The following is a 576,716-nucleotide window of genomic DNA, read 5'->3' as shown; positions in this document are numbered from 1 at the left end:
ACTGGCAGATATAGATTCTTTATATGCAATATTGTCAAAATCTACACTTAGAGGATGAGACAGAAAGTTGATACAACAATAAGAATTAATCAGGGTTGTGGCATCAGTAATATGAACAGGGTTATAAGAAATTTGAAAATGATAAAACTATATAATAAATGGTGACCACATGACTAGTACGACATTGGACCAAATGATAGTAAGATGCTGTTGTGAAGTAACCAGAGGTTGGATTTTGACATGACACTCAGGGTCAGCAGGCAGCGTTATAGTAGCAGTCTTTAGCTGCAATAAAGGAGAGCAGTGACAAGCCTGGACAGCAGGTCACCAGCTAGCCTGGGCACACATCAGAAGTAGTTGGGGGATTCCTCTTGTGCACAGTTACAATGAAATGACATAAAATGAAGAGAATACACAGAATGTTAGTAGCAAGGTAAGTAATTGGGGGAGGGGACAATTGTCAGCACCCTCTCCTTCTCACTACTAGTCAATGTGACCTTTCTTCCGGGATGTACGGCCCCATCAGCTGCTCTCGTGAGCTCACGTCCCACTACTTAAAGGGGCAGTAAACACAAAACAGAGCTATGGAGACAGATACAGTGAGGGAGATTTAGCAGAAGTGTCAGTGCAGAACTGTTATAGTTGCTGACCTATACATAGTACTGTACCTACACGGCTCCACTACACACAGGAGTGTATAATATGATAGCTAATCTTTACATAATACAGTACTTACACGGCTGCACTACACATAGGGCTGTATAAGAGGCTGTACAGCTAGCTGACCTCTACTTAGTACTTTACACGGCTGCATTACATGAGTGGAGGTCAGCTACCTGTACAGTATCATACACTCATCTACGTGTAGTGGAGCCATAGATATACTCCAGCTCCGTGCAGCACATACACGGCACTACGGGCCAGCACTGCGGCGGATGACCTCGGGCACATGCGGCACTGCAGAGGACAGGCTGGCTGCAGGCTACTGCTCCCCCGGCACAGGCTCAGCAGGCCCATAGCGCAGCCGGGTCATCACAAGGGCACAGCCGGCTGCGGCACTGCCATAGTATACAGCACTAGTCCACAGCAGCACTGCACCATACAGCACAGCCCGCCATGTACTGCGGCACAGGGAGCCGGCTACTGAAGCCTGAAACATGGCGCTCCCCACATCTCACACGTCAAGGACACAATGGCGATCCCACAGTAAGCTCACCTTGGGAGCAGGCTGGCTGGGGCTGCGGGCGGCAGCGAGGAAGGCTGCGGAGGCCAGAGGACACGCAGCGCCGGAGAGCAGCACCCAACATGGCGGCGGCTGAGCGGTGTGTGAGGAGACGGGAGAAGTGGCGGCGGATGCGGACCGGAAGAAAGAGGCACGCGCGCGCTCTACACGCTCAACCAGGGGCCGGCACTGGGCGTACGGACACACAAGGGTAAAAGGGGGCGTGTTCACATACGTCGGCGTACCATAGAGCCACGGCTTCAAGGTGAAAGCGAGCGCCACCTGCTGACAAGACTGCCACGTGTGCACTGGATGTTCAATGTATGTACACATCATGGAGGAGATGGATAATGGCCTTCCCGTAGTCACTGCCGCTTCCTGCACACAGCTGTAATCTTATTATCATGGGGCATGATGCCTAATTCTGGATATACTGCACCAGGACCGAGCACACACATGCAATGTGCTGTATTGTAACTATATATTACAGGGGTTTAACTAGGAGAGGCAGGGCCGCATAGCATTGATACACTCATGTGCACACATATACAGTGTCAGGGATTTTATGTAGGGCTCCAACAACCCTCTTGATTTTTGTAAGGGTGATGGCCCACGTGGCGTTGTGAACGTATTTTTGGCCCGTTTTTAAGCAGTCCGTCAAAAAATGCAGCATCGCACAACCTTTCATGTGCTCGCCAGAGGTATCCAGACTGTTGTTAGGTACCGGCATAACATCCACAGAACCATGAGAGACCATATGCTGGTACGGTTGGCCCTGGGTTCCTTCTGATACATGACTGCAATGCCTCATGTGGCTGTAGCGTGCCAGCAGTTCATGCATGATAAAGGCATTGATGCTTTGGACTGGCACACTCATTCCCCAGACCTGAATCCGATTGACCACATCTGGGACATCCACCAATGCCACGTTTCACAACAGTGTCCAGTATTTGACTGATGCTTTTAAGGGAACCTATCATCAAAAATTTACTGAATAAACCACTACCATTATGCTGGCAAGCAGCTGAACACCTTCCAGATCATGTGTCTTTCATGACCCAGTGTGGTGACATCATCCAGAAAATCTACTTTGAAGTGAAATGTAAATAGGTTGTATAAAGCCAAGGAGGTGGATATTTTAACACTGAAGTCAAGCTTTCCCTGCCTCAGAACCCCCCCTCCCCCCTTCCATGTAATTGATCTCCTGCATTCAGAGACCTAATAAACCATATCTTATGAAGTCCAATGCACAATTTCAATAACAGAGGAGGAGGCGTTCAGAGATTCCCACCTTGACTTCAATGTTAAACTCTCCTCCTCCTTGACTTTATACAACCAATTTATATCTCACTTCAAAGTAGATTTTGTGGATGATGCCATCACACTGGCCATGAAAGAAACAAAAACTAGAAGAAGTTATATTGCTTGACACTATTGTGGTTTATTAGGCCAATTGCTGGTGATAGGTTCCCTTTAATCCAGGTCTGGAAAAAGATCCCTCAAGAGAACAGTGGCCCAGGCATTGGAGCAGCCCAGGAGCTTGCCCAGGCATTCTAGGGAGGTCACACTGGTCCACACCTCCATTGGTTATTAATTTTGGTTTTCATTTATTATTTTAATGTTTTATTGTTCTCAACACATTCCACTATGTAGTTATTAAAGATTCGCTAATAGAATATTTCCATCATTGAGATCTAGGGTGTGGTATTTTAGCATTCCTTTTTTAGAGCAGTGCACATAATGGGGTATACCTCTGGGACCCCTATCTGCCTTGAGGTTCCACATTAGCAGTGTGTTATTCATGAGTGATCAATTTAAAATGAACTTCAGAGTGAATTAACGCATTTGGTACACATTTCTTTTGATATGCCATTAATGTTCAACATGAAAATATGCCGATTTTTAAACATCAGACCAAACCATATAATTCAGAATCTACATAAGAATAATTGCATAGATTGCATTTTGATATATGTGTGAAATAGGTGCTGCCTCCCATTGTTTCCACCTGTCATTAATATCACCGTCCCAACTTCTAGCGGTGCCCTAAAGGGGACCCACCGGCCCCTGTTCTCGACAATACCAAAAGACAATGATGATGTCACATTCCCCGTAAAAAAGGTGTCTTAAAGGTCTTAAATTTCCATAAAATTAAGATATATTCAAAGCATAACTGTCCACTAGATGCAGGTACCACTTTGAAGCCTAGCTGCTACACACATTCACAGATGGTTGGTCATTTATGCCCTACCCCAGTGATCACAAGAATGGAGGGACCATGATTCCATTAAATTGTTTGTATCTAGCAAACACCAGATTCCAAGCTTCAGGCTTCTCTGCAGTCCCAGGGACCTTGGACTTTGTATATAAGATGATGACTTGGTTCAAGCAGCAGCATTTTTATTTATTACATTATTTACATTATTTTAGTGTGTTCCCTTATAAAGAATGACTTGACCATTCTACAAGCTCTTATAACTCTTGTGTCACCCCCTCATCCTCATAGACTGTAAGCTCTTGCGAGCAGGGCGTTCACTACTTTAGTTCCATATGACTGTTATTGCAATGTAATATTTAATTTTGTATATGTCCCCCCCATAATCTGTAAAGGTGCTACAGAATATGATGACACTACATAAATATTATACTTATTAGGACTTGCAACACAAAATAAACACTCTAGGAGCAGTTACTAAAGCAAGCAGCACCATAGCCTTACCCCAATAATAGTAGTCTTAAATTGCTAGCTTTATACCGAAAAGATAGCAAACACTGCACTACATAGCCACTCGAATGTATTCATGAGGGGTCGGTCTGAAGAAGCGGTGACTGCCGTGTGGAGCCTGAAGTCACTGCCGGCATATGGTGTGGGAGTGGCAGTCCGGAGGAGAAGCTGAGGAGAAGGCACCACCCCCTCATCAATACGCTGGACCATTGTAAGCTTAGTATGGCGTTCTGCGTGGCCATGTACTTCAGTATTTGCTAGCTTATCGGTATGTTCCGATAAGTCTAGCAATATAACACCATTACTGGTGGTAGGGCTAGGGAACTGCTTACTTTAGTAAGTGCTACTTGAGCGTTTATTTCAAATGACAGGCCCTCTTTAAATAATGTGAATGGAGTGCAGATTTGCATGTTTATTTGGGTCTGCAGGAGATCGATGTTCTGGAAATCCTATTTTATATATAAAAACAAGGCAAAAAAGCAGCACACCAGATTGTAGTGAAAAAATACCTTAGTGGATTTATTCCACGTGAAAGAGCAACGTTTCGGCATTGCATTTGATGATATCATACCCTTGTAAAGTTTTGCAGGACTCTCTACAGCACCTTTTTTAAAGGACTAAATTAAAATTTGAGAGACATCCAAGCCATTTTTGGATGTAAATACCAAGATAAGTGCCTTGTTGTTCAACCATCATTCACTGATATTAGACTTTATGTTTTTCAAGTTTGCTGCTGTTTGTGTGCCTCTCCTCCACACCACCCCCCTCCCTGAGACAGGGAAGGGTGGGGGAGCTGGATGAGTGCAGAGGAGAGGAAACTGACACAGTACATACAGACTGCAGCTGCTCCTTCGTAGGGACTTGGCTGCTGGTAATGTGAATAAAACTACTGAAATGAATCAGAATGCTGCCAAACGCATTTTTAAAATCAGCATAACATAGGCTAACTGAACCTGACACCAGCTAAAAATTACATTACTGGTGACAGGTTGGTTTTTTTAAGGTATATTACAAACTTTTATCATCTGCACTATTGGTTTATAATATTTAGCTGAAAGTTTAGTTTCATATAGACTTTCTGCTTACATAAATGCATAAGGACTTGTTTCTTGCAAGGTTTTCTCACCCAGAAGACCAATAGAGCTGTTGTCAGCAGATGATAATGTGAGAATGGAACAGTTAGCAGCAGGCCCAATTCTAGCCTTTTTGCTGCCTGAGGCGAAAATTGAAAATGCTGCCCCCCCCCCATTTTAAAAATGTTGAGTTGTCATAAGAACCAGGAGTAACAATAAAGATTAGTTGCAGACACATGTGATAACTGTTATAACTGTTTATTACCAGATTAGTTCAGTCGCTACAAATGGAAAATACTATTCATATCTCATAAAGGATTAATTTAGTCTATGCAGGTGGAATACACAGTATTTGGTAAAGAATTAGTTCACTTTATGCATATGGAGCATAACATAGTTGCTATACAGCTTGCCTGTAAAGTGTGCAAAGGGCACCAGATTCAGGATTTTGCATGAATCTGGCACTCCCTGCACTGCCCCGACAAAGTGCACCACTTTTTTGGTGCACCTTAAACATAAGACTTGCAACACACTTTTGTCGGATTTTGCATGATAAACACCCATTTCAGTGCAGAAATTTGTGTTGAGTTGGGTATAGTGCAGCGATTTTAATCTCTTTACATCATACAGTTAACCACATGACCTCCAGTCTTTGGCTGAACGCACAACATTTGGGACACATGGAGCTTTTGGAAAGATAATGGGGGTCATTTACTAAGGTCCCGATTCGCATTTTCCCGACGTGTTACCCGAATATTTCCGATTTGCGCCGATTTCCCCTGAATTGCCCCGCGATTTTGTTGCACGCGATCGGATTGTGGAGCATCAGCGCCGGCATGCACGCGACGGAAATCGGGGGGCGTGGCCGAACGAAAACCCGACGAATTTGGAAAAAAACGCTGCATTTAAAAAAAAAAAAAAGTGTCGCGAAAATTGCACTTACCTTCACTCAGCCCGGCTCGGTGTACTTGATTGCGTTCCAATGCTCTTCAGTGCAGCAGCGCAACCTGGTGGACGGCGGAGGAACTGCCTTAATAAATCCCGGCCAGACCCGAATCCAGCGCAGAGAACGCGCCGCTGGATCGCGAATGGGCCGGGTAAGTAAATCTGCCCCAATGTCTGTTATGGTCGTTGACATGTTGCAGCTGTTATATACAGTTGAAACCAAAAGTTTAAGGACACTTTGTAAAAAGACACATATGCATGTCTTTCTACAGTCATTCATTTCATTAGTATTTGGTGCCATACGATATGGTGTCCTATGTTTCCCCTTCTTACAGTCTGTACGCCGTGGATCTCTATGGAGAGGGAAGGGGTCACCCATCCTCCTCTCCATGCGGGCATACGTTCGTGTGCATGAGGCCTCACTGTAAAGGTTTTTTTTATTCCACAAATAAATATCTGTTGGGATGTAAAACAACTTTGCCTATTATCTCTGTTGCCTATATGCAGTAGTTTCTTTGATATCACCCTCAGATTACCTAATTGCTGCAGGAGATGCCTCCTCTCCCTGTGCTGATAAGCCCTGTGAGTCCGATGTTTGTTTCATGGGAAGGGAGGGGCTGCTGCTCCCTGCTCACATGGGAGGAGGTCATGTGACAGAGCTCTCTCTATGTGTATGTAGCAGTGGTGAATGTGTTCAAGACAGTGGATACAGATGTCTCTTGCACAGAATAGTGTAGTACAAGATCTCTCCTGTCTCTCTGCACCATATTCTGCTCCCCTCCCCCACAGTTTGTGTACTGTGCAGATAAGTTATTAACCCTTAGTGTTCACATCACAGGCTATAGACTTCAAGTGAATGGTCTTTCACTTATTACATGTTCCCTGCTCCTCCATGTGAAGCTGCCAGGCTAATCACCATATAAATCCTGTATGTGCAGTGTTCAGTGGATTAACTTGTGGGAAACTTAATGGATTTAATGCTAAATTACTTTGAGAGAGAACACAAGGTATCATGAGATCTGTGGGCAGGCTAACTGGTCTCAGGCTGAGGGCATAGACTGACATACATTAGTCTCCACCCACTTCACCTCTGGTAAGAAAGATTTTTGTCAAAGACTTTCAGAACAGAAAATGCCATAACTTTGGAAAGACAAGTCCAGAGGATCCTCTAACTGGGGTGGTAGAGTGCTGTCCAAGTAGGCCACCACCTGCTGGTGCAGGGTCTGCTCCATGTCCTGCTGCTGATGGTGGCGGCTAACCTCCTCACTAGGTGGGTGAAGGAAGCTGCTCATTAAGGACTCCAGACTTAAGCTGCTGCTGATGGAGCTGCTACTGCTCCTACCCTCCCCCTCTCCCCACAGCAGCCCTGGCAGTAGTACATGAATGATGACTGCCAGGAATCCCCTGGTCAGACCTGACAGAGGATGGATAATGGTGCACATAGGCAGCCACCAACTGTCTGCACAGTATTTCTGTATAGTACGCCAGTTGTTTCTCCCTTCCTAACTGACAAATTACTTGGCCTCTTCAAAGGGCCCAAGCAAACGGCAGGTTCGCACATGAGCTGCCACTGGCTGACATCAAAGTTACACTGGGGAGTACTCCTGTCCGCTTGCATCATCAAAAAATCATTAATGGCTTTTCTCTGTTCATACAGGCGGTCTAACGTATGGAGGCTTAAATTCCAACAAGTGGAAACAATGCATATCAGCCTATGTAGGGGAAGGCCGTTCTCCCGCTGCAACTCGAGGAGGGCGTACTTGGCTTTGTAAGAATGGATGAAGTGCATGCACAGTTTCCTGGCCTTTTTTGGAATGTTTTGCAGATGGGTGGAAGACTTCAGGAACCTTTTGACAACCAGAATGAACACGTGCGCCATGCAGGGCGCATGGACCATCCCTCCTCGGTGCAGCACGAACACCATGTTCCTCCCATTGTCTGTCACCATGGTTCCGATTTGCAGTTGTCATAGAGAAAGCCACACATGATTTCTTCTTGCATGATTCGAAGCAGTTCCTCCCCTGTGCGACTTCGTTCGCCCAGGCAAACCAGGTGTAGAACTGTGTGACACAGCTGTGATGATGGAGCAGCACTTAGAATTGTGGAGGCTGAGGTGGTGGTGGAGAAGGAGAAGGTGGACATTGGTGCAGGAGCAGCAGTTTGACAACGTGAAGGAGAAAGCGGCGTTTCCTGTTCAAGTTGTGTGGCTGGGTGGGAAGCACATTCACCCAGTGGGCCGTAAAGGACATGTACTGGCCCTGACCGTAGTTCGTAGACTTCTTCGCTGCTGTGCACCTTGGAAGAAACCGATAAGCTCAAGGACTGGCCCACCTTCTGTTCTACATATTTTTGAAGGGCTGGTACTGCCTTTTGAGAAAAGAAATTTTGGCTTGGAACTCTCCACCTCGGTTTGGCACAAGCCATTAGTTCTCTGAAGGGTGCAGAGTCGACGACTTGGAAAGGGAGGGACTGCAGTACCAACAACTTGGACAGGAGCATGGTCAGCTTCTGCACCTTAGAATGGCTGGACACATACAGTTGTCTCTTTGTAATTTCCTCCTTCATCGGCTGCTGGCACCATTTTTTAGCGAGGAGCAGGAGCATCTGGAGCGGGAGATAATGTCAAAGACAAACATCTTCCTTTGGCAGAGGTGCTGGAGCCTTGGCATGTGTGCCACTAGGTGCTGCTGCTGTTGCTGCGGCGGCAGGATGGACCACCACATCAGAGACACGTTTCTCCCAGGCCATTGGATGGTGACGCTGCATGTGTTGATGCAGGGCCGTGGTGCCAACGTTAGCTCCCTGGCCACACTTCACTTTCTGCCTGCAGATTCTACATATAAACACGCTCGGCTCCTCTGGTATCTTACCAAAAAACTGCCACACCGCCGAGGTGGTGATTTTACCGCCAACACTCTGCCGTGAGTGACTACCAACGCTGCTACCTCGCTGAGCCCCTGTGACCCCGGTTACTTGGACCTGCGATGCGGGTTTTGTACCCCGCAGCCGTTTGGCTCCCGTCCTCACACTGCTACTACTCTGCTGACTCATGGCCACAGTAGCGACTTGCTGCCTGCTTCGCTGCCTGACACCCAAGCTGCCACACACTTCTCCCGATGATGATGATGAAGCCCTTGCTTCACCCGGCTCCTAAGTGCAATCGGCTACATCATCATCGATTTGTGTTTCCCTGTCACTGCTATTCTCCTAAACAGTCTTAGTATGCACAGCCTGACTACTTGCAAGTGCAACATAACCTCCCGTGCCACTCTCCACATCTCTACTTTCTCGCCTACTGCACAAAACAGTGGATGTCTGCCCACCTCTTCACTGCCAAGCATCTGCTGACTGTCCTCAAAGAGTTTGTCCTCGCTGTATAGTGCCGCTGAGCCCAGACCACCTAGTAGATCTCTGGCTGAGGGAAATGAACAGGACAGAGGCTGGTTGAGGACAGGTGAGGGCCACTGACCAGCGCTTGGGCCATGCCAACTAGGGGTTGTATCTGACGAACCCACGGTCTCTTGGCTTGGGTTGTAAGATAGACTTTGAGAAAAAAATCACTCCACCAACTATGTGGATTTGACACATATTTCTTGATATCTACTTTAACAACAAAAAAAGAATTAAAATTTGGTTAATACAGAACCCCAAAAACTGACACCCTGGACTTTGAGCAAAAATCACTCCATCAATTATGTGGATTTGACACAGATTTTTTGATATCTACTATAGAAACAAAAAAGACTTGAAATTTGGGAAATACAGAACCCCAAAAACTGACACCCTAGACTTTGAGTAAAAATCACTCCATCAGCTACTGAGTACAAGCTTGCGCCCATTTTGCTAATAAAGGGGAAAAAATAATTTGTTCCCACGTATCACCGTAAACTGCGGATTCGTGCCAAACCGAAGTTTTCCTGAAATTCGAAATGAATTTCACTTCGTTAGAATTGATTCACCCATCTCTAGTCATTATCCATTTGGAACATTTGCACTTAAGCTTTAACTTCCTGGCTAATATCTTGAGATGTTGCAAAAGTATTTCCACATAATGTTCTTTTCTCATGATGCATCTATTTTGTAAAATGTACTAGCTCCTCCTGCAGCAAAACTTCAAAAATACTCAGAAGATCAGAAGCTTCCAAAGACATGACCTTATCATATGGGTGACTTTGTTGTAAGTGATAAAAATGATCTCTTTCATTATACTGGCATTTAACAGCTATAAATAATTTTGATAACCATAACTAGCCTAAAATGGGAAAGGTTTATTCTTACTTCCTGTCAGATTTTAGCTGTATGGGATGGGTTGAGATCAGCAATTATGAAACACAGCAGACCATCAGCAGAGATAATACAGCAGACACCTGCGCTTAATGTAGAGGGCTTAACCTGTCAGTCCTTTCCTTACACCTTTGTGCAAGGACTCCCTATTTGGTCGAATTGCAGTGCCAGAACTGTAAGTAATGTAACAGTCCCAAAGCTGCTGTTTGGCTGACAGACCAGAAGTCCTCATATTGTTTTTCTCTCGTGGTTATGGCATTTTCTTTTCTGAAGTTACTTGTCAGAAATCCTCCTCAGCAGCAATAACACTGGCAGAGACTAACTTCTTTCAGCCTTTTCCCTAAGTATTTTGCCCTAAATTGTCAATAAGCTACCCACACTTCCAATGATAGCTTGTGTTCTCTCATGAAGTAACTCCAGAGAGAAGTAAACCAGAAGTAACAAGTAACTCAGCAAATCCTTTTCTGGTACGATACCAGGCTTCCTTTAAAAATGTTTCCATAATAATTGATAGTTTGCAAGGTAATATTTGTTTTAGATGAACTGCATAATAAGAAATATTGGTTGCAATATAACTCCATATTTGAATAATAGCCAGTAAAACAAAACATTCTCTCTTTACAGATGGAAATTGATTGATTGCTTGCTTTGCTCAATGGTAAAACACTCCAATCCAAATCCACACTAATTTAGCAATAGTTAACAATTTTCCAATTCTGACGATCAATAAAAGGGTAATTTGATCTGTAAGCATCTTGGTTATAAACAATTTGTAGTTTCAAATTCCAATATAATCTGTGTTATGCAGCTCCTTCTATCTTCATTCTTTTAAGACATTGAGGTATTGTATGCCTGCAATGTCCTTCGGGGCTTGGCACACAATAAAACGCAGGGGCTGATCAGGAATCGGATTAAAATCTCTATCCTCCTATCTCTGTGTTGCAGCTGTGAACTGGGAAACATTCTCCAATAGGCAATTGTCTTCTGGTGTAATAATCCATTCCTTGTAATCTCTTATCTTTATTTCCTGAAAAATGAACTTCTCCCGGGTTTATGGAAAGAAGAAGCATAACCAGAATAGTTCTCCAGTAAAGCTACATAGAGGTGGTATTTACTGTGTATTTAATATAGATGCTTCTTATCTTTTCTACAATCACACTCATTCAAACACTGGCTGATGGAAATGTGAATATGTAGAGAAGAATTGCTAGAAGAAGGAGCTGTGATTGTGCCCTTGTTTTCATATGCATCGAAACAGCTAAAGCAAGAATAACCTTATGCAGAATACACACTTTCCTTATTGCCATTTTCTGTCATTATGTAGGAAAATCCTGATGCTTAGAATGCTTAATAGGATTTCTGTCTATAAAGGACAATAACATTTGGCCATTAGATAAATGGTATGTCTCTCGTCCATGACAATGTCCATTTTTATCCACTATTTTATCTTAACATCATCCATTTTTAAAATCCAAAAAAAAGAAATCCATTAATTAAATGGGTCGTGCCATAAAGAAAATTTGTATTGCAGTGGTGTAACATGGGTAACTTTCTGGGTAGTTTGAGCACCATGAAAATTTAACATAAGCTCCTCTGTACTGGTCAAGATTATTCCTCGTTCACCTCTCTCCACCTGCTCTCCGAAACCTTCTGAAATGCAGTAATCAGTTCTGTTACATTTCATATATATCATCCTCATCTTATGTAGGGACTTTTGTTCCAGAAAACAACTTCCTATTAGCTTCAGCTACAGTCAGTGATCAGAGAAAATAGAATGTAATACACTATAGGGGCATAGACAATCATGTATGTTTCGTGATAGTTGGGGATTGCATATGATCACTAGTACATACTGTAAGTATTACTTTTAGTCTAGTTTTCACCTTCAGGGTTCAGTGGATTGCTTTGTTTCCATGCTCTATCTTGTGAAGGGACAACCACTATGGATTAAAACTGCTGTAGTTGGACGTTTAGTAACTATTTAAATCTCGTGTATTTTGTGAACTTCACATGTACTCCGCCTGCTCAGACCCGGCCTTGCGTCTGAACTGGTGGTTTGCAACCCGTCTAGTAAGAGGCCACATTGTCTTAATAGATATGGGTGCTGTACCGCTGGTGGAGGGGAAGTTTAAGACTTGTTTTTAATGAATTCCCCCCCTTTGTATTCTGTCATACTATGAAATTATTCTTCACAAAAAGCCATGGTTCTAAGCAGGGGCGGATGATGGTTGGGGGAGGGGGTGGGGGGCCCTGGGCGCAAAATCTGGTGGAGGCCCTCACTGAATGTTGACAAGACAGGGAACAACAATATACCACCCCCAGCAATCGCTATATACACCCCCCCCAGCAATCACTATATACAGCGCCCACAGCAATCACTATATACAGTCCCCCAGCAGTAAATATATGCTACCCCCCAGTAATAACTATATATAGCACACTAACAATAAAAAAAACATAAAAAAGTTATGGCCCCTATACAACTAATTACACACACTAGCTAAAAATATCCACTATTTAGAACCTTTCCAGGCCTTGTCATGGAAACATAAATCCATTACATGTTAAACCTGTATGTACACACACATCACATCTATATATACACCTATTACATGTTATATCTGAATATGCATCACACATTACACCTATTACATGTTATACCTATATATACATCACATATTACACCTAAATATACACATATTAATGTTATACCTGTATATACATCACATATTACACACTCATATAAATATATATATATATATGCTATTTATATATATACACCTATTACATATTATACCTTCATACACATCACATACACTCACCGGCCACTTTATTAGGTACACCATGCTAGTAACGGGTTGGACCCCCTTTTGCCTTCAGAACTGCCTCAATTCTTCGTGGCATAGATTCAACAAGGTGCTGGAAGCTCCTCAGAGATTTTGGTCCATATTGACATGATGGCATCACACAGTTGCCGCAGATTTGTCGGCTGCACATCCATGATGCGAATCTCCCGTTCCACCACATCCCAAAGATGCTCTATTGGATTGAGATCTGGTGACTGTGGAGGCCATTTGAGTCCAGTGACCTCATTGTCATGTTCAAGAAACCAGTCTGAGATGCCTCCAGCTTTATGACATGGCGCATTATCCTGCTGAAAGTAGCCATCAGATGTTACAGGGTACATTGTGCTCATAAAGGGATGGACATGGTCAGCAACAATACTCAGGTAGGCTGTGGTGTTGTACCAAGGGGCCCAAAGAGTGTCAAGAAAATATTCCCCACACCATGACACCACCACCACCAGCCTGAACCGTTGATACAAGGCAGGATGGATCCATGCTTTCATGTTGTTGACGCCAAATTCTGACCCTACCATCCGAATGTCGCAGCAGAAATCGAGACTCATCAGACCAGGCAACGTTTTTCCAATCTTCTACTGTCCAATTTCGATGAGCTTGTGCAAATTGTAGCCTCAGTTTCCTGTTCTTAGCTGAAAGGAGTGGCACCCGGTGTGGTCTTCTGCTGCTGTAGCCCATCTGCCTCAAAGTTGGACGTACTGTGCGTTCAGAGATGCTCTTCTGCCTACCTTGGTTGTAGCGGGTGGCGATTTGAGTCACTGTTGCCTTTCTATCAGCTCGAACCAGTCTGCCCATTCTCCTCTGACCTCTGGCATCAACAAGGCATTTCCGCCCACAGAACTGCTGCTCACTGGATGTTTTTTCTTTTTCGGACCATTCTCTGTAAACCCTAGAGATGGTTGTGCGTGAAAATCCCAGTAGATCAGCAGTTTCTGAAATACTCAGACCAGCCCTTCTGGCACCAACAACCATGCCACGTTCAAAGGCCTCAAATCACCTTTCTTCCCCATACTGATGCTCGGGAGAACTGCAGGAGATTGTCTTGACCATGTCTACATGCCTAAATGCACTGAGTTGCCGCCATGTGATTGGCTGATTAGAAATTAAGTGTTAACGAGCAGTTGGACAGGTGTACCTAATAAAGTGGCCGGTGAGTGTATATCTACATGGGTGGTTAAGGACAGGCAGGGAAACCGTCACGGCAACATCTTCGGATCTTCAAGGGTGCTGCTGTCTACAGTCCCCACCAAGGCACAGGCCAGGGAGAGGGAGCAGAACACATGGGGGAAAGGTCATCCTCTCTGTGGGAGGCCCGAACAGGACTGGTGGGCGGGCTTCTCCTGTCAGCTCTGTGAGGAGTGAAGCAGGGACCTGCACCACCAGGAAGACCCCTTGCTTTCCGGGAGAGGTTTGAATGTGGCGCTCCCAATCGTTCTCCTTGTTCTTCCCGCCTTCTACTGCATTAGTGACACAGGAATCGCGATCAATTTATGTTTTTAGATATGTGAATGCTGTATGCTTCGCCTGATTAAGTGGACTATATTGATGACCTGGATTATTTTTTTAATAAAATGGTTCACAAGGTTGTGTCGAGGAGTTTTTATTTTAATAAAATATATCTCCTAAAAAAATGTGTTTGTTTTTTATTTTTAACTCAAAATTTGCCTGTGCAATAGATGGCAAATACCATTAGGACTGGGGCCTATTGTAAGCCAGTAAAAAGGCTAACACTGACCCCCTATCCTTACACTGGTACCCACCCCCTGAAAATTAGGGGGGCCCTCACCGCATTTTTGTTTCAATTATTTATGTATTGGAAAAAAAATTATCCAGGTCACTGATGTAGTCTACCATATCAGATGCAGTCCACAGCATTCACACACACATATATACAAACACATATATACTGTATATATATATATATATATTATATATACACACACACACACACACACACGCATATACACTCACCGGCCACTTTATTAGGTACACCATGCTAGTAACGGGTTGGACCCCCTTTTGCCTTCAGAACTGCCTCAATTCTTCGTGGCATAGATTCAACAAGGTGCTGGAAGCATTCCTCAGACATTTTGGTCCATATTGACATGATGGCATCACACAGTTGCCGCAGATTTGTCGGCTACACATCCATGATGCCAATCTCCCGTTCCACCACATCCCAAAGATGCTCTATTGGATTGAGATCTGGTGACTGTGGAGGCCATTTGAGTACAGTGAACTCATTGTCATGTTCAAGAAACCAGTCTGAGATGATTCCAGCTTTATGACATGGCGCATTATCCTGCTGAAAGTCGCCATCAGATGTTGGGTACATTGTGGTCATAAAGGGATGGACATGGTCAGCAACAATACTCAGGTAGGCTGTGGCATTGCAACGATGCTCAATTGGTACCAAGGGGCCCAAAGAGTGCCAAGAAAATATTCCCCACACCATGACACCACCACCACCAGCCTGAACCGTTGATACAAGGCAGGATGGATCCATGCTTTCATGTTGTTGACGCCAAATTCTGACCCTACCATCCGAATGTCGCAGCAGAAATCGAGACTCATCAGACCAGGCAACGTATTTCCAATCTTCTACTGTCCAATTTCGATGAGCTTGTGCAAATTGTAGCCTCAGTTTCCTGTTCTTAGCTGAAAGGAGTGGCACCCAGTGTGGTCTTCTGCTGCTGTAGCCCATCTGCCTCAAAGTTCGACGTACTGTGCATTCAGAGATGCTCTTCTGCCTACCTTGCTTGTAACGGGTGGCGATTTGAGTCACTGTTGCCTTTCTATTAGCTCAAACCAGTCTGCCCATTCTCCTCTGACCTCAACAAGGCATTTCCGCCCACAGAACTGCCGCTCACTGGATGTTTTTTATTTTTCGGACCATTCTCTGTAAACCCTAGAGATGGTTGTGCATGAAAATCCCAGTAGATCAGCAGTTTCTGAAATACTCAGACCAGCCCTTCTGGCACCAACAACCATGCCACGTTCAAAGGCACTCAAATCACCTTTCTTCCCCATACTGATGCTTGGTTTGAACTGCAGGAGATTGTCTTTACCATGTCTACATGCCTAAATGCACTGAGTTGCCGCCATGTGATTGGCTGATTAGAAATTAAGTGTATGACTATATTCATGATCATGAGTTATATGAATACCCTATACACATCTAAATGGAGGCCATTTACTGTGTTGCATAACTCCAGAGCTGTCCTATCAATCTGCATAAGATCTTCTAATAAGATTGAAAGCCCTATCTATAAACTTGCAACAATTATATTTTAATTAACTCCAAACAATCTGCTGCACTCCCAATTTACATTCTGCGCCGCTCTCTGGAGCCTGCACCAATTACATTGTCAAATTCATAGCAGTAAACATAGCAGTTTTTCATTGCAGCTCTTCAGAAACTATTGTAAATGAGTTTGCATCATTTATCAGAAATGATTTGTGTATCTATTTACACACAAAAAGGAGAGGAGCTATAAATGTAGTTGGTGGCCAGAGGGCTAGTTTAGCTAGGAAATCTGTGAGACAGAGCCGTGTGACACCATCATCAATAACAGTGACAGAAGCTCTGTCACTAAGCTGGAAGTCACGGCTCCAGTAATAAAGTACTGCAGGCCACAGGCTCTTAGTGAACTCAAGCGTCTAATTCCTTGCACAGTTGTAATGATTGTAGCCTGAATAGTACTTTTCCTCTCTGAAAAAACCTTTTCAGCAACTGAGAAAGGTCAAGCTCAAATAGGTTTCTGACAGTACTTGTATTCTCTCAATTTATTAATTTTCCTACCCACGCACTGCTCAGGATTCATTTAATACTTAGTGTTTCATTCAGAGAAAGTGTATTGTCACTACAAAAAAAAACTTTTATAAAGCAGCGTATTTGGCATAATGTAGATACAAATGTAATGGGTAACCTGTAATTTTGGGCCTTTTTTTCCCATCAGCATCTATTTTCTACATCTGCTCCCCATAACTGTACTGGTAAAGAACAGCAGAGCAGTACTGACCAATCAGTTGTCCAAACCGTACCGCTTCTCCAAATAAAGGGATCTTCAGTATAGCTTTATACAATTATTAAGTGGCAATATATAGGTTTCTAAAAGCATATGTGTATGCTCTATGGAATACTTAAAATATTTTCTGTAACCTTACACCCACTCTCCTTAGGGATGAGACACAGAGATATAAAGCAAACCTTCTTCTTAGTCACATAAGTGGTGCATATTTACCATTATCTTTCTCCAGTGTTTAAGGAGCTTTTTAGAAGTCTGTTCTGTAACAAAATGTTTTGTTCCCATAACATATATTTTTTTTAAAGAAAGACATTCAGGCCGATCTTAAAAGGAATCTGTCTAATGGCAATCTACCACAGAAGTCATCTCAATGTTTCCCATTCAGTGTAAAATATCCATAGCTCATATGTTAAGTAAATCAATTTTAAAAAGTAACTGCTACAAGGGACTTTTTTTTCTTCACCAATGTCTCCTTTAGCTCCCTTAATCCCCCCTCCCTCAGCAAAGAGGGTGGGGCAATAAGGTAGATGTTGAGAAATTTCTGACCTTGCCAGCGTCTCTCAGTAATGAATGGGGGAGCTGAGCGAGACATTGGAGTCAAATAGTGATTTGCTGAAGAGAAATCTCTCAAGAAGGGGAAAATGAGGAAGTTTAGGGAGACGTTGTAGAAGAGAAAACAAACCCCTTGTGATTCGGTGGGTCTCCTGGCAAGGTCACTGCTACTATTTTAAAAATGTATTTAATAAAGATATTAGCTATGGATTTTTATAATAAAAACAGAATGGGAATGAAGTAAGATGACTTCTGTTGAAACCTGTCATAAGGTTTAATGGTGAAAACCTGATAACATGTTCTTTTTAAACATTTACAAATATCATATATGTCATCACAAAATCTTGTGGCAGAGACTTCCATACTGTCACTGCTCCTAAACTAAAGAAACCCGGTCTATGGGTAGTTTGGTGATTCTGTCTCTCTTTTATTGAGTATGCCTCCTTGTCTTGGTCAAAGGAGGAAGTATAAATAGATTATCAGAAAGTTCTCTGTGCTGCCATTCAGGAACTTGTACATTGTAATGAGTTCTCCCCTTAGCAGTCTTTTTTTCTAATTTGAATAACCCCAAGCTTGGTGATCTGTTTGTATTCCCTTAATAAGATTGTTTGCCTTCCTCTGAACAATATACTTTTTATATACTGCGGAAAACTGAACACAGTTGATTATACATTAAAGGTGCAAATCTGCAAACTTTTCTTAAAAACTCCTGTGTTTGCACTGAGCTTGGAACTTATGGCTTCTTTACAAGGCCCGGTCTCTAAGTCACTCTTTTTTTCAATTACTTGCTTACTTTTGTATCTCCAGTTTGATAATGATTTTAGACAAATGATTATATCTAATACCTCCTTTCAAAACAAACAGAGTAACACATATACTTTGGTGCTCACCTTTTTTGTTTCAGCGATATGGAATTTTTTTCTTTTCTGTTCGTGTCAAAAATCTTCCTCAGTAACAGAAAAGTGGTTGGGGTCTTACTTCTTTCTATATTTGCCCTAGAACGGAGTCTACTACATGCTGCCCTCACTTTTGCACAGTGCAGCTACAAAACAAAACTGGCGCAAACACTTCTTAAATACATGTGCAAGCTCTGAAGACATTCTTTCTAGTGTGGACAGAAAACTGATGCAACCAGTTTAATAGATCAGGGCCATTGGGGCTCATTTACTTACAGTGTTCACCAAAAGTGCATTGTCCGAGGATAATGCACTGTGCTGCGATTCACAAAGATCGTGTGCCCGATATCCTGCATGTGTCGCTTCCCTGCACAGGTCCACAGAGTTTACCATCCTTTTAGTTGTGCATCTAAGTGCTTGTGCTTGCGAAAGAGATATCCCATGCTCTGTCCAACAGCACGCCCCTTAATTTGGGTTGTATGGAAGCCAGTGCAGCTGTGCCACAAAAGGATCACGTGCACCAAAATCCCAATGCAGACACTTCTTAAATACCTGTGCATGCAATCCCTGAAAAAAGGTGAACAGTCTGACGAAAGTGAGCAGTGCGACCCTTATTAAATAAGCCCCATTATCTTTGGATCCCTGTCAGTAACATGCTGACTGGCTCTTACCTTGAACTTAGGTACTTTTAACTTTGTGAGCCATACATTCCTCAGCTGTTAGTCAGTGTTTGGGCTTCTGCAGTATGACTGAGAATGTGGATTGATACAGGCTGGCTACACATTGCATCTAGATGTCATCCATTGCATCTACAGTATAAAAAATAAAGCTTGGAGTTTGTTTTATGATGTACACACATTTTAATACACAAAGACACAAAGATGCAAGCTATAATTGACCCTAGATTTTGAATACCAAAATACATTGGTATCCACCCGTCTTTTGGGTTTGTAATTTTTTCCACTTTCCCAGTACATTGCATGGAATATTTAATGGTTCCACTAGGTGGAACAATGTCAGATTCTACAGTAACATGGAAGACAATAACGGTGTTGGGATCATATGCAAATATAATCTAGATTAAGATTAGAATTATGTAAATATTACATAGAAAATTCTATATATAGTATTATATAAAAATTTATATATATATATATATATATATATATATATATATATATATATATATATATAATAATACTATATAAAGTTTTAACTCTAATGGGCATACAGTAAAACTTGTTTAAACTATACTGTGCAAAGAAATGATAACATGGAAGGTAGATACAGAAGGATTAACCAGGATTTGTAATTAATAGAACTACAACATTGCAAGCAACGCTGTGTCACATGTTTTAGATTGTAGCAGTCACTGATGCAGCCCAACGTTTTCTAATCCTTACTTAAATCTTTTGATAGTATGGAGTCTCTTGAGATATTGCTGCTCCACCAATGTTTGTGCAAGTTTCCTCAATCCGACCCTCGGTGCTTACATTTGTCTTTCTCTTTTTGGAATCTGATGAACCATGGGATTCAAGTGACCTCTTTCCAGTCTCTCCTGAAGGAGGATTCTGTGGAGGTTGGTAACCATCTTCTTGTGGATCCAAGGGAGACTTGGATAATAGAATATAAATAGAAGGGCAATTTTTGTAAACAGTTAAACATGGGGCTGGATTCTTGATGACTGGCCCCTTCTGCTCCCATACCTCCTGTAAACTTGTATACTGTATCTTGGTAATTTGGTGCAGACCATTTACTTGCCTCTTCAGTATCTCTGCACAAGTAATGGCTTTTGTAACAGCTCGACCATAGGCTCCAAAAATAATCTGCCCAGTTCCCTCCGACTTCATATAAGTTAATGCATATCCAACTAAATTACGGATTTTACTGCCCTCCTTCACTCTCATCTGTGCCACGTGTGGATGAAGGTCCTTGAATGGTAGAGCTCCTTCATCTTCAATCATAATTCTCGCTCGATGCAAGTTTTCCATTGTGCAGCAGGGGGAAATCTTCTCTGGACACAGAAAGAAATGAACTACAGCAGAAATAATATATTTTAAAACAAAGAGGTCACCTTTTGATGGAATAGCTGCTTCAGCTGTAAGATGAATGACAGCTGCTAAGAAAGCCTAGTGGGAATATGAACTTAAGATGTGAATGACAACACAATCTAAGCAAATAGATGCGTAATGTTCACACGGACAACATGACAATGTCTAGCTAAAGATGATAACTACTAATAGCATATAAAGCCAATGCAAATGTAATAATAATACTGATTAACATTAATGAAAAGCATTTGGATTTTGATAATCATTATGGCCTATTGTATTGTTAAATTTCATCAGTGCTGTGTTGTTCTTTAACTTCAAGAAGCCCTTTTTCTGTATGAGGTTTCTTAAGACATGTTCAATTTTGTATTTGAAAAATGTACAGGCAGCCCTCGGGTTACGTACTACAGGTTCTGTAGGTTTGTACTTAAGTTGAATTTGTATGTAAGTCGGAATTGTATATTTTATAATTGTAACTCCAAACACATTTTTTTTGGTCTCTGTGACAATTGGATTTTAAAAATGTTAGATTTACAATGAACAATGTAACTTAATTGCAGACACCTTTCATAACTGTTATAGTTGTTTATTATAGCGTAGGGTACAGTAAATTACCAATTACCAGAGGTCCGTTTGTAACTAGTGGTCACCTGTAAGTCAGGTGTAAGTAGGGGACCACCTGTATTGTATGGATTGGATTGCTTAAAAACAAAAATGACAGAAGGGTGTCCCTGGTAAGTTGTGATGGCTCAGTGTGCAATATTTTTACTATGCAGTAAAGGGGATTCAGGGTTTGAATCTGACCAGGGTAATGGAGTACATGGTGTCTAGTTTCTTATCCCACACCAAAAACATCTTGCAATGGCTTTCTAAGAACTTATCACACCTGTATATGTATGATTACTTGGGCTACAGATATTTTATCATGATAAGGACTGATGGGAGTGCATTCTCTGTATGGAGCTGCAGTAAATTATAAATAGATAAAGAATTATAAATGAAGTACTTACAGGGTTCTTTTGGCTCCTTTTGTTCCTTAGGAAAGATCTCTTTAGAGAATTTCTATCTGTGTGTAGACTAAGGAGGGACACACAACTTCACAGAAAGTTGCCTAGAGCAGTTTCAAGTATTCAGAGCATTTCTGCCCTTTAACGTCTTAACTTCTGCTGTTCCTTAATGACTGTTCTGTGCGTCCTCTCCTTACCAGTTTCCATTGACTAGCTCCTACCGAGCTGAGGGATTTGCGGTCTTTCTGCTATCCTCTAGCATTATCAGCAAATGGGAGGTGTTGAGCTCCTGTCACTTCTCCGTTTGTGCTCCTCGCTCTGTGAACCACACTGCTGTGTCTGATGCACTTAGTCAGAGACCCTCCTCCCTCTTCTTTCCTATACTGTTCTCTACAATAGTAGCTGCGAGGAGAAGAAGCATCAGCGCTGTTACTTCAATTCAGCCACTTTGCTAGTGGAATGGAAGAACCTAGAGATTATTATCTTTAATTATACCCCTAGTATATAGACGGGCTTAGCCGAGCTGTATAATCATCTTGTCTAAGTTGCATTTTCACTCTCTTACCTTCTTTTCAGCAATGCTGTCTGCCTGTTTTATATTCTCAAACCTGCCTGTCCTTAAATCCGCTCTTCCGTCTCACAGCTAAATGACTCCCTTGTAAAGCTGCCTTCTCCCTTCATACATAGGACTTTCAGCACCTTCAGCATGTCCATACTGTATCTCCCACTGCGCTATTCCTTCTGTATAAGCTCATTTCTTTTTTAGTTCTTTTCCATTCTCATTATAATAAACACAAATAGTGGATTTAGAACCATGTCCTTAACAAATGTATGTGGGAAGGATCCCCCAATGTGTTTCTCCTAAATATAGACCTTTTATAGATATTGGGGGTTATTTATTATATGCTGGGGCAGGCAGATACATCAAGTGGCTACAGTCTCTTGATGTATCCAGTAGGGTCCTGTGCAGGACCTGGCTTAGAAAGAAATGCAGCAGGCGAATTTTCATGTTTGAAAACTTGCTAGCTGCAGCGAGTGCACAGGCGTGTGGACAGGAACGCATCATGCTGGCCCACGCCTTGCCAGCTGAAGCCACCCTCTGGCCAGCCGTGCCCCCTTCATGCCTTCACTGCCGTGGTGTAGAAACGCTGATAAATACTCCCCATAGTCTATGTAAAGCAATATCTCTTTAGAATGTATAGTATTTTTTTTTAGAAGCCTTTAAATGGAATAGTGCAGAATATCTCAACCAAACCTTTCAATGACATATACTAGCCCAACAAACAATTTTCTGCCTTTTGTGGGTAAATGGGAATGTGAGGATAAATATGACTTATTCATTAAGCAGATGTTGAAAATGCACTGTGAAACAATACTTAGTTTTATTTTATACTGGCCCAGTTAATAATTCTAATGATGGATACATATTTACATTCAAAATATATAGTATGATAATATACCACTATCTACTTTCGGAAAAGTGTTTTTTTGTTATATCTGTTTTTAGAGCAATTTCTATCGCTATGATGTTTGTACTGGCTTTAATATATATATTTAGCACCACACCAGTGGTGTAGAAGCCCTGTTTATTGCTAGCACTTGCGATTATTTTCTTCCACGCCAGAGGGTTGGACGGGCATGAAGCGGGCGCGGCTGGCCAGAGGGTGGGCACAGCCATCAGGGATTAGGCCAGCGCAATGCGTTCATATGTGAAAATTCACCAGCTAAATTTATTTCTAAGCCAGGCCCTGCACTGGACCCCACCAGATACATCAAGAGGCTGCAGCCTCTTGATGTATCTGTTTACACCAGCATTTATAAATAACCCCCATTTAGATGTTATTTAAAAAGAATTACCTGTGTGATGATAGTTTCTCATAATGGTAGCCGTGTTGGTCCTTGGAAACAAGATAGCTGTCCTTGGATATGACCACCCCTGCACTCTGGCAGCAGTGGCCAGACATGCCCTATAGAGCCCTGCTCGGCCACCTGGATACAGTGGTCGTTACCACAGGACGACTGTGGGATATAAAGTAACTCCCATTCATTTCATATGCAAAAACTTTTTTTGATTCTTTATGCAATCAGTCCAGCAGAGGTGGTCGTATTCATCGACAGCAATCCTGTTTCTATGGGACAACATGGCTATATCTATGGTAAATTATAGGTATATCCAATTGAAGAAATGCATGTATATGGCAGATTCATTAAATTAAATGTTAATGCCCAGATGAGAATAACCCTTTAAAGGAAATCTACCACTTTAAAATTAGCCTTACAACCCACAAATACTTTGCAACAGCTCGGAATGAGCTGATGCCGGACCATAAGTGAGACAGTTTATTGGCGGCGGCTGGCAAGCAAGTACACTATAGCAAGCTGCAAAATACCATCTTGTGTTTAATTCTGTAAGCTAGTTATCTGCTCAGATTCCAACCCATTTCTAATGTCTCCTGCAGCCTAAACTGACATTTTAGAAACTGTTTATATATAGTTTGATTTTGAATGTTTGGCAACCATGGATCCTGTACTGGAACTCTCCATCCTTTAGGGCTCTGGTTGCAGCATCGGATGCCACTTGTGTTTAATTCTGTAAACTAGTTATCTGCTCAGATTCCAACCCATTTCTAATGTCTCCTGCAGTCTAAACTGACATTTTAGAAACTGTTTATATATAGTTTGATTTTGAATGTTTGGCAACCATGGATCCTGTACTGGAACTCTCCATCCTTTAGGGCTCTGGTTGCAGCATCGGATGCCACTTGAGGTCTGACTGTCATGGTGGATTGAGCCAGGTACTATACTGCATCTCCTTATCCCTCTTTCTCCTTTCTGTTCTTCCTTTCTTTCATGTCTATCCCCTTCCTTTCAACCTTTCGTTGTACTTCCCTTCTTCATGTTTCCCTCCCCCTTTTTTTGCCTGTTAGTTTTCAATTTTTATTATTCTGGTAATATGGCCAGTGCTTTCAGTTGAAGCCTTCCTAATTTCTCCCCTTTGCCCACCTTCCTAGACTCAAATAGTTACCCTGCTTAAGAACCATCAGTGTAAGCTGCCGTTTGTACTCCTCGGGTAACCTTTAGGATCCCTCCACTCGTTCAATCTACTTTATTACTTGAAAAAAGCTCTGATTAAAAGGGTTATGCTTGGTATATTTGGTGGTCCTGCGAGACTCTTGTTTGTGTCTTTGTCTATCTGTTACCATCCTATTTTGGAGAATTGTTATCCATTATTGTTATTGTTATTGTTTATATGTATTGTATATGTATCAATAAACTTTACTGAACCATAGATAGTTGGATATATATTCCCTTTCACTAGATTCATCTTCAGATTCAGCTTGATTAAAGGAAATCAAATTATACAAAATATATATCTGTTGGTGTCTTCTTCTACACATCGGTGCATGTCTTCATTGGTCTTGACACACTGGGACTCCTGCAAGAAAATTCTTTTAAAAGTATGTAAATTAGCCTTGGGGGCTCTGTGTGTCTGATACAGGGGCTTTCGGCTAATAATTTTGCACGCCTCTAGCAGTGATAGTTGCCTCTTCTTCCCTGCTGGAGATCCTGGTGAGATCATGCTAGAGGCGTGCATAATAGTATACAGAGCTCACAGGGCTAATTTATATACAGTATTTTGGAAAAGGTCAAAGAGTCCTGGCATGTCTCTTGATGTATCAGGCTGCGAAAATGCAGCGGTGAGGCTATCAGCAAGCGCCGGCATATTACAAATATCCCCCAAAATGTGTGTCATTAACCACATGAACTGAATAAGGCTCAGTTCACACCAGCATAAGGGTTTTCTATTACACTTTCCAGTTTAGGAAACTAAGAACGAAATGTGAACGAAATATCTCTGTTCACCTTGCGTTCCCCATAAACTTCCATGTGTGTAAGTTTGCCTTTCGTTGCAGTTACTATCTTTACTGCTATTTTATAACGGAAAAGACAGTGAAACCTGCTGAATGCAGGTGTGAACTGAGCCTAACTTGTGACTTTGTGGTGTATATGGAAAGAGTTTGTATTCTTGTTGGCAGTATTTTTGTATGCTGTATAGCTATTGTTAGATACATGCGGTGGATAGCATAGAGATTGGGAGTCTCTGCTAGTCTTACTATGTGGCAGTTAATATTGTGATGAAACTATCAATAAATTCATTTGTTGTTCTACGTTGCTCTGATTTTTGTGATACTAGTTGGATTACAGTTCTGCTGTATGCAGTATTTCTAGACAAAATACCATCTGTATAGAGTTTCTCATATATATTAGACTCAGGGGACCACATGATAAAGCAACAACACTATTTCAAGCAGGTCCAAAATACAGACATAATGTGAGCCTCCAACTCTGTCTGTTCCTTTTCTTCCTTTTGCTCAAGGACACCCACTTTCTATTAAGCCTGCTGTATCAGCACAGCTATCTGACACAGCCCAGTAATTCTGCCTGTCCTGGCCCAGCAGAAGGCAATTTATTTAACTGTCAGAACTCCTCCAGGCCTGTGTACACAGATTGTGACACATCCTAGTCTTGAGATGACACAGAAAGATGTATTTTGTTGTTTATACTTATAATATCCAATTTGAGAAATATTCCATCATTTTATACAAATTAACCAGTTAAATCATCAGTTGAGTAACAGGAAAGTTTCAGGATCGGAGCTCATATCATGTACTTTCCAGAATATGTACCAGAAATACAATTCATTATTTTGGATAAAATTGAAGGTTATATTAAAATAGATTGTTAATATTCTGCTAGACAAAAAGTAAGATGGCAACATGCAGTGCAAATAAGATATTATACCGATCATGCTGTGGATTAAATATTCTGTACAAGAACCAAATTCCAACGTAATATTTAACTTAGAATTCTGGAATAGATTAATAAAAGAGCCAAAACGGGTCCTTGATGTAAACCTCATGACTTTTGTAACCTACATGGTACAATAGAAATATACACATCGGTTTATATACCGGGATTTTTATCACAAGTAACTGCTTGATTGCAGCAATGTGATTGAGTAATTCCACACACCTGATACAGTCAGTGGCATGCCATTTGTACAGAGTTCACCACCTCAGCCTGTGATTGGTCAGGCGGTGACTCTGCCTCAGACAGTATGCAGGCCTGGGTTGAAATGGCTAGGTAGGTGGTAATTTTAACATTTGTTTAAATCTTGCTGCATTCAAAAGACAAAAAAAACTCTAAAGGGAACCTGTCACCAGGGACATAATTTTCACAAAAAAGACAGGTTGCAAGAGCCCATTACAGTTGCATTGCAAATACGTCTTTCTCTAAGCATTTGAATTACAATATAATTGTGTGTTAACTTACCTTGCACCCTGACAGAATCCTCTGTGTAGTCCCAGGGGTTGGGCTTTGCTTTGGCTGCATTTCAAAAAACAATACGTGACTTGCTGCAGTGCTGCAGACTGCTCAGCCCCCACCTTTGTGCTCCTGCAAACCTCCTGTACAGGAGCACAAAGGTGGGGGCCAAGAGCTGAGAGGTCTGCAGCACAGACAAGTCACTTGTTGTTTTTTGTAATGCAGCCTATCCAAATATTTACTGTATATGATGCAGCTGTATACATATAATTGATCACACACTGTATAACATTAAGACATCACTCCCGTGGGACTGGAGCGCTGCAGCGGTAATCACAGGTAAAAACAATGAATATTTAGAACAGCAGCTTAAAAACAAATTTTCTCAGTATATAGATATCCAGCGCACTACCCCCATTGTATATGTATCCAGCATACTGCCCCCCAGTACATATGTATCCAGTACACTAGCCCCCAGTATATATGCATCCAGCATACCCCCCCCAGTATATTTGTATCCAGCACACTGCCCCCAGTATATAGGTATCCACCACACTGCACCCCCTAGTATATATGTATCCAGCACACTGCCTCCCCAGTATATAGGTAGTCAGCACACTTCCCTCCCAGTATATAGGTATCCAGCACACTGCGCCCACCCAGTATAAAGGTATCCAGCACATTGCCACCCCAGTATATAGGTATCCTGAGCACTTCCCCCCATTAAATAGGTAACCAACACAGTGCAACCCCAGTATATAATTAGTCAGCACACTGAAGTCCTCCCAGTAAATAGGTATATAGACCACTGTTCCCCCCCCCAGTATATAGGTAGCCACCACATGCCCCCCAATATATAGGTAGCCACCACACTCCCCCTAGTATATAGATAGTGAGCACACTGTACCCCCCCCCCGCAGTATATAGGTAGCCAGCACACTGCACTCCCCACAGTATATAGGTGTCCAACAATCTACACACTAAACAGAATATGTGTAGCCAGAACACTGCCCCTAGCGCATAAAAAAATAAACTAAGTACTCACCTTCTGCTGCTCCTCTTCTCTCCCTTCTATGGAGCATCGCTGTAAAGAGGAGGACCTGCCAGGGGGGCATTGCAAGGTGAGTACACTGTTTGCTTTTTTTCTTTACTTGAATATAAGCCAAGGTGAGGTTTTTCAGCACATTTTTTGTGCTGAAAAAGGCGGCTTATACTTGAGTATATACTGTAAATAAACTGTGTTCTTAAAATATTCTGTTCTGTTAGCAGTGTCCTCATTAAGAGACTACTTTTTAATTTCCTGTTGTTAGCCCCTGTATCTACCAAGCCAGTTGCCTCAAGTAAGAGAATTTGTACCCATCAAGCCAATTGCCTCAAACATTGGTCATGTACATGTGTCTGCCTATGTGCTTGTTCTACACTTTTGTCGAAAAATGCATGAACATCCTAATGACATTGTTATGATGACTTTTAAAATCTCTTTGCATAGGAAGAACAGCGTCTTCCACCGTACTGATCCTCCCTTCCATTTCCTTAACTCTATCCTTAATCTTGTACGTATTGTGCCGCATAAGACTGAGTTTGTCTCTAAAACCCCCCCTATACAGGGTGCCACTGCAGCCAAGACATCCTGTAAAGTAGGCTCAGGTGCTGGTTGTTCCTCCCTGTGGCAATATAGGGTTAGGTGCCCCATCCTGCAGTGGCTGCTCCAACTCTACTGTAGGGGCACTAGCTGTAGTGCCAGTATGGAGGACAGTGCTGGAGACACTGCTGTATGGTGGGGGAGAATGGGGTATACCTCCCCAACTTCACAACAGCCTGCTTGCTCATCTCTCTGTGCCTGTACTTGTGTGGCAGTGCCATCTTGGCTGAACGATTCAGATGCTTCCTCTTCTCTATTACGGGCTACAGTGGACTGGGACGGCATCCAAGTATGGCAACTTGCCTCTAGGCACTGTGGGACCAGAAAATTAGCAGAATGGCTACCCAAATAGCCAGATATCAGGAGACTGACAGGGAAGTGCATCAAAGCTCCTGTCTCGGTGGTCCACATGCATGGCAGGTCATTATTCATTAAACCCTTGTGACACAATCTAACGTCCCAGTGTAAATAACCACACAATTTGTGCGCTAAAAACAGGGACCCTGCGTCGCGGATCTGATGCCCCCTGCACTGCCACGACAGAGTGCAACACTTTTTTTTGTTGCACCTTTAATATAGGGCATGCAAATGGGGCTGTTAGTAAATGTGAGACTGTAGGTCTCGTCTAAAAACACTGAGCACAGCTAGTAGTTTTATGACATAAACTCCCAAGAGAGAATTTGGAGGAAAACTTTTGTGTCCCCTGACACTCACTAGCTACATCGACCAGCAAATGAACAGCTATTGAAAACCACTGAGAGAGCAAATTTGTGCAGCACGTACCATTGATTTGATGTCCGATGTGTCAAGTATATGCAGTGTCAATGAGGAAAACCTAATAGGGTCATATGCGACAATGTCTTTTGTTGCTGCCATGACAAGCCCCATATAATACAGTGGTTACATTAAGCACTATTCTAGATCTAACCATTTTCTTCATTTATCTTCAGAATCACCAGCTTGCTGCACTTCGCCTTGTCAGTTCCTATTGATTTTTACAGATATGTGTATTATTGTACATTAATGGTCAGAATATAAAGCCGGGAGGAGGGGATTAGTTATACTCTGAGTGCTCCATACACAGATAAACATTTCCCGCATTTTGATGATGTTTTAAAATTAATTTCCATTTTAGTTTCTAGCAATATAACTCTGTCTTGTGTATTGGTTACATACTAAAGTTGTTTCTGGAAATGCCCAGGAGGTCAAGTCTGGTTCTCAAACGAGAAAACAGTGTTATTCCTTATGTACATACTGTACATTTGGCTATGGATTTCTGCAACGTTTGTAATAGGGGGAGGTATGTTTTAAAGGAGACACTATTACTGTTTGAGGGCTCTATTGCTGAATGGGTTATTATTTGGAGCACACAGGGGGTCACTTTTAATGTTTGAAACACCTTTACTGTTTTCAGCACCACCGCTGTCTTGATGTTTATCTGGGACACATGGAAGGATGAAAAACTACAATAAGAGCAGATATAAAGTACTTTACTGCAGCAGGTGTGGCCCACTGTTTCTCTTAAATGATTTGACTTATTTATTTCCAATGTTGCTGTCAAGTGATCAACTGGTATTCACCCTTTCACTTCCATAGGGACTGCAGGAAAACCACCTCTTTTATCAGTCGTTGTTCAGTAACTGCTGGTAGACATGTACGGCCCATGGAAGTGATATGGTCTGGTAACTGTTGAAAGATTTGTTATATAACCTAAAGTGTGAAGAGATTGGTGCCAACATCATTGCAGGGATGCCAAAGGGAATTCAGCCTGCAACCTTACAAGCAGTAGGCTCAAGCAGCCGCCAGGTAATTCTATACATGGGAAAGGAAAGGCAGCAATTGGGATTACACAAGTGCTAATGCCAGCACAACCTGGCATGACAACCACACCACCCAACTTTTGGACTAGAGAAAGAGGGACCTTTTTTTCTAAACAACGCCCATTGCCCCATCTGCAAGCATAGTATAATATCGCCCTTAATGGCCACTACATAGCATAATGCCCCTTAACTGTTGCCAACAATGCAACCCTAATGCAACTCAGCCCCTTACTGTGGCCTCCTACCCTTCATCCTCGTCATACTGTGGCTTCTGTCCCTCCTGTTTTCCATCCTCCTCCTGCAGCCCCCTGTCCTTCAGCCTCCTCCTGTAGCCCCTGTCCTCCAGCCTCCTTTACAGCCCCTTGTCCTCCAGCATCCTCCTGCAGCTCCCTGTCCTTCAGTCTCCTCCTTCAGCCGCCTGTCCTCCAGCCTAATCCTGTAGTCTCCTGTCCTCCTGCCTCCTCCTGTAGCCCACTGTCCTCCATCCTCCTCATGTAGCCTCCTGTCCTCCATCCTCCTCCTGTTGCCCACTGTCCTCCAGCTTCCTCCTGTAGCACCCTGTCCTCCAGCCTCCTCCTGTAGCACCCTGTCCTCCAGCCTCCTACTGTGACCCCCTTTCCTCCAGCCTCCTCCTGTGGCCCCCTGTCCTCCAGCGTCCTCCCACAGCCCCCTGTCCTCTATCCTCCTCATATTGTGGCCTCTTGTCCTGTCCTGACTTCTGATGGGCCCTCTACCCCCTCAGAAAATATACATATTTGTATATTCATACATTTATACACTGATTTTATTAAACACTATTAATACATTTATACACATACACAGATTTGTCCCAGTAGCTGCTGACCACATGGGGGATGTGCACGGCAGGAATTACAGATGAGAGATCCCTAGTCCTGTCATTCTGTTGTCCCCTCTGAACTGCCCATTCACGCTGTGTACTGTGGAAGTTGTGCTCTGTTATATACATATTATTCTGTAAGATGTGCAGCAAAATATGTATATACTGGTACACATTCTCCATTCTTTAGTGTGTCAGGTTGGATGCTGGAGCCACTGACACTGCGGGCCCCATAACAGCTGCTATGGCTGCTACCGCTGTAGCTACATCCCTGATCAGCTGAGAACCATTGCCTTTCAGAAAAGTCAGGGATTACTTTTGATTATATTATATTTAAGAATGAGCAATGGAAGACTGCAACCCTCTCCCCACAGTTTATTAGAATGGCACTGAGGAGGGGGAAAGGAAGAAGGAAAGGCACCTTATACTATCCTACTCCATGGGAGCAAAGTTGTTACTTTTGTTGATGTGATATAGGAATATCTAGGGAACACACAATATCATGGGTCCCTGGTGATTATGTTTGTCTTTTTTTGCCCCTGGGTAGAACAGATGTACATTGCAACAGCTGCAGTGAATTCATTCGGAACAAAAAGACAACAAACAGCAAAATAAAATCCCGCAGGCAATGAGAAACAGCAAGAGAATAATGAATTTATGCACATAGTATCCTTAAATACTAAGCACTTCATTTTGATGCATACAATCTGTTTTGTCTTTGTCAACAGGAATGAGAAGTCATTCTCCATCTAGCCAAGAGATTGCAAATCCAGCTACAAGAGGAGAATGTCTGATTTTTATCTTATTATTACACCATCCAAACAAATAAAATTTGCATACATATAAAATGTTTTCGCCAATGTGGCTCACAAACACAAAAATAAAATCTGCTGCATCAGAGGAACCTTTGTGTGATGCCAGGTGCATATATAATCAAGATGCATTTATCCATGCAGAAATGGAAGAAACAATTCCAACAAGATAGCAAGTCTGCACTACTTCTAAATAAAGCTATAAACATTAGAACAGACTGCATTCTATCCTTGCACCTTCGTTATAAGTTGTAAGCTAGATTTGTCTGAAAAACCAAATATAGTACATATTGCACCGAATGCCATCCCCAGTAATGTGGTAAGCCGGTGACACATGACTCTGAATGGAACAATATAAAGGGATGATCATGGATACTGTGAAACAGCCCAAAATTGGTAACAAACAGGGGTGGTAAATCACTTCCTTGACCATCATTTAACTTAGCCAGTCACAGTGTTTGAAGACAGAAAGCCTCATGGCTTTAGGGTACAGCACACACTCCACCAACCATGTTGCTAGTGACAGGCCTGATGGTATTAACACAGTTTAAAGGGGTTGGCCACTTTTCAATAAATCTCTTCCATAGACATCTCTGCATGTTTTCACCAAAGTTAATTCCATCCTACTCTTATCCATTTATTGGTAGTCCCCAACGCATATCACAGTTCACTACAATATAAGGAACTGAACCATTTAATCATAAAAATTCAAAATATTTATTTCATATTTTTTCAAATTAAGACATTATATGACATACTCAGTAAAAATGGTCCCAAAATTTTGGACCTGACTGTTGCAAGAGGACACAATGGGGCTCATTTGCTAAGGGTCTGCGGGTTTCATCGGTTTCCCGTCGATTTTCGTTTTGCAACGCATTTAACAGGGAATTTTGGCGCACTTGATCGGATTTTGGTGCATCGCGACGGCTCGCACACGACACAAATTGGGGGGGTGCGTGGGCCGTCGGACAACCCGACGGATTTGGACTACGTGCGGGATTTAACATTTCGAATTGTGTCGCAAGACACGCACTTACAAGCACCGGGAAGAAGAAGGTGAACTCCGGTGGACCATCTTGGCGGGAAGCGCCGGACTTCATCCTCTTCGGATCATCTGAATCGGGGATCGCGACAGGACCAGATAAGTAAATTTGCCCCAATATGGTAAGTTTCCCTGGTATTTCCTATTACATGATTCTAAGCTTTCTTGGAAAATTCCATCTCATTAATAAATAAGACATTCGGAAACATATATTGCCAAAAAATTCATATTATGTGTAAATTCATCACTGAATATGTACTACTGGGACATAATTCATTAACTCTGCAATCAGCTGTCACCGTCGCTAGATGCTTCCTCAGGATGTATATGTCTGCCTTTCCCTGTTCTCCCATGCTTCTCTATGCACATATTCACAACTTCCTGTTTCTTACTCCTTTAGTCCGTGTTAATGGCAGCCACCAGTGTGTTCTTTTTTTCTCTCAGTCTGTTTCACTGATAGAGGGAGAGGGGAGGGGGAGAGCAGGATGAATCATCATCTCCTGCTGCAGGTCCCTCCTATTTATCAGTGCAGAGACATGTACACCTAGATCCGAGTGCACAGAGAGCCTGCACACAGCAATAAAGGAAGCATCAGGGACGATGAATCAATTGGTGAGCATTCAGGGAATATTATTAAGGCATTAAAAGCACATGGGCAATTTATGTAAAAGAGTGGCCAACCCCTTTAACATTAAATTTGTTATATGGCTATTTATGGCTACTGCAGAGCTGTACATATATTGATATCTTGGATGAGATATAGTTCTTTGTACAGCCTTTGTGAGCAGTAGTGGTGAGGTCCCAGGGGTACTATCTCAGTGATCAATAAATAGTAGTGCAACCTAATGAAGTTCCATGATCTGCCCTCAATATGCCCTCAAATCATATCATTAAATGCTTACATGTGGACATATTGATGCATGAGAAGACTATTTCCCATTACACATTGCATTAATCATGTAATTTAGTGGCTCTTTCAGAAAATCATTAGCACACGTAAAATGTCTGTGTCCTGAATTTTTAACACAATTACATGGAGGAAAAGTAATTGTTCTCATAAACCCAAATGACAATGTCTGTAAAGATATTAGGTTCATTACAATAAGGCAAGTTGTTTTAACCGAGAAAGTATTGACCATCCAAATGAATGATAATGATGAACTTGTGGTGATCAGATTTGACCCTCAGCAAGACAAATTCATTACATGGCAGAAGACAATAATTATTTGCATCTAAGGATTCTTTACATAACTTGTATCTCATTACTGGTACTAATTCACTTTGTGCAGCAAAGACTAGGAGGGTTACTGAAATAAGCAAATGGATGGCCTAATCTTAGCCCTTCAATATGAGATTAGTGGGGTCTAAACTCTTGACACTCAAGTTGATCAACTGTTTAAAGGGGTCGTGTTTGAGCATGGAGCACATATAATAGCAGCAGTGTATTGTGTCCAGCACTGGATATTGTGGCGATGTCCCATCTAGGTGAATGTACATGAAGTAGGAAAAGGCGACAATACCTTGTACCAAGTATAATGAGCAGATAAGGAACCAGAAGCAGTATATAACGATAGGTGCTTGGATTTGAGGACATTGCGGATGGAAACTACAAGTCAGCGAAGGGATCTGTGTTTTTGCCACATAGATGAGGTCAAATGAATTAATCTGGCAGAAGCAATTAGTGTGACATGGAGGGGGATAGACAGCTAAATGTCATGCCAGCTTGAAAGGGGCATACATTAAAGCACTGATTTCCGAGTACTCTAGGCCTCCAATTACTGTTAATTTGTAGCTTAACCTACTCTCTATGAAGCAGAGCATGACTGAAAACATGACTGAAATCTCCACATTTTTCTAAAAATAACTCAATGGGGCACATTTATTAATGGTGAGGGGCAGTTCCCTCACTAATGTGTGGAGTGCACCAGATTATTGAAGACCGGCGCACGGTCTTTAATAATCTGGTGCACCCTGCATGCGCCAATCACACTTAAACTGCAAGCACCATTTCTTTTGGTGTGTGCCACAATTATGTTTCTTAAGACTTTAAACATAAATGTGGTGCCCATAGTGAATCTGCATTGGAAGCCCCTTCAGGTGAAGAGTTTTGTGTTGCGGGGGACACAGTGTAGGGGCGACACAAAACTGGCACAGACACATCATAAAGCAGTTTGCACATGTACAAGTATTTATGTGCACACTGCGCCTTAAAACTGGCGCATCCAGTTTCGTATGTGTGCCATTGCGTGAAAACTTAAGGTCTAGTGGCCCAGATATATCAATAGTGGTGCAAGCTGACACAGATTAGCAGACTGGTCCATTGACTTTCTATTACTTTTGGATTTGGTTTAGTGTATAAGAATTATATTTTCATACATAAAAATATCAACATTAAATTGTAGGGCATATAATGTTTTGTACTGACTGAGAAAGAGACTACAGAGTACATTAAAGTGAATATGTATGGATCCATTTTCTTTCCGTTTTTATCGCTTCTTTATCTGATTTTTCGATGTAATCTGTAGTTCCTTTTTTTTCATGTACACAAAAAAACCCTGACGGTTAAAGATTAGTTAAAAGGAATTTAAACAAGCTGACTGCACACCAGTTTTTTTTTTTTAATCCTTTAAAAGTTTTTCCATAAATCGCAAATCTATTAAAAAACCCACATAATATATAGCAGATGTCACGCCAGGTCTGGGAACAGACTGAAGATACATACAGACAGTGGGCCCTAAGACTAATCCCCTTTCCAGCTGTCCCTTCCTATTGCCTACACAACTAGAAGAATCCCTCCCATTGCCAAAGTACAAAACACGGAGGTAAAGTCAAGACAGTACAAGCAGATAAGAATAGTCACCAGAGCTCAGTCACAACATAGAGGGCAAACACAATACTTAATCACAAGCCAGTAGAATAGTCTCAACACAAGCCAAGTTAGGATACCAGGAAAACAAAGATCGGCACCACAGGAATGGCACAGAGCTAACTAAGAAGAACCTCTATAGCCAGGATCCTAAGAAGGGTGAGCAAGATTCTTGGGTGATCTCAGAGTCCATGCCCAGACAGTTATTGGGCCAGAACTCAGAATCCAGAAAACACACAGAGGGAGAAAGCAATCTGATGGATATGAGAAGATGTCACAGCAGTTCAACTAACAAAAAGTAAAAGCTGCAGGAAAGAGACATGTTTGGTTATAATTAGAGATGAGCGAACATACTCGTCCGAGCTTGATGCTCGTTCGAGCATTAGCGCACTCGAAACTGCTCGTTGCTCGGACGAATACTTCGCCCGCTCGAGAAAATGGCAGCTCCCGCCGTTTTGCTTTTTGGCGGCCAGAAACAGAGCCAATCACAAGCCAGGAGACTCTGCACTCCACCCAGCATGACGTGGTACACGTCGATAGCAGTGGTTGGCTGGCCAGATCAGGTGACCCTGGGATAGACTAGCCGCTGCCCGCGCTGCTCAGATCATTCTGTGTCTGGATGCCGCTAGGGAGAGAGCTGCTGCTGGTCAGGGAAAGCGTTAGGGTGTTCTATTAGAATAGTGTTAGGCAGGAGTGATTCAACAAGAACCCAACAGCCCTTCTTAGGGCTACAATAACGTTATACTTTATTTTTTTTTTTGCTTGTGGCTGGGCTTGCTGGCACTAGTAGTGCAGCTAGTACCATATTGTGAGGAATTTGCAGGGGGACTTGCTACCGTTGTGTTTAGCTCTTAGTGACACACATATCCACCTCAAACACCAAAGTGGGAAAATTTATTAGGGGTTTGATTTCAATTAGGCACAGTCTGGCAGTTTCTTTTTATTTTACGTTTATTTTTTCATAACTCAGCGTCATCTCATCAGTGTGCCTTCATACTTGGCTAGAAAATAGCCAAAGGAGAATCCAAGCGGCTTACTTACGCCTACAATAGCGTTATATATATTTTATTTCTGGTTGATCTGCTGGTGGCTGTCCTTGCTGCAGTGCATATACTAGCCAATTGTCAGGAATTTGTAGTGAGACTTGCGACCGCTGTGTTTAGCGCTTAGTGACGCACATATCCATCGCAAAGACCGAAGTGGGAAAGTTTATTAGGGGTTGGATTTCAATTAGGCACAGTCTGGCAGTTTCTTTTTATTTTACGTTTATTTTTTCATAACTCAGCGTCATCTCATCAGTGTGCTTTCATACTTGGCTAGAAAATAGCCAAAGGAGAATCCAAAAGGCTTACTTACGCCTACAATAGCGTTATATATATTTTATTTCTGGTTGATCTGCTGGTGGCTGTCCTTGCTGCAGTGCATATACTAGCCAATTGTCAGGAATTTGTAGTGAGACTTGCGACCGCTGTGTTTAGCGCTTAGTGACGCACATATCCATCGCAAAGACCGAAGTGGGAAAATTTATTAGGGGTTGGATTTCAATTAGGCACAGTCTGGCAGTTTCTTTTTATTTTACGTTTATTTTTTCATAACTCAGCGTCATCTCATCAGTGTGCTTTCATACTTGGCTAGAAAATAGCCAAAGGAGAATCCATACGGCTTACTTACGCCTACAATAGCGTTATATATATTTTATTTCTGGTTGATCTGCTGGTGGCTGTCCTTGCTGCAGTGCATATACTAGCCAATTGTCAGGAATTTGTAGTGAGACTTGCGACCGCTGTGTTTAGCGCTTAGTGACGCACATATCCATCGCAAAGACCGAAGTGGGAAAATTTATTAGGGGTTGGATTTCAATTAGGCACAGTCTGGCAGTTTCTTTTTATTTTACGTTTATTTTTTCATAACTCAGCGTCATCTCATCAGTGTGCTTTCATACTTGGCTAGAAAATAGCCAAAGGAGAATCCAAACGGCTTACTTACGCCTACAATAGCGTTATATATATTTTATTTCTGGTTGATCTGCTGGTGGCTGTCCTTGCTGCAGTGCATCTACTAGCCAATTGTCAGGAATTTGTAGTGAGACTTGCGACCGCTGTGTTTAGCGCTTAGTGACGCACATATCCATCGCAAAGACCGAAGTGGGAAAATTTATTAGGGGTTGGATTTCAATTAGGCACAGTCTGCCATTTCCTTTTTATTTTACGTTTATTTTTTCATAACTCAGCGTCATCTCATCTGGCATAGCAGTGTGCTTTCATACTTGGCTAGAAAATAGCCATAGCAATAGGATAGCATTGTTTGGTTTTAAAATCTAAAAAACACAAAAAAACACAAAAAAAAAGTAAAAAAAAAATTAAAGTTATAACTTTCATTTTCAAAATGTTTAACCCGAGGGCTAGGGGTAGAGGACGAGGGCGGGGACGTGGGCGTCCAACTACTGCAGGGGTCAGAGGCCGTGGTCCTGGGCGGGGTGAGACACCACCTGCTGATGAGGGAGCAGGGGAACGCCGCAGAGCTACACTCCCTAGGTTCATGTCTGAAGTTACTGGGACTCGTGGTAGAGCACTGTTGAGGCCAGAACAGTGCGAACAGGTGATGTCGTGGATTGCCAACAATGCTTCGAGCAATTTGTCCACCAGTCAGTCTTCCACGCAGTCCACCCATGTCACCGAAATCGGCACTCCTCCAGCTCCTGCACCTCAGCCTCCTCCCCCCCAATCTGCCCCCTCCCAGGAAAATTTGGCATTTGAACTGGCATACTCTGAGGAACTGTTTTCTGGACCCTTCCCACAGTCACAAACCACTTGTCCGGTTGCTGCTGAGCAATTTTCCGATGCCCCGGTTTTCCACCAGTCGCAGTCTGTGGGTGATGATGACCTTCTTGACGTAGTGGAAGAAGTGTGTAAAGAGGTGTCCGACGATGAGGAGACACGGTTGTCAGACAGTGGTGAAGTTGTTGTCAGGGCAGGAAGTCTGAGGGGGGAGCAGACTGAGGGATCGGAGGATGATGAGGTGACAGACCCAAGCTGGGTTGAGAGGCCGGGTGAACACAGTGCTTCTGAGACGGAGGAGAGTCCTCGACCAGAACAGGTTGGAAGAGGCAGTGGTGGGGCCAGACGGAGAGGCAGGGCCAGAGCAGGTGCATCAGCGCCAAATGTGTCACGTAGTGAAGCTCCCGTGGCGAGGGCTCCCGCGGCGAGGGCTAGATTTTCAGAAGTCTGGAGGTTCTTTAAGGAAACACCGGATGACCGACGGACTGTGGTGTGCAACCTTTGCCAAACCAGGATCAGCAGGGGTTCCACCACTACTAGCTTAACTACCACCAGTATGCGCAGGCATATGAATGCTAAACACCCCACTCAGTGGCAACAAGCCCGTTCACCTCCGGCCGTGCACACCACTGCTCCTTCCCCTGTTTCAGCTGATAGTCAGCCCCCTGCCCAGGACCCTGGCACAAAAACCCCATCGTCGCCTCCACGATCCTCCACAGCATCCACCAGCGTTCAGCTCTCCATACCCCAGACGCTGGAGCGGAAACGGAAATATAGTGCAACCCACCCGCACGCCCAAGCCCTTAATGTCCACATCTCCAGATTGCTTAGCCTGGAGATGCTGCCCTATAGGCTAGTAGAGACCGAGGCCTTTCGCAACCTCATGGCGGCGGCCGCCCCTCGGTATTCGGTCCCCAGCCGCCACTACTTTTCCCGATGTGCCGTCCCAGCCCTGCACCAGCACGTGTCAGAGAACATCATCCGTGCCCTGACCAACGCCGTTTCTGACAAGGTCCACCTGACCACGGACACGTGGACGAGTGCTGCCGGGCAGGGCCACTATATATCGCTGACGGCACATTGTGTTAACATGGTGGAGGCTGGGACCGAGTCTGACCCTGCGGCTGGTCATATACTGCCGACGCCGAGGATTGCGGGGCCTACCTCGGTCCAGGTCTTTCAGGCCTACTATGCCTCCTCCTCCTCCCACCCCTCCTCCACCTCCTCCTCCGAACTACCATCCGTGGGCATGCCGCCATCAGTCGGTAGCTCTAGGCACAGCAGCAGTGCCGTCGCTAAGTGACAGCAGGCGGTGCTCAAACTGCTGAGCCTAGGCGATAAAAGGCACACCGCCCAAGAGCTATTACAGGGCATCACGGCGCAGACTGATCTGTGGCTGGCACCGCTGAACCTGAAGCCAGGCATGGTTGTGTGTGACAACGGCCGTAACCTGGTGGCGGCTCTGCAACTCGGCAGACTGACACATGTGCCATGCCTGGCCCATGTGATAAATCTGATAGTTCAGCGTTTCCTCAAGACATACCCCAATCTGTCTGATTTGCTCACGAAGGTGCGCCGCATCTGTGCGCATTTCAGGAAGTCCAGCACAGATGCTGCCACTCTCAGGGCAGCGCAGCGCCGCCTCCAACTGCCCGCTCACCGACTGTTGTGCGACGTGCCCACGAGGTGGAATTCAACATTAACCATGTTATCCAGAGTTTACCAGCAGCGCAGAGCGATTGTAGACTGCCAGATGTCAACTTCCACCAGAACTGGTAGTCAGGTCAGTCAGCTTCCTCAAGTCTACAATGAGGAGTGGACGTGGATGTCTGATATCTGTCAGGTGCTGAGTAACTTCGAGGAGTCAACACAGATGGTCAGTGGCGATGCCGCCATCATCAGCCTCACCATCCCGCTGCTTGGCCTGTTGAAAAACTCTCTGATCAGCATGAAGTCGGAAGCTTTGCGCTCGTCACAAGAGACGGGGGAAGAAGATTCCCTTGTTGATAGCCAAAGCACCCTTAGGTCTGTTTCTCAGCGCATATCGGAAGAGGTGGAGGAGGATGAGGAGGAAGAGGAGGAGAATGTTGGCGAGACACAAGAGGGGACCATTGTTGAGTCCTTCACTGTTCAGCGTGTATGGGCAGAAGAAGAGGAGTTGGAGGAGTTGGAGGAGGAGGAAATGGACAGTCAGGCCAGTGAGGGGAGTGAATTCTTACGCGTTGGTACTCTGGCGCATATGGCAGATTTCATGCTAGGCTGCCTATCCCGTGACCCTCGCGTTCAAAGAATTTATTCCAGCACCGATTACTGGGTATTCACTCTCCTGGACCCACGGTACAAGCAAAATCTTTCCACTCTCATCCCTGGAGAGGAAAGGAGTGTGAGAATGCATGAATACCAGCAGGCCCTGGTGCACAAGCTGAAACACTATTTCCCTTCTGACAGCGCTAGCGGCAGAGTGCGTAGTTCTGCGGGACAAGTAGCGAGGGAGAGTAGGCGAGCAGGCAGCTTGTCCAGCACTGGCAAGGGTACGCTTTACAAGGCTTTTGCCAGCTTTATGTCACCCCAGCAAGACACTGTCACCTGTCCCCAGTCTCGGCAGAGTAGGGCTGATCTTTACAGAAAGATGGTGAGGGAGTACGTAGCTGACCATACCATCGTCCTAAATGATCACACAGCTCCCTACAACTACTGGGTTTCAAAGCTGGACATGTGGCACGAACTGGCGCTGTACGCCTTGGAGGTTCTTGCCTGCCCTGCCGCTAGCGTGTTGTCCGAGCGGGTTTTCAGTGCAGCTGGTGGCATCATCACCGATAAGCGCACACGCCTGTCGACTGACAGCGCTGACAGGCTGACGCTTATTAAGATGAATAAAGCCTGGATTTCTCATAATTTCCAATCTCCACCAGGTGAAGGAAGCTCAACCTGAATAATTTATGCACTCCTCCTCCTCCTCCTCATTTTCCTCCTTCTCCTCCTCTTTGTACACTAAAGCAGAGGAAACTGGCTATTTTTTGACAGGGCCCACTGGCTCTAGCTATAGTACTTTATGCATTTAATTTTTCTGGAGGGCCACCTACCCGGTCCTCTGTTTTAAACAATTTTTGGGAGTGCCACATACAGGCACTCAATCTATTCAATTTTTCTGGAGGGCCACCTACCTGCTCCTCTGGTTTGAAAACTTTTTTGGACTGCCACATACAGGCACTCAATCTATTTCATTTTTCTGGAGGGCCACCTACCTGCTCCTCTGGTTTGAAAGCTTTTTTGGACTGCCACATACAGGCACTCAATCTATTTCATTTTTCTGGAGGGCCACCTACCTGCTCCTCTGGTTTGAAAACTTTTTTGGACTGCCACATACAGGCACTATCCAAATTAAATTGTCTCCATAGCAGCCTCCACACGTTGTCTCCATTGCTACCTCCAAAAGTCGTCCATATAGCTGCCTCCATACATCGTCCCCTTATCAAACGAGGTGTGTCAGGCAGAAATTTGGGTTGTTTTCATGGATTCCACATTAAAGTTGTTATCCACAAAATATACTGGCAAACTTTTATCATTTACCAATATTATTTCAGCGCTTCTTGCGCATCTGTTTACATTCCCCTCACCCGCCATATCCTAAACTTATAAGAACGCTACTACACTTGATCTTATACAAAAGTTTCTTAGAAGTGCTGTTTGGGGAGTAGCCTAGAGACAGGGGCTTGGATTGGCGAAAGCTCGCCTGGCAGCGGAGCGCCAGCTCCATGCCAAAATCCAACTAACATAGTTTTAACTGCAGCACCTTTAATCTACTACTAGTTCACTGCCTCCATACATGGTCCCCTTATCAAACGAGCTGTGTCAGGCAGAATTTTGGGTTGTTTTCATGGCTTCCATGTTAACTTTGTCGCCACCCTGCTGTGTAATCCACAAAATATACTGGCAAACTTTTATCATGTACCGATATTATTTGAGCGCTTCTTGCTCACCTCCTTTGGTTCCTCTCTGCCACCCATTGGTTTGAAGCCTGAGTCCATTTAGGGTATGTCGCCATGCCACTCTCTAGCCTGCCGCTGCTGCCGCTGCCTCTGCATGCCGTCCCCTATAGTGTCAGGGTCAATTATTGGATGTTTTAGATGCTATCTAGCTTCATTCTGTCACTCTGTCATGGCCATGCTGTTGCCCATAATTTTGGCATAATAGTGCGATTAAGCAGCCTCAGAGACATCCATGCATGCTGCCCCTGCTGTTTCCTGTCCATTTCCGTGGTGTTTCCATCCTTTTCTGAGGTTCCCAGGTGTTTGGCCAAGCTTACCTGTGCAGAGCCTTGGTCCCCTTGAAAAATGCTCGAGTCTCCCATTGAATTCAATGGGGCTCGTTATTCGAGACGAGCACTCGAGCATCGGGAAAAGTTCGTCTCGAATAACGAGTACCCGAGCATTTTAGTGCTCGCTCATCTCTAGTTATAATCCATCCAAACAGCTTAGCAAGCTTAAAGACAATCTGACATGCAAATTAACATGCCCAAAATACAGACCTTATTAAAAACTGATGATTAAAAAGCATTGTCCTCATCCCTAAATGGTTCCATGGCTGCAATGTTAAAAATATCAGTTTGGAAACTTGTAAGCAACTCACCAATGACAAGTGAATTCAATGAGGTTATGCATATTCAGGTCTCATTAGGACATTATGCTGTGTGGTCATGTATGTATCTGATCACATGAAATCACAGCATGCTTCCATGGAGGATGGGGAGGAGTAGTCCATGGAGGCATGCTGTGATTTCATGTGATCAGATACATACATAGGGTAGACATTGCAAATGAAACAGGGCCTTAAATGACATCACCCTGGTCACATGACATGCTGAGAACGAGGAGGGGGAGGAGTACATGGTAGGGGCTGGCTAAGCAGGAAATGCCTCCTTTGATGCCAGGTAATATTAGATAAAGTTGATTTATGGGTATGTAAGGGAAACAATTTTTAGCTAAAAGACATGTGTCAGTTAGTTAATAGGGCTCTATGGAAACCTGTCATTAGCTGTGTTTGTGAAATGTGGAGATAAGTTCCCTTTAAACCAGTGTTCACACTGAAGTGTTCAAGAAAAACATCAGGGTACAGTCAAGGCCTCCTCAGCCACATACCATGGACAAGGAATGATGCTGATACTGATTTTACACTAGGTACATTTCAACTTTGATAGACAAGATCTAAAAGAAACACAAAAGATTACATTGTATGATTTTTAAATAATTAATTAGCATTTTATTGCTTTAAATAAGTATTGGATACAATAGAAAAACAGAAGTTAATGTTTGGTATAAAAACTTTTGTTTGCAATTACAGAGATCAGACATTTCCTGTAGTTGTTGACCAATTTTAAACGTACTGCAGCAGAGATTTTGGCTCCCTCCTCCATACAGATCCTCTTTAGATCTTTCTGGTTTCATGGCTGTTGCTAAGCACAGGGCTGGTGCCAGCACTGGGTATACCTGGACAAGAGCCTGGGCCCAGAACCGCCATAGGATTCCATAGGAGTGGGGCTGTATCTAATGAATCCATAGGGTGTGAGGGGTGGCTTATACAAAGTACCCATGAGGGGGCTGTTTGGTATGATAAACTAGGGAATATTTTTGGGAACAAAAGACTGTTTTAGTTTCTGAATTTTTAATGCCACCACGTAACTTCAATGCAAAGGGGCCAACTGAGACATTGTCACCCAGGGGTCTACTGAAACCTGGAACCGAACCTGCTGAGCACCATTTAATTTCAACTCCCTCCAAAGATCTTCAATTGGATTCAGGTCTGGAGACTTGCCAGGCCACTCCTTAGTTGCCCTGGCTATGTATTTTGGATCATTGTCATGCTGTAAGACCCAACCATGAGCCATCTTCAATGGGAGGGAGGCTGTTCACCAAAATCTTGTGATATACGACCTCATCCATTCTTCCTTCAATATGGTGCAGTCATCCTGTCTCCTTTGCAGAAATTCACCCACAACATATGATGTTTCCACCCCCATGCTTCAATGTTATTGTACTCATCCTTCTTATTCCTCCAAACCTATATATATTGATACCAAAAAGTTTTATTTATCGGTTGGTGTGGTCTTAGGGCCCTTTCACATTGGTGTTGATGTTCAGCTTCAGTTGCGGATCCGTTTGCCTCTATTGTGTCTCCCTTTTTTTTATTTCCGTGATGTATCAGTTTTGTCTCCTGAAGGTTTAACATTGCTTTGAAACATCACACCTGGTTTTTCAGCATCATCAGTGTAACCCATTGACTTATATTGCCTTCTATAACCCACATCAGTGAAAAAATAGGACACTTTTCATAATTTTTCTCCAGAGACAATGGATCAGTGTGAAAACACACATAGAAATCAATGGCAACCATAGATGTGAAAAACAAAGCCAATGTGAAAGAGCCCTTACTCATGGTACTTATTTAATTGTTTTAATTATTATCCCCTATACAAAGAAAAGGCAATAACAATTTGATGGCTTGGGTTGAGTTCAACTGCTCCAACCATTCTCACTGATTCCATGAAGCAGCCATGGGAGTGTCAGCTGTTTCAGATGACAATTTCAGATGGCTATTTCTGGCTCTCTCAATGAAAGTAAAAGGGAGTGCTGGAGTAAACCGAGCACTGTACTTAGCGATTTCCAACGCTCAGACATGTACTGAGTTTCATGCAGTTATCTTAGCAGGGCCGGATTATAGGCGGGTTGCACCCCCGTGGCTCCCCTCCTGTGCCGCCACCTCCCTGAAGCCCGGCTGCCCCCCGCCACAGGTGACTTCCGTCTGCCCGCCTCCACGGCATAGGTCACCTCCTCCCCACCCGCCTATCCGCCTCCATGTCTGAGCATACCGCCCCCCGTCCATCCCCCTGCAAGGCCCAGCCGCCCGCCCACAGCACAGTCGACCGCCAACACGCCCGCCCATCCACCTGCGCTACATTGCTAGTACTCCCGCCGCCCTCCGCAACTCTCTCCGCCCATCCCCCCCCCCCCCCCGCTGGAAAAAAGCACCCGCGCACACTGCGGCCCCCCCCTCCGCCGAACAAGCAACCCTGCCGCCCCTCCGCAGCTCCTCCCGCCGGAAAAATGCACCCGGCCGAACAAGCACCCGCAAGACCCCCCACCGGCTCCAACACCCGCCTGACACTGTGGCCGGTGACCCTTAAAGGTAAGTATGTAAATATGTATTTGTGTGTATATATGATGTATATTATGTGTATATATGTATCTACTGTATATACTGTGTAAATGTGTGTATATGTATGTATGCATCTACTGTATATACGTGTATATACTGTGTAAATGTGTGTATATGTGTATGTATGCATCTACTGTATATACATGTATATACTGTGTAAATGTGTGTATAAGTGTATGTATGCATCTACTTTATATACGTGTATATACTGTGTAAATGTGTGTATGTGTATGTATGCATCTACTTTATATACGTGTATATACTGTGTAAATGTGTGTATAAGTGTATGTATGCATCTACTGTATATACGTGTATATACTGTGTAAATGTGTGTATGTGTATGTATGCATCTACTGTATATACGTGTATATACTGTGTAAATGTGTGTATATGTGTATGTATGCATCTACTGTATATACGTGTATATACTGTGTAAATGTGTGTATATGTGTATGTATGTATCTACTGTATATATGTGTATATACTGTGTAAATGTGTGTATATGTGTATGTATGCATCTACTGTATATATGTGTATATACTGTGTAAATGTGTGTATATGTATGTATGCATCTACTGTATATACGTGTATATACTGTGTAAATGTGTGTATATGTATGTATGCATCTACTGTATATACGTGTATATACTGTGTAAATGTGTGTATATGTATGTATGCATCTACTGTATATACGTGTATATACTGTGTAAATGTGTGTATATGTATGTATGCATCTACTGTATATACGTGTATATACTGCGTAAATGTGTGTATATGTGTATATACTGTGTATCTACTGTGTATGGGTACATTCACACGAGGTATGCCTAAAATGCGGGCACCGCCGTGTGCTGGAAAGGAGGAGGAGGTGATCCCTCCTCTCTTCATAGAAAACAGCGTCGGGCGGCCGCACACACGCAAAAATATAGAGCATGCACTATCTTTTTGCAGTGTACGGCGCGGATTGCCATTGCCCTCTATGGGGACGTATATGAGGCCGCAAATTTGCTGCCGCATGTACGTCCCCCCAGACGGCCGTGTGAATGAGCCCTAAATATGTATATACTGTGTATATATGCATCTACTGTGCATATATGTTTATACTGTGTATATATGTATCTACTGTTTATATATGCATCTACTGTGTATATATGGATATGCTGTGGATATATGCATAGATGCATATACTGTATTTATACACGCATAAATTTATATGCACATATATAGGTGCACCTTTAAATATATGTATATATATATTATGTGTGTTTTTGTATATGCTCTATATAGTGAATGTGTGTGTGTGTTGCTGTGCGGGCTGAGGTGTATGTTACATGGGACTGCATATCTGGTAGGGGTGAAGGTAGATATAAAGATGTGTTACTGGGGGGCGAGACGGCTGTATGTAGCTGTGTTACTGGGGGGCGAGACGGCTGTATGTAGCTGTGTTACTGGGGGGCGAGACGGCTGTATGTAGCTGTGTTACTGGGGACGAAGCGGCTGTATGTAGCTGTGTTACTGGGGATGAGGTGGCTGTATGTAGCTGTGTTACTGGGGACGAGGCGGCTGTATGTAGCTGTGTTACTGGGGGTCAGGCGGCTGTATATATAGATCTATTACTGGGGGTGAGGAGTCTGTATGTAGCTGTGTTACTGGGGGCGAGGAGGCTGTATGTAGCTGTGTTACTGGGGACGAAGCGGCTGTATGTAGCTGTGTTACTGGGGATGAGGCGGCTGTATGTAGCTGTGTTACTGGGGATGAGGTGGCTGTATGTAGCTGTGTTACTGGGGATGAGGCGGCTGTATGTAGCTGTGTTACTGGGGGTCAGGCGGCTGTATATATAGATCTATTACTGGGGGCTAGGCGGCTGTATGTAGCTGTGTTACTGGGGATGAGGCGGCTGAATGTGGCTGTGTTACTGGGGATGAGGCGGCTGTATGTAACTTTGTTACTGGGGATGAGGCGGCTGAATGTGGCTGTGTTACTGGGGATGAGGCGGCTGGATGTAGCTGTGTTACTGGGGATGAGGCAGCTGTATGTAGCAGTGTTACTGGGGATGATGCGTCTGTATGTAGCTGTGTTACTGGGGGCTAGGCGGCTGTATGTTGCTGTGTTACTGGGGGCGAGGGGGCTGTATGTAGCTGTGTTACTGGGGATGAGGCGGCTGTATGTAGCTGTGTTACTGGGGGCTAGGCGGCTGTATGTAGCTGTGTTACTGGGGGGCGAGACGGCTGTATGTAGCTGTGTTACTGGGGATGAGGCGGCTGTATGTAGCTGTGTTACTGGGGATGAGGAGGCTGTATGTAGCTGTGTTACTGGGGGCTAGGCGGCTGTATGTAGCTTTGTTACAGGGGATGAGGCGTCTGTATGTAGCTTTGTTACTGGGGATGAGGCGGCTGTATGTAGCTTTGTTACTGGGGATGAGGCGGCTGTATGTAGCTTTGTTACTGGGGGCTAGGCGGCTGTATGTAGCTTTGTTACTGGGGAAGAGGCGGCTGAATGTGGCTGTGTTACTGGGGTGAGCCGGCTGTATGTAGCTGTGTTACTGGGGGCTAGGCGGCTGTATGTAGTTTTGTTACTGGGGAAGAGGCGGCTGAATGTGGCTGTGTTACTGGGGATGAGGCGGCTGGATGTAGCTGTGTTACTGGGGATGAGGCAGCTGTATGTAGCAGTGTTACTGGGGATGATGCGTCTGTATGTAGCTTTGTTACTGGGGGCTAGGCGGCTGTATGTTGCTGTGTTACTGGGGGCGAGGGGGCTGTATGTAGCTGTGTTACTGGGGATGAGGCGGCTGTATGTAGCTGTGTTACTGGGGGCTAGGCGGCTGTATGTAGCTGTGTTACTGGGGGGCGAGACGGCTGTATGTAGCTGTGTTACTGGGGATGAGGCGGCTGTATGTAGCTGTGTTACTGGGGATGAGGAGGCTGTATGTAGCTGTGTTACTGGGGGCTAGGCGGCTGTATGTAGCTTTGTTACAGGGGATGAGGCGTCTGTATGTAGCTTTGTTACTGGGGATGAGGCGGCTGTATGTAGCTTTGTTACTGGGGATGAGGCGGCTGTATGTAGCTTTGTTACTGGGGGCTAGGCGGCTGTATGTAGCTTTGTTACTGGGGAAGAGGCGGCTGAATGTGGCTGTGTTACTGGGGTGAGCCGGCTGTATGTAGCTGTGTTACTGGGGGCTAGGCGGCTGTATGTAGTTTTGTTACTGGGGAAGAGGCGGCTGAATGTGGCTGTGTTACTGGGGATGAGGCGGCTGGATGTAGCTGTGTTACTGGGGATGAGGCTGCTGTATGTAGCTGTGTTACTGGGGATGAGGCGGCTGTATGTAGCTGTGTTACTGGGGATGAGGCGGCTGTATGTAGCTGTGTTACTGGGGGCGAGGCGGCTGGGTGTAGCTGTGTTACTGGGAATGAGGCGGCTGTATGTAGCTGTGTTACTGGGGGCGAGGCGGCTGGATGTAGATGTGTTACTGGGGATGAGGCGGCTGTATGCAGCGGTGTTACTGCGGGGATAGTGGATAGTGAGCAGGAGCGGACGTGTGTGCACACTACTATCAGTGGGGTCCTCCACCAGATTTTGCGCCCAGGGGCCCCCCACCAACCTTAATCCGGCCCTGTATCTTAGCTTTGTGAAACAGCCCTAAGACTAGATACTCTAAAAGTAAGTCCTATGAATCATCCACATAAACCAGTGGTGGCGAACCTATTGCACAGGTGCCAGAAGTGGCAATCAGAAACCTCTCTATGGGCACCCAGGCTGTCATCCGAGCACAGAGTTCGCAGAGACAAGACTCATGGCCTCCTGCAGTTTGTGGAAGTCCAGGACATGCTGTGCTCAGTTCTATTTTCAAATACGCATCCTGGGCTACCTGTGACTATTGGAGGAGCGAGAAAGTGTGGACAGAACTGGATTACTGTAGGAGCTGTTGCCCCTTCTGTTTAGGGAACCATCAAGTGAAGCAGCAGTAATAATCCAAATTTCTCCACTGTACTCTAATCATATCACTCTACTTTTAATCATATCAATACAAATACTCTACTGTATTTGTATTGATATGATTAAAAGTTGTGACAGAGCAGAGAGCAATAAGTTAATGCTTAAATTGCCATGTTGGCACTTTGCAGAAAAAAAGTTGGCTTTCATTGTCATTTGGGTACTTGGTCTCTAAACGGTTCATCATCACTGACATAAATCATTGTGATAAATGTGGCTCATTTTGAGATTGGCTAGTGTAGGTTTTTCTAAATTTTTGTTAAATATTTGACAGTCATAGACCAGTTGCTTGCGATCAAGTTTGGTCTGAGAAATTCGTTCCGTGTGCTTGCAGGATACGGTGGTAAACAATGCAAAACGTGTTGCTCTTTCCTAAACGCAAGTGTTTATGTTTAAATGTATCTGCGCTTATATTTCTAAAAGCAATTAAAATGCAAGAGTGTGGACGTAGCCTCACAATCTTTGCATATTTAAAACTTGCAACAGAGGGCAATTGGACTATAAAATATCATGTCAGATGAGGTTGAAGATTGTATCCATTTTACAGGTGAATCTTTGCAGGTTAGCCACTAGCAAATGTGGCCGCTAACCTGCATGGATTATGTTATACACTCACCGGCCACTTTATTAGGTACACATGTCCAACTGCTCGTTAACACTTAATTTCTAATCAGCCAATCACATGGCAGCAACTCAGTGCATTTAGGCATGTAGACATGGTCAAGACAATCTCCTGCAGTTCAAACCGAGCATCACTATGGGGAAGAAAGGTGATTTGAGTGCCTTTGAACGTGGCATGGTTGTTGGTGCCAGAAGGGCTGGTCTGAGTATTTCAGAAACTGCTGATCTACTGGGATTTTCACGCACAACCATCTCTAGGGTTTACAGAGAATGGTCCGAAAAAGAAAAAACATCCATTGAGTGGCAGTTCTGTGGGCGGAAATGCCTTGTTGATGCCAGAGGTCAGAGGAGAATGGGCAGACTGGTTCGAGCTGATAGAAAGGCAACAGTGACTCAAATCGCCACCCGTTACAACCAAGGTAGGCAGAAGAGCATCTCTGAACGCACAGTACGTCGAACTTTGAGGCAGATGGGCTACAGCAGCAGAAGACCACACCGGGTGCCACTCCTTTTAGCTAAGAACAGGAAACTGAGGCTACAATTTGCACAAGCTCCTCGAAATTGGACAGTAGAAGATTGGTAAAACGTTGCCTGGTCTGATGAGTCTCGATTTCTGCTGCGACATTCAGATGGTAGGGTCAGAATTTGGTGTCAACAACATGAAAGCATGGATCCATCCTGCCTTGTATCAACGGTTCAGGCTGGTGGTGGTGGTGTCATGGTGTGGGGAATATTTTCTTGGCACTCTTTGGGCCCCTTGGTACCAATTGAGCATCGTTGCAACGCCACAGCCTACCTGAGTATTGTTGCTGACCAAGTCCATCCCTTTATGACCACAATGTACCCAACATCTGATGGCTACTTTCAGCAGGATAATGCGCCATGTCATAAAGCTGGAATCATCTCAGACTGGTTTCTTGAACATGACAATGAGTTCACTGTACTCAAATGGCCTCCACAGTCACCAGATCTCAATCCAATAGAGCATCTTTGGGATGTGGTGGAACGGGAGATTCGCATCATGGATGTGCAGCCGACAAATCTGCGGCAACTGTGTGATGCCATCATGTCAATATGGACCAAAGTCTCTGAGGAATGCTTCCAGCACCTTGTTGAATCTATGGCACGAAGAATTGAGGCAGTTCTGAAGGCAAAAGGGGGTCCAACCCGTTACTAGCATGGTGTACCTAATAAAGTGGCCGGTGAATGTGTGCCCTGCTCATGATATGAAAAACGGCAATAAAAAACAATGTACATAATGAAACATTTTATACAATAGCACAACACTGTGTAACATTTTATAAAACCCCCTCTGGCATTTTAGAACGTACTATTCATGTAATTTTAAATGGAAGGAAATAATAGTAATGAAGCAGTCCTTGTGTTTTTGTAGGGTTCTTCCAGTCCCCATCACTTCCCACCGCCCCTCCACTGGCTTGATCTTTGTCTCTGCAGTTGCGCTTGTAATAGATTTCATTATTAGCATCTCTATTGCTAATTACCATCCAGAGCTATTCGTTAAGCTGTCAGATTCTTTGCTCGAGGAAATCATATAACGCTGTCTGAATGTGCTTAACCACTTCATTGCACCATGATTGCTTTTTTATCCAACACCACGTAACTATTTAGCTGCTGAACACAAAGGTTTTGAAATTGAATATGGACATGTTTCACAGTCACTAGGAAGATACCAGAAATAAGGGTTATATGGAACCATGTTTTACCCTACAAACATGAAATTCTAGAAGAAAATGAGAACTATTACAATAGATTAACTAGCTACAATACAGTAATACTCTGTATAATGGGTAAGCAGAAACAGTACATCCACTTCAGAAGAATAAAGGACAACAGTTATATTTGAGTGTACTTGCTTGTTTTTTCAGTCCCACTGACACTTCTTGACTTCTCCATTCAATCTTGACTCTTAGTTCCCCTGCACACAAACTTAATTGGTCCTATGTGTTGGTCAGATTCCCTGGACCAAGCACAGTGCAGTGGACAGTCCTTGCATCATAATCCACTATGATGCAAGGACTCCTGCCCACTGCACTGGATGTGCCAGTCAACAATCCTCAGAGTTATTCTGAAACCACTGGTTTCCAATTTTAGCTGTGTGTTTAGGGTCATTGTCTTGTTGGAAGTTGAACCTTTAGCCCAGTCTGAGGACCAGAGATCTCTGGAAGAGGTTTTCATCCAGGATATTTCTGTACTCTGTACTTACTTTCAATTGCAACCAGCCTCTGTCCTGATAGGAGGCCCCTGACAATTCTAGTGATAGTACACGATGCAGAAGTGAACCAGAAGTGATCAATCTGTAAGATGCCCATGCCGTTGACAGTCACAGTGCAATGTAGCCAGTAGACTAGCCCAACACACGTTGCACTTTGACCCGGGATGCGCTGCCGCTTGATGATGACATCACTTAGCCCATTCTGGCCCGGGAATGCCCCAACTCCGCCTGCCGGAGACAGCCCCCAACGTCCTCTTCTAGATCATATCAGAGATAAGTAAAGAACTGAGGGGCCTTTAAGAGGACAGAAGGTACATGAGGGGGGATAGAGGCACCTGTAGGGAGGACAGAGTGGCTTTAAGGGTTGAGCTGGAGTATGAGGGAAAAGGGGTTTGGAGGAGGAGGACAGAAGAGTCTAGAGGAAGAGGATAGAAAGGCCTGGAGGAGGAGGAGGACAAAGGAGTCTGGAGAAGGACAGATGGGTCTAGAGGAGGTGGACAGACGAGTCTGGAGGAAGAGGTCAAAGGAGTCTGAAGGACGAGAACACAGGAGTCTGGAAATGGCGGACGGCGGGGTCTGACGAGAGAGGGCACAGGGCTCTAGAGGAATAGGACAGAGGAGTATGGAGGAGGGTATGGAGGAGGAGGACCAATAAGTATGGAGGAGGACAGATTCTAGAGAGTCTGGAGGAGGAGGACAAAAGAGTTTGGAGAAGGACAGTGTAGTCTGGAGGGAGAGGGACAGAAGAGTCTGGAGGAGGACGACAAATGATTCTGGAGGAGGAGGACAGAGGGTTCTAGAGGGAGGAGGACAGAGGAGTCTGGAGGAGGAGGACAGAGGAGTCTACATCTACAGGAGGACAGAGGGGTCTGAAGGAGGAGGACAGAGGGCTCTCCACCAGTACCAGCTGTGTGTGCTCTATGCAAATAGACAACTTTTTACAAAAGAGGCCTAACGGCCCCACTAGAACCCATTGGTCAAGAGAAGTTATTTTTTTAAATATAAAAATACAATTTTATTGAGATGCATTAAAAATAAGAAGTTTAGTAGACGTAGCTACGTCTACTAAACTTCTTATTTTTAATGCATCTCAATAAAATTGTATTTTTATATTTAAAAAAATAACTTCTCTTGACCAATGGGTTCTAGTGGGGCCGTTAGGCCTCTTTTGTAAAAAGTTGTCTGTATTTTTGAAGACCCAATCGAGATCTAGACCACGAAATTGTCGACTACTATGCAAATAGACTGCACCACTTGCACGTATGTTTAACATCTGCTCAATTTCTGCCTTTTTGCAATGTTTTTGAACAGGAAATTCTCAGATACCTCAAACATAAAATTGAGCAAAAACTTCATAATTGAGCAAAAACGTTAAAATTGTTCACGTTTGTGATAAATCTCCCCCCTGTAGTAGCAATGGACCCACATACACCACCTCCTATGTGGTTTATTTTTGAGATTAAATATGCGTTCTTTTGAAAATTCTCAGTTGATAAATGTGGTGTTACACACTGTGTGGTTTATTTTTTCCACCATTTTCTCACAAAAAACCCCAGCAAAAACGATGTTTGCGCAAAAAATTGCGACAATTATACGCCAAGAAGCTACATAGGACTAATGATAAATTTCCCCCAATAATTCTATGTAGCAGTTTCTCTGGTGGGTCTGTGATTCTCATAGACAGGTGTATGCCCTTCCTAATCAAGTTTTATTAACCCCTAGGTGCACCTGGACGTTATAGAACGTCCCTGCGGGTAGATACTTCCCGCACCAGGACGTGCTATAACGTCCTGCTTCTAGCACCAGAAGCAGCGGCTGTCAGCTGTCTATCACAGCTGACACCGCACGCTAACACCTGCGATTGGAGCCAATCCGATCGCAATTGTTAACCACTTACATGCCCCGGTCAAGCATGACCACGGCATGTAAGGGTGTTCCCGCTATAGATGGGATCCTCCGTGCCGCTTACCGGGGGATCCGATCCACTTCTGGGCAGCCCCGAGGTCTGCCGAGTGCCCCGGGGCTGCCCGATGTTCAGAGCAGTCAGACCCCTTCCGGGGTGAATTAGTATTGTAGAGCAGTGTATTGGACTTGAACCAGCGATCAGAGCATTGCTGGTTCAAGTTCAAGTATGGAAAAGTAGAAAAATGTAAAAACACTAAAGTTTACACATAATAAATAAAATTTTAAAAATACATAAAAATATAAGCCCCAAAAATGTCCCTTTCCCTTAAAACACTTAATAAAGTATAAACCCCCCACATATTTGGTATTGCCGGGTCCGTAATTCCTCCACCAACAAAGAGTTCATAAAATCTCACCAAGTCTGTACAATGTGACATAGCAAATCCGATCTGGGGGTTTTCATCAGTAGGTTCTGATTTGATAACTTACTCAAGGTTGTTAATAGATAGTTTTCCCCTCTTCTACCTTCCAATCTGCCCCTCAGGTTTCTAGCTCGTCTCCTGCTCCTCCACCACATGCTAACATCCACAAGGATTCATTTTTCCGTAGCCTTAGCCTCTGGTGCTCACTTGGATTCTGAGACAAAGGAAAAGTTCTGAGCTAATGATTATGCAGTAATCTGGTTTCTGTTTTTACAGCACACTGAGGACACAGTACACTTTGATTTGTTGTGTCTTCCTGTCTGCAGGATAGAAAACTAAAAGTGGCCAGGAGGATTAATAATTGGTTATAGGCATTTTTCATGTTGGGTTACGCGATAGTTAAATAGCAGCCAGAGCACCGTTTAGAGCTTTTTATGTATCAACAAGTTATATATTCCTCGAATGATGGAGATTTGATGAGGATTTACCACTGTATGGCTATGTTGATGGTCTCAGAGATCCCCCCTTTCAGTCAACAACCACCGGACCCCGGACCAGCCGACTGGTTCTTCAACAAGGGGCATTGCTGTTTTTTTCGGTATCTCTAAAACATCCTTGGCTTGCTCGGTGGCCTGGTAATGGGGTGTTGGCCAGTTGCATTTGGCTTTAGTTTTAGACTTTTTATCCCTTTCAAGTGTCAGTGAGAGGATTGTATTTCTGAGAACCTTATGTCAGCCAGGGATCACCACCATATTCTGCGCAAGATTGCTAATGAAGTTTTCCTTTGCTCTATTGAGAGTCCATTCTTTTCCCCTTGTCCTTCAACCTACTGTTTTGTCTTTTTCTAAGGGCTTGTCCTTGTATTTCACCTGAAGAGTCTTCCTTTGGCTGTGGCCTCAAGAGTGTCCAGGTTCTTCCAGAGGTTGCGGAGATTAGCAGGTGCACCTCTAGTCTGGTGGTTTCGGTTGGAGGAAAAGATCTTTGTTTCTTCTGTGTTGCAGAGTTATTGACCCTCTTGCATACAAACCTCGATATATAATCTTTATTTTTAGAGGTGGTAACTGTATGGCCTGAGATTGTTCTGTGGAAAGGGCCTGGAGCACTATCAACTCCCGTATGTATTGGTTTGTCTATTCAAAATGTGTGCGGGGGTGATTAAGCACTGAGTACTCGAGGGGAACAATTGTGCCTTGATACGACCCAATGTAAATGATCTATTTCTTTCCGTCCTACAGGATCGCATTGTGCAAGCCCTATTCTTCCTGGGTGGGGGTCATAAATCTCCCCCGCAAGTTAATAGTGGCAGAAAATGGAAGTTTCTAGAGATCTTCACCAGGGGTCACAGTGGAAAGAGAGTTCCGTCTGTAACTAGGCGTCATCCTTAAGTCGTAAATACAGGCGCTCCCCTAAAGTAAGCAGCTCCTAGTGCTTGATCAAACGCCACAGTGTTATAGTGAAAACCTCCGGAAACCTCCGGTAACGCTATCAAACACTGCGGTGGGGTATAGTGTAATCATCGGACAGCTTGCAAAGCTGTCCGATGTATTCATGAGGGGGCGGTCCGAGGCGCTGCCTCTACCCCGGACCGCCCCGCTCGCTCCATAGGCCGGCATTCACCGCCCCTAGTCACGCCCCAACCCCGCCCCCTCATGAATACGTCGGACAGCTTTCCGAGCTGTCCGACAATTTACACTGTACCCTGCCGCAGTGCTTGATAGCGTTACCGGAGGTTTCCGGTAACGCTATCACTCTAACACTGGGGTGTTTGTTCAAGCACTAGGAGCTGCTTACTTTAGTAAGCAGCTCCTAGTGCCGATAAATGGGGTGACAGGTCCTCTTTAAGGACACCCAAATTACAGACAACCCCTAGTTAAAGACGGACCCCTCTGCCCACTGTGACCTCTGATGAAGCTCTCTCGATGCTTTACTTTACTCCCAGACTGCAATGATCAGCTGTAAGGTGTCTTTTAATGAAGTTTTATTGATAATCCTTGGTTCCATTACAGCAAAAAAATTTTGAATCTCAAATTGTCACTGAGGCAAAACACTTTTTTTTCTGGAACTACAATATAAAATACACAGTTTCGACTTACATACAAATTCAACTTATGAACAAATCTATGGAACCTATCTTGTATGTAACCTGGGGACTGCCTGTATATGTTTAATTGTTGTTTATTAAAATGCCTTGTTAAAATGTGTTTTTATGGGTAATTTAGTATGCCTTCCAGTCTTTTTCTCACTTAATTTTTGTCAACCATCAGTTTTTTTGCAGACATGAAAAGTGCCTGAAAAGGTATTTGTCTTTTGGGGCGTGAAACACACACACTCGCACATCATAATAAGCACTTATTGTTAGCCAAAACCATGAGTGGAGACTACGCAGAAAAATGGTATAATGGAAAGATTTGCATCTGTTCTTGCTGTTCATTCCAGGTTTGAGATGTAAACTGACCCTTACGTAATCTTATAACTTTTTGACTTAGACCTACTTGCTTTCAAAACAAAACCAAAGATATTTTAAAGTTGCTATTTCAGAACCATCTAGTTCACAAGTAACTCTGATGTGGATAAAATAGCATTTGACTATCTACTTCCCAATGTAATCTTTGGATCTTTAACAGACAATAGTGCCCTCTATGGGTCAATTATATAAAATCCATCCTGCATTATCTCAACCTCAGTATATCGTAAAAGTTCAGTCCTAGACTAGTATGAAGGCCATCATTTCTGAGAGATTTTATTAAAGACAATGGGGCTCATTTACTAAGGGTCCACGACCACACTTTAGTTGGTTTTTCTTACGTTTTCAGGATTTACAACGCTGCGACAGGTATTTAACTTGGGATTGTGTTGCACGCGACTGGATCATGGTGCGGCTGCGCTGGCTTTCATGTGACAGAAATCGGGGTGAGGAGGGGAGAGGGTTGGACCGTCGGTCGATCCGACTGATTCGGACTTAGAGCGGGATTTAACTTTTCAAATTGTGACGCAAGATCAAGCCCCGGAAGAAGAAGGTGAGCCGAACGGGGAGGCAAAACATGCAGGATATCGGGCACACGATCTTAGTCACAGTGCATGATCGTCAGACAATGCACTTTCTTGAACTCCCCAGGATCGAGTAAATAAAAAAACATTTCCTATAACTGCTTTATTAAAAAAAAATGCAATCCTTTTAGAGATTAAAGATACATTGGGTGAAGTAACGGATTTCTGATGGACTCCCATATAAAAGAAGGACTATATTCTGAAACTGAGTCCCCTGTGTAACAATAATCCAGTGGGTCAGGCAGAAATTCAGGATCGGGGCCCCATATACTGCAGTGCTGCCATCCTCATCCTGCATATTACACTACTGTATACAAGTGTAGATAAATACATTGCAGCTTTAGTCTATAAATCATTTGCAGCTGCTCTCTTCTACCTCTGTGCTGGACTATCTAAAACCTGATAGATATTTCACAGGTGAAGAGACTTCTAGATCAGGTTCAGAACAAAAACTTCTCCTGGGCATGATTTATTGCTGATGAATTTGCCGTCCCCAAAAGATACACCTACAGTCTAATGCCCATAATGAGGGAAGGTGCCAGCACCCGGCTTACCAGGGCAAGTGCTGGGGCACCAGAGCTCCCAGAAGGGCCCACCACTGCACACGATGCCGGGATCAGAAAACGAAAGATAGCGTCCAACGAGGTCCTCCAAGTGCTGGCAATGGTTACAGAGGGGAAGCGCCGCAAGTGGATCAGCGAAGAAAATTATTGCATCGACGTCGCCGATGTCATTGAGATCAGAGCGTCAGTGCCGGATGCTGCGCTGAAGATTGTGGCAGGAGATTGAAGAGGAGAGCGAGGCTGTGGCCTCTGTGTATTAATTAATGGAGGCTGCAGCCTTTGTATATTCATTATTTGATGCTGCTTCCTCTGTATATTCATTATTGGAGGCTGCTGCCTCTGTATATTCATTATTGAAGGCTGCAGTCTCTGTACAAATGTTCCCCTACTTAAGAACACCCTACTTACAGACGACCCATAGTTACTAATGGACCTCTGGATGTTGGTAATTCACTGTACTTTAGCCCTAGGCTATAATAATCAGCTGTATGAGTTATAAAATGTGTCTGCAAATAAGCTTTATTGTTAATTCTGGTCTTATGACAACCCAACATTTTTAAAATCCAATTGTCACAGAGAACAAAAAAATTCTGTATTGGGTTACAATTATAAACTATACAGTTCCGACTTACACAGTCTGGCTAAAACTATGAAGGCCTGGAGCCAGCCCTGCCCATAATTAGTGTACAACATATACACTTTCTCATTATTACTGTGCTTTAAAGAACTGTAGCTCTGGGTGCCATATATCCAAAGTCATGGTCATTTGAAATACCTTTCTTATTTATATAGAATCCTATTCAAGATAAGAAGGGGAGGCTGCAGCAGTTGTACAATATCACACCATGGTACTATTCTGCATGTAACTATAACAGGACTCTGTTGATCCATAGATCGATTTTACACAGGACTGCCTGTAACCTGTCCACTTTCTTATTTGAAACAGGACTTCTGCTGCTTACTTTACCTTTGACAGCCTTACATGGAATATTAATAGATAAACATGCAGTAGTCCTATGTATGCATAGAAAATGTGGCTACAGGGTGCAGCACTCCTGTGTGCAGGGCCGGCGCTATGGGTAGGCAAAGTGGGCAATTGCCCAGGGCAGAATCTCTTCTTTCAAATGAATCTTGAATTGTGTTTCTATGTGCCATGGATCCAGAGATATTCAAGTTTAAAGTGAGAATATCAGGTGAGATTTTTATACATAAAAATCACTAACGACGACAGTTTAACAGTTAATATCTCCGTTTTCCTGACACTTAGAAACACATTTAGATTCATTTAAAAAAATGAGTCTCTCTTCTTTCATAGGAAATAAGAAGTGAGATTCTAGGTGTCACAGAGCCAGAGATACAGCCCCCTGAAGTGTCCCCCCCTCCAGATTCTTAGCCATCAGGCTACAGGGAGAATTTGCTGCACACAGGAGCTGCTGCACCTCACAGATAATGGAAATATTCACTTTATATGTTACTACATTTTAAGAAGGGATCATATCAACTAATAGTCATAATTTTAACCCTTTTCTATGCAGAACTATCTAAGAACACACTTTCTCTCTTATCGCCTTTTAGTTTGTGATAGTTTTTTTTTTTTTGCGAAAATTGACTGATAAGATGAACATTTGATCCTCTTCTCCTTATGTCGCTATTATATATTAACAACGCGACCCAGAACATGTCCATAAAGTTATATGTAACACCAAATACACACACATGTTCTGGAATAAAGTTTTTATTTCCCAACATCCTGCATTATTTACACCTATGTTATGATGTTCTCATGAACTGCGGAGGGTTCTGTTATTGTGCGGCTAATACATAGGCGACATCTAAACGTGACTTTTATTATTTATTATATATATTTAGTTTAATATACTGTTTTAGGAAAGTATATTTTCTTTATGTAATTCTATAGGTTTTATGGCGCCTTTACTTTTTATTCTGTTTTATTGATATATCTAGTTATAACAGTTTTAGTGATATTATGTCGATTTATTTATGTGAACATATCAATATGGGACATTTGTGAACTCTACAATTGTCCATCTATTACATTTAGGAGATGTGAAGGGAAATATTTTCAGTTTGGAGCGCATTTTTTGCCATCAAAGTCAAATGTTAGGTATTTTTTATAAAATGTTTTAGTTTGAATCAAAATTGCATGAAAGCGCCTATGTCAGTGATGGTGAACCTTTTAGAGACCGGGTGCCCAAACTTCAACTAAAAACTTCTTATTTACCATCGAGTGCCAACATGACAATTTAAACAGCAACTTATTGCTCTCTCTTGTTTCACCACATTCAATCGTATCAGCCCCCTGAGGACACCAATACAGTTGAAAGCAGGAAGGCAAATTCAGACATCATTGTAGCTTCTCTCCAAGGTCTTTCTGTACAGGAAGAATCGTGGGGCCAGTACTAGGACCTCCAAAAATATTCTGGCCCTGTTCACACCTTCTTTCTCTTTTTGCAGTTCGAATTAGTCAAGGATACATCACCTTAAAAGAGTGCTGATAGCTGCATCTCAATTGTCTAGGACTGCAGGAAGATTTAAGTCCTGTCTGGTGAACTTTGTCCTGGGGCGACAGCCTGGGTGCCCACAGAAAGGTCCCGAGTGCCACCTTTGGCACCCGTGCCATAGGTTCGCCATCACTGGCCTATGTCTATAAACTCTTTAATGCAATTTTGAAAATGGGGCAAGTTTCTGCTTTCAGAAATGATGTGATTTGTTGGGATTTTCCTTTTAATTCATAATAATTAATAATTCTTTATTTATATACAGCGCTGCATAGAGCTTGCCAAATTAGTCCCTGTCCCTTTGGGCTCACAATCTATTCAACCTACCAGTAATTTTTTGGAGTGTGGGAGGAATCCGGAGGACCCGGAGGAAATGCACGCAAATAACGAAAGAACATGCTAACTCTTTGCAGATGTTGGCCAGTGCTGCAAGGCTGTAGTGCTAACCACTGTAGTGCTAACCACTCCCTATCATCTATCTCCTAAAAAATTCTCCAATATTACAGTTTGTTTTACCATACTAAAAGAGCCTCTTACTTAGTTATATTCTTGTACTGCAGTCAGTGGCATAACTAGGAATGAGTGGGCCCAATAGCAAACTTTTGGCTCCCCCCCCCCTTGGCCAGCCGCCATATGGGGCCATATCCACATTCATGTTTAGGAGGCCGTTAATCTGCCCAAAGCAGATTATTGAAGAAAAGTAGCACCAGAGAAGCACATATATTTTATGTAGATTCTGAACATATATGCCAGAAAAGCTCAATGTACACTGGTTGAAGGAGGCAAAAAGCAGTTTGGAAAGACATAGCAAGGAAAAGTGAGATGTAAATCCAGCCTTAAATGGGTATTCCGAGAATAAGCATAATTCATATTCAAATGGGTCATTAAAAAATAAGCTAATATGTAATTAGTTATTTAAAACGTTGCTCCCTTTAGCATAAAAATGCTGTGGACATATACTATAATGGAGAATTAAAATGTTATTGACCCTTTAATCAGTCCTGTGACCTTGTCCCTGTGGAGGAGACACAGGACAGAAGATGGTTGCTGGTCACATGTCCACATCACATATCGTGCACCTTCTTGGGCAGGTGATGCGATCACCACTATGTATGTAAAGTCCTATACTCAATAACATTAACATCTACCTTATGTATGTATCTGATCACATGAAAGTTCAGCAGCCTCCATGAACTTCTATTCCTCCTTATTCTCCATGGAGGCATGCTATGATTTCATGTTATCAGTTACATGAACTGTCATGGCCAAAAGTTTTGGGAATGACACAAATATTATATTTTCACATGATCTGTTGCCCTCTGGTTTTAATGTGTGTTTGTCAGATGTTTTTATCACATACAGAAATACAAGTGCAATCATATTATGAGTAACAAAAGCTTTTATTGGCAGTTAGAATGAGTTACTGCAGCAAGTCAATATTTGCAGTGTTGCCCCTTCTTCCTCAGGACCTCTGCAATTCTCCCTGGCATCTCTCAATCAACTTCTGGACCAAATCCTGACTGATAGCCGTCTATTCTTGCACAATCAATGCTTGCATTTTGTCACAATTTGTTGGTTTCTGTTTGTCCACCCGTCTCTTGATGATTGACCACAAGTTCTCAATGGGATTAAGATCTGGGGGAGTTTCCAGGCCATGGACCCCAAATCTCTATGTTTTGTTCCCTGAGCCATTTAGTTATCACCTTTGCTTTATGGCAAGGTGCTCCATCATGCTGGAAAAGGCATTGTTGATCACCAAACTGCTCTTGGACGGTTGGGAGAAGTTGCTCTTGGAGGACATTCTGGTACCATTCTTTATTCATGGATGTGTTTTTAGGCAAGACTGTGAGAGAGCCGATTCCCTTGGCTGAGAAGCCACCCCACACATGAATGGTTGCAGGATGCTTTACAGTTGGCATGAGACAAGACTGGTGGTATAGCTCACATTGTCTTCTCCAAACAAGCTGTTTTCCAGATGTTCCAAACAATCGGACAGGGAATTCATCAGAGAAAATGACTTTACCCCAGTTCTCAGCAGTCCACTCCCTGTACCTTCTGCAGAATATCAGTCTGTCCCTGATGTTTTTTCTGGCGAGAAGTGGCTTCTTTGTTGCCCTCCTTGACACCAGGCCTTGCTCCAAGAGTCTCCGCCTCACAGTGCGTGCAGATGCACTCACACCTTCTTGCTGCCATTCTTGAGCAAGCTCTGCACTGCTGGTAGTCCGATCCCGAAGCTGAAACACTTTTAAGAGACCGTCCTGACGGTTGCTGATCCTTCTTGGGCGCCCTGGAGCCTTTTTGGGAACAATGGAACCTCTCTCCTTGAATTACTTAATGATGTGATAGATTGTTGACTGCAATCTTTCTAGCTGCGATACTCTTCCCTGTTAGGCCAGTTTTGTGCACCATGGTTACCAGAAGAGAAACAATGATGCCAAGCACCAGCCTCCTTTTAAAGTGTCCAGTGGTATGATTCTTACTTAATCATGAACACCTACACCTGTGTTAATGGAGCAATCACTGAAATGATGTTAGCTGCTCCTTTTAAGACACGCCTGCAATGAAGTTGAAATGTGTTTTGGGGAAAAAAGTTAATTTTCTAGGCAGATATTGACTATGCAATTAACTGCTGTTAAGCTGATCGCTCTTTATAACATTCTGTAGTGTATGCAAATTGCCATTATAAAACCTGATGCAGAAGACTTTGTAAAAATTAACATTTGTATCATTCTCAAAACTTTTGGCCATGATTGTGCATTGTGAGTTAGACATTTATGATACTGGATGAAGAACTGTAAGAGTGTGAACCTAGGGGGCGCTGGAGAGCGACCCACAACCAGGGTTGAAAAGGACCTTGACCACTCCCATCCCTGGCCAACTCCAGAGGGAGAGCTCACAGCAAGCCAGTGCTGTGTGTCCTGCAGTCAGCAGGAGGACTTGGGACCGGTTGGAGACAGACAGGTGGTCTGTCCCAAGAGGACTGGAATCCAGTAAGGACATTGTTTGGCTGAGCTCACTGACAGCCAGAGTGCTGAGGAGGAACCCCAGCAGTGTTCCTTGAACCTAGAAGGTAGCTAGGGTTCAAGAAGTGAGGTAGTGCCCTAAGTAGAGGTTAAGCTGTTTGTTATTTTTGTTCTTGTAATAGTTTTAAAGCTGAATAAAGCCATTTCTTTTGGATTGCTACAAACTCCTACATTATTGTTTTGGCACTCAGCACCACAAAAGTCGTCTGTAAGGTCCAGAAGCTTCTACCTTTGATGCTAAGTTACCCCCAAACCCCACAGAACTTTACATGACTTCACCCTGGTCACTTGGCATGAAGTATTCAATGATGTAATAGAACTCTTTTTCTCAACATTCCAGCAAGGCTCTGTGTAAAACATTTGACACAGCAGTTTCTACCCCTAGTAATAAATAAACAGAGAATATGTCTGTAGTTGAATATTGGCAGACAGTTCCTAAGTACCAGTTCCATACAGCAGCATGTCCTAGCAGTGAGAACTGTCAATGAGGACTAGGAGGCAGGGCAATTGTCACAGGTGCCCCTGCGATCCACGCCTCAGGTCTCAGGCGCACCCATGTACCGCTGAGTGCCCCTCTGTGCCCGCTGCCTCACTCACCTCGCCGGGTTACAGCGACCCTGGGAGGCGGGGACGCACGCGCTGGCTATGTAAAATTTAAAAGGGCCAGCACACCGATAATTTGCACTGGTCGGCCGCCTTACCTGATAAATTCCCAGCCCCTTCGTGTCTCCCCTGCTGGATCTTTGTTTCTCATAGCCTTAGAGAAAGCTTGTCTGATGCCCTGTGTGATTATCCTGATTTCACGTTGTGACCTCGATTCAGTTCCTGACCTCGCTCCGGTGCTGTCCGTCCTGACCTTCTGCTACATCTCAGCCTCTGATCCTGTGCTGCCTGTCTCGACCTCATGCCTGTCCCCAACCACAACCTTGCCTTACAATTCTGTACTTCGCCTTGTCCACCACCGCGGACAAAGTCATGCCTGTGGAACGACCTGGTGGTACCATGCCGCAACAAGTCCAACCTGATTTGCGGCGGGCTCTGGTGAAAACCAGGTACCACTTAGACTCTGGTCCCAGGTGTCGGCTTACGTCATCGTCCACGGTGGTACAGAGGATCAACTGATCCACTCAGCAATGCAAGTAATATTTAATATGTAGGACTCCATTAATGTTATTGGACTCACATCAGGCGAGTTGCATATAAGTTTACAAACTGATTTTTAACATTGCAGCCATAGATGAAACCATTTAGGGATGAGGACAATGATTTGTAATAATAGATTCTATTAAGTGTTTATTTTGGGTGGGTTGATGAAAGGTTCCCTTTAAAACACTTTGCCAACAAGTGAACATTTTGACACTATTTGGGCACATTTACTTACATTCCCGCTGTAGTTCACCGAAAGTGCATTGTCCGACAATAATGCACTGTGCCGCGATTCACTGAGATCGTGCGCCCGATATCATGAATGTGTCGCCATCTTCACCATCTTTATAGTGGTGCATCTAAATGCTTCGGCTTGTGACACAATTTGAAAGTTAAATCCAGTGCTCAGTCTGAATCAGTCGGACCGTCCGACGGCACGCCCCCTAAATTGTGACGCATGAAAGCCAGCGCAGCTGCTCCACAAATGGATCACGTGCACCAAAATCCCAGCGCACACTTCCAAAATACCTGTGCAAGCCGTGTTGTCCCCGAAAAAGATGCCCAGTTCAACAAAAATGAGAAGTGCGACCCTTAGTAAATAAGCCCCTATGTAAATAAATTTAGGCAACATAAAATTGATATTTTCTCTAACAGCACAAGAAGTTTGCATATGGCTAAGACATTTTAACTTCAGAAGGAGCAGAGTTAACCTCATGAAGACCAGCCCTTGGAAGCAACGAAAGGTAAATTATTCAAGGAGAGAGAATTACAAAGCAGATAAACTTGTACAGCCATCTGCCACTTGCTTGGAAGAAAGGCAGAGAACTAACTTGGAAAGCTCCTGCTAATATCTATCTTTCATGAACATTTGCTTGCTCTTTTTGCAGATTTTATGCTGATCAATTATTTACATTTAAAAGAATAGTGCATTAGACTAAAGCTAAATTCTGGTTGTAGAACCTAAATAAATGATATGACATATTAAAATTGTGATTTTGAATAACGTTTACTTGTTGGTTGTCATTCTATTATCACTCCTGTCACCTCTAAAAATGGATACAATATCATCAGTAGTTAAAGGGAACCTGTCAAAAGATTTTACCCCATTAAGCTATTACAATCTTTAGGTAGGATATGAAATGTCCATTCTTGAATTCCCTCTTCTATCTGTATTCTCAAAAGTTTAACAAAAAAAAATCTCCTCCAAAGTCATGTAAAAATGAGCATAGCAGAGTCATATTTGCTTCAAATGAGTAAAGTTTGGAGACTGCAGGGCAAGTGACACTTCAGATGCCTCTATCTTTGATTCAATAGTACATAGAAACATGCATTAGTGTCATATTAAATGTAAGAATCTCATCTTTCAGATTGCATCAGGCTCCGAACCAGAGATACAGGCAGGTAAAAGGCATAGTAGAATATGTGAGAAGCAGATGCATTTTTTTAAATGTCTGCATCTCCAATTTTTATTTTTAATATGACATCAAAACCATGTTTCTAGGTACTATGGAACTGGAGCGTCTGAAGTGACAATCCTCCTGCAGCCAATAAACTTGACTCATCTCAGGCAAATGATGCTTCTCATTTCTACATGACTTTGGATGAGATTTCACATAAAAAAAGGAGATTCTAGAAAGGACCTTTTATACCCTACCTTCAATGGACTAAAATCTGGAGCAAAATGGCTGCAGAATTTACACAGAGGTAATTCCACAGCCTTTCTGCAACCAGCAGAAAACAGAAATCAGTTATTTTGTTTTCAAATAACAATTGATTAGAGTGGGTGCTAAGTAATGCTTAAAACCTCCCATCAGGGAACTACCTAATAAGGTAGATCCCCTAGCTAAAACATACAACCCAAATTATTTTCAGGTAATCATAAAATGAAAGAGGACCTGTCACCCTCAAAAAAGTGCACTAGGAACTTACTAAAGTAAGCAGCTCCTAGCGCTAAAACAAATGTACTTGTGTTACACTGTTAGACTTATTGTAAACCTCTGATAACGCTAACTAACGACGCTGCACTGTACAGTACTAATGCCATAGGGCAGCGATGACTGCAGTGCATCATGTGACAATCACCGCCCCAGAAACCCGCCGCTTTATGAATACGCCAGACCGCTTTCAGAGCGGTCCGCCGTTAGTACTCTGCAGCGCGGAGGTGTTAGTTAGTGTTATCAGAGGTTTCGGATAACGCTAACAGTGCAACACTGCTGCGTTTGGTTTTGCACTAGGAGCTGCAGGGTGACAGGTCCTCTTTAAGTATAAGCCCTTACATTTCTTAATCTTTGTTTTTATGCAAATAAGAATTTGTATTCATTATATATATATATATATTTATGTTTGTAATCATTTGATTTGCCATCATTTTCTTCATTAATTACATTTATTTTCATTTAGTGATTATTTATGTAATGAATAACACCAACGTTTTCTGTACCTTTACACCTTTTTGTTTGAGGGCCTTGGCTGTTAACAGACCAAAGCCTATGTAACACTTAATCTGTAACTGTGTAACTGCTTGAAATGTATGTACCTGTTATAAAAAAAGAATATTTATTAACATACTGTAATATGTCTCATAGGAGACCATAGACATAAATTGTTAAATTAATTGCCACAATATGTAATAGGAACAATAAAATGTATGTTTTCCAGACGCAGTAACCACATATGTTGTCATGTATTTCCCACCACTGGGCAGAAGATGGCTCTGCAGCTATTTGTTATAATCTTTCCAAGGAAACCTATTCAAATCCCGAGGAACAGCTGCATGACTGGCTGGAGAGCAGCCTCGCCTGCTGGCCATTTTTCTTCAGGCCCTTTCTACCCGTGTACAGGGGTGCACCTAGCCTTTCTGCTGCCTGAGACGAGCTATAGAAAAACGCCCCCCCCCCCCGCCCCCCCCCCCACACACACACCTCTATACATGTAAAATATCAAGGAGTGTCAGGACCAGACCCAATCATATTGGTTAAATGTGAAAATAAAGCAATGCAAAATACATAGAGCTTCCCTCCATGTACTATATAAAACACACAGCGAGCTACTACAAAGAACAATATACATAAAACAATCCGCCATATAATATAAAATCAATACAGCGTACTGCCACATACCATATAATACATACAGCATGCCGACACATACCATATAATACATACAGCGTGCCGACACATACCATATAATACATACAGCGTGCCGCCATATACCATATAATACATACAGCATGCCGCCATATACCATATAATACATACAGCGTGCCGCCATATACCATATAATGCATACAGCATGCCGCCATATACCATATAATACATACAGCGTGCCGCCATATACCATATAATACATACAGCATGCCGCCATATACCATATAATACATACAGCGTGCCGCCATATACCATATAATACATACAGCGTGCCCCCATATACCATATAATACATACAGTGTGCCGCCATATACCATATAATACATACAGCGTGCCCCCATATACCATATAATACATACAGCGTGCCTCCATATACCATATAATACATACAGTGTGCCTCCATATACCATATAATACATACAGTGTGCCGCCATATAATACATACAGCGTGCCGCCATCTACCATATAATACATACACTGTGCCGCCATATACCATATAATACATACAGCATGCCGCCATATACCATATAATACATACAGTGTGCCCCCATATACCATATAATACATACAGCGTGCCCCCATATACCATATAATACATACAGCATGCCGCCATATACCATATAATACATACAGCGTGCCGCCATATACCATATAATACATACAGCGTGCCCCCATATACCATATAATACATATAGCGTACCTCCATATAGTATATTTTACATGGTGGCACGCTGAATGTACACACACACATACATACAGATATATATATATATATATATATATATATATATATATATAAACAGTATATAGAGCAAATATACAGACATACATCAACATATACACACATACAAATGCACACAGACACATCTTTACATACACACACATATACATACATACATACATAGAAGTTACCTTCACTCTTTTCTTCTTTTCTCTTTGGCCTCGTCCTCTGGTGTGTGTGGGGGGGGGGGGTGTGTTGCCGGGGATGTCGGAGTGGGGGGGGGGGGGCGGCAGTGACGGACCGAGGGGGATGCGAAAACGGAGCGTGTGGGCGGAATCGGAGCGTGAAGGGGAGGGGGGACCAGCACGGACATTGGGCTGGGACGGGGAGTGGTACTTGTGCCGGGCCGGTGGATGAAATAGGCGGGCTGCGGGGGGTGGAAGTGTCAGCGGGCGCGCAGGTTGAAGTGTAGGGCGGCGCGCAGGAGGAAGTTTCTGTGGGCGCGCAGGTACATGTGCGTGCCGCGCGCGTGTTGAGAGGATGGGCGGGCTGTGGGGGGAAGTGTCGGCCCGCGCGCAGGTACATGTGCCGGCCGCGGGCGGGTGGATGTGATGGGCGGCAGAATGTGCGGGGGTCCGGGGAGATGAACCGGCTGGAACACATGCCGGTGGGCGGGAGCCCGACGCCGCCCCCTAATGTAGCAGGAAGCGCGCCGCCTGAGGCGAGAATCTCAACTCGCCTCATGGCAGGTGCGCCCCTGCCCGTGTAGAGCATAAATCTTTTCTTCACCACGCTAACGTAGACACTACATCGCTCCACCTGTGACCACATCTTGACCAGGAAGCTTATGCCTCAGAGGAAAACAGGAGATTTTGCCAGTTTATAAACCACAAAAGAAAAGAGATTTCAGTCTATTTAATGCAATCTGGACCACATGACATCATCTAGATTTATGTATGTGTATAAACCATTTTAGTCGCTATACTGCAGTGTGTGCTTTTATTGGTATCTATGTAATAAATGAATAGTTGCTGGTGCTAGTGTTAGGCTGGTAAGTGACTTTATCATAAGGTGTACTCAGTATGACTCAGTTCTAAAACATCTTTATACTATACTTAGACTATGTTCAGTGCCAGTTTCCTCTCCAAAAGAGGAAATACATTGGATACTGTTGGGTTTGAGAGACATGCATGTACAATTATGTAACATGAATTTGACAAGCTTTTTATTCTAATGAAATACAGGGTAGACCTGGATGGGTGTAACCTCACTGGTATATTATTATTCATTTCAGTCTATTACACCTGTATACAAAGAAGTGTGTTAGGTCATTGTTAGCTATCCTGCTTATTTTAAAATTTCTCCCCAATGTTGAAGGAATAATGTGGAGCTACAGACCCTCAATGCAATATTTATATTAGAGCCCCCCACCACACGAGTGTTCGGGTCTAAAAAGGTACAAACTCAGAAATATGGGAGCAGGGCCAGCTCCAGGTTTTAGTAGGCCCCTGAGCGACAGAGCCTCAGTGGGCCCCTTTGCAGTGAACTCATGTGGCGGCATAAACTAAATTCAGAAACTGTTCCCTAAAATATTTCCTAGTTTATTATACCAAACAGCCCCCTCATGGTTATTTTAAATACACCGTCTTAAACCCTATGGATACAGCCCCTTCACCCTCATGGATTCCTTATGTACATCCTTATGTGGGCCCCCCTACCCAGCAGCTCTGGGCCCTGGCATTTGCCCAAGTACGCCCAGTGTTGGCGCCGACCCTGTATGGGAGAATGGTAAACAATCCAAAGTCAGGCAACAAGCACCTCAGTGCATAGAGCAGGCTGAAGCACCTCCCTTGGTAGCACTTACAGAGCTTACTCTTGACCTTAATACCATGATTCAGACCATAGCTTGTCCATCTCACCCATGGAGATTGGTCAAAGTTGAATGTAATTCATAATTTTCATAATCATTTATTGCCTTGTTGGTCTAGAAATCCAAGATATTATTATTATTATTCCAGTATGTCAATTATGGTAAACTTGTGTTTAGAAGATTGTACTTTCAACCACTATTAGTTGGACTTGATATGAAAGGGCAGATGGCTTGTCTCCGTGGCATTCGCTTCTTAAGGACCAAATAAGAACTTAAACAAAGAGAGACAGTTAAAAAATTAAACAGGTAACAGATGGCTCCTAATGATTGCCCTTCTTAGGAGAGAGGTAGCCAAGAGCTGAGTTTCAATCCCTTTCTGAATCATGTAGTCAAACAATAATTGGCAAAATGCTACCTTACTTTTCACAAGGCTTTGGTATTAGGAATAAGCTGTGTGAAATGTTTGGATGACAATTTTGTAAGACTTTTGTTTTGCCAATTCATGCAGAGATCTTCAACATTTAAAAGTTTTCAGGAACAGCTTTCACATGATCATAATGGATAATATACAAAATACCGGTAACAGTAATTATGCATCTGATGACTGATTTAATTTACTTTTATTTTCCTAAATTTATCTTGTATATTACAATATAATAAGCAACCAGATATGCACAAGACTACAATAGTCAAATTACGTAAGAAGATGAAAATCATGAAAATCTCAATGTACATATCTTGGATAGTTGAACATTTGGTACTTCATTTGTCACTTTATGCAGGGAGGTCAAAGGGTAACCTAAGTGCACCCTAATATCACAAACATGTCTAAATGATGATCTTTGCCCACACTACAATTATTTATATCAAAATATCTTACCTTAAAGAGGACCTGTCACCCATAAAAATGAAAGTAACTAAAGTAATAGGCTCCTAGCGCTATCTCTGATACAGCAGTGTTACACGGCTAGCTTCATCGGAACCCTCCGATAACGCTAGCAGACACTGCTGCAAAGTGCAATAGAAAGGGGGCAGCATAGGGGCGGTAACTGCCGCATGAAGCCGAGCAGTCACCGTCAGCCTATGAAATGGGAGAGGCGGCCCAGGGAAGAGGCAGCGCCTCGGACCACCCACTTATAAATACGCCGGACCGCCTTTGAGCGCAGTCCAGCGTTCCTATTGTACTTTGCATCAGAGATAGTGATAACTGTAGTAAGCAGCTCCTAGCCATTTTTTATGGGTGACAGGTCCTCTTTAAAGGGCACCTACCAACCGGATTCTACCTATAAAGGTAGAACGGGTGGTAGGTGGATGGATTGGACGTGAAGATAGCCCTTTTTTGGGCTAATCCTCACGTCCCGGGTGTCTTTTAGAAAACTTTATTGCATGTATATGCTAATTTTTTTATGTGGCTACTGGGGCGTGGAGCCGGACATTATAGCTGATAGCTGCGCGCCCTCGTCCGAGTCCCCCGGCTACTGCGCATGCGTAGTAGTTCCGGACCCGGAGCCGTGGCCGCGCAGCCGAAGGCCTGCGTTCTGCGCATGCGCAGAACGCAGGGGACCTGGGAGAGGGCGCGCAGCTACCAGGAGCTGCGCACCGAAGATTACCTGGTAAGTGGAGTAGCCGCGACTAGTAACCTCATGTCCGGCTACTCCACGCCCCAGTAGCCGCATAAAAAAATTAGCATATACATGTAATAAAGTTTTCTAAAAGACACCCGGGACGTGAGGATTAGCCCAAAAAAGGGCTATCCTCACGTCCCATCCATCCACCTACCACCCCTTCTACCTTTATAGGTAGAATCGGGGTGGTAGGTTCCCTTTAAGATGTTGCCGCTTATTAAAATTACTGAGGTATGATAACATTAATTTAATTGAATGGAACTACATTATCTTCAGTGACAAACATTTCTTGATTGAGGCAAAATTAGAGAGCTATCCAGTAAAAAAAATCAAAAGAACAGCATGATTTCACATGTGTACTATATGTCATATATAATGACAGCAGATAAGGTACTGTGTAAACTACATTTATAACAAGAGCCAACCTTTTTCGAGCCAACCAGCTGAAAATCCTTTAAGAATAATAGCTATTGGTAAAATAACTGAACATAAGACAAGAAATCTTTTTGCTGTGACTACTGGGTAAAGACTATGAAATGGCATGGCCTTGGACACCAAGATGTCTGTGCCTTTAGGCTCCTGAGATGTAAGATACTTTGAAAAACCTACAAATAAGGTGAAATGAATGGGACCAATACTTTGGCAAAATCTAAAAATTAAAATTTTTTAGAATATAAATATATTTTCCCAATATAAATTAGAAAACAATCTTCATTAAAAAAAAGTGCTACAAGTATCAAGTATGATAAATTCTAGATAACTTTGGTCCCCATGATCAAATTTAGCACTTCCATGCAGCCTCTCTCTTATTTCTTTTTCTGTTTCTTCATGTTGGAATTCATCTACCAGGGATAATGGGATTACTACTCCCTTCTCTTCCCTCCTCCCTCTCAATTCTCCTGTTTCCCCTGTGTTTATTCCTAATTTTTCTTCTCTTGCAGCTAAGTGACTGGCTACTATAAGCTGTGTTACCAGGCTTGTTAGCACCGTACATCCCTACTTCATGTCTTGACTTTTCACTGATGCCAGTTTTTTCGTTTTAACCTGTTCTTTACTTACCTACAGAACTTTCTTATTCTACCGTATATGTTTTGAAACTCCTATCCTGCTGCCAATGCCCCTTTTCTGCACTTTTTGCACTTAAATTTTTCACTCCCAACATAAAAAAATCCACTATTTTTTGTATACAGAGATATATATAGGGGTTTTCTGTGTAACAAATTGTACACCCCAGTAAAGGTATTAAATATTTCATGCTGTGTATTGAATATTTCGTAGTGGGCTCTTGTGAGCTTTTTCTTTAAGACTTTATTCTTTGGGTAAGTATGATAACAGAGATATACATTTTATTAGATTTTAATAGGTTTAAAAAATGAAAACCTTTTGTACAAAAGAAAATTCTTTGTTTTGACATATTCTGAATATATTAGGAATATTGTTTGTGGGATGAGGTGTTGTTTATATTGCTACCATTTTGGGGAGGTGCTCACCTTTTGATCACATTTATTCAGATATTTGAGTGCTATTTTCCGTTACGGGGGGTTAACTGCAGGAAACATGTGTTTTTTTATATTTTGCTAGATCTGGCATTTTGGTAAGCAGCGATATCTGACATATTTATGATTGTTTTTATTTATTCTTAAATCAGGTCTAGGGAAATGGGGGTTATTTAAAGTAAATATACCAGCAGGCTCTACATTAACACCTTAGCGCTCCGCGCCGTAGCTGTACTGCGCAGCTTCCGACGATTAGCGCTCAGCGCAGTACAGCTACGGCGCGAGCGCATAGGATTTTAGAATTGTCACCACGTCTTGCGACGTGGTGACATCGGGACGAGAATTGGGTGACAGAGGCAGGAGGAGTTCCTGTCTCCGTCACCCAACCAATCAAATTGGTCCCGCCCGCCAATCGCCGTGATTGGCCAGTCAAACCTGACTGGCCAATTACAGTGATTTTGGGCTAAAAAACGTGCTTTTAGCCCTTTCCTCTTCCTCCAACGGCACCATTTTGGTTTGGTATCGCTGGAGAGAGGAGAGAGCGTTACTGTGTGCACCAAAATACACTTTTACACTATAAATAGTGTTCTGATCCTTATCTGATCCCTATTGTTCCCTACAAATTCCCATCCCTATCTGTTTTTTCCTGTGTCCTGTGTGTTCCCTGTGTGATCGCCTTGTGTGATCCCACGTGTCTTCCGTTTTTCCCTGTCTGTCCCTTCTGAACCCAAACGCACTTTTCAGTGCGCTGTGTTAGCGTTGTTCTGCACTGGACGCACTTTTCAGTGCGCCGTGTGAATAGTGCTGCACAGTGCGCGGTGCACATAGGTTTTTTTACGGTGCCTGGTAATATTTTTTTCCAGAGCGCCGTAGGTGTACCCGTACGTAGCTACTTTTTGTGTGTGCCATCTGTGCGGCTGGTCCGTGTGGTTTGGTGTGCATTATCTTTTTTTTTGTGTGCTATCTGTGCGGCTTGTCCGTGTAGTTTAGTGCGCATTATTTTTTTTGTGTGCTATCTGTGCGGCTTGTCCGTGTAGTTTAGTGCGCATTATTTTTTGTGTGCCATCTGTGCGGCTTGTCCGTGTGGTTTGGTGTGCATTCTCTTTTTTTTTGTGTGCTATCTGTGCGGCTTGTCCGTGTAGTTTAGTGCGCATTATTTTTTTTGTGTGCTATCTGTGCGGCTTGTCCGTGTAGTTTAGTGCGCATTATTTTTTTTGTGTGCTATCTGTGCGGCTTGTCCGTGTAGTTTAGTGCGCATTATTTTTTGTGTGCCATCTGTGCGGCTGGTCCGTGTGGTTTGGTGTGCATTCTCTTTTTTTTTGTGTGCTATCTGTGCGGCTTGTCCGTGTAGTTTAGTGTGCATTATTTTTTTGTGTGCTATCTGTGCGGCTTGTCCGTGTAGTTTAGTGCGCATTATTTTTGGTGTGTGCCATCTGTGCGGCTTGTCCGTGTAGTTTGGTGCGCATTATCTTTTTTTTTTTGTGTGCTATCTGTGCGGCTTGTCCGTGTAGTTTAGTGCACATTATTTTTTGTGTGTGCCATCTGTGCGGCTTGTCTGTGTAGTTTGGTGTGCATTATATTTTTTTTTTTTGTGTGCCTGCTAGACGGTTTATCCGTGTAGTTTGGTGCACATTATCTAATTTTTCTAGTTCTCTATTTTTTTTGTGTGCAATGACTCAGAAGACATACACCGTGTTGGAGGCATATAACATGCTTGCCTCTGACACCGAGTCAGCTAGTGGGGATGATGGTCCCTTTTACTTATCATCATCCTCCTGCTCATCTTCCAGTGACCTGGAAGGACCCCCAAGAAGGCGCCGTAGGGTTCCAGGGACTTCTGCAGGAGAAGTGCCTGGGACTTCTGCAGGAGGAGTGCCTGGGACTTCTGCAGGAGGAGTGCCTGGGACTTCTGCAGGAGGAGTGCCTGGGACTTCTGCAGGAGGAGTGCCTGGGACTTCTGCAGGAGCAGTTTCTGGGACTTCTGCAGGAGAAGCGTCTGGGGCTTCCACTGACCCCACATGGGTAGCCCCAGATAATTATACCCCTCAGGTCCCTGACTTTACGGGCCATCCTGGAATTAACTTTGACACGACAGGGCTCAGAGCTGTGGACTTTTTTAAGTTTTTTTTTGATGAGGCGCTGCTGAATATTATTATATTTCAGACAAATCTCTACGCTGCACAACATATTGCCCAAAACCCCACGTCCTTTTATGCACAACCCTACAGGTGGACCCCTGTCACTGCAGCAGAGATGCACAAGTATTGGGGCATAATACTCCTTATGGGGATAGTAAAGAAGCCTTCAATCAGGGACTACTGGAGCACAGATATACTGTACCACACCCCCATGTTCCGCATGGCAATGAGCAGGATGCGCTTTGAAGCCATCCATAAGTTTTTGCACTACACTGACAACACACAGTGCCCACCCAGAGGTGACCCCAGTTATGATCGGTTATTTAAGGTCAGGCCCATATTAGATCATTTTAGTGCCAAGTTTGCCCAGGCATATACCCCCGCCAAACATGTGAGCATAGACGAGTCCCTGGTACAATTCAAAGGGAGACTTCAATTCCGCCAGTACCTGCCCAATAAGAGGGCAAGGTATGGTGTGAAGATGTATAAGCTGTGCGAAAGTTCATCAGGGTACACATACAAGTTTAGGATATATGAAGGGAAGGACTCCACTATAGTGCCCCCAGAATGCCCCCCCTTCCTGGGTGTTACAGGGAAGATAGTGTGGGATTTAGTGCACCCACTGCTGGACCAGGGCTACCACCTCTACCTGGACAATTTCTACACCAGCACCACCCTGTTCAAGTGCCTCACTTCCAGAAATACTGCGGCATGCGGCACTGTACGCAGAAATCAGAGAAGTCTCCCTAAGTCGCTGCTTGGGCAAAAACTTAAAAGGCACGAAAGCAGGGCACTATGCAGCGACTCTGTATTGTGTGTTAAGTACAAGGACAAGAGAGAGGTCCTTGTATTAACCACAATACATGAGCACACCACCACCCCTGTCCCAGTACGAGGTGCCAGTACAGAAGCCCCCAAGCCAGACTGTATTTTAGATTATAACAAATACATGGGAGGGGTGGACTTGTCTGACCAGGTGCTTCAGCCGTACAATGCCATGCGGAAGTCGAGGGTGTGGTACAAGAAGCTGGCCGTGCACATGATGCAGATGGCATTGTATAATGCTTATGTGCTGCATCGATATGCCGGCCAGAGGGGAACTTTCCTGGAATTTCAAGAGGTGGTAATAAAGTACTTTCTTTTTGGAGACCAGGAAGGGGGGAGTGCTAGCACATCTGGAAGTGAGGCCACATCACGTATTGTACCAGGGCAGCACTTTCCAGGAGTAGTTCCCCAAACAGCCAGCAAGGGAAGGTCACAAAAGAGGTGCAGGGTGTGCTCCAAAAATGGCATTCGGAGGGACACCATTCATCACTGTGAGACATGCCCAGAAAAACCAGGGTTATGTATGAAAGATTGCTTCCGAATTTATCATACATCCCTGGATTTTTAGAGTACCCTGTTGTTACCCTGACGCACAGCTTATACATAATGCCGCATGACGCACCTTCCCTTCTAAGCCCTGCCATGTGCCCAGCCTGTAGATTACTGTCCCGTATGCTTTACCCGGGAAAACATGCATCATGATTTTTAGGGTGTTTGTCACCCATGGCAGCAGCTGGGCACATAATGACATAATGGATATTTTTTACTATGCACTATCCATTATGCACTTTTTCAGGGGTCCACCTGTGGGGTTAAAAGGCTAACTATACCCCTAGATTAATTCATGGAGGGGTGTAGTTTCCAAAATAGGGTCAGTTCTTAGGGGTTTCTACTGTACTGGCCCCTATTGGCATCTACAAATCTTTCATGATGCCAAAAAGAAAAAAAAAATGTACAATGTCTGTGATCCAACAAGTTATTCCCTTTTGATCCCTGCCGTGTCTCCATCCTACAGATTATTGCCTCCTATGGGGTATTGCCCTAACCGGGGTAACCCGCAGAATGATTTTTGGGGTGTTTGTCTAAAGTGGCATGAGTTGGGCAAAATACTTTTGTCACTTCAATGGCATATTTGATAAATTGCAATACAATTGTTTCTCTGCACTACTCACTTTGTATTACATTTGAGCCAGCACCTTAGGGGTTAAAATGCTCATACAAACCTACATACATTCTTTGAGGGGTGCCCTTTCCAAAATGGGTTCACTACTTGGGGGTTTCTATTGTACTGGTACCTCGGGGGTACCCCCCATTACCAATCTAGTGAAAACGAAGCTTGAAAACCTAAATTGTGCTTCTTTCTTCCTGACCCCTGCCGTGTGCCCAGCCTGTAAAGTATTGGCACATGTGTGGTATTGCTGTACTCGGGACAACCCGCAGAATGATTTTTGGGGTGTTTGTCTAAAGTGGCACGGGTTGGGCACAGTATATGAGGCACTAAAATGACATTTTTGAGATAAAAACGCAATTTTTATTCTGCACCATTTACTTTGCATTTAATTTTGACAAGCGTGTCGGGGGTTAAAATGCTCACCACAACCACCAATAAATTCTTTGAGGGGTCTAGTTTCCGTAATGGTATCATTTATTGGGGGTTTCTATTGCACTGGCACCTCACGGGCCCTGCCAACATGACATGGCACTCCAAATCCAAACGTGTGAAAACGGAGCTGGAAAATCAAAATTTCCCTCCTTCCGTTCTCATCCCTTCTGTGTGCCCAGTCTGTAAATTATTGGCACATGTGTGGTATTGCCGTACTCGGGACAACCCGCAGAATGATTTTTACGGTGTTTTTCTAAAGTGGCACGGGTTGGGCACAGTATATGAGGCACTAAAATGACATTTTTGAGATAAAAACGCAATTTTTACTCTGCACCATTTACTTTGCATTTAATTTTGACCAGCGTGTCGGGGGTTAAAATGCTCACCACAACCACCAATAAATTCTTTGAGGGGTCTAGTTTCCGTAATGGTATCATTTATTGGGGGTTTCTATTGCACTGGCACCTCACGGGCCCTGCCAACATGGCATGGCACTCCAAATCCAAACGTGTGAAAACGGAGCTGGAAAATCAAAATTTCACTCCTTCCGTTCTCATCCCTTCTGTGTGCCCAGTCTGTAAATTATTGGCACATGTGTGGTATTGCCGTACTCGGGACAACCCGCAGAATGATTTTTGTGGTGTTTGTCTAAAGTGGCACGGGTTGGGCACAGTATATGAGGCACTAAAATGACATTTTTGAGATAAAAACGCAATTTTTACTCTGCACCATTTACTTTGCATTCAATTTTGACCAGCGTGTCGGGGGTTAAAATGCTCACCACAACCATCGATAAATTCTTTGAGGGGTCTAGTTTCCGTAATGGTATCATTTATTGGGGGTTTCTATTGCACTGGCACCTCACGGGCCCTGCCAACATGACATGGCACTCCAAATCCAAACGTGTGAAAACGGAGCTGGAAAATCAAAATTTCACTCCTTCCGTTCTCATCCCTTCTGTGTGCCCAGTCTGTAAATTTTTGGCACATGTGTGGTATTGCTGTACTCAGGACAACCCGCAGAATGATTTTTGGGGTGTTTGTCTAAAGTGGCACGGGTTGGGCACAGTATATGAGGCACTAAAATGACTTTTTTGAGATAAAAACGCAATTTTTACTCTGCGCCATTTACTTTGCATTCAATTTTGACCAGCGTGTTGGGGGTTAAAATGCTCACCACAACCACCGATAAATTCTTTGAGGGGTCTAGTTTCCGAAATGGTGACATTTTGGGGGGTTTCTATTGTACTTTTACTTCAGGGGCTCTTAAATTACACTGTGGCACCACAAAATATTTGCAGCCAAATTGGCCTTCCAAATTCCCAGTATCGCTAACTCTGTTCTGGACATCGCTGTGCGGGGAAAAAGCAGCTGACATCCACATGTCTGGTATTGCCGTACTCGGAAGAAGCAGGGCAAGAAATTAGGAATATTTATTTACCTCAAATTCTTTCTGAATGTATCCATTTTACCGCTAAATTGGAAAGATTGAAATCAAAAATTGAAATTTCAAAATTTCCACTCCATTTTCATATGCTTCCGGAAAAATAATTAAAGGGTTAACAGACTTCTTAAATGCTGATGTGAATAGGTTGAGATGTTAGGTTCATAAAATGGTGTTACTTGTGGGGGTATATAGTACATAAGTCTTTATAGGGCACTTCCAAACTGAATTGATCACCAAAAAGTTCGCATTTTTCAAATTGCAAGAAAATCTGAGAAGTTGCTACTAAAACTTCAAACCTTCTCACATCCATAAAAATAATGGAAACGTAAAACAAATTATGGATATAAAAAAAAAGACCAATGGCAAAAGGTTTCTATCAAAAAAAATTTGTGGTATCACTTTTTGTCTAAAAATTATAACATTTGAAACTTTGAAAAAAGTCATTTTTTTCAAATTTTTCCTACATTTTTGAATTTTTACCCCCCAAAAAAGGAACGGATCACCGAAATGACACTACTAACATAAACTACAATGTCTCACGAGAAAACAATCTCAAAATCACAGAGATATCTTAAAGCGTTGAAAAGTTATTACCACAGGAAGAGACACTGGTCAAATTTCAAAAAAAGTTGCGAGCCTTAACCTGCAAACAGGCTGCGTCCTTAAGGGGTTAAACCAAATATACTAACATGCTGTTGTGTGCCCCCTTGGTTTAGAACTTCTCATGTCTTTCTTATGCCCTTGTGTTGCTAAAAAAATGTCTTTTATATCTATTTCAAATGAGAGGTTCTAGGGGGCATCAGCAGAGCCAATCCATTGACTCCGCCAGTGCACAGCAATTTTTTACTGTATTTTTAGACCCCGAGGGTACTTTACTACCATTTACTACAATAATATAGCATTGATGTATATGGTAAACTTGCTACAGATCCCTGCATGCATCCAAGCAAGATGGTTGATAAAAAAGTCTACTCCCGGCTCAAGCAATTGCAAAACAAGGAGGACCCAAAAGAATTAAAAATATAATGAACTTTATAGGAAAAACTTTATAAGATGAACTTTATAGGAAAAAATGGAACCACCAGGAAATGTTGGTAAAATTTAAATGTACTAAGATGGGTTCTGCTGCTGTACTGAGCTTAGTTCTGGTGCTGCATTATTGTACTGGGCTGGTTTCTGGTGCTGAATTTTTCTACTGCTTGATTTTGGTACAGAGATAGGTTCTGTTGTAAATAAGTAAAAACTTGGTTTTCGTCTGCTATTTCCTGAATGCACTGGGCTTGGTTCTGGTGCTGTTTTTCTGTGTAGAGCTTATTTCTGGGGCTGTATTTAACTTTAACCTATAGATCTATAACTAAATAGGTAGTTAAACAGTTTTATCCATAGTTAACCCCTTAGCGCTCTGCGCCGTAGCTGTACTGCGCTGAGTCCCGCGAATAGCGCTCAGCGCAGTACAGCTACGGTGCAGAGACGATGCCGGTTCAGCGCTGTATAGCAGCCGAACCGGCATCGTTAGCCGCGGGATTTCAACGGTAATCTACCGTTGACATCCCCGGCTATCACCCGCGGTCGGAGTGGGCTCCGATCGCGGGTGTTTAACCCGTTAAATGCCGTGGTCAACGCGACCGCGGCATTTAACATGCCTTCTGGGGGTCTTTACCCCACGATCGCCCCCCCCGCACCGTTTTCGGGGGGGCTGATCGCTGTTTTGGCACCTCTGGGGTCCGATCGGGACCCCAGAGAAGCCTGGAGGGTTTACCTTTAAGATGGCGTCTGTGACGTCATCTTAAAGGCAAAGTGTCAGCCTATGCATCTGCATAGGCTGGCACTGATAATACCCTGCAATACATTAGTATTGCAGAGTATTATCAAGAACAAGCAATCAGATGATTGCTTGTTCATATCCCATGGTGGATCATGTAAAAAAAAGTAAAAAAAAATGTTTTTCAATAAAAAATTACTTTATAAATCACTAAAAATGCCCATAAGCCCCAAAACATATAAAGAGACATATAACGCTCAAAAAAGTCTAAATCATAACACAAACCCCACATATATAGTATCACCGCGTCCGTAACAATCCATAGAATAAAACTAAATAACTATTGAACCCATATGATGAACGCCGTAAAAAAAAAACGTTAAAAACCCGCCAAAAATTATGATTTTTACCTATTATATCCCACTAAAAATGCAATAAAAAGTGATCAACAAAACATATGTACTCCAGAATGATATTGTTGCAAAGAACAACATGTCCCGCAAAAAACAAGCCATTGACCAGCTCTGTAGCCAAAAACGTAACAATGTTATGCCACTTGGAAGACAGCGATGCAAAAATGATAGATTTTTCCCCACATTAGGGTTTTATTTGGCAAATTTAGTAAAACATAAGAAAAAATATTCATGTCTGGTATCCCCGTAGTCGTATCGACCCATAGAATAAAGATAACAGGATTATTAGGATATACGGTGAACACGAAAAAAAAAAAAAAGTAAAAAATCCAGTACAGAATTGATGCTTTTCTACTCATGACCTCAAAAAAAGTTCGAAAATTTTCAACAATAGGTGATACCAACCCCAAAATGGCAACACTGGAAAAAGCATCTCGTCCCGCAAAAAAAATGCCGTCACATGGCCCAAATAACGGAAAAGCGAAAATTTTATAGCCTTCAAAAGGGGGCAACCAGAAAACTAAAATCCTGGCAGCTGCAGGGTGCTTCTTCCCTTCTGCGCCTTGCTGTGCCCCCATAACACAAGTAATGTCCACATGTGGGGGGTCGCTGCACTCAGGAGAAATTGTAGAACAAATTTTATTGTGAGTTTTCTCTTTTTATCTTTTGGAAATGTGTAAATTTTAGGGCTAAATGAACGTATAACCGACAAAATTTGACCATTCTAAATTTCACCGCCATTTTGATTCAATTACTATGAAGATCTCAAGGGGTTAACAATCTTTGTAAATGTTGTTTCTGATAGTTTGAGGGGTGCAGATTTGAAAATGGGTTGGTTATATAGGGGGTTTTGTTGCTAAATATGTAAAATTTGATTTCAAACAGTATTTATCCCCAAAATAGTCAATTCCGAAAATACGGAAAATCGCTATTCGATTTGTAGGCCGCGTGACGTCAAAATAAATTATCCAAACATTTCAAAAATTATGAAAATGTAAAGTAGACAAATGGGAAATGTTATTCTGCAAGTTATTTAGGTGGTACATCTATCTGCCTGAAAACGCGGTGATTTTGAATTTCGAAAATGGCAAATTTTTCTAAAAATTCATCATTTTTTCCCTTTTTTTGTAAATAAACGCAAAACTTATCAGCCAAAATTTACCACTAAAATGAAGTACAACATGTGGGGAAAAAACAATCTCAGAATCGCTTTGATAAGTAACAGCGTTCAAAAGTTATTACCACAGGAAGAGACACTGGTCAAATTTCAAAAAAAAGTTGCGAGCCTTAACCTGCAAACAGGCTGCGTCCTTAAGGGGTTAACCAAATGTGTATTTTAAATACTGTAATTGTTTATTGGAACATTAATGACAGGCTTAAGCTTGCAAAGTAGGGAGCCTGTTGTTAAAAATTTGAATCCCACCCCTGAGTGTGTGTGTGTATAAACTGTATAAGAAATGGTGTACAATGTGTGTATAATTCCTATCCGCCATACCCCTGTTCAAAAATATCTGTCCCAGAATTTATTTATAAATTCATGATGACAATTGAAGTCTCATAGAATTGTATAAACTATTGTTCCTTACCACACATAGGACACTATAACAGGACTGCATTCAGGGCATTTCCACAAGACACAACTCTAAGTCTAAGGTTTCATTTACACAACTATGTAATGGGGCCTTGTTCTAGACGGGTTTTTTTGGGACTAATGCATGGCCCTATTACATTTTATGGGCTTGTGCTAAACAGGCTGCAACCAAGGAATCACATACCCCTGTTTGCAGCAAGAAATTGCACATATATAGCCTAAGTTAATAATGAATAAATCTAGTTACTCAATAAAGAAAGATTTATGCAATGATGGGTAAAGCTACTTTAATACATTGGGGGTCATTTACTAAGGGCCCGATTCGCGTTTTCCCAACATGTTACCCGAATATTTCCGATTTGCGCCGATTTCCCCTGACTTGTCCCGGAAATTTTGGCGCACGCGATCGGATTGTGGCGCATCAGCGCTGGCATGCACGCGACAGAAATCGGGGAGCGTGGACAAATGAAAACCCGACTGATTCGGAAAATCCGCCGCATTTAAAAAAAAAAAATCTGTCGCGGAGCTTGCACTTACCTTCACTCAGCCCGGCTCGGTGTATCCCAGTGCGTTCCGATACTTTTCAGCGCAGCAGCGCCACCTGGTGGACAGCGGAGGAACTACCTTAATGAATCCCGGCCGGACCCGAATCCACCGCAGAGAACGCGCCGCTGGATCGCGAATGGACCGGGTTAGTAAATCTGCCCCATCGTGTTCTAATTTTATATCTGTATTTGCAAACCAAAACCAGGAGTGGAATTACACATAGAAACTGAATAAGATATGCATTCTTCCATTTTCACACTTACTGCTGGTATGAGAAAGTAGCCTAAACCACATTTGTTCTGCTGCTTTTATCATGGCAATTTTGTTAGTTTTTGATACAGTGTTTTTGGAATCTTGCTTTTTTAAAATACATCAAGACTGAAAATACCAATCAAAATGCTCATTAAAAGCACCATGAAATACCTAAAAAGTGTAGTGTATTATTTAATGGTTCAATACATAAGTAGTCTATTATTTTAAAGTCAATAAATACAACACTAATACACAAGAGTAATTACACATAAAAATCAAAAGATGAATTGAGATAAAACACCAAAGCATTAGAAACATCAGTATCTTTCATTTTGGCCTAATATGTATTTGTCTAATAATTTCATGTATACATAATGACATATATCATTCATCCCTTCCACATTGCTATATTTGCGATATTAAGCCCACTGCCTTTTCTCAGCAAATAGCACTTTCCCTGACACATCTTTTCTCAGCCTGACTTAAGATTAACGAGCTTGGGGCTCTATGAGACTTTCTCGCACTTGCCAGTGGCTTCCAAAATAGCAAACTATATTTCATACTGGGGGCGCCGGGAGTTACAGTTCAATGCAGCAGGTGCATTACTAACTCCTGTATGCAGAGATGGGGACAGATTCATCTCCTGCCCTCCTACTCATGGATGGATGAAGCAGATTACTCTCCAGCGGGGATGGAGATCACATGTGTTGGCTTAAGAGATAAGTATGTGATCTATATACAGGACAAGATGTGTCTAATAAATTAAGATGGAGGCCATACACATGAAGCCATCATTACAACATCTCTCCGTGTCTCGAGAGGAAACAAGGTAATCATGTAGTAAATAGCGATGGTAGAAGAATACCTGCAACTAATAGTATATAAAGACATTCTTCAACTGTTAATGCTGTGCAATTCTGTTTGTTCAAATGGAACCAGCACAATATTTCACTGGAGGTTTCCATGTTATATAATGTAAATATTAAGTGTTGTAACATTAATTTTTGTAATAAAAACCATTTGCATTGGGTTTAGTGCAGTGATGGCGAACCTTTTAGAGCCTGAGTGCCCAAACTTAAACCAAAAGCCACTTATTTATTGCAAAGTGCCAGCACAGCAATTTAAGCAGTAATTTATTTCTCCTTGTTCTTTGGCAACTTTCAATCGTTCAAAGGAGGAGGGCAAATTCGTCTATCATTGTAGGAAGATTCTGTAGGAAGATTCTTTGAGTCCTGTCTGGTGAACTTCATGCTGGGGTGATAGCCTGGGTGCCCACAGAGAAGGCTCCGAGTGCCGCCTCTGGCAGCAGTGCCATAGGTTCGCCACCAGTGGTTTAGTGGATGTGGTCTTAATGAAGATGAAGAAGCAAATACAGCATACAGCAGGACTAGAAAAGCCAGGAGTCTTTGCCCAGCACTGAGGAGCATGGCATGCTGGATTATATATCCCCAGGGGATAACAGGTGCTGAAAAGTGGTAACATCAGGTTTACACACTGGGGGGATTTATGTCGATCTACAACAGAATTCTGAAATAGTTTGCACTAAAAAACTGTCTGCACTATAAATTTGAAAGGGTTTTAGACAGTTTTCTGGCTGTTCTTGGACTAGCTCGACGAAAGGGGTGCAGCCTTTGAAAAGGGGGTGTGGTCTCATGCCAAAAAAGTTTGTGCTACTAACCCGACAGAATTTTGTCCTAATTTTCTGGAGTAAAGTAAGCCAACTAATAGGAGGTACAGAGTATGACTAGACAGTCTTATACTGCACCAATTTTATCATCCAGCACCAGGCACATATATGATTCTGGTGTAGAGTAAGACTGTCTACAACTCTGCACTGTCTAACCATAGGACACTTTTATGAATCTGCCACACTGTTTCTTTAATAACTTGAGAGAGCTGGTGACCGCACCCTATTGGAGCTGGAAGAGAAGTTAGGATGCCTGACAGAGGAGTGACAAGCAGGGGTTTACTGGGAAGTGGCCGGTCAAGGAAGCTGTTAGTAATCTTGCGACAGGGAACACATTAAGTGTTACATTTTTTAGGTAAGATTCTGGAAGGGTGAGTCTTTGGGTCTTCTGGAACAGGTACCGTATTTTCTGGACTATAAGGCGCACATAAAAACCTAGGATTTAGATTTAGAAATCCAAAGTGCGCCTTATAGTCCGGTGCGCCCTATGTATGGAGGAGGGCAGCGGACCCTACTTACATAGGTCCCCGCTACCGGAGACCGGAGACAGCAGATCTCCAGCGGGAACTACAGACCAAGCAGCACGAACAACAGGCGCCATAGCGCGAACCAACTTCTGCCGCGTGGTCTGCATTTCCCTCTGGAGATCTGCTGTCTCCGGTAGCGGGGACCTATGTAAGTAGGGTCCGCTGCCCTCCTCCACCTAAACGGACCCCCTTCCCCGGAGACCGCTCACCTCTTGCCGGGTCTGTCTCCGCTCCGTTTGCAAGCCACGCCCCCGGACCTCCGCCACGCCCCCGGACCCTGCGCCTTATAGTCCGGTGCGCCTTATATATGGAATTATTCCATATATAAGGCCTTTATTACTAATGCGCCTTATAGTCCGGTGCGCCTAATAGCCCGGAACGGTAGCTTTATAAACATTTGCTTAAGGACCTCTTGTTACAGGGCTGCATGTTTTTATTACTATGACCCAGCTAACTGGTTTGGCCTTGGTTCAAATATAAAAGAGACACTGGGGCACATTTACTAATGGTCCGAACACCGCATTTTCGTCAGGTTTCCTGACTTTTTACTGGTTTGACCTGAATTGCCCCGGGTTTTTGGCGCACACGATCGGATTGTGGCGCATCAGCGGCTTACATGCGACACAAATCGGGGGCAAGGATGTCGGACAACCCGACTGATTCAGACAAACCACGGAATTTAAAAATGAAATTGTGTCGCAAGATCAGCACTCACATTCACCGGGAAGAAGAAGGTGAACTCCAGCGGGCCTCAGTGGGGGAAGCGACACATGCAGGATATCGGGTGCACTAGCTATGTGAATCATGGAAGATCCGAATCCTTATCGGACAACGCACCGTGGGGATTGCGACTGTCTACATTAGTATGCAGGAGAATATAAATCCTTACTGTGCCTTATATAACCAGCTGTCACAGGGTATTGGCTGAAGATACAATTGTAGTTGTGTATGCTGGTCCTTTAAGAAGCTGCATGGGTACCATATGGGCAGAGTTGGAGTGAGCTATGAGGATGGGGCAGAGCACTAAGGAAACCAAAGGGAGTGTGAGAATCTGTAGAAAAAATGATTAAATGCTTTACTCATCCTTTGCCAAGTTTCTTAGTCAAAGGAATGACATTAGGGAATACCCAGAAGTAGAAACAATTTTTAGGTGTTCCCCTGTGGTAATGGAGTTAGGAAACCCTGTGTAAACTGTCAGATTACAAGAAAAAAGGAACAATTCAAAGTCTTTCCATGTTATTGTGCGTTCAGCTACATTTACTGTCAGCAACTTTAAACTGATCTTGCAGCTTCCCCCTCTGCCTCTCAATCCTGCTATCATGATGACACCAATGACAGGTCAAGCACTTTACTTTTTCATTTGAGGTCTTAACAGTCTAACCCCTGGTGTCTTTTTGGATTTATATTATATTATTTTCTTCCATAAAAAAGTCACTGGGGGGGGGGGGGGAAGAATAATGGCAGTTACCTACATTCTATAAAATATAAAATGAAAATAAAAAAAAAGACTTAGAAAATTTGCCCCATTGAATATCTAGACTACTTGGGGCACATGCGGGCTCCACTGAACGTCTGGGAGAGGAACTTTTATTGTAATTGTGACTGTAACTGCGTGTTAACCCAAAACAGTGAGAAGAAACAGAGGGAATCCGCAGACCTAAAGATTTCTTATGAGATACTGAACAAAGTTCTCCAGAAAGATGCTTCAATGATACTAATTGTTACTGACAAGGATACGTTTATAAATAGATCTTAAGTGGGCCGTGCACAGTGCTCTATGTAATGCTGCATATGGCATTTGTATATCAAAATGGAAACTCAGACATAAGAGAATTGTTTTCTGTTGAACACACCAATTTCATTTTTCCCTTTCATTTTTCAGCTTGTCCTAGGACATGTATATGTGTTGGCAGATGCAACCAATTCTGGTGAGACCTACCAGCAATCCGATATCTACTGTTACAACCACTAACCTGGGATCCTTTCAAATGACTGGTGCATATGAATGGTGCATATTACAAGTATGTATTAATGCATAAAATATGCATATTTAGCTCAAAGGATGGTACTATATTCTATCATGTGAGATCAAGTTAGGCTTCCTCCAACCTCCTTCAGGAAAGACTTTCCTGCATGTGACCTGGTACCACAATTGCCTCTAAATATATGGCTGCATACATTTTTTTCTCATTTGATTTATTATAATATGTTTAATTTGTTTTTCAATTTATTCTATGTATTTTTTTAACTCCTATTTGCTGTCTGCTGCTCCCAAATATACCGTATATACTCGAGTATAAGCCGACCCGAGTATAAGCCGAGGCCCCTAATTTTACCACAAAATACTGGGAAAACCTATTGACTCGAGTATAAGCCGAGGGCTGGAAATGCATTGGTCACAGCCGCCCCAGTGTATATAGCCTGCCAGCCCCTGCCCCAGTGTATATAGCCTGCCAGCCCCTGCCCCAGTGTATATAGCCTGCCAGCCCCTGCCCCAGTGTATATAGCCTGCCAGCCCCTGCCGGACAGATCGCACAGAAGATATACAGGGGTCGCCGGAAAGGGGAGTTTAGATATATTTATTTTTTTGACTCGAGTATAAGCCGAGTTTGGGTTTTTCAGCACATTTTTTGCGCTGAAAAACTAGGCTTATACTCGAGTATTTAAAGTTAGATCAGTGATAACAGTGATCTAATGGTAACAGCCCATCACATCATTGTTTACAGTCATCTCTATAGATGTTCAGGACTTGCAAATAAGTTGCACGTTGGCTCACATTTACTAAACTAAGCATGTATAGTGACTGATATCACTATACACCATGGTAGGTCATGTAACATCTCCTTAAGATGTTTGGTCTTACTTAATACTTGATGTTCCTTAAAGATTGTTTTGGCTGTAGAATTAGACCATTAAGGAAATACAGGGTTGTGACTGCTGAGCCACTGTAATGCAGGTGCAGAAGAAAATCTTTGTGCATTTCATTTTAACCTCTTAACAACTTTGAACATAAATGCACGTCCAAGTTGGCGGGTAATTCACGACCAAAGAGATGCATTTTCACTGTCACCGGCTTCAACAACAGTATGCGACAGCTGGGACTCCCCTGTAACAGCTGGGATCATGATCATGACCATGATCAAGGCTGTTTAAACCTTGGTCAAACTGGGTTTGAGGGGTGCCGACCATCTATGTCAGCCCTGGGGTCCGATGAAGAACCCCAGGGCTTCCTTCAGCAGCAGCAGGACAGATCCTGTCAGAGACAGGCTCTGTCACTGTGCATGTCAGCCTATACATGTGTGAAGGAAACTATTTTTAGCTCAAAGAAGGGGGGCAGTTAGTTAATAGGGCATTATAGGTACCTGTCACTAGCTGTATTTGTGAAAAATGTGGTAAAAATTTCTCTTTAGCAAACAGCAAAACCTATACTTATGGTTCCCAAAGCAGTCACAGGTCCTATGGGATGAGACATACACTTTACATTTTCTATAAAGGTCAGAAGGGAAATAAAGTGAAACATTGTCCCTTTTTTTCATAGATTCTAGAAGAAACATTTTCTCAAAACCATTCACAGCATTTTCCATTCAAAATTTGGCTCAATATCAAACTATCAAGCCAAAGTTCCACCTGTCTGAAGTGACCATGCTGTGCTGTGCTGTTATTTATCCTGATATAAACACTGGTACTGCATCTTTCTATTCAGTATATTAATTGTATTATTCTTTATAGAATATTGATAATTCTCTGGATACAGAGAATTTTCGGTTACGGTTTCACCTGAAAAATTTCATTAGAATCTGTTTCCTATCTTCCACACATATCTGATATCATCCAATTTTAGGCTGAAGGACGCATGAGGTGACCCTGATGATATTTGGTACTGGAGGCTACAGTTAGCATATCTTGTCCTCTACCTGGACGTTCTGCCTCATTGCTCTATGACAGATACCATTAGGAGACTAATAAATAGCAGATGGACCATAGTAAATGTCGCTCCATCTCATGTCTCTGGCCATGCTTAATGGAGACTTTGAGAAAGTTGCAAGACATATATAAAATATATATAAATATAAATGTGTATATAGAGAATACATACTCAAAATACATAACCATGAAATCACAGTGGTAAAGTCAATAAGATTGATTATCTTGACAATGACATCTGTCAAACGTTGAAATATATTAGGTAGCAAGTGAACAACCAGTTCATGGCATTGATGTGCAAATGAGCAAGGTAATCTGAACAACTTTGACAAGAGCCAGTGTATAATGGCTAAATAAGGGGGTCAGAGCATCTCAAACTCAAAGTGGTCTAAGAAAGAACAACTGGTAAGCTACTGACAGGGTCATAGGTGCAACTATGCACAAAGAGTATGCCAAAGAGGTTTGCCCTGTTATATAAAAAATTCACAGAGTCTATATAATTGTAATGTAAATCAATACTGGTTGGTTACTATTCTGCTGCAGCTTCCCAAAGTGAACCCATCTAAGGTGTCCTGGACCAAAAGTACTATTGGCAGTGATGCCTGTACTTGTGAAGTGATTTGGTAATCTCCATTGATAAAGTTCTCTTTTGTTATATTGTTATATTAATATCATATTGTTATATTAATCTATTACCCATTTATATATTTTATGAACACTGTAATAGGTCTCATTAGTTTGTGTTCAAAGAAGAAAATTGGTAACACAAGCAACCTTTCTCAGCATCCTCCTGACATTGATTCATTGTGTCGTCTGTAAATTTGAATCAGCACAGTACAAGGTCCTGTCAAGTTTCTTCATTTCTGTCTCCAATATTAACTGATCTTTTCACAGACATTAAGAAAATGCCAGGCAGGAGGAATATCGCAGGACACCTGCAGTTAGAGCTACAGACACAGCAAAGGAAAACAGATGATACTCAGATGAACAAACAATAGTATTTTAAGGCTGATTTTTTTTTTACTGGATGGTACTTGGGGACAGAACTATCATGGATTTATATGATAATGGCTAGAGCTGGGCATAGTCCAGTCCCCAACCATCTTGTGATGGAGATGGCAGAGTAGTCTTATAATGCTAGGAAAGTACAAAAACTGGGCTTACCCACTCTGGTAATTCTAGACTTCTGCTGCTATATTGAATCTGGGTGACTAAGTAAATTGTGGGGCCCTAAAACATTTTTGAAAATAATATAACTAATGAATTAAAAAGCTAAATAAGGGCCTCCCCATTTTTCAAAAACAGCCACATACATGAAAGCTTCAGCAGAAGAGAGTGTGCTGGTCAGAATATATTCTTTTTCACAGATCACTCATAGATTATAGTTTATGAGGATCTGTGAAAATCTGACAGAAAATACAAGAAAATCAGCCTTCATAAACAAAATTAGGTTAATGATTTCCAGTAACCAAAGTTTTTTGCCTATTTGTAACATATGTGCCCATACGGGCTTTAGCACTTTCCTCTGCCCATTAAAGGGAGCCTGTCATCTCCTTTAGCCACTGTGGGGAATTGCTCAGGTAGATGCCTGGTAGTAGTAGTGCAGGAAGCAGCGACACATGCAGGGCTAAAGTCGAAATAAAGTGCTTTATTCACACTACAGAAAACAACATAAATTCAGCCTTGGTTTTGGCACATATAAAGCAACACAAAAATAAATCCTGCCCGGCTAGGCACTGCCTAATTCATTATCAGGTCCAAGCTATATGTGTACCAGGCTGCCTGGCACACGCTCTTGGCCAGCAGAATATCAGGAGGCACTCAGTTACCTTTGCTGTGTGAACTCAGTCTTAGGCTACATGCACACTGCCGTGTGCCCGCCGCACCGTAGCACAGCGGGCACACGGCAGCGCGGGGAGAGGAGGAGGAGGTGAGCGCAGCTCACCCCTGCCCCTCTCCATAGCGATGTATGGCTGCGGCGCCATAATACGGGAAAAGATAGGACATGTCCTATCTTTTTCTGGGCTACGCAGCGGTACGGTGCCGCACATGTGCTGCACCGCACTGCTCCTGTAGGGCGCCGCGAGCCCATAGAAGTGTATGGGGGATGTATATACGTCCCCCATACTGTAGTGTGAATGCAGCCTTAGCCTTCAGCTCTCCAAGTAGTGCCTCACCTACTTCTTCTGGCCTTCAGATTAAATCAGGCTCTAACGAGGCCTGGGAACCACACCTGTGGGCTATATAAAAGCCCAGGACCGAAGCCCGGATGGAGTAGGAGTACCACTACCAGCCTGCCCCTACTCCATAATAAGCAGGCCCAGTACGGACATTACCAATGTGTCCATGTTAGCTAGGCCAACATAGACCAAACAGACTATTCCTGCTTACTTATATGAAAATTGAAAGTATAAAAGGGGAAATTGCACCAAGCACCAATCCACGCTAATAGTCAGATACTATACAGACACATTATTTATTAACTATGATGGTTAACCGGTTCGCAACCGCCCGCCGTGTATTCACGGCGGCGGTCGCGGCGCGCTGCATGGAGAGGGCTCACGGGCTGAGCACTCTCCATAGCCGGTAAGTCTTTGCTGCATATTGCTAGCACCGATCGCGGGTGTTTTTACAGCGTGGGCTGCCGGCAAAGCTGCCAGCAGCCTCAAACAGATAGCGGCGCATGGGCGCCGCCATCTTACCTGGGATCGCCGCTCCCCGTGACGTCATCGGGGGGCGGCGATCCGTCTCCATGGTAGCCTCGGGTCTTCCGAAGACCCGAGGCTATTTCGTTTTAACCCCTTCATTACAATGTGCTGATAGCACATTGTAATGAATGAGGAAGAAAATCCCCATATACTGCCATACTGTAGTATGGCAGTATATGATAGGATCGATCAGACAGCCTAGGGTTAAAGTACCCTAGGGAGTCTGAAAAATAGTATAAATAAAAATAAAAAAAAGTTTAAAAAAAAAAAATTATAATAAAAAAACCTAAAATTTCAAATCACCCCCCTTTCCCTAGAACTGACATAAATACAAATAAACAGCAAAAATCATAAACACATCAGGTATCGACGCGTCCGAAAATGCCCGATCTATCAAAATATGATAACGGTTTTTCAATGCGTTTAACCCCGTAACGGAAAATAGCGCCCAAAGTCGAAAATGGCACTTTTTTGCCATTTTGAAAAATCTAAAAAAATCTATAAAAAGTGATCAAAAGGTCGTACAGTCCTAAAAATGATATCATTGAAAATATTATCAAATTTCGCAAAAAATGACACCACCCACAGCTCCGTACACCAAAGTATAAAAAAGTTATTAGCGCCAGAAGTTGGCAAAATCAAAAAAATTATTTTTGTACAGGAGGTTTTAATTTTTGTAAATGTATGAAAACATTATAAAACAAATTTGGTATCCCCTTAATCGTACCGACCCAAAGAATAAAGTAGACATGTCATTTGGGGCGCTCAGTGAAAGACGTAAAATCCAAGCCCACAAGAAAATGGCGCAAATGTGTTTTTTCACCATTTTCATTGCATTTGGAATTTTTTCCCCGCTTCTGAGTACATGGCATGGAATATTTAATACCATCATTATGAAGTGCAATTTGTTACGCAGAAAACAAGCCATCACACAGCTCTTTACGTGTAAAAATAAAAAAGTTATAGATTTTTGAAGGTGGGGAGTGAAAAATGGACATGAAAAAACAGGAAAGGGCCCGGTCCTTAACCGGTTAAAATACAAATTACATCAAATAATACATCAAATTAAAATACAATATTGCACAATGTAATGGTATGCATACCAGTGTGTAACACTTTGTTATCTCAGGCTGGGCTAAAAAAGGGGCACATATGGCACCATAGGGCCCAAGTGCACATCTGTGCCCTTAATAAAAAATTGGAATATAAATGTAGCTATAATTATGTACCGTGGGGTTTATGCAAGTAAAAAGCTCATATAAGCCAATAAGTTATAAACAGCTCATATATGCCAATAGGTTATAAACAGCTCATATATGCTGATAGGTTATACACCTTTTAACGCCTCAGATTTTTCATTGGAGTTCAGAGTAATGAAATTGGTCCTTGTAATATGTCCCAATAATGTTCGCTGGGAATGCAATTTATGTATTTTGCTTAAAAATGTTGTGAAAAATGGTGTAAACAGTACTGTTCACTAAAAGTAATGTCTGTCATGACCAGTGTCACACTCACGGTTTTCCCAAAAGACTAAATAATATTCCTGCTTACTATATGTCTGCATTAACCCTTGAGTTACTGCAGACAAATCCAGGGCTTTTACCACACACCCTTCATCTGTCTGTATGACAGATAGCGGTTTTCCCACACAACACCTCTTACTTTCTCACACCCCCTAAACCACAATGAGTACCTTATGTGGCATGATTATAAATGGCCATTGCTGCAGGATCCTGATTAAGGTACTCATATTTCATGTCTTTCTTCCAGTCAGGGAGTACCCTTTAAGTACTGCAGAAGATTTACTGCTGAGTGTGATTTTGTACTTTGTTTGCATTCAGTGAACAGTGTCTTATTTTGTACCTAGCTATCTTCATTGATTTCCACCACACCCCTCTGTATCCTACTGACTTTGTTCTGGGTTCGCAGACAGTTTAGCTAGCTGTGATGGACAGATGCTTACCCCACTCACATTCCTTCCCTACTAATCTGGTTTATCTGTATTTCAGGGGCCTAGGCAACTTTCTGAACTAAAACTCTGATATCTCATAAGAGGATTTTCTGCCCACTTCCCAGTGCTTGCTATACGTCTTCTTTATAGCTTTCCAGTGTTTTCTAAACTTCTGTATTTTTTATCTTCTGAACCCCTTGCTTGTCTTTTGACCATCCAGTTGTCTCTGGATTCTTTATTGCACTGCCTTCTTTGTTTTAACTTGTATTTTGTATGACCATTCTTCTGTGTTTGTCCTATTTTTGGATTGGCAAATCGGTAGGGAGAGCTGGGGGGGGGGGGGGGGGGTCTAAGTGTCCATGTCCTTTCCTTTTCCATCTTATTGTCCATTCCCAAACAGCAGTATTACACTAAGATTCTATTCTGCCCAGTACGGCTCTGCTGACACTAGTGTCTCTATTTTTCTTAATCTGTTTTAGTGTTTTTACAGATACATAGTTTTTATAACAAACCCATTGATTTCTCTTCAGTGACTTCCTATGTAATGTTCTACATAGCCACAGGCAGCATGAAACAGAATAATGTCATCATGTATGTCTTATATTCAGGGGATCACAGGTCAGTTGGACTATGGAGCATAGTTAATGTATTCTGGTTTATTATATGGAGTATTTCATTTGTCATTTGTATTGTGCAGGTGTTACTGAGAATTTCTTTCAGACATATATCTTTCCTGTGTGACAGAACAAGCCTGGAAGATTTACAGCCTGTTATCTTTTATGCATTGTTATAAATATTATTGGAATATAACAAGCATGATGGAACTTTCAGAACACAGGGCTGCAGTTCCTAATAACTTGACTATCTAGAGGTAGGACAATAATAAAATTTACTACAGTTTGCCTAGTCAAGCAACGCAAAATTATTACAAGCACCAGGCTCTTATATTTCCTTTCACTGAGCAAAAGTTATCCTGTTTCCAATATAACCTACAAAAAATGAGGTTTCAACAAACCCATTACAGAAAAAGTCTCATGAAAGTGTGGTGACTTTCCAACATGCAATAATTGCTGCGTCTTAACTCATTAGTTTTCATTAATTAACACTTAAATCATGTTACAGATTGATGTCATTAGAAAAGATTCTCATCTGCTGTACACTGGGCATTGCAGTACAAGAAAATAAATAATCTCTATCTCCATCCTTCCATCAATTCTATGGACATGCCAAAATGTTTAAAGGGTTTAATTCCAGGTTTATACACCTTTTAGTTTCATAAAATTTTATTACTAGTTTACATATTCACGCAGATGGTCTTATAGAAGGGGGTGGGGACCACAGTGATATGTTTTCACGTCACAAAAACAGTCTTTGAATGTACTCACCAATCATGTGCTCTAATCCAAAAACTTAAACTTTGTAGGCACATGTAGTGTTTGGGGTAGGTTTTATGCAGTTTTTGAATCATGTCCATGAAGTAAATCAAAAAGAAAGAAAAGGTGTGGCAAACTCATATTCTATCCTTCATTTAAGCTCAATGCACAAAGAAACAAATTCAAGCCTTATGCCTCATGCACACAAGTGTTGTTTCTCAGATGATACGGCTGTAGTTCTTGTGCCTGCATGTATTTCTATGGTTTTATGCACACAGCTCCATAGCTAAGGATTCAGCCTAGTACCTCTACGAAATATACTCAGATCATGTCCTACTATTGGCCGTGTTTCCAGCTCTGCTTTCTCATAGAAGTCTATGGAGCTGTGAAAAATACGGTTGGCGTACGGTGTGTCATCCATGTGTTGTCCCTATTCTCAGTGGGTTGTACATTTTTTTGGTGTATCTGCAAATATGGAAGACATACAGGTGACATAAGGACTGTTTTTGCAGCCCTACGGTCGAGATATGGGGGAGATACTGTTGACCCAAGGGAAGCCAAAAGGGCCAATACTGACGTATTTTGAGGCAATAGGAAAAAAATGTTTGTGTGCAGGAGGCCTTGTTCATATGTCTTTCACTGTTTGCAATCAAAAGCCAGGGGTGGAAGCTCTGCAGCAAAAAGTTATAAATTGAAGTTTTGCACATAGCCGTTGTTGTCCTGCTTCTAGCTTTGTCTTTCAACCGCTGAGGCTTTTACTCTGACCAAAACACTGACATGAGAATAAGGCTGTTTTCACGTGGCACAAGCCATCCTGATTAGAATCCAAAATATGATTGAGATACAAATGTTTGTATTGCACCTTTTCATTGTTTGTATTCCATCCAGAACTTTGGCTTACAAATAAAGATGCTACAGGTTCTAGCTATATAATTGCCAGGAATTGGAGATTTTCATAAACTAATTAAAGGTCATCACACTTACTTAACGTAATAGTACGGCATGGAGCTATTAAAGGGAACCTGTCACCAGGAGATCCATTTTTAGCACTCCCCAGTCCCCACAGAGCATAGTACATACACTGTTTTTGTATTAAAAATAGGTTTTACAGAAAAAAAGATATGTTATATTGTACCTTTCATTAGCATCTGCTGTGTGACTAGGCAGTTGCCCAATAGGAGGGGCTGGAAAGGAGCAGTTCCCCCCTACCCTTGGGAAACATGTGACCTTTTCAAATATATGAATAACTCCCCTCACTCGGGATCGGCTGTAGAGGAGCAGGGGGCGTCGCTAAGCCAAGTGATGGGTGTTTTCATATATTTGAAAAGGACACATGTTCCCCAAGGGTGGGGGGGGGGGGACTGATCCTTTCCAGCTCCTCCCATTTGGCAACTGCCTAGTCACACAGCAGATGCTAATGAAAGGTACAATATAACATATCATTTTTCCTGTAAAACCAATTTTTAATACAAAAACACTTTGGCAGCGTATGTACTATGCTCTGTGGGGACTGGGGGAGTGCTAAAAATGGGTCTCCAGGTGACAGGTTCCCTTTAAGGATGTATGAGGAAGGCTCACAGGGCTGGCCCTTGTAATAAAGACGTGAGGTTTGCTGCAGATTACAACAAACGCCCATTGTTAAGACCTGTGATTGGTGCTAACGCCGATCACAGGGGTTAACCTTTTGACTGCTGCTGGCGCATGAGCACCACCATTTTGTTTTTGATCATCACTCCCTGTGATGTCATCAGGGAGTGTCGATCAGTTGCCATGACAACCTCAGGTATTGTGAGACTTTAGGGTCTCAAGTATACTGCAATGCAATAGTATTGCAGTATATGTTGGTAACAATAAGGATGTCAAGGTTTAAAGTACCCTAGCGGGTCTAAAAAATTGTAACAAAAAAATGTTTAAAGTTAAAAAAATAACTATTTTTATTTTTTTTTAAATAAAATTATAAAAATTCAAATCCTCCTCCTTTCCCTAGAACTGATATAAAACCAAACAGTACAAATCTCAAACATGTTAGGTATCCCCACATCCCAAAATGGCCAATCTATCAAAATATAAGAGAGGTTAGTCAACAGTGAGCCCATAATGGAAAATAGCGCCCAAATTCCCATAAAGCCACTTTTAAGCCATTTCACAATATATATAAAATTTTATAAAAAGTGATTAAAAGGTCGTACTGTCCTCAAAATAGTAGTAATGAAAATGTCAAATTATTTAGCAAAAAATTACCTTCACACATTTCCATACACCAAAGTAGGAAAAAGTTATTAGCGTCAGAAAAAGGGGACACTACATTTTCTTTTTTTTTGTACACAGTGTTAAAGAACTTTGAAACCTATATAAATTTGGTATCACTGTGATCGTACCAAGTCAAAGAATAAAGCAGACATATAATTTGCAACGCATAATGAAAGCCGTAAAAACCAAACCCACAAGAAAATGAAGCAAATGCATTATTTTTTGGCAATTTCACCGTATTGGGAATCTTTTTGCAGCACCCCAGTAAAAGGCATAAAATAGTAAATACGGCCAATAAAAAGTGCAATTCGTTATGCAGAATATAAGCCCTCACACAGCTCTTTACATGGAAAAATGACAAAGGTGGAGAGCAACAAATGAAAAAAGGCTGTGACATGAAGGGGTCGATTGGAGTCTTTTAAAGAGGACCTGTCACCCTTGAAAACCCACCCACCAAATGTGCCCCCATAATCCTCCCCCCAGCCCCTTTCTCTCTAGCCATTTTTTTTTTAAATTTATGTCCAGTAAATTCATTTAAACCGATCCGACCTCTTACTAAATAAGTGTTCGGATTGTGTATCCAGCGCGCTGGCAGTCGGCGGTATTCAATACCGCGCTGCCAGCGGTCACATTGTAGGAGAAGCCGGCAGCATCGATCGCATCGCTACCGCTGTAAATAAGCCGGCGCGGCTACAGCAGCTGACAGTGCGGCGCGGCCGGTAATGTAAGACCAAGCTCCAGCCGCACCGCGGAGAGCCGGCTTCTCCTCCAATGTGACCGCTGGCGGGGGCGTGCTGGGGGTGTGTCGGCACGCCCCTTATGAATAAGGCTGACTGCCAGCACACCAGATACTCGATCCGACCTCTTATTTAGTAAGAGGTCCGATCGGTTTAAATAAATTTACTGGACATAAATAAAAAAAAAAAAGGCTAGGGAGAAAGGGGCTGGAGGGTGGGTTTTCCAGGGTGACAGGTCCTCTTTAAGTCCAAGATGCTTCTCAATCCAATAATTGCATAATTGTCTGTAGTTGGCTGAGGTGTCTCCAAGACTTTTGGTGCAGTTTTGTTGCTCTGCAGCATAAGGGCAATTTCACATAGCCATGTTCGTTGTTCGAACAGGCAGGATTTACCATTCCCTGTACTGAGTTCAGTTCTCTCTTCGCTGTGTAGCACCAGAAATATTTGAAGGCAAGTCAGAAACCAATGGTGCAGAAAAAGAGTTAGAAATGCGGCAAACCTGATGAAGACACATTTACCCTCTCATCTACTTTTAGATCTAGATCTAGTTGTGTATAACCTGGAAGAGCATCTAGAGGTTGTGTGGGCATCGTGGAAGGAAGTGGCAAGATCTTCCAACCCCTGAATATCATTTACTCTGCAGACCCAATGGGTCAAATTGTGTTTTTAGTCCCTTTTCTATACACTAGCAACATAACTGCATCAATAAGTGCACTATATGTGTGTGTTTTATTTTAGTCTAAAATTACAATACAAAGAATAAAAAAGGAATATTACAACAATACTGTATGTATTTTGTTTTTTAAATTATAAAAATACATTTCCAAAAAGAGGCCTTGACCATAAATCCAAACAATAAAAATATTTGTATTTAAAAATGATTTCAAGAATTTTGCTAAATTTTTTTGAGATATTTAATCCTTAAATAATGACTGATGAAATGAAAACACATCTGACATTAAACAGCTTAAAATAATATTTAAAAAAAATGAATTGCTTATCCCATGCTGCTATAATATTAGAAAATGATTGTTTCCTAAAAAGATCTTTAAATCGCCTTATTGTCTCTCATTCCCTTTAAGTAAAATATACCCCAAAATCTCAGATTTCCAGAAGCTTAGTTGCAAACTAAAGCAATTTCCACAAAAAAATATTCTTTTTCTGTCTTGTCGCTAAATATGTGACCAACATCTCAGTAGTAACTTCATTTATCTCTAGAGAATTTTGTATATTCCCCGCAGAGTGTGGTTTTGAAATGTCGCTCCGTGGGGTCTTAACATTATTAATGGCAGTGAATTAATTGCGTTAGCAGCGTGTTATTTGGAATTGGTATTTATAAGGGAATAAAAAGGAAGCTTTTGCAGAGCGATCTGTGACAGGGAGGGTATGCCTGATTGATACGCTTAATAACAGCTGCTTTGCATAGAATAAAGCTCTTTCCACTCACACTGACACTGAATATTTGTGTTCTATACTCTAGCAAAAACTTTAGTGATTATCAGTGACTACAGACAAGTGGGGTTTCTGTTTATTTTTAGAATGTAACAAACACAAAAAAATACCAGCAGCATTGAAACATTTACAAAAAATAGAAACAATACTTTTTAATAACAACCATTTAGTATTAAAGAGACTCTCAACTTTTGCAAAGAAAACTTGGACAATAACAGATATAAGCTAACTTCCGATAGCAACAGAGCTTCTTTAAGAGTAATGAACATTTTGTGGGAGCATGTGTCCTATCAGTGCAATCCTTATGCCATATCTGGAGCCCTGGTTGGGGTCTATCCATATTAGTTTTAGTTGACAGGTCAGCAGTTTATCTATTTTTGCACCTTCACTTTATTTCTATGGCATATGTCCAGAGGTATTGTGTGGTTATGGGCAGATTAGAAACAAAAAATCAGAATACGAGGCCCAGTCCTAGTGCACTTAGAAGCTTATTTTCCCTTGATACGCATGGCCCTAAATGCAATACTTTATAATGGAACAGTGCCCATGGACATTATTTTAAACAGAGACTGTTCTAGTCAGAACCACGTTTCAGGGATTACCCAAACTATATGAAAATTAGGATCAAGCACTCCATTATGTTTCAATATATCTTCAAAGCAATGGCCAACATTCTATCCAACATTACCCAAACTATAGTTTAAAGAATATCCAGGCACACAAAGTTTAAATTGAAGTTAATGAACAAAGCTTTATTGCGGTATTGCACAGACGTGCAATACCACGCAGCGTTACAGCCTTCATGTGAAGGCTTGAGAAAGTGTGTGTACACGCGAAACAGCCCGTCGCCTTGGCGAGGCAGCTCCTCACTCTGTCCTGTCACCTCTACTACAATAAAAAGAAGCGTTTTTAACATCATTACGGTGAGTGCCACATTTTCCTCTCTTTTTTTGCCTCATTTGACTGCACATATTGGATGTGCACCCTGGACTGCTTTGAATTCCCTAATGCCTAGTCTCCTGCCTTTGGTCTGCAAAATGTGTTTGCTAATTTTGGTGTGAGCAGTCCCAGCTATTGGACTTTCTTTTCTCCCTCCTAGATTTCAGAGTTCAGTTTTCTAAGCCAGGTTGGAAAATTAGTCAGCAGTTTTGACCATACCAAACTGCAGATGATCGGAGGAGTAACTTAAGGGGGTGCAGAGGATGTGGTCGCAAGAGGGCCAAAGAGGCTTAGGGGGTGTCACTTTCCCCTATGAGAAGGCTAATACTATTAACCATGCATTATAGTCAGAGGCCTGGCACAGACTTTGCATTGGGGCCCAACAGATCCAAGTTAAACCACCGCAGTTGATGTTAGGTATTGGCTATCTGTATATCTAGCTTTGATCTGCAGGATCAAAGCTAGACTTGGAGCACTGGGGGTAAGTCCTCACACTTCTGTGCTGTAAGAACTGTCTACAATTTCAAAATCTGACTTTTTAAAAAAAGCTGGCAGATTCCCTTTAAGGTTTTTCTTAGCATGGTGCAATAATGGGGTACATTTACTTACAAGTTCACCCGAGGTCACTAAAAGTGCATTGTCTTTATATAATGCTGCGTGCGGTGATTCACTAAGATCGTGCACCAGATATCATGAATCTGGCACTTCCCCGCACTGGTCTGACAGAGATCACCGTCTTTTTGTGGTGCACCTTTAACATAGGGCGTGCAACACAATTTGAAAGTTAAAAATGGCGCTCGGTCCGAATCATGTGGACTGCGCCACAAAAGGGTTGTGTGCGCCACAAGCCCAGTGCAGACACTTCTTAACCCCTTCCCGACATTTGACGTAATAGTACTGCATCGCGGGAGGTGCGTTCCCGCAAAATGCAGTAATATTACGTCAAGCTTCTGGCCCCGGCTCCTGAACGGAGCCGGGGCCAGAAGCTGCGGGTGTCGGCTATATGTTATAGCTGACACCCGCCTCTAACACCCGCGATCGGAGATTTCTCCGATCGCGGGTGTTAACCCCTAACACGCCGCGGTCGCGCTGACCGCGGTGTGTTAGAGGCATTTAAAGCCATTTAAATGTGAATCGGACCCCCCCGCGGCGCTTACCGGGGGGGTCCGCTCCTCCAATCGCAGCCCCGGGACTGCCGGTGCCCGGGGCTGCGCGATCCTCCTCTCGGTGCCGGGTCCCTGCCTCCTGGCAGGACCCGGCTGTAAGACACTGGGCATGCGCAGCATGCTCAGTGTCTTACATTACACAGTGCAATACATCTGTATTGCACTGTGTAACCTGTAAAATAGCTTGAACAAGTGATCAGAAGATCACTTGTTCAAGCTAAGATGTCAGTAAATGTAAAAAAAGTAAAAATAAATAAATAAAGGTTTTTTACAGTAAAAATAAATAATAAAAGAAAGTGAAAGTCCCCCCAAACACCACATTTCCCTTTACACAAGTAATAAAGTATAAAAAACACTAAATCACGAAAAAACCCCACTTATTTGGTATCGCCGCGTCCGTAACAATCTGTACAATAAATCCTAATCATAATTGGACCCGCTCGGTGAACGTGGTAAAAAAAAACAAACAAAAACTTGCCAAAAATTTAAACTTTTTATCAAATTGCTTTACAAAAAATGTTCTAAAAAGTGATCCGAAAAAGTTACAAGCACCAAAATGATACCAATAAAAAGAGCAACTTGTCACGCAAAAAATAAGCTTACAACCAGCTCCGTAAACCAAAAAATACTATAATTATGCTGCTATAAAAATGGCAATACTAAAACAAATGCAATTTTTTCTATTCTAGTTTTCCTTCAATAAAATTGGACAAATAAAAATAAAACTATATAAATGAGGTATCACCGTAATCGTAGTGATCCGTAGAATAAAGATAATATATTATTGTTATGCTACAGTGAACACCCCCCCAAAAAATGCTAAAAATCCAAAACAAGAATTGATTATTTTATTTTCCTCCACACGTAAAAAGTTAATAAAATTTCTTCAATAAGCTAAAAACCCACTAAAATTAAGTTTTTTTTTACAGTGCATCTCGTCTCGCAAAAAATAAGCCCTTATTTGTCTAAATTGCTTAAAAAATAAATAAAGATTGTATAGCCTATTCCCAACGAGCGTTGTTATAGAACGGTGCGGCAGGTAGTGACTTTCCAACACCGGTCAGGGTAAGACGGCGGCTGTTCACTGATCGGGGTAAGACGGCGGCTGTTCCTGACAGCCATCCATCCTGCCCCATGGACCAGAAGGGTTACGTCCCCCCCACACACCCCCAGTTTATTATCGCTGCTACTGGCTCATCAATTCAGACGAGCCGATAGCAGCGAATTTACTTATGACGTCAGTAATACCGGTCACCATGTCTGTAGACACGGTGATCGGGGTAGGGTGGCGGCTGTTCCTGACAGCCACCAATTTTGCCTTGCGGTCCAGAGGGGTTTTGTTGCCCCCCTCTGTCCATGTTTGCCGCTATTTGCTGGTCGATTTGGTCCAGCCAAAAGCAGCAATATTCGTCACAATGGGCATCGCTAGGGTGAATAAGAGCAACACTTGGCTATAATTTCCCTACTAAAACGAAGATTTGGTACAAAAGCGCTGGCCGTGCACATTGTACAGATTATGGTGTACAACTCTTACGAGCTGTTCCAATGTGCATGTCCTGCCGTATCATTTCTCCGTTTTCAAGAGGAAGATATTAGGAAACTAATATTGGGACAAGAAGGACGGGGCCCCAGGACCTCTGGTTTAGATGTTCCTGTGTTTTGCCAGGACAGCATTTTCCCGGTGAATTCTGCTGCTTCTAATGGTAGGACTCAATAAAGAGTCTGTTCCAAAAGAGGAGTTAGGATGGACACTATATACTAAGGATGGACACTATATACTAAGGATGGACACTATATACTAAGGATGGACATTACATACTAAGGATGGACACCATATACTAAGGATGGACACTATATACTAAGGATGGACACTATATACTAAGGATGGACATTACATACTACTAAGAGACCTGCGACAACTCCAGAGTGACAAAAGTTTAGTTGGTCCCTTGGTATATTCTACCTCCTTATACACTAGACATTCACAATTCACGCCCAACCTATTGTGAATTAATTTCGGTAAAATGAATAATTGTAACAACTGTTATGTCCCGTTGCTCCCTATACCCCTCCATTATTTCATAAGGGGCGCCACATAACGGGCACTGAACTTTCCAGAAATAATTGCAATTTCCATCTTGGACTCCGTTGCACATCATATTTGGAAACCACCTGTATGTTCAAAATGCTCATTACACTACACTACACTACACCACATATTACACCTTGCTATATTCCCCAAGGGGTGTACATTCAACAATTAGGGTAATTTTTCGGGTTTTCCTCTGTTTTGGTACCACTACGGCTCTCCAAATGTATCCTGACACATGTGAAGGATTTCTTACAAATTTGGCCTCTAAAAGACAAACATCCCTCTTTTCCTCTACTGTGCGCCCATAAAGCATTTTATATGCACATGTGGGGTACTTCTACACTCAGGAGAAATAGTTTTACACCTTTTTTGGTTTTTTTTTATATATTATCCCTTGTGGCTTACATAAATTAGGGGTAAAGTGACATTTATAGGAAAATTTTCACCTTTTTAATGATTCGGGCCTAATTGGATCATTCACCTGTAGGGGCAAATACATATATTACACATTGCAAAATTCTCTAAGGGGTGTACATTCAAAGATTAGGGTCACTTTTCGGATTCTTATCTGTTTTATACCACTAGGGTTCTCCAAATGCATGTCAAACATTTCTGTCAAATTTGGCTTCTAAAAGGCAAACATTCCCCTTTCCTTTTACTGTGCGCCCATACAACATTTTATATACACATGTGGGGTACTTCTACACTCGAGAGAAATAGGTTTACACATTTTGAGGGGTTATTACATTTTTTTATCCCTTGTGGCTATATAAAATTAGGAGTAAAATGACCTTTATAAGAAAATGTTCACCTTTTATCTATTTAAGTCCTAATTAAATCAAACACCTTTACGGACAAATACACATATTACACCTTGCTAAATTCTCTAAGGGGTGTGCTTTCCAAAATGTTGACACTTGTTGGGGTTCCCCTCTGTTTTGGTACCACTAGGGCTCTCTAAATGCATCCTGACACATGTAAAGGATGTCTGTCAAATTTGGCTTCTAAAAGGCCAACGCCCCTCTTTCCCTTCTGAGCTTCACTGCGTACCCATACAACATTTTATTTGCATGTGTGGGGCAATTTTATACTCGGGAGAAATGCTAGTACACATTTTTTGGGGTTGTTTCATCTTTAATGCCTTATGGGATACAAAAATTAGCCGTAAAAGTGACTTTTTTGGGAAAATGTTCACCTTTTTCCTTTTAGGGACCTAATTGAAGCAAACACCTGTAGGGGAAAATACACATATTACACCTTGCTAAATTCTCCAAAGGGTGCACTTTCCAAAATGGTGACACTTGTTGGGGTTCCCCTCTGTTTTGGTACCACTAGGGCTCTCCAAATGCATCCTGACACATGTAAAGGATGATTGTCAAATCTGGCTTCTAAAAGGCCAAAGCCCCACTTTCCCTTCTGAGCCCTACTGTGCACCCATACAACACTTTATATGCAAAAGTGGTGCAGTTCTGTGCTTAGGAGAAATAGTTTTACACATTTATGGGGTTTTTTCATCTTTTATCCCTTGTGGCTTACAAAAATTTGGGGTAAAAGTGACTTTTTTGAGAAAATTTTCACCTTTTTTCCCTTTTGGGGCCTAATTGAATCAAACACCTATTGGGGAAAATACACAAATTACACGTTGCTAAACTCTCCAAGGGGTGTACTTTCCAAAATGGTGTCTCATGTTGGGGCTTTCCTCTGTTTTGGTACCACTATGGCTCTCCAAATGCATCCTGACACATGTAAACTTTTTCAGCCATATTTGCCCTGCAAAAACGAAACAACGCTCTTTCCATTCCAAGTGCCCCCCTGTGCCCTTACAGCAGGGTACAGTGACAAAATGTGTATTGGCATGCTCAGGAGGAATTGCCCTCAACATTGTAAAATGCATTTACCTTTTTAACCCATTGTGAAGGTGCAAATTTTAGTGTTAAATGAATCTATAGTAAGATAAAATTACATTTCTCTAATTTCACTTTCATTTATCTTTCACGCTCATGAAACGCTCAAAGGGTTAACAAAATTCCCAAAGGTTGTTTTGAATATTTTGAGGGGTGTAGTTTCTAAAATGGTGTCATTTGTGGGGGGTTTCTGTCATGTGGGCCTTATAAAGTCACTTCTAACTAAATTGACCCTCCAAAAGTAGGTTTTGATGATTTTCGTAAAAATCTGAAAAATTGCACCTAAAGTTATAAGCCTCCTAACATCCTAAAAAAAGGAAAAGATGTTTGAAAAATGATGCCAAGTTAAAGCAGACATATGGAAAATGTTAGTTATCAAGTTATTTTAGTGCTATGACCAACTTTCCAAAAAGTAGAAAATTTTGAATTTGGAAAACATTGTTTTTTTCAAAATTTTTGCCAAATTTCCATTTATTTCATAAATAAATACTAAATATATTTATTAAATTTCTCAACCAGCATGAAGTACAATGTGTCACGAAAAAACAATCTCAAAATCAACTGGATATGTTAAAGCGTTCCAAAGTTATAACCACTTAAATAGACACATGTCAGATTTTAAAAAATGGTCCGTGTCAGGAAGGTGAAAAGTGGCTTCAGCGTTAAGGGGTTAAATACCTGTGCATGCCGTTTTAGCCATGAAGAACGGGCACGGTCCCACAAAAGTGTACCGTGCGACCAGGGCCGGCGCTATGGGTAGGCAAAGTGGGCAATTGCCCAGGGCCCCCTGAGAGAGAAGACCTCTTCTTTCAAATGAATCTTGAATTGTGTTTCTAGGTGCCATGGATCCAGAGATATTCCGGTTTAAAGTGAGAATATCAGGTGCCATTTTTATATATAAACATCACTTCCGACGGCAGTTTAACAGTTAATACCTCCGTTTTCTTGACACTTAGAAACATAAATTTAGATTCATATAAAAGAGGAGACTCTCTTCTTTCATAGAAAAGCAGAAGTGAGGTTCTATGTGTCACAGACCCTGAGATACAGCCCCCGGAAGTGTCCCCCCCTCCAGATTCTTAGCCATCAGGCTACAGGGAGGATTTGCTGCACACAGGAGCTGCTGCACCTCACAGATAATGGAAATATTCACTTTATATGTTACTACATTCTGAAAAGGGATCATATCAACCAATGTTCATGTTTTTAACCCTTCTCTATGCAGAACTATCTAAGAACACACTTTCTCTCTAATTTTTATTCCGTGACAGGTTTTTTTTTTTGGCAAAAATTAACTGATACGATGAACATTCGATCCTCTTCGCTATTATATATTAACAACGCAACCCAGAACATGTCCATAAAGTTATATGTAACACCAGAAACACACACATGTTCTGGAATAAAGTTTGTATTTCACACCATCCTCCATTACTTACACCTACATTATGACGTTCTCACTCTCATTCTTATGAAGCGCGGAGGGTTCTGTTATTGTTCGGATAATACATTGGCGCACATCTAATAGTGACTTTTGTTATCTCATTAGCTTGGGTTATGGATGTATAGTTAATAATTTGGGTTACCATTGTGTAAGGGATCATACAATGATACTATAGATCTGTGTGACGCTCAGTGCAATTTTCTGCAAAAATTGTTTGGTGTCCCCTGTGGATGTAACGTTCCCTTTGCTGCATATTTTGGTGAATACACACCATGTACACACACATGTGGGGTCTGTATGATCTCCTCACATCTTACTGTTTTAGGAAAGTATATTTTCTTTATATAAGTATTCTGGATTTGTACATATTTTAGAGGAAATTTTAATGTTAATTGCCAAATGCATCGCCTGGTTGTCTGCTTTCAAAATTTTATAGGTTTTATGGCACCTTTTTATTCTGTTTTATTGTTATATTTTGCAGGTTGTGACTGTTTTAAAATTTCTAGCTGAAAAGCAGATATCTAGTTATTACAGTTTTAGTCATATTATGTGGTTTATTTATGTGAACATGTCAATATGGGACATTTGTGAACTCTACACATCTCCATCTACTACATTTAGGAGATGTGAACGTGAATATTTCTGTTTGGAGCACATTTTATTCCATGAAAGTCAAATTTTAAGTATTTTTTTAATAAAATATTTCAGTTTGAATCAAACTTGCATGAAGGCGCCTATGTCTATAAACTCTTTAATGCAATTTTGAAAATGGGGCAAGTGTCTGCTTACAGAAAATCTGTGGTTTGTTGAGTTTACTTTAATTCTTTTTGCTGTAATTTTATTTTTAAACGTCAAAATTGTAAAAATTGCTCCGGTCAATAACGCAACAAAACATCCAGAAATGCCCGGAGATTAAATGGTTAATACCCCTTGGTTGAATTCAATGGTGAAGATGCTTATCATCTATCTCTCTAGTTATCTACCTCATATAATCTGACCATTTATATATCTTTCTATTTATTAATCAATCTTCTATTTCTCTCATATCCATCTCCTGTATATATCATCTACTTTACAGTTCTGCATCTAGAAATCTCTATCATCTTTCATATTTTTTGGAGTATGGGAGGAAACCGGAGGACCCGGAGGGTCATACAAACTCTTTGCAGATGTTGGCCAGCGCTGCAAGGCTGTAGTGCAAACCACTGAGCCACCGTGCTGCCCATCAATCTCCCTATCGTCTATCTATCTCCTATAAAATTCTCCCATATTACAATTTGTTTTACCATACTAAAGGGGGCCTCTTGCTGACTGGTAATAAAATAGTTTTATTTTAGGGCCCCACATTTAGTTTTGCCCAGGGCCCCACTTTGTCGAGAACCAGCCCTGCGTGCGACCCTTAGTATTTGAGCCCCAATGGGGCACATTTACTTACGATGCCGCTCCAGTTAACTGAAAGTGCATTGTCCGCCTATAATGCTACATGCGGCGATTCACTAAGATTGTGCTCCTGAAATAAATGAATGTGTCGCTTCTTCACACTGGCCCCACAGAGATCACCATCTTTTTTGTGGTGCATCTTTAACATAGGGCATGCAACTCAATTTGAAAGTTAAATACGGCGCTCGGTGCGAATCAGTCGGACCGACCGATGGCATGCCCCCTAATTTGTGTCGCATGGAAGCCAGCACTGCTGCACCACAAAAGGGTCGCGTGCACCACAGTTGTAGCGCACACACTTCATAACTACCCGTGCAAGCCGTTTTAGCCATGAAGAATGTGAATGGTCCGACTAAACTGTGACGCAAAGCCCTTAGTAAATGTGCCCCAATGTGTTCAATTGGAGATCTAAAGAAAATTCACACTAAGTTTGAATGACTAATAACAAAGTCAAAAATAATTTTGACTCCATAATAAAAAGTAAAAATTTTGTGCTGTAAAATGACATTAAAAAGTGCATTTTCATATACATACATTCAGACCCTTTTGTTAAATACATTTAACTGCTATTTTGTTAGCTTTTACAGTTAAATCCGTAAAGCAATGCTTGTTTCCAGAATTAAAGGGTCAAATGTTATGCATGCAGAACCAACTTCATGTTATCTAAACTGATAGGGCTGACCTAATCCTGTCTTCGCTCTTCATATCACACATACAGCAAAGAAGCAGGTGCAGAATTAAAACCTAGAGAAGAATTAGCAGTGGTTGTAGAGGAAGCAGACTACAAGGAGCAGGATGATGGTATGAATTACACAAGCTACACAACAGTGATTCAGAATGACAATCCACTTGTAGGTAAATAGCAGAAATACAAAGCAATAGCTGTAGGTGCCAAACATGTAGTAGAGCTTAGTTACATGGCGGATTTCATTGTGATTGTGAATATGTAGCAATAGCAGCTGCTCAGAGAATACAAGGGTCTTGGTTTTCCACCAGGTGGCGCCGTGCCAGCTAGCATATCTTTTTATGTCTCTACAATTTTATCATTATTCATCATTGCTGTTAAATCAACACATTATGCCACTGATTTATGCCAAGGTATATGGAACCTGTTCTGTCTAACATAACCTTATTTATTGAAAACAATTTTATGTTTACTTGTTTTCTGACTGTTGCTAAAATACATCATAATGTGCATCAACTTGCTAGATTTGCTGGTTTGAAGATATTTCAACTAATGCTAAAACCAAGAACCATAAATTATTTACAGTATCTAAAAACATCAATACCAAATCTAATTGCAATAACAAAGCTGGCGAGAGTAATCATTAGGCAATGTTCACACATTGCCGTTTAAAACTGCAATTTAACTGCATGGTAATTAGTTTTCATGTGGTTTCAGGTACATTCCAGCCAGCACATGCAGCGAGTGTGCAAATAACCTATATCTTCTGGAGCCCCCCTTTTATACCACATATACTCGAGTATAAGATGACCTGTATACAGGCCAAGGAACCTAATTTTGCTACAAAATAAACTGGGAAACTTATTGACATGAGTATAAGTCTTGGGAAGGGAATGTCCAGCAGCCTCCCTTCATTAATAAAACGTCCAAAGTGGGGCCCCCCTCAAAAATATACGTCCCCCTTATAATTAAAAACTGTATACTCACCTCCCACATTCTTTGCCCCGCAGCTTACCGGCAGACAGGTAGACACACTTCTATGTGCGCTTCCAGTGCAGTGTGAAAAAGTATATTGAAAAGAATGGTTCAGCAAGGCAATCACTAAAATCACTAAAGCCAAGAAGAGAAAACAAATTTATATGTGTCAAAAATATACAGGTTTTTATTGTTGTTTTAGCTCCTATCACTCCTAGGCAGCTCACTGCAAAATTCCAGGATGTGGGTGGGGCTCTCTAAGCAGACAAATTATAATCCATCTAGTTCTGTCAGCTGACAATGTGGTTAGATTGGTACAGGCGTATACTATCATCTGGCTTCTGACATTGTACTAACACACTGACACATAGAAGGAGAGATTAGAGAGATGAGATGCCTATTACACAGAGCCATGACAGACAGAGGCTGACAAATCTTTACACTGTCAGCACTGCTACATCTCTGTTCTCACAAACATGTGCTGCCTCCCCCTTCCCCCGGATAACTTGTTCCCTTGTAGTTTGAAGCTTCTCCAGGGGGGGGGGGGGGATACTGCTCTTGGCTACATGGAACAAGCAGACAGACAGATATCTCAGCTGCACGGAGTCACACAGGTATCCTAGATGGTGGTCACCCGACCCTAAGTCTGAAGTTACAGGGTCGTGTCTAGGGGATACTGAAATTGTGTGCACCAGGACTGATAGAGACAGGATGGACTTATATCTGTAAAATGCTGTATTTTAGTTAATAACAGTGAATTAGAGAATGTGTTATTTTGTTATCCTGAGTAAATATAAGAAACTTGTCTTCGTGGGAATACCCCTTTAAGCATCAAAAAGGTGTGGGTTTCTATAGGTATCAGGACCAGTCCGTGGGACTGCCCTTGTGAGGGAGGGAGCTATTTGGCGAATTAGGGTTAAGCTAGAAGTCAAGAAGTTTCACCCGCCGCCCCCTCTTGTGTAACTGTATATCCCTGGACTTTCCTTGAAGAAAGACCAGTAAGATCCATCCTTTTTATCTCTTTTCTGATATAACCTAACTGTAAGGAAATAATTGGGTTTATTACCGGGTGGGCACGGATTTCTGCATCTATGATTGCTCCCTGGACAAATGGTTATTTGACTGGACTTTTGTATTTGTGTTCTGTTCTTGGTAAAGCAATTTGCTACAGTGATTTTAAAAATTAATTATTAAAGAATTAGTTTTAACTAAGTTTGGTGCAGATCCATTCTAATGGTATTTCTCTCTTGTCAGTTGATTCTACATGTCCTTAGGTATGAGACTATGAGCATCAAATTCTGTCCTCAAACCAAAAAGACGTGAAACAATAACCCAATAGTAAGATAAAAATATTGAAGCCTGATGAAGCCTACGAGTTAGGCGATACGGATGGGGCGTTTTTCTCTGTGCTGGACGATCACTGGTAACATATTTTATGTACTAAGCTTTATAGCAAAGTTTTATTGCCTATGTGTTGTTTCCATCCATAAGTGTGTTACTGAAATTGGGTGGGGTCACCTCTAATGTACTGTTTGGCATTTATCGATATATAATACTTACCATTTATACACTTACAAGGTCTTTCCCCTCACACAATTTCAATTTTTAAACCTGTTACCCTGCTTTTGTACATGGAGCGCACATTTTAAATTGGCTTTTTCTATCATGTACACTCGTCCATGCACAGTGGGTATTTTTACCACGATTTGTGTTTTTAATTGTTTTTAATATTCTATAATATAAAATTACTTCATTACTTGTACTCATCCTCTTTTTCTTTGTTCTTTATGTACCTAGCACTAGCGTATGATAAATGTTCCTCATCGACTGCTAATACTATGAACTGTAAAATTATGCCAATAACAAGACATGTACAACAGTCTTAACATGGACACATCTTTTTTTTTAAGCATGTAAGAGAAAAGTCACTTACTTCTACAAACCGCCTAGGAATTTAAAAATGCTTGCGAGGGATGTGAAGAATAGCCAGTCGTCTTTCTCTTATCAATGTTATGCGACCAGATGATGGACATGTATCCACCTTCACTCACCATATGGCGGGGGTTCCATGTATGTGCTCAGAGAATGATCAGAATGACACGCAGCAACAGATCTATCTGTATGTATATTTCTTTAATAAATAGTTATATCTCAAGAACTACAATCAAAGACAAACGGTTTCAGATGTTTTCCCTGACTGTCAACATTCAGCTCCCCAGAGAGGTCTTTGCTGACACCAGCAGGCAACATTTATGATACAATACACTTATTTAGCTTTCATCATGTTTAATGTATCAGTCTGATATGTGGTCAGTAACAGAGCTAGTTGTTTCAGTTGGGGGGTATTTATGAGGGCTTCTGTTCCAGAACACTGAAATATTGCAAATGCTAGCTTATTGCTATTGGGAGTGGTCCAACACTCCTGAGCTGTGTTGGCCCACTCGCTGCAGCCGTTGACTTTTCATATGTGAGGAATCGTTGTCTGTTCTCATTTCTACGCCAGGTAGGTTTTTAATGTAATATATACATAGGTGTATAAAGACTCATTTCCAACAACCACCAATCCAGTGTTTAATGGTACATTGTGTTTGCTAACTGGACTAATGGATGTTTAGAAAACCCTTAAAAACCCTTGTTCAAGTACAATAACACAGCTGAAAACAGTTTGGCTGATTAGAGAAGCTACAAAACTGACCTTTCTTTGAGCTGGTTGAGAATCTGAAGTATCACATTTCTTCGTTATGAAACTCTCACAATGGCAATAAAAATGAACTTTCATGTGAAACTCAACAGTCTATTCTTGTTCTTAGAAATGAAGGCCATTCCATGAGACAAATTGCAAAGAAACTGAAAGTTTCCTACAACGGTGTGTACTACTCCCTTCAAAGAAGAACACAAAGAAGCTCTAAGAGAAATGGGAGGCCCCACCACACAACTAAGCAACAAGACAAGTACATTATAGTCACTAGTTTGAGAAACTGATGCCCCCCAGGTCCTCAACTGGCAGCTTCATTTAATAGTACCCGCCAAACGCCAGTGTCAACCTCTAAGGTGAACAGGCTGCTATAGGATGCTGGCCTTTAGGGCAGAGTGGAAAAGAAAAAGCCATATCTGAGATGGCTAATAAAAGGAAAAGATTAATATGGGCAAAAGGCAGATTGGAAAAAAGTATTATGGAAAAATGAAGTTTAAGATGTTTGGATCACACAGGAACATTTCTGACATGTCGAACAACTGAAAAGATGCTGGAAAATGTCTGAAGCCATCTGTCAAGCATGTTGTGAAGGTCTTTGGTTGCTTTGGTGCCGGTCCAGTGGGAGATTTGTACAAAGTCAAAGGGATTTTGAATAAGGAAGGCTATCACTCTATTTTGCAATGTCATGCCATACTCTGTGGACATCACCTGATTAGAGCTAATTTCTTCCTACAACAGTACAATGACCCAATGCAAATCTCCAAATTATGCATGAACTATTTAGGGAAGAAGCAGTTAGCTGGTATTCTATCTGTAATGGTGTGGCCAGCCCAGTCACCAGATGTTACCCTATTGAGCTGTTGTGGGAGCAGCTTGACCGTATGGTTTGCAAAAGGTGCCCATTAAGACAATCCCACTTATGGGAGGCGCTTCTGGAAGCTCTCTACATCATCATCTTATTCAAGTCTAACTGTGTCCAGAGGATGCAGATAGAGTTGGAGCCCCATCAGGGCAGAGTAAGCAGTGGCAGGGGCGGGATCTATATGTGGGGAGGCCTACCCGTAGTTTCACTGGACTTTTTGGTTTCAGGGGCCTTCTTTTGTAGTGGAGCTGTTTAATAGGCCTCCGTGTGTATCAAACATGCTGGCCTATTACACTCTGCCATAAGCAGAGGAATCGATACATTGGAAAATTGTATAACTTTTTATCATACAAATAATAACAGTTATTTGCTGAAATGGCAATATACCTTTAATGCCAAAAAAGGAATACAAAATTATTCATACTCTAGAAGGACCATGTAAAGTGTTCGAGCACTGCAATAAATTACTTATATTATTGTTTAAAAGAAGTAAAAAGTAAAATAAGTCATAAACAAATTTAGTAATGTACCATTGTACTAATCCAGAGAATACATATACCAAATAATTTAAGTAGCACTGCAAGCCAGTTTTTAATATACCATGGTAAAAATTTATAAAAATATCTGTAACCTGAATGGTTGTATTGAAAGACAAGCCCATGTATTTATTGTTGCTTTATTTAGAGAAAATATAAAAGTTGTGAATTGGATGTCGTTACACATATGACCACTAGAGGGCAAATCCTATATTGCAGACTGCCTTTTATTGCAAATAACAGGATTAGATAACATCTAATAAATGATATGTTGATAACTACAAATCACATAAAAGAAGGAAAATACCTACATTCATGTAATGAGGAGTATGTCGTATGCTATAATGAAAATATTACAATTTACATGACAGTTCCTATTTCATGCTATATTTGCTACTGATGTAATAATACACAATGACTACATTTTAATGCATCAATTTCCCCCTGAAGTTGATATTCCTTGTATTGAACAAGCAAATCTTGTGCAGAGCAGAGGAGTAACATAGGTCATAAATGTGATGAAATTCACACTAGGGTAATTTTTCTTCTTTATTAATCTACTATCGCTAAGGTTACTAAAAAGGTGTCAATGCGCAAGTATCCCAGAGAAACAACAGGTAAGATTGAACATGCAAGAATACACTCCTGCATGGCTGAGGATAAATAGGAAGAAACCTTGGGATTGGCCCATACTACAGCTATATATGTGGGGACAATACCTAGTATAAAATTCTTAAAAGTTGCTGGATCTATTGCAATATTTAGTTATAGTGCAAGTAAAGAGTGGCAGCTAAATTTTGGTAAATGCTATTCAATATAACCTTCAGTGATACTTTCTTTACTTTGTCTACCGTTAATTTACTGTAGGTACAGGTACATATATTTTACTCTTCACCAGCCAGTTCACCTGTCCATATACTTAATATTAAAGCTCAGCAAGGGTGCATTAACCCAATGTTAAAATGTGTTAACATATGTGTTTTGTAAATGCAATGTTAAACCCCTGTGCAGGGGGAGCACATGGTCTTAGTCTCAGGTCTTTGTAAGCAGTCTCACCTCAGTGTCAGGTCCAGTCCAGACCACATGGTCTGATTGATGATAGAGATAGAGTGTGGATCACACCTTTAGTGCGGTCACAGAACCCAATCCCAGGAACTGAGTCAGGAGACTGTAATCCAGAGCTACAGCTTCAACAGTTTGGACACAGCTCCATCTCCATTATCCCAGCCTGCATCTACTACTGGGTTGGTGCTTTATTCCTGAGGACCCCTCTCCACGACCACTCCAGTACCAGAATCCGAATCTACTGTTTGACCATTTGCCTGTTGCCTGCTACCTGTTGTTCAATAAAGAACCATGTGTTGATTTGCACAATGTTGCCTCCATCTGATCCCTGTATACAGCTGCTTACCGCCACGGGCTTCCCATGCATTACCCAGGGACCTATCTTACAGACACTCAGGGGTTGCCCCAGGGAGAACCAGAACACCAGCCTCTCCCTCCATATTTCTTGCACACACTACCTGCTGGAGACCTGCCAGGTCCTCCGGTCCCCATACCAAGCACAGTGACATTAGCGTGCCCTAGGCCGCGATAGCAAGCCACTCCGGTATTCTGGGCCTCGGCTGCCTCCAGGCCCCAAGAAAAGTCTAGGCCCCAGTGGCGGATGGAGAATGTGCATGCTGTGATACAGGGGTTTGCTGTATCATGGCACACAAATACACCCAGGCTTTTAAATGTTTGTGTGTTTGTCTAAGTGCCATCTGTCCAGGAACCGGGCTAACTGGTTCTTTTCTTACAGCGGGCAGCAAAAATAATCCAGGCTGTATTGTGAAAAAGCATTTTATAGTCTATTACAGGTCATTATGTACAGGCTGGGGAATGTGTCTTTCTCTCTTGGTATGGAAAAGTTCACTTCCAGTAGTGACAAGATGTTCTAAAAAGAATCATTCAGGCTCTATAGAGTCCCACAGCAGTTTTGACCTAAAAAAAAGCTGCACAAAGTGTTAACTAGCTGCCCTGGAGAACCGTGTAACCATACCTTTGCATAGGTTTGTTAGTAGCAGTAGTGCTGTAAATATGCATTTTTTGTTTCAGGATTGTAGCTGGACTGTAATGCAGTTTTATGTGAGACTACTTCACTGGACTTCTGCAGTTTTTTAAAATTTTTTAATGGTACCATTTTAGGGTATATTAAAGGACAGCTACCACCAGATTTACTGGTGATAGACTGCCCCCCTGTCATTCTTGTTACCTAAGGGAGTACTGGGCACCATTTTCTTTACCTTTTGTACGTTCCTAAATCAACTTTATAAAAATATGCTAAGGAGCCGAAGGTGCTCCGGCTTACATCAGCAGAGCACCTTCTGGCTCTGGCCCCTAATAAATTATGCACACCATAAAAATGAATAATGTGTCCCTCCTACCCAGCTGTCAGCAAGCCCAGCGCATGCACAGTAACACTTTCCTGGTCTCCAGCCAGCTGCGCAAGGACTTGGTGTTCACCCATCATGAGAATGGAGCTCCATTACTTTGACTAATATACTACATCCACAATCAGTGCTCTTTTAGAAGCTGATTATCTGCCCATGTAAAAGTTTCCTTGTCAGGTAAGTAAATATAACCTCAACTTTAGAGGGTTTAAGTAAATGTCATTCTGTTTTGATAAGTACAATAGAAAATTAGTATAAATTAAGTTAAAAGTAAATCTACCATCAGAACCAAGCATGATAAACCAGGGACACTTACTCATAGCTCCAGTTACTGTGACTGTGATAATCTTCATATATTTATTATCAATCCTTCCTTTTAAAATCAACCTTTAAAATTATGCTACTGAGCCAGAAACCCTCTACAAGAGCCCCTCTGTGCTTTTGAGTCCAGAGACTCTTAAGTTGTTCAGGAGCACTTCCCCCCTCTCACTGAGTGCTGCTGCCATGAGAATAAAGGAGGAAGAAGAAGGGGAGAACTGCGAGGCAGCAGAGGGAGGGTAAGAATATTAAGAATAGTCTATGAGCCAAGAGCACGGAGGAGCTCTGGTCAAGCCCTTCTGGCGCATTAGCATAATGTTAAAATTTGATTTCAGAAGGAAGGGGCCATAGATAAATAAGAGTTCCAGGTTTACCATGACAAATTTCGATGGTAGATTTCCTTTAACGCCACAATACACAATCACCTTTATGTATTTTCTATTCCACACTTTTCACATGTTATGTAATGAAATGGTACACAATCCCTTAAAAGTTTGGAACCCTGAAAAATGTTTCTGAAAGCCATACCATATTATCATATGAATTGTAATGCAGCCTTCTCAGTGTTGTAAATGACTTTGGGGCACATTTACTAAGGGCTGTGCACACAACCCTTTTGTGGTGCAGCTGCACTAGGCATCATGCAACACGAATTTCTGCACATGAATGAGGCGTTCTGGAGCTTAGTTGGACCATGCACCACATTTAACAAGTCTGAAATAATTGTGTTTCATAGCCCATGTTAAAGGTGCACCATAAGCGCTGATCTCTGTTGGAGCAGTGCAGGGAGTGCCAGATTCATGAAGAATAGGTTCCAGAAAATGAGTGTAAAACATAGGGGCACATATACTAAGAGTAATGCAAAGTGCACTAAATGCAGTTTGCCTGTGTAGTGTGCAGGTTCATGATTCAGATTTAACAGCTTTTTTGTGGTGCACCTTTAAAATATGGCGTGCAACCCACGTCTTTCGGACTTTGTATGATAAATCTGGCGCACAGTCCGACTGAGCAGTGATACACCCCCTAATTTGTGTTGCATGGAGGCTAGCGCAGCAGCGCCACAAAACGGTTGCGTGTGACACAATTATGGTCCGGACATTTCTGGAATACTTGTGTATGCAGTTTGCACCTAAAAGAACATGCAAAGTCCAACAGAAAACTGGCGAAAAGCCCTTAGTAAATGTGCCCCATAGAATAGGCTTTTAGTAACCTAAAGCTAATTCTTAATTTTCATATTGCAAATGCTGCCTCACAAAGTTTATGCCCTAACCACATAATGGGGCTTATTTACTAAGGGTCGCGGATCGCACTTCCGTCGGACTGTGCACGGTTTTCAGGGATTGCACGGCTTGGACAGGTATTTAACAGGGTGTCGCACTCGATCCTTTTTTGATGTGGAATCCATGAAAACAACCCAAATTTCTGCCTGACACACCTCGTTTGATAAAGGGACGATGTATGGAGGCAGCTATATGGACGACTTTTGGAGGTAGCAATGGAGACAACGTGTGGAGGCTGCTATGGAGACAATTTAATTTGGATAGTGCCTGTATGTGGCAGTCCCAAAAATTTTTCAAACCAGAGGAGCAGGTAGGTGGCCCTCCAGTAAAATGGAATAGATTGAGTGCCTGTATGTGGCAGTCCAAAAAAATTTTCAAACCAGAGGAGCAGGTAGGTGGCCCTCCAGAAAAATTGAATAGATTGAGTGCCTGTATGTGGCACTCCCAAAAATTGTTTAAAACAGAGGACCGGGTAGGTGGCCCTCCAGAAAAATTGAATAGATTGAGTGCCTGTATGTGGCACTCCCAAAAATTGTTTAAAACAGAGGACCGGGTAGGTGGCCCTCCAGAAAAATTAAATGCATAAAGTACTATAGCTAGAGCCAGTGGGCCCTGTCAAAAAATAGCCAGTTTCCTCTGCTTTACTGTACAAAGAGGAGGAGAAGGAGGAAAATGAGGAGGAGGAGGAGGAGTGGATCAATTATTCAGGTTGAGCTTCCTTCACCTGGTGGAGATTGGAAATTATGAGAAATCCAGGCTTTATTCATCTTAATAAGCGTCAGCCTGTCAGCGCTGTCAGTCGACAGGCGTGTACGCTTATCGGTGATGATGCCACCAGCTGCACTGAAAACCCGCTCGGACAAGACGCTAGCGGCAGGGCAGGCAAGAACCTCCAAGGCGTACAGCGCCAGTTCGTGCCACATGTCCAGCTTTGAAACCCAGTAGTTGTAGGGAGCTGTGTGATCATTTAGGACGATGGTATGGTCAGCTACGTACTCCCTCACCATCTTTCTGTAAAGATCAGCCCTACTCTGCCGAGACTGGGGACAGGTGACAGTGTCTTGCTGGGGTGACATAAAGCTGGCAAAAGCCTTGTAAAGCGTACCCTTGCCAGTGCTGGACAAGCTGCCTGCTCGCCTACTCTCCCTCGCTACTTGTCCCGCAGAACTACGCACTCTGCCGCTAGCGCTGTCAGAAGGGAAATACTGTTTCAGCTTGTGCACCAGGGCCTGCTGGTATTCATGCATTCTCACACTCCTTTCCTCTGCAGGGATGAGAGTGGAAAGATTTTGCTTGTACCGTGGGTCCAGGAGAGTGAACACCCAGTAATCGGTGCTGGAATAAATTCTTTGAACGCGAGGGTCACGGGATAGGCAGCCTAGCATGAAATCTGCCATATGCGCCAGAGTACCAACGCGTAAGAATTCACTCCCCTCACTGGTCTGACTGTCCATTTCCTCCTCCTCCAACTCCTCCAACTCCTCTTCTTCTGCCCATACACGCTGAACAGTGAAGGACTCAACAATGGTCCCCTCTTGTGTCTCGCCAACATTCTCCTCCTCTTCCTCCTCATCCTCCTCCACCTCCACCTCCTCCGATATGCGCTGAGAAACAGACCTGAGGGTGCTTTGGCTATCAACAAGGGAATCTTCTTCCCCCGTCTCTTGTGACGAGCGCAAAGCTTCCGACTTCATGCTGATCAGAGAGTTTTTCAACAGGCCAAGCAGCGGGATGGTGAGGCTGATGATGGCGGCATCGCCACTGACCATCTGTGTTGACTCCTCAAAGTTACTCAGCACCTGACAGATATCAGACATCCACGTCCACTCCTCATTGTAGACTTGAGGAAGCTGACTGACCTGACTACCAGTTCTGGTGGAAGTTGACATCTGGCAGTCTACAATCGCTCGGCGCTGCTGGTAAACTCTGGATAACATGGTCAGTGTTGAATTCCACCTCGTGGGCACGTCGCACAACAGTCGGTGAGCGGGCAGTTGGAGGCGGCGCTGCGCTGCCCTGAGAGTGGCAGCATCTGTGCTGGACTTCCTGAAATGCGCACAGATGCGGCGCACCTTCGTGAGCAAATCAGACAGATTGGGGTATGTCTTGAGGAAACGCTGAACTATCAGATTTAACACATGGGCCAGGCATGGCACATGTGTCAGTCTGCCGAGTTGCAGAGCCGCCACCAGGTTACGGCCGTTGTCACACACAACCATGCCTGGCTTCAGGTTCAGCGGTGCCAGCCACAGATCAGTCTGCGCCGTGATGCCCTGTAATAGCTCTTGGGCGGTGTGCCTTTTATCGCCTAGGCTCAGCAGTTTGAGCACCGCCTGCTGTCGCTTAGCGACGGCACTGCTGCTGTGCCTAGAGCTACCGACTGATGGCGCCGTGCCCACGGATGGTAGTTCGGAGGAGGAGGTGGAGGAGGGGTGGGAGGAGGAGGAGGCATAGTAGGCCTGAAACACCTGGACCGAGGTAGGCCCCGCAATCCTCGGCGTCGGCAGTATATGACCAGCCGCAGGGTCAGACTCGCTCCCAGCCTCCACCAAGTTAACCCAATGTGCCGTCAGCCATATATAGTGGCCCTGCCCGGCAGCACTCGTCCACGTGTCCGTGGTCAGGTGGACCTTGTCAGAAACGGCGTTGGTCAGGGCACGGATGATGTTGTCTGACACGTGCTGGTGCAGGGCTGGGACGGCACATCGGGAAAAGTAGTGGCGGCTGGGGACCGAATACAGAGGGGCGGCCGCCGCCATGAGGTTGCGAAAGGCCTCGGTCTCTACTAGCCTATAGGGCAGCATCTCCAGGCTAAGCAATCTGGAGATGTGCACATTAAGGGCTTGGGCGTGCGGGTGGGTTGCACTATATTTGCGTTTCCGCTCCAGCGTCTGGGGTATGGAGAGCTGAACGCTGGTGGATGCTGTGGAGGATCGTGGAGGCGACGATGGGGTTTTTGTGGCAGGGTCCTGGGCAGGGGGCTGACTATCAGCTGACACAGGGGAAGGAGCAGTGGTGTGCACGGCCGGAGGTGAACGGGCTTGTTGCCACTGAGTGGGGTGTTTAGCATTCATATGCCTGCGCATACTGGTGGTAGTTAAGCTAGTAGTGGTGGAACCCCTGCTGAGCCTGGTTTGGCAAATGTTGCACACCACAGTCCGTCGGTCATCCGGTGTTTCCTTAAAGAACCTCCAGACTTCTGAAGATCTAGCCCTCGCCGCAAGAGCCCTCGCCACGGGAGCTTCACTAGTTGACACATTTGGCGCTGATGCACCAGCTCTGGCCCTGCCTCTCCGTCTGGCCCCACCACTGCCTCTTCCAACCTGTTCTGGTCGAGGACTCTCCTCCGTCTCAGAAGCACTGTGTTCACCCAGCCTCTCAACCCAGCTTGGGTCTGTCACCTCATCATCCTCCGATCCCTCAGTCTGCTCCCCCCTCGGACTTCCTGCCCTGACAACAACTTCCCCACTGTCTGACAACCGTGTCTCCTCATCGTCGGACACCTCTTTACACACTTCCACTACGTCAAGAAGGTCATCATCACCCACAGACTGTGACTGGTGGAAAACCTGGGCATCGGAAAATTGCTCAGCAGCAACCGGACAAGTGGTTTGTGACTGTGGGAAGGGTCCAGAAAACAGTTCCTCAGAGTATGCCGGTTCAAATGCCAAATTTTCCTGGGAGGGGGCAGACTGGGGGGGAGGAGGCTGAGGTGCAGGAGCTGGAGGAGTGGCGATTTCGGTGACATGGGTGGACTGCGTGGAAGACTGACTGGTGGACAAATTGCTCGAAGCATTGTCAGCAATCCACGACATCACCTGTTCGCACTGTTCTGGCCTCAACAGTGCTCTACCACGAGTCCCAGTAACTTCAGACATGAACCTAGGGAGTGTAGCTCTGCGGCGTTCCCCTGCTCCCTCATAAGCAGGTGGTGTCTCACCCCGCCCAGGACCACGGCCTCTGACCCCTGCAGTAGTTGGACGCCCACGTCCCCGCCCTCGTCCTCTACCCCTAGCCCTCGGGTTAAACATTTTTAAAATGAGAGTTATAACTTTAATTTTTTTTTAACTTTTTTTTGTGTTTTTTGTTTTTTTTTGTGTTTTTGAGTTTTTAAAAACAAACAATGCTATCCTATAGCTATGGCTATTTTCTAGCCAAGTATGAAAGCACACTACTATGCCAGATGAGATGACACTGAGTTATTAAACAAAATAAACGTAAAATAAAAAAGGAAAAATGGCAGACTGTGCCGAATTGAAATCCAACCCCTACAAAATTTTCCCACTTCGGTCTTTGCAATGGATATGTGCGTCACTAAGCGCAAAACACAGCGGTCGCAAGTCTCACTACAAATTGCTCACAATTGGCTAGTAGATGCACTGTAGCAAGTACAGCCACCAGCAGATCAACCAGAAATCAAATATATAACGCTACTGTAGGCGCAAGTAAGCCGTTTGGATTCTCCTATGGCTATTTTCTAGCCAAGTATGAAAGCACACTAATATGCCAGATGAGATGACACTGAGTTATTAAACAAAATAAACGTAAAATAAAAAAGGACAAATGGCAGACTGTGCCTAATTGAAATCCAACCCCTACTAAATTTTCCCACTTCGGTCTTTGCAATGGATATGTGCGTCACTAAGCGCAAAACACAGCGGTCGCAAGTCTCACTACAAATTGCTCACAATTGGCTAGTAGATGCACTGCAGCAAGTACAGCCACCAGCAGATCAACCAGAAATCAAATATATAACGCTACTGTAGGCGCAAGTAAGCCGTTTGGATTCTCCTATGGCTATTTTCTAGCCAAGTATGAAAGCACACTAATATGCCAGATGAGATGACACTGAGTTATTAAACAAAATAAACGTAAAATAAAAAAGGACAAATGGCAGACTGTGCCTAATTGAAATCAAACCCCTACTAAATTTTCCCACCTCGGTCTTTGCAATGGATATGTGCGTCACTAAGCGCAAAACACAGCGGTCGCAAGTCTCACTACAAATTGCTCACAATTGGCTAGTAGATGCACTGCAGCAAGTACAGCCACCAGCAGATCAACCAGAAATCAAATATATAACGCTACTGTAGGCGCAAGTAAGCCGTTTGGATTCTCCTATGGCTATTTTCTAGCCAAGTATGAAAGCACACTAATATGCCAGATGAGATGACACTGAGTTATTAAACAAAATAAACGTAAAATAAAAAAGGACAAATGGCAGACTTTGCCTAATTGAAATCCAACCCCTACTAAATTTTCCCACTTCGGTCTTTGCAATGGATATGTGCGTCACTAAGCGCAAAACACAGCGGTCGCAAGTCTCACTACAAATTGCTCACAATTGGCTAGTAGATGCACTGCAGCAAGTACAGCCACCAGCAGATCAACCAGAAATCAAATATATAACGCTACTGTAGGCGCAAGTAAGCCGTTTGGATTCTCCTATGGCTATTTTCTAGCCAAGTATGAAAGCACACTAATATGCCAGATGAGATGACACTGAGTTATTAAACAAAATAAACGTAAAATAAAAAAGGACAAATGGCAGACTGTGCCTAATTGAAATCCAACCCCTACTAAATTTTCCCACTTTGGTGTTTGAGGTGGATATGTGTGCCACTAAGAGCTAAACACAACGGTAGCAAGTCCCCCTGCTAATTCCTCACAAAATGGTACTAGATGCAAATAAAAAAAAAAAAAAGTAGAACGTTATTGTAGCCCTAAGAAGGGCTGTTGGGTTCTTGGAGAATCACTCCTGCCTAACAGTAAGCTAATAGAACACCCTAACGCTTTCCCTGACCAGCAGCAGCTCTCTCCCTAGCGGCATCCAGACACAGAATGATCCGAGCAGCGCGGGCAGCGGCTAGTCTATCCCAGGGTCACCTGATCTGGCCAGCCAACCACTGCTATCGACGTGTAAGGGTACCACGTCATGCTGGGTGGAGTGCAGAGTCTCCTGGTTTGTGATTGGCTCTGTTTCTGGCCGCCAAAAAGCAAAACGGCGGGAGCTGCCATTTTCTCGAGCGGGCGAAGTATTCGTCCGAGCAACGAGCAGTTTCGAGTACGCTAATGCTCGACCGAGCATCAAGCTCGGACGAGCATGTTCGCTCATCTCTAGTAGTGACAAACAAGTATGAAAATCAGATAATGATTAACACCTATTGTACAGACATGAGCAGCATAGATCATATGAAGCATATACAAAAAAGGGGGGGGGGTTAAACATTTCAATAACAGATCAGTTTTATAATTCAATGCCAGTGGAAAAGTGGTTTGTAAGGACATTATCCAGAACCTTCCCGGAATAGGAGAAGTTTCCTCCAGTATCCACCTAGGGGGACCTAGGGGGAATAGTACTGCCGATGTACTGCATTTTGCAGATATTGCAAGATATTGATTGCTTGCAATATCTGCAAAATGCAGGGGGGTGGTACTGTTATGTGTGCTCTCGCGACCCATGTCTCAGGTTGCGGGCTCACCCATGCCCCATGCTTCAGCAGCTCTGCAGCTTCACTTACCTGTCCCCGTCATGCGTTTGTGCATGTGCGTTCCCTTCTCCTAGGGTGTGAGCGTGCTGGCTCCTGAAGATTTAAAGGGCCAGCGCACTGTTGATTGGTGCTGGCCATTTCCAAAATCCTTTATAACCCAGCCACTCCCTGCACACCCCGCTGGATCTTTGTGCCTCACAACCTTAGAGAAAGCTTGTCTGATGCCCTGTGCAAGTATTCTGAATTCCCATTGTGACCCTAGTACTGTTGTTGACTCCGATCCCATGCTGCCCGTTCTGACCTCCGCTACATCCCCGACTCTGATCCTGTGCAACCTGTCTCGACTTCCTGCCTGTCCCTGACCACAATCTTGCCTTATGACTTTGTAGTACGCCTTGGCCGCCACCGCTGACAAAGTCGCGCCTGTGGACCGACCTGGTGGTACCGGCCGCAGCAAGCCCAACCCGCTTTGCGGCAGGCTCTGGTGAAAATTGGGTACCACTTAGACTCCGGTCCCAAGTGTTGGCTTATGCCATCTTCCGCGGTGGTCCAGTGGGTCCACTACCCCTGGTGCCTCACACTGGAGACGGAAGATTGGCACAGGATCCCCAAATCCAGGTGTAAAAAACTTGTTGCATCATTTCCAAGGAGACTCATGGCTGTACTAGCTCAAAAGGTTCCTCTTCTCAATACTGAGCAGAGGGTCTAATTATTTATGACCATGTGATATTTCAGGTTTTCTTGTTTAATAAAATATATAAACATTTCAGTTTTTTTATGTCATGATGGGGTGAAGAGCGTACATTATTGAGCTAAAAATTATTTTGTATCGATCTTTCAATTGGCTGCAATGAAACAAAGAGTGAAAAATGTTACGCGGCCTGAATTCTTTATGTACCAAGTGTACAATGCGTGTGATGGATGCAGAAGTTTTCCACTAGGCTCTGTATATCTACTGTAGGGGCTCTTCTATAAAGGTAGATCGCATGGTAGGTGCATCTATAGAACGTGAGGATAGCCCTTTTAGGAGCTAAGGCTACACGTCGTGGCTACTCCACGCCCCAGTAGCCTCTTTGACCCGCCTACCAGAAGACTTCGGCCCTCGTCCCCAAAACCTGCCGTCTGCGCATGCGCAGAATTGCAGGCCCGCGGTTGTGTGGGCCTGCTGTTCTGCGTGTAGCATCAGCTCCAGCTACTCCACGCCCCAGTAGCCGCTTTACAAAATTTAGATATAAGTTAGTAAAATATTGCGGGGACGTGAGGATTAGCCTATAAAAAGGCTATCCTCATGTCCTACAGAAGCACCTACCACCCGATCTACCTTTATAGGTAGATCCGTGGTGGTAGGTCCCCATTAATTTGTTTTTTCCAAAAGAATTTAAAGCCCACTTGAGTTATAAAGATATTCAGTAATATTTGTGTGCATAGATCATAATAGTGCGATGGACACATAAGAAGCATTTTTATATGAATTGTAACATGATGATCATTTTGAACAAATAATTGTATACATGTCTATTTTTGTTATAGACGCTGGACATTTTATGGACAGTCAGAATAAAAGATAACTGCCATAAATATATGAGCTAGCACAGATACGTGTACACGTGACCCTAGAGAAAGCTATAATAGTGCTCAAAGTAACACATCCACATGTCCCTTGCTGTCTTTCAAAGATACCTTTTGATGTGCTGATGTTGAATCGTTAAAAGTTATTTGCATAATTTTTTAGATCAGGTTTTGCAACAGCTGACAACTGGTATGACACAACAGACTGGAATGTTTCAATTATAGTGATGAAACAGTGTTATTTATTTATGTCATAGTAATTTGCTTTATATTTTTTATATGAAATATTTTTTTAAATAAAATGTTATGACCCTTTAGCATGGACCCCTGCAATCATACAATCAGTGAATAGTGGCAAGCTAGTATAGGGGGTGCAGTCAGACCTGGACACTGAATCCATAATGATAATAAAGTGTCTCATACTTCCTGTGATACATGGCCAGTAAATGACAGGACAGGATAGTTAAGGGGAGTCTGGTTGTTTTTTTTTCTTGGGGCTCCGCAGCTCTAAATTATGCTTCTTGGGCTCCGAGTTCACAGAAAATGGACTGACAACTATACATTCAACTATGTTTAAATGCCTTCAGCTGGGTACCTTAGACATGCTATTATCTATTTAAGAATCTTAAGGATTTACAGACCAGAAGTAGGAAATGTAACATTGTTCTGTTCTGATTATGACAACACTTGCTTTATAATACAGCACCTCACAGATAACGTTTACCATTTACCATAGCTGTATCGTGCATTGATGCTGGATTTAACAGGACCATCATCAGGATCACACATTTTCACCTAGTGACAGTTTCACAGGGGCGGACTGGCCATCTAACCCACTGGGGGAAATCCTGGTCTGGGGCCGGTCTGGGGCTTGTGTGGGCCGCTCCTACACCTTTAAATAATCAATTTTACCTGCGGGTACAATTGATCAACACGGCACACGCAGACACAGAGTGTTACTTACTGCTACACAGGTAGCCGCACCATGATGACATCATTGCACATCAGCCTGTACAGAGGAGAGAAGCACCGGGACGTCAATGCAGGCTGTGGTAGCTGGGCTGCGCGGGCTAAGCTGATGGAAGAAGCGCCCGAGCTCTTGGAAGGAGGCGGCCGTGGGATCGACAGTAAAGGTAAGTCATTTTTTTTTTTTAATTCCTTCCCTTAGGTAGTCACCATGGGTCCTATATTGTAATTGGTGGCCACATTCCTTCCCTCTCACTACTTAGGGGTACACTACAATGAATGTTATTTATAATTGGGGGACACTTTCCTTCCCTGCCACTACATATGGGGATACTACCACAAGCGCTGTTTATAACTGGGGACCACTTACTTTATTTGAGGAGGGGGGGGCACTGCCTGAAAAAAACTAAATAAAAATTAATAAAGTATAAGTTTAAATCACCCCATTTCAACACCTAAATAAATAAAAAGTAAAAATCATAAACATGTCAGGTATTTCCATGTCCCAAAATGCTCCTTTCTGCCAAAATATAAAAATTATTATTCCCAGCTGTGAACACCGTACTGTGAACAGCTATGTCCAAATTGCCACTTTTTGCCATGCAAAGCCCTCACATTTCAGTTATTTAATTATTTAAATAAAGAGGCACCAGCATATGCTAGGAGGGAAGACTGCAGCAGCCCCGCAACAATGGCACAGTTTTGTCTTATAATGGTGTTACAGTCAGACAACTACTGATTTTTGTGTTATGCATAGTTATATTCTTGTACATAGGGGGCAGTATTATAGTAGTCATATTCTTGTACATAGGGGGCAGTATTATAGTAGTTATATTCTTGTACATATGGGCAGTATTATAGTAGTTATATTCCTGTACATAGGGAGCAGTATTATAGTAGTTATATTCTTGTACATAGGGGGCAGTATTATAGAAGTTATATTCCTGTACATAGGGCACAGTATTATAGTAGTTATATTCTTGTACATAGGAGGCAGTATTATAGTAGTTATATTCCTGTACATAGGGGCAGTATTATAGTAGTTATATTCCTGTACATAGAGAGCAGTATTATAGTAGTTATATTCTTGTACATAGGGAGCAGTATTATAGTAGTTATATTCCTGTACATAGGGGCAGTATTATAGTAGTTATATTCTTGTACATAGGGGGCAGTATTATAGTAGTTATATTCCTGTACATAGGAGGCAGTATTATAGTAGTTATATTCCTGTACATAGAGGGCAGTATTATAGTAGTTATATTCCTGTACATAGGGGGCAGTATTATAGTAGTTATATTTCTGTACATAGGAGGCAGTATTATAGTAGTTATATTCCTGTACATAGAGGGCAGTATTATAGTAGTTATATTCCTGTACATAGGGGGCAGTATTATAGTAGTTATATTCCTGTACATAGGGGGCAGTATTATAGTAGTTCTATTCCTGTACATAGGGGGCAGTATTATAGTAGTTCTATTCCTGTACATAGAGGGCAGTAGTATAGTAGTTATATTTCTGTACATAGGAGGCAGTATTATAGTAGTTATATTCCTGTACATAGAGGGCAGTATTATAGTAGTTATATTCCTGTACATAGGGGGCAGTATTATAGCAGTTATATTCTTGTAAATAGGGGGCAATATTATAGTAGTTATATTCTTGTACATAGGGGGCAATTTTTATTAGTATAAACAAACAGAAAATATTACACTACATTCTCATCAGAATGAACAAACAGTTAATTAACAAATATCATACTGATCAGAAAATAATAAATTCATAATAATCCCAACTCAAAAAGTCCATCACTGGCAAAAAGAAAAATGTGTAAATTAATATAATTACTTGATCAGTTACCCCAGACATATGTTCCTCCATAACTTAACATTATTACTAGTTTTTCTAACCTCTATGGATCGTATCCACCTCAGCTCTGAGAGTATTTGGGTTACTGCGGTCATGGGCTGGAAGGACTCGCTGTGTGCAGACACTCTGGTCCTGGTGTGCCAGTGATAGTATTTAATTGTGGTGATGATCAGGTACATGGTCCCTTGGTCTATGCCGGCTACCTGTGGTGTTACCCCATAGATGATCTCTGGGTAGGTCAGAGACTGCAGTCTTGATATTTTGAGTCTGCGGGACACCTCCTGCCATATCTGTCTCCCTCCCGGGCACTCAGTAGTAAAATGCTCCATGGTCTCCTCCTGCTGACATCCCAAGGGGCACAAACGCTCAGAGAGACTCAAGAATTTTAAATTGCCCCTGACAAAGAGCCTCCCATGTAAGGACAACCAGGCGATATCAAAGAGCTTTGCAGGGAGTCTCAGACTATTGAGGAACCTCAGGCTTTCCTGCAGGGTGGCCGTTGTGCAGTCCCTCAGAGCTGGCTGAACAGCATAGAAGGTCCTACAGATATTAGTGTACAGCTCCTTCCTGGTCCTACTCTCCAGATAGGTCTTATCTATTCTCCACTTTTTCAAACACCGTATCCCATACTCCAGATACTGGGGGAGGAAGCCAGGAGTCCATCGGCCCCTCTTGAGACTGCCGCCTCGCACCCAAGACTCTGCAAAAGGCAATATCCAGTCCCTGACACTACTTACCCACAGGAGACCATTATTTGAGTCCAGGCAACCGAAATTTACTTTCAGAAACATGGAGTCAAAGAAAACCCTTGGATTTAACATATCCAGCCCACCCTCTCTCCTCTGCAGGTAGGTGATCCCTCTTTTTATTGGGTTCAACCTATTCCCCCATAAAAGCTGGAAGAACAGGCTAAAGAGCCTAGCGGAGAAAGATTCTGGCAAAGGAAAGACGACAGAGACGTAGAGGAAGACAGGGACCAGGTAAGTCTTCATCAGAGTAACCCTTTCTCTATAGGTCAGCCTCCAGTTCTTCCATCGCTGAACCTTTACATTTCCGGTTTCCAACTTCTCTTCCCAATTTAGTTTGGCATTATCTTCCCTCCCAAATTTAACCCCAAGGATCTTAATATGGGTGGAGGCCTTGGCGAATTGTGGCAGATCAAAGCCAGGAGCAGTATCCAATGTCCAGAAAGCTTGACTCTTCTCTAGGTTGACCAGAGACCCGGAGGCCTCTGAGTAACTTCTGATGGCTGCAGACAACATCTCCACCTCATGAGGTTTAGATATCACCACAGTCACATCATCCGCGTAGGCGACTACCTTCAAAGGCAAGCAATGGGGGACCGGCACCCCCCGAAAATCACACCGCTGCAGTGATCGCAGAAACAAGTCTATGGCAAACACATACAGCAGTGGACTCAGGGGGCAGCCCTGTCGTACCCCTGCCTCTACTTCAAAAGTGTCCCCCTGCCAACCATTGATCAGAGGAAAGCTCTTCGCCTCTCTGTACAAAGTTCTCAGCCAATCTATAAATTGTCCCGGAATACCGTACTTTGACAAAGTGGCCCATAGATAATCGTGATCAACCCTGTCAAAGGCTTTAGCCTGGTCCAGACCTACAACATATCTCCCACACCTCAGAGCTTTACATCTCTCAAACATCTCCCTTATCGAGATGACTGCTCCAGAGATGTTCCGCCCTCTTACTGTGCCGTACTGAGAGCCTGCCAACAGTGCCGGGGACAAACAGACTAATCTAGAGAACAGAATTTTTGCCAGAATTTTCCTGTCGACATTCAAGAGGGCGATCGGCCTCCAGTTCTTGATGTCGCTAGGCTCCTTACCTTTGGACAGCAGAATTAGCGATGAGACCCTCATGGATGGAGGCATCAGGTGATTTTCTAGACAATTGGTAAACACATCCACAAGGATCGGGGCTAAGAGGTCTCTGAACTTCTTATAGAATTCACATGTTATACCATCAGGACCTGGTGCCTTCTTCAGATGTAACTTATCAATGGCCTCTTTAACCTCCTCCTCTGTTATTCCTGCTGTCAAAGGAGAAAAGTCCAAATCTTTAGTGTCAGGACCTGGAGTTGCCTCCAAGAATTGAGCCATTTTGTCTTTATCCAAAACCTTCTTCTGAAATAACTCAGCATAGTAGGATCTCACCACCCCCAGGATACCCTCCCGAGATTCCTGTAAAACTCCCTGGGAGTCAGTGAGACCTGTGATCGATTTCTTGGCCACACGTTCCCGGCAATTTTCATATGGATCAGGCACGCTCAGTTTTCCGTAGTCCCGCTCGATAACCAGGGACGTGTAGCGGCTGTACTGATACTGCTTTATTTCAGACTTCAGTCGGTCAATCTTTTGTTTGTCCCCCCCTCCCGCCGAATACAGTGACTCCAATTCTTTCCGCAGCTTGAGATACTGGCTGTACTTACTCTTACCCTTTCTCACTGACAGTCTCTTTAAGAGGGACCTGATCTCCTCCTTGACGTTCTCCCACCAGTCAGATATGTTGTCATAAAAGTCCTGTCTCTGGAGCTGGTCCTGAAAAAGGGAGTGGATACAATTCCGGACATAGGCATCATCCAGGATGCTAGAATTGAGCCTCCATAACCCCCGACCAATGTCCGAGCGGTTAGTGGCTCCTAGGTGAAACAATAAGATAAGATGGTCAGAATATGGAACAACCTTCTCGCTTATACCACTAACATTCTCTGAGGGACTCACAAACGCCATATCGATCCTGCTGTGCCTGTCAGCACACGTATAGGTGTACCGAGGCTTCCTCCCGTCCAAGGTAAATACATCACGTAGGTTTGCCTGTGATAATATGCTCTGTAGGACCCTGGAGTCCCTGACCACTGCTCTGCCTGAGGACCGGTCACCTGAAGTCATGACAACATTAAAGTCGCCCGCCATTATCACAGGGATAGAGGTAAATAAATGCTGCTTCACCTCATTGAACAGCTGGATTCTCTCTGTCACTGTCTGTGGGCCATAGATGTTGATCAGCCGGAGCCGCCTACCATGGATGGTCACCTCTAGCACCAGGCACCTCCCCATAGCGACCTCCGTCAGCCTGTGCACCGTCACGTCTGTGGTGTTAAACAGTATGGCGACCCCGGCGTACGGCTCCACAGCCAGTGACCAGTAAGAAGGACCAGACCGCCACTCACGCTCAGCCTCACGGAGATGCCCCAAGGTGGTCAGACGGGTCTCCTGCAGGAAGATGACATCAGCGTCCAGATATCTCAGGTGGTCATATACTGCGTGTCTGGTCCTTCTTACTTTAATGCTGTTGACGTTGCTGGAAGCAACTTTTAGAGAGAACCCAGCCATTACAATGATAAAGAGCAGAGCAGCGACCCCCATCATCATGAGTCAGAGTCAAAGTCCCCCTGTCTTCCACCTGTCTCCATGTCTGAATCCTCAGCGGTCTCTACAGGAGGGGGCTTCTTCTTAGTTGGAGGATCCCCTGTGTCCACCTCACACTCATTATCAATTCTTTCTAGCTCTTTTTCAAAGTCCCCATCAGACTCTGACAGAGCATCAAACCTGTTGGAGAGGACCATGACCCCGGCATCACCGCTGGACTTCCTCCTGGTCTTAGGCTCCGCACTGTACTCCTCAGGCTTACGGGAGGATTTGTCTTTTTTCTTCCTTTTATTCTTTTTCACCTCCTCATATTCAGTAGATGTTACAGAGGTGGCTGCCTGAGGCTGGTCGTGGGTTACAACCTCCACACTCCCCTGAGCGCTGACTGACTGCTGGGGTTCTGCATCACCTGACCCCTGTACCTCCCGCCTGGTCAGAATTTGCCCCGACACCAGGGCCTCCTCCTCTAAGGCATCTGCCTCCTGCACCATTTCATTCACAATCCTTGTGCGGGTGCCCAATCTCTCCGCAGAGGTTGCATCTGACCATTTCACAGGTGGCACTGAGATGGCCGACCTCCCCACACAAGTTGCATTTTACTACTGTACATACTTTGGCCACGTGACCGATCGTACCACACCTGAAGCACTTTCGTGGTTGTCCGGGATAGAAGCAGACGCCCTTTTCTCTGCCTATATAGAAGGAGTTAGGGAGGTGCAGGGTAATGTTGTTAAACTGCCTCAACTTCACCAGAACCTTCCACCCTCCAGTCCAGATACCGTCGGCGTCTCGGTTCTTAGTGAGGTCAGACAGCAGATCACAATGGCGCCTGAGCCACACTAGAATGTCCTGAGGAGGAACCGACTCGTTCCAGAATATTATATTTACCACCACAGTACCTGGCCTGGATATGGGGACGAACACAAACTTGCTCCAACCATCAGTGTCCCTGAACCGGGGGAGTTTATCCCAGAACCTGTCCAGACTTGACATTAGCTTAAAGCTGACATCGTAGCCCTGTCTGTCTGGAAGGTTGATGACTGCCAGGATATCATCTGGTGAGAACCCCATCTGGCGGCACAGGAGATCCCGCACCACAAACCTCCTATCTGGGAGATCTTCCTTTGCGCCTCTGTTCTTAAAGCGCACCACATTCCTCCTTTTGAACGCCTGCCCGGAGTAGTGTGCGCCGGAGGTGAAGGAGGGAGCGCCGCGGCTCCAGGCGTTTTTAGGAGGTTCCGGATGGGGCTCACTACGGGTATTGGGGGGAGGGTCTGATCTAGAGAGACCTGACTTTACAAGGGGGCTCGATGTTAAAGGGGGGAAGTCACAAGCATCATTCTGCGCCACCCCCTGCCCCCCATCCACCTCTATGTTATACTCCGGTGGCTGTACCTCCCAGATAGACTGAGGGTCCCCTCCATCCCCCAACCCCGCAGGTAAAGCAGAATGTCCTACAGTGTCCCCAGTCTCAAGCATGCTAGAGTTCTCCTGGGTCACCGCATCACCCTGACCCATAGATAAAAGTTCACCATCTTGCTGCTGCACAGACACTGCTGGGACTTGTGGTACTACAGGTCCATGCACCTGCTCTGGGACTGCTGCAGAGCTCTGCGGCTGATCTGGTGTCTGTCCCTTCTGGAATGAGAAGCTCGCAGGCCTGAGAATCTGTGTCACACGTTGGGGTACATCTGGGGGGACAGGTCCTGCTTGTGCTGTAGGGGCCCGGGGCCCAGAGTCACCGCTTTGCCTCTGCTGGGAGAAGCGCTCCTGGTTCCTGTATGACTCGGCCAGGGGTCCCATCCTCTCCAGGACACAGTCCATATCCCTGACCACCTGTGCCAGCTCTATGCCTAGTCCCTGCAGCTTGGAGTTATACAGGGTGCTGCTTTCAGGGTGCACAGTTCTAAGTGAATACATACAGTCAATTTGCATTTGCAGCATTTTCTTGTGATTAGTCAGCTCCCCCATCTTCCTTACCAGAGTCGGTATCTCCTCCGCCAACTGCAGCTCCGGTGCCCGCGCGGTCTCCTTCCCCTGCTGTGCTGGTCGGGGTGCAGCTCCAGATGGTTTGGGTGCACCCGTCTCCTTCCCAGGCTTGTGGCTTGCACTTGCAGGGGCCTGTTCACACTTAGCAGTGCTCATGGTAACACTCTGCGGCTTTACTGCTGACCTGGTGCGGCCTGTGCTGGCCATGCTGGACACCACATCCCTCTGCTGCAGGTTCTCTCGCAGGGTCTGTCTCTCCAGGGACATTCTCCTCTGTCTGGGTGCAGGAGTGGGGGGCTGTGCACCTGCTGCTTGTCTCTCACTCTGCTGCATCACCTGTGCTCCTCCACGCTGGCTGCTCATAGAACTTGACGCTTTCATTGCTGCTTCAGTTACTTGCACTTTTTCATTCTTTCTCACCACAACCGCATTGTCTGCAATCTGTCCACCATCTTTACTGCTTACTTTGGGATTTGCATCCCTAGAAGGTTTTTGGGAGTTCACTCCCGGTGTAGGCCTGGAAGCCTGGGCCTTGCCTGGGGAATCTCCCCACCCAGGGTGGCCCCGCCCTGGGCTAGCTCCAGACATGCAGAGACTCAGGAGCTCAGCTCATACACGTCCTCACAGCAAGGGGGCAGGATTATAGTAGTTATATTCCTGTACATAGGGGGCAGTATTATAGTAGTTATATTCCTGTACATAGGGGAAAGCATTATAGTAGTTATATTCTTGTACATAGGGGGAGTATTATAGTAGTTATATTGTTGTACATAGGGGGCAGTATCATAGTAGTTATATTCTTGAACATAAGGGGCAGAATTATAATATATTTTACTTAGGAGAGTATTAAGTTGTGTTTTTTTTTATTTTTAAACAAAGCTTTATTCCTGATAAGGGAGGTAGTATGAGTCTCTTCCTCTGCACTGTACATTGATTAAGACCATCAATAACAGTGTAGGGATCCTATTAATGAAATCAGTAAGTTTCTGGGAGTTAAAGAAGCATGTCACGGTTGCACCCGCGACCCATGTCTCGGGTCAGGGTCTCACCCATGGCCCTCCGTGTGCCCCAGCCACCTGCGGTGTCCGCTTACCTGTCCCATCTCCTGTCTCTGCTCCCTCCGCCATGTGCGCGCGACTACGACTCCAAGGGCACCTGCGCTAGCTTCAGAAGATTTAAAGATTTAATTTACACTGGCCATTTCCCAGAATAGCATTCAAGCCTGCCTCTCCCTGCACACCCTGCCGGATCTTAGTGCTATATGTCTCTGAGAAAGCTTGTATTGTTACCCTGTGCCTGTTTATTGATTTCCCATTGTGACCCGGGGACCTGTTCCCGTTTACGCTCCTCCCCTGTCACTGTCAGCCCTGACCTTCGGCTCTGCCTCTGACGTTGATTTTGTGACCTCCTGTCTGTCCCTGACCTGTCTTCCGTTTTTGTACCTCGCCTTGGCTGCCACCACGGACAAGTCGCATCTGCGGAACGACCAACTTAGTTGTTTATTTTTATATCCGTTCTAGGAAAAGGGTTGATTTGAACTTTAAGATTTTTATACTTTTTAATAGAAAATTTAACTTGTTTTTTGCACTTTGTTGTCCCCCCTAGGGTATGTTAACCCCAGGGAGTCTGATCACTCCTGCCATATACTACAGTACTGCTCTATTGCAGTATATGGCAGTTTTGATACTAACTTCTAAGCAGCTGCCTCAGGAAGCTGCTTACAGATCAGGCTGAATGATAGAATGGAGTTTGTATAAGACTCCAGTCTGTCATAGCAACCTATGGCCACCCACACAAAGTCAAGATGGCGGCACCCATGTGCTGCCACAATTTAAATACCTCCGGCAATTGTGAAAAATAAAATAAAATTTGAATAAAATTTTAACTGTCTTTCATGTCTTTTCTTGCAGATAGAAGCATCCATTGTCTGAGCTCAGGGACAAGGTTTATGGAACTTCATAGCTTTGTGGTGAAAACAAAAAAGTTGCACTAAGATTAACTGTATTTTCCAATGTGAACATTTGTATTATAGGCTGCCCATTTCTGGAAATGGTGGCATAGGCACTGATGCACTTCAGAATGTGTACGGGAGGTTTGCCTTATGTTTGTGCTTTGCATACATATATGCACATTACTGCCTTAAGACTTTTTTCCAGTTGGTAAATGGACTTTAATAATAATACTTTACAAACCGGCAAATTATATTGTTAGGAGTTCCCATATTATGGACAATCACTGTAAATGTATTTCCGTGCATTCGCTAGCAATATGAACCAAGTAAATACAGTAACAAAGTTCACTTTATTTTGATGCAATGCGCATGCAGAGTAAAATGAGCATAATGAGTATTTTTTTTTATTTTTGTGTCTGAGAACACATGTACAATTGAAGACGAAATTACACTGGAATTTTTCTTTTTCAGGAGTACTAGTTTGGTTTTAAGGTTACTGTCTACTCCTCCAAATCACCCCGCCCCCCACAAAAAATGGCAAAGTCCTATGGCTGTGGAATATGGCTGCTGCACAGTACATACACTCTTTGACTTTCATGAAGTACATTATACATTATATCATACAATGTATATTATTCCCTGCCAATACAAATTATATTCATAAAAAAAGAAATTACCGTATATACTCGTGTATAAGCCGAGATTTTCAGCACAAAAAATGTGCTGAAAAACCTCGCCTAGGCTTATACACGAGTCAGTGATAAAAATAAATACATTAATACTCACCCTCCGGTGTCCCCGATGTTCCTCGTGGCTCCCGGCGGCTCCCGATCCCTGTTGCGGCTCCCGGCGGCTTCTTCACTCTTCACTGGCCATGAGATCGCGCTGGCCGTCGCACACTGTGATGCGACGCTGTCGCCGTGGATGACGTCATCAGCGGCGACAGCGCGGCATCACAGTGTGCGACGGCCAGCGCGATCTCCCGGCCAGAGAAGAGTGAAGAAGCCGCCGGGAGCCGCGATGGGGATCGGGAGCCGCGACGAACATCGGGACAACGGAGGGTGAGTATTAAGTTTATTTCTTTATCTGTATAGGGGCTGCTGTATACTACTGGGGGCTGTGCTGTATACTACTGGGGGCTGTGCTGTATACTACTGGGGGCTGTGCTGTATACTACTGGGGGCTGTTCTGTATACTACTGGGGGCTGTGCTGTATACTGCTGGGGGCTGTGCTGTATACTACTGGGGGCTGTGCTGTATACTACTGGGGGCTGTGCTGTATACTACTGGGGGCAGGCTGTATACTACTGGGGGCAGGCTGTATACTACTGGGGGCAGGCTGTAAACTACTGGGGGCTGTGCTGTATACTGCTGGGGGCTTTGCTGTATACTACTGGGGGCTGTGCTGTATACTACTGGGGGCAGTGCTGTATACTACTGGGGGCTGTGCTGTATACTACTGGGGGCTGTGCTGTATACTGCTGGGGGCTGTGCTGTATACTACTGGTGGCAGGCTGTATACTACTGGTGGCAGGCTGTATACTACTGGGGGCAGGCTGTATACTACTGGGGGCAGGCTGTATACTACTGGGGGCAAGCTGTATACTACTGGGGGCAAGCTGTATACTACTGGGGGCAAGCTGTATACTACATGGGGGCAAGCTGTATACTACTGGGGGCTGGCTGTATACTACATGGGGGCTGCTGTATACTACTGGGGGCAAGCTGTATACTACTGGGGGCTGGCTGTATGCTACATGGGGGCTGGTTGGCTGTATACTACATGGGGGCTGGGTGTATACTACACCCTCGGCTTATACTCGAGTCAATAGGTTTTCTCAGTTTTCGGTGGTAAAATTAGGGGTCTCGGCTTATACTCGGGTCGGCTTATACTCGAGTATATACGGTATACTGGAAAATGGTAAAAGAATTACATTGGAATTGAAAAACGTGTGTTCTTTAGTTGAGTCCCCCCATTTGGGATTTAGTCATTGGTATTTTGTGTACTATCATTGTTACCAAAACTTGTTAGTACCTCTCAACAGTATATTCAGCCTGGGTTCTAAAAACAATAAAAAATGTATCCTTTATCTCTCAGGAGCACTCCCTTTGTCCCACAGAACCACACATCAGTGGCATGGTACTTGTTTGTTTACAGGGGTAGGTGCACCCATCCCACTACTTCCGCATTGAAAGCAATGCTATACTAGGTCCGCAGCAGTGGACAGATGGGCATGTTTTTGGGAAAACCATCCGTCTGACATCATCGACTCTCTGGCTGGGGAAGACACAGGAGCTCCTGAGGCTCACTTGCATCATTTTAAAAGATGATTTGTTCCAAAGCTAGGCCATTAGAAGATAAAGAAAGATCCTTTTTCAGGCGACACATACCAGCAGGTAGTTTTCCCTTAACCACAGTGAAAGGAAGGCTTTGTGGTTTTCCCATTGCTTCTTTTACCACAGATAGAATAACTAGGTCTGAACACCTAGATCACCTTTAACAGCAGTGAAAGGAAGGGTTTGCAATTTTCTCATTGCTTCTTTTAAAGCTGGTGACGTCACCGACTCTCTCAGCATTGTATCGGCGTGTTAATCAGCCATGTAAATCAGCCGTGGGGCATGCATAAATTAATTATTGGCATAACCATGAGGTGCTCAGCAGATATGATTTATTATTATTATTATCGATAATCATTTTAATCCCTAATGCCGAGGCCCTTTTTCGTTTTTGCGTATCCATTTTTTACGCACCAACTTTAAAAATCTATAACTATTTTATTTATCCATGCAAAGAGCTGTATGAGGGCTAGTTTTCTGCATAACAAATTGCAATTCATAGTGACGGTATTTAATATTCCATGCCCTGTACAGGCAGTCCCCTTACGTAGAAGATAGGTTCTGGAGGTTTGTTCTTAAGTTGAATTTGTATATAAGTCGGAACTGTATATTTTATAATTGTAACCCCAGACAAAATGTTTTTGTCAAGAATCAGGATTAATAATAAAGCTTAATTGTAGACACCTTTGATAACTGTTATAGCTGATTATTGTATCCTAAGTCTTAAGTACAGTAAATTACCAACATCCAGAGGTCCATTTGTAACTAGGTATCATCTGTAAGTCGGGTGCTCTCAAGTAGGGGACTGTCTGTACTGGGAAGTGAGAAAAAATTCCAAATGTAGTAAAATTGGTGAAAAAAAGCATTTGCCCCATTTTCTTGGACTTCTTCATCTCCTATATTCTTTTGATCATGGACATACCAAATTTATGTAGGTTTTATAATATTTTCACACATTTTCAAAAACTTTTTCATACTTCAGTGTACAGAGCTGTATTTGGTGTAATTTTTTGTGATTTTGATGATGTTTTCAGCTATCTGTATTTTAAGAACGGTATGCCCCTTTGATCACTTTTTATTGATTTATATATTTTTCAAAATGGACAAAAAGTGTCATTTTCTTTGGGCTCTATTTTCTGTTACGGGGTTAAATGCTGGGAATACACAGCCACATGCTGCTTGTTTTTTTAATGCTAGCACCAATCGCAGGTGTTACCGGTGGTTGTTTGCTGCAATATACCAAATTCTTTGGTATTAATATCTTCATTTATTTTGCTTGCGATCAAAAAACACAAAAGAAAATGCAAAAAAAAAGACACATCATTGATCATTTTACACAAACCTCCAAAAACGGGCCGGAAAAAAGTATTGGCAACCTCAGCCTAATACTTGGTAGCACAACCTTTAGACAAAATAACTGCGAACAACCGAATCTGGTAACCATTAATGGGTTTCTTACAATGCTCTGCTGGAATTTTAGACCATTCTTCTTTGGCAAACTGCTCCAGGTCCCCGAGATGTGAAGGCGCCTTCTCCATACTGCTATTGTGACATCTCTCCACGGGTGTTCTCTGGGATTCAGGTCTGGACTCATTGCTGGCCACTTTTCTAGTGCTTTTGAAGTGTGTTTTGGGTCATTGTCCTGCTGGAAGACCCATGACCTCTGAGGGAGACCCAGCTTTCTAAAACTGGGCCCTACATTATGCTGCAAAATTTGTTGGTAGTCTTCAGACTTCATAATGGCATGCACACAGTCAAGCAGTCCAGTGCCAGAGGCAGCAAAGCAACCCCAAAACATCAGGGAACCTCCGCCATGTTTGACTGTAGGGACCTGTTCTTTTCTTTGAAGGTCTCTTTTTTTTCCTGTAAACTCTATGTTGATGCCTTTTCCCAAAAAGCTCTACTTTTGTCTCATCTGACCAGAGAACATTCTCCCAAAACGTTTTAGGCTTTCTCAGGTAAGTTTTGGCAAACTCCAGCCTGGCTTTTTTATGTTTCTGTGTAAGAAGTGGGATCTATCCTACCATACAGTCCCTTTCCATTCTGATGCGGACAAATAGTACGGGTACAACATTATTACTCACTTAGTGACCCTGTATATGCATTTTTAAGTAAATCAGTTCACCCTCCAAGGCAAGTAGAGTGTCTCCATGAATTTACCAGCATTAAGTCATACCTTACCCACAGCGAGGGTCCAGCAGCAACTGTATTATAAGTGACAACTTTCATTTTAACCACTCAACGCTGTACCAATGGTGACAGTAGCACTAAGTAAGTTAGAAAGGAAAAATAGGGGTTCTTCTGTTTTCCATATGGCTCCTTGTAATTTCTGGGTGTGGAGGGGTTGCCATAACAGTTGAAGGCTTGGCAATGACTTTTAGGTCTGCCATCTGAAGACACCTTTTAAAATCAGTGTGAAATTGACTAATATATAACACTGCATTACAGTTTTGCAAAATGGAAAATGAGGATGTTACTAACGAATGGAGGAACTCTGTTAGTATATTGGCTACTGTTGGAGCCCTTTGACTATATTGGTTATTTTCGAGTCAATGTTATATTGTCTCCGGTAGTGGAATAATATTGATCTCTATGGGAGCTGCAGAACAGTATTATTGTACTATTGCTTCTTGAGTAACACAGGAGAAAAGGGGGCCTGACATTAGTACAGCCATTGGTGCCGTGGTTAAGATACGCAAAAGCTATTTAATACATGATTAGCTGCAAGATGTATCAGTGTTTTATGCTTCTTGTGCAAGTACATGTGCCTGCTGTAAAGGGTAGATTACGACATTTCCCACCACCCACACTGTTTATACATGAGCTCTTTTACTTTAGAAATAAAATACACAATTGTATACTATTTATATACAGAGTAGCATCACTGTTAGACCGCAATTGTTACATAGTCATCCAATGACTTGTACAGTACAAGTACAGATCAGACCATGTTTCCGTAAATGACACCCATCTGTTTGATTTAAAAATAGAAGTTTTCTTTGTTGTTAATAAATAAAAGAACAACGATTGTTGATAATTCTATAATAAGAACTGCATGGCACTGAACAGATGTAATAAATTTGTGCCCCCACCCATCCGGCAGCATCCAATCTATCAGGAGGCTCTGATCTTCTCTTAAATCCACCATGTGGCAATGCTGCGCTGGCAGGGCAGCTCTATGCCAGATCTGACCAGGCTCAGGCTACAGATAGCCAGCAGGTGCACGCCATGAACAACCCGTTCTGACCCACTGATCTGATGGATGTGCCCCCTCACCCCACCTCACTTGGCATAGAGAATAATGACATAATGGGAACATAGGCACACCCGTTATTGAGCCTATTTCAGGATTTGTTTGCCAGATTTCAAGGGTACAAGCCTTGATCAATTTGCCCCATAGTGTTCCTATTTGGGTGTTTCATTCGTAACATTTCTGTATAATCTTTTTATCTATCTGTCATTCTATGTTACTACCTATCTATAGAATTGTTGAAGTTGTAGAAAATTACCTTTTCTTTTAAAAGTTTAATAGTCAATGGCTAACAAGCAATATTTTTCATTGGCTAGCTTCTAGATTATCTTCTATCTATCCCCTGTAGTAATGTAAAGAGAAAGAACACAATGGGGGTCATTTATCATTAGACAGGCTCCTTGTGACACTTCTATGTCTTTGGAGCTTCACTGCCTGTCAGATTTATTGCAAAGGGCTGTGGCCCTTTAATAAATGTTCTTATGCTCTACTTGCTGGAATCTGGCCTTGCACAGTTTAGCACTAGCAGTAGTTGTATGTTTACGCAAGATTAATAAAGTTGCGGAAATTGTCCTGTGTGACTTTTCAGCATTAAAAAGACCCCCAAAAAATCAATGCAACTTTTTTGAGAATTTCACAAAAAAAAGCCCAATCAAACCAATAATAAATAACCCCCAATATCTTGAAGATATCTGTAAGAAGTTTCCTGTGCCTTACATCATTTTGGAGGAATTTTGTATCTTCTTTAGAATGTTAGTTCTGTTATTTTGCGGTTTTAGGGCAATAGATGATGTCAATGAGTCGACTCAGTCTATTGATGTCTATGGCAATGAGCCCGCTGTAAAGGATATCATTAATGTTGTTAACATAGCAGAGAAGAAGCTAAAATGAGATTACAGATGCATAATGGTAACTAGAGATGAGCGAACATGCTCGTCCGAGCTTGATGCTCGGTCGAGCATTAGGGTACTCGAAACTGCTCGTTGCTCGGACGAATACTTCGCCCGCTCGAGAAAATGGCAGCTCCCGCCGTTTTGCTTTTTGGCGGCCAGAAACAGAGCCAATCACAAGCCAGGAGACTCTGCACTCCACCCAGCATGACGTGGTACCCTTACACGTCGATAGCAGTGGTTGGCTGGCCAGATCAGGTGACCCTGGGATAGACTAGCCGCTGCCCGCGCTGCTCGGATCATTCTGTGTCTGGATGCCGCTGGTCCTAGCTGCTGCTGGTCAGGGAAAGCGTTAGGGTGTTCTATTAGCTTACTGTTAGGCAGGAGTGATTCTCAAAGAACCCAACAGCCCTTCTTAGGGCTACAATAACGTTCTACTTTTTTTATTTTAATTTGCATCTAGTACCATTTTGTGAGGAATTAGCAGGGGGACTTGCTACCGTTGTGTTTAGCTCTTAGTGGCACACATATCCATAGCAAAGACCGAAGTGGGAAAATTTAGTAGGGGTTGGATTTCAATTAGGCACTAACTCAGTGTCATCTCATCTGGCATAGTAGTGTGCTTTGATACTTGGCTAGAAAATAGCCATAGGAGAATACAAACAGCTTACTTACACCTACAGTAGCGTTCTATATATTTGATTTCTGGTTGATCTGCTGGTGGCTGTACTTTCTGCAGTGCATGTACTAGCCAATTCTGAGCAATTTGTAGTGAGACTTGCGAACGCTGTGTTCTGCGCTTAGTGACGCACATATCCATAGCAAAGACCGAAGTGGGAAAATTTAGTAGGGGTTGGATTTCAATTAGGCACTAACTCAGTGTCATCTCATCTGGCATAGTAGTGTGCTTTGATACTTGGCTAGAAAATAGCCATAGGAGAATACAAACAGCTTACTTACGCCTACAGTAGCGTTCTATATATTTGATTTCTGGTTGATCTGCTGGTGGCTGTACTTTCTGCAGTGCATGTACTAGCCAATTCTGAGCAATTTGTAGTGAGACTTGCGACCGCTGTGTTCTGCGCTTAGTGACGCACATATCCATAGCAAAGACCGAAGTGGGAAAATTTAGTAGGGGTTGGATTTCAATTAGGCACTAACTCAGTGTCATCTCATCTGGCATAGTAGTGTGCTTTGATACTTGGCTAGAAAATAGCCATAGGAGAATACAAACAGCTTACTTACGCCTACAGTAGCGTTCTATATATTTGATTTCTGGTTGATCTGCTGGTGGCTGTACTTTCTGCAGTGCATGTACTAGCCAATTCTGAGCAATTTGTAGTGAGACCTGCGACCGCTGTGTTCTGCGCTTAGTGACGCACATATCCATAGCAAAGACCGAAGTGGGAAAATTTAGTAGGGGTTGGATTTCAATTAGGCACTAACTCAGTGTCATCTCATCTGGCATAGTAGTGTGCTTTGATACTTGGCTAGAAAATAGCCATAGCAATAGGATAGCATTGTTTGGTTTTAAAAACTCAAAAAAAAACAAAAAACACAAAAAAAAACAAAAAACACAAAAAAAAACAAAAAAAAGTTAAAAAAAAAAATAAAGTTATAACTCTCATTTTAAAAATGTTTAACCCGAGGGCTAGGGGTAGAGGACGAGGGCGGGGACGTGGGCGTCCAACTACTGCAGGGGTCAGAGGCCGTGGTCCTGGGCGGGGTGAGACACCACCTGCTGATGAGGGAGCAGGGGAACGCCGCAGAGCTACACTCCCTAGGTTCATGTCTGAAGTTACTGGGACTCGTGGTAGAGCACTGTTGAGGCCAGAACAGTGCGAACAGGTGATGTCGTGGATTGCTGACAATGCTTCGAGCAATTTGTCCACCACCAGTCAGTCTTCCACGCAGTCCACCCATGTCACCGAAATCGCCACTCCTCCAGCTCCTGCACCTCAGCCTCCTCCCCCCCAGTCTGCCCCCTCCCAGGAAAATTTGGCATTTGAACCGGCATACTCTGAGGAACTGTTTTCTGGACCCTTCCCACAGTCACAAACCACTTGTCCGGTTGCTGCTGAGCAATTTTCCGATGCCCAGGTTTTCCACCAGTCACAGTCTGTGGGTGATGATGACCTTCTTGACGTAGTGAAAGTGTGTAAAGAGGTGTCCGACGATGAGGAGACACGGTTGTCAGACAGTGGGGAAGTTGTTGTCAGGGCAGGAAGTCCGAGGGGGGAGCAGACTGAGGGATCGGAGGATGATGAGGTGACAGACCCAAGCTGGGTTGAGAGGCCGGGTGAACACAGTGCTTCTGAGACGGAGGAGAGTCCTCGGCCAGAACAGGTTGGAAGAGGCAGTGGTGGGGCCAGACGGAGAGGCAGGGCCAGAGCTGGTGCATCAGCGCCAAATGTGTCAACTAGTGAAGCTCCCGTGGCGAGGGCTCTTGCGGCGAGGGCTAGATCTTCAGAAGTCTGGAGGTTCTTTAAGGAAACACCGGATGACCGACGGACTGTGGTGTGCAACATTTGCCAAACCAGGCTCAGCAGGGGTTCCACCACTACTAGCTTAACTACCACCAGTATGCGCAGGCATATGAATGCTAAACACCCCACTCAGTGGCAACAAGCCCGTTCACCTCCGGCCGTGCACACCACTGCTCCTTCCCCTGTGTCAGCTGATAGTCAGCCCCCTGCCCAGGACCCTGCCACAAAAACCCCATCGTCGCCTCCACGATCCTCCACAGCATCCACCAGCGTTCAGCTCTCCATACCCCAGACGCTGGAGCGGAAACGCAAATATAGTGCAACCCACCCGCACGCCCAAGCCCTTAATGTGCACATCTCCAGATTGCTTAGCCTGGAGATGCTGCCCTATAGGCTAGTAGAGACCGAGGCCTTTCGCAACCTCATGGCGGCGGCCGCCCCTCTGTATTCGGTCCCCAGCCGCCACTACTTTTCCCGATGTGCCGTCCCAGCCCTGCACCAGCACGTGTCAGACAACATCATCCGTGCCCTGACCAACGCCGTTTCTGACAAGGTCCACCTGACCACGGACACGTGGACGAGTGCTGCCGGGCAGGGCCACTATATATGGCTGACGGCACATTGGGTTAACTTGGTGGAGGCTGGGAGCGAGTCTGACCCTGCGGCTGGTCATATACTGCCGACGCCGAGGATTGCGGGGCCTACCTCGGTCCAGGTGTTTCAGGCCTACTATGCCTCCTCCTCCTCCCACCCCTCCTCCACCTCCTCCTCCGAACTACCATCCGTGGGCACGGCGCCATCAGTCGGTAGCTCTAGGCACAGCAGCAGTGCCGTCGCTAAGCGACAGCAGGCGGTGCTCAAACTGCTGAGCCTAGGCGATAAAAGGCACACCGCCCAAGAGCTATTACAGGGCATCACGGCGCAGACTGATCTGTGGCTGGCACCGCTGAACCTGAAGCCAGGCATGGTTGTGTGTGACAACGGCCGTAACCTGGTGGCAGCTCTGCAACTCGGCAGACTGACACATGTGCCATGCCTGGCCCATGTGTTAAATCTGATAGTTCAGCGTTTCCTCAAGACATACCCCAATCTGTCTGATTTGCTCACGAAGGTGCGCCGCATCTGTGCGCATTTCAGGAAGTCCAGCCCAGATGCTGCCACTCTCAGGGCAGCGCAGCGCCGCCTCCAACTGCCCGCTCACCGACTGTTGTGCGACGTGCCCACGAGGTGGAATTCAACACTGACCATGTTATCCAGAGTTTACCAGCAGCGCAGAGCGATTGTAGACTGCCAGATGTCAACTTCCACCAGAACTGGTAGTCAGGTCAGTCAGCTTCCTCAAGTCTACAATGAGGAGTGGACGTGGATGTCTGATATCTGTCAGGTGCTGAGTAACTTTGAGGAGTCAACACAGATGGTCAGTGGCGATGCCGCCATCATCAGCCTCACCATCCCGCTGCTTGGCCTGTTGAAAAACTCTCTGGTCAGCATGAAGTCGGAAGCTTTGCGCTCGTCACAAGAGACAGGGGAAGAATATTCCCTTGTTGATAGCCAAAGCACCCTCAGGTCTGTTTCTCAGCGCATATCGGAGGAGGTGGAGGTGGAGGAGGATGAGGAGGAAGAGGAGGAGAATGTTGGCGAGACACAAGAGGGGCCATTGTTGAGTCCTTCACTGTTCAGCGTGTATGGGCAGAAGAAGAGGAGTTGGAGGAGTTGGAGGAGGAGGAAATGGACAGTCAGGCCAGTGAGGGGAGTGAATTCTTACGCGTTGGTACTCTGGCGCATATGGCAGATTTCATGCTAGGCTGCCTATCCCGTGACCCTCGCGTTCAAAGAATTTATTCCAGCACCGATTACTGGGTGTTCACTCTCCTGGACCCACGGTACAAGCAAAATCTTTCCACTCTCATCCCTGCAGAGGAAAGGAGTGTGAGAATGCATGAATACCAGCAGGCCCTGGTGCACAAGCTGAAACAGTATTTCCCTTCTGACAGCGCTAGCGGCAGAGTGCGTAGTTCTGCGGGACAAGTAGCGAGGGAGAGTAGGCGAGCAGGCAGCTTGTCCAGCACTGGCAAGGGTACGCTTTACAAGGCTTTTGCCAGCTTTATGTCACCCCAGCAAGACACTGTCACCTGTCCCCAGTCTCGGCAGAGTAGGGCTGATCTTTACAGAAAGATGGTGAGGGAGTACGTAGCTGACCATACCATCGTCCTAAATGATCACACAGCTCCCTACAACTACTGGGTTTCAAAGCTGGACATGTGGCACGAACTGGCGCTGTACGCCTTGGAGGTTCTTGCCTGCCCTGCCGCTAGCGTCTTGTCCGAGCGGGTTTTCAGTGCAGCTGGTGGCATCATCACCGATAAGCGTACACGCCTGTCGACTGACAGCGCTGACAGGCTGACGCTTATTAAAATGAATAAAGGCTGGATTTCTCAGAATTTCCAATCTCCACCAGGTGAAGGAAGCTCAACCTGAATAATTGATCCACTCCTCCTCCTCCTCATTTTCCTCCTTCTCCTCCTCTTTGTACAGTAAAGCAGAGGAAAATGGCTATTTTTTGACAGGGCCCACTGGCTCTTGCTATAGTACTTCATGCATTTAATTTTTCTGGAGGGCCACCTACCCGGTCCTCTGTTTGAAACAATTTTTGTGAGTGCCACATACAGGCACTCAATCTATTCCATTTTTCTGGAGGGCCACCTACCCGGTCCTCTGTTTTAAAAAATTTTTGGGACTGCCACATACAGGCACTCAATCTATTCCATTTTACTGGAGGGCCACCTACCTGCTCCTCTGGTTTGAAAAATGTTTGGGACTGCCACATACAGGCACTCAATCTATTCCATTTTACTGGAGGGCCACCTACCTGCTCCTCTGGTTTGAAAAATGTTTGGGACTGCCACATACAGGCACTCAATCTATTCCATTTTACTGCAGGGCCACCTACCTGCTCCTCTGGTTTGAAACATTTTTGGGACTGCCACATACAGGCACTCAATCTATTCCATTTTACTGGAGGGCCACCTACCTGCTCCTCTGGTTTGAAAAATGTTTGGGACTGCCACATACAGGCACTCAATCTATTCCATTTTACTGCAGGGCCACCTACCTGCTCCTCTGGTTTGAAACATTTTTGGGACTGCCACATACAGGCACTCAATCTATTCCATTTTACTGGAGGGCCACCTACCTGCTCCTCTGGTTTGAAAAATGTTTGGGACTGCCACATACAGGCACTCAATCTATTCCATTTTACTGGAGGGCCACCTACCTGCTCCTCTGGTTTGAAAAATTTTTGGAACTGCCACATACAGGCACTCAATCTATTCCATTTTACTGCAGGGCCACCTACCTGCTCCTCTGGTTTGAAACATTTTTGGGACTGCCACATACAGGCACTCAATCTATTCCATTTTACTGGAGGGCCACCTACCTGCTCCTCTGGTTTGAAAAATGTTTGGGACTGCCACATACAGGCACTATCCAAATTAAATTGTCTCCATAGCAGCCTCCACACGTTGTCTCCATTGCTACCTCCAAAAGTCGTCCATATAGCTGCCTCCATACATCGTCCCTTTATCAAACGAGGTGTGTCAGGCAGAAATTTGGGTTGTTTTCATGGATTCCACATCAAAGTTGTTAACTTTGTCGCCACCCTGCTGTGTTATCCACAAAATATACTGGCAAACTTTTACCATTTAGGGATATTATTTCAGCGCTTCTTGCGCATCTGTTTACATTCCCCTCACCCGGCATATCCTAAACTTATAAGAACGCTACTACACTTGATCTTATACAAAAGGTTCTTAGAAGTGCTGTTTGGGGAGTAGCCTAGAGACAGGGGCTTGGATTGGCGAAAGCTCGCCTGGCAGCGGAGCGCCAGCTCCATGTGCATCATGCGCTTCTTGCGCATCTGTTTACATTCCCCTCACCCGCCATATCCCAAACTTATAAGAACGCTACTACACTTAACTTGGTGCAGGCTGGGACCGAGTCTGACCCTGGGGCTGGTCATATACTGCCGACGCAGAGAATTGCGGGGCCTACCTCGGTCCAGGTCTCAAAGGCCTACTATACCTCCTCCCACCCCTCCTCCACCTCCTCCTCCTCCGAATTACCATCCGTGGGCATGGCGCCATCAGTCGGTAGCTCTAGGCACAGCAGCAGTGCCGTCGCTAAGCGACAGCAGGCGGTGCTGAAACTGCTGAGCCTAGGCGATAAAAGGCACACCGCCCAAGAGCTATTACAGGGCATTCCACATCAAAGTTGTTAACTTTGTCGCCACCCTGCTGTGTAATCCACAAAATATACTTGCAAACTTTTACCATTTAGGGATATTATTTCAGCGCTTCTTGCGCATCTGTTTACATTCCCCTCACCCGCCATATCCTAAACTTATAAGAACGCTACTACACTTGATCTTATACAAAAGGTTCTTAGAAGTGCTGTTTGGGGAGTAGCCTAGAGACAGGGGCTTGGATTGGCGAAAGCTCGCCTGGCTGCAGAGCGCCAGCTCCATCCCAAGATCCAACTAACATAGTTGCAGCACCTTTAATCTACTACTAGTTCACTGCCTCCATAATAATAATAATAATAATCTTTATTTATATAGCGTCATCATATTCTGTAGCGCTTTACAAATCATAGGAAACAAATACAAATGTAATGTAACAGAGCACAACATTTGTATGGAACAACAGGAGTGAGGTCCCTGCTCGCCAGAGCTTACGGTTTATGAAGATGATGGGGTAACACGAGGTAAAAGAATATTTAATGGTCAAGCCATTCTTCTTAGGGAATAGAAAAAAATATAATAAATGGAATTGCTGTCGCTTGAACCACTCAGCCGTCATCTTATATACCAGGTCCAGGGTGAATGGGACTGCAGAGAAGTCTGGTGCCTGTTGGTTGCTGGATAACAGATGGGAGGACGACACAGGACGGGTTAGTAGAAGAGTTAAAACTTCATGCAGTTAATGAGTGTTATAGGCTTGCCTAAAGAAATGGGTTTTAAGAGCACGTTTGAAACTTTGGAGGTTAGGTATTAGTCTGATAGTCCGGGGCAGAGCATTCCATAGAATTGGTGCAGCTCTAGAGAAGTCTTGGAGACGCGAGTGGGAGGTCCGCACTAGGGTAGAGGTTAATCTAAGATCACTGGCGGATCTAAGAGCACGGGTTGGGCGATAGACTGAGATAAGAGAGGAGAGGTAGGGGGGTGCAGCATTATACAGAGCTTTATGGATGAGGGTTATTATTATTTTAAACTGTATTCGAAAGGAGACTGGCAGCCAGTGCAGCGACTGGCATGAACTGTAAGCATACATGGTCCCCTTATCAAACGAGCTGTGTCAGGCAGAATTTTGGGTTGTTTTCATGGCTTCCATGTTAACTTTGTCGCCACCCTGCTGTGTAATCCACAAAATATACTGGCAAACTTTTATCATGTACCGATATTATTTGAGCGCTTCTTGCTCACCTCCTTTGGTTCCTCTCTGACACCCATTGGTTTGAAGCCTGAGTCCAATTAGGGTATGTCGCCATGCCACTCTCTAGCCTGCTGCCGCTGCCTCTGCATGCCGTCCCCTATAGTGTCAGGGTCAATTATTGGATGTTTTAGATGCTATCTAGCTTCATTCTGTCACTCTGTCATGGCCATGCTGTTGCCCATAATTTTGGCATAATGGTGCGATTAGGCAGCCTCAGAGGCATCCATGCATGCTGCCCCTGCTGTTTCCTGTCCATTTCCGTGGTGTTTCCATCCTTTTCTGAGGTTCCCAGGTGTTTGGCCAAGCTTCCCTGTGCAGAGCCTTGGTCCCCTTGAAAAATGCTCGAGTCTCCCATTGACTTCAATGGGGTTCGTTATTCGAGACGAGCACTCGAGCATCGGGAAAAGTTCGTCTCGAATAACGAGTACCCGAGCATTTTAGTGTTCGCTCATCTCTAATGGTAACCCTTCAGGCTCATTAGCATAATTTTAAAAGTGGATTTTAGAAAGAAGGAGGAAATGAATAACAAATCTAAGAAGATTATCACAGTCCCAGTGTCTAGAACTATGAGTGTGTGTCCTGGTTTATCATGATGTATTTTTATGGTTGAATTTTAATTGAATCGAAGTCCGAACATTGACATGGCGATTGCAACACCTTGGTTTATTTTTTTCAACCATTTTGCTTTATATTTGTTGGTGTGCTTGCAATCATTGCCCTGTTGCATTTCCTAGTTATGGTAAAGCTTTAGTTATTGGATAAATGACCTCACGTCTGGCTTTTGAAGACCTGTTATACAGAGAATTTCATGATTGATAGAAAGATGTCATGAAAGAGTCATTATTTCTCCACCAACCTGCTTGTGCTGTGATTGTTTTTTGCCAAATGTGGTGCTGTGCATTAGGGTTGCATGATGCATCGAAATCTCAGTACTTATACGATACTTTCAGAGCCAGACCAGAGTTCAATACCAGGTTTCTGTTACTTGCGTTACTGAATGACTTCCACAGACTTCTTGTATCTGTCTGCAGGGAGGAGACATGGTGCAGGGAATCCTTTGTGTATATGTGTCGGGTTAGCGGCAGAGCAGGGAAATATCACCATCTGTCCATATATGGTGTCTCTACATCTCCCAGGGCTTCCCCCGACACAAAGCTCTATTTAATTCAATAATGTGTTGAGAAAATTGTAGACGTACCGTGTTAGCCAGGAAAAATCAAAAACCTGATGTAAATACTTAGTTTTTACTTGTGTAAAAACTGCAAACTACAACCTACCATCCTGCTCTGAAGTTTTTGTTGAGTCTCAATATATACTGTACATTTACAGGCCACAGCAAGAAGGATTTAACCCTTTCAGGACCTGGCCCTTTTTTGTTTTTTCATTTTCATTTTTTACTCCCCATGATCAAAAATCCATAACTTTTTTATTTTTCCATGTACAGAGCTGTGTGATGGCTTATTTTCTGCGTAACAAATTGAACTTCATAGAGATGGTATTGAATATTCCATGCCGTGTACTAGGAAGCAGGAAAAAAATTCCAAATGCAGTGAAATTGGTAAAAAAACGCATTTGTGCCGTCTTCTTGTGGGCTTGGATCTTACGGATTTCACTGTGCGCCCCAGATGACATGTCTACTTTATTCTTTCGGTCTGTGCGATTACGGGGATACCAAATTTGTATAGGTTTTATAATGTTTTCATACATTTAAAAAAATTAAAACCTTCTGTACAAAATTTTTTGGGGGGATTTTGCCATCTTCTGGCGCTAATAACTTTTTTATACTTTGGTGTACTGAGCTGTGGGTGGTGTCGTTTTTTGCGGATTTTGATGACGTTTACAATGTTATCAATTTTAGGACTGTTTGACCTTGTGATCACTTTTTATAGAATTTTTAAATTTTTTTAAATGACAAAAAAGTGCCATTTTCGTCTTTGGGCGCGATTTTCCGTTACGGGATTAAACGTAGTGAAAAAACGTTATCATATTTTGATAGATCGGGCATTTTCGGACGCGGTGATACCTAATGTGTTTATGATTTTTACTGTTTATTTATATTTATATCAGTTCTATATCAGGGGGGTGATTTGAGTTTTTAGGGTTTTTTATTATAATTTTTTTTTTTTTACTTTTTTTTGTTTTATTTTTAGTACTTTTCAGACTCCCTAGGGTAATTTAACCCTAGGGTGTCTGCACGATCCTATCATATACTGCCATACTACAGTATGGCAGTATATGGGGATTTTACTACTCATACATTACAATGTGCTGATAGCACATTGTAATGCATGGGTTAACCCGAAGTAGCCTCGGGTCTTCGTGAGACCCGAGGTTACCATGGTGACGGATCACTGACGATCCGTCACGGGGAGCGGCTATCCTCGAAAAGATGGCGGCGCCCACGCGATCGAGGTGAAAACACCCGCGATCGGTGCTAGCACCGATCGCGGGTGTGACCGGTAAGCCTTTGCTGCAATATGCAGCAAAGACTTACCGGCTATGGAGAGGGCTCAGCGCGTGAGCCCTCTCCATGCACCCGTGGCCGACCCGTGACGTGCTATTACGTCACGGGTCGTGAACGGGTTAAAGGTCCTAATACTGAAAAGTGACTATAAGGACAACAGAGAAAGGAAAACCTGGGAGTTCAAACTGATGGTGACCTTCCAGTCACTGATGCAAGGCCTCAATATTGCACCTGGGTTTATGGCTCATTACATGGACTCACTTCAATCCCCACAAGAGACTAACTCCAGACCCCTGCCATCCTAGGACTACCCCCTCCCCATGACCCTTCTCTGTGTAACATAACCTCCAGTTTTATTACCCCGGCTTATCTTAATTGAGTCTCACCATATGTACTAATTATCTTAGTGTAACATCTCTCAAATGTTGTGTTTTTCTCTCATTTGTATCCATGCCTGAAGAAGGGGCCTGTGTGCCCTGAAAGCTTGTACCAAATATCATTTTTCTGGTTAGCCAATAAAGGTATCATTCCTTAAACACTTTTGTAGTTTTAACACTAAAGTATTTACATCAGAATTTTAATTCAATAAATAATTTTTTGCCCTGCCTAGGATTTCAACCCACAACCTCCACATTCCACCTGCCATAGAGATATAGGACAGAACCTCCATCCACTAGACTAAGGGCTCCAAAAAATAAAGGCTCATTCCGATTGGTGTGTCTGCTGCTCATCTGCAAAAAAAGCGGACGTGATGTCTGTGATCAGTCCATATTGCATCCGTACGCCATCTGTCTTGATGGGTTTCTAATCTACATCTTGCCCTGCCCAGTTGGTTTCCTAGCAACATTTGAAGAAAAAAACAGTCTGCATACGGATGTCATGCATGCGCCATCCATTTTTTTTTTTGCAGATCTATTGACTTTTCTGGATACATGTGGTTTGCAGACGAGACAAAATAACACAAGCTGCAATTATTTTCTCACTGTCTACACATCCGTGAAAAAAATGGAACAGACCCATAGGAAACAGTGGGTCCGTTTGTCATTCATAAAAAAAGGATTGCACACGGACATCAAAAATGCTCTTCTACATTAGCCCTAAATTATACTATTTAGTATACTATTTTATATTAACATTACTAGGATAACCTTATCCTTAACAACACTTATACTACACTGTCATGAAGCACTAAAGCTTCTCCTGGCAAATCACTGGTGACTGTTACTGATCGCATGTCGTTTCAATAGAAATGCAAATGCGATCAGGCTGAGCCCCGCCTCCAGACCTTTGCATTGCATTTCTAAACATAATGTAAACGCCCCATGTGACCGCACACTTAACATTCAGAGGATACTTTTTTTCTTGAAAGTATCGTTGTCTGTATCGAGTACCGTGATATCTTTCCGGGTATTGTATCACACTCAAAATTCTGGTCAGATTTGCCATTTCTAGGGCACCAAGCAATGTTATGTCAAGGGTCGCCTTAATGCATAGGTCATCTCTGAATGGCACAGATGGCAGAATGGCGGAATGAAATGCCCACAGAAGAGCCTGCGTTAATGAAATGTCCACAGCTTAGGACATTTCATTAATGGGGACTATTCTGTGGGCATTTCATTAAAGGAGGCTCTGCTGTGGACATTCCTTTAAGAGGAGGTTCTGCTGTGGACATTTCATTAATGTGGGCTCTGTTGTGGACATTTCATTAATGTGGGCTCTATTGTGGACATTTCATTAATGGGTGGAAATGTCCACAGCAGAGCCTCTCTTAATGAAACATCCACAGCAGAGCCCCCATTAATGAAATGTCTACAGCAGAGGCACCATTAAAGACATTTCCAAAGCATAGGCCCCATTAAAGACATTTCCAAAGCATAGGCCCCATTAAAGAAATGTCCACAGCAGAGCCCCCTTAATGAAATGTCCACATCAGAGCATCCATTCATGAAATGTCCTCAGCAGAGCCCCCATTAATTAAATATCCACAGCAGAATCCCCCTCAATGAAATGTCCACAGAAGAGCCCCCCAATCAATGAAATGTCCTCAGCAGAGCCCCCATTAATGAAATGTCCACAGCAGAGCCCCCCCCCCCCCCTACCATAATGAAATGTCCAGATCGCGGCCCCCCACTTAAAAATAATAAGCTCTAAACTAACTTCTGGCTTCTTCTCCCCATGACTCTGTCTTCTTCTCTTCGCAGCTTCTTGGCAGAGCAAGCAGAGGCAAGTGTATGTGTTCTGCCGGAGCACACTCTATGACGTCACCCTCTCTTAACCCCTTCACAACCTGTGAAGGTTGTATGAAGAGGACTCACGGGCTGAGCCTTCTTCATACAGAGATGGGCTTTGCTGCATATCGCAGCAAAGACCCATCGCTATCACCCGTGGTCGGTGCTTGCGGGTGTTAACCTTTTCTCTGCCGCCGGCAAAGTCGCCGGCGGCACTTTAAACGTGGCGCATTGGCCATCTTTCCTCCGATCGCTGCTTCCCCGAACGTCATCTGGGGCGGCGATCGGTTGCCATGGTAGCCTCGGGTCTTCGTTTGACCCGAGGATACATGGCTTCTGCCTATCCATTACAATGAGCCTGTGGCTCATTGTAATGTACAGTGTGCAGAAATGCCATATACTGCAATACAGTGGTATTGCAGTATATGGTAGGAACGATCAGACCATCTTGGGTTAATGTACCCTAGAGGGTCTAAGAAATAGTGAAAAAAAAAAAGAAAAAAAAAAACAATGTAAAAAAATAATAAAATATTAAAAGTTCAAATCACCCCCCTTTCCCTAGAACTGATATAAAATATAATAAATAGTAAAAATCACAGACACATTCCATAGGTATCGCCACATCCCAAAATGCCCGATCTATCAAAATATAAAAACGGTTATTGACGGCGGTGACCTCCAGAACGGCATATTGCGCAAATGCAATGTCCGAAATGCAACTTTTACACCTTTTTAGATGACATAAAAAATGTAATAAAAATGATCAAAATGTCGCAATGAAAACATTGGCTCATTTAGCAAAAAATGACCCCTCACACAGCTCCGTGCACCAAAGTATGAAAAAGTTATTAGCGTCAGAAGATGGCAAAAACATTTTTTTCTTTTTTGTACACATTAGTTTAATTTTTGAAAATGTATTAAAACGCAATAAAACCTGTATAAATTTGGTATCATCGCGATCGTACTGAACCAAAGAATAAAGCAGAGGTGTTATTTGGAGCGCAGAGTGAAAGTCGTAAAAACTGAGCCCACAAGAACGTGACGCACATGCAGTTTTTTTTCAATTTTTCCACATTTGGAATTTTTTTTACGGCTTTCCACTACATGGCAGGGAATAATAAATAACATCACGGGAAAGTAAAATTTGTTGCACACAAAATAAGCCCTCACATAGCTCTGTACACGGAAAAATGAAAAAGTTATGGATTTTTGAAGATGGAGAGCGAGAAATTAGCGAAAATACCCTGCGTCCTTAAGGGGTTAATGAAACATCCACAGCAGAGCCCCCATTAATGCAATGTCAACAGCAGAGACCCCTCTTAATGAAATGTCCCCAGCAGAGGCCCCTTTAAAGAAATTTCCACAGCAGAGCCCCCTTAAAGGGGTATTCCCATTTCAGCAAATAATTGATGTTGTTTGTGCAATGAAAAGTTCTACAGTTTTCTAACATACTTTCTGTATAAATTTCTCATGGTTTTCTAGATCTCTGCTTGCTTTTATTCTATACACAGCTGCTATGTTTTCTTCCAGTGGACAAAAATCTGACCATGGTCACACAGGTGCACGGCTCATTATAACACACGGCTCTGATTACTCTCTATTACACTAACGAGCCGTGCACCTGTGTGACCATGGACGGATTCCTGTCCACTGGAAGAAAACATAGCAGCTGTGTATAGAATAAAAGCAAGCAGAGATCTAGAAAACCATGAGGAATTGATACAGAAAGTATATTGGAAAACTGTATAACTTTTCATTGCACAAACAAAATTAATTATTTGCTGAAATGGGAATACCGCATTAACCCCTACGGGACTTGGCCTCTTTTGGCCTGAAGGACTCGGCCCCATTTTTCAAATCTGGCCTGTTTCACTATAAGTGGTTATAGCTTTGGAACGCTATAAGACAGGGGTCCCCAAACTTTTTACATAGGGGGCCGTTCACGGTCCCTCTCAGACCGTTGAAGGGCCGGACTAAAGTTAAAAAAAAAAAAAAAAAAGAAATTCCTCTGTACACTGCACATATCCTATACTGCTCCTTCATCATTATTTCCTATGATTCCCCCCACCACTTATTATTTCATATGCTGCCCATCTATCATTAATTATTTTCTGTACTGCACCGCCATCATTAATTATTCCCTATACTGCCCCTCCATCATTATTTATTTCTCATACTGCTCCTCCATCATTAATTATTCCCTATACTGCCCCTCCATCATTATTTATTCCCTATACTGCCTCTCCATCATTAATGATTCCCTATACTGCTCCTCCATCATTAATGATTCCCTATACTGCTCCTCCATCATTAATTATTTCCTATACTGCCCCTCCATGATTAATTATTCCCTATACTGCCCCTCCATCATTAATTATTCCCTATACTGCTCCTCCATCATTAATTATTCCCTATACTGCTCCTCCATCATTAATTATTCCCTATACTGCCCCTCCATCATTAATTATTCCCTATACTGCCCCTCCATCATTAATTATTCCCTATACTGCCCCTCCAGCATTAATTATTCCCTATACTGCCCCTCCACCATTAATTATTCCCTATACTGCCCCTCCACCATTAATGATTCCCTATACTGCTCCTCCATCATTAATTATTCCCTATACTGCCCCTCCACCATTAATTATTCCCTATACTGCTCCTCCACCATTAATTATTCCCTATACTGCTCCTCCACCATTAATTATTCCCTATACTGCACCTCCACCATTAATGATTCCCTATACTGCTCCTCCATCATTAATTATTCCCTATACTGCCCCTCCATCATTAATTATTTCCCATACTGCTCCTCCACCATTAATTATTTCATATGCTGCCCCTCCACCATTAATGATTCCCTATACTGCTCCTCCACCATTAATTATTCCCTATACTGCCCCTCCACCATTAATGATTCCCTATACTGCCCCTCCACCATTAATGATTCCCTATACTGCTCCTCCATCATTAATTATTCCCTATACTGCCCCTCCATCATTAATTATTCCCTATACTGCTCCTCCATCATTAATTATTTCATATGCTGCCCCTCCACCATTAATGATTCCCTATACTGCTCCTCCACCATTAATTATTCCCTATACTGCCCCTCCACCATTAATGATTCCCTATACTGCCCCTCCACCATTAATGATTCCCTATACTGCTCCTCCATCATTAATTATTCCCTATACTGCCCCTCCATCATTAATTATTCCCTATACTGCTCCTCCATCATTAATTATTCCCTATACTGCTCCTCCACCATTAATCATTTTATTTAATGCCCCCATAATTAATTATTTTTTTTTTATATCAGGGCCCCCCGGCCGCCAAAATATATTTGCTGCTGGTTTTAAAAAAAAAAATCCTATACTCACCTCTGGCAGCGGCTCCCGAGTCTTCTATCTTCGGGCTGCTGTCGGCCGGGAAGGGGTGAGCGGCCGCGCGATGACGTCATCACGCGGCCGCGCACCCAGGTTCAAGGAGCGATGTGCGCCGGGGTTGTCTTCCGGCCACATCGCTCCACCTGTAATAATAGTGCTCGAGCGGCCACATCGGCCGCGTCGAGCACTATTCAGTGACGGGCAGGAGCTTCCTGTCCGGGCGGACAGAGGCTCCTGCCCGACTGCCGTGACCTGCCGGGGGCCTCAGCAGGAGCCGCTGGCGCTCCAAGCGCTGGATGCGGCGGGGGGCGGTTAAAAACGGTTCGCGGGCCGCATGTGGCCCACGGGCCGTAGTTTAGGGACCACTGCTATAAGATATCCAGGGGATTTTGAGATTGTTTTCTCGTGACACATTGTACTTCAAATAAGTTTAAAAATTCAGATGATATCTTTTGTGTTTACTTATGAAAAAAAACTAAATTTGGCAAAAATTTGGAAATATTCTTTGTTTTTAACGTTCTAAATTCTCAACTTTTGATGCAGATATTCATATCACCCAAATAAATTTATAACTTACATTTCCCAAATGACTGCTTTATGTTGGATGTTTTTTTTAAGATTCCACATATTTTTCTAGAATGTTACGAGGCTCAGAATTTAAGTATAATTTTTCACATTTTTTGTAAAATCACCAAAATCCATATTTAGATGGACCTGCTTAACTTCTAATTGACACTGAGAGACCTAAATAATAGCAAGACTCGTAAATGACACAATTATGGAAACTACACCCCATCAACGTATGAAAAAACACTTTTATGAAGTTTGTTAACCCTTTAGGTGTTTTATAGGGGTTAAAACAAAATGGAGGTGCAGTCTACAAATTGTAATATTTTTTCACAATACACTCATTTTGGGTGCAAAATTAAACATTTACCATGGATTAAATGAAAAAAGGCTCCACAAAGTTTGATACCCAATTCCTCCCGAGTACACGGATACCCCATATGTGGTGGTAACCTGCTGTATGGGCGCACGGCCGGGCATAGAAGGGAAGGAGGCGCCATCCAGAGCAGATTTCCTATGTCACATTGTGCAGGCTATAATTTTTTAATTTTTTTAATGTGGACCTATAGGGGCTTATTTCTTTTGCCACATGAGATGCACTTTTCTGGTAGGTAATTTTGGGGCATCTATAGCTAATTGGTGAGATTTTATTAACTCTTTGTTGGTGGAGGAAATGAAAATCATCAATTTTTAGGAAAACTTTTGTGTTTTTTTTTTGGCCGTTAACCATACGATAAAAACTATTTTTATTCTATGAGTCGCCACGATCACGAAAATACCTCATTTATATAGATTTATTTTTTCCCCATTTTTACTGAATAAGAAGTAAATTGGCAAAAATGTTGTTAATTTTAGCATCACCGTCTTTCATATGCATAATTTTTTATTTTTCGCCTCACAAATCTATTTAAGGGCTTATTTTTGCAAGAAGGATTGTTCTTTTTAGTGGTCTCATTTTAGAATGCATAACATTTTTTAAATAATTTTTTAGAGCATTTTTTATAGGGTATTAATTAAAAATGATCTTTTTTGGAGCGTTTTTTTTACAGGATTCACTTTGCGGATCTAATAATTCTGATTCTGTTTTATTATGCAGATCGATACGGACGCAGTGATATCAAATATGTGGGGGTTTTGTGTATTTTATTCAATTATACTGAATAAAAACTAATTTGGAGACAATTTTATTAATTTTAGCATCACCATCTTTTCATATGAATAACTTTTAAATTTTTCGGCTGACAAATCTGGTTAGGGGGCTTATTTTTTGCGAGAAGAGTTATTCTTTTTAGTGGGCTTATTTTAGAGTGTGGAACATTTTTTATCACTTTTTAGACTATTTTTTAAAAGATATTAATTAAAAATGATCTTTTTTTTTGGAACATTTTTTGCGTTTTTTTTCTCTGGCGTTTACCGTGCAGGTCCAGTAATGATTCTGTTTTATTATACAGATTGTTACGGATGTGGCAATACCAAATATGTGGGTCTTTTGTGTTTTTGTATTTTTTACACTTAAGTGTTTTTATGGGAAAGTGACATTTTAGGGGCTTATATTTTTATGTATTTATTTTTTATTTATTATAATGTGTAGTGTTTTTACATGTTTTTACTTTTCCATACTTGAACTTGAACCAGCGATGCTCTGATCGCTGGTTCAAGTTCAATACACTGCTCTACAATACTTTTTCATTGTAGAGCAGTGTAAACTGTCTGAGCATGCAGGCGCATGTTTACAGTCAGACCCGGAAGGGATCTGACTGCTCAGAAGATCGGGCAGCCCCGGAGCATTAGGCAGACTTCGGGGCTGCCCAGAATAGGATCGGTAAGCGGCACGGAGGTTCCGATCCATAGCAGAAACACCCTTAACTTGTAAGGAGTTAACACCCGCGATCAGAGTCAGCTCCGATCGCAGGTGTTACAGCGCTATGTCAGCTGTGATAGACAGCTGACAGCCGCTGCTTCTGGTACTGGCTCAGTTTGTGAGCCGGTGCCAGAAGCAGGACGTTATAGTGCGTCCTGGTGCGCTAATCATCTAGCCACCAGGACGTACTATAACGTCCTGGTGCGTCTAGGGGTTAATGAAATGTCCACATCAGAGCATCCATTTATGAAATGTCCTCAGTAGAGCCCCTATTAATGAAATATCCACAGCAGAACCCCCCTCAATAAAACGTCCTCAGTAGAGCCCCTATTAATGAAATATCCACAGCAGAACCCCCCTCAATAAAACGTCCACAGCGGAGCCACACATTAATGAAATATCCACATCAGAGCCCCCATTAATAAAATGTCCACTACGGATCCCCCATTAATGAAATGTCCACAGCAGAGCCCTCACTTAGTAAAATGTCTGCAGCAGACCCCCATACCTTAAAGGGGTTGTCCGAGTTTTTTAAAAAAACTGTATGTGGCCGGGAGCAGGCTGACTAAAACAATAAAGCTGTACTTACCTCCCGGTGCCCTCCCGTATCCAGCGCTGCTGTCGGTCCGGTCCGGGCACCATGTAAACAAACATGGCCGCCGGAGCAGCGCTGGACTCAGTTCCGGCCGGACCCGACAACCTTCCGGCCCCCATACACAATGCTGTGTATAGGGACGGATAGGCGTACCCACGGCCGGCCGGAAGCTGAGTCCAGCGCTGCTCCGGCGGCCATGTTGAATACCGGAGGGCACCGGAGGTAAGTACATCTTTATTATTTTAGGCAGCCTGCTCCCGGCCACATATATTTTATTTTTTTTTTAAACTCGAACAACCCCTTTAATGAAATGTCCAGATTGCAGCCCCCCACTTAAAAATAATAAACTCTAAACTTACTTCCGGCTTCTTCTCCCCGTGACTCTGTCTTCTTGTCTTTGCAGCTTCCTGGCAGAGCAGGCAGAGGCACGTCTATGCGTTCTGCCGCAGCACACTCTATGACATCACCCAGTGGCGACACCGCACATTTCTTTTCTCACATCTGTTTGCATATATTATATTTTTGATACTTATAAATATGACATTTATGTACCTATTATCTGTCCAAATACTGTATTTATGTACCTATCTATACATTTTTTTCGAATATCTATTTATCTAAATATTTAATATTGCTCATATTATCTATGTCTTTCATATGCATCTATATATCTAATATTTCTCTTTTCATCGAAATATCAACATTTTTATTTTGCCTATATATTTAATTAAAATCTTTATACCTATTTGAATAAAAGAGAATTCTACATAATCATAAGTGTTTGTGTTATATATTTTGTTTTAAAAATCTGTAATTTAGTTATAACCTACTTTTGGGAAAGTTTCGGCATTGGAATAAAATTGTTATGAACCTAACAGAAGGGAATAACTACAAACTTATTTTGGTTTTAGTAGGAAATGCAGGAAAAGGAATGTATCACTCATGGTGACTAGTGATCAGTTTGTAATTGTGTATTAGGTGTCGGAGGTATTTGTACACAGTTAAAGTGTGTGTGAATCCATGTGTTCTTCCCATAATAAATCCCAGCACTTCTCTTGGCTTCGCTCTAGCACTGTCAGTGGCCACATGTGGTAACTGTTCTTATATCACACGCTTTCCCTGTGTCTCTCTCCCTCCTTCCTCTCCTTACCATAGAGTTGCATTGACACAGAGACAGAGGGAGTCTATGAGCCTCCTCCCAGCAATATCTAACATTGGGGGGGCTCCTGATCCTCAAGACCCTACTACATCATTTTTCTGGGGACAATAATGGATCCTAGTTCTCCTGCTAGCCCTGATCCGGCTTTGGAAACAGAAATCAGCAAGCCAGCCTCCCAGCCCAGAGACCCCCAGGAACCTGCAAGAAGAGGGGATCAAACAGGAGCTGCAGGAAGACACAGCTACCCTATTTCCACCACCAACAGAGGTACCATCTCCAAAGCAGTGTGGGTTATGAAGAGGGGCAGCCAGCTGTGGCACAGGCAGTCTGGGATTTCATTGCACATTCATGGAGGGAGACAGAAGCAGGGATGGGAGGATAGTGAGCAAAGACAGCAGAGCAGCCTTGGAAAACTTTGACAGCTTTTTTTTTTGGTGGGAAGGAGGGGTGTTAATTAACCTCTTCAGTCCTGGGGCTAGTATGTAGCCCTGCATGCAGTATTATTGTTTCCAGTGTGCAGCATGTAGTGAAAGTCCACAAAAGTTTGCATTGCAATGATTTCCACTGACAGATGCCTTAATGTTAGTGGGGGTTTGGTTTGACCTGGGTACCACTCCTCCTGATTCCTCTTCCCCTGCTCCATCACATGCTTTTCCCTACTGTAAAGTCATCACAAAGCAGCATGGGGGTCAGGTACAGTACTACTACTTTCAGTTCTTATCTAATCAAGGACTGTAACCCCTTCAGTGCTGAAAAATGCTAGTAACATACTGGAGGTTACTGGGTATTAGCTAATATTCATAATGGCTAACCCATCAGTTACCAGATGGTGCAGGAAAACATGTACTGTGCAATAGAATGTGAAGGGTTAATTTACACCGGTATTATCCCTCTGCTTATGTGTTGCTCGCTGCTATTTTTTTTTTTGTACATTAATATATTTTTTTTCCTCCGTAAAGGATTAAGGGTTAACCCTATGTGACTGCGATTGCAATTTTACATTTGATTATAGCAGTGCGAGAAGGGTTTATTATGCTTTAAGTAGTAAGCGCAGTGTGTTATGTAATATGTAATTACATTTATATGATAATTATATGTAGTCTTATTAAAGCAGATTATATCAGGATCTATAGGTGTGTACGTTACATGCTGGGACAAAATAAAACATTCAAGTCAATTTTTATTAACGTCTCATTGGTAGACTTAGATTAGATTGTATAAGGACGTGGTTGACGGGGGAATTGATCCCACTCTTTTCATATTAAGTGAGGAAATGAGAAGTGTGAGTGCATGATAACTAACTGTAGGCATCTATTTCATCTGCATTGAACTTGTGAGACTGAGCAGAATGTTAAGCGGTAACTAACAAAGTAAAACGAGCGTCCTACTTTGAAATAACTTTTTCTTTTGGAAATTGTTGGAAGCAGTACAATATTTTATATGCATTATGAATATTTCCTGTTGGAGCAGTTTTTATTTGGAGTAAAGATTACACTTGATATCTGCATAGCGTCCTAGGAAGAATGACCAGCATTGTGAAAGTAGATTTTATCGTAGACTTTTATACTTCTGTGTTTTAGGGCCCAGTCTCAGTTTTCAATAAAGAGAACCCATTGGGAGTTATTTATCAGGGTTTCAAAGCCAAAAAACTGGCATAGAAGCACTGAAATAATTGCAAATGCCTAGCAATCTTCAGCACTTGTGTTTATTTCCCCAATTATGGCTGCTCCTCACCAATGGGCCGTGGAGGGGCTTAAAAGTGGCACAGTGTGCCAGCGCAGGGTGTGAACTTTCAGAGGTGAAAGTTTGCATGCTGCAGAATATTTCTACGCCATACAGGACATGGCGTAGAAATAAACGCTGCACAGCCCTCCACCCGATGCACCATCATCTCTTCTGACACCTGCCATGTCCATTTTAGTAAATAGCCATTATGTCCATGATATAACAATATGTCTTTTTCTGTTATTTCTCCTAGAACTTTATGAATGACTAGGTCTTGCCATTTAACTTGATAAAGGGGTGTATCCTTATGTAGTCTGCACTGATTTTGCAGTGTCAAACAGTATTGGGATACATCCCCAACTGCCTACACCAAGTTATCAATTTACACATAGATTTGTAGGAGGAATAATGGAGGCATAGCACAACACATAGTCATCGCTAAGAATTATTATGTCATGGGGAATGCAATTAATCACTAAAGCAGATATGTTAAGGGAGCTGCCAATTGTTTGATCTAATGCATTCGTTCTCCCTGAACTGAGAAAAACTAAAGGTTGGGGTCAGAGTGAACCTGTATGATGTCCATGTGACACTGCAGAGAAGAAAGTAATTTGGAAGCCTGGCAGAAATAATGATGATGACACTTAAAATAATAATACAATTTTCCAACATATTTTCTGTATCAATGCCTCACAGTTTTCTAGATCTGTGAATGCTGTCCTTTTAATTGTTTATTTCCAGTGGACAGAAATCTGACCACAGAGTAATCAGAGGTGTGTAATATAACGAGCCGTGCACCTCTGTGACGTCACATGACCAGGGATATACGAGCTGCGCACCTGTGTGACCATGGTCAGGTTTATATCCACTGGAAGTAAACAGAGAAGCTTTCTATAAAAGGAAAGCAAGCAGAGATCTTGAAAACCATGGCTGATTGATATAGAAAGTGTATTGGAAATTTTTGTATAACTTTTCATTATTTAAACAGTATCCATTAGTTGTTGAAATGGAAAGTCCTCTTTAACTTTCCTGTGTGACATTAAAAGTAAATTTACAGAAATGAAACTGACATTGATGGGACAACACAGATTCAGCCGGCTACATCTACAATCTTACACTTTACCTAGTCTTTTAATATTGCTTGAAGTTATGCATTACCATTGCAGTTCTTTGTCTTTAAAATGTTTCCAAATTGGAGCGAGCCATCCAAATTCGACTTTCCGCTTTATCGTGTGAAACCATATATGACATATTCATGCAGTGCAACAAACTTACAGGCTGTGGTGGAAAGTTTTAGGGACTTTTTAAAAATGCCTTTTTGAGTACCGTATATACTCGAGTATAAGCCGACCCGAGTATAAGCCGAGACCCCTCATTTTACCACCAAAAACTGGGAAAACCTATTGACTCGAGTATAAGCTGAGGGTGTAGTATACAGCCAGTCTCCGTGTAGTATACAGCCAGTCTCCGTGTAGTATACAGCCAGTCCCAATGTAGTTTACAGCCAGTCTCCATGTAGTATACAGCCTGCCCCCATAGAGTATACAGCCTGCCCCCATAGAGTATACAGCCTGCCCCCATAATGTATACAGCCTGACCCCTGCCAAGCGAATAAAAAACGTAATACTCACCCTCCGGTGTCCCGATCTTCAGCGCGGGTCCCGATCTTCAGCGCGAGGCTCCCGATCCTCGGCGCGGTACCAGGCGGCGACGGTGTCCATGTGATCTCCCGGCGGGCGCGCACTAGGATACCGCGGTGTCGCGGCTGATGACGTCATCAGCCGCGACACCACTGCATCTTATTGTGCGCCCGCTGGCAGATCACATGGACGCGATCTGCCGGCTACAGAAGAGAGAAGAGGACCCGCCGCCGCCTGGTACCGCGCCGAGGATCGGGAGCCTCGCGCTGAAAATTGGGACCCGTGCTGAAGATCGGGACACCGGAGGGTGAGTATTACGTTTTTTATTTTTTTCTTGACTCGTGTATAAGCCGAAGTGAAGTTTTTCAGCACATTTTTTGTGCTGAAAAACTCGGCTTATACACGAGTATATACGGTATTCTGAATCATTTCAGTAGCTTGATTTTAATGGTTTGATTTACATTACCTGGCTCCCTACCAGCAGCATTTGGTGAATCCCCGGAAGCGGAGGGGGAGCAGTTGCCGCCTGTGTGTGCCTGTATGTCCTCATGCATTCTTCCTCTTCTCTCCCCTCTTCCCCGGGACTCGCCACAAACTGCTGACAGGGAGCCAGGTAATGTGAATTAAACTTGTATATACTATTGAAATGATTCAGAATGCTGACAAAGGCCACATAGCATAGGCTTTTTGAACCTGTCACCAGCTAAAAATCACATTCCTGGTGACTGATTGCCTTTAACTATATGATATGAAGGTGAATTCTCTCTCTGGCTTTTCCTATAGGAGCAATATGTTCAATATAATGTAGAAATAACCAAAGTTTTGCCTGTCCTTTTGTCTTTTTAAAAGATCTGCTGACTCTTTAATTTAACTATCTGGCTCTGTGCTTTTGGCTTTCAGTGAACAAATAAACAGAGCCCAGGTAAGACAGGAGTTGAAAAGATATAGATAAGGACATCCTGCAAAGTGCAATGAGATGCATAATGTTATGTCATTTTTTGTTATTGACCTCTATCACTTATTTTTATTGTTGAACGCCTTTGGCCCCTGTTATACTTTACACTATAAGAGGTGTACTTCTGTTCTGTTCAGTGTCTGGCTTATACAATGGATGGACAACACAAATGAAGGAAATAAAACATCTAATATATAGACAGCTGCAAAGCCATAAAATGGTGCTTTAACTGCTACAAAAGATTGAAGTGTAAAGTTATTCTTTCCCCCTCCATGCTGCAATCCGATGTTCTGCAATGTATGAGTGCAGCATAAAATATAATAATAATAAGTATAATTTTTACAGGAATTGCTCCGCCTGAGAAGCTGAATGGCTGGATCTCATTATATTTGTCCATTCATGTATCTGGCCAAACTAGAGGATTATACACCCGGGCAGTTTGGACAATTTGTTTATAAACCTAATTCACACTTGTTGCACAAAGTATAAAATATGTAACAAGTAAGACGTATGCCCTGGCACATAACATTGCCTTGTGCACATAGGCTGAACAGAGCAAGAGATGCTCACTGTGGCTCAGTGCTCCAGAGTATGTGTTCATGTATTTCTGTACAGCATCATCTTACCTAGCAGGATAATTTGTAATAAGTTAAGCACCGTAATTAAGGGTTATTGTGTGTTATGTTATTGTTTGGTTACAAATATTAAAAAGTATTGAATCTTTTTGATGATTTTTCCTATATAGACATGCATAGTTTCTATACAGACAGAGCATTAATGGACAGCATTATCTTAGAGTTTGAATGTTCTCTCCGTGTTTGCGTAGGTTTTCTCCGGATCCTCCGGTTTCCTCCCACACTCCAAAACATACTGGTAGGTTGATTAGATTGTGAGCCCCGTTGGGGACAGGGACTGATTTAGCAAGTTCTGTGCAGCGCTGCGTAATCTGTGTGTGCTGTATAAATAAAGGAAATATTATTATTACCTAGTTGCCCCAAGTATTCAGTCCAACAATGCCCTGATTCTTTTATAGGGATAAATGTTCTGGACATGAGAATGTGGCCTATATGACTTCTCTTGAATCAAAAGGAAGACAGCATGTGTCGCACTTTCTCATAGCCTACTTCACCTGTTTCTTTTATATTTTAAGCCAGTTATAAAAATATGATTTGCAAGATGTGATTAGAAACAGTCACATTCTGCGGAGTATTCCCGACTCACGCCTTTTTTTCTGATAGCACAATTTGGGCACAGCTGACGAATCCTAGCACTTTTCCTGCACTTCTAGGTTACCGACACTTCTTTTAGTACAATTTTTGGTGCACAATTGTATCTACTAGGTTCTATATCACCTTTAAGAATTTGGATTTAGTTCAGACCATTTTAACTCATGCGCCCTTACTGCACAATCTAACATCCCAGTGTTAATTACCGCTCAATCCGTGCGGCAAAAACACAAACCCTGCAACACTATTAATGAATGCCCCCCAATGTGTTTTGCTTCAGATATATTGGGAACATTTCAGAGGGTCATACAGTTAAACATCTCGATCGTTTGGCATAAAGGAGTACATTGCTCACTTGATGTCCACTGGTAGAAGTAATGGTTAAGGTCTGTGTAAAATATTAACGCTTTATAAATGTTTTATAGTAAATATCCATTCAAGGAGCAACATTCTGCATAAAAAACAAACCTTTTTGTAAGCCTGATAAGTTGTGGCAAGAGGGGCCATTTGCTTGCCAATGATGTAGAGTGCCCCCCGTTTACACAGTTGTATAAGTATATGGAATGGGTTGTATAATAAATACTGACATCATGTACAGTCAGTAATGTGGGTAGGCTTTGTAGCGTGGTGCGATGACACCTGCACACATACTACTTTAACCTTTGCATCAATGTTTTAATCAAATATACTCCCACACCTCACTTAGTATGTGACTCACATGCACTCTTTTTGATGCAAATTGCTTTATCTCATTAAAGAAAGATGGTTTTTGACACTATTGCCATACTCCTATAAATCCACATGTCTGTATCTAAATGTGTGGTGACATTATAATGTGTGGGTAACATGTAAAGGCCATCAGCAGTACAGGGCCTGCAATGCATAGAACAAATACATAGGGGCAGACCCTTATGGCGAGTTAAGCAGATCCCTCATTGTCCAAACTACTGACTCTAATCATGTATTCACAATAAATAATTGTCCTCTCCATTTCTCAATAAATATGATCCCCCGGCTTACAAATGATGTTTTCAGCTTTGTGCCATCCTCTGGTGTAAAAGTAGATTCACTCCTCTCTGTTGTTTCAGATATGTCTTTCCAGTCTAGAAAGAATAGTTGAAGGGATGTGCCATGCATAGTGGGAAAATAAGCCTGCAAGTTTAATTATTCTTATAAATAATGTATAAATCAGCTCCAGCTTTCAGAGAACGCTTGTCTTCTTGTGGCAAAAGGAAAAAATATGATGCTTAACCCATTCATCCTGCTTATTATTAAGAGTGTGCCTATGCAGTATGTGATCGTGTAGGCGCTCTGAGGCTCATACAATTTATGGGTATGAGCCATGGTTAAAAAAAAGTACATGATTGATATCTGATTTTATCAAATTAATGTAATTTTTATACAAAATAATGTAATTTCAATAATAATTGTTGAAACGTAACATAGGTGCTTTTTATTTAAATAGCATGTTAAAGGGAACCTGTCACTAGAACACTGTTTTTAGGTTTTCCCACATCTCCACAGACAATACCAAGCAAACAGTTTTTATCCGATTCCTGGCTTTTTTCTTTCAAACAATAACTTTTATAAAACTTTACCTGGCTCACTGTCTGTCGTCCCCTGGGCGTGGTCATCCTTGTTCAAAGTAAGTGCCCCCCTCCACAAACAGCTTGTCCTCATCGATTTTGAATTGAAAAACCCCTCCCACCTTCCTCTGCTCCCTCCCACTTTCCTCCCTGCCTCCGCCTCCCTGCATTCCTCACGTACCAAGCAAGCGATTGTAGCACTTGCACTGTCCACATCAGATTGCGGACATGCGCAGTTAGGAGTGGAGAACTGTCAGCGGTCTCCACTCTATCTGCACATGCATCGGGTCCAGCACAGGGTTGGTAGACAGTGAGACGGATTCAGGTATGCAAACTCCAAAGCAAGTTGCGTAGCCGCTACATTTCCTAGTAACCCTGTGCTCAACAAGTTACATGAACAGGCCTGTGAGAGAATACAGGGAGGCGGGTGAAAGGAGAAATGTAGCGGAGGAAGGTGGTAGGGGCTTTTTAATTCAAAATCGAGGAGGACAAGCTGTTTGTGGAGGGGAGAACTTACTTTGAGCAAGGATGACCATGCCCAGGGGATGACCAGGCTGGAAGCCAGGTTTTATAAAAGTTATAAAAGTTATTGTTTGAAAGAAAAAAGCCAGAAATGTGATACAAACTGTTTTCGTTTATTCTAGCGACAGGTTCCCTTTATGTCAATGGATGGGGATCTGGCCCAGTAGACATGGTGTCTCATCTCTCCACATTGTAGCTGAGCAGTATAACATGTCATTTATTCATTTTAAATCCCACTTGCTTATAGTTTAGGAGTCCAGTGTGCACTTTTTGTTTGGTGATTGATGGCTATCTATGTACACGTATTACTGCTCCATAACATGTGGTATGCTACATGAGCAGCGTGTTCATTGATACAGGTTCCCTGTAATCTTATTCATAGTGCAGTGGAAAGGCCTTTCTTATGTTAATTGTACTCAGTTCCAAACTTTTTTTTGAAGATCTCTGTTTGCTGTTGAATGAGAATATTTTCAGTTTACTTCAAGATGTTAGAACCCACCGGCGTTTTACCCACCGGCTGCGCTCCCCGCGGGATACATCAAGAGGCTTCCGGCGCGACAAAGGGGGGTGTGGCCACAATCATACATATGATAAATCTCCCTCTGCAGTTAATGAGTTGATTTGTACATGGTTTAAAATTAGGATATGTGGAAGGACCAGAAGTGTTGTGTGGCCTCAGTAAAGCCCAGTGACATCACTTTTTATGCAGTGGGTTTATGACCACTAAAACATCTGACACAGCTGGGGGTATCAGTGAACCAAACACTTTCGGATTTCTTGAAACTGTGACAATGGTGTTGCAGTAGTGGTGAATTGAGTCAAGACATGACTGTAATTTCATTATATACCGTATTGGCAGGGAGATACAATGATCCTTGTCCATGTGTTATGACCAAAGCCTGTCTGCATTCCTTACTGTTTATCCCCAGCCTTAAAGGGGTTGGTCATGTTGCTTGATGTTTTTGTAATGTGTGTGTAAATGTGGGGGGCAGGATATTAGGTAATTTATTAATATGCATCTGTTAAATATTCTGCACCACTTTCTTGATATGTTAAGTAAAGCCCCTGATTCCGAAATGTCTTTTACCTCATTAGCTGCCATTCCTGTCCATGGCCAATCGCCCTTCCAGAATGTTACCTCAGTACTATACCAGTACTATATCATTAGGTACTGGAAGGGCAATTGATCATGGACAGTTAAAGATCACATGACCCTCCATCTGTGGCTATTTTATGGCTGGGAATGGCAGCTGATGAGGGGCTTTTTTTTACATACCAAGGAAATGGTGCAGAACTATTAATAGATATACAGGCAGTCCCCGGGTTACATACAAGATAGGGTCTGAAGGTTTGTTCTTAAGTTGAATTTGTATGTAAGTCGGAACTGTATACTTTATCATTGTAACCCCCAGCCAAATTATTTTTGGTCTCTGTGACAATTGGATTTTAAAAATGTTGGATTGTCATTAGAACCAGGATTAACAATAAAGCTTCATTACAGACACCTGTGATAACTGTTATAGCTGATTATTGTAGTCTAAGGCTAAAGTACAGTAAATTATCAACATCCAGAGGTCCGTTTGTAACTAGGGGTCGTATGTAAGTTGAGTGTTCTTAAGTAGGGGACCACCTGTATACTAATATCCTTTTCCCAAAAAAGGTTTGAAAAGGTAACTCTGTATCTGGACAATGCCACTTTATGAAACTATGAAATAACCAAGAGTATAATTTCGCTAATACACAAATACAGGCAGTCTCTCGTTTACATAAAATATTGGCTCTTTAGGTTTGTTCTTAAGTTAAAATTGTATGTACAGTAAGTCGGAACAGATATATTTTATCATTTTAACGCCATACATTTTTTTTTGTCACATTGACAATTGGATTTTCAAAATTTTGCGCTGTCATGGGAACAAAGATTATCAATAAAATTTCATTACAGACACCTTACAGCTGATCCTTGCAGCCGGGGACAAAAGTAAAGCATCCAGAGAGCTTCACCAGACGTCACAATGGGCAGAGAGGTTCGTCTGTAACTAGGGGTCATATGTAAGCTGGGTGTGCTTAACTCAGCGACTGCCTGTACTACAGGAAATTGTCTCCATCTTCAACAGCCTTTTGCTAAAGTCAGTTTTCACCTTTCTGACCAAGCCCTATTTTTCAAATCTGACATATGGCACTTTATGTGGTGTTGGCTTTTGAATGCTTTAAAGGGGTTGTCGTAGACTAACTAAAACAAATGAGGTGGGCAGGGGTGAGCTGTACAAAAAATATTAACTAGTACCACACTGCACTCTCCGTGAAAACTCCACTCGGACTAAACTTCCATCGCTCTGGGCACGCCCACCCGACCTCTGTCCCAGCAATGTATCAGGTACTGGAACATGGTGATGGGTGGGCATGCCCGGCCAGACAGAAGTAGTCCGAGCAGAGCTTTCATGCCACTGTAAACAAATAGGGGCACAACTCCAACGGACCGTGGTGACGAATAAATGGAGAGCCGGACAAGGTAAGTACTAGCTTTTATTATACAGCCCACCCCCAGCCACTGCTGTATGGGCACACAACATTGAAGACATTGGACAATGAAGAAAAGGAGCGCCATTATGCTTTTGCAGATTTGCATCGTCACATTCTACAGAATATACATTTTTTTAATCTAAATGTGGCTTAGTTTTTGAGGAGTGAGATGTACTTTTATTTGAGGTTTCTTCTTTTTGATTTTTAGCACTTTTTTATGCCATTTACCATTCCATATCTAATATAACGATAATATTATTAATAAAAGAGCTCGTAAGAGCTTACAATCTGTGAGGAGAGATCTTTATTCTATGGGTGACTACAATCATTACAGTGATACCTCATTTAAATATCTTCTTGTGTAGATTTGTTTATTTTTGCTAAATAAAACCAACATTGGAGAACATCTCATTTCTTTATGCATCACAATCTTCAGAAGCATAACATTTTTATTTATTTGATGACACAGCTGGTTGAGGCTTATTTTTTGTGAGAAGAGTTGTTTTTTTTCAGTGGTTCCATTTTGGGGCATGCACCTCTTTTTGATCACTTTTTATAGTGTTTTAGGTGAGTCACTGTAATGATTGTAACTGAGGATACCAAAAAAGTGGGAGATTTTTTTTTTTTACAATTGTATTATGTAGAAAGGTGTGTTTGGTGACTTCAAAATTTATTTTATAAATTGCTATAAATATTGAATAAATATAATATTAAATTATATATAAATTACATATATATATATTTTTAAGTCCCATCCGATCATCTGATCTGGGGGTAAGAAGCCAAAAAGGCTGTCACATGCTGCGGTCATGCTTGAAGGCACCAAATAAGAGTTTAAAACTCACAATCTGAGTTATCTCCAGTGGCCGAGTTATCTCCATATGTTAAAAAAGAGTTAAGGCAGAGTTTCAGCTGAAATATGCAGCTAACATCCATTGTGTTACCATCTCTGCATGTGAGACAGGTGCAATATCTGTGGACATAATAGCACTGAAGTCTATCCTGCAGCATTACATCTGTTTGTGGGAATGGGATGAAGAGGACAAAACAAGTCCTATTTAACCTGTACCTTGTGCATCTAAACATCTATTCAAGTCCTGCTTGAAAAATACCCATGGGTACTGATCAGCACTTTATTTATATATGTTGTAAGGCTAACCATGTGACGTCTTTTGGTCTAGGTTCCTCCTGCAGGTTCGACCTATGCAGACCTTTAGGCCACATTCAAAAGTAGTGTTTGAATTGCGTTTTGAAGCGCAATTCAAATACCACTGGGAGGAGTTACTCCCAATCACATATGCATTTAAAACTAAATGCACGCATTTGGGAACAAGAAGCACATGTTTTGCATGTAAACTATGCAAAACATGTGGTGCTCATTCCGGAACGCAAGCATTTATGTCTTAACGCATATGCGATTTAGTTGAACTCGTTACCGTTGCACTAGAATTTCCCAATCTGAGAATTGCAGGAAAATGTTTACAAAATGGAAAAGATTTTTGGTTACTTATATATATGTACTAAATCCTGTCCTAATTTTTATTTTGAGTTATTTAAATTATGAGTAGTTTAAATTATGAGTAGGGATTTTAACAGGAATTCATAAATAAGTAGCATATCACATTATGTGCTGTAAATAATAAGTGGTCTGTAGCACTGATCTTGGGTACCACATCTGCACAATGTTTATTTACTCACCCTGCATCCATGAATGAAGCATAAGTACATAGTCTTATATTTCAACTCTGTGTCAGGCTTGAGAAATCATTACTGCTATATAAAACGATGGAAATGCCTCTGTGTCTCATTCTTCCTCCATTCAGCGCACATAAATATCTGGGAATTAGACACAAAATCTTATTGCAGCGAGATAATTAAGCAGACAGAATGATGGACTCCATCTGTCAAACAGAGTAAACATTAGCACGTGTGCAAAGGCCGCTGCGGTGACGTGAAAAAAACCCTGTGAAGCCACATTGATACATTCATATAATGTCAGAAAACACAGTAGAACTCTATTGCATATTTCCAAAAACGTCCCCCGTGTGTGGAGAATATTCGACTGAGTTCTATTTCTTGCAGACAACGCATCTGCTTCTAAATTGTTTCCCAAACTACAATTCCTAGAATTCTTAAAATAAACCTTCAACTGAACTATAAAAAAGAGCGATGAAGCAGTCCGTGCAGTGCCCAGCACTAAGGCCACCTGTACCATGACGATTGCTATATTAACTACAATTTTAAAGATGGCTGATGCAATATGAGGGGCTATAGACTGCTCTGAAGAAGAGATTTAATATGGGCAATGTTTGAGAGGGAATTCAGCAAGCGGCATTCTGCTGAGATTCCTGGCTGATTCTCTTTCTGCAGGGGGAGAATTTAAGCCAGAGGGATTTGGGTGACTGAAATGCAGGATTTGGAAAAGCTGGTCTGTTATGTAACCAGGTTCAGGAGGGGAGAGAGAGAGACAGGAGGAGAGAGAAAGCAGGAGAGATAGAGAAGGGAGGGGGAAGAGGGAAAAGGGAGGGAATGAGGAAGACAGCAAGAGAGGAGGGAGAAGGATTAGCAGCAAATAGACTAATGTACATAGATGCATTCACAATGAAAGAGTGTGTATTTATGTGTATGTGGATTGGATATTTGTGTTTATCTGTATGTATATTATATACATATATATATATATGTGTATAATATATATATATTTAAAGAAACATACAGATATATGTCCATACTAATATATAGTATATATTTTGATACAGTATACAAATATACAGTGTATATGCTGTACAAATGTAGATGTATGCAGAAAGTGAAATTGTTATTGGTTAAGCTAATGCAAGAGTCAAATGCATTTGATGCACAAATGTAATCACCTCCTCCCTTATATTAATAAACCTAATGTGCTAATAGATGATGATAGTTTGGGTCTCTGCCATATTCCCGGTTCCATACATTCATCCCTCCAAAGCCAGCTCTGTGTATCACATTGAATCATGTGATTGCCTTAAATAACTCAGCCTCTACTTCAGGATGCTCCTCAAAATCATATACTTTGTTTCTGCTGTTTTGGAAATGTGGTTCGTCTGGTAAACTTCTTTGCCCTAATCCTATAGCTATTAAGACTATATAGATACAGATGTAGCAGGGAATAAAAGGGATTATGTTACACAGCCATCAACATTCAGCATATACACGTTCTCTTTCATACTTGTAGCAGGCTAAAAGACAGCACTAGTCTCTGGGATCAACCATAACTCCTCAGCAGTGGCAGATACAATTAAAATCTTATATTTCCCACCACTGGCAGAGAACAGTGACACATTCAGTGAAGTGTTGTGAATGATAAATCCCAATATATTCATACTCTAACACTAGGTAGACAGCAGCTAGGGCTAACTCCACATTGCTTAGCTAAATCTTTGGGACAGACATTGAGCATCTTATGTCATGTTACAGTGGCCTCCGATCTGTTACATTTATTTTGAAGATAATATTTATTTTATGCAATGACTTATCTCCTTGTCATAAGTCTTTGGTCACAATCTCTGCAGCGTAACTACAGTGGTAGCAGCCAAAGCAGCCGCAATTGGGCCCGCGGTGTCAGGGGCCCCGGCATCTGACCAGACACAATAAAGAGTGAAGGATGTACACCATTTTATACATTTTTGTGTCAGAAAGCCTATGGATTAATCTGGAGCCCCCACCCCTCTTCGTTGTGAAACATTACAATGCAAAGAGTAAAATCTAGAATATACACACTGTTGTTTCAAAAACCTGCAGCACAAAGCTGATACTGTAAATCACTGCAGGTTACCTACAGCCAACATTGCAATGGCTTACCAGTTCCTATGTATGGGGGATCACAGCTCTATGACCATTTCTTGAACATTTAATCAGAACATAAACACATGTAGCAAACTTCATTAAAGGGAACCTGTCACCAGGAGAGCCATTTTTAGCACTCCCCCAGTCCCCACACAGCATAGTACATACACTGCCAAAGTGTTTTTGTATTAAAAATTGGTTTTACTAAAAAAAAGATATGTTATATTGTACTTTTCATTAGCATCTGCTGTGTGACTAGGCAGTTGCCAAATGGGAGGGACTGGAAAGGAGCAGTTCCCCCCACCCTTGGGGAACAGCTTCTCCATGTGTCCTCTTCAAATATATGAAAACACCCATCACTAGGCTTAGCGACGCCCCCTGCTCCTCTACAGCCAATCCCGAGTGAGGGGAGTTATTCATATATTTGAAAAGGTCACATGTTTCCCAAGGGTGGGGGGGGGGGGGAACTGCTCCTTTCCAGCTCCTCCCAAAAGGCAACTGCCTAATCACACAGCAGATGCTAACGAAAGGTACAATATAACATATCTTTTTTTCTGCTAAACCTATTTTTATACAAAAACATTTTGGCAGTGTATGTACTATGCTCTGTGGGGACTGGGGGAGTGCTAAAAATGGGTCTCCTGGTGACAGGTTCCCTTTAAAGTATTAAAGTCCTTTCACCTCATTTGTTTCACACAATGTACCTTAAAGGGGCTGTCTAAAGGTTGAAAAATATGGCTGCTGTCTTCCAAAAACAGCTCCTCTCCTAACCATGGGTAGTGCATGGTATCACAACTAAGCTCCATTCATTTCTGTAGACCTAAGATGCAAAACTGCTATAGACCCTGGCAAGGAGTGGCAATGTTTTTGGACGAAAGCAGCCATGTTTTTCAGCCTCATTGTTGATAGTACCTGAATGCAGATGACATGTTCAGCCATCGATGGACTAAATACTAACAGACTGGAGGGGCATCAGAAGATGCTGCACACCTAGAATGTGTTATCTACCATCAAAATCAAGCATGGGCGTTACCAGAGCCTCTCAGGGATGTCTTTTTACAGACTGTTACAATGAGCAGAACCTGTCTCCCTACTCCTGTACTCCCTGTTGCTGCTAGATTACACAGACAAAGGGAGGAGAGAGCAGGTGGCGGGTGAGACATGTTCTGCTCATTGTAACAGTCTGTGGAGCTACAGCACTGACGGGCTCCTGATAGACATCAGAGTCCCTTAGGTTCATTAGCATAAATGTAAAAGTTCTTTTTAGAAGGAAGGAGGCCATTGATAACAAATATAAGAATATTACCACAGTCACAGTGTATGGATCTATGACTGGAATAGTGGAATAGAGGTTGCGACCTTGTTATGTGGGCACATACTCTGGCGTATATGTGAGGTATGGTATAGTCTCAGTGGTCCAATGGCATACATGAAAAATGATCAAGACTGTCTGCAACCCAGAAAAGGTTCTTAGTAAAAGTTCCTTGCACCTAGTAATGCCAGCACTATTACTATTGTATTAAAGACACAGATACATTTTAATTCAAGAACTGAAACTTGGAGTTAAAGGGGAGCATGTACACTACCCTGGTTGTAAAAATCTGTAAGCTATGCTTGCGCAGAAGGAGAGAGCAAGTACACAAGATTACATGCAGGTCAGTATACAGCTATGTGAAGTAGTGGTAAATCTTAAATTTCCAGGAGGAGTAACATAGGGATATCACAACAAAAGAATTCTGAATAACGGTGTTCCGCAATTGTTATGCTAGAGTAATCCAAGGATTTACTACAACTGGAGACATTGATGACATCTACTATGTAAATATAGTGATTTATAGGCGATATCTAAACGTACATATTCTCATTCCTTTCTGCTCCATGCAGCACACTTTCAAATCCAGTAGCTACTGATACATCTGTGACGCCTTACTTGTGCAGCCAATCCCCCACCTATGCCCCTGTCTCTATACCTAAAGCTAGTGCATAACCTCCCAAACCCCAAAAGTATCAATTAAGATCCAACATGTATCCCCATAAAATTTAGTATTAAAGATTTATTAAAATCCACAATATAGAAATGGATCTCATTGGAACAGGCGATAAATACTGAGACATAATAATTACAATATATAACTAGACCTGTGGCCTAGTAAAAGTAACCATAAAGGTGGAACTGCCAGTGATATCAATAAATCTATAAATACACTCAACTTTTCAAGCGCCTACCATGTTAGTCAGATAAATACCTGCAGGTTTCGTAAGTGATTTGAACGGTTTCTTTAGGAGGTGGTTGAAAGAAGGAAAGGTGCTACTAGTTATATCATGATTGCAGAAACAGATACTGCTCTATACAAGGATGGCTATATTTATTATATTTCTCTATATAATGATTTTTGAGCTCAGAGAGCTAATATTCAAAATGCATTGTCCATTATTTATGTTATAATATGAATATCATCTTACGTTAAAGGGGTTGTCCACTTTCTGCAAATACATGTTATTGTCTATATGAAAAGTTATTTGGGCTCTGTAGGAATTCCTCATGGTTTTTTAGATATTTGACTAATGCCATTCTGTATGAAAATTGCTATGTTTACTTCGAATGGATAGAAATCTGTCCATGTCATGTGATATCATACAAATGCACAGCCGTGAACCTGTGTGACATCACATGACCACTAACAGATTTCTATCCCCTGAAAGTAAACTTAGAAGCTTTCTAGGGAGAACTACAGATCTTAGGGGAACAGAGATCTAGAGAACCACAAATAATTGATATAGAAAGAGTACTAGAAAACTGTATAACTTTTCATTATACAACAATTAACACTTATCTTCCGAAACTGGACAACCCCAAGTTATTTCCACCTATCCCACTAATTTTGGTGTGCGGCACAGTCTCATCATAACTTTGGTTCTTCATAGGTAATTGAGTTGGGTCCCGATGTCAACTGGCACTGATCAGATATCGATGGCCTTTCTTGAGAATAAACCTTTAAAGGGGTTGTCCGGCAGTTGAAAAACATGGCTGCTTACTTCCAAACACAGTTACACACCTGACCATGAATAGTTCCGGTCTTGCAACTTATCTGTATAGAAATGAATGGAGCTTAGTTGCCCATCGTTACCATGTTACCCATAGTAGGGCATGGTACTGTTTTTGGAAGAAAGCAGACATGTTTTTAAACCCTTTAAAGAAATAAATAGAGGACAGTCTCTTTTCCTAAAAAGGTATCCCAGAACGAGGCTTATGGTGATTTGCTCTCAACACCTTAAAGGAAACCTACCACTTCGGATAGAGGTTATAAGCTGCAAATGCCGTGCACCAGCTCAGGTTGATTTTCGTTAGGTTTTTCAACCGATGTAAAGCGTTTAAACACTTTAGTAATCTTTATATACAAGTACCTTCACCTCACCGTGGTCTGCGCTCGGCGCACCATGCACGCGGCCACTTCCTATTCAGGTGCACGAAGTGGTAGCGGACCACGGTGCGGTGAAGGTACTTGTATATAGAGATTACTAAAGCGTTTAATCGCATTACATCGGTTGAAAAACATAACGAAAATAAGCGCGGGCACCAGCTCACCCTTTGCAGCTTATAACCTCCATCTGAAGTAGTAGGTTTCCTTTAAGTTGCTTCACTTGTGTTGAGTGATATTTAGCCTGGTTCTACTGTATAATCATGTAGATCAGTCTGCTAAATTTCATGAAACATTGATCTTTTTTTTAATTTGTCCATTTTAGATCATGACATAATATTAGATAAACAACAACAGATGGCAAGAGAGAGGAGAGATAAGGATTATATGGTGTTAGGAAGAAAGGGATTTTTAGAAAGAAGTGCATAGGGGAGTTTCTGGGGAACAAATGCAAGAATTTTCAAGTTCTCTTCTAGACTGTAGGCTATATATATACATATATGTATGTATGTATGTACATAAAGCCCCTTGTCCAACCTCCTAAGTAAATAAACATTGTTGTGAAAAGGTTCATTCGGGGATAGATAGCAAGCAAGGGAAGAAGAAAGTGACAGTAATTTGTACATTTATATATATAAATTTATATCATTGATTGAAAACGGGTGTATCTTTTATTTCATGTGGTTTTTTTTAGAATTAACTACTTTTACATTAGGAATAACACTACATGTGCTTATTATTTGACAGAAAGGAGTGGGTCATCAAGTTCAATTCCCACATGTTACATCTTTGTGATGACCCTTTTCAGGCTTCATATACTGTATATTTAGCAGACTAAGGCTGCATTCACACACATGTATGGGGGACGTATATACGGCCGACGTATGTAGGGCCGATGTGCGTCCTCCATAAACTTCTATGGGCTCACGGCATGGTGCGGCACCGTACCGCTCCGGAGCCCGGGAAAAGATAGGACATATCCTATCTTTTCCCGTATTACGGCGCTGTGGCCCATATGTTCCTATGAAGAGGGACGGGGTTAGCGGCACTCACCTCCTCCTCCTCTCCCCGCGCAATATATTACACATTTCCAGTTTTTGGTGCTATTGATGTATGAAAGGTTTGATGACAGGACAGTGACCTGTGAAGCCAGTGTTCAAAAAATCATTGGACTTTTTCTATTTGTGTTCCATTAGACAATCAAAAAAATTAAAATTAAAAAGGTCCATTGGGCTTTCTTTATGGCATTTTTGGTAAGCACCACTCTAGAGGATATACGGTAGTGTAACAATATCCCCTAGATACAAGAAGAGCAATGTATAACAATGTATATATAATAAATATTGTAGTATAGATAGTACAATATGCAACACAAGGGTAATATGTGCTAAATCATAATTTCCCTGCCCAGAATGGAGGATGCATTGCCTTTAAGACTACAAATACCTGTAAAGATGGCCTGCATAATTCCTTCTGACCCATGGTTTGGTATGCTAATTTTTATTTTATTAATGATCAGCAGAATTTCTGCAAAAGGATAACATGAAACAGGCTTTGCATGCTCCTCAATTTACTCACACAATGGAAAATGTTATAGACAGAGTTTACTTAGGCTGCATGCACACGAAGGTGTGCCCGCCGCGCCGTAGCCTGTCGGGCATACGTTGGCGCACAGGAGAGGAGGAGGGGGTGAGCGCCCCTCTCCAAAGCAAATAGTAGCCGCCCATCTGTAGATACAGTAAAAGATAGAGAAGGCTCTCACCGTACCAAGCCCATGCATACGTCCCCCCGACAGTTGTGTGCATAAGCCTTTAAAGTGTAACTAAATTTTTTAAGTAAATAATTTCTTATTGCAAAAATGAATAATGCACCGTAGTATGATTCTATAATCATATTGATAATCAAAGTAATCATAGTAAACTGTGTAATATAATTATTAAGTAAAGACGCATCTCTGTGGCTTTTTTTCTCTTTTTTCTGTAGTGAAAAAAATCTTGTAGAAAATAATTCCTTCCTGACTCCAAAAGATGGAATATTATTGCTCTTCAGAATCATCCAGGCACCTCTTGATCATGTTGTGGCATAGAGTTCCACAGTCTCACTGCTCTTATAGTTAAAAAATCACCTCTCCTCTAGAACCACTTCTTCTCTAACCTTAAAGCATACCCCTTGTCCTGGCTACAGGCCTCGGTATAAAAAGCTGAATAGCCCCAATCTTTGCAATATGTAATTGAACTCTAATCTGCCCCCCCCCCCTTCCCATTAATCTTGGTTGCTCTCTTCGTCTGCCCAAAACTGTACACAATATAACATGTGTGGTCTGACCAGTTTTTTCTGTAAGAGCAAAACTATTTATTATTGTGAGGTGCAAGATCTTTTATCTGTCTTCCGATTTAAGCAATATTTTGGTTAATGGTGTACAAGACAGAAAGCTGATTTACACAAACTGCTTCAATAATGAAGAAAGGCAGGGGAAAATGAAGGAAATGTTTCTTTAATAAAGTTAATATGACAAAGCTTTGTGTTATCATTGGCAATATTGATTTATGCAATTGTTGTTAAAAGGTTAAGTTACACTTCAAATCTTTATTGAAAAAGTGCAAGAAAAATGATTTTGTTTAATAGAATTGAGTAAACCACATTAAGATGACTATTGTACATATCATACAGATGAAAAAAGTAGTCTTCCCAGGGCTGGCCTTCTCACAAAAGATGGAGAGAAGATACAATATATGATGGAACTAAGAAAATGTCCCAGGAAATGGTAGTCTTTTGGAAAGGATTTACTGTAATTTTGCTTATCTGATTGTTTGTCTCATGAACAAAATTCAATTGCACAAATAGAAATAGGAAAATTGATGTGCTAGGTAAAGTTGCTAAATATTTCTTTAAATAGTTCTTAATTTGGCAGATTCTGAACTATTTTTGCTTTTCAACATTTCATCTTCTTTACATTGCCAATGGGAAAGCTTTGAAAACATATGCCATATGTTATGAAATGCTTTTGTTGTAGAATGGAATTATTCCATAAAATATATAAAAGGTGGTGATTAAACTATGCTAAAAAAGACGTGGTACACAATTTTCCAAATATTTGACCTTTCTGGAAGCTTCCTTACTTTCTGAAGAACCTGCAACTGCTTTTCCACATGTCTCAGGTATACCCCAGCATCCATTACTCAGAAGCCTAACACTCCTTTTTCAGAAACTTCTACATTATCATTACACCATAAGAATAGAGACATTAGCGTAATATTATTATAAAGGCCAAAATTTTATGGCAAATATTAAGTACTATGAGTAATGTAAAGTATTGTTTAGGTTAATATTATCTAATACATTCAGAGTTTAAAGCTGAATATAATAATTTAATCTTTAAAATTAGGAAAAGTAATAATGCCGATTATCTTTCTCATATTTAATAGCATTGATAGAATATGAATAGTGATTTACAAAAGGTAAAAAATGCAAGGAATTCATGTAGACTGGTATCAATGGCTGTGGTATCAGTTGTTTTAGAAGTTATATGTATTGAAGAAGATTTTTATGTAGATGGTGGTCACCACAAGTACAAAACATTTATTTCTTTGATGAGAAATTGTAGGAAAACTGCTGTATAAAAAGTCAAGGTGAAATTATGTAATAGTATAAAAACGACTGATGACATGAATATTGTTTATGCTAAATAGGCATTGTAGAGACATGACATTTGGAGTTGGCACTTAACACCGATATAAAGGTGATATAATGGAAGTGAATAATGGTAAATGTTTTGTATGACAACTGTAGAGTTTTCCAAAGAGGACAGAAGAGCAAGCAACTACTAAATTAATATTCTATAAACCTGAAAATCATATGTACCAAAAACAACCTACACGTTGTTTTCTGCATGCCAATAGGTTAGGTATTTCTTCAGGCTACTTAGTATCTCAGTGTTTTCAAAGCATTTTGAATCACAATGACAGGTCCAAGTAGATGTGTAATGCCAGTTTCATTGACTTGAATTGTGTCAACTGGTTGCATTGCATTAAATATTATTTACATGGGCTCTATAATTTGTTGGTGCTTTGTTTACCATCTCCATACATTGTTCAGTATAATACTGTTTTGGGATCTACAATGAAACACAGCATACTATACAACAGTAGTGGCAAAACTGTGACACGGGTGTGAGAGGTGACACTCAGAGCCCTTTCTACGGGCACTCGGGCCGTGGCCGTTGCCCACAGTTTGCCAAATACTTAAATCTTCCTGCAGTCCCAGGCAACTTAAGAGATGCTGTTCTCGATGCTATTTGACACTTCATTGGCTATTTAGAACTGCGGGAAAACAGAACTGCATTATCTTTGGAGGTCATTCTGCTGAACTCAACCATTCTTCCTCTACAGAGAGACCCTGAAGAGAAGCTACAATGATAGTCTGAATTTGCCCTCCTTCTTTCAACTGTATTGGTGGCCTCAGGCGGCCTATAAAATTGAAAGTTGTGGAAGAAAAGGTAGCAATAAGTTACTGCTTAAAATTCCATGTTGGCAATTTTAATGCATTTTATAATTTTGATATGCAGTGATTATTAGTTTATATTCTGTTTCTGGTATTTATTAGTGTTCTAAATATGTATCTGTAAATATACTTTGAGGAAGAAGTGTTACACCATGGTGAAAGTGCAAAAAGGAGGGGAGGGTGGAGTAGACCCCCAGTCCCGTCAACACTAGATGCAAGAGCCAAAATCCAATCTTCTACCCTCTTTTCACCTGACCTCAGTCTGCACCTCAATCTAGAGTATTGCCATACACTTGCACTCCTGGCCTCCTGAACCTTCATGGGCAACGTTGGACATAGGCCACCAGGTATGTGTTCTTACTGGTGATTAGCTGATGCAGCATGAGGTTGATTGTGCCACTGGACAATTTTTCTCTCTTGCTGGTTTGTGGAATGATTTTTGGAACTTATTAAAAGTTATGTTTTATGAATTTTGAAGCACCATTTGGATTCTGACCATGGTGAAAGTGAAACAGCTCTCAATTGCTGTAAGAATGAAGTGCAATGGCAGAAAAACAACATTTGATGAAGTGACACCCTAAAATTAAAACTTTTTCAACTTTTTGACTCTCTACATGTTGACATGTTAGGGAGTCAAAAACACAATCCATATATATTATTTGACAGACCCCAGGACACACTGTTTATTTCTGATAGTGTTTTCTTACATGTTGAGATTAAAATTCACATGAAGACTTGCACAGCAGGCTTTGTGTAGTAACCACCTCCTCTCTCTCAGTTCTTGAATCCTAGCTCAGTAGATAAAGAAATTCAAGTACAGGTAGCCAGCAATCCTGTGTACAGTACAGCACATTTTACCCCAGATTATACTTATCTCTAGTGTAATTTCCTCCTTATGTGTCAGCACAGTATCACTACAGAACTCCTATGTATAAACAAGAGCTATTCATCTTTCCATCTCCCTGTCTGTTTGCAAATTAAACTCTGCCACTACTATCTCTTTACCAGTGGCGTAACTTCTGCAGGGCCCCAGTGCAAAGTCAGTTCCAGGCCCCCGGACTATAATGTATGTTTTATAGTACTAGTCTTCTCATATGGGAAAGTGACACCTTATGGGCCCCTAAGCCTCATGGGCCCGGTTGCGATTGCACCCTCTGCACCCTCTCAAGTTACGCCCCTGCTCTTTACACATTGCAAAAGAAGCAGATTCTGTCAGCTCTTATGCTCCATCCCTGCTGTATAGTGTAGCTGTTGTTCATCATGTGATTAGGCACCAGGTAGAGCCGACATGCCCCTTGCTTCAGTCCAAGGAGGGGCTGACTGATTCCTCTGTCCTCATCCACCCCTTCCTGTATTCTACATTCTACAGTAGATGAACCTGTCCATACTAAGGCTAAGGTCATGACATAACCGGTAGTGGAAAAATCAGAGCCAGCAGAAATCAAATGACTCTGTACAGAATTAACAGTGAAAAATATTACATTCATACCATACATACATACCCATGTTGAACCCCATTAAGAACTAGACCTTTCATACTTTGAATTTACATAACCACGTGGTCCACATCTCAAACAGACCTCATATCCTATAATCTTCAAATTTTTGGTTTTTGAAAAAGCCATGGTCCATTTAACATAGAAACATGAACTTTATACTCTAATTGAGTCTCTGGACTTAGGCTTTATGAAGCCTAAAAATTACTTTTCACATTCAAAGTCCCTGAAGCTTGTGTGATATGTATATGCCAAGCGTCACAGACAGATAAATGTGACACATGACAGATGTGGAACAAGAACATAACACAACATAAGCATTAAACTATACTGTAGTCATTTGCTTCCATTGTCATCTACAAATTTGGTTCCCAACACAATTGTACCACCAGTCTTCAGCCATTCCTGGTTGTCTTTATGCCATTATCAGGTGTTGTAGGCATCTAAACTATTCCTCATCTCTTGACGGACTATATTATATGCATTATACATATTTTTAATAGATGATATATGTATAAGTGCTTTTATTAGCCTGAAGTTCATTATATCCTTCCTTAGCACGCCTCCCGTGCTAATCTGACGGGCGGGGGGATATTTCTTATCTTCACGCTGCAAAATTACACAGCCTGTCTCTGCTGGCTGCTAAGAAGATTAGGAGGGAAAGCTGGATTTAAACCGGCATTATGGCCTTGAGAAAAGCACTCACCAGTGTAACATCATGTCTGCTTTCCAGCGTCATCGCATCCCCTGACACTGTCTTCTTCAAACAATTGGGAAACACTGTCATTCTTTAAAATGAGTTGTGTACCACCTAGAAATGGTCACTTAGCTAAACCAATGAAGCAGAAATTCGGCACTATCTCCCATTTGAATTTTTGTCTTTATGAAAGGCATCTTATATTAGTATTATGTTTTCAGATTACTTCTTTAATAACTGATCCTTACCAATGTGTGCATATTGAGACCTCAATGATACAATTCTTTTCTTTAAATGTTTTCTATCATTAGTTTCTTAGAAATACACTTGAATTTTTGAGATTAACCAGTGAATTTTGCAAGTCAGTAAGGCACTGTAGGTTCCACTAAGGTTCCAGATTGGATACAATCGTAGGTACCAAAGGCATTCTGGTAAAATGTTAAATTAGATCTATGCATTGATTCATACTAGCTGAATTGAGCACTAAGTGAGGTAATAGTTGACCATGCATTCTGATCTCAGGCCTTACTGCAACCTGTCTATTCATGGGACATTGTCACTAAAGCTTTGACCTCTGCCTGGAGGTCCTGGAGAAAGTGATAGCAGACCCAGCGTGGTCAAGAGATGAAGATGTGAAACACCTTTGGATCTGTCTAATGCTGGAAAGAAGGTGCAGTTTGTTGCTTGAGTAACAGTACAGGGCAAATGTACGGGTGAGCAGCTCAGGTTTGAGATCAGATGAAATTGGCATTATTAGAGAAGGTCAGCAGCAGGGGAAAAAAAACAGTGTTGTGTTGTAAAGTACGCTAGGCAAGAAATACAGCGATCAGACAGAACCAGATAAGAACATCTAGTTCGGACCCCGGAATAAGAGGCATATAATAAGGTCTTATCCCCTTTAGACAAATGGGTGGGGTTACATCCAAAACAAATAGAATCTTATACCGCTTTTACCTAGAACAGAGGGGCTGTTCAATGCAGAGAACTGAGAGCACAGCAGTGAGAGTACATGTTCTCAGTGCACTTGAAAATAAAGTTCCTAACTATAAATCCAGTTATCAATCTATTAAACAACTCTGTCTACTGGTTCACTCTAGAGTAGTGGTGGCGAACCTATGGCACTAGTGCCAGAGGTGGCACTCAGAGCCCTCTCTATGGGCACCCGTGCCATCACCCCATCGCGGACTTTGCCAGACAGGACTCAAGGCCTCTTGCAGTTCCAGGCAGCCCAGGACCCTAGAAGGATGGTGCAACGATAATCCAAAATTCTTCTCCTTCTTTCTACTGTATTGGTGTCCTCAGGTGCCTATACAATCTAAACATGTGACAGAGCAGGGAGTTGTTTAAATTGTCGCATTGGCACTTTGCGAAAAATATGTGGGTTTTGGATGTAGTTTGGGCACTCGGCGTCGAAAAGGTTTGCCATCACTGCTCTAGAGCCTAATGAACTTCTTTAGGAACAGATTGCAGCATCTCAACCTGGACCCTTGGTCTGCTTGGCTGGCAATAATCTCCAATGAGTCAGGTCCGCTGCATTAGCAGCACAAAATAGCCATTCCATTTGTAGCTGAAGACCCCCAACTGATGATCTGAGCCTACATTTATAGACTTTAGCTTAGTCTGCAGAACCAGCCAATCAGCACTTACCTTACCTGAGGTGAAGCCTCAAAAAATACATTTAAACATAAATAGAACTATTAACCCTTTAGTATGCATAGGACAACTGGGCCCTGACTGGGGCAGCATTTTACCGATTTTATCCAGTAATTTGGGTGATTCAGGCAACCGCCTGCCTGAATCACCCACCACCATAATGGACCTGCCACTGGCATGTCTCTACTATGCAAGATATATGCAGAGTGACACAGAACTGAGCGGTTTGTCTGCGCCACTCTGTCGCTCTGGAGGACCCAGACAGCTTGTGATGATGTTATCCCAGCCCTCTGTGTCCCTGCACAGAGATGCGACTTGACAGAAGAGTTGGAAGAAGGAGGAGACCTGGTGGTAAGGTCTAAAGGTAAGTATTTGTTTTATTTTTTATTTTAAACTGGCCATTTACACTACGGTATATCATTTAGGGAGTGGGGAAACTTTATACTTGGGCTGGAGCTTAATCGAATGGGGAGTGGGGAGCTGTTTTTGGAGCTCTGTACATATCTAAACCAGAGAGCTCTTTATATGTGGAACAAGTCTAAACTAAACTGTGGGGTAGGTGGGATCTTTAATGGACTCTCTTTGTGACTAAACTGGTGTGAGCCGGATATTAAATAGACTGGGGTGGCAGGTTTATGCGTTACTTTATAGAATTACAGTAGGGGTTGGGATCTGTATATAGAGAATAGAATTTAATTAAACTGGGGAATAAGGTGCTGTATTTATTTAAACTTGGGGTGGGGATCTGTATACTGTATATGGGGATGTAAAAAATTACACTGAGGGGGATCTGTACATAGGGGCCAGATTGTAATTTAACTGGGGAGGGAGTGTATATGGGGAGCTACATATAATGAAACTGGTAGGTCTGCATATTTTAATAATAAATGTTTATATAAAATTGTAAATAAGGTTTGTGAATGTAAATAAATTAGAGGGTGCTGTATATACACATATATATTAATAAGATTAGGGTGGCGCTGTATATAAAATTATTAGGAGGGATTTATGTAAATGAATAATAACAGGGGGGCATATATTAATTATAGGATACAATATATTATTGAGGATGTGGTCACATGACGCATATAAGTATTGTGTTCTGCAAATGTTTAATACTAATGTTAAAAGTCAAAACACATGTTAGTACTTATATAAATAACTTTAGGTTTACGTTTGGTGAAGAGTTTTGTGCAATATGATTGTTCTAGGTTTCAAAACATGCAACATGTGCATGCAGCCTTAGGGGGGCTCTATATTAATTAATTAGGGGGTACTTTATATGATATATATGTAATCATTTATTAGAGGGTGCTGAATGTTATTCGTTTAGGGAGGTCCAGTATATATTATAACTGGGAGTGTTACCGGTATATACATTCTACATAATATACTTGTATTCATTCTCACTGACTCAGAATATCATTCCGATTTATTTTCTTATGCCATGGTCATCTTTTTATACACCAAAACCTCTCTATGAAATTTTTCCAATGCAAATGAAAGACATTTGCTTTTGCAGTTTTTTTCCTCCCTATATATGCCATGTCCTTCAAATTCATTTCCCTTAACACCATTGAAAGCTTGTAGAGTTTAGAATATCCTCCATGTACTAAATACAAATGCAACGTATCAGTGCAGGTAAGAGGCATCACTGTGTAATATTATCTGTTAGGCTCACAGAGGACATGTCAGAAATGTAACAATTTTAGACTTCACAGTCAATAGATAAGAAAGGAGGAATCATTTTTAGCCCCAAACTTCTTCAGGTATTTTTAGATAATAAAATATATAGATGACATTTTATTTTAATTTCAGTTCCTGACCTATAACAGGATGTTTACAGGACAATGGTTCCCGTCTCATGGGGAAGATGGCATGACAAATGTATATATTTTTACCAGTCATTAAACCGGACCTAAAAATCAGTATCATCATTTGGAAAGTAATCTTATGGATTGTGGCTGAATATGAGGGCATTCGCGCATCCCACACAACGTATGTTTATATGGCAGTACATGGCAGCTTCATACAGCAAGAAATATCATTTTTTTCCAGTAGCTGATTATGATAGCGTTGGAGTTTTCTGGCTCTTCTCTACTCTTACTGGAAAGCCTTTGGAAGGGGCTGATGTCATAAAGCGTTGTGTGTTGAACAACAGTCCACTGCCCAAGTATTTGTTGCTAGATAGTGCGTGATGTTACTGCCAGGGGAGCTTATTGCATTTCACATTGTGCCTCTGAGAGCATCTCATATGAAACACAATGGTCACTGAAAATTATATATGACCTATTAGGATAAAGTATATCATTTTGTTGCCAGTAGTTTACTGTGCAGCTCTTCCTGTCCAGTAGGAGGATGTGTAGTACTAGTGAAAGTTCACATTGTGTAAGAAAGCTGCCAGAGCAAAGGTTCATAGCTTACAAGGAAAGGTGTTTTCATATTTTCTGCCTTCTCTGACTAATTTTTGGATCTGAATCTGTGCCGTCTGCCTTGACCTATAGTTTTTTTGGAATATAGCTTATTTACCTACCCAGACCATGGATTGTACATTGACCATCCATATGCCTGCACTTAGGTGCCACATTTTGGTTTGACCTACCTGATTCAGTTGACCCCTTCCTCAAAACTACCCAGAGAGGTAGAAGCCTTGTGACCTTGTTACAACAAACTCCAGATTCTTAGGCAGGGGTAAAGGGTGAAAACTGATGGCATAATTTGAATAACATGTTTGGAGGTAACCCAAAGCTAAATCTGTTAGGTGGAACAGAGGGTTCACAGTCCGTTACAATTGTCCTTTTACTGAATACCGACATTGGGGTATTGGCAGTGGCATTTTCGCAGCGCAATACAAAAAGAGGCTTCCGCCTCTTGATGCATCGGGCAGGCTATTTGCCCCAATCTGGCAATAAGCTAGTATTTGCGATTATTTCAGGACCTCTGCACCACTGATGTGGCACTGAGGTCCTGATAAATATGCCCCATTACGCACAATCTGCCTTTTCTACCATGAAGACCTAAACATTTGGAAATAAAGTATTGGGCTATAATGTAATGTTGATTGCATTAAGTGTAGTGACAGACCAAAGAACAACACAAGCATTTTAGGTATTGCATCTTATAGACAGTTTTCAGAGTACTATTAGTGCTTTATGCTGTTATAAAGTTAAAGAAGACTTTAGTAAATACCTTTCCCCTCATGAAATAACATCTTTGTGTTATTTTTTTTTAATAGTTCTACATTTTGTTATTTCTCAGTTACTCCACCTAGAGATCTGTAAATAAACAGTTTTAGGAGTGGTGGTCACGTCCTAATACAGTTTGACAAGGAGGATGGTAATCCCCAGTTGTCAAATTATTCAAACATATTCAAGGAGAATATCAGAGTAATTCCACAACACAGGAATATGAGAAAAGTTCATGCAGAATAGGTTTTTTTCTTGAAGTATTTATGAAACAAACATGTGCTTTATGTATTTTCTCACTGTATACAAACTTGTAGGTTTTCTATGGAATGTTATGTGTATCAGCTCACCTGAAAAGGTCACAGTATGAATTGGAGGTATGAATAGGAGGTATATGACATCCATAGTTGTCACATAATTATGGCTATGTCTGGCTTCTTTTTTCTATAATTGGATAGTTATAATTGTTTTTAATTATACATTTTTTATATATTGTGCACCTATACTGGGCACAAGGCTGTAACTACCTCTGTGGGAGCCATATTGGGTACAAAGGCATCCAAAGTGTCAAGGGACCCAGTAACCCACATGAGCCATAACTGAAGGATGTGCAACATTACTGTATCTAGTGTTTCCATCACAGTTTCTTACTTACAACATAAACATCTGTTAGGGTGGTCAAAAAAATAATTTTGAAAGAAAAGAGAATAAAAGCACCATCTTTTACCAAAATGGATTACAAATTTATTATATATACAAGTCCACCAATACATTATATTTGTCAATTAATATAACTAACTGCTACCTATAGATATTTTAGTAATTATACACTGGGAAAACCATGAAATGTAACAATTGTATGAAATATATTTGAGCCCAACCATTTGCTAGTATTCCAAATGCTATAATTTATCAAATCACATCATACATACATGTAAAACTAATAAAGCAAATGATATATATCATATGATACGTATTATGTGATTTTATACATTATAGCATTTGTAATACTAGCAAATGGTTGGGCCCAACTATATTTCAAACAATCACAACATTTGATGGTGCACCCAGTGTATAGTTTAATAATTGCTGGACTTGTATATATAATACATTTGCAATCCATTTGGAATAAAGGTGGTGCCTTTATTCTCTTTTCTTTATTACCATTATTGTTTTTGGCCAGATAACAAACAGCAAATTTAGAGCATGCCTTTATTGAGTTAGATGACCCACCTAAGTGCGGGCCTCATAACATTGTTTGTCTTAGAGAATAACTTTGTTAGTATCCTTTGACAAATTATGGTTCCCGTATATCAGTGATGGCGAACCTTTTAGTGACCGAGTGCCCAAACTACAACCAAGACCCACTTATTTATCGCAAAGTGCCAACACAGAAATTTCATTTGTGTTTTATACCCCTTGCTGTCACATCTTATATTCATAATCACACCCTGAGGAAACCAATAAAGCAAAAAATAAAAGAAATTTGGATGATCATTGCAGCTTCCGTCCAGGATCCCATAAACAAGAATAATTGTCAGGGCAGGAGCTACAAAGATAATCCAGATCTGTCCACACCTTCCCACTCCTCCAGTAGTCCCAGGTAGCGCAGTCACTTTAAAATAGCTCTGTGCACAGCAAGTCTTGGGCTGTCTGGGACTGCAGGAAGTTACCTGGAGTCCTCTCTGGTGATGGCCTGAGTGCCCACAGAGAGGGCTCCGAGTGCCACCTCTGGCACCAGTGCCATAGGTTAGCCATCACTGCCGTATATGATGCATCCTTGTGGAGTTTAGCACATGTGAGTTACATCTAATTCCCAGGCTGTACCTCTAATTGCTATGGTTTGAAAAGCAGGTACAGCAGAATATTTCAATTGCAGTGGATTTAGTTCCGTCGGGACGCTGTGGGTAGAGACATTCTTTTGCCACAGATATGCAACATCGTGCTTAGTTATGACTCTTATAAGACAATTTTCTGTCTTGAAGTCTATGACTGTTGACATACACCCCATGTAATTTCTTTTTTTAGTTTTGGGAAATTTTTGCTAGTTGCTGTTAAAGGCTACTTGGTGACACTGTTGGAATATTTTATTTGAAAATATAACATTTTTTATTATTAGATCCTTTTTCCCTGTTGGGCCATGGCATCACAACAGAAAAACTGGAAATGGCAGTAGCTTAATGGTTATCTTGCCTGCACAACCTAAAGAGGATGTGCAAAGCCTACTAGTAAGTGCACATGAGGACATTTTCTTAGAGATTAATGGGTGGAAGTATACAAGGTTTCTACCACAAAAGCACATGGTCACTTCAGGTTATAATAGGATCCTATTCCTAGAAAAATACAGGATCTGAATAACAGAAAGGTCTTCTTCAGTTGAGCTTCTAGGGATTACACTGTAAATAGCCTCTAGGGGTTATTGCTGTATAGTGCAAAGACATAAATAGCTTCCAGTAGGATTCCACAAGGTCTGCCAGTGTCATACAGCATATATAGATATTAGACAGTGTATACAGTATGTGTACTTTATGTTGAAATTTGTAAAAAGGGCAGTTTATGATGCTGATTATGATTGTAATGACAAAACAGCTACAATCTTTCCAACTTCAATATAGTTTGAGACTATGTCCTGTCTCTCTAATATTATGGCTATAACATGCTAGTATTTAGTAATGTATAACGAGCAAAAGAAATGGACATGGCCTCCTTGCTTGTCAGTCCATAGCTACTATAAAAGATGTTTTCATAAAAGAGGTTTTCCAGGTTGGCGACCATTCCTGATACTGATTCATCATCCTGATAAGTTATCATATCCATGTTCTGTTCCAGGCTGCACCCAACGCCTTAGCCTATACAGAAAACCCCTTTAAATTTAACCAATGGCGGCAAACCAATCTGTTAACAGCAATTGTAAAATAATGTGCTAACCTTTAAAAAAATATTAACTGGTGTCAATCACCAGTAAAACAATGCAACAGAATATTTAGTGGAATTTTAGGGCACATAGGCATATTCACTATATTTGTATTTGATAATACACTCTATAGAATGAATGTGCTGAAGTCACGTGTAGCAAGTGCTATAAATTATACATACATACTGGAATTTATAAATAGTCTATATTTTACCACCAAATATATACACATGTATATTTTTACCTCCGAACACTTCAATTTTTTCGAGACTTTCATTCCTTGCCTTCTTCAGGAAAAAGCAGGTACCATCAGATTCAGAGTTTTCTCCTGTCATTGGAAGGCTAAACACTCGGATACATCTACCCTCTCAACCCTGGAATTTCTATGTAACATGATATAATATCTGCATAACTTTATTATATAGCAAACTTTCAACACCATCAGATAAACTCTCCTACATGTGAAAGTGGAAGGAGGATATGGGCATGGAATTGGAGGTACAATGATGGAGGCACATGGTCTTTTCGATTTCTAAGCTTTCTTTCAATGCTGCGTTAGTAGCAGCTGGATACAAAGTGCTGTTGCGTGGGTACATGGTCCCAACTAGGTTGGCTTTGATCACAGGCTCGGGCGCTCTTCATGTTCTTGTTTTTGTGGAGGTGTGAGCTCTTTCCTACATGGTTGGTGGGAGTGTCTTATAGCATTTACATTTTGGGGGGAAGTTTGGGACCTTATCCATCCCTTGACAGGCTCTACTGTTGATAAAACTCCTATCATGGCATTGCTTAACAGTAAACTTCCCCAACTCCCAAAAGCTACACAAAAGTTGATTAGGTTTATTTTGCTAGTGACGAAAATAGCCATTGCAAGGGGGTGGAAATCCCCCTCCATTCCATTTGCCTTTATGACATGCAAATTAATCATTTACTGGGGGGTTGGTAGACAGATTTGATCAAATTTGGAGTACCTGGCAATCACAGATGACAATATGTACGAGATAACTGCCCCTTATTTCTGGTGAGGGATCTACAGAATGCTGGAGGGTCACTGAGAGCCAATCAGTACATTTCACCCCCTTCCCTTCCCCCTCATACTGTATGTCCCAAATCACATTTGGTGTTTCAAAGTTAATTGTCTCTAATGTTATTGTTATTTTCGGAGACAGGGTTTCTCAACTCAATATTATGTGCAATTGCGGAGGACTTAAATCCTCAAGATGTCATTTTGAACCTTATCCACTCAATGATAGCTGTTCTCATATTAATAATAACCTTAGGGATGATACACCTCCTGTTCGGAGGGTCCTGTTTTATTCTGTAATATATGGTGTTATATTCAATTAACCTGAGTTGAAAACAGAATTTTCTGGCTCAGAATACATTTTTTGGTGCACAGGCTGAATTTCCTTGGCCATATGCCATGCCCCCTTATTCGGACTGCCGGAAAATGTTCTAATACCCTCAAATACATGTGACACATCACATTTCAGGCAGAAATTACTGCAGAATTCTGGTGTAAACAAATTGATAATTCTCCCCTATGTACACTGACTGTCAAACATGGATGTATTTATAGTAGTGTACCTATCCAGCTATTTTCATGGGATAAATTAACATCTTGTTTTTTACACATAAAGGGTGTGACCACACATTCAGTTTTTCAGATGCAGTTTTTGATGTCCAAATCAGGAATGGAGCAAAAGTAGAAGGAGAAGCAGCACCTTTCGATTATTTGTCTCAACCCATTATGATCCACACCTGCTTTTGCCTCCAAAAACCGTATCTGAAAAATTTAATGTTTGGCTGTTTAACAATATATATGTTAGTGTACTGTACTATAGTATGAAAATGACTTGTAACTCACCAGTTTTCCTCTGTCATACTACTGTACCTTTAATGAACTGACCGTTCCTTGATTCTAGTACAAATCCCTTAAATTTCTTCCCCTTAAGCAAATGCAGTGAACTGCTGGAATCTGTACACTCTCTTTCGTGGCAAAACTTTGCAAACAGCCTGTGAAGGAGAAAGTTCTCCTATCTTTGGAAATGTGAATTGCAGAATTTATAGTCTTACAGTCGCCTACAACCTGCATTCTGTTCATTGCATCATTCTGTCATTTTATGTTTATTTTCCAAAGGACCAAAACAATGTGATTTGTTTGCCAGCTTTGTGTCAGTACAGGTGACTCATTCAGAAAACGGAGCTAGTGTTTAACTCATTTGTGCTCATTAAGGAACGTCAGCAAGGCCTGAGCAGAAGTAACATAGCAGGGCTGTTTAACACCACTTAGTAAGCCTCTACCCACAGTCGCTAGCATTCTGACTTGGCTGCTGGAGCCGGCTCTGCTTCTAACCTGCAGCCTTTTGGATCAGCGAGCTGGCGTTACATAACAGTAGTTACTGTCTTTCATGTGGCGCTCGTAGAAAAGGCAAGGCAGGGCAGACTGGGAGGAGGAGAACAGTGTTTAAAGGCACATTACACAGTAAAATTGGCTGCGTCAGAGAATTTTCAGTGCGTGTACAACACATTTTTATCCAAGTCCAGACAATGTTACACCTCTGTTGCTAGAAAGTGAGAACTGAGGATGTAAGATAAGTTCACATAAGGTAATGCTTTGCTTGCAGTGCAGGCCACCCTTACAAAGGTTCATTTTATTATTGCTCATTATTTTGCACTGTGTTGTTAGCCTGCTCTCGTATTGGATATGATTCCTCCCATGCACTAACCTACTGGTGATACTGTGATGTCTTCCATACATTTACCTCCTGGCTAACCTGTGGTGCTTTCCATGCATTAAACTTCTGGTGCTTTGCATGGACTGACTTCTTGATGAGCCTGTGATGTGCTTGATGCACTGACCTTTTGGTAAGCCTGTGATGTGCTGAATGCACTTACTTGCTAGTGAGCCTGTGCACTGACTGACTTCCTAGTGATTCCCTACATGCATTGACTTGGTAAGCATGCAGTGCCCTTCATGCATCCACCTCCTGTTGAGCCTGTGGTGCTATCCATGCACTGACCTTCTGGAGAACCTGGCCTGTGGTGTTCTCCATGCATTGACTTCCTGGTGTTTCTGTGGTGCCCTCTATTCACTGACCTCCTGGTGAGCCCGTGGTGCCCTCCATGCACTTACCTCTTGGTGAACCTGTGCTGCTCTCCATAAACTTACCTTCTGCTGAGCTTGTAGTGCTCTTCATGCATTGACTTCCTGGAGAGCCTGTGGTGCCCTCCATGTGCTGGCCTTCTGGTGAGTCTGTTGAGCCCTCCATGCACTGACCTCCTTGTGAGCCCATGGTGCCCTCCATGCACTAACCTCCTGGTGAACCTGTGCTGCTCTCCATGAACTTACCCTCTGCTGACGTTGTAGTGCTCTTCATGCACTGACCTCCTGGTAAACTTGTGGTGCCCTCCATGCAATTATCTTCTGGTGAACTTGTGGTGCTGTCCTTGAATTGACTTTGTGGTGACACTGTGTTGCCCTTCATGGTTGCCCTTCATGCACTGACCTCCTGGTGAGCCTATGATGCCCTACATGTGCTGACATTGAATTGAGCCTATGGTGCCCTACATACACTGACCTCCTAGTGAGCCTGTGATACCCTACATGCTCAGACTTCTTTGTGTTCCTGTGGTGCCCTTCATGCACTGAACTTCCGGTGAGCCTGTGGTGCCTTCCATGCACTTACCTCATGAGCCTGTTATGCCCTCCATACATGCCCTCCATACATTGACCTCCTGGTGAGTCTGTGGTGCCTTCCATGCACTGACATCCTGATGACTCTGTGGTGCCCTCCATGCAGCGACCTTAGCCTGTGGTGCTCTCCATGCGCTGACTTTCTAGGGAGCCTGTGGAGATCTTCATTCTCTGATGTTCTGGTGAACCTGTGTGTCAGGTTCGCTAGAGAGATTGCTGGGACTTCTGGTTCTTCTGGTGGTACCAGCAGCGTTCTCCGTACCCCGGCGCGTATCCGCGCAAACTCCACCTCTCGTCCTGGGCAGCGGCTGCTAAGATCTCGCGCTGTCTAGGAGGGGCTGGGACTTTGAACCTCTGCTTGGTGCTTGGTTGTTCTGCACCATGAGGGGTTAATTCCCAGGAACTGTCCAGCTCCTATCAGATTCTGGAGGTGGAGTTCTGGCTGCATAAATTGCAGCTTCACTAGTCATCAGTGCCAGTGTTTGAAAATCCCTTTCTCCACCTGGTTGCTGCTAGTTTGTATTGCTCTGTATCTGTATCTATATTGTTGCTAACTCGGCTAGTTTTGGACTTTGACTCTTTTGCTTACTGATTCTGCTTTTGACGTACCCTCTAGTTGTGACTCCGGCTTGTTTACGATTCTTTTATGTTTTATGTTTGTCAGTCTGTTTGTGTTCCCCTTCCCACACTTACCCAGAATATTTCGAGTCTTCAAGTAGTCGCCCCACGGTTTAGCGTGGGGGGGCTATAGGAAGGGACAGAGGTTGGGGCAAGCTCAGGGCACACTATCCCCTGTCTTTTGTGTAACCAATCCTAACAGAAACACTGGCCACACATAGGTCTGCATCCTGTATCCGACCTGCTACATTCTCTCCTTCCATGGAGCCTTTGTCAGCTGTGGTCGCTCAGGTCCAGACCCTAACTCAGCTTGTTCAGGATCTAGCTTCCCGTCTCCAAATTCAGGAATCTATGCAGGTTCCACGGCAGACATCACCGCAGGATCCACTGCCACCCACGCCTGAACCTAAGGTTCCTCTCCCTGACGTGTTTTTTGGTGACCGTAAGAAATTTTTTTCATTTCGGGAGGGCTGTAAACTTTACTTTTCTTTACGCCCTCGTTCATCGGGCACAGAGATTCAAAGGGTGGGCGTGGTAATTTCCCTGTTGCGTGGGGATCCGCAAAATTGGGCTTTTTCTCTCCCACCTGACTCTCCATCCCGTTCTTCTCTTGACGCTTTCTTTTCTGCTTTAGGCCAGATTTATGACGAACCTGACCGCCGAGCACTGGCAGTTTCCCACCTTAGATCTCTGTGTCAGGGAGAACGGACAGCAGAAGATTATTGTGCCCAGTTCAGACAGTATGTGACTGACTCTCAATGGAATGACTGCGCCCTAAAAGACCAATTTATGTCCGGACTGTCAGACCGAGTACAGGACTTAGTCTTAGCTTATGCCGAGCCTCAGACATTAGATGATGCTATGACTCTGGTCATCCGAGTTGATCGTCGCCTAAGATCCAGGCGATCACCTCGGGTGTCCTCGGACTGTCAGCCAGCGGCCAGTCCGTCTCCAGGTAGTCCAGAATTGGAATCCATGGAGCTGGATAGCATCTCTCCTGCACAGCGGAAGCAACATCGAATAAGACGCCATCTTTGTTTCTACTGTGGAAGTCCTGATCATCAGATCAACACCTGTTCCAAGAGGCAGCAGCAGGAAAACTTCCGCTCCTAAGCAGTAGTCGGGGGGACTGCTTAGGAGCTCAGGTACTCCCTATGGTGTCTAGAATGTATTTACCTTGTACGGTTAAGTTTCAGTCTGTTTCCTGCACTGGTCGCGCCTTTTTGGATTCAGGTGCTGCAACTAATTTAATCGATTATAATTTTGTCTCTCAGTTTTGCATGTCATTGATTCCATTGTCCACTCCTATCCAGATGTCGGGTGCGGATTTGACCCCTCTACAGGCAGGGTTGATCAAATTCCGAACCCCGCAGATAAAGCTTATGGTAGGAGCTATGCATGAAGAATGGTGTTCTTTTCTAGTTATGGAAAACCTGTCTGAAAATGTCATTCTTGGTCTACCCTGGCTCCGGATCCATAATCCGGTAATTAATTGGGAAACTCTGGAGCTGGTTCATTGGGGTCCTCTCTGTAAGGAGCACCTGACCAGAGTTTCACTATGTACAGTAGTGACGGAAGATCAGGGTCTTCCAGGTTTTCTCTCGGACTACTCAGATGTGTTTTCAAAACCCTTGTCCCAAGTCCTTCCTCCTCACAGGGAGTTTGATTGTAAAATTGACCTTCTTCCTGATGCTAGATTGCCAAAGGGTCGTATATATAACTTGTCGGTACCAGAACGGGAGGCACTGAAGAGTTATATTGATGAGAGTTTGGCAATCGGACATATTCGTCCCTCTGAGTCGCCCACTGGGGCCGGGTTCTTTTTTGTTGAGAAAAAAGATGGTGGTTTACGGCCGTGTATTGACTATCGAGAATTAAATAAGATAACGGTAAAAAACTCAGGTCCCCTCCCCTTGATCCCGGATCTCTTAAATCAGGTTTCTGGGGCCCAAGTTTTCTCTAAATTAGATCTCAGAGGGGCTTATAACCTGATTCGGGTCCGAGAAGGGGATGAGTGGAAAACCGCATTTAATACACCTTTGGGGCACTTTGAATACCTGGTTATGCCCTTTGGTTTGAGTAATGCCCCAGCGGTTTTTCAAGGCTTTATGAACTCAATTTTTCATGATTACATCGGTGTGTTTATGGTGGTGTATCTAGACGATATTTTGATTTTTTCTCCTGATATGGTTTCTCACCAGCAACATCTCCGCCAAGTACTTACCAGGTTGCGCAAAAACCACCTCTTCGCTAAGCTGGAAAAGTGTGTTTTTTGCGTCCAGAAGGTTTCCTTCTTAGGTTATGTTGTGACTCCCTCTGATGTACAGATGGATCCGAGTAAGGTTCAGGCGCTCACGGACTGGGTTCGGCCTACCAATCTTAAGGCCCTACAACGATTTTTAGGTTTCGCTAACTATTATCGGAACTTTATAAAGAACTTTTCTGTGATCGCCAAACCCCTCACGGATCTAACCCGTAAGGGTGCTGATCCAAACAACTGGTCCCCTGCCGCTTGCTCAGCGTTTGAAACTTTAAAAGCGGCATTCTCGTCAGCCCCAGTTTTGGTTCAACCTGACCTCTCTCTACCGTTTGTTGTGGAGGTTGATGCCTCCGAGGTAGGAGTAGGTGCAGTGTTGTCTCAGGGGTCCTCCACTCTCACCAGACTTAGGCCCTGTGCATATTTCTCTAGAAAGTTTTCCTCTTGTGAGAGGAATTATGATATTGGTAATCGAGAGCTCCTTGCCATTAAGTGGGCATTTGAAGTCTGGCGACACTTTTTGGAAGGAGCTCTTCATCCGATAACTGTGCTCACAGATCATAAGAACTTAGTATATTTGGATACTGCTAAGCGTTTGAACTCACGTCAGGCTAGGTGGGCCTTGTTTTTCTCTCGCTTTAATTTTGTGGTCACCTACCGACCTGGGTCAAAAAATGTGAAGGCTGATGCCTTGTCCCGTAGCTTCGGGACTCCTGAGCTTCCAGCGACTACGGACAGTAATATTTTGTCTCCAGGTGTTGTGTTGGCAGCTGTCTCCTCCCACCTCTCCTCTCAAATTTTAGCAGGACAAAAATCTGCACCCAAAGACCTTCCGGAAGGCAAATTATTTGTTCCTCTTTCTTGTCGTTTGAGAGTGTTGGAGGAGACGCATTGCTCAGTATTGGCAGGTCATCCGGGAATGCGGAGTACCTTGGATCTCTTAAAGAGAAGTTACTGGTGGCCTCACATGACTAATGATGTGCACGCATTTGTCCAAGCCTGTCAGGTCTGTGCGCGAGGAAAGACTCCCAGGAGACGTCCTGAGGGGCCTCTTCTTCCGCTTCCAGTTCCCATCAGGCCATGGTCTAAAGTGTCAATGGATTTTGTCACTGATCTGCCAGCATCTCAAGGCTATACAGTGATTTGGGTGGTAGTGGACCGTTTCTCCAAGATGGGACACTTTGTTCCATTAAAAAAGTTACCTTCAGCTGAAGAATTGGCTGATTTGTTTATACAGAACATTGTACGCCTCCATGGTATACCAGATGATATTGTGTCTGATAGGGGCGTACAATTTGTTTCCAAATTTTGGCGAGCATTTTGTTCTAGACTGGAAGTTAATCTGTCGTTCTCCTCAGCGTTTCATCCTGAGTCTAATGGTCAGTCCGAGAGAATGAATCAGGAGATGATTCAATATCTGCGACTCTTTGTCTCGGACAGTCAGGACCAGTGGGTGAAATTCCTTCCGTTGGCAGAATTTGCTATTAATAACCACTGTAGTTCGTCCACACAGGTATCTCCGTTTTTCTGCAATTATGGTTTTCATCCTCGTTTCTCTTTTTCATCTGTGCCGGTCTCTAATATTCCTCGAGCGGAAGCTGTTGCATCCAAGTTGCGCTCGCTCTGGTCACAAGTTCGGGAGAATATTCGGAGGGCACAAAATTCTATGGTCCAACAGACTGAAAGAAGGCTCACTAACTCGGATACGTTTGTGGTGGGGGATAAAGTGTGGTTGTCCACGAAAAACCTTAAATTGAAGGTCCCCTCTTTGAAGTTTGCGCCCAGGTTTGTGGGTCCGTTTGTTGTTACTCATATGGTTAACCCGGTTTCCTTCAAGATTACACTTCCAGCAGGGTGGCGGGTCCATAACACCTTCCATAAGAGTCTTTTGAAGCGGTATGTTGAGCCTGTTTTGCCTCTTCCTGACCCTCCTTCTCCATCTATTGTGGAGGGGAATCTGGAATTTGAAGTGGAAAAAGTGGTGAATTCCAGATGGGTAGGTAACTCCCTGCAGTACCTGGTCCATTGGAAGGGTTTTGGTCCTGAGGATAGGTCTTGGGTTCCGGCTAGAGATGTCCATGCTCCACGGTTACTCAGGTTATTCCATCAGGCCAACCCTCAGAAGCCATCTTTAAGATCTAGGGGTCCGAAGGCCCCCCGTCAGGGGGGGGGTACTGTCAGGTTCGCTAGAGAGATTGCTGGGACTTCTGGTTCTTCTGGTGGTACCAGCAGCGTTCTCCGTACCCCGGCGCGTATCCGCGCAAACTCCACCTCTCGTCCTGGGCAGCGGCTGCTAAGATCTCGCGCTGTCTAGGAGGGGCTGGGACTTTGAACCTCTGCTTGGTGCTTGGTTGTTCTGCACCATGAGGGGTTAATTCCCAGGAACTGTCCAGCTCCTATCAGATTCTGGAGGTGGAGTTCTGGCTGCATAAATTGCAGCTTCACTAGTCATCAGTGCCAGTGTTTGAAAATCCCTTTCTCCACCTGGTTGCTGCTAGTTTGTATTGCTCTGTATCTGTATCTATATTGTTGCTAACTCGGCTAGTTTTGGACTTTGACTCTTTTGCTTACTGATTCTGCTTTTGACGTACCCTCTAGTTGTGACTCCGGCTTGTTTACGATTCTTTTATGTTTTATGTTTGTCAGTCTGTTTGTGTTCCCCTTCCCACACTTACCCAGAATATTTCGAGTCTTCAAGTAGTCGCCCCACGGTTTAGCGTGGGGGGGCTATAGGAAGGGACAGAGGTTGGGGCAAGCTCAGGGCACACTATCCCCTGTCTTTTGTGTAACCAATCCTAACACTGTGATGCCCTCCATGCACTGACTGTCTTCAGCTGCAATTATCCCAAACATCCCTTTCATTGAACATGATATCTGTTAGAAGTTTAATATTCCATACAGTCATTAAAATAAAGATTTAGTTTGGGTGCCTTGGTAAGTTTTAATGCATTTTGTTTAGCATTGTCAGCCATTTTCTACTTTCTAAAATAGATTATAAAAATGTTAAAAAAGGATTATGTGCACTTTATTTTGATGATTTACTTCCTCGATGTAATATATTAAAGGGGTAAAATATGTACCCAGTGAATGGACATTATAAGTGGGGTTTTCTGTACTACTAGGCAGAACAGAAGTTGTACATTGATGTGGGAATACATGACAGATTAGAAACATGGTAGTATTAATATAACATGACAGTAGCATGAAAAGACTTTCAGCATAAATAGACTGCTCTTCTCCAAAACACATGGATTGTCTTTCATTTGTCTTTTATCAATTGTGTATGAATCCTAGCAACTAACAAGGCTGCTGCTTTCACTCCACTTTTGCTTTGCTCTAGGTTTCTTCATTGGTTGCTTAGTAATTGCTAAAACATTTTCAAGTATTCCTTTCAGCTACACTTTGAACCATGGTAAGATGATGCTAGACGAGGACACTATCTTGATAAGAACAAAGTCATAGTCAGTCTTTAAAATCAAATAGTAGCCCAGCGTGTCCTGTACACAATTGAATGTAGAGATCAGTGGAAACAAAACTCAAATTCATTGTTGAGTTGAAGCCCTTGAGCATATCAGTTTAGCAGAAAATTGTATTGTGAATGCATACGTTCAGTATTACGTGTAGATTTTATGTGTAAAATATTCACGGTTTAAGGGAAATCTACCATCAAGCATTACCATTAAACATGTGAACCACTTACTCATAGATCCAGACACCATGTGGTAATCTTTTTATATTTGTTTTCCATGGCCTCTTTCCTTCTAAAATCAACTTTAACAATTATGCTCATGAGCCTGATGGGCTACCCTAGCCCTCTGTGATCAGGCTTTACTGCAGACTGTTTCATCGTCTCACCTCCTCCCGCTCCCTCAGCACTTCTGCAGTGAGAAGGATGTGCTCACAACCACCATTGACTTACATTATGCACGGTCATAGTACAGTGAACATGTCGGGTGGTAATCCTGCCCATATTGTGGAGCGCCTTCCTGGCTCCCTATACGGATTAGAGGGGTGAGGACCACTCAACCCTCCAATCTCCAATGGGTTGCGGATAGAGATGAGTGAGCACTAAAATGCTCGGGTGCTCGTTATTCGAGACAAACTTTTCCTGATGCTCGAGTGCTCGTCTCGAATAACGAGCCCCATTGAAGTCAATGGGAGACCCGAGCATTTTTCAAAGGGACCATGGTTAGGGAATAAAATGTGTTATTTAATTGAAAAAGAATGTCTTCTGATAAGTTAGCAGATGTATGCAAACATCTGCAATCTATTCTTCACTGTTCCGCGTGTATATTATCTCCTGACAAGTTAGCAGATGTGAAGAACAGTGAAGAATAGAATAAAAACAGTGAACACGGGATCATTTAAGTGAAAAACGCGGTGAAAAACACAGTGAAGAATAGATTGCAGATGTTTGGCACATCTGCTTACTTGTCGGGAGATACGCTGTCCCGGGATCCGCTCCTCTTCTTCCACTGAAGTCTCCCTGATCTCTCTGCCCTTCCCGATGTCTCTGTGCTGCTGCCCCAATGTCTCCGTGCCTGCCGCTGCCCCGGTGTCTCCGTGCCTGCCGCTGCCCCGGTGTCTCCGTGCCTGCCGCTGCCCCAATGTCTCCGTGCCTGCCGCTGCCCCGATGTCTCCGTGCCTGCCGCTGCCCACGATGTCTCCGTGCCTGCCGCTGCCCACGATGTCTCCGTGCCTGCCGCTGCCCACGATGTCTCCGTGCCTGCCGCTGCCCCGCTGTCTCCGTGCCTGCCGCTGCCCCGCTGTCTCCGTGCCTGCCGCTGCCCCGCTGTCTCCGTGCCTGCCGCTGCCCCGCTGTCTCCGTGCCTGCCGCTGCCCCGCTGTCTCCGTGCCTGCAGCTGCCCCGCTGTCTCCGTGCCTGCAGCTGCCCCGCTGTCTCCGTGCCTGCAGCTGCCCCGCTGTCTCCGTGCCTGCCGCTGCCCCGCTGTCTCCGTGCCTGCCGCTGCCCCGGTGTCTCCGTGCCCGCCGCTGCCCCGCTGTCTCCGTGCCCGCCGCTGCCCCGGTGTCTCCGTGCCCGCCGCTGCCTGTGCTGCTCCCCGGTGTCTCTGTGCTGCTCCCCGGTGTCTCTGTCCTGCTCACCGTGTTCTTCAATGTGTTCTTCACATACTATTTTGTTCGCACCGTTCCGCGCATATCTTCCAACAAGTAAGCAGATGTGCCGAACATCTGTAATCTATTCTTCACTGTGTTTTTCACTTAAATGATCCTGTGTTCACTGTGTTCACTGTTTTTATTCTATTCTTCATTGTTCTTCACTGTGTTTTTTTAATTAAATGCTCGATCTCGAGCAGGGGAAATACTCGTCCGAGCAACGAGCCGTTTCGAGTACCTTAATACTCGAACGAGCATAAAGCTCGGACGAGTATACTCGCTCATCTCTAGTTGCGAACTTTCCCCAATATAAAAAATCTGTCCCTATTTTTTACTCAAATTATGATTACTGATTGCCAGGCTGATCCTAAAGTTAGGAACAGACTTCTTAAAAAGACGAACAGACATCCTAAAAAAAACACGCTAGGAGCTGCTTACTAAAGTAAGCAGCTCCTAGTGCTACCCCATTTTTAGCAGTGTTAAACTGCTAGCGCTATCAGAACCCTCCAATAAAGCTAGCAGACACTGCAGCGGCATAGCCTCAGAACGCCAGACCAAGCTCACAGCGGTGCGGCGTATTTGTGAGGGTTGGTCTGAGGCTCTGCAGCTTCCTTCATGCAGCAGTCACTGCCTCCTCAGACCACTCCGTCATGAATACGCCGGCGTTCTGAGGCTATGGCGCTGCAGTATGCAGTGTCTGCTAGCTTTATCGGAGGGTTCCAATATCACTGCTAAAAATGGGGTAGCGCTAGTAGCTGCTTACTTCAGTAAGCAGCTCCTAGTGCATTTTTTTTAAAGTTATTTTTAACAACAAAAATTTAAACAACCAGTGTTCAATGAATTTTAAAAAAATTCAAAGGAAAAAGCAGAATGACACAACAAAAATACCTTTTAATATTTCATGGGGAATAGAAATATTTCATAAAACACAGGGACCCTACACTATATTTTTTGTTTTAAATATACATTCAAGTCTATGGGAACTAATGTAGATGCTAAGGTTCCCTATACCAACAATATTTCCTTTCTGTTTTCTCTTCTGAAACCTATAGTGGATGTGTGAGGTGATACTTACTTGGATAAAGCAAGATACTATTAGCAGAATATTTAATCTAGAAGATAAATGCACAGTATTGATGTTGTTGAATCTTATTGTGGATGGCTATTGAGACTGCTTCTTCATCTGTTACACTAGAGCACACACTTTATTAAAAATGACCTTACATTTGACTCAGGCTAAGTTAGAAAATAAAACATTGAAATTCGAAAAGGTCCAAAATATGTCTTGAGTGGACTATATACACATTTTTCACAGCTGTCAAAATTCAAGCAACTTTTCTTGGTGCAGCCTGTAAATGTGAATTTATTTGTCCATTGTTCTTGGCTCTTCATTTATCAATCCCGGAAAGGTCTCCATTAAAAGCTCCCGGACTCTGGTCCTAAAATCAGAAACACTTTGATATTTCTGTTGCTGTGTGAAATGAGTTTGCTGTCTTTAACTCTTAATTAATAGCTCTTGGCTTTGTGTTCTCATACGCAGGCTGTTGGTCCCTGTGGTTTGCCGAGAGGTAGTTTATCTCTGTCAGAGAGGTACTGGGATTGGACGGAATGCCCTTCAAAAATCCTGGTGGGCTAAAAAAAATGTCTGCCAGGATACCGCCACTCATGCTTTCTCTTTTTGATTTGTTGTTCTGGCACATTACCTCTGTCAGTGACAAACCAAGACAAGGCTCAGTGATACTGGTTTAGATGCAGAGGAAGTGTAGTAAATACATCACTGTCATTACAATTCTTTGGGTGACTGGCCTTTAACCCATTAAACAAGCCGCAGTCATTAGGTTAGTACATGGTACTGACCCATTAAATGTGTCATTAAGACCCTGCACAATGCAAGTCTAGCTTTACACATGGCTTCCTCAAAATATCTGCTCGCTCAGAAAGCCTGCAGATTAAAAATAGATTGAGCGCCAGTTTGGTACAAACCCCCTCGAGGGATGCAGGAGCACAGACCTCGCAGACGCTGCCTGATGCCAATTAACCCCTCAACAGCTACAGTGGATTAACACAGTCTAAAATCACATTGTCCTCACATGCATATTACATCATTTTTGCCAGTAGTGATTATAATTCCATTCTTTTCTGCGTATTTGACTGCATCATAATTAACAGCAGTGTAACTTCATCTTTGTGGACTTGTCTGTGGCACAAAATGTTCAGTGTCAAAGTTTTTGCTTCAAGGGTAACTTAACTATGTGACTGCACACAGATGTTTTGTGAGTTCTGGTTGCTACATTTTTTGCATGCGACTTGCAGGCAATTGGATGCAATATTTCCCTATGGACAACTGCTATTTCCAATGTGTTTCACTAAATGTGGCTTTGGGCAGCCCCTTATGAATATACGTTAATGTTTCCAGTGTTACCTTATAAGTGGTGGGGGTCCACTATGCAGTTAACTGCAGCGGAGCCCATTAAAGAAGGAAGAGCAACGCCAGTTTTTAGTTCTATCTATTCTATCGCCCTATATAAATACCCAAAATCTTCAAAGCCAGATACACTACATGTATGGGGAAGTTCTTATTTTTATTTTTTAACTAGATAACTGTATAAAAATTGGCTTAGGCCTTAGGCTCACTGGCTACCTGGCTCTTAACGTTTGTCCATTGGGAATGATGGATAATCCCTTCTGGAAGTATTTACATTTTTGACATTTGCAGGTGCGATTTCCATGGTCTTTGCCCATATAGCAGAAGGTTTATAGGTGCTGCAGTTATGCAGAGAGCTGCACTGGATATGATTTTACCTAGTATGGTCGATTCCATGGAGGGCATTACCACCTACCTATAAGGTAAACATTTTCTTAAAGGCATTTAAAAAGTTCTGATTAAAAAATGGTTAATACCTTTATTAGTTTGTCTTTCAGTAGTTTTCAAAAACATGTCAAAACTAATAAATGTCCCTCCTGAAAAAGGCCATCCTCATATTCTCAGAAGAAAAAAAGTTTTGTACCGTGTTAGCCATTTGAAGAAATTCCTGTTGCTTTTGATAGGCCAAATAAAGTCACCTTCTCGAGATTGTGATACCTTTTAATGGTTAGCTGAAGTATAAGATGTTACAAGCTTTCAAGACGTCTATGGCCCCTTCATCAGGCATGCAAACAAAATGTAAACTAAAGGTCAATAGCAATAACATAGTTGATACAAAAGGTCCTTAACCCCTTAATGACCGCCCTATCGGGATTCTACGGTGGTCATTAAGGGTACTTCTTCTGACACAAGCCTTTCTAAGGCGGCGCATCAGAAGAAGATTTCGGGACATCGAGCCTCGCTGGTGCTGGCTCTCCTTCATGCCGGGTTCCGCCTCCTGACAGGACACGGGTGTATGTAACTGAGCATGCGCAGCATGCGTAGTTGCTTATACTGTACATTGAAATACAAGTGTATTGCAGTGTAAGGGCTTAAACAAGCAATAGGATGAACGCTCGTTCAAGCCCAAGTCTGGAATATGTAAAAAAAAAAGTAAAAAAAAAGATTAAATCATTTTATAATATTAATTAAATAAATAAAAAAATTTAAGTCCCATAATCTTCCCAGTTACACATAAAATGCAAATAAAGACATATCTGGTATCACCGCATTCGTACTAAACTGTACAATAAATACATCAATATTGAACCCCCTCGGTGAACAACCTAAAAAAAACACACAAAAAACTTCCCGTAATATACAATTTTTCATCATCACAAAAAATGTTCTAAAAAGTGATCAAAAAAAGTTATGCGCTTTAATACTACTGAAAAGAACAACTCTTTTTGCAAAATAAGCCCTCAACCTGATCTGACAACAGAAAAATACAGAAGTTATGGCGCTGAAAATTTTTTCTTCGATAGTAAAAACAATGAGATTTTCTCCAATATTTGTTTTGCTCAGTAAATTTGGGCAAGAAAAACTATATAAATGAGGTATCACTGTAATCATAGTGAACCAGAGAATAATGATAAAATATTATTTTTACGTTACGGTGAGAGGGGGGGGGGGGTGCTAAAAATCCAAAATAAAAATTGATGATTCTGTTTGTGTCCCCTTTGAAATAGTTAATAAAATCTCATGAATAAGCTATAGCCCCCAAAATGAATTATCTATACATTCGGGCACATTTACTAAGGGTCCGAACGCCTTTTTTTCGATTATTTTTGCGAATTTTTTCCATTTTGCCCTGAATTGCACCGGTATTTTGGCACACGCGATCGGAATGTGTCGCATCGGCTTGCATGTGACACATATCGGGGGGAGTGGACGTTGGATAACCCGAATGATTTTGACAAACCGCGGTATTTGAAAAGCAAATTGTGTCGCAAGATCAGCACTTACATGCACCAGGAAGAAGAAGGTGAACTCCGGCGGACCTCAGCGGGGGAATCGATAGATGCAGGAAATTGGACGCATGATCTTAGTGAATTGGGGCAGACCCGAATCCTCGTCGGACAACGCACGGCGGGGAGGACGACGGGACGGGTAAGTAAATGTTCCCCAGTGTAACTCATCCCGCAAATAATAAGCCCTCATTTGTTTGCATTACCAAAAAAAATTTAATTTATAGCTTGTACAATGTGATACAAATCTGCTGTGAATGGCGCTGCTTTCATTCTATGCTGGGCCGTGCGCCCATACAGCAGGTTACCACCACATATGGGGTGTCAATACATTAAGGAGAAATTGGGCATGGGACATTGCAGAGCATTTCATCATTTTATTCATTATGAAACTGTCATTTTCGGGCTAACTTAATGTATTTTCCAAAAAATTCAATAGTTTCTAAATCGTAGGTCCATATTGTTTTAAACCATGTGAAACACTTAAAGGGTTAATAGACGTTAGAAGTTGTTTTACATACGTTTTGGTGTGAAGTTTCCTATTATTTAGGCCTTTCAAAGTCACTTGAATGAGTTTAGGTGATTTTCATGAAAATGAGAAAAATTGCACCTAAAGTTCTGCGCCTCATAACTTCCTAGAAAAATGGGAGGATGCATAAAATATCATCTCAACATGAAGCAGACATTCCGTAAATGTTAGTTATCCAGCTTTTTTGGTTGTTTTATTTTCTGTCTGGAAAGCAGAACATTATAAACTTAGAAAACTAAGAATTTTTACAAACTTTTGCTAAATTTTCACTTTTTTTCAGAATGAAACGCAAAACTTATCACTTAAATTTTACAACTAACATGAAGTACCATGTGTCACGAGAAAACTGTCTCAAAATCACCTAGGTATGTTTAAGCATTCTGGAGATATAACCAATTATCATGACACATATCAGATTTGAAAAATCGAGTCTGGTCATTAAGCTGAAAACTGGGTCGGTGATAAGGGGTTAATTAGATGACTTGGTCAGTGTGATGGTTTATTGCCTCCAAGTTAAAGACTCTGGAGTCTCTGATGAACCATCATCTCAAGATAACATTTGTCCTGTGTGGAGGGTGTCAAAGAGGGAAAGAAACTTGTATTCCCAAATATGTCTCTAATTTTGTGACCGGAAATTGCCCTCTTATACTAGAACCTTCATATCCAGGGTGTTATGGCCGGGACTGCAGTGTTTGACCACAAGTAGATGTTTCTGCTCCTCTTTTATTGTTTGGCGATGAGACCTTATCTGAGCTTTAAGTTTTTGTCCTGTTTATCCCACAAAAAAAATCCAAAATAACTGCATTGCTATTTAATAATTTATGTATGACATGGAAGAAATATTATGTAATATTTAAATATAGTGTTATAATATTAGGTTAAGTGTATGTAGAATGCAATAGTCGGCTGTATGTGTCGACACTGGTAATACAAGTTATTGGTGTCATATATTATGTATGAAGAGAATATGTATAACATTTGAATTGTTATAAAAAATTCTCTCTCTCTCTGTAAAGAGACTATTTTCTCTTTATAAGACATTTAAAATACTGATTTCTTGTGTTTATTTTTCACGTTGTTCATATGTCCCCTATATAGGACATACAGCCTTGGTGAACTAAGATAAACTCTTTGTATTTCTCATTGTATTGTGTGAGTTCTGTAGGAAACTACTGTTAATCACTTGCATGCTCCTGCTGCTTGCACCTCTAAATCATTTCTAGAATCCATCATTTCTTGACCATGGAAACCTCTAAAACCCTATCTTTTTCACAGATTCACTCCAGATTAATGTAACTCCCTACTATTGGTTCTTTCACTTACAAAACTCTCTCCTCTATAATCTATTCTTATTGTAGCATCCATCATGGTCTATTAATCTCGATGCTACATGGATGGCTCTACTCTGTGTCAGTCACTGGCTGCCCATCACCTTCTATATTCAATTCAAATTAATCACCCTCATGCAAAAAGCTCTGCACAGTGCTGCACCTCCATATCTCTCTGCCCTCATCTCATTCTAATACCAAGCTCAAATACAAGTGATCCTCCAGTGATTATTTTCTTCCTTAATTCAGAATACCAACTCATGGCTCCATGACTCCTCCCAAGCTGCACCTATTCTCTAGAATGCAATACCTCGAACGGTCAGGCTAATACCTAACCATTAAACTTTCAAACTAAAAACCCATCTTTTCAGGCAGGCCTATCACATTCCCTAACAGCATGTAATTTTCACTTTCTTTTCTCTAAACCTCCACTGATTTCTCCCCCTGTCTATGTAATACCTCAAAACATGATACTATTAACCCCCTTCCTGGCACATGCTGTACTATTATGGCACAGTAACTGGATGGTTGTATGGAGAGGATGGGTGTTTGTTGCATACTGCAGCAAACACCTACTACTTAAACTCACAGTTCATGGTGTTAACTATTTAAATACCTGTAAATTTGCGAATAGAGAGTGAATAAACTCCCTACAGTTAAGGTACCCTGGGGGGGGGGGGGTCTGAAAGAGCATAAAAAATAAGGTTAAAAAGTTTACATTTAAAATAGAAATGATAAAACCTTAAAGATCAAATCACCTTTCTCTAGGTCTCATGTCTCATATCAAAATACATAAACAAATAAAATCACAAACTTGTTATTGCTGGGTCCCAAAAGTCCTGATTAATCAAAATATAGAAACATTTTTTTCCTGGCATTGGACCTTGTATTAAAAAATAGCACCCAAATGTAATGCCACATTTTTGACAATTTGCGAAATAAGAAATTTTATAAAAAGTGATCAAAATGTTGCAGAGTCTCCAAGACGGCTGCAATAAAAATGACATCATGTCCCGCAAAATATGACACCGAAGTATGAAAAAGATATTGGCATCACAATATGGCAAAATAAAGACTTTTTTTGTACAGAAGGTTAGAATTATTTTTTCATCATTGTCATTCATTCATTCATTCAGCATTATGTATCTATGTATGTATTTATTTAATTGTTTTATCCCTAAAGAATGGCTGGACCATCTGTGTCACCCCTTCATCCACATACACTCACCGGCCACTTTATTAGGTACACCTGTCCAACTGCTCGTTAACACTTAATTTCTAATCAGCCAATCACATGGCGGCAACTCAGTGCATTATGGCATGTAGACATGGTCAAGACATCTCCTGCAGTTCAAACTGAGCATCAGTATGGGGAAGAAAGGTGATTTGAGTGCCTTTGAACGTGGCATGGTTGTTGGTGCCAGAAGGGCTGGTCTGAGTATTTCAGGAACTGCTGATCTACTGGGATTTTCACGCACAACCATCTCTAGGGTTTACAGAGAATGGTCCGAAAAAGAAAAAACATCCAGTGAGCGCCAGTTCTGTGGGCGGAAATGCCTTGTTGATGCCAGAGGTCAGAGGAGAATGGGCAGACTGGTTCAAGCTGATAGAAAGGCAACAGTGACTCAAATCGACATCCGTTACAACCAAGGTAGGCAGAAGAGCATCTCTGAACGCACAGTACGTCGAACTTTGAGGCAGATGGGCTACAGCAGCAGAAGACCACACCGGGTGCCACTCCTTTCAGCTAAGAACAGGAAACTGAGGCTACAATTTGCACAAGCTCATCGAAATTGGACAGTAGAAGATTGGAAAAACGTTGCCTGGTCTGATGAGTCATTCGGAGCGACATTCGGATGGTAGGGTCAGAATTTGGCGTCAACAACATGAAAGCAGGATCCATCCTACCTTGTATCAACGGTTCAGGCTGGTGGTTTCATGGTGTGGGGAATATTTTCTTGGCACTCTTTGGGCCCCTTGGTACCAATTGAGCATCGTTGCAACGCCACAGCCTACCTGAGTATTGTTGCTGACCATGTCCATCCCTTTATGACCACAATGTACCCAACATCTGATGGCTACTTTCAGCAGGATAATGCGCCATGTCATAAAGCTGGAATCATCTCAGACTCGTTTCTTGAACATGATAATGAGTTCACTGTACTCAAATGGCCTCCACAGTCACCAGATCTCAATCCAATAGAGCATCTTTGGGATGTGGTGGAACGGGAGATTCGCATCATGGATGTGCAGCCGACAAATCTGCGGCAACTGTGTGATGCCATCATGTCAATATGGACCAAAATCTCTGAGGAATGCTTCCAGCACCTTGTTGAATCTATGCCACGAAGAATTGAGGCATTTCTGAAGGCAAAAGGGGGCCCAACCCGTTACTAGCATGGTGTACCTAATAAAGTGGCCGGTGAGTGTAGATTAGATTATTAAAGAAGTACTATTTATTTACATAAAATGATAAGACAGGTTGGTGAGAACAATTACAATTGTAGCGTAGCGTACAAGTAGATGGTCAGAGGATCTGAGGAGCACACCGGCGGATGTGCCTGCTGAAAAGGCTGCGGGAGCATCGGCGATGTTGTGGGCGATGGTGGATGCGATGCTCCGTAGTCAATCTGCGTAGTAGCTTCAGGGCTGGACAAGGAGAGTCAGATGTGATATCTGTGTCCAGGTGGTAGTGTACACTCAATAGTGTATGTACGCAGTGTATGAAGAGGGGGGGGGAGGGGGGGGTGCACTCGTGGATGACAGAGTGCGGGGGGTCCCTAGTTAGCCCTAATAGGGGCTAGGTGGGGGCCCTGCCAATCCCTAGATAGTCCTAAATTCGGGGCGGCAGCCCTAGATGGCCGTCGTCCCGACCGGAACCTGCCCCTGTCCTCGGCCAAGTAACCCTAGTTACCGTGGGGAGGGAAAAGGGGGATATGAGCAGGTTAGGACAAAGGCTGTGAGGATCACAAGAATCTGTCGCAGTTAAGAGACAAGAGACAAGTGCAAAGGTAGAACAGTAGGGTGAGGAGAAAAGTTATAATTCGAGCTTTGTTTCTATAAGGTACGAATCCCTTAATGTGGTATATGACTGTGCGCGGTGCAAGTCGTGTGACAAGTTTACACCATGCAGAAATGAGGTCAGTTTTCCCTACATGCCATGTTTCACCTATTGAATATAGGCTCATCAGGGGAAATAAGACCTATTGGGAGAAGCGTAGAACACAAGAATGGTCATATGCTGAGGTGGACCAGTGTGTGGTTAAGATGGAACACAAAATTGGTGCTTACCCTTGTATTGTGTAGGTTTGCAACATGCCTAGTAGGATTGGGTTAAGGTGCACCAGGGGCAAGTCTGTAATAATGACAAATCGACAGAGTCAATAGGTTTGATGAAGAATACTAAAGTGCGTGAAGTCTGTCGATATAAGGAGAATCTTACCTGGGGTCTCGGTTCTGGAGAACCTCCTCTACCTTGAACCGAGACCCCAGGTAAGATTCTCCTTATATCGACAGACTTCACGCACTTTAGTATTCTTCATCAAACCTATTGACTCTGTCGATTTGTCATTATTACAGACTTGCCCCTGGTGCACCTTAACCCAATCCTACTAGGCATGTTGCAAACCTACACAATACAAGGGTAAGCACCAATTTTGTGTTCCATCTTAACCACACACTGGTCCACCTCAGCATATGACCATTCTTGTGTTCTACGCTTCTCCCAATAGGTCTTATTTCCCCTGATGAGCCTATATTCAATAGGTGAAACATGGCATGTAGGGAAAACTGACCTCATTTCTGCATGGTGTAAACTTGTCACACGACTTGCACCGCGCACAGTCATATACCACATTAAGGGATTCGTACCTTATAGAAACAAAGCTCGAATTATAACTTTTCTCCTCACCCTACTGTTCTACCTTTGCACTTGTCTCTTGTCTCTTAACTGCGACAGATTCTTGTGATCCTCACAGCCTTTGTCCTAACCTGCTCATATCCCCCTTTTCCCTCCCCACGGTAACTAGGGTTACTTGGCCGAGGACAGGGGCAGGTTCCGGTCGGGACGACGGCCATCTAGGGCTGCCGCCCCGAATTTAGGACTATCTAGGGATTGGCAGGGCCCCCACCTAGCCCCTATTAGGGCTAACTAGGGACCCCCCGCACTCTGTCATCCACGAGTGCACCCCCCCCTCCCCCCCCCCTCTTCATACACTGCGTACATACACTATTGAGTGTACACTACCACCTGGACACAGATATCACATCTGACTCTCCTTGTCCAGCCCTGAAGCTACTACGCAGATTGACTACGGAGCATCGCATCCACCATCGCCCACAACATCGCCGATGCTCCCGCAGCCTTTTCAGCAGGCACATCCGCCGGTGTGCTCCTCAGATCCTCTGACCATCTACTTGTACGCTACGCTACAATTGTAATTGTTCTCACCAACCTGTCTTATCATTTTATGTAAATAAATAGTACTTCTTTAATAATCTAAACCTCCACCATTTGTACTTTTGTCTAAGCCTCACAAGGTGGACGCGGCTGGGCACCAACGTTACCCACCCAGTGTACTCTTCTTCTCGGTGAGTGTAGATTGTAAGCTCTGACGAGCAGGGCCTTCACTTCAATTGATTCATCTGATTATGTTATTAGTCTGTAATGTCTTGTTTTACATACATACCCCATGATATTTACAGTGCTGTGGAATATGATGGCGCTATATAAATAAAGCATAATTATTATTAGTTCCCAGTACAGAGAAAACAGAGCTGGACTTCTGGAGGACTGCTTGTATCAGCTGATTGTAGGGGTCAGGAGTGTTAGACCCCCACCAATCTGCTATTAGTGATGTGTTCTCTTGATAGATCAACAATGTAATTATCCTGGAAACCCCCTAAGAAATCTCAACCTACAACCAGATTTTCTTTAGTTGGTATTACCAATCATTTGCAATATTTTTTTTAATTTTTGTGTCTACAATACACATTTTATTTGGGATATTTGTTCAATATTTGTAAATGCTGTGTATGCACATTTCATGTACAATCTACAAAATAATATGAGTAAAAGAATCCTGTGGTGGAAACTCATGCGATCAGCAGGTATTTGTAACATCACAAGAAGCTCCCCACATTTGCAGCAATTCCATTACCATCTGGACCGCTTGCTGGATTATAGATAAATGCAGCACATGCTGCAAGTGATAAATCTGCAGGCCACATTCACAATAACAGTGTAATGTGCTGCCTACTGAGAGCTACACATACCATGCAGCCAGTGTAGAGAAATGTGAAAAGAATTTGCACTTAAACTCTATTGAGGATTAATACTTTTAACATGTGTAAAATCTAAACCAAATGAATAAAGCTAGTTATTGTAGAATCATACATTTTATTATATAACAGGTGAAAAGGAACTCCCCCAAACATTATTCAACGCCATAATACAGAAGCACTCCAGTAGTTTGCCAACCTTTTAACATCATTACTCCTGGAAAATAAAGATCTATTTATAAATTGAAATCCTTCCAATTACTTATTTGAGTCCTTAAAAATACATCTTGGTTCTTTCTGTTTACAGGCAGTCCCTGGGTTACATACAAGACAGGGTCTGTAGGTTTGTTCTTAAGTTGAATTTGTATGTAAGTCAGAACTGTATATTTTATCATTGTAATCCCAGACAGAACTTTTTTGGTCTCTGTGACAATTGGATTTTAAAAATGTTGGGTTGTCATAAGAATCAGGATTAACACTAAAGCTTCATTACAGACACCTGTGATAACTGTTATAACTGTTTATTGTAGCCTAGGGCTAAAGTACAATAAATTACCAATATCCAGAGGTCCGTTTGTAACTAGGGGTCGTATGTAAGTCAAGTGTTCTTAAGTAGGGGACCATTTTCAAGCGGCCATGTTAAATTCATGAAATATGGACCGTGTGTCTGAACTGAGCAGTTTCCCGGGACCATCTATGTGTTATTGTCACCCTGCTGGACTGTAATCATAAATTTATAGGTATGTAGTCCCGCTGGTGGCAGATGAATATAATAATGATGTGCATCCAGGACCTGGGGCAGTATACATATATAATAAAAGAAAAGGGGTAAATATGGTCAATATTTCGCATACTGTCTACAAACGCCACCCAGTGTTTAATCTCTTGAAGGAGATGGAAGTAATGGGGATACTGGACTCAGGGACAACAGACAGGACAGTGAACTCTAAAACTCCAGCCCCCAACAGCCCTGCCCGCTTGCCTCTGCTTATCCTTGGCAGAACAACCACAGAGAGAGTTTCTCCTTGTGCCAAGTGTGGACATGTAACAAGACGAACAAAGCACACAAAGCGGAGGTCAATATTTGTGGGACACAAATTAGATACCATAAAAACTACACAGTAGAATAGGAAAGAATGTAAGCCAAATATCAGAAAAGTACAAATGTATAGCAAGGGAAGTTCTGAAAAGAGAGCTGGCAATCAGGATATTGCACACAGGGAATTTGGAAGGAGTCTGCTTCAGGGGAGAAGGACAGAGCTCTAAGAATGAGAGCGTTGAACCTTGCAGGCTCAGAGTATTGTTGGCTGTGTGAGTAAGATACAACCAGCAGTGAAGCCATAGAGCACTGTTCAGACTGCCGACTGAAAAGAACCAAATAGAATTCAGTGTTTGTAGGAGACACAGATGTAACAATGGGTGAGAGTTTCATCCTGGTGGACGGCAAACAAACACAACTAAACCAAGACTGCAGTTATTTTTTTACTTACTGAAGACTATGTAGCAAATATTTTGAACAAAAGAAGGGGTTTCATTCAACTTAGAAACTTCATGAATAGAAGAGTACATGAATCCCAAGACCAAGACATGAAGACCAATCCCATCATTTTCTCACATTATCATGGTCCTGTTCCAATCAATTGATTACAATGCATACCCAATCTGAGACTCTAAGCATCAGCAGTAATCTGTTGGTAGGGTTTTATTTCCATTTTTATGCAGCAATTAAAAACTGTAAATACGCTCATCACAAGCCCCCAGTTTTCTTTGGTGTATAGACAAGCCAAGAAATATGACTGCAGATAACTTTTTTTTTAGCACTGAGACACCGCTCCAAAATTTCCAGTACAGTTCTTGACTGTACTATTTATTTTTAATACTTCTTTTTTTTCTATTGTACTAATCGAGTATAAGCCGACCCGAGTAGAAGCCGAGACCCCTAATTTTGACTGGAAAAACCTATTGACTCGAGTATAACCCGAGGGTGGGAAATGCATTGGTCACAGCCCCCCCAGTATATAGTCTGCCAGCCCCCTGGAGTATATAGCCAGCCAGCCCCATTAAGTATATAGCCTGCCAGCCCCCTGAAGTATATAGCCTGCCAGTCCCCTGGAGTATATAGCCTGCCTGCCCCCTCAAATGTATAGCCTGCCTGCCCCCCTCGAGTATATAGCCTGTCTGCCTGCCCCCTCGAGTATATAGCCTGCCTTCCTGCCCCCTCGAGTATATAGCCTGCCAGCCCCTCCTGGTCCGTCGCAGGCACCATGACGTCAGCCGCAAGCTGACATCATAGTGTGTGTCGATGCAGCTGACTTCACAAAGACTGTGACGGACCAGGACCTGGTGTCGGAGCCGTGATGGATGTTGGGGAGCGTCAGAAGGTGAGTTCATTTTTTGTCCGAGTATAAGCCGAGTTAGGATTTTTAAGCACATTTTTGTGCAGAAAAACTAGGCTTATACTCGAGTATATATGGTAAATATTTTATTCACGTCTTTTCCGGATTTTGGTTGCCGGAGTCCGTAAGGATTTTCTTTTTGTCATAGATGTTTACTGCCCACTTGAATAGTATGAGCTTATTCACATAAATATAATACATTTCTGGTTGCCATCTTAAACACTAAATTGATCAGGAGCAAAGAGACATGAAATGAGGAATGTCTTGCAGCAATTTGTACTAGGTGAAAAGTCCTGCTTAAATAAACATGCAGATCACAAAAAATCTCGGTTGTCATATCACGCCAGCCTCCTGCAATGGTGGATGTTTTTTGTGACATCATAACCTGCCAACTAGGTGGAAAATACCACCTCTGGTATTTCTGTTTTCTGTAGACACAGAAATGTGTCTCTCATTGTGTCATTTCATTCCTCATGTATAATTCTCCCATTCTTCGTATAATATCAATCAGCTTTTCATGCATTGATCTCCTGGAGAGCAGCTGCTGGACAGATTTTGATATATTTTTTTACACAGGAACACTATAATATTGTGTAAATTTGGTGTGAAAATTACAGCTCTCGTATAATGTTTTGACAGTTTAAAAAATTGTTGACCATTGTGTGACATCAGGCAGGAAGACGCTCTGAGGTGAGATAAATACTGGCGCTATAAAGTGGAAGAAAGCACAGCGCTGAAGTCAAGTTCTCCTCATCTCAAATTGACCTCTTTTCAATAATTGTTACCCCTGCATCCAGGAACATTAGTAATTGGCTTTCCCAAAGCCTAGTGCATGATGTCTATAGCTATTCTTTTCAAATTGTGTAAAAGAAAACAAAATAAAACCAACGTTATCAACCAGGAACAATTACTCATACATCTAGGCACTAGATTCCCTTAAGTAAAGAATCATAAAAGTAAAATAATAAGTACAGGCAGTCGCTGTGTTACTTAGAGGATAGGTTCTGCAGGTTTGTACTTAAGTTGAATTTGTATGTAAATCGGAACTGTATATTTTATAACTGTAGCTCCAGACTTATTCTATTTGGTCTCTGTGATAATTGGATTTTAAAAATGTTGGATTGTCATAAGAACCAGGATTAATAATAAAGCTTAATTGCAGACACCTTTGATAACTGTTATAGCTGTTTATTGTAGACTATTATATAATGATAATAATAATTCTTTATTTATATAGCGCACACAGATTACGCAGCGCTGCACAAAGCATGTCAAATTGGTCCCTGTCCCCATGGGGCTCACAAGCTAAACGACCTAACAATATGTTTTTGGAATGTGGGAGGAAACCGAAGTACCCGGAGGAAACCCAGGCAAACACGGAGAGAACATACAAACTCTTTGGCTATATTCACACTGTCGTATGGGGGGCGTATATACGGCCGACGTATATACGGCCGACATACGCCCCCCATAGACGGCAATGGGTGCACGGCGTGCGGCACCGTACCCCGGAAAAAGATAGCACATGTCCTATCTTTGTCCGTAGTACGGCGCCGTGCGCCATAACTTCCTATGGAGAGGGGCGGGGTGAGCTGCGCTCACCTCCTCCTCCTCTCCCCATACACTGCCGTTGCCCGCTACGGTACGGTACGGGCGGGCAACGGCAGTGAGAATATAGCCTTTGCAGATGTTGACCTGAGTGGGATTCGAACCCAGGACCCCAGTGCTGCAAGGCAGAAGTGTTACTCACTCAGCCACCGTTAAAGTAAAGTAGAGTAAATTACCATTTACCAGAGGTCAATTTCTTACCAGGGGCCGTCTGTAAGTCGGGGACCGCCGGTAATGTTAGGGATCGTCTGTAAGTAGGGGACTGCCTGTAATGTTTTATCAGAGTGTGAGATTTCCCTCTGTAAGATGTAGCTCACTAATCCCTTATCTGTTAGTTACTTTTGTTTCCAGGCCATTGTTTACAAGGTAGACGTCATAGGAATAGGTGACATGTTTGTGTCATTGTTTTGTGTACAGTTACTGTAGACCTTTTTACTGAAAGCCTTGTTGGGCTTTAGACCTATACGCTGTAAGCTGAAGGTGTTCATTAGTGTTATGTAAGCCTGGATGACGTCAGACCCTCCTGTGTGACTGCTGTGACTGAAGGAGACAGAGAAGACTCAAGTGAAGAATTTCAAGCTCCAGGGAACCAGTCAAAAGGTTTAGACGCTCTCCTAGCCGTTTCTTTTGTCTGCCTCTCTATAAAGGACACTTGTCAATTTGTTATTCTCTCTGCTCTAACAATGCAGAGGCACAAAGAAACTGTGGGCTTATTGGAAGAATATGTTAGGTCTCCATGTTTTGTTAGGTGGCAAACAAAAAAAGACGTATGTTCCAGAAGTGGCTGGGCGACATGATAAATGCAGTAAGTGACAGTTCTAAAATAAAAAGTATCCAGTCCATCCTTTCGATCTGAAATAACATCTATACTTTACAGTGGTTAATATGTTTTGCTAAGACTGAACTGAAGAAATGTTTGTATGTACGTATGAATGTATGTGAGTATAAGTATAAAAAGAGTATGGATTTCTAACAATTACAATTTGCATTTGCATAGTTGCATTGCTGGGTTTATGTCTGCAATTGGCCACCAAACAAGCATCCAACCAACCCGTATGGCTGAGGGCATAAAACCCGATGTGTCTGTGCTCTGTGTAACAGCCAAAGGTTGTTACTGAAGGCTTTTCTCTCATCAACTTCAATAAGAGATAATCCCTTACCTCCAGGATACAGCAGGACGGTCCTAGATTTTTTTTGTATGCTCTTTCAGGCAGGGGGTAGCATGTCCTGGGCATCAACTCCTCTGAACACAGATATATTGAAGGAAACTGTGAAGCAGGAGCCACTGGCTCCCCATTCCATTCTGCCTCTGCTGGATGGTTCAGAGCCCTGCACAGCAGAAGCAGAGAAGAGACAGAAAAGCTGTTGTTGGGTTACAGCGAAAGGTAAGTATGTGAGAAAGTGTGAGGAGTGAATTAAACAGAAAAAGGAGCAATATACTAAGGGTGCTAAAAAGGTATTAGAAATGGGAGGTATTACCGTATATTCTCGAGTATAAGCCCCGATGTTCGTCACGGCTCGCGGCGGCTCACGGCATATGTCAAAAAAACTCAAAAGGGGGTATTATATGAGGCACTGCAGAAAAGATGGCATTTAAATGAGACCAACAGAATTTGTCATAGAGGGCTTCAGAAAGAGGGGCATTCTGTAGTGTGGATGGGACATAGGAGGGGGTCATCAACCAGCATAGGGTGTAATAGGAAGTGGGAATTATACCATGGGAGAATTATTTAGTGTGAGAGCTAGTAAGTGAGGTATAATACTTTATGGGCACACTAGGAGGCAAGGTTATAGGCATGGCAAAGGAAGGGGCTTGAAACTTAAATCATTTTCAAGGCACATTGCACATGCCTTTTTTGGGAGGAAAGACATTTACAGAGCGCAGAGCAATGCTCTAAATATGTTGTCTGAAAGCACCCCTAAACAACAGATAGATCATTGGGAAAAGGGGGAACCCGGAAGTCCGCTCCAAAGGAATGAGCATCTATATGCATCAAGGGTCCTAGAGGGTGATTCAGTGTGCTAACTGTGTGAGCAAGGGCACACAGAGAACCACTATAGACTTTTACATAAGTTGTATGCATCTGCAACTCATCTGCAATTTTATATTAGAAAGCTTCTGTTTTTAGTAAGAGGATTATAGTTAATAGTTGCTCCACGTTCACTTTAAATCAGTACATAAAAGACATACACTTTTGTTTTATATCCATCCAATTTAATTCCCCAATCTAATACTGATTTATGTTGTTCAACATACTTTACCATTTCCCCAAAGAATTTCTTGTTATATGTGCAATCTGTGGGGTTGTGTCTTTGATTTTGCCTCCAGCCTGTTTTCCTCCTGACACATCAGCATTTAAATGAGATAAGTATCAGCAGTGGGATAGTGTGGTGACAGAGCAGCTTCACATCAGTGTATTTCTCCATTAAGATCAGGTCTGTTTGTATGTGTAGAATACTTACTGATTTCCCTGGCACATACCGTGAACAATTGTCAAAAGATATTAACGTTCTTTTTAAACAAGTGTCCTACGGCTGATCAGAAATGCAAATTTTTTCAGCAGATCATATTTTGCACTTTTTAATGAATATGTACTAGAGATAAAGATAGAGACAGCAACATAAGACATAATACATAGTGACAATTATGTTCAACACATGTGTGGATATAGTCAAATATATTGTTATAGCCATGAAATACATGACATGAATATTATAGTATTAGAGATCTGGGAGTATAGAAGGTGTGGCATCTGATAATTCAGTATAATACTACAATAAATGCAGAAATCATAAATTGCTAAGCAATTAGGGGAGATGTTCTGTTAAGATATACTTCTTTTGAAATAGCAAAGCTCCATATTTATCTATTACCGTATTTTTCGGGCTATAAGGCGCACAAAAAATCCTTTGATTTTCTCAGAAATTAAAGGTGCGCCTTATAGTCCATTGCGCCTTATATATGAACCGCACTTACAGACATCAGCTGCCTTTAACTGTGCACAGGTCTGCCACCTGCTGTTCATTCATCCTTATAATCAGGTGTGTCTTATAGTCCAGTGCGCCTTATATATGAACCTAGACATTTTAGCAGGCTTCTACTGATGGTGCGCCTTATATTCCGGTGCGCCTTATAGTCCGAAAAATACTGTAATTCCTCATACTTAAAATGTGGTGTACTGCAAAGTCTTGTGTAACTTGCAACATGTGACCAAATATCTACAATTATCGACACTGGCCACGTTTACTGTGCACGAGTTTTCTGTCAGACTTTGCACATTCTGTTCTGTCCAAACTGCTTGCACAGGTATTTAAGAAGTGTCTGAGATACATTTCTGCCACACAACACAATTGTGGTGCATGCAACACTTTGTGGCGCACACTGCACTAGGCATCATGCAACAGGAATTAGGGGGCGTTCCAGAGCTCATTCCCACCTTGTGCCAGATTTATCATGAAAAGACAGACATAAGTGTGTCACAAGCCCTATGTTAAAGGTGTACCACAAAAAAGTTTTTCTGGCACACGTTCTTCATTAATCTGGCGCACCCTGCATTACACACAGGCAAACCCACTTTTAGTGCAGTATACACTACTCTTAGTAATTTTGATTTCACCTTTCCCATTATTACAGTTTGGGCCTCTGTAGTGTAGAGTAAAAATATAAAGTGAACTCCGAAAGATGAGGAATACACAGTCTAATGAGCCTCTCAACTGTCTGCAAAAGTGCTTTATAGTGTAAACAGCCTTTTGCCTAGTATACATCTTCCTAGTTTACATCATATCCGGCTTCCTCCTATACACTCAGCGTAGGCCATAAAAGCCTTTGTGGGACAGATGCAACAGTACTGCATCCACATCCGGCCTCTGCTGATTTTACACTCTGGGAGGTCCCTAGTTATAAGGATAGTTCAATCATTAGGGAAACATCCTGAATGTTCTTTACTCTAACTCTATTCAGGGACAGGGGTTGGAACTGGATGACGTATGAGCATACAATAATAATAATTCTTTATGTATATAGCACTGCAGATCATGCAGTGCTGCACAAAGTATACAATTGAATGTGTACAGGCCCCCCTTTGCAAGGATATGGGATATGGGAATTCAATGGAGGGCCAAAACGTACTGTGAATGTATCCATACATTTTCCAAATGGTAACAGCTAGTTGTTAATCTGCAATGAACAGGACAGGACAGGAACAAAGCCCCAATACCCCAAAAAGGCAGCAAAACAAGGGTGCAAGAGAAAAAGAACAAAAAGCATAACTATCGTGTGATATCTTCAGATACAAATATAGAAAACATTACTGTAGGTCAGGACTCTCACCTGAACCCAGATGGTATAAACGTGTTGTAAAACGGAAGTATCCATCTACCACTCCTTAATGACAACGTTCACTGATGGACCAGGAACCTGGAACGATGTGGAGGATATATCAAAACCCGGAGGAGATGTCAGGATGGCGCTGTGTTTAAAACTCACATGGAGATCCCGTGTCAAAGAAGAATCCGCTTTATTACATACAGAGATCGCAACGCGTTTCAGCTCCGAACCGGAGCTTTCATCAGGATGTATGCCTGATTTAAGGTGTATAAGCCCTAATAAATGTGGCCCCATACAGTATACTACATTTATGTCTGCCTCCTCTGTGGTTCTGTCGTAAAGTCTATGGCATGAGGGCACGCCTTAAAATTTAACATTCTGTGTCAAAATTTCACCAAACTTCAGTCTGTCTTAAAATAAGTCAATTTATAGGTGATATAAAATCTAGACAACTTTATCAAACTTATCATCCAGTGTGTGCTAAATCTGGAGAATTCCCAGACTTAAGTATAAATTCTACATGGTCTAAATAGAATGAATTAGTAAATCAGTCTTATTGGTTTTAACCCCAAAAAAGAAGACTGTAAGAGCGTTTCTTTGTTAATGAATATCACAGGACCAATATAACTGACCGTCTGTACTATCATGGCTTACCATCTCATTCAGACTAAATGGATAAATAGCAGTCCTAGAATACCATCATTGAAGAAGCCAGATTAGATTATTCTGGTTATATAACATCATCAGCCTCTGCAAAGGCTTTGTAAGTCGCAAGTAAAGACTTGAACTTTATGAGCATGTCATGGCGATAAAAATAACACACCTGACAACACAACCCACATGATAATGTTCTGCCTCTGTTTTTCACCACTTATAACTGAATTAACCTTACCAAAGTTAATTCAGCCCAGTGTATTGTAATTGGAACAAAACTGGAGGGAATTAGGAGGAGAACATTACCATATGTTGATCATCTGTTTTAACTATAAAGAAATGAAACAATAAAATAACACAATATAGGTACTGTAATAGGTAAATAGGAGAGAGAATGCAGGAACAAGCTATAGAATGAACAGCAGGATAAGTTGCCTCAGTGGTTAAATGCGCCATAGAATGTGATTTCTAGTGATGTCATTTGGAATATGTCATGCCTCTGCCAGCAAATGCTTTATTCATTGTGTGGTTATGCTGTACCACAAGTGCTGAGTAGGCTCCTGTTTGGAAAGTTAATTTTCATAATAGCTTCATATGAAAACAGCTGCTCTTTCTACAGAATTCCATACTAGTAGTTTTGCAACAAAGCTGAGAATTTTGGAGGATTTTCGTATTAGAATGCAGGTAAAGGAAGATACTATTCACCTTATGGAGAGTTTGCAATTAACATCTACTGTTGAAGGTGTATTGAAGGTGCCTCAAAGCTACCTTGAATGCTGCCCCCTTAAAATTAAGCATGACTTACTCAAGAAGCCTAGAGACATTGGGGGTCATTTACAAAGGGCCCGATTCGCGTTTTCCCGACGAGTTACCCGAAAATTTCGATTTGCGCCGATTTCCCCTGAATTGCCCGGGATTTTGGCGCACGTGATCGGATTGTGGTGCATCGGCGCTGGCATGCACGCGATGGAAATCGGGGGGCGTGGCCGAACGAAAACCCGACAGATTCGGAAAAACCGCCGCATTTGAAACAAAAAATGTTTAGTGGAGCTTGCACTTACCTTCACTCAGCCCGGCTCGGTGTATTCCAGTGCGTTCCAGGGAACTTCAGCGCAGCAGGTGGACGTCGGAGGAACTGCCTTAATAGATCCCAGCCGGACCCGAATTCAGCGTAGAGAACACGCCGCTGGATGGCGAATGGACCGGGTAAGTAAATCTGCCCCATTATGTGCGATAATAGCCCAACCGGTATTTATATTTCTAAGAAAATAGAATCCCAACTGGGGACAGCGCTGTTTCAATGTTTTTGCATCTTATCAACACAGTATAGGAAACTGGTTTAGCTAGGTGTCAGGCCATAGATACCGCTCAGAAAGCATGCATGGCCTTTCAGTGACCTTTAATGAAAAACCCTCCATAAGGAGAAAAGTTTCTTCCCTGAACTGTCTATGCCTCTCACCTAGCTAAATCAGATTCCTATACTGTGTTGATGAGATTCTAAAACATCAAAACAGTGCTGTACACAGTTGACAGTCTGTTACCTATGAAATATCTATACATTAGTTTGGCTATTATCTCACATCAAGTCACCATGCTTGATGTTAAAGGGGGCAGTCTTACAAGGTAGCTTTGAGGCATTTTTCCTTACCCCACCTAGGAAAACATATTTGTATATATATGAATGAATATGTTCCTTTTATTTACGCTTTCTCTAGTGGTCTAGTGACTCAGTAACAGCACAGTGCTAGAGTTAAATTGCCATTGGACATGTCAGTTCATCCACTTCAGTTTATAACACTTCGGGACTCAGGGAGAAGGAGATTAATCCATATATTTAAATAGAGATCTGTTATTTTATTTATAGCAAACTATTTTTTTAAAATATATTGTGTCTCTGGGTCTGCTGTAGCTCTTCAAGGGCAGGGTATTTTGTGGCCAACAACAGGATTCAATGATGACTTCTACATAGAGCAGGGGCGTCAAACTCATTTTCGCGGGGGACCACATCAGCCTTGTGGCTGCCATGAAGGGACCAACTGTCATTTTATTACTGTATAAATGTATCTGTTTGATACATTCATACAGTGTTATGAATACAATCAGCTCATTGAGGGCAACCACAATGCTAAACTTAGTGTTAAATAACAATAACCTGAGAAACCGGCATAGCTTGCATATACCCCACAGCTGCAAATAATCAGAATGCCCCCACAGCAACAGCTACATTGCACCCACAGCAGCCATAGTGGCCCCACAGTGTCTCTCCAGCAGCCATAGTATTCCCATACCAGCCGCATAGAACAAAGGAAGTAGCAGCACTCCGTTCCAGTTCAAGGAAGTTTTATTCGCCAAGTGAGGGTATAGCAACGTTTCAGCTAACTCATTGTAGCCATTTTCAAGCAGTGATACAGGTGTTACACGGCGGGTTTAAATCCCCCGCAGGATGTGATGTCAGCAAGGACGTATAACATTATACAGATACATATACATATGGAATTGTGCAATATCGTAAGATATAATATATAGTTGTGACAATAAATACAGTGAACTGATGCTGATGTGTAAAGTTGTGATAAATGACACTCAACACCACGGCGTTCCAACTCCCGTGACATCAATGGATAGTCTGCGCATGTCTAAGCGTTGCTTGGTAACCTTCCAAGCTTAGCGACGCAAAAGGAAAATGTGAGACGCCCCGGAGTCTTCAAACTTCTGCACTCAGTACTTGCCCACAAAAGGAAGAATGACCGTCTTTGTACCTGCCGGCGAGGAGTTGCTCAGGACGCGACTGTCAGGATTTGGCGATTGCTTGTGTCCTTTGGCAGATTTGCGTCCACATACAGAGTCTCACCTCTCGCGAGAATATCGCTGCGGTATGGTACCGGCCATCTTGGAGGAGGGAACAGAGTGACGGGGACTCCATCTGATGTGCAGATGTTGAGGGGACCAGGTAAGTATGTCCATTTGTGGTACTGCCAACGGGACCAGAGGCACAAGTGTCTCAAGGACCTGATCGCTCCAGGGTCGATAATTTGGTTGGTGAAACAAGCTCCCAATGTCCATCAGGGTTGAACACCTCCAGCACGACACCTATCGGGCGAATGCCTCGGTACCCATGGGACTGTCACGGACATTCCGAATCCCCTCGGTAATAGTGCAACAACAGGCATTGTGGTCTCAATTATATGAAAAAAATAAAAAATAAAATGAAAACGTGAGAAGAGGGAGGGGTAGATTTCTGCCGGGTGGTGGGTGTCACTTGCAGTGAGAACCAAGATCTGTGAAAGAACAAAAAAAGCATAAATATTCCAAACTTAATCATAAAAGAACATTTCTTGTAACATTTAGGACTAACCTAACTCTGAAGTATGACGGTTATGCATAATTGGCTGGTACATCGGGCAAACTCACAATAGAGTGCTAAGATTAAATTCAATATTAAGACCAGAAGGATGGAGGGAGTTAAGTCTGTGTATCCACATGGTTTCTCGTTGTTTTAACACTTTTTGTCTATCACCTCCTCTCCTCATGGGGGGGACATGATCAATAATGCAAAATTTTAACTGATGGACATTATGTTTACATTCCAAAAAATGTCTCGGAACCGGTAAGTCGATTTTGGCCGTATTAATGGTAGAACGGTGATTGTTGAGTCTAAACCTGCATTCAGTCGTGGTTTCACCCACATAAAGTTTGGGACATGGGCATGTTAGAACGTAGATCACATAATTTGATCTACATGTGACATGGTGTGTGATCGTGTATATTTTATTGGAGATCGGCTGAATGAATTTATCCCCTTTCGTCATGTATTGGCAGTTCTCGCAGTTCATACATGGGAAACAACCAGGTTTAAGTGCCGTCGAGAGATTTACTTTAGTCGTGGCAGGACCAATGTCACTTCTCACCAAACAGTCCCTGAGGTTTCTGGACCTATTGTATGAAAATAAGGGAGGAGATTGTAATTCCCTGACATTACAGTGAGACCGGGACAGTAAAGACCAGTGTTTGCGTATCACCTGGGAGACAAGCCGGCTATGAGCTCCATAGGTCGTCACGCAGGGAATGCGGTCTGGTTTGGTTTGTTGTCTTTTAGGCTGAAGAAGATCAGTCTTGGTGAGTTGTTTAACCCTTTCTTTATGTTGGGACACCAACCTACTGGGGTATCCCCTAGAAATAAATCTGTCAGACATTTCATTAAGTCTTTTTTCGACTCTCAACGGGTCATCTACTATCCTACGTACCCTTATCATTTGACTGTAAGGGAGGGATTGTGTAATTTGTGTGGGGTGAGCGCTGTCATACCTCAGTAAATTATTACGGTCCGTGGGTTTAATAAATAAATCAGTTCTAAGTCTGTCCCCTTCAACATACACTGTAGTGTCTAGAAATTGGATAGAAGAAAATGAGTGGGATTCCGTAAACTTAATATCAGGGTCCATTTGGTTAAGGAATTCAAAGAAGGCAAAAAATTGGTCAATGTCACCAGTCGAGATGAAGAAGATATCGTCGATATACCGCCACCATCTAAGTACATTGGTATAGAATGGTGACGGATATATCGACGATTCCTCAAGATCGGACATGAAAATGTTGGCGTACGTGGGGGCCATATTGGCCCCCATCGCCGTACCACGAAGTTGTAGAAAGTAATGGTCTCCAAACAAAAAATAATTACATGTCAAAACGATGTCTAGTAAGCCCAAAATGAAAGATTGACATTCAACAGAAAAATCAGTCGTGTCAAGTACTTTTTGTATGCAGGAGAGACCCCTTTCATGATTAATACTGGTATACAGACTGGTCACATCAAACGATGCTAGAATGGCGTTAGGTGGAATAGTAATTGTTGTAAGTTTTTGCAGGAAATCAGACGTATCTTTTATGTACGATTTGGCCGAAATTGCAAATCGATTAAGGATTCTATCCAAAAAGATCGCTGAAGGAGACAAAATCGAATCTCTCCCTGAGACAATCGGTCTACCAGGGGGAGAATTGAGCCTCTTGTGTATTTTGGGAAGACAATATATGACCGGGGTAATCGGTTTCTCTGGAATGAGGAATGTGTGGGTCGCTTTGTCTATGATATCGTTGGCAAAAGCGTTATCCACTAATATGCGTAATCTTCTGCGAATCCAAGGAAGGGGATTTTCCGATAATCTATGGTATACCCCTACTTCATCAAGTTGTCTCTGGATTTCATTAATGTACTCACCATGATCCATGATGACGATGGCACCGCCTTTGTCGGCTGGTTTGATGACCAATCGGTCATCATGGATCAATTCAGTGAGTGCCAGCCTAGCTGAGCGTGGGAGATTGTTGCGTGTGGTAGGTGGAGTAGGACCTTCCCAATCGGACCGTAACCTGGATACATCATTTTTTACTAACATGATAAACGTTTCTACGGCATTAGAATTTACAAATGGCATGAAGTTACTTTTGTTATATAGATCAAAATTTTTTAGACATAGCTCAGCATGTGTGGTACTATCAGTCTGATTACTGTTGGAGTCCTGTTGTGAGAACCATACTTTTAATTTGATGGTTCTAAAAAACCGGGCTAGCTCTGCCTCAAGTCGTAACCAATTGACTCCCTCTGTAGGGCAAAAAGTAAGTCCTCTGCTAAGTAAGTCCAACTGTGTTGTAGAAAGTAAATGAGAAGAAATATTTACCACAAGGTTGGTGTCCTCTGGGTTCATTTTTTCTGTATCATGGGTTTCAGAGATTTGCCACTTCTTGTCATGGGACTGCCTCCTGTGTCTCCTGCCACCACGCCGGATTTTTCTCCTCCGCCTTTCGACTGTATCTCGCCTGAGACTAAAAAAGGAACATGTTGTGGATCGCTTTTCTGTCGTGTTTGAGAAGGTTGTCTGTTCATCTTTCTCGTCGATTTATTTCCCGATGTTCGCATATCACGCGTTTCATCCTGTTGCCAGTTGTATATCTTTCCTGTTTTGTAGTCTTCCGAGTCTCTGTGCCACTTATGGCGTTTTGTCTCTTCTTGTTCCTGTCTGAATTTTGTAAACACCTGTGTAGCTTTCTCCTTATAGGTTGTGAAGTCTGAGGGACCCAGAAGCTGTTGTAATTGGGTCTCATGGTCCGCTACCTTTTTGTTGGCAATCAAAATTTCCTTTTGTAAAAAATCAATATTCAATAGGATAATATCCAGAGCATATTTGTTCGTCAGTCCTTCAAAGAACTGGCAGAACTCCTTGTTGTTCGGAAATAAATTTGGTCTTAGGTGTGGACGTAGACCGCGTGGTATTATTTTATGTCGGTGCTGACGTCACATCCTGCGGGGGATTTAAACCCGCCGTGTAACACCTGTATCACTGCTTGAAAATGGCTACAATGAGTTAGCTGAAACGTTGCTATACCCTCACTTGGCGAATAAAACTTCCTTGAACTGGAACGGAGTGCTGCTACTTCCTTTGTTCTATGCTGTACATAGCGGTCTAGGATCGGACCCGCTGTAGCTTTGCACCCACGGGGTTGAACCCTCTTTCTACTGTGCCGCCCATCTACACCACGTTTATCCCATACCAGCCGCAGTGCTGCCCCCTGTAGCCATAAGACCCTTTCAGAAGCCAGAGTGCTCCTTCAGCAGACACAGTGCCGCCACAGTGCCCCCAGTAGCCACAGTGTTCCCCCAGTGTCCCAGTAACCACAGTGCTCCTCCATTAGCCACAGTACTTCCCCAGTGCCCCCAGTAGCCACAGTGGTAATAATGCGCCCAGAAGTCAAAATGTCCCCAGTAGCCAGTGCTCCCTCAATACCCACAGTACTCCCCCAGTAGCCAAATGGTGCCCCCAGTAGCTAAAGTACTCCCCTAGTGCCCCAATAGTAGCCACAGTGTTTCCAGAGCCAAAATGCCCTCAGTAGACACTATGCTCCCCCAATGCCCAAAGTAGCCAAAGTGCTACCCCAATGCCCCCAGTAGTCATAGTGCCTCCCCAATGCCCTTAGTAGCCACTGTGCTCCCTTAATGCTCGTCATCAACCACTGTGCTCCCCAATGCCTCGCATCAGCCACAGTGCTCCTCCAGTGCCCCCAGTAACCACAGTGTTCCCCCAATCCCCCAATAGACACGGTGTTCCCCCAATGGCCCCAGTAGCCACTCACTGTGCTCCCCCAATGCCCCTCATCAGCCACAGTGCTCTCACAGTGCCACCAGTAACCACAATGCCATCAACCACTAATGGCACGTTTTCAGATTGGTTGAGGTTACCAATGAAGTGTCACAGGGGTCAGTATTGGGCTCCTTTCTTTTTAATATTTTTATTAATGACCTCATAGAGGGTATATACAGTAGATGCTCAATATTTGCAGATGATACTAAGCTTTACAAAGTAATTAATACTAAAGGTGGATAGCATAACATTACAGAGGGTTTTATGGAAGCTGGAGGAATGGATGGAGAAATATTGATGAGGTTTAATTTAAATTAAAGTAAGGTTGTGCAATTTTGCCATGTAAACAAACAAGTACAATTATGTTCTACAGTCAATTACTTGGTAAAACTTAATTTTAGTGACCAGAACCAGTCATCTTCTAATAAAGCAAATAAAATGATGGGATGTATCAAGAGAGGAATAGACTCTCATGATAAGGACATAGTTCTGCCCTTATACAAATCCCTGGTCAGACCACACATAGAATATTGAATACAGTTTTGGGAACCAGTATATAAAAAGGACATAGTAGAACTGGAACAGTGCAGAGGAGAGAAACCAAGATTATTAGGGGAATGGGGGGACTCGAATACAATGATAGGTTACAAAAGTTGGGGTTATTCGGCTCAGACAAAAACAACTGAAGGGAGACCTCGTTACAATGCACAAGTATCTGAAAGGTCAGTACAGAGATCTTTTTCTACCTAGGCCTGTGACCAGGACAAGGGGGCATCCTCTACGCCTAGAGTAGAGGTAGTTCTACCATTGCCATACAATTGGGTTCTTTACTGTAAGAGCAGTGAGACTAAGGAAATCTCTGCCACAGGAGGCTGTAATGGCGGATTCCTTGTACATGTTCATAGATTCCTTTCTTTAGAGCAAATATAACACAGGTTATGGGGATAATAGGTTGGACTTGGACATGGACCTGCCTTTTTTTCCAACCTTATACACTATGAGACTATGAACTACCCTAAGAAGTTTCATGTTGCTTGTGTAGACATCACTGAGTCCAGTGACCTGTCCTCAAACTATCTGTTGTATGACACCACCTGGGTGAAAATCTTAGAAATAGTTTACCCAAACATAAGTGCAAGGTCTCCCAAATACAGAAAAATTAGCTTAAACACTTTGCATTTAGGGAATTAATATACTACAGAAAGTGTTGAGTACATGAGCTTTTTCAAGGCAAGAAAAGCAGGTAACATTTAATGAGTGACAATGTACTATGGCTAAGTGCTTAATATTTGCTGAAACTGCATTGCAACTTGGTAAGAAAAGCATTAAAGCCTTTCCAACAGGATGAATTATAAATGAAAGAACGAGTTCTGAAAAAATATTCCGACTGTCAGCTTGTCAAAGCACAACGTCCTGTGAACGGCAAGCTCTACTCTTTTCAGCATCCTGAATCACACAATCTCTCTCTCTCTCTCTTTTAGCCCATGTGCTCTATTCATGTCTGACATTATCATTTCACATGGATGTAAGAAAAAGAAATCGCAAATTAAAAAATATAATGCAGCTCTTTGTAGCTGGAGCTTTGGAGTTGAGAAGGAACCAACCTCATTAAATACTTATACAGTATACTCGGTATATCTCTTCCAGTTTTTATACTATATTAAATACAGTGTATAATAAGCTGAAACATGCCTCAGATCAGGGATCCATCTATGTATGAACAATCTTCAAAGATAAATAATTTGGTGGGTAACCTTGGTATAGCTGTACGGGATGTGGAGTTAAATCAGACAAGGACTACTTGGATCTGCTGGTTCATATTGCCAATTTGGCATGGCATGAAGATAATTAAGTTATCAGCATGGCTGAAGGGAGAAAAGTGAAATGACTTTGGAAGTGTCATTGATGAAATACATTTTTTGCGTAATTCCTCCCAGAAATTATTGATACCACATTATGTATCCCGTCACCCTGTTGCATGTTTTACCATTGACTTCCATTATTTAAAAACACATTGTTATTTTATGTCCAAAACTGGATCCAGAGCGTTGAACAGAGTTTCATCCTGCTTGGAACATATTTTTTTAGGTCCAAAAATAAAGTGATGCTTCAACAGAATACATAAATATGTGACATCAACTGGGTCTTCTAAGGCTGTTGAATATGCATCTGTTTGAAAGCATCTTATTTCTGAGGTGTATCTCTCTGAAAATTGAAGAAATATGTATTGGAAACCTAAGCATTGAGCTATAATATATATGGATTTGATAGGAACCTAGGGAATTATACCACAAAGATATCAAAATTGCAGAAAAACAAAGCAGATTTGGCCTATTAAATGTGGTTCTGCCCGACTTTAAAAATATTTTGGCAGAAGGTCTCTACTGATCCCCAATTATTTATACTTCCTATAAAAGTCAAACTTGGTGCATCACATTAAAATCTACTAGTATCTAAGAAAATTATTTTATAAAATCTTTACTCATATTTTATGATTGTCTTAGAATATCTCAACTGATTAGATACTTAAAGAGAACCTGTCAACAGATTTTCACTAAAACATCAGGCATGTCCCTCATCCCCCCTTGCTTCAGAAGTGCAAAGCAGAGCAGAGAGTGACGTCAGCTGAAGAGAGGGCGGTGAGGGACATACCAGCAAACATGAGCTTGGAGAAAAACTCACCATGTAAGCTTACAAAGTTCGTTTTCTGGGGATAATAACTAAACATTTGAGCTAAAAACAGTATGGGCACAAGTTGGTATAGTGCTATAGGAGCCAGCCATTAAGTTTATTAGTGAAAATCTTGTCACAGGTTATTTTTAAGAACTATGACCTCAACTCTTGAGGGCAGAAACTCACCAATTAACTATTTAAAAGTAAAGAGAGGACATATTTTATAAATACACTTATATATGCAGTGTGACTGAGGGGGAGATGGGTGTTGTAATGTAAAAGGAGTCTGTGTTTTCAGTGACATTGTATATTGTAAAGATTTGATGATTTGTGAAGATTTGAAAAGATTCAAGATGTATGGATATCTTTTTGTAATGTTTAAAAAGGCTAATTAAAATGACTACAATTAGGCATCTTACTTCATATCGATCATGATGTTATATGGAATGATGTTGATTCTATATGATTATTGGAAGGAATATGGTACAGTCGTTTTTCAGTAGAAATGGTATTCTTGGATTGCTCACTATATGCAGGTTTATTGTTGTGGTGCTGCTTAGTTTATGTGGGTATGGTATTATGAGAATGTTTAACATAATAAGCAAAGAAAGTAGAAAAAAGTCTAGATAAAGTTTACCTATTAGTCATATTAAGAAATATTTAAAAATAAGAGGTATTTAAAAATAAGCTAATAGTGAGGGATTAAGGTTTGCGATCGTAACATTTTTGTGGCCACCTTTTTCCTGCTTGGGATCAGACCCAATTAAAGCAGATGAACTATTGCAATTACATTTCCTCTTCCACTGATTTCTATAAGTCACGGAGACAGCTGAGCTAGCAAATCTCAGATGACAAAAGAGATAGCTGCATGTATGCTCAGAAACATTTTATTACACATGGAGGTATTCATTGTATGCAGTAATTCACATCTATAAAGTAATGTAAAAAAGTTTGTGAGTGTTACATAACGTTTTCAACCCCTGGATGCATAATGCTACTTATATACGAAATGTTCAAGAAATAATAGACTGTCGTTCATGTACAACCAAATTACTATGGGAGCCCAGTTCTGATGAAAGTTACAATTGTAGCCCAGTTGTATTAATGTGGGCATTTCACACCTCTACATTACCATCTGTAGGGTTGAGTGTCTAGAGCAGTGGTGGCGAACCTATGGCACGGGTGCCAAAGGTGGCACTCAGAGCCATTTCTGTGGGCACCCCAGGACAGAGCTAACCAGACAGAAACAAATCCACCAAATCTTCCTGCAGTCCCAGGCAATTTAAGCTGCTCTCAGCGCTATTTTAAAGTGACACTTCATTCTTCCTGTACAGAGAGACCTTGTAGAGAAGCTACAATGATAGTCTGAATTTGCCCTCCTTCTTTCAACTGTATTGGTGGCCTCAGGAATTGATACAATTGAAAGATGTGGAAGAACAGGTAGCAATAAATTACTGATTAAAATGCCATGTTGGCACGTCACGGTAAATAAGTGGATTTTAGTTGTAGCTTGGGCACTCGGTCTCTAAAAGGTTCGCTATCACTGGTCTAGAGTGTCGATGGGTAAGAGAGCTTTTGGAGTATTGTGAAATGGGAGGAGCAACATAAATTGTGTACCCTGCATCTTGAAGGAGGGAAATGGGGAATCACACATCCCTTAGTATAAAATGTCTTCCAGAACTAGAGGGGAGTAATCCCACCTGCACTGTAAAAGGAGAAGTCAGAACAGAGAAAATGTGGAAGTAGCATCTTCCATGACACAGACACTAAGGCCTCATGCACATGAACATTATGTTTGAACACACATTTTAGAGGCGGTCCTATTCCTGTCCGGGTTTATGGCTCAGTCTCCTCAACTGTCTTCAGTGTGTAGGTGGTGCTCTCACACACCAATAACACATGGGTCACAAACCAGGGACAACGTTTGCATACAGGAGGCCTTAAATGTTACTAATGAAATATGTAAAAAAATCTTTCCTAAGATGTCTATAGTCTTTTAAACTATTACCTGATTTATTCAAGGAGAAAACTTTTATGGCAGCAGTGGGAAAAATACCAACATCTCAAAACTGTAACCTAATGAGTGCTAAAATGTTATATTAGTATTAAATATAACCATTCTTGGAAAATCCATTGCATAAGTATTAAAATATACCAGTCTGGAAAGACTTAGCAAACAAATCTAAAAATTCTTTCTTCAATATAGTCAATGGTGAACTGGTTACGCCCCAACAATCATGGAAAGGATCTATGTGTGCCGTCATTCTCCATTGAAATAAATGGAAGCTACAGAAACTGTTTAGTGACCATTTATCAGACATAACTCACTATTAAGGACAGTCATGGTTTTATGGTAACATAGTCATAGGTTCTATAGTCTTCCTCCAAAAAATGAAAATATAATGGGAATGTATTTAGTATAGCTCTCAGATACTGTGACTGGGCGCATCATCTATAATTTTTCTTGATTTACTTAAATGTATTCTGAAATTAGAAGTTATCAAGATACCACTTAACAAAACAGACAGACAATCTGTAGAAAAAGTTACCAACAACATTATATTTAATGCATTTATTAATTATACTAAAATGAATGCAACCCAAGCTGAATTTTGCAGGCAGCATAGTTGCAGTAACCTGAAGCTGAAGTTTGGTTGATCTGCCTTTTCCTTACATGGTTACTATTAGCATGTAGCATTTTTGTAGATGTTGCCTATAATCCCAGGGTAAGTATTTACCTGCTCGTCAGTTACTTCACTAAAGGATTGGTTTACTTGGTTTATTTTATGCGCAAGGGAGCATGCAGACATTTTTATGTATGGGCAATACAAATGGCAGTGTAGAATTATTTACTGTGAAAGGCTGCTATAGAAACATGCATGCATACATAAGTATTTTAGTTTGTTCATTTATGAAGCATTTATAATAAAGAAAGGAATCCTTATTTTTTGGTGCTGTCAGCTAAACAGCTAGTTGGCTAAATGCCTGTTTGCCCATGAGTGGCAGAATATACTGGAATCAATCATCCTAATGTGTGTGTATGTACATAGAAATATCCAGTATATAGCTACATAGATAAATGTAAATATAATTTTATAAACAATGTTCCCAATGCAGCATTCTGGTGCCACTATTTTGGAGTGTTATGTAATGATCTTTTTTTGGACACTCACCATTTTTTATCGTCACTCTTTTTCTTTGTGTGGTTAAGAGTTTAATTTATTTCTTAAGGCTTTTTTAAAAAAAGAATCTCAGTGAATATATCTATTTTTTTAAACATTTCCAAGTAAAAATTTCAAAAATGTCAATTTGGGACCCTAAACTACACTGTAGTTGATTTGGGGTCTCAAATCGACCTGATATGTCCTCCTTAATTGTGATTTACAGAATTCCTCTCTATGTTATAGAGTTAGTTCTTAGCAAGCTCCTGATAATCTTGATTAACTTGATATTCTGCTCTCTGTATTCTGGTGTCTTGACCATCTACCTGTATTCAGGCTTTCCTTCTCCCTTGACTTTATGAGTTTGTACTGCATTAACACATTTTGTTGAGACCTGGCTCTGGAGACTAATCTTCTTTGTTTTGTCTTTTTTTCTTCTCTATGTTTTTCACTTTGGCACAGGGAAGGAACATCTTCTAGGTGTTCCTTTCTGTCTAGGGTAATGTGTGGCAATCAGGCAGGGATAGCTGGGAAAGGGGTTTAGTCTCAGGGTCCGCTGTCTCTGTCACCTGTCTGTTCCCATGCCCCGTATTTACATCTAAATTGCAGTGCTAGGCACCATAATGACCTAATCTATATAATGACAATAATCATATTTTTATATAATATTCCAGTACCTCTGACACTGTCCTCCTTGTGCCAATATCAGTTTATATATATCGCAGAAAGAATTACTGATGTTTCCTTTAAATTCTGAATAATTTCATGTGCCAATAAATGATTCCCATTTGCCAGGTTTCTATTCTTGAGGAAACAACTGTGGAGCCATCACATGTTATACTGCTGAATCAAACATGTTGTAAGACTCTAGGAGTCATCAGAGGGTTACAGTGTTTCATAAATTTTCAAGGAATGCTCTACTTTTTAGAAATAAAGCTGTAACATAAAATGTGTGCACAGACCATTGTATTATGCGTTCATTTCTAGCTTTTATTTCATAACTGGTTTTGTTTTGGCTATGAGTTAGGCCCAGAAGCTCTGTTTTGGTCTAACATGTCTTATTTGTACAAAACAATGTAGAGTTAATGAAAAAGAAATCTTCCCATTTTAATGTTTTGCTTTGTACTCCCTCACAATAACTGATTAAATAACTGAAGTGTGAACTGGCACTAAGACTGCCACCCAAATTACTGACAAGAGGTCCAACAGGGGGTATTTTGGACCACCGTTCTCATCATCCATGGGGGTCCCATCGTAGAGTACCCCACCAATCAGTGACTAACTTGCTATGTGGGAAAACCCCTTTAAAGAGGACCAGGCCCCCATAAAAAAGCACCATTAACTGCTTACTAAGGCAGCTATTTTTATTCTTTTTCAATAATTATTTTATTCTTTTTAATTTATAGTATTTTATTATTTATTATTTTATTAAATAAAAATATTATTTTATAGAGATTGTAGGCATAGCAGATCATATATTTACCTTCAATTTTTTTTTGACACACAAGGAAGATTTTAGACCTTTTTTTCATGAGGATCCCACTCTCTATTACTGTACATACTGACATCCATAAATACTGATGTTTTTACATATATATCTTACTTTAGTGTACATTTGATGGATATTATTCTACATATTTTATGGATGATATGCTTTCTACTGTGACTTTTTGATTTATTCATGGTTGACTTATGCAAGGTCTGACCGTTTATTTATTTATGTTGTAGCCACTGTAGTACATTTGTGTTATAAAACTCATAAATTGAATATTTCGACACGCTAAGAGTGACGTATGCTGAAATATATAATTATGATGCTGGCACTAGTTTATCCTATCTGTGCTGCAGGGTGAACGTACTGTGCTGAACAAATAAATGGTCTGCACTTTATGCACAACAATGCAGTGTTTATGTAACAATGGTGACCTCCTGTGGTCACCACTAATTTACTGGATTGACTGTCCAGGGCATACAATGTGTCTGTTTGTAGGTCTTGATGTGAAGATCTGTGCGTCATAAACAGCATGATGTAAAAGTGTTTATGAAGCTCTTGGTTTTGCTGAATATGAAGAGGTGTTTAATTCATAGTTCACTGCTATATGCAAAGCCATTTATCCAAGACTGGTGTATTACTCAGGTCATTACTGACGTAAGGGATTTAATTGCTGTGGATCTCCATGTATTAAACAAAAGTGGAGCAGTTGTCCATAGCAACGAATCAAATGCATCTTTTTATTTTACTTACCATTCTGTATGACGCTTTCTCCAACTTGTTACACCTGCCGGGAAGCAAAACGTCAGGGCCAAATCTAATAATAAAATGATGTGCCCTGCCCCTTCCATAAAAATCATAAAATAGACACCCAAATTTAAGCATCCAACTTCTATGGGATCATTAGGCAAAAGTAAAAAAGATACAAACCAGCAGTAAAATAGCCCATATCATATAGTACCCTCTGAATAAATATATATTTACCCACTAAATTAATAATATATACTAAGCTACGTTTATTTCATTTTATATACCCCCCCCCCCCCAAAAAAAAAAAAAAAACACATACAGAACCCTAGAACCCTATGGAATAATTACATGCTGTGTCTTCCCCACCAATTGATTTATGTGATGTACTCCATTCTTCTGATTAATATACAGGAATCTTATAAGCAATTGTGTTATAAACGGTGCCACTCCTTATTTATGTAGAACAACATCCTGATTTATGTACATTAGCCTTCAAATTAATATATATACAGCACCTGCCTAATTTACATATGGCACCTACTAATTTAAAGGGTTTTCTGGAACGTGAAAAACATGGCTTTCTTCCAAAAATAGCACTGAACCAGACCATGATTTGTGCTGGTATTGCAGCTAAGATGTATGGAGTTGATGGTGCTTAACTGCTATGAACTAGTATGGAGAGAAGTTATTTTTGGAAAAAAGCAGCCATGTTTTCCAACCTACAGACAACCCTTTTAAAGGAAATCTACCATTAAAATCAATCATGATAAACCAGGGACACTTACTCATAGATCCAGACACCGTGACTGTGGTAATCTTCTTATATTTGTTAACCGTGCCCTCCTTCCTTCTAAAATCAAAAACTCCTCCCTTCCGCGCACTAACCTCACAGGCTGTTACACTGTGCAGAGCACTTCGCCCCTCCCACTGTGTGCTGATACTTCCTCTGCTGCCATGAGATTACAGAAGGTAGAGGGAGGGAGTTTTTATACAGTTCCAGCAATCCCCATTAATTCATATGCCGCACATCACCCCCTCAATTATTAATATTTGAAAACAGCACCCCTTTATAAATGCATAGCAAACACAACAACCCCACCCAATTAATTTATAGTTAGTACAGAAGCACCCCTGCACTGATATATAGTTAGGACAATACCACCATATGAATTCATAGTTATGACATCACCCTGTTTCAATTATAGAATGGCACCTGCACAGGGGACTAGTAGGTTTGGGGTACAATTATCACCATGACACTGGTTGTTGCTGTCTATTATTTTTTGTCTAAAATCAGTAGAAGTACCAAGAAATTGCAAGAGAACCAAAAGGTTGTACTCTATGATAATATATTAAGGGGCCTACATATTGTCTATATACATGGAACTTTTATTATCTGTGTCCTCCACTGAAAATCTTATTATATTCTGTAAGACAAGAAGGTTTTGTTCACTTTTTTACTTACTAGTTTAGTTATCTTTTGCCAAAGTTTAGGAACTCCTTGTGTCATGTCTGATCCTGCCGATGGAGCCCTGCCCAAATAAATGGATGAACAGTAGAAACTGAAATAGATTGAAATGTTTGAAAAGAGTTCAATAAATAAGCACTATTCACCTTTTTTTATTTAAAATCAGGTTACAGACTTTTGTAGTTAAAGGGAACATGTCAGCAGAAATTGACGAAGTAAACCAATACCAATTTGTAAGCATCTTAAAGGGGTTTTCCCACAAAAGAAAATTATCACATCTCAATCCCCTAGAGATGTTAAAACAAAATCATTTAACCCTTACTTTACAATTTACTCAGTTTTGTTGCTGTTTTAGCTCCTATCACTCCCTAGGCTGCTCAGTGCAAAATCGCACAGTGTGGGTGGGGCCTCTCTAAGCAGACACATTATAATCCATCTAGTTCTGTGGGGTGACAGTGTGGTTACATCATCAGGTACAGGTGTATATGCACATTCATCTAGCTTCTGACATTGTACTAACACACTGACACATAGAGATAGGGATGAGATAGGCCAGAGATGCATGAGATGATTACACAAAGGATGATAGACCATTACACTATTACACTGTGAGCTCTGCTACATCTCACAGACATGTGCCTGCCTCCCCCTTCCCCCGGATCACTTATCTCCTTGTAGCTTGTTACACTGTGAGCTCTGCTACATCTCACAGAAATGTGCCTTCCTCCCCCTTCCCCCGGATCATTTATCTCCTTTCAGCCTAGTTTGCAGCCTTTCTCTCTGCTCACCATGTGCTGACAGGATGTAATCAGTCAGTGGGGCAGATTTACTTACCCGGTCCATTCGCGATCTAGCGGCGCGTTCTCTGCAGTGGATTCGGGTCCAGCCGGGAATCACTAAGGTAGTTCCTCCGACGTCCACCAGGTGTCGCTGCTGCGCTGAAGAGCATCGGAACGCACTGGAGTCACCGAGCCATCGTGGGTGAAGGTAAGCGCGAGTCCAGCGACACTTTTTTTCTTTTAAATGCGGCGGTTTTACCAAATCCGTCGGGTTTCTGTTGCGTGCATGCCAGCGCCGATGAGCCACAATCCGATCGCGTGCGCCAAAATCCCGGGGCATTTCTGGGAAAATCAGCGCAAATCGTAAATATTCGAGTAACACGTCGGGAAAGCGCGAATCGGGCCCTTAGTAAATGACCCCCATTGTCTCTGAGCTCTATGCAGGGGCCGTGGCTACAGACAGTAATCTCATCTGCACAATTTCACACAAAAATTAAAGATGGCTGCTGACCCTAAGTGAGAAGTTACTGGGTCATGTCTAAGGGAAACTGAAATTTTGTACAGCAGGAATTATAGAGACAGGTTAGAATTATATCTGTGAAATGCTGCATTTTTGTTAGAGAATGAATTAGTGAATTAGAGAATGTTATTTTGTTATGCTACAGTACATATAAGAAACTTTACTTTGTGGGAATACCCCTTTAACACCTTCCAGATCATGTTTCTTTCATGGCTCAGCGTGGTGGCATCCAGAAAAAACTAATTTGAAGTGAGATGTTAGTTAGTTGTATAAAGTCATGTAAGTAGAGAGTTTGGCACAGAAGTTTCAGAAACCCCCTCTACTGTGATTGATATTATTCATCAGGCTTCAGGAGAGTTGTTTACTGATTTCCCTGGATGCAGGACCTTCAATCACAGTGAGGGGGCAGTACTGAGTTGGGGAGATCTTGACTTCAGTTCTAAAGTCTCCACCTCAATGACTTTATACAACCAATTTACATCTCACTCCACTCCGTTGATTTTCTGGATAATTATGGATGATTTTCTAGATGATGATTGGTGATTTTCTGAATGATGCCACCACGCTGTGAAAGAAATATGATTTTTACATCTATGCTTACCTCTATGGTAGTGGTTTATTTGGTCAATTTCTGATGAAAGTTTCCTTTTAAAGGGTATCTGTTGTCTTAAAAATGCAGTGCATGTTATAGAGCAGGAAAAGCTGATCAGATTCATATGTAGTCCTGGAAAAGATTCAATAAAGATTGTTATTTATTTTTCACATCTCTGTTGAGAAGTCATTGAAGTGGCACTGCCACCGATTGACAACTATAGATGTATACGCAGCCATATATAATGTGTAAATATGACATATTTATTGACTATAAATTAGATTGAATGGATTAAGATCTCTACTGAATAATATATGAATCTGAGTAGCACCTCCAGCTGACTTCAGTATAATTATTACATAATATTATAACATTATAAATTGTACAGTAAATTTATGGTACTGTACAATCTAAGAAGGTCATCTGTGGAAGTTGTATTTGTGTTTGTAAATGAAGAAGGCTCTGAAGGGGATCAGATTATTTTTCTGTGAAGTTTGCTGCCAGTGGAAGGACTGATACAATAGGATACATGAGTAGCAAACACGAGAACAGAGTAGAGGTGCAGGTAATCTGTACACAATAATATTAGAAGGAAGTTATCCAAAAATATATTATGTCCTCTCATGTAAAATTAGCTTCCAGCTAGAATTAGATTATCAAAAATTTACAGGAATACTAAGCCCCTCCACCCAAAAAAGGTACCCTTGATTGAGTAGAAAATAAAATTTCCCAATTATTGTTTATCTTTTCTTTTAACTCATTTGACATTTGCTGTTATAATTACTAAAAATATGTGAGTAAATTGCCAAGTGGGTGTTACCAGTCAGCACTGAAAGGATTAGACTGAGAATTAACACAAACCCAGTCACTAACACCCACTTATCTGACTACTTATAAATTAGTCAAAGGAACAGCAAAACGTAGAGTATACAGTGGGAAACATCGTTGGGGGACCACTCCTCCCCCCTGAAAATTGGCTGCTGCCGATGTACGGTGGGTTCTCCCCAGTCATGTCATTGTCCTTATATGGACAGTGACATCATCTGGTCCCTCTCCCTCCTGCTAAACTACATATGGACTGAGCACACCTTGACGGGAGCAATACGCTGCATCCGCTCCTCATAGGCTTCTATTGCCTCCGCTGATAATCACTCTCAGCAGAATTACTTTCCTCTGATATATTCAACTCCTTATTTGGCTACAACGGATGGAGGAAAAATAGACTGTGCAGATATGGTCATGTAAACCTACCTCAATTTATAGGTCATAAAGCAAAGGGATAACCTTTGTAGGCAGGGGTGTGACTACAGGGGTAGCAGCCATAGGAGCCGCTAAGGGGCCCGGAGTATCAGGGGACCCTGAGATCTGGGGTATTCGATGTGAATATGCTGTATGTGTGTATGGTGTGTATATACTGTATTTCTTTGTGTGTGTAAAAGTGATGTGTATATGTTGTATGTACGTATATATGGTGTGTATGTACTGCGTGTGATTGTAACTCACATGTGAGTAAACAAATATCTATTTATTGTTTTAAGAGTTAAGGTGGCCCTGTCTCTACTAGTTACATCCCTGCTTGTAGGCACTGCCTGCATGCTCTGTCACTAGACCTTAGGAAAGCTAGTATCTGCTGGAACAACACAGAGACAGCACATTATAGGGCAGCGAGGGTCACTTTTTCATTGTAGGGTGAAAAGCCCTATTATCAGCATATGGAAAAGAGAAATCCCTCTATTATGCAGCAATACCAAATAGGTTTAATTCATGTTTAATTGGCATGTACGCTTGCTTTATCCATTAATTAATGAAAAGATTCTGTTGTAGGGCATGAGCTTGGCAGCTGGAATAATCATAAATGGGAAATCTTGGAAAACTGCCGGAGGACTGATGAGATGGGAGAATAGGGCCCAATTTATTGTTAATATAGCTGTAATCTTCTGCACTAACAAGGGGATAGTTGCATAAAAACAGTGAAGCAGAAGCTGTTCAGCTAATATCCAGGATTTCTGCAGACATCATTTGAACAAGATGTAAATAAGGTAGATTTTATAAATTGAGTTTAAGCCAGTGAAGAAAAATGATTACCCAGTGTGACATTTCTCTGTCCCTTAAAATCCTGGGAAAGGTTAGCAGCTATTAAAAAGTGTATGTGTTTTTGACCTGGTCTGCCATTATGTAATCCCATTATTAGAAGTTGCAGTGGGTATAATTATCTCTCTCCTCCAAGGTGCCCGCCAGAAAAGCCTCACGTTTAACTAGTTGCTCACAGCGTCATTTTCCTGGTGCCAAAATCCCCTTAGGACAACCCTAAAAATAGAAGTGTCCCGTCCTATCCTGTTACACATGTTCTGTAGAGAAGTTCTCTGTGAATGTGAATCTTCATGCTGCAGAAGAGTTACCTAGAGAAATAAATTGGATTTTCATATACAATTAATTCCACACTTTTTAAAGGTATTTTGGTTTAAAATGAAAATTCACGGAATAAGTAATACGTAGACTAACTCTATATTCACATAAAGAATTGTAATTGAGTAATTTATCAATAGTAATACATCATACAATCATGTAGGACCATACTTGGCAACATACTATACAATTTCCATCTAGCAGACAAGATGGTATTCACTATCTGTTACTGTGAATAATACTGTACTGTGAATCTGTTGATGGCTACTGGAGTGTAAGCTCTTCAACCAATGCATACTGTAGCATCTGTAAATTACCATAAAACATATTTTACAAGTTCAGATTCTGAAAGATAGATTTTACATATATTTTCTAATTTTACCAGAGGCATTTCAACTTTTATGGTGCATCCACACAGGGCTACAATCCGGAATTTTGAGGCAAAATAACAGGAAACTTTGATTCCTACACTATAAATCTTCTGGTCAAAAGAATTTCACAGACTCCATACACTATACTGGGTCTATTGTCAGCAAAATCTAGTCAAAGCCAACTGCACCCAGATCAAGAAGTACTGACAACATTAAAGTGGGTGTACCAACTTTGCAAATTATCTCTCCACAGAATAGGGAATAACAAGCTGATTGGTGAGGATCCAACTGCGGGAACCCCCTACTGCGTGCTCATCCTGCCTCTTCACCCATCAGTATAAACCGGATTTGTGTTCTGCAGAGCTTGGGTTTACAGTCACAGTATGCATCCTGCAGCTCCATTCCATAGAGTAGGATTGCCACAGCACTTGCCTATGTCTGGCACTCACAGACAGTAAAGGTGCCCAGGTTCTGTCCTTTCCAATTCCTTACACTCCCAATACAATTGAATGGAACAACAGGACACTGGTACTGTTGTTCCATCCATTAGTGAGACTAGGACCCTCATTCTCAGGGTTGCTGGGTTCCCATTCTTGTGATAGTGAGGGTGGGGGTGGGGCTTGCAGTTGGTACAACCCGTTAATAATAACTGATGACACCCCTACCCTGGCATAATTAAATTATAGCGGCTCCAGGTAACAACTATATCTGTGAACTTTTGACACAAGTTGCCAGACATGTTCCCCATCACCTTAGAATATAGCTAATCTTGTCAAGTTAGAACTAGCAGTAGGCCAGATTAAAGTCATGTTACTAAGGCTGCAGAGAAATATGCAGCTGCAAAGGTTACAGTATTCTCCATGTACGCCATTCTCACTACATTCAGAGAAGACAACACCAGGCAGACATAAGTGGAGCGTAAGTACTTCTTACTCTGCACAGTTGCTATACATATAATATTGTAGGGGTGTCTACCATACATAGAGCTGCACCAGAGTATCTTATCTGCCATCATATAGAATTCTATCTTACACAGAGCTGAGATGCAGCATCTTAGATGCCTTGTAAGAAAATATGTATTATTTATATACTGAAATACACATATGAATCTTTAGGAGGAGAAAAGGGAAAACCCCTCATGTTTTAAGCCATTGGCAATGAACCTGGCTGCCAGAAAGTTATTGTTAAGAATGGGGTTGTAAACCCCCAAACTAAATTTTGGTCCTGAGGCAAATGAGACTTCAGTAACACCTCTGCTTAGTAGTCCAGAAAGATCAGAAATATAAATGACTAAATAATAATAAGTTATACTGGAACAATCATTACTATATGTTAATCTGCTCAGACTGAATATCTGACTACATTTCCATAGTGAAAGGTTTGCTTTAATCAAGTAAAAAATAGAGTGTGATACTTGTATGGTAGTTTCCATATTTGTCTTTACTATTCCAGCTTTTATAACGAAGTGTATTAGAAGTGATAAAAGCGAAAAAGTGATATCATAGAGTTAATCCTAGAAGACCTCAGACACTCACATACTTGAAAATACAACTAGAATAATAGATATCTATGACTTTCAAACCTGGACTCTGGCTCCCTCTCTGGTCCTTGTGGAGCTGATCTTATGAAAGAAAGAACCATCTGCCGGACTAACCCTCTAATGATTGATATACCCATGTGCCTATAAGTTGCCCTTGATAACATGCAGCTTCCTGTTTTACAGATGCCATCATGTTCAGGGATTGTCTACAGAGGCCTTATTAACCACCTTAGCTCACTGTTCCCTGTACATCCGTATAGGGGTTCATATACTTTTGAAAGGACTAGCGCTACACCAGGGCATGCAGGCAGTATTATATTTACATACATAATACATCTGCTTTGGATTTCTTAAAATATTTTGTCAACTTTCCTCATTCACTGGAATAATGACAATGGAACAAGTTGATTCAACATCTGAGAATATGGACAACAATATTTAGAGCAAATAATTTTGTCCTGCACGGGTTTCTATAATGTTACATGAATTTCAGTGGATCAGTTTATCCGTAGAGAGAAAATTCTAGATCTGAGATGTTTTGCAGCATGTAAATGTTAAACTTTATATCATCTCCTAGGGAGCCGTGCCTATTATTTTTTCCCTAAATTGGCACTTTTTAGATTGTGAGTACCTGTCGGTGCAGGCAGGGGACACTGCTTGCTTATTAAACTAGAATATATTACAGTCAAAACGGCTGGCATTTTGATAAAAGCAGATTTATTTTCATCACTCAGTGTACTGCTTAACATTAAAGTTGCTCTGAACTCACAATTTTTACAGCCTCTACAAAAAGGTTTCCACTTTCCCCATGACTGAGGATAAGATTTTCTATAAGGATCAATTTAATCATTTAAATGGGAGGACTTAGAAATAGCGGCTTACCTAGTACAGAGGAAGAAATGTGTGTGCAGGACACTGGGAATGAACATGTCACTGAATGCTGTCTATTACTGTGTATGGCTTTATCTAGCAATTAAGAGAACGTCCCTTATGCTGTGTCCCCTCTTTCTGTCTTTTTCAACCCCATATGCTGCTGCAAACAATATCCCGAGACTGGGATCTTTATTTAGCCTTTATCCTAAATTAAGGGACTGAATTTTGTATTGGGGAAAATGTGGGGTTTGTGCTTAGTTTAATATGTTGGGTACCTGTATTCGTTCAGAAACTCTAAAGGGTCTGATTTAGTACTGAAGTCAAACTGGAATCATTTAAAGGTGTCTGTTGTGGAGTGTCTTTAAAGGGGCTCTACAATTCAAACACAAAGCTGCTAAAACACATCCCAGTTCCCTCCGTTCCAGTTGCTGAAACTCCTGTTTGGATATTGTCATTGAAGGTGCCATTCAGAGAAGGTCACTGCAGCTCCCACTCATTGGCCTTAGCAATAACCGATACAAGAATGGCACATTACATCCGAGAATAACTAAATGGAAACTTTAGGAGTTCCATATGTATTTTAACATTGACTCTACATCTTATTTAAATTGAATTAACCCTCTTAGAGGTCTAGGATCTGTTCTACTTTCTGTTTCGGGGTCTGTATATATTTTTTGGGGTGATAAAGGGATCGGATACTGTATTTTGGGTTTAAATGCTGAAGGGTTGGGTATGTCCCATGTACAAAGGAGGGTTAAGCCTTGAAGACAAAAAGTTTGCGAAGAACTTCTCTAATATCTATTTTTCAGACCTATATGTATCAAAAAGTTGTAGCAAAACAGAGAAAGCCATAGGAATCATTGCCTCTCCCCATGGACTACACTTGTGGAATAACTGTTGATTTTTTTTTATCCGCAGAAAATTTTGTAACAAATCTGCTCATATGGATTTTGTTACCAATTAGTTGACTCCTTTTCATTCTGAATATATGTTCCATTTGGGTGAAACCTTAAGTATTATAAGAAGGTTCAAAACATTTATCTCTGTTGTAGATGATTGTCCTTGTGTATGTGGGCGGCAGTGTGATTCCTGCTGTGGTGCAGGTCAGTCAATACAGCGCACCATAAGCAACTTTCTCACCACACAACACATTAGGTGGATATTCTGAAAGGTAATCTTAAAAGGGGCAGGGGGCACTATAATAGGATCACATGTAAGAGTGATATCTGGACACCAGTATACATAGGCTGTGGGTTCTACAATAGAAAAAGAAATGCTAGACATATTCAACAAAACAGATTAAAGTAACATTTATCATTGTTCCAAGAGGTGTTAAAAAGGAATCATACAAATAACAATATCCAGCAACAGCATTCTATATAAAAGTTTACAATGTTTTTGTAAATGTACAATCTCGTATAGAACCCTGTTTACAATCAAGAGAATTTTCCAAAAGAGAAATTAGAAAATGTAGTTATTGTCAATGAGCTTCAACTTTTTACAAACTCTGTTTAAATCAATACTTAAAGTTCATATAAGGAAGTTTGTAAGAAATGACAGCAGAGAAATAAACTACCTTCTCTGCTACCTTCTCTACCCAAACTAGATGAATCAATTATTCATGAATAAATGAACAAAAATCTTCATTTTATGGTGATAAAATAACTAACACTGTACAGTTGAGAGTACCGGTGTTGCATTTAGTAGACAGAAAGTCTTTGAATCATATTTCTGTATAATGCTAGGCCTCCAGTCTTGTGCAATGTGTGCAGTCTGTGGGATAGGACCAACAATCTGGTCCATTTCCATGGGCTGCACACATTTGTGCGGAGACAGCCTTACAAAATGCTGACAACATTTATAATAACTGATGACAATAACAATCCTTCACCCAGCACATACAAAAAGCAGACTTGTCCCATTGATCTTGGCGTTGTCTCACAATGTTGATAATCAGTGGCTAAGAACTGAACGGACACAGGTGTAAGTGCAGCTATTACCTCACAGGTGAAATGTCTTCTCATTTAGGTGCATTGTAGTGACATATCACTGCTGTATTCCATCTGATGTCTTAAGCTCTGTGCACCACATCCCCACACTGCGCCCCTAAAAATACTACATTCACTAACAATATAGTGTTACCTAAATAACACTGTCCCACAAAGTGCTCCAAAATAATATTTACCCCTGCAACACAACTGCCCACATTGTGGCCGCACATACATCAAATATACCAGCATAGCAAACCATACTGTGCCCTGTGAGAGATAGACACACAGTGGGTGACGCTGTGAGGAGGGTCTGGAGCAGTTAGATAGAGGAAACTTTGTATACATGCTGCATGAAGGGAATAGGGAAAGGCTGAGGCAAAGGTACAGCCACGTATACTTGCAGAGACATATCTAATGCAAGAGATTTATTGAAAAGATGCCAACCCCTTTAAGCATTGCAGTTATTGCAATTGTAACATCTTCCTAATGTCTCTGGGTAGAAAAGGAGTATTCCTATTACCATTAATGTCCCATGCTGTCATGACCCACTGATGGATTCGATATGCATCTATGGGCCAGAGAGCAGCAATTGGGTAAGAAGCTTAAGAGGGGTTCAGGACTAGAGGTGAAAATGCCTTTATTGATAAGGTGAAACGTTGTATTGCTACTATGGTGGAATAAAACACAAGATTTTTCACTGAACGGAGTGCTGCCTCATCGCTGTGTTTGCTATCGTGGTGGGTTCGGTCTGAGCCCGTTGGGAGGATTTTTGCACCCGATTTTGCCCCGTGCACGGTGCTGCTCCATACTGGAATTTTGTCTGATAACATATCAGCTTTATACACTTTGTACACTGGATACAGCTTGGAAATTAGTAGTGTGGGTATTATGTGGATACAGGGGATACAGGGCAGCCTGCGCATGCGCAACCAACTGTTCTGGTCATCTTGGGGTGCAACAGGGGTTACATCTGGCCCCTGTTCTTGTGCTCAGTGGGGTTCCCATCACTGAGACCACCACCGATCAGCAAGTTAGGACCCAACTTGCTTTGTGGGAAAACCCCTTTAAGGGTATTTTCATTCATCTTTTTTTTAAAGATTGTTTAAAGGGAACCTACCACCACAAATCTACCTATAAAGGTAGATTGGGTGGTAGGTGGATAAATGGGCCGTGAGGATAGCCCTTTTATAGGTAGATTTGTAGTGGTAGGTTCCCTTTAAGTATTTTTAAAAAAGCTGTAAGTGCTACTAATGCACAGAACTAGGTATAGAAATTAGTATAGTCCAAATCTGTAAGAACTGATGGGTTTATGCTGATGGATATGCATGTTTATTGCAATAATACAATTTGAAATGAACATATCATGTGGAAGCCTGTAGAGGAAAATATACAGTATATAATACCGTTATATACAGAGTCTTAAACTAGAGGGGAGTGCTAATATATGCCAGGTATAAATGCAGATCACTTATAATCTGTTACACCAGCTTTGTCTTTAATAAACATTACACGTGACATATTTGGATGCTAGTCTTTATTAAATAGTTTTTTATGTAAAAGGGCAGAGGGTAAATGATTGGTTGAAATCTACAATTGTATAATATTCAAGGCTTATATGAGCAAACTCTGTACTGTACACTGGCGATCGTGAAGTCATTATTTGCAGTATAGATAGTCCATTGTAGAGAAGAGATAAAGAAAGGACAACATGTTCACTTTGATATGGGCTCTAGCTGACAATTATATTGAATTAGAAGGTACATTGTATTGTGGATATCACAGAATCTTATCAAACATTAACATTAATTAACACAAGCTCTATAATGTGTCATAGTGTGCCCAGTAACCAGATGGAGGAAGCAAAAGACTAGGATCCATATTTACTATTACCAAAATCCAAGCTTACCACAATAAAACACCTTCATGACCAATTCAGTTCACCATGGCATGTTATTTCTATAAAGATACTATACTATATAGATATTATGTGGTATGTTAAGTGGCTCTTAAAGGGAATCCATCAGCCCTCACATAAAACCATCATTGCATAAGGTTTTAAAAGCTTTTCATACCTTTAATGTTTCCAAAGAAAACACATGTTTATCTGGGGGTGGGGTCATGTCTGTTGGCGCACCCATTTCTACATCTCAATATGATGTCAATCATATGGGCCACATAGAAATAAAATAGGGCACCTAGCAGACACAGCCCCCCCCCCCCTCAAGTGAACCAAGAAGCTAAATTGCATAAAGATAAAAATGAAGGATTTGCTTTGCTGCATATTTAAAGAAGACCTGTTACCAGAATTGTTTCCCCAAACCAACAATGCCTGCAAGTAAAGGGTTATAAGTCCTCACCATTTCACCTAAAAAAGCTGCCATTGAGGCACAGCAATTTTTCTGATATGCAAATTAGCTTACTTGACTCTGTTTTTCAAGATGTGACTCTCTATTTTCTCCCCTGCTGCTGGTGAACCATGCCCCCTTATTTTGACTGACAGCTCTATGTCTCTTCAAATCCCTGCTCTGCCAACTTGCACATGGGGACTGTTTGCCAATATTCAACTACATGCATATAAAGCTTTATTTAGTAGTAATAAATATTTACACAGTGCCTTGTGTAACATTCATGTCATGTGACCAGGGTGATGTCTTCTGAGTTCCTATACCCTTTAAATTTATAAAATTTACCCTTGTATGTATCACATGATCTTATTGCAGACTCCATGGAGGATGGAGACAAGAAGAAGTCTATGGAGGCTGCTGTGTGATCAGATACATACATGGGGTACATTTTACAAATGTAAAGGATATAGGACCTTAGATTACATCATCCTGATCAAATGACATGAATATAACACAAGGCACTGTGTATAAACAATTACACAATATTTCATATAAGTAAATAGAGCTTTATATATATTTTAGTTGAACATTGGCAAACAGTCCCTATGTTCAAGGGTAAAGGAACTTCGATGACATCACACTGGTCACATGACATGAACTGCTGAATAGTAAGTAGGCATAAGGAATGGGGAGGAGCAGATAGGAATGGTCGGTCAAGCTAAACACACACCCACTGATGCCAAACAATGGAAGATAAAGTTGATTTTATGGTGATGTGAGGGAAATAATTTTTAGCTAAAAGAAGGGTGTCAGTTAGTTAATAGGACTCTATAGGAACCTGTTATCACTTGTTGTTATTCTGTCTGTGATGTAAATAACAGAAATAATAGAAACCCCTACAGATTTCTCAATGGGCAGCATATTAATAAGCATAGTGGCCAGATTTAAAATGGAAGCATATGGTATTTTTTATGAATTACAGATAGTTATGGAAAATAATGGGAAAAAAATCATTAAAAAATCCTTTATAAAAATGTACCATTACAAATTGTTTAAATATAGGTCAGTTTCTGGTGACACTTTCCCTTTATTACTTGGGTTTATATAGAGTTGATATATGTTAAGATATAACTTGTTCATAATTAAACAGATAAACTGTACTTGAAAGCACAAATCTAACTCATGAGTCATGCTACCAAGTGAGTTAGCTAAAGCAAGCAAAGTAGAATTTCGACTTATTTCCCGGGTCGTTTGATCTTTCATGAGACTTCACGACAAAGCCTTCTTTAATTGTTTTAATTCTTAAATATGAAAATGTGTTATGCATCTTCCTTATATGAAGATACATATAAGGAAATAACTTATGGGTACTTTATAAATAAGAACAAAGTAGCTAAAAGATCTGGTGAAACTGGAAGAGAAGTGGCAAGTATGCGACAGAAAGGACATGCAGCCGCCAGGCCCCATCTCATTAGCGACTTGAGTTTCTCACTTGGCTCCGAGTTCTTGGCAGTTTTGCTGTTTCACTGAACAAGGCATATGCAGGAAATGAACAGCCTGGTATCCCAGACACTGCAAGGATCAAATCAAACAGTACAATCTGTCTCTGTATCCGTGAAAACAGGGAATAGGGATTGTACTCTCTCCTCTCTAATCCTACTGCTGCCAGGAGGGCTACCTTGCAGGCCTGTTCAGTTCTAGAAGATTTTAGATGTATGGCTGCTTTTCACATATGTGCATTCATGTGCTTAGATAATTGCTGTTGACGAAAAAGCTTGCAATCTAAACATGTAAATTGTCATTTGTTGTAAAACAGCCTCCATTACTTAAAGGGGTTTGCCCAAAGAAAGAAAGTTCTCAAATTTTAACCCCCTAGTGATGTTTACACAATAAAGATCAATTTACTTTACAATGTTACTCAGTTTTATTGCTGTTTTAGCTGATATCACTCAGTGATGATCAGTGTAAAATTCCAGAGTTTGAGCGGGGTCTCTCTAAGCAGACACATTATGATCCTTGTGTGCTGACAATGTGATTAGATTATTGGGGTCTAGGGTTTATCTACACTTTCATTTAGCTTCTGTATATTCACTAGCATCTGCCACATAGAAAAGATTGATTGACATTGCTTGCTGTTATTTAATTTATAATCTACTCATACACCCAGGTCCTTCTCAACAAGGGACTCTCCCAGATTTACTCCCCCAAGGACTCCTGATTTTGTGTACGTTAGCCTGGTTTGGTACTTTTATGACCTATGTTTCTCCTGCCAGCAGTTGTTCTGAAGCTACTGCTTTGTTATCTTGGCTGTGTGGTTAGCGTTATTGTCCTGTATGTTCTCTCCGTGTTTGCGTCGGTTTCCTCAGGGTCCTCCGGTTTCCTCCCACACTTCAAAACATACTGGTAGGTTGATTAGATTGTGAGCCCCATTGGGGACAGGGATTGAGCAGTTTCTGGTTTTCTCCACAAATACTGCTTAGAATTAACACCAACAAGTTCAATCTTCATCTCATCAGACCAGAGAATTTTATCTCTCATAGTCTAGGAGTCCTTCATGTGTTTTTTTGCAAACTGTATGCAGCTTTCATATGTCTTGAACACTCTGCCTTAAAGCACTGACTAGTGGAAGCTGTAGTGAAAGTTGACTTAATGGAACTTTCTCCCATCTCCCTACTGCATCTCTGGAGCTCAGCCACAGTGATCTGTGGGTTATTCTTTACCTCTCTCACCAAGGCTCTTCACCCATGATTGCTTTGTTTGGCTGGATGCTCAGGTTGAGGAAGAGTTTTGGTCACCCCATACTTTTTCCATTTAAGTAGAATGCAGTCTATTTTGCTCTTAGGAACCTTGAGAACTGCAGACACTCTTTTGTAATCTTGGCCAGATCTGTGCCTTGCCAGGGAAGAATCCCCAATTTAGAATCGGTTCCAGAATCTGCTCCAATCAGAAGGTAGTAAGCAATAAAAGTTGTAGACATGTCTCTTCCTTCCTCTTGCAATTGTAATATGCTTAGTGATAGATATATTTGGACGTTAATATGGCATTTTATTTTCCTGGCATTATTTGGCTTTGTGATGTAAACCAAGTTTAGATGTAATTTGTTGTGAATTCAGTTATTGACCCAACAAGTACTAATAAATTATTATAATCAAGACTATCTATTGTTTTTTCTTTCTAAAGTTGTGAATAACAGATTTGGTGATTGCACCAGTAATGCCATTGTATTATATCCCTCTAGCATGTTCATCAGACAGAGAGATGTATGTTCTAGCATGTTAGCATGTTAGCATGTTAGATGTCTAGCATGTTCATTCAATCAACCGTGATGACTACATCGAGATGTAAAAAGGATTGTGGGATTGAAATAGCGGTAGAGATAGAAATCATATATTATGAAGGGTGCGCTCCCCCTCTCCCTCCTCTTTCAGTTCAGTCTGAAAGATCAGACCATCTTCTCCTACCGGCAGAGACAGACGGCAAACTCAGGCCTTTGAAGTATTCTCCGACAGAAGCGTCACTCCAGGGATCACTCTGTTCTTCCAGACCGTCTGTGAGAACCTCTGAGTGAAAGGTTAATACTTCTCGTTTCAAATTCTTACATGTAAAGCCTTGTAATCTAAATCCAAGTAGAGTGGGCAGCCATTAAACAAGTCCCAGGTTTCTGTCGTTGATTTGGGATGAAAGGAATTGTTCTTTGCCAGATAAATCGGAGTAACATAACACTTTGTATTTGTCACCTTGGGGTAAAAATTTTATGAATAGCACTTAATATACAAGCTGACAGTAGAGAAGGTCTACAATTTCCATGTAGACAATAATATCAATAGGGAGGTCACTTTAAAGGGGACCTGTCACCACATTTTTCACAATTACAGCTAGTGGCAGGTTCCCATAGAGACCTGTTAACTAAATGCCTCTATTCTTTTAGCCATACAATCAAATTTGTAATTTTGCCTTGCATATGGCAGCATATAGAGGCAAAGGGACCTTAGAAGATGTCACCCTAGTCACATCCCATTGATTGCTGAATGCTGAAAAGGCATGAGGAATTGCTGCTGGATTCAGCCCAAGGTGGCCACAACCCCCTCGAGTTGCTCTATATCTGGCTATTTGCAAGGCAAGATTACAAAGTTGATTTTATGGGTATGTGAGGGAAACAATTTTAAGCTAAAAGAAGGGTATCATCTAGTAATTAGGGCTCTATGGGAACCTGTCACTAGCAACTGTATTTGTAAAAAATGGAGTGACAGGTTCAGTTTGAAGACAAAAACTACTCTGCAGTTTTACCATTAATCTTATGGTCTACGTGCTTTTGAGATGGATCCCACACAAAACATATTGGGGCACATTTACTGATAACAGTGCAAACTGCACTGGCGCACATTCTTTATGAATCTGGCGCCGCCTACACTGCTCCGACAGAGTGCACCATTTTTTTTGGTGCACCTTTACCATAGGGCAGTGATGGCGAACCTTTTACAGACTGAGTGCCCAAACTACAACCGAAATCCACTTATTTACCGTGAAGTGCCAACATAAAATTTTAAGCAGTAATTTATTGCTACCTGTTCTTTCACATCTTTTAATGGTATTGGCGGTCTGAGGCCACTAGTTACGAGAAGGAGGGCAAATTCAGATTATCATTGTAGCTTCTTTCCAGGGTCTCTCTGTAAAGGAATAATGGTCGGGTCCAGCATGATGACCTCCAAAGATAATGCAGTTCTGTAAAAACCTCACTTTTCCTGCAGTTCCAAACAGCTAACGAACTGTCAAAAAGCACTGAGAGCAGCATCTCTTAATTTGCCTGGGACTGCAGGAAGATTCAGTGTTTGGTGCACTCTGTCCTGGGGTGATGGCCCGAGTGCCCATAGAAAGGGCTCTGAGTGCCACCTCTGGCACCCATGCCACAGGTTCGCCACCACTGCCATAGGACATGCAGCACAATTCTGCCAGATTTGCATGTTAAATCTGGCGTACGTCTGACTGAGCACCGGAGCGCCCTCTAATTTGTTTCGCATAATGACTTGTGCAGCTGCACCACACAAGGATCACGTGCAACACAAATATGGTGAAGACACTTCTTAAATACCTTTACAAGCAGTTTGCACTAGAAAGAATGTGCAAAGTCTGACAGAAAATGTGCCCCATTGTCATCATTTCCAGTTAAAGCAAACGGATTAGAGCTCTTATCAGCCACGGTCAATAAATTAGTAAATATATGGCTTTGTAGGTTATATGCCCTGTACCATAAGCATAAATTACGTGAAAAAAACTCTTGAGCCTGAATGCAGAGAAATCTTCATTTTTATTCATATGTAAATGAACACTTAAGTATACAAGGGAGCTCACAGGTTCTATTTAAATTGTTAACCCAGTTGCAACTTACTATTATAGATTAAACAATGTAACTAAGAGTCCTTCTAGAAGATATTTCTAACCTATTGATATAAAAGCAATATCTCAGGTAAAGAATTGGCCAAAAATAGGACCCAGACAAGTTTTATCTATTCTCAGTGGCCATTAGGAAAGCTCAGTGAGCTGGATGACTATTTATATAAGTCTACTGTATTAGTGAAGATCAGTGGGCTATGGGGCTGAATGTTATATAGTACATTGTCTTTTACCCCTCCTCCCCATCATTCTAAAGCAATCTGAACCATCATGCTGAAGCAATCAGTAGTAACTCTTCTTGCAGGTTAGCAGTATTTGGTTTGGGCAGACAGTCTGGTACCACCCATATAGCAATATAAAGTTTTATAGGCATATAGGGTGTCAAAACAAAAAGTGATGATTTGGCATTGGAAGAGCTAAAGAAACTGTAGTGGAATCAGTACAGAGGCCTCTTACAGCCAATACAAAAAGCTGGAGACGGTATTATTGGTACATGGTCTCCGTAGTTTATAATGATGTGTTTTGTGGTCCATCGATGCAGCACATTACATTTATAAAAATTGAGTGAGGATAAAGAAGAACTTTAAAAAAATAAATAACAATTACTTCTGTCTGTTGACAAAAAAGAGACCTCTAACAGATTGTATATATGATGCTTCCTACGGTAAACAGTTCTGCTCATTGGTGATCCCTAGTTTATCATAGGAAAATCTTTAAATTGAAACCAATCTAGTTAGGGAGCTTGTTACTTTGAATATGCAGTATGATCTATGAGCAGCACATTATAGAGCAGGAGTTTAGCAGTAAAGATGACCATTCAGGCACAGCAGGAGACCCTAGGGAGAAGGCAGAAGCGGTTTATTACTGCTTCTGCCTTCTCCTTCCTTCACCACATAGTGCTGAAGTAGCTGGGTTTTCTCTTTTTATTTTTTAGAAATGTGTAAATTTTAGGGTTAAATGAACGTATAACCGACATAATGTTACCATTCTAAATTTCACCTCCATTTTGATTTAATTACTATGAAGAGGTTAATAATCTTCCTAAAAGCTTTTTCTGATAGTTTGAGGGGTGCAGATTTGATATAGGGGTTAAATTTTGTTAAATATTTAAAATTTAATTCAAAACAGTAATTACCCCCAAAATAGTCAATTCTGAAAATACGAAAAACCGATAATCTATTTGTAAGCCGCGTGACCTCAAAATAAATTATCCAGACATTTCAAAAATTCTGAAAACGTAAAGTAGACAAATGGGAAATGTTATTCAGCAACTTATTTAGGTGGTAAATCTATCTGCCTGAAAGTGCGATCATTTTGAATTTCGAAAATGGCAAATTTTTCAAAACATTCATAATTTTTTCTTTTTTTTTAAATAAATAAACACAAAACCTATTAGCCCAAATTTACAACTAAATTGAAGTACAACATGGGAGGGAAAACAGTCTCATAATCGCTTTGATAAGTAACAGTGTTCAAAAGTTATAACCATATAAAGCGACGCAAGTCAGAATCCAAAAAATGGGGCTGAGCCTTAAGCTATAAACTGGCTACGTCCTTAAGGGGTTAATAAATATTTATAAAATAAACAATAATGTTTCCAAATAAAATAAAACAGTAGCCATAGTCGCCCTGTTTCTCTGAGACTATACATATATATCAAAACAACCATTACACACTAGGGAATTGATATATAATGATCATTTTGAGTTAATTTGAAAACAATCATATACGGTACTTTGTATTACCAAAAAAATATATACAGGCTGTCCCCGGGTTACGTACAAGATAGGTTCTGTAGTTTTGTTCTTAAGTTGAATTTGTATGTAAGTCGGAACTGTATATTTTATCATTGTAACCCCAGCCAAATTTTTTTGGTCAGATTTTAAAAATGTTGGATTGTCATAAGAACCAGGATTAACAATAAAACTTCATTACAGACACCTGTGATAACTGTTATAGCTGATCATTGTAGCCTGACACTACACTAAATTACCAATTACCACAGGTCTGTTTGCAACTAGGGGCCGTCTGTAAAGTCAGTTGTTCTTAAGTAGGGGACCGCCTGTATTTTTCTTTAGTTTAAGTAACTTTAATCCCCTGGGGTGTACCATGGCCTGGGCCAGACTATACCTAGGCTCCATGTTAGAGGGGTATATTGTGGCCTGGGCGGTATAGTGTGATCTAGTCTATTTTTATCCAGGGTACAATCTGGAGTAGATTATTTTGCCCTGACACACCAGGCTCGGAAGCTGCACAGTGGCCCCTTACTATGGTCATACTGGATCTCTATCATTGCTTTCACTGTAGTAACTGAATTCTCCTTTAGTTTGATGTACAGTTTCTGAATGGGCCTGAATAATTATCTGAATGCAGCGCTTTCATATCATGATTCCTGCTGTGATTCAAAACTCCCACACCCCCAACTTCTTTAAAGCAGTCCCATTGTCCAAATATTTGCTGAGAGATCTGAAAGGAACAGTAAAATTCTGACAGCCAAGAACAATACCTAATAAATAGAAAGCAGATGTCGTCCTGTGCACAGAAAGATCAGGGGACACAGTCATGTGCCGCTAGACTTATGGCAAGTTGTTAGTGTCATATGCAGTAGGTTATCAGCAACAGATACTTATATAGCCACATATAGGAACTGTATTGCCATAAATTATTCCATTCACTATGAATTGGCTAAGGTATGTATTGTATCCAAGTATCAAAGAAACCACTGGAAAAAATGGCATTTCCCATAGACATTTTATCAATGCATTATGTGTTATCCTTAAATTGATTTATTGTAATGACACTTTGTTCCATCCAGAGTTTTTATTTTCATGCCTCAACCTTCCAGTACTGCTGGCATAGCGGCAGGATTCTTTTAAACAGCCCTGTGGGCACACAAATGTTGGCATCATAAGAACCTCCACATCTTCATGACACACCTTCTTTACATAGAACATTCTGTAATTTTTGTGGACTACCCAGCACACTTTATTCTCTCCTTAGAAGACCCCATGAAGAAAATTCCACACGTCTGCTTCACATAGATAGATAAACCAAACAAAAAAGCAGCACTCCAATATAAAACATATGATACCTAAATCTGCAATGTTACCTCACCAGGAGTCTGTCTGCAGTGGGGAGGAGCTGGAATCACAGGGACCGGACTACCACGCTTGTAGAGCAGCCTAGTGCCAGAAATATGTCATGGTGGCTTGGTCCATGAGAACAGGCCTTGCCCACGCCTATCAGGGCCATCAGGGAGATTCAAGAAGGGGAGGCTGTAGTATAGCGAAGGGATCCCCCTGGGGCACTTTTGGTGTATGTTCGGTAACAGATCCCTAGGCAGCTGGTGAAGGGGAGGAACGTGGTGTTGGGGGTAGGCCAGGGATCACACTTGGAGACAGAAATCTTGAACAATAACTTAGTCTCTTTAATGACCCATAGTCCAAAGCAGCAGGTAGCAGGTTGTAAACATTCCTTCCTGGAGGGACACACAAGGCAGTGGATTGGTCGGCCTATACTTATTGACTTTAGGTTTCAGCCTCTGGAAAGTTCCAGGAGGACAACCAATAGGACAGCCTACATTTTCACCAGATGGTTAATAACATTAATATAATTAGAATACATAATTAATACAATGCCACTAGGGGGTTCTATTGTTACACACCGTGCAGCCTTAATAGGTAGAATGCTGGTCTTCTGAATTACAGATTCCATTAGGTTGATCGGTCATACTGGGTCCAATCCAGCAAGATTATCAGACCACAACTATGGGACATTTCACATAGCAGTGGTCAAGCAAAGCTAAATTCCTATTTCCTAGATTTCCGGATTCCTCAGAATGAAGTTGGTAAAAGACGAGTTTTAGTGTTAATTGCAGTCAAATTTGGATTTCATTAATATTTATGTAGGTTTTGGTGGAGTTTGTAAATTTGTTTTTAAACCCTGTGAAAAGCAACCAGCAGCCATTAGATATTAGAAAATAAAACATTTATGTAAAATGAAAAATCTCCTATATAGGAGTGAAAATTGTGAAAATGAGCAGAAAACTGCAAGTTTAATCAAGTTTAGTGGCTGAATGGGGAGTGTCACCTCAGACGCCCTTATCTTTGGTTCTGTGGTGCCTAGAAACATGCTTTTGGTTTCATATTAATGGACATCAAAAGGGGGTTTATAAGTGGGAGTTAAAAAGAAGAGGGTATAATAAGCTAGGGGGGCTACAGGAACTGGACATAAGTACTTGGTGAGCCACATTAGAGGGTAATATGGGGTCTACATGACAGAAGGCATTTAGGGGGAGGCTGCATGACAGAAGGCATTCTTTAATGGAGGACATAGGAATTAGAGCATTAAACACAGTGGGCCACTGAGTAGGGACCACTAAGGTGGGCATTATTCAGTGTGGGGACTATTAGGAGAGTACTATACTATGATGGCACAGTAGGGGTAGGGTTAGTAGCATTATAATGGGTGTTGCTCTGTTGCAAAACTTGGAAGGTATGGACACTGAGGCACATGTATCAGTAGACTTGGATGGTCCGTCTTTTTTTTTTCCTGCTGATTAGATGTGTATTAGTGTTTGATACATCTGGCATTTGAGAAATTAAGCTACTTTAGTTAAATTGTGACATTATGTTAAAAAGTCACACAAAAGTCACATCTATTCCAGGCTATTTTTGTGTAACTTTAAAGAAAAAATCTGGTGATAATAGGGTGTTAACTCAGTTAACACTGCAGAAAATCCAACCACGGCGGACTTTGAAGGAAAGTTGTCTTCAGTTGTCTCTGCAAAAAAAAAAGGCACAAATTCACCTTATATTCAATCTTCTCAGCCACTCCTACTCCATACCTTGCTTCCTGAAAATAGGACACTATATAATGTGCACAGCTCCTCCTATTTTATAACATACTGCTTGCACATAGGACACTATATGCAATCTGTTCAACTTCTCCTGCTCTATGACTGCATCACTGCATAGAGGAGACCATATACAATCTGCTCACCTACTGATTCACTATGAAATGCTGCTGCAGGGACAATGTGCATTATCCCCTTTAAATGGGGGGGGGGAGGGACATTTCTCTTGTGCCGTGCCAAATGTGCAGGTCTATGCTATATCACAGCTTAGTGTATACACAGCTTTAATGTACCTTTAACGAATCCAATATATAGTGGTGAACAGTTTGTGACAGGGGGCTAGATCTGTCCAGTCGAGGCATGTTAGAATAATCTTTGCTGGTTCTCACATTTCTTATATAAAAATAATATCAGCAAAGAATAATCGTAACTTTGCCTGAGTATTCCACAATCTTCACTTTGCTGAGCTGGCCATAAGGAGGAGCTCTTGTCTTGGCTTATAAAATGTGAACCTGAAGTGTAGCATTTCATCTTAGGATACAGCGACAAAAAGATAGGGATGTACAACAGTCTTGAATGCAGTTAGATCAAAGTTGTTGGAATACAGCAGACAAGTGTGAAGAATATAGCAATAATATCAGCATCTATCAACTCCACCCACAGAAAAATATTTGGTTACTAGACATTGCATCCATTTCTAGAAAGTATTAATATCAGACAAACCTTAAATGGCCTTGAATCTTACTGGTTGCAACTCCATTAAACTTCAAGGTTACTATATTAACCTAAAAGTTTGATCTGCAATAAGCAACACATATATGTTATTAGTGAGTAACAACAGTGATATAATGAGAAAATATATAAAGAAGATATACTTGAAGCAGTACATAACTATCTTCTTGTATATTCTACTAATGTGCAAGACATTTTTGTAAAACAGAATTGGATCTAAAATAATCATAATAATATATCTTTATTTCGAGTGGCGTAACTAGAAGCTGATGGGTCCCAGTGCAAAATTTGTGCCAGGCCCCCAACTATAATGTATGGTTTATAGTAATAGTCTTCTAATAAGGGAAAGTGACACCATAAGGGCCACCTAAGCCTCTTGGGCCCTGGTGTGACCGCAACCTCTGCATCCCCTCAATTTATGCCCTTGTTTATTTCTGGAGCACCATCATATTCCATAGTGCTTTAGAGATTATTGGAGACAGGATACACAGCCCTCCTCCAGCATGCACAGCCTACCCCAGTATACACAGTCTCTCCAGTAGTATCATATACAGCCTTCCCCCCAGTATATACAGCCTTCCCCCCAGTATACACAGCCTCCCCCAGTATACACAGCCTCCCTAGTAGTATCAAAGGTTCCCACCCAGTATACACAGCCCCCCCAGCAGCAGCTCCCCTCATACCCCCCCCCCCCCGCCCTCAACAGCAACAGCTCCCTTTATCTATGATTAAGAGTCTGTAGTCACTCAAAATACATCAGATGTATGCTTCTTATCCTTCTACTGTTGGTCATATGTTATTTTAATATGAACATGAAATAAAGCATTTTATTGCACTTCTTGAGGTCGTACTCATCTATTTTCCTGCATTCAGAAATTTTAAATTTGTACCGCGGACACAGAGAGTCAAATGACCTTGCATGAACAAGTGAGCTGGATCATGCCTAAAATTCTACGAGCTCCCCTCATATCTTGCCCCACCAGAAGCTGCTGGAGGATACTGTCTATTTGGGGCAGAGGGGCGGGGCTTACATGTAATAGGTGGAGGTGCTTTTTGTCGGTAAACTTATCCCACCTCCTTGTCCCAATCCCCATACTGCAAATATGCAGCTGTAGTGTCTGGACATGGGCAGTGGTGGATTAAGTGTCCCATGGGCCCCAGGCTGTTCACAAGACTAGGGCCCCCCAGCATCCAAACCAACATGTTCCTGGATGGTAGGACTTAAGTACTACTCCATATATCCTCTATATCCTAAATCTTGTACTGTTCATAAAAGTAATTTAATGATGAACTTCCTACCTGCTCTTATAACCCATCTATTTATGAAAGCCAATCACATTCCCTAACTGCATGAAACCCTCCACCCTGACTACCGTCCAGACCAGATCTCCCAGACATTGATGTGGATGCTGCCCCTGGCTGCCCGGCCTCTGTGCTCTGCTGCTGAACTTCCCCTCATAGTGTAAATATTGCCGTATAAACTGAGGCTCCTAATTTTACCACAAAAAAACTGGGTAAAGTTATTGACTGGAGTATAATCCCGAGGGTAGGAAATGCATACATACTTACATACTGCCCCCTCGGGTAGGATATGTTCTTCTTTTAGCTTCTTGTGCCCTTGTTTTTAAGAAAAAAGGCAGAGAGCCGCTAAGGTTCATTTGCATATATTTTTTTAATATAATAAATGTTTTTATTGTTTCCAGTATACAAGCATAACAAATAACAGTTAGCGGAGAAGAATCCCATATAACATGAAAATGCATATATATCATACTAGTTACATTACAGGTTAACATATCCGTATGGCAAATACTAGTAAGAGCATGCTATGAATCATACACTATGGTACATCGAAATTATATATGAACTGGCCAAACCATGAGCCTAAAATAACAAATAACCATCAAACCATTATACATGCAGCCATTGGTAAACAACAGTTTTACGTATCTAAGAAATTCTATCAGTGTCCTTTATCAATGGATAGATATAATCCAGATAAACTATAGTGACTTTATTTTTATAGGTATTGTACGCTCAGCTATTGACTTAAAGGGTGTAGAAGTGGGGGGTTATATGTACGAGGGGGGGGGGTTCTAAATGTGTTCTAGCATCTGAGTCACACTCTTTTCCTGTACACTACCCATGGTGCCTATAGCTTTATGAACCAGTCATGTCTCCTGGCTGCCCAACTCGCTAGCTCTACTGTTCCACGGATGGGGCCACTCTGTCAATCAATCAATTTGCATAATTTTTAAATCCTTTTATTGTAAAAACCAGGAATAAGTAGGGCATAAGTAGCTAAAAGAAGAGCAAATGCTGCCATGCCAGATGGGACACACACTATCATGTAAGTGTGCTTGGTCTATAATCCTGGTGGTATATTTCCTTTAATAAATCTGGCAGGCAGCAATAGGGTATCAAAACTAGGGTATCAAAACTACAGGTTGGGGGGAACCTGGGGAATAGTGATCATAATATCATTGATTTTGTATTACGCTTTACTAAGCACGTTAGTGAAGGGGCAACCAACACTCTAAACTTCAGGAGGGCAAATTTTCATCAACTAAGGGAAGACCTTAAAGGCATAGACTGGGATAATGCTCTCAAAGACAAAAGCCCCCCCCAAAAATGGGACTTTTTCTCATATATTCTGAAAAAGTCCTGTGAGAAACACATACCTTATGGGAAAAAGCATAAAAGGAACAAGAAAAAGCCTATGTGGCTAACTAGTCTTGTAAGGAAAGCAATAAGCGAGAAAGATAAAGCGTTTAAGGTGCTAAAACGTGAAGGTAGCGATGAGGCATTACAGGATTATGGAGAGAAAAATAAATCCTGTAAAAAGCAGATAAAGGCCGCAAAAATAGAGACTGAGAGAAATATTGCCAGGGAGAGCAAAAATAATCCCAAATTATTTTTCAAGTATATAAATGATAAGAAATTAAAAACAGAGAGTGTGGGTCCCCTTAGAAATAACATGGGGGTCATGGTGGAAGGAGATGAGGAAAGGGCCAATCTACTGAATGTCGCCTTCTCAACTGTCTTTACCCAGGAAAATCCCCTGGTGGAAGACACAATGAGGAATAATGTAAATTCTTTTTATAATGTCAACAGTTTAACCCAGGAAGAGGTACGGCGCCGCCTCGCAACCACTAAGATAGATAAATCACCTGGGCCAGATGGCATACACCCCCGGGTTCTGCATGAATTATGTACAGTGATAGACAGACCGTTATTTTTAATATTTGAAGATTCACTGAGGACTGGTTATGTTCCACAGGAATGGCGCATAGCAAATGTGGTACCAATATACGAAAAAGGATCAAATAGCGATCCTGGAAACTGCAGACCCGTAAGTCTGTGGTGGGGAAAATATTTGAGGGGTTTATTAGAGATGCTATCCTGGAGTATCTCACTGTGCACAACCTTATAACCCAGCGTCAGCATGGGTTTATGAGAGATCGGTCCTGTCAGACTAATCTGATTGGTTTCTACGAGGAGGTAAGTTCAAGACTGGATCTGGGGGATGCTGTGGATGTTGTATATCTGGACTTTTCAAAGGCATTTGACACCGTGCCACATAAAAGGTTGGTATATAAAATGAGACTGCTGGGAATAGGAGAAAATCTGTGTATCTGGGTAAGTAATTGGCTTAGTGATAGAAAACAGAGAGTAGTCATTAATGGCACATTCTCAGATTGGGTTGATGTTACCAGTGGAGTGCCACAGGGGTCAGTATTGGGGCCACTTCTTTTTAATATTTTTATTAATGACCTTGTAGTGGGTTTACACAGTCAAGTTTCAATATTTGCAGATGATACTAAGCTGTGTAAAGTAATAAATACTGAGGTCGATAGTTTAGCATTACAGACGGATTTGTGGAAGCTTGAGGGATGGGCAGAGAAATGGTTGATGAGGTTTAATGTAGATAAATGTAAAGTTATGCACTTGGGCCATGGAAACAAAAAGTATAATTATGTTCTAAACGGTCAATTACTTAGTAAAACTGAAGCTGAAAAGGACTTGGGCGTATTGGTGGATGGTAAACTAAATTTTAGTGACCAGAGCCAGGCGGCTGCTGCTAAAGCAAATAAAATAATGGGATGTATCAAGAGAGGAATAGATTCTCATGATAAAGACATAGTTCTGCCCTTATACAAATCCCTGGTCAGACCACACATGGAATATTGTGTACAGTTTTGGGCACCAGTGTATAAAAAGGATATAGTAGTAGGAGCTGGAACGGGTGCAGAGGAGAGCAACCAGGATTATTAGGGGAATGGGGGGACTAGAATACAATGACAGATTACAAAATTTGGGATTATTCAGTTTAGAAAAAAGACGACTGAGGGGAGACCTCATTACAATGTACAAATACCTGAACGGACAGTACAAGGATCTCTCCAAAGATCTTTTTATACCTCGGCCTGTGACCAGGACAAGGGGGCATCCTCTACGCCTAGAGGAGAGGCGATTCTACCATCACCATAGACAAAGGTTCTTTACTGTAAGAGCAGTGAGACTATGGAACTCTCTGCCGCAGGAGGTTGTTATGGCCGACTCTATGTACATGTTCAAGAGAGGCCTGGATGACTTTCTGGAGAGAAAAAATATCACGGGTTATGGAGATAAAACATTTATTTAATTCTTGAAGGTTGGACTTGATGGACTTGAGTCTCCTTCCAGCCTTATATACTATGATACTATGATAATACTCCAAAGACATAAATTTCCCCCAATGAATACAGCCTAGCACAGATTGTACAAAATACAAGCTACCATACATAGAATACTGGCTACCTTAGAGTACACGGAGCACAGACTGCCATGACATGCAAAGAGTACAAACTGCTATAAACACTGAAATGTTCTTTACACTTGCCCTGTAGATTATCAAGAGATCAATAAACAATATACAGGCGGTCCCCTACTTAAGAAGACCTGACTTGCAGACGAACCCTAGTTACAAAGGGACCTGTGGTAATTGGTCATTTACTGTACTTTAGACCAAGGCTACAATGATCAGTTGTAACAGTTATAAAAGGTTTCTGCTATTAAGCTTTATTGTTAATCCTGGTTCTTATGACAATCCAACATTTTTAAAATCCAATTGTCATAGAGACCGAAAATATTATTATATTTTATATTATAAAATATACAGTTCCAACTTACATACAAATTCAACTTAAAAACAAACCTACAGAACTTATCTTATACATAGCCCTGAACCGTCTGTATAGGGATTCACCCCAAATGTAGAATTATATGGGAAAGATACCTACAATACATACTACATCTGGTGGTTAAAGCCTTCGGCAAAAGATGCTGATATGCTAAGTGAAGTTATAAACTATTTTTGGCTGTATTTTATAGTTCTCAATGAACTTAAAAGTAACATCTGGCTGCATGAAAAAAAATTACGCTTGAAGAAGAACTTTTGTTTGAAACGTGTTGCAAAAATGAACTAAGTTGCTGTGACTTCTGCCATTGTTATTGGAATTTTTGTAAGAAAAATCTGGTGATTTTTATAATGGATTTTTACTATCAAAATGTAATTTTGGAGCAGCTCCTGCAATATCTCCATACTGAAACCTACTACAGTGACTATAGTTTTTGCTCAAGCCACAAGCAAGATCAGGTGCGTGATTAGGACTGGCAAAGGAGACAGAGGCTACTGTGGCGTGTAGTAGCCTTTGCTGCCCCACCCTGGACAGGCTAGTACACCTCCAGTAACCACTGACAATATGTGCATGTATCAAAGATAAAGATTTTATTGAGTTTGGCAATATACAAGGATTAGACAGACACAGTTTAGGGCTGAGAAAGGAAGGGGAACCTACCATTGGATCTTAATAAAGGGAGTCAGAGTTGGAACAATGTAGATTTTTGTAAGGAAGGCAGCAATATATCTTATCGCTGATGTTAATTATTAGCATCCATACAAGTGGAAAGTAATATGAGTTTATTAGTGATCATTAGTTATTAAAAGACTTTATCAGTTGTTTTAACTAACTTATTCGTTATTTCACTACTTATTTTCGCATTTCCTCCACTACTTGCTCTGCTGTTCTTGCTCCAGTCTGTCTCGAATGGTTTGATTTTTCACTGTCCTGTCTGCAGCCTTTCTTGCAAAAAATATGTTCTTTGAAGTCACTGACTGCATGACAGCCAACTTGCTCTGGCCTTAATATCTTTGTTACTCTCACACTTTTACAGAATAACAATGCCCAGTTGTGCTCATGGTAGGTAGAGGTGACATGGATCTTCTTCTAATTGGTCACTAGGTGAGGTTCTTCACCATCTCCTAGGGTTTCCTTCGTAACAGAGACATTGCAGCTTTTTGACAGTCATGCCCATTGGGACAGGACCTCTCCTGTAGGGCATGTTATGTGACTGACAACAAAAAATGTAATAACCTTTACATAAGAGGATATTTCCGCATAGATTAAGAGAGCTGACGTGGTCACTGTGTTTTTCTACTACTGCATTTGTCAAAAACTCAAAATGTGTATGTGAAAATTCCCTGAGTGGTGAAGAAACAGATAGCTGATAATGGCATTGAAAACAGATCAATGCACATTAGGAATTATATTGTAGATTGCCTAACTTCGAAAACAGTTCTAATGTTACATTTATGCATTCCACAAAAACACATCTGTATTTATGTAACCTAATGGGCTGTTAAAAAAATCTAAATAGTATAACAACCATAATAATTAGAAAAATGTCAAAAAACCCAAGTAGATTGATTTAAAGGGATCCTTATATCAGGTTTAGGGCCAATAAACCACCCCCATGATGTACAGTAGATGGGGTTTGGTGGCTGCAAACGGAACTTGTTACACCAAGGACAGTCAGTCATCATCAGTCATCATCACATCATCATCAGGTTTCGATTTACGTGTACATTTACAAATGTTGCTATTTTGTTATTTTTTTGTTATTTAGGGATATCACATACGTGTGACGCCGCAGCAGGAGGTCCACACCTCCGGTGATGTCACTCGTCACGTGAGTTTTCATTTCTTCTTATTTTTGTTATGCTGACATCTAGGAAGCTCACACGTGCGGCACCACCGCAGGAAGTTCACACCTCCGGTGACGTCACCTCCTACGTATGTGTACACACCCCCTTCACAGTGATTGGTGGTTTATGGTTTTAAATATTTTACTGCTGTAATGAAGTATATGCCATGACTAAGAGCACGGACGTGCTCGAAACGCGTAGGCGATTTCACTACTACCTGTGATGTTTTAAGGAATCCCCAATAATGCTTCAACATTTTATGAGGATGTGCCGCGTCTTCCCATCTTTTTGAAACTCAAGAATTTCGTTCGCAGTCCAAGCGGCTGAACGCGATGCACTCCCACACGTGCTAGCCATACGTGGTTGAATACAACTTCCCGATGTGAACCGTTCCTAAGAAGCGTGACGAGTGGGTGAGCTGCATACTAACTTTTTTACTATTTACAGTCATCATCACTACCTGTACACATTCTACTCAACTGAGTGTTGAAACGTATTTCTAATTAAAGAGAAGACTTGATTCACTGGATTTCTACAGAATGCTGTTGCTTTTTCCTCAATTCTACACATCCTAGAAGTAAACCAATAAGGGAATAAGTGGACCAATAATAATAGAAAATGGTACAATATGATCACATTCAAGCAAGAATTATATGCGGGGAACTCCATAAATCAGCCATTCTTGTATTTCATAGGCGTCCATTCACCTTAATGCAGTATTATTTTTTACAGTATTTCCTTTGTAGCAGCCACTGCTGAGACAATCTCTTTAAAGGAAATCTACCATCAAAATCCATCATGATAAACCACAGACACGTACTCATAGATCCTGGCATCTTATATTTATTATCCATGGCCTCCTTCCTTCTAAAATTAATTATGCTAATGAGTCAAAAGGGCTCTACCTGAGCCCCTCTATGCCCTGTCTGTCTTCACAAGCTGATACACTGTCTCTCCCTCACTCTGCTCCCTCTGCAGGGCCGGTATTATGGGGCGGCAAAGTGGGCATTTGCCCATGGCCCCCTACTAGTACGGTGCAAGTCGGGAAGGGGTTAATAGAAGCAGAAACATCCCACTAACCAATTAAGTGTGAGATAATCATATAGTTATGAATATGCAAATCAACTTGCAAGTGCACCAGGGTGCGGATTCAGTTGGGCAGATTTATCAAGCTGTCTGAAAGGCAGAATATTTCTAGTAGCCCATGGCAGCCAATCACAGCTCCCCTTTAAAATGTTCATGAGCACTGGTAAAATGAAAGCTGAGCTGTGATTGGTTGCCATGGGCTACTAGAAATATTCTGCCTTTCAGACAGCTTGATAAATTTGCCCCTACATGCTTGATTTGCCTACAGACAGCTGGGGGAACTCTAGTATGTCTCTGGAACCAATGACTAATGCTGGCTCTGTGATTGATATTTCCAGTCACAGTCTGAATCACAGTTGTCTGCAGTTATAATTGTCATATGAAGCCCAACTCTGATGCACTTGTAGGTTGGTTTGCACATTCATAAAAAGATGGATGGGACTCTATGAAGCATATGTATTGATTTGAGAGGCATTTTTCACCAAAAAGCAGATATTTTAAAAATATGATTTACTGTATGTTACCATCAGAGTATTGAACACAGAGCCAAAGATTTTCATCTCTGACTACACTGATGAATGAACTAACTTACTAAACAGTGAACTCGGAGAACTAACCTAAAGATAGGAATAAAATGTAACCATTTGATCATATTATAGATATCTTTTGAGCAGTAATTCTGCATCTCCTAGGGGAAAGAATTAAAGGTGAAATCAGTTTTACATGCTGTAACAGATCTGTGTCTTAGTCCAACCTTGCGAGGTCACATCGTCCTGTCTGTACGAGTCTGTTCTCTCCAGACAAGGAGATGCAGTAAGCAGACACCTTGTACAGAACAAAGAAGCTGCATTTGGGATATAATTAGAATATTCCAGTACTCGGAGGGAGCAAGCGAGCCAGGGAGAAGATCAACTCACCTGCAATGTCTTCTGTAACAATAAAGCAATTTTGTTTAGATTGGTTGATATCACTTTACAGGCACCAGATGATGAAATCATCAAGTTTTTAAGGATCGAGAGCTTTGGATGTATCTACACTGCATAACATTAAAATAACCAAATTTTTAATTTTACAAATATACTACCACACCAAAGCTGGCCAAAGCTGGGGAGAGGAAATAAACCTCTAGAAAGCAATGATAATGGATTAGGATATATCTATAGCATTACATGTAGCTAACACTACACACATATCACTTCCAAAATCAAATACTCCAATAACATTACAATACTTTCTTTCTTTTGGGAAAACCTGGCAAATTCCTGTGGCTACTCCAACCGGCCCACAAAGTCTTCCCATTGCTGTATCCCATGCCCACCCGGCTGAGGCTGTGTTCACATAACCATTTCATCCACGGTATGACTTCTAGACAAGGCTCCTGTCTGGTGCAATAACTTATATACCATAATAAATTCCTTTAAAAAAGGATCCATCCAGACAGTAATTTGCTTATTGTTTTTTATACCATGCCAGGCTAAAACTAAAACGGTTGGCATGTATATGTTAACTAAACCCTGAGCCAAACTATCGCCAACTCTGCTGTGTGTCTAGCTGAGATCATTTACGCTCTCCTCAGGCTCATGTACATTAAATGCTTTTAAGAATGTTAAAGTCTAATATTCCCCTGGAAGTGTTAAATGTTGGTGTAAACAAAGCCAACAATGTAAAGTTACACTATCCAGATTTATCATTCCCCATCAGACAATGTACAGAATAAGATTGTCTAGTCTTACTTTTAGACAGTATAAGTAAATCTGCCCCAGTGTTCTGGTAAGTGTTCTGTTCTGTTCTGAACAGTGTTCTGTTTTCTGTGCCGCTCCTCAGGGCTGAACTGATCTTATTAAAAGATATATAAGTGTAAAGCCTGTACTCTTTTTGCACCACAAGGCCCTTAACCCCGTAAGGACACAGCCTGTTTGCAGGTTAAGGCTCGCAACTTTTTTTTGAAATTTGACCTGCGTCTCTTTATATGGTTATAACTTTTGAACACTGTTACTTATCAAAGCGATTCTGAGATTGTTTTTTCCCCACATGTTGTACTTCATTTTAGTGGTAAATTTTGGCTGATAAGTTTTGCGTTTATTTACAAAAAAAAGAAAAAAATGATGAATTTTTAGAAAAATTTGCCATTTTCGAAATTCAAAATCACCGCGTTTTCAGGCAGATAAATTTACCACCTAAATAACTTGCAGAATAACATTTCCCATTTGTCTACTTTACATTTTCATAATTTTTGAAATGTTTGGATAATTTATTTTGACGTCACGCGGCCTACAAATCGAATAGCGATTTTCCGTATTTTCGGAATTGACTATTTTGGGGATAAATACTGTTTGAAATCAAATTTTACATATTTAGCAACAAACCCCCCTATATAACCAACCCATTTTCAAATCTGCACCCCTCAAGCTATCAGAAACAGCATTTACAAAGATTGTTAACCCCTTGAGATCTTCATAGTAATTGAATCAAAATGGCGGTGAAATTTAGAATGGTCAAATTTTGTCGGTTATACGTTCATCTAGCCCTAAAATTTACACATTTCCAAAAGATAAAAAGAGAAAACTCACCATAAAATCTGTTCTACAATTTCTCCTGAGTGCAGCGACCCCCCACATGTGGACATTACTTGTGTTATGGGGGCACAGCAAGGCGCAGAAGGGAAGGAGCACCCTGCAGCTGCCAGGATTTTAGTTTTCTCGTTGCCCCATTTCGAAGGCTATAAAATTTTTGCTTTTTCGTTATTGGGTCATGTGACGGCATTTTTTTTGCGGGACGAGATGCTTTTTCCAGTGTTACCATTTTGGGGTTGGTATCACCTATTGTTGAAAATTTTGGAACTTTTTTTGAGGTCACGAGTAGAAAAGCATCAATTCTGTACTGGATTTTTTACTTTTTTTTTTTTTCGTGTTCACCGTATAGCCTAATAATCCTGTTATCTTTATTCTATGGGTCGATACGATTACGGGGATACCAGACATGAATATTTTTTCTTATGTTTTACTAAATTTGCCAAATAAAACCCTAATGTGGGGAAAAATCTATCATTTTTGCATCGCCGTCTTCCAAGTGGCATAACATTGTTACGTTTTTGGCTACAGAGCTGGTTGATGGCTTGTTTTTTGCGGGACATGTTGTTCTTTGCAACAATATCATTCTGGAGTACATATGTTTTGTTGATCACTTTTTATTGCATTTTTAGTGGGATATAATAGGTAAAAATCATAATTTTTGGCGTTTTTTTAACTTTTTTTTTTTACGGCGTTCATCATATGGGTTCAATAGTTATTTAGTTTTATTCTATGGATTGTTACGGACGCGGTGATACTATATATGTGGGGTTTGTGTTATGATTTAGACTTTTTTGAGTGTTATATGTCTCTTTATATGTTTTGGGGCTTAGGGGCATTTTTAGTGATTTATAAAGTAATTTTTTATTGAAAAACATTTTTTTTTACATTTTTTTACATGATCCACCATGGGATATGAACAAGCAATCATCTGATTGCTTGTTCTTGATAATACTCTGCAATACTAATGTATTGCAGGGTATTATCAGTGCCAGCCTATGCAGATGCATAGGCTGACACTTTGCCTTTAAGATGACGTCACAGACGCCATCTTAAAGGTAAACCCTCCAGGCTTCTCTGGGGTCCCGATCGGACCCCAGAGGTGCCAAAACAGCGATCGGCCCCCCCGAAAACGGTGCGGGGGGGCCGATCGTGGGGTAAAGACCCCCAGAAGGCAGGTTAAATGCCGCGGTCGCGTTGACCGCGGCATTTAACGGGTTAAACACCCGCGATCGGAGCCCACTCCGACCGCGGGTGTTAGCCGGGGATGTCAACGGTAGATTACCGTTGAAATCCCGCGGCTAACGATGCCGGTTCGGCTGCTATACAGCGCTGAACCGGCATCGTCTCTGCGCAGTAGCTGTACTGCGCTGAGCGCTATTCGCGGGACTCAGCGCAGTACAGCTACGGCGCAGAGCGCTAAGGGGTTAATACTGACTAATAAACTATTGAGCGGTTTGACATCATGTCATTAGGCCTCTTGTAAGTCATACTTGGTGTTAAGTGGGCTTCAAGGTAAAAGAAAAGACACATTGTTTTCCTTTTCTCACCCTGGAAAACATATTTGCATATTTCCCAGAATCCCCTAGTGGAGATTCAACGTCTATAAGTCTCCACGTGCCTTTAAGATGGCATAAGTTGGCAAACTCTCCATAAGGAGAACTCTTAATTCCTGACCTTAGTCAATAGCCTCTCACACAGCCAAACCAGTTCCCTACACTGTACTGAAGAGACCCAACAGGTCAAAACAGCGAGGTCTACAGTTGGGAGTCTGTTCCTTCTGGAATAGATTACCCATTTAGGTTAATCCCACATCATGTCATTAGACTTCTTGTAGGTCATACTTGGTGTTTAGGGGGGTGCCTTTCAAGGTAGCAAAAGGAGGCGTGGTTTTTCTTTTCACACCCTGGAAAACATATTTGCATATTTCCCAGAATCCCCTAGTGGAGCATTAATGTCTTAACACGTCTATAAGGCGGCCATAATTGGCATAACTCTCCGTTAGGAGAACTCTTACTTCCTGAAACTAATCAGTACTTAGGCGAAAGGCTTTAAAAGAAAGATATTATTGTGATTCAGAAAGTAAATCTAAGACCAACTGTAAAAAGTGCTTTGTGGTTCCATTACATAATGATAAGAGAATCATTGTAAAACAGATCACTACACTATAATGTACCTGTTCAGGATTATTACATTTCCAAATTCAGGGTAACATATGGTAAATATGGTTCTGTCTGAAGTTGTAAAACTACTAAGAACACAATAGAAATGACTTGGTCCATTTTTGCAGTAATAGGATCTATTTTTACATCTCCACTGGAATCATCCTGTAAATCTTATTATCCCACTCAGAGCGTCCTGCTTGCCATCTGATGTACAGCATAGTCCTAGAATCATCCCAATACACATTTGTGAAAGAGATAGCTGAATTTTATTTTGACATTTATTTCTCCTTGATCATTAAGTGATGTGCAGCTAGAAAGGAGGAGCCCTTTGGGACAGTGGCTGTGTGATATCTCTTATATGGCCGGTTTGTAAGTTTCCCCATGACAGCCGGTGCAGCACTTTAATCCCTTCCCTCAGGAGTTGGATTCCCACTGCTCTGGTTCTTACAAATATTCATATATCTTATGCTGCTCCCAGGAGATCTTTTTGTTCAACTTATTTCCTTCTAGATAGGAGATCACATTTGAATACAGAATCTTTGTAGCCTGTGATACTGATCTATGTACTCTTTGTGCTATTCCAGATGTATGCGCTGTGTGACCTTTTCAGCCCATCATGTACCGCTCAGCATTGCCTTTATTTCCACCAGTATTCATATCTCTCTTTTATAAATCTTCAGATGAATTAAAGGATTAGTTATCATTTCTAAAAGCACTTTAAATAAGTGTTGAATTACACCATCTCATTTTCGTTATAGCCATCATTGTTGTAAAGAATGGCCTGTTTTTCCTGCTTCTCTTGGCAAAAGGGTCCAATTCTAAAGAACGTCTTTTACTTTTTTCCCTCCTTTCTTGTACTTTCCTTTTTCCATTTCCTTATTTAGTTTATTTTTCTTTCTTCTTTTCTCTTTCCTTTTGTTTATTAAAATATATTTGAAAACAAAAACAGATTGGGGAACAATTACTAAAAACAGTGCAAACTGCATTATGTGTAGTGTGCAGAGGGCGCAGATTCAGGATTTCTGGCACATGTTTTTCATGAATCTGGTGCCCATTTTTTTTTTGCACCACTTTTTTTTGGGTTCACCTTTAACATGGGGCATGCAAAACAATTCTGTTGGAGTTTGCATGTTAAATCTGGCATATGGTCCGACTGAGCACCAGAACGCCCTCTTTAATGCAGAGATTTGCGTCACATGAAGAATAGTGCACCCACGACACAAAACAGTCGTGTTCGACACATATGTGACCCAAACCCTTCTTGAATACCTAGGCAAGCAGTTTGCACTAGAAAGAATGACAAAAAAACTGGCGTACTGCCCTTAGTAAATGTGCCCCATGGTTTCCAGTGGATGCACAACTGTGGAAGCCTATACGTGGCTGCATTGGTGACCTGCTAGGGATTGGCTGCAGTGGTCACAAGTCATGAAGAAGTAGGAAGTGGAGACTAGTGGAGGACCCAAGAAACATTGGAAGCGGAGGGGTGAATAAAATATTGTGGAGAGTATGACCACTTTTGTTAGTTTATAACATGCTGAGCTGTTTTCTAAATTTTATCCTGGCTAGTCAAACTCTTATAAAAGAAAAAAAGGTTAAATCTGTAATATATTCTTAGCGCTACTTGGAATCATATCTTAGTTTTACAAGAGAAGAATATTTTGTTTGTGTTCATATGTGAGTTTTTAGTGGAATCCCACGGTAACCAGTGAGGTAATTATATGATATGTCACTCAGCCTCTTAAGCTTTGGGACCACAAGCCTCGTCTCCTCTTCTATAGGGATAGCCAATTACTTCTTCAAGCTGACGGCATGTACCGGATCAGGAAAGGGCTATGGAAAAAGGTCCCTAAGGGCAATAAGACAGTTAGTATATATTACAAGAACAAGACATCCATTTCTACACTAGAACCACACACTTCATCAGAAGGAATGAGTCGCAATGATTTATCTTATGGAAGATGTAAATAATCAATAACAATTTACGTGTAGTGAACTTGATAACAGCGACAGTAAACTATTAGTATTTGCAACCCATCTAGTCACACTTTCTAAATTTATTGATATGTAGTGACCTCAGGGGTGCTCAATACATCCAGAGTCTGTAGTCATGATCCGAGTGGGGATATTGCTAGATCTTAAGCCAGGACCTCTAATGAATGCAACATTGACTTACTCTGGGTTACAAATGTAGTATTAGGGTTAGTATGATGTATTAATCCTACTTTGACCACAGTTTCCCATATTGTTCAGTTTTGGCCTGTAAAAGTTTAGTTGGTAAAAGAAGAGTTGGAAAAGCAGTAATATATTCTAATGTTCTGAAACTTTGTATTCTTAGTCTTTTCATGCCACTGTGTTAACACCATATCTGGTAAACATATCAAGATTGTTGGCAGATAAAGTAGTGTTACTACCACCTTGCAACCAAGATTACGGGACTTGTGGAAGAACACACCTCCAAATCTGTGCAGATAATTATTCATTTGATAATTAATTTAAAAGTTCAGAGATATTTAGAGCAACCATCTCTAATCTGCAACCTTGCCACATATAAAATAAACATTTGGTACTGGAGGGTACTTTAGTACTTCTTGATGAAAATGTGGCCTGCTTTTCAAAAATCTTAAAGGGGTTGTCCACTTTCAGCAAATAATTGATATTGTTTGTGAAATTAAAACTTATAGAATTTTCCAATATACTTTCTGTATCAATTCCTCATGGTTTTCTAGACCTCTGCTTGCTGTCATTCTATAGAAAACTTCTATGTTTACACCTTGTGGATAGAAATCTGTCCATGGTCAAGGGATGAACACGCAGGTGCACGAGCCGTTAGTATCACAGAAAGTAATCAGAGCCGTCTGACACTAAGGGTTTGAGGACCTGCATGTCCATCACATGACCATGGACAGATTTATCCCCTGGAAGTAAACAGAAGATTTATGGGGGGTTTTTAAAGTATTTTTTTATTTATTTTAACAAACAATAATATTACATATAGTAATTTGTGTTGCAACCTAACATACTTGATTGCATTGGCATATATTTTGAACATTATAAGAAGTACAACAAGCAGAGATCTAGAAAACAGCAAGGACTTACATATTGTATAACTTTTCCTTACACAAACCTTATCAATTATTTGCTGAAAGTGGACAACCCCTTTAAAAAATCTTTCATCAAAATCCAGAATGATAAACCAGGGACACTTACTCACAGATCCTGGCACTTTGACTGTGAAAATCTTCTTATACTTTTTATCCATGACTTCCATTCTAAAATCAACTTTTAGAATTATGCTAGTGAGCTAGTGTAACCAGAGGCCCTCTGTGCTGCAGCTGTTGCACTGAGCAGGAGCACTTCCCCCTACCAGTCTGTTGAGAGAGCAGAGGGAGGAGAAGATAGTGTAACAGCATTTGAAGCATCATTGAAGGGCTCTGGTAACACCCTCCAAAGCCCTTCAGGCTTATTAGCATAGTTTTAAAAGTTGATATTAGAAGGAAGGAGGCCATAGATAACACATATAAGAAAATTACCACAGTCTGTGTGCCTGGATCTATGAGTAAGTGTCTCTGGTTTAGCCATCCTTGATTTTTTATTTATATGCAAATTTGTTTCAGTTCACCATGGGTGTTGACTGGAGGATTATTGCACCTCCATTAAAGGTTCCCTGCTTTCCCTGTGAAAATGCACTAGAGAAGGTGCCTTGGAACATCCTTTGTTTATACATAATAAAGAAGATTTCGGGTCATACTTGTTCTCAAGGAGAAATGCTTGTAATGCAAGACGTTTCATCTACTAAGAAAGTTGTTTAGTTGTTTAGTTTAGTTTATATTTGACCTGGGAGCTTCCCTCTAGACATAAGGCAATAGTATTCTAAGGCTCACACGTCTACCATAGATGTGCTGTAGATATGCTGAAAATGATTGCTGCCAATGTCACTTTGTAGGGGATGATTTTGAAATATAAAAAATGTCATTTATTTCCATGATGGGCACAATTTCTTATTGTGGCTGTGGAAAGTGAATTTACATGCATTGGATGCTATTTTCATTGAAGTATGGCCCCCAAAGAGGTCTATGGTACGTGATCACGATGCGGAGAGCACATGTTGTCTCACCGCAACATGAAGAAGCTGCTCGGCTTTCTCTGGAGAGGGGAGGGGTGAGGAGCGCTCTCCCTTCCTCTCCACTGCACTTTTGAAAATGGTCTTTTTATGTGTTGGAAATACAAACCATCCATGTGCAGACCAGACTACACAAATGTTAACAGTCAGCACCCCACAACTATTAAAGTACTGTACAACAACATATAATAACTGAAGAGCAATCAAAAAAAGGAAAGGTTCAGGTTTTACAAATCTGATTCAGGGCTACAGCCCCTTTAAATGTTGTGCTTTGCAAGATGATTTACCCCCTCCCTTTATTTGCCATTTCAACAAACAATTATAAAACAGCATTAAAAATAAATTGAATATTTTTAATAAATAATGTTGCAGAATCCCGACCGCTGATAAAGAAACTGCCAACCCGAAAAGAAGTTATTTCATTAAAAATTAATAATGCAAATTCATTTGCAGTTTGTTAATAAGTGCCTGCAGATACATCCGTTACCCCGTCGCACCGCAGCCCATTTATTGAAGAGATAAATTAGAGGTTGGTGTCAGTGTTTGAAAAATGTTGTTTTATTGGCTGTAATTTGTCATGTTACCTGCTGGGTTCAGCTGACAGGTAACCCACTACTTTAGGAAAAAGGCTTTTTTTAGTGTCATTGTCAGGGGAATATCCTAAACATGATTTATACATCCCTGCACTGTGACAGCTCCAGGCCGGGGGGACAGAAAAGTACTGATGTTGACACAGGGCGCTTAAAATGGAGAGATTCTCTGTGCATAGAAATGTATGCTTGTATAAAAAGCTAAGGGGCCACCAAGCATGCCTTATTATATCTCCTTCATCAAAGGTTAGACCCTGATATACATGGAAAAGGAGACCGAAAGTAAGAAGAAAGATTAGCTAAAAAGTATAACATGTATAATGATATGACAAATACCAACTACTAAACCTTATTGTTATAGCTTTCATTAACTACAATTGGGAGGGGGCAATCTTGTTGCTACCTTAAAGGGAACATGTCACCAGTCTTAACCCCCTACTAGTCCCCTTAGGTAGGATATAAAATGTACTTTGCAGAATTCCCTCTTGTGAAATCTCACCTTTTTACCTACAAATAAAAAAAACAAAAACAAAGTCAGGCAAATATGGACTCTTCTCCTCCCGTTTTTACATGAGGTGAGTCACGTTTAGTGGTTGCAGGGGGAGTGTCAAAAAAAAAAAAGCTTTCTGTGCCAAATTATAGATAAAAATCTCATCTTTAAGATCACATCAGAACTCAACATACAGGCAGTTAAAAAAATAGGCAAGAACTAGGGGGGGGGGGATTCATCGCTACCTTTTTTCTAAATGTTAGACTTTTGTGCAGAGACTTTTTTGCACTTTTATTGCAACTTTTTCACATTTGCACCACAACTCGTGGTGCACTGATTTTCTTGATCAAATAATGCTGCACTGATTTTCAATGTATTTGTTGTATTTATCCAAAAAATGGATGTATTCACCAGCTGGAACTTTTTAAAAACTCGCAAAAAAGTCAAGAAATGCTAGACAGAACCCGCCTTCACCACCTTGACAAAAATTTCAGTTTAAAAAAAAAAAGTTCATTTTAGACAGAAATGTAAAAATGCAGTACAAAAAAACATTTTGGATCTAAAATACTTTATTTAGAAACATCAAAAGTTGATTTATAAACTGAAGACTTATAAACTTAAATATTAATATTAATGGCATTTTCATCAAGTATTAGGTTATTGAAGATTAGCTGTATGAAAGGCTACTACACCAAGACAAGTGTCATGATTTCTTCCCAGCAGCCAAACCCCTGACAAATGGAAAGTAAGGAATACCCCTTTTAGCTGCAATATGAGGTACAGCCATTGTCACTATATTGAGATATTATATGTGATATACAATGAACAGTCCTCAGCCCAGCACCGTGACCCCTTAAAACAACTGAATGGCAGGAGTTGCAAGAGTTGGACCCCTACTAATCTGTTATTGATATATCCATGCCTCACAACCATCCGGGATCCTGGGGAACAGTGGCAATTTTCTGGCTCTGTCCCACTATCCAGCCCGGTTGGAGGTATGTGCTGGGACATTACCTCTGTCAGCATCTTCAGGATGCATAACCACTGTGAATATGCGTCTGCTGTGTGTAGCAGAGTCGGCAAGTAATGACATAAGGTGATGATGTCATCCGTGTCTGCCGGCTTCACTGGTGGAGGAAGTGAGTCCCGCTGCACGCTGGAGTTTTTTTTTTAACTCCGACGTGCAGCGGGACTCACTTCCTCCACCTCGGCACCAATCGGCATTCTCTTTCGGCCAACCGCGATGGCGTTGCCCTTTACATCGGCACATCTGGTGGATAATATAATACCACAAGACCTAGGTCTATTGAACCCAGGTGGCTACTATCTTTTGCCGTTATTAAGTGATTCCCATCTCTGCACCCAGTGTATGTTGTTTTTGGACCTGGACAATCAAAAATACATTCTGGACTTTGCTGTTGTATTCTATCCATATGGGCAGCGCGCACCAACCCACTTGTGTTTTTATATAAACCTTCATATTGATTCTCATACCGCACCGCCAGTGATTCACTGCGGGTCACAGGGTACGCTGCAGCCCACCTGAACCTTCATTAGCATATTCCACCGGTACACGTGTACTCCGATCTGCATAACCACTATCATTTCTAGCTAAAGGTGCCACGTGACCAGCTTCTAAAACTATTAAAGTTAGGAGGTATGTATCCTAAAATGTACTGTCCTAGTAAACTCCTTTAAAAGTTAACAATGTACACAGATTTACTGTATTTTTAACATCACAGTGCAAAACACAGCCAAAAAATACCAAAAATGATAAGTGCCCCTATTGTGATTTTTAACTGCTTAGACCCTTTAAACAAGTGAGCATACCACTAGCCCTACCCCCAGGATGCTGATAGCAGTTTGTAATAAATAGCGCTGGATGTGCTAATGAAGAGATGCACTCTCACATATGCTAATGAACATATGTTACACGCTAGATTCTAACCCCACTGGTGGCATCCATATCATTATTTATAGGCACTTGCTCATGTAAGGACAAATAGTAAGAAATTGCTCTATATGAAACTCTAATTTATTACAGTAGGGTCGCAAGGATTTTAGCTGCTTTCAAGCTTCATCCCAGCAAATGCATCTATTTTTGCTAAACTAAAGGGTTAATTATTGTATACCAAATTGAATCTCACATATTTTATTAGGTTTAATTTTGCATAGTAAATCTGGTGTGAACCTTACTACAGTTTCAAGCTGTTATTAGCGATTTTACAGCATAACTACACTAAATCCCACAGAGACCCATGGGAACTTCTGTAGATATGAAAACTAATTCACACCTAACAGAAAGCAGAAAGATATTTAAGTTACGTAGTCTGCCTCCTAGTGGTTGATACATAAAATTCAAATAAGATTCTAATAAAAGCTAAATATAAATTTAAATGTATTCTCTGTGTTTTATACTGTCATATTTGTTATTATTTTGTCTTCTTGGTCTCATATGTTTGTACACACAGTTAAAAATTCAAAAGTTTGGAAGTTTTATCTTCAGTTCTTATACTATATGAAACCCCTTCCCTATAAAAAAGATACATGTATAAGCGCAGAAAACAATGCATTTTCCGGTATTATATTTAATGGGGGTGAGATTTTACAGAAAGTCAAAGGGAATCTACTATTTCACAACTTACCCACAAGTAAAACCAGCACTGTGTAGGGCACTTCTAGACATACACTTCATGCCCCCAAGTGATCCATTATTTGAGCATAGATTCTGTTTTAATATATATGCATATTGGATACTCGGTGCACCAAGGGAAAGGTCATGTCTGCTTTTGCACCTCTTTTCTACTTTTAATGCAGCATTAATGTAATCTCAACCAATTACACAATAATTGAAGATCCTTTGTAAGTTGTAGGAAGAAGAAAACATTAGCACAAGCAGACATGGTACTATACTGCGGTGTGAAATGGTCATTTGTATGATGAAAATGGAATAAAAAAAAAAACAGATGTCTGGGAAAAGGGAAAGGCACATCCAGTTAACTATAATATTCTGTTTAGAACTGTGGGTGAGTTGGAAGGTGATAGACTTCCTTTAGACCCTTTCCGCCTTTCCGTACTTCCTATATGTTTATGATTTTAATTATTTATTTTTCAGTTCTAGGGAAAGGGGATTATTTGAAATTAAATATTTTTATTTATTTATTTAATTTTTTTTCTCTATTTTTAAGACCCCCTAGGGTACTTTAAGGCTAGGGGGTCTGATCATTCCTACTATATACTGCCATACTACAGTTTAGCGATATATGGTGTTTTCGCACATGGTCAATTACAATGCGCCACCAGCATATTGTAACAGATCTGCAGAAATTACAATGCCTGGAGTCCTGTACACAGGGAATGACGATCACAGCCAAGATTCCGGCAGCACGTAAAGGGCTAACAACCAGGTTTTATAGGGGTGTTTCAGCCCGTGAGCCATCTCCGTGCACCCTTTGCCAAATGCTGATGTACTATTATATAATACTGTAATTGCATAGTGATTGCACATACTTACCTGCATCCTTGATATTTATTATTATTCTTTTCCTACCTTTTCTTCCAAATAAATTTCTGCCGACTATATATTGACTTCTCCTATTATTATAAAACATTATGTAATATATTTCTGGTACTATAATATTCTCATTTGGTGCATTACAGTGTGGTATTTTTTTTACACAAAATGGTACTGTTATTATACTGATTAACAATGAATATGCATAAACCAGTGTACATTATAGACAACGCTTTCATTTTTGTGTGTATTCATGTGAGCCAGTTCTATGTGAATAGAGTTGTTCTGACATTTAAAGCATATGTGTCATATCATTTTAGTAAATTTGACATTAGTTATATAGTCTGTATTAAAGCTTAATTGCAAAGTACATTAGTAGAACACATATTAATAAAAAAAAATCAGCTGTGATGAGGTGTCCCTGCCCCAAGTATCTTAAAGCTATTATTCATCTCAGTCACAAGCGACAGTACCAAATAAAGCACATAAACATAATTTACATACCCCTGCTAATGTATGGGATAGGGGTTACCTTACTGTTTAATCACATGTTTTGCTAAGAAACGTAAACATGTAAGTCTGGAGGAGCTAATGGTTTTGAAATTTGTTGTTACAAAAGTTGTTGTTGTCCATCAGAACCATGTGAACACATCCTAAACTTTGGTTTAAGAGATTACAATCTTCCATACTATGGATAATCTGATCTGCCTAATATTGTAATAGAAGAAGTCTAGGAAATGTAGCTCTCAGGATGCACGCACATGAACGTTTGCACTTTGCGGGTGGCAAACAATGGAGTGTAATCCTGTGTTTTGTGGTGTGTTTGACATCGGCAAGTGAGCACCACTAACACCGGAGATTTCTTTGAAAAAATGACTGCCTACACTGCAAAGACAGGCAGAAATAGGACCCACCCATGTTGTGGGGCATGTATTGGCGGTGGGCATGCGTGTTAGCACCCAAAAAGCAGCTAGCACATGGTCCCATTACACCCTTGTGTGCATAAGGTCTTATCTGACAGAGAAGATGCATCTGTTTGAAGATGCATCTGTTTGCATGTTTAAATTGCAAAAACCACTCAAAACACAGTTTAATGGAAATCTGCCATCTGCATTTATGCATTATGAACCAAACATACCTTGAGAATGCTGTAGCTACACTGATGCAGAAACATATCTTGTTTAATCCCTGATCCGAGTGGTTCTGCTGAAAAAAAAAAAAATTACAGTATTTTTCGGACTATAAGGCACCATCAACAAATGCCTGCTAAAATGTCAAGGTTCATATATAAGGCGCACCAGAGTATAAGGCGCACCTGATTATAAGGATGAATGACCAGCAGGTGGCAGACCTGTGCACAGTACAAGGCAGTTGTTGTCTGTAAATACGGTTCATATATAAGGCGCACTGGACTATAAGGTGCACCTTTGATTTCTGAGAAACTCAAAGGATTTTTAGTGCGCCTTATAGTCCGAAAAATACGGTATAAAATTATGATAATGAGGCTCTGTCGCATCTGTGGCTGCTCCGGCGTTTCTCCTCTTGCATTGTTCACTGCTCAAGTGTTCAATGCTCCAAAGAATGATGTAATCACTGTAATCAATCAATGCTCCATCCCCCACCTGCTGTGTATGAGTGATCCAGCTCAAGTTTATTATTCCTGTCTGGACAGTTCAGGAAGCTCCATGCAATGTGTTTATGAATGGAATGCTGAATGCAATCCACCTTTCCCAAGGTCCTGAATGTTATAATTATTTTTTCAGCAAAACCACTCGGCTAAGGGATGAAACAAGATATGTTTCTGCATCAGTGTAGCTACAGCATTCTCAAGGTATGTTTGATTCATAATGCATCAGATCAAATTTCAAATTTCCTTTAAGCAAACACTTCTACTCTTCAGTCATATCCTTGGACTCTGTATATAAGGGGGCGACTGATGACTGGTTCAAGGGACTGCATTATTAATTTAATTATTCAAGCACTTATGCCTCCTGTGTCCCCCCTTCTACCTCATATATGGTAAGCTCTTGTGAGCAGGGCCCGCATTCCTATTGTCCCATATGACTATGTTTTTATTTAATGTCTTATTTTGTTCCCCATGAGTTGTAAAGCACTACAGAGTATGATTGTGCTATATGCATAAAGATTTATTATTATTTGGTTAAAAACCTCTAAATTATATTACACAAAGATGTGTTTGTCTGGTCCTTCCACTTGTTTTATTAGAAAGTTGGCAACAACTGGCCGTGTAACAGGTTCCACAGTGACCATGTGCTGGTTATAAACCATATAAATCTTCCTATGTGGGAGAGTACCCGATGGTACCAACTACCACCGTGCTACTTGCAGCTACACCCATGATGTGCCAATACCTCTGCCATTATATTTTTTCATATTTAGTAGTACAATGAATTGTATTATATTATAGTTTGCCTTACAGTCTGTCCATTCAATGAGACATTTACTTTGCTTTCTATGTTATAACCCTCCACCCCACCCACAGCTCTTGCCCCATTGTGTCTCAGAGCTTTCTTAACTCTAACTTTGTCTTTTGCTGCCTCACACGTGACTCCCAGGAGCACTAGGCCTAGTTCTCTACACAGATTTATCTCTGGACAGTCCGAGAAGCTGTACTTTCTTCTCTAGAGATGATGCGCCTCAGGTTATAGATAGTTTAGATCCTGCTCCTCGCTCCTTGGTGAGAGGTCCATCAATATCCAGAGAAGCCGGGTGCGAGAGGCCCTTACACTTCGTCTATATCTTCACCCACATTACAGCTGCCAAAGATTATTCTTCCAAAGGGCGGCATTCCTTGGTACAGTATAAATCAGGAAAGACGAAGGGGGAAGGGCAGAACCATTTTTACAAGCTCCCCTGGGGGACTCGGGGTAGGGATTCACTCAGTATTGGCCGTGTAATGATGTACACTGCAGGCTGGGGACATTTCCTCTAATCCATCTTTGCTGGGCTGGAAATATATAATAGAGAGCGTGGACTGCGTTATTCACTGAGACCAAAATATCCTTCTATATATCCTTTTTTCCCTTTTACTAATTAGCTTCAGATTATTCCTTCATCATGTACCTTACAGTGGAACCCTCTGGCGTGTTCTGCTTTAGAAGGTAATTGATAGAATGAAACAATTTCTAGGGCTTGTTAAAATGGCTATTGTCATTAGTATATTACAGGGGGAGAGATGTCACAGAACTTAACTCTTTTTCTACCAAGGGTTAAGTGCATTGTGATGAACACAATTCAATGGCATGTACTTTATATACAGATGTGATGTTTATTTGGAAACATTGAAAAATAGTCACACAGAGTCACATACGGGTTTAGGCTACAGAGGATGATATTGTACATTACACAACCTTCTTGTGATCAGCTAGACTGGTTTTCTAACCTTTAACATTGACCTGATGTATTAAACTATTTTTCCAAATATCTTCTCCTTATTTCAAGTCTGCAACATATGATCCAATTGAAATCCCTGTTACCTGTGCTTAATCTGCACTGTTTAATAACAGGGCAATGCTGTTTGGAACATTACATGATATCAAAGCTATCTTCACTGTCCTATAGCATGTATTATAAAGTTATTCAGCAGTTTAGATCTGCAAAACAATGTTCTGCAGCAGCTGATGTGTGTATAATGAGGTTCAAGAGCAGCTAAGGTATGTATTATGGTATTCTGCAGCATCTGAGGTGTGTAGTATAAAGTCTTCTAGTAAAAAAAACATGGATCTGCATATGGAGATGTTCTCTAGCAGAAGAGGTTATGCTCCAACAAATGTGTATAATGAGGTTCTGCAGGAACTGAAGTGTATATTTTGGGGTTCTGCAGTAGCTTAGGTGTGTGATGTTCTCCAGAAGCCTGTCTGTTTATTATGCTGTCTGCTTTAGTTGAGGAATGTATGATGGTGCCGGTAGTTGTGGTTCTGCAGCAGCTAAGGTGTGTACTATGAGTGTCTGCAGCAGTATAGGTGTGGGATTGGATATTCTGCAGAAGGTGAGCTGTATATTATGAAGCCCTGCTGCAGTTGAGGTGTGTGTGATGTTGGTCTGCTGCAGCTAAGGTGTGTACTTTGAGGTTCTGTTGCAGTAAAGTTGTGCAATATAAATTTTTGCAGAATCCCACAGGGGGGATTCTCATGTTATGCTGTTTTAGCACCAGGCCCACCAATATATTCACACGCTTTATACATTCCAACAGAGAACTCTGAGTGACCCCTTTATAATGCCACATAATATTTACATACATAAATTCAAAGGCATTCCGCCTTACCATAGGACTGTATAAAAGTCTATGTAAGACTAATTACACCTGTATACAATGTGGAAGTTGTGTAGGGCTTTAACATGGCTATGTACTTGAGGCTGTTATATTAAAGGAAACCTCCCATCGGGTTCTACTATCAGAAGTAGATTTGATGGTGGATTCCTCCTGCCTGCCTCTGCCCTAATCTGCAATTTAATAATTCTGTTGCCTAACCTAACTTGTTATTAACTTTATTTTAGTAATATGTAAATTAACTGCAGAGGCTACTGGGGCGTGGAGTAGCCTTAGCACCCAGTGTCTGCCCAGGCTAGTGTACGCCTTGGTAGTTCATTTACATATTATAAAATAAAGGTTTTTAACAAATTGTGTTAGGTTCCAAGATTATTAAATTACAGATTAGGGAAGAGACAGACAGGAGGAATCTACCATCAGATCTACTTCTGATAGTATTATCCTCATGATAGGTTTCCTTTAAAGGAAACCTACCACTTGAAGTGGCAGGTTTCCGATGGCAATACCGGGCACCAGCTCAGGGTGAGCTGGTGCCGGAGCTTATTTTAGTTAGTGTTTTAAACCGCGGTATCGCGGTTTAAAACACTTTTTAAACTTTATAGCCGGCGCAGGCAGGTACGCGCTCGGCGCTTACCGTGCACGCGGCTACATAGGAAGTGAATGAGAGCCGCGTGCACGGTAAGCGCCGAGCGCGTACCTGCCTGCGCCGGCTATACAGTTTAAAAAGTGTTTTAAACCGCGATACCGCGGTTTAAAACACTAACTAAAATAAGCTCCGGCACCAGCTCACCCTGAGCTGGTGCTCGGTATTGCCATCGGAAACCTGCCACTTCAAGTGGTAGGTTTCCTTTAAGTGTACAATAGACTAGTAATATCATAATAACATGTAATATAATAATCTGATAAAACCAGTAAAACATTAACAATTTCTTCTCAACAGACTTCCATGTTATGAGATACTTGCGGTACTTGAGGTACTTAGAGTCACAGGTAACATAAAAGGTATAATAATAATAAAGTTTTGATCACTTTAGTGGGACATTTTAAAAGTTCCCGTACAATCTTCCCATACAGAAATACTTTCCTTTAGTACACATTGTATTCCACCAGGAATAATGGAGCTATATCCTCTGAATATGATCATATTAGCCTTATTTTATGAGATAGCACAATTTAGTATGTCTGGGCCTTGATTTGTTTTAAGTAGCTGCGATTTCTCTAAGGAGTCCCTCTCCCTACTCTCTGCCAGCACTAATTTCACAGTCTTAAAACAACTCAGGCAACAAAAAGAATTGGTAATGAACTGCCACAAGATACCATTGTTCCTTCTACTAAGGGAAAGATGTTGCTGTGCCAAGCTTATTAAAAATCATTTCTCAATTAGGGTAGTTACACATTTTAACCATTCATGAGTCGTGAGAATACGGAGAGGAGATTAATTCATTTCTTTGTGTGTAAAATTAATTCTGTCACTTAAAGGGACGGTCAGTAGCATCTACTTTTGTGGATTTGTACTCCATGTGTTAAAGTGGGACTCTACACAAGAAAGGTGGATTTTATACAAGATGAACATGTGTTCATGAAATTATCTGGTTGTCTTTAAAGTTTGTCTTTGTTCTGTAAAGGAAGAAGACATGCAGGTTAATATATTTTATTAAAGAGCAAATATTGAAAATCAACATGGGAACTTGTGATACTATACATGGCAGGTTGGCCAAAAATGTCTCCTTGGAAAATAAATGTAATACTGTACATTTTTTCTCCATATAAACCAAAAATAACATCCTTTGATATTGCTCCATATGAACTTGTATGCTCACTCTTATAATTTTCATATACATATACATGCATATGTATATATACAGGCAGTCCCCTACTTAAGAACACCCGACTTACAGACGACCCCTAGTTACACACAGACCACTGGATATTAGTAATTTACTGTACTTTAGTCCTAGGCTACAATAAACAGCTCTAACAGTTATTAAAGGTGTCTGTAATGAAGCTTTATGGTTAATCCTGGTTCTTATGACAACCCAACATTTTTAAAATCCAATTGTCACAGAGACCAAAAAAATTCTAGCTGGGATTACAATGATAAAATATACAGTTCAGACTTACATACAAATTCAACTTAAGTACAAACCTATAGACCCTATCTATAACCCGGGGACTGCCTGTATATAATTTAATATATACTGTATATCATCAATATATTTTATTCAGAAACTTGAGAGAAACCACAAAGCCGAACATATTGCTAAACATGTGCCCCCCACAGTAGCCAATGGTCACAGTCCCCTCACACTGTGGCAAATAGTCACAGTGCCACCACACAGTGGCCAAGTCACAGTGCCTCATTTTGTTCCATATTCACAATGTCAACCAGTAGCCAAAAGTGTAAGTGCCCCAATAGTCACAGTGTCCCCTTTCAAGTGTAGCTCTTTTAAGGGCTAATCCTCACGTCCCCACACTTTTTTGTTAACTTTTATTACACATTTATGCAAATTTACTTATGCGGCTACTGGGGCGTGGATTAGCCGCATCTGAGGTTACACAAGGCGGCTACTCCACGCCCCGGTAGCCTCTTTTCCCCTCCTACTCACCCATCTTCGGCGCGCAGCTCCGCGTAGCTGCGTGCCCTCGTCCGGCGATCCTGCCGTCTGCGCATGCACAGAAGAGCAGGCCCGCGCCTGTTTCGGAGCAATGACCGCGCAATGACCGCGCAATGACCGAGCAATGACCGCGGAGCTGCACGCCGAAGATGGGTGAGTAGGAGGGGAAAAGAGGCTACCGGGGTATGGAGTAGCCGCATCGTGTAACCTCAGATGCGGCTAATCCACGCCCTAGTAGCCGCATAAGTAAATTTGAATATATGTCTAATAAAAGTTAACAAAAAAGTATGGGGACGTGAGGATTAGCCCTTAAAAGGGCTATCCTCACGTCCCATTGATCCACCTACCACCCAATCTACCTTTATAGGTAGATTTGTGGTGGTAGGTGCCCTTTAAAACATTTTTTTAAGCTAATGTGGCTACTTTAGATATGTCCTAAAATTCTGACTGCTGGTGGTCCAACTGCAGTGACACCACCAAGTGAAATATTACTACTTCTCAATGTTATTTTACAGACAAAATAACATGCTGCTACACTTAGAAAGTGAAAAACAAGATACACTTACAGGGGTTTCCTGCTAGTAATACCATACCATACCATGCTAAAGATACTATACCTGTTAAAGTTTAATAAGCATAAGCTCATGGGACCCCTATAAAGCCAACACATAAATAAGAGTTCTGACATTTGAAAAGAAATATTTTGCAGATGTGCTACATTTTCAGTAATTGTAATGTTATATTCACTATCTTACGACATCTTCATTCACACATCAGTCTGTGAACTGTACGTTAGTTTTCTTTTGTCAGTACACAAAGTGTTGTGGTTTGGCAACAAAGGATTTCGCTAAGCGTTAGGGCAAGGGAATTCTCTCTGTCAACCCCTTCTCTAGACACATTAGTTATGACACGAGTGCTTACTCATCCCTGGAACTGGGAAAGTTTGAGTCTTCCAGCTGACGTCACAGTAAATCAGGTCGCCTACTTATTTCACACAAAAGGTCTGATTATTGGCTTGAATTACATGTTAAATGTGTAAAATCCATTACACTAGGTGACTAAAATAGCTTTTAGCTTCCAAATAGTTATCTAATGGGTGAACAAGTGCTGCTGTGGTGGAAATTGTATGCAATTGGATTATGTTTTGCATCACTTTATAAAATCTGAATTGTAGCTGATGTTGTAGTTCGGAACTTAAATAACCAAAATTTAAAGTTAACATCAGTTTATATGTTAATTTGCTGTGACAAAAACGCTTTGGAATGGGATAGGTTTTATAGTAGCATTGCTTCAGCCAGTGTATTGCAACTGGGCCCAGAGGCCGAGGGGTCCATACGGTGTACCTTTTCTGTAAGAGAAGACTAGTACTAAAAGTAATGCATTATAATTGGAGGCCTGGCAGACATGTTGTACTGGGTCGCGGCAGCTTTAAGTTACGCCATTGGTTGCAAATATGCTCAAAATGGCTGGTATTTGTGGCAGCATTACAATAGGCACACCATTATTTGTGCTATTTTTATTATTGACCTCATATATAGTGTACACAGTTGAGTTTTATTATTTGTACAGTACGTTCCAAACAGTCAATTACTTGGTAAAATTAAAGCAGAAAAATATTTAGGGGTATTGGTGGATAGTAAACCTAATTTTAGTGAGCAGGCAGCTGCTATCAAGGCAAATAAAATTATGGGATGCATGAAGAGGGCAAATCTGTTCATGCTATGGAAATAGTGTTGCCCTTTAAACAAATCACTGGCCAGACCACACATGGAATATTGGGGGGGGTGAGAGGTATCAAAAGTGTCTGACAAAAAAACTGTTGCTCATTTCAACCAATCAGAGTTCAGCTCTCATTTATTTATTACATGAAAGCTGGGTTCTCCCCTTAAACAGTTTTGATAAATGACGCTTCATACAATTTTGACCACCAATGTATAAAAAGGACATAGTTGAACTGTAACAGGTGCAAAGCAGAGCAGGAATTGGCGAACTGCAATATTTCATGGTGCTTGTGGTCATTTGCGGCTTTTTTTTGCCCCTAGGAGATTCTCCCTTCCTAGATGTTCAGTGTTTAGTTTTTTGGCAGTCTTCCCTTAATTATCAACGGAATCCAAATGTGAAAGTTGCCACTATTTTAAAAAGTCTTTAAAAAGTTGCAAATCTGCGGCGGCTCCTGACCAGGCATGGAAATTAGCTTAGAGCTGATTGTGACTTTTGTTTTAAAAAGTTGTAAATACCAAGTACAACATGTATCAATAAGGAAACACCTGTAAGATCAGCAGAAAAGCCAAGAAAAGTCGCAAAAAACAGATGGACCAAGCCAGATGATACATGTGCCCAACTGAAACCTCACTAATATGCACAAATACCTGAATGGGCAGTGCAGAAATCTCTCTAAATCCCTTTTTATACATAGGCCTATGAACAGGACAAGTGGGCATCCTCTACACCTAGAGGAGAGGCAGTTCTGCCATAATCATAGACAGGGACTCTTTACTGTAAGAGCAGTCAATGGGATTGGAACAACATATGGGTCCGTTTCTACGACCTGCACACAACTGTGTACAGGATGCTTTTCATAAAAGACAGTGGGCAGTAACCAGCTAGAGGGTAGTGCATGCTGCAATCTATTCACTGCATTGGAAGAGAGCTTCACCATTAGGCCTCCCCCACTAGTGTGCTGCTCAGAAAGATTTTTGACAAGTAGCTTCAGAACGGAAAAAAGGTGAGTAATAAAATATGAGAGTCATTCTGATGTATTGAAAGTGAGAATAAGATATCATATCTGTTCAAAATTATTATGAAACTCAGGTACAAAATGGTGCAAGTAAACAGTGCGGCCACGACACTGTGAGGAGGATGTGATGCTGTTAACATAAAACTGTCACTACGGTATATAATAATTGTGTTATGAATTATCGTCACAATTCCTTAATTGAAGTCGCCAAACGCATTATAGCCACATCACTTCAGCACCTAGATACAACTGGTAGTTTAACAGTTGTGGGCTACAACATTATCGCCAAACCAAACACAGCGTTTAGTTGGCTTTACATGAAAAATTGATTTTGAAATGGGAAATCTACACTACTAAACTTTTTCATAGACTTCTTAGCAACTGTCTAGCTGTTTCATTACAAAGGCATCCTAATTTCCCTACTAACCCTGCAGTAATGCTACCACACATACTAGCCTTGGTGTTTAATATAGATGAGCCCATTGTTAAATTTCGGTAATGGAAATTGAGCAACAGTTGTCCTGTGTGTACAGACCCTTACAGGTCTGATGCCCCGCTGTCTGGTCACCCATCAGTCTCTGCAGTAAACCTCAAGCCAATACAATGACCTGCTATGAATGACAATAACACAAATTAAGAATAGGAAGTAAATGGAAGATTATGCAGGGTCCATTTGCCAGTTATATGTTGCAAGTTTAGAAAACTTGTCTTTTAACACTAGAGTGTGACTGTGATGAGTATGACATTAACAATGTGTTGATGATTCAAGTTTGTACAGTTAACTCGCATGCAAAAAGTCATTGCTCCTCATTTCTGAAACACTCTACCCACAAAGGAGTGTTATTGTTATATTAAGATACTGGGGGAGATGTATTAATATGTGGGTCTTTAGACCACAGTAGAAGTAGAGACTTCTCTGCTGCACCAGATTAATTACTGGCGGAGATGTATCAATCTGTCTACACTCGAAAACTGGAATAATTTGCACATGAAATGCTGTGCACCTCATTTATTGGGGGTTTTAGATGGGAAGAACACTGTACTTTATGTTGGTGCTTTGAAAACTTATCACCATTGGGGTTAATACATTTCTTCCCCCAGAGAACTCTTATACCTTTTTTTGCTTTAAAGAGGTTGGTGAGTGTAAGACAGAGGTGTAGCTTTAAAGGGGTTTTCCCATAAATCAAAACTTGCTAAATTGGTGAGGGTCTCAGTGATGAGACCCCACAGATCAAGAAAACGAGTGGCCCGATGGGGTCCCACTTACCTCAGTCAGACACCTCGTCACTCCCGGAGAGTAATGGAGCAGGCGGAAGAAGAGGAAGGGAGGTGGGATAGAATCGAAATAAAGATAAAAAACACATGTTGTACAACATACACTAATAAAATCAAACATAAAGAGACACTACCATATATCTAGAGGCTTATAAATATACAATACTTGTTCCTCAAAAGCTAGAGAAACACATTTAGCTTGTTGCAGTCATTATGACCTAATGTGCGCATGGCCCCGAATTTCATAATGCAAATACTTTCCCAACACAGCAAACTGAGGGAGCAGTCCCCACCTTCAGGACCGCATTCCACCTTCTCTATAACTGAAACACACATTTGCATGCCCATTGTGATGTTGCCTGACATGTTCAATGAGACCTTTATTTACTATGAAATACAATACTTTACTCTTCAAGTAGATATGTTTTCTATGCTGTTCTATGACAGTATGCATTACTAATAGTTAATAGAGGACATAAATGACGATGTTTGGCAAAAAGTAGTGCAGAACATTAAATATAAACTGGCTCCGTGCACCTGCGTATGATAAAGCCCCGCTGCCACCGTATATACATCATGCGGCTTAGACCTCATGATGTATTTGCCGGCTGTGCTGCGCTGGCGAACAAAACTACACCAGGTCCAACCTGATATAGTTTTGAGTAAAAGCTTGCAAATTTCAGTGGTGAATGTTTGCAGGCTTTTAGAAAGTGCGGAGGCACATGGTGTGGAGGTTGCGTAGTCACAAGATTAATCACAATTCATTGCCGTGTGCAAGAAATTGCAATTATTTCAGTGCTTCTACGCCAGAAAAAGTGTTGAAGCACTAATAAATCTAAGTCTAGTGTATTCACAAGAAGATCATCCACTCCACCACCTATTAGAGTGGCGATTGATAGACTTCTGGGGATATATGCTGCTTTACTGTATACAGCACAACATATAATGCTGCTAGTGATTTCAGCAGAAAATAAATAAGTATTAATTAGTCCTTAGCCACTCTTATTACCTCAGGTGACAGTTTAGAAATTCACAAGTAAAATTTACTCTTATGACATAAGTTTACTGTTATGTCAACAAATAATATCATTTTTTCTGTATTTTATTGTGATGACCTCACAATGTTTTGGTCAAACATCAACAATACCTGTAGGTGATCTTTTTAAAATGATATTTCTTGTCAGAAATGGAAGTAGCTGAGCAGGGGGAGACTTTTACACAACTATGCTGATAGTGGGGAAACCTGGTTGACATATCCATGTATGTTAGGCCTCATGCATGTGTAGGCCCCATTCATTACAATTTTACATTTTCATGGATACTGTTCTGTACCGTGAACGAGATGTAAAAAAATATAGGTTTTCTCCAGTATTTCTGTTCCACACACCCCATAAAAGTCTATGGGAACGTATAAAATACATGTTGCATATGTGCTGCTTACGATTGCGCAGTGTATACTGCCACATATATGTGCAGTAACCAATCATTTGCCAGATGGATTTGCCATCATATTTTATACGGATACGGTGCTATTCATGCTCATACAGTTAAAAAACTTCCTGTACTTACGGCTAAAATACAGCTGTATATACAGAAAAGGAAATAACATACAGTCATGTGCATGAGGCCATAAAGTCATTATTTGTTGTGGGACATAGTATATACAGTATTATTATTGCTATTATGGAGAAACAATGTTACTGCCAGCCTTTCTCCTCAGTTGGCACTCTCTGCAGAGGCTTGTTGTGCTATTTATATTTTGCCAGACGTAGTTCACATACAATTTTTCACTAGCAGAGATAACGCCCCTCCTCCATCTCTGTGTCTATAAGGATCAGCATAATCCATGTTCTGCTGATCTCTGTAACTAATCAGCATCCTCTGGTCAGCATCATCGCACTGTGGATGTAAAGCTTCTCATGTTAATGAAGGACCCCAATAATCAGCCCCAGTGCTTTGTGCATCTCACCATACAGTATACTGTATAAGACTTATAAAGAGATATATACTAGACGCTATCTACAAGTTTATTTGCATCCCCTTGCTGGATGTTGTTCTGATGTATGCTGGGGAGGAAACTATTCATACAAGTGGATGCTGGCACAAGGGAAGTCCTGCTAATGTCTCAGAAATGGCAGACACAGCAATCTCATGCAGAATATGGCTAATGAATAAAACATAGTAATTAATATATAATTTTAATTAATAATTTATATTTAATGCTTAGCCATCCTATTGCTAATGTCTCATCCTATTACAACACAGAGGAGTTGCCTTCTCCTGAGTATTAACGTGTCGCGTTCTATGTGCAGCTGTGTGTGAACAGACCTAAACCACAGAGAACCTTGTTATGAAACCCTGAGGTTGTCTGTGTTAGGTATAGATTCTTCTTCTGGAAGTCAAACATATATAAGAGAAATGATAGCTACAGTATATAGAGATACAGTATATAGCGATGTTTTGACTGTATGTATGTATGTTTTTATCGTTCTAAACATATACCGTATTTTTCAGACTATAAGGCACACAAAAAATCCTTTGATTTTTCTCAGAAATCAAAGGTGCGCCTTATAGTCCAGTGCGCCTTATATATGAACCGTACTTACAGACAACAGGTGGCTTGAACTGTGCACAGGTCTGCCACCTGCTGGTCATTCATCCTTATAGTCCAGTGCGCCTTATATATGAACCTAGACATTTTAGCAGGCATTTATTGATGGTGTGCCTTATACTCTGGTGCGCCTTATAGTCCAAAAAATACTTACTTAATCTTAAGCAACATTTCTTTTTTTCAGAAATAACTCCATGTTTGCTCAGTAAAGCCATTCTGAGATTTTACAGCAAAAAGGTGACCAAGGTATTCAGTCTTTTGTGGCCTTTATAATAGTTGGAAGGTAGATGAGGATTTCAACGTTCTTAAAAGGACCTTAGCAACACAATGAAAATGCAGTGTTTTTCACAGACAACATATTATAGAGCAGTAGGAACTGAACAGTATAATAGATATTTTTGTGAGAAAAGATTCTATATAATTTGTTAATTATTCAATATAATGAAACAGAACTGTAAAGTCTTTTCTGGGCAGGCTTTGAAAGGTTTGTGTATATGCACCGTTTTCGGCGTGTTATGTTAATAGTAGCTGCACCATGCTGGAATAAAAGTACTTTTTTCAGGGGGGCCCTGCACACGAACATGTTTTATGGATATGTGCTAACCGTTGTTTCAAGTTGAATAGAGTTATGTGTTCAATCTGGGAAACACTCACGTTGTGCACCACCTTATGAAGCTTGTTTATCCAGGAAGGGAAAGAGGGGGAAAACCTTGGGAAAAGAAAAAGTTGTGAGCGTCATAAAATATAACTTTTATTAGATTGTTAAAATCATGCATGTAATTTCACACTAATCAGTGAAATAGCTAGAATGGCATTATTTATGTTGCTATACTTTATCCTAGCCAAATCAACATAAATAATGCCACATGTCCCCAATCACTACAATGGGCTCATGCACATGGCCATGAATTCCACAGCACTGTGGATGAGCTGACAGCAACCTGTAGTCTTTTACTATTGTCATCGAGCATTAACCTGCATATGACACAAGGGACACATCAAGGGACTGTCGTTTGTGTCCCATAAAACTTCACGTGTGTGCGAGAGGCCTTAAACAATGGCCAACCATTCTGTGGTTCTCTAAGTTACACTGGGGGACATTTACTATGGTGTTTCCACCAGCTCTGTGGTGCTCTCACTGCATGTTTTGTTCTCCGACCTATTTATTAGTTGGTGGCGCCAGAAAAAATGACCTTTTCCGCCTGCTCCGACTTTGGCGGAGTGGAAATTCAGACACAACTAATATGTGTCGCAGCCAATTTTGGATGCTGTAAACTGGTGGCAAGTAGACCAAAAGAAATTTGGTCAAGCAGGGACCCAAACACAGTGCTATTGCACTGTTGCCTGTTCACCGACTGTTCGACACATTTCTGGTGCTCGGGAGAGATTTTGGTCCCAGGGACAGAAAATGGTCTTGTCTCCAGAAATGTATCTGCACAGCTCCACAATATTAAACGTGTATCTTCTTTCCGAGAGCTGGTCAGTAACAAAGCCAATGCAGACACCGACACTTTATGTAAATGTCCCCCTATGTATTTATCAATTGTAACAGTTTAATGTCACATCACAATTGTTGCAAAGAGTCCATGATTCCAGGCTGCAGGGGCTTTCTGGCTAATAGCAAAAAGTTAAGCAAGGCAAAAGAGTTTGTGAGTTAATGAGGGGTATTGAGGGGGCTGAAGGGGGTCACACCTGGGGGCAGAGTGGGCCAGCACAAGGCATTCCTACCATTAGCTATGTAGCAATCCTACACCAGGCAGGATTCTATGCTATGAAGTGGCTGTGGAACATCTTTCTAATCTTTATGAAAGATGCATGCATCTATCATTATATTTTCTATGGTCTTCTGCATAATGGCCGTTTACCTTCATTATGTAGTATCTATATTTCTTGTATAGCCATTGTGAAAGTGCTAGACAAGGTATTGTAATAGAAAGCTATATATGATACTCAGAACTTATGCAAACTGATACTTTATTCTGAGTAAGTGGGACTCTAACCTGCTAAATTTACCAACATGTTATGCAATAATTGTTTTTACTGGTATAGATAGGACAGCAAAGTGTGTTAACCAAAGGAAGCAGGCTTAGCAGGGGGTGTATTGCGTATGCCTGATGGAAGGTGTTTGTGGTCTCACGCTCGTGTGATGAGGGGCTTCCAAAGTTTAGAAGTCAGCACAAATATTAATCTCATCTACACCAAAGTCATAAGAAGCTATCAGGGTCTCGGATTTTGAAGGGGTGTGGATGCAGGTGGTTAAGAACGGTACATTGTAATGTTACCTTTGTTGTGGTCAACAAAAGATAACTGCTTCACAAAATGTGAACATCTTAAGCAATCACAATACTCAGTGCAAGGATCATCAAAGTGCCAAAGCTGATTTCAGATTTACTTGGAATCAGTCCACAAGAAGGCAAAACGTATTCATACCACAAGATTCCTGCCTGCTCCACCTAGCTGCACCCAATTTTATACCACTTAAACTTTGTTTATAGGACAGAGCAATGAAAAAAAACCAGAAGCACCCTATTTATTTCACAACTCCAACCAATCCTGTCCAAGGCACCACATTACCTAATCTGGTAGATTGAAGCAAAAAACCAGAGGTTTTAATAGACAAAATAGATTTGTCACTCTTTGCCACTCCAGGGTATGTTAATAGTAACAGTAAAGCACGGTAGAGATAAAACAAGAAATTACTGAGTAATAAAATATTCACATGAAACAATAGGAGTGAGGGCCCTGCTCTCATGAGCTTACAGTCTATAAGGATGAGGGGGTGACATAGAAGGTGACTAGAGATGAGCGAACATACTCGTCCGAGCTTGATGCTCGATCGAGCATTAGCGTACTCGTAACTGCTCGTTGCTCGGACGAGTATTTCGCCCGCTCGAGAAAATGGCAGCTCCCGCCGTTTTGCTTTTTGGCGGCCAGAAACAGAGCCAATCACAAGCCAGGAGACTCTGCACTCCACCCAGCATGACGTGGTACCCTTACACGTAGATAGCAGTGGTTGGCTGGCCAGATCAGGTGACCCTGGGATAGACTAGCCGCTGCCCGCGCTGCTCGGATCATTCTCTGTCTGGATGCCGCTAGGGAGAGAGCTGCTGCTGCTCAGGGAAAGCGTTAGGGTGTTCTATTAGCTTACTGTTAGGCAGGAGTGATTCTAAAAGAACCCAACAGCCCTTCTTAGGGCTACAATAACGTTATAATTTTTTTTTTTTTATTTGCAGCTAGTACCATATTGTGAGGAATTAGCAGGGGGACTTGCTACCGTTGTGTTTAGCTCTTAGTGACACACATATCCACCTCAAACACCAAAGTGGGAAAATTTATTAGGGGTTTGAGTAGAATTAGGCACAGTCTGCCAGTTTCTTTTTATTTTACGTTTATTTTTTTCATAACTCAGCGTCATCTCATCTGGCATAGTAGTGTGCTGTAATACTTGGCTAGAAAATAGCCATAGGAGAATACAAACGTCTTAATTACGCCTACAGTAGCGTTATATATATTTGATTTCTGGTTGATCTGCTGGTGGCTGTACTTGCTGCAGTGCATCTACTATCAAATTGGGAGCAATTTGGAGTCAGACTTGCGACCACTGTGTTTTAGTGACGCACATATCCATCGCAAAGACCGAAGTGGGAAAATTTATTAGGGCCCGGGGTTGTATTTCAATTAGGCACAGTCTGCCAGTTTCTTTTTATTTTACGTTTATTTTTTTCATAACTCAGCGTCATCTCATCTGGCATAGTAGTGTGCTGTAATACTTGGCTAGAAAATAGCCATAGGAGAATACAAACGTCTTAATTACGCCTACAGTAGCGTTATATATATTTGATTTCTGGTTGATCTGCTGGTGGCTGTACTTGCTGCAGTGCATCTACTATCAAATTGGGAGCAATTTGGAGTCAGACTTGCGACCACTGTGTTTTAGTGACGCACATATCCATCGCAAAGACCGAAGTGGGAAAATTTATTAGGGCCTGGGGTTGTATTTCAATTAGGCACAGTCTGCCAGTTTCTTTTTATTTTACGTTTATTTTTTTCATAACTCAGCGTCATCTCATCTGGCATAGTAGTGTGCTGTAATACTTGGCTAGAAAATAGCCATAGGAGAATACAAACGTCTTAATTACGCCTACAGTAGCGTTATATATATTTGATTTCTGGTTGATCTGCTGGTGGCTGTACTTGCTGCAGTGCATCTACTATCAAATTGGGAGCAATTTGGAGTCAGACTTGCGACCACTGTGTTTTAGTGACGCACATATCCATCGCAAAGACCGAAGTGGGAAAATTTATTAGGGCCCGGGGTTGTATTTCAATTAGGCACAGTCTGCCAGTTTCTTTTTATTTTACGTTTATTTTTTTCATAACTCAGCGTCATCTCATCTGGCATAGTAGTGTGCTGTAATACTTGGCTAGAAAATAGCCATAGGAGAATACAAACGTCTTAATTACGCCTACAGTAGCGTTATATATATTTGATTTCTGGTTGATCTGCTGGTGGCTGTACTTGCTGCAGTGCATCTACTATCAAATTGGGAGCAATTTGGAGTCAGACTTGCGACCACTGTGTTTTAGTGACGCACATATCCATCGCAAAGACCGAAGTGGGAAAATTTATTAGGGCCCGGGGTTGTATTTCAATTAGGCACAGTCTGCCAGTTTCTTTTTATTTTACGTTTATTTTTTTCATAACTCAGCGTCATCTCATCTGGCATAGTAGTGTGCTGTAATACTTGGCTAGAAAATAGCCATAGGAGAATACAAACGTCTTAATTACGCCTACAGTAGCGTTATATATATTTGATTTCTGGTTGATCTGCTGGTGGCTGTACTTGCTGCAGTGCATCTACTATCAAATTGGGAGCAATATGGAGTCAGACTTGCGACCACTGTGTTTTAGTGACGCACATATCCATCGCAAAGACCGAAGTGGGAAAATTTATTAGGGCCCGGGGTTGTATTTCAATTAGGCACAGTCTGCCAGTTTCTTTTTATTTTACGTTTATTTTTTTCATAACTCAGCGTCATCTCATCTGGCATAGTAGTGTGCTGTAATACTTGGCTAGAAAATAGCCATAGGAGAATACAAACGTCTTAATTACGCCTACAGTAGCGTTATATATATTTGATTTCTGGTTGATCTGCTGGTGGCTGTACTTGCTGCAGTGCATCTACTATCAAATTGGGAGCAATTTGGAGTCAGACTTGCGACCACTGTGTTTTAGTGACGCACATATCCATCGCAAAGACCGAAGTGGGAAAATTTATTAGGGCCCGGGGTTGTATTTCAATTAGGCACAGTCTGCCAGTTTCTTTTTATTTTACGTTTATTTTTTTCATAACTCAGCGTCATCTCATCTGGCATAGTAGTGTGCTGTAATACTTGGCTAGAAAATAGCCATAGGAGAATACAAACGTCTTAATTACGCCTACAGTAGCGTTATATATATTTGATTTCTGGTTGATCTGCTGGTGGCTGTACTTGCTGCAGTGCATCTACTATCAAATTGGGAGCAATTTGGAGTCAGACTTGCGACCACTGTGTTTTAGTGACGCACATATCCATCGCAAAGACCGAAGTGGGAAAATGTATTAGGGCCCGGGGTTGTATTTCAACTAGGCACAGTCTGCCATTTCCTTTTTTATTTTACGTTTATTTTTTTCATAACTCAGCGTCATCTCATCTGGCATAGTAGTGTGCTGTAATACTTGGCTAGAAAATAGCCATAGGAGAATACAAACGTCTTAATTACGCCTACAGTAGCGTTATATATATTTGATTTCTGGTTGATCTGCTGGTGGCTGTACTTGCTGCAGTGCATCTACTATCAAATTGGGAGCAATTTGGAGTCAGACTTGCGACCACTGTGTTTTAGTGACGCACATATCCATCGCAAAGACCGAAGTGGGAAAATTTATTAGGGCCCGGGGTTGTATTTCAATTAGGCACAGTCTGCCAGTTTCTTTTTATTTTACGTTTATTTTTTTCATAACTCAGCGTCATCTCATCTGGCATAGTAGTGTGCTGTAATACTTGGCTAGAAAATAGCCATAGGAGAATACAAACGTCTTAATTACGCCTACAGTAGCGTTATATATATTTGATTTCTGGTTGATCTGCTGGTGGCTGTACTTGCTGCAGTGCATCTACTATCAAATTGGGAGCAATTTGGAGTCAGACTTGCGACCACTGTGTTTTAGTGACGCACATATCCATCGCAAAGACCGAAGTGGGAAAATGTATTAGGGCCCGGGGTTGTATTTCAACTAGGCACAGTCTGCCATTTCCTTTTTTATTTTACGTTTATTTTTTTCATAACTCAGCGTCATCTCATCTGGCATAGTAGTGTGCTGTAATACTTGGCTAGAAAATAGCCATAGCAATAGGATAGCATCGTTTGGTTTTAAAAACTAAAAAACACAAAAAAAAAAAAAAAAAAAAAAAGGTAAAAAAAAAATACAAGTTATAACTCTCATTTTCAAAATGTTTAACCCGAGGGCTAGGGGTAGAGGACGAGGGCGGGGACGTGGGCGTCCAACTACTGCAGGGGTCAGAGGCCGTGGTCCTGGGCGGGGTGAGACACCACCTGCTTATGAGGGAGCAGGGGAACGCCGCAGAGCTACACTCCCTAGGTTCATGTCTGAAGTTACTGGGAATCGTGGTAGAGCACTGTTGAGGCCAGAACAGTGCGAACAGGTGATGTCGTGGATTGCCGACAATGCTTCGAGCAATTTGTCCACCAGTCAGTCTTCCACGCAGTCCACCCATGTCACCGAAATCGGCACTCCTCCAGCTCCTGCACCTCAGCCTCCTCCCCCCCAGTCTGCCCCCTCCCAGCAAAATTTGCCATTTGAACCGGCATACTCTGAGGAACTGTTTTCTGGACCCTTCCCACAGTCACAAACCACTTGTCCGGTTGCTGATGAGCAGATGAAACACCGGATGACCGACGGACTGTGGTGTGCCACATTTGCCAAACCAGGATCAGCAGGGGTTCCACCACTACTAGCTTAACTACCACCAGTATGCGCAGGCATATGAATGCTAAACACCCCACTCAGTGGCAACAAGCGCGTTCACCTCTGGCCGTGCACACCACTGCTCCTTCCCCTGTGTCAGCTGATAGTCAGCCCCCTGCCCAGGACCCTGCCACAAAAACCCCATCGTCACCTCCACGATCCTCCACAGCATCCACCAGCGTTCAGCTCTCCATACCCCAGACGCTGGAGCGGAAACGCAAATATAGTGCAACCCACCCGCACGCCCAAGCCCTTAATGTGCACATCTCCAGATTGCTAAGCCTGGAGATGCTGTCCTATAGGCTAGTAGAGACCGAGGCCTTTCGCAGCCTCATGGCAGCGGCCGCCCCTCGGTATTCGGTCCCCAGCCGCCACTACTTTTCCCGATGTGCCGTCCCAGCCCTGCACCAGCACGTGTCAGACAACATAATCCGTGCCCTGACCAACGCCGTTTCTGACAAGGTCCACCTGACCACGGACACGTGGACGAGTGCTGCCGGGCAGGGCCACTATATATCTCTGACGGCACATTGGATTAACTTGGTGGAGGCTGGGACCGAGTGTGACCCTGCGGCTGGTCATATACTGCCGACGCCGAGGATTGCGGGGCCTACCTCGGTCCAGGTGTTTGAGGCCTACTATGCCTCCTCCTCCTCCCACCCCTCCTCCACCTCCTCCTCCGAACGACCATCCGTGGGCATGGTGCCATCAGTCGGTAGCTCTAGGCACAGCAGCAGTGCCGTCGCTAAGCGACAGCAGGCGGTGCTCAAACTGCTGAGCCTAGGCGATAAAAGGCACACCGCCCCAAGAACTATTACAGGGCATCACGGCGCAGACTGATCTGTGGCTGGCACCGCTGAACCTGAAGCCAGGCATGGTTGTGTGTTACAACGGCCGTAACCTGGTGGCGGCTCTGCAACTCGGCAGACTGACACATGTGCCATGCCTGGCCCATGTGTTAAATCTGATAGTTCAGCGTTTCCTCAAGACATACCCCAATCTGTCTGATTTGCTCACGAAGGTGCGCCGCATCTGTGCGCATTTCAGGAAGTCCAGCACAGATGCTGCCACTCTCAGGGCAGCGCAGCGCCGCCTCCAACTGCCCGCTCACCGACTGTTGTGCGACGTGCCCACGAGGTGGAATTCAACACTGACCATGTTATCCAGAGTTTACCAGCAGCGCCGAGCGATTGTAGACTGCCAGATGTCAACTTCCACCAGAACTGGTAGTCAGGTCAGTCAGCTTCCTCAAGTCTACAATGAGGAGTGGACGTGGATGTCTGATATCTGTCAGGTGCTGAGTAACTTTGAGGAGTCAACACAGATGGTCAGTGGCGATGCCGCCATCATCAGCCTCACCATCCCGCTGCTTGGCCTGTTGAAAAACTCTCTGGTCAGCATGAAGTCGGAAGCTTTGCGCTCCTCACAAGAGACAGGGGAAGAAGATTCCCTTGTTGATAGCCAAAGCACCCTTAGGTCTGTTTCTCAGCGCATATCGGAGGAGGTGGAGGTGGAGGAGGATGAGGAGGAAGAGGAGGAGAATGTTGGCGAGACACAAGAGGGGACCATTGTTGAGTCCTACACTGTTGAGCGTGTATGGGCAGAAGAAGAGGAGTTGGAGGAGTTGGAGGAGGAGGAAATGGACAGTCAGGCCAGTGAGGGGAGTGAATTCTTACGCGTTGGTACTCTGGCGCATATGGCAGATTTCATGCTAGGCTGCCTATCCCGTGACCCTCGCGTTCAAAGAATTTATTCCAGCACCGATTACTGGGTGTTCACTCTCCTGGACCCACGGTACAAGCAAAATCTTTCCACTCTCATCCCTGGAGAGGAAAGGAGTGTGAGAATGCATGAATACCAGCAGGCCCTGGTGCACAAGCTGAAACAGTATTTCCCTTCTGACAGCGCTAGCGGCAGAGTGCGTAGTTCTGCGGGACAAGTAGCGAGGGAGAGTAGGCGAGCAGGCAGCTTGTCCAGCACTGGCAAGGGTACGCTTTACAAGGCTTTTGCCAGCTTTATGTCACCCCAGCAAGACACTGTCACCTGTCCCCAGTCTCGGCAGAGTAGGGCTGATCTTTACAGAAAGATGGTGAGGGAGTACGTAGCTGACCATACCATCGTCCTAAATGATCACACAGCTCCCTACAACTACTGGGTTTCAAAGCTGGACATGTGGCACGAACTGGCGCTCTACGCCTTGGAGGTTCTTGCCTGCCCTGCCGCTAGCGTCTTGTCAGAGCGGGTTTTCAGTGCAGCTGGTGGCATCATCACCGATAAGCGTACACGCCTGTCGACTGACAGCGCTGACAGGCTGACGCTTATCAAGATGAATAAAGCATGGATTTCTCCTAATTTCAAATCTCCAGCAGGTGAAGGAAGCTCAACCTGAATAATTTATCCACTCCTCCTCCTCCTCATTTTCCTCCTTCTCCTCCTCTTTCTACAGTAAAGCAGAGGAAACTGGCTGTTTTTTGACAGGGCCCACTGGCTCTAGGTATAGTACTTTATGCATTTAATTTTTCTGGAGGGCCACCGACACGGTCCTCTGTTTTAAACAATTTTTGGGAGTGCCACATACAGGCACTCAATCTATTCAATTTTTCTGGAGGGCCACCTTTCCGGTCCTCTGTTTTAAACAATTTTTTGGGACTGCCACATACAGGCACTCAATCTATTCCATTTTTCTGGAGGGCCACCTACCTGCTCCTCTGGTTTAAAAACTTTTTTGGACTGCCACATACAGGCACTCAATCTATTTCATTTTTCTGGAGGGCCACCTACCTGCTCCTCTGGTTTAAAAACTTTTTTGGACTGCCACATACAGGCACTCAATCTATTCCATTTTTCTGGAGGGCCACCTACCTGCTCCTCTGGTTTGAAAACTTTTTTGGACTGCCACATACAGGCACTCAATCTATTCCATTTTTCTGGAGGGCCACCTACCTGCTCCTCTGGTTTGAAACATTTTTTGGACTGCCACATACAGGCACTCAATCTATTCCATTTTTCTGGAGGGCCACCTACCTGCTCCTCTGGTTTGAAACATTTTTTGGACTGCCACATACAGGCACTATCCAAATTGAATTGTCTCCATAGCAGCCTCCACACGTTGTCTCCATTGCTACCTCCAAAAGTCGTCCATATAGCTGCCTCCATACATCGTCCCTTTATCAAACGAGGTTTGTCAGGCCGAAATTTGGGTTGTTTTCATGGATTCCACATCAAAGTTGTTAACTTTGTCGCCACCCTGCTGTGTTATCCACAAAATACACTGGCAAACTTTTACCATTTACGGATATTATTTCAGCGCTTCTTGCGCATCTGTTTACATTCCCCTCACCCGCCATATCCTAAACTTATAAGAACGCTACTACACTTGATCTTATACAAAAGGTTCTTAGAAGTGCTGTTTGGGGAGTAGCCTAGAGACAGGGGCTTGGATTGGCGAAAGCTCGCCTAGCAGCGGAGCGCCAGCTCCATGCGCATCATGCGCTTCTTGCGCATCTGTTTACATTCCCCTCACCCGCCATATCCCAAACTTATAAGAACGCTACTACACTTAACTTGGTGCAGGCTGGGACCGAGTCTGACCCTGGGGCTGGTCATATACTGCCGACGCAGAGGATTGCGGGGCCTACCTCGGTCCAGGTCTCAAAGGCCTACTATACCTCCAAATCCTCCCACCCCTCCTCCACCTCCTCCTCCTCCGAATTACCATCCGTGGGCATGGCGCCATCAGTCGGTAGCTCTAGGCACAGCAGCAGTGCCGTTGCTTAGCGACAGCAGGCGGTGCTCAAACTGCTGAGCTTAGGTGATAAAAGGCACACCGCCCAAGAGCTATTGCAGGGCATTCCACATCAAACTTGTTAACTTTGTCGCCACCCTGCTGTGTAAGCCACAAAATATACTGGCAAACTTTTTTCATTTACGGATATTATTTCAGCGCTTCTTGCGCAGATGTTTACATTCCCCTCACCCGCCATATCCCAAACTTATAAGAACGCTACTACACTTGATCTTATCCGAAAGGTTCTTAGAAGTGCTGTTTGGGGAGTAGCCTAGAGACAGGGGCTTGGATTGGCGAAAGCTCGCCTGGCAGCGGAGCGCCAGCTCCATGCCAAGAACCAACTAACATAGTTTTAACTGCAGCACCTTTAATCTACTACTAGTTCACTGCCTCCATACATCGTCCCCTTATCAAACGAGCTGTGTCAGGCAGAATTTTGGATTGTTTTCATGGCTTCCATGTTAACTTTGTCGCCACCCTGCTGTGTAATCCACAAAATATACTGGCAAACTTTTATCATGTACCAATATTATTTGAGCGCTTCTTGCTCACCTCCTTTGGTTCCTCTCTGCTACCCATTGGTTTGAAGCCTGAGTCCATTTAGGGTATGTCGCCATGCCACTCTCTAGCCTTCCGCTGCTGCCGCTGCCTCTGCATGCCGTCCCCTATAGTGTCAGGGTCAATTATTGGATGTTTTAGATGCTATCTAGCTTCATTCTGTCACTCTGTCATGGCCATGCTGTTGCCCATAATTTTGGCATAATGGTGCATTTAAGCAGCCTCAGAGGCATCCATGCATGCTGCCCCTGCTGTTTCCTGTTCATTTCCGTGGTGTTTCCATCCTTTTCTGAGGTTCCCAGGTGTTTGGCCAAGCTTCCCTGTGCAGAGCCTTGGTCCCCTTGAAAAATGCTCGAGTCTCCCATTGACTTCAATGGGGCTCGTTACTCGAAACGAGCACTCGAGCATCGGGAAAAGTTCGTCTCGAATAACGAGTACCCGAGCATTTTAGTGCTCGCTCATCTCTAAAGGTGACCTGTAAAATGGTCCAATCATTGTATAAAGGATAACATAATTAAATAAATATAGAAATGACAATGAATAAATCTGTCACCATCTGCTATTGATATTTACAGAAACCAGGGTGCATCGTTCTGCAGAGAAACCTGTGAAATGGTATCAAGTTATGAGGGATAACATAGACAGGCTGAGATATCAATGGAGGTTTGGAGAAAAGAAAGTGAAAGTTACATGCAGTTAGGGCGTATGATAGGCCTGCCTGAAAAGATGGGTTTCTAGGGCACGTTTGAAAGTTTGGTATTAGCCTTATAGTTTGGTGTAGTGCATTCCAGAGAATAGGTGCAGAAGAAGAGAGAAGTCTTGGAGACGTGAGTGGTAGGTTTGAAATAGGGAAGAGAGTAATCTTAGATCACTGGCAAATAAAAGAGCATGGGCTGGGCAATAGAACTAGAAGAGGACAGAGATGTAGGAGGTTACATTAGATATGAACAGATACTACTTATTGTAGTAGGGTGTTGGGAGGGATACTCACTTTTTAAGTAGACAGCGGAGGTTACACTCTAGTGGGTGAAATGTCTTAACATAAGCATTTGAGATGTTCATCGATTATGCCAGATGTATTGTGTCGTACCTTTGATCAGTATGTACCTCTACTGTATTGATTACCAAATTTTAACTCTTTAGGGGGAAAAACCCTGTGGCTCACTATACATATATATTTTTATGGAATCCGTAGCTAATGCATATTATTGTATGGACAAACTGTCATTGGATGTAGAAAAGTTACAACTAGGAATCTGTATTTTTGGGTTCTGCTTTCAGCTTTGTGGAAAGGGTTCAGAATAACTTTATATTAAATTTATGTTTTATATGCTTCTTACTGTGATTGAGAGCTATGGCTGAAGTTACCTAATTATTATACCACATGCTACTCTTCCATACATGTTTTAGAACTGTGTGTCTAGTTGGCACTCCTTTGACAAGAAAAAATTACAGGGGTTCCCCTACTTAAGAACACTCGACTCACAGATGACCCCTAGTTACAAACAGACCCCTGGATGTTGCCATTTCACTGTACTTTAGCCCTAAGCTACAATAAACAGGTATATCAAAAGGTGTCTGCAATTAAGCTTTGATTAGTCTGGTTCTTATGACAATCCAACATCTTTAAAATTCAATTGCCACAGAGACCAAAAATAATTTGGCTGGGTTTACAATTATAAAGTATACAGTTCCGACTTACATACAAATTCAGCTTAAAAACAAACCTGTAATCACATACTGCCCGGTAATTGGCTGAATTGGTGACCAAAAATGTAATACTTAAAGGGACTAACATTGGAGATGACCAGGTGCGCCAGGGTTCCAGAACAATAAGGGAAATAATATTTTGTCCATGCAGTATTGTGCTTTTTGGGGAAGTCTACTTCTGAACAATATTTAGATCAAAACTTGTAGTTGAGGTTATAGTACATAGCCTAACAAGCTGTCTTATTGCCATGCTGCTGATGTGAAGGAGAGTATACTATACTTGGTGTTATACATAGAAGTATTATGCAGTGGAGGGAAGAGACACTCTTGGCATCTCATCTCCTGTCAGTGAGAATATTCCCAGTTCAGGTTATAGCTGACAGAGCACATATATTGGTAATTCTGGCTTCTTCTTCAAAGATGAGGAATAAGGTGATTAATTAGAGGAAAACAGAAAGTGAGCTATCGCTAGCTGCACAGTCCCCAATTATACATTTTTAACTCTTACATTAACATTCAAAGGCAACTCAAATAGCTGCTCAAGAACGCTCTGGAACAAATGGAAAGTCAAAATGATATGATGTGAAGGTCATATTGGTGCAGATTTATTATTTAACATATATCCTTCACCAGTTTTTGGGAGTTTCCCTTTTGGTGCAGTGGCATGCAGCAAAACAGAAAGCCTGATGTAGAGGATTTCATTTTGGCACATAAAGTATTTATGTTTCTAAACAGGGCCGGACTAAGGTTGGTGGGGGCCCCTGGGTACAAAATTTGGTGGAGGCCCCCTTTGAATGTAGTATACGTACACGTCCTCCTCCTCACTATCTACTATACCCCCAGTAATACAGCTACATACAGCAGCAACCCCCAGTAATACATCTATATACAGCCGCCAACCCCACAGTAATACATCTATATACATCGCCGACCCCCCAGTAATACATCTACATACAGCCGCAACCCCCAGTAATACATCTATATACAGCTTCCAACCCCACAGTAATACATCTATATACAGCTGCCAACCTCACAGTAATACATCTACATACAGCTGCCAACCCCCCAGTAATACATGTATATACACACCGATTGGATATCTTCTGACGAGGTGTATATAAAAATCCCAGTCTCAAGCAACATGTATATACAGACACCAACCCCCCCAGTAATACATCTATATACAGCCGGCTTACCACCCCAGCAATACATCTATATACAGCTGCCAACCCACCAAAAATACATCTACATACACCCGCCAACCCCCCAGTAATACATCTACATAGAGCCGCCTAATCCCCAGTAATACATCTATATACAGCTGCCTCACCCCCCAGTAATACATCTATATACAGCCGCCAACCCCCCAATAATACATCTATATACAGCCACCTCATCCTCAGTTATATATCTATATACAGCCGCCTCATCCTCAGTTAACTTACTGGATTGTGAGGGTTAATTTGGTAAGGCAAAAAGAGTAGTAAACCACTAGGAATAGAGCAGCTGGAGGAATATTGGTATGGAATTCATAAGTTGTATGTGTCAACGTTTGAAGCAAGTGCTGACGTTAAATAGGAGAGTAATGATGACATGGAGGGGTGTGCAATGTAGGCACACTGTCTAGTAGTACAGCATGCAGGAGGGCCACTGGTTTCGGGATACACATTGCCGGTACGCTGGCGCATGCTTGAAACATATTGGACACATAGCCGGATACGGACACATAGTGGGAGATTCAGGCTGATGCAGAGCCCACACTTGGTGGGGGCTCCTATAAGGGTAAAGTGGTGGGAGCCCCGGGCGCCCACCCTATAATCTAGCCCTGTTTCTAGAGTTGTGACTTTTTGAATAAGAAGTCACAAAAAAAGTTGCAACCAGTTTCTAAGTTTTTCCTGAGTCACTAAGGGACTGTTGTGGATTTGAACCTGAATTTTTGAAGTTACACTTCTTAGATCTTCCTATCACAGCTGGAGTAACATGAAAAATCAGATGTTCGTCTAATCTAAAAAGGGAAAGGGGTTTGTTTATTCCTAAAAGGCTGCATATTTGCAAAAACTCTGTAGTTGTTACAGTTTTGAGACAATTTAAAGGGGCAACTGACATTACTGCAATATCCCCCATTGGCCTTGACTTATTCCCTACTTAACATGGTAGAAGACTACACCTACAGCATGGCAATAAGAATAGTGGTAAAAATTCAAATCTGGACCTACTAAGTTTGCCTAATTTTTAATTAAAAAAGACTATGGAGGCTGTTATACCCCACATAGTGTGTATTAACAGAATGGCATGTTACACTGGGCCGTTTTGTGTCTTTTATCAACCTTATTTTCCTCTGCATTATAGGTTTCATGTAGATCTCATACTTCATTTCTTTATCCTGGAAAGAATAGCATGCATCCATTCTCTAACTATTATATGTGTCAGTGTAGAGTTCCCATGCTTGCTGCCATCAAATTTCAAATCTAGCTCTGCCAACATTTACAAAATTACACTAGTGAGTACATTACTAGCTCCATCACTAGCCTTCTATTATTATGTTAATTTAAATTGCACTGTAACAAGCATTTGGATGATCCTACTTTGAACCTGATAACATAACACTACTGATCTATGAAGTGCTATAATATTTGTGGTGATAATTATATTAAAGGGGTTATCTCGTAGACCAATGCATCTTAGGTGTAGTTATTGTTATACTCTATTTTTTGCAAGAAGGTTGTGACTCAAAGGAATCCATATTTATAAGATTGATAATCGTAAAGAAATCTGTCCAGGTTGTAAAATCTGTCCTACACATGTGTCTGCGTAACTTCTTATAGACGTTAGAAAGTCATTTGTAGGTACAAGTAGTCTTTACACTTCGTTCTCATGGGATTAGATGTACAGATGGTATGTGACATATATTGATTTATGATGGATGGTGGTGATCTGTACATCTATTCCCATGTAAATAACGGCATGTAAATAAGCACCAGTACTGACTAGTAGTATAAAGTAAATACATGTACTCTTTTATGATGAGCTATTGTAGAGCATCTTTGAGCATCATCCTCAGTTATCGCTCCTGGAAATGTATGGATTCCAGAATTGTTCTTTTATAAAGAATACAATTATTTTCTAAAAGTGTCACTTTTGAAGTTACCAAATATTCAGATGCGTCATATTCAACTGTAAGCATTTGTCACCTACTGAATTTATAACAAAGTGTAAGCAAAATCCACTGCCCAATAGCAGATTACCACTTCATACACAAAAAGGCTTGTATCAGATTTTGAGACAGTTGTTGCCAAAGACTGCCCAAGCAGGTTTGCAAATGACCCATATATTTATGCAAACATGTATAAAACCACATATTGTAAGATTGTATTCACATATATTATTGGAATTTATATATAAAGTAAATCATTAAATTTACATGCCCAGGGAAATGTCAGATGTGCAATGTATGAAACGTACATGCAATAAAACTGATAGATCCATGCAGTATGTATGCAATCTACGTCATCACGTCCTTATACAATATATAGTGTATTCACTACAGTTCATTAGCTAGGAAGGGTTAATTGCTCTGTTGCTTTCATGTGTGGTCCCCTCTCGCACTGTTCTAGTGACCCAGTTGTGCAGTACTTTTAGAAGAGACACAAGGGAGCAAAAGAGGAGAGGGAAAGGTTTGTATGAACTGCGCTGATCCTTTCTCAGTTCTATAAATGCAGGCGGAATTATGTAATCCCTGGGTTGAATGTGAATTCCAGGAATGAAGCTGACACTATGTCCTGAGCACAGGATTCTGGGTATGGAAAGCATTATTTAATTTCTTTCATGCTTATATTGTTCTGGGGTAGATAAAAGGAGGAGCTGAAAGGGAAGAAGTATGAAGGGAGGTGTGTAAATACATTTGGCACAATATGAGGAACCAATGGGAGGAAAAGACTGGATGTGATCATGGAAACTTCAAAAAGAAGAGAGTTACAGAGTAAAAGAAGCATCTTCTTATTTACTGCATATTTCTACCTCTCCCATATCATTTTCAACACACCCGTAGAAGCAAAACTTTCTGTGCAACTTAGTTTTTCTTGGCAAATACAAATTGAAAGGAGCTTGTAAAATCTTGACAGAAAATACAGGGAACACTTTAGTGCTTTGATTTGTGTTAGTGTTTTCATATTTACTGCGCTGGCACTCCACAGCCCAGGGGACATCACACACTGAAGACGACCCCTGTGTAAAACACTATATAGGCTCATCATAGAGGAACTCCCTCTCTAACAAATTCCCCACATATAAGCCAATATCTTCAGTGGATTACAATCTAACAGTAATTGAGAGTCATGGAAATAGACAATTAGATTTCCTTTAAAAATAATAGCGGCCCCTGCTACCTATTGACCCCATAGGTTGTACATGTATTATTACTGGTACAACTACTTATAAAACATTTGGGAAGATTACTAACATGGTTGCAGATTTATTCATTTTCGTAGCACTTTAAGTATACCACTCACTCACTAAAGAAAAAAAAGTTACTCTTTTATTCAATGGAGCTCATACAGCAATTAATATATTTGGCGCACCCAACTCTTCTAGGTTTACACTGACTTATTTAAGCTCTTAGTAACAAATCTGCCCATTTATGTCTAATGATGGAGACAACTCTTCTACATCTGATCAACTCAACTCTTTTCGGTTGCTGTTTAACACTTTTATCTACGTACAGGTGAATTAAAGATTTCTCCTATTAATTATATTTTTCAGTTTGGAAAATTAAACTATAACATTTAGTACAATTTCAAAAAATGAAATGTACAGAAATTTTATGTGTAGTATTGATTTAACATTTGTTCAGATGAAAGCTTTGTGTCAGATGGTTGTGTTTTTTTTTTCGATCATTGACAAGCCATTTTTAACCTTACTTCTTGGCTTAAGGTATCCCAAAATAAGTGTCACAAGATGACCAGCTTGTAGCAAGTAAACTTTCTATTAAGAAGCATGCAAAAAATTTACTTCCCAAACCACAAATAGGACTTTAAAATGTAACTCTGTGAGCACCATACAATGCACATGCCCCCCCCCCCCCCCATTAGATAGGTAGCCACAGCATATGCTCTTCAGTAGATAGGGAGCCAGAGCACATGCCCACCAGTAGATAGGTAGTCACAGCATAAAATAAAAAAATAAATACACACCTATCTGCGGTCCCTGCAGGCTGCTCTGTGTTGCCACTGCACTCTTCTATATGAACCAGGACTGCCTCCGTTGTTGCTTAAGCAACAGCGCCTGGGTTATAGAGAGGAGTGGATGCAGGGTGCAGGCGTCCACTCCTCTTTATAACCCAGGCGCTGCTGTCTATATAACGGCAGTGGCGGCAAAGGATACCGGGTTGTACAAAGGACACAGCCAGAGTTAACATCGCTGCCTGCGTCCAGTGATCAGCACACTGTGTCTGTGAGCCACATGCAGCCATCAAAAGAGCCATATGTTCCCGACCCATCTTGTAGGCCTAGGTAGTTGGCTCATGGAACTACCAGTTGGGTAGTTCCCAGTGAGGTGTGCTATCCCCTGTAAAGACCCCTAGCACACAGCCCAAAATAACAGCCGTGTGCATGAGGCCCTAGGGTAATTTCACATGTTTTCCATTACCTGCAGATTTGACATGCAGAAAATCTGTAAGGCAATACATTAGCATTGTAGACTACGGCAATGCCATACACACTATGTGGAAAAAATTTGCAGCAGAAACTCCCTTTCCACTGCATATTTTTCATTCCTGATAAATAAGTGACATGTCACTTGACGGCATGGCCGCCAGGCTCAGTCATGGTGCAGTGAGACACAGTGGGGGTAATTTATTATCAAACTGAAAACTGGCAGAATTTTTTTATTTTTCCCTGTCCCTTATTTTTGAAGTGATGTCGCCACAATTTTGGTGGTTTTCCAACACTTACGACTTTCTGTTTTTAGGCGCAAAATTGTGGCACTCCTTGTGAATCTGACAATTTTCCGGTGCTTCTATTTTTCAGACTCTTTTTGTGGCGCAGTTTGGAGATAAAAGCTGGTCTAGAGAGGTCCATTCCTTTTTGTTCGTGTGCCAATTCATTAATCCCTTGCGCCACCAATTTACATCCCACTGAAAAATATAGTTTGTTTCCAGTGCCACCCTGCGTCCAAATTGATAAATGACCCCCAGTGTGCTCACTGAACTGTGAAAGGGTGTAATAGACCTCTATGGAGGCTGCGTGCATGAGGCCTAAAGTTGTCTGGCCTACTAATTTGGAATGCTTACATAGAAATATATACTAAGCTCATACAGAAAGCACCTTAAACCTTTCATGACTGCCAAACATCTAAAAGTTGAAGTCATGGCTTGAAAATCAGGCTATAAAAGGTATTATTAATTATTTTCAATTTTTTATTTAAAAGTAGAAAGAAGTGTGATGAATAATGGAGGGGTGGATTTTAATGAGTGGCAGGTCTAAGTAAACATTTTCAGATTATCACTCACCTCTACTGACATATCCATTTTTGAAAATGTTTTATTTGCCATGAAATAATGATTTTCCATCATCTTTTCTCACAACTTTATGGATACTGATAAACTTATAAGTTTTTGTCACCGTACCGAGCCAAGGCACCATAGACTATGGGGGATGTAAATCTGTCCGAACACTTGCAGCTGTATATATGTCCCCCATACGTTCCTGTGATTGCAGCCCTAGTTGGCAATTTCTTATGAATACAAAGTTTCTTATCAACACAAAGTTATAAGAAAATGAATGATCCATAATTGTTGTACTGAATTATGTATTTATTTGCATAATCAGACTAGTGAGTATCAGTAGTGATAAAATAGTATATTTGTCATTAAAAAAGACTGGATGCTAAAACACACTAGTGAATACATGTAAACTGGTACTTTTGCAAAGGTAGCACCTGTGGATAATGGGCCCATGTGCAGCAACAAGTACAATAGGAGATGGAAAGTGTGGAGGGCATTTTTTTGTATTTACTGTATATTCCGATTTTGCTTGGGGCTAAAACTTTAATCAGAACAGCAAAATTGGAAATGAGTGAATAAGATTATTTAGCTTTTTTTTTCTCTGCTTTGAACCACTCTTAAAACATCTATTTATCATGAATGGGCACGTTCATAATTTTCCCCAGCCGGTGCACAGACGGTTATACTCATAGGCATCACCATTTCACTTTATCAGGTGGACTGATGCCAAGTTATGGCTACTGTAAATGCGCATGGTTGGCATGTCCCTGCTCAAGCCCGCCCTATATTACAGCTAGTCATGCTGACTTATTTTCACAATTAGAATTGATTTTTCTCTTTCCAGTGTTTTACTAACCAAAAAATATTGTGTAATTGGACTTTGTTACAAAGTATTGTTGAGGGCAATTCTCTATGTTAAACAGAGGCACAGTTCCGTCTAACTTCAGACATCAAGCTAATTGAAGCTGTACAGAAAAAAGATTTTTGGGGAATTATTTAGCACAACAATTTTGTTGACAGGAAGCCAGTCTCTTCAAATTGAAGAAAGAAATATCGAAAGAAACATATATTAGAAAGTATAACTTTTTATTTTATTTCCAGAAGGCTAAGCACCCACTTTAAGCCATAGTGAGATAGACATATTGCTTGATAATACTTGGGGAAGCATTATCAGTGGGTTAAGTCTGTGCAGGGTGTGAAACATTATTTTCAGATCAAAAGAGTATGATGTAAGACTCACTGATGCTGTTGTTCTTGTCATCCCCAATGCATGTGAAGAAAGAAGTATACTTGGCAGGGCTCAGGAAACCAGAGGCAGGTAAATACATACTCTGCTTGAGGTTTTTTGTGCAACAGGAAACCTTCATCTCGCATGCACAGAGAAAGTATGGGATATTTTATGCTTCAAGCAAAGGGGAGGATTTTGCAAGAGATGTCTCGCTTGCTTCATAGCGTGATTTATGTCATGTAAAATGTGAATGGAAACCCAGCTGCTATTTGACATGGCTCATAAATGCTCAGTAACAGCTTTCCAAATAAAATAGAAAGTGATCGGACCATGAATGTCTGTGGTCCAGTCAGGAGGCTTTAATTCGCTGACCAGAGCAGTTTGCTTGGCTACATCTACTACTCTGAGCTCAGTGTCTAGACCACAAATAGGCAATCTGTGGCCGTCTGTCACCAACCTACAAGTTCTAGGATGGCAACTAAATAAATGTGGAAGTACAAGTCCTTGCAATAGGACATGCCGATTCCTGTAGCTCTAGTTACATAATACTGGCATCATCTACACTCCATCTGTGTTATACAACAGTGATAAAAGTTAGAGAGCTGTACATGTTGGACTTCAGCTTGTGTAATTGGGGTGTAATGGCAGAAGCTACCTTGCTGATATAGGACCCCCATCTGTATGTATCTTGCTAGCAGTGTATCGATACATAGCTGGTGATGAAGATTCAGCTGACTCCACTTACAGAGGCCGCTTGTACAATAACGCATTTGGTTTGACAAACTTGCTCCATGTATCTGTGCTTATAGATCTGATGAATGTTATTACTCTCCATTAGTAATGTCTGGATGGAGCGCAAGCTTCTGCACTAACAGCAAAGGGGTCAGTAGTGCGGGGGCTGTATGAAGATAAGTTTAGAAGGGCAGTACCTAACGGCCCTTATTTTAGTATGGTACATTTTTTCTGTGGCATAATTCAAGTAATAATTAATCCCTTCATTTTTTAAAATGGATACATGAACTATCGGCTTTAAGATTCCTTAGAAATAAAGTAATCCCGGGTTATTCTACTAGTTCCAAGTAATTGTATGTAGTCTACAGAGGGACTAGTCCCTCTAGAGCTCCACCAAAGGGATAGTGAAGCATTAGATTGATCACATTAAATTAATAGGTTGTGCATGTATTGCATGATGTGGTTGGTTCTCAAGAGATGCACTTTATGACTGCTTCTATTCCTTTCAGGCTACTTAATGCCATAACTACATGGATGGCTACATGTTTATCACATCTGTAACAGTAGAAAGCTGTTTACAGCTGTTTTTCATACTGTCTCAGGGCTCAAGTATATACTATCTTATGTAGTAGCAAATGTCATTGAACTGTGGTTCAGTGTCCATTATCAGGTAATGATTGGTGTATAGTGCTTGGTATTAACAATAATATGTATAGTACATAATGCTCACTACTTAATTTTTACCTTTAAATATGCTGGCTTCAAGTGCTTTGTACACAGGGGCGTATTGGTCGTGGCCGCAGTGGAGCCTGGGGATGGAGAGGGCCCACAGCCTGCCAACTGGCGGACTGCAGGTCCATGACAAGGGGATGAAAATAAATTCAATACGTCACATAAATATAATTGATTACAAAAGTGCACAAGCAGAGATATGTCTGTGTTCTCTGCCTGTACACACTCAGTGTCCAAAGTGAGATTTAGGATTAAGGAAATCTTCTTTTCTTCCGTATTTCTTTTGTATTCTCCGTTAGCACAATGGACTCCATAAGTGGCATTGCTTCACAGTGTACATCCTGTGCCATGTATGCTTTCTTTGAACAACTGTTTGAGCGGGAATACTGCTGTGTGGGATGTGTGAAAATTGCTCATCTGGAAGCCCAGATTCTGGATCTAAATGAGCAAGTTTCAAGGCTGCAGGCAATTGACAATAAGTTTGCTGCTCCTGGAGCACAAACTCTCTGGGGAAGATGGGTGTGGGGAGGGAAGTATGGAGGTGCAGTGTGAGAGGGCAGATAGTTGGGTAACGTGTAGAAGGCGGGGTAGAGGGAAGAGTTGCAGGGAGTCTAGTCCTGATCTGGTGCACCCCAATAAGTTTTCCAGGATGGCGAATGAGGGGGATATCAGCTCTGGGGTATCAATGCTGCAGCAAGACATGGCCTCTAGCAACCAGGGGACTGTCTGCTCCAGTAAGAAGGGTAATGGGAGCACAGGCGAGGTCAGACAGGTGCTGGGAGATTCGATTATTAGGGGAACAGACAGGGCAATCTGTCACAAAGACCATACATATCGAACAGTGTGTTGTTTGCCGGGTGCTCGGGTTCGACATGTTGTGGATCGGGTTGACGGATTACTGGGAGGGGCTGGTGAGGAACCAGCGGTCATGGTCCACATTGGTACTAATGACAAAGTAAGAGGTAGGTAGAAGGTCCTTAAAAATTATTTCAGGGATTTACGCCATAAGCTCAGGGCAAGGACCTCAAAGGTAGTTTTCTCCTAAACACTACCTGCACCATGTGCCACACCAGAAAGGCAGCGGGAGATTAGGGAGGTAAATGGCTCAAAAGTTGGTGTAGGAAGGAGGGCTTTGGGTTCATGGAGAACTGGGCTGACTTTGCTGTAGGCTACAGGCTCTATAGTAGGGATTAGCTGGGGAGGGTGCAGCTGTTTTGGGGGAAAAATGGCTAGAAGGTTGGAAAAGTTGTTAAAATAGAGACTTGGGGGGCGGGCAACTACACTTGTGCAGGGCAAAAAGACAGTGTAGATAGAGAGCTGGGAAAAGTCATAGTCCATGGAGGAGGATGGGGGGCTGTAATAAGATTGGGGAATAAGAACAAAAGGAATAGGGATAGAGAATACCGTATAAAGTGCATGTACACAAATGCTAGAAGCCTCACAAAAAATGGAGGAACTGGAACACTTAATGTTGTAAGGCAAATATAATATAGTGGGTATCAGCAAGACATGGCTGGACAGTAGCTATGACTGGACTGTAAGTCTAGATGGTTATAGTCTTTTTAGAAATGATCGTATAAATAAAAAAGGGGGAGGGGTTTGTTTATATGCGAATTCTTGCCTCAAGTCTGTCCTGCGAGATGACATCGGTGACGCAAATGAAAATGTGGAGTCCCTATGGGTGGAGATAAGGGGAGGGAAAAAGAATAATAAAATATTACTAGGGATTTGTTATAAGAATCCAAATAGAATGGAGGCAGCTGAGGAATTGCTGATAAGTCAAATGGAAGCGGATTAAAAGCATGGTGAAGTACTTATCATGGGGGACTTCAATTAGCAGGTTTTTGTGGACAACAAAAGACAATTACCTGTCGCAACTAGTCCTGGAGCCAACAAGAGCTGGACCTTATCCTACCCAACAGAGTAGGATATCAAAAATGGGTAATAGTGTTCATAATATCATTGATTTTGTATAATGCTTTACTAAGAGAGTTAGTGGAGGGGCAACAAACACTCCAAACTTCAGGAGGGCAAATTTTCAGCAACTAAGGGCAGACCTTATAGGCATAAACTGGGACAGTGTTCTCAATGACAAACCCCCCCCCCCCCCCCCAAAATAATGGGACTTTTTCTCAAATATTCGAAAAAAGTCCTGTGAGAAATTTGTGGCTAACTAGTCTTGTAAGGAGAGCAATAAGCGAGAAAGATAAGGCATTTAAAGTGCTAAAACGCAAAGGTAGCTATGAGGCATTACAGAATTATAGAGAGAAAAATAAATCCTGTAAAAAACAGATAAAGGCCACAAAAAATAGAGACTGAGAGAAATATTGCCAGGGAGAGCAGAAATAATCCCAAATTATTTTTCAAGTATATAAATGATAAGAAACTAAAAACGGAGAGTGTGGGACCTCTTAGGAATAACATGGGGGGTCATGGTGGAAGGAGATGAGGAAAGGGCCAATCTACTGAATGTTGCCTTCTCAACTGTCTTTATCCAAGACCATCCCTTGGTGGAAGACACAATAAGGAATTATGTAAATTCTCTTTGGAATGTCAACAGTTTAACCCAGGAAGAGGTACGGCACTGCTTCACAACCACTAAGATAGATAAATCACCGGGGCCAGATGGCATACACCCCGGGGTTCTGCATGAACTATGTACCAGGATAGACAGGCCGTTCTTTTTAATATTTGAAGATTCACTGAGGACTGGTTATGTTCCACAGGAATGGCGCATAGCAAATGTGGTACCAATATACAAAAAAGGATCAAAAAGCGATCCTGGAAACTACAGACCTGTGAGTCTAACTTCTGTGGTGGGGAAAATATTTGAGGAGTTTGTTAGAGATTCTATAACCTTACAACCCAGCGTCAGCATGGGTTTATGAGAGATCGGTTCTGTCAGACTAATATGATTGGCTTCTACGAGGAAGTAAGTTCCAGACTGGATCTGGGGGACGCTGTGACTGTTGTATATCTGGACTTTTCAAAGGCATTTGACACCGCATAAAAGGTTGGTACATAAAGTGAGACTGCTGGGACTAGGGGAAAATCTGTGTATTAGGCTTAGTGATAGAAAACAGAGGGTGGTCATTAATGGCACATTCTCAGATTGGGTTGATGTTACCAGTGGAGTGCCACAGGGGTCAGTATTGGGGCCACTTCTTTTTAATATTTTTATTAATGACTTTGTAGTGGGTTTGCACAGCCAAGTTTCAATATTTGCAGATGATACTAAGCTGTATAAAGTAATAAATACTAAGGTCGATAGTTTAGCATTACAGAGGGATTTGTGAAAGCTTGAGTGGGCAGAGAAATGGTTGATGAGGTTTAATGTAGATAAATGTAAAGCTATGCACTTGGGCCAAGGAAACAAAAAGTATAATTATTTTCCAAACAGTCAATTACTTGGTAAAACTGGAGCTGAAAAGGACTTGGGGGTATTGGTGGATGGTAAACTTAATTTTAGTGACCAGAGCCAGGCGGCTGCTTCTAAAGCAAATAAAATCATGGGATGTATCAAGAGATGAATAGATTCTCATGATAAGGACATAGTTTTGCCCTTATACAAATCACTGGTCAGACCATACAGGCAGTCCCCGGGTTACATACAAGATAGGAACTGTAGGTTTGTTCTTAAGTTGAATGTGTATGTAAGTCGAAACTGTATATTTTATCATTGTAATCCCAGACAGAACTTTTTTGGTCTCTGCGACAATTGCATTTTAAAAATGTTGGGTTGTCATAAGAATCAGGATTAACAATAAAGCTTCATTACAGACACCTTTGATAACTGTTACAGCTGTTTAGTGTAGCCTAGGACTAAATAAATAATCAATATCCAGTGGTCCGTTTGTAACTAGGGGTCGTATGTAAGTCGAGTGTTCTTAAGTAAGGGACCACCTGTACTTGGAATATTGTGTTAAGTTTTGGGCACCAGTGTACAAAAAGGACATAGTAGAGCTGGAACGGGTGCAGAAGAGAGCAACCAAGATTATTAGGGGAATGGGGGAAATACAATGACAGATTACAAAATTTGGGATTATTCAGTTTAGAAAAAAGATGGCTGAAGGGAGACCTCATTACCATATACACATACCTGAATGGGCAGCACAAGGATCTCTCCAAAGATCTTTTTATACCTAGGCCTATGACCAGGAAAAGGGGGCATCCTCTGCCATTGCCATACACAGAGATTCTTTACTGTAAGAGCAGTGAGACTATGGCTATGTTATGGCGGACTCTATGTACATGTTCAAGAGGGGCCTGGATGCGGGATAAAACATTCATTTAATTCTTAAAGGTTGGACTTGATGGACTTGCGTCTTTTTCCGGCCTTATATACTAAGATACTATGATTATACAAAGTCATGTTGAATATCTATATAACATCTGCACAACATAGATAAGAACAAGTGTCTTTGATAACCAATGTTGACCATATGTTTGCGCTAAGGTTGAAGTCATGTTGGGTGGTCTAGCTCTATGTAATGAGATGTGCATTTGCTGTGGGCTGTACTATATGTATGACAGAGCAATATATGTTACTGAGCAGAGGGTTGCCGCCTCTGGTTAATTTCTGCAATGCTCTCAAAGGAAATTCAGCATGAAAGGGAATAATAAAAATTCTCAGAGCTTGAGCAATATATTGAGCTGTAAAATACTCATAAAAAATGAATGGATCAGCTATATCTGTATTAACCATCTCTTGACATTCAGTCATAGTTATTTTATGGCTATAGTCACTATAGAGTACAGGCGGTCCCCTACTTAAGAACACCTGACTTGCATACGACCCCTAGTTACAAACGGACCTCTGGATGTTGGCAATTTACTTTACTTTAGCCCTGGGGTACAATAATCAGCTATAACAGTTATAACTGGTGTCTAAGATGAAGCTTTATTGTTAATCCTGGTTCTAATGACAACCCAACATTTTAACATACAATTGTCACAAAGACCAAAAAAAATTTGGCTGGGGGTTACAATGATAAAGTATACAGTTCCGACTTACATACAAATTCAACTTAAGAACAAACCTACTGACCCTATCTTGTATGTAACCCGGGCCCTGCCTGTATTGAAATAAGTTGTATTTAGGATAAATACAACTACTTATAGTATGTAAGTGTAAGTGCGAGTCTTGTGTTTGCTGTCTGCTGTATAGAAGCTGTGGTGGCTGTACTGTCAAAAATGTTCTGCAATTCTTACTATTTTACATAATGCAAGTTAAAGACAGTCCAGAGCAAGTAAAAAACAACAATGGTACGTAAATTATACTAAGGCTACATTCAAACAAACGTATGGGGGACGCATATACGGCCGACGTATATATGGCGTATATACAGTGCTTCCCCCATACACTTCTATGGCCTCACGGCGCCGTACGGAAGCAGTATGGTGCAGCACACGTGCAGCACCGTACAGTTCCATAGCCCGTAGAAAGATAGAACATGTCCTATCTTTCTCCGGAGAGGGGCGGGGGTGAGCCGATGTATGTCCGCCGTACCGTACTGTAGCCGTACCGTAGCCTTATTCATATACACTCACCGGCCACTTTATTAGGTACACCTGTCCAACTGCTCGTTAACACTTAATTTCTAATCAGCCAATCACATGGCGGCAACTCAGTGCATTTAGGCATGTAGACATGGTCAAGACAATCTCCTGCAGTTCAAACCGAGCATCAGTATGGGGAAGAAAGGTGATTTGAGTGCCTTTGAACGTGGCATGGTTGTTGGTGCCAGAAGGGCTGGTCTGAGTATTTCAGAAACTGCTGATCTACTGGGATTTTCACGCACAACCATCTCTAGGGTTTACAGAGAATGGTCCGAAAGAGAAAAAACATCCAATGAGCGGCAGTTCTGTGGGCAGAAATGCCTTGTTGATGCCAGAGGTCAGAGGAGAATGGGCAGACTGGTTCGAGCTGATATAAAGGCAACAGTGACTCAAATCGCCACCCGTTACAACCAAGGTAGGCAGAAGAGCATCTCTGAGCGCATAGTACGTCGAACTTTGAGGCAGATGGGCTACAGCAGCAGAAGACCACACCAGGTGCCACTCCTTTCAGCTAAGAACAGGAAACTGAGGCTACAATTTGCACAAGCTCATCGAAATTGGACAGTAGAAGATTGGAAAAACGTTGCCTGGTCTGATGAGTCTCGATTTCTGCTGCGACATTCGGATGGTAGGGTCAGAATTTGGCGTCAACAACATGAAAGCATGGATCCATCTTGCCTTGTATCAACGGTTCAGGCTGGTGGTGGTGGTGTCATGGTGTGGGGAAAATTTTCTTGGCACTCTTTGGGCCCCTTGGTACCAATTGAGCATCGTTGCAACGCCTTAGCCTACCTGAGTATTGTTGCTGACCGTGTCCATCCCTTTATGACCACAATGTACCCAACATCTGATGGCTACTTTCAGCAGGATAATGCGCCATGTCATAAAGCTGGAATCATCTCAGACAATGAGTTCACTGTACTCAAATGGCCTCCACAGTCACCAGATATCAATCCAATAGAGCATCTTTGGGATGTGGTGGAACGAGAGATTCGCATCATGGATATGCAGCCGACAAATCTGCGGCAACTGTGTGGTGCCATCATGTCAATATGGACCAAAATCTCTGAGGAATGCTTCCAGCACCTTGTTGAATCAATGCCACGAAGAATTGAGACAGTTCTGAAGGCAAAAGGGGGTCCAACCCGTTACTAGCATGGTGTACCTAATAAAGTGGCCGGTGAGTGTATAATGAATTCCTTCTTCTTTAGAACTTACAAGTTTTTTGCCATCCAAAGCTGCAGACAGTGGTAGCTAGCAATCCTGGAATTTTGTGTAACCATACCATAACATGAAGAACTGTGAAAAAGACAAGCAACTACAGCAGTGCCTTATAGTAAATTAGGAGGGGCTGCGCTATTTCCCGTGAAGAAAACTCACACATCAGTGCACCAGAGTGCTCAAAGTGCAATCCTGGAATGTAAATACATTATTCACAATCCTGCTGCTATGAGCCACATACATATGGTATGGTTACACAGCTCTCCAAATGCCAACAGATTCCCTTTAAATCCCTAATACTAGTAAGGCAGAAACCATGCAACCTCAACTTATATTATATGTTTTTCAGTGGGGAGTGGAAATACACGGGGAGTGGACCACTGGCTACAAAAGATCCAACATGCTGAAAACCATTATGTGTGGTCCTTCACCAACAATACAAGCACAATAAACCTTATTATAATTAGTGGTATCTCAACACCAAGGCCACATTTACATGGTCTGTTACATTGGGGCACATTTACTTACCCGGTTCTGTCGCGATCCAGCGGTGTGTTGTCCGACGAGGATCCGGGTCTGCCGCGATTCACTGAGATCGTGCACCCGAGTTCCTGCATCCGTCACTTCTGTGCCGAGGTCCGCTGGAGTTCACCTGCTTCTTCCCGGTGCATGTAAGTGCGTGTCTTCTGACACAATTGTAAATGTTAAGTCCTGCGCGTTGTCCGAATTTCAGTTGTGCGTTATAACACACAGCTTTCTTTACTCTCTATGATACTTATGAGCCGTGCACCTGTATGACCAGGGTCAGATTTCTGTCCACTGGAAGTAGACATAGAAGCTTTCTATAGGAAGACAGCAAGCAGAGATCTAGAAACCATGAAGAATTGATACAAAAAAATATATTGGAATATTATATTATTTTGCATCATGCAAACAATAATATTAATTTTCCAAAGTGGGAATACTCCATTAAACAACAATTCTCGGAGCAGAGAAAATCTTCATGGAAATCTTATTGCTGCAAATTTTCAAAACTGTAGTATGCTTATTCTTGTGGAGAAAAGCTACTTCACAGATTTAATATTTGGAAAAATATTTTACAATATGTAAAAAACATCATCCTAATTCTCCCTCTGTAGGCACGGATGAAGAGTTTTGCGTATCTCTGCTTTCATTTATTTAGCATGAGGCGGATCTGTACAATTTTTTTGTGTTCAAATACTTTCCCCCCAAAGAAAGCAAAGTAGAATACTACAGTTTTACCTTGAGAAGTGGATACTTGTATGTATAGAAAATATCCCTTAAACCCTTTTGGTACATCTACAGGGGTTGCAATGTGTTGGCTCCCTATATACTGAGGGAATGCGGGACTGCAGTGTACTGGCTACCTATATACTGGGGAGTTTGCTGATTACCTATATAATGGGGAATGGGCATGCAGTATCCTGTCTTCTTATATACTTTGGGGGGGTGCAGTGTGCTGACTACCTGTATACTGGGGGCTTCAGTGCGCTGGCTACCTCTACAATGGGGAAAGAGTGGACTGCAGTGTTCTGGATACCTATATACTGGGGGGGGGGCTTCAGTGTGCCATATATCTATATATTGGGGGGGAGCTGCAGTGAGCTGTCTACCTATATTCTGTAGGCAGTGTGCTGGATACCTATGTTCTGGGGGCAGTGTGCTGGCTACCTATATACTGGGGGGGCAGTGTATAAGATCCCTTTATATTGGGGGGCAGTGCATTTTAGTAGCTATATACTTTTGGGGTGGGGGATTTTATCATGTTTTCAAGCTGCTGTTCTGAATATTCATTGTTTGAATCCTTTAGATTTCCCCCTGTGGTTTGCAGTGCAATGATGTTACCGTTAGAGATGAGCGAGCACTAAAATGCTCGAGTGCTCGTTATTCGAGTCAAACTTTTTCCAATGCTCGAGTGCTCGTCTCGAATAACGAACTCCATTGAAGTCAATGGAAGACTCAAGCATTTTTCAAGGGAAGCTTGGGCAAAAACCTGGAAACCTCAGAAAATGATGGAAACACCATAGAAATGGACAGGAAACAGCAGGGGCAGCATGCATGGATGCCTCTGAGGCTGCTTAATTGCACCATTATGCCAAAATTATGGGCAACAGCATGGCCATGACACAGTGACCGAATGAGGCGAGATAGCATCTAAAACATGCAATAATTGACCCGGACACTATAGGGCAGTGGTGGCGAACCTATGGCACGGGTGCCAGAGGTGGCACTCAGAGCCATTTCTGTGGGCACTCAGGCCATTGCCCCAGGACAGAGTTCACCAAATAGGACCAAATCTTCCTGCAGTCCCAGGCAACTTAAGCGACACTTCATCGGTTGTTTGGAAAAGTGAGAAGGTGTTGAAAAAACTGCATTATCTTTGGAGCTCATACACTGGACCCACCATTCTTCCCCTACAGAGAGACCCTCTGAGAGTCTGAATTTGCCCTTCTTCTTTCAACTGTACTGGTGGCCTCAGGGGGTCGATACGATTGAAAGATGTGGAAGAACAAATAGCAATAAGTTCCTGCTTAAAATGCCATGTTGGCACTTCACGGCAAATAAGTGGATTTTGGTTGTAGTTTGGGTACTCTGACTCTAAAAGGTTCGCCATCACTGCTATAGGGGATGGCAGCTTCAGCAGCAGCAGCTTCAGCAGCGGCAGCAGCGGCAGGCTAGAGAGTGGCATGGTGACATACCTCAAATGGACTCAGGCTTCAAACCAATTAAAAAAATTCCTTTTGGCGAGGATAACGTGTAGCACTGTAGGTATCAGTATTTGGCCTGGTTATGGCGGCAGAGAGGAACCAAAGGAGGTAAGCAAGAAGCGCTGAAATGATTTCCTATGCGAACAAAAGGTTCACACGTAGAAGAAATCAGAAAGCAAACTGAAATGCGGATTGCTGAATGTCCCGGTACTACGTACCCGTATTAGATTACGCCACACGTGACGTACAGTACGCTTCACCGGCAGAGAGAATGTGGATTGGGATTTCTGGAGACTAGCTTGCTAAACAGTAGCAGGCACAACCGTTCAACTACAGTAGACAACATTTGATTGCTATAACAGAGATTTCCCACCCCCCAAAAAAATTAAAAGATAAAAGAAGAAGAAATCAGAAAGCAAACTGAAATGCGGATTTCTGAATGTCCCGGTACTAATGTGAACAAAAAACGTATTAGATTATGCCACATGTGACATACAGTACGCTTCACCGGCAGAGAGAATGTGGATTGGGATTTCTGGAGACTGTGCCTAATTCAATTAAACCCCCAATAAATTGTCCCACTTAGCTGTTTGAAATGGATATGTGTGTCACTAAGAGACAAAAATAACGTTCGTAAGTCTCCCTGCAAATTCGTTGCACTACTAGTGCCAGCAAGCCCAGCCACAAGCAAATAAAAAAAAATAAAAATAACGCTATTGTAGCCCTAACAAGGCTGTTGGGTTCTTGTAGAATCACTCCTGCCTAACACTATTCTAATAGAACAGCCTAACGCTTTCCCTGACCAGCAGCAGCTCTCTCCCTAGCGGCATCCAGACAGAGAATGATGCGAGCAGCGCGGGCAGGGGCTAGGCTATTCCAGGGTCACCTGATCAGGCCAGCCAACCACTGCTATCGACGTGTAAGGGTACCACGTCATGCTGGGTGGAGTGCAGAGTCTCCTGCCTTGTGATTGGCTCTGTTTCTGGCCGCCAAAAATCAAAACGGTGGGAGATGCCATTTTCTCGAGCTGGCGAAATATTCGTCCGAGCAATGAGCAGTTGTGAGTATGCTAATGCTCAAAGGAGCATCAAGCTTGGACGAGTATGTTCGCTCATCTCTAGTTACTGTCCATATATCATTGGCAAAAACCCTGAACATCGAAAGTAGTCAATCAGTGGCTGCAGCCAACGTTCACTCCTCCTCCTGCTTTCAAAGCAGTGGGACAGGAGGACTTATCCCACTGTATGACTATAGAGTAGGACATGTCCTAGTCCTCTGTTGAAATTGTACTTCAGGGATCTGCCAGACTTCTCTTTAAATTGGAGGGTTACAATGAAATGTGAATGTAGCCTTCGCTTTCTGGTGCTAAAAAGTTGTAAATCATAGATGCATTTATTTAAATATACCTGGTATAACTGGTCATGGAGGGCAAGGAGCTGCTTCATCAGGTCCTGTAGTCATCAGGCTAAACTGTACCCAGTAAGGTATGATGAAGCTGCTTGCCACCTCATTGACTAGTTACATTTTCATATGCCAATTTTGATTTTAGAAGTTTATAACTTAACTTTTTATCAACAGAAATTAATGAGAACACAATAGTAAAGTTTTTCCATGATTTTGAGAACAATTTAGTGTAGGAAAAACCACCTGACTGGTCACCTTTGTTAAAGGGGTTGTCCAGAGGTTAAAAGACATGGTGTCTTTCTTCCAAAAACAGTGCCACACCTGACCATGGTTTGTGCTGGTATTGCAGCTCAGTTGCATAGAGATGAATGGAGTGGAGTTGCAATACCGGGATAAACCATAGTCAGGTGTGGCGTTGTTGTTAGAAGAAAGCAGCCATGTTTTTCAACTTCCGGACAACTCCTTTAAAGCTTTTCTGATATATAATTTCTTATATATAAAATTTAAAATTTTGCTCCAAAGCCAGTATATTTATTTGCTTTTTACCTCTCCTTAGCAGAACTTTTGGAATTTTGATCATTATTTTTAAGATTTTTGCTTGCACCAACTAAAATCAATCTACTGATTTACATCATTTAATTTTTCCATTATAGTTGATACAATATGTCTTCTTTATCCAGCATTCATCACAGATTTTGGGATCCCCCGTGGCTGAAACACTGAAGTTTCTGGAAAAGTTTCATAGTAAAGTTACCTGTATAATTAGTACGTTCCTATAGAGGATCGCTCCTTTTTATAAATGCCCTTTTACTTGCTCCTCTACTGTTTAATTTCCTCCCTTTCCTTCCTTGGTAATTTCTCTGCTACCCTTGGGGGATGAACTGAAACACAATTAATATATCACATTTTTCATTTAGAATGGGTTTTAAGCAGTTAACCCTGTGTGTTATTTATACTATGTCTATCTTCAAATTAACCGCTTCATTGCCATAAGATGGAAGCTGACGTTTCTAAGCTATGTGATTATATTTAACTGTGTAGTGTTGGACACAAATTCATAATGTATCTGATATTCTCCTGAATTCAGTGAGTCATATAATTTCTTACTATACAGCTGTTAAGTGGATAAGAGAACTTACCAGATCTTCCATATGGCATCGAAGGACACTGTAAATGTAAGGAGGCAGATTCAAGTTTCCCAGTTCAAAATCCTAGCAACTGATATGCACACTACTGCCATAGAGTGGACAAGCTCAATATTGCTTCTTTGCTTATCTGGACCATATCAGAATGCAACTTTCTTTAGAGTATTGTGAATTATGTTTGGCATTATGTTTTAGCATCTGTTAAACAGATGAATAATCTATGTGCCCGCAAGTGGACTACAATTGTGTATGCTAACAAAGGTTAGCATACTAAACAAATGTAAAAAGGGCTGAAAATACAAAACAATTGCTGTATTTGTTCGTCATAAAAAACTAATATAAAGACTTTTTCATACATTTATTAATCTAGATGTTGATGGCAAACTATTGACTTAGCACTATTGACTTCTCCAATACTGCCTGTCCCTGCCCCCCAGTAAATAGCTTGCCAACCCCTGTAGTATATAGCCTGCCAGCCCCTGCAGTATATAGCCAATCCATCCCCCCAGTATATAGCTCCTGCCCCAAGTATGGCAAGCTTTTACTTAAAAAACAAAACAAAACACTGTACTCACCTTTCGACCCACCCCGCAGGTCTGTTTCTTGCTTTGAATGTTTCAGTGCCTATTCAGGTCCTATTGGGGTCCTCTCCGGGGCCTTCCGCTCCTCTTTGGCTCCTCTTGCACTTCTCGTGCACGGCAGCCACACACAATGAGGCAGATTTATCAAGCTGTCTGAAAGTCAGAATATTTCTAGTTGCCCATGGCAACCAATCACAGCTCCTCTTTAAAATATTCATGAGCACTGGTAAAATGGAAGCTGAGCTGTGATTGGTTGCAATGGGCAACTAGAAATATTCTGACTTTCAGACAGCTTGATAAATCTGCCCCAATGACTTCAGCCACTTGTGGACATCATTGTTTGTGAGCAACCGGCATCACAAGGGGACCCGCAGAGGAGCCAAACTTCCTGAAGAGGAACCGAAGAGGAGCGGAAGGACCCAAAGAGGACCCCAAGGACCCGATGAGGCACCGGAGCATCGGAATCAAGAAGAGGACCTGCCTGGGCGGCGGAAAGGTGAGTACAGTGTTAATTTTTTTTATTGACTAAGTATAAGTGGATTTAGGTTTTTTCAGCACAATTTTTGTGCTGAAAAACTATGAGCTATATATATATATGCCAAATTTTTTAGTATCTCACCTTGAAACGTTTGCATACTTTTAGTGTTACATTTTTTTAATACATTAACAAAGATAAGAAAGAGCTCCTTTATGTGATCTGTAGTGTGTCAGTGATACACTAAAGAGGGCCATTCACCAGCCCAGAGCATACTATATCACCACATGGTGGAAGCTTTACTAGTGCTACCAAACATGAAAGGAAAGCTTTAGAGGGTGATAAAGCGGACAGTAATTCTGGTCATTCCTCTAAGTTAGAATGCCATGTTTCACTTGACCCACACAATAAAAGACAAAAGTTTTCTGCCTTTGAGAAATTGGAACAATTTATTAAAACCACACAGTCATGTATAAGATGTGTGAGCACCTACACAAAAGAAATAGTGTAAATCCCTGAGAGATGTTTGTCTGAAATGTACGAGTTCTCACTGCGCTAAACCACTTAAAAAAAAAATCTCAGTGTAATGTTGTGGAGTAATTCACAAAATCACTTTTGTATGTGATATATGTGATATTATATTATTATTATAGCTAATCAGGGTAGCACCGGTGGTACTATCATGAGGGGCCATGATAACAAAAGGAATTCCAGTAATGGGCTAAACAAGTAGTGGCAAATAACCAATGAAGACATGGGTACAACTGATTATAATAGCAGTGTGCCATCCCTTATGGCAGTTCTCTTTGTAAAGCTCTGTATTCACAGTTTTTAAATCTTACATTCAACTCAAATGTATCTGACATGTAAACTAGAGATCAAAATTCGAGAACAATGTATGATTATTTGATTTGATCAGAAATAATTTAACCCCTTTAACGACTTGGCCTTTTCTTGTCTTTGTATTTCCATTTTTCACCCCTCCACCTTCAAAAATCCATAATTTTTCCATGTACAGAGCTGTATGTGGGCTTGTTTCCTGGTTTACAAATTGTATTTCACAGTGACTGCATATAATATTATATGCCATGTATCAGGAAGTTGGAAAAAAAATTCCAAATGTAGTGAAATTGGTGAAAAACCACATTTGCACCATTTTGTGCTTGCTTTTTGTGGGTTGTGCCCACCAAATGACACCTCTCCTTTATTCTTTGGGTTGGTACGATTAGGCGAATACCAAATTTATACAGGTTTTATTGTGTTTAAATACAATGAAAAAAATTAAAACCTGTACAAAATACAAATTTTTCGTCTTGCCATCTTCTGGCGCTAATAACTTGTACATACTTTGGTGTGCAGAGCTGTGCAAGTTGTCTTTTTTTTGGACAAGCTGAAGTTTTCTCTGCTACTATTTTGAGGAATGTACAACATTTTAAACCCTTTTCATAAAAGGGTACAAATGTTGCAAAGTTGGGAAAAAGTGGCGTTTTGGACATTTTAGCATTGTTTTTTAAATTTATTTACTTTTTTAAAAAACTTTTTTTCAGACCCCCAAGGATACTTTAACCCTAGGTTGTCTGATTGATCCTACCATATACTACCGTACTACAGTTTGCTGACTTTTGACTGCTTCAGCGTCTTTGCCAGCGACAATCAAAAGGTTAATACCCATGATTGGTGCTAGCACCAATCGCTGTTGTTACCAATATGCAGCAAACACCCAGCCTGCATGGAGAGGGTGTAGTCCGCATGACGTATTAACACGCCAGTCTGCGCAACTTATATGGCACGGACTGGCGGTTAATCACCATAAAAAACTTTATTTTGCAAAAACTGTGTTAAATAGGTGCCAGGTTAAAACCAATAATTTGCAGGTATCTGAAAGTGTTCTCTAATTTTTATCAGTGATGTTTTTTCAATTTAAATTTGTATTCTTTAGAATATATACAATGACATTTGTGTGTTTGTGACAAATTATGTGTTGTTCGTTAATTTTGATCCCCAGCGCATGTGTGACAGAGGTCATAGGCCAAAAAATGTTATAGAGTGGCATCCATCCCGAGTTAGAAAAGGTATGCACATTTTTCATAGTAGTGGTATAATTCACTACATGAATATGCCATTCATTTTCTCAGTATATTTATATATTTTGGCCAGATGTTTTACAAAAATGGTACTCTTATGGTGCATCCACATGTTCAGGTTTTCAGCTGCAATATAAAAAAGCCAAATGCAGGAGCGGATGACAAAAGGTGAAAACAAATAATTAAGGAGTAAGCAACATTGGTAGTGCTGATGTTCAGGGGATTTCTCTGGTGATATAACTGTCCTATAACATTCCTGGGGACCTCCCTGAGTCAGGGCCGGCGCTATGGGTAGGCAAAGGTGGCAATTGCCCCATGAAAGGGGAGAATCTCTTCTTTCAAATGAATCTTGAATTTTGTTTCTAGGTGCTATGGATCCAGAGATTTTCAGGTTTAAAGTGAGAATATCAGGTGCCATTTTTATATATAAAAATCACTCCTAACGGCAGTTCAACAGTTATTATCTCCATTTTCCTAAAACTTAGAAACACAAATTTAGATTTGTATAAAAGAGGAGACTCTCTTCTTTCATAGGAAAAAAGAAGTGAGGTTCTATGTGTCACAGAGCCAGAGGTACAGCCCTCTGAATTGCCCCCCCCCCCCCTCCAGATTCTTAGCCATCAGGCTGCAGGGAGCATTTGCTGGACACAGGAGCTGCTGCACCTCACAGATAATGGTAATATTCACTTTATATATTACTACATTCTGAGAAGGTATAATATCAACTAATATTCATGTTTTTAACCCTTCTGTATGCAGAACTATCTAAGAACACACTTTCTCTCTTATTCCCTTTTATTTTGTGATAGTTTTTTGTTGTTGGGAAAATTGACTGATACAATGAACATTCAAACCCAGAACATGTCCATAAAGTTATATGTAACACCAAAAACACACACATGTTCTGGAATAAAGTTTTTATTTCACACCATTCTCTATTATTTACACCTATGTTATGATGTTTTCACTCTCATTCTTATGATCCGCAGAGGGTTCTGATATTGTGTGGATAATACAATGGCGCACATCTAAGAGTGACTTTATTATCTCATTAGCTTGGTTTATGGATATATAGTTATTTATTTGGGTGACCATTGTGTAAGGAACATACCGGTACAATGATAGATTTGTGTGAATTTTCTAGCTGAAAAGCAGATATCTAGTTATTACAGTGTTAGTGATATTATGATGATTCGAACATATCAATATGGGACATTTGTGAACTCTACACATGTCCATCTATTACATTTAGTAGATGTGAAGGGAAATAGTTTCTGTTTGGAGCACATTTTTTGCCATCAAAGTCAAATTTTAAGTATTTTTTTGTAAAATGTTTCATTTCGAATCAAAGTTGCATGAAGGCGCCTATGTCTATAAACTCTTTGATGCTATTTTGAAAATCAGCTATCTATCTCCTATAAAATTCTCCAAAATTACAGTTTGTTTTACCATACTAAAGGGAGTCTCTTGCTGACTGTGACTGGTCATGAAATAGTTTTATTTTGGGGCCCCACTTTTAGTTTTGCCCAGGGCCCCACTTTGTCTAGAACCGGCCCTGCCCTGAGTGTAATAAGTTGCATCCATTCCCAATAAGCTCTAATGGCCTCCACTGAGTATATACTATACATAGCTTGCAGCATCTTTCTTCCTCTGTTTCTCTCAGTATGCAACATATACTGGTAAGACAGAGGCAAACCGGATGTCTTCATCTGCCAGTACATATCTGCGGATAAGTTTAGTGTATACTCCGGGAGCTTTCCTAGTGGATATGCTAAGCATTTGAAAAGAGCCATGTGAATGTAGCTATAGAGAAGCAGGAGAGCAGAATATGCTGCAACCATAGGAGGGTAGAAAATCACTAATGACACAAAACACTTGCCTCTCAACTACACTAATCTACTAGGCACAGGAGTAACAGCCACTGCCTTAATGAGCCAAAATAGTAAAGGATCATTAATTACTTTATTATCTCTAGAACACAAGGGAAGTAGCCAATAACCTCTACATAACTGTAAACCACCCAAAAACACCCATTACTAACTCTTCACATACTCTACCCTATCATTACCCTTGTAAAGCTGACATTAATCCCTCCATTGTCCTAATCCACCAAGTAAACAGCACATAGCCCTTCATTATCTTATCCTTTCACTACCCTTGGGATGCAGCCATTAATCGCTCCATTACCCTAGACCTCCTGGGAAACAATAAATACATTTAAAATGGACAAGCACTTTAGAACACAACTAACTTTCCATAAAGTTTAATATAAGTCAATAGTAGATTCATGAGGAATAATACTGTTTTTTGACATTATATAATTTGTACTCTACACTGGAGAGCAGTTTTTGCCCCGGACATTGCTCTTCTTTCTCCTGCATTGAGGGGGTCTGTATACCACAGAGAGACAGGAGGCTAATTATTAACTCTTTCCACACAAGATGTTCCATTTCCTTTATCTCTAGTGGTCAGCGGAGTATGGGAAAGAAAGCTGAACTACACAAACGGTATCAATAAGGAAGAAAGGCAGGAGAAAAAGAAGGAAACGGGAGACAAATATTTAATAAAGTGTATTGCAAAGTTCATTTTACCATCTGTAGTATTCATTTATAAAATTTTGATTAAAGTTTAGTTATGCTTTGTAATGTAATTGCTTATTGCTCTGGCAGTTAAGAAACCCACATAGATAAGGTGCCCTACTTGTGCACTTTACTATGTGACTAAAATTACATTTCAGCATCAAGGAACCAGCCCAATGAAACATGTTGACCAGCAATTAAACTAAACTGATATACAGTAAATTATGAAAATACTAAAAAGGCAGCCTTATACATTCATGCATTGTTGTATATCAACTGGGAACCCCTTTAATTGTTGGACATAAACACCTAAAAGATGTCAGAAATAATCTCATATCAAATGGGAAAGGGCAGGTCACCCCTAACTACAGTGTGGTCTCCTACAATACAGTCTTCTGGTATATGGATATGTGCTGATGATTTACATTGTGGAGGCTGGCATAAGGTATCAGGGGCTTTCAGTCTAATTTCAGTAATCAAGTATTTGCCTTTCTGGACAAGGTCACGTAATTACCCAATATTAGTTTGTAATCTCACATGGATAATGATTTATTTTTGTCGCAAAACACAGAAGCCAGGGAATTCCAGAGAAACAGAGCAAAACTATCACTTTAAATGTAGCCTGTGTCCTCTTCATGGTATATCAAAAAGAGGAAAGGATGTTGCTAAGACCACTATCTTCACATTTTACTCATTATAGTATTGTAAATGTTTCCATATGATTATTGTGCTCCCCTGTGTAATGTCACCATATTACAGCTATAGGGCTGTACTACTAATAGTTAACAGCACAATAATTGTAAATAAATGGAGAGATTGACTACTACCGTACTAATGCTGATGATAGTTTAGTGATAACCCCCTCCAAATACTACCTGCCCTTCCCTGTGATAACTGATATATTGTCAGGTACTCACTGAGGGCCAGAGATAAACCAGAGTGCCCTTTCCTCATGAATACACTCTACTAAACTATGGAGGAGATTTATCAGTACTTTTAGGCCATTTTTCGGGAGTAGAAGCACTAAAATAATTGCTAATTTTTGTGCACTGCAATTGCGCATAATCATGGGACTATACCACATGACATTGAGAGGGCGTGAAGGCGCACAGCACCTGGTGGAGTGGGCTGGCATAGGGCGTTTCTGTCCCGTGCCTGCACACTTTTTAAACACCTGTAACATTCACAGATTAATGCAGGTTTTTATGCAAAACAACACCAGGCAGCACCAGGTAGTTTTGTCCAGCAGCGAAGCATGGCCAGCAGATACATCATGAGGTCTAAGGATACATCATGTATCCGCCATTGTGGTGGGGATGGAACTTTATCAAAGGCTGTCGCAAGGAGTACCAGCATATGATGAATCTCCTTCTGTGTGTCTAGTGTATTCTCTCAGCACTACTAAACAATTCTGTACGAGGTTAGGCAACTGGGAGTATGGACCTGTCGCTGTCATATATTGCCTTTAGATACCATTCACTTGTAACTCGTAACATAATGCAGTATAAGATGACATTCCATGTGCCACCATGTGATGACTCCATAATTCACTTTATTATATTATTCTCCCCTAGAAACCTTGCTATCTGTAGAACTGAACTGAAATTTCTTTTCTGTTAGACCCCGTAGACCAAAAGTTTAGACACACACCATCTCATTCAAAGAGTTTTCTGTATTTTCATGACAATAAATTGTAGATTCACGCTGAAGGCATTAGAACTATGAATTAACACATGTGGAATTATACACTTAACAAAAAAGTGTGGAATAAGTAACAATATGTCTTTTATTCTAGGTTCTTGAAAGTAGCCACCTTTTGCTTTGATTACTGCTATGCACACTCATGGCATTCTCTTGATATATTTCAAGAGGTAGTCACCTAAAATGGGCTTCCAACAGTCTTGAAGAAGTTCCCAGAGATGCTTAGAAGTTGTTGGCCCTTTTGTCTTTACTCTGCGGTCCACCTCACCCCAAACCATCTCGAGTGGGTTCAGGTCTGGTGACTGTGGAGGCCTGGTCATCTGGCGTAGCACCTCATCACTCTCCTTCTTGGTCAAAAGGCCCTTACACAGCCTGGCGGTGTGTTTGGGGTCATTGTCCTGTTGAAAAATAAATGATGGTCCAACTAAACGCAAACCAGATGGAATAGCATGCCGCTGCAAGATGCTGTGGTATCCATGCTGGTTCAGTATACCTACAATTATTAATAAATCCCGAACAGTGTCACCAGCAAAGCCCCACCACACCATCACACCTCCTCCTCCATGCTTCACGGTGGGAACCAGGCATGTAGAGTTCATTCATTCACCTTTTCTGCATTGCACAAAGAACCAAAGATCTCAAATATAGACTAATAAGACCAAAGCACAGATTTCCACTGGACCAATGTCCATTCCTTGTGTTCTTTAGCCCAAACAAGTCTCTGGTGCTTGTTGCCTGTCCTTAGCAGTGGTTTCCTAGCAGCTATTTTACCATGAAGGCTGCTGCACACAGTCTCCTCTTACCAGTTGTACAGATGTGTCTGCTGCTAGAACTCTGTGTGGCATTGACCTGGTCTCTAATCTGATCTGCTGTTACCCTGCGATTTCTGAGGCTGGTGACTCGGATGAACTTATCCTCCACAGCAGAGGTGACTCTTGGTCTTCCTTTCCTGGGACGGTCCTCATGTGAGCCAGTTTCTTTGCAGTGCTTGGTGACACTTTCAAAGTTTTCCGAACTTTTCGGACTGACTGACCTTCATTTCTAAAAGTAATGATGGTCACTCGTTTTTCTTTACTTAGCTGCTTTTTTTCTAGCCATAATACAAATTCTAACAGTCTATTCAGTAGGACTATCAGCTGTGTATCCACCTGACTTCTGCACAACACAACTGATGGTCCCAACCCCATTTATAAGGCAAGAAATCCCAATTATTAAACGTGACAGGGCACCTGTGATGCGAAAACCTTTTCAAGTGACTACTTCTTGAAGCTCTTCAAGAGAATGCTTAGAGTGTGCAAAGCAGTAATCAAAGCAAAAGGTGGCTACCTTGAAGAATATAAGACATATTTTCAGTTATTTCACACTTTTTTATTAAGTATATAATTCCACATGTGTTGATTCATAGTTTTTATGCCTTCAGTGTTAGTCTACAATTATGGTCAGGAAAACTTTTGGTCTGTACTGTATGTATGTATATATATATATTCTCATGAGTTGTCCCGCTTGCCTCTCCTTCTATCTGAGCTGAGCCCTGATTGGTTGCCATGGGTAACTAGAACAGTTCTGCTCTCAGACAGTTCTGATAAATCTCCCCCAAAAATGGAGTATTGAGTTGAGATCATTAAATCTTGACTGGTTAGTCCTGTGCTTCATCATACTCATCATCATATTGCCAGTGTTGTTGTTCTGCTTACATTCCTGCCAACACATATTATTGTAACCAGTGTTTTAGTAGAAAAAAATTATTTGGGTCATAGCCTGGGGATGTAAAGGGAGCCAGTCCTTCCCTGCTCACTTTCTATAACCTGGAGGTAATGGGCTTGCTGTATATTCCGGAGAGCTCACGGCTATTCATGAAGACTCATACTGGTTATGCTAATCCAGCTGGAGTAAAGAATGGCGGCATTTTAAGAACGTATAAACAATGGTCTGAGATTCTCACTCTGTCTTTTTTCTTGTTAAAATTCCCACAAAGCACAAAATATACTGTGAATCATAGAATTTTTTTTTTTATAAAAAATGTTAAAATTGTTTCAGATTAAAGTGACATAAGCAAGATTTTATTGGCCGGAATTGTTAATGTTTACCAACATCGTAGAGAAGGGTGCGCTCGCAAATCTTGTGGCAATTATAAAAATTAGATCACACCCATTGTACTAGGAAGTGGAAAAGCTGAGGAGCTCATTTAGTGGTGGGTATTTGCTCCCAAAAACAGGTAGTGAACAGTTTAAGAAATCTTACTTACCAACAGTGATTACTTTACATAACAAAGTTCTAGGAGTAGATAAATTCTAGCTTAATAGTACCTGAATTTCATATAGCGTATATACTATTGACATTTTATATTAATTGTCTTAAATGTTGTGTTGTGTGTGTCATTTATTTTATATTAATTTTACTGTGTTTTTTTAAAATGTTTACTGAGCTGTAACAAAATAATTTTCCCATTGGGGATTATTAAAGTTTCTATCTATCTATATAAGAGAAAAATATATGCCAAAAAAATTATGTAGAGTTTATATTATGCACAACGTTTCAGTGTGTTACCAAGGCTTGAAAAAGGAGGTAATACACTAAAATGTTGTGCATGGATTGAACTTATCACTATTTTTTTCAATATATGGATTGGTATGTGCTGCATAATTTTTTTACCCTTATTTTCTTGACTAAAAGGCGTACAAAAAATGCTTTGCAGGCATTTATTGATGGTGCGCCTTATAGTCCGAAACACTGTGCTGCTGTGGTCTTTTTTTAATCTATCTATCTAATCTTTTTCTTACATATTTAGCATTATAATTATGTTGTTTTGTTTTTTTAATTTAAACTACAGAAAATTTGTAAGGAGTTTTCCTCATGTGCTTTTCCAATGCACCACAGTATAGAAGCAGAAATGTAAATGTAAAATTCTAAATCCGCCTTTAGTTGTGAATAGAAACTGTGATGCAAATGATAGGTTCAATATCATTCAAAGAATTTGTAAAGTAAATGTGCGCTGCACAAAGTAAGATTCAGTGCAAATGTAGAGGGGCGAATGTATTAGGGCCGGTGTTTTGCACTTCAGTGTTAATCTTCCCCCATGTTGATGCAAAGCAGCCCAGATCTATTAAGAACTTCCAGGCTCTTAGTAGATCCCGAACCCTTCTCCGCCAGGTCAGACCTGATTGTAGCTATGGTCTCCCCTTCCTGCTTGCCTCACTTTCACCCCTGTGGCGTACGGAGTGGAAAAGCTTAAAGGGAACCTGTCACCAGAAATTTAATTTTTAAGTCTATTTGCCTATGTTATGCTGTTTATAACAATGCCTTTGTCAGCATTCTGTATAATTTCAGTAGTTTATATAAGTTTAAATCACATTACCTGGCTCCCTCCCAGCAGTGTGTGGTGAGTCCCGGGGATGGGGGCAACTGCAGCCTTTGTGTGCCTGTGTCAGTCTCCTCTCCTCCATACTCATGCAGTACCCTCACCCCTCCCCACTTCCTGTCATGTGCATTGAGCAGGCAGGGGAGGAAGGGGAATAGTATGGAGGAGAGGAAGAATGCATGAGGAGACACAGGAACACACAGGCTGCTGCAGCTGCCTTCCCACTGGTACTCACCACATGCTGCTGGTTGGGAGCCAGGTAATATGAATCAAAATATTTTAAACTACGAAAATGATTCAAAATAGCATAGGCTATTGGATCATATCACCAGCTAAAAATCACTTTCCTGGTGACAGGTTTGCTTTTAAAAAGGAGATGAGGATTGTTATATGTTCTTGCCACTAAACAACTGGAGGAAAGGGCATAGTAAAACAGGGCCAGTGCCTAGAGTACTGTATAAACATCAGGGGTAATCTGTTACTATTCCAAAACATAATATGGTAAGATATTAAAGCAACCCTCCAGTCTAAGGTAAAAATGTAACCAAACATAGCCAATGTACAGTAAATGCCTGGTGCCCAATTTAGGTTTTCAGGTAGGTCCTTTTGCAGAAAGAGTATAAAATCTGCTGCCTCCATTCTTGTTCATTCGGAAGTCCTTTTTTGCAGATTGCAACAGTTTGAGAATATTCACAGCATAAGTCCAAGAGACTTCCCCCTGTGTAGATACTTGATCCTAGTGGGATAAAGGCCAATTTATGATGACTAGAACAAGAAAGTTCAAGTATTTTCCACTTGAAAAGGGGTTCTTTTGGATCCAAGACAAGTTGTTTACCCTGATCTGTGAAGAGAACTACCTGTTTCCTCTCCAAGGGTGTGCACCTGACCCCCATCTGCAGTTTTAACAATCCTCACCAGTGTGGTGACTTAGGTGTGAGGAATCTAACATTGGCAAGACCCCTAATTCCCACACATACTAGAGTTATGCCTAAAGGCTAGTATGTACTCATCTGGTGAGGTTACATAATTCCTCCTGAAACTAAATTTACAGCATTGCCCTTTTAACACTCTCCCTTTGCCTTTGAACATACTAAAATCTTCATATTCTATATATATACTTATCTAAATAATGCAGTCTTGTCAGTGCTGCCCAAGGTAAAGTTGATCCTGTGTTTCTATGCAGGGTTAACAATACAACTTTTTAATGGTTCTAATTTCCTGGAAGGGCCTTTGTCTGGAAACTACTTTAAACACATATGTCTGTGGAACCCCTTCTGTGCATCAATCAGGCCTGTAGAGCACGATTAATCGTTCTTTATTGAATACTATATACATTATAGTGATGTTTGACTATATATCTAGCACAGGTTAAATGAATTGTTCCCATTAGTAGAACGCAATGGCTGAAGGAGATTCTGCGCGCCTGAAAGTCACATGGAGGGAGGGGGACAGAGCTCATGTAGAGGGTGACAGGCCTGCTAGCGGTCATATTTTACTGTCATACTTAAGAATGCTATAAAGTGATGGCTTACAGGAAAGCCTCTCAGTTTATAATGATAGCAAGACCTTTGCCAGAGAGAGAATGGAAATGGCCCATCTTCACTAAGCAGTGTTTTCTAAAGGATCCCTGGTTAAATGATATATTACTTATTATCTCAGAGCAGTGCAGTCCATGAACCAGAACTGTGTGACAACGGTCAGAATAATTTTACAATGAGACATAGCAGAATGTTTAAGATGAATAAACTCAAGGTGTTTCATATCTTTTTCCACTGTCCAGATATATTCTACCCATACCACAGTATTTTAGATCATTTAGGACCAACTAATACCTTAACAGGATGAGTAGATTACAAGCTTTACAACAGCTTAGGTATAACCATGCAGCATGATATAATAGTATGCAAGTGGAAGCATGATGGGTACTATGGAGCTTACAGGAGAGCATGAACAGCTATTTACATTCTGAAGGAAATGTTTCCATATACTGTATTGTCAATATTCATCATCAGCTAATAGTTATTCTTTTCCAACTTCCTTTACATGAGCATATACGGCCAAGTTGCTTGAATGTGTTGTCAGTTGAGTGAGTTAAAGGCTATATACTTCTTTCCCATCTCTTTTGACCTTATAATAATAATTCCCCTATTTATATTGCACACACAGAACTTGTCAAAATGGTCCCAATCCCCAATGACTCACAATCTAATCAACCTACCAGTATGTTTTGTAGTGTGGGAGGAAACCGGAAGACCCAGAGGAAACCCACGCAAACACGGAGAGAACATACAAACTCTTTGCAGATTACATATTATAATAAACGTATTATTTTGCGTGCTGGTTGTTGTTTTCCTGTCACCCAATTTTAGGGTTGTTTTGTACTGATTATATATTGTGGCACACGGTCTTAAAGGAAGAAGAACAAATGATTGTAAGAAATGTGAAACCACATTCATGAAGGGGTTTATAAGTTGGTAGACTTGCTTTTTGTTGGTATAATATTGCGCCAAAGAATCCACCGAAAAAATGTTGGGACACTAGAAGTACAGCAAAAACTATGGGATTGATGACTGACAAATGGAAAAAAGGTTCGAGTTTCGGGAAGAGTAGCTAAATCACGGCGCAGACATAGATGCATCCTAATGAAATAAAATAACCTAAAAAAGTATGTCAATATAAAGCAGACATATGGTTAATGTTAGTTAATAACCGATTTCAGAGGTTAAACTAACTGTATGATCAGCATAACATTTGAAACTCAGAAAACTCATTTTTAAAAATTTTCCCCAAATTTTCACTTTTTTTTAGAAATAAATGCAAAACATTTCAACCAATTGTTGCACCCCGTAACGTCATCAGGGGGCGGCGATCGGTTGCCATGACAGCCTCGGGTCTTCCGAAGACTGGTTTTAACCCATTCATTACAATGTGCGATTTGCACATTTTAATAAATGAGGAAGAAAAACACCATATACTGTAGTATGGGAGTAAATGGTAGGATCGATCAGACAACCTAGGGTTGTACAGTCCTGAAAACGTCATCAACATTTGCACAAAATGACACTACCCACAGCTTCGTACACCAAAGTATAAAAAGTTATTAGCGGCAGAAGATGGCAAAATCCCCAAAAAACTTTTTTTGTACAGGAGGTTTTAATTTTTGTAAATGTATGAAAAATTATAAAACCCATACAAATTTGGTATCCCCATGATCATACTGACCCAAAAAAATAAAGTAGACAAAGTACTCATTTGGGGCACACAGTGAAATCCGTAAAATCCAAGCCCACAAGAATATGGCGCAAATGCGTTTTTTCACCAATTTAACTGCATTTGGAATTTTTTTCCCGCTTCCCAGTACACAGCATGAAATACTAAATACCACCATTTTGAAGTGCAATTTTTATGCAGAAAACAAACTGTCACAAGAATCTTTACGTGTAAAAATAAAAAAGTTATACATTTTTAAAGGTGGGGAGTGAAAAATGGAAATGAAAAAACAAAAAAGGGCCAGGTCATTAAGAGGTTTATGTGTTTTAATACATTTAGAAAAATAAAACCATTATGTACAAAAACAAATTATTCATTTTGCCGTCTTATGGCGCTACTTACTTTTTCATACTTCGGTATAGCGAGATGAGCCAACGTTTTTATTGCTATCATTTTAAGGACCTTACAATCTTTTGATCCCTTTTATTACATTTTTTATGTTGCAAAATGATGAAAAAGTAACGTTTTGGACTTTTGGGCACTATTTTCCATTATGGGGTTGAACGCTGGGAATAACCGTCAATATATTTTGATAGATCATGCATTTTGGGACATAGTGATATCTAATATGTTTATGATTTTTACTGTTTACTGTTATTTTTATATCAGTTTTGAATTTGGATTTTTTACAATTCAGTTTTGAGATTCGGGAGCAAAGACCTAAGTCAAAATGCCAATGCCCATGTGCGGCAGGTTTTTTACTGTCGATGGCAGCTTTACAGGTGGCAATTGAATGGTTCACATCCAGCACCGATCGTGAGTGTTGACAAAACTGCACCTAAAACCACCTCAAAACTAATTGTGATGCAGTTTTATCTGCAACGTGTGACTGCACCCTTAATGTTTAATTCTACAGAATGTCTCATGTTATATTACACAGGCAATACCTTTTTATATGTCTAAATTATTGGATCAAGTACATGGAAATGGTCATAAATTAAATGTTGCAACCGGATTGTAGACTGTTACCCATTGTAGCCAAACAAATTTGTCTTCTCATGAATATATGAATATTGCAGAAAATATTAGGTGATCTGTGCTTCCCTTATAGGGATTTATGTGCACAGCTACTAATAGACAAGACGATATCGCCTCAACAAGTGTAGTGTGAATGCTATTTCTCCTTCAGACTGGGACTCATGAGTAGTTTTTGTGGCAGTGAATTCTTAGCCAAACTCTGCACTGGATACAAAAGAGAGGAGACATATCAGTCTTCCCTTCTGGCTTCTATTTCTAACTGTTTCTCTTGCTACGTATTGATAAGTTACATACGCATGTGCTGTAAGCTGAACACATGTTTGTAACTTACATGCTACAGCCAAAGTGTTTTGTCAAGCTGGCTAAATAATACAGAGAAGAAAAATAAACATATAATGATGACATATAGAAAATGGAGCTACTTTACTATCATCCTAGGTCAAACATCTTAGATATCTTAGATCAAATTCAATGCCTTCTTTTCATGAATGGAATGATGAAACAGGTATAACACTGCTTAGTAGATGAAGGAATAGCTCATTACATAGGTAAAGTTGTATCTGTCCATCGTCCCTTGTCCTTGCAACCAACCCATGATTTATGTCTCTTAGTGAACATTACAACTCCATTAACAATTTGTGAAACCAAACTCTAAAATTACTCAAAGCACTTGAAGTAACGGAGGCTGATTATCATTAATGGCCCCATTGTCCTACACAAGGGCATTCATTGTCCATGTTGCTGTATTCTTGCCTAGGAACTGATTTTGGCATCATCCCATTGTTTCTAGAATCTTACAATGTTCCTCTCTGCATTCTCAGGTGCTGCCAACTTTATGGAACCTTTACTGGATCCATTGCTTTTTATCATTGTCTGTGTATATTTATTGATAAATCTGGTATGGGTAAAGAGTTACAGCACCCAAAGTCTCCTAAACAAAAGGAGTGGTATTTATAAAGTGGACTTTAATAAGATTTAATAAGATTGGGGATACTAATTTGGCATAACTTGGCATAAAATTAGTTTTGATGTTTCCAGTGTCACTTCAATGTATTGACGAATATGTGCCATTAGGTAATGTAGCTATGATATGTTGTTTTTTTTTAGTTTTATTAATAATGATGATAATACTTCGAGCTAGAGAGAAAGATAACACTTAACTAAAATTTTAAATGTTTTAAACTCCTTGAAATAGAAAACCTAAACATTGATCGTAATACAGGTGGTACTTAAGAACACCCGACTTACAGACGACCCCTAGCTACAAACGGACCTCTGGTAATTGGTAATTTATTGTACTAATAGGCTAATATAAAAAGCTCTGACAGTTATAAAAGGTGTCTGTAATTAAGCTTTATTGTTAATCCTGATTCTTATGACAACCCAACATTATTAAAATCCGATTGTCACAGAGACCAAAAAAAATTTGTTTGGAGTTACAATTATAAAATATACAGTTCCGACTTACATACAAATTCAAGTTAAGAACAAACCTGCAGAACCTATCTTGTACATAACCCAGGCATTGCCTTATAGGAACATAACTGAACTAACAGAATACCAGTCAGACTGATATATTGGTGGCAATTTATAACTGGACGATATCAGCTAATTTTCATATGCCTACCGTGAAATCTCTCCAAAGACCAGTTTACACATCATCTAATTCTATGAAACCTTTGACATTCCCTTTTAAATCTTTTAAATACCACTATCCTTAGTTATCTCAATGAGGTTTTACCATACTCTACTGTACCAAAAATCCTTTCTCATCATGTAATATCTATTTGTATCATTATATTACATTTGGCTACACAAAATTACTTCTTCTGATTTTTTGTTGTCCTTCTTCCCAGGTCTGTCCATAACCAAGAAGACTCACACATGTAAGTAATAGCAACAGACTCTGATACAGTCACAAATTATTCCATATATATATATATATTATATTATATATTTATATTATATATATATAGATTATATATAAAAGATATTATATTAAACATATTATATTATACATTTCTGACAATTAATTTATACAGCTTTGTTTATGTGTCTATACAGTATTTGTCAGAAACTGATGGGTTTCTTTAGGTCGGGGGTCCAGGGAGAGAGCTATCATATCCATGTGCAAGTTTACAAATGAAAGTCTAAAAGGATGTCTACTAGATCAGTGGTGGCGAACCTATGGCCCTGGTGCCAGAGGTGGCACTCGGAGCCCTTTCTGTGGGCACCCAGGCCTTCACCGCAGCACAGAGTTTGCCAGCTAGGAACAAGGCTTTCTCATATGATACAGTACAGCCCAGAATGTGCCAAACTCAGCGTTGTTTTAAAGCGACATCCTTGGCTGCCAGGACTACAGGAGGAGCAAGAAGGTGTGGATTGAGATGGATTGTCATTGGAGCTCCTGCTCTGGGTCCCCTGATTCTTCCTCTTCAGGGGACCCTGGAGGGAAGCTACAATCCAAATTTCTCAATGATCTTTCTATTGTATTGGTGAACTCAGGACGCCAATAAGTTCATTGATCATGTTGGCACTTTGTGACATATAAGTGGGTTTTGGTTGTAGCTTGGGCACTCTGTCTCCAAAAGGTTCGCCATCACTGTACTAGATCTTTTGTAAATAAGAAAGCATAGAGCTAAAACTAGTTCTATGTACTGTTAAAATACAATAGAGATTGATACAGGAGATTGGCTGGTACAGTACCTAAAATATCCTCTCTTCTGGTCTTGAGGTTACAGAATCTCGAGACATTTCCTATTGAGGAATTGTAGCCCACAATTTATGGCAGAACTGATTATATGGGGAACTCGGTCACCTTTTAATATCTAGTAGATTTGCAATCAGTACCTGCAAACACATGGACCCTCATTGACATCTACTGTAAAAGAAAGTTTCCATATCCCTTTCTCTAAAGCAACAATGTTGTTACAAGAACACAATCCGAGCTACAGTAATAGACACAGGAGCCTATGGACAGGGACATGTATCTTTTTTTGATTGTTTTTTTCTTTCTTTTTTTTTGTTTCTGCAACATTTGCTGTCGTTTCTCTTGCAAGTACACCTTTGTCTCCACCTTGTGCAGTGGGACTTATGTATCTTTATTTGCCAGATGTTCACTTATGTATCACTTTTTTACTTACTTTTGCTGCACCTGGTTTAGAAGAAGGTTTTTTTTTTCTTGGACCCTGTCTTAACATGTAATTTGGAATTAGTTGATATTCTTTAAGCAGCGTTCACATGTGGCGTTTACATTGCATTTTTAAATGCATTGCAGAGACGCATGCATTTTACATTTTACCATGCGTTTGGCTGGTTAGAAAGTGTTTTTTTTTCATTGCTAGAAGTGTAAGCTGTGAAAATGTTAACACAGCTTATTATACTTCCAACAATAAAGATAAAGGCTTTCCAACCAACCAAATGCATAGTAACATTGAAAATGCATGCCAAACACCATGTATGACCGCACTCTCCTGTCTCCTCTCTTGTCTATAACCTCCCTCATATGGCTTATATTCTCTCCTGTATGTAACCCCCTCACATGGCTTGTATCATCTCCTTTATATAACCCCCTCACATGGCTTGTATCACCTCCTTTATATAACCCCCTCACATGGCTTGTATCACCTCCTTTATATAACCCCCTCACATGGCTTGTGTCCTCTCCTGTATATAACCCTCCTCACATGGCTTGTGTCCTCTCCTGTATATAACCCCTCACAAGGCTTGTGTCCTCTCCTGTATATAACCCTCCTCACATGGCTTGCGTCCTCTCCTGTATATAACCCCTCACATGGCTTGTATCCTCTCCTGTATATATCCCCCTCACATGGCTTGTGTCCTCTCCTGTATATAACCCCTCACATGGCTTGTGTCCACTCCTGCATATAACCCCCTCACATGGCTTATGTCTACTCCTGCATATAACCCCTTCACATGGCTTGTGTCATCTCCTTTATATAACCCCCTCACATGGCTTGTGTCCTCTCCTGTATATAACCCTCCTCACATGGCTTGTGTCCTCTCCTGTATATAACCCGCTCACATGGCTTGTGTCCTTTCCTGTATATAACCCCTCACATGGCTTGTATCATCTCCTTTATATAACCCCCTCACATGGCTTGTGTCCTCTCCTGTATATAACCCTCCTCACATGGCTTGTGTCCTCTCCTGTATATAACCCTTCACATGGCTTGTGTCCTCTCCTGTATATAACCCTCCTCACATGGCTTGTGTCCTCTCCTGTATATAACCCCCTCACATGGCTGTGTCCTCTCCTGTATATAACCCTCCTCACATGGCTTATGTCCTCTCCTGTATATAACCCCTCACAAGGCTTGTGTCCTCTCCTGTATATAACCCGCTCACATGGCTTGTGTCCTCTCCTGTAAATAACCCCTCACAAGGCTTGTGTCCTCTCCTGTATATAACACCCTCACATGGCTTGTATCCTCTCCTGTATATAACCCTCGTCACATGGCTTGTGCCCTCTCCTGTATATAACCCCCTCACATGGCTTGTGTCCTCTCCTGTTTATAACCCCCAATAATGGCTTGTGTCCTCTCCTATATATAACCCCCTCACATAGCTTGTGCCCTCTCCTGTATATAACACCCTCACATGGCTTGTATCATCTCCTTTATATAACCCCTTCACATGGCTTGTATCCTCTCCGGTATATAACCCCTTCACATGGCTCATGTCCTATCCAGTATATAATCCCCTCACATGGCTTGTGTCCACTCCTGTATACAACCCCTCACATGGCTTGTATCCTCTCCTGTATATAACCCCTTCACATGGATTGTGTCCTCTCCTGTATATAACCCCCCTCACATGGCTTGTGTCCTCTCCTGTATTTAGACCCCTCACATGGCTTGTATCTTCTCCTGTATGTAACCCCCCCTCACATGGCTTGTGTCCTCTCCTGTATATATCCCCCTCTCATGGCTTGTATCCTCTCCTGTATATTACCCCTCACATGGCTTGTGTCCTCTCCTGTATATAACCCCTCCCATTGCTTGCGTCCTCTCCCTCCTGTATATAACCCCCTCACATGGCTTGTGTCCTCTCCTGTGTATAACCTCTCACATGGCTTGTATCCTCTCCTGTATATAACCCCTCACATGGCTTGTGTCCTCTCCTGAATATAACCCTCCTCACATGGCTTGTGTCCTCTCCTGTATGTAACCCCCTCACATGGCTTGTGTACCCTCCTGTATATAACCCCCTCACATGGCTTGTGTCCAGGTTCATTTGAGACATTTGCAACAAAAAGTCTCAAGAAAAGCCAAAAGTTGCACCTGCCAGGACAGGAAAAACTAAACATGTATCACAAGACAAAAGGTATGATTATACATAATGTGCAAAAAAGATCTTTCCTCATGATATAAATATGACCTAGATCAGGCTCCTTTACTAACCTGGAGGAAGGGAAAAGGACAAAAATGAGAACATGTGAGGTATTGTATATTACAGAAGAATAGGATACTTGTTGTATTGTGCCCACCTCAAACCCTTGTGGTGTATATTGTAAATATACAATGGGAACCCTTACATTTACCTAGTTATATTTCAGTTATAGGTAAATGTACGGGGAGTTAGGGGCATATAACTCTACCAACAGTAAAGGAAAATGTAACAATACGTTTCCAGCAGACAATGGGGGACATGTATCTTTTTTGGTGTATAATTGAGACATTTGTTAGGTCTCTTTTGCACCTTATATATGATCATGTCTTTTTATCTTGTGATACATGTTTAGTTTTTCCTGTCCTGGCCGGTGAAACTTTTGGCTTTTTCTTAAGACTTTGTTGCAAATGTCACAAATGAACCTGGACACAAGCCATTCGAGTGGGTTATATACAGGTGAGGACACAAGCCATGTAAGGGGGTAATGTAAAGAAGTGGACACTACTGTAAATTTTGGATTTAATGCCGTGGCCTGCATTTTTAAGCACTCTAGTCACATCCCAGGGAGATGACGACATATGAGGGTGCAGTCACACGTGGCGTTTGGTATTAGTTTTTCAAAGCATTGCAGAAACATATGCGTTTTACATGTTACCATGCGTTTGGTTGGTTTCAAAGTGTTTCTCTTCATTGTTGGAAGCGTTAGCAGCTGAGGTAAGATTTTTACAGCTGGTTACACTTCCAGCAATGAAGAAAAATACTTTCAGCCAAAAGCCTGGTACAATGTAAAACACATGCGTTTCTGCAATGTCTTTAAAAACGCAATGTAAATGCCATGTGTGAATGCAGCCTTAAAGCATGTCTACCAATTCAAATTTACATGTTAGAAAAGGGTCCAAGAAAAAAAAAATCCTTCCTCTTCACCTGCCCTGGACCAGGTGCAGATTTGCTCCTAGAAAGTCACAAAAGTAACCAAAAAAAATGATACATTAGTGAAAAGTCGCACATAATGAATGGAAAACTAAGATATATAAGGTGCAAAGGTGTATTTGAAGAACCACGAGGAGTCGTCCCGTTCTAGAGGCGCTGTCACACTCAGAGAATAGACTGGGATGGTGTATCCATAAAACCAGTTTTAATAAAAAGTAAAAGGTAAAACACTACGCGTTTCGGGCCCCGGGCTGGAGGCTTCGTCAGGTGGATAATTACATACCTGTGGATCCCCACATTAACGCATCTAACAACAGCCCACCAAAGGTGTATTTGAGAAATAACAGTAAAAGTCACAGTGAAGAGTCGCAAAGAAAAGAAGAAGCAGAAATAAAGATACATGTCCCCCAATGTGTTCAGAAACCCAACAGATGGTATACCAATGATAAGATTTATTTAGTCTGCCTTATAATAAAAAGAAGAAACAAAACAATCATCTGACATATGTTAATCTGAATGAGCTCAATTGCCTAATGGTGTAGTGGTAATGGTAACTATATTAAATGCTGTTGCCTTAAAGTGTAAATATTACTGTAACTATAACGTGTGATTGTAGTTGTATTGAGCAATACATGCAATTGTGCTTCATCAGAACCAATTTTTGGGGGGTTGAGGTTATGTGTTGCCATCTCATAACCTCTCCATCCTATCAAGAAATAACATCCAAATTGGCATAGAGCCTAGTATATCTGGATGACAAGTGCAGCATAATAACTGTGGACTGAACAGCTTTTGGCTGACTGTCAAATAGCTATGCCTTAGGGCATATTCAGATGGTTGGTCTGTGTGTTGTCCGTGTATACTACAGCCTGCATACAGACTCATAGCAGTGCATGCTGCAATTCCCCCAGACCGTACAATTACAGCATGCACGGCATTATGCTGTGTGGTGGACAACACAGAAAGGAAGACCAATGGAGACATTTGTCTGTAACAGCCTCTCCATCCACATTCATGTATAAAAATTGTTAGTTTGATGGAGGATTTTTCTCTGCCCTACTGGAGATGATTTCCGTGACATGATCTTGTGACTGCATTATCACAGATGAAGGTTGATCTGTACGTGTTTTCTAATTGAATGCTTTTCTCATTTACTATCACATTAGTTTATTTCTATTCGGGAAGCTCTTCCTTCCTGTTCTTGCCATTTTGGACTTTCACTGGTATTCTAGATTAGGTATTGCTAGACAGGCTGGGTAATAATTCCCTGCCTGTGTAATTTCAGCTCACATGGAGTGTGGCTAATAGCAAGCAGAAATAATCAGATCCCTCCAGAGTACTTTCTGAATCTAAGCTTCATACTTCCATCTCCCCCTGAGGCCCAGGAAAATAGCAGTGGAGGTCCCAAAAGTATTGCTTCATAAATGTCTTAACTGGGCAGCCTTGGGATCCCTCACGGAGCTTTTTCCAACTGCCAAATTACTTTCCCTTTCTCTCAGCGGCTTTAAAAAGGCTTATTAAAAATGATTCTATAATAAAGCTGCGAGTTCTCCCTTGGTTGTCCTTGAGAAAGAAGTGTGATATCTTGCAAGCGGCTGTGCCAATTTGAGGGGATTCTTGTAACTTCAGGCAACACAAAGGTTAAAAAGAAATGGCATTTTCTTCTGATAATTGGAAAGATCTCACCTTTGGTTTAATGCTAGAGTCCAAGTAAATTTTTGCTATATGCAGAAGAACAAAAAGAGCAGGTTCCATACTTTGTAGTACAACACCATTGTGAGTGTTCAGATAGGGTGGGAATGGTTGAGAAAGGGTAAGAGGGGTACAGATAGGCTAGGAAGGATACAACTAGCAGGGGAAGGGTAGAGATACGAGGGTAGGAAGGCTAGGTATATGATGGGAAGGTAGCAAAAGGTGAGAAGTTTACACATAGGGCCGGCATTAGGGGCGGCACAAGGGCATTTGCCCAGGGCTCTCTGTCCTTAAGGGGCCTCCTGCATGTGGACTTCTGTGGGCAGAGGATGTATTGCTCCTTTAATACCACTTAATTGCCCTGGAAAAGATGGTCTAATGGTAAAATCTGCTTATCTTATCATCTAATGGTTTATCTAACCATTCTTGAGGAAAGTTCTCAGCAGCACAATTGCAAAAAAATGTGACAAGCTACCAGGGCCAGGCAAACAGTTCCTCCAAAGTATATACAAGGAAAAAATCAGTACTCCAACACAGGTAGATATAAGGAGAAAAGTTGGTGTCTTTATTCCGATGTTTTGGCTTGAGAAAAGCTCATACCGAGCTGAAACATCCCCACTTATCACAATGGAATAAAGACACCACTTTTTCACCTTACATCTGCCTGCATTGGAGTGCTGCTTTTGTCTATCTAACCATTTATCTATCTAGATTTCTATCTACCTATCTATCTCCTACCTATTATCTATCCATTTTTCAATCGATCTTCTATCTCTCTTCTACTAAATGTCATATCTATCTTTTATAAGGAGCCTCTGTGACTGTTGGGGCCCCACTTTTAGTTTTATCCAGGACCCCACTTTGTCTAAAACCGGCCCTGCAGATAAGAAGGAAGGGGAAGGGTACATATAGGATAGGAAGGGTATAAATATGAGAAGAAAGGTAGAAAGAGGGTATGAAGTGCACAGAAACGAAAGGTAGAGAAAGGAGGGGAAGGGTAACACATAGGAAAGGAAGGGTGGATATATGATGGAAAGGGTAGATATAGGAGGGGGAGAGTAGAAATATGAGGGAAAGGGTAGAGGTAGGGTAGGTAATTTCAAGGAATTATCAGTTATTATTTGCTAATAATTACTAACATTCGCATCTGTAAGCTGAAATGATCAGATCACAGGTATAAAATCTTTTGCAGTTTATGGTAAATACATTTTCAGCCCATAAAAGAATTTCTCCCAAAGTCAGGCTCTTCATGACTCTTCTTACCTTATTTTATCATGAGATGAGTCAACATTAGTGGTAGCTTAGGGAGTGTCACTTCAGATGCTCATATCTTCTGTTCTATAGCACCTAGAAACATGACATATTAAAGATAAGAATCTCATCTTTCAGATGATATCATACTTATGGTTCTGTGAGCTTAAGAACTGGACATACAGACAGTGAAAATTACACACACCTGGATCTTTATTTGCACCTTACACACAAAGCCATAAGCCTGATGTGATCTGAAAGATGAGATTCTTATCTTTAATATGACAGTAAAGGCATGTTTCTAGGTCCTATAGAACAGAAGATAGGGGCTGACACTCCACATGCAACCACTAAACATGACTCATCTCATGTGAAAATGAGGTGAGATTAGCCATATTTACCTGACTTTGGGGGAGATTTTTTATAGGTAAACAGATGAGATTTCACATAAATTAGGGAATTCTAGAAAGACATTTGATCTCCTATCTGAGGGGACTAGTGCTTTAGTGGGTTAAAACCTGGTGACAGGTTCTATTTAAGTTTTGCATCGTCAATTTTATGACACGCCTGACGAAGAACAAGCAAAACAGCCATTGGGGCAGAGGTAACAGACACTGGTCTAGTGTGGGTCTGGGTTTACTATGGTGATAGCCTTTTCATTCTCTGCTACTTTTTTTTTAAAAGATTTGGGTTAGTTCATGCATTTAGTATAATTGCTTCCACTTTTGTTTACTAGTGATGTACTATTCTATAGACAACATATTAAACCCTTTAAGGACTTCACCCTTTTTTGTTTTTTCACTCCCAACAATCAAAAATCTATATATATTTTTTTTTACATGTAAAGAGCTCTGTGATGGCTTGTTTTCTTCGTAACAAATTGCACTTCATAGTGATGGTATTTATTACTCCATGCTGTGTACTTGGAAGCGGGAAAAAAACTACTTTGGTGTAGGAGCTGTAGGTGATGTCATTTTTGTGACTTTTGATGAAGTTTTCAATGCTATCATATTTATCGACTGTACGACATTTTGATCACTTTATATAGAATTTTTTTATATTATTTAAAATGGCAAAAAGTGCCATTTTCAAATTTGAGCGCTATTTTCTGTTACCGGGTTAAACGCAGTGAAAAAATGCCATTATATTTTGATAGAATGGGCATTTGCGGATGAGGCGATACCTAATGTGTTTGTGATTTTTACAGTTTATTTATATCTATATACGTTCTAGGGAAATGGGGTGATTTGAATTTTTAGGGTTTTTTAATTATAATTTTGATCCTACCACATACTGCCATACTGTATGGCAGTATATGGGGATTTTCCTCCTCAATGTACTAAATGCATATTGTAATCAATGGGTTAAAACTAGACAGTCTCATGGCAACCGATCGTTGCTCCCCAATGGCATCACATGGAGCGACAATCTCCAACAAGATGGCGGCGCATTTGAAGCCACCGGCAAAGCTGCTAGCGTTGCTAGCACCGATCGCGGGTGTTACCCGTAAGCCTTTGCTGCGATATGCAGCAAAGACTTACAAGCTATGGAGAGGGCTCAGCCCGTGAGCCCTCTCCATGCACCCGTAGCCGACCCGTGATGTGCTATTACGTCACGGGTCGTTAAAGTATTAACATTGCGAGTCAGGCTCTATTGTTCTCTTTAGCAGTTTGTGGGGAATGAACCATCTTGTTTCCAATATATTTGTATTTGTTGTTTTTAATAATAGTTCACATCCCAGTAATTTCATTGTCCTTTTTTCACAATGTTAACAATTGTAAATTAAGGAGAAAGCATCCTTCTATTTTTGCGGATGCCATTTTAAAAAGCAGATGACGCACACAGGAGATATAGATGATGCCCATACTTCACTTGGAACAAAACACAAATTTATAATGGACTTATTATTATGGTCCCAAAACAAATAGTTAATGTAAAAAACTTTTGGCTGACCTTTGACTTAAAGGGCACCTACCACCACAAATCTACCTATAAAGGTAGATTGGGTGGTAGGTGGATCAATGGGACGTGAGGATAGCCCTTCTAAGGGCTAATCCTCACGTCCCCACACTTTTTTGATAACTTTAATTAGATATATATTCAAATTTACTTATGCGGCTACTGGGGCGTGGAGAAGCCGCATCTGAGGTTACACGAGGCGGCTACTCCACGCCCCGGTAGCCTCTTTTCCCCTCCTACATACTCATCTTCGGCGCGCACCTCCGCGTAACTGCGCGCCCTCATCCGGCGACCCTGCCGTCTGCGCATGCGCAGAAGAGCAGGCCTGCGCGGTCACTGCTCCGAAACAGGCGCGGGCCTGCTCTTCTGCGCATGCGCAGACGGCAGGATCGCCGGACGAGGGCGTGCAGCTCCGCGTAGCTGCGCGCCGAAGATGGGTGAGTAGGAGGGGAAAAGTGGCTACAGGGGCGTGGAGTAGCCGCCTTGTGTAACCTCAGATGCGGCTACTCCACGACCCAGTAGCCGCAAAAGTAAATTTGAATATATATCTAATAAAAGTTATCAAAAAAGTGTGGGGACGTGAGGATTAGCCCTTAAAAGGGGTATCCTCTCGTCCCATTGATCCACCTACCACCCAATCTACCTTTATAGGTAGATTTGTGGTGGTAGGTTCCCTTTAAAGTTAGTTTGTTGTGTAATTTCCATACTGACTGATTGTATGTAAAGAATTACATGTTAATTGACATATAGAATAAAATGGGTCTGTGCATGTAACCATGTAATCCTTATCCTTGGATGTACATTTTCGTCCCGCATTGCTGTCACGATAGCCGCTATCCCAGCTGTTCAAACCTTTAGATGTCGCAGTCAAACAAGAGCGCAGCATCTATAAAGCTTTAGAACCTTTCCCTGCCATGATCAAATCCACCCCCCCACATCTCCCCCATGCTAGGTTTGGGGGTTGCGTATCATTTGAATGGCAGTCTTGGGAGCCTTCAGCAGCACAATGACAGATCCTGTCGGAGAGCTATACATCTGCATCACTATGGCCGTGTATTACTTTGAACAAGCGATCATCTACGAGTCCAAGATTGTGACAGTAAAAAAATGTCAAAAAAATTACAAATAAAAAATAAAATAATAAGCAATAAAAGTCCTACATCTAAAAAAAGTGAAAATCATCACACAAACAGTACATATAAGATATCGACATGTCCGTTAAAACCCGTATAATAAAATAAAATCACTACTGGGCCAATAAAGTGGTTTACATCCGCATGTCAGGTATTGACATTCAGAACAAGGACTGTTCTGAATAGTTTGAGGGTTGCAATTTAAAAAATGTGGTACTTTGTGGGGAGCTTCTCATAAATAGAACTTTTAAAACCCTTATAAATATGAATAGGCCTTTATTGAATCTACAATTTTCTGATTGATTTTTAAGCCTTCTACCATCCTAAAATAAAAATTTAATTAAATTAAAAAAATCTGAAAATCACGTCGGTAATTTAAAGCATTATAAAGTTATAATCGCATATAGTGACACATGGCAGAGTTGAAAAATCGTGCTGGGTCCTAATGGGGATCATGAGCTTGGTTCTTAAAGGAAACCTGTCTACCATCAGTAGATTTGATGGCAGATTCCTCCTCCCTCTGCCCTAATCTGTAATTTAATAATACTGGAACCTAAACTAACGTGTTAAAAACTTTATTTTAGTAATATGTAAATTAACTCCAAAGGCTACTGGAGCATGGAGTAGCTTGGCCAGGCACTGGGAGCTAAGACTACTCCACATCCCAGTAGCCTCTGCAGTTTATTTACATATAACTAAAATTATGTTTTTAACAGGTTAGGTTAGGTACCAGAATTATACCATCAGATACACTTCTGATGGTAGATTCCTCATGATAGGAAGGCGTTAATGTGGGCACAGGAACAAAAAAAACTAATTTAGGTTGTGACTAGGTTGGGTCCAGAATTGGCATTGTAATCTGTGTGGATTTTGCTGCAGAAGCAAAATGAACATGGCCCCGTTCATGAACCCATACCCATAGAAATAATTGTGTGTTTGCTCTTTGGATAAATGGATAGCACGTGGACTAAAACTAAATTTGTTTGGGAAAAAGGAAATAGTATGGTTGCATTATTAGCCCTGCTTTGCCATTCTCAGAAGTCACATAGTAGTGATTGAAGGGAGCCGTGCACTGTCCCATATTCTCTCAATATACAGCTGAATCAATCAACATTTTTGGGATAGATGAATGTTACAGATATAGGACCTTGTACTGTATTTGCCCTAAATCTCCAAGATGGGAATAACCCTTTGAAGTCATCTTATCTTTAAACAGACTCTGCAAAGATAACTAGTCCATTGATTGAATAACAATACAGGCAGTCCCCGGGTTACATACAAGATAGGGTCTGTAGGTTTGTTCTTAAGTTGAATTTGTATGTAAGTCGGAACTGTATATTTTATCATTGTAATCCCAGACAGAACTTTTTTGGTCTCTGTGACAATTGGATTTTAAAAATGTTGGGTTGTCTAAAGTACAATAAATGACCAATATCCAGAGGTCCATTTGTAACTAGGGGTCGTATGTAAGTCGAGTGTTCTTAAGTAGGGGACCGCCTGTATTTCTTTTCAGTATGTGATTTGTGATCTTTCTTTCCCGTTCATCTCTCTGCGCTATGTCTCTGCTATGTGCTGTTGTCTCACAGCTTGTGGGTGTACCTTGCTGTTGTGCACACTGCTCGCCCTCACATTTACACAGCGCTTGTAAGTAATCTTAGTGAGCTCCTGTTACTTGCTAGCAAGATGTCATTCAGGAGAGATTTATTAGGAGCATGAGATAGGACAAGGAGGCATGTTGCTGTTATAATATGTAGCTCCGGGTTTCTTGTATTGTTTGATAAAGTTTGTTACCATTTAAGCTATTTATGAGAACTTTGTGTAAACTGAATAGGTCATAGTTTTAATCACAAATAGCTCATATACACTTATGTTGCTATAGCTATCTAGTAGCTACCCGAGTAGCAGCATTTAATAAGACAAGATACCTTCCCATTTGATAGCCTTGGTCTACCAACCTTTTGAGCCTATTTCTTCTGTATTTACCCAACTGTGAGAAAACTTAGCAGAGGATATACCTCACGTCCTAGCTATTGGCTGTATAACCATTGTGGTGAGGTTTGAGATCCTGTTTGTAGCCACTTCCTGTCATTTTCATACTGACCCGGGGCCATAATGTATACCTGGAGCTTATGTATATTAATATTTCACATCTAAGTGTGGGGTTTGAGATACGATGATGTGTGTGTATATAATCTAACAAAAACACAAAAAGCCTTAGACTTCGGAAATTTGTATTGATATAGCAACAGCAAAATACATGATCATACACATAATGTATGCTATGAAAAGTTTATTCATGAATGCTAAATACTTGAAAGACATTGTTACGTTTTATATGTTTCAAAAATTTCTATAAAAATCATTGAAAACAAAAACACAGAAAGCAGAATATTTAATTTATGGTGCTGAGTTGCAAACTACTAGTGTACCTTTTCTATGTAAAGTAAAAGATCTACACATTGGGGAAGAGCTACTAATCATAGAATACATTTACACTAAACAGACAAGCTAACACTGGAAGAGAAGTCTGGTATATTTTCACCCTGTTTAGTTTAAGTTTATAAGCCCTATTAGTTGTCTTACCCTGAGTCAAATATCTGGCACATTTGGGAATTTTTTAGGAAATGCTATTAAAAATATAATCCTCTTTAACAAAATAAAGCTGTCATGTGAGTTTTTCTTTTGGGTAGTTTTCACATACCTTCCCCTCTTGCTTCTTAACCACATCCTTATTGCCATAAGTCTCAATATGTCTTTATGCAGTTGAAGAATTAAGAGGGCTTACGGGCTGAGCCCTCTATGTACAGGGAAAGTGTCTGCTGAATGTCTACAGCAGACACCTGCCATTAACTAATGTGCTGACACTAATCACCGTAGTTAACCTGCAGTGATGAAAAGTGATGACAAGTATATTCAATATAGTTGTATTGTAGTACAGGTTTTCAACATCCCCCACCAGGGCCTAGCCAGATGTTGGGGCATGGAGGCAGCCAGGACCCAGAATACCAGACTGGCTGGCAATTGCAGCTTAGGGAACGCTGATGTCACGGTGCTGGGTATGTGGACCGGAGGGCTGACCTACAGCCTGGCAGGTCTACAGCAGGTGATATGTGGAAAGAGAGAGGCTGATGCAATGTTTTCTCCCCCAGGCAACCCCTGAGTGTCTGTAAGATAGGTCCCTGGGTAATGGATGGGGAAACCCATGGTGGTAAGCAGCCGTATCCAGGGATCAGATGGAGGCAACATTGTGCAAATCAACTCACAGTTCTTTATTGAACAACAGGTAGCATGCAATGGGCCAGAATGGTCAAACAGCAGATTCGGATGCTGGTACTGGAGTGGTAGCAGGAATAGTGCACCAGCCTGATAGTAGATGCAGGCTGGGAGAATTTAGATGGAGCTGTGTTCAAACTGTGTAAGCTGCAGCTCTGGGTTAGAGTCTCCTGACTCAGTTCCTGGGATTGGTTTCTGTGACAGCACTGAAGGTGTGCTGCACACACTGGCTCACTGTTCACTCTGAGACTCCTGAGACAGACTCTGAAGGACCATGAGGTCAGACTGCTGACAGACAGCTAAGACCATGTGCTCCCCTTGCACAGGGATTTTATACTCTCCCTGGTCAGGTGGTAGCACCTCTACAATCAAACTCCAGTTTTCAGTACAGCCAACTAATTGGATAACAACTTACACCTATTTATCTATTGGCTTTCCAGGCAGAGGCTACAGCTGCAAGTTTACTTACGTTCTCCTTGCATTATCCTCTGGGTGAGTTGCGCAGGCTCCTGACAGGGAGAGGGCCCTATTCGCAACTACACCCTTGCCTGTACGTTGGCAGGGGTGTTGCAGGTGGTTCCTGACTTAAAGAGAACCTGTAATGCAAATTAACCCACCCAAATTAAATACTTCATTAAAAACTATGATTATAAAGCATTGCTCTTATCACTAAATGGTTCCTCTCCATGGCTGTTGAAAAATCTGTAACATCATTGGTCACCTCATGTCATGTGACCATGGTAATGTCATCTAAGGTCCTGTTACATTTGCACTAGTGATGGGAAGTCTGTCTCTTTTTATTGAGTTGGATCATAAGGTTCTGCTCACTTAGAAGAGCCGGCTCTTCTGCCTCCTGAACGGCTCACTATTAAATATATAAAAGGGAGGCTCAGGCCAGTAAGTCACCCCACACCATTCCACTTTTAACCTGATTTTATTGCGTTAACAGGTGCTCGATGAGCCGAATAAGGGCAGGGTTAGGTGAGCCATCAGCTCGGCTTGTTCGCGATTTAGTGATGACCCATCAATAAATTTGTACATTTACAGCATGAAATCACAGCAGCCTCAATGGAGGCATGGGGAGGAGTAGTAGTCCATGGAGGCATGCCATGTGATCAGATATATACATGGCTTAGACACTGCAAATATATTACTTTTTCAATAAATGCATAGCCAAAACCAACATACAAGAATACCACCATCATAGTAATCATAATACAATGCACACAATGCTGCTAACTGGACACAGGCAGCAATATTACCGCTCCCTGAATCCTTTGTGTAACCCAGGTGGGGAAAAGAGTCCATTTTATTTGTCTACCTCATCATCCCAAAGTGACCCCCGAGACAGCGGCTTTGGATTAGTGCCTGGGGCTTCTGCTGAAGAAGTGCCAGGGGGTCCTGCTGAAGAAGTGCTTAGGATACACAGAGACATGGGAGGGATCAGACCAGTGGACTTTGTAAAGTTTTTTTTTAAGTTTGGACCAAATTGGTATGATAGTATCCCAGACCAATCTCTATGCTGCACAACATATTGCCCAAAACCCCACTTTTTTATACGCACCACCCCACAGGTGGACCTCCATCTGTGCATCAGAGATTGAGAAATATTGGGGCATAATACTTCTTATGGGACTGGTAAAAAAGCCTGAAATCATGGACTATTGAAGCACAGACATATTGTACCACCCCCTGATGTTCCGCATGGCGATGAGCAGGATCTGCTTTGAATCCATCCATAAGTTTTTGCATTATGCTGACAATTCACAGTGCCCACCCAGAGATGACCTCAGTGATGATCACTTATATAATGTCAGACCCATATTAGACTATCTAAGTGCCAAATTTGGCAAAACTGGTTGACGTTACCAGTGGAATGCCACAGGGGTCAGTATTGGGGCCACTTCTTTTTAATATTTTTTTAATGACCTTGTAGTGGGTTTACACAGTCAAGTTTCAATATTTGCAGATGATACTAAGCTGTGTAAAGTAATAAATACTGAGGTCGATAGTTTAGCATTACAGAGGGATTTGTTGAAGCTTGAGGAGTGGGCAGAGAAATGGTTGATGAGGTTTAATGTAGATAAATGTAAATTTATGCACTTGGGCCATGGAAACAAAGTATAATTATGTTCTAAACAGTCAATTACTTGGTAAAACTGGAGCTGAAAAGGACTTGGGGGTATAGGTGGATGGTAAACTTAATTTTATTGACCAGAGCTAGGAGGCTGCTGCTAAAGCAAATAAAATTATGGGATGTATCAAGAGAGGAATAGATTCTCATGATAAAGACATAGTTTTGCCCTTATACAAATCCCTGGACAGACCACACATGGAATATTGTGTACAGTTTTGGGCACCAGTGTATAAAAAGGATATCGTAGAGCTGGAACGGGTGCAGAGGAGAGCAACCAGGATTATTAGGGGGATGGGGGGATTAGAATACCGTGACAGATTACAAAATTTGGGATTATTCCGTTTAGAAAAAAGACGACTGAGGGGAGACCTCATTACAATGTACAAATACCTGAATCGACAGTACAAGGATCTATCCAAAGATCTTTTTATACCGAGGCCTGTGACCAGGACAAGGGGGCATCCTCTGCGCCTAGAGGAGAGGCGATTTTACCATCAACATAGACAAAGGTTCTTTACTGTAAGAGCAGTGAGACTATGGAACTCTCTGACGCAGGAGGTTGTTATGGCGGACTCTATGTACATGTTCAAGAGAGGCCTGGATGCCTTTTTGGAGAGAAAAAATATCACGGGTTATGGGGATAAAACATTTATTTAATTCTTAAAGGTTGGACTTGATGGACTTGTGTCTTTTTCCGGCCTTATATACTATGATACTATGAAATTTATGGAAGTACATACCCCGAGAAGCACTATCTATTGACGAGTCCATGGTACATTTCAAAGGGAGACTTCATTTCTGCCAGTACCTGCCAAATAAGTGGGCAAGGTATGGTGTGAAGATGTATAATCTGTGTGAGGGTGCATCAGTGTATGCCTAAAGGTTCAGGGTATATGAAGGGATGGACCCAGATTGCCCCCTCTTTTGCTGGAAAAGTAGTGTGGGATTTGGTGCACCCACTACTGGACCAGGACTACCACCTCTACAAGGGCCTCGCTTCCAGACAAACTGCAGCATGCTGCAGTGTTAGAAGGAATCCTGGATGTTATGTGGAAAAACTTAGAAGAGTCCAAGACTATGCAGTGACTCAGAGAGAGGTCAGAGTACTGAAACCCCCCAAACTGACTGCATATTGGACTATAATAAGTACATGGGAGGGGTTGACTTGTCGGACCAGTTACTTCAGCCATATAACGAATGTCATGCGGAAGTCGAGGGTGTGGTACATGAAGCTGGCCGTGCACATCATGCAGATGGCACTGTATAATGCTTACATGCTACATCAATGTGCAGGCCAGAGGGGACCTTTCCTGGAATTTCAAGCATTTGATTTTTAGAGACCAGGAAGGGGGGGATCTCAGCACTTCTGGAAGCGAGGCCACAACACGTATTGTACCAGGGCACTTTCCAGGAGAAGTTCCCCAAACTGCCAGCAAGGGAAGAACATAAAAAAGGTTTACTAGTGTGACATGTGCCCCGATAAACCTGGATTATGTATGAAGGGTTTTTCTGAGGATTTATCATACCTCCCTGGATATCTAATTTATTAATTTACATTGATGCACTCTCACACAGTTTATATATCATGCCGCATGTCACACCTTCTCTTCTGAGCTCTGCCGTGTGCCCAGCCTGTAGGTTATTGCCACATATGGGGTATTTCTGTACCCGGGAGAACCTGCATCATGATTTTTGGGGTGTTTGTCTCCCGTGGAAGGATCTGGGCACAAGAAGACATAATTCATTATCCTTTGGGTTCACCTGTGGGGTTAAAATGGTCACTACACACCTAAATTAATTCATGGAGGGGTGTAGTTTCCAAATAGGGTCAGTACAGGATACTGTACTGATCCCTAAGGGCATCAAATGCTTCTGAATCCTGCCATGTGCCCATCATGTAGATTATTGCAACTAATGGGGCATTGCTGTACCCGGGACAACCCGCATAATAATTTTTGATGTGTTTGTCCCCAGAGGCAAAATAAATTTGCAACTACAGTGGCATATTTGAGAAAAAAATGCAATTTTTAAAATGTTAAAATGCTCCCCTCAAGCCTATATAAATTCTTTGTCTACTTGTCGGGGCTTTCTATTGTACACTTTATTTGGGGCAGATTTATCAAGCTGTCTGAAAGCCAGAATATGCCCATGGCAACCAATCACAGCTCCCCTTTAAAATATTCATGAGCACTGGTAAAATGAAAGTTGAGCTGTAATTGGTTGCCATGGGCAAATAGAAATATTCTGACTTCCAGACAGCTTGATATATCTGCCCCTTTATTATTGTGTTATTATTTTTAAATCTCTATTTTTGCATAAACCTCCACTTTGATGTGAGTTTTATGTAAAAACGTACATTATCAAGACATTTTCAATGCAATTTTTGTTTAATAATTTGTGTTCGTCACAAAGTAACATGAGGGTGGTCAAGTGTTAATTAACAAATGCATCGCCTGGTTGTCTGCTTTCAAAAATATATAGGTTTTACGGGTGCCTTTACTTTTTAATCTGTTTTATTGATATATTTTGCAGGTTGTGACTGTCTTAAAATTTCTAAAAGCAGATATCTAGTTATTACAGTTTTAGTGATATTATAATGATTTATTTATGTGAACATATCAATACGAGGCATTTGTGAACTCTACACATGTCCATCTATTACATTTAGGAGATGTGAAGGTCAATATTTTCTGTTTGGAGCACATTTTTGCCATCAAAGTCAAATTTTAAGTATTTTTTATAAAATGTTTCAGTTTGAATCAAAATTGCATGAAGGCGCCTATGTCTATAAACTCTTTAATGCAATTTTGCAAAATGGGGCAAGTGTCTACTTTAATACTTTTTGCTGCAATTTAGATTTTATTTGTAGATGTCAAAATTGTAAAAATTGCTCTGGCCAATAACGCAATAAAATATACAGAAATGCCTGGCAATGAAAGGGTTAATACCACTTGGTTGAATTCCTGGGTGAAGATCTATTTTTAATAGATATCCATCTACTGTATATATCATCTACTTTATAGTTCTGCATCTATAAATCTCTATCATCTTTCATATTTATCTTCTATCATGATAATCATAATGAATAATTCCTTTACTTATATAGCGCACACAGATTACGCAGCGCTGCACAGAGTCTGCCAAATTGGTCCCTGTGCCCATGGGGCTCACAATCTATTGAACCTACCTGTATGTTTTGGAAAATGGGAGGAAACCCACACAAACACTGAGAGAACATGCAAACTCTTTGCAGATGTTGCCCAGCACTGGAAGGCTGTAGTGCAAACCACTGCGACACTGTGCTGCCCATCAATCTCCCTATCATCTATCTATCTCGTATAAAATTCTCCCATATAACAGATTGTTTTACCATACTAAAGGGAGCCTCTTACTGACTGTGACTGGTCATTAAATAGTTTTATTTTTGGGCCCTACTTTTAGTTTTGCCCAGGGCCCCACTTTTTCTAGAACTGGCCCTGAGTACACAGTGGCATCATAAAACATTTGTAGCCAAATTGGTCTGCCAAAATCCCAATAGCACTAAATCGCGCTGTGCGGCGAAACAGCAGTTGACATCTGGAAGAAACGGATGTATATTTACCTCTAATACCTTCCGAATGTGTACATTTTAGGTTTTAAATGAAAATATTCTTTTACAAAAATTGAAATGTAAAAATTTCCAATCCATTGTAGTTTAATTCCTGAGTAAGAATTAAAGGGTTAACAACTTCCCAAATGTTGATGTGAATAGTTTTAGATGTTAAGTTCATAAAATGGTGTTCCTTGTGGGGGTTTATAGTAGCCTTTATACAAATTTAGCTTCTTTCAAATCTCTTGAAAATCGAAAAACTTACCGTACTACTACACGATAAACCTTCTAACCTCTGTTAAAAAAGGAAATGTAAAAGAAATTATGGAAATACAAAGAAGACAAATGGCAAAAAAAAAAATTGTGGTATGACTTTTAGTCTAAAAAGTAGAACATTTGAAAATTGTAATTTTTTCCCAATTTTTCCGAAATGATTGAATTTGTACCTCTGATCAGCGAAATGACACTACTAACATAAACTACAATGTCTCATGAGAAAACAATCTCAAAATCACATGGATATGTTAAACTGTTGAAAAGTTATTACCACAGGAAGAGACACTGGTCCAATTTAAAAAAAAAGGGCTGAGCCTTAACGTACAAACAGACTATGTCCTGAAGGGGTTAAATGGATCAGGAAACTAGAGAGAAGAGTACGTTAATTGCAATGTTGTTTATTCTACCGAGATTAAAGGAAAAACTGATAAGATTTGTGGTAGTATAAGAATATGGTACACTTAAAGAGTAGGCATTATTTCTTCTGTAGCATCAATGGGAACCAATTTACTATTAGTACTTACAGTATTGAGGAAATTATGTGTATGTGAGTTCTGAAAGGAAACCCAGAACATAATATTAAATACAGGCCTGACCCTAAGACCCGGTGCCCTTTACTACATGGTGCCCTAAGGCTTGGGTTTCTGGTGCCTAATGACAGAGATGGCAGTGAGATGACATGACTTGTGTGTCCTAAGCTAATTGACATCAAAATGTATGAAGCAATGTTCCATAACATCCTGAAGGAGACTATGCTGCCTATCTGGTGGATGGATTGATCACAATTATAATGACTTAGTGAGAGACATCAAGCATGTTCCTCCTCTAGAGCATTTATATACCTTCTTACCTGCTTGTCGACGGGACATGATGAGCATATCACACCGATTGTTTGCTTATGTAACTTATAAAGCATAGTTTTTCCAGATATTTGTCCCGGTTATCCTTAGATTAGTTACACAGTAAACATCTTTTGCCTATCCTGAGGGCAGAAGTTTTCCATCCTATTAATGATGATAACCTGGGGGGACTTTTATTATCGGTACTTTACAGTTTCCTACAGAATGAACAGTGTGTATCAGGAAGGAGTTTAGAAGCTTTAGCTTTCTGTGGTATTTTAAGTCAGCTTTTTGGCCTTCAAATTGAAATAAGTGCAGTTAGATGGGATAAGAGCATTATTGCCTCCTGTCCGGTGCCTTGTTCTAAATATTGCATTATTTTGTCCTTAGAAAAAGAAGATGGGGCACATTTACTAAGAATGATTGAAACTGCTCTAAGTGTGGCTTGCCTGTGTGTAGTGCAGGGTGTGCCAGGATTTCTGCATTTCTGGCGCGCGTTCTGCATGAATCCGGTGCTCCCTGAATTGGCCCGACAGAGTGCACCCCTTTTTTTCTGCTCTCTTTAACATGGGGCGTGCGACACACTTCTGTCGGACTTGCATGTTAACTTTGGCACAAGGTCTGACTGTGCACCGGAACGCCCCCTTATTAGTGCTGCATGTTGCCTAGTGCAGCTGTGCCACAAAACGGTCGTGTGCGACACCTTTGCGGTGCAGACACTTCTTTCTAGTGCAAACTGTTTACACAGGTATTTAAGATGTGCAAAGTCTGCCAGGAAACTGGCATAAAGCCCTTAGTAAATGTGCCCCAATGTATCTTTGAACTACTTCTTTGAACCCTACATATCAGGTCACAATAAATAAGAAAACATCCTGAGAAGGTCTTAAATGTAGGTTGATAAAATATCAGGCTGACAAAAGTGAAGCCATTGTGTAAAGCCATGAGTGAAAAAACGAAGTACCCCTCTAAATCAATAACTTGTAGCACCACCTTTATCAGCAATCGCTAGTAGCAATTGTTTTTTGTATGAATTTCAATCTCTCACATTGTCCTGGAGGAATTTGGTCCCATTCTTCAGTTCATTGAGGTATATGGCCATTTTTGGATGCACAGATCTCTTGAGGCATGGCATTTTAATTGGCTTGAGGACTGGACTTTGGATTAGAGTTGCCTTAGATTTGCTGGTGTAATTGGGGTCATCGTCAAGTTACATAACTCAGTTTCAGACCATCTTTAGGTGTTGAATAATTAGCCTTATATTTTAAAATATTGTCGCTCCATTCACTGTCTTTGAGAATGGTCGGAGATAGTTAAGCACTAGGATTTGGAAGTTGGTAGGCTCCCTTAAAGGCATTAAAAAAGTGTTGAATAATAAGAATAGGGATTTGTACATCAAGAATTGAGTATCTTGGCCCCAAAGATGTCCAGTTCTATTATTCCGATATGGCAAGAACATGCTAATACTGTACAGTGATAACATAGCATGGTGTTGTTCTAGAGTGAGGGGTAGAAAGAGGTTTTCCCAGAACCAGATCTTATCATTTATTATTGGATGTGTCATCTGCAGCACTGTAGTCTGTCAACATTTGCATATCAAAAGAAATTACCAATTAATTGCAAGAGTATGTTCCAGTTTGTGTTGCATTATGGTACAGATTATCATAGAATGTAAATGAGTCAAAAGCTCCTTTAACCGTCTGGCTGATTATGGTATCCTGGCAAGGCAGCACAAATCCTAGTTTATTACTATCTGTTAGGGAGCACTATTATTTTTTATTTGTACAATTTTTATTTTACACTTGGGAGATATATACGGCTTAACATTTATTGCTAATTTGCTATAGCCTGAGTTATTATGATCAGAAAAATAAGTAATATGCATATAGCCTTCATGGGATAGTCTGCCTGATGTTCAGACCAATGGACCTTCCTGCCAATACTGTAAAAATGAACATTTAGGTTAATAGAAAAATGTGCAAATAGCATTTAGTAAATGCTTTATAGTAATTGCATTCTAAAAAACTTTAATTTTATGAAAGGCCTTGAAATTTTATATGACTATATGTCAGGTCTTTATCCACTAAAGGTATCCATATTTTTGTGCTGTATGGAAACAGAAATTACAATCATTGATGCAAATAACAATGTAGTTAATGTGAGCATGCAAATTTATAAACTAAACAAGAATCCAAAGAGGGTAAGTGTAAGATACTCACATTACCCATTGTAAATTCCAACAGTAAAAGAGTAAGCATTAGTCCCTATACTTTTCTTAGTATGATTGAAAAAAGTTAGTTTACAGAGCCCTTGTGCAGTAGGGTGTGTTATATATTACCTACGTGTATTTATCACATGTTAATCATATCTTGGTGATATAGGTGAATAAATTAGCCAGTTTATGCACCTAATGTGGTGTAGACATATATGTTTGCTGGAACACCACTTTTCTTCCAAATAAAATGCTGCCAAATACTATACTTTGGTAAAATAACCGATTGCTGGAAAACAAAGTTTCTTTATGGTGTCTGTACTAGTGGAGTTGTCTACAAGCTGATCCCAAAGCCGCTGCCGACTATAGTATTAGAAGTCTAAAACTATGCTGCTAAGACTAACATGCACAACATGTTAACCCTTAATACTGGTACATCCAACGGATCACCCCTTCCATGTACTAACAGGATAGGACTATGTCGTGTGACAAATCATGTGACCCTAACATTGAGTAAGCTACGACATCTAGTTCCCTTTTTTCGCTAGGTGATCTGTAACATGGCTGTTTTAAATTGCTTAAGAGTTCATTAAAAAAATCCATATAACACAAAGAGGAGATAGGGATAGTTAAAGGGATATTCCCATCTTATCTATTCATGACATAATCACAGGGACTTCTGGTACCTTCACCTATCTCTGGAACGGAGATCCACTGCATTCATTCCCGCAGTCGGGCTGAATGGAAAGAGTGCCACACATGCACACGAAGCGCCTCGGCTCTTGGTGCTCTCATAGAGATGAATTGAGAATGGCTGCAAATGCATAAACAGGGAAGTATAGGGAAGGGGTTCAGCAGACCACCATTTCCGAGATAGATACAGCTTCCAAATTTTTTAGGACAGGCTTTTGCATTGATATAATTAATAATATGTTCAAGCAAAATGATACATACAAATGCCTTCAAAAACTCTTGTTTTTTTATTTAAAAAAATCATTTTAAATAGTTTCACTTCTGAATAAAAATGGACGCTTTGTGGAGCAAACAGCACTTCAAAGGGGCCCTGTTTGTTTTTGTAGTTCCACTATCATCTCCTAATGATGCCATAGGTTGCCATAGTATCCCAAATGAAGCCGCGGGCAGCTGGTGTTTGTGTCCATATTTCATGCACTTTGCTTGTATTAAGCTTTGTGTACAGCACTTGGGTGACAGGGGGCCTCATTGAAGTGTTTTTATATAACACAGGTAGACTTATTGTCACTATTCAACCCAGCTTTGGCTACACACTGTCTTTACATCTGCTTCAAACATGTCTTTGACATGTGCCTGTTTTCTAGAACTTATATAACCTACATTGACTGGACATGAGACACATTTAGCCATCCAGGAAGTGGTTCATTTGAAAAAGACAACAAAAATGTACAAAAGCTGTAATGTTTGCATCTTCAATTTCCCGTCACGTCTTGTCTCATGTCAGAGTATGCAATATGGTTAAGGTAATTTGAATGTTTCTCCTGGTTGAATCTTTTTCAACCAAACAGATGTACATTATGTTAGATCAGAATGGGGCAGATTTATCAAGCTGTCTGAAAGTCAAAATATTTCTAGTTGCCCATGGCAACCAATCACAGCTCCCCTTTAAAATATTCATGAGCACTTGTAAAACGAAAGCTGAGCTGTGATTGGTTGCCATTGGCAACAAGTAATAGTCTGACTTTCAGACAGCTTGATAAATCCTTTAACCCAACTTTGCACCTTGAAGTAAGTAAGGTGCAGAGATGGTTGGGTACCTTGATGTACACTTATGTCACTGTGATTGCATAGGCTCTCAAGTTGTGACAAACAGATATGTTCTGTAGTAGCTGAGATAAGCAATACACCAATCCCAACAATCTAACCTCTTGAAATCAATGACTGATTCCTTTAAAGCGAGTCTCTAAAACTCACAAGCAGACTTTACCGTACAACGTTAGGTTTTGACACTGGAGATCTGTGTAATCATAGTGCATCTATGTATCTATTTTGCTCCCTTTATTTAATCTTTACAGAATTTATTTCCTCTCTCTCAATAAACGTCATTGCTTTTTCCTTTATTCCCCACCTTATCGTATCGTTTATCAGTTACCATGTTAATAAGAAAAGTTTGGCAGATATCTACACTAGGAAAACCTGGACAGATGTTGAACCCCATTGTGCTTGGCTGAATCATAGTGATATGAATAATGTGGCTTCACGATCAGCACCAAGAATAACCTGTAGAAAATAATAAAAAACAAACATTATAAGATATTATGATTTGCAGTATCTATTATTTCATATAAACTAATACCCTGTTTCCCCGAAAATAAGACAGTGTCTTATATTCATTTTTGCTCCTAAAGTTGCACTAGGTTTTATTTTCAGGGGTTGTCTTATTTTTCCATGAACAAGAATTTACATTAATTATTGAACAAAAAATCAACTTCTCCAACATCCTTATAACTCTCCAAACTCTGAATTTCATGCTGTATTTCTTGTGATTCCATTAGAATCATTGGCCCCAGTCTCTCATGTTTGGGTAAAAGCACTTTCCATCAATGACCCTTCTTATCCTGGTGGCTGCTGTTATCAAATTTGCAGCACAACAGCCTGTGATTTAATTCCATGAATTCTTCCCCATGTCACAACCTTCTGCAGCATCTATAAGATTTCCTAATACTAATGTATGTTGTGGGGGGAGCAGCTGCAATGACTGCCGCAAGGTCTTATTTTCAGGGGAGGCCTTATATTTCTAAGCCTAAACAAAATTGTACTAGGTCTTATTTTCGGGGGATGTCTTATTTTAGGGGAAACAGGGTAATGATGGATATCAGAAAGAGCTATGATTTGGCCTTTACATGTGGTTGGACCCATTAGCCCTACCAACTCAAATGCATTGTATGAACTGCAAATATTCCTTCAGAAACCCAGAAGGAGAGCTGTATTAACAAAGACAGGGAAATGCCTATGGTTGAACGCACAATTTTATTAATATGTAAGTAACAGTTCCCCTGATTAAAGTTTTTTTGCACTAAGGATGAGGCTGAAATGTAGCCTACCTTCAAGTTTCATTATTGAAAATTTCAATTAAAGTACTTGTTAGCCCTATAAAACCTCATTTGATATAGTAAAAGTGTATCCTGAGTCCCAACAAATATTCAGAGGCAAGATCCAAAAAGAGACTTCCTTTACTCATTCTTCTTTCTACCTAACTGTATGTCTTATAATAGATTTTTAAGTACTTTAATTTTATACTTTGTTTTTTTTCATTCAGTATGATACTATTTGCAGTACATATGCAGTATTTTATGCGGTGTTACAAATAGATGGTGGTCTCATTTGCTAGGGCTGTCAGATCGATTAAATAGCTGGTCGCTTTTAAACAAGCTAAACATTCAGGAGCAGATATGCTTTAGCATGGACTGTTGTTGGGGAAATAAAGACTTGTCATAATAAAATAAAGCAAGTGATAAATTTTCATTTTGATGTCAGATCCAGTCTAATCTTACCAAAGACATGCCAGTCATGTTTTATTTCAATACAACCAAGCAATATAATGGGCACCTTTCCAATAGGGATGCATGTGGACAGTAAACATGTGCCAAACCGTCAGTTCTGCTAAGTGATGGCTATATTGTTTTACTCAAAAATAGCCATAGATCCTCACTTATTTAGCAATGTTGTAATGAATCTGTCAGCAGTTTTAAATATGGTAATTTGCTGATAGTGATAGCTAGCAGTACTGGAGAGCTCTGTAATTCCCTTGTGTATGTTGTTAGTAGCAGCAGGACTGTGAAAATAGATGGATGGGGTGTCCTCACACTGCTGTGCTCTTAGCTTTCAGCAGTGAAACACTACACATCCCCTGCTTGTTTTGACTGCTGGACACAACATAAACATGTGATCGTTGTCAGCAGTCGGGGGAGGCAAAGTGACCTCAGTTTTGATGACACATCTCCTGTACAGCCAGTGACTGGCTTATGTGGTCTCACATGTTTTTAGTAGAGTGTGAAGGCTAAAGACTGGTGGAAAAAGTGTCCTGTTAGGTAGACATATATTGGCTCTGCTGATAAGTAATTATTCATGGCTTCTGGCCGACTGGCTCCGCCTACACATCGGTCAGAGAGCTGCTATGATCGCGCATAGTGCAAGAATTGCAGGGGGAGAGCAGGTGACATCACTGGCTCTATGACCAGTGTGTAGGCGGAGCCATGTATAATTACTTATAGACGGAGCCTCATTTGCATATTTTTAAAACTTTTATTTCTACAAGAGACAGCAATACTAAGACATACTAAAAGAAGCCTACTGCAGATGCGCTTGGGACGGGGAGCTGAGTAGTAAGTATCTACCACAGGTAGATTCCAAGGTGTTATTCATTTGATAAGAGGTTCACATATGCTTTCAATGATTACAATAGACACAAAACTAAAACTCAAGTGGAAGGAGGACCCTGTCATTGAAGGCTCACAATCTATATGGGAACTGCTACTATGATAATTAGATTAATGAAAAGTATATGCATGATCTTCAGTTATGATATCCTTCAATATTGATATGCATTTAATCTGCCTGCTTAATGTTGCTAATGATTGATGGATGTCACTAACAGTATTGTGCTATCTTTGTATTGTAAAGCAGTACTGGGTATTCCTGTCCTCCAAGTTGTTCAATATCATTTATGGCACTAACTAAGAATGTATGATGAAAATCTAGGAACATGCAAGTAGGATGAGCACCCTGCAATTCAACATGTTGCTGTCTGCCTCTTCTATTCACAGAGTCAATAAGGAAAAAGATGCAAACTGGCAGTAAATGGGAAACTAGTACAGGTTGTGGGAGACACACTATTCTATTGTCTTCACTTGGCAGGAATTGTTCATTTCACACAGCTAGTAAATTAAGCATTGTTATACACACCGTTGGAAAGTTTTCTTTATTTATCTACAAAGTTTTATTTACACATCAGTACACACCAGCTCTCAGCGTGATTGAGACGTTCGTTTACTTTACAGTCTACTCTTGGCCTGTTCACCAACACTCTTTTGTTGGTTGTATTTTCTAGATGTTCATCTGTAGCTTTGGCTGGGAGGAATTTACTAAGACTAGAATTGCATATGTAACTTTTATGCATATGTAACCCTTCCCCAGGGGCGTAACTTGAGGGGGTGCAGAGGGTGTGATCGCAACGGGGCCCTGGAGGCTTAAGGGCCCATAAGGTGTCACTTTCCCATTTGAGAAGACTAGTACTATAAAACATACATTATTGTTGGGGAGACCTGGCACAGACTTTGCACTGGGGCCCTTCAGCCTCAAGTTACGCCACTACCTTTCCCATTAGCTGCTTGCACCATGCTGACCTGTTGCTGAGAAGATCTGCCCTCTGCTGCTGAATATATAGCTTATCGATGACATTTTATTAACAGTTTCTAGGGGGGAAATAATTCTCACTATTGTTTCTTTATATTTTGATTTGTGCACTGTACAATGTATCTTTAATTTGCCAACAAAAACATGACAAAAATGAACAAGCCAAAAGACTGCTTCAAAAACGCTTTGGGGAACACTTATGAACTGCCTGAAAGAAAACCTCTCTGTTTGCTGGTCTTTATTATTGGCTCTGCCTGCACCAAATGTGCCTGAATTATTAAGAGGTTCCGTTTTTTAAACAATTCTGCTGCAGCACTTGTACTGGAAAAGAGATGTATTGCAATGTTCACCAGTGTGGGTTATTGGTCCTCTGGCACAGATTACATTAATTCTTTGTGCTAGCCTGTCTTCTTCCCTGTCTCTTTTTATCACTTTTTTTAAAGTGGTCAGTTGGATGCAAAAATCAGTTGAGATTTTCATGGCGTGAGCCAGAAATTGTGACTTTTTCCATGCCTTGCAGTGGCGTACAAGTAAGAATATATCGTCCACTTTGTGATCAGCTGCTGCGTTCAGTTCATCTGCAGTGGGCAAGCTAATTTATCTTAACATGCATTTATCTTTTAACACAACTTATCTGCGCAGTATATATATATATATATATATGTGTGTGTGTGTATCAGTACATGTGTAGGCTGCTGAAATCATAATTTCTTTCTTACTGTACATGTTTCTATCCTTCTATTTCCTGTTATGTGTAACACAGACAGTAAGTACAGGTTTCTCGTACCAGAATCTCATTTCTATCACATCAGGATCATTGGCAGTGTTTGTTCTTCTCAATGTATTTTTGCTTGAATAGTTATGGCGGCCTGTAGCCACAATCTCACACTGTTGAAATTTCCTGCAAGGCAAGCAAAATGAATGTCAGTTAAACATAGAGGCAAGGCTTAAAATAAGCTCTTAAGTCCTCATGGGATCTCTGCATAACATAACACAGGGGCAGGTAGGTAAGTTTGGTAATGTAACAATAAACATATTAATTGCATCTGGTTTGACCGGTTTGAAAAGAACATTATGTAACAAATAAGCAGCCGGCTTCATAGCAAGCTAAGAATATCTCTGTGGATGTTTTCGCACCTCCTAAAAATTTTCTCCCTGGAATCTTATTGATATTTAATGGTGATAAAGACAAGAGTAGAGCTATATCTTAATGTGTGTGAATAATTAACCGTAAATGACTCCTGCATTGTGTACACCTTATTCACAGATGTTTTTATAGGAAATCTACCTTCAAAATCAAGCATGATAAACCAGGGGCACTTACTCATTGATCCAGGAAATGTAACTACTGTCTATTTCTTAATTTTGATATCCATGGCCTCCTTCCTCTAAAATCAATTGCTAAAATTATGCTAATTATTAAGATGACTTTAGGGAGGAAGGAGGCCATGGATTATAAAAAAAAATAAGGTTACCACAATTGCGTTGCCTAGATCTAAGTGTCCCTGGTTTATCATGCTTGATTTTGATGGTAGCTTTAAATCTTAACTCTGATTATGATTTTTAATAAATTTTCCTATGTAATTCCCCTTTAAAAACAAACAGAACAATGCCCACATTGTGTTCCTTGCCATTGTCTTTCCAAAACTATGGTATTTTCTATTCTGAAGCTGCCTTTCAAAAAAACTTGTTCAGCAGCAGTGGAAACTAACCTCTTCCTGTATCTGCCCTGAAGCTGAGTTCAATTTAAGCTGCCCACAGTTCCCATGATGCTTGGCATAATTCATTGAGATTATTACAAGTAAATCCACTGAACACTGCATAGTGTACATACAGAATAAATGAAGTGACTAGCCTGGCAATGTTTATCACATGGAGGAGCATGGAGAATGTGATAAATAGTAGAAACCAGGAGTGAGATAGTTACATTGGGGGAGATTTATCAGGAGTGTCTGAGAGCTGAACAGTTCTAGTTGCCCATGGCACCCAATCAGAGCTCAGCTTTAATTGTATAAACAGCTGTAGGAAAGTGAAAGTTGAGCAGTTCTGCGCTGATAAATCTCTCCCGCCTGTGCTGTGTAAGGACCTAGGGTTGATAACTTTTCTGTTCCAAGAGCAGAAGGTAGGGTAGAGGCTGTAGTACACAGTCTATGAGTCTATGACACAGCATGGTGAGCAGAGAGAGACAGTTCTGTATAATCACATACTAGGATAGAGAGACTGATAGGGAACAAGGGAGGCTTCCTAGCTCCATATTCTGTGTAGGAGACTTCAGTATTCACAGATCTGCACAAACTCAGCTCTCAGCTACACTGAGAGCACTGTTGTATGACCTCCCCCTCATCCCTCCAGAGTGAGCAGGGAGCAGCAGTCTCTTCCTACCTGTGAGTCCGTTGAGTTGTTTACAAGATGGTCTCACAGGGCTCATCAGCCAGGGAAGAAGCTACTTCAGGTATAGGCTAAACTGTGTAGGATAACAAAAACTGCTTGAGATAGTTAATCAGAATAATTGGCAAAGTTCTTTTACATCCCAAGAGTTATTGATTTATGGAAAATATATATATTTATCAGAGTAGCGCTTTAAGTAAAATGTCTAGTACATAACATTTGCTTCTATGGCTATGCTTCATTTGCAAGTATACACCACTGGAGTTTGTGAAATGTAGACACCAGGGCTTGTCTAACAAGGCCAAATAAACCAAGAAGCATTTGTCGAACCCTCTGCATAAACCAAGAGGCAGAAAAATATAAAAGAATATATGAAGTGTGATTCAAGATGATCATAGTGTTGTCTAGTGTTTACATCAACAATGGTATCTGTTTTAATTGCTTTGAAGGTCACTGTCTGATCATGTTTATGGATTTGGTAAGGGCAAAGAAGGCTCTAAAGCAAGGGTCAGGAACCTTTTTGGCTGAGAGAGCCATGAACGCATATTTTAAAATGTTATTCCATAAGAGCCGTAGCATATGCACATGCCCCCCAGTAGATTGGTAGCGGATTGCAGACACACCCGTGCCCCTCTCCGTGGCGGCACCCCTTTCCGAGCTCACTCATCCCACCACTTTCCGGCTTCTGTCCCGGCTGGCCAGCGTGCGCTCCTGCACTTGCGGATTTAAAGGGCCAGTGCGCTGATTGGCGCCACCCACTTTCTGGGTTCCTATAAAGACTGACAGCTATCAGATAGGTAGCCATAGCACATGTCCCCCAGGATATAGGTAGCCACAGCACACACCCCAGTATATAGGTAGCCATACTCTAATAAGAGAGGTAGTCACAGCATATACTCCCAGTAGAGAGGTAGCCATAGCCCATGTCCCCGGTATATAGGTAGCCACAGCACACACCCCAGTATATAGGTAGCCATACTCTAATTAGAGATGTAGCCACAGCACATACTCCCAGTAGAGAGGTAGCCACAGCAGATACTCCCATGATATAGGTAGCCACAGCACATGCCCTCAAGTAGATAGATAGCCACAGCACATGCCCCCCATTAGATAGATAGCCACAGCACATGCCCCCCAGTAGATAGGTAGTCACAAAAAAAAAAAAAAGAATATTCACTTACCAGCGCTCCCTGCGGCCAGCTCCTCATCGCTCCCACGCTCTTCTCTTTGACCCAGGCTTAGACGATGGTGGAGATGGCACCTGGTTAGTACAAAGGACGTAGGCAGCGGTAACATTGCTGCCTGTGTCCAGTGATTAGTCTAAGAGACACAGCAGCCATCACTATTTATTAAAAATCTGTCTGAGAGCCAGATGCAGCCAACAAAAGAGCCATATCTGGCTCCCGAGCCATAGATTCCCTACCCCTGCTCTAAAGTCTATTTCTTTCTTACTGTATCTCACAAGAAGAACTGGATTCATTCAGGACAAGGTTTAACTTTTTCTGTTGCCATCAATGTATGAGGGTTGTTTTTTCCCTGTCCAGTTGCATTTTTGAATGGCATTATATTTGTGTTATATCTTATCAAATCATTTTTACCCATTCCTATCATAGAATTGACAATATGCAGCATTTTATGTTTTAAATGTTTTTACCATGCAGAGTCAAAAACATTTTACTTTTATTCTACATATTGTAGTATGTTAATATGTTCAATGATATTTAGATAATAAAAATTTTTTTAAAGAAATAATTAGATTTTGTGTTCCTTCTTTCCAAGGATCATAACTTTTTTTTTACTTTATCCATGGTTACCTTATTTTTTGAGCGGGATAAGATGGAGTTTTTATTAATGCTACTTTTCTGTATATTGATTATCTGAATATTTATTTATTTTATTTTTACTAACGGGTGGAAGGAAAATACCGTATATACTCAAATATAAGCCGACCCGAGTATAAGCCTAGGTCCCTAATTTTACCACAAAAAACTGGGAAGACCTATTGACTCGAGTATAAGCCGAGGGTGGGAAATGCATTGGTCACAGCCCCCAGTAGTATATAGCCAGCAGCCCCCAGTAGTATATAGCCAGCAGCCCCCAGTAGTATATAGCCGCCAACCAGCCCCCAGTAGTACATAGCCTGCCAGCCGCTGCCCCAGTACATAGTGTGTCAGCCCCTGCCCCAATATATAGCCTGTCAGCCCCTGCCCCAATATGTAGCCTGTCAGCCCCTGCCGCAATATGTAGCCTGTAAGCCCCTGCCCAAGTATTTAGCCACCAGCCCCTGTGCCCTCTTAAAGAGCCGGATCCCCAGCCCGTTATGGAGCCGGATCCCCTGGCCCGTTATGGAGCCGGATCCCCGGCCCGTTATAGAGCCGGATCCCCGGAAAGTTGATTAAAAAAAATAAAAAATCTAAACTCACCTTTCCGGCGGCCCGCACAAGTCTTCTATGCGATCCCTTTCCAGCTGAATGCAGTGACTGTGACATCGCACTGACCTGGCGCCGCAGCCAGAGGGATCGCATAGAAGACTCGCGCGGGCCGCCGGAAAGGTGAGTTTAGATTTTTTTTTAGTCAGCTTTTTGACTCGAGTATAAGCGTATATATGGTATATTTTTTATTTTTAATAAACAATTTTTGAATTAAAATATGGTTTATTATTGTTACTTAGGTGCATTTAAAAAAAAAACGTTATTTATAAATATGAGCCTCCGGCACTCTCTTTTAGGCATCCGTTCATGGCAGCCCTGTGGGCCTCTATGAAAAATCTGTTCCATTCACCTTTACCATTTTATCCAGATGAATTGGACAGTTAGGCCCCTTCCACACTCGCGAGAGTGATGCGATGAACTCACAATACACTCGCAACGTGTGTTGCTCGGATCGCAATGCCCGAACTCTGCAAACCAGAACTGAACTGACATGCTGAGATCCAGGCAGCATGCTTTGCGAGTGTGATGCGAGTTCACGATTGTAGAAGGGGCCTTACTCTGGGGCATTTATCACTTACAACTTTTTTTCTAAATTTTTTGCTGTTGAGAACATTTTACTCTACTTGCGATTAATTTTGGGATTATTAAAAAAAAAAATACTAGAAAGATTTTTTATGGGCCAACACTACTTTAAGAAATCTGAAAAGCAGCAGAACTCCAAAGGCGGTCATAGAACTATCACAAATCTCCCCCTATATGTTTAATGCACTGCCCAAAAATTCAACTGTTACACAATTTTCTATGGTTTCAATTGGGTGTGCCTAATTTAAGAGTAATTCGCACAAATTGTGGCAGCAGTTTCTTTGAAATCATCATTTTAAAAAATGCATGCACATGTTAGAAAAGGCGAGACCAAAACAACTGAAACAGGAAAGATAGCAGAAAATGGCACAAATAATATATGCAAAAACTGTGGCTATAATTATTAAATTAGACATACAACATTAAAAATTATGCAAATTTATTGCACAACTCCCTTAATGCACGAATCTTCATCTCAAGTAAATTCACACTGATACAGAGCAGTGGTGATGTTATTGACTTTACCCCTGAGGAAGTTGCCATAAAGCAACCCCTTTCCATATCGCCTTCTACCTGCATGTGTCCGCTCATGGCCATTACTCCTAGCACTTTTATATGTTATTCATCGATATACAGTGAGATGGGTATATGGTAATTTAACTTATTGATAGTTTATCCATTTCCAGGACATTGGGGGCCTTAAATGCCAATGGTGCCCTTGTGTTAGGTGGTTTTTATCTCATTCATGGACAAATCTTGCCACCAGGTTTATTGGTATATTTATGCATGTATTGGCAGGTAGTCAGGCTGTTATACCTTGTTTGACAGGAGGTGGTAGTTAGGTGGATAGGACTGTGTCCATACTAACTTTGTTTTGGGATTGTACTAATGTACTTTTTAAATGTTATTAAGCAGTGTTGTGTGTTGAATGTCATATAAAGTATCTCCAATAAAGCATGTGTGTTTTTGCATTTAGTAGTCTTTGCATCTTGCATTTGTGGTCTGGTGTTCAGTGTGTTGGCTGTATTGATAACTCTTGAGCTGAGAATATCCTCTTTGTGAGTTTCAAAACACTTTCCTCTATTTAATTAAAACATTAGCTGGTATCATTCAGACATTAGGACACAAGGGCTTTGCGCCAGTTTTCTGTTGTACTTTGCATGTTCTTTTAGGTGTAAACTGCTTGCTCAGGTATTTAACAAGTGTCTGCACCACAAATGTGTCGCACGCAACCGTTTTGTGAAGCAGCTGCACTAGGCACCATGCGACACAAATAAGGGGGCATTCCAGTGCTCAGTCAGACCATGTGCCAGATTTCACATGTTAACAGTCTGTCGCACATCCTATGTTAAATGTGCACCACAAAAAAGTTGGTGAACTCTGTCTGACCAATGCAAGGAAGCGGCAGATTCATAATTACTGGCGCACATTCTTAATGAATCTGGCACACCGAGCATTATACACAGGCAGAGCACTTTTAGTGCAGTTTCCTACATTCTTAATAAATGTGCCCCATTGGGGTCAATATATTAAGATGGGGTTTTGTGCACTAGTCTTAATAATTGGCTCAAAACTTGCCAGAATTACTTAGAGGTTATCACCATTCATATGTTGGACTTTTAGGTCAAGTCTGGCATAAAATTTAGATCTAATGTGGGCCAGTTTTTTAGCGCAGGTTAAATGAGACTTGGTTGGTGAGGCCAAAGTTTGAGATTTTAACTTATTCATGACTTGTACATCTAAAAACTGAAGTACAAGGAATGATACATCTGCCCCATTACTTTTAGTTTATTCTGGTAGAAAAAAGCTGCTTGTCTGTAATAAATCTAATGCTTTTTAAACTACCACAAACCACCCCTCTTGTCCAGATACTTTTTTGAAAAGTCTAGCAGAGCAGAAGCATCTGCTCACTGACATATATCAGTAGTATCTTTGTCTAAGGTCATGTAGACCAAAAATGTAGTCAAAGTAATTCCTGACATTTGACTGAGAATTATATGAAAAGGCTGGTTATCTACAAGAGCAAACCTCACCATTAGGTAAACTTTAACTTGATGAGGTTTTTTTCCATTCCTAACAGTTCCTGTCTCAGATTCAGATGCAACTATGGCAAGAGTAACAAGTTAAACCGGCTCCCAGCTGCTTGTCCACATTGGCCCATTTTGGCAATCGTGACACATAAGTGAAGGAATGTTGCATTGATCCAAATTACCAGTCTGCTCCTCCTGAGTCATTTACATTGTGACTTGTGGGATATAGGAAGCTCACTTTGGCATCCCCCTTCCATTAGTATTGTGTATGTTTTAATATGATCGTCATCTATCAAGCACAGAAATCTGGTACACAACCTGGTACACTTGTGAACATGATAATGTAACATTTTATGATGGCATTGCAAATGTGAACACCAGTAAAAATTTATATTTAGAGATGAGCGAACATACTCGTCCGAGCTTGATGCTCGATCGAGCATTACTGTACTCGTAACTGCTCGTTGCTCGGACGAGTATTTCGCCCGCTCGAGAAAATGGCAGCTCCCGCCGTTTTGCTTTTTGGCGGCCAGAAACAGAGCCAATCACAAGCCAGGAGACTCTGCACTCCACCCAGCATGACGTGGTACCCTTACACGTAGATAGCAGTGGTTGGCTGGCCAGATCAGGTGACCCTGGGATAGACTAGCCGCTGCCCGCGCTGCTCGGATCATTCTCTGTCTGGATGCCGCTAGGGAGAGAGCTGCTGCTGGTCAGGGAAAGCGTTAGGGTGTTCTATTAGCTTACTGTTAGGCAGGAGTGATTCTAAAAGAACCCAACAGCCCTTCTTAGGGCTACAATAACGTTATAATTTTTTTTTTTTTTTATTTGCAGCTAGTACCATATTGTGAGGAATTAGCAGGGGGACTTGCTACCGTTGTGTTTAGCTCTTAGTGACACACATATCCACCTCAAACACCAAAGTGGGAAAATTTATTAGGGGTTTGAGTAGAATTAGGCACAGTCTGCCAGTTTCTTTTTATTTTACGTTTATTGTTTTAATAACTCAGTGTCATCTCATCTGGCATAGTAGTGTGCTGTAATACTTGGCTAGAAAATAGCCATAGGAGAATACAAACGGCTTAATTACGCCTACAGTAGCGTTATATATATTTGTTTTCTGGTTGATCTGCTGGTGGCTGTAGTTGTTGCAGTGCATCTACTAGTAAATTGTGAGCAATTTGGAGTCAGACTTGCGACCACTGTGTTTTAGTGACGCACATATCCATCGCAAAGACCGAAGTGGGAAAATTTATTAGGGCCCGGGGTTGTATTTCAATTAGGCACAGTCTGCCATTTCCTTTTTTATTTTACGTTTATTTTTTTCATAACTCAGCGTCATCTCATCTGGCATAGTAGTGTGCTGTAATACTTGGCTAGAAAATAGCCATAGGAGAATACAAACGGCTTAATTACGCCTACAGTAGCGTTATATATATTTGATTTCTGGTTGATCTGCTGGTGGCTGTAGTTGTTGCAGTGCATCTACTAGTAAATTGTGAGCAATTTGGAGTCAGACTTGCGACCACTGTGTTTTAGTGACGCACATATCCATCGCAAAGACCGAAGTGGGAAAATTTATTAGGGCCCGGGGTTGTATTTCAATTAGGCACAGTCTGCCATTTCCTTTTTTATTTTACGTTTATTTTTTTCATAACTCAGCGTCATCTCATCTGGCATAGCAGTGTGCTTTCATACTTGGCTATAAAATAGCCATAGCAATAGGATAGCATCGTTTGGTTTTAAAAACTAAAAAACACAAAAAAAAAAAAAAGTTAAAAAAAAAATTCAAGTTATAACTCTCATTTTCAAAATGTTTAACCCGAGGACTAGGGGTAGAGGACGAGGGCGGGGACGTGGGCGTCCAACTACTGCAGGGGTCAGAGGCCGTGGTCCTGGGCGGGGTGAGACACCACCTGCTTATGAGGGAGCAGGGGAACGCCGCAGAGCTACACTCCCTAGGTTCATGTCTGAAGTTACTGGGAATCGTGGTAGAGCACTGTTGAGGCCAGAACAGTGCGAACAGGTGATGTCGTGGATTGCCGACAATGCTTCGAGCAATTTGTCCACCAGTCAGTCTTCCACGCAGTCCACCCATGTCACCGAAATCGGCACTCCTCCAGCTCCTGCACCTCAGCCTCCTCCCCCCCAGTCTGCCCCCTCCCAGCAAAATTTGCCATTTGAACCGGTATACTCTGAGGAACTGTTTTCTGGACCATTCCCACAGTCACAAACCACTTGTCCGGTTGCTGATGAGCAATTTTCCGATGCCCAGGTTTTCCACCAGTCGCAGTCTGTGGGTGATGATGACCTTCTTGACGTACTGGAAGAAGTGTGTAAAGAGGTGTCCGACGATGAGGAGACACGGTTGTCAGACAGTGGGGAAGTTGTTGTCAGGGCAGGAAGTCCGAGGGGGGAGCAGACTGAGGGATCGGAGGATGATGAGGTGACAGACCCAAGCTGGGTTGAGAGGCCGGGTGAACACAGTGCTTCTGAGACGGAGGAGAGTCCTCGACCAGAACAGGTTGGAAGAGGCAGTGGTGGGGCCAGACGGAGAGGCAGGGCCAGAGCTGGTGCATCAGCGCCAAATGTGTCAACTAGTGAAGCTCCCGTGGCAAGGGCTCCTGCGGCGAGGGCTAGATTTTCAGAAGTCTGGAGGTTCTTTAAGGAAACACCGGATGACCGACGGACTGTGGTGTGCCACATTTGCCAAACCAGGATCAGCAGGGGTTCCACCACTACTAGCTTAACTACCACCAGTATGCGCAGGCATATGAATGCTAAACACCCCACTCAGTGGCAACAAGCGCGTTCACCTCCGGCCGTGCACACCACTGCTCCTTCCCCTGTGTCAGCTGATAGTCAGCCCCCTGCCCAGGACCCTGCCACAAAAACCCCATCGTCGCCTCCACGATCCTCCACAGCATCCACCAGCGTTCAGCTCTCCATACCCCAGACGCTGGAGCGGAAACGCAAATATAGTGCAACCCACCCGCACGCCCAAGCCCTTAATGTGCACATCTCCAGATTGCTAAGCCTGGAGATGCTGCCCTATAGGCTAGTAGAGACCGAGGCCTTTCGCAGCCTCATGGCGGCGGCCGCCCCTCGGTATTCGGTCCCCAGCCGCCACTACTTTTCCCGATGTGCCGTCCCAGCCCTGCACCAGCACGTGTCAGACAACATAATCCGTGCCCTGACCAACGCCGTTTCTGACAAGGTCCACCTGACCACGGACACGTGGACGAGTGCTGCCGGGCAGGGCCACTATATATCTCTGACGGCACATTGGGTTAACTTGGTGGAGGCTGGGACCGAGTGTGACCCTGGGGCTGGTCATATACTGCCGACGCCGAGGATTGCGGGGCCTACCTCGGTCCAGGTGTTTGAGGCCTACTATGCCTCCTCCTCCTCCCACCCCTCCTCCACCTCCTCCTCCGAACGACCATCCGTGGGCATGGCGCCATCAGTCGGTAGCTCTAGGCACAGCAGCAGTGCCGTCGCTAAGCGACAGCAGGCGGTGCTCAAACTGCTGAGCCTAGGCGATAAAAGGCACACCGCCCAAGAACTATTACAGGGCATCACGGCGCAGACTGATCTGTGGCTGGCACCGCTGAACCTGAAGCCAGGCATGGTTGTGTGTGACAACGGCCGTAACCTGGTGGCGGCTCTGCAACTCGGCAGACTGACACATGTGCCATGCCTGGCCCATGTGTTAAATCTGATAGTTCAGCGTTTCCTCAAGACATACCCCAATCTGTCTGATTTGCTCACGAAGGTGCGCCGCATCTGTGCGCATTTCAGGAAGTCCAGCACAGATGCTGCCACTCTCAGGGCAGCGCAGCGCCGCCTCCAACTGCCCGCTCACCGACTGTTGTGCGACGTGCCCACGAGGTGGAATTCAACACTGACCATGTTATCCAGAGTTTACCAGCAGCGCCGAGCGATTGTAGACTGCCAGATGTCAACTTCCACCAGAACTGGTAGTCAGGTCAGTCAGCTTCCTCAAGTCTACAATGAGGAGTGGACGTGGATGTCTGATATCTGTCAGGTGCTGAGTAACTTTGAGGAGTCAACACAGATGGTCAGTGGCGATGCCGCCATCATCAGCCTCACCATCCCGCTGCTTGGCCTGTTGAAAAACTCTCTGGTCAGCATGAAGTCGGAAGCTTTGCGCTCCTCACAAGAGACGGGGGAAGAAGATTCCCTTGTTGATAGCCAAAGCACCCTTAGGTCTGTTTCTCAGCGCATATCGGAGGAGGTGGAGGTGGAGGAGGAAGAGGAGGAGAATGTTGGCGAGACACAAGAGGGGACCATTGTTGAGTCCTTCACTGTTGAGCGTGTATGGGCAGAAGAAGAGGAATTGGAGGAGTTGGAGGAGGAGGAAATGGACAGTCAGGCCAGTGAGGGGAGCGAATTCTTACGCGTTGGTACTCTGGCGCATATGGCAGATTTCATGCTAGGCTGCCTATCCCGTGACCCTCGCGTTCAAAGAATTTATTCCAGCACCGATTACTGGGTGTTCACTCTCCTGGACCCACGGTACAAGCAAAATCTTTCCACTCTCATCCCTGCAGAGGAAAGGAGTGTGAGAATGCATGAATACCAGCAGGCCCTGGTGCACAAGCTGAAACAGTATTTCCCTTCTGACAGCGCTAGCGGCAGAGTGCGTAGTGCTGCGGGACAAGTAGCGAGGGAGAGTAGGCGAGCAGGCAGCTTGTCCAGCACTGGCAAGGGTACGCTTTACAAGGCTTTTGCCAGCTTTATGTCACCCCAGCAAGACACTGTCACCTGTCCCCAGTCTCGGCAGAGTAGGGCTGATCTTTACAGAAAGATGGTGAGGGAGTACGTAGCTGACCATACCATCGTCCTAAATGATCACACAGCTCCCTACAACTACTGGGTTTCAAAGCTGGACATGTGGCACGAACTGGCGCTGTACGCCTTGGAGGTTCTTGCCTGCCCTGCCGCTAGCGTCTTGTCCGAGCGGGTTTTCAGTGCAGCTGGTGGCATCATCACCGATAAGCGTACACGCCTGTCGACTGACAGCGCTGACAGGCTGACGCTTATCAAGATGAATAAAGCATGGATTTCTCCTAATTTCCAATCTCCAGCAGGTGAAGGAAGCTCAACCTGAATAATTTATCCACTCCTCCTCCTCCTACTCATTTTCCTCCTTCTCCTGCTCTTTGTACAGTAAAGCAGAGGAAACTGGCTATTTTTTGACAGGGCCCACTGGCTCTACCTATAGTACTTTATGCATTTAATTTTTCTGGAGGGCCACCGACCCGGTCCTCTGTTTTAAACAATTTTTTGGACTGCCACATACAGGCACTCAATCTATTCCATTTTTCTGGAGGGCCACCTACCTGCTCCTCTGGTTTGAAAACTTTTTTGGACTGCCACATACAGGCACTCAATCTATTCCATTTTTCTGGAGGGCCACCTACCTGCTCCTCTGGTTTGAAAACTTTTTTGGACTGCCACATACAGGCACTCAATCTATTCCATTTTTCTGGAGGGCCACCTACCTGCTCCTCTGGTTTGAAAACTTTTTTGGACTGCCACATACAGGCACTCAATCTATTCCATTTTTCTGGAGGGCCACCTACCTGCTCCTCTGGTTTGAAAACTTTTTTGGACTGCCACATACAGGCACTATCCAAATTGAATTGTCTCCATAGCAGCCTCCACACGTTGTCTCCATTGCTACCTCCAAAAGTCGTTTATATAGCTGCCTCCATACATCGTCCCTTTATCAAACGAGGTGTGTCAGGCCGAAATTTGGGTTGTTTTCATGGATTCCACATCAAAGTTGTTAACCTTGTCGCCACCCTGCTGTGTTATCCACAAAATACACTGGCAAACTTTTACCATTTACGGATATTATTTCAGCGCTTCTTGCGCATCTGTTTACATTCCCCTCACCCGCCATATCCTAAACTTATAAGAACGCTACTACACTTGATCTTATACAAAAGGTTCTTAGAAGTGCTGTTTGGGGAGTAGCCTAGAGACAGGGGCTTGGATTGGCGAAAGCTCGCCTGGCAGCGGAGCGCCAGCTCCATGCGCATCATGCGCTTCTTGCGCATCTGTTTACATTCCCCTCACCCGCCATATCCTAAACTTATAAGAACGCTACTACACTTGATCTTATACAAAAGGTTCTTAGAAGTGCTGTTTGGGGAGTAGCCTAGAGACAGGGGCTTGGATTGGCGAAAGCTCGCCTGGCAGCGGAGCGCCAGCTCCATGCGCATCATGCGCTTCTTGCGCATCTGTTTACATTCCCCTCACCCGCCATATCCCAAACTTATAAGAACGCTACTACACTTGATCTTATACAAAAGGTTCTTAGAAGTGCTGTTTGGGGAGTGGCCTAGAGACAGGGGCTTGGATTGGCGAAAGCTCGCCTGGCAGCGGAGCGCCAGCTCCATGCGCATCATGCGCTTCTTGCGCATCTGTTTACATTCCCCTCACCCGCCATATCCCAAACTTATAAGAACGCTACTACACTTGATCTTATACAAAAGGTTCTTAGGAGTGCTGTTTGGGGAGTAGCCTAGAGACAGGGGCTTGGATTGGCGAAAGCTCGCCTGGCAGCGGAGCGCCAGCTCCATGCGCATCATGCGCTTCTTGCGCATCTGTTTACATTCCCCTCACCGCCATATCCCAAACTTATAAGAACGCTACTACACTTGATCTTATACAAAAGGTTCTTAGAAGTGCTGTTTGGGGAGTAGCCTAGAGACAGGGGCTTGGATTGGCGAAAGCTCGCCTGGCAGCGGAGCGCCAGCTCCATGCGCATCATGCGCTTCTTGCGCATCTGTTTACATTCCCCTCACCGCCATATCCCAAACTTATATGAACGCTACTACACTTGATCTTATAGAAAAGGTTCTTAGAAGTGCTGTTTGGGGAGTAGCCTAGAGACAGGGGCTTGGATTGGCGAAAGCTCGCCTGGCAGCGGAGCGCCAGCTCCATGCGCATCATGCGCTTCTTGCGCATCTGTTTACATTCCCTTCACCCGCCATATCCCAAACTTATAAGAACGCTACTACACTTAACTTGGTGCAAGCTGGGACCGAGTCTGACCCTGGGGCTGGTCATATACTGCCGACGCAGAGGATTGCGGGGCCTACCTCGGTCCAGGTCTAAAAAAGGCCTACTATACCTCTTCCTCCTCCCACCCCTCCTCCACCTCCTCCTCCTCCTCCGAATTACCATCCGTGGGCATGGCGCCATCAGTCGGTAGCTCTAGGCACAGCAGCAGTGCCGTCGCTAAGCGACAGCAGGCGGTGCTCAAACTGCTGAGCCTAGGCGATAAAAGGCACACCGCCCAAGAGCTATTACAGGGCATTCCACATCAAACTTGTTAACTTTGTCGCCACCCTGCTGTGTAATCCACAAAATATACTGGCAAACTTTTATCATTTACCGATATTATTTCAGCGCTTCTTGCGCATCTGTTTACATTCCCCTCACCCGCCATATCCCAAACTTATAAGAACGCTACTACACTTGATCTTATACAAAAGGTTCTTAGAAGTGCTGTTTGGGGAGTAGCCTAGAGACAGGGGCTTGGATTGGCGAAAGCTTGCCTGGCAGCGGAGCGCCAGCTCCATGCCAAGGTCCAACTAACATAGTTTTAACTGCAGCACCTTTAATCTACTACTAGTTCACTGCCTCCATACATGGTCCCCTTATCAAACGAGCTGTGTCAGGCAGAATTTTGGGTTGTTTTCATGGCTTCCATGTTAACTTTGTCGCCACCCTGCTGTGTAATCCACAAAATATACTGGCAAACTTTTATCATGTACCGATATTATTTGAGCGCTTCTTGCTCACCTCCTTTGGTTCCTCTCTGCCACCCATTGGTTTGAAGCCTGAGTCCATTTAGGGTATGTTGCCATGACACTCTCTAGCCTGCCGCTGCTGCCGCTGCCGCTGCCTCTGCATGCCATCCCCTATAGTGTCAGGGTCAATTATTGGATGTTTTAGATGCTATCTAGCCTCATTCGGTCACTCTGTCATGGCCATGCTGTTGCCCATAATTTTGGCATAATGGTGCGATTAAGCAGCCTCAGAGGCATCCATGCATGCTGCCCCTGCTGTTTCCTGTCCATTTCCGTGGTGTTTCCATCCTTTTCTGAGGTTCCCAGGTGTTTGGCCAAGCTTCCCTGTGCAGAGCCTTGGTCCCCTTGAAAAATGCTCGAGTCTCCCATTGACTTCAATGGGGCTCGTTACTCGAAACGAGCACTCGAGCATCGGGAAAAGTTCGTCTCGAATAACGAGTACCCGAGCATTTTAGTGCTCGCTCATCTCTATTTATATTAAAATCTCTTACACTGTGCTAACAGGTCCTATACTGCCTTTCACAATAAATAGAAAAGAGATATTTTTCTACTGCGGAAAGTTTATGTTGGCACAAATATGAGCTGACACGTTACAACCAGGCAGCAAAACACAACAGCAAATAATATAACCACACAGTGATAGATACAACAGCTTTTGTCTGCTGGAAACAAAGTGATCAATCATTTGCAGCATAAATGAATACAAGTCAGATTAAAAGTGAAATTCAACTTTTAGAGCCAAGATATCCAATCTAGTACAAAAGCCTTAAATATAATGTTTAGAATGTATTACTTGAATTAATCCCTGCACAAGAGTAATCAATCTGGTTAACAGGTTACAGTTTGTTAGATCTTTACAATGATTTTGTTGCAGAAATTTCTCCATGTGAAAATCAGTTCCACTCATTGAAAAGGGGATTTTTTTTTTGCCAGCATGTACATGGCTTTACGCAAGATCCATTCCTGTAAATAGAACATATACAGAAACTTATATAACAAAACTTACTGCAAGTTAATCCAGCCTTAAACCTTCCCATTTAGAGGAACAATTTTTATGTCAGTGAACTGTGATAGTCTGCACAGACTGAAAGCTAAGAAGGGTCAGAGAATTTACAAGCTATAGGGCAGGGGTGGCGAACCTATGGCACGGGTGCCAGAGGCGGCACTCTGAGCCCTCTCTTTGGGCACCCAGTCCATCACCCCAGCATGAAGTTCACCAGATATAACTCAAAGAATCTTCCTACAATGATAGATGAATTTGACCTCCTCCTTTTAACTGTGTTGGTGTCCTTGGGAGGGTGAAGGATTGAAAGTTGTCAATGAACAAGGAGAAATAAATTACTGCTTAAATTGCTGTGTTGGCACTCTGCAATAAATAAGTGGCTTTTGGTTGAAGTTTGGGCACTCAGGCTCTAAAAGGTTCGCCATCACTGCTATAGGGCAATAAGCAAATACAAAGGGGGTTGGGTTCAGAGAAGAAAGGTAGCTCTTGTCATTTTATAATAAATTACAAAGGAGTTACAAACAGGCGGCCTATCCACTAGGCCACTAGCGACCTATTAAAATATAAAACAACAGATAAATAATAACTTTAACAAATTTGACATTAGGTCTACAGTCTACAGTGCTTATAGGAACTAAACTACTCCAGGAGAGTCAGTCCCACATGTAAAACGCATGTGAGGTTATTATTATGATGAATAAGATCTAGGAAATGGGAGGAGGATATCCAAGGAGACCAATCCAAAAAGTCTGGTCTTATAGCTGCAATATTTTCATATAATAGTAGCAAGTTGAGTAGCTTCAGCCATTGTGATGTGATTTGGATACAGGAAGCCACTAAAACAAAGTTTAAACATAGAGGCATAAAAAAGAGTTTCTAGCTAAATAAACTATAGGTAGGGCGATGGGGCACAGCACACTATTTAAGCTCTGTGAGTAGGGCCATTATCCTGTTCCAAAAATGAACTACCACAAGGCAGGTCCACCAAGTATGGGGTGCAGTGCTCTCCTCATAGCATCCTCTGAAGAACAAGTAGAGATCTTTTATAGGGTTAAACGCAGTGAAAAAACGATAATATATTTTGATACATCGGGCACTTTTTCTACTATTTCAGATTTTTCCTGTTTATTTATATTTATATTACTTCTAAGGAAAGGGAGCTGATTTAAATATTTAGTTTTTTTATTTTTACTATTTTTCAGACCCCCTAGGGTATTTTAATCCTTGGTTGTCTGATTGATCCTACCATATACTGCCATACTACATTTTGTACACCATCTATTACAATGTGCAAATTGCACATTGTAATAGATAATAGCCTAAAACATGATAGCCTTGGATCTTTGTGTGACCCGAGGCTGTCATGGCAATGGATTGCCACTCCCTGATGACGATCCTAGCCAAGATGGCGGAGCCCAAAGGGTTAACACCCGCGATTGGTGCTAGCACCGATCGCAGGTGTTAGCAGCGGGTGTTTGCTCCATTGTGAAGCAAACACCCTGGGAGTATGAAGAGGGCCCAGCCCGTGAGCCGGCTTCATACTCCCCCCTACGCAACAGGATGTACAGTAACGTATTTTTGCGCTATGGGGTTAAGGATGCTATCGCATAGTGTGCCACCATGTCAGATTCTAGAGAGACCCAAAGAGGCTGACTGAATTTGGCATGCACCAGTAGGAGTTGTGCTATCCTGGCTGTCTGAAAATATTTCACAAATCAGGGAACAAAGAAACCACCTCTAGATTTATGAACATATATTATACGTCTTGCAATCCTGGGTCATAACCATATGAACTTAAATACATGTTGTGAAGGGAGTATAGGTCAGCAGTAGGGATCGTGAGGGAACAAAACAAATATAAAAGCTTGGGCAAAACCATTTTCATTGTATATAATACCGCCTTTCCAAAATAGATGCGGGACATCCCATATGGCTATACCTGCCTTAAAGCTCCAAAGTTATAATGATTTTACCAAATTGACATATGTGATTCCCCCTTTAAAAACAAACAGAGTGATGCCCATATTGTGTTACTTGCCCTTTTCTATCCAAAGTTATTGCACTAACCTCTTCCTGTATCTGCCCTGAGTCCAATTCACTCTACCCACAGTTCCCATGATACCTTATGTTCTCTCATTCAGTAATTTAGCAGCAAATCTAGTTAGTAGGGATGGGAATTACGGCTCTCCTTAAAACTCCAAAGTTATAATGATTTTACCAAATTGACATATGTGATTCCCCCTTTAAAAACAAACAGAGTGATGCCCATATTGTGTTACTTGCCCTTTTCTATCCAAAGTTATTGCACTAACCTCTTCCTGTATCTGCCCTGAGTCCAATTCACTCTACCCCCAGTTCCCATGATTCCTTATGTTCTCTCATTCAGTAATTTAGCAGCAAATCTAGTTAGTAGGGATGGGAATTACGGCTCTCCTTAATGAGCTGGCTCATTAGGCTCTGCTCACTAATAAGAGCCGGCTCTTCTGGCTCCTGAACATCTCCCTATTAAATATATAATAGGGAGCCGCAGGCCTGTCAGTCACCCCACTCCATTCCACTTTTAACCCGATTATTTCGAGTTTGTGCTGTGTGGATTAATAGCTTCTCTGCACTGTGCACAAAGTGCCAAGTACAAGGTGGGGGAGGGGTGCCGCAGAGATGGGGAAGAGATAGACAGTTCTGTAGACTGGGATGGAGGGACTGATATTACACTATTCTGTGTAAGAGACCTCTCTATCCACAGCACTGAACACATTAATGTCTGCTATACACACACACGGTCACATGGCCTCCTACCACTCCTTCCTCTGTGACCAGGGAGCAGCAGGCCCTCTCCTCTTTCACTCAACATCTTGTTTACAAGCGTACGATTCATTAGGGCAACAAGAATAGCCAGGAGAGAACCTAGTGCAAGAGCCAGGCTAAACTGAGGAGGATAGCAAAGATCCTGCTGGATATAGGTAACAAAGATACGTTGTTCTTAAACACAAAAACTATTGATTTGTGAAAAAACAATGTTACAGTCGTGCTTTAATCATTCTATACATAAGAGGGTAGATAATCATATACAAAAATTTTAAATACTCAGGGATGCCAACCCTCAGGTATGGCAGTGGACCAGGTTTTTCCAGAAAGAGAGAGCTATGAGCTTACAAGTATGTTTTGGGATATTACAGGAACCTCTGACTTAAATCTATTGACCTTTAACCCGGTGGCAGACTCCATAACTTTAAATAGATAAGGCAAGGACATTAGGGGATGCATGACAGTGACCAATAGATCGTCAGCAAAAAAATTGACCTTGTATTGCCGAGAACCCACCAGTACCCCCACAATTTCAGGGTTATTCCTTATCGAAATTGCCAGGGGCCCTATAACTAAGGCAAACAGGGCCGGTGACAGGGGAAATCCTGTCTCGTTCCTTGACAAATGTGGATAGCAGAACAAGAAGCCGCCAGCAACTTCAAGAATGCCTGGGGGGTTGGATATAATACAGGTAATCCCAGGATAGGCTGCCAAAAGCCTTTTCTACACTCTAAGGCTACTAGCATTAGTGGAGAGGAATGTTCTCTTGACCAGTGCGTCACATTTAGGATCTTGCAAATATTATTTACATGCAGATTTAAATAATAAGTAATAAATAAGTAAAAAAAGTGACCACAACAAACTTGAATTTATATCTTTGTATTTATATTGTACCTGTAATATATCTTATGAAATAAAAATTGCCACTTTCTCCACTTACATTGGCTCTTATCATCATCCTCCTTCCTTCCTAATATACTTTTCACTCTAAAATTCCACCTGAACTCCATCCTTGATCCAGCAAAACAGAAAGAAGTTCACTGATGTCTCAGATTACTTAGAAATGTGTAACAGCATTTAGGTATCTTCCTATAAGCTGTGAGAGGACTTCAAATGACAGACACAGACATCAAAGACAAGAGCTGCTAGACGTCAAAGATGACAAGTCACCTAATGCCCAGAAATAGTGTAACACATAGTGTACACACAATCATTTCCACTGAGTTTGTTGGAAGGTTAAGCAGGCTTCAAAGTGAACCTGTCACCACACTAACCCCCCAAGCCCACAAACACTATTCTTCTGTAACATGTACATCCCCTGGAGGTGTTTTAACAGATTTCTGTTAATAAAATCCATCTTTTATTCCTTTGCCTCCTCCTAGATCTCCAGGTAGTCAGTGAATGACATCACAATTAGGAGGAAGGGCTGGGAATTCAGATGTATGGAGTGGGCAGAGCAGCCTGACTGCAGGAGTTGGGTTATCTGATTGTATGACTTGTATGACTTCTTCCTATAAAAGATGATTTTTCATTCATGCTGCAGCCTAGAAATATGCTAAAAACCACTCCAGGGGACTTATTACAGAAATTACAGAAGATGGTACTTTTTGTAGGTTTGGAGGGGTTAGTGTGGTGTCAGTTGCGCTTTAAAAACTTCAGCTATTGTGCGTATCCACTGATAAATTACCATAGCCTTTACGCTCATACATTTACATAGAATATTCTGCTGGCTAGACAGACCATCATTAAAAGTGCATATTACTATTTTATTTTCCCAACACCACCGCATGAGGAATAGTCACCTTCCGTTATGCTAGAATGTTCTTAAATATTTGGGAATATACAGTATATGTACATGACAAATACAAATCAAGCAAACAATGTACACATTTACTAAGAACAGTGCAGTCTGTACTATATGCAGTTTGCCTGTGTAGTGTGCAGGGTGCACCATATTCAGGAATTGTGGCACATGTTCTTCATAAATCTGGCTCCCTGCATTACCCTGATAGAGTGCACCTTTAACATGGGGTGTGCAACACAATTCTGTTGGACTTTGCAAGATAAATGTGGAACACGGTCCGACTGAGCAACTGAGCAACCCATTACAGTGAAGTATAGTGAAGCTGCAACACAAATGTGTTCCGTACACCACAAATGTTTCCCATGTACCACAAATGTGTCTTAGACACGTGTTAAATACATGTGCAAGGAGTTTGCACTGAAAAGAAAGTGCAAAGTCAGACAGAAAACTGGCGTAGGGGCTTTAGTAAATCTGTGTGCTACACTTAGGGTGCATTCATACAGCCGTTATGGGGCTGTGATGTGGTCGCATGATTTGCGACCAGATCACGGCCCCCATAAACTTCTATGGCTCCTGATGATGGTGCGGTGCCACTGCATTGCCCCCGAGTCAAGCATCCGTGCAAGAATATGGGACTTGTTCCACATTTTTGGCAGACTTGCGGCATGGCCCCTTGTCCACCTCCCATTCCCATACACCCGTGGGAATGAGCCCTAACAGTGGTTACATCAGTGCCAAGGAGCTTGGGAATTACTGCAGCCTATGCTCCTTGCACTCTACGTTACAGGGTATATATATTTGTAATTTGTTCATGGCGCTGGGAGAGAAACTGTGGAAAATTCGATGACCAAACTGTTGGAAGTACATTTTTTGTTTTGTCGTAGTCTCATATTTACCTTGACTATGATCTATATTTTAAGATCTCTTGAACTACCGTAATTTCATTTTTAGCCACTTTATTATGTGGGTATACTTTAATTAGCAATCAAAACATGTCTTGTATGAAATTTCTAATCTACCAGTGATTTAAGTCATTTTTTGAGGGCAGATGTTAGTTAAAGGGGTTTTCCCAGTAAAGAAAATTCTCAAATTTCAATCTCCTAGTGATCCCCTACACCAGTGATGGCGAACCTTTTAGAGACTGAGTGCTCAAACTACAACCAAGACCCACTTATTTATCGCAAAGTGCCAACACAGAAATGTAATTTATACTCCCTGCTCTGTCACAGCTTTCATTGATACCGGCATCCTGAGGACACCAATAAAGCAGAAAATAGAAGAAATTTGGGTGATCATTGTAGCTTCTGCAACACCCTCACGATGCAATGGCGAGGGAGTGTTTGCGAATACGTCCCACCTGCATGTACCCACATCATACTAAATGGTCCTGATAGGACATAGGGGATATTGCAGTGGTGAATCCTGCCTGGCAAGGCAGAAGTTAATCTTTGTATGATGCAAGATGCTATTGTCCAATGATCTGTGTTACATCCTGTCTTTTGTAAGCTGAGATGTGATTGGAGGAGCAGCCACCACCTGACCAAAGGGAGGTAATAAAACCCCTGGCCAAGAATGTTCTGGAGGACTCTGAGAGAAGTCTCTCTCAGGAGAGAGAAGAGAAGACTCAGAGAGATTCCAGTGTAGGAGAATCCTAGAGATCAGTGAGTGAGTGAGTGAGTGAGTAATCTCTGTCTAGCCCATACCAGAGCAGGAAGAGCCTAGCCCCTGCCTCTGAAGAGTGGAGCAAGAAGACTAGAGTTAGTATAGTGAGGAAAGGGGTATCACCTTACCTTTAAAGGTGATACCTGAAGCCCTACAGGACAAGCTGAAGCTTCCTACCAGGACACAGCTGCCTTCCCAGCCTGCCCTCTACATCCAGGCTGGTGAACTATCTCCTGAGGCTCCCTCCAAAAGCATCTCAGCACTCCATCTACCTGTTAAAGGCACGTTGCTGCGGTTCCTGCCGGTTCAAATAAAGAACTGTAAGTTGTTTTCTTCAACTTCTGTCTCCGTCTGGTCCCTGCTAATACGGCTGCCTTCATCACCGGCACCCTGTCCATCACCCAGAGACTCACACTCGGGACATTAAGGGGTTGCCCCAGGGAGATCCGCTATAGCAGCCTCTCCCTCATCATTTCTTGCCAACACCACCCTGCTGGAGACCTGCCAGGCTGTAGGACAGCCCTCTGGTTCCCCCGTACCAAGCACCGTGACAATAGCGTGCTTAGGCCGCAACCGCCAGCCACTCCGGTACCGCGGGCCCCGACTGTCTCCAGGCCTCACCTCAAGGGCTAGGCCCCGGTGGGGGATGTTGCACTTCTCTCCAAGGTCCCATAAACAGCAAGAATTGTCAGGGCCGGAGCAGGAGCTACAATGATAATCCAGATCTGTCCACACCTTCCCACTTCTCCAGTAGTCTCAGGTAGCACTGTTGCTTTTAATATAGCTCTGTGCGCAGCAAGTCCTGGGCTGTCTGGGACTGCAGGAAGATACCTGGAATCATCTCTGGTGATGGCCTGAGTGCCCACAGAAAGGGCTCTGAGTGCCACTTCTGGCACCAGTGCCATAGGTTAGCCACCACTGCCCTACACAATAAAGATAATTTTTAACTCTTTACTTTATAATTTTACTCAGTGTTATTGCTGTTATAGCTCCTATCACTCCCTAGGCTAGTCAGTGCAAAAAGTAGACACATTGGGGCAGATTTACTTACCCGGTCTGCAAAAAGTAGACACATTGGGGCAGATTTACTTACCCGGTCCATTCGCGATCCAGCGGCGCGTTCTCTGTGGTGGATTCGGGTCCGGCCGGGATTCATTAAGGCAGTTCCTCCGACGTCCACCAGGTAGCGTTGCTGCGCTGAAGTTCCCCAGAATGCACTCAAATTCACCGGCCTATTCCTAGTGAAGGTAAGTGCAAGCTCCACGACACTTTTTTTTTTTAATGCGGCGGTTTTTCCGAATCCGCCGGTTTTCGTTCGGCCACGCCCCCCGATTTCCGTCGCCTGCATGCCTGCGCCGATGCGCCACAATCCGGTCGTGTGCGCCAAAATCCCGGGGAAATTCAGGGAAATTCGGAGCAAATCGGAAATATTTGGGTAACACGTCGGGAAAACGCGAATCGGGCCCTTAGTAAATGACCCCCATTATGATCCATCAAGTTCTGTGAGCTAACATTTAACGTTGTACTATTATCAAACACATAAAAAGATAGATGAGAAATGAAAGATGATAAGATGCGTATTGCACACAATGGGACTCATTTACTAAGGGTCACTTTGCTCGCTTTCGTTGGACTGTTAGCCGTTTTCAAGATTTGCACAGCTTTGACAGTTGTTTATCAGGGGTTTGCACTGGGATTGTGTCGCATGCGATCTGATTGTGGCGCAGCTGCGCTGGCCTTCATGCAACAGGAATCGTGGGGCCTGCCACCGGACGATCCAACTGATTCGGACTGAGCGCGGGATTTAAGATTCAAATTGTGTTGCAAGATCAAGCACTTACATGCACCACTTATATCTTTGAAATTCTGTATTTTTGTTAATAACACTGAATTGGAGAATGTGTTATTTTGTTATCCTGAGTACATTTAAGAATCTTGTCTTCGTGGGAATACACCTTAAATTAATTATTATTGTTGGCTGTTTTCTACAGGTTCATAACGTTTCAATGATTGTAAAAATACTGCACCCAATCCCTTTCTGCTCTTTCTACCATAGTTTATTTTGTGAAAAATGTAAAGACAAAAAAACATTTTTTACGTTTTTTTTTTAAACTTTACAACACTAGTAAAGACTTTACAAACTTTAAAAGTTAAAGAACATAATAAAATATAAGATTGCTTTTATATACCGGTAATGTTTTTTGTTTTTTTTCACTGTAGTTTTCTTTAATTAAAACAAACATTCAGAAAATATTCATACAATGTTATCTTCAAATAATATTCAGTCTTGCTCACAGACCACTGGTAAGGGGATTAATTATGCAAACTACAGGCAGTCCCCGGGTTACGTACAAGATCCGGTCCGGAAGTTTGTTCTTAAGTTGAATTTGTATGCAAGTCGAAACTGTATATTTTAGAATATAGATCCAGACAAAAAAAAAATTTGGCCCCAATGACAATTGGAGTTGAAACATTTTTTGGTGTAATGGGACCCAGGATTATCAATAAAGCTTCATTGCAGACACCTTACAGCTTCACCAGAGGTCAGAGGGGTCTGTCTGTAACTATGGGTTGTCTGTAAGTCTTAAGTAGGGGAACGTCTGTATACATTTTTTTAGTTAATGGCATTTTTTCTGTTCTTAGTATTCTCTAATTACAGTATCTTTTTGGCATTCTCTTAAGGACTTCAAAAATGTTCATATGAATTGAGAAGAAGTGGTATGACATTATGGTGTGTAGCAACTGTTAGTATTTCTTTTATGCATTCACCATTTACATGTGTTTTGCCTGAAAGTGGCATTCTCATCTAGGCATTCACATTGCATTTAATTCATCTGTTATATACAGTATATACATCTCTTCAATTACTTGTTATTAATAGAATGTACCTAAGTGAACATAATTTCCAACAATTGTAGCCATGTTGTCCCTTAGAAACGCCCGACCACCTGGATTCATTGTTCATTATCCACGGCTGTGGGATATACTGTAACTCACTAATATTTCATATGCGAAAACTATTTTTTTTTTGTCAGCAAACTCTCCAGCTGTGGTGGTTGTATCCGAGGACAGCTGTCCTCTGTTTCTAAGGGACCATATGTCTTTTATAGAAAATTATCTTCATACAGATACATTTTTTTTTATTACATGAGGTCGAGCAAATGTATGTATATGGCAGATGAATTCAATCAGCATCAGAATACCCCTTTAAGGGATTGTTTGTTGCATTTTTTAACATAACCTTAGGTGGCATGGAGAAGTATAATTTTTCAATCCAATACAGAATCCCAGTAAGAGCATATGATCTGCAGTTAATGCGTAAAAGTGGTGTTAGGAAACCTTCCTCAAACAGTTTTAAAGAAAACGAAATACATGTATACAGCCACATTGTGTGAAAACGGTAGGTTCAGTAAATTACTATGGCAGATAACAGAGCTACCCAAGTCAGGTACAGAGTTTTGGGGCATATTTTTTACATATGTTGTGGTTGAACCTAAAAGAAGAATTATAACTGTACGCATTAAGCCTCCTAGCCATTCAGTATTTTCTTGCCCCTCTGATTTTACATAGAGTTACCCCTTCTATGCCCCATATTGATGTAGCATGACCACTGGGCAAAACTACGCCAGGTATGACCTGGTGCAATTTTGCAGGAAAATGATTCAAAATTACGCAGGCACAGGCTGCTCCCTCTGCCACCTGCCACGCCCCTCTACACTCCTCCATTGAAAACTAATGTTAAAGCAATGATAAATCCCACAATTTTTGTTAAACAGAACACAAAATTTTGCTATCATTTATGCCACTTTCTAGAGCAAATTATACTACTCACTCACTCCCACTAATCAATCCCCACCCAGACTTGCCAATTTTCTGAAAAGTGATGTGAGGTGCATAATTTTGGCACAAAAATAGTGGGGCCTATGTATTAGAAGTAGAATTTAAAATCAGTTTTGCTGGAGACTCTGTTGCCATACTTTGCACCAAATTGATCAAATAGCAAACAACCAGACGCATTCGGACAAACCACGGAATATAAAAACAAAATTGTGTCACAAGATCAAGCACTTACATGCACCAGGAAGAAGAAGGTGAACTCCGGCGGATCTCAGCGTGGAAGCGACACATGCAGAATATTGGGTGCACGATCTTAGTGAATCACGGCAGTGCTAATCCTCATCGGACAACGCACCGCGGGGTTGCGACAGGACCAGGGTAAGTAAATCTGCCCCATTGACTTTTTTTGTTCAGTACCATAGCTTAACCAACAGCAATAGTAAACATGCAGATCCAAACCAGTATTGGAATTTATCTCCACACCTGGAAGCTGCTGGTCTCCCCACAGTCTGTCCCCAGCCATAAGTGGAAAAATATTTTTAGGTCCAATTGGGAAAATATCTTACAGGCCTTGGTCCTACAATAAACTTATGTAGTTAAAAGACACATATTTTAAGGTTAGGTCATCTAAGAGACTCATTTCTGGGATTTCCCTCAGGACTAGATCCATACAGTACAGTTTTGAGTTATTGTTTGAGCTATAACCAGAAGTAAAATGAAGTATATTCTCTCTAGGATCCTCTCCAGATTTGTTCATGCCACTCACACTTTTATGTCAGATATTTTGAAGCAGTAGCCATGCTTGCCATTTCTAAAATATTTACTATGGTAAAACTTTGCGATTACAAAGGAAGGTTCCATTTTTCTCATATATTTAAATTCTAATTGGCTGATAAGAACTAATAATGATGTGTGTTTGTAGAACCTACACCCTTCCCTAAACAGGGCGTCTTCCCTGCACTTTGTTTTCTGTTCTTTTCATTAACAGTTTACATACCAGCGGAGTTATTAATAACCTTACGTCTTCTTTTTATTAAGATTCATTGATCATCCATTTGACACCTTTCTTGTACTGCATGGTTACTACATATAGCAGGGGGTTAAAAGAAAATGCAGTACAGGAGCACCATGGGAATATTCCTCATTTCATATTCATATTGTGCAATTCAATCTGGAGATTATATTAGCCTGGTAACAATACACTATGATTGATGCTCTGAAGCAATATTTGCTGCCTGATTGTTGCCACGTGCCCTGTTTCAGATCCTCTAAGTGCAATATGATTTGCCTGAGGCATAGGGCCACACAGGGACTACATGCAGGTTGCACTGAACCGTCTGTGTAAAAGTTACCTTCCACTGGCAGCTGTTTTTAAGAGTCCCTTACATAAGATCTATTCTCTGCTACACCCTGTCTCCATTCCAACATACTGGAAGTGTGCCAGGAGTGATTCAGGCAGATGCAGACAGACACTCACTGCCAGTATATCCAGGTATAGGCTCTCCCAGATTTTACATCTAAAAATGTAGTGAAGTATGAGATTACCAATTTCCTCACTATGAAGGTTTAATGATAATTGGCACCAGAAAAAACTGATTTTCCGACCCTGTTTTTTGGACTTCTACTGTGGACGTGGCTTTATTTTACTGACAGCTTCATTACATTTCTTTTTGCATTAAACCTTTTTTTGGCACAATTTGTGCAATTTATTAAGACCAGTCAAAAGCAGGTCTATAAATTTCAACACCCTTTGCTAGATATTTTTGGACTTTATTTGTTTTACTTGTGGTGCAAAAAATTATTAACAGTCATCACACTTCAAATCTACAATTCATTTAGAGTTTAGTCCGAGTGCTACACAAATAATTAACTGTTAAATAATTTAAGTAAATATATCAGCAAATGACTGAGGCGCACGGTTGGACTGTCCCACCGGTGGGCCCTGACGGTTTTTAGCTCCACTCCTGCAGTGTGCTGGCTCCGCTGCCACTGACTTCTCCCCTGCCGCCCTTGTTGAGACTTCAACTCTATCTGTGTCCAGAAAGGACACAGATAGAGCTGAATAACCAGATGGTGTAGGTAGCTATTAGCTCTCTCTGTATCATCACCGTTCCCCTGCTGAGGCTGTGATGCTGGTAGGCGCAGAGTGATGATGTCATCATCTGCAGGCATCACAGGAAGCTGAGAAGAAGAGAGCTGCTGGGGGATGAGGACAGGTAAATGTGTTGTTTATTTATTTTTCTAATTAATGTGAAACAAGGACTATAGGACAAGTGGGAGGGGGCAAAATATAGGGGGTGGTATGAGAGAGGACCATAATTTGAGCTGGTATTAGAGGGGGCCCACACTATAGTGGTATATGAGAGGGCATTCATAATATTGGGGTTATGAAAAGAGGGCCACAATATGGGGGGATATGAGAGGGAGCCCAAAATATGGAGGGATAAAAGAGGGGGCCCACAATATGGGTGTATGAGAGGACGAAGCAATATGGGGTGGCTATGAGAGGGGGCCTGCAATATGGGGTATGAGAGGGGGCCAACAATATGGGGGTTATGGGTAAGGGTCACAATATAAGGGATAGATGAGAGGAGCCACAATATAAGGGAGAGATCAGAGGCCACAATATGAGTAGTAGTTGAGGGGCCAAAATATGAGGCGAGATGAGAGGGTTTACAATATGAGGGGGAGATGAGAGGGTCCACAATATAAGGGGGAGATGAGAGAGGCCACAATATGGGGAGGAGATGAAAGGGGGCACAATATGAGGAGAAGATGAGAAGGGCCACAATATGAGGAGTAGATAATAGGGTCCACAGTATAAGGGGGAGATGAGAGAAGCCACAATTTTAAAGGGAGATGAGAGGGGCCACAATATGAGGAGCAGTTGAGAGGGTCCACAATATGAGAGGTAGATGGGGGGGCCACAATATGAGGGAGAGATAAGCGAAGCCACAGTATGAATCTCCTCCCTGAATGCAGACTCCTCCTGAAATGCAGACGTGTTTAGACCTAACAAAGCATGTTACTACTTACTGAACACAAGCATTTAGGTCTAAACACATCTGCATTACGGGAGGAGATTCTCCAGATGCACCTAAATGCATTTGAAAACACAATTTAATTGCATCTTGTGTACATGGTCTTAGGCTGCATTCACATTATCTGTTTGCATTGCGTTTTAAAAATGTTGCAAACACATGAAAAACGCACCTCTAAATACATCTATGTAAAAAGTACATATACATATATACAAAGTACATATAGTAAAATATATTTAATACTGATTTGTTTTGGGATGAGTTTTTCCTGATGCATTTGTTGTGTTTTGCCTAAGAATATACAGTAAATATTTCTATGTCGCAGTAGGTGGGCCCCCAGAATCAATTTCACTGGTGGGCCCTAGGCCACCCAATTAGACCCTGATGACATTGTGTGCTTTTTGCATTTTATTATTACAGCTTAATTTTACACAAATGGGTTGAGTCTTCAGACTCACTGTAAATGCTGTATAAAAAGAAACATAATATTATATATACATAGGAATAATGGATAATCCATAAATAATACTAGCAGCTGTTAATACTAAGCAGGGTTTGGTTTGGTTCAGTAATCCTTTTCATGCTCTTAATGTCTTTGAGAGACTTGCAATTTCTTTGCTTAAAAAGTGTCCTTTTTGCACTTTTAAAGTCTGCAGAACACACAGCTAAGCACTACAGATATAGAATATAGAGGGTATTATTCATTTAACTGTTCATTATATCATTCAGAAAGTGCCACTGTCCCATGCATCCCATGCACCCGAATTGGGCTTGCAGAAATCCATCCACTCACAACAAAAACAACCCCTTTCTGATGTTTAGGAAGGACTTTTAGATGCATAAAATTCTGCAACAAATTTCCTGAATAAGAACATACTCTGAAAGCTGAGCTCTGTGTTGAAGCTATTTTTAATATATCAGGACACAATAGTGTGACCAATTCCCTAATGTAATGTTCTTGTCTGAATAATCATCTCTAAAAGCTGGAGATATTCCAAGAAGCTCAGTTTGATATAGAAAAGTCTAAGGCTACCTGCATATAAACGTGCCAAATCTCCGCCATGAAAAACAAACTTTTTTTAAAGTTTTTTTATGGCCGATTCGCATCAGCCTATCATCCATTTTTCACAGAGCCTCATAAACTAATCTACGAGTGATGCCTGAAAAATGGCTTTACCTTTTAGCAGATCGGTTGCACTGTCCGTTAAAATAATGGTCATGGGTATTGATCCATTACAAAGTATTGCATCAAGTTTAGTCATCTTCCAACCATTGAAACAGAAATGTCAGTGAGACAAAGATAACTTTCACTATCGTGTGCATCTGCCCAAACTCTTCCTATTACCTTACAGACAATGGACTGTGTATATGACAATGCACAAAAGCCTAAAACACTGCATATGAAAGTTGGGCCAATTCAGGAACATATTCATATAATAATTGCTAATAATATAATTTATATGTACTTAAAGGAAATCTACCTTCAGATATACTGATCGTAGACTCCTAAAACTTACCTATTTGTTGTGTGGTCTTGTTTTCTAAGCTGTTTTTACTGTACCCTTGAATGGCTGCATTTTATTAAATAGACTTTATATTATATATAAAATATGTAAATGAGCTCCAGGTTCTGATAATTTATTCACACCCATTGTAGCTGGGTAACGCCCATTTATAGCTCAGACTGCCAGTGACTTCACCTGTAAATCTCTTGGAGACTTTCCTCGCTTACAAGCGGCTCGATAGGAGTGCGGCTGTGCAAGGCCTCACTGCCATGTGACAGCATTGAAGATGTTTCTGCATTCAGGCCAGACATTTTCTGAAAAGTGTAAGTGTATACAGGAGACTTTTCCTACAAAGTCATGTTGACAGTGAAAACTGCTCAGCTCTCTGAAGTCGATAGAAGATTCACACTAGTGCCATCCTATGCTACTGAGGCCAATGAGTCCCATGACCCCCAACAACCCCTGCAGCCTAGACAGCAGTGCCAAAGAAAAGACGTGGGGGCACATTTACTAAGGACCTTGCGCCAGTTTTCTATAGGACTTTGCACATTCTTTTATGTGCAAACTGCTTCCACAGGTATTTAAGAAGTGTCCGCGACCAATTTGTGTTGCACGCAACCTTTTTATGTCGCAGCTGCACTATCCCTGATGTGACACAAATTTATGCACTGAAAGGTGAGTTCCGATGCATCACAATTATCATGCAGAGTCGACAGAATTGTGTAGCATGCCCCCATGTTAAAGGTGCACCAAAAAAAAGTTGGTGCTCTCTGTCAGAGCAGTGCAGGGAGCGGCTGATTCATGAAGAACGTGCTCCACAAATCATGAATCTAGTGCACTTCACAGCAAACTGTGCCCTTTGATGCTGGAAATGGCACCTGGAGTGGGGTAAGTACGTTTTACTTTTTTCTTACCGCTGTCCTGGCCCTTGTGCGTTTTTCAAGGTTCCTGAGAAACCCTTTTAAATGGTGCAACAAGTAAGTAAACAATGTGTTTGGTAGTTAACAAACCCATATGCATCTGTTAATTGAAAAACAAAAAAATTGATGGCTTTTGGAATGCAGGTAATAAAAAAAGGAAACGCAATATTGTGCAATGGACTGGTCCTGAAGAGGTTAAAGGAGTTGTCCACTTTAACCAGTTCGCGACCGTCCGCTGTGTATTCACGGCGGTGGTCGGGTCGCGCTGCATGGAGAGGGCTAATGGGCTGAGCCGGAAACACGGATCGCGGTGTTATCACAGCGATGGCTGCCGGCAGCCTCCAAAACATAGCGGCGCCATCTTACCTGGGATCGCCGCTCCCCGTGACGTCATCGGGGAGCGGCGATCCGTCTCCATGGTAGCCTCGGGTCTTCCGAAGACCCGAGGCTATTTCGTTTAAACCCCTTCATTACAATGTGCTGATTGCACATTGTAATGAATTAGGAGGAAATACTGTAGTATGGCAGTATATGATAGGATCGATCAGACAACCTAGGGTTAAAGTACCCTAGGGAGTCAGAAAATAGTAAAAATAAAAATAAAAAAAAGTTTAAAAAAAATTATAATAAAAAAACCTAAAATTTCAAATCACCCCCACCCCCTTTCCCTAGAACTGACATAAATATAAATAAACAGTAAAAATCATAAACACATTAGGTATCGAAGCGTCCGAAAATTCCCCGATCTATCAAAATATGATAACGGTTTTTCATTGCGTTTAACCCCGCAACGCAAAAAATGACACCACCTACAGCTCCGTACACCAAAGTATAAAAAAGTTATTAGCGCCAGAAGTTGGCAAAATCCAAAAAAATTTTTTTGTACAGGAGGTTTTAAATTTTGTAAATGTATGAAAACATTATAAAACCTATACAAATTTGGTATCCCCTTAATCTTACCCACCCAAAGAATAAATTAGACATGTCATTTGGGGCGCTCAGTGAAAGACGTAATATCCAAGCCCACAAGAAAATGGCGCAAATGCGTTTTTTCACCATTTTCACTGCATTTGGAATTTTTTTCCCGCTTCCGAGTACATGGCATGGAATATTTAATACCATCACTATGAAGTGCAATTTGTTACGCAGAAAACAAGCCATCACACAGCTCTTTACGTGTAAAAATAAAAAAGTTATAGATTTTTGAAGGTGGGGAGTGGAAAATGGACATGAAAAAACAGGAAAGGGCCCGGTACTTAGCTGGTTAAGCAAATGATTGATATTGTTTGTGTAATTAAAAGTTGTACAATTTTCCAATATACTTTCTGTATCAATTCCTCACTGTTTTCTATATCTCTGCTTGCTGTCCTGCTATAGAAATCTTCTATGTTTACTTCCAGTAGACAGAGACCTGTCTATGGTCACGTGATGTCACACAGGTCCATGAGCTGTTGTCATCAAAGAGAGTAATCAGAGCCGCGTGATATGACGGCTCCTGCACCTGTTTGACATCACATGACCATGGACAGATTTTTATCCATTGCTAAAGATAGAAGCTTTCTTTAGAATGGCAGCAAGCAGAGATCTTGAAATTAGTGACGTATTGATACAGAAAGTATATTGGAAAATTGTCTTAACTTTTCCTTACACAAACAATACCAACTATTTGCTGAAAGTGGAAAACCCCTATTGACCACATAGGATGTTGAGACTCATGAACTATAACAGTAGTGGGTCTGTGAAGCACACAGTCTGCTCCATTTGTAAATGAAAGTACTGCTGGATATCTTTATGCAAATTATGTGACAGGTGCAAAATAGAGGACAGCACAGTTCTTGCCCAGCACATCAGTGCGGGTCATAAATCTAAGTAGTATGAAGCAAGAACCATATCTCTACAACTACCATTCTGTATACAGTGCAGGGCTTGGTATAGCCAGTAATTAAACCTGGAGTATTGATGAGCATGGTGCATTATTACTGGGACCCTCTTTTACACTGGGACAGCTATAAAATATATGTAAGCAACAAATGAGCTCCTTAAATTAAGCACTGAGCATCAATAGGTTTTGTTAGGATAATTGTGCAGAAGCAGGTGCTAGTGTACAGGACATTCATTTATCATATAAACTGCACATTGGTTACTGGTATCTATGTCTACATGTTAGGACCAGACAGAGATGCTCATTCTTTCACAGTTGTTGCAACACTTATAATGTCAGTGATTCCCCGGATCTGCCGCCCCGCGGAGATGCCCTAAATATAATTTTAGAGGTACATGACATGAGAAAGTTGGACAACCCCCATCGATCATTCTCTCTGGGAGGTCTTCCTTACACATGGCTCTACTAGATCTCCCCAATCTCCATGGGAATTTCCTGTTCGCTGAGAAAGGTCGTCTCTGCCGCTCTTATACTGAAATAATGAGCTACTGCTCTCGCTGAATTATCCTGCTACTACGCCCAGGCAGAAGTGTAATAAGCTCTGTGCCAGCTCTCTGTAATTATCACATTTTTTGTGTGGTCTGTATACCTGGAAAATGCCACCTGTTTTCTGGTGGCCTATGATGATTAAGTGGTGTTTGAATAAGTAGAAGCTATTAGCATTGTGTAACATTGGCCCCTTTGTCTATCCAGGAAGTTAAAGTGACAAAAACTGAAAATCTAAGTTAGTTAGATGATGTTTTATTATCTAGCCAAAAAAGTATTTAGTGCCTCCGGCTTAGCAATGTAGGTTTTGCCTAAAGTTAAAACATGAAGCAGAGTGATTTTGCCTTTAGGTCTGTAACACTAATTCTAATCAATGCTAAATGGTGAAATGCCCAACATCATGTAATATAATGCCTACAACTAGAGCAAGTTTTTTAATGAAATAAATGCAACTAATACAGTGGCTTAAAAATGAAAGTGCCCAATTTCATGTAATATAATGCTTACAACTACTTAAATAAACATACCCAATACAGGCAGTTCCCAGGTTACATACAAGATCCTTGGGTTTGTACTTAAAGGGGTATTCCCATCTGGGCATTTACATTTAATTTGATTCATTTGCCATATGTAAACATTTCTTCAATTGGATGTTATTTCAAAATATGTTCATGTGTGAAGATAATTTCTCATAAGGCTACATTCCCACTGCCGTTACCCGCCGTACCGTAGCACAGCAGGCATCGGTAGCGCGCGGGGAGAGGAGGAGGATGTGAGCGCAGCTCACCCCCGCACCTCTCCATGGGAACATATGGCGCACGGCGCCGTACTACGGAGAAACATAGGACATGTCCGCACGTGTGCTGCACCCTACCGCTCCCGTTGGGCGCCGTGCGCCCATTGCCGTCTATGGGGGACGTATATCGGCCGTATATATACGTCGGCCGTATATACGCCCCCCTTGGGAAGTGTGAATGCAGCCTAAATGTTGCCATTTTGTCCGTTAGAGGTGGCAAGACATGCACTACTAAGCCTGCCTGACCTCCTGGATTCAGCGTTTGTTACCACAGGATGGCTTTGAGACCTGCAGTAACATCCAGACATTTCATATACAAATATGTTTTGTTTCTTTGTGCAATCACATTTCTGTTTCTAAGGGACAAAATGACTACATTTATGAAAAATTATCTTCACACAGGTACATTTTTTTAATAAAATCTAATTGAAGAAACGTATTTATATGTCAGATTAATTAAATAGAATGTGAATGCCCAGACGAGAATACCCCTTTAAGCTGAATTTGTATGTAAGTCGAAACTTATATTTTATAATTGTAGCTCCAGTGACAATTGTTTCTTTTGCTGTATTTGCACCAAGGATTATAAATAAAGCTTCATTACAGACACCTTACAGCTGATAATAACAGCCTGGGAGTAAAGTAAAGCATCCAAAGATCTTCACCAGAGGTCACAGGGGTCGTCTGTAAGTTGGGTGTCCTTAAGTTGGGGACTGCCTGTACAGTCAAATCCAGTAGTATACAGTTGAACCTTGAAATGTAAATACACAGATAAAGATAAAATGCCTCTTTTTTAATATGCTCTGCTAAATTCATCTCTCTGATGCAATACAGTTGAAAAATGGGGGGCAAATTTGGACTATAGTTGTAGTTTCTTGGCATGGTCCCCCTGTACAGGAAGAAACATGGGGCCAGCAGGAGTTCCAAAGATAATCCCTCCCTTTCCACACGTTCTACCTCTTCCTGCAGTCCCAAGCAATTAAGAATGTGTTGCTTTAAAATAGCAGTGAGAGCAGCATTTCTGGAGTTCTGGAGTTTCTGGATGGTGAGAGACTGTGCTGTGTGGATGGCTTGGGTGCCCACAAATAGGGCTCTGAGTGCCACCACTGGTACCCGTGCCATAGGTTCGCCACCACTGTCCTATATGGTTCTGGATGAAGGATAGAGAGATGAGAAGTAGAATGTCTAGTTTTTTTCCTTCAGATGCTGATGTATGGAAGAACTAATAACAGCTAGTATCCACTCATTAGTGCAAGAAAATTTTCAGAGATCAAACCTGCAATATGCTCCTCCTGATTTTCAGTGGGTAAAAATGTGTAAATACACCAAGATTGCCATAATTTATTAAAATGTAACAGTCACTTTTCTATTTTTAAAAAATTAAATGGGTTATTTAAAAAATATTTGTGATTAGTATTATAGTTTATTAGGAAAATTTGTAAACATTTATTTAAAAAATTGGCTCTAACTTTTCCTTTTCCGATTCTCTAAAGAAAAAATTCTGTGAATTTCTTATGTAAAGTGGTCATAGGTGGTGACAGATGTCATGATATATACATAAACAAGTAAACAAAAGTTTCTAACTGCGAATGTGTTAATTGAAATCCTGCATGTATTACATTAGTGTAGGTGCTGATGTCAAATTACTAGAAACAGAGGGGGAGATTTTTTAGAAATGTGTGCAGAGGAAGAGTGCAGAACTTCCCCCACTGTAGCAGTCTGAGCACTACTTTCATTTTCCGACTGCTGGAGAAGAGTAATATCTGTAACCTGATTAATTTCCAGCACTAATGCTTTATTTTCTCTTACATTTATGAATTGACTATTGCTGCTACAGTTATAAGAAAAAACATGGTAAAACTGACATGGACCATCCAGCTGTGTGCAAAAATGAAACTCATGACTTTTTGACTGATGTATTTATGGTCACACTGATATACTGTATATGACAAAACATATACACTGCTTTATCATCAGTTGTGTGAACTGTGCCATGAATGGATCATTGCACTAACGTGCCATCCACTTTTAATACCTGTTTGGCTGACAACTATTCTCATTCTTGAATCGGTGCTGCCTCACAACATAGCTAGGATGAAAAGTTTTCCTTATCCCACCCTGAAAAACATAGTTTTGTATTTCCTTCTGAGAATCACTAGTGGAGCATGCATTACCTTTAAGCATACATTAACCTGCATAGGTGTCCTTTTCTGGTAAATTATCCTTAAAGGATATTCTGGCTCCTTCTCAACCAGTGGTCATCCATGGGATGGACTTTGAGGCAGTGAAGTACTTGGGTGTCCTCCTCAATAATAAACTGGAGTGGGCAGAGAACATAAATGCACTTTACAGGAAGGGTCGGAGAAGGCTATACCTGGAGGCTGAGGACATTCGGAGTGCGGGGGGCACTGCTTAAGACCTTCTTCATTTCTATAGTGGCATCAGCCATCTTCTTTAGAGTAGTTTGTTGGGGAAGCAGCATCTCAGCTAAGGAGAGGAGCAGACTGGACAAACTGATAAGGAAAGCCAGCTCTGTCCTGGGGCGTCCTCTTGACAATGTGAAGGTGGTAGCTGAGAGGAGGATAGTGTGTAAGTTGAAATCTATTCTGGAGAATAGCTCCAATCCCATGCTCGAGACTGTGGTGGCATTGGGGAGCACCTTCAGTGACCGTCTAGAGAAACCTGCACCATGCCTAGAATTCACTTTACTTTTGTACACATTAAAGAAATAGGTTTTTAAAAAACAAAATTCCTCAAGTTCATTATGTGTGAATCCATCTTACCAGTTCCTCATCTTTGACAAGAAGTGGGCAAGATAGAGGGAAATTCACATTACCAATTGTTCCCTAAAATCCATTTTTTTCACTATTTAAAATTCACATTTCAATACATTGAAATTCAAATTAATACTTTTCAAATCCATAAAATATCACAAAAAAATCTATGTTTAAACACTTCGGAAAGAGCTGTTGTCACCCTATAGCCACTTCCTACCGTTTATTGGCATATGAATAACTGAAATAATACATTTCATGGTAAACAATTACTAATAGATTGTAACAATGAAATAACAAAGGTGTTCTATAATAAGATGTGGTCTGGAAAGAATAATGGGGCACATTTACCAAGAAAGACAGCAACTTCACTAAAAGTGCTCTTTCCGTGTATAACGCTTGGTGCAACCGATTCATCGAGATCGTGTGCCAGAAATCATGAATCTGTCGCTTCCCCTCACAGGCCTGACAGAGTTCACCAACTTTTTTGCAGTGGACCTTTAATATAGGGCAGGCCACAAAACTTACATGTCAAATACGGCACTCAGTCGGACCGTGCGGCATCACACCCCCTAATTTGTGTCGCATGGAAGCCGGCGCAGCTGTGCTACAAATGGGTTGCGTGCGCCACAATAAAAGCGCAGACACTTCTTAAATACCTGTGCAAGCCGTTTTCCCCTACAAGAACATGCAAAGTCTGACAAAAGTGCAGTGCAAAGCCCTTAGTAAATGTGCCCCAATGGGGGTCATTTACTAAGGGCCCAAATCGATATTTTTCGTCGGGTTTCCCGAAAATTACGGTTTTGTGCCGAATTGCCCCGGGTTTTTGGCGCACGCAATCGGATTGTGGCGCATTGGCGCCGGCATGCATGCGGCGGAAATCGGGGGGTTTGGCCAATGGAAAAACCTGACTGATTCAGAAAAAAAAAATTTGTCGCTTGACACACGCTTACCTGCACCAGGAATAGGATAGTGAACTCCGGCGAACTCCAGCGGACTTCAGCGCAGCAGCGACACCTGGTGGACATCGGGCGCACTACCTTAGTGAATCGCCGGAAGACCCGAATCCTCATCGGAGAACGCGCCACTGGATCGTGACAGGACCGAGTAAGTAAATCTGCTCCAATGTGTTTATTAGTGGGAGGAACTTATGTAACGAAACAAAACAGCACATACCGTATATACTCAGGTTTTTCATCACAATTTGTGTGCTGAAAACCCCCCACTTAGCTTATGCTCGAGTCAGGACGTGGGCCTTCTGAAGAGCAGTCATTGAGGAAATCTTCTCAGAGATCTCTCTATATATCACTACATTTTCCTATCTTCAAAGCAGATAATTAATAAAATGAAATTGAATTAATAAAAAATGTATAAGACACAAAATAAATTATATATTTTATATAAATGTAACCAGGACAACCTTTACAATACATATAATAGACTGTCATAAACTAAAGTTCTCCTTGCAAAACACCCCCAGGCGTTTGCATTGCATTTCTAAACACAATGTAAATGCCCCATGTGACCGCACCCTATAAATTTTGAATTCTGATCATGCTTTTTTCTGCTACCGATGTCATATAACGAAGAGCCTTATGTGGGAGACGGCTGCAGGGCAGATTAGGGGAGGCTTCTGGGCATTTCATTACTGGTGGAGGCTGCTGAGCATTCCATTAGTGAGGGGAGGCTGCTGGGCATTCCATTACTGGTGGAGGCTGCTGAACCTTCCATTAGTTTGGGAAAGCTGCTGGCAGGGGCATACTAGGAAAGCTTGGGCCCCATAGCGGATTTTTGCATAGGGCTCCCCTTTCCCCCTTTAAATATATTTGTACAAACACATTCATACAATCTCACACACATTTCTGCACTCATATACTGTACTGACATTTATATTATATACACACACATAAAGTTCTAGACTCATACACTCACTTTTATAATGTATACTCGTATACACTTATACGCACACATTTATGCAGATACATACACTAATACATGCAGTATACACAAAATCATACAGTATATACACATCAAATTTGCACACATAATGCATAGTACATACACATTATATACATATAGTATGAATACATCATATACATATATAAACGCATATACACACATACATACAGTACATACACATACTGCGTATATATATATATACAGCATATACACACAGCAAATACACACATACATACGTTAACAGCATATACATACAAATACAACAGATACACACATGCAGCATATGTATATATATGTGTATATATATATATGTGTATATATATATACTTATGCATACATATAAATATATATTTTACTAATATGCATATACATACATATATGTATATATACTGTGTATTTATATGCATTATATATATATATGCATATATGCACAGATATGCACATATAGCTACATATAGAAACCACTACGGCGTTTGTTACGCTACTGGCTGCTGGGCATTTTATTTGCGAGGGGCGACTGCTGGGCATTTCATTTGTGAGGGGAGACTGCTGGGCATTTCATTTGTGAGGGGAGACTGCTGGGCATTATATTCAGGTCAGCTTATACTGCAGTATATACTGTATTTAACCCCCATAATTGGTGCATTCTGTTGCGACCAGAGGTGTGGACAGAGGTAAGCATAAATGAATTTGTTTCAGCAGCCCTAGCCAGTAAAAAAAAGTTATTCATCCTAGAAAACCCCTTTCAGAATCTGTCTAAAAGCCCCATAAAAATTGGAGCAGATTTATAACTCAGTTTACAACATAATTCTGGAGTAAATTGCAACAAAAAACTCTGCCATGTTTAGCAAGGATTTTAGATAATTTTCATACACTTTTTACGACTAGTATGACAAAAAGTACATACCCTCTGAAAAGGGGGTATGGTTTTCCAGAAAAAGTTAGTGTGGCAAAAATTATGCTAAAATGCCAGGATTTTTGAAACTAAGACAATGTACAAATTGACAGTCTTATACTACACCAGATTTATTGTTCAGGATTAGACACTTTGATAAATCTGGATCAGCATAAGATTGTCTAGTCTCAGGCCACATTCACACGATGTTTGCCTGCCATATCGTAGATGACCGCGCCCGGGAGAGGAGGAGGGGGTGAGTGCTACTCACCTCTGCCCCTCTCCATAGCAATGTATGGCGCATGGTGCTGTATTCCGGGGAAAGATAGGACATGTCCTATCTTTCTCCCGGGTACGGGACGGTATGGTGCCGCACATGTGAAGCACCATAACGTACCAGTACAGTGCTGTGCGCCGATTGGCGTCTATGGGGGACGTACACTCACCGGCCACTTTATTAGGTACACCTGTCCAACTGCTCGTTAACACTTAATTTCTAATCAGCCAATCACATGGCGGCAACTCAGTGCATTTAGGCATGTAGATATGGTCAAGACAATCTCCTGCAGTTCAAACCGAGCATCAGTATGGGGAAGAAAGGTGATTTGAGTGCCTTTGAACGTGGCATGGTTGTTGGTGCCAGAAGGGCTGGTCTGAGTATTTCAGAAACTGCTGATCTACTGGGATTTTCACGCACAACCATCTCTAGGGTTTACAGAGAATGGTCCGAAAAAGAAAAAACATTCAGTGAGCAACAGTTCTGTGGGCGGAAATGCCTTGTTGATGCCAGCGGTCACAGGAGAATGGGCAGACTGGTTAGAGCTGATAGAAAGGCAACAGTGACTCAAATCGCCACCCGTTACAACCAAGGTAGGCAGAAGAGCATCTCTGAATGCACAGTACGTCGAACTTTGAGGCAGATGGGCTACAGCAGCAGAAGACCATACCGGGTGCCACTCCTTTCAGCTAAGAACAGGAAACTGAGGCTACAATTTGCACAAGCTCATCGAAATTGGACAGTAGAAGATTGGAAAAACATTGCCTGGTCTGATGAGTCTCGATTTCTGCTGCGACATTCGGATGGTAGGGTCAGAATTTGGCGTCAACAACATGAAAGCATGGATCCATCCTGCCTTGTATCAACGGTTCAGGCTGGTGGTGGTGGTGTCATGGTGTGGGGAATATTTTCTTGGCACTCTTTGGGCCCCTTGGTACCAATTGAGCATCGTTGCAACGCCACAGCCTACCTGAGTATTGTTGCTGACCATGTCCATCCCTTTATGACCACAATGTACCCAACATCTGATGGCTACTTTCAGCAGGATAATGCGCCATGTCATAAAGCTGGAATCATCTCAGACTGGTTTCTTGAACATGACAATGAGTTCACTGTACTCAAATGGCCTCCACAGTCACCAGATCTCAATCCAATAGAGCATCTTTGGGATGTGGTGGAACGGGGGATTCGCATCATGGATGTGCAGCCGACAAATCTGCGGCAACTGTGTGATGCCATCATGTCAATATGGACCAAAATCTTTGAGGAATGCTTCCAGCACCTTGTTGAATCTATGCCACGAAGAATTGAGGCAGTTCTGAAGGCAAAAGGGGGTCCAACCCGTTACTAGCATAGTGTACCTAATAAAGTGTCCGGTGAGTGTATATACCCCCATATGGTCATGTGAATATAGCCTTACTCTGTTCTGTCTAATTCCACAACATATTTGATAAATCTGCCCCATTTTCAGAGCTTTATCATATGAATATTTTAAATTACATTTAACTTTGTTGCCAAGAGGTGTGCTCCATTTGGAACAAGTGTAACATTTGTGTCTTAAGTAGTAGCTATACAGATTATTACAATTTGTTCAATCCATCAATAAATAAATGTGGCCCACATCTGCGCACCTGGTAAACTACACCAACATCTTGCAAAGTCTCACAAAAAATGTTTTTGATGGTAGAATTCGGGAGTACATGGCTTAGTCACCCCTTAGGTGGTATATAATGATCTCCAAGTATTTGCTACACACCAGCACTGTATGTTTACTGGGCTATCATAATATTCCCATGTACATTGTTACCTTATTTTTAATTTACAAAGTAATTGGAAGATGTTATTACAGAAATAAATAGAAGTCACCGACCTGCCGGAATTTACTTCCAGCAGAAATTCAGCACATCACTTAGTGTAGACCCAGTACTTAACACCATTGCTGCCGGAGGCATTGTCTTCTGCCTCGTGAAAAAAAGGCCTTTATAACCTTGCTGCTCTCTATCACACCTTGATGACAGGTGTCAGTGGAGATGCCAGTGTCCGCCCTGCTCCTCTATGAAGGTGACAACATGGATGCAGTAAAGGGATTAATGACTATTATAAAAAGAGGGAAATGGGTGACCTTGTGACAAGGACGAAGCTTCTTGAAGGTGTATTGTGAGCCTGTCTGCAGGGACAGTTATCTGCCAGCCAAAGCTGTGTCCTTTAGCTTGTGTGTAGAGAGGGAGAACAGACCAGACATCCAGTGAGACTTTCACATAACTCGGCATCATCCATACAATCTCTACATTATTGCAGGAATATGGATCATGTAAGAAATGTACAGCTTTGCAACCAGGCTTTAATGCTGCCTGTTTATTGCACCTGTTAAATGCAATTTTGAGTCTACAGCTTTTATGAAAAACTATGGGGGATCTAGTAAGACTGGCGTTTTAGTAGATCCAGAAGTGATCTCTGACAGATCTGTGTAGACAAGATCTGACCTGGTGGACATTTCTGCTATAGTTGCTGTCATTTACCAGCTATAGTACTATATGATTATAGTAAATATGGTGGGCGGGGTATTCACAAAGCTATTGCAAAGGGGACTTGTTACATGCCAAATTGGTGGAGAAGGCATAGTGGAATTCCCTCTATATGTTTCTATGGTAACAGACTATAGAAAACACCTTTGTAGTCTGATGTTTTCCCTTCTTGATTTGTTATTATATATTCTGCATGACAAATACAAAAGAAGTACAATGAATATTTAAGAAAGAGAAAAAACATACTGTACATAGCATCTACTAAATAAGTGTACAGAATTGAATAACTATTCCAGAAGAAAAGTTTTTTTTAATAATGACATTTTTACACAGTCATACAATCCTGTGACTATAAAAAGACACTTGGCACTTGAACCAATCTAGCGTTTTCCTGCATGTTTTGCTGGTTTTGGTTTCTTTTATAGAAGATATGGTTTGGTTAATTTTATATTCACAATTAAATGGCTTTTTTGTATTATAGATTGCAAAATTGATTGTTACATTCAATAGGGGTCATTTACTAAGGGCCCGATTCGCGTTTTCCCGACATGTTACCCGAATATTTCCGATTTGCGCCGATTTCCCCCGGGATTTTGGCGCACGCGATCGGAATGTGGCGCATCGGCGGTGGCGTGCACGCGACGGAAATCGGGGGGCATGGCCGAACAAAAACCCGACGGATTCGGAAAAACCGCTGCATTTAAAACAAAAAATCTGTTGCGGAGCTTGCACTTACCTTCACTCAGCCCGAGCCGGTGAACTCCAGCGCGTTCCGATGCTTTTCAGCGCAGCAGCGCCACCTGGTGGACGGCGGAGGAACTGCCTTAATAAATCCCGGCCAGCGCAGAGAACGCGCCGCTGGATCGCGAATGGACCGGGTAAGTAAATCTGCCCCAATGTGTATATAATGTTGGGCAATGATCCGGCCCTAAATACAGCTACTGTACAGGAATTTTACTGTGTTGTACTGTGTGAGATTTTGTATTTCGGCAGACAGTAGAAAAGGTGGGGGGTGCCGATGGAACAGGGAGGCAGACACTAGTGCTTTGGGAGCATGGAAGAGGCAGAGCCCTGAAGTTCGGAGGAGCTCTGGTGATACCCATGAAGCACTTTTCCTTAATTAATATAAAGTTAAAATTCATTCTATCTATTCTAATCTTATTTATTAACCCTTTTAATAAAGATATGTGTGTATTCATGCTGTGGGGAGCTACCCAGCAGAGTTAATATTAATTAAGTTAACGTATATACTCGTGTATAAGCCGAGTTTTTCAGCACAAAAAATGTGCTGAAAAACGTCCCCTCGGCTTATACACGAGTCTATAAAAAAATTACCCACTTAAAAAAAATAAACTTATATACTCACCCTCCGATGTCAGCGCGGCTCCCCTATGTCAGCGCTGCTTACCGATGTCCCCGATGTCAGCGTGTTCCATCTTCTTTCTTCTCCGTGGCTCCTCTTCTTTCTTCTTGCTTCTTTCATGGACGCGGCCATGTTTTCTTCTAGCAGGCGCATACTATGACGCGGCCGCTGCTGACGTCATAGTATGCGCGGCCGCGACATATTCTTCGTGGCCGCATCCATGACAGAAGCAAGAAGAAAGAAGAGGAGCCGCGCTGACATTGGAGGGTGAGTATATAAGTTTAATTTTTTAAGGGCTGTGGGGGCAGGCTGGCTGTATACTACTAGGGGCTTGCTGTATACTACTAGGGGCTGCTGTATACTACTAGGGGCTTGCTGTATACTACTAGGGGCTGCTGTATACTACTTGGGGCTGCTGTATACTACATGGGGGCTGGCAGGCTGTATAGTACTAGGGGCTGCTGTATAATACATGGGGGCTTGCAGGCCGTATACTACTGGGGGCTGGCAGGCTGTATACTTCTGGAGGGGGGGGGGTTTGACCAATGCATTTCCTACCCTCGGCTTATACTCAAGTCAGTAGTTTTTACCAGTTTTTTGGTGGTAAAATTAGGGGTCTCGGCTTATACTCGGGTCGGCTTATACTCGAGTATATACAGTATATTTCCTTTAACGGAACACTATATGGCACTATTTAACCAATGATCATATTACTCAATGGATAACTCTGACCTTAGCTACTGCATGCCATGTAGTGACATAAATAATGCATTGTCCCCAATGGTATAAAAAAAATTGTGTTGTGTTGCAAATGTTGATGTTTTGTAGTGGCAGGTTGTATAGGAAAGTGTAGTATTTTGTAATTTTATATATTAAAAAAATGTATGTTAGCATTACATCCTGATAAACACCAAATGGTCAATGATGACCTGCAGTATGGAGAGATGTTCACATAACAAGGTGTGAATAGAGCCTAAGGGGTTGGAGTTGGGCACAATGCTGTTTAATTACTAGAGAAAGTGACATGTGAGTGGTCTCTAGTTGGCACCTTGCTATTCACGTCCTGGAGCAAAACCAGAGTCACTTAAAGTGGAGCTGTCACCACTGCTGACATGCACATTATTGTTCGGACTATAGGATGCACATGACCATAAGACGCACCCATAATTAGATGCACAAAAGAGAAGAACAAGTTATTTATACCGCACACTTCCAATGGGTAGTATTCAGGAAATATAGTTATGTAATGGTTACAAATACAGTACCAGTATCCCCTTTCAAAAAGTGCCAGGAATAGAACCTCCTCAATATTAAAACTGCTTTACGTACGGCCCATAGAAGTCAATGGGAATGTATAAAATACTGGCTAAGGCTGCATTCACACACACATGTATGGGGGACGTATATACGGCCTATGTATATACACTTCTATGGGCTCACGGCATTGGTATGGGAGCACACGTGCGGCACCGTACCGCTCCGTAGCCCGGGAAAAGATAGGAAATGTCCTATCTTTTCCCGTATTACGGCACCGTGGCCCCATACATCCTCTCCCTGCGTTGCTGTGTGCCCGCTGTGCGCCGTATGCTGACGTATAATAATTCCTTTATTTATATAGCGCACTTATATATGAACTGTACTTACAGACAACAGCTGCCTTGAACTGTGCACAGGTCTGCCACCTGCTGGTCATTCATCCTTATAATCAGGTGCGTCTTATAATCTGGTGCGCTTTATATATGAACCTAGACATTTTAGCAGGCATTTATTGATGGTGCGCCTTACACTCCAGTGCGCCTTATAGTCCAAAAAATACGGTACAGACAGTCGCTGGGATACCAACCCTAGAGGTTCTGTAGGTTGTTCTCTGGTTGAGTTGTCATGTAAGTCTGAACAGGTATATTTTGTGTAACTTCATAAAATACATTTGTATGTCCATGTAACAATTTGGATTGCCATGACTTTAAAAAATAAATCTTTACGGCAGACTGGGAATAAAGTTCAGTAAATTACTATAAAGAGGGCTCATGGACACAGCTGACACCTACCGGTAACTGCCGTGGTTGGTGCTGGCAAGTTTTCTTTTAGGAATCGCCATCTTCAAATGGTCAGTGCCCCTCTTGATGTCATCGGAGGGTGCCAATCAGTGCACTGACAGCTGGGAGCCCACAGCTCTCTTTATTATAGATAGTAATATAGGAGCAGTATACTACTGTAATTATATTGTGATATATTTGTATTACAGTATATTGTATAAGTAATTAGATCCTCTAGGGTTCAAGTAACCTAGTAGTTAAAAAAATAGTAGTTAAAAAAAAGTTTTTAAAAGTCTTTAGAGTTTTAACAAATATGAAAAAAAATAAAATAAAAAAATAAACATTCAAATCACTCCCCTTTCCCTAGAACACACAAATAAACAAGTAAAATAATTAAAAAAATTAATTATGCCTTCATTAGGTACATGAATCTCCCCATTCTGCCAGTTTTTGGCTTTCTCCGTCCGCACTATGGACGTTGGGACAAGGAGTGGGGCGAGCAAAGGGCAGGCTTGCCACATCCGACTATAGCCAGGTCCTCTGCCAGAGCCTTTTAGCAAATATAATTGCAAAAATCTGGGAACTTTAAGACTGCATTCTAAACGCGTGAATTCCCCCACTAGGTATTTTTGCAATCCTAACTGTCCGATCTATTAAAATAAAATAAAAAATTCTTCCCGGTTAAGAACGCCGCCTTAGTGTCGCTTTTTTTGCCATTTCGCCTTCAACCTTCAATAAAAATGTTAATATAAAGTGATCAGAGGTCGTATAGTTTTCAAAATGATAACTGCATCCCATCCCGCAAATAATGACATCTCACACAGCTCTGTACACTGAAGTATGTTAGAGTTATGGAGGCCAGACTATGGCGATGCATGCTGTTATTTTATGCAAGGTTTAGGGATTTTTTTAATGGTGTAAAAACACAACAAAACTATATACATTGCATATCTCTGTAATTATACTGATCCAAAGAATTAAGGAGAGGTGTCACCTCGACTGCACATTGAAATCTGTAAAGATCTGTAAAGCCCATCCAAAAATAGTGTAACTGTGCTCCTGCCATTCCACCACTATGTTCCCCAGCTTCCCAGTACATGGCACAGAACAATAACTGGCATCACTAGAAAATACAATTTGTCTCGCAGATAACATATCGCTTTCTAAAGGAAAAAACCAAAACCAAAAAAAAAACTTGGTATCGAAGGGGTTAAAAGTTGCCCCCACTGGTTGGCAGTTTTTGGTGATGGAAGACATGTCTGCTTTGGCGTACACATTGGCACTGGTTAGACACTGGGTGAGACTATGGGAAATATTGGGCACAGCTGCAGGGTACATGAGGCGGGCACACAGCACCCCCGCCATGCCTGTGCCCAGCTCTCCTCTCTCTTCTCTCCGCTGTCACCAGCCAGCCACGTGTAAGGCGGGTGCGCTCCTAGGTAGGCGGGGGCTGCCGGCGACACCTTCTCTGCTGATTGGCTAGAGTGTGAGATGGAGGCGGGGCCCGCTGTCAGATTTGGGGGCGTGTTTGGAGCGGGTCACATGGACTCTCATATGGCAGCTGCGGGCGGGGGATGCGGCAGAGCGGAGCTGGCATCTGAGAGCGCTGGAGTGTGCAGGGGGCTCCGGGGCACAGCACGGTGACCATGTATTATGTGATCGCGGCCATGAAAGGTGAGAGAATGCCCTGGCACGGCTTGGGGAGGGGGCAGCGGGCACACTGGAACTCTACTAACTAGGAGCAAATTCTGAGAGGAGAAGGAAGCTGGCACCAGGAATAGGGATACAGCGGCCTGGCATCGGGAAGCCCATAGAAGAAGAAATTGTCTGCTGAAGTTGAGCTCTGGAGAGGGAGTGTCTCACTGGCACTTAGGAGGGTGCTATGGAGTTGGCAGAGCTGCTGCCAGGACCAGGCACCTCCGGCTGCCAGTGTTGAGGTGGCATGTGGAGCAGGAAGTGTTGGCAGGGACCACAGTCATGCCAAAGGGTTTGCAGTGCCATTGAAGTCTATATACATTGCTATTTATTGTGTTATGTTATCAGACAGTTATCCACTCAGTGTAATGTCCTTTACTGAGATCAATGTGGAGAAGTTTACAAGTTGTCTGCCTCCCTGATCACCACTTACCTGAGATCTCATGTACTTACATCCCTGCCTGTGACATCTGCTGTAGTCGTAATCCAGGTTACGTATGTGAAGGCGCAGATTGTGACCTGATATATTATACCTGTGCTCCATCCTGTGCCTGGATGTCTCCTACTTCTTATATGTACTGTGATCACGCTTATGTGATAGCAGGTTATGTGATTGTCCCTGCAGACATTACATGATGCTCTTCTGTAGGTCACTGAGCCATGCTGACCTACTACCCATAATCTCTAAAAGTCATTCTCCACTGTATATGTCAGGTATACCCCCCTGTATGTAGATCAAAGTGATCGTGTTACTTCCAGCAATCACAGGCCCTGCTACCAGTATGTATATTGTGTGCCAGCCCTCAAAGCCACAAGAAAATTGTTAGCATAGATAAACTAAAACTGCTGATGAAGTGGAATTTGGTGTTCCCAGTCGAAAAGAAGCAATTTGTTTCAGGCATAGAAACTTACAGATCTGCTCCAGTCGCACAGGATTTAGACGAGGTTTAGGCCATCGCCTGATCCGAGTGCATCCGAGTCTGAGAGATTTGTGGTTTTGTCTCTGTGTCTGCGTTTATGTATAACCGCCATTATTACCAATGGGCCATATAATTATACATCTCATAATGATTTAATGAGTTTCTCTTGTATGCGCTGACGTCTGCTTGCTCCTCATTTCACTTCAGTACTTCATATCCCTGGCTTGTATTCTTTGTGAAATACTGGGAACATTAGTTATAGAGCTTCAGGTTGAAATGTTTTAAAACCCACCTGGATGTCACATGTAATTATTTTGATCTGAAGGAGATATATCAGATGGTCCAAATGACGAGTCTACATTTTATCTCGGGTCACCATCCAATCCAAAGAGATTTTACATTGCTTCTGTAGTCATCATTTATGTCCTGTGAAATTAAATAGCATTTTACCATTGCAACACTGGTGTGAAGTATCTAAAGTTTTCTGAGTAACCTTGGGAAAGGTCATGAAAAGTCCCAAACTCTTTAGTTGCCGGGAATAGCATCCTGTTGTATTTTTCAATACAGCAAAGTAGATACAGTATAATTTATATATATTATAAAATATCTTTGGTATTTGTCATTTTAATATACAGATATAATACACTGGATTTTATAGGTTGTTTCCCGGATACAGATGTCAGAATCTAATAAATCTTCCAAGGAAGGACAAACTGTATACTGATGAAAGAATAGGGGTTCCCAAGGTCACAAAAATCAGGCAACACTCCAAAAAAATAGGTCAAAAAGTTAGGAGTTTTATTTACCCAGAGAGCAATGTTTCTGGTCTTTGTCCCGGGCCAGGATTTGGCCAACCCTGGATAAAGAACAGAACTGTTGCACTATGTATGAATGAGTGTTTTGAGCTGTGTGCCTACTTTTATTATGGTAGTAAATCTAGAATTTTTCTCTGTCTCTCTATCTATAACCATGTAATGCACTGAAATATACGTTTTGCACTGACGTCGTAGTCCTATATTATAACAAAATTTGATATTTAACGTGACGAGCAATCCTTTACATGCTGTCATCTTGACCCATTCTAATTATGTCATGAAGTCAACTTAGATGTGGCCTCTCAGGCCTCTACATTGCTTTTAGGAGGAAATTGCACCATTGACACTGACAATGTCAGTGGTGACCATCTTTAAGAGTTGAGGCCTAGTTAATAAAATTTTAGCTTTATGTAGATGTGTAAGGGTCGGCATGAAATGATTGCTCGCTCCTTGGTGAACTGTGTAATTTGGAAGTGTGAAGAAATGAAATAACAGCAATTTATCAATACGGTGGCAATGAATAATGTTATGAGTCCATCCTTCATTCTATAAGATCTATCAGATCGGATTTTTTTAGGACTTATGGTACACAAGTATCAATAACATTGTGACACTTGAAGCATACTTTTCTGTGTTATTGTATGTGATGTTATGTTAGTTCTATTCTTTGTACACATCATAGATGTTCTAGCAGTCTCCATGGTTGAAGTGGTTTACGCTTGTATTTCAGCAATATTGCCAGTTATTTTACAGTTTTTTGGCTTTATTGATATTATTTGTACATCATAGACCTAAGAGCATTATTTTGTAATCACGGTTTGTGATATATTTGCCTTCCTAAATTTTCAAGCTTTTCACATATATATTTCCCTTAAGTATTTGTCATGTAATGCACTTTTATATAGCAGGTCAGGATATTGTGTCCCATATACTAAAAAATCTTCTGGTAATCCTTTCATAGTTTAGATGGTGTTTGTGTCTTTTATTGACCAACGTTTTTCAGAATGAGGTCAGGGGATGTCACGCAGTCAGTGCATTGTGGTCATATGTTAAACCATCATTTCATTCTATGGATCTGATGTTCACATTTGGTTCATGTAAGGTGATATATGGGTCACAAATATGTTATAAATCCCAATCCCTTATGAAATCTTTGCTTTAATTGTTAAAATAAAAAATTGACATTTATGATGTGACGATTTCAGCTGTAAACCATTCTCACAGAGCCATACCAAAACTGAATTTTTACCCTGGGGCAAAATAACTTATGCATTGTTATAAATTCTCGGCTCAAGATTATGCGGAAGGTTTACTTTTCTTATTATATAAAATCAGAAATGGCACATTAGGAGATTATTCTGACTGACGAACCACAAACTCAGCAATACCACATCTAACAAATCCAAATCTACTATATGTATGACAAAAGCAACTTTTTTTGTACACTTATACATTCTTTTGCATAACAACTGACCTTTGCTACATCTGATAAGCTTATATAAGTGTTATCTGACTATGAACTTTACTACATTTGTGTTGGTCACAGGCCCACATTTATTTAAGTTTTTGCACCAGATTTCTGTCTGACTTTGCACTGAAAAGAATGTGCAAGCCACACACACATGTATTTATAAAGTGCCAGTTTTGTGTCACGGCTTCACTGTTTCCGACAAGAAAAATTGTACATTTACAGGGACGTGTTAGGGCTCAGTCTGAATTTGCTCCGTTACTGATGTGCGCCACAATTCTGCAGCATGAACAAAGTGCACCAAAAAAAATTGGTGCTCACTTCCAGAGCAGTGCAGGGTGCGCCAGATTTATGTAGACCGTGCACCAGTTTTGATGAATCTGCTGCACTCTGCACACTCCAGATGAAAACTGCACATACTACAGACTGCACTAGTTTTTATAAATGTGGACCAATGTCTTTGTATTGTATGTGCGTTATAAAGCATTGACTATAAGCCTTGCACTTCACTATGTATCTGTATTATGTGTTCTCTGTTGATGATATGTGCTGAATCTCGGCATGAGGAAGTTGGGGAATATTCTACAACGGGTTGTTGGAGGCAGCATTGTGAACAAGATACTTTGCCGAAAGCAAGAACCACTTGTTTCTCTTGTTCAACCTGTCTGTGTTCAGGTAACTACACACATATATGTATTCTCCATCGTCAATAATTAAAAATAGAGAAAAAAAGCAGAATCCACCTAAAAGTCATAAATGAAGAAAAATTAGGCATACAACTTTTCATTTGCATCGAGAGTAGATAACACATATAGTACACCATTCTATAATAACTCATATAGTTATGTATAATAATGTAGCAATGCTCTGGATACAAGGTGCATATCATATACATGGTATTACTTAGAAATACCACCAAGATAAGAACCTCCTATGTAGAAAACCATAAACGCATGACAAAACCAAAAATATTCACTCTTGGTATCAATACTAAGAACTATTTAGGTGATGCACATAGAAAGTTATTGATTAAGATCAATGGATGTCACAGCCATTGTGATGCCCAGGAGTGATGCCCAATCTTGTTGTGATTAAGCTATAGAAACAATTTTTCATTGTGGCTCAATACAGAGCTATATGTGGCCTCACCGGACCGCTTACTGAATAACAGATACAACACCCAGAGATATTTGTCTGTGCCAAGAGCTTCACCACAATGCCAATCACTATAAATCAGCCTGCATCCTTTTATTTTCCTTTTTTTTCTCTTAATATATTAATGGAATGAGAAATAAATCGGGCATATTTAAGTGTAAAGTATCACAGTAAAGACACCTTGGTCTTGAGGGCTGGTTGCTGTTGTTTCTGAGAGGGCAATATATCAATACATTTTTTGGCAAAACTTTATCATTTACTAAACTTATTTTATACAACCATATACTTTTAATTGATAGCAATGAAGTGTTGAAAAAAAAATCCTGAAAACTTGCCTTCAAGAGAGGCATTTATATTTTCTATGTTTTATGTTCTAGTGTATCGCATGTTACCATTTCGTATGTCACAGATCTGGTGATACAAACTTATTTGGACCGTATTTATAATATTTTTTAGAAGATTTCTATACTTAATATTTTCTAGGTTCCCTGCTTACTTTAGGAGTCTAGGATATTCTATGAGATTGAGAGAGTGCTCATCTATGAATTTTATATGCATACAAGCCAAATGTGTTATTCAGATATTATGTAACTCACAAGTGGCTGGAATCTTTAATAAAAAAAAAAGTCAGTTTTGTTTTACTGTCTTTGATAATTAGGGTACCTAATGACTGATTCTGTCACCTTTATTTGATATTGTATTTTTGTATGTATATATATATTTCATAACCCATTTAAATTGTTTGTTCTCTTACAATAATTTCATTTTATATAATATGTGTGGATATATATGATGTAATATTTGGTGTATGCCTCTTCTTTCATAATATGAACCCAAACTGATACCTTGATACCCAAACTTATACCTGATTTCTGTTAGTTTGGAGCTATACTATAAATTTATATTGATTAGTGACACCCCCCCACCCCACCCCATCCTCTTTAGTTGATGGATTTTTATGGCATTTCGTATTGTAAGATAGCCTGGATTTCTTATAGACTTAATAGATTTGAGATCCCGATAGATGTAAAATTGAAGGTAAAGAAATATATATATATATTTTTTTTTCCCCCAAATTAGCTTTGCAGCAACTACTAAAATCTTGAATTGATTTATAATACCATAGAAACTACATCTAAGGAACATTTAAGATTTGTGATTTCCTCTAGTATTATGCAGAAATACAGGCAGCCCCCGGGTTACGTTAAGGGTAGGTTCTGGAGGTTTGTACTTAAGTTAAATTTGTATGTAAGTCGGATCTGTATATTTTATAATTGTAACCGCAGCCAAAATATTTGTGGTCTCTGTGATTGGATTTTAAAAATGTTGGATTGTCATAAGAACTAGGATTACCAATAAAGCTTAATTGTAGACACTTTTTATAACTGTTATAGATGTCTATTGTAGCCTAGAGCTAAAGTACAGTAAATTTCCAACATCCAGAGGTCCATTTGTAACTAGGGGTCGTATGTAAGTCGGGTGTTATTAAGTAGGGAACCGTCTGTACTTCATTTATAGTATTTTATTTTTGTTGCAAGCACTTACCGAATGTGTTGTGATAAGTTATTGGATAGGTTATTGGCTTATTTAGACTTGGCCCTAGGTCTATACCACTATATGTCAGCAGAAGTCAGTGGGCGGACTCTCTAGACGAAAGGCCAATTATTTTGATGATCAATAGGTTTAGTACAGATTTGGGTCCCAATTGTTTGTTGTTAATAAAGATGCATATTTAACATTAACACTTGGTGACCATGTCATGAAGATAACAAAGTCCTGGACAGTGTTATGTTAGAGACATGGAAACATTGTCTAAATAGCTAAGTTAGTGGTAACTAAAACTTTACCACCATGAGAAAGCGTTTGACCTAAAACACAATGATGGACTCATGTTGCTAGCATTTACAAAATTTTGGTGTTGTAATAAAGATTTTAATTTAAAATGTATTTCTTATGAATACATTTATCATCATTATTATTAGCTGATGCACATAGGAAGTTATCTATCATGGTCAATGCATTTTACAGCCTGCAAACATTGAGTCAGAAAAAAGGAAAAGTGATGCCCATCTTGTGATTAAGCTATAGAAACAATTTCTCACTGTGGCTAAATACAGAGCTCTATGTGGCCTCAGTGGACCGCTTAGTGAATAACCGATATAACACCCACAGATATATATCTGTGCCAAGAGCTTCACCACAATGCCAATCACTACGGTATCTTTCAGTTTCCGTCCTTTATCAGCATTATTATTATTTTTGTACGATTGGTGTAAAGTTTTGGTTATTGTTGGTATCGTCGGTACCAGACAAGCTGTTGAGAAGTTGCCTGAGGTCATATGTGTCAGCGGTTCTTGAGTAACCCGATATAAACTGTGTCAGATATGACTAGACGTTTATTCACCACTATTTCTATTTCTGTCTTTTCTCTATTATATTAATAAGGGGAGAGTTACAATTGCTTGTACTTACTCTATGATAAGACATGAACATCTGAAACTGCTGCATCACTGAAAGTAGACAGATGCATGTCCAATGATCTCCTGGATGTGTATTATATAAGATAGATTTCAGGAGTATGCTATGAAGGCGTTGGTAGGAAGTTGGCCTACGTGACATTAAAGTATAACCTAGTCCAAGAGTTTATATTTTTCCACCTCTCATGGAAATTCTTGCACGTGTTTTATCAATTCCTAAAAAATTTAATGGGTCGACCGTCTAAGAATACAAATGCAAGACGTAAACAATTAGTGTTCTTGTGTTTTCTATAATAAATAAAATCTAGAATTATTTCTAAACACATTGAAAACCATTACCTTCTTAGTTACTATGGTTTTGTACCAGTCATCTGTGTCCTTGGTAACCTGAATTTGTACAGATGCCCTTACAAGAAAGAGGGCAAATCTAAAGCAAATGTCCTTAAGCTATCAAGTCTCTTGGCAAGAATTTGAAAGCTTCTGCGTTGCGGGTAGGCTGGCGTTGTATCCCTTTAAGATGATCCAGAGAGACGCCTGTGGACTAAATAGAATTTTAATATGCAATGAATTGATTCTACATAACATGCAGAAGCAGAAATGACTGTGTTGGCTATTGGTCCTGACTTATGCAGAACAGTCCTGATATCTTTGCATGTTGTAGGGGCCGAAACCTTTGTGGTTTGTATTTTCTATGCTCTAATTATCTGAATATATTGAGAAATTAAGAGAAATGAATTATGATAGGTTTATATTCAGTGAAAATAGAAGTTATTTTATTGTAATGAGTGTCGTATTGACTGGCACATGTCACACTGCATCCATCCTTCACGTCTACACATATTTGCATTGTTGTCTTACACGTGAAGTTTTACCAGAGGAGAGAAGGAGAATTCTATGTTTATGTTTAATTTAATAATCTATTATATAACTATCACCAACATATACACAGGGGTGCTTTTATCTATAAGGCAACTTATCTGATTGTTTGGGGCGCCAGACATCTTAAGAGCCCCCCACATTGGTGGGATGCAGCCAATTCAAAGAAATATGGAGAAGTGGAATACAACCCTGCGTCTCCTTGCATGTTTTAAATTTCATCAGCGACCACAAGATACCAATACAGCTTAAAGCCTTGACCTTGCTGGGAGTAATACAGTGTAGCTGTGTATGCAGTGGATTAGGATCCCAGAAATGCCAAAACCATCCCTGCGTGTACCAACATTGTTCACAAATGTATTTTCTTCCACGTTTATTAAGTTTTTCTAAGTAACTGCTGGTCTGAAGATGGACACATCAGTATGAAGCAGAGTATGTCCTGATGGAATGACTAGGAGAGACAATAATGATTACCATGCTCCCCCATTGTCCTACCACTTTCTGCAGTTTACAATAAGGCCAGAGACTTTGTTGATCCATGAATTCTGGACTATGTGCTGAACACACTTCACAGACTGAAAACAGGGGACTCTAAGCATCATAGGATGAAAGGAATCCCTTTTTCCATGAAGATGAGGAACGCAAACTTTCATCACGATTGCGGTGAGAAAGAAGGGACTCCTAGCATCATATGTCTCTTCGATTGACACTGTATTTAGCCTATGAAATCTAGCAAGCACACGGTCTGGGATTTACAGCCACAGGGGAAGTATTTAATCACATTCTGTGGTCAGAGTTGGAGTGTGTTCACATATATCACACTCCTCAAACCAGCATCTTAACATATTTTCTTACCAATAGTTTTGCTGATTTGAGTTAAAAAAAAAAAATTTGCTATATAAAACTGAGATGTGAAAGCAGCCTAAGCAGGACTGTAATAAAGAGGTTTTCAAGCAGCACAACTCCCAATCTCCGTTCACGTTCCTTCCATTCTGAATGTATACAACCAAGAAGAGCAAGGGAACAGGTTGCCAATGATGCTTAAAGCCAGTTATGCCATAACATTTTTGGTATCGCCTTGTCTAGGCTTGTGATCACATTGGATGATGGTATGGATATGGACTCCGTTACTACATACCTGATAAAGACTTCTTGATGGTTCAAATGTTGTGTCATAATTTTAGTAGCTTATGTGCTATGTATTTCTCATCCTGGTCATACACTATAGCACAACTCTGAGGACGTATCATCTTCTCTGGGTCATTTATTAAGAATGTCAATCATTTTTGTTGGCCAAAAAGGGACAGAAGTTTTAAATAGTATTCGAGTAGATGCTAATTTGTCAGAACATGGATGTCATGTTCATATGGAAAATGTATTGAAGGATGTTGATGACCTTGGGAATAAAAAGTTGCGGTGTAAAGTAACCAGCGTCTAAATATACAGAACAAGTTGATTTTTCATTTAAGATACTCTTCTGTAGAAGACAAAGGTATAAAATAAATGCAATGAGTATGGAGATTGCTAGGGTGTGTGGATGATGGCACCTAATTGTTAGGAAGAATTTGCTCATCCTGGAATGTGGTTATTACAATATAGGTTGGTGTAAACCTGTCTAGATTAAGTGGATTCAGCATTTACCAGTGAGACAACAGGAATTTTGTACTGCTCCAAAGCTTTCAGCCTTGTACCAATGTTTTTCTCTCACTTTTTATACATCCTTTTCCCAAACCAGGAGTTGTTCTTATATATAGCAACATTATAAATGACAAGTTAATAGTTGCGCTTTAGAATTTTAAATATAGTTCTTATTAAAACTACAAAGTGATAAATACATTCTAACTGCCTAAAGGTGTTCCCCTTCATGTCCCCTAGGGGAGGCTACTCAGCCAATCACTGATCATAGCCCCCATGTAGAATGTAGAGCCTTTGTCATATATATATTATCTGTATATATATATATATGACAAAGGCTCTACATGGGGGCTATGATCAGTGATTGGTGCACGACTCGTCAGTGATTGTCCAGCAAGAAAACTAAAACCTATATATGTGTGTGTGTGTGTGTATATATAGGTTTTAGTTTTCTTGCTGGACAACCCATTTAAAATCTATACTCTCTAAATATGACTTTACTCTTATTGCCCTTAAAATTTTCATGTTGATGAAAACAGTTTGTTAAATGATTTCAGACCTTGATCCCATAACATAGGTGTCTCTCATCATAGAAGCGTTGCATTTATTTTTGCCTTGCCCTCCATTGCCTTTTCAGTTATACTTCAAGGACAGTCTCTGTTTCATAACTGTCCTTATGTGCTTTTTGGTATGTGTTATGTGATCGGATGCATAGCACAACTCATAGTTCTGTATGGGTTATGCTGTGGATGTATTTATACCTATGAAGTTCCCCTTCTATTGATACTTTCTTTCCGTTGATCTTTCCCACACTGTGATTGTGGTACCGTTTTTCATGAAGTTCCTTTTGGCCGCTATCATGAGAGGTTCTGAAAAAGAAGTAATGTATATGGAAGAGTTTAGAAATTTAACTTTTATTCTTTTCTAGGAATCTCTTAAAAAATGCATGAAAGTTGCGTGGTTTGTAAGAGGTGCAAAGGGAAAAGTCACTTTTAATAATGTTAATCAATATTAAGTGCTGTCATTTCGGCAGCCCAGTCAAGAACTCATTCAGCTACGTCACTGCTGTACATACACATACACATGTATGCTTGGCTTAGCATGCATTGGTTCTAAGTGGGGAGAGTAAGCCAATGCCTCCTCTATTACAGCTACTTTATCTTCTGTGAAGAAATTGGCCATCAAACCCATCATGATAAACCAGGGACACTTATTCATAGATCCAAACACTTGTGACTGTGGTAAACTTATATTTCTATTTCATGGCCTCCTTCTTTGTAGAATCAACTTATTATCAAAATTATTCTAATGGGGGTGTTAACACTCTCCCTCCCTGCTGTAGCTTCACAGGCTGTTTTACTGTGCTTGAGCTCTTCCCCCTGCCCACTGTGTGAGATTGCACAAGGGATAGGGAGGGGGTAGTGCTTAGGGAGACGTGCTCCTACACAGTATCTGGATCTATCAGTAAGTGTCACTGGTTCATCATGCTTGATATTGATGGTAGATTTCATTTAAATGATTCCCCTTTTGCAACATTTACCACCATGCTTTTTGATATAAATGAAATGCTTCTCAATAATATTATTAATATTTTATTTTACACCACTCTCAGCCTTTTTAAAAAAAAAAATAATTCAGTGGGCAACTTCCTTAATCCCATAACATAGCAAAAGAAGTGTATGTGAATTCAGTGAGACATAAAGGGGTATTGTAATTACAGCAAATTAATGTAATTCATTTTATTATAAAAAGTTATACAATTTTCCAATATACTTTCTGTATCAATTCCTTACAGTTTTCTTGATATCTACTTGCTGTAATTTTATGGAAAGCTTCTATGTTTACTACTAGTGGACAGAAATCTGACCATGGTCACACATGTGCACAGCTTGTTATAACACACAGCTCTGATTACTGTCTGTCTTATAACGAGCTGTGCACCTGTGTGACCATGGTCAGATTTCTGTCCACTAGTAGTAAACACAGAAACTATCTATAGAATGACAGAGATCTAGAAATCTGTGAGGAATTGATACAGAAAGTATATTGGAAACTTGTATAACTTTTTATCATAAAAACGGTAACAATTTTTTTCTGAAATGGGAATAACCCTTTATTCCATCCTTATGGAATTCTGAGAATGAGGCCTCCTGAAGTTCACTCACACGCTGATGAAAGCAGAGAAGGACTTCCTGTCCGCTCATACACAGGGCTGTGGAAACCATGGACGTGTGTATAAGCACATAGATACAGGCAGTCCCCAGGTTACATACAAGATAGGGTCTGTAGGTTTGTTCTTAAGTTGAATTTGTATGTAAGTCGGAACCGTATACTTTATTATTGTAACCCAAGTCAAAATTTTTTTGGTCTCTTTGACAATTGGATTTTAAAAATGTTGGATTGTCATAAGAACCAGGATTAACACTGAATCTTAATTGTAGACACCTGTGATAACTGTTTAAGCTGTTTATTGTAGCCTAGGACTAAAGTACAGAAAATTACCAAAATCCAGAGGTCCGTTTGTAACTAGGGGTCGTATGTAAGTCAGGTGTTCTTAAGTAGGGGACCGCCTGTACATTAGAACCTGTGCTAGCAGTTGAAGCCTTCAAAAATAATGTTGGTGTCCATGAGGTCTGAATGGGGAGGTCCAATGTGGTAGACATTTCTCTAGACGACTACTTTATTCTCCGTAGATCTGTAGCATGGTAGAGGTTCTGTATTAACTACACTGATAACACTAATAATTCCTCAAATTTTGTCCTTCCTTTTTCAGGAAATGTTTCTGGACATTATTTAATGTGATAGTTCAGTGAGTCTCAGTTTCCCCTGGAAAACCCAGACTGATTCAGACTAAATATTCACATTCATTTTTGGGATTGCAATTTAAAGACAACCACCAGGATGAAGGATTGTAAACCAAGCACATTTGACATGCAGGTGTGTGCCCTCTCTGGCAGGATCCTTTTTTCTTTAAGCTTCTTACGCTCTTATTTTTTAATAATAAACTGCTTTAGAAATTATGCAAATGAGCCCGAGGGGCTCCAAGCTCCATTAAAACCTATGGAGCTTGGAGCCCCAGTGGCTCATTTGTATATTTTTCTTTTTCTTTCTTTAAATCAAGACATAAGAAGCTAAAAGAAGAACAGATCCTTCCAGGGGGGTGCACACCAGTATGTTGATGTGCTTGGTTTACAATCCTTCATCTTGGTGATAGATGTTTTTAACCACGGGCTGAGCCCTCTCCATAGCCGGTAAGTCTTTGCTGCATATTGCAGCAAAGGCTTACCGGTAACATCCGCGATCGGTGCTAGCACCGATCGCGGGTGTTTTTGCAGCGTGGGCTGCCGGCAAAGCTGCCGGCAGCCTCAAACAGATAGCGGCGCATGGGCGCCGCCATCTTACCTGGGATCGCCGCTCCCCGTGACGTCATCGGGGGGGCGGCGATCCGTCTCCATGGTAGCCTCGGGTCTTCCGAAGACCCGAGGCTATTTCGTTTTAACCCCTTCATTACAATGTGCTGATAGCACATTGTAATGAATGAGGAAGAAAATCCCCATATACTGCCATACTGTAGTATGGCAGTATATGATAGGATCGATCAGACAACCTAGGGTTAAAGTACCCTAGGGAGTCTGAAAAATGGTATAAATAATAATAAAAAAAAGTTAAAAAAAAAAAAATTATAATAAAAAAACCTAAAATTTCAAATCACCCCCCTTTCCCTAGAACTGACATAAATATAAATAAACAGTAAAAATCATAAACACATCAGGTATCAACGCGTCCGAAAATGCCCGATCTATCAAAATATGATAACGGTTTTTCAATGCGTTTAACCCCGTAACGGAAAATAGCGCCCAAAGTCGAAAATGGCACTTTTTTGCCATTTTGAAAAATCTAAAAAAATCTATAAAAAGTGATCAAAAGGTCGTACAGTCCTAAAAATGATATCATTGAAAATATTATCAAATTTCGCAAAAAATGACACCACCCACTGCTCCGTACACCAAAGTATAAAAAAGTTATTAGCGCCAGAAGTTGGCAAAATTAAAAAAATTATTTTTGTACAGGAGGTTTTAATTTTTGTAAATGTATGAAAACATTATAAAACCTATACAAATTTGGTATCCCCTTAATCGTACCGACCCAAAGAATAAAGTAGACATGTCATTTGGGGCGCTCAGTGAAAGACATAATATCCAAGCCCACAAGAAAATGGCGCAAATGCGTTTTTTCACCATTTTCATTGCATTTGGAATTTTTTTCCAGCTTCCGAGTACATGGCATGGAATATTTAATACCATCATTAAGAAGTGCAATTTGTTACGCAGAAAACAAGCCGTCACACAGCTCTTTACGTGTAAAAATAAAAAAGTTATAGATTTTTGAAGGTGGGGAGTGAAAAAAGGACATGAAAAAACAGGAAAGGGCCCGGTCCTTAACAGGTTAAGCAATTTTTGTTTAAACCAACCCAACACATATTGGAGCTCCGATAAGATTTAGGGTTAGTGATAAGTGGACCCAAACTTTCAGTTCATTGTCCTCCATTCGGCAGCTCTGCCTAACCTGGACATGTTGCTTGATGGGGATCGGGCAGCTTTACATCCCTAGAAACTTGTCTTGGCTGTGATTGGCCAGAAATATAAAGATAATGAGAAAACTGTGTAAATGGCTTGGATTCAGCATAACCTTTTCATAGTAATTTTCAGTGCTGTAAAATGTAAGCACTTATTTTTGAGATAACATTTAGAGGACTGGGGAAAGGTCTTGCACAGCTTGTGTTTTCACCTACGGGTTTCACTAAATTGCATGCTTGTCTTGTCTGAATGCGTCTGGGATATGATGTGGTTGTGATGAACTGCCAGAAATAATGCAGTTATGTAAGTTTATTCTACCTGTTTAGTATATCTGCCTTATAATTATGTGTACAGTACACACAGCTTAATAAATTCATACACACCCTTTGTACTTATACACCAACTTACGCATTACTTTGGTATCACGGCATCACACCTTTATGTATAATGTCGCTGTAAAAAGGAGACTGTGTATTGATTTTTCTATATGGCAAACATTGTCAAAGGTGTATAGGGGTGCAGGAGACCTGCTGCCTCGGAACTGACATGTGTATTATGGGCTAATTGTATGGCTGTCCTTCTAGTATGTGTTTTATGTCATTTTAATATGTACACAATGTTCGTCTTTCAAAATGTAATATTACAAAGTCCCTGAGTACTTTTCTCGTAAATGATATGCAGCTGTTTTCATTAGCTTGCACAAAGCCGACGGGCTGGATGTCAACCCCTTATGACACCTTACAATACAGTGATACATTTCCCTTGGTGGCACCAGTTTCACAGTAACTAATTTTGAAGACATAACTTTATCAGTACCTTTTGAACACGAAATCATTGAACGCTGTTTCGGTATTTATGTGTTATGCTATGAAACTGAAATCTCTTTAAGGGGTTGGGTATTAATCCCTGTTTTAGGCTGCTGAATTAACATTGGGGGGGAATGTATTTTAGGTTTTTTTTTCTTTGGTATAATTGACACTTTTTTTTGCGCCTTATGTATAATTATTTTTTCTTTCTTGTGATACATGTCTTTCCTGTCCCGGCAGGTGCAACTTTTTCCTTTTTTTTTTTTCATTTATTTAATTTTTTTATAGGTTTTTTGTGCACTGCCTGTTGCTACCATTAGGGTAAGACAATGGCCTGGATCAGCTGTATTGTCCTTCCATTTCTGCTGTGGTTAAAAAAAAGATTGTTAACCCATATCCGCACTACTCACTACACAGATAAAAATTAACCCCTGTGTATTACATCGCAGACCTATTTATCCCCACCTAATAAAAATATGGATTATCTTGATTAGGGCCATAAGCTGGTTCTTATACTCAACATGACCCAAAAACACCATAACAAAGAAAAATGCATGTAAACAGACTGCTTGGATATATAATAATATATTCCGTATATTGGAAGATAGAGAATAAATAATAAATTTCTTTTCCCATGGGCCTTTAAGAGACTCTGCTTTCTTTCTTTACCCCATGCTTACTTTTCTCAACACTTTTTCTTATTTTAGTGGGTTTTTTTTTTAAGTGAAGATGGAATAATGGGATTCCAGTGCAGACCACCGCTAAACTGGGCATGTGGAGAATATCTGTGTCTGTATATTTCTTGCATATACTGTAACATGTTTAGTGTTATTAATCCAAGCATGTAAATAGTATGTTCCATGAGCCCACTTGTTTTTGTATGTACAAAAGATTAAACCCAGCCATACACATAAGATAATGATCAATTGCATTCCGGCAGATCTTCTCCAGCAACCTGCTAGGAAGTCTGTTTATTAAAAACAATTGGCTAGTCTTTGGCGCTACTCTCTGAACGCAGTGTCAAATCACGCCATACGCCTCTAGTTTGAGTCACTTTTTTCTAGTCTGGCTGGCTCATTTTTGTCAAAGAGAAAACTGTGTGGCTTAACTTTGCACTTGTTCAATTTGTTGGCTTAGTTTACAGATAAAATGCATTAAAATTTTGGTTCATTTACATAAGTTTTGGTGCACCCTCTTCTTTAAGAATCCATACCATTTTTATAACAACGCACCTTTTGGTGTATTAGTCCTAAAAGTGTTCACAAATTGCAGTTTTTGTTTGGAAATTAATACCAAATTCTGTGATATGGTAGACTCACATTGGTGGTTTTTTATCATATGTTTTTTCATTGAAGTTTATGGACACTGATTGGTTTTCTCTTCCTGGCTTAAAGGGGGTTGCCCAAGAAAAATAACATCACTTTAATTTCATGGGTTTTTTTAATAATTCATTTTTATCTCCTTACTTTGCTCAGTTTTATTTTTATTTTTTGCTCCCATTACTCAGTGATGCTCAGTGTAAGATTCAGCAGTGTGGACAGGGACTCTCTAAGCAGACACTTCATGATTCCTCTGTGCTATGAGTTGCTGACAATGTGCTTAGATTATCAGGGTACTGGTTTATCTACACTTTTATCTAGCTTCTGAAGATTCTACTAATATTTGACACATAGAAAAAGATAGATGATACAGTCCAGAGCCATGAGATGGCTATAAGACACAATGACACACTCAGCTCTGCTACCTCTCCTATAAGACACATAGTCAGCACTGCTATAATAATAATTCCTTTATTTCTATAGCACTCACAGATTATGTAGCGCTGCACAGAGTTTGCCAAATTGTCCCCCCCCCCCCCCCCCCTTGGATCCAGAGCTTATCTTGTTCGCTGCTGTCTCCTCTACAAGGACAAGAAGTACCTCTGTCTCTAGTGCTCTCTGCCACTTGTCTCCACTTGTCCTGCAATACAAGAGAAGTTATTCATGACAGAGGAATCGGCCCACCATAGTCATGAGCTCATGGTCGTATTGCCAGGGGCAACCAAAATTGATAAACACCAGAATTGATGGACAGGTTTGAATTATATCTGTGAAATGTTGAATTTTTTTTTTTTTGTTAATAACATTGAATTGGAGAATGTGTCCTTTTTTGTTTCACTGACAACATTGGATCAGTGTATAAAACTGAAGTGTGAAAAGGCCAGGAAGAGAAAACAAATCCATAAGAGTCCGTAAGTGGAAATGGCTTCCGTACAAAATCACTAATTTAAAAAATGCCTGTATCAAAGAGCCCTTAATCAGCTCATTAAAGCTAGTGGCATATAGGACTTCTGAGGGGGAGCTTTACTCACCCAGTGAATGTCCACTAAAAATGCCCATCCACGCTGCAATTACGTGCAGGGATAGGACTGGCTATATCATGTGTGTCACGGCCCACCTGCTACATTTACTGAGCACGTACCCTTCCCCACCCTGACCGTGTACGATACTAGTTGATGGGGCTGTGAATATGGCTAATAGCGATATATTAACCCCATTGATGTTCAAGAGCAACAATATTACAATTCTGGAAAATTCCTGTAAGCATTTATTTACTTTAAATTGTCATTGTTTTTATATAACTAAATTAGTTATATACCATATTTTTCGGACTATAAGGCGCACCGGATTACAAGGCGCACCATCAATAAATGCCTGCTAAAACATCTAGGTTCATATATAAGGCGCACCAGATTATAAGGCGCACCTGATGATGAATGACCAGCAGGTGGCAGACCTGTGCACAGTTCAAGACACCTGTTGTCTGTAAGTACGGCTCATATATAAGGCGCACTGGACTATAAGGTGCACCTTTTATGGCTGAGAAAATCAAAGGATTTTTTGTGCGCCTTATAGTCCGAAAAATACAGTAATAAAAAGGGAATTAGCAGCACAGTCTAAATAGATAGGTGGATTCTATCCTCCGACCTCCCACCAGCAAATAACAATATACAACGTACGATTGTATAACCAGAACAACTTGTATGGGAAGTCAAAAGGAAAATAGTTGCTTCTCTTTGTACTCCCATAAAGTCATGTAATTTATGAATAGATACAATTTTACCAATATCCATGTTTAATCTCTGCTCTCTTCCATTCCACTACAGTCAGCTCGCAAATGATCTGTGCACTTTATGATAATGCATGGCCTGAACTCCTTAGCTTGGAGTTATAATGGAGTGGTGACTGGTGGAATGACAGATGCCCAAAATAATAAAACTAACTCTGCAGAATCTTTGTTTTTTTACCATTCTAACAGCAATTTGTGGGGGTAACACTTAGTGTACTTGCCCTCCACTGGTGTTTATGACCATGAGCTAGCCGTTTTTTCAGTGGATAGCACATGGTTTCTTGTATTTCTATGGGCTCATGCCCACAGCTGTAGTTTTCACTGCCAAATGTATGAGCCAACTCCCTCTACCACCAAACTCAGAGAAGGCTGTGCTCGGATTTGTTGTAGTCATCAGCAACAATAGACTATGGGATCACTTTTTTGTGGTCCAAGAGCAGGTTATGAGCAGGTAGCTTTCATGAGAGATCGCCATCATTTCGTGATGGTGGGATTGTTCTCTATCAGCACCATGGACAGAGAATGGAATATCAACTACTGGGGTGTACAGTGTACATTTTATTTCTCATAATAAATTATTATGTATTATATAAAGAAATATAGTAACAAATAAGTTGTGCCTAAAATGTAAATTCTCATGCACAAATCTAGGCAGCAGTATGCTCAAAATGACTTTTATTCTAATTTCCAATATATATTTCAGTCTACAATTAGATTCTGTATCCCTGTATCCATCTCATAATCCAGAAATGTGTCTCCAGCACAAGATTATCAGAAACAAAAGATAATTTGGAGTCTCACATGAGCAGAATGCTGAGCAGAGATCATCGTATATTTTATGTACCACAATTTCTTTATTACATTTTTGGCTGATAATTAATAATATATACAGTGTGTGTGTATATATATATATATATATATATATGTATGTATGTATGTATGTATGTATGTATGTATGTGTGTGTGTGTGTGTGTATATCTCTTTAACAATGGTATAATCAAGAGCCAAAGATTTTAGACCCCAAAAATGGGGATTATTCTAGCCACAATCTGTACCTTGATAATATTTTCTCACATTATTGTTGAAGGTTAATCGAACTTTACAGTGCTACACACATCAGATATAAAGAATCATTTCTTGCATTACTGTAATTAGTTTCAGGACTCTGGGCAGCTATTTAATGCTGTGAATTTACCCCAGAGTATTTTTATCGGTGTACAGGCATTAATTATTAATATACTGTCTGATTATTATCATTGCGTTCACTCTAAGTAAAGCCATAACTGCTGGTGTGTTTATTAGAAGACGGCGCCCGACTAGGATTTGTGTACAAACTAGAGTATGTGCATATTATCATTTTTATACTACATCTATTTCAATGCCAAAATTTGGATTTGAAAGATACCCAAAAAAGCAGATATAAAAGGCCTCCAGGAGATTATACCTTGTGTCCACTAACCATAAAACATTATGGCATACTACTGGAATTTATTATTACCTTGTATATCTTCATTTTCATTTTTTTTTTGCTGCAGAATTTTTTTCCAGCAGCCTTGTAATCCATCTCACAATGTACAGCTATCAAAGTGGTTGTACGCCAATACAAAAGTTTACTAGGGTATTGTACTTGGCCGGGTAAAATACTCTCTGCTGTCCTCAGGAGCCGTGGGTCATATGACTCACCCGTAGCAGGAGTCGGGACTTTCCTGTATTGTCCCGAAGGATCATGTTATCCTTCTTCACTTACCTCTGCTGGCTGTTGCGAGGGTGCATATGTATGAGGGCCATTAAAGGTGGACCGACACATTAAGGTTTTCAGAGCTATATAGTTGCTCTTGAACCCTTCATGGATATCTTATCTCCACAGCGAGCCTTGCTACCTAACAATAAATTCCCATGTAGTGACTATAATATTGTACTTTGAACAGTTTTCACAGAAAAAAACTGCTTGGATCCTTTTTTTTTCTTTACTTTCATTCTTCCCAATACAAGAGAGAATGACAGATTTAGTTATAAATCAGCATGTACTTTCAGTAGTCGAGTCCATCAATAGATCTATTGTAGCTGTAGAATGTAAGCTAGTCTGAGCATGCTTCTTTTCCTGTTACATTGTGTCTGATGCATTTATTCTTATGCAATTGTAATTATAGTCTATGCAATGCTGACCTTATTATATGGAAAGCAGTTTGATGGGTGTAACCGTAGGTAGTGGGTAGAGCCATCATACATACAACTTACCTGTGTGCTGTCACACAAGGCTTAACATAGCGAACACTAATAAACTTTTTTCATGATTGTATATTAATTATATTAATCTTGGATTCCAACCAGTAAATCTTTGATTGGTCTAATCTGTCTCTCCGTTCCAACATGCTGTTCTATGTTTGGCTATAATTAGCATTGAATACTCATAAAACAACTTGTATGTCCACTTAAATTGCATATGAAAATCTGTTACATATGCAAATAATTAGAGGAAATAGCAGTATATTTAGCAGATTTTCTATTATTCAGATGATAACTATGGGCATATATTATTATGTGTTTTTTTTCTAATGTTAAATTAATATGATTTCATCTAAACACTGAAATCAGTTTGGAAATGCAGAGAAGATGAAAAGTTCAACTATTAAAGCGGTATTCACGGAAATACAAGAAAGTATCTAAATGAATCTGAATGCTAAGTGGATGATGCAAAGATGTGAAGCAGTTGTCTTTCATTTTCAGCCCCTCGCACAGCTCTGTACTGCACCTTTTCATGCTGCCAGGGCTTGTTCCAAACAGGGGTGAACCTTAACTCTCTGATGCATGGGGCAATCTCTAGAACTGCACCCCCTCCAGAGGAGACATTATTTTTAAGTGTCGGGTCCTGCTGGTGAAGCTGCCTGAGGCAGGAGGCTTAACTCGCTTTATTGCTGGTACACCCCTGGCTCCAAAACGTTCTCAAGCCAAATACTTTGGTACGTGTCATAACACTCCAATATCAGTGATGGAAAAACTAATTTAAATTCATTAAATTAATTGAAAATTGGAAGTAAGGAAATCATCACTTTAGGAAGAAATAAATCTCATATAGTTATACATGATGTAAGGATAACCATACTTTATTGAGACCATGATGCAAATCAACACGGTTCTCTTGTAAGGATGTAGGGACTCCTTGTATCATTTACAAACTGTGATGCTTGGACTGTCGTCCTTGATGCAGTGTTCGGACAGTTAAATGTGGCCCCTAAATGGTCCCTGTTTTATGTCTGTGTATCATTTGAGTAAATAAGTTCTTATAAGCAGTTAAACATCTAGTTTGTAATGAATAACACATACACTCATCGGCCACTTTATTAGGTACACCATGCTAGTAACGGGTTGGACCCCCTTTTGCCTTCAGAACTGCCTCAATTCTTCATGGCATAGATTCAACAAGGTGCTGGAAGCATTCCTCAGAGATTTTGGTCCATATTGACACGATGGCATCACACAGTTTCCGCAGATTTGTCGGCTGCACATCCATGATGCGAATCTCCCGTTCCACCACATCCCAAAGATGCTCTATTGGATTGAGATCTGGTGACTGTGGAGGCCATTTGAGTACAGTGAACTCATTGTCATGTTCAAGAAACCAGTCTGAGATGATTCCAGCTTTATGACATGGCGCATTATCCTGCTGAAAGTAGCCATCAGATGTTGGGTACATTGTGGTCATAAAGGGATGGACATGGTCCGCAACAATACTCAGGTAGGCTGTGGCGTTGCAACGATGCTCAATTGGTACCAAGGGGCCCAAAGAGTGCCAAGAAAATATTCCCCACACCACCAGCCTGAACCGTTGATACAAGGCAGGATAGATCCATGCTTTCATGTTGTTGACGCCAAATTCTGACTCTACCATCCGAATGAACGCAGCAGAAATCGAGACTCATCAGACCAGGCAACGTTTTTCCAATCTTCTACAGTCCAATTTCGATTGATCTTGTGCAAATTGTAGCCTCAGTTTCCTGTTCTTAGCTGAAAGGAGTGGCACCCGGTGTGGTCTTCTGCTGCTGCAGCCCATCTGCCTCAAAGTTCGATGTATTGTGCGTTCACAGATGCTCTTCTGCCTATCTTGGTTGTAACGGGTGGCGATTTGAGTCACTGTTGCCTTTCTATCAGCTCGAACCAGTCTGCCCATTCTCCTCTGACCTCTGGCATCAACAAGGCATTTCCGCCCACAGAACTGCCGCTCACTGGATGTTTTTTGTTTTTCGGACCATTCTCTGTAAACCCTAGAGATGGTTGTGCGTGAAAATCCCAGTAGATCAGCAGTTTCTGAAATACTCAGACCAGCCCTTCTGGCACCAACAACCATGCCACGTTCAAAGGCACTCAAATCACCTTTCTTCCCCATACTGATGCTCTGTTTGAACTGCAGGAGATTGTCTTGACCATGTCTACATGCCTAAATGCACTGAGTTGCCGCCATGTGATTGGCTGATTAGAAATTAAGTGGTAACGAGCAGTTGCACAGGTGTACCTAATAAAATGGCCGGTGAGTGTAGATTCCTGGTTACAACAAATCCAAATGGAAATATAGGTTCAGTTCCTATTATTATTTCTGATATATTTAAAATCATCAATTTTTTTTTAAAAACCTACCATTTAGAATGGTAGGGGTAAGCTGTAAGTACCGAGCACCAGCTCAGGATGAGCTGGTGCCGGTACTTACTTTCGTTAGTGTTATAAACCGCGGTATCGCGGTTTTAACACTTTTTAAACTTTAGAGCAGAAGCGGCTTCGGCGCTGCGCGCGCAATATCTCCGCTATTTCCTATGTAGGCGCGCGCACAATTGTGCGCACGCAGCGCCGAAGCATCTTCTGCTCTAAAGTTTAAAAAGTGTTAAAACCGCGATACCGCGGTGTATAACACTAAGGAAAATAAGTACCGGCACCAGCTCACCCTGAGCTGGTGCTCGGTACTTACAGCTTACCCCTACCATTCTAAGTGGTAGGTTTCCTTTAAGTGGTTATCCAAAGAGACATAAACAGCAGTTAATACATACATCGTATTCAATTCTCTAATATATGTTAAATAATCAGGACCCCCGTTGTGCCTCTATAGCCCTCATTCAAAGGACACACAATTGTGGGTGTTTTTTTTTTATTGTGTAGTATTTTTTAATTTTTGGGAAGTATGATGATCTTGTTACTGATGAGAGTAAGGATGTCATGTGCAGCTTGTGGACAGAGCTTTTACAGTCATCCTAAGCTAAAAACTTGGGAGGAGAAGAATCCCAGAAAGCAGACAAAAGAATGGAGTAATGTCAGCAAAAAAATTAAACAATTTTAAAGGTTACACAACACATGTATTGCAGGGTTCTTCTTCAGGGGGCATACACCACTAAACATTTCACTTTTATACCGCCTAAAAAATACTAAATTTTCATTACAGAGTGGTCTTCCCATTTTTTTACAGAATCCCAATGGAATGCCAGACACAGATATTATTCCAGCCTTACATAAGCAGCCAGTGTGATCATTGCAAGTCTTTTGGTGATTGTTGCAATGATTGGGAGGGGTTTCTTTCCCCCTTTGCTCATACGGTTCTAGCAAAATACCTTGTTTTACAAATGCATTAATCCTATGCGGTTTTTCTGCTCAAGACAAATAAATCCCCGTCAGTGTAAGTAATTGGGTGCGCATGCTTTCAATGTTCCCACCCTTTTACCTTACCATGTGGCCCCCTTTCATTAAGTGAAGATCCTCCATTGAAAATGTACTGTTTCCCTTTGGTGTACGAGAACACGTACAGAGAGAGAAAGAAATAAGCACTAGTTGAGGAGAAAGGTCCTGGCCGGACAGTACCTGGACTATTTTTATTCCTAACGTAGAGCTGTTATGTTTCGTTTTCTGGGAGTTATTACTTGAAAAAGTATTCAGTGTATTTATATCTATTAGATTCATTTTCTCAGATAAACCATTGCCTTGCTTCTAGAGGTTCACCTACTTTGTGTTCAGCACACATTTCACTAAAGTCATTGGCAGAAACAGAAACATAAAGTATACGAAAGCCACATTCATCCGTTTCAAAATACAGTTCAATCACGTCAGAAAGGAGCGTCTCCTGGAGGTGGATGCTTTTATACCTAAACACTTGTGTTTGGGAACAAGTAAGGCCCCTTCCACACTAGCGAGTGTGATGCGATGAACTCGCATCACACTCGCAACGCAAGCTGCCGGGAACGCACGGCCCGAACGCTGCACCGCGGGAGTGAACTCAGCATGTCAGTTCATTCCCGCAGTGCAGGGTTCGGGCCGTGCGTTCCCGGCAGCTTGCGTTGCGAGTGTGATGCGAGTTCATTGCATCACACTCGCTAGTGTGGAAGGGGCCTAAGGCTGCGTTTACACGAACGTATGGGAGACGTATGTGCGGGCGCAAGCTTGTCCCCATAGATGGCAATGGGCACACAAAGCGATACAGTGCCACACACGTGTGTATCGTACTGCTCTGTACACGGGGAAAAGAGAGGACGATTCATATGTTCGTGTGAATTCGGCCCAACACCTTTTTTGTTGATAAACAGAGCAAAACACGTGTAGCTACTTCCCGAACGCAAGCGTTTAGTTCTAAACACGCCTGCGTTCAGTAGTAGCTCCTCCTCAATACACTTAAAGTGCATTTCTAACCGTAGTTCTAACAAAATCTGTGAACACAGTCTAAAAATTGTGCATATTTTCAGCATAAAATTAATAAAGGGTTTTACATCAAAGCCTATCTTGAAAGGGAATCTGTCATCAGCAACTGACCTATTAAACCACTACTAGTATATTGTCAAGCACCGTAACCCCTTCTAGTTTTTGTTTCTTTCATGAACATTGAAGTCAACTCAACTCTCAATATCTCCTCTTCTGTGATTGACATTCAGGAGATCTGGTTAGTGATGTCTTTGGATGCAGGACCATCAATTAAAGTGATGGCGGCTTTTTGAGGAAGAGTGAGCTTGACTTCAGTGTTACAATCTCCACTTCCTTGACTTCATACAACCAAATTACATCTCTCTTCAAGTTGATTTCCTGGATGAAGTCATGAAGGTTTTCAGCTGCTTTGTAACATACTGGTAGTAGTTTTTTAGGTCAATTTCTGCTGACATGTTACCTTTAAGTTAAGTTATCAATGTATGATTTGGGGGGGACTCCTTGGACAGACACAAATTTGCAGAAGAAATAAGCAGCATGGCCCTTTTACTTCAGTACCTTAAGTGAAACCTACCATTTAAAATCAACCAGGAACACTTACTAGGCACTGTGACTGTGGAAATCTTCTTGTATTTGTTATCCATGGCTTGCTTCCTTTTAAAATAAACTTTTCCAGTTATGCTAATGACCCTGAAGGGCACCTGGGTGTGTTACCAGAGCCCCCCATGCTGCAGATTCACAGGTTGTTACAGTGTGCAACTACAGTATGTAAAAATGTAAAGCTAAAGTCTACTAGATATGGATATAAACCCCTGAAATATATGCAGTTTGTATGGATGACACATGAGACAAAAAGTGTTGTCATTGACTATTTTTATTACTGCTCCACTGCATAAACAATAGGAGGGAAGAAATATTTTGGATGATTACATGCACCATGTAATTAATATAGTACATTCTGATTATAGGGTACAGTCTGACTCAGCCTGACGTGTTGATGTTATTCTTTTGCATATACCTTTCATCTGATGAGGATGTGTGTGTTTCATGACAGGGTGAATGCTAGAATTGTCTTTACTTCATATGTTCCTAATCAACTGCATGGGTAAAGGGAGGGCATACAAAATCATATTAATTTTACCATGACCCTGTAGGTGGGGTTAGTATAAGGGCCAAGAGGAAGTGGCAGTGTTATACTTCTGAATATTTTAGACTCTACATGTATAGCTAGCTAATTTAATGTTGCTTTGACAGCTCTCTGTTTAGTGTTGTCCCCGGTACTCCCTGTACTGGGAACTACAACCCTGCAGTACTAGCTCCCTGCATAGTAGGCGGCTAACAGCGTCTCTGTGAAGGAGTCCCTTAGCTCTGTGGATCCGTGTGGATTCCTATAGATCAGCACCAATTAGGACTTGATTAACAAATCTGCTGCAGTGTTCTAAAGTGATAAAAGAGATAAAATTCATCTTCATCTTACAACACACATTTTCTTCCTAATTCTGTGATAGGTCTGTCACTTGTTGGTGTTTCCAGGCGTCATTGCTAAAACGGGATCAATAGTGACTCTAAGAATTGTTTATACACAAACTAACCTAAAGTGTATATTAGTGCATTGAATTTTATGGGTTCTCCCATCAAGATAATTGTCCCCAATGTCCCTTATTACAGGACCCCTAACATGTAGACAGAGCAGAGAGCCACTTTATGTATCGTATCGCTAACATGTTTGGCTTGTGTGTCCTTGATCGTCGGGAAAAGTCCTGTATTTTCCCATACAGTGGAAAGTAGTTTGGGTCAAATTCATGAGGAAATGTGTTTGGTTCAATAAAAGTCAATAATGCAGCCATCACCATGCACTTGTGCAGTTTTGCAGATACCGATACACCAGACAGAAGATGATCGCTCGAGGGGCGTAACTTGAGGGGATGCAGGGGGTGCGATCGCAACCGGGCCCAAAAGGTTTAGGGGGCCCATAAGGTGTCAATTTCCCATATGAGAAGACTGGTACTATAAACCATACATTTATAGTCAGGGGTCTTGCACAGACTTTGCACTGGGGCCCATCAGCTTCAAGTTACCCCACTGGATTGCTCTATGTTATTTGCAGGATAAGGATTGTCTGCGTTCCCCTATGTATGGCAATAGCAGATGAAGGTTTCAATTCCTGCTGTAGCGATTAAAGGCATGAGAAGAGGGGCTTCTAGAAGAGTAGTAATCTGCAATAATGAATGATTTGTGTATTAGTAATTAAATCCATTGTAGACAGTGCATTTGCACGATATCCAATGCCATGGGGTAATATGAGTCCTGTTGTACAGTGCAGGCACAGCATTGTCTTACTGCTCGGTGTATTCAGCTGGTTGCCACCTGCATTTATCATCATGAACATACTTTGCACCATTATTTTATTTGGGGCAGCAGCCGTGTTATGTAGTGTTTTCTCCTGCTCTGGATCATTATACAAATGGATATCTTCATTACCAGTGAAACTGTGCATCATCCTAGAGAGCAGGGTGATTAATATCAGTGTGAAGATACTCAGCATCACAGTAAAGAGCGTATTCATCATCAGTGTGTGGATGTGATCACGGAGAGCAGTGTGACTACTAACACATCATACATTTTCACTGGGACGAGGTCAGGTACATGACTGATTACTGACCACAAATGGCATCCACGGGGACTAGGCTATTACATATGATAAGCCTTGCGTATATATATACACATATATTCATCTAGCAGCGTGTGCAATTTTGTTCTCTTGTTTGTGTAGTCACGTCTTGTATAAATGCGCTTACTCTTTACCTTCCCGTTTTAAGGTCAGCTGAGATTTGTAAAAGCTTGAATTTATTGTTACCCTTTTCAACAAAAGACAATAGCAGAAATGTTCTTTTCAGTTCCTGTTATATGAATAGGCAAATGTATGTTTTAGATGTGTTTGTATCTACTTGCCAAAATTTTAAATTAGACTTGGCAAAAATAGGTCTTGTGAATATTGACCTCAAAGGAAACCTACCACTTGAAGTGGCAGGTATTAGAAGGAAATACCAAGCACCAGCTCAGGGTGAGCTGGTGCCGGAGCTTATTTTTGTTAGTGTTTTAAACCGCTGTATCGCGGTTTAAAACACTTTTTAAACTTTATAGCCGAAGCTGCTTCGGCACAGGGAGGTACGCGCTCGGCGCTTACCATGTGCGCCTCCCTGCGCCGAAGCAGCTTCGGCTATAAAGTTTAAAAAGTGTTTTAAACCGCGATACAGCGGTTTAAAACACTAACAAAAATAAGCTCCGGCACCAGCTCACCCTGAGCTGGTGCTCGGTATTTCCTTCTTATACCTGCCACTTCAAGTGGTAGGTTTCCTAATGTGAAAACTTCCCACCTAGTTCTATTTGTGTATTTATGCACAAGTGTGTATGTTCTAGATCTTTTGGCACCTCATCTGACCCATTTTAATTACCCAAAAGCCTTTTGATAATGAGCAACTATAATTTTAGATGGGAGCCCTAAGGGGGGGAGCAGGCTCACGTCGCTGCCTGGAATATTTAGTATGGGTTCATCTTGTACATGTATTAAAATGGAAGGTAATTAACTCTGCTCTCTCCTCTCATTCCGCAGCTCAAATCGAAATAATTCCGTGCAAAATCTGTGGAGACAAATCATCAGGGATCCATTACGGGGTCATCACCTGCGAGGGTTGTAAGGTACAGTATGCGATAGAGTGGAAGCACCGTTTTATCTCAGACACACCACAACTACATTGTGTTACATTCTGACAGATTTACTTACATAATATTGGATTATAAGCAGGTAAAATGCATATAGGAAGAATAATGGATTCATATGTAACATATTTCTAACTGGCTGACAAAGGACACTTAAAAAGTTATACCAAAAATATGACAATATCTTAGACTACTTGATTTATAAATAACTAGCTGTAGCTCCCGGCATTGGCCGAGATAGTAAATAACTGCTCTAAGCTGTAACAAAACAGAATTGGTTAACAAAGATATTTTATATTCATCTATAGACTGTCACTGACACTGTCTCTGGCAATCTCTTTTAGTGACTGTGTCTCGGGCACTCTTATTCCACTGACTGTCTGTGTCTCTGACTGTCACTTTGTCTGTGGAGAGATTTATCAGAAGTGTCTGAGAGCAGAACTGCTCTAGTTGGCCATAGTAACCAATCAGAGCTCAAGTTTCATTTTTGCACAGCTGTTTATAAAATTACAGCTGATCTCTGATCTCTGGAACAGTTTTAGTTCAGACACTTCTGATAAATCTTCCCCTATCTCTGTATCCTTATCCAGCTTGCCTCACACATAAGTGTCTTATAGTCATTGCCTATGGTAACCAATCAAATCTCAGAGCTCATATTAATGACCTGTGGCTGAACAGCAATCAATCACAGCTCTGCTTCCAACTGCCACAGCAGCAGTAGCAGACAATGGCTCCTGTGTATGGTGGGTGATAAGTGGATTTTGGAAAGCTTGGGGTAAAAATTTAGTCTCAAAATGTGATCTAAGACGTTCCCTGAGTCACAGGCAGCAACCGTGCAAAATCTGATTGTAGATGAGACAGTGCAAATTCCTTTAGCCGACATACATACATACATACATACATACATACACACAAGCTCTTCTAATATGTCAGCCGAGCCGTGCCAGGAGCTCAGGGGGAGGGGATGGGAAACTGCTTTGGGTTTATTTCTGGATTAGTACTGTATATACCTAATTTTAACACAAAAAAATGTGAAAACCTATTGACTCGGGTTTAAGGCTAGGGTGAGAAATGCATTGGTCACAGCCTTCACCCAGTCACCCAGTATATAGCCAGCAGCCCCCCAGTATATAGCCAGCTCTCCAGTATACAGTCAACCTACACATGCCCCCAGTATATAGCCAGCCCATGCCCCCAGTTTATATCCAATCCAGCCCATGTCCCCCAGTATATTGCCAGCAGCCCATGCCCCCTAGTATATCGCCAGCAGCCAATGTTCCCCAGTATATAACCAGCCCCCTGCCCTCTAGTATATAGCCAGCCCCCTGCCCTCTAGTATATAGCCAGCCCCCTGCCCCCTAGTATATAGCCAGCCCCGTGCCCCCTAGTATATAGCCAGCCCCGTGCCCCCTAGTATATAGCCAGCCACGTGCCCCCTAGTATATAGCCAGCTCCTGCACCCAGTATGCCCAGCTTATTAAAAAAAAAAGAAACTCTGTACTTACCTTTCTGATGCTCCCCGCAGCTCCTCCTCTGTCTTCTGAAGCTCCGTCTCCAACCCGAAGCCGGAGCTTCAGAGGACAGAAGAGGACCTGCAGGGGGTGTTGCAAAGGTGAGTAGAGAGTTTTTTTCATAGACTTGAGTATAAGTCGAGTTAGAGGTTTTCAGCACATTTTTGGTGCTGAAAAGCTCAGCTTATACTCAAGTATATACAGTTAATAAATGGCCCTAAAAAAGTCAAATTAAAGTTTCCATTTGAGGTTTATCATATTTTGCTGAAAATATAACTGCATGCACCATGACACACATGGCAGTCCCTTAAAGGGGTTGGTCACTTTACCTAATTTTTTTGTAATGTAAATTTGGGTGCAGGATATAAGGTAATTGTCAGGATCAGTGGATCCTCTGGACCACCGCGGGAGATGGAACTAGCCGACACCGGAGCCCAAGCGGCACCTGGTTTTCACCAGAGCCCGCCGCAAAGAGGGTTGGACTTTCTGCAGCAGGATACCACTAGGTCGTTCCACAGGTGCGACCAGCCCGCGGTGGCAGCCGAGGTCGAGGTACCTTGGCGTATGACAGTCTCGTAGTCAGGTCCAGGCACAGGGTCAGGGCAAGCGGCAGAGATGCAGCGTCAAGTCCAAGATCAGCAACGGGAGGTCCAGGCAGGTGGGAGCAGGAACACAGGCACACGGAACACAGCAACACAGAGGAACTCGGGTGACACAGGACTCAGGAGCGGGAACACACAGGAATACACAGGAACGCAGGAATACACAGGAACGCAGGAATAATCGCTTGGAAGCTTTCTCTAAGGCTATGAGGCACAAAGATCCGGCAAGGGTTACAGGAAGAGGCAGGCTTATGAAGAATTGTGCAATATGGCCAGCTCCAATTAATGGCACGCTGGCCCTTTAAATTTGGAGAAGGTGCCGCGCGCGCGCCCTAGCAGTCGGGGACGCGCGCGCACAGCGGAGGGGAGCGAGTCAGGAGCCGGGACGGGTGAGATGCGCTGGCGGGGGCAGGGCGGCACGGGTGATCCCGCGACCCGCGATGTGGGTCGCGGGACCACCCGTGACAGTAATTTACCAATACCAATTAAAAATTCTACATTAAATGGCCACAGATGCAGAGCCATGTGATTGGTCAGGGACAGTTAGAGATCACATGACCGTTTATCTGGACAGGAATGGCTGCTGATGAGGTAAAAGACGTTTCTGAACCAAGAGGCTTTACTTTTACATTTCAAGAAAGCTTGAACTTGAACCAGCAAGATATGAATGGGGTACAGTAGTACTCCCCATGTCCTAAAGGTGCCTTCCTATTGGAAGATTCACAAATTGGTGAATCTCAGACATTTGTGTCACCAGCCTCTATTGGGTTGCAGGCATCATTACAAGTGTCATTGTTCACACCTGCACATAGCGCATATTACATGGCTGCATGGAGTAAATCGGCTGTGTAATACAGTACTACACTTATATAAGAACAGGATATTGGAATAAAGTAAGTGTTAATATTAAGTGCCTAAACATTACGACATAGTGTCATCCCACATCATTGTTCACACCTGGGTTAATGGCCAAAGATAATAAACATCCTATTGTATCTCTGAAAAGAATTTTTCCAGAGAGAAAAGCCAAACCACATACGAATAAAGAATTAAATATACCAAACTTTGTTTATTCAAATTTAGCATTTTTATCATATGAATTGCACATACATAGTTTTGTTTTTTAAAAATTGCAAAGAACAGCTGATGGTAAACAGATAGTGGAGTCACCCCCGGAAATCACATGGAGATATATAAACAGCATGTATAGGAAGGGAAAATGGTCTAATCAACTTGATGGCGCTGACCCGATCTTATGTATATAATGTAGGCAATATTGAGACAGCGTTCCCCACCACTAGCTATATAAACAACCTTTTTTTTATTATTTAAACATTTTTACTATGCAAAGTATATGCGGTACAAAAATAATCATAAAAACATAGATACATATACAGTTTTTCACAAAGTACCAATACAGCCTGGGTTAGAACATATAATACCTTTAAGCCCCCATACCACCCACCCTCAATAACCAATACAACATAGTTAAGACAAATAGTACCTTTAAATCCATTACCACCCACCCCCAACAGATCACCTCATAATTACACTTAATAATTTTTAATAAGTCGACGACCCTTCCCAAACAAAGAGAAAAAAAAAAACCTTACCCATGAAATAGTTTGTAGACAGACTCCAGTGACCAGGTTGGCTCCGTCCCTGACGCACTTTTCGGCTTGGGAAAGCATCAGACGAAGGCTTTCCCAATCTGAAACGCATGTCGAGGATGGAGCCCTCGCGGGCCATCATATGTGGTTTGGCGTTTCTCTTCGGAAATTTTTTTTTCCCCGAGGTACAATAGTGTGTAATACAGTACTAGTATAGTATATGAAAATTTCACACATTTTTTTCTTCCAGGAAAAGGACATTCCATGTGGATGTTTTGATCCTTGGTATGTCAATCTTCTGCTGCAGAACAATTTTAGATTGTCATTAAGTAATCTGAAATGGGGCCAGGGCAGGAGTGAAAAACAGAAAGCATACAGTATGTAGCCTGCTGGGGCTTCTGGTTGTCAAAATGCATACAAGACCTTATAGCTGGTAGTATTTACATTATGTTTCCTCATCTTCCATGTATACCCTTAGTTTTTTTTATGAATTCATACACATCCATGTATGTACCTATGGAGTTATTTAATAAGAAAATACTTGACACTAAAATGTGATGAAATTTTCTTTTATTCGAGAAAATTATATTTACATTTGACTTTTAGTATGCAATCATGGTCATGTGGTTTGACCGAAACATTAATTCTGGATTGCATACTGGATTGCAAATGTAAATATCATTTTCTTGAATTAAAGAAAATTGAATCGCATTTGAGAGCCAAGTACTTTCTTATTTAATACAATTAAGGGTAGTTCCCTAACTCAATCACCAATCTGAACCATATACTATGAGGAGTGATGTGTTCCTCTCTTTGTCTCCCAAATCAGAGAGGCATACTATAGAGGCAACTGACAAGTACATAGAAAGTACCTACAGGGTTGTAATACAGGCCAGTACATTTTTGGTATGCTGCTGCTGCTGGTACATGGTCGGTGCACATATCGATGTCTTGTTAATCGTTCCTCAGTGTGTTTTTGGGTCTGTCGTTGCCTTACCGCTTATGTTTATTCACATGAGACATTTTTTTTCCTTTTTTCTCCATGTATTTTACAGATACCACAGAACTTGGTTGCTAAATTTTCATGGATTTCATTTTAATAAATTCAAGAATTAAAAACAAATGGCAACCATGTGAACCACAGAAAAAATTAATGTACTACTACTTTTTGTGGCTGTGTTTATAATATGGTTATAATATTGCTAGATGTTGCATTGTTTAAAAATTACCTTTTATAAACCTGTCCAGTTAATACACATAGCTGTACCATTGTCAGGGTATGACATGTGGGGTATTTGATTGTTTGGGGGTTTTTTTTGGTACTGTATATTTCATTCACATTGATCTCAACAAAAAGAGAATCTTGTACATATCCATAAACTAGAAGACCGTGTGACATAATTGGTACAAAATTCCTTTTCTGTGCATTTTTACAACCTGTAAGAGAGTTTTTCTGGAACTGATAATCTCCATAGCACATACATAAATGTGTTGCTGTGTGTTGCCATCTGCTTATCTGTCATTTCTGCTCAGGCTGGGGCATCTATGACATTAATAATTTCCTAATCTTATGTTTGATTGAAAGCAGTTCTTTCTGCTTCATACACAAATAATGTACTGTTACTTTATCCCATACCAGTACCCAATATACATGTATCCCAACCAGGTGATATCTGAAATTTAATTGGAATTTAAGGAAGCAACCAATGTAATTATTATAAGAATGACTTTGAAATGTTGTCCAACATTTCTTTCTCGGCACATATAGTCAAGTTCACTGGTCTGTTTTTAGGACTTAGATGTGATTGTAGAGGGCTATGCATGCACTGGCTCCACTTCATTCACATACGCTTCAGAACAAGGCTCCCACCTCCCTGACTCCTGTTATCCCAGAGAAGAGAATCTGCATCTATAAAACATTTCTGGCTTATACCATGAATATGGCATTGATAAGAACCTAGTGCACAAGACACCCGTGGAGTGGAGTGCCTGAACATTGCTCCATACGCTTTAACATTTTTCACCATGATTTTCTACAAAAAGTATTTCTACCCTAAGCATGCTCATTCTTCAGGTAGCAGTCCTTGGTCCATGTAAACTACAATTGTTTACCGCTCCCCCCAATCCATGTGCCAATCCATATTGTAAAACATAAAAATATGCTAATATAGTATCCCCATTACTGTAATTTCCATACCCTTAGATTAATTTCTACTGTATCTACTCCAAAAACAGTGCATGCCAAAAATTAAAAAGTAAAATGTCCAAATTGTAGGACTCAAATAAAGGAAATTTGGCAATCAGCCACTTCAAAATCACCCAAAACTGGGCATTGCAAAGGTCAAAATAGCTTTTTAGCTAAAACCAAAGCTAAAATGTCATCCATTGTGCTAATACTGTATGCTGACACCACAGGTTGTAACCTGTGTGCACCCCTGGTGGATGTTATCCTAAGGAGTTGTCCTTCTAATAGATCATAAATACTGTATGTGTTACAGTGAGAGGGCAGCAGACCCCGCTTAGGTGCACTTGGTGGTAACATTTATATCCTGATCATCCATTCATCAGACTAGACCTCTAGTTGGAAAAGTGTTGTCTATTTGTATCTGTAGTCCCACCTTTTTTTCATGCCTACAGCACTCTGAAAAGTTACTTTTTGAATGCCCACCTTTTTTGTGTATTACTATTAATGTAACTGCCTACCGTATATACTCGTGTATAAGCTGAGTTTTTCTGCACAAAAAATGTGCTGAAAAACGTCCCCTCGGCTTATACACGATTCAAGAGTAAAAAATACTTTAAAAATAATAAACTGCCGGCCGGGAGAGAGCAATGGCGGCACCCAGCAGAAGAAAGAAGACGGGCGCGGAAACCTGAAGACAAGCGGCGCGGACATCGGGGGCGCAGCGCTGCACATCGGGGCCACTGGAGGGTGAGTATATAAGTTTTTTTTTTTTTTAATGCTGGGGGCAGGCTGTATACCGCTGGGGGCAGACTGTATACCACTGGGGGCAGACTGTATACCACTGGGGGCAGACTGTATACCACTGGGGGCAGACTGTATACCACTGGGGGCAGGCTGTATACCACTGGGGGCAGGCTGTATACCACTGGGGGCAGGCTGTATACCACTGGGGGCAGGCTGTATACCACTGGGGGCAAGCTGTATACCACTGGGGGCAAGCTGTATACCACTGGGGGCAAGCTGTATACCACTGGGGGCAAGCTGTATACTATGTGGGACAGGCTGTATACTATGTGGGGCAGGCTGTATACTATGTGGGGCAGGCTGTATACTATGTGGGGCAGGCTGTATACTATGTGGGGCAGGCTGTATACTATGTGGGGCAGGCTGTATACTATGTGGGGCAGGCTGTATACTACGTGGGGCAGGCTGTATACTACGTGGGGCAGGCTGTATACTACGTGGGGCAGGCTGTATACTACGTGGGGCAGGCTGTATACTACGTGGGGCAGGCTGTATACTACGTGGGGCAGGCTGTATACTACGTGGGGCAGGCTGTATACTACTGGGGGCAGGCTGGGCTGGCTGTATACTATAGGGGGCTGGTTGGCTATATACTGGGGGGGGGGTCTGTGACCAATGCATTTCCCACCCTCGGTTTATACTCGAGTCAATAGTTTTTCCTTGTTTTTGGTGGTAAAATTAGGGGTCTCGGCTTATACTCGGGTCGGCTTATACTCGAGTATATACGGTAAATGTAAGAAGTAAGAGTGCCAAATGTGTTTATTTTGAGACTCACTTTGGACACAAAAAAAGTGCATAGAGAAGTGCGGTTGGTTGTACCTGTAGCAAACTGAACACCTCTACCTTGAAAGTTAGTAAACTACGCTTTGAGATTCGTCTACATTGTCCTGTTGTGGTAGAGGAAGTCCTGTGTCACATCATCTGCCCACACATTTCATTCTACCATCAGCCGCGCTCTCCGACCAAAGCCTACTTGAGAATGAGAGAGAGATTAGAAGAGCACATAGCTGCCAGTCAGATGGAGATGTGTAGGAAGATGTGTCAGCAGAACTGTCTTTAGATATTACTTAGCCTATACGATGAAAAAGGAAAGTGTGACATGAGAACTATTTATACTGAGGTATATGAGTACTGAGCAGATCCATGTAACATGAGCTTGCTCCTTAATATAGAATGAACGAGGAAGACTCTGGTGTGTTATGTAAAAGCTGATAAGCAGATATTCATATTGTTTGTATGTTGCTATTGATGTGTAGTTTAGTACGATGGTGACCTGCTCAGTCCTTTCTATCAGTTGTGCTGGGGATGAGGCTCTCACATAGTAGTTGTAATAGCGGCACCTATAGATCGTAGATCCCGTCAGCCTTTTACCTTTTTATGAAGGATTTGTATTATATAGATGTAGATTTTGCAGCCATTTTCCCTTTAATTCATTATGTCGATGATCTATTGACTTGGCCAACTACTCCGATATTTTGCTAGGATGGCAGCGGTTTTACTGGAAAAAGCTATTTTCCTGGCCGATTTACCAGCCGCTATCATAGTAATTATGGTGCTTAGATCATTCATTTTTGTAGTGGGGCAGATCGTTTATCTTTTCTACAGGTTTGATCATTTTGCCCATTTCTGCAGAGCAGATACCATCTAAATCAGCAATTTTCACTCCGATGCCTGCTCCTGTGCTGAAGAGGGGCACTTCAAGCTCTAGTTATTGAAACATTTTAGATTGTTGTGCTCTGAATGTCAATGCAAAATGCAAGAGGCTTATCCATATGGGACTAATGGAAAAATATACTCTTTAAAAACTTTCCTATTTACTTTGAGGACAAATGTTTTCCTACCCCCATCATGGTTCAAAGCTGATAAAAAGCATTGTCAGAACTCCAAATTTTCAAGCATTAGTAATGTGCCTTGGTGAAAATCTGTTATATGTTAATGGATAACCCCTGGCCCTCAACTTGTCGACCTTAATTGACATGTGCGTATTTACATGAGACTGGCTGACAAGGATGATGTATATCCGATACCTCTAGTCTTGGACTGGCTGTGTCTCTAACCATTGAGATTGGGACTACTAGTCCTTATGGTTGGTTAAGATGAAGAAAGCCGTCAAGAAGGCCTACGTTTTAATTGCTGGTCCTATTTGAGAGATTAATGAGCCAGAGGATTCTGCCACAGCCAGCCATAAATCACAGAGCTTTCAGAGAGTCTCCTTGTCACCCACCGGAGCGGAGACTTCTCAGCATGGCCGCTGGTACAGAGAGGCCTGGCAGCTGGCAGCTGCTTTCTTGTAATTAAACAGCCAATGAGCAGCTAATTAAGACATATGTGTATACAGGAGTGGAAGTGGATATGGTAATGAATTGAAGAAGTCTATTCATTAAGCAGGAATTGTCAGTAGACTGCAGGGAGGCCTGGGTTATCCATGCCTTGTGTATTCAGATGATCTTGTGTGATTGGTCAGACTAGAGGGAGGATTTCTCCAAGAATCCACTCGCTGACCATAAGTAAGTTGCACAACAAGTGTTAGGTACGGTATACATATGATAAAGGTACGATAGGATTTGCATACAGTATGTACATACATATGACAGATATAGGCACAAACTTTTGTGGTTTCATATGTATCGAGTTGAGCTTTAGTTTTGCTTTTCCTTGCAGGGTTTCTTTAGACGAAGTCAACAGAGCAACGCCACATATTCGTGTCCACGGCAGAAGAATTGTTTGATCGATCGGACAAGCAGGAATCGTTGTCAACACTGTCGGCTGCAGAAATGCCTTGCAGTGGGCATGTCACGTGATGGTAGGTCACAGTGATCATTTATCCATCGTTATCAAATCAACCATTAAAAGGTTATATAAAAATGGCCCAGTGCTAAGAAATACAATAAAATATTGGAAGAAATTAGTATTTTTTTTTTTTTTTCATACCACATGCTCATTTTTTGAACTACGCTCATACAGGGCAATATAATTACCCTGAAGGTTCCCTTTGTTTCATTATAGGGCATATAGGGCACCCTACCATAAAAAATTAATTAGGCAATCTCAAGCATAATATTTCAGTAAAATAAACCCCTCCCACTGATGTCATTATAAAAATTCATTATAATATAGCTTCCGTCCTTTCAAATTCATTATGAAATACACACATAGTAATTAACTGTTATACAGCCCCCATTAATAAATATAGCATAGTAATAATAATAATAATTATTATTATTATATTATAGCCGTCCCTACATTTATTATGAAATACAGAACACGGCGATTATAATACAGCCCTCTACTGCAATTTAGCTTTTTAATGCTTTCACAACAAAATATTGAAAACATAAATATTTATTAAAATACAGGCGGTCCCCTACTTAAGGACACCCGACTTACAGACAACCCATAGTTACAGACAGACCCCTCTGCCCACTGTGACCTCTGGTGAAGCTTTCTGGATGCTTTACTATAGCCCCAGACTGCAATGATCAGCTGTAAGGTGTCTGTAATGAAGCTTTATTGATAATCATTGGTCCAATTACAGCAAAAATTTTGAAACTCCAATTGTCACTGGGACAAAAGAAAAAAAAATGTCCTGAACTTCAATTATAACATATACAGTTTCGACTTACATACAAATTCAACTTAAGAACAAACCTCCAGACCCTATCTTGTATGTAACCCGGGGACTGCCTGTATAGGCATTGATATAGTGGTCACCACCAGCCCTCACTGCGGAATTTAGTAGTAGTCACAGTGTACTATAGTGCCACTTAACAACATAAATAAATTGACTTACCTCAGTCGCAGCTCTCCAGCAGCATTTTTGTCTGCTATACCTCTTGCAAGAAATAGTATCTGCATCTTATAGATGCTGATATAATTGCTTCCTTTTCCCACTCCTGTAGAGGGTTTTTTGAGTTCATGGTATTTATTTTATCTGGCCAGCATCTTAGGTGTTGCATTATCGATATACACCGCTCCTCCTGCACTACAACATGCTTCCTACTGACTGAAATACATTTGTATGGTGGAAGGTTCCCTTGAAAAATTTATGTTTTTTATTTTTAAATTCATATTTTACATTTGAAGCATTAAAATTATCCATCTGTTTGAGCTTCTTAGATCTTTAAACACTTAGAATACCATGGGGCACATGTTTTAAACTTTTGGCTTGCCCTTTTCTTTTAATTTTTGAGACTTTTCATGGTGAAGGCTGCCCTTGACCAGGCATAGAAATTAACTTAGCACAGATTCCAACTTTTGGAGACTCTTTGCCACTTCTGTTTTAAAAAGTTTCAAATTCACTAAAGACCAAACTTTTGTATCATTAAGGAAAAATCACTAAGAAACATTTGATGGACAGAAAAGCCAAGAAAGAAACAGAGGGTCAAAGCCAGACTTGTGAAACCTGTATGAGTTCAAATTAACTTCAGTATCGCAATTGTATTCATATACTTTTATGTTTCTATAGCTGTAAAGTTTGGCCGCATGTCCAAGAAGCAGAGGGATAGTTTATATGCTGAGGTGCAGAAACATCGCATGCAACAACAACGTGACCACCAGCAGCAGCCAGGAGAGGCAGAACCACTAACTCCTGCAGGATACGGCCTGACTCCTAATGGGCTGACAGATTTACGGGATGACCTGGGGAGTTACATGGAAGAGCACACTCCAGACGAAGGCAAGAACGAGACGGCAGTGAGCAGCTTTTACTTAGATATCCAGCCATCTCCAGACCAGTCCGGCTTGGACGTGAATGGCATCAAACCAGAGCCACTTTGTGACTACACACCACCATCGTCCTTCTTTCCCTACTGCTCTTTTACTAATGGAGAGACTTCCCCAACTGTATCTATGGCAGAACTTGGTAAGTTGGAAAAGTAAGAAATATTGGAATCTGAATTATAAATGTCCTTTGCAAAAGCTGCTTGTTGTATGAAATGTTTTTGAGCCAGGGATGGATATATATAAGGATTTCACTAATCAAATTCCATTTCTTTTTTTACCTATTTATGTCAATCTGTATCAAATATTTGTTAAATAATACATTATATAGAATAATAACTCTGATAATGTATTGAAGTGATGTCAAATTAGCTAGTCTAAAAATGCGTCCATGCAGTAAGTCATTGCGTTTCATCTGACATTAAGCTTGTGTCCTTTCAAAGGTCACAGTTTAGAGGAAGTCGTGCTTGTCATTTAGATGTTCTCACTCCTTTTCTTTGTCATTGTCAGAACATCTTGCTCAGAACATCTCTAAGTCTCACATGGAAACCTGCCAGTATTTACGCGAGGAGCTGCAGCAGATAACATGGCAGACCTTTCTCCAAGAAGAGATTGAAAGTTACCAGAGCAAGGTGGGCAAAATAAAGGATGTCTATGTTTAATATAAACATCCCATATAGAAGGACTCAATGGGAGATGTATCATTATCATAGACATGATAGGGTGTTACAGTAGTAATTGTGGACATTCACATGAATTTTTTTTTGTCCTGATTTTGAGGCAGAATTCCTAAAATACTCACCTCCGCTCTTCTTGATGTTGATCCCGGCGCTGTCCTTCGCTAGTCTTGACACGCCAGTATCGCCTAAAAAAAAGTTATGATGGGCAGCACGGAGCGTGGGGAAAAGATGTCCGGCGCTCTAGGCTGCTAATTATGCGCACCTCCCTCTCCCATATTGGGAGCATGGGAAAACGAGGTGACTGCAAGCAAGAGGCGTGTGAATTCACCCCTCTTGCGTGACATCTCCTCAGGCATGGGAGAGGGAGGTGCAGGGGTGTGTATAATTTGCAGCCAAAAGAGTCGGACATCTTGTCCCGTGCTGCAAATTAAAACTTTCTTTTCTAGGTGAGCCTGGCGTGTCAAGACTAATGATGGAGAGTTTCTGGATCAAGATGAAAGGGTGAGTAGGTGAGTATTTCTAGATTTTTGGGTTTTTTTTTGAGTAGTTGATTTCCTTTAACAGTTTGTGGCCACCCACCGCTTTTTCAAGCAAAATATTTTTGACACTGACGCATGGTAAGATAGGGTAGTGCTCTGAACCTGCTACTCTGGAAAGCAGCCAAATGGCTCCCATTGAAGACAGTGAGGCTTTTGTTTTGCTGTTATTGCATAGATTTTTGGACCAAAATGTTACTCAAAAAACTTGGTGTGAACATACTTTTAGCACTTGCTGTGCTCTATATTGAAAACGCTCCACATTGCAACCATTGCAGCCAGGGCACAGGATTCCTATAGCAATGCATTTATCCTATCCAAACACTTCAAACTTTTAGCTCTTCTGCAAAGGTACAAAGTGTAGACAATGGGCAAGCAAAGAGTTAAGCAGTCAAGTGTTTGACATTTTAGATACTTTTACTGTTCAAAGGTGGCTGAGGCTCTAACTGCTTGTAAGGAAAACTGAAGGTCAGGAGAACAGGAGGGCTAAGCCTGTGTACACACATTAAGGGAGATGTATCAGTATGTCTTTGTCAGAAAAATTGGAGTAATTTGCCCCTAGACCATTTTTAGGCAGTTTTCCGACTCTTCCGAAAAAGGGGTGTGTCCTTGATAACCAGAGAGCGTGACCGGAGAGAAGACAGTCAGTTTGTGCACTAGAAAATTTAATATTGTGGTGCAGCAAACTAGACCAACTAATGGGAGGTGCAAAGTACGACTTTCCAGTCTTATATGGCACTCGATTAATCATCCAGCATCAGACACAGTGATTCATTTGGCGCGGCAGTGATCTGTCTAGTTTAACTCTGGTCTAAAAACTGACAAATTAATACATCGTCCCCATTGCGTTTTAAAACGTGATTCAAAAACCGATTAGAAGGCGTTTGGCCCAAATGCATATGCGTCTATACAGAAATGCGTTTGATAAGTAATGAGCACCATGTGTTTCGCCAGGAAACATTCCAATATACTTGGTCCCCATTCCCGATAGCAAGCATTTCAATGTAAACACATATACATTTGGGCCAAGCTCATCCCTGCTGCCTTTGAACTGAATTTCAAATGTAATATATGAGCACAACCTCAAGGTTCCCTGATGTGCAGCTCGATCTCAACCCGTGCATCATTCATTGCTATGGAACGTCCTGGATGGCTATACTATAGTCCCATAGAAGTAATTGGTGCTCGGGTTGAACATACAATCACCTGCCCTCCACTCCATATGGGGCACTACAGGAGAGCTTTGGCCCTCTGCTTCAAATTTTAAACGGCCAGTCAGACCCCCAATTAGTCACTTATCCCCCCCCGTCTACTGACAAAAATGTGCCCTTTAAGTTTGTTTGGACCACAAGTTAGTCTTATTTTTTTTTGTCATATTTGAAAGATTTCAATAGCATTATAGTACATATCTATCTTTCTCTGACTTTTTTCTCGATACTACTGCATACCAAATATGACTCTTGCTGTGCGGAAGCCTCGACTGTGCGGAAGCATCATTTCATCATTTCAGTTGAGTTTAACCAGTTTCTTGGACACTGATGCCCCCCATTGGAATAGGAATAGTATGACAACCAATTTACTGAAATGTAACCCTGAACTCCAAATCCCATTAACTTTTGCTTTTTGTTTCCTCATACAGCAACGGGAGGTTATGTGGCAGCTTTGTGCAGTAAAGGTCACAGAGGCCATACAGTATGTGGTTGAATTTGCCAAACGCATTGATGGATTCATGGAGCTGTGTCAGAATGACCAGATAGTACTGCTGAAAGCAGGTTTGTATATGTAAGGAGAAAAGCTTGAAGGGAAAGTATTGTAGAGGTGGTCCCCATATGAGTAGACTCGCTATTAATAATACATTATAGTTAAGATCCCTGTGCATATTTTTATTGGGGCCAAGAAGATTTTAGTTACGCCTGTATACAGAGAGCATTGGTGTAAATACTGCATGTATTTTTTATGAAAAAAAAATCTACAATGTGTAATTATTTTTGTATTTTTTTTTACTATTCCAGGCTCATTGGAAGTTGTTTTCATCAGAATGTGTCGTGCCTTTGATTCTCAAAATAACACGGTGTATTTTGATGGCAAATATGCAGGCATAGAGGTCTTCAAGGCTTTAGGTAAGTTTCTTAACTAGACAATCCAAGTTCCATACAGCTCACACAGTAGAATATTGCCACATTGGCTGTAAAAGTGACATAACCTACTGACCATTAAGCTTGCATTGCATATTGTACCACGCACACTACATTACATAATTCTCTACAGTAGTCATACCTCACATTGCTGTGCGGTAGTACTTCAGTACATGCTGTCCCTTGCTTCTTCACATACTTGGAATATTCATGTGCTTTGGGATGATTCAGTGCCCAATGAGCGGTTAGTGATTCAATGTCTGATACCAAGTTACCAAGTAGCAGTCAATGTAACGGCAGGTGATGGCCACTTACCATTTCAGAGGCGCTTGTTCCCAATTACATCTTTTATACATCATCATTAGTCACTTATCAGGGTTTAACATATTGACAAACTCTGTGAGGACAGAACTTTTATGTCAGTACCATAAACGTTTGTTACCTATAAAGTTTCTATAAGATTGTACAGTAGTCCTTTAAATGAACACTGGATAACTTGTGTACATTGGTGCTAATGAAATCTGAAAGGACCTTTCCTGATAATAAAGTGAGCTATATATAGATGTTAACTGTCCTTTTGTGTGTATAGAGGTGTCCATGTACATTAAATGAAAGTTACCCCAACTAATTTCAGCTAGAGCAGTCGACCTTCTAATGTTTATAGAGGTGTTCCAAATCAGAACTTGAAGGGTGCAAATTATAGGTTATGTGGGTTTACAACATTACTCTTTATATGGTTTTTCCCTCCCTTTATACATTTTAGAGCTTTAGGACAACCATATTTGTATATTACTAATCATAGAACACCAGAGCACACAAAATCAGATATTTAACATGTAAATAAATTATTGTTCAACAATAGGAGTATTATCCCTGAATGTAAGAGCTTACAATCTTTGAAAAAGGGGTGATAGACTGATACAGTAATACCTGATGTATAAGACCTTAAGTAACTTTTTTTCTGATCTGTAAAAATGAAAGTACCTACTGTACTGTACAAATAATTGATTGGAACCTTTCTCCCTCTCTTCCATGTAGGTTGTGAAGACTTTATGAGCTTTGTGTTTGAGTTTGGGAAGAGCCTATGTGCGCTGCACTTAACAGAGGATGAAATTGCTCTATTCTCTGCCTTTGTGCTCATGTCGGGAGGTAAGTAGGAAGCATGCTCGTTGGTCTGAACTAGATGTACACTGAAGGCTGAATATGATTGATGAATAAACACGGCAATAACATATAAATCAGTGTAACCTTCAAAGCAAACTTATTTTTTTATTTCAATAATGAATAGAGCAAGTGATTAGTAAACTTTGTAATTTACTTCATTAAGTAGATCGGTTTCTCTGTGCCATGTTTCTGCTCTTTCTCATAGGTAACATGTTACAATTATCCACCTACCCAAACTATTTTGAGTAGGGTTAGACTCACACATGCCACTTATACCTTTGTTTTTATTTTACACGTGGTCCTTCCATGCCAAGACTTGCCTTTCAAAAATCAGTGGGTTACATATAACTATACACTTGATGTATACAGTAAGAGAATTTACATTCTGGACACTATCAGCATATCATCTGAACTGATCAGAACTGTGTCTTGATATAACCCTGCTGCTTAAAGGGGTTGTCTGCGCTTTTAAAAAAGGGCTTGTAGGGAGCTAAAAAAAACAATAAAAATCTTCTACTTGCCTCCTCCGGTGCTCCCGTTATACCACAGCTGGGCCTCTGTTTGATTACAAAGGCCGGTGCTTCTGTCCTGACCACAGCAACACACCTGCTACACATTGAAACTGATACTGCGGTCAGGACAGGAGTGCCTGTGGTGGACACAGCCACAGATGAACAGGACCACCAGGGGAGGTGACATTAAGATCTTTATACCAAGCCTTATATAATTTTTTTAAAAGCCAGGACAACCACTTCAAAATGTTGAAGACTATAAGGTTCACATCTGTATAGGGGACTCCACAAGGATCCTGTATTGCTGATTAGATTAGAAATCATTGGCTAAATAGCAAAGCATGCTTCATTTTTCTGTAATTGTGTGAGGGGTCTGCCACTGTTTTTACATTTTTTTTATTCTTCTGTTCATGGAAATATATGGAAAAACAACTGTAGCCCTAGTTGACCTTGTACTGCCTTTCTGACTTTGAGATCCACATTTATTAATTTTCCTATGAAATGGAATTAAACTGCAATAAATGACGCTCTTCTAATTTAAGGATTTACCAAAAAAATTCCAAATATTGAATATATAATATTTTATTAGATCGCTCATGGCTGCAGGAGAAATTGAAGATTGAGAAGCTCCAGCAGAAGATCCAACTCACACTGCAGCATGTTCTTCAAAAGAACCATCGTGAGGATGGAATCCTAACCAAGGTGAGCTTCAAACATGAGATGAAACAACAGGCAATCTGTTCTATGCCATAACCTGGGGTAGCTCTGTTTTATAACATCATATACATTTACTCCACATAACACTGAAGAGTAAAGCTTCTAATAAGCTGATAATAGACGCAGTGTGTCAGCATGGGTGATATAAGGCTAACCTGCACAGAAAGTAATTAGGCAATTTATGTTGTCTGGTAGGTTTATGCTTTTGTATAATTAAACTCCAGGGGTTGATATTGTTTCATGTATAATAAAAGCTATGTTGTTGGGTTTTTTCCAGTTAATATGCAAAGTCTCCACCCTGCGTGCATTGTGTGGGCGTCACGCAGAGAAACTCATGGCGTTTAAAGCAATATATCCAGACATTGTGAGACATCACTTCCCTCCCCTCTACAAGGAACTTTTTACCTCTGAATACGAGCCAGCCATGCAACTAGAGGGATAGAAGAGTCTACGACAACATCTGAAATACACAAGTTTCATGAGTCGTGCGCACACTCGTGTATGTGAACATGAGAAAGAGGAACCAAGACACTTTACGCAAATCTGGGTACTGGAGGAGAGGGAGAGGGGTGACATGCAGAGACATTTGTCCTTGACCTCTCATCCCCAGGGATATTGTTTACAGGATGTTTTGGAGAGAGTTTAAGGACCAATCACAAGGCAGGCTGGTAAGAGAACCACACCTGCATTTTTAACCATGAGACTCATGGGGTCTCTAGCAATACAAGCAAAGTAATATTTATATATAAATATATGTATTACAGGGTACTTGGGCATGAACATTTATATGGCTAAAGAAATATTGTTTAAGTGTGGGGGCCGGTTCTAGGCTTCTTCTGATCTGTTTCAATATGGCACTTTTTTTTGTTTTGCACCTTTTTACTAATTCCTACTGCTCTTCTCCCTTTGTTTAGTGAATTGTGTTTTTGTTATTGTTTGTTTTCCTCCTTTACTTTTTTCATTTTAATTTGTATTTTCATGTGTATATCAGGAAGTCGAGACTTAGTGAAAAAGCAATAGATTTTTGGGAGTGTGTGGAGCGGTTACTGCTGCTGTTTTTTTTTTTTTTTTTTGAGAGGGATTTATTTAAGGCTGGTCCAAAAACTGTTTACGATTCCCACAATGATGGTACTGACAGGGTTAAAAGTAGGCCCTGAGTCATGACAATGGGATGTGTGACCAGCCAGCTGTTTGAATACATAGGGAAACAATTGGTATGAAGCACTGCAATGGTATGGACAAAGCACATCTGCCATTCATTCTCTATGTCTCATTGTGTCGCAGACCCTTGTAAAATAATGAAAATTACTTTTTTCACAGCAAAATTCATGTGGTTGCCAGAAACAAATATGGACTAGCAGCCTATCGCAGCTCATTTAGTATAAGACAAATCTGTTTTTATGATGCAGAGGTAAAATACACCATGTAGATTTTTGAACCTTCTGCTAAACCTAGACATTCCGACATTAACTTTGACTAGACAATCACTAGTCATTGACTAGACGTCACCAAAGCAAATCCATGTTAATGCCATTGATTAGCTATGAATTGGATCAACATTTGCAACATAGAAGTGAGAAACAAAAATATAGCTTTCCTTTTTATCAGATTATATGACAAACTCCAAGGAAGGCCAGCTTAGACTCCAACATAGTGTCAGTCATTAAAAATTACGTTGTATTCTGTTCTTTAATGCGCGGGATCAATTCTTATACATTTTACATTAAAAATGCAAATGTTCTTATTACCTGACCCTGTTTACACTTCACCAAAGCAACCTGAACGCCACGGCCCGTCGAAATTTACTAAAGTTTCCACCAGAAAATGTGAGAAAATTCACTAGAATATTAGGTATAGGGCCTCTTGGTGCGGTGAGACATGGGGTGCTCACCACACTGTGTCCGTGCACCAGAGGCCTCTGTGGGGGCAGTTTGTGCAGCCAGTTCACAGCCTACTCACACTGTCGTGTGCTTGAGGCCTAACTTTTAATAAATTTCCCTCAATGTCTTCTTACCAGAGAATAACCAATTTCAGAAGAATAGAAGACTACCACTACCAGGAACTTTTGTTATTTATACTGTGATATTTATTAAAATTTTCATGCTTTGATTTTTAGGGTATATGTATACATCTGGTTATACACATTAGGTAAATATCATCTCAACAGATTGTCTTTCAGTTTAGGCTAATGATCACAAGTATCATAAAAAGACAAGCACAGCCAAACAACCATTGAGTTTGCTGAATTTACATGTTTATATTTATTGTAAAAATATTTACACTGAAATACATATAATTTATTTAAAAAGTTGGACTAAAATACAGGAGCAATGTGTGAAAAATTAAGTTCACCCTTAAGCTGGCTGCACACAAACATGTGGAACATGTCAAAACTGACCCATATGTTGGTCAGTCCCCTCGGACTGCACACATTGCATATACATAAATATGATTCAAGGATCCCCTGTCTGCCGGCCAGACTACAAGAACTGTTACAGAGTTAGGAGAAACTGTAAAGAGTTGCCAGAAGGAACTAACAATTACAATGGTGTCGAAAGATGATTTGGGATAGTTTTTGAGCCACATTACCTAGGAACCTAAGGTTTTTCACACTGGTCTTCATACACTCTGCACACGGTAAGAGGCTATCTAATATGTGACAACCCTTAAAGGGGGTTTCCCACAAAGCAAGCCTATATCACTGACTGGTGTGGGACTATCGGACCACTGGTCACTCCCTGAGATGAGCTGAGCAGCCAATCACACATTGGCTGGCAACCCCTTTCTTCTCTATGGAGCTGACGGAGATTGCCGAGCACAATGCTGTGGATAGGGCCTAACTTGTTTTATAGGAAAACCCCTTTTCCAATAGGTCTTTAGTTGTTTCTTTGTGTTATTTTTAAGCAAAACCAGGAGTGTTTGAGCGTAAAACAGATGCAAGTCCTTCCAGCGACTACACAGATGTGAGGTATAATGGAAAGACTTCTCCCAGTTTTCTGTGTTCGACAACTCCTGGTTTTGGTTCCCAATAACTGAAGAACTAATGGGGATGTCATCTGGGTCCAACTCTTCCTATAAGATATTCTCTAAGAGACTGGCCATTTCTTTAGGGATAAGTTTTACTGCTCTTCAAAGTTTTCTCAAATGTTGTTGCTAATATGGTTGCCAGAAAGTATATTTCTAGCGTATTTCTTTATTTTCCAGTGTAGGCGTTCGTAAATTTTTCAAAAAATACTTTTATAATAATTGTATTTAAACAGCTTTCCCCATACACACATCTTTCGTAAGTGTAGCATTTATGTAATGAAGATTGTAGCATTAATGACCCTCCCTTTAAAACTAAAATGATGACTCTGCTGGCTCTTTTTAAGGCTACACAATAAAGCTGAAAAGGTAGAAGCAGAGTTTATTCTGTTGGTGCTGTAGAATTTGGAAATGGTTAGTAAATGGCTAGTGAAATTGTATAAATTAAAAGTGAGATTGTGCTCAAAATATCTGGTCAGTTTTTATTAAAAGAAAGATTTTTATCTTTAAAAAAAACACGTTTTGACAGCCACTTGTTTCTTGGGTCCCATCACTCGTGATGGGAATTTGGGATCCAGGAAAGATTGCCGATTTCTCTGCCTTAGGCCTCATTCACAATGCAGTTCGGGGAACGTATATACGTCGCATATATGTCCCCCATAGGCCGGCAATGGGCGCGCAGCACCGCAAAGGAGCAGTGAAAAGATAGGACATGTCCTACCTTTTCTCGGCATATGGCGCTGTGCACCATATATCCCTACGGTACGGCGCGTAACATCTGTGTGAATGTAGCCTTAGACAGTGTTGCCATGAAACCATTGATAATTAATCTACCACTAGTTTTCTATGAGGTTTTTACTTTGTGATACAATGACACAAAGTTGATGCAATGGCTGATGTCTTCAATGTTGATTGTACAATCCCAAACAGTCCACTTCAATCTTGCAGTTGTGTGTCTGTGTGTGTGTTCTGGCTGCTTTAAGTGTTCAGATGCGTATAATTAAAGTGGGGGTGGGGATAATATTACAATATTTAATACAAAGCCTGGACCACTTTAGAAAGCATAATAATTAAAGAAAAGTCTATTTTTTTAACCCTTGTATAAATATTTAAAGGCACTTGAACTATTCCTGCAATAAAAATGTGATTTGTTTAGCGGTCATAATAAGAATAAACAGATTTTTTTGTAATGTGAAAAAGTTACAAACTAAACCATTATTGTAAAAATTTTATAAGGAAAAAAAAACATTCAAAAGTTAAAATTTGTATTTTCAAGAACTGTCTCTGGTAAAAAAAAAAATGCAAAAAAACCTAGCAAAAAAAAAATGTAAACGTTTCTTAAATGTGCCATAGCCAAATGTCATTTAGTTGTGCTCAGATATTGTTATAATAGTGTTAATGTTTTGGTTAATGTGCCGTAATGGATATGCTGCAATAAATACAAGGAATGAGTGCAAACATTATCAGAATTCCAGTATAAACTTAAGGCATTTTATCCTGACTTCTTAACAGAGAGGTCTCTAAATTTGTATTATTTTTTTTTTAATCAGATATTTCTTTATTTTCAGTGTTTCACACAAACATACAAAACAATCTCCTCCCTTCCGCCCCCAAAGCCTCTTGGGCCCGGTTGCGATCACATCCTCTGCACCCCCTCAAGTTACGCCCCTGCTGAATACATTGTAAATCACAATATAACTAGTTACCTGTCTTAATTGTGTAGACATGATAAAAAGCATATTCTATTGCAGCTTTAGGTTTTTTTTATATCTATGTGGATCACATTTTCCTACATACCTGTAGACTATATACATCAATATCAAATCATTAACTCCAATACATTCAGACATCACCCACCTACATAGTGTAGACCTGGCATTGTGGTGTGAGAATACTGCCCACTCAGGAGTCTACTCTTCCTTGCTATGAATTGTGGCATATTCATTTTGCATTATTCCTGTTTTATGAATTGTAATTGTTTTTCGACATTCCATGAATCCTTCTGTAATAGTTTATTACGTACACTTTTGTTTGCACTTTTCCCCATTCCTTCTAATGTGCAATATGTATATAGAATATGTAAGATATATAAATACACCTTGCTCCCTCAGGGAATTACTCATCCATCTCGCTAGGCTGTCACATTGGAGAAGATATCAGAAAGGGGCAGTCATGATCCTACAATTAAACTTTTTTTTGTAAAGGGAAAACAAATGTTGGTGATCCTTCATTACACCATTGAAAGTTCTACCCTGGATGTTGTCCGGACAGATGTAGTCCTACATCTTGGCAGTGTTAATGGACAGATTACTTCTTTTATTTAAAGATAATGTTCAGATCATTTAAACAGATGGCAGAACTATATAAACTCTAGAAAACAAGCTAAACTAGAAGCTTTATCCACCATATATAGTATTTATCTGATTGCCGTCAAGGCGCTTATAATAAATCTTGATTTTATGTGGCTGGTCCTACATTGACTACTATTATTTCTGTTGGTGCCGGAGGGCATTCTCTATCATATTCCTTATGTAAATGCATATGTAGTGGTGGATACAATTTACATTATTTTAAATACACTGTAAAATATCCATGCATATTTTTGTTATCTCAGCAGATCCTTCTGTAAGTTGCAGGATCTTTTCACAGTCTAATGTGTTTGGACATCAGTAGTCACCGATGACTATTAATGATTTTACCCAATGACATGGTACCAGCCCGGCCCAGGAACTGCTTATCCACCCATGGAGGTATCATGCATATTGCTGTAGATGGTGATCATTTCTGACCAAAATTACATGACTCTTGCAGTACCCCTGTTATTTGATCTGTTGTTTACAATAGATATATGACAGTCATAAATAGCATATGTTGCATATGGAACATATGCCTTATGACAAAACAATTACTCAATATCTGATGTTGTATGTTAATACCAGAGCTGAGCTTTGTTCAATAGATTTTTTGTAGAAATATGTAGCTATTGCTCTGTATCTCTTTTAATAATCTTGAGATTAATACTGGTGAATAGGCATTGACAAGACTTCAAAAGCAGCATTTATATTCATAGTTTAGGCTCTGAAGTATGTATGAAAACAACAAAATAAATTACAAGAAATCTTTACATACATGGCAACATCATGTTCTGCAGAGCTTTACAGGCCATGGGGTACAAATACAAACCAAATAAGACATAACAGAGTAATAACATATGATACAATAGGAAGGAGGGCCCTGCTCCCAACAGCTTACAATCAATGAGGTACACTATATCATTTAGGTTTCTGTATGAAGATCACATATATTTGATGTACATTGATGGGGTTACCTAGCAAGTATAAATACAACATCAGATATTCCAGAGTTTGTCATTATTTTTAATTAAAAATATATCCAATGTTATGTACTCTCCTGTCATGTATATGACAGCAGGTCACATTTTTGATGGCCCATCAATTCTAAAAAATCACAGGGCTGATATAAATGTCAAAAAGGGGTTTTCTGGAACTTCAATATTGACCTATTTTTAAAATAGGAAACTAAAATAAGGGTATAACTTACAGCCCCCACACCTACCAAGAAGGGTCCTTGCTCTTTTCAGAGCTCGGTCCTATTCAAGTGATTGATATTGTAAATACCAAGCATCTCCATAGACTACGGGCGCCATTATACTGCCAATCAGTGGGGATGAGAGAAATCCAACCCACACTGATCTGATATTCATGACCTGTACTAAAGCTTGCTTATGAATATTTATGTTTATGGGAACTCCTTCAACATTGGGTACAAAATTAGTTATAAGCCATTTTACAGGTGTAAAGTTCAGAGTCTGCTCTTAAAATGTCGAGTCCAGAATATTTGTGGTACTTTATATTTATGACACACACAGAGAATTAAAATAAAGTGACAGATTCATTTTGGTTACATCTCCCTGTTCTGACTGGAATGTAGCACCATCTTATAAAGCCACTGAAACATATTGATAATTGCAGTGTTAACATTATAGATAGTTTGAATTTTATTGTTTTGCCGTTTATTAAGTTTTTCATACTTTCTGCAAACCCATTTTATGTCTTCAAGTATATCAAACTATAGATGCGGATACAAGAAATCCACTCTGAGAGGTTATCCAGCCATAAATAACTGAATGTCGAAGCAATAAACCTACATTGTCTTTATCTCTTGAAAATACACCGGCATGTTCAAATCTCTTCTGCGCTTTGTGTCAATATGAACTTTCTGTTTTAGATGTTTTAGAGGGTATTAGTATTGTGAAAAACTAATGTATTTTATTTTCTAGCATTTGTTTTAGAAACTGGACAGATGAGTACAGATCATAGGGGGGTATCATGTGTTTCCATCCAATTTCACTGAGGCTGTATAGTGGATATTCTATTATCTCATTTTACACAATACATGACATTGATTTTTCTACACCTGGAATCCATTCCTCTACCCTAGAAGTATTAAGGACCAAATATAAGATAAACACTTAGCCTAATTAGTCTGTAAGAAGTAGTAGAGAGGTCACAGGCATGATGATAACATAGAAATGACCCTTCTACCCTATAATATTAGCAAGTTACTATTACTTCAGAGCTGTGCCAGATAGGTCTGAATGCCCAAACAAGTCAGTCTGACCAGATATTCTGCACCTGCACTGGCTCAGGAGCAAAAAACGCTTAGTTTTCAGTGTTTTGACGCCCCCTATTTTGTGTTTTAATGCATTTGCCGGCTATTGATGCCTGCAGAATTTCTATTACATTCACATTACTGAACCACTACACGAGAAAAGGCTTATGACTTGCAATTTTAGCCTATGAGTGTCTGCCTTTTACTGATTTTCCTATAATCAAACTGGCTGCCATCTTTTTCACACTAGAGATGGCTGAGATCACCAGCATCCAGCTACTTGTGGCTAGGTGATGACTTCCACTGGCTAAATAAAAGGACCGTATTTGCACGTTGAGATTGTTGTCCAATTAATAGACAATCCTAGTTTTTTTTTACCTAGCATTACATCTTTAGGATACCTAGAGAAGCCTCCAATACCCATAGTTATGGCACTTTTAACAGATGTGACCAAGTACTATAGGAGAAGTTACATCTTTATCTGTATTGTCATTAATACTGAATAACTGGAGCCTAGCAGCCCCTCCAATCCTTATAATGAAGGTGCCAGAGCTATTTCAAGCACTTTCTCTTTGGTCCTACTCTGATATTTCCATTGCTTCTTGCACTCCCTTTGTTACTATCATGGTAATGTGCAGTACGTTTCCATAGATGTCATTTGGAGAGGCATAGCTTGGAGAAAATGGAATTCTCAGAAAGAAACTGAAGAAGTGCAGGGCTAGGTAGAGCACCACAGCCAATATGTTATTGCAATCTGTGGGTGTCCCAGACTAAGACTAAGACTAATAAGGTGTCCCATATTATCATATTACATAATGATATACTTGAATGAACGCTGTCCTTTGCCCGATTTAGTGTGACCAGTTTAATAACCCAGCGGATAACTACTGACCATAGCACAGCTCGTTGTAATCCACCCACTGAGGAGTGAATTGACCAAATGTTAGGCCATATTTGTGGACATTTTTATACTACAAAGTTAGGCTGATAATACATACAACTTTTTCTACAAAGAATATATGTAATAGCAAAGATCTATGCCTATATTTTAAATAAGTTAAAGCCATGTGCTGAAAATCAAGGCCTAATAACATGCAGTGCAATGAATATACATGCAATCTGTACTCTGGCAATATACAGGCTCTTTGTATCTATACATTATATGTTTCTACTCAGTGACACTATACCTTTGTTTGACTCGCTTTCTGTGAGATGTTTGTCAGCTAAACTTTGCAGGCATCCTCGGCAAATAAAGAAGGTATCAATATCACTATATGCTGTTAAATGACATTAGGTATACTCTCTGTTATAGGCTTGGTGGAGCCTGATCTGTTAACTCTTTTTGTGTTTTTCCTGTGTGGTGCTAGCTTATGGTACATAATATGTGATCAAAATTAAGATCCCAGTTTTTTGGGTCTGTTCATTTTTGGCTGACTATATAAATATATACATAAATATATATTTATAAATATATATATATAACAAAACTCTGCACCTATCTGGCAGGTATCTGTATCAGACACTGAGTCCAGGGTATTCTTCTCTAAATACAATCAAACTGTAAATTATTCTGCAATAAATTTAATCAGGAGCTAATTCCTATGTGTGTCTGTGTTATTTTGTGTTGGCTTCTCTTCTTGGATACCATTTGGAAGATTTGAGGAGACGGAATAGACAGCATATGTTGTATTATACCATAGATATTTATAGATCTTATAAAAGACATCTATGACAGAACCTATTAAGATTTATTACCTAAATTAAAGTGTGACTCCCAAAAAAAAATCACAAATCAATAGATCTTGGGATGTAGAACAACTTTGTCTATTATCTTGGTTACCTACGTGCAGCAGTTTCTTTGCTATCCTGCAAGTTTAGCCTGGTTTCTCCCTAGCTGTGTATCCTGGCTTTACTGATTTATCTCCTGATCTGCAGAGTAGTGATGAGTTGTTCAAGAACGAGCGGTCACAAAGAGCCGGCATGTGAATAACAGAAGTTGTCTCCTCTTCTCCTCTCTTCTCTTCACCTTACCCCGACCATAATCTGCACAAAAATAAAAAATTTAGAGGAAGAATCACATTTGCCAATGTTATAAAAATAATGATAACACCGGAGTTACACTTTAAAGTATTTTTCCAGCAGAACTCCTACATGTCTACAAACATTCATTACTATGGTGTACCTAAAAAGATGTGAACATCTCTTAATAAAACCCTTATTGATCTTTGTGTTTCAGCTGTATATGATTTTTGATATTGCTGTGCTGCTTCTATGGGCTTCTGTAATCCCACTTCCATGTTTATAATATGTCCAATACACTCTTTTATTGGGACATCAGTCTCAGGCCCTACAGCAACTGGGCACAGCCCACTATCTTAATGGGACACGGTCACCAGATTTAACACCACCAAACTACAGCACCCTTGGGTATGATATGACATTTCTTTTCTTGCATTTCCTCTTATGTGTTATATCTTAAAGTTTACCTATAGAAAAACAAATCTCCATATGCAAATCATCTGAGAAGCGTCGCTTTTAGAGGCTGAAGGGTTGAGGATCATTTAAGATGCCCCTATCTTTGTCGTTATAGCACCAAACTATCATTGTTAAAATGAGAATTTCCTCTTTTTAATTGCATCAGGCTTGTGGTTCTGGGATCTATAGCACCGAAGATACAGGTAGTTAAAAGGCATAGTTGGAAATGGGACCTTCCTCTGCAGCTCACATTACGAACTATGACATAACCTCTACCAACTGTAGATCTACAACCTAATTGTGCCATCCAAGAGGTTATATTGGCAAATTATCAGCCCAAGGCTTTTGCCAGATGAGGAATGGAAATTATCAACTACTTGTTATAACAAATTATAAAACCACAATCCTGATGCAGTTTGGTTGTAGAGTATTTATCAAAAACATGAAGCAAAGTGCACCAAGAAAAAAAGGTGCAACTGTGTCACATCCTAAAACAGACCAGATTAGCTATTGGATTATCTGGCACAACCTGCACATTGGTCAGGCAAAGTGCAGCAAGGCAGTTTGCACCATTTTTCATATATTTGGGGCACTATATTAACTGTCAAATACGATGGTGGAGGGATGAACTTCTCTGTATACCAAAGTATTCTGGAGTAAAATGTGAGGCCATCTACAGATCAACAACTGAACAGGAAAATGAGCTTAAAAACAGACCAGCAGTGACAGGCAGCTTCACTGGTGAACGGGAGTACACGTGGATTATTGTTTTGATATAATCCTCCCCCCTACAGCCATATAACATTTTTTTTTTAAATCCTGGACAACTTCTTAAAACACACCTGGTAAGGTGAGTATAGAGGGTTTTTTTCAAGAGGGCCCTACTTTCGACATTTCATTAATAGGGGAGGGGCAATCTCTGCTTTGGACATTCTGTAAATGGGGACCCTGCTGTAGACATGTAAAGGGGGCCCCTGCAGTAGACATTTAATTAAAAGGGGGGGCATCTGCTGTGTACATTTCTTAAAAGGGGGCTCTGCTGAGGACATAAAATTAAAGGGGGGCTCTGCTGTGGACATTTCTGTAAAGGGGGGTTCTGCTATGGACATTTCATTAAAAGAGGCATCTGCTGTGGACATTTCTTTAAAGCGGGTTCTGCTGAGAACAATACAATAAAGGGGGCTCTGCTGTGGACATTTCTTTAAAGAGGACTCTGATGTGGACATTACATTAAAGGGGGTTCTGCTGTGGACATTACATCAAAGGGAGGTTGTGCTGTGGACATTTCTTTAGTAAGGTGCTTCGGCTACTGGACCTTTTATTAGAGTAGTGGCTGCATTTTCTACCCTAGGGCTTATATTTGATAAAATAACTTCTCCCAGTTTTTTTTTCATTGTAAAATTAGGAGCCTTGGCTTATACTCAAGTTTTTACAGTATGAGGGGGAGTTCAGCTGCAGAGCACAGAGGCCGGGGGGCAGCATCCACATCCTCTACACCAGTGATTTTCAACCTTTTTTGAGCCGCGGCACACTTTTTATACTTAGAAAATCCTGGGGCACACCACCAACCAAAATAACACAAAATGACACTAAAACAGTAATATTATACATATAGTTAATAATATAGATTCTAAATTTATTTTACTCACTCAGTGTGAAACCTGGGCCTGTTTCAATAAACACAAAAGGGATATCCTGGCAGGAATGGTGGAAAGACACACACGAAGTTCTTCCTCAACAGTTCTCAGTTTCTCCCTGGTTTTAGTATATGGTGCTGATTATTATGTGGCTCATATACTGCAAAATAAAGGGGTACAATAAGAAGTACTATGGCCATGAGGCTCATATACTCAGCATATGAGCTGGTACTTGTAGTACTCCAGCCTCATGACTATAGTATTTCTCATTTTACATTTCTCTGGGAAACAAAACACAGGGGGCACCATAGTTTGGGGAACTTTCCCTGCGGCACACCCGACCAGGTGCCACGGCACACTGGTTGAAAATCACTGCTCTACACTGACTGGGAGATCTGGTCTGGACGGTGGTCGGGGTGGCGGGTTTCATGCAGTTAGGGAATGTGGAATGCTTTCCTAAATAGAGAGCTATACGAGTAACAGCAAATTTGAAGTTCATAATTAAATTACTTTCATGAACAATACATGATTAAGGATATAGGGTACATAGATGATATAGAGTATATAGATCTTATAGGGGATGTGGAGGATATAGAGGATATAGCCTATATAGACTATATAGAGTAGCACTTAAGTCCTAATATCCAGGCGCCTGGTGGTTTGGACGTTGGGGAGGGCCCTAGTCGTGTGAACAGACGGGGCCCATGGGACACCTAATCCACCACTGCTGTGAGCAAAGAATCATCCTAAAATCTGGTGGTGTATTAGTGTTATGGCAACGTGGCGTTTTGAACGCTATTTTTGACCGTTTTTAATCAGTCCGTCAAAAAAAGCATGCATTTTTGAAAAACGCACCTTTTTTTGTAAACGCATGTGTTTTTGACCAGTTTGATTAAGAAAATTGGTCAAACCTGTCAAAAACCGCATGAGGTTTTTAACGCATGCGCTTTTTGACGGACTGCTTAAAAACGGGCCAAAAACATGTTCAAAATGCCACATGTACCATCACCCATATGGTGGATGAGGCTGCATAACGGCCTCTATGAAGGTACTGGGAAAGAGAACTGTCCTTTTATTGCCACTTTTATGGCTTTGCTGTCACAGATCGTTCATTACTGTAGAAGAACACTAAATTGAAATTACTTTAAATAAATATCTCATTTTATGAAATACACTGAAAGACATTTGAATTATATTACAATCATCGGCTCAATATAAATACTGCAGTGACTTTTCCATGTGCAGTTAGCACGGTGGCCCCTAGGTGGCGCTGGAACACGTCTCAGTCGGGTCTGGCTGAGGATGAGGTGCTGCGGCTGCGCAATGAAGGTTGTTGCGAGTGGTTGACGTCAATGTTGTGAGACACACGTGGTGCGGTAGTCGCACACATAGGGGCGATGGAGGCGGGCGGAGAGCTCAAGTGGTGAGTGCCGGGGGCTCATGTCAGGCAGCAGGGGACATGGACTTGAAGTGGGATAACACTGCAGGAGGCAAGATGTCCTGTGGTCATGTCTAGGTGGAAGAACAGAGGAAAGTAGTTATTACATCATGGAGACTGGGTGTACAGAATGTAGTGTACATACAGGAGTAATAGAAGACCTTCACATGGCATAGAGCTGCGCATAACAATACGCTGTATGCAGGAGCAAAGGGGACAGAGAATAAGTACAATGGGGACATCTCTGCATCCTCTGACATTATTCTCCACATACTGCAGCACAATCCTGCCCAGTGACCGGCCGCAGCAGCTTTATTTCATAGAGCAAAAATAGAATGACAGCAAGTAGAGAGCTAGAAATTGTGGAATTGAAATATTGGGATATTGTATAACTTTTCATTAAACAAACAATAACATTTATTTGCTGAAACTGGACAACCCCTTTTATTTCGTAGACTCAGTAATTTCCTAAAAACTGTAAGATGTGAGAAGTACATACATGTTTACCAAGATAAGCAGCAAAGGGAATGTTAAATCCGCAGGGTATCAGAGGATGGCCACACTTCAGAGGGTTATAACTTTGGATCACTGGCGAACCCGACCATAGCATCTAACTTACCACTGGGCGTCATCAGAGAACAGTGATCTGTTGCCTGCAGTCTAAATGGTCTGGTGTAATGATCTGTAATAGCCAGCAGATACAGTAGTATTGCAGTATATAGTATTAGCAATCAGATCCTGCAGGGTTAAAGTACCCTGGAGAATCTGAAATAATGGTGAAAATTAAAAAAAAAAAAAACTGTAAAAAAGTTTAAATCGCCCTAATCACCTTTCCCTAGATTACATATAATACGCCGCTTTTTCCATCCTTGAATATTTGAATAAAATATGATCCAACAGCATATAAAATGACACCTTACCTTAGAATTTGGCAAAATGGAAAATATTTTTAATGTACAAAAGATTGAAATTTCTTAAAATCTATTAAAACCTATATAAATATAAAATATCCCTGTGATCATAGCGACCCAGAAAATAAAGAGAGTGTCATTTGGAGCGCAGATTAAAACCTGTAAAAACAGAGCTCACAAGAAAATGCCTCAAATGTGTTTTTTTTTTGTCAATTTCACTGCACTTGGAATTTTTTTTCCCAGTACATTGCATGGAATATTAAATGATGCCACTAGAAAGTACCGCAGATAACAAGCCCTAACACATCTCTGTAAACCAAAAAATAAAAAAATGTATTACTCTCCCCTTCCAAAAGCAAAAAACATAAGCGAAAAAGGACTGCGTCCTGTTAATGGTACAGGTAGTCCCCGAGTTCCATACAAGATAGGGTCTGGAGGTTTGTTCTTAAGTTGAATTTGTATGCAAGTCGAAACTGTATATTTTATAATTGAAATTCTAGACAAATTTTTTTCTTTTGCCCCAGTGACAATTGGAGTTTCAAAATTTTTGCTGTAATTAGACCAATGATTATCAATAAAGCTTCATTACAGACACCTTACAGCTGATCATTGCAGTCTGGGACTAAAGGAAAGCATCCAGATAGCTTCACCATAGGTCACAGTGGGCCGAGGGGGTCCGTCTGTAACTATGGGTCGTCTAAGTCGGGTGTCCTTAAGTAGAGGACCGCCTGTACATTGTGTTTGCTAACTGTGTAAGAACGCTAAGGGTGATGCTATACATCGTGTTTTTGGACCGTTATAAAGCACGCATTTTCCATTGTCCATTTTTAAATGCATGTGTTTATGAATGTTTACCATGTATCTGGTTTTAGTCTTTCTGGTTTCAAAGCTGCCTACACTTCTAGAAATGAAGATAAACAGGTTCAAAGCAACCAAACGCATGGCAAACATTCAAAAACGCGTGCATTTTTAAACGGACTCAAAACGCATGCTCTAAACCGGTCCAAAAATGTGACATATGGCATCACACTGAGGGATGTTTAGAAAACCCTTGTTCATGTATGCTAGCACAGCTGAAAACAATTTCGATGGTTAGAGAAGCTAAAAAACTGACCTTGCTTTGATCTGCTGGAGCATCACATTTGTTTGTTTTATGAAACTTTCACAATGGTCAGAAAAAAATAACTTTCAAGTGAAACGCTACAGTCTATTCTTGTTCATAGAAATGAAGGCCATTTCATGCAACAAATTGCCAAGAAACTGAAGATTTCCTACAACGGTGTGTACTACTCCCTTCAGAGGAGAGCACAAAGAGGCTCTAACCAGAGTAGAAAGAAAAGTGGGAGGCCCTGCTGCACAACTAAGCAACCTGACAAGTAAATTAGAACCAAAAAACGTGGCACATCCAATAAAAGATAGCGTTTATTCTTCTCACATTAAAAAATCTGTGCAGTGAACATGTAGGCGAGCCACCTACGCGTTTCGGCTTGTACCTAAGCCTTACTCATGGTGAAAGGACGTCTCTTTTTTCAGAAACCGACGCCTCACAGGTCATCAGCTGGCAGCTTCATTAAATAGTAGCCGCCAAATGTTAGTGTCAACCTTTACAGGGAAGAGCCGACTCCAGGATGCGGGCCTTCAGAGTAGACTGAAAAGAACACAGACATTGGACAGAGGAAGATTGGAGAAATGTGTTGTGGACGGATCTAAATTTGAGGTGTTTGGATCACATGGAAGAACATTTGTAAGACGCAGAACAACTGAAAAGATGCTGGAAGATGCCTAACACCGTTTGTCAACCATGTTGGAGGTCATGTGATGGTCTGGGGTTGCTTCGGTGCTGGTCAAGTGGGAGGTTTCTACAGGGTCAAAGGGATTTTGAATAAGGAAGGCAATCACTTTATTGTGCAACCCCATGTCATACCCTGTGGACATCACTTGATTGGAGTTCATGCTGCAACAGTACAATGTCCTAAAGCACCTCCACATCATGCATGAACTATTTAGGGAAAACAAACCTCCTTTGGCTACAGTGAAAGGCGGCCCCTTACCATTAAGGGTGCTGTCACACGGGATGTTTTGACTGTGTTTCCGCTTGCAAACGCAGACCAAACTGCACCCATCGGGGCGGGCTGCTGCCTGATCACATTGGCGTTTATATGGAAAAGCCTGCGATCGGGACCGAGCTGCCGTGTTTTGCATTAAAGCAATCCACAACACCACTGGCTCGTTCCCGATCGTAGACGTTTCCATAGAAACACTGATGCGATCGGGCCGCGGGCCTGCCCCGATGGGTGCGGTTTGCTCTGCGTTTGCAAACAGAGTCAAAACGTCCTGTGTGACAACGTCCTAAGCATGGCTTACAAGAAGCCTAATAACATGATGTGGGATTAAGCCAAACCAGTATATGTATTCCAGAAGGAGCAGATTCCCAACTGACCAATTCCCAACGCTGTACGAAAGAGACAAAACCAGGATGAAGCAAAGTTTTCAAAAGAATAAAAAAAAAAATTCAAACCTTGTTAAAGTCTGGAATATATTTTCTATTCATTTTGCAACTCATATGAAAAGTGAAAGTATGAGTTTTCATGGAAAACAAAGCTGTCTGGGTGACCCCAAACTTTTGAGAGATAGTGTATAGAAATTGCTCCTGAAATTGTCACTTTAAATGTGAATATCTCTGGTTTCCTGGCGCCTACAAACACAATTTTACATTCATATGAAAAAGGAGATTTGCCCCTATTAGATGAAAATGTGTTTTTCAAAATGCAATCCCAGCGCTTCGAATGAACGCATGGGGGATACTGATGTAATATACCCCATAAGTCTATAAGTAAGTTAAACATAAGTAAGTGACATCAATAGCTGGGGTAGCTTTAGTCCTGTAAATTAGAATAGCGCTTTCAGACCCTTGTATGTTATATACACTATCAATGTCTTTTCTCTGCAGGGATATTGAACCTTGCAATGGCAGAAGCTGTTTCTTCACACGTGAGTCTTATGAGAAATATTGCTTGGGTCCGACACTGCCTGAATTGTTGCTCTTCTCCAGCAAGTAATTTTTTTTTCTTTTATTAATGTTTTATATAGTATTTATTAGTATCATCTGAGGGTCATGTCCACTTTTTCTGACTACATGTTTCTCTGCTTATTACTACTATTAGCAAAGTTTTTATTATTCTATGTGTTAGAGAAAAACAAATGGTTACAGATATGAATACAGCCATTAAAAGGGCTTTCAAGGACGACCCTGGGGCAAGGGCGCAGAAATTCCCAACCCCAAAAGTGTTCTTGCTTGCGTGGCAATAGACTCCCTTTAAAGAAGTTGTCAGTGATTATAAAATATAAGATATAGGGATTGGGGGAAAGGGTGTAAAAATAATAGCCTTACTTTCCTTCATGTTTCAGCCGCAGCACCATCTGTTATTGTGAAGTTATGTCTACACCCGTGCTACTGCTGCAACAACCACCCCAGCCATATACCTAACATTTTTAATCCTGCTTTATCCCCTCTGCATACCTAGAGGAATGGCAGCGGGCTATATTCTCTCCTGTAATCCGCAGCAAATGTGTCACATGCAGCGGATCATAAATCTACAGCACACATCTGTTTCCATTGTAGAATTTGCAATGTTCCAACTACCGTGACACTGTATTACATTGCAGATTTTTCCATTGGAACATCCATGTGTAATACATATTGTGTTCTGACAACCTGGGCCTGCCCTTCTAATACACTATGCTTTCTGTGCCATCAGGTTATTATTTTCTACAGCTTTTCTATTTCTATAGTTCATTTGCATTAAGTCTGCTGCTGCACCACTGAGTCAGCTTTTCTCCCCTCCATGATGATATGACGTGCCATCATGTGTCTTCCTGACGGACATCCGTGCTATGTGGAGAGACAGCTGTGCTAAATGCAGATGATGTCCTATCATTGCACAATGGCTTTAGTGATTTTGTTGCTTCTGTGTGCTGAAATGCTGAAACCATAACACATTCAGGATAACTTTTTCTTAATTCTTCATATCCCTTTACTGGTAAATGATAATTTAGAAGCCATTTCTTTTATATGCAAATCTGCAAACCCAATAACCCAGGGAACCAAATTTCTATATTGTGCCTGTTATTTTCATTAGTTCCTCCTACTCAAGAGGAAGTCCGATTTACCCAATGGCTGAGCTTCTAATCCTTCACTAGATGGTTATTATATAATCTATTACATTAACGCTCACCTCCTGTTTCTTCTCTCTCTTCTCCCAGAGCTTCCACAGAGCCTTCTCAGAAAGATCCGGAGGCCTCAGCTTCCCAAGCTTCTGTTCCCAAAAGTCAACCCATTGCCCCATCTTCTACTAAGGACATTCTTCCTTTTCCCGAGCCCCGCGTGCCATACCCACGGTTCTCTTCCCTCACAGCATTTGAGCAGGATGCCTACGTAAAACTGATGATCAAATTTCTCAACAAAAGGGACACAAATGTTTCCTTTGGACAAGTCAAAGAATATAACCATTACCAGGTAGTTACAAAGTAGGGTTGCTGGGCTTCTGACCTCTCCTATTTGCATTGAGGGTCTTGTTTCTTTTTTTTTATACAGTTGCTATTTTAACTATTTTCATGACTATTTTCTAGTTATTAAAGTGAGGAACTGCATGCACAACCACATCTCCTCTGTGTCTAGTACCTTAGGTGTGAATTATGGAAAGCTGCCAAATTTGTCTAAAAATATAGCAAAAAATAAACATTTAAAAATGTGTTGCACATTTAAGAGATATACATTTTTTTAAATGTAACCTAAAAAACTGCCAGCTATTCTTACAGGTCCCCGCGACAGGGGCGTGTTGGTGGTGTGTCGGCTGGATTGATTAAAACCAAGTTCACCAACATCAATTATTTTTTAAATGTCATAAATAGAAAGGGGCTGGGGGAGGATTATGGGGGCATAGTTGTTGGGGATCTTTTGGTGGGATGACAGGTCCTCTTTAAGACATGTTTTCTGCATTATGTTTGTAATGTACTGTAAAATAACTTCAGTTTAGTCCACAATGTCATTATTAATAATTGTAACATCAGCATGTTAAGTACGAAATACACAGTGTCAACTGCGGTTTCTGGACTCGCCGTAGCCTGGTGTACAAAAACTCACAATATATTATGATTCAGTGAATTCTGAGTGCAGCACTACTTACCACTGTGAGCTCAGTAATGTATCGCTCCAACCATTCCAGAGCTCACTGTGCCATAAATCATTATATTGCTGTAAGTTCGGTTTATATGGTCATAGTCTGTATGGGAGATGCAATTCGACACAGAAAGCGTGGGGAAGAAAAAACATGAACAATGTTTTCTGACTTATTAAATATCTCCATAATCTTGTATTTAGTTCCTGAAATCTAAATCCATCTGTGAAGTTCCAGAGTTTCAGAAGTTTCTCCAGAATGCAGCCCGGAGTTGTGCTGAGGACTATAATTTGCTTTGTGCAGATGCTGACCTCTATGTTACGGTTAGTTTCCCTTAGTGCATACATAGATACATTTATAGTAAAGCAAGGGAAAATAAATGTTTTTTGTGCACCTGCTTACATGTCTTCAGACACTATTGGAGAAGTGCTGACACACGTCTCTTGTTATGTTTTTCTTAAAGGACATCTACCATCAGTTTGACTGACGGTAGCCGTTCGGCATGACATGCTTGTTTCTTTATGCATTAATCGGAACAGTTTTTAGTGCATAAAGAAACAGCATATTTGCTGCTAAAACTAGTTTTAAAAAATATGTAAATGAGCCAGTGACGCTCTGGTGTCGAGAAGGCAGCACTGTGCTCTCTCCTAGCTCCCCGATTGGGAGCAGACTGAGCTCTTGCAGGGGGGGGGGGGGCGTCCATACATTAAAATCCAGTAATACTGAGGAGCATTCAGCTGATGTCAGGTTGTTTTGGCAGTAAATATGCTGTTCCTTTATGCACTAAAAACTGTTGTTCCAATTAGTGTATAAATAAATCGGCATGTCATGCTATACATCTAACATGGGTCAAACAATACACTTTAAGTGGGGGCAGGACTATTAATGTAGTGTCTTACATGAGTTGTAATCGACTTTACCTTATCGAGACATGAACATGCAACCGAAGCCATTCAGCCTTTTAGGTATTTATTTTGCTGTGGGGGGGCAGTAGTACTTTATGGAGAACCACAACAGCGCTTAGAGAACATACAAACGCCACTCACATAATGATTGTGGTTGGACCTGCACTAAGTCTTGCAATGTAGTCATGCAAACCACTTAGATGCCTTGCAGTTTTTAATTTCTTGTCCTCTTCTCTCTATCATGTATAAATAGATACATGAATACATGCTATCTGATCACAATGACCATGTCTGAGTGCTTGTAATCTTGTGTCTTCTAGAAGCTGATAGAGTCCTGCCAAATGTATGTGAAGAATTACCCTCCATTATACACTGTTCATGAAATCACCAGCATTTTGGGGGGAAAGTTCGTCCCAGACTTGACCTTTAACTTGGAGAAGTGCCTTCTTCAAATGGTAAATTATAAATTATGTGTGTTATTTCCCATGTCCAACAGTTTAGTATATATCTACCTTATGCACTTGATGGGGAAGATGTAGTAATGTGTCTGTCTTTAGACCAGTGCAGAGTAGAACTAGACAGATCTCTGCTGCGACAGATTAGTTATTGGGGCACATTTACTTACCCGGTCCAGTCGCGATCCAGCGGCGCGTTCTCTGCTCTGGATTCGGGTCCGGCCGGGATTTATGAATGTAGTTCTTCCGCCGTCCACCAGGTGGCGCTGAAAGTCATCTCATCGCGCTGGAATGCACCACCTCGGACCAGGTGAAGGTAAGCGCTCCCCAAGCGACACTTTTTCGGTTTTTAAATGCGGCGTTTTTTCCGAATACGTCGGGTTTTCGTTCGGCCACGCCCCCCCCCCCCAATTTCCGTCGCGCGCATGTCGGCGCCGATGCGCCACAATCCAATTGCGTGCGCCACAATCCCTGGGCAATTCAGGTACAATCGGCGCAAATCGGAAATATTCGGGTAACACGTCGGGAAAACGCGAATCGGCCCCTTAGTAAATGACCCCCATTGTGTCTGATGTCGGATGATTAATCTGGTGCAGTATCTGGTAGAGAGTTGTACTTTTCACCTCTTATTAGTTTGTCTAGTTTGCTGCGCCACAATAATGAATTTTCTGGCACTCAGACTGAAATTTTGGATGCAGGGGCTCCTGGCTGACCATGTCCCTAATGTCCCATGTTTCTAAATAAATTAAATCTACTATCATAATGCATCATTGTAAACCAGAGGCACATTGACTGTGGTAATTTTCTTATATTTGTTATCCATAACCTCCTTCCTTCTAAGATCATTTTTTTTAATTATAATAATGAGCATGAAGGGCTATGGGGGTGTTAGCTTCACAGGCTGTTACAATGAGCAGAACATGTTTTGCTCTCTCCATCTGGCTGTGTAATCTAACAGCAGCAGAAAGGGGAGACATGCTTTGCTCAATGTTACAACCTGTGAAGTCGCAGAACTGAGGGGCTCTGGAAAGACCCATGAGAGCCCTTTAGGGTCATTAGCATAATTGTAAAAGCTGATTTGAGAAGAAAGGAACCCATGTATTTCCTTTAAGTACCCTACTTTCTTGACTTAATAGTACTGCAGTGCTAAGGTTTTCCATAAATTTCACCCTAAAGCTAAATATCCCTTACTACCATGCATTGTGTGTGTATATATAAATATATATTTATATATACTGTATTATTCTTTCTTTGCTTCACCTCAGCATGTGCTAGCAATATATATATAGACCTATACTTGACTGAAAAGTGCCTTTAGTCCATTCCTCTTATTTAACCCCTAACAGACGTAGGACTTATGAGTACATCTCACGTCGGCTGCGCGTGTATGGAGAGGTCACACAGGCTGCGTCCTCTCCATGAAAGGTGAGCACTGGTAGCAGCTCTCCTTGCAAAACGCTGGTGGATCATTATTGATCGCATGCGTTTGATTGGTAACGCATATGCGATTGGGATGAGCCCCGCCGCCCTCAGACATTTAATGCCCCATGATCATGATACTTTTCTGGGTATTGTATCACACTCAAAATTCTGGTATTGGGCAACCCTAGTTTGATTTATCCTAGAGGTTGATACATAATACAGCTGAGTCCGTGGGGTTTTTGCAACAACAAAAATCACTTCTGCAACTCCTTCTAAAGTTTTTGGTATGCCTGAGCGGGACTAGAGTTTATTTGTGCCCATGATTTGCACCAAAATTGTGACTTTTTCGTACGTCCACATCAGGATTTTAACTATATATCAGGGGAACACTGAAAAAATTCTTGCTCTGCTAACTTTACTAGGGGCATGGAAAAGTCACAAATTAAGATAAACTCTCCCCTTGTAGTGTATTTGGAGATCCTGCTACATTAAGAAGGGTATTCCAGGATGAGACATTTATCACTTTTTCATCAGATGGGTGATAAAGGCTCAATTTAGAGGGTTGATCCACTCAGTTGTTTCTGCCTGTGCCAAACACTGTGCTATATGGGTGATATATAGTGCTGGTTATCAGCATAACATTGTTAGTAATTTATTTTTACATTTGGGAAAGTAATAAAACTGCCAGCCCCTTTAATGACCGTATTGATGGTAGCAATATTATTATTGGATCTTGTCTTTAATTTTCCCAGGGATCTGTGAAATTAGTGAAAGTTAAATTTCCATCAGATGAAATTCCTCTGCCCACCATGTATAAAAAAGTGATTCAGATGTTGTCTCCAAAGAAAAAAGCCGATCGTATTCAAGAGGTGAGTACGTGACTAATCAGTCTAATTGTGCTTTGCTGTCACATGTATTACATTTGGACAAATATATATATATTTTTTTCACAAATAAAGTTATTGGAGTTTTTCTACTGCCCTCTCTGCTTTCTGAGCCATGCATTGCAGGAGGATATCAAGACTAAGCTTAGAAATGCTACCCTTAATAAGTATTTTTATGTGAATTTTCTTGGACCTCCACCATCATAACAGTCGAGATAAAAATGTTTCAAAAATCTGTGAGCTGTAATTTCTACCTCTGGCGTTTTTTTGCTACTGGTTTATCTATTTAGAGCTTCTTTTTTACCCACTGGTGAAAAGTTATTGCTTCGGGACTAATGGATGCACAGTAGGGTGGGATAGACTGATCAGTGAAAGTGTTGCCTAGTGACAGCTCTTTTAAAAGTTGTTTACTATAGAAGTGACCGCAGGGATTTCTGGGACCATGTTGTCCTGATGTCAAGGTACAGAGCCCTACTTTACAGTCTGATGGACATTTATGCCCTATTTGGGGGAGGTTGAAAATATTATTTTGATTAAAACCCCTTTTTTTATCACTGAAAGCAACTATGTGTACCCTGTGTGGTACCTTTAAATACCTTAGGTCGTGTTCACACAATACGCTTGAATTTTATTTTTTAAACACATTTCAAGCACATCAGGAATAACTACTCCTCAAATTCATATATGTTAAACAAAACAACTAAACATCTACAACTTCCCCTTTTGGTAGATTAACTATTAACTGTGCAGCATTGATAGAAATATATGTTTATTAGGAGCATTGCTCCTGTAGATAACATTTATAAAGAACTTTTATTTTAATGCAGATTAATCTAAAGAGCTCTGAGGGTTGTGGCTATTACTCATCCACCGCAACCCATTTACCCCGCCTCCTGCTCCCCTTCCCACTCTCAGCCTCAATTCTTGCCGGCATCATACAGTATAAGGGCTCATGCACACGTTGGTGCTGCTCGCTCCCTCCCCTTCCATAGAAAATAGCTTGTTGCGCTCACCGTGCTGAGCCTGTGCCCCATAGCCGTCTATGGGGAACGTATGTACATCCCCCTGATGGTTGTGTGCATGAGCCTTTAGCTCTGTATTTTTGAGATAACTTGCACATTGTGGGAGGAGTCAAGTTTCAATATTTGCAGATGATACTAAGCTGTGTAAAGTAATAAATACTGAGGTCGATAGTTTAGCATTACAGAGGGATTTGTGGAAGCTTGAGGGATGGGCAGAGAAATGGTTGATGAGATTTAATGTAGATAAATGTAAAGTTATGCACTTGGGCCATGGAAACAAAAAGTATAATTATGTTCTAAACGGTCAATTCCTTGTAAAACTGGAGCTGAAAAGGACTTGGGGGTATTGGTGGATGGTAAACTTAATTTTAGTGACCAGAGCCAGGCAGCTGCTGCCAAAGCAAATAAAATTATGGAATGTATCAAGAGAGGAATAGATTCTCATGATAAAGACATAGTTTTGCCCTTATACAAATCGCTGGTCAGACCACACATGGAATATTGTGTACAGTTTTGGGCACCAGTGTATAAAAAGGATATAGTAGAGCTGGAACGGGTGCAGAGGAGAGCAACCAGGATTATTAGGGGAATGGGGGGATTAGAATACAATGACAGATTACAAAATTTGGGATTATTCAGTTTAGAAAAAAGACGACTGAGGGGAGACCTCATTACAATGTACAAATACCTGAATGGAGAGTACAAGGATCTCTCCAAAGATCTTTTTATACCTAGGCCTGTGACCAGGACAAGGGGGCATCCTCTGCGCCTAGAGGAGAGGCGATTCTACCATCACCATAGACAAAGGTTCTTTACTGTAAGAGCAGTGAGACTATGGAACTCTCTGCCGCAGGAGGTTGTTATGGCGGACTCTATGTACATGTTCAAGAGAGGCCTGGATGACTTTCTGGAGAGAAAAAAATATCACGGGTTATGGGGATAAAACATTTAACTCTTAAAGGTTGGACTTGATGGACTTGCGTCTTTTTCCAGCCTTATATACTATGATACTATGGAGCAGGGAGGCGGGGAAGAAGGGATCGGTGTTCCAGCCAGAACCCCCACAGCCCTGTTGACGCTCCCTGAAGCACCTCAAATTAGTTTGCATAAAAAAGTTATTTTTAAATGTCATCTACAGGAGCAATGCTCCTAATAAACATATATTTCTATTAATGCTCATGGGATCTACCCAGCAGCGTAAATAGTTACTCTACCACAAGGAGAATTGGTAGATTTCCTATAAGCATGGTTAAGCAGCAAAACACATGTTGCTACTTACCGAATGCAAACGCTATTGTCTAAACACATATACGTTCAGCGAGGAGTTACTACCATCTGGTTAAGTTTTAATTGAGCATAATGGTTTATTTTTCCTTCCATCCATATTTCATTAAAATCACAACTATGTATACATATTTGTTTACCTGCTCATTCATATTGCATCTTATACAACTCTCAACAGAATGTGACCTTGGATCCAAACATTTCGAAATTGGTCCCAAAGTATTGTCCGCAGGTTGTGCTTACCTCCCAGGCCTTGTTCACCCTCCTTAACAACCATGCTCCAGGGTTTAGTGAACAATGGGAGATTCCTCTGTGTGTGAGGACTATGGATGGCAAAGGTAAGATGTATAGCTCTATTATGTAAAAGTATTTTATCTAGGGCACGTGCCTGATGGATGGGACTGCCAGTGAGACTATGAGAACAGTGGCCTATAAGTTCCCAAAAATGTCTTATGTGTGCATGCCTAATCTGTGCTACATTAGCTTAGGTGGGGTTGCAAGATACAGCTGAAGTAGATCCGGTGCTCCATTGATATGGGATACTAAAAACGGCCCCTGTTATAGTGGCTCAACCCTAGCGAACAGCCTCTTAACCATGTTCACGGGGGATAGATGTTGTTAGGGGCACAATCCCTATAAATAGTTATTCTAGGATCTCTAAAGAGTCTGCAGCGCTTATTACACTTCTCCCTTCCTAACAAGCACCCCACCATACATAGTACCTTGGCTGTGCCTGGTATTCGGCTCTGCTCCATTCACTTAAAAGAGACTGAACTGCAACCCGGCCATGTAACTCTCCACTACTCATGTAAAATTAAAATTTTTAGATTGTTTTCAGTCTTGGGTTAACTATTGCTTATATCAGTATCATATGTACCATAAGTATAACGTTAGCTAGGTGACCTGTTAGACCCTTATTCATACCTGTGATTTACATTAGTTTTCTGTGGTGCTGCTCCATGTGGTTTTCAAAATGGAGAAATATCTGATATCTCAATAGATTTAAATGTCCTCGGAGTGAGGCTACATTCAGACGAACGTATGGGGGTTGTATATATGGCGTATATACGCCCCCCATACACTTCTATAGCATCACGTGCGGCACCGTACCGTAGCAAGATAGGACATGTCCTACCTTTCGACAGAATACGGCGCCATGCTTGGTGAGCAGGAATAAATGGCACCAGCTTGGCGCACTTACCCCTAGGTGAAGCCGAGCTCTGTCTCGGCGAAACGGTGGTAGGGTTTTAGTAGGGCACAGAAAATCATGTATGAAGTAGGGAGAGGGTAGGATTAGACCATTCACACTTCCTCTGTCGGTCTGTCGCAGCAGAGCGCTGAATGCACGCTGTCAGCGGGGAGATTCACTCTCTGCTTGTCGGCCGGTCCATGTTATAAGGTGCTTGCTGAGTGGAGCAGAAGCAAGAAGCTAAGCACCCTGCAGGCAGAGCCTTGCATGGACCCTGTATTGTCAGCACCACACTTGTTTTGTGTGCTTATGTTGCAATTCAACAATAATGAGTGCTCACATCCAATAGTGATTAACGTATTTTTCAGCCTATAAGGCGCACCGGACTATAAGGCGCACCTCTATTAAATGCCTGCTAAGACATATAGGTTCATATATAAGGCGCACTGGAGTACAAGGCGCAGGATCAAATGCAGTACCTAAAAATGACCAGCAGGTGGCAGACCTGTGCACAGTTCAAGCCAGCTACATTTCCCGGGAAACTTGTCTTCAGCGTGTCAGAGAGCTCCGATCTCAGAGGTATGGGTTGCTGGGGGTTAATGCAGGGTGATGCAGCAGGGGTTAAGCGTTCTCCCTCTGCCCCTTCTCCTTCCCTCCTCAGCCAGGGTGTTATTCCTGTGGGGTTCCCTGTGGCTCCTTCTCTTTCCCCTGTTACAGGGCTGTCAGGTATGGGGGATTGTTTACTGATGATGATGATGATTGCCTCGTGGTCGGCACTATGGCAGCTCCGGTCTCTCCGTGCTAGGGGAGGGCAGGATGGGCACAATGTTAGTTGTGGTGCCAGGGCACTTCAGGAGCTAGGGACCCTGTATACTGTGTGGGAAGGTGCAGGAAATTTCTGGGGATGGAGCTATTAAACACTGGTAAATGTACAGTACTTGTCTGTAGTACATTTCTGTATAAGTTCATATATAAGGTGCAACGGCGTATAAGGCGCACCTTTGATTTCTGAGAAAATGAAAGGATTTTTGGTGCGCCTTATAGGCCGAAAAATACGGTAATATATAATACTGTGATGCTGGGATACACTGTATGAGTGATAGTGTTGTATGTGGCATTGATGCTGACAATTACAGCACTCTGTGCCAGATAATATATATTCTACCACCGTGTGTTATTAGATAGTGATTTATAAATCACAATTTTCACCTGGAGATTCTCCTATTGGTAATGTTATGTAGCCAAAAGTGTACCATAAACAAGTGTGAACTGTATCTTAATCCTAATCAGTACAATTTACTCCCTCCTGACATCATCCCGTTATTTGTTTGGGAAGGGTACACATGGTGTACACTGTGGTAAGGCATTTTAGACAAAACCACCAGAATTGTGGCGCAAGTGCGTTTATAAATTTCCCCCATTAAATATTTTCACACCCAACAATTTTTATTTTTAGCAGGTAACTTTGTAAATGTGAATATTTCTTAAAAAAGCAACTCTGGGTATAAAAATATAAGCAGAAAAGGCTCCTGTGGTGGTGGGTTCATAGAAAATAATGATGTAAACCACATTTTACATCAGATTAGCCTACACTAAACCTTAATGTATCTACTCTACTGTCTTTCAAAACAGATGGTCAACCGTGTAAAGTAGTGTATATGGATTCCCCTCTTCCCAAAAAAGAGCTGAGCACAAGAGAAAAAAATCTAATGTTTCATGATGTTGTTTTGGGCAAATTTATGGTGAAAAATGCCATGATCCCTTTGAAAAGTATGCTTCTTGACAAAGACCATGCATCTTCCTCTGTGAGTATATTTTTCTTTTGCATAAACTAGTATGGATTGTATGGACATGGTTTAGAGCCCAGATTGTTAAACATGTATAGTGATTGTGCAGCAACAAATATAGTTTTTGTGCCAGGAATAATTTGTTATCCACGGACCTTCTGAAATCAACTTTTATAAGTATCCTAATGAGCCTGAGGGGCTACCGTAGAAAAATTCTGCACTGGAATCAGTTATTAAAAGGAACCTGTCATCAGAAATTGGCCTAATAAACCACTGCCAGTATGTTGTCAAGCAGTTGAACAGCTTCTAGATCATGTTTCTTTCATGGCCTGGTGTGGTGACTTCATTCAAAAATATCAACTTGAAAGTGAAATGTAAATTGGATGTATAAAGTCAAGGAGGCGAAAGTTCAACACTAAAGTCAAGCTCTCCCTGCCTCTAAACACCTTCTCCCATGTGACGGACATCATGTGCCTGACTTCAGGAGATCGAATCAATGTTGTCCCTGGATGCAGGACCATCAGTTAAAGTAAAGGAGGCGTTCTAAGGCAAGGAAGGCTTGACTTCTGAGTTATATTCTCCGCCGCCCTGACTTCATAAAATCAATTTACAGTACAGACCAAAAGTTTGGACACACCTTCTCATTCAAAGAGTTTTCTGTATAAAAACTATAAAAATTGTAGATTCACACTGAAGGCATCAGAACTATGAATTAACACATGTGGAATTACAGTCATGGCCAAAGGTTTTGAGAATGACACAAATATTAAATTTTAACATGATCTGTTGCCCTCTGGTTTTTATGTGGTTTGTCTTTTTTTTTTTTTTATCACATACAGAAATACAAGTGCAATCATATTATGAGTAACAAAAGCTTTTATTGACAGTAGAATGAGTTACTGCAGCAAGTCAATTCTCCCTGGCAGCTCTCAATCAACTTCTGGACCAAATCCTGAGCAGTCCATTCTTGTACAATCAATGCTTGCATTTTGTCACAATTTGTTGGTTTTTGTTTGTCCACTTCTCTCCTGATGAGTGACCCCCAAGTTCGCAATGGGATTAAGATCTGAGGAGTTTCCTGGCCATGGACCCAAAATCTCTATGTTTTGTTCCCTGAGCCATTTAGTTATCACCTTTGCTTTATGGCTAGGCGCTCCATCATGCTGAAAAAGGCATTGTTGATCACCAAACTTCTCTTGGACTGTTGGGAGAAGTTTCTCTTGGAGGACATTCTGGTACCATTCTCTATCCATGGATGTGTTTTTAGGCAAGACTGTGAGAGAGACGATTCCCTTGGCTTCGAAGCAACCCCACACATGAATGGTTGCAGGATGCTTTACAGTTGGCATGAGACAAGACTGGTGGTATCACTCACCTTGCCTTCTCCGAACAAGCTGTTTTCCAGATGTTCCAAACAATCGGAAAGGGGATTCATCAGAGAAAATGACTTTACCCCAGTCCTCAGCAGTCCACTCCCTATACCTTTTGCATAATAGCAGTCTGTCCCTGATGTTTTTTCTGGCGAGAAGTGGCTTCTTTGCTGCCCTCCTTGACACCAGGCCTTGCTCCAAGAGTCTCCGCCTCACAGTGCATGCAGATGCACTCACACCTACCTGCTGCCATTCCTGAGCAAGCTCTGCACTGCTGGTAGCCCGATCCCAAAGCTGAAACACTTTTAAGAGACGGTCCTGACGCTTGCTAGTCCTTCTTGGGCGCCCTGGAGCCTTTTTGTCAACAATGGAACCACTCTCCTTGAATTCCTTGATGATGCGATAGATTGTTGACTGAGGTGCAATCTTTCTAGCTGTGATACTCTTCCCTGTTAGGCCAGTTTTGTGCAGTGCAATGATGACCATGGTTAACAGAAGAGAAACAATGATGCCAAGCACAAGCCTACTTTTAAAGTGTCCAGTGGTGTGATTCTTACTTACTCAGGATAGTTTGATCTCCAGCCCTGTCCTTATCAACACCCACACCTGTGTTAATGGAGCAATTACTGGAACAATGTTAGCTGCTCCATTTAAGGCAGCCCTGCAATGAATTTGAAATTTTGGGGGAAAGAGTTCCTTTTCTAGGCAAATATTGACTTTGCAATTGCTGTTAAGATGATCACTCTTTATAACATTCTGGAGTATGTGCAAAGTGCCATTATAAAACCTGATGCAGTAGACTTTGTAAAAATTAACATTTCTATAATTCTTAAAACTTTTGGCCATGACTGTATATTTTGAACAAAAAAGTGTGCAACAACTGAAAATATGTCTTATATTCTCGGATTTTCAAAGTAGGCACCTTTTGCTTTGATTACTGCTTTGCACACTCTTGGCATTCTCTTGATGAGCTTCAAGAAGTAGTCACCAGAAAAGGTTTTCACATCACAGGTGCCCTGTCAGGTTTAATAAGTGGGATTTCTTGCCTTATAAATGGGTTTTGTATTATGGCTAGAAAAAGCAGCTAAGTAAAGAAAAACAAGTGGCCATCATTACTTTAAGATATGAAGTTTGGAAGATTGCAGGTGACGTACATGAGTTTTTCAGTCTCCTCTTTGTTGTCTAGAAGCTCTTCTTAGACAGTAAATATTCCCCCTCTTCTGACATTTGGGACAGTCTTCTCTCAGCACTCGCACTACTCCATCTGAGAGATGATATAAAGATTGCCTATAATATTTCTAGGCATCTCAGGAACAGTGTGAGGGCTGAGAGGACACTTCCCCCATTGTCAGATTGTAGGCAAATATTTAAATGCATCTCAGGTTGTAGTCTGCCCAAAGCAGGGGTCCCCAAACTACGGACCGTGGGCCACATGTGGCCCACGTACCTTTTTTATCCGCCCCCCGTCGCATCCAGCTCTTGTCAGGCAGGGGCCTCCATCCGTCTGGACAGGAAGCTTCTGCCGTCACTGTATAGTGCTCGATGCGATTGCTCGAGCGCCCATTTCCACTGTTACTACAGGTAGAGCGATGTGGCCAGAAGACAACCCCGGCGCAGGTTGCTCTTTGAACCTGGATGCGCGGCCGCGTAATGACGTCATCATGCGGCTGTGCACCTCTTCCTGTCCATCAGCAACTAGAAGAAAGAAGACGCGGGAGCCATGGGTGAATATAGGATTTTTTTTTTTTTTTAAAGAGCAATAAAAAGATTGTGGCGGCCGGGGACCCTAATATATAAAATAATTAATAATGGAGGGGCAGCATAGGAAATAAATAATGGTGGGGGGGCAGCATAGGAAATAATTATGAGGGACAGCATAGGAAAAAATTAATGGTGGGGGCGGCATAGGAAATAAATAATGGTAGGGGGGCAGCATAGGAAATAATGGTGGAGGGGCGGCATAGGAAATAATTAATTGGAACCGGACATTGACCATTTTATCAACCAAAAGCAGGCTCATACTTCCCATTGAGATGCTGGTAAGTACTTACTCTTTACTTTAAATATTGTATTTGTCCCTGCTTTGTATTTTTACTTCAGAATAAGTGTACAGAGGAATTTCTTAATTTTTTTTTTTTTTTAAACTTGAGGCCGGCTCTCCAAAGGGACCATGAACCTCACCCCCCCCCCCCCCTATGTAACGGGCAGGGTTAACATCAGGCACTTGTGTACAATGGGCCACCGTTTGATAGACCCTCCCCCCCCAAAAAAAAAAATAAATTATTATTGTGTGTGTGTGTGTGTATGTAGCTCCTAAGTATTACAAGAGAGGGTTCACATTTCCTATGGTTTTAGAGAGAAGCTTCCCATCAACACAGAGGCTAAAGAACTAAAAACTGTAGGTTGTCTCCTTTGATATTATATGAAAAAGAGTGTTTGTTGAGTGTTTGTATGATCTTGATACAGTTGTAGTTTATGAATATTGGAAAGCCATATGTTTTACGGTTTAGCCACAACTATCGCTTCCCCATTTATCTTCCTATTATTTACCATTGCCCAGTCCTGTATAGGAAACATCTGCCTCTGTGAGTTCTGGATATGTTTGGCTTTTTGGGATAAATGTGTCTATTCAGCCTCTGATACACAATCTGCATGAAATAGCCACAGTTAGGCTGGAAGTTGTGGGTGTCTGCTGTGGCCTTTTTGAGACAAAGGGATTGGCTGTGTAAGGGAAAACATATAATAATCTGTTCTTGTCAGACAGGAAGGAGGATTGCTCGCAAAGTAGAGGGGGACATATTTTGGAATAAAGGAATTCTGGACTATGTGCTAACATTGGGACATGATTGGTTCAGGTTCTATTAACCCCTAGGGGACACAGCCTATTTTGGCCTTAAGGACGCGGCCCCATTCTTCAAATCTGACCTGTGTCACTATAAGTGGTTATAGTTTTGGAACGCTATGAGATATCCAGGGGATTTTGAGATTGTTTTCTCGTGACACATTGTACTTCAAATTAGTTTAAAAATTTGGATGATATCTTTTGTGTTTAGTTATGAAAAAAAACTAAATTTGGCAAAAATTTGGAAAAATTCTTTATTTTCAACGTTCTAAATTCTCTACTTTTGATGCAGATAGTCATAGCTCCCAAATAAATTCATAACTTACATTTCCCAAATGTCTGCTTTATGTTGGCATGGTTTTTTAAGATTCCACATATTTTACTAGAATGTTATGAGGCTCAGAATTTAGGTATCATTTTTCAAATTTTTTGTAAAATCACCAAAACCTGTATTTAGATGGACCTGCTCAACTTCTAATTGACACTGAGAGGCCTAAATAATAGCGAGACTCATAAATTACCCCATTATGGAAACTACACCCCTCAACGTATGAAAAACCACTTTTAAGAAGTTTGTTAACGCTTTACGTGTTTTATAGGGGTTAAAACAAAATGGAGGTGCAGTCTGCAAATTGTAATATTTTTTCACAATACACTCATTTTGGGTGGAAAATTAAACATTTACAATGGATTAAATGAATAAAGGCTCCACAAAGTTTGTTACCCAATTTTTCCCGAGTACACGGATACCCCATATGTGCTGGTAACCTGCTGTATGGGCGCACGGCCGGGCATAGAAGGGAAGGAGGCGCCATCCAGATCAGATTTGCTATGTCACATTGTACAGGCTATAATTTTTTTCTTTTTTTAATGTGGACCTATAGCGGCTTATTTCTTTTGCCACATGAGATGCACTTTTCTGGTACGTAATTTGGGGGAATCTATAGGCTAATTGGTGAGATTTTATTAACTCTTTGTTGGTGGAGGAAATGAAAATCATCACTTTTCAGGAAGATTTTTATGGGTTTTTTTTTTGGCTGTTTACCATACCATAAAAATAGTATATTATTTTTATTCTATGGGTCGCCACGATTACAAAAAGACCTCATTTATATAGATTTTTTTATTTTTTTCCCATTTTTAGTGCATAAAAAGTAATTTGGCAAAAATGTTGTTACTTTTAGCATCACCGTCTTTCATATGCATAACTTTTTTATTTTTCGCCTCACAAATCTGTTTAAGGGCTTATTTTTTGCGAAAAGGATTGTTCTTTTTAGTGGTCTTATTTTAGAGTGCATAACATTTTTTAAATCCCTTTTAGAGCATTTTTATAGGGTATTAATTGAAAATGATCTTTTTTCTGGAGCTTTTTTTTGTTTTGTTTTTTACGGGGTTAACTTTGCGGATCTAATAACGATTCTGTTTTATTATACAGATTGTTACGGATGCAGGGATACCAAATATGTGGGGATTTTGTGTATTTTATTCAATTGTACTGAATAAAAACCAATTTGGAGAAAATCTTGTTCATTTTAGCATCACCATATTTTCATATGCATAACTTTTTTATTTTTTGTCTGACAAATCTGGTTAGGGGCTTATTTTTTGCGAGAAGAGTTGTTCTTTTTAGTGGGCTTATTTTGGAGTGCATAACATTTTTTAAATTACTTTTTAGAGCATTTTTTATAGGGTATTAATTAAAAATTATCTTTTTTCGGAACGTTTTTGCGTTTTTTTTCTACGGCGTGTACCGTGCGGGTCCAGTAACGATTCTGTTTTATTATACAGATTGTTACGGACGCGGCAATACCAAATATGCGGGGGGTTTTTTTGTTTTTATGTTTTTTATGCTTTATTAAGTGTTTTTATGGGAAAGTGACATTTTAGGGGCTTATATTTTTATGTATTTATTTTTTATTTATTATAATGTGTAGTGTTAAGTGTTTTTGCATATTTTTACTTATACATACTTGAACTTAAACCAGTGATGCTCTGATCTCTGGTTTAAGTTCAATACACTGCTCTACAATACTATTTTATTGTAGAGCAGTGTAAACTGTCTGAGCAAGCTTGCGCATGCTCAGACAGTTTACAGTCAGACCCGGAAGGGGTCTGGCTGCCATGGAGACCGGGCAGCTCCGGGGCACATGCCAGTCTTCGGAGCTACCCAGAAGTGGATCGGATCCCCCGGTAAGCGGCACGGGGGATCCGATCCACAGCGCAAACACCCTTACACGCCGCGGTCATGTTTGACCGCGGCGTGTAAGGGGTTAACACCTGCGATCGGAGCCGGCTCCGATCGCGGGTGTTAGCGCAGGCTGTCAGCTGTACTAGACAGCTGACAGCCGCTGCTTCTGGTACCGGCTCCGTTCGTGAGCCGGTGCCAGAAGCAGGACGTTATAGAACGTCCCCGTGCGCTAAGCATCTAGCCCCGGGGACGTACTATAACGTCCTGGTGCGCCTAGGGGTTAACAGCACTAAGCTATTATCAAGCCCTCCCTGTCTGAATGATCATTGTTGCTATTGTGCAACAGCACTTATGCACCATGACTGTGGTAATCTTCTTATATTTGTTATGCATGGCTTCTTTCCTTCATAATTTATCAATTTTTATTTATGCTAATGTACCTGAAGGGCTCCTTGGGGTTGTCAAAAGAGCCCCTTTATGCTGTACCTTTACAGCCTGTGTCACTTTAAAGCCCTTCTCTGTAATCTGCTTTATCTAATCTGTAATCAGCACACAGTGGAAGGGGGACATGCTCCTGCATTTTTAACAGCCTGTAAAATCTACAACACAGAGTGGCTCTGGTAAATTTAAAATTCTTCCTTAGGAGGTTGACCATGACCTCGTGAAGCAGCACTGAAGGAGAGCTCTGACACCCACACCTACAAAACTTACCCCACTGGCAGCACATCCCTCCCAGCAGGTTACTATGGGTCCCAGAAAGCCCGGGAAGTGGTCCGAGGCTCCATAGCCCAATTCCTGGATCCCCTGCAAACCGTTATACAAGCCGCGGATGCGGCCATGATGGCGCCGGAACAAGAGGTGCCTGGCGCCACGTGCACCCAGACGGGACAGAGTTCCACTCTCCTTCAGTGGACCCCTCCCAAGCAGCCAGCGCTGATTACAGACTCAGAAGGACTACGGAGGCAGCACGGAGGAGCAGCAATCACCCACAGAGGTACCTCAGACAATGTCCCTGGTACATGAGGGGGATGATGAGTTCCCATCACTTCATTTACTTTATTAGCTAAACTTGAAGCCGTGCATAATCGAGACACGGATACCCTATGACAGTGATGGCGAACCTTTTAGAGCCTGAGTGCCCAAACTTCAACCAAAAGCCACCCTATATTGCAAAGTGCCAGCACAGCAATTTAAGCAGTAATTTATTTCTCCTTGTTCTTTGACAACTTCCAATAGTTCAGCCTCCTAGAGACACCAATGCAGTTGAAAGAAGGAGGGCAAATTCATTGTAGGAAGATTCTGTAGGAAGATTCTTTGAGTCCTGTTGGGTGAACTTCATGCTGGGGTGATGGCCTGGGTGCCCACAGAGAGGGCTCCAAGTGCCGCCTCTGGCACCAGTGCCATAGGTTTGCCACCACTGCCCTATGACAAGATATAGACCAGGTGGGACTATTGGAGGTGGAGGAATCTCAAGAACATACTCTGAAACAGACCATCACCAGATACTTCAAGCCCATTTCACCCAAATTTCGGACATTCTGACACACATTGATGACATAACAATATCCGCATCAGGGGCTTGAGTAAAGAAGTAGAACCCATCCAACTTGTAAAATGGGCACAAGATTCTTTTCCTCTATCCTTGCTGACACCAAAGAACACTCAATTGAAATTGACCGCATCCATAGGGCACTGAGCCCTCAACTCCTCATGTTTCGTTGTTTCCTCTTGTAGTTGTGGTCAGGGCTCAGAGTCTGGGTGGCATCATCTCCACAATTGACTAATTAATAGATACCAAAGCTAATAGCTTCAGTCTGGATGCAGCGGACTGGGAAATCTCATATTCCTGATCTCGGTCACGCCGCTTTATCAGAATTCCTCGAGTCACCCCAGTTTGTCTCCATCTGTCAATTACAAGCCAAGTCAATAATACATTATACACCAAAGTTATCTGACCCCTATGATGTTTCATGAAATGGGCAGAATGGCCATGCCTCTAATGCCATCATGCACCTGCAGACTTTTGGCATATGCTCTGGGCATGCCTCTATATTGCCTCTTTCTGGTCTATGGTGAGCTTACTACTGTCCACAATCCTAAGCAGGCCAATTCCATTTTTTCCACTGATTTGTCTCTTTGGCATATTGGATGAGGAACAGTGGTCTCACTATGAGCGTATATATTTGAGGCAAATGCTTGCTAGAAAAGCTATTCTGATCACATTGATAGGAGATACTGTAGACATCCTTCCGTTTCTCAATGGAAGAAACTTGTTAATAATATTTTACCATATATATAAGTGCAGAGCCCCTCCCAAAGAATTCCTTAAAATTTGGGACTGGTGCGACTCTCCTTTAACCTCTTTTTCACCCATTGACGTTCTCTTTGTTGCATTCATCTAAACTACGAAACGGACAAGCTACTTTCTTCTCTCCTTTGAAATTACTAAGCGTACACAACGTAAATACACATTGGGGGAGATGTATCAATCTGCCTACCCCAGAAATTTGCACCTGAAGTGTCGTTCGCCACATTTACTAAAGGTTTTAGTCCATTTTCCGACTCCTACAAAAAGGGGGTTGTACTTTGTAAAAGGGTGCCAGAAAATTCAATATTGTGGTGCAGCAAACTAGACCAACTAATAGGAGGTACAATGTCCAATCTTATTCGGCACCAGATTAATCATCCAGCATCAGAGACTGGGATTAATCTAGCGCAGCAGAGAATCATCTAGTCCTACTCTGCATTAGTCTGACACATTTATACGTCTGCCCCAATGTTCTCTTTTGTTTGTTTTTTTCCATTATATACCCTACCATGATAAATACCTTTTTAGGATTGGTTTATATTATGCTTCAGATGTGCTTCAGAATATATTATTGCATAAACATATAATGGCACTCTTGTGTACAGTTTAAAGTGGAAGGAGTTCAGCACGTGAACCAGCAGGAAGGTGGCTTACTCATCTGTGTACTGATTTCCCTGTTGTAATCCTGCTTACCAGTGATTGGCTACTTTCTGGGCCAGACAGGTCATAATAAAAACGTTAAAAGGGATCCTATCGGCAGAAATTGTTGTTGAGTAGATTAACATTTTTCCAATCATGTTTTCTTGGCCCAGGCTGATGGCATCCAGAAAATATACTTATGACATGAGATATAAGCTAGTTGTATAAAGTCAAGGAGGCGAGAGCTCAGCACTGAAGTCAAGCTCTCCACATCTCCATAACCCCCATTGTGATTGACATAATGTACTAGACTGCAGGCTAGTTCTAAGATGCAAGGCCTTCCATTACAGTGAAGGAGACGTTCTTAGGGTAAGTGCACACGTCTGCCTGCTTAAAACGGGCCGCAAAATGGGGGAACTTTGCAGCCTGTTGGTATTTGGTGGGATGGAAGAGAATGAGCACTTCTCAGCCCCTTCCACCTTCAAATGAGCTAAGCGGCTGCAATGCGAATCTGTGCAGGAATAGGACCTACTCTATAATTTGTGGCCCAGCCGCACAGCTCGCTCAGGGTGCACCGTAGTTGTGCATAATGGAAGTCATAATGTATGATGACCAAATTTACCTACCTGGATACCACAGTAGATTTTATAAGATGACTCACAAAATGTTTCTAGGTTATTGATTTTATATTTTTGGATCATATACAATTTGCTTTCCCCTGAGTTCTCTGCATAATACAAGAGTCTTTTAAGATCGGTTATAATTGATTGTATGATACCATGTTTTATAGCTTCCTTTATGTTATTGTCTGGGTAACTTCCGGATGCCATAGTTTTGTAGATAACTAATTTATCATGAAGAGCTTTCATCATGTTAGATTTCTGCACTGTCCATTCATTTTCTTTCCTTACCCTGCAGGTTGACAAGCAAAATGCAGATAGCAGTTTGCCACCACATGAGGAAGAGGAAATGGATTTTTCAATTGATGTGACAGAATTGGAAACTTTTGGATCTTTGGATAAGGATGCAAGCACAAACACAATTGTATCTGATTCTGAGTCACCGGAACTAAAGCCGAGCTCCCTTAAAAATTCTTTATTAAATAGACTGAAAATGGAAAAAGAGATCATCAACTCAAACCCAACTAAGACTCGTAAGATTACCATTGTTACACTGTATGCTTTATGTTGTATTGACACCACTTGACATAGGCTCAGTATCATCTGCAGGGAGTCTCGTTGTTAATATTGGTGGCAGTCTAGGTAACTTCAGCTATGTATTACACACCAGTAGCCACTTCAATATAATACAGACGTTCTCTCCTGGATACATTTCCTATAGGGGAGTATACCTCAATTATAAGGCAGATAACACAATGCCTTTTGTTTAACACCTTGGCAATAAAGTGAACACCCCAATAACAGAATTCAGAAACTCCTCAGAAAAAAATATATTACCATATATACTCGGGTATAAGCCGAACCGAGTATAAGCCGAGACCCCTAATTTAAACACAAAAAAACTGGTAAAACCTATTGACACGAGTATAAGCCGAGGGTGGGAAATGTATTGGTCACAGCCCCCCCAGTATATAGCCAGCCAGTCCCTGTACTATATAGCCACCCAGCCCCCGGTAGTATATAGCCAGCCCCCGGTAGTATATAGCCAGCCCCCTGTAGTATATAGCCAGCCCCCTGCAGTATACAGCCTGCCAGCCCCCTGCAGTGTACAGCCTGCCAGCCCCCTGCAGTGTACAGCCTGCCAGCCCCCTGTAGTGTACAGCCTGCCAGCCCCCTGTAGTGCACAGCCTGCCAGCCCCCTGTAGTGCACAGCCTGCCAGCCCCCTGTAGTGCACAGCCTGCCAGCCCCCTGTAGTGTACAGCCTGCCAGCCCCCTGTAGTGTACAGCCTGCCAGCCCCCTGTAGTGTACAGCCTGCCAGCCCCCTGTAGTGTACAGCCTGCCAGCCCCCTGTAGTGTACAGCCTGCCAGACCCCTGTAGTGTACAGCCTGCCAGACCGCTGTAGTGTACAGCCTGCCAGACCGCTGTAGTGTACAGCCTGCCAGACCGCTGTAGTGTACAGCCTGCCAGACCGCTGTAGTGTACAGCCTGCCAGACCGCTGTAGTGTACAGCCTGCCAGCCCGCTGTAGTGTACAGCCTGCCAGCCCGCTGTAGTGTACAGCCTGCCAGCCCGCTGTAGTGTACAGCCTGCCAGCCCGCTGTAGTGTACAGCCTGCCAGCCCGCTGTAGTGTACAGCCTGCCAGCCCGCTGTAGTGTACAGCCTGCCAGCCCGCTGTAGTGTACAGCCTGCCAGCCCGCTGTAGTGTACAGCCTGCCAGCCCGCTGTAGTGTACAGCCTGCCAGCCCGCTGTAGTGTACATTATTAGAATGTCGGCGTGCGGCTGACATCACGATGTCTGCGACACACCAGGACACGGAGCAGATGTCAGGGCCGCAATGTATGGAAGAGGACCTGCCTGGTGGAGGGGGAGTCGTCTGAAGGTTAGTAAACTTTTTGTGGTTTTTCTTGACTCGAGTATAAGCCGAGTTAGGGTTTTTCAGCACATTTTTTTGTGCTGAAAAATTGGCTTATACTCAAGTATATACTTAAGGTGAAAGCCACCTACAGAGTTATAGGACCACCCCCTTTAACTGTTGTGCCTTCAGCATTCAACAGTACCTCCTGTGATGTATGCACACCCAATACTATGGTATACTAATACCAATGCGAACACATATAGCCTATTGTGTCCCCAGACCGGAGACCAAGTCAAAGTGAAAATCAAAGTGTAATTACAATGTAAGAAAACTTTATTAAATATCCATAAAATCCAATAAAAGAATGTGCAGTGGCAGATGAAGGTACACAGAAAAAAAGAGTCATCCCACGCGGTCACTACAGAATCATAATGACATTATCATATACAAAAATGCCGTATTTCATTAGTATAAAAATTGTTGCCCAAGGCCTATAAATGAATACCTTATCAATTATCTCATGGCTGTGACAAGCCGTGCCTACATTCTGCATCAAATGCGTATGAGTATCATCACATGATGCTGCTAGGGCTCGTAACCATAACAAGCCCTGTGACTCATGCGTGATAACGCATGCGTGATAGACAGGTAATCACAAGAGGCCGAAGAGACTAGAAGACGGAATAATGTGCACGTGCATATTCACAGATGTTAGTAACAGTATCCTAGGTAGGGATGCGTGTGCTTTGTACATCCCGGTGCTTAACCAAATCAAAAGGAATTTACTAGTGAGTTACAACGGTTTCCATAACCATAAATATGTTGCACATTAAGACATGATATGCTTGAAATTGTTATTGATTATAAAAACAAATATTCAACGAATCCACAGTATTGATATATTATATACATAGAGCCTACAACTCCGCGTAATAGATTATAGAGCTACAGTATTTTTTGGATTATAAGGCGCACCATCAATAAATGCCTGCTAAAACATCAAGTTCATATATAAGGTGCACCGGATTATGAGGCGCACCTGATTATAAGGATGAATGATCAGCAGGTGGAAGACCTGTGCACAGTTCAAGGCAGCTGTTGTCTGTAAGTATGGCTCATATATAAGGCGCACTGGACTATAAGGCGCACCTTTGATTTTTGAGAAAATCAAATAATTTTTTGTGCGCCTTACCCTGAAGTGAATATGCACGTGTGCATTATTCCGTCTTCTAGTCTCTTCGCCCTCTTGTGTTTTCCTGCCCATCACGCATGCATTATGGGAGACATCACAGGGCTTGTCATGGTTACGAACCCCAGCAGCGTTTTCCGTGTGCACGCTAGCTGCTCACATGGTCTATGTGATGATACTCATTATGCATGCGTGAAGATCACAACCATGTGACAGCAATGCCACTAATAGGCTGAGAAATCAGTCAAAAAGTCACCTATGACGCCACCCCCAGGCGAAGGCTTTGTGAGCCGAAACGCGCGTCAGGGCAGGAGTCACCCAGGTCACCTGAACCACCACCACTCACTACATGGGTAAGAACATCCCTCCTTATATTGTGGAAGATATGATATGGTATTCATTATAGGCCTTGGGCAACAATTTTTATACTAATGAAATACGGCATTTTTGTATATGATAATTATGATTCTGTAGTGACCGCGTGGGATGACTCTTTTTTTCTGTGTACCTTCATCTGCCACTGCACATTGTTTTATTGGATTTTATGGATATTAAATAAAGTTTTGTTACATTGTAATTTCAGTTTGGTTTTCATTTTGGCTTGGTCTCCGGTCTGGGGACCTATATATATTTATACTCGACTATATACGGTAATAGATTTTTAATCAAAATGTTATAGCCTCCCGCAAAAACAAGACCTCAGGTGACCACAGAAATCAAAAATGGTGTAACTACAATATAATAGATTATTACATCCCAGACATCTGTTATTCTCCTCATGTTATTGTGACTGCAATGATATTGATATTTTACCTGTTATAAAGGTTGCAGTTCAGATGTAGTCAATGATGTGAAGAAAAAAAGATTGAGCAGTCAAGAGCCTTCAAAAACGAGTGACTCTGATACCCAGTTAAGAACAACCAGCAATGAGAGCGACTCAGATGATGACAAACTTGTGATTGACGTTGACAGTAAAATGAGAGAGCACAGCAATAAGGCAGCCACACCGTCCATTCCTACTCCACCACAGCCCCCCAGGGACAGAAAATCTGCTAAGAAGATTTCTAAAGATATTGACCCTTTGGGGCAGATTCTGAAGATGCAAACTCAGCTTCTAAAAACAGATCCAAAGAAGATGGAACAAGCGAGTTTGGTAACTCTGGAGAGAAGTGAACCTTCTACACAACATGCACCAAGTTTCCAACAGAATTTGTCAAGTTCTTTTATGGAGTCCCAGAGGAAGGTGGACGTTAGTCATCCCAGTAATGTGAAGTGTAGGTATTCTAGTCTATACTCTGAGAAGATGCACATTTAATGGGGTTGTTTGTGAAAGACCTTAATGACATATCCATATGCCTGGGGGCATGCACCCATTGTATCAGGTGTATATGGCATGTGGATGTGCCATACATACATACAGTATCATGATACTTTCTCAGTATCTTCTATTCTTAGAGATGCAGAGTGAACTTTATGATAAACCATCAGACTAGGTACACGCATGCACTTTCAGCCCAAGTCTTCTTTTCCCACTATGAATAAAGGATCGATAATGGAAGGTCAATTGAAGTTTATGTGGAACTGAAGGTGAATGGATGTATTACAGAGTATACCAGAAACCCCAAGTGTGAAATAGGCCTAACATGTTCAAACTTTGTAACAAAATATCTGACATGTTGAAGGTTTTTTTTCACCACCACAATTTACTCATGATATTTGATGCAATTGGAAATCTTTGCAGTCCCATCATTGTACTGGAAGATGCCAAAACATAAATGGCAGAGCTTGTAGCAGGCATTACATTTAAAGCGCTTAGTGCATATCTCCTGGGAGAAGATAGTGATGATTTTTTTCTGGGAAGAGCAAAGCATTTACTACTATTGTATGGTAATTTGGTGTACACAGCAATTACAATATTGCGATATAGTATATAGCAATGTGTACTTAATGTACTGTAATACGTTATACCTGCAGCTCTCCTGGCCGACGATGTATTGTATTGACTGCCCTAGTAAATTATGTTGTCACCATTGACAAAGTTCTCAAAAAGCAGCATCTCCCAATAAAATCCATTATGATAAACCAGGGGCAGTTACTCATAGATCCAGGCACAGTGACTGTGGTAATCTTCTTTGTATACCATGGCCTTCTTCATTCTAAAATCAACTTTTATAAGGGGGAAGTGTTCTTCACAGTGTAACAGCCTGTGAAGATGCAGCACAGAGGTGCACAGGTAACAACTCTACAGCTCTTCTGGCTTTATCAGCTTAACTATAAATGTTGATTTTAGAATGAAAGAGACCTTGGATAACAAATATAATATTACCTACAATGATTTTGAAGGTGATTTTGGCTTATAAAGCCCTTTTTCCTCATCAGTTTTGTTTAATTTCTGGCAGTTATATGATGCTTTTAGCAAGTCAGCTGTTAAACAATGATTTCACATTATTAAGGATAATATTTTGAATAGAATTTTTATGATTATTGGGGGGAGAAAACAATCTCAAGGATATGTAAGATTATTCAAGAAGAATACTCAAGTGAGGTGATGTTTCTTAGTCAAAAACACTGGGAAAAAGATTTAGGTAGTTTTTCATGGATCAACGGGTCAGGGATCATCAATCTATTACTGTCAATTGTCTTTACTGAGCAACAATCACAGAATCATGTGGTTTAATTTGGTGCATTGTTTATTCTTATACCCCATATGAATTGAATAAAATGAAATTAAGGGACAATGCAGTCTGCCAAAGATGTGGGGAGGAATGCGCCGGCCATATACATTTAAGTTGGGATTTTCCGATAATTTGCTGCTTTTGGGTAGAAATTCATTAAAAACTTGAGAGCAGTCTAGGGTGGGATTAGAGTTTTCTCCTAAGGTTCTTACTATGAATTCTCTCACCATTGAGGATTGTCTCCCTCTGACATAAGATCAGCATAGTGTACTATAGGATATGAAAAAACTATTGGGAGTAATGGTCTATTTGAGTACAGTAGTGTGGAAGGGGTGGGCAGATTATTTGTCCAATGACAAATAATGTATGGTTTGGTGTATGGTTTGTTATAATAAGTAGTATATGTTTTACTATATGATACAAATAATTTAAGAAAAGTTGATTATGATAAAAAGTATTTTCAATCATAACAATCCTATTCTTACAAAACTAAGCATATAGTTATTAGACCTCAAAATGCCTTTATTCTAGCTTATCAGAAAAAAAGTCAATGGATGCAGCACTCCCGAAGGATTCATAGGTTCATAGGTTTCAGCTCCTCCATGGAGCCAGTGCCACTCCATAAACCCTTTCTTCTGCTATTTTATATTCTAGCCTATATATAATAACATTGGTATTTTTGTCTTTGGTTTAATCATTTAACTACAATTAAAAATATAGTTACTCATTTTTTCTTTTATAGACCTACTCTCCCATGAGCTCATGACCTTGAAAGAGGATTCAGCAGAGTATGAAGTAGAACCTGAAGAAAACTGCTCATATAAATTGTTTAGTCTGGATGACCTGCTGCTCCTAGTAAAGAGCCCCGTGCACATGGCAAGGACACGTTCAATAAAAAAGACATGTAAAGTGGTGGGTCATTTTTCCAGCTCATCTTTAAAAGCAGTAGTGGTACACCAGTCCTGTTTCGACAGTGTTTGTAGATCCAGCGGTCACTGCTCTTCGAATTGAGGGTGCATCCACGCACATGTATGCTCGCCCGGCTGTAGCGCTGCTCATTCTTCAATATATAATTAGATGGGGACAATACCAGTTACAACATGTCTCCAAATATATGTCCATATTATGAACTATCTGTATAATAACAATGCACAGCAAAAAAAAAAAAAAAACAGAAGTAATATTAAGGGCCAATACACAGGGTATGCTAAATTGCATATAGACAGATGATAATGCTGATGTGAGAATATATATATATATATATATATATATGATATTTCATCAAATGCATTCTGGACCTTTAGTCTCATACAAGTCTCTTAGTGAGACTTGTATGAATTTATATATTTTTTTCTCACAGCATTATAATTGGTCTAAGGATACCCTGTGTAATAGCCCTTTTTATTCCGTTATTTATTAAATTTTAGCTGTGTATTGTTATTATACAGATAGTTCATAACATGGGCATATATTTGGAGACATGTTGTAACTTGTATTGTCCCCATCTATTTATATCTTGATCATGTGTCAGCTATTGGTTCACACTTTGGAGCTTCATGTCTCCCCACTTTTTAGTCAGTAATTTTTGCTTTACATTTTGACTTATTCTCCAAGTGGTATTTCTCACAATATATTGTATGTGCAATGTAATGATGTGTTAAATTATTTAATTTTGTTTAAATGTTGGTAGTTTTAAGTGCTCTCTTGTTGGTGGAAGTTTACCAATATACGTCTATTACACTTTCTGCTAATTTTTCTTGATATGTTAAGTGATGCCTCCTGTTTTTTACCTCATCAGCTAGAGATTAATGTCCATAAAATGGCTGCTGATGGAGAGTCATGTGATCTCCAGCTCTCCAAGAACAATCACATGGACAGATAAGATCATATGCCATTTTAGGGTCAGGTGTATGGTCCTACTGCATTCAGTGTGTCTGTTCTATCCAAGTCTGGTCTTTAATGGACATCTGCCACTAGATTACTGAGGGAAGAGTGTCCTAGTTAGCTTTCTTGTCACCTCTGGGGGATGCTGGCATAGTTATAGCTCTTACTGTTATAGATCTTCCAAATTCCGAAGAAAATAACTTTGTAAACAGCCAGCAATCCGCAAATCTCATGCATGTGCAATACCACCATTCCATGAACTGCCTGCAGCTTACTGCCAGCTCCGCAAGGAATGGTGTTTTTTCACGCATGCACAAGTTTTGCTGACAGCTGCCTGACGTCGCCGGGTGTCTGTGAAAAGCTGACAGGGTGGGGGTCAGTTGCGGCGTGCATACTTGGCCGTTTTACAAAGTAATTTTCTTTGGATTTCGGAAGACCTATATCTAATAAAAACCACTGCCAGCATCCCCTAGAGGTAACGAGTAAGCTGATTAGGACACTGTCACTAATCTGGTGGAAGATGTCCTTTAATACTAAGACTGTGACTGCCCACAAGCTTCGATCCCACTTGACTCTAATACTGATAAGTTCATTCTACCTTCATTCCTGTATCTGTATTTTAACAAATTGCTGTTTATCTTTTATATTAGCAAATCCCATCTTTTTTGCTCAGCAAGGTGAATTACCAGACCTGCTATGGGGTGGAGGTGCTAACAGACAGCGAGAGGTGTCGGCTGTGGACCGAAAGTCTTATACACTCTAAATGTGAAATGTTTGTTGGTAAGTCTCTAATTTTGCCTTGTGTTATCTGACATCAAAGTCCTAGAAATTGTAACTTTAATGCTAATATTTTGTGCAATACAATATGAATAATATACAGAATAAAGAAAAATCTGTATGCTGTTACAGCAAGACGTATATCTATATTCAGAACATGCTGTTTTGTCCCATACAAAAATCATAAAGATTTTAGTAATAAAAGGTTCTCTCTTCCTTTTTTCCTGTAGCGAGCAGTCTATCTGAAGCCGTGTACTCAGCATAGGAAATATTTCACTTGATTATTCAGCTCTGTAAGACTATCCAGCCGCTGAATATAAAGCGTTAAATCATTAGCCACCTCATAAGGTTCCTTTATCCCTTACTCACTAACTGCTAAAATAAGGAAGAAGAGCAGAGGAAAAAGAAGCAGAGACTTGTTTCTTTCAGAAAAAAATATATAAAAGTTTATAATTATCATTTGCTCAATTTATTTGTTTAGTTACACGTTAAAATTCCTTTGTTTACATTGGGCCATACAGCCAAATTCCATACATTAACTAGTGGCTGTTCTGGTGAATGGGACATAACGGAAAAACTCGAAACAGCTACTAATACATAGAGAATGAACGATTATAAAAGCCATCGTTCTCTCAGGTCCTTTAGGTGTCCTAAATGTCCCATATGGGAATATTTTAAAACACTACTTTTCTCAGACTTTTGTAAGGGGTTATTTCACAAATGACCCATTTCCCTTATTAGAAGGATAGGGAATTAGAGTACACATCCTAAAAATATTTTATGGAAAAAAGCTCTGGCATCTCCTTTGTTGCCTTGGAATGCAGTAGTGGAAGATTATGTGTCAGTTTAGCATGTAATTATAGAAATGGGAAAGATTCAGCAAGAGCCGTACCATATGCACATGCTCCCAGGAGATAGATAGTCCCAGTATCACGGGTGCTCCTGCGATCTAGGTTTCGGATCGCAGGCACATCCGTGCCCCTTTCCGAGCTCACTCAACTCGCCACTTTCCGGCTTCCGTCCCGGATGGCCTGCGAGCGCCGGCACTCATGGTTTTAAAGGGCCAGTGCGCTGCTGATCTGCGCTGCCCTCTTCCAGGGTTCCTATAAAGACCGGTGGCTCCCAGCATTCCCCAATCGGATCTTGGTGCTTCATGCCTATGAGGAAGCTTTCCACAGTGTTTCCTTCCCAAGTGTTGACCTCCCATTGTGACCCCAGACCTGTTCCTGATTCTGCTCCTTCACTGCCAGCCATGATCTCTTGCTCTATCCCCGACCTTGCTTCATTGCCGCCTGCCTTGGCGGTCTGCCTGTTCCCGACTGCGAGACTGCCTAGTGATCCTGTACCTCGACTTTGGAAGCACCGTGGTCAAGTCATGCCTGTGGAATGACCTGGTTGTACCACGCTGTAGACTGGTGGGCTCTGGTGAAGTCCCAGGTGTCTGCTTACATCATTGTCCGTGGTGGTCCAGGGGGTTCCCTATTCCAAATCCTGACACCCACCACATGCCTCCCAGTAGATAGGTAGCTATAGCACATACTCCCAGTAAATAGGAAGCCATAGCATATGCCCCCCGTATATAGGTAGCCACAGCACATGCTTCCAGGCTATAGATAGTCACAACAACGCCTCCCAGTATATAGGTAGCCCCAGCACATACCCCCAGTAGATGGGGAGCCACAGCACATACTCCCAGTCGATATTCACTTACCAGTGCTCCCTGCAGCCAGCTCCTCATCGCTCCCATGCTCTTCTCTTTGACCCAGGCTTAGACGATGGCGGCCATGGCGCGTTGGTCGTAACATCGCTGCCTGTGTCCAATGATCAGTCTAAGAGACACACAGCAGCCATCACTATTTATTAAAGATCTGTCTGAGAGCCTGATGCAGCCAACAAAAGAGCCACATCTGGCCCCGAGCCATAGGTTCCCTACCCCTGCTCTAGACTGAATAACCTGGAGGTACATGCAATAGCCAACGTGTGTCTGGTTTTGAGGGTCAGTATGGGGTACATAGGGGCTGCATACCACTTGACAGAACATTGGGTATAAGATGTTCTCCCCTCTATTGTGTCCAGGTACATGTAGAAGCATCCTGGAAGCAGCTGCATGAGTCACGAACGCTGACTCATCCTGTATGATTACTACATTTCCTCTTCTCCAAATAATGTATGTTATGTTTAGTGGTTGCCATAGTAAAGCCCCTCCTTATGGCCAAGGGAAACATGGCTGTTCTGTGGCTTTTTATGTATCACTAATTAACCATTACAGGCCAGATTCATCATAAATACAATTCGCAGCAAAGGTAATAGAAAGATGTGTTCTATTATACTGTAGAAAGTGAGTGCTTGAAAAGGGTAAGAGCTGAAAATGTGATAGAGTGTAATAAAGCCTTCTGACTCTATGATTAGCGTCTGATGTGTGCTGCCATTATGGAAGAAATCCTGAGAGTCTGCAGTTGTGCATTGTCTTAATGGATCTGGCTGGGATTCTGTCTTCTTCTTCCTCCTTCTTGAAATGGATTGTGTGAGTCATCCCAGCAGCTGTGTAGGAGTGACCCCTTTATTCACAGTTATGCAGTAACTTCTAGATTAAAAAAAAATCTTCTATGTATGTTGCCCCTGTAAACTTTCATCTTCTGAACTTTGAGCTTCTGCAATCTATTAGTTTAGTACTTCTGAAACCACAGTGCCATGTTTGCATCCGGGATTGTGGTTTTCTATACAGCTTCATCTCTGATGCAAATCTGCTTCTCCTGTATATATCAGGGATCTTTCTATTTAGGTGTTTCTTATGTTGTGTTATATATTAAAGGGAACCTGTCACCAGCTGGAGCACTATCAAACTACAAAATGTACCTTATATGGCTGGATTACAGTCTTCGCGTGGTGTTTTTATAAAGCAGTGATGGCTAATCTATGGCACTGGTGCCAAAGGTGGCACTCGGAGCCCTTTCTGTGGGCACTCAGGCCATCACCAGAGAGGACTCCAGGTATCTTCCTGCAGTCCCAGACAGCCCAGGGCTTGCTGTGCACAGAGCTATTATAAAGTGACAGCTGTACCTGGGACTATTTTCTGCTTTATTGGTGTCCTCAGGTGCTGGTATCAATGTAAACTGTGACAGAGAAGGGAGTATAAATCACTAATTAAATTTCTGTGTTGGCACTTTGCGATAAATAAGCGGGTCTATGTTGTAGTTTGGGCACTCTGTCTCTAAAAGGTTTGCCATCACTGTTATAAAGGAACACCGCTGCCTCATGCTCGAAAAATGATGTTATATTTACAGCCTTTCCCAGTCAAAGAGGAAAGGTGTTCAGCGCAGCAGTCAACATGGTTCCTCTCCTCAGTGGCGTTTCATCATAGAACCGCGCTTCCCTTCTTCCCCATGGTGCACCCTACCCTACCTTGGTCTTACCTGACTTTTGGCATACCATAACTTGCGCCTGTTTCTCTGAACTGTACACTAATCACCCCTGATCCTTGACTGGATGAAGGCTGTAATATTATATAACACCTTTTTACGAGGGCAGAAACAGTTTGTCTTCACTGCTAAATTCTGTCACCTAAGCCTTTAAAGATGATTTTTCTAGTGGATGTCAGATCATGAGCAAGGCACAGCCTTGACACGCCAAGCCGAAATGTATAGATCGCTGAGGCCTACCCCTGTGAATAGTGTTGTATTTCCGTCTTAATGAAATAAAGATACCCGAAGATTGCAACCGCACAAATGCTGAATTTTTCTCTCTAGATGTCACAACTCTGGGCTATGAGAAAAGCATGATCTAGAAGGTGTTAATTTGCTTCACAAAATACTGGTTGTGGTTTATTGGGTCAATTTCTTCTGACAGGTTCCCTTTACTGTATCCTCAAATATCACATGTACGATCACTGTAAGATAAGTGATCATTCTTTATCCAATCCCTACCCAGCAATGCACTTATCCTTTGTAAGTTATCAATGTACAATGCGCTCACTTTTTTAATTTGATTTCTAGGACATGTTGATGCTTTAACATCTAAGTTTTTCATGTTGGAAGAAATCACTGTTGAAAATGTGAAGGAAAGCATGAGTAACTTCAAGTAGGTTTAATTTTCTTCTGCTGGGTTGTCCTGTATATCTCCCTTGGTTACTGCTGGGTTTTATCACATTTGTGTAAATGTTGGATATGGTAACACTACCATGTGTATCTGATTGCTAAGGGTAAAGGTGATATATCATGTAGCCACTTCATACATAAAGGGGATATATCATGTAGCCACTTCATACATAAAGGTGATATATCATGTAGCCACTTCATACATAAAGGGGATATATCATGTAGCCACTTCATACATAAAGGGGATATATCATGTAGCCACTTCATACATAAAGGGGATATATCATGTAGCCACTTCATACATAAAGGGGATATATCATGTAGCCATTTCATACATAAAGGGGATATACCATGTAGCCACTTCATATATAAAGGGGATATATCATGTAGCCACTTCATATATAAAGGGGATATATCATGTTCCCACTTCATATATAAAGGGGATATATCATGTAGCCACTTCATATATAAAGGGGATATATCATGTAGCCAATTCATATATAAAGGGGATATATCATGTAGCCAATTCATATATAAAGGGGATACATCATGTAGCCACTTCATACATAAAGGGGATATATCATGTAGCCATTTCATATATAAAGGGGATACATCATGTAGCCACTTCATATATAAAGGGGATATATCATGTAGCCACTTCATATATAAAGGGGATATATCATGTTCCCACTTCATATATAAAGGGGATATATCATGTAGCCACTTCATATATAAAGGGGATATATCATGTAGCCAATTCATATATAAAGGGGATATATCATGTAGCCAATTCATATATAAAGGGGATATATCATGTAGCCACTTCATACATAAAGGGGATATATCATGTAGCCACTTCATATATAAAGGGGATATATCATGTAGCCATTTCATACATAAAGTGGATATATCATGTAGCCACTTCATATATAAAGGGGATATATCATGTAGCCACTTCATATATAAAGGGGATATATCATGTAGCCATTTCATACATAAAGGGGATATATCATGTAGCCACTTCATATATAAAGGGGATATATCATGTAGCCACTTCATATATAAAGGGGGTATCTCATGTAGCCACTTCATATATAAAGGGGATATATCATGTAGCCACTTCATATATAAAGGGGATATATCATGTAGCCACTTCATATATAAAGGGGATATATCATGTAGCCACTTCATATATAAAGGGGATATATCATGTAGCCACTTCATATATAAAGGGGATATATCATGTAGCCATTTCATACATAAAGGGGATATATCATGTAGCCACTTCATATATAAAGGGGATATATCATGTAGCCACTTCATATATAAAGGGGATATATCATGTAGCCATTTCATACATAAAGGGGATATATCATGTAGCCACTTCATATATAAAGGGGATATATCATGTTTAAAGGTTTTATTTATGCAAGTTTTAAATTTTTTTGAATAAATACAATAAACAATGTTTAAATACAAAACATACTGGCTACTTCGTATTCATCACCACATTACAGGAGTAGTAAGTAACATGAGAGAGTAACATTCGGGGTACTACATTTGCCATACAATGCACGTGGTATAATGTATAAATTCCTGATAAACCAGATGTTGTAGCCAGCCCGATTAATTTGCGTCAGACAATCACACACTCACATATACATACCAAGCCACACATCTCCTTAATTATGGTGATACCTAAAGGCTTAAGGGATTTATATAGCAGTATAGGAGTTCTCACACCATCTGGACCAAATAAGGTCGAACTTCTGGGGACACTTCCTGCTAACATACAAGGAGCGATAACAAGGGATAATGCTATTAATAAGGAGTATCCAGCGCTTCAAAGGAGGGGAGTCTTGATCCTTCCAGGACATCACTGCCACTTTTCTGGCATAGTATAGGGCAAACCTAAAGAAGATTTTATCATAGTGGCCATGGATAGTTTCATTCATGATAGCAAGGAGGCAAACAGAGGGGGACATTAGGCGGGGGAAATCGAAATGTTGACTAAGGAATTCCAGTACCTCAGACCAAAAAGTGTGGATCATGGGACAGGACCACACACAGTGCAGAAAGGAACCCACATCAGCCCGACAACAAAAGCATGTGTCATTGGGGATCACCTCACTACGGAACAATTTTGCAGGGGTAAAGTAAACACGGTGGAGGAATTTGGATTGGATCAGAAAATCCCTCGCACTCACCACTGATGTGAAGTAGGAGAGCTCGACCTCCCTCCAATCATCATCCGACAGATCAGGAATATCGGTTCTCCACCGTTAAAGGGCTTTATCAAATGGTCTAGGTTTTTGATCTTGCAACAGAGCATAAACCTGGGTGAGCGGTTTAGGGAGGTCTGGGGTGCTCATCAAAGTCTCTAATTTGGAGAATCCCGTTGTCAGGCTGAGGGAACCAAACTGGGCCCTAAATGCATGTCGTAATTGTGTATACTGAAAGATAGTAGTATCAAGTACAGTACATCTATCTTTTATCTCCCCAAAACTGAGTAGTTCTGCATCAGCCGACAAGAGTTGGCCAACAAACTTCACTCCCACTGCCCCCACATTGTCCAGCCGGGGAAGGAGAGGAAGTGGGACAACCAAGGATTAAGCCATAGGGGGATCCTGGGTGAGACAGGGGAGGTATCGTCCACCCCTACTAGAAGTTGCGCCCTGGGCCAGCACACTGCGACCGTACGCATGGGGATCGGAATGGTAGAGGGAGATTTGTACCTGTACAGTAAATTCGTGAGGGCTTCGTAAGAACCTACCAAGGCCCCGGCGAGAGCCGTGGCTGCATTGCCCCTATCTATGTCTATCCACCATTGGGCGTACACCAGCTGAGAGGCCAGATAGTATAAGTATAGATCAGGAGCCGCAGGCCAACCCGGGCCTTAGAGGCCTGGAGGAAGGCCAGACTGAAGCGCGGGGCACCACCCTGCCAATGGAAAGCCCTGAGAATACTCTCCATTCACTTAAATAAGGTTTTAGGGAGGATTATAGGGCAGGCAAGGAATAGATATAAAAATTTAGGGAGGTAAATCATTTTGAAGATATTTATACGGCCATATAAGGATAAGGGAAGGATGGAGCAGGCCTTCAGGCGCGACTCAGTAGCGGTTATCAGGGGATCTATGTTTAGTTCAGTGTAAGCCTGGATCTTGCCCGAGACCTGGACCCCTAGGTATTTAAATGAGGACACTACCTGGACAGGGACTGGGAGGGAAGAGGATATCCCAGCCTCAGCAGAAAGGGGGAAGAGGACTGATTTGTCCCAATTGATCCAGAGGCCTGAGACCTTCCCGTATTGGTCAATAAGAGACAGGAGTGACACCAGAGAGGTGCCCGCATCCCTAAGATACACCAGTGTGTCATCTTCATATAAGGACACTTTTTCAGTGATCGTACCTCTTTCAATGCCCTTAATAGCCTCAGAGTTGCGGATTGCCACTGCGAGGGGTTCAATGGTGATTGCGAATAGGAGAGGAGATAGCGGGCCTGGTGCCCCTGGCCATGGGAAATGGAGGGGAAATGTTGAGGTTAGTTCTGACTCTAGCTTCAGGCTCATTATATAGAAGTTTAACCAACGTTAGAAAACGGGGTCCAATACCCAATCTAGGCATAAGGGCCCATAAATAGGGCCATTTGACCAAGTCGAATTCCTTGCAATTATCTAAGGATAGAATGAACCCAGGGTCTGAGGAGCCCTCTGCCTCTGCAATATTTAAATATAGTCTTCATATATTGATGCCCGTTCCCCTACCGAGGATAAAGCCGGTTTGGTCCGGGTGGATCATTGAATGGCCAGTTCCACCTCCTCCACCGAGATGGGGGCGTCAAGTTCGGCGGACTGTGCTGTCGTGAGTCCCCAAAGCGGAAGGTTATCAAGGAATTGAGTCATCTCGGCGGGAGAGGCGGTCAGCCTAGAACTATAAAGAGAAGAGAAAAATTCTCTGAATACCGAGTTTATGGACTGGGGCTCCGTAACCAAGGCACCGTTGCAATCAGTGATAGAGGGCACCGAGGCCCAGGGCCGTTCCGCTCTGGAAAGATACGCCAGGAGCTTCCCGTTTTTATCCCCAAACTCAAATATGGACACCTCTCTAGCAAGTAAGCGCTTACTGGTACGCTCTTTTATGGTAGCTAGATGGTTCCTTTGCGCTTGCGCCCAAGCTCTCTTTTTCTCTGGCGTGGGGTGCTCAAGGTATTCCTTTTCTGCTGTAACCATTGAGGCCGATAGTCCTGACTCATGCGCGCTCAGCACCTTTCTATGTCCCGCCACTCCTGAGATAAATGCCCCCCTCACTGAGGATTTGTAGGAGTCCCACACTAGGAGAGGATCAGGGTGGGCTGAGTGTGTGTCCCAGAATTCGCTGTGCGCTGTCTTGACCGTAGTCTGAACTGCAGGGGATTGAAGCCAGGCTGGGTGCAGGCGCCACAGTCGGGAGTTGCTAGGAGGACCTACAAGGAGACGCACAAGCATAGCAGAGTGATCGGAGGCGCTGCGCAGGCAATAGGATACATGGTCTACGTGGGATAACATATCTGAGGATACAAAGGCTAAATCAATGCGGGAGAAACTTTTATGTACCGCTGAGTAAAAGGAGTATTCTTTCTCCTGAGGGTGTTTGCTACGCCAGATCTCAGTTAGATTCAAAGACAGGAGCCATTGGTTTAGGTGGGCAGAGGCCGTGTCTTGGCCGCTTGTGCTGTCTAAGGAGGGGCTGGGGACTGCGTTAAAGTCTCCAATGCATATTACCTGACCTGAGGGCATGGCAGCCAGTTTACCAGAAATTAAGTGCAAGACAGCTGGGTCGAATGGGGGAGGGACATAGATTGAGGCCACTGTGAAGACACCTGAAGATGGGTTTCTTGAATGCATATAATATGAGGGGCTTGTTGTTTGATAACGTCTAAAATTAAGGCACGCTTGAACTTACAATTGAGGCCCCTGACATTCCAGCTCATGACTTTGAGGGAAGTCATATTAGCGCAAGGGAAATGGATAAGGGGAAGGAGACGTGTTGAACCAGACATTCATCCTTTGATACCACAAAGACATAGATGGACAGATAACCAAAGACATAACAAGTAAAACAATTAAACAATCCCCGGATACAACAATAAACCCCCTGTCTAACACACCAACGGTAGTAGTGCAGACCTATACCCAGAACCTAACTAAATTGTAGAACTGTGGTCCCTAGCTTAAGACAAACCAACCCTATTTGTCCCGGAACCCCCAACCCATCATTGCATATATAATATCAGGAGAATGTTAAGCAGCCAAATTAAAGAGAAGGGTGAAGAAGGTGTGAAGGGAAAGGAAAAGGGGAGGAGGGGGGGAGAGAAGGGAAGGGGAGGGGAGAGGAGAAGAAGAGAGAAGTGGAGTTATCCAATTAGGGGGTAATTCACATTAGTAGCAGCAGTACAGCAGTTAGAGTCCCCGCATCTAGGAAGACGTGAGAGTGCCACAAGGCCGCTTAACCTCAGCGTACTTGTGGCTCAATAACAAATAGTAAATCACAGAAATACAGATCACGCTCTTTCAGGATGCAGGGATCTTCCACCGGTCACCCTAGGGGCAGCATCAACCGAGTGAAGGGCTTCAACAGGAGAAGTAAAAAACCGAGTTTTTTGACCGTCCACTATGCGCAGCCTCGATGGGTACATCATGGAGTATTTGTATCGCCTTTTCCCGGAGACGGGCACGAACTTCAGTGAACTGCAGACGTTGTTTACGGACTGATACAGAGAAATCGGGGTAGAAGGATACTCTGCTATCCGCATATCTAATTTCACCCTTGGCGCAGACCGCCCTGAGGATAGAGTCCCTGTCCCTGAAGTGCAACAGCCGGGCAAGGAAAGGTCTTGGATTGCCTCCAGGGCGGGACGGCACCATCGGTGGGCCCTTTCCACTGTGAAGAAAGGAGTGAATGTATCTGCAGGCAACATATTTTTAAGCCAATTTTCAAAAAAGGATACGGGGTTCGACCCCTCCACTTTTTCGGGGAGCCCAACCACCCGGATCGTCGGCTCTGTCGATGGACGCGGACATTTGGCGTTGAAGTTCTCTGATCTGCGTTGGCATGGGCCTCTGGACATCCTCCACTTCAGATATTCTGCGCTCCGTTTCTGTAATCCACTCTTTGGCTTTGTGCACATTATGTCGCAGTATAACAAAGTCCTGCCTTAGCTCATCCACTTTGGTAACAAGCATAGACTGGCACATGTTAATGTCAGTACCTCCACAGTAGCCACTTCATATATAAAGGGGATATCTCATGTAGCCACTTCATACTATACAAAACGTTTGCCAAGACTGCTTTTGTTTTCATAGGTAGATGAAAACACTAAAATGTGTGTCAGAAGCCCTGTCCTTAGTACTTTGCATGGTATAACACCATGTTTTTACTCAGCCACAGTTTTACTCCTTTTTTGTATTTTTACATCTGATAATAATCCAAATATTGTAGATTTTCAACAACTACTGTGGTGGACAGAAAACATATAAAATGAGGTATAAAATGTTAATTTACATGAAAAGAAATTGGTATCAATGGTTTATTCCAATATAATTTATGATTTGCAAAGAAAAAAATGTATAATTTGTCTGTTGCAGCTTTGTCTTAAGTGTGTCATATTTGGACTGCAGTAATGGTATCCTCCACATCCTATGGATAAACATTTTATTGTGAACATTTTATCGTGAAATGTTCTAGTAAATCCTGTTAGAAATATTACCAAGGTCTTCAGAAACCTCTTAATAATTCCTTTATTTATATAACGCACACAGATTACGCAGCGCTGCAAAGAGTTTGCCAAATCAGTCCTTGTCCCCAATGGGGCTCACAATCTAAACAACCTGCCAGTATCTTTTGGAGTGTGGGAGGAAACCGGAGGAAACATACAAACACTTTGCATATGTTGACTTGGGACAAAAACCCAGGTCCCCAGCACTGCAAGGCTATAATGCTAACCACTAAGCCACCGTGCCGCCCATACAAACAATTAAATTACTGAAAGTGGGCAATGTTCAAATGGAGCTGTAAAGTCTATGAAATGTGTTGTGATATTGGAGGAGCTGATTCTGACTAGTATATTGTACTGTTTTATTTCTCTCCAGCCCTGCTAACTGCCTCAACACTCTTCGCCATGTTTTGAAGTGGGTGTCTGGGTATGTATCTAATGTTAATTTGAATCTATATAAACATATGTCATGTGAAAATGACCGTGTTTCAATTAGATTTTTGTACAGTAATATAAATAATAGTAGTAATAATATAATATAGTAATTTATTTGTATTATTACATTTATATAAACCGTGTTATATTTTTTTAAATTGGCCCATAATAACAAGCTTAATAACATCTCCAGACTACATTTTGCATATGGTCCATGTGGTAGTGAAGAGAAGGGCATTGACTGAAGTTTAGTTCTTTGTGCAGGCTTATTGATTTTTATCAGAGGGACATATTTGTAATATAATCCATTACATTCGATGTGTAGAGGAAATGTGTATTTGGCAGAATGAGACACATAACCGAACAAACAAGATGTTTGACTGTCTTGTAGTTTATGACTCATACAGGAAGCTTATCATTGGTAATATATGAGAATTAGCTCCCACACCTGTAGTAGACAGATGATGAAATGCATGAATGAGTCATTCCATCTATTACATAGGGGGCAATTTATTGAAAACACCCTAAAATGATGCATTGAGACTGGCCTTAGAGCAGGGGTTGGGAACCTATGGCTCGCGAGCCAGATGTGGCTCTTTTGATGGCCGCATCTGGCTCGCAGCCAGGGCTCCTATCCAGGGGCATTACTACAGCCGTGCCATCTGCTACGCTGCCTGTCAAGACCAGGGGCCCTTATCTGGCTCCTGTTGTGCCCCTGGCTGTAGTAATGCCCCTGGATGTATTCGGCAGAGCAGCGCAGGGTCCGCGGGTTTAATTCAGGGACGGCGCCTCTCTCTCCCTCCTTGCAGCAGTCTCCTCCGTGTGTGAGAGAGGGAGGGGAGGAGACTGTCTGCCTGCAGCCAATCCCGGGGCTGGATGTAGCAGCGTGGGAGATTCAGACAGAGGAGACCAGAGAGCTGCACACTCCAGAGACATCCAGCACCTGAGGAGAAGGAGTCAGCAGCCGGGATCAGCCAGAGATTAGTGCTCCCTCCCCCCAGTGTCTCCTCACACTCTGCACTAACCCCTTAGTGTCCTGTGTGCCAGAGCAGCTATGTGTCCCTTACAGACCCCTCTGCATCATCCCCTCATATCTTCCCCCACCACTGCATTTCTACATTAATGTGAGGTTCTGCAGCAGCTGAGATACAAAATAGCTAGGACCTAAGACAAAATTGTGGTGCACGTCAGTAATAAATGTGGCACATGGTCCGGCTTAGCAGTAACAACAGTCTAGCAGTCTTGTGGGACACAGAGCAGCCGCCACATAAAACTGGCGCAGACACTTTAACAAATGTGTATTGGGATGTTCTGCGGGGGGTGGCGTGTGTATAATAATGTTCTGCGGCGGGTGGCGTGTGTATTGGGATGTTCTGCGGCGGGTGGTGTGTGTATTATAATGTTCTGCGGCGGGTGGCGTGTGTATTGGGATGTTCTGCGGCGGGTGGCGTATGTATTGGGATGTTCTGCGGTGGGTGGCGTGTGTATTGGGATGTTCTGCGGGGGGTGGCGTGTGTATTGTGATGTTCTGCGGCGGGTGGCGTGTGTATAATAATGTTCTGCGGGGGGTGGCGTGTGTATAATAATGTTCTGCGGTGGGTGGCGTGTGTATTGGGATGTTCTGCGGGGGGTGGCGTGTGTATTGTGATGTTCTGCGGCGGGTGGCGTGTGTATAATAATGTTCTGCGGGGGGTGGCGTGTGTATAATAATGTTCTGCGGGGGGTGGCGTGTGTATAATAATGTTCTGCGGGGGGTGGCGTGTGTATTATAATGTTCTGCGGGGGGTGGCGTGTGTATAATAATGTTCTGCGGCGGGTGGCGTATGTATTGGGATGTTCTGCGGTGGGTGGCGTGTGTATTGGGATGTTCTGCGGGGGGTGGCGTGTGTATTGTGATGTTCTGCGGCGGGTGGCGTGTGTATAATAATGTTCTGCGGGGGGTGGCGTGTGTATAATAATGTTCTGCGGTGGGTGGCGTGTGTATTGGGATGTTCTGCGGGGGGTGGCGTGTGTATTGTGATGTTCTGCGGCGGGTGGCGTGTGTATAATAATGTTCTGCGGGGGGTGGCGTGTGTATAATAATGTTCTGCGGGGGGTGGCGTGTGTATAATAATGTTCTGCGGGGGGTGGCGTGTGTATTATAATGTTCTGCGGGGGGTGGCGTGTGTATAATAATGTTCTGCGGCGGGTGGCGTGATCCCCGACAAAAATGCGGCCGCGGGACCCTCAGTAAATAAGCCCCATTGTACGGCTCTCGCAGAATTATATTTTAAAATATGTGACGCTTATGGCTCTCTCAGCCAAAAAGATTCCTGACCCCTGCCTTAGAGGGTTATTGTCTCCCCTACTAAACTGCAGCTGATCTAGACTAGAAGTCATATTTTCATTTGGATTCTTTTAATGTTTTTAACCAAATTCCTCTATTTTCTCTCTACTCTTTACTAATCTTTTCTAGTGCAAGTCACCAAGATGGATCTTACCTCCTAAGCCATGTGTCTGGAGATTCCTCAGTCTACCTCTATAAAAGTACCAAGGATCAACAGAGAGGAGCCTATAATCTGCATGAAGCCCACTGTAATCCCCCTAAAGCACCGTCGTCTCTGTCAGTTCCCTGGGTGCCTTTAAATCCAAATCTGTTGTTGAAGTATCACATTCAGCATGGTCGTCCACCTTGCACTTTCCCTCCTGTACCGGAGATGGATGCAGGAATAAACAAAGTAAGTGTTGAAGTAGTAAAGTATTGCCATTGTAGGGCTTACTGCCAGCTGCACATTCCTGACACTGGGGGTAGACATTTTCCACAAAGCAGGCGCTGTAGTCTCCAGGAGTTTCTGGAAACACTGGTTGTGCCGCAGAAAAGCTGCAGAGAAACATTGGGTTGTGGAGATTTGTTTTATGAGTCTGTAGTACAGTGAACCGTAAAATATCCATCCATTGAGCAAAATGATGAGAAATTAGGTTTTGCACCAATTAGACATATGGAAAGTTAGGGGAAAACCCCAGAACCTCGCCATGCTGCAGATTCACAGGCTGTTACAGTGTGCAAGGAGGCACATCCCCCTCCCCTCCCACCGTGTGCTGAAACTTCCTGTGCTGCAGTGAGATTACATCAGGCGGGGGTATGGGAGACAATCTAACAGCCCATGAATCTGCAGCACTGACTTACCCAGTAGCTTTTCAGACTAATACTCAACATTTTAAATGATGATTTTGGAGGGATGCCATGAATAACAAATATAAATAGGTTACCACAGCCACTGTGCCTGGATCGATGAGTAAGAGTCTGTGGTTTATCATGCTTGATTGTGATAGTAGATTTCCAATAAGTCCAATGGGAGTGGTAGTAATGGAGAACAGAGAGCTGCTATTGGAAGTAAGGGGAATATCCGTTTGTTTCCTTATCTGTAGGCAAAAGCAGCCATGCCATAGATAATTTTTTTTTTTGGTATTGGAACCCACACAAGATGTTCTTCCAGGAAATAAGGATACTAGATTGTCGTCCTTCTATAATGGAAGCACTCCATAAGTGACAGCGTTGTACCTGCTTATGCACAACTCCACCAGATGAGCACCATTCATCTTCTGCACATAAGGATAATAATAATAAATATAAATAGACATGGGGTGCGCCCTCTTCCTGTGCAGTCAGGCACTGTTAGCACAAACTGAGCTTTTAGTGGCACACAACCAAATGGTAATAACCACCATGGCATGATGGCACATTGTAATGGAGAGAAAATATGCTCCAGCACTATTGTTTTATAGGAACCTACCCTCTCGCATGTCAATGACAATAGAGACTCAAAAGAGAAAGACAATAGAGAAAGCATCTGCTGTATAAGTTGCGGCCCCAACATTCGGCTCATGCACAAGGCTGTGGAATCCTAAGTCATGGGGACATGCGCTAGCTGCTCATGTACTAATACAGACGTGTCATGTGGGGCGACAGTCACTGTGCTTGTCCTCTCCTCTAAAATACACAAGCAGCGGGTGTCCCCCAGATGCTAGACACTTTTCGGCTTATAGAGGCAGGTCCAGATTATGAGACCAGCAGATGCCATATGGCTTTAATAGTGGGTTTATAAAGCAGTTATATTAATACTTGATGCATCCATAGCAAAACACTGAATGTTTGGGGTTTTTCACTGCCTAAAACATGTTTTCAATTATAGAAATCCCTCAGTTAAATCCAATCAGTTATTAACCCTACATGTTTAATGCTGTTGTTTCTTTTTATTTCCTTTGAAAATGTTTCCCCCAAGGAATTTTGGCTTTTTTTTTCTTTTTAACCCTTTATTTGTGCTGTAATTCTCCTATTTCCACTCTGTTTAATAAACTCAGTGAGGTTTATTGGAATTCTAAAATATGCAGTAAGGAAAACCCCTTTGAAAGAGATGTCCGTGGGTGTACACATGAGAACAGAGGGTGCAGGGATTGGTTTTCTTGTTGCTGGGAAAGTCTTAAGACCTCTCCTTTGTCAGAGGAGGGGGTTAACAATGAGCAGAGGATGGAGTTTGATGTCATTCTTGGATCATACACCATGTCAGCCTGGGATAATAGCTGCAGAACTCTGCCAATTTCCTAACACTCTCCATAATGCACTAAGAAATGTGAACTGGGTCCCTTTACTGTGTTTGCCAGCAGGGAAATATGTTGTAACACTGAGCTATGTCTTCTGCTTTGTTACACAAGTACAAAAAGTAGAGTATGAAGCACTATCTGTGTTCTACAAACATTGAAACCACTACGGCTTTAAGAGCTGGATTCCCCTGCCTGTGGTGTAGACGTGACCTTTATTCTGGGAGGATCCCTCCAAGAATTGCTGAGTTGGAAAAAAGGAAATCTGCTCCTATTATGTCGTGTTCCCCTTTTTTCAGAGCAGTTTGGGTTATTATTGCACTTAAAAGGGTTAAATACACTAGAGTATCCAACTAAAAAACCTGGTATTGTTCCAGTTTACCACTTAATGATCTTGTGGTCTGAAGCTGCAAGAAACACCGGGTATATACATACATTTATTATTACTATATACATTGCCTTTATGATTTAATGTAGGATGGATGATTAAGGTAGGATGGATGAAGCAGATTTGATCTTCTCTAAGTAGTGGTACATTAAATCGGCACAAATTGCTCTTCCACGAACCATAACTTTTATCCGAATAGTCAATAGTTCTGTAAATGCAGAAACTTAAGGTACATTTGCAGACCCATCGCATTGCATACTGTAACCCCGGGCTGACTGCGTATCACGGGTTATGTGATGTAAACGCTCAGATTCACGGATGCATAACACAGAGCTTTATCATTGTACTGTGAATTGACAGGATTATTCTGTAATGAAAGGAAAATTAAAGTAATACATCTTTAAGGGGACGTTCACACGTGGCGTTAACGCATGTGTTTTTAAGTTTAATACAACTACTAAGAAGAGGAGATTTGCCTAATGACACTGGGGGAGATTTATTAATCTGTCCACAACAGAATTCTTTCTTAGTTTGCACTAAAAAACTGTCTGCACCACGTTTATAAGGGGTTTTAGACAGTTTTCTGTCTCTCCTACCACTAGCTCGACAAAAGGGGCGTGACCTTATGCCAAAAAGGTCCGTGCGGCAGAAATGCTCCAAACTCGGCAGCATTGTGTCCTAACTTTCTGGAGTAAAGTAAGCCAACTAAAAGGCGGTGCAGAGTACGACAAGACAGTCTTATACTATGACAGATTCATCATCCAGCATTTGAAACTTTTATGAATCTGGTGCAGAATAATCTTAGGACACTTTTTATAAATCTACCCAGTTGTTGTCAACAACGCATGTATAAAACAAATGTATAAATGCAATGTTAACGCAGCATTAACAAGCGCATGTGTCGACAGCAATGGAATTAGACAAATCTCCTCTTTTCAGCTGTTATATTGCATTTGAAAACGCATGAGTTAACACCGCGTGTGAACGTGCCCTAAAGGTGATAGATTTAATTTAACTCACTATCCAACCCCATCAGTATCAGTGGTGGATAGTAGCTGGGCTTTTTACAGAACTTGGGCCCACTTATAAAAGTTTTCCATCAAAACTGCATAAATGAGTAGTGCAGGGGATAATAGTAAAGGTGTTCGCATTAAAGTCATATGTTACTTTGCCCTTCATTTTCCCCCTGTCATTCCTCCTTATTTAGGCAGTGTGTATAACAGGGCTCCCTGTCCCTCTACACCACTAACAGCTGCGAGATAAAGCAACCGATGATATTATTCTTAATGACTTAACTCTTTGCAGACAGTGACTGGTTAGTCTAATCTCCTTACAGAGCTGATATTCTCTAGCTGTGGAAAGAGTTAAGGGTGATGCCACACATCGCGTTTTTGGTCTTTTTTGGTCCATTTTTAGTCAGTTTTTCCCAATTATCTTAATAGATAAACAATTTATAAGCAGCCAAATGGCATGGTAAACAGCCAAAAACAGACTGAAAATGGATGTTTAAAAACGGACCAAAAACGCCATGTGTGGCATCACCCATTACGTATGAAAACGTCCGTATACGTACCGTTTTTTTTACTGGTTACATACGGTCACATTCATTTCAATGGACAATATGTCCAACCATTTATATTGCCATTTTTGACACTGTAGCGTACCGTATACTAGCCGTATAAAAATATAGAGCATGTCCTATTTTCTCCCGTATTTCAGTTCTGTATGCTCTAGAACAGTGATTTTCATCCAGTGTGCCGCGACACATGGTCGGGTGTGCCGCGGGGAAAGTTCCCCAAACTATGGTGCCCCCTGTGTTTTGTTTCCCGGCAATGCGCAGTGATGCGCAGTCACAACTTCTTACAATGTAGGAGACGTGTACAATAACACATGCGCAAGCTTTGAACCTTGCGCAACAAAATGACGTCACCGAGGCCGGCGCATCATCCTGAGAGCGGAGAGACTCCCGCATTTGCCCACCGCCAAGGTAATGCCCACCAATAATGCTGACTATATGGGCTTTTGCCTGAGTATATGAACTGTTGGCAGAATACTCAGCATATGAGCTGGTACTTGTAGTACTCCAGCAGTATACTGCATATAACAATGAGAAATACTATAGTCATGAGGCTGGAGTACTACAAGTACCAGCTCATATGCTGAGTATATGAGCTGGTACTTGTACTCTGGCCTCATGGCCATAGTACCTCTCATTGTACCCCTTTATTTTGCAGTATATGAGCCACATAATAATCAGCACCATGTACTAAAAACAGGGAGAAACTGAGAACTGTTGAGGAAGAGCTTCGTGTGTGTCTTTCCACCATTCCTGCCAGGATATCCCTTTTGTGTTTATCGAAACAGGCCCAGGTTTCACACTGAGTGAGTAAAATAAATTTTGAATCTATATTATTAACTATATGTATAATATGACTGTTTTAGTGTCATTTTGTGCTATTTTGGTTGGTGGTGTGCCCCAGGATTTTCTAAGTACAAAAAGTGTGCCACGGCTCAAAAAAGGTTTAAAATCACTGCTCTAGAAGTCTATGGGGCTGTATAAAATACAGGTTAGATACGTGCTGCATACGGATGAAAATCGTCATGTATATACGGGCTCATACTGCCCGTAAATACAAGACCGGGGAAATCACACGGTCGTGTGAATGTAGCCTTCTTTAGCCACCTTATTAGAAATGGATGGACCTCAGGAGGCTTTCAGTTACATTTCTCAATGCAGAAAGAGCAGAATTAAGGCACAGGGAAGCTGCTTTCTCAATTAAATATATCATATATAGGGTGTATGGTACACCTGTGGCTCCTTTTGTTTGGGGAAACAGGATCCCCATTTTCTTGATTGGCCATGTCCCTTAGCCAGGGCTTTAGGCAATATACAGGCGGTCCCCTACTTAAGAACACCCGACTTATATACGACCCCTAGTTACAAACGGACCTCTGGATGTTGGTAATTTACTGTACATTAGCCCTAGGCTACAATAAACAGCTAAAACAGTTATCACATGTATCTGTAATGAAGCTTTATTGTTAATCCTGGTTATGACAGTACAACATTTTTAAAATCCAATTGTCACAGAGACCAAAAAAAAAAAATTGCTGAGGTTACAATTATAAAGTATACAGTTCCGACTTGCATACAAATTCAACTTAAGAACAAACCTACAGAACCTATCTTGTACATAACACCTGGGACTGCCTGTATAATGTAAATGAGTAATGGCACCTCACCATCGGAGGAGATACAAACTGATGTAATGAAAACAAAAAATCTGGTAGCAAACAAATAAGAAACATTTCCTCCATTTGATCAGTTCAAATAATTGATCTGGTCTATCTAGAGAGTGTGGGTGTGAGAATAATCTGGAGTACCTAAGTGGAAATTATTATCCCTAATGGGTGTTCATGGGCTGGAAGACATATGTTACATAATCTCAAACATCGCTGAGAAGTTTTCCCATCTGCCCCTAAAGGTTTTTATACTTGTGAGGCCGCTTTCTATGATGGAAGATATTGAGCTTGCTTTTCGAGTGGCTCCTAGCTGTAAACAAACACTGGCAATCACCTTTTTGGCCTCTACAATACTAATGTACATGACTCAAACTGGGAGCAAAAGGCACAATCTAAGGCACTGCTCTCGAATCTAATAACTTGCTCCCAGAAGCTCCCGATCACGTCCTGAACAGATGAAAAAACATCCCGGAAACATTATAAGGGCTCATTCACACTGCCGTCTGCGGGGCCGTACATGCGGCCGCAAATTTGCGGCCGCATGTACGTCCCCATAGACGGCAATAGCGGCACGGCGGGGTGGCACCGATCCGGGCCGCACACCGCAAAAAGATAGAGCAAGCTCTATCTTTTGGCGGATGTGCGGCCGTGTGCCGCTATTTCCTATGGAGGGAGGAGGGGTCACCTCCTCCTCACCTCCAGCACACGGCGGGCATACCGCGTGTGAATGTACCCTAACCTAGGATGTTCATCCCTATACAGGCAGTCCTCGGGTTACATACAAGACAGGGTCTGTAGGTTTGTTCTTAAGTTGAGTTTGTATGTAAGTCGGAACTGTATACTTTATTATTGTAACCCCAGTCAAAAATTTTTTTATAGTAGTTTATTGTAGCATAGGACTAAGTACAGCAAATTACTAAAATCCAGAGGTCCGATTGTAACTAGGGGTCGTATGTAAGTCAGGTGTTCTTAAGTAAGGGACTGCCTGTAGTCTGTGAATGTTGGGTTAAACACCCACCACTCTGACCGTGGGTGTTACACTGGGGTGTCAGCTACTGGCTGCAGATGACATCCAGTGTATCTCAATGGCGGCCCGACTCTCGAGTTGTGCCGGCATCAGCTCTGCGTCCGATATATCGCTAGAGAGCTAAGAGGTTAAACAACAACTCCATTCAGCATTTATCACATCTGCATTGGAGACTTTCTTAGGATCCTCAGTTGCCGCTGTTTTATATAATTTTATTTTAATATAGAAATGGAAAGACACAGACAAGACGCTATCTGATGCTTTTTTCTGTCATGGGTATAGTAAAAATCCTGAGTAAGATGTTTTACTGGCAATATAACATGGGGAATAAAATGTGGTTACTATTGTTCCATTACGATCTAGATATATTTTATAATGGAGATTATTTGATATGCTTGGCAGATAAAGAGACCATTATGAATGTATGGGTGATATTTAAATCCGCTTAATGCAAGGAGTTCAACATTTTGGAATAGTTGTTATTGATTGAGAGCTCAGACCTGGGAGGAAATGATCAGCACCGCCTTTCTCTGTAGTATAGAGGTCATACTTCTTAGTAGCCCCTTAGTGTCTGTAGAAGAGTAAAGTAGTTTATGGATCCAAAGGAGAAAAAAAGAGTCAGAAGTGTATGGGAGCAGGCATTGAAAATTTGTGAACATGATGGTAATGCGGGTATGATGATCAGAAAGGCATCTGTGATCAGGCCCCACCCGGGTTCATCAGTGTATGTAATGCTGAGTTCTAGATTTGCCATAGTTTAAGCTAGTCTTGCCTTACACCCCCTAATAGTTGGTTTATTTCGTCTATGACCCTTCTTCTCGACTTTTTATGGTATTAGTTCTAAAAGTGTCTAAAAAATGTCTAACATTTGCAAAAGTTTTTTGTTGCAGATTAAGACATAATTATATGTAAAATATATTGGTAAATGTTCTCCATTGAACACTGCCCTCCGAGTGCCTGTTTATAAGGGTACTTACATGTATAGGCACATGTATAGGCAAAAACTGTCTGGAATAAACCGTATTTAACTTAAATTTTAGACAGTTCTGAGTCAATTTTTCAACCTGTGCAAAAGTGAATGTAAGGCTTCACAAAAAAGTGGCCATGCCCTAAGCTGGGATAAAGTGTTAGCAATGAAACCAATGAATAAAAATGATAAAGGTAGAGTAGATGTAATAATGTTACATTTTTTGCTACTTTTCAAAGCTGTTGTCTAACCGGTTTCACAGACCCATCAGCTGCTCAAATTCTAATCAGAAGTTTATTTCATGTCATGGACAGGAGCGTCCCTCGTTTCAATTATCAGTGTCATGCTCCGACCTGACACACATATGGTGGTGCACCATTTTGCTGGATAAACTCTGGGAACATGCCATCTTCAGTGCATAAAGAGGGCAACACCTTGTCATTTAGCAATTTCATATATTCAGTGGCATTGATGTTTCCGTTGATGAAGATTGTACCCTATATACCACACCATACTATCAGTTTTTGTGTCTTGGGAGAGATCTATCCACTATGGGTTACTGTCATACCAATAGCGGTGGTTTCGTTTGTTAACTTCACCATTCACAAAAAAAGTTTGCCTGATCACTGAACATAATGATCTGTGTAAACTGAGGGTCCTGTTCCAATTTTTGTTTTGCCCATTCTACAAATTCAATCTAGGCCATCCTCGGTGAGATGCTGCTGGATTTTGTAAGAATGCCATTTGTGTGTAGCTAATGGGATGTTCGACTGATGCCACTTTCCAGTGACATGCAGTGAGTGCTACGATGTGGGCTCTTGCTGAATGTATCTAGGACAGCCATTGATGTTTCTTCATTTGTGACAGTTTTCTTGCATCCAGTTTTCTTGTGTTATACAGAGTATAATGCCCCTACTCTGTATAACCCACACTGTATAATGCCCCTACAGTGTGGGTGGGTTATACAGAGTAGGGGCATTATACGGTGTGGGTGCGTTATACAGAGTAGGGGCATTATACGGTGTGGGTGGGTTATACAGAGTAGGGGCATTATACAGTGTGGGTGGGTTATACAGAGTAGGGGCATTATACGGTGTGGGTGCGTTATACAGAGTAGGGGCCTTATACGGTGTGGGTGGGTTATACAGAGTAGGGGCCTTATACGGTGTGGGTGGGTTATACAGAGTAGGGTCATTATACAGTGTGGGTGGGTTATACAGAGTAGGGGCATTATACGGTGTGGGTGGGTTATACATAGTAGGGGCATTATACGGTGTGGGTGGGTTATACAGAGTAGGGGCATTATACGGTGTGGGTGGGTTATACAGAGTAGGGGCATTATACGGTGTGGGTGGGTTATACAGAGTAGGGGCATTATACGGTGTGGGTGGGTTATACATAGTAGGGGCATTATACTGTGTGGGTGGGTTATACAGAGTAGGGGCATTATACCGTGTGGGTGGCTTATACAGAGAAGGGGCATTATACGGTGTGGGTGGGTTATACAGAGTAGGGGCATTATACGGTGTGGGTGGGTTATACAGAGTAGGGGCATTATACGGTGTGGGTGGGTTATACAGAGTAGGGGCATTATACGGTGTGGGTGGGTTATACAGAGTAGGGGCATTATACGGTGTGGGTGGGTTATACAGAGTAGGGGCATTATACGGTGTGGGTGGGTTATACAGAGTAGGGGCATTATACGGTGTGGGTGGGTTATACAGAGTAGGGGCATTATACGGTGTGGGTGGCTTATACAGAGTAGGGGCATTATACGGTGTGGGTGGGTTATACAGAGTAGGGGCATTATACGGTGTGGGTGGGTTATACAGAGTAGGGGCATTATACGGTGTGGGTGGGTTATACGGAGTAGGGGCATTATACGGTGTGGGTGGGTTATACGGAGTAGGGGCATTATACGGTGTGGGTGGGTTATACGGAGTAGGGGCATTATACGGTGTGGGTGGGTTATACGGAGTAGGGGCATTATACGGTGTGGGTGGGTTATACGGAGTAGGGACATTATACGGTGTGGGTGGCTTATACAGAGTAGGGGCATTATACGGTGTGGGTGGCTTATACAGAGTAGGGGCATTATACGGTGTGGGTGGCTTATACAGAGTAGGGGCATTATACGGTGTGGGTGGGTTATACAGAGTAGGGGCATTATACGGTGTGGGTGGGTTATACAGAGTAGGGGCATTATACGGTGTGGGTGGGTTATACAGAGTAGGGGCATTATACGGTGTGGGTGGGTTATACAGAGTAGGGGCATTATACGGTGTGGGTGGGTTATACAGAGTAGGGGCATTATACGGTGTGGGTGGGTTATACAGAGTAGGGGCATTATACGGTGTGGGTGGGTTATACAGAGTAGGGGCATTATACGGTGTGGGTGGGTTATACAGAGTAGGGGCATTATACGGTGTGGGTGGGTTATACAGAGTAGGGGCATTATACGGTGTGGGTGGGTTATACAGAGTAGGGGCATTATACGGTGTGGGTGGGTTATACAGAGTAGGGGCATTATACGGTGTGGGTGGGTTATACAGAGTAGGGACCTTATACGGTGCAGGGGGTGGTTATACAGAGTAGGGACCTTATACGGTGCAGGGGGTGGTTATACAGAGTAGGGGCATTATACAGTGCAGGGGGTGGTTATACAGAGTAGGGACATTATACAGTGCAGGGGGTGGTTATACAGTGTGAGGGGGCATTATACAGTGTGGGTGGGTTATACAGAGTAGGGGCATTATACAGTGTGGGTAGGGGCATTATACAGTGCAGGGAGTGGTTATACAGTGTGAGGGGGCATTATACAGTGTGTGTGGGTTATACAGAGTAGGGGCATTATACGGGGGGGGGGTGTTTTAACACAAACCATAGTACTGTGCAAGCAAACACACTGACACACTACATTCATACATAATACATGTAAATAAACATGCACACAATGTTCACATATAGATCAGACATCACACCTACATACACATTACACAAAAACACATAAACATACATACTTTTCAGTGTTTCTGGTGGGCACTGACCGCAGGGCTGAGTAGTAGCTGGTCCGGGCTGACATGCGCTTCCCTGCCCCTCCCCCTCCAGGTCCGACTGATGTAGCAGAGAGGGGGAGGAGCTGCTCCAGTAACACAGACAGCAGCACAGAGCAGGCAGGAAGCTTCTTCCTCGGCTCCATTCTTCAGAGTCCACAGTGTGCAGCCCTGTCTCCTCTGCCTTGGGTCATGTGAGCCTGTACGGAGTAGCTGAGCTCCGGTCACAGTCTTCTATCGGGCCGGGAGCTACAGCAATGACTTGAAGAGGCTCCCGGCAGAGATTTGAGATGCGGATTTATACACATCAAGGTATTTTCAAAGGGTAAAACTGCCTCTACATGCGTCAGAGACACTTGTAGAGGTGTTAATGGTCTTTTGTTTCACAAAGTTTGGCAAGCAGTTTGCTAACTGTTGCATTGGAGATAAGGGTGGTCTCGTAGGGTGCCTAGCATTGAAATATGCTGAAATGACCCAGATACTGAGTTCACCAGACACCAACACAATTCTATCTGCTCCTCCTACCTCTGCAACATATCAATGGCTGTAAACATAGAGCGATATAACTCATGAAAGAATAAAGTTGCGATAAAACTAAGCAACCATTGTTTTTCTTGTGAAATTTTCAACAAGTTTGATGTGTTACATAACCCCCTTCCCATTGGAAAAAATAAAGTTGGATCCATAATAGCTGACTTCAAAATGGCCGGCATGGTATTGAAAAGTTTTCCCCCTCCCATATACCAATGTGCCACAAACAGGAAGTTGATGGCACCAACCATTCCCATTTTATTATCCATACAAATGGCCCACCCTGTATAGTCTATAAAGCACTGAACAAGCTTAAAGGGGTATTCCCATTTCAACAAATTAATATTAATGTTTTTTATGATTAAAAGTTCTACAATTTTCCAATATACTTTCTGTATCAATTCCTCACGGTTTTCTAGACCTCTGCTTGCTTCTATGTTACTTCCAGTAGACAGGAATCTGACCATGGTCACACAGGTGCACGGCTCATTATATCACACACACATTGTAATCAGCTTTGAGGTGGTTGTAGGTGCAGTTTTGTCAATTGAACAGGTGAATGACATTTGTGGAGCAGGTTTCCCCTTCAAAATCATATTCACTCATTCAGTTAATGTGGCCTTACAGAAGAGTTTTTTCAGTGTCATTGCAAAAGGAAACGAATAAGAATAAAATGAAGAGAACACATAAAGATGTTCAATTTTCTTCAAATTCATTTTCTAAAGAGCAGGCGCCAGAAGTGTTATTCATGCCATCTTTTGTACTCCCCGCTCCTCCTGTTATCTATATCCAGGAGGAGGAGTGGGTAGGTTTTGTCAGGTGGGGCGAGTTCTGCATGTCTGAGCCTATCTCAGGCTCTGCAGAATAAAGAAGCCTTTCTTCTTCTAACACACCTGAGTTAATAGTGGCACAGCCTTACGTGTTTGTGTATAATGGGATTAGATCTCATCACAGATAACAGACCTTCCTGTAGATTGCATCTTTTCTCTGTTGTAAAAGTATGAGAAGACCTACTGTATATGATCATGGTTCCCTTAACATTTAGTTTGTGCTAAATTGTAGAACATTAATGAAAAACATTAAAACACAATATTGTAAATATCACTCCTGCAACCAAAACTGGTTTGACCTGCTAGGGCAGGGATGGCTAACCTATGGCACTGGTGCCAGAGGTGGCACTCGGAGCCCTTTCTGTGGGCACTCAGGCCATCACCAGAGATGACTCCCGGTATCTGCCTGGAGTCCCAGACATCCCAGGACTTGCTGTGCACAGAGGTATTTTAAAGTGACAGCTCTACCTGGGACTATTTTCTGCTTTATTGGTGTCCTCAGGGTGCTGGTATCAATGAAAACTGTGACAGACAAGGGAGTATAAATCACAAATCAAATTTCTATGTTGGCACTTTCCGATAAATAAGCGGGTCCTGGTTGTAGTTTGGGCACTCGGCCTCTAAAAGGTTTGCCATCACTGTGCTAGGGCATTGTATGTACAAGTTCTCAAAATGGTCATTGACCTCCTCAGGGAAGTTGCCTGTAAACCACAGACAAGTGGGAGAGTTTGGGGAGAACTCCTGACACCCTAAACAAATCTGTAATCATTTTAATTGAGAATCGACAGTGGAGATGAATAAAGCAATGAACTGTACAGACCCACTGGACAGCGAGGGAAAGCAAATAAAAAACTAGTCATCAGTCACTGGCTTCTTACATTTGTTTCATTTAAACCATTCCTACTGGTGTTTAACAAGATATTGTATTTCTTACAGCAAAATCAACCAAAAAAATCTACAAACCAACAAAAGACCCAAGTTTCACCAGTTACCAAGGCAAAAAAAGGAAGAAATAGAATCCACCGACTGAAAGAAAAACAGAAGATCTGGAAAGCTGCTGCTGAGGCTGCGGCGGCTCAGGCTGCGGCTGCTGCTTCTGGTTCAGCTTCTCCTGCTGCGTTACAAGGGAATACCTGAGCCCAGCGGACACAATTATGTGGATGCAATGTCCCTGCTCGTCGGCAGGCCTCAAAAGGTCTGTAAGAAGAGACTAAATTGGTCTTAAAATATTGAAATGTAACGGGGAGCTCTGTGATAGCCAATATGTCTCACAATGCAACAATTTAATGCTTAGTCCTGGATTATAGCTGTAAAAACAACTTGGACAGGCTACTCACACAATGTTTTACTGGGGCATTCTTGGCTAAAATATTAATGACATATCTATGGAATAGGTTCTCAAGATCAGATTGATGGGGTCCAACACCAAGAAGCTCCACACTTCAGCAGCTAACTGAGAATGTAACAGGAGGCAGACGGCTCTGTTCTCTGTGCAGTATCTGGACCAAGTTACGACAAATCGGCTGAGCTGCAGTGACTACATGGAGAACGGAGCGGTCTGCTTCCTATTCCCTTCCAACAGCTCATCGATTGGACATCGATCAGCAGGCTATTGAGGACCTATCATATATAGATAGGCCATTCATATTTTACAGTGTTGCGACCTCTCCATGTGATGGGCCATTCATATTGTACCATGAAAAACCCCCTTAATGTCAAGAAATGCAGTTCTCTGAAAGAATTGATAATTCTTCAAATATTAAAGTTTCTAGTTAGATATCAAGAATATATATTGCACTGAGGAGAAAAAAATGTAGAATATATAAATAAATCTGTATTTATTTTCATGATGGTCTAATGCTTTATTAGTTAACCATTGAAAGATACCAATCTGATTCCTCACATGGGTATTTTACTGCTCAGTATAACATGACAATTCTATAAAGCCGTCATCAAATGCAATAAGGTTTCCTTTCCTGGTTCCCTGATTTCCTTGGCTAAAAATTCTACATTACAGCCGCCATTTTTTAATTAGATCTTAGGCACTTAAATACATTGTAAATTGATATAAAGTAGGCCTAACTAAAACTTTGTATGCTGTAAGAGCATATCCAGGGGTCCATGAAACCAGCCAAAATAATAGACTGCAATCAGGCTCGGACTGCCCAGCCAGAGCACCGGTGAATCCTCCGGTGGGCCCCTGATACCTCTGCTACGGCAGGGCCCTCCATCCCCATCTGAGGGCCCTGACAGTAGGGTCGCACTCAGTGGCGTAACGATCGCGGTCCCAGGGGTCGCGACCGTGATCGGGCCCATTGGCAGGTATGGGCCCTGGACTGGGACAGTAATATAATGAATGTCTCGGTCCGGGCCCCCTGTCATAAATATGCCACTGGGTAGAATGCCCGCTATCTGAGGCCGCCGTCTACTTCCGGCACCTTGTTGCAAGCACGCATCGGAGCTGCACTTCACTACTCTGTCAGAAGCGCACAGGACGTGAAGAAGGCGTCCCAGCGATGGCAGCGTGTGACGTCACTGTGCTGCCTGCGCTGGGCGCCTTCCTTAGTGCACAGTGGAGAAGCCGGGAGGAAGGATGGAAAGAGGATGATCGCGTGCAGTGAGTATTACTGTTTATTTTTTTTCAATTATAACTTGTGTGTGTATGGGGTCTGGGGCCTTCCTAAAGCTATTAATGAATAGGGGCTTATAGGTAAGCTACCACTAAGTTACCTAAATTACCACTAATTGTGCAGGGGGCCATTAATGTATAATAAGTGTGTGTAGGGGGGACATTACCAGAAGTGTGTAGGGTCTAGGGGGTTTTCATACAGTAGGGGAAGGAATACTCACGAGGGAAACAATCAGCAGCAGTAGGACATACTTCGGTGTATGGAGCTGTGTGTGGTGTCATTTTTTGCGACTTTTGATGGCGTTTTCATAGCTACCATTTTGAGGACTGTACAGCCTTTTCATCACTTTTTATTGAATTTTGTATATTTTTCAAAATGGCAAAAAAGTGGCATTTTTGACTTTGGGTGCTATTTTCCATTAGGGATTAAACACAAAGAATAACCGTTATTATATCAGACATTTCTGGACTCGGTGATACCTAACATGTTTATGATTTTTACTGCTTATTTATATGTATATCAGTTCTAGGGGAAGGGGGGTATTTACATTTTTAGATATTTTAATAATTTTTTTTTACTATTTTTCAGACTCCCTAGGGTACTTTAACCCTAGGTTGTCTGACTGATCCTACCATATTGTGCCATACTGCAGTATGGCAGTATATGTGGATTTTCCACATAATTTTCTATGAAAGTGACTGGTGTTTTTAGGGGCAGCCCTATAGTGCAGTCATTTTTTGGTGCTGTATATTAATGTGCAGTTTTTTCACAGCTGGTATATATTTCCATATGTGGTGTATTCGTTACTGCAATGTTATTAGTATTGTACAGGTATGTGGGTATATAAATATATATATATTTATGTATGTATATTTGGTATTGGTGGGGGGGGCACAGTGCGGTCTGTTGTGTTGTAAGTGGTAAATATTATTTAGGAGCACAGAGTAGGACATTGTTATCCAAGTGACATTATGCTGTAGTGACGGTGAAATCTTTAGTTGCACAGTGTGGAGATGTGCCACAGAGAGATGAAGATATCTGGTGGAAAATTCTCCAATGATGAGGAAAAGTCGTCGGAGAAGTCGTCTTGCGTCTTGAGGTACTGAGTCCCACTTTTGAGTCTGATAACTGTAATTACTGACTAACTACCTAGACTATTTCTATAATATCAGTGCCTAGTCTTCTTATGTGCTGCAGAAAACATACAAAGGAGTTGAAATGTTATAGTTAGTTAGCCGCCGTGAACTCCTGTGAAATAACGAATATTTCTCGGCAGCGGTATGGTGGGCCCCCAGAATCAATTTCTCTGGTGGGCCCCAGGCACCCCAGTCCGACCCTGACTGCAATGACAAGCCAGTTGGAGAAGGTGCTGGACTGCGTTCCCACATTTTGCTTGGATTGGAATTGGAAATGCAGGTGCCTCAGGTGAAACTCCTCCCCGAACACACATGTGATTTGACTAAAACTCATTCGGTAAGTATCAACATTTGTTTGCCTTGTTAAAATTCAAATGCAAAGCATTTCTAAGTGAGGAATTTAGCAGGCTCACATGCAGTAAATATTTTCAGCATGGGCTTTATCTTAAAAAAGCAGGGAGAAACATACTCTGCAGAAACGTAATAAGGCATGAACCTCTGTTGCATTTTATTCACACCCTTTGGTTTGGCTTGAAACTACTGACCAAGATACATCTGTGTGAAAGTGGTCTCAGCCACTGACCTTGGCAGGATATGATCATAGTAACATGGACAAAAGCCAAACTTCACACAGGCCAATAACTGAGTTATTGAAGCCAAAGAAAATTCCTAACGGACTAAATACAACCTAAACTAGTGTCAAAATTCACCACCACTCTGCATGAAGCATATTTAGCAGGAATCGTCCAATTCCTTGTGCTCTGTTTGAATTGCATTTTGTGTTGTTGCTGGTTTACACTGATATACTTACAACAGGCCAAGACCACTGTGTTTTGCTTGTAAACCAATGCACAATTCAAGCAAAGCGTGTGAATGCAGCCTTAAAATACATTAAAACTGAATACTTTTCTTATAACCATGAAGTTGTGGTGCAGTTTAAAGCTTCATTGACGCGGCCATATAAACTTACCCATAGATGGCAATAGGCGGTGGTACACACGTGTGGCATCCCAATGGAGAGGGTGCACAGCTCTCATTCCTGCTCCCCTCCAGTGCATCCCGTTTGACTGCCCAGCTAATTCCAGGTGGCCATACGTTCATGTGCATGTAGCTTTAGGCTTCGTTCACACAATGCACCTGGATTGCGTTTTGAAACCCAGTAACTCCTCCCAGATGGCATACATATTTAGACCTAAATGTTTGCATTTAGTAAGTAGCAAAACCTGTTTTCCCTTGTTTATTGGCAAAGCATGTGCCAGTAGTTCTAGTGCGAGGAGTAGTAAGGCTACATTCACATAGACGGGTGCCCGCCGTACAATAGCATGGCAGGCACACTTTGGCACCCAGTTGAGGAGGAGGTCGTATATACATCCCCCAATGGCCGTGTGAATGCAGCCTTACTCCTGATGCTCTTGTAATACATTTCCAAACCATTCGCATGCATTACGTGAATGGGGCCTTAACCCCCTGCATATATGGAGGTGCTCAGCCCATGGAAACAGACCTTTCTGCTGGTCACTAAGTAAAGTGCAGTAGAAAAAAGCGATGTATGGAGGCCCGACACTGTACCCAGTCCGTAGAATCTGACCAGTGCGTTATTTGCAGGTTATTAGTTTAGCGTACCGTATTAAATATATGGAAACAATTATGTTTTGGGTTAAAAGAAAAAGTGATTAGGCATTCTAGCCTATGCTGCTGCTGCTGTTTTATGTTTTATTTTAATCACAGCAAAATATATTCAAATATTTTTTATGGAATGAAAAAAAAAATCTTTAAGCATACAAACACTGTGCTGTCCGACCCATCTAACGATGGGAAAGTGTTAATAATTTCTATGCTTGTTGATAAGAAAATCCAGCCTGCATTCCCTGAATGCTTCCCCGATCTTTCCCCTCCATAAAACATGGTTTTGTAGAGAAGTGCTAGAGTGTGTTTTCAGATCAAATTCCATGGATTCTCCTGCCCCACCTCTCAGTATCCCTGTGACTCACAAACCAGCTATTTATTCTGAATGGCTCTCAGAAATGCTGGGTACTTCTCTCTGTACTGAATGAGGGCTGTGTACGGCGGCCTGCTGGGACACCGCACTGGCCAGTAGTCATACTGCACAGGGTCACTTATATTGCCACTCATGGGAATACTTCATGTAATATGAAACCATCCTCATGAACTGATTCACAATGTATATGAGCAATATTGTACATGGCAATAATTGAGTTGATAACCTTCATTTAGAAGTTTATTATTCTGCTTGTTATGTGAACAGCACTGGATCGCTGCTTGGAGAATATTGCCCATTACTTCCTTGCAACCCTGTGTTAATTTTTATACTTGCTTTACTTTACTACAAGTCACTATCACTTCTGAGTATCACTGAGGGAGCAATGTACAAGAAAGTGTGTTATAATATGAAGAGCAATGCTGCTTTTGTAGTAACACTACACAGCATTCAGAAGTTGTCTCTACTCTCCATTATTTAGCCATCATATAAAGGACGCGGTTGTCACAGGCTGTCAGTAGTTCAGTAAGAAGTTTGTTTGTGCAGAAACCTATTCACTGCATATAGAGGCCCTGTATGTGTTATGACACATTTTCACTGCAGTGCCACAAAGTATGGTACATGTATTACACAAACGTATAACACCTAACCACCATACGAGAGTACAAAAAAAAACACCATGCCTGCAAAATTGTCTTAAAGGGAAACTGCCATTTAACTTAACCTACCCAAAATAAAAACTTCATTAAAAACTATGATAAATTATTGTCCTTATCCCTAAATGGTTCCTTTCCAGGGCTGCAATGTTTTAAAAAAAAACGGTAATTACTCACCGGTAATTGTGTTTCCTTGAACCACGACAGCACCCAACCAGAGAGAGGGATCCGCCCCCAGGGACAGGAAAACCAGATCTTTTTAAGTGCAGCCCGTCCTTCCTCCTTCAGTGGATTACAGAGACTGTATGGGACTCAATGCTTGATTATTTCCGACCATCGGACACCTCCATACGTATATATGTGAACCCCCCACCAAGGTTATGTTAAGCACCCTGTGCTACATACACCCACCGAAACAAAGATGTGAGGGGAGAATTAAAATAAAAGGGTGGGAATACCCTGGGTGCTGTCGTGGTTCAAGGAAACACAAATACCGGTGAGTAATTACCGGTTTCCCCCTCTCACCACGACAGCACCCAACCAAAGAGAATAACATAGAAAACTAGGGAGGGATCACCGAAGATGACACTCTTTGCCCAAATGTCAATTCATGTGCACCCGCCACATCCAGTCTATAGTGCTTATAAAAAGTGTGCGGAGAAGACCAGGTGGCAGCCTGGCAACTGACACCTCCTTAAACTCTGCCCAAGAGGAGGAAACTGCCCTGGTGGAGTGTGCCTTCAACCCTTCTGGTACAGGTAGCATTGCTGCCTTGTAAGCTGAACTAATGGCAAGCTTAACCGGTTAAGGACCGGGCCCTTTCCTGTTTTTTCATGTCCATTTTTCACTCCCCACCTTCAAAAATCTATAACTTTTTTATTTTTACACGTAAAGAGCTGTGTGATGGCTTGTTTTCTGCGTAACAACTTGCACTTCATAATGATGGTAATAAATATTCCATGCCATGTACTCGGAAGCAGGAAAAAAATTCCAAATGCAATGAAAATGGTGAAAAAACGCATTTGCGCCATTTTCTTGTGGGCTTGGATATTACGTCTTTCATTGAGCGCCCCAAATGACATGTCTACTTTATTCTTTGGGTCGGTACGATTAAGGGGATACCAAATTTGTATAGGTTTTATAATGTTTTCATACATTTACAAAAATTAAAACCTCCTGTACAAAAATAATTTTTTTGATTTTGCCAACTTCTGTCGCTAATAACTTTTTTATACTATGGTGTACGGAGCTGTGGGTGGTGTCATTTTTTGCGAAATTTGATAATATGTTCAATGATATCAATTTTAGGACTGTGCGACCTTTTGATCACTTTTTATAGATTTCTTTTTAGATTTTTCAAAATGGCAAAAAAGTGCCATTTTCGACTTTGGGCGCTATTTTCCGTTACAGGGTTAAACGCATTGAAAAACCGTTATCATATTTTGATAGATCGGGCATTTTCGGACACGTCGATACCTGATGTGTTTATGATTTTTACTGTTTATTTATATTTATGTCAGTTCTAGGGAAAGGTGGGTGATTTGAAATTTTAGGTTTTTTTATTATAATTTTTTTTTTTTAACTTTTTTTTTTATTTATACTATTTTTCAGACTCCCTAGGGTACTTTAACCCTAGGTTGTCTGATCAATCCTATCATATACTGCCATACTACAGTATGGCAGTATATGGGGATTTTCTTCCTCATTCATTACAATGTGTTATCATCGTTTTATGGGTTAAAACGAAATAGCCTCGGGTCTTCGGAAGACCCGAGGCTACCATGCGCCGCTATCTGTTTGAGGCTGTTTGCCAGCTTTGCCGGCAGCCCACACTGTGAAAACACCCGCGATCGGTGCTAGCACCGATCGAGGATGTTACCGGCAAGCCTTTGCTGCAATATGCAGCAAAGACTTACCGGCTATGGAGAGGGCTCAGCCCGTGAGCCCTCTCCATGCAGAGCGACGCGACCGCCGCCGTGAATACACGGCGGGCGGTCGCGAACCGGTTAATCCATCTAGAAATTGTTTTAGCTGAGGCCTTCTTCCCCTTGTTCCTTCCTCCAAAAAGAACAAATAGGCTATCTGCTTTCCTCCATTCTTCAGCCCTGGCTAAGTAAATCTCCATAGCTCTTCTGACATCTAATTTACTAAACTCTCTTTCCTTATCCGTAGAGGGATTATTACAAAAGGAAGGAAGCCTGATTTCTTGTGACCTGTGAAATCTTGAAGCTACCTTAGGCAAAAAGGCCGGGTCTGTTGTAAGAACAACCCTATCCTCAAAAAACCTTGTAAAAGGAGCTCTACAGGATATTTCTCCTACCCTACGGGCTGAAGTAATTGCCACTAGGAAAACTACCTTCAATGTTAACCATTTTGGGGGGAAGGATTCTAATGGCTCAAATGGTTCCTTAAGCAAATAATTCAGGACCAAAGTGAGGTCCCAAGGAGGAACTGTAGTATGCTTAAAGGGAATCATCCGAGATGCAGCTTTTATAAATCTGGCTATCCAAGGATGAGAAGCTAAGGAAGAGTCAAACAGGGCACTAAGGGCTGACACCTGGACTTTAAGGGTAGCTGGCTTCACCCCCTTGTCTAACCCAGCCTGTAAAATATCTAGAATTCTGGCTATGTTCAGGCAATCTAGATTTATCTGACTCGGACTACAGAAATCCGAAAAGACCCTCCAAATCTTAAAATAAATCCTAGAGGTAACTACTTTCCTGCTTCCCTGTAGGGTTGTAATTACCTTATCAGATAGGCCTTTTTTCCTCAGGATGCACCTTTCAAATTCCAGGCCGTCAGATGGAGGCTTGCTATCTGTGGGTGGAATACTGGACCCTGGGAGAGAAGATCCTGCCTCTCTGAGAGGATCCAAGGATCTGACACTGAGAGTTCCCTCAGTATTGAGAACCATGCTCTCCTTGGCCAGAAGGGTGCTATTAGGATAACCCTAGCCTGATCTTCCCCTATCTTCTTCACGACTTTCGGAAGGATAGCCAGGGGACGAAAGGCATAAGAAAGGTTGAAATTCCATGTTGTTGAAAAGGCGTCCAGGGTCACTGGATAATTTTTCGGGTTTAGAGAACAGAAACGATTGACCCGCTTGTTCTTCCTGGTGGCAAATAGGTCTATCTGTGGCCGCCCCCACAGTCTCGATATCATGTGGAAGACATCCTGGTGGAGGGACCATTCTCCTTGTCTCAGGCGATGACGGCTCAGAAAATCTGCTTCTAGATTTTCTTTCCCCTTTATGTGTATTGCCAAGAGTGATCTTAAGTTGATCTCTGCTAAGCTGAAGATCTGGCTCGCCACATCTATCAGAAATTTGCTTCTGGTTCCTCCCTGGCGATTTAAAAAAGCTACTGCTGTCATGTTGTCTGACATGTTCCCCTGAATCTCCGGCAAGGATTGCTTCATTGCCTCTAGGACAGCTCTCAACTCTCTGTAGTTTGAGGACATTCCCTGAACCTCTCTTGCCCAGGTTCCCTGGAACAGGAGGTCTTTTACTTGGGCACCCCATCACCAGGTACTTGCGTCCGTTATCAAGGACAGTGGTCTCTCCTCCTTCAAAGATCTTCCTCTCTGGAAGGTTTCCCCCTTTGTCCACCACTCCAAGGAATTCAATACCTCCTGTGAAAGAGGAATTTTCTGATCTAAGGTGGCCTGATCCCCATCCCAGGCATTCAGCATGTATAGCTGCAGAGGTCTTGCATGGAACATTGCCCAAGGCACCGCCGGTATGGCTGCTGTGAGGAGACCCGGAACCTTCATTACTTCCCTTGAAGGAGAACTGTTCCTGCATAAGCTCTTTACTGAAGCTGTTAATTTCTGAATCCTTTCGGGGGGAAGAAACGATCTTTGGATCATGGAATCTAAATGAATCCCCAGGAATATTTTTACTCTGGAAAATGTAAGGGAAGATTTCTTCCAATTCACCAACCATCCCAGATGGTGAAGGGTCTCCAGAACCATCTTTATCTGATCTGCTAGATCCTCTGATGATCTTCCTACCAGCAGGAAATCATCGAGATATGGTACAAAAATCCCCTGATGTTTTCTGATGTACGCTGCCACCTCTGATATCAACTTTGTGAATACCCTTGGAGCTATAGCTATTTCAAAGGGCATGGCCGTGAACTGGAGGTGAGAGAGGATGCCATCCAGTACCACTGCCACTCTCAGATATTTTTGGTAATCCGGATGAATGGGGACGCGGTAATATGCGTCCGCCAAGTCTCTAGAGGCCATGTAGCAGTTGTGAAAAAGCAAATTTATCATTGACTTTATGGACTCCATCTTGAATCTTTCTACTTGTAGATATTGATTCAGAGGTTTTAGGTTTATTATAGTCTGAAGGGAACCAACCGTCTTTTTTACAAAGAATAGGGTTGAGTAGAACCCTTCCTCTCGTTTCTGAAGTGGAACTCTTCTGAGTACTTTCTTCTGAAGTAAGGACTTTACTTCTGATACTAAAGCTTGTTGGGTCTCCAGACCCGCTACAGATGTTATCCTGAAGCGCTGTAGGGGAAAAGACAGAAAAGGTAATTTTAGGCCGTCCTGGATGATTCCCAGGATCCAGCGACTCCCTGAGATCTTCTCCCATTCCTCCCTGAACAGGTAGAGTATTCCCCCCTACAGGTCCTCTGGCGTCATTGTTGATTAGGACGTTTGTTGGGGTCTGAAGGGCGCGAGAACATGAACCCCTTCTGGAGGGTCTCCATGTATCCTTCTTGTCTCCAGATCTTTGTGGTGACTTGAATCTCCTTGGGGGACGAAAAAACTTCCCTGGCGGTTTTGTATTTTTTCCCATCCGCCGCTTTCTCCAGGATCTTATCCAATGTGGATCCAAAAAGGAATTCTCCTTCACAAGGAATATTACATAGGTGACTTTTTGATGACAAGTCTCCTGACCAGTTCTTGAGCCACAGGGCTCTCCTGGCTGAATTAGACAATGCTGCTGACCTTGCTGATAATCTAAGAGCATCTACCGATGTGTCCGCTAGGAAGGCTGAGGCCTTTTGTGCCGCAGTGACCTCTGTAACCAGCTGTGATCTTGGAACACCCGACTTGATCTTCTCTTCCAGCTGGGTAAGCCACATAAACAGTGATCTAGACACACAAGTAGCCACAATGTTTGGCTTGAATGTTCCTGCTGACGCTTCCCAGTAACGTCTTTTAAAACCCCGCAATCCTCCACTGGAAGAGCCACTTTCCTAGAGACTTTGGATATAGCCACATCCACCTTGGGCGCTCTGTCCCATGTCTCCGTATATTTCCCTGCGAAGGGATATTTTCTCTTCATGGCTCTTGTAAAAAAACTTTCTTTTCCGATTTCTTCCATTCTGCTCTGATAAGGGAGGAAATGTTATTATGGATGGGGAAGACTCTCTTTTTCCGCTCTCCTAATCCCTGGAACATAATGTCTGTAACTGAGTGTTCCTCCTTCTCGTCCTCTAGCTCCATAGTATCCCTGACCAGCTTTATCAAATGCTCCGTATCTTCTGCTGGGAACAAGGGTCTACCCGATCTATCTTCTTCCTCAGAGCCTGACGATAGATCTTCTGGGCTAGAGCTTGAGTTGTCTGATACTCTAGATCTAAGGGATTTTTTTCAAACCCTCCTGCATCGAACTACGCACTTCCTGTTGGATAACGGCACGCATAGATTCAAACAGAGACGACTGCTCCTGATCTACCATAAGCTGTATACATTGATCACAGTTAGGTTTCGGATGCGAGTCCGGCAGGTCATCTCCACAAATTCTACAAACACGATTTTTAGATTTAGTTGTAGTTTTCCCCCTACGCGTCTCTTCCCTCCTAATAAAAAAATCACATAAGAGACTTATCAGAACCAGTTTAATGGCTTAGTAAGGCCCCACTTACCATCCAGCGGACTATCCCACTAAACCATAATTACCGTAGCGGTGTCCACTGAATCTCTACCACCGTCGTTGGAACTCATACCGCCTGGTGGAGAGTAAGCTGATTATTCAGGTCCTCTGACCAAGAAACAGCAGCAGACAAGCTGGATGCAAATCCTGTAGCCGGCTGCCGGTGTGGAATACACACAGACTCCTGTGTGGGACCAGAATTTCAAATCTCCCGCCAGGGTGCACGCTATCATTCTCCTTGCCCCACTTCCTGTCTCAACAGGAAGTGGGGCGGACGCCATCTTGGTTTTTTGGCCTGCACCAAACGAAGCGCGCAATCACCCGGCCTCGATACCGGACGTTCCCTCCACACCTGCAGACTGTCGCTGCGACCCGCAGCTTCCATCGCACCACCCCCACCGAGTCTTCTACACCCTCCGATAAGCGATTGGCGGGGGACATGCACGGCCACCGCGAGGTACCTCTCGCCACGCAACATTCCCCCTCTCGCCACGCAACAGAGCCTCACTGAGGCTCCCTGGATCCCCGTCAGGGACAGGAAAACCACTGAAGGAGGAAGGACGGGCCGCTCTTAAAAAGATCTGGTTTTCCTGTCCCTGGGGGCGGATCCTTCTCTCTGGTTGGGTGCTGTCGTAGTGAGAGGGGGAAAAATCAGTTTGTAAACTTATATGCAATTCATCTGAGGAGAGTCCCATGATATTGATGGAGTCCTGCTTATTAAATTTGACTTGCATTGCCCTGCCTCCTTGTTTCTAATGGACAGGTCTCACTGCTGCTGTATGGAACTGGTACTTAGGGACTTACATGGATTTCTACTCCTCTTGATGTCTTCATGGAGGCATACTGTGATATAGTGCTATGAGATACATACATTGGGTAGATTTTGCAAATGTTAGTGGGTAAGAGTGAAAGTAAGTTTAGCAGAAAAAGGACAACTAAAAAAGAATATAAGTATAGTATATTCTATAATATAAGTAAATAATACGGAGAACACACACTGCAGACAGGTTATAAACCACATGGCACTTAGAAATTGCCAGCTATGTAGATCATTGATTAAAATATTGAATGGGGAAGCTCCTTGATTTTTTTCACAAAAGTCAGATTTGTGTTGACTAGTATATAAGAAACTGAAAATAAGAAAATATAACATTGCTATCTAGTGAAATATAGTGCACAAATGGAAAAATATCAGATCCTTCGGGCAGACTGCTCCTTAAGCCTTTTCCATTACTTCCTTCTCAAATGAAGAATATCTAAGTCTCTGAGGGGACCAAGTCTGTAAATTACAGTATTTTTAAAACTATAAAACGCATACATATTATAGTTCAGCAGTCTGGAGGTCTGCCTCTGCACTCCCTGCTATCCCGACATGAATATTACTACAGATCTCAGATTGTTGTGATGTATCATCCGTGAACGAGCCGTCTCTTTCATGTGAATGACGGGAGTCTGCTCCATGTATTGAGCCAATGGCTCACTTGACCTTGGCCCTCACAGGGTAACCACGCCCCTTTTAACCTTATAAATTTGAGTTAAAAGTGGAGTGTAGTTCGGGATTTAACCACCTGAAAATATCTCCTAATGGAGTTAAATATGGAGGCAGAAGAGTTGGCTCTTTGTAGTGAGCGGTGCCTAATGATCCAGCTCATTAAAAAGAGACAGACAACAGTGATCATATGCTTCCTGCACCACTGCAAGGTCATTAACCCCTTTCATGCTGCCAGTGATGGTTCAGGACAGAGCTAGGGAATTGGGCCAGTTAAAAAGTTGCAGCTGGGACTAGTTATGAAAAAGAGTTGTGTGTAATTGGAGTGAATAGATGTAGCAGAACTGTGTGTACTTTGTGTGTGACCAAAAGTGAATTTGTAATTGGTGTCATGTATATTCTTCCTTTTTTTTGGATTACTAAATTTGTGGCGCGTATTATAGTGTGGAAAATATGGTATTGTCTCCAGGTACAGTGTCTTATAATTTGTAATAATATGCTTGTCTAGTGAGGCCATGGAAATATGGGTACATAAACTGGAAAAGACGGACCTCCGATTCAAGCTTGTGTAGTTTGGGAAAAAATCGTAATGTCCTGCCCAAAAATGTAGTCTCATGAGCTACACCAAAAGAAGCAGATGCTAATAGCCAGTCTTGTCTACAAAGCCGGCTCCAATGCAGGTTCCCAACTGCTGGGCCTATCTGATGCACATTAGTCAAAACCTACTGTAAGGGTCACTCAAAATTTATTTCTACCCAACTTTGTCCTTTTATTTACCTAAATGTGTTTGTTTTATGTAAAATCATGAAACTTAGGTGATAATTCCTGGCAGGAATTGAACACTAGTTCAATTAAAGCTAACTTGCACAATTGTAACCTAAAAATCTTAGACCTCAATGAAAAGTCTTTGTGCCCCATATACATCCTATACACATCACACATACATGAGGGACATTTTGAAGCCACTACAAGTAGAATTTGACTATACAACATAATGTTTCCCAGAGAGAGGAACTATATAACACTAAAATAATTTCTAGAGCAATGGCAAAGGAAAGAGATCATCTTACAGAGCATTTAGGGACAAGCATTGGAAATGTATGTACACCCAGAGGTGTTTTGTAGATTTAGGTTTTTTTCCTCCAGCAGAAGAACTAGATGTTCATATGAAGAAGGCATGGCGAGCTGCTGTATATGGGTGTGGATGAGGCCCTTGTTACAGCTCAGCCTGAATTTAGCGTTGTACATGAATAATTAAGTGGTATTGCTTCATTCCACTTATGACTGAAGAAATAGACTGTCCTGAGAAAGTCCTGTCTAAGTGCATGCCTTGTGCTAGCATTCACAGCCTACATTCTGCTTCAGTTACATGTATAGAGATCAACAAATCTCTAAATACTGGGCCACGCTTCATATAAGAAATATGTTCATTTCATTTCCTGATGCATTCTGTATAAGTAAAACTTCACAGTCAATTTGTTAGATATGATATGTATATGAGCGGTATGTATATGAGGGTTTCCTAAATTTGCATAGTTTAGGGCCAAAATTAAGTATGCTAAAATCCTATGGCCCCATCCTAATTTGAATAAGAACATAAGAATTAATGAGGGCGTTCTGATGCTGATAAAACTTTGGTCCTGTAAAATACAAAATTTATTTAGGGAATGTGGTATATACCAGTGATGGACACTGCACTTTGAAGGACATCTACCACCAGGATGAAGGATTGTAAACCAAGCACACTGCCCCCTCTGTCATGTTCTGCTCTCTCTGAAGCTTCCTAGCTTAGCTTATTTTTAAGAAATAAAGGCTTAAAATATTATGTACATGACCCTTGGGGGCTCCAGACTCCATTGAAATTTATTAATTTTTTAACATTTTTTTTCTTAAAAATAAGCTCCTAACAAGCTACAAAAAGAGCAGAACATGACAAAAGGGGCACACACCGGTATGTCAGTGTGCTTGGTTTACAATATTTCATCCTTGTGGTAGATGTCTTTTAAGTAGTATGTCATTGTTCCCAGGTTTACAATGGCTTTAGGCGTATTAGCCCACTGAGGACAGAGTTACCATTGATAGGAGGAGGAATTTGGATCATCATTGTAGATTCCCTTTCAGGGGTTTTAGGTGGTGGAATGTAGTGATATGCTTCAAGGAGCTCAAGACATCTGGGTGGAAATTTCTGCAGTGATAAGCCATGCCAAGAAGAAGTCATCATGAGGCTCTACATCTGTTGGAGAAGAATTTGACACATAGGTGAATACCAGAACAGAGAGAAGAGGCAGAAGCTATATGCACTTTAAGTGGTATTTTTGTGTACATATTTATCTGCATGTAGGATATATATGGTATATGCATGTGTAGAGTATGTGTAATGCATGTATTTAAATATTGGTCCATTGGAGTCTTCTTATGTCACTGGGAACAACACACATATGGCTAAAAGCTATCTCATGTGTATCACAGAAGGAAGGTATCGTAGGTGGTTTCATTGGCCTATGACAAATTACTTTCATAATTCTCAGAATATATCCTGACCTCTATTTTACTAATGACCTATCCATACAACAGCTGACTGGTAGTTGTTCCTCTTTGTTCAATAACTAATGACCTTCCTTTTAGAAAACTCCTGGATATGGACTACTTTTCAGATCCAGTTTAACCATAGAGCAAACCAGAGTGCACCTACCTTGGGGCCCAGGGCATTGGGCGGCCCCATTAGTTGAGATTTTAACTCCTTGTCCGATATCCTTGAAAGAGCAGATAGAGAGGGCCCTGTCAGTATTACTTATCATATTCATATTTAAATGTATACATAGATCCGGCAATGTACTATGACGCTGACTATCACCGATAAATGGTAAACTAATGGACACATTAAAAACAAATTGTGTATCCATCATACTAGTCAGCAATGTGAGGCTCTGCTTCTCTAAATAGACAACGTTAACCTGCTTCCAGTATGTCTAGGCATTAATAATCTAAGCATCTGGCTCTGCAATGGCCTTTTTATTTGTGGTAAAAAAAAATCAACTTTATTTGTTCCAGTCTACTCATGGGCTTACATCTTATTGATGTGTTATGGCTGATAATGGGCCTGAATGATCACTTTATGGCCACCTGCTGGTTTCATCTGAGGGATCTCACAAACTGATTCTTTTTATTATGTTCTCATTGAAGTGCTTCAAGCTAAATACTGTATTTGAAAATAATCTGAAGACAAAAAATGCTTTGGGGCTATCCCAGGTCAGGAAACAATAGAGGAATTCAGGACTTTGGCACTGGTGAACGATCAGTGGGTCTGAGGTTTTTCAGAGGACAGATAAATATCACATTGGGTGGGATCCTGATCCTGTTTTTTCATGGTTACATAAACATGAATTAGGCTGTCTGTTTTGTTCATTATGGGTCTCCAGGTAATGGATACAAATAGCATGATATTTGAATATAACTGTGGAGAAACTCTGGAATAATAATCAAATACAAAAATTTCTTAGGAGCCACATAGGTGTAGTCTAGCAAATATGAGTCTCCCGATAATGGACATAAATTATCTGATATATTTGCATTTAAGTTAGTGATCTAATTACTACAGTACATTATCAGACCTCTGAGAGTTTCTTACATCCTCTTCAAATGTCTTAAAATCCTAAAACTGCATAGGATGTCACAGCTCACCAGTCAGTGGGTCCCTGCACCTAGTGCAATGATCTGGTATCCAGTTCTATGTCAGTTCTCCACAGCACCTGCTCCTTGTAGGCACATCACCACAAGAACCAATGACCAAGCATCCTTGGACAAATTATAAGGTATATTATAAAGTTCCTTTTTTTAAGACTACAAACACACAGAAACTTTTTGGGTTCTTAACCCCTTAAGGACGCAGGGTATTTTCGCTAATTTCTCGCTCTCCATCTTCAAAAATCCATAACTTTTTCATTTTTCCGTGTACAGACCTGTGTGAGGGCTTATTTTGTGCGTAACAAATTTTACTTTCCCATGATGTTATTTATTATTCCATGCCATGTAGTGGGAAGCCGCAAAAAAATTCCAAATGTGGAAAAATTGAAAAAAACTGCATGTGTGTCATGTTCTTGTGAGCTCAGTTTTTACGACTTTCACTCTGCGCTCTAAATAACACCTCTACTTTATTCTTTGGTTCGGTACGATCGCGGTGATACCAAATTTATACAGGTTTTATTGCGTTTTAATACATTTTCAAAAATTAAACGAATGTGTACAAAAAAGAAAAAAAATTTTTGCCATCTTCTGACGCGAATAACTTTTTCATACTTTGGCGCATGGAGCTGTGTGAGGTGTCATTTTTTGCGAAATGAGCCGACGTTCTCATTGCTACCGTTTTAAAGACTGTGCGACATTTTGATCATTTTGTCTTACATTTTTTATGTCATCTAAAAAGGTGTAAAAGTCGCGTTTTGGACATTTGGGCGCCATTTGCCGTTCTGGAGGTCACCGCCGTCAATAACCGTTTTTATATTTTGATAGATCGGGCATTTTGGGACGCGGCGATACCTAATGTGTCTGTGATTTTTACTATTTATTATATTTTATATCAGTTCTAGGGAAAGGGGGGTGATTTGAACTTTTAATATTTTATTATTTCTTTACATTTTTTAAACTTTTTTTTTCTTTTTTTTCCCCACTATTTCTTAGACCCTCTAGGGTACATTAACCCTAGATGGTCTGATCGCTCCTGCCATATACTGCAATACTTCTGTATCGCAGTATATGGCATTTCTGCTCACTATACATTACAATGAGCCACAGGCTCATTGTAATGGATATGCAGAAGCCATGTATCCTCGGGTCAAACGAAGACCCAAGGCTACCATGGCAACCGATCGCCGCCCGCCGATGACGTTCGGGGGAGCGGCGATCGGAGGTAAGATGGCGGCGCCCATGCGCCGCCAAATTTAAAGTGCCGCCGGCGACTTTGCCGGCGGCAAAGAAAAGCAGCAAAGCCCATCTCTGTATGAAGAAGGCTCAGCCCGTGAGCCTTCTTCATACAACCTTCACAGCTCCATGGCGGATATATCCGTCACGGAGCGTGAAGGGGTTAAAGGGGTATTCCCACAAAGACAAGTTTCTTATATGTACTCAGGATAACAAAATAACACATTCTCTAATTCACTGTTATTAACAAAAATCCAGTATTCACAGATATAAGTCCAACCTGTCTCTATCAGTCCTGCTGTACACAATTTCAGTTGCCCCTAGACACGACCCTGTAACTTCTAACTTAGGGTCGGAACGCCATCTTGAATTTCTGTGTGAGATAGTGGAGTTCAGATTTCTGTCTCTCTCTCTCTCTCTCTCTCTCTGCTCTCAGCCTGTAGCCCCGCCCCCTGCACGGAGCTCACAAACACTGACTGATTACTTCCTGTGAGGAGATTGTGAGCAGAGAGAAAGGCTGCAAACTACAAGGAGCTCAGGGATTCGGGGGAAGGGAGAGGCAGGCACATATCTGTAAGATGTCTTTGGAGTGATAGGAGCTAAAACAGCAATAACACTGAGTAACATTGTAAAGTAAGGGGTTGAAATGATCTTTATTGTGTTGATATCACTAGGGGATTGAAATGTGAGAATTTTCTTTTGTGGGAAAACCCCTTTAAACCCTGTTTATAACCCTTTACTACAAAAGAACTTGGTATTGTGTCATTATTCTTGTGTTATGACTACAGTAGGATTTATCATTGTACATCCAGTGAATGGCATTAGATGTCAGTTAGAATGTACTGACAAAGACCCACCATCTTAAGACTAGTTTTTTAACCAATGGGGCTAAGATATCCTGGCAACACAAAAGTTTAAATCCACTGTCACATCCAAAACATGAATTCCGTTTTTTTTTTATGCACCATGTCGATCTGTTTTTTGCCTGTATGCTTAGGCAAAGCTTCAATGAAAAATGCCAAAAACCAAAAACAATTTTATGAAAAACTACATCCAAAACCTTCTTCAAAAACCTGATGTTAATAAGACCCTAATCATGATTTAAAAAAACTTTTGATAATAATGGCTGAGCACAACAGTTGTTTTTACTGAGATTTCATTTTTTGCAATAAATAACAGCATATGTTTCGGCCACAAGGACCTTTTTCTAACACTTTGCTGTGTCTTGGAGTGAGAGTCTATTGTGGTGCCGGAAGTAGTGCGCGCTGCATGCCGATATGTGCCTTCATTTTTAAAAAGTTGCTGTAAACTTTAAAGCGTTTTACCAAATTGTCCTATGTGACTGATTCCCCCTACCCATATTGTGCTGCTTACAATTTTCTTTCCAGAGTTATGGCATTTTGTGTTCTGAAGCTGCTTGTCGATATCTTCAGCAGTAGTGACGTGGGCAGAGACTAGCTTTTCCTGTATCGGCCTTGAAGTAGGAAGCCCAATGTCTTGTGTTTTTTCATCAACATAGCCCCAACACACAAGACCTGCGGGGGAACAAATTAAAGGTAAGTAGCGGTGGGATTTTTTTGTTTTGTTTTTGTTTTAGACCCAGGAACAGGGGAGGACATGGGGCTACTATATGACAGGGATGGAGGACAGAAGGCCACTATATATCAGGAATGGAGGACAGGAGGTCACTAAATGAGAGGAGGGGACGCTCTATAAGAGGGATGGAGGACGGAAGGCCACTGTATGACAGGGGTGGACAACAGGAGATAAAAAAGTTTCATAGAATTCAGCACTTGTAAAAAAGAAAAAAACTTTATTTGATCATCATGTAAAATCACTCAGCATACAACGGTGTCGACAAACAGCTGTTCAACCCGCAACCATAGGGTATATCCTGGATAAAATTAAAGAGTATTATTATGTAGGTCCGGAGGACCATGGTGTCTTAAAAGGAAACAGCCTTTGTCCCTCTCAAGCCCTTATTTGGGATGTATGCATTAAGTAACTTTTACTTTCCACCAGCTGTAGCGCTTCCCTGAGTGCCATCACTTCACCTCCTACGCTGACCTGTGTGGAGGGAGTGGTTCTGCTTGTACAACCTCATGTGCGCCACTGACCACTGTATATCCAGTGTAGAACCGTCTGTCTTCTCCTGCAGACCTGGAGCCATCTATGAGAAAAAACTCCCAGAATCCTGAAGGGTGCTCAGCTGCTATCCTCAACCAGCCTTTATCGCTGCCAACAGAGTAGAGTCATAGGCAATTATCTTTCAGGGACTTGAAGGGAATATAACTGTCTTAAGATGGCCGCCACTAAAGTATGGTAGGGCGTGTCATCTTCTCTAACCACCAGATACAGGGGTGGAGTCTGCATTCCAGACGCCATCTTTCCCTCTAAGGAAAATATAATAAAATCTCTTTTTCTCATTCACTACTCATCATAAGTGTCCATAACCACAATACTGTCAAAGGAACCTGTCCCCACAGACTCAAGAGGGTTTCACAACAGACACTTCGATTTACTGACCCCAAAGAAATTAGACACCTGAGTCTTCCAAAAAGGACCCTAGACTAAGCCACTGCCCGACTGGACTGACCCTAGATTAAGTCACTGCCCTCAGACTGACCCTGCAAGTCCACAAGGGACTCTACACTGGATCACTGCCTACTCACTAGACTGACTCTCAGGTCACTGTCCTCAGACTGACTCTCCAAGTCGCTCTCCTTCAGACTCGACTAGTTCGTACAGTCATACGAGACCGCTCAGACTCCCGAAGATAGTCGAATGCCCACCTGGCCTGGGCAGGTTTCCGCAAATCTCTGAGACTCACTTCTGTGGACAAACCTTAATGACAAAACTGTATCACTGACACTATGACAATCACGACAAAATAGAATATCTCCCACTCTAGCATTACAGACATCTACGGGTTAATCCTACCCGTCTCACAGCATCAGCTAACACCACAGACTGTCTGACCATCCGTCACTGTCCAGTCTCTGTCAGTCACCGTACAAATGATCCTTTGCCACAATTATAGTCAATTATAGTGAGCATACTTTTATATATGGACATTTAAGGCAAAATACATAATATCACACAAGGAGATGACCTTGCCCAGTCCTTTTCAGCCAGTGAAACAGAAGTGACAGTCAAGGCAGACAATTAAAGTAGACTTACCCCGAGGAGCGCTCTTTGTCAGTTCTGGTCACTGGCCGCCTGGACTCCTGCGGAGGTCACCTCGATGGTCAGATGTCCATAATAGTATGCCCACCCAGGGACGACAATTAATGTTAGAGATTTTTATCTAGGACTGAAAACAGTCCTTCATTTGTACAGGTGACTTTCAAATTAAATATTTCATGGCTCCCGGTACCAGGAGGAGAGAACAAACCCAAGACACGTCAGTCTCTTAGTGTATGTAAAAATCTTCTATCTCGTTTTAATCTCTCAAATGCATAATATCACAGACAGAAAAAACAGCATTGGGGGGCGTGAAGAAGGAGATAAGAATACTGTAATGCTATTGGCCACAATGAATACAACAGCACATTCTGTGAAAAAATCAACAGGCCTTGTTCACAAACCTGCTTATCTACAGAATGTACAGAGAATGTCTCCAGAAGCTTCTTGATAACCAAAACAAATAAAAAAACAACATAGAGGCCGAAGGACAGCAAAATGCCAAGGATAATGTAAAAGGCAAACAACAGTTTAAATAAGAAAAATAGCTGAATTAAAACATTTAACTCTATAGCTTCTGAGTGGGCAACATACCCTCCCCCAGGCCAGACCTGTAATGGCGTCTGTTTAGTTCTCTTGCTCAAGATGGCCGCCGTAGAGGAATATATCACCAACAAGAGAAACATGGAGAATGCAATAAGAAGAATAAACCAGCAGGCAGTTGCATAAAGTTTATAGTCTGTGATTTGTGAGCATTATGGGCTAACACCTTCTCTGCTGTATAAAAAGTGTCTGGAGAGCAGAAGTGGGGAAGGAGGGTGCAGAGCAGCCTATGACACAGCTTGAGGTGCAGAGAGAGACAGAGAGAGTTCTGTAGAATCACAGAATGGAATGGAGGAAATGATCGGGAACCAGGGAGATTTTGTACCTCACTATTCTGTGTAGGAGACTCCTAAATCTACAGAGCAGCACACACTCAGCACGCTCTTTTGGATACACACAGAGAGCAATGTCACATGACCACTTCCTCCAAGGTGAGTAGGGTGCTGAAGCTCGCCCTCCTCTGTGAGTTCGAATCCATACCTCGCAACTTATGGTTTGAAGAAAGAGGAACAATAATACAGGTGTGCATACACAAATTTACTTTTTGCCACGCCCTTTGTCCTTCCCCTTAGCCCCTCCCCTTGTATTCCCACACAGTAAAATACCTACAGTAGATTAATGACCCATACACTCTACTCTGCCCCCTTTTCTGTGGATCAAACACATTTTAAAATATCTCCACCCTGTAGTGCCCTATTCCTCTCCTCCTCTCATTGTGCCTTCCTTCTCTGCTTTCCTTTATTGTGCTTCCCTCCTCTGCTCCCCCTCTTATTGTGCTTCCCTTCTCTGCTCCCCCTCTTATTGTGCCCCTTCTCTGCTCCCCCTCTAAGTGTGCCCCCTTCTTTGCTCCCCCTCTTATTGTGCTTCCCTTCTCTGCTCCGCTTATTTTGCCTCCCTTCTCTGCTCCCCTTCTTAGTGTGCCCCCTTCTCTGCTCCCCCTCTTATTGCTCTTCCTACTCTGCTCCCCCTCTTATTGTGCCTCCCTTATCTGCTCCCACTCTTATTGTGCTCCCCTTCTCTGCCCCCCCTCTTATTGTGCCTTAATTATCTGCTCCCGCTCTTATTGTGCTTCCCTCCTCTGCTCCCCCTCTTATTGTGCTTCCCTTCTCTGCTCCCCCACTTATTGTGCCTTCCTTCTCCACTCCCTCTCTTATTGTACTTCCCTTCTCTGCCCCCCCCCCCCCTTATTGTGCAGAAAGAGTTGATGTCCTGGAAGATACCTCCCTCCAGGTGGGAAAGCTGGGTAGAGCTTGAAATCCAGGACTGTCCCAATAGGTCCAGGACAGTTGGAAGGTATGTATCTGTAAACACCCTACAAAATCACAGGAGAAATGTGATGCACATTGATTACAGGTTTTCCACATTGATTTTTTCTGCATAATACTCAAGAATTCAGATGAAATCTGCCAACGCCAATGTATTGTTTTTCCACATGAAATATGGCTTCCGTTGTGGAAAATAAAATAATCATCAAGTCACTTTTCATGGTGGAAACAGATTCACTTTAAGGGGTTAACAAAAAGCCTGTAAAAACATGATATAATTTTTATTAGCAATTTGCCTAACCCATGTGTCAGACATAAACTTATATAAAATAGTTTACAGTCTGAAGGCAATGTTGATAAGAAATCAAAAAGTCAACACTGAAAACTAACTTTGTTATTATATCTGCGCCGTATACTGTGAGTCACCATAGAGTGTAGCAGTGTGCTTGTTTCATTAGTGATAAAAGTATCACAGTCCTAGAGATTATCTACCTTACTTTCCTAAACAATCGATGATAGTTTTAAAAACTACCACTTCCTGTATCGGTTTTTACTGAAATTGATCCATCTAAGTCTACCTGCAGATAATTGTGTGGTTATACCTGACCCCTGGTCCCTTGTTCTCAGCCTGGGTGTCCTCAGCATGAGAGGTGACATCAGTGACAGTAGAAGAGACTGCCTGGGCTGCAAACATGGGCAGTCGGGCCATTTAAACTACCTGTGTATGAGCCCATTGAAATACATCGGCCGTATGCTGTCCTTTTGGAGGATGTGCCGTTACTCACCTGTCACATGAGCAGGGGAAACCCATTTTTGTGAAAATCTAGTTGCTGGGAGACTCACTTAATGGGGCTCATTTACTAAGGGTCGTGCACTGCACTTTTGTCGGGCCGTGCACGTTCTTCATTGCTAAACCGTTTTGCAAATGTATTTAAGAAGTGTCTGCGCTGAGATTGTGTAGCACGTGACCCTTTTGTGGCGCAGCTGCGCTGGCTTCCATGTGACACAAATTATGTTAAAGGTGACTGCATAAAAAGACAGTGATCTCTGTCGGACCAGTGCGGGGAAGCGCCAGATTCATGATTCTTGGCGTACGATCTTAGTGAATCGCCACACGCTGCATTATACATGGAAATAGCACTTTTAGTGAACTCAGGTGAACTTGTAAGTAAATGTACCTCAATGTGTCCCCTCATGAAAGTATTTTGCTCGCTGGTGTACTATCTTCCAAGTGTGTGACCTTATACAAAATTACTTTACATAGTATAGGCAATAAGGGCTGCTTTTCAGTCCCTGTCCAAAGAGAATTTGTCCGCAGAAATTGACCTAATAAACCACCACCAGTATGTTGTCATATAGGTAAATACCATTCAGATTAGGTTTCTTTCATGGCCCAAGGTGGTGGCATTATCCAGAAAATCTACTTTGAAACAAGATGTAACTTAGTTGTATAAAGTCCCAAAAGTGGAGATCTCAATACTTAAAAGCAACAGGAATGTGATTTTTAGCTGGTGCCAGGTTGAATAGCCTTTGTTATGCGGTTTTGATAATGCCATTGCCAGCATTCTGAATCATTTCAGTACTTTATGTAAGTTTTATTCACATTGCCTGGCTCCCTGCCAGCAGCATGTGGTGAGTCCTCATGGGCAGCTGCAGCCTGTGTCCCCATGACAGGACAGGGGGAGAGGTGAGGAGACTGACGCAGGCACACACAGCAGACCCCCACCCCTGGCCCTGCATTGCACCCACAACTTTTTTTGGTGCACCTTTGACATGGGGCATGGACAGGGGCGCACCTGTTGGGAACTTCGCCTCAGGCGGCGTGCCTCCTGCTGGACAAGGGGGCGGCATCTCCTGCCAGCGCAGCAACCCGACTTCCCGCCGACACAGCCACCCAGCCGCCGGGGCTGCGACCTGGCTGCCCGCCGACATGGCTATTCAGCCGAGGACACAGCCACCCGCCGTCGCTGCAATCTGACCGGCCACCAGCGCGACCACTTGGCTGGCCGCCTGCCCGACGACAGGATCGTCCAGCCTCCGACTTGGACGGCCGCCGGCACAACCACCCACTGGCAGAGCCGGCCGCTGACACAACTACCCAGACCTAGCCACTCACCGACACAGCTATCCAGCTGCCAGCATGGCCACCTGCTGACAGAGCCGCTGACACAACTACCCAGCCACCCGCCAGCGCTGCAACCATAAAGGCAAGTAACTTTATGTGCTAACTTTATTCTTTTTTCTCTTTATATATACATATATTTATTTATTTATATACTTTTTCCTTCACGGAGGAGGAAATCACGAGGATCATGAGCAGCGTTGGAGGAGATGCCGGCTTCTTAAAGAAACCATCAGGAAACGAGCTCAAAAGAAGGTTTGAAAATTACTCTAAAAGAGCGTTGAATTTGAAGCTACATCTGATCACATTGAATGAATATTACAAAGTTGGCCACATACCTAAGGGGATGCGCTCTAATATAAGACCAAATTTGTTTCTGATGCATCCTTCTGCCAACGTTTTGAGGACTTATCAAATAAATATGCATCAGATTTTTTACTTTTAAACTTGGAATTTCTACAACTGGAATTAAAAGAAATTTCTATAAAAATTCAGGAAACTGAAAATGAACTCGAAACTACCTTGACAGATGAGGACTATACAAAATTCAAGGAAAAAGTGAATATCTATTTATCTAAACTACAGGCTGAACTGGAAACCACCAAAAGGCAGAAATGGAACCGAGATGCTGAAGACTACCAGAGAGGAGCCATCTACCCTTGGCAAAATGACTCATTTAACCAAGGTCCATCACGACAGAGGGAATATCCACGTCGTCATAAGGGTAAAGCGACTGCCCCAAAGGAGCAAGAAGTTGCACACACCACTTCGGATTCTTTTTTAGATGTAGGAGGCAATACAGAGCCCCTAGGGACAAACCCACAAGGAGAGGGGGGATCAGACACTGGCGATGGAGGAAAAGCAAAGCAGCAGAGGGAGAAACCAGCCCCAACCAAGGTGATGACCAGACGGAAGGACAAACACTTGTAAACATTTCGTCCAAAATTCTCTCCCCAGCACAGACCACGCTACTGAATAAGGGACTGTCGTTTTGTCCATCGGCTCCGATGGATTGGTTTAATGTTGAAGTTGACTTACAGAACTTTTTCAGATCTATCAAATTGAAAGTTTGGTTTGCTGAAAGACCGGCACCTTCGAATGTGAGTACTGTACCTGTGTCACCTGTACTAAAATTGAAAGATTTTGATTTATATGTTAAAAGCAATTTTACCCCTAATGTCTCAAACACTGCGGTTGATTCCTTTATACAAAGTGTTAATATGGGTATTAAGAAATTGAGGGCGGATAAAGTCTCAGGTCTGTTAAAAAATCCTAACATCACTAGCCAGGAGTGGCGTGCACTGCAAGATCTTGTCCATGATGGCGACCTCACAATCAAACCCGCTGATAAGGGGGGTGCGGTCGTCGTCATGGACACACAGATGTATTTACAAGAAGTGGACAGGCAATTAATGGATGTCACAGTGTATAAAAAAGTAAATGGTGACCCTAAGTTTGAATTTGGGAGAAAAATC

General features: G+C 41.5%; 4 protein-coding genes and 1 long non-coding RNA gene across 7 annotated transcripts in view; 3 read left to right on the top strand and 2 right to left on the bottom strand.

Moving 5' to 3' along the window:
• COX5A (cytochrome c oxidase subunit 5A) overlaps positions 1-1,448 on the bottom strand; it is an 8,092-nt gene extending 6,644 nt beyond the window's left edge. Inside the window, exon 1 of the mRNA XM_072147884.1 lies at positions 1,217-1,448. Within this exon, the coding sequence (XP_072003985.1) occupies positions 1,217-1,307 (91 nt within the window). The 5' untranslated portion in view covers positions 1,308-1,448. The remainder of the gene's footprint in view (positions 1-1,216) is intronic.
• An 18,324-nt stretch (positions 1,449-19,772) lies between these two features.
• Positions 19,773-22,082, bottom strand: RPP25 (ribonuclease P/MRP subunit p25). Of its 2 annotated transcripts, none has more exons than XM_072144527.1 (2): positions 21,648-22,082; positions 19,773-20,600 (listed from the first exon to the last, which is right to left on the bottom strand). In XM_072144527.1, exon 2 carries the CDS (start codon positions 20,575-20,577, stop codon positions 19,990-19,992), a length of 588 nt encoding a protein of 195 aa, XP_072000628.1. In that variant the 5' UTR covers positions 20,578-20,600; positions 21,648-22,082; the 3' UTR covers positions 19,773-19,989. The 2 variants fall into 2 exon arrangements, with proteins under 2 accessions (XP_072000628.1, XP_072000627.1); XM_072144526.1 differs by having other exon boundaries at positions 19,774-20,621; positions 21,648-22,080.
• A 63,532-nt stretch (positions 22,083-85,614) lies between these two features.
• Positions 85,615-117,564, top strand: LOC140125660 (uncharacterized). Its single transcript, XR_011854679.1, has 3 exons — positions 85,615-85,711; positions 88,979-89,117; positions 114,947-117,564. It is a non-coding gene; the product is annotated as an uncharacterized lncRNA (long non-coding RNA).
• A 47,618-nt stretch (positions 117,565-165,182) lies between these two features.
• On the top strand, positions 165,183-481,249 carry RORA (RAR related orphan receptor A). 2 transcript variants are annotated; one of them, XM_072147881.1, is made up of 11 exons: positions 165,183-165,462; positions 354,617-354,646; positions 459,576-459,661; positions 469,056-469,197; positions 470,860-471,255; positions 471,624-471,745; positions 473,969-474,101; positions 474,342-474,449; positions 475,503-475,613; positions 476,730-476,842; positions 477,135-481,249. In XM_072147881.1, the coding sequence occupies exons 1-11, from the start codon at positions 165,306-165,308 to the stop codon at positions 477,297-477,299; spliced, it is 1,563 nt and encodes a 520-aa protein (XP_072003982.1). In that variant the 5' UTR covers positions 165,183-165,305; the 3' UTR covers positions 477,300-481,249. The 2 variants fall into 2 exon arrangements, with proteins under 2 accessions (XP_072003982.1, XP_072003984.1); XM_072147883.1 differs by lacking the exons at positions 165,183-165,462; positions 354,617-354,646 and adding an exon at positions 431,298-431,434.
• Positions 481,250-489,899: 8,650 nt separating this feature from the next.
• Positions 489,900-551,184, top strand: ICE2 (interactor of little elongation complex ELL subunit 2). Its single transcript, XM_072147880.1, has 16 exons — positions 489,900-490,048; positions 493,925-494,029; positions 495,238-495,490; positions 496,355-496,474; positions 497,377-497,511; positions 499,686-499,802; positions 502,302-502,461; positions 504,945-505,117; positions 515,365-515,599; positions 518,939-519,388; positions 521,532-521,701; positions 523,324-523,453; positions 527,443-527,527; positions 534,673-534,723; positions 537,187-537,448; positions 550,285-551,184. The coding sequence occupies exons 1-16, from the start codon at positions 490,023-490,025 to the stop codon at positions 550,483-550,485; spliced, it is 2,673 nt and encodes an 890-aa protein (XP_072003981.1). The 5' UTR covers positions 489,900-490,022; the 3' UTR covers positions 550,486-551,184.
• Positions 551,185-576,716: the final 25,532 nt, after the last annotated feature.

This window comes from Engystomops pustulosus, chromosome 4 (genome assembly GCF_040894005.1).
Source record: "Engystomops pustulosus chromosome 4, aEngPut4.maternal, whole genome shotgun sequence".
In the NCBI taxonomy this organism is placed as follows: domain Eukaryota; kingdom Metazoa; phylum Chordata; class Amphibia; order Anura; family Leptodactylidae; genus Engystomops; species Engystomops pustulosus.
Note: the sequence above shows the minus strand (reverse complement) of the source record. Positions and strands in the feature narration are given on the sequence as shown.

Excerpts from the sequence above, each read along its gene's own strand:
- RPP25 (XM_072144527.1), bottom strand. The coding sequence starts at position 20,577 with ATGGAAAACTTGCATCGAGCGAGAATTATGATTGAAGATGAAGGAGCT.
- RORA (XM_072147881.1), top strand. The coding sequence starts at position 165,306 with ATGGATCCTAGTTCTCCTGCTAGCCCTGATCCGGCTTTGGAAACAGAA. Across the intron at positions 165,463-354,616 it reads TATTTCCACCACCAACAGAG|GTCTGTCCATAACCAAGAAG; the intron begins GTACCATCTCCA and ends CCTTCTTCCCAG. Across the intron at positions 354,647-459,575 it reads AACCAAGAAGACTCACACAT|CTCAAATCGAAATAATTCCG; the intron begins GTAAGTAATAGC and ends CTCATTCCGCAG.
- ICE2 (XM_072147880.1), top strand. The coding sequence starts at position 490,023 with ATGGAGGCGGGCGGAGAGCTCAAGTG. Across the intron at positions 527,528-534,672 it reads GAAAGCATGAGTAACTTCAA|CCCTGCTAACTGCCTCAACA; the intron begins GTAGGTTTAATT and ends ATTTCTCTCCAG. Across the intron at positions 537,449-550,284 it reads TGGATGCAGGAATAAACAAA|CAAAATCAACCAAAAAAATC; the intron begins GTAAGTGTTGAA and ends TATTTCTTACAG.